General features: G+C 37.0%; 1 protein-coding gene and 1 long non-coding RNA gene across 16 annotated transcripts; both read right to left on the bottom strand.

The window, feature by feature from the left end:
* Positions 1-21649: 21649 nt before the first annotated feature.
* On the bottom strand, positions 21650-502519 carry LOC134527125 (casein kinase I). Of its 15 annotated transcripts, XM_063359501.1 has the most exons (14): positions 502294-502369; positions 501637-501863; positions 308451-308491; positions 284342-284411; positions 155696-155844; positions 147412-147526; positions 146742-146861; positions 136175-136345; positions 134342-134490; positions 127950-128030; positions 127310-127378; positions 84627-84722; positions 26387-26493; positions 21650-23825 (listed from the first exon to the last, which is right to left on the bottom strand). In XM_063359501.1, exons 2-14 carry the CDS (start codon positions 501848-501850, stop codon positions 23774-23776), a joined length of 1434 nt encoding a protein of 477 aa, XP_063215571.1. In that variant the 5' UTR covers positions 501851-501863; positions 502294-502369; the 3' UTR covers positions 21650-23773. The 15 variants fall into 15 exon arrangements, with proteins under 15 accessions (XP_063215571.1, XP_063215575.1, XP_063215573.1 ...); XM_063359505.1 differs by lacking the exons at positions 127310-127378; positions 502294-502369 and adding an exon at positions 502409-502519; XM_063359503.1 differs by lacking the exon at positions 127310-127378 and having other exon boundaries at positions 502282-502372.
* On the bottom strand, positions 409877-413983 carry LOC134527124 (uncharacterized). The gene is made up of 2 exons (XR_010074091.1): positions 412127-413983; positions 409877-411493 (listed from the first exon to the last, which is right to left on the bottom strand). It is a non-coding gene; the product is annotated as an uncharacterized LOC134527124 (long non-coding RNA).
* Positions 502520-508114: the final 5595 nt, after the last annotated feature.

Raw genomic sequence — 508114 nt, 5'->3', positions numbered from 1 at the left:
TCGAATCTAAAACTTTGTCTACACACACAATACCTTTAATAAACAGTAAAAAACTTGGACGAATTTCCAAATCATACTTTTATTAATAAACAAACATCGTTCTTTGTAACGAATACGCGCGCGCATGCGTGAAACATACGAAAGATGCGAGTAACGAAATGCATTCGTGTGTAACGTTTCGTTACTCGTTACTAGATGCCGCACCCGTTACTCAGTAACGAATACATACGGTTTGCTACAGCTCTAGCTGAGATTGGGCTTTGGATTGGGTCAAATGAGAAGACGTGCGCACGTAAATTAAGCAATACGCAGTACCTATAGGTTTTTCTATATCAGAAGTTTATTGAATTCAATACATTTAGCAAGTGAATACTTTGATTATTTAAGAGTTAACTGCCATAAACCTTTTCAATCAAAGAAATCATTACATAATTGATTTTATAGTAGCATGTGGGTATATTTATTTATATAGGTAGGTACGTACTTTCTTTTAACACAATGATTAAATAGAAAAACACGAAATTATGTTATATTTATTGGGACAAAAAAATCGCTACTAAGGTACCTAACAATGCAACTATTAAAAATAACATAAATAATTGAATTCAATAAATTTAACGTGTCTGATTTGTTGGAATTCGAACTTCATTGCCTTTCAGCAGGAGTCCTGGACTAGGTTTTGTTTTATTAAGAGCATTAAGTCAGCATATTACTGTACATCACATCACCTACACAATAAACCCATTAATTTGTATTAAGAGTCTTGTTGATGCAGTAAGGTACGTTTGTGGCTACAGCCGTGTCGAGTGTCAGACTCCAGATGATGGGTTGGGTAGGTGGAGGGGGGATGTATGCTCTCCTTTTTGAAATCCTAAAAATTCTTTCATTCCCACAAACAAAAGTAAAAATAAAAGTAAAGAATTTGCTAGCAAACCATGCAGGCAGAGTGGTTCTATCAACCTGAAATTAAATTCTGCATATGCTCCTGGCCATGCCGGATGATCAGACGCCAATATAATTAACAGGGTTGGTGTTAGTGTTTAAAAAAAAAAGTCTCTGATATCACATGCAGTCCATGATTCAGATCAATTCTTCAAAAAATCATTATGAAATCACACCCGTGAAATGTAACCTGCTAGAAAACTGGGAGCATTGTTGTGAATTGAAAATATAAATTAACGGTAGGCTTTGAGAAAACTAAAAATGCTGGCAGCATAGGTATATGACCTGACAGCCAAAGGCAACAGCTGGAATGCACCCAAAAAAATCTGAATGAAAGCAGCACAAATTGTGCCAGATTACAGAACGTGCCAACCCAAAGAATATGGAATTAAATAATTTTGACTGTAATTGCAATTATGCCCATCTTACACGTGACAAAATGAATTTTCCTGTAAAATAATTGGTAAATATTTACCATCGCGGTAGATGCCAAAAAAAAATGCTAAAAATCTGAAAATACTTTTATTCTATGCTCTTTCACTTCCTCTTTTCAAATCAACCGGCGGAGATAAGAAATTCCAAATACTTTAGGAGATATCGAATTTTTTAATTTCATGATATGTAGAGTCGCGGTAGATGCCAAAAAAAATGCTAAAAATCTGAAAATACTTTTATTCTGTGCTCTTTCACTTCCTCTTTTCAAATCAACCGGCGGAGGTAAGAAATTCCAAATACTTTAGGCGATATCGAATTTTTTAATTTTCATCACAATACCTGCGTAGTATGCGGCGATGACCATTGTTTCTTGTCATAGATAATAAGGTTTCTTGTTTACGAGTATCATGTTTCTTATTGGACAATTTTGTCATGTGACTGTTCCGTGATTGGCCAGTATTCAAATGAACCAATATGTGATTATTTATTCCGTGATTGGTCAGTATTCAAATGAACCAATACGTGATTATTTATTCATTTATTGTTCAATACGATGTTTAATTAATCGGTCAACTTCTGCCGTGAACGACTACATCATTTCCTTATAGTGACAAAGGAAATGTACCCGCCTCCAACTTAGGTGAGTTTTTAACGTTTCTAATTTTAAAGTATTATTTTTTTTTTTGGATATTGTTGCGCAAGTAATAAGTAAAAAAAAAATTACGTGAGTTGTTGATGTTCATCATTTGTCCGGGTTTTGTTAGGTCAGGTCAGTTACATTATAAATAATTTAAAACTAAAGAACCATTAAATTAAATTCACATTATTTTTAATGTTCGCTTAGTTTGAAAGTATTTATAATGTAACTGACCTGACCTAATCGACCATTTTATTTATTAGGCATTCACTAACACACGTCAAAATAAAAAATGGCGACGTTCGAAGGGTTATACGGGCGTTGTATTGCTAAATAAAAAAATTCGATATCTCCTAAAGTATTTGGAATTTCTTATCTCCGCCGGTTGATTAGAAAATAAGAAGTGAAATTGCATAGAATAAAAGTATTTTCGGATTTTTAGCATTTTTTTTGGCATCTACCGCGACTCTACATATCATGAAATTAAAAAATTCGATATCTCCTAAAGTATTTGCAATTTCTTATCTCCGCCGGTTGATTTGAAAAGAGGAAGTGAAAGAGCATAGAATAAAAATATTTTCGGATTTTTAGCATTTTTTTTGGCATCTACCACGATTGTAAATATTTACCAAATAATTAAGTATCTGAATATGAGTTTCTGTATTTGCAATTGGTCCAGGTACAACTGTGCAAAAAAAAAACAGTAGTAAATGATTGCATATCTTTAATAGTAAGTTCCTTCAGCAGTTCCACATTATGTTCACACATACTCGTTGCTACTTCAAATCACATATCTGAAAACCTATATACGTCCAATTTTCTACACAAATATTTTTTACTAAGCTTTCCCTATCTCAATGTAATTGGTTGGTATTGACAATATTCACCAATTACCAGACATCCTATATTTGAGTTTCATGATAGGTTTTATTCATATGAAACTTAATTTCATTAGTTCATAGCAAGCCTATACATGTTTGCAAAATATTTTGTATAACAAATAAGACGACCTGTAAAACAGACTCAGCATGCAAACAAGTACCCAGTCTTTGTAAATGCACACCAACTTCTTATATGTACCTATGCTACATATGGCTACATCATGGTTTTATCCTCACAAGTCACTTTACACTCAGTAGCTCCAAGGACATTGAGTGCCTGCCGGACTATTGGGTCTCGGGCCACTTCAGTCACACATTTTTAATTGATCGCTATCACTCAAGTATTCTAAATATGTGTGTTAGTATTTGAGTAATTCCATGCATGAGTGAACCTTAACACAAAAAAATTAATTTCGGTATTTTTCTCTGAAACTTGTATTAATTGCAACACTGATAGATAAATTTTACATAAATATACTTATTTGGTATATTTTGTATGTATTAGTTTGTTTTATTTAGTGAATATGTGACTCAGCTGTCAAGTCCATCATTAAAGTAAAGTTGTACCTATGGCTTTTGTTGGTAAACCTGAAGTTTCCCTCCAATTTTTAATAGGTTATTTTCAAGAAGGACACTACACAGAAACTCTCGGCTTTGAAATTACATGGATACTATTAGTGCAGGTAAATATATACCCTAATTTAGTTACTGGTGAAAAACTTTAACTATGTAGTAGTGTCACACCCGTAATAAAAAAAGAACCTAAGTACTAAAGTTTTTGTAGCTATGTCCTAGTCTGAAATAAAGTGAAAACATTTTGTGAAAGTGAAGTTAGGCATGTGCTTGTGTAATTTGACGCCGTCCCCGTTGCCTGATCTGAATTTTACGTGAATCTAAACTGTTTAATTAATTTTGGGTCTCAAGGGCGGGGTTCCTGGCCTCGTGGCTGCAGGCAGGGACGCGTCGACAAAGGACTCACCGGGCTGTTTTGGCCTCCCAGGACGCCTTATTAATAAAAACACACACGTACTTTTAGCTGGTTTATTCCGTCGCACACTTTACACGTTACACGCTCACGTAACTGGCCGCTTCATCGTCGACCTAAGCTCCACGCACGCCACCCACTATTGGCGGACTTTTTACGGCCACACGGTAGCCCGGTGGCAAGTACGTCGATAGGGGCTAATCCCGGCGAATTGCGAGTGGAATGCTCTGGCAGGCGATAAGTCTGTTCATACCTGTATGAAAGTCTGCGGCACGCAACGTGAAATGCGTGGGGAGGTTGTTCACACGAAATTACTTAAAATCAAACACTACACAATAGTCACTGCGATTAGTCCCGTGTTCGGGTCTAGGTAAATTGTTCCACTCAACTGGTTAACTAACTGCGGCTACTCCGCGGGGTGGCGAGGGCCACGTTATGCTGGGTACGGGCGCGGTGGAATCCTGCAGGATATCACACACGTGACCGTGGCACGTCCCAGTTAATGACTCGTCTGAAAGTTTTAGATTCGCATTTGGCGCAGTGCCGCCCTGCGTGGGCGATGAACTACGTCCCGATGTGGGACTTTACAGCGTGAGGCGCAGGTGCCACGATGGGCCACCTAATCATTTACGTAGTATACTAAAAGTCCTGTGTCGGACTGCACATTTTATTAAAGGACCGCGCGGAGTCTCGAACGGTGATTCGGGCCGACCGGGGAGCTGAATTAAAACGATTTGGCTATAATTACCTATTGTAGTGACTGGTGATGTTGGCGCGAAAGTTGAGAGCTCCCCGTGCGTGGGCTGCCGGCCCGGGCGAGTGCTGGATGGCAACTGACTAACCTCCCTGGCCGCCGGGGCCAGGGAGGGGGGAAATTCCGCGGGAAAACTGCGGAGCGCCGGAAGATGACTTCGGCCAGTTTTGTGAATGATAACCCTTTATAAAATGATTATTAAATTAACATTAATTATTAATGGTTTTAGACTTATTAGTTTCTGTTTATCTTATCAAATGCATGAATAAATAATACCCTTGCGCAGTGCCACACCCGGCCGGGCGCTTTGCACACGTAGGGGGCCGTGACTGACGTCACGCCGTTCGGGGCACTGCACTATGTTGCGCGCGCGGGCGCATTCGATGCGCAGCACTGATCAGGTGTTGAGGACATATAACGGCCTGTGCTCTCAGAGGGAGCACCGACGACGGCGTCAAATTAAGCAGAGAATTATTCACTGACATAATAAAAAAGTTTATTTTAAAATTTATAAATATGTCACACTCGTAATAATGAAAAACCCCTAGTTTGTTCACCCTTACATAGCTGTTCATGTTTTTGTGTATATTACATAGGTAGTATGTGCTGAATGTACACAGTGATTTTAGGCCTACATAATGGAAATATTTTTCACTTTCAGGATGAATTCAAGAGATTATGTTAGAAAATGGAGGCAAAAGCAGAGAGATGATCCAGAAAAGTTGAAGGTTTATTTAGAAAAAGAACGAGAACTTAATCGGAATAGAAGAGAGAAGGCGAATGGAAGAATAAAACATGACAAGAAGAAGCTGAAATTAAAACATCTCAAGAATGCTGAACGACAGAGAAGATGCAGACAAAAGAAAAAAGAACACGTTAGTTGCCAAAAGAAAACATTGTCTTCACCCTTAGGATCATACAAATGTGTAAAGACATTAGGCAAAGCTGTAAGGAGAGTTCAAAAAGCTTTGCCTGTTAGTCCAGCCAAAAAATCTGCAGTTTTCGCACAGTTATTGATCATAAATGATGTACAAGATGTTTCCAATATTCAGTCACAGAAAGATAATCACCAAAAACGGGCTTGGAATGAGGTAAGTGAGGAATTAAAAGTAAGAGTGCAACAATTTTACATGAGGGATGATGTAAGTTCTACAACACCTGGCAAGAAGGATACCACTTCGGTTTTTGAACCTTCTACGGGAAAGAGAGTGACAAAGCAAAAGCCTCACATGGTAATGACTGTGAAAGAACCATTTAGTATCCAGATGCAAACATCTGACGTCGTCCGGTCCTGCGGCCCCTTTGAGCCCGATATGACACCGCCAAACCACCGTCTCAGTTCAAACCTCCCGCTCGTGCGTGCGTGTGTGCGTGTGTTTCTAGCCCGGCAAGAGGGCGCTTAGATGCAGTGCGCCGCACCCCTAAATGTGTTAATTAATATTGTAACCCTTTTTCTTTTATTCTTTTGCCCCAGTGTTTTGTTGCAGTTTACTCATGTATTTCCTTAATTTAAATATTACGTTAATTATAAAACTATAGACGTTGCCCGGGCGGACCCGAATAGGCACGGACTTGGACGAGGGTAGGAATGTTTTATATAAATTCTCAATAACTACGTAAACATTAATGTACTTTAAATTGCCAGTAATTTTTATATATTTATTAATGTAATCTATGATTTACTTAAATTTCGCCGGGGCACGGAATCGCAGAATGTTGTAACGGTAATTGTGTTCGGCGCGAAGGGCGCCATGTTGCCACCTGCAAACCATGAGCTCAGCCCAGTCTCCTTCTACAGCCGGCCGAGAGCGGACGTCTCTGTCGACACCCCGAGGACATCACCGTTGAGTCACTGAGTAATAATTCCATAGCTTAATTTATTCGAATCTCTTTCTTTTCATCCTCGGGGCCTCTCTTGTTGTAATATTTTGATTGGCAGAGCCATAAAACAGTTTCCTGTTTGGTTGAGTTGTGTGCATATCAGCACTGATAGGAAAATCATATTAATTTAGGACTTGATTGATGGAGTAATACAAACAACTTGGCATTTTACAATTTTGGCTTTGCCCCATGAATATTTGACGTAAATATGTCTTATAAATTGGGATGCCAGTTTGAAAAGTGGACTGTAATGAAAATAGGATAGATTTTATAACATTATAACATAAATGTATATTTCAGTTTTGTATTTTTGTTGTGTGTGTTTATATGAGTCGACCAATTCCAATCACCTGTTTGTCCTTCATAAGTGATTTCCCAGAAAATAGGAAAAACCTGTATTTGTTCTCTGGAGATGTTACGACTAATGGAATGTTTACTTAGCTGTTTAGATTTAATAGGTGGCATGTACCCATAAAGGAAATAAAAATTAAACAGCTAGTTTTTGAGAAATTTTGATTTAAATGTTGGACAAAGTGGAGTTTGGAAATATCAGAGAGACAAAGTGGTATTTGGAACAGTACATGTTGGAGAAAGAGGCTAATGGAAACACGTATTTTCTTCTCGATATAGTAATGATATTTTATTGCACAGTTTTAAACACACAAACAATGAAAAACAAAGTAACAGTTGTAAATTAAAAAGAAATGTTGAAAAATCTTGCCGCAATATATTTGAAGCTATTATGACAAGGTCGTAAAACAACAACATTAAAACAATACATTCATAATTAAATTAAAAGAAAACATTTAAACCTTAGTCCCTATTCAAGAAACAAGAATAACAATGAATATTAATGTCAAATAATCAAATGTCAAATAATGCAAATAATCAAATTCACCAAATCAACAATGTTTAATTGAATGCTACACATGCAGTTCTTCAGATTCTTCCATTGGTTCGTCTTCTGCATCACTTTCATGTTCAATGATTGTATGAACACTGTCAACACTTACTGACTGATATAATTGCAAGTAGAAGTTCAGGTGGTTTTCAGATTCTTTCCACTTGCTCCCAAAGTGTTTACACAAAAGATTGTTAATATCCTTCAGCTTACTGCCTTTAATCTGAACACCAGATTCCAGAACCTCGGGTGTTAAATCTAAGAGTGTAACACCACGCTTCAAAACACTTCGCCCTTGTCCTAGGTCTGTTCTATAAAAACACTCCCCTCGAACAAGAATCAATGCTGAGTTCTTGCACGATCTCGTTAAGATAAATCTCTTACACTGGGAAAATCTAAAATGCCATGACTGTGTTGGATACAGTTACACGAGTTACAGCTTCCTTCCAGTCAAAAAAATTGAAAATGTTCTTTTGGACGAAGCAAAGTACCATGATTACTCAAAATTGTGTAATATTCATCAGGAAGCACAATTTTGTCAAGTTTGTTCAATTCTCTCTCTATTCTGCCAAATATTCTATCAGGTGGAATGTAGGAGTGACCTGTGTCGGGAAACACAACAGAACTTGCTGAACGTGTTGTGGAGCTTGACTGAGCCATTTACTTGCCATTCCAATAAGGGTTCAGTTTTTATTTTGACCACTACAGCCATCAGCGAAAAGACGAACTGTAGTAATACCCGTAATATCTGTATTTGTTAATATATTAAACACAGCAGAGGTGATCTAGTTGGAAGCTTTTGGGAATTAATTTTCAGACCATGAATAAATGAATGTGTTTCTTTGATTTTGTGGGGATTTCGTTGTTCCTTGGCATACTGTGAAATTATAAATATTTAATTGATGACTATAGTAGCTAGCTTGATCAGGAAGTTTTGGCAGGATCAGATTTTTCTGACAATCGAACGAAAATGTCAGTTCACCCAGTTTTTCTTCTGCTAAAAGCAAACAGATGCCCTCATCACTTGATTATTGAATACAAAACATAAAACACAACAGCTGTCGCTATAAGTCATCATAGATAACACAAAACACAGTGAAAACGAGACCAAACAAAATAATAAACAAGACTTTTATAGTCTAAACATGAAATACAGACATTCATTTGGAGGAACTAGACAAAGCTGGTTTTGGAATATTATTCAGTACACCAAAATGGCAGCCATTACACAATGTCTGGACAAAGTGTGTTCTGGAATGCAAAACAGACGTGCACAACGTGTGATGTGGAAATAAAACAGAACTGGACATAGTGGGTTCTGGAAATGTTTACAGTTTTACACATCCATTTTCTAAGGGACAATGTCGATTTTGGCAATTCTTTTTTGCGGATTCCCATAGATATGACCTCAGAGAATATTCTTGAGGCATTATCTCAATTTTTTCACTTTTTGGACAAAGTGGTTTTTGGAAATGGTCGACTCATATATATACATACAATTACAAACAGTGTTTATATATTTACAGGTCACTATGAGTGTAGGCAAGTTTCTTGAATGTTCAATTCCAGGTGACTCATCTACTTTGAGAAAATATATTACTGGACACACTAAACAACCAATATTTGAAGCAAACAAAATTAATTTTGTGCAGGAAATAGTGATCAATTTAAACAATATTTGGAAAGTTTTAAAATAGTTTTCATATAACTGAGACAAATTTATTAAGAATATTGTGAAAATATACAATATTGATGCATATGGCAAATTTATACAATCAAAACTGCTAGATACTATGATTTTAAAAAGAAAAGCTTGCGACGATTTCAAATAGGTGTGACACACCGATGCAGAATGGACCCGGTTCTACAGGATGAGGAAGAAAGCTAAGATGGTGCATGACACCTGGCCTAGTACGAGTTCAGGTATTACTGGGACAGATGCATGAGTTCCACTGAAAAGTACTTACATAAATAGTTCATTATAACTACTGTCTGTTCTTGAACTTACCATTTACATACGTATTCACATTAAAAATTTGCAGGAGTGTCTGACACAGGTGATGCTTTTTTTTTTAAATAAAAAACTAAGCAGTGTTTATTTAGCGTTTGTTCATTTGACTGCAAACCACCTTGGTATGCTTTAGTTCTATGTGCGGTCCATCTATACCAGCCTGAAAATATGCACTATAATCAAATTTATAGAAACATGGCAAAATATCACAAACAACATAAATAATTCTAGGCCTTACACTGCCTTAAATTAAAATAAATTTATATTTTCATACTATCGCCAATAAGCTTCAGCTGTTCATACATTACGTATCTTACACAAGGTGGCTACAGAATTTGAATCACAAAATTTCATTGATTTCTATATTTTATATAGAAATTAAAAATTCTTTTAATTTCTTAAAGTTGGTTTTTTTAGGCAACTACATCAACTACAAAATTTATTCTGTTCCCATTGGAACACTACGACTTAGCTTCTACTGGCTCTTAAAAATCAGGATCTTGCAGCCAAGATAAATTTAATTTTAAAATTTAAGAGGCAGATCAGTTAAAATCACCAAGGAGCAGAAAAACTGTGAATAGTATTTTATTTTATGAGAGCACTACAAAAATTCATTGCTGGCTAAAAATATAATGTTTGCAAGTGCAGTTTCCAATATTAATTGTGTTTTCAAAAACTACTAATGTTCCTGAACTATCCCCTAAATTGCATTTTAAAATTCACATAGAATGATGAAAAAACTATGGTGGGGAAGGTTATGAAAACCACATAAAACTCAATTTCATAGTGTAGACATTCTGAAAAAAAATTAACATTACAAAAATTGTGTTTCCAAAAACTACTACCTAATGTCCCTAACCATCCCCTTAAATGGCAGCTTTAAATTCACATGGAATAGAAAGAAAAACTATTGTGGGGAGGGCTATGAAACCCAAGGAAATTACCATTTCCTAGTGTAGGCACTATTCTGGGAAAAAAAATAAAACACCCTTCAAAAGTATGAATATTGTGTTATCATTTACTATTTATGTTCCTTAACTATTCCATTAACTGTGTTTTTTTTTTAAATTTGCACGGGATGGAAAACCAATTAGGGTAGAAAAGAGTTTAGTCCCAGCCATAATATACTTAAATATCTTATCATTTTGAAAACATCCTTGGCTATGCTTTATTCCTAAAGATCTCTGGAGAACCACAGGATCAAGTGCAGCTAGTATCAAATAAAAATAGGGTGGCAAAAACAGGATCAGGAAAATAAATGGAAAACAAAGTCAGCTACGCTATTAAATAATAAATCCTAACAGCTGAATCACAAATTATTGCGACCAAGATAAACACCAATGAATAAATTAGTGAAGTCACTATGTTCCTGATGCTCATTTTAATGAAGCTGTAACCTAATGTACAACCTTAATGATGTATTCTTTACCTCAATGACCAAAAAATTCATATTTTCAATGTTACAACTAGAAAAAAAAAGTTAATATTTTTCCACGGTTAATGCATAATTAACTGGCACATTTTTTACCAGATAGGCAAGCTGTAGGCAATTTTACCTACGAGAAAAATCCTTTAAAAAAAGTCTTGACTTATTGAACTTCACACGTAAATAACCATTTTATCATTTGCCTGTGCAGCAACAGGCATCACCATACACTAAGTCCCTACTGTGCTTGCAAACAGCTTGCCTCAACATGTCAGGGACTTGTGATTTTGGGCGTGTAAGAAAGTATTTGGAAATCATAGGCTTTCCCCAATTTATACCTTTAAGGCTAACCTAATTCCATGGAACACAATACAAACCCCCAAGTAAAAGTTAAAACGTTTCTAAAATAAGGAAAGACTTTGATAACAATAAGACGCTATTGAAATATCATTACAATACAAGTATTATAAAAAAAAATATCGTAAATTAAAATTTTTGTTTTAGAAGATCCCCTACATTAGTAAAGTACCAATTCAGTGTACCTCTCTTCATATCACTTCATCAACATACATGAATTAAAACGTTAAGTGGCTTCAACTACCTAGGGGTTAATAATACCTTGCAACAGGTAATATGCTGATACTCCCAGGACTGACTTATCTGTCATAAGACTAGATGGAGCAGACACCTAGAAAACATTCTTTGAACTAAAAACAGTGATCAAACTTCTAAGCTGGCAAAGAAGTGTCACCAATTATAAACAAAGTTACTTTTAAATATTCTTGCAGACAGTGCACATGATAAATAAATGTTTAAATTTGCTATTTTATTTTATTTTCCATCTCATGAAGGAATAAACAAACAAAACTGTTAATGTAGAACATGTTGTGGCCTCTAAGCCTTGGGTGGTTCTCAAGAACTGGCTTAAGTTTTGCATGGAGTTATAATGTAATTTGAGATACCCTAACTTTATGGACAGTGACAGACTAGCAAAAAACAAAAAAACTAGCAAAAAAAGTTTGAAACTTCAACTTGTAATTACACAAACCAAGTCTGCTTGTAGGTATATTGGAAAAAGAGTAAAATTACTGAAGGTAAATGTGCAACATGCGCGCCGGAATTCAGACGCCCGCCTGCTCCTCTCCTTCCCTTGTTCCCCTTAAATCCCCCTCCCGCCATCCCTTCTGATGTCCGCGTGACGTAGGCACCTCCTTCCAGGCCTACTGAATGCAACACTAGCGCCATCTGGATTTTTTATATATAGGGATGATTTTCATTTGCTCGTTCTGTTCTGTTCCGGGAGCGATCGCCGTGAGGGGTGCTTCGACGTTACGCCATGTTACGCATGGCTAGGATGTGCCTTCTGGTCGGTGTCTTATATTTTAGATAGTTCAGTATTTTGCCTTCTGCACCCATGTTTGCCTTCTTTTTCTTTTGGGCTCGTAACGTAATGCTTGCAGGATGCCGACTCTTCGTAATTATCTGGTTTGCATTGCCAGTGTGTTTTACCTAAATTGCATTATTTGGCTTTCCTTAGTTATTTTTTTATGTTCTCTGCAAGGCCATGTGTTCATTAAGGTTAAATTTTTCCCGGCCTTGTTTGCCTTGTGCTCACTTTGAGTTTGTTACTTGCTTCTGACCCATTTTCCGTTGGGGCGTATGCAGTTTTCTCCGCCGCACCCTAACGTCCGGACAGAAAGCATTTTCTCTGTAATTTCTTGTATGAATTTTAATAACGATAGCACGTAAATTGTATACTGACTACTTGTATTGATCACGTGTACCTACGTAATTTGTACTTAACATTGCTCCCTCTTTCTTGGCAGTTCACTTGTCGTGTGTTGTTCCTCCATATTCATATGGAGCTTGAGTTAAATGATAATAAAGTTGTGTATTTCTGCCACGATATTAATGCTTTTTTCAATTGGGGTTTTTGGCTTAACTTTTCGCACAACACGTCTGGCACTCTGCCTGACCCTATTACTAGGGCCAATGCTTTTTTGTCATTTATCTATTTGTTAATGTAATTGAGGTAAAGTGAAGTGGACCGCCCCTTTCCCCTTCACGATACTTCAAATGAACAATGCTGAATCATAAATGTGCTTTGGTGAGTTCCATATTCTTGTAAAGAAATATTTAAAAAATAGGGCTATAAAAGTAAAGTTGTATGCATTACTCAAATTTGGAAACAAGCAAAACAAACTTATTGTGAGTTACCACGATGCAATAGTCAAGGCAAAAATTTTTTACTATAAGTATTTGCTTGACTCTTTATTAACTAGCAGAAAATGTGTATAATATACATCTGGGGGCAAAAACAGAAAACGAATGTAATAAAATGGAAATGCAGTAAGTAGTGTCTCGATTAACCGAGCTTCGATTAACGGAGGTTCCGTATTATCTGAGCTGATTCAAGTGCATAACCGGCAAATACTGTTAAAAAATTTGCTTGAGGACATAGAAAATGATTGAACCATTGTTGAAAGAAAGCAAACAAACAAACAAAAAATAAAAATTGGTTCGACAAATCATGGAGTGATGTGAAAGAATTTACACTGAAGAAAAGCTGGAAAAACATCACACAAAAAATCCCATTGGGCAGACTGAAAACTAAGACTGTTTTATTATTCCATCTGTGTTACCTAAGATTTTGCTTATCTGAGGTTGCCACCGTCCAATCAACTCAGTTAATTGATACTCTACTATAATGACAAGAAAATACAATAAATCAACTTGAGAGGTTGAAGCAGAGCCTTATGGTGGAGCAACAAACAATTGCCAGCATCTAAGACTCCATCACTGGCAGAAAGATCTTGAGTCTTGAACAGGACAACCTGCAGTGGACTGACGTAGGAACAGAAAGATGCCATCTTAGTTTCAAAATATATTTAGGGGATAGAGATTTACAGTGTTTAATTTTTAAAATTTGTCTTCATAAAAGCATAGTAAATAATTTATTGGAATGTCTGTAGTTAATGGTCATGGGCTGCTACAAACAGTCTCCCTTTGAAATTATTGGCATTTAGTATTGAATTAATTTTTGGGAATGACCATTGTCATAATGTTAATAGCTATAGCCCGACAACTTAGTAATTGACCTTGTACGTTTCTGTTCCGCGCAGCTCCTCCCTCCCTAACTTCCACCCCTCCTTCCCCCCCCGAATCGTCTGCGGGTAGGGGAGGGCCACTCCTCCCTCAAGGACAACTTACACGAACGCACTTCACTCGCTTCGCGATGAGGCTGAAAGGTATTCGCACTAACAAAATATTTGTTGTGTTTGACGCAGCATTATGAGGGTCATTTGGTTGACGCAATAATGAAATCTACGTCCGATATCGGTATTCGAGGGGGAAAAGACTCCCGAAACATATTTTGGAAACCCTCAAAATTACGAAAACTACATATTCTTTCCCACTTCTATATCTAGATGAACATATTGATCAGATGCACGGGCACATCTATAGAAGCATGCACTTAACTTTTCTAAATATATCCCATTAATGAAATGTCACTGTCACCGATGAAAGTCTCATAGGACATTGGAACCTCCGAGAAACAACTGCATGTCTATTTAGGGCATTGGACATAAAAAACTATACATTACATGCACCCGGCAATCGTAAAGTGTCAATTAAATGTAAACAAAATTGAAAACCAAGTTGAGTCAAAATGTTTGCTGTCAGGTATAAGTACACCATTCCCCTTAATAAGTAATATTAATATATCAAGCCAATAGAACATTAATTCGCAGAGGCTCTGCAACCTGCATAGTTATCACATACAGCTGCAAAAGAACCATTAGAAAGATTACTTAATATTTTGAATAACCATAGGAAATATTAACCTTACCTAGTCCGAGTCGAAGCTATGTGCAGTATCTGTTTCACTTGAATTTTCATCAGATGATGATTGAAGGGTTACAATAATTTTGTCGATTTCGATGTCCATGATTCGATCACTTCTGAAATATTCAGCTTCAATACCTTTAACATGTTCGCAGCACTTTTTCCACTGTTCGACGGAGCACGAAGCAAACAATTTCTCACATAGTTTTCTTTTTTCGTCCAACGAGTTACCTATTTCCTCAGAGACCTTCCTCTTGATTTCCCCCACACTAGCTCGATCAGATTTAGATCCGGGTGGTAGGGGGGCAATCGAATCACGTCATGGCCATATTTGTTTATGATTTCGTCTACCTTGAATATTTTTGGGGAAGGATGCTGTTTCACCAAACAAAACAAATTTGCTTTGTTCATGTCAGGAGAAAACTGGATGCTATTTTCCCTAAGCCAATCTTGAATGTCATGTTTAAGAGTAGCTAATGAAGGTTTTCTATTAGTTTGAACATTGTGGTAACTAGCATTGTCTAAAACAATGACACTGTGCGTTGGCAAATTTGTTAGTAACTTTTGTTCTAGCCACAACGAAAAATTTGCATAGTTCATATCATCGTGTAGTCACCGGATTTTTGTTTTGATGTAAAAATCAATAACGCATTCTGGACAAAGCCTTGTTTGCCACCAGCATGCACAATTATCAATCATTGCCCTTTACCGATAGATTCTGTGACCCTGGATTGCCAGCAAGAACTTACACTGTGAGTAGCGTGTAGATATGTTTCATCAATATATACTATATTCCGCCCTGCATTTCGGTATATACAAATTTCTTGTAAATATTTTCCTCTCCATGCGGTAATTTCAGGTTTCTCTATCAAAAGTTTTCTTCTAGACTGACATTTTTTTCCATCGAAAACCGAGACGTTTCAACAGTTTGCGCAAGTATTCTTTGCTGCAGTTCACAATACCGTCATCTCGTAAGGACTTTGTCAAATTCTTTAATGTCGGCATTGTTTTTCTAGCATTATAAAATTCATGAATTTTCCTACGAATCACACATTCGGAAAAGTCATCAACTTCAATTATTTTCTTTCGGTCTTTGTTAGTTCTTACCCGTGAGTGTGGAAAATGATAAACTACTTTTACTTTTAATTTTACCTTCCGCAATGATACTTTTAATGGTTGATTGCGAAACACCCGTCGCCGCACTTGCCGATTCTGTGACGTAATTTAATTTATATAAACGTTTCTGTTCTTTTAAATATGTTACAACATTGTAAACAATTTCCCTTGCTTGTCCACGTAATGGTGTACCGGCTGAAATGCGTGACGTAATTCCTGAAGTTGAAGCCATAACGCAAACCGTATCGTGTAAACCGACCTGCGAAGCACTATCTCGGGAGCGGCGTAAGCACAATCGTCAACTGATCCCCAACACTCCACTCCGCTAGAGAATCACGTGACCGCCACCTGACACTGGGATCTGCGCAGGTCGAAAATAAAGTTGCCGGATTATATGTTATGGTCATTGAAAATGTTTTGATGTGCAATCTTTGCCAGAACAAGAGCAAGCTTAAAGGAATGCATCTGCAGTGTACCGTGCTTTATCGCATAATCGACACACTGTTATTTTAGAGCGTCACAATTTTGGGGGAAAATAAATTCTTGCGGAAAAGTTTATGTTTATGGTTTCGCTGTTATGTTCCAAGCGCTGTGTGTAGGTAGTAAACATGACCTTGCCAAAAATCACAGGGCAAAGAAGCATGCTACATTAATCGGTTTTAAAGTTGATGTCAGGCAGTGTGGTATTTATAATGGGAAAATACACTAATTAGAATTATAGTAAAACGTGTTTAAGATGTACCTGCACAATATAATTTCCCGTTCAATACAGTCAAGTGTTTCAGTCCCGCCATTCACATTTTTTTCATATCGATATCTATAGCTCGCTGATTGTACGAAACATGGGCACTGTCTTGTACTGAGTAAACTACATTTGATAGCCCTCACTCTTTTGTGGTTAGTGTGTACAATAACGATACTTATGGAAACACTTTGTTAGTTACAGCTCAAGTTTTTCTTTCTTTTCTTAAGTTTAATGAAATATGCTTTTGCTACTTGACTATTTCATTTAATTTGTTTAGCATGCTTTTGTATAATCAGCTTTTCAATTAATGTACTTTCAATGCAACATGTTTGATTTTTAAATGAAAAACAACCTCAACAAAAATGGTTCTCTTGCATAAAAATTGCACCCCTACTTTTCAAACTTTATTTTAGCATAAAATGTGCAACAATTACGTGATAAAACACTGCATTTCAAAACTGTTGCTCTTGCCGACACGGTTACCCTCGCAGCTCCCTAATGACTGTCTGCCTGTCCCAAGGCCTCGTCACACCCTGTGGCTTAAGCTCTTGTGCTCGACTAGGCCAATCACTTGTGTTACAACCTCACTCCCTATGTTAAGTTGTTGGTTTTTGGTTTTAGAGTTCTCTTAAAGAAATGTTTCGAAAATTGAGACTTGCGACTGTAGAAGTGTAAAGACAGAAAATGAACTTTTCACAAATGACCATAACGCAGTTTGGCAAAAAAAAAAATTTAAATATATTTTACATGAGCCTGAAATGACAAAAACGGTTTGGCATAAATCTGCAACATAATTTGCAACAAAACATAATAAGCAATAGTTAGTGCTTTTAGCCTTTCACATATGCTAATAAAGTTTATATAGTTAGTAGTTAAAATGAAACAGCTTATTGGTGCATAACAAATATGGCACTGGTGTTAACTCTTGATCCTCTTTTTGTCTGCTTTCTGTGTAACTTTAATACTGTGTAGAAGGGAGTGAGGCCAACCCACTTTTCTGGGGCTCTCCCCTGATGATTTACACCCCCTCCACTGCCTGTATCCCTTCTGGGCTGTTATATTTTTTTTTAACCAGTCCTCTTCCAGAATAGAAAAAAAAAAAAAAGACAGCAAGCAACTCTTTGTCAGTTTCTTTTTTAAAAACTAACTAGCACACACAGCAAGAAATTTGTGCAGGAGTTGAAGAATGTAAAAAGCTGGGCTTTGAACTTTGGCTTTCAAAACACCATGATGGCTGTAATCCTGTCAAGGAATAATGCATTTGAAAGCTGAGGAATCTCACCCAAAATCAACAATGATGTCGGGGTCACAGTTGTGTCTTAAAAAACTGTCAAAATATACAGTGGAGATTTTGCCAGTTCATAGACATGTTCAAGTGTCAGGTAGGAGGGAAGGAGGGTGAACCATCAACACCTATATGGCCTCAAGCACTTACAGAATGCTTGCACACACAAAAACTGGCTGGTTATTTTTAGATTTCTTCTCATCCAGCCGAATGCCAGCCCAGCAAGTCACATTACTCGCCAGCTTAACTGCTGGGACTGGCGCTGGGCAGAGAGCACAATGGTGCCATTCATAGTGCATTTTCACACACTACTTAGATAAATTTTAAATAAACTATTTATACTAACTCATTGATTATTATTAAAAACCAACACACAAGAGTTATTTACACATTTGATAATTTTGTTTATCCAAGTTATAAATTCACAGAATAACCGCACACACTTTTTTAAATTAAAAATCGGCATAAAAAATGCTACCCATAAACTGATAAATATAGTACATAATTTTTCTGCAACAAAAATTAATTAATATCAGTAGGATTGCTAGTATTTGTACTATGTTAGAGTAAGGCATGATGAAGAATTTTGGTTCAGATAAAAATATTTAGTGTGAGAAACAGAACAGGATCAGGAATTATTTGAGGTTACAAATTTTTTTTAAATTTTTACTCTTGTATGAGTTGAAAATGTGTAATTTTTATTGTGTACGCTAAAACTTTGTGATTATAAATACAGTACAACCCGGTTATAACATTCCCGTTTTTAACATTTTCCCGCCTATAACACCATAATTTCATGGTCCCGTCATTTCTCCATTTATCACAATGCTTTAATTTCCCGCCTGTAACAATATTAAAATTTCTACATTCCCGCCTTTAACGTTCAAATTTGCTTTGATAACTGCCACAATTTGCAGTATCCCTTCCTTCAACGTCATAATTTAGAGCGAAACCATAGCTAGAAAATACAGCACGCATATACAAACATCAGATGTTTACATTTGAGTAGTTCACCATAGACGTGGTACACACGCACTCCACAACTTGCACCGGATCGACTATCAATATGGCGTCCTGTTCGCTCTTGTTAGCCTATGACTTGTTTCTTTATACTTATGATGCACATTTTGTGCACTAATACATGGTCAGAAACAGTGCTACTGTAGTCTATGGTACTGGTTTTTGTTTCAAAGGTTTAACACCTTGAGATGGTTAACTGTTCTATGGATTTATTCACGGCTTTTGTTTGTAGTTAACCTTTACCGTGATAATTTTTTTTTTTTTTACTTATTGTAGTCACGGTTGTATTTAATTAAAATACGCCGTATTGAAATTTTATTCAGGTTTTTGTACGGCTATGATGGCCGATAAATATAAGCGAAAATATATTCTGTAGCTGAAAAAATTCAGTTTATTAATATTAACCAAGTGGACAGGAACCCCAACAAAACGCGTGTTGTGATTGCAAAAGGGTTGAATATTTCTGTTTCGACTCTGAACTGTATCGTACAAAACATTTTTTTTTTCTTTAGCATATTATTAGGTATTATCTATAAATAAAACTAACCAATTTTCTACTCTATTGCTGTACTTAGTGTATTAATCCTGTATTTTGTGTTGTTTTACCTATACTTTTTAATTTAATCAATCCACGCATAATTTTTACAAAGTGAAGATGATTTCCTGCTTATAACATTTTCCTGCTTATAACTTTTTTTATGTTGGTCCCTTGGAGAATGTTATAACAGGGTTGTACTGTATATATAAACAGGTAATTGATCACGAACTGTGAAATACCATGAAATAAGAGCAAATTAATTTTACTTTGAGATGGCCTCAAAATCAGCTCATACCCATTTGGCAATAACAAACGCACATACAGTGAATTTCCACTTGAATATGGCACTTTTATTTATGTTAAATATTTATTTGTTTTACTTTTGAGCCATGATTAGCAACAGCTATACTATACATATATATATGCAGCAAATAAGCTACTATTCCTACAGTAGACCAGTTGTAGCTATCCATTTAAACATTGTTTCAACTAACATGTTCCTATGTTAACCATAGGATAATAGTTCAAGTGTTTTTTGTTGATGATGGTCATAAACCAATTTGTTTATTTTTTTTTTAATATCAGTTAGTATTGACAACAAACAATTGTTTCTTACATGTTTTACATGTTAAATAGTTTGTATTTTCAATCTTGGATGAGATTTGTTCCATTACTGTTTCGCGACAATAGTAAAAACTTTATTCATCCTTTAAAACATACACTAAATAAACAAAGTGCTTTTTTACAATTGTTCCTGTGAATGGTTTTATTTACACCAATGTTAATACTTTTTAGTTTGAAATGCTGATTATGGTGTGTTTTAAATAGAGTGCAGTGCTTTCCTTGAAAAGTTTGTTAAGAACTAAATCAGCATATTAACATGTATACTACCACAGTAAATTTGGTAATCAAGATAAAGTAATTTCCCATCCAATGTTTCAGGAAAGATACAGACCAGTTTTTCTCTCGAAAAATCAGGATCCTGATCAGCTCTAGTATGTATCTACAATATCAAGAACAATTTCCACATGGCCCAAAATAAGAGCGACAAGTCCCACCATTCATTGACTGTATCTGTTGATACTAGTGACCCTAACCTCGTTTGCAGTAAAGCACTGAATAAATGTTCATGAATTCTTTGAGAAAAAGTGTTGAACTCTCTCTTGCCACTCCTCTAACCCCTCTTTATTAAGGATATTTTGAAAGTTTTTTTGAGATATAAATACATGTCTTGAGATTAGACACACAGTATAAATGAATAAATTACTACCTCAAGTGGACAGCAAAACTTATGAATGCTGAGATTTGTGTGACCCGACATGACAAAATGAATGATATATTGCAGACTAGGCATCTCGCAATGTTAATGCAACTTGGGCTGCCTGGAGCGAGTGAATAGAGAGATGAGCATGATAAGCCAGTAGTATAATAGCCTGTCGACTGTTAGCATGGGTCAGGGAGAAAAGCAGTACTGTTGAAAACAGAAATGCCTTGTTCCATAGATCAATGGTTGTGAATATGACAGGATGAAGGGATTAACAGGAGAGAAACTAGTTTCACATAAAGTCATAGTTGGGTATAAAATAAAGTGAAGTGTTCAGAAAACATGGTGAGTTAGTTCCATAGTATTAGTAATGCATTCACCAATGGGCAAACTCCTGAACTACTACCCGCGAAGAGCGATGCTCGATGCACAGGGCCCTGCAGTGGTGCAGTGGGGGTAGAGAGCCCACTAGCAATGTGTGCAGTACCCATGTTTGAAAATCCATTGTCTGATCCTACCTGGGAAAGTAGTGGTGATTCCCTGTACAAAAACAAATCAATAACTTTTTGTGCTTGTCAACACTGTATGACTCAATCGAAAGAAACATTAAGAAATATATTGTCATGTTACTTTGTTTTTATAACATAAAAAAATACAGCTTAATTAATTTTTTAAACCCATGTCCAGCCAAGTTGGAGCTACTTGGTCAGTGCCACCTGAATTTAATTCTCGGCTCAGTCGTTGCAATCAGCATAAAATGTGAAGGTACTGCTTCAGCTCAATATCAAAAATTCTATTCTTATGAAATACCTAAATTGAACCTCTGGTATGTTAGCTTACATTGTGGAACATAAAGTGTAGCTTTCCAATTTCATGCTGCCCACAATGCAGTCAAAATCTTAATATTATGGCCACCCAATACTACAAACAGACCAGTTTTTTTTTGTTATAAATCTGACTGACATCAGGAAACACAAAATAGTTAAGTTGATGTGTAGGCTTCCCAAAAGCACTGTTTTGGAAAGAGCCCTAATTTTAATTTCCAATGTGGGACACTTCTTTTAGTACATGAGAAATGAGAAAGAGTGTTTGACTGCACAGCATTAATATAACATTATAAAGTCTTTTCAACATTATTAAATTGTACAAATAAACAGCTTTAATTACCACTAAAACAATTAAATGGTAATATACATACATATCTATAGCATTTAAAATCTGTAACTAAAATACATTGAATTCATAAAAACATTTGTCTGTGTTGGTGGTAATTAACTGTATCAGAGATTTTAAAAAAAATACAAGATTCAATACTGTACAAGTTGTATTTTTGTCTGTATTATGACATGCATGGAGAAGTGATTGTTGTTGCACCAGTATTTATAATTTTAAAATTGTACAATATAAAAAACAAACCTGAAGGAATGTTAATAAAAATATGAATTTTTCCATAGTGAACTTAGCAACTAATTCAAAACTTTTTATTAATAATTACATAAATAGTTACATGCTGCTCTGTGGAATCTCAAATCATGCAGATGTTGCACAAAGCCAGGTAAAAACAATAAGACTAGAACAATACTTTAATGCTGCAGTCAATCTGAAACTGAATACCAGCATCATCACACAGATATAAGGATGGCAAATGTTTAGGGCAACAAAGCAGGTTTGCAGTGATTCCAATAATAATTTTCAACTTTAAACCTCAGATAGTAACTAGTTATGAGCATTTTTCTATAGTTGTATAATTGTTTGCAACTGTCACTTGAAACAGTTCATTGAATAAAACACTTCCACACAATAATGTTCGAATATCCACCATTTGTTTGTAATCAAGAGCACCATCTCGGTATTGGAGGGAACCCAATCACTAAAACACGCACACAGGTAAATGGGCAAGTTTGGCAGCACTGCATGTAGGGGAACCATTACATATGCTACTAAAAAAGAGAACCAACTGCTAAACAAAAACCCTGAGGAAGAATTGGAATCTTACTAAGAAAATATGCTAGAGTCTTTGATATCATTCGGTGAATGTCCATTTCTCACTAACAATAAGATGTCTTTTTCATAATTATAGTATTATGCAGTTTTTTATATGCTGGTTTCCAATTAACATTAAACCAAATTATTGTTGCTAATATGGAAAGAAAAGCACAATGAAATACAAACTGCTGCATAAATCTACCAAAAATATAGTACCAACTCGTCAGACCTTACAGTATGTATTTCAACTGATTTCAAAGATCGTAAGAAAATAATTACTTACAGGTGTAAAAAATAAAATAAATTAAGCCAACCGAAGGCTTTGTTTAGTAAAAGCAAAAGTGACCCAAATGCTTTTCAACTATGTACATAAAGTGGACACTTAATACAGAAGAAAGCTTTATTAAGCTATCATTCATCAATTAAAGCCAACTTAAAAATGTACTATCTCTGCAGGAAAATGTCTTCAGTCTACAATAAAATGTTCACTAACTTTGCTGATCATCACAAAGCTATTTTCCTGGAGAAACCACATCACATATATTCGAATAATACAATACATACACACCATATGGATAACACCATATTTATCACACAAAAGTAGTTAACGCAGAAACAAACTTATGTAGAAAACATTTAGTGTTGCCTACATTGAAGACCGCAACATAATTTCACAACTGTAACTTTTCATATGAAATAACATGTAGAAATTGTTTTACTGAAATTTTTGATTAATGACTTGGTTTTAACAGATTCACCCAGGGGATCTGGGAAAAAAAAAACCTCTTTGTTCCACGGTAGAAATGAAAAGTACTTGTTTAAAAGATGTGTTGAAAGCATGCCATACCAGAAGCTAATCATGTAAGATATGCCAGGAGATATCATTGCAAGAAGCCCACGGCTCTGGCAGCCACGGCAGGAACACTTCACAGGCCGACACATTTCGCAACTCCTCGACACGCGGGCGGGTGTTTCACGTGACGGAGGCGGCCGGGGCCGGGTAGCGAGCAAAGTCCCCGCTGCCGGCGTTGTTGAGGACGCTGTCGCGCGAGTTGGAGTGGGAGGTGGCACGTAGCAGCGTCACCGCTTCCCGCTCGGGGCTGCACTGCACGACCGCTAGTCACTTCTGGCGCCCCAGCTTCTTCTTCCTTCGCTTGAAGAAGCAGCAGCACCTGCGACGGACACAGACGCTTGCGACCGACGGGACGAAATACGACAGCAGAGCAGATGCTCTGGACACTGCTTATTTGCACATGTAGTTACGACAAAACACTAGGCCTGTGCGAACATTACAAATTTCAAATATCAGAACCAATAATTTATTGTTTCAAATATTTACACTTTGAAGTTATTAATATTGGTTTGTATTCAAAGTGTAGTCAAGCAGTTTCATATCACCACATGTAACAATATAAATTAATGTTACATCACTGTTGTACAATATACATGTGTACATCTTGGTCTCCAAATATTAATGGGCCTGATATAACTACCCCGAGTTTATTCCAAAAGTGGAACTGCTAAGGTTCAGACTGGGAGACAGAGTAGTCCAGACATTTGTTGATGAGTCGAAAACAAAGCAAGCATGCAATAAGCCTTTCTGCACAACTGCAAAAATAATCTCTAAAAATTCTAATGTATACTTGTATAATGTACAATGTATAGTTGTATTCCGGTATTTATAACACAGTGAATTTGTATAAGTATTTGTTAAAATATGGCTTTAAAACTATCCTAAAAAGTTAGAAAAAAAATTCTCTCTTTTGTTATTTAAATTTGATAATTTTACTCAAAAATATTTTGCTATTTGTATTGCAACTCTATTCGAAAAATAAAACTGATCGTACAGGCCTACTAAACACACACACCTAACATGAAACCTGATATGATACACTAATACTTTAAATATCTGACAGTTGAACCCCAAAACTACCCCATAGTTATCATTATTAGGTCCCTTATGAGTCAGGTAGCAACTGCTTATTGGTGTTCTGAGAACCATTCAGGTAGTACTAGATTTTCTCACACATACATTCCTCATTTTACCAACGTGAATAGGTGTATAGATCCAAGTACAGTATGCAATTTACGCTTAACTGCAGTAACAAGACCCTATTGTTTATATTTGCAAAAATTGCAAGTTTCAACGTGGCATGCGTGTTTACTTTGACTACAGGACACAGCCATCCGTTTGCTATGTTATCCCACACTATTTGTATGGTCTAGCATAGAATAATGGTGGAAAACTAATAAAAATGTTGAAATAAATGGCTCTGTAGTGTAATGATGATATAGTTTTTTCCTTCAAATATACAAAGGTGTCACCAAGCATGATGCACTAAAAGAGAAGTGAAATTCCATTATGTTATTGGTTTTCTATTTCCTTTTTTAGTATGCCAGTTTCTTTGCAGGAGGCAGAAAGTGAATGAACTGGAAATGGACTGATGGAAATAAAAAAAGAAAAAGAAAAAAACTATACTCTTTAAATAAAGGTGTGCATCACAGAAATAAAAAATATGTTCTCAGATTTCAAGTGCGCCACATGTATTCTCTCCCATGAAACAATTTCATAAATGTACAGTCCAATTATATGATTTAGCCCATCAGTATTGGGAGTATCTTGAGCAAACCTACTGCAGGATGTTCACACTCTTACTTCAGCTAATTTTTCCGAGTTTCCAGTTTCACCTAGCATTTCTCCCAGTGCCATTAGTATATATGGCAAGACAAAATTTAAAGTACTACAATAAAAATTATCATCAAATCACATTTTAACAATCATACATGATATGATAACTTTATTATAACATGTTTTCCCGTACAATATTCAGCATGCACTAGAACCATTTCTATCCATAAAGGATCCAAAACTGCTTGTCTTAAAAAGGAAAACTAACATATCTGTTTGATAAAATTTTGAAATGATACATAATCAGTTGTGATAACACAAGATACTATACATATTTGATTGTCCTTTATATTAATACAAAGTAGTTTGCAGGCAGTACGATTAATTTTAGTGATGCAGATTTTTAGTGCCACACAAATTTATGATCAAAACACATCCTGCAGGTTTAAAGATATTATGTGTGTGTGTGTGTGTATGTTTGTGTGTGTGTGTGTATATATATATATACACACACACACACGTGTTTTAGAAAAATTACTGATACTGTCAACTAAAATATTGTAAATTTCCCTATGCTTTATAGGTTTAGAAGACACATTTTCTATTTCCTAAGTTTCCCCTGATTTACAGAGTTTCCCTGTCTGTGGGAAACTGCACTGGTTAACTGCAATTACAACCACATTCCTCACAATGTAAAGAACTCGGTTTGATCCTCCTGTGAATGGAAACAATATCGCCTTGGTGCAAGGGGAGTCGGCTGAGAACTTCATCACTATGCTTTCATAACACGGATCTATAACTAAATAAGAAAAATGTTTTTCATCATATGATGTGCCTTCTCAGTACAAGCACACCACATAAGGCCTAACATGCAACAGGTTTCAGGCAACTACCATTAAGAAGTCAAGTGTTTTACATTGCAAAGGCAAAGCGCCAGAGGGGAATGCCAAGACACGATCTGCACGACGCAGTAAGCTCCAAACAGCTCCGGTTGAGTGCAGTGCTATAAGAGTGTTCAGCAACAGGGGCTAGCACACGTTAACCTTCAGGAATTTCGTCCTTGCGAACACAGTAGCTGAGCCATAGAGCCATGCTATCACTCACTTTGTTTCGTCCACTATCTCAACTTCCGCTTGCGCAGTGATGGGAGTGTTTGAGTGCCCAGCCGTAGGATCATCGTTGGCGAGCTCTCCATTTGTCGAGCTGACAACCTGAAAATGTAACAAAAAAAATAGTGTATGTTTTAAATAAATGAATGTATACATTTATTACTTCATTACACAGTACAGTTGCACAAGCAGCTCAGCCACTGCTAAAGAAAATAACACTTAAAATAAAACAAATTTTTTTTTTAGCACAAAAAACTTCTCAGTTGCTTTTTATATTAATTTTCAAACACATTGGTCAACTGTCACCACCAAATTCTAATGTTAACTGCTTAGAGGTTAACAAACTTGCAACTATTAATTTTTATCCCAAAAATAACTTGAAACAGTGTTTATGTTAGATACTATAAGTATTTGGTGAGTGGACTAATCTTTCATTGCATGACCATACACATTTCATAAGCATCTATGACAGGATGTTTATTGAACCTTTGCAAGCAGAATTAAAATTATAATTACTTCTGTAGTGATCATTCTGCTCATACATACTACAAAATATTAATGCTTTCATATATTTCGAAATGTTTTTTCTAGGCTTTGAATTAATCTGCCATGAAACTATTTGCAAATGCTGAATCTAGGCAACTTCAAAATGATGCAAAATTAGTGTGTGCAAATCATCTCATTTTACAATTTACGGCTATTAGTTGGCAGTCAAATGCTATTGCTTATTATCAAAACATAAAAGGGTGAATATTAGAAAGAAATAATATAATGGTGTTTTTTACCATTTCACTAGTGCAGCATGTTAGCAAATGTGTAGAGGCCTACTCCATAATGTAATAAGGTTACAGTTGTAGCTAAAGATTCTGATGATAACAACAACAATAATGAAATCAGTTTAAAGCTAAGTTTTACTGATGCACTCACATCCAAATGTAGGATATGTTCACATAAATTTATAACCACTTCATTAATTTTCCTGTGAACTGATAAAAAAAATCACTTTCCATCATTTTTTTAAACTAATTTTTTATCCATAATTTTTGTAACTATGGCAAATGGGTAAAACTAATTTTTAATGAATGTACGTGCTTCTGGGGCGAAACCTGTCACTGCCCTCATCCTGAGTGTCCTGTGAACTCAACACAGTGTGGAGCGATGCCGGAATACCAAATTCTGGATTCGCGTTCACCAAATCCATAATGTATCAGTGGGAGGCAAGCACACAAAAAAGTTCATTAATCTTTTTGAGTCAAGTGGCAAATGTTTCCTAGCTCAAGTGTTGTCAAACTGTATCACACACATATCACTATTATCATTAAAATTATTAAAATTGCTGTTTTTTCATGACAAATGTAACTTAAATAAAATTACTTGCACTAAAAAATAATCTTTTATATTAAAATATACTTTAGGTCTGCCAAGAAATATTTTTGAATGTTTATAAAATACTCTTCTGAAACTAGTGTAGTACAAATAATTATGGGTGTGCAAATACTCGAAATTGCAAATATTCGTGCGAATCAAATATTTGAAAGTTTTCAAATGTATAAAAATATTACTTTTGTTTGACAAAATGTGTGATACAATAATATGTCGAACCTCAAGAAATCATTTTCCCGAGAGACTTAATGGAAGGAAAAAAAACTGTAAGCGGACCTTTACTTACATCAAATTTTAGGTTAGGTAAATGGGCATACTGAGAACAGTTAAAGCCAATGTTGCGTGAAAATTATCATAAATGCTTACGATTTTACTGCAAACTTTATGTGATGTGTAGCATAATTAATTTATTATATCCAGTTGTCCTTAGCACAATTTTTGGGCGAGCCATGTGCCATATAAAAGTGTAAAACTATTTAAAACAATGCCAGTGCATCAGCTTTCAATAATAACCTTTAAAAACTAATGCACACATACTCTTTGGTCACTGTTCTATTAATTTTACAAATACAAATCTAGAGAATTTTTTTAACAATAGAAAAGTAAACACAGCTGCCATCATGGCAAGAAAACGTGTCTGTTTGTGGTTATGGCCAGCAGAGCGGCCCATGGCCAGAGAATTGTGTTGCTAAAATCGCTCCAGCGCAATCGCTTTTTAAACTACCGAAAATGTTACGTAAATAATTAGATAAAATTAAAAAGACACGATAAACAAAATTCATTAAAAATTATTTTGCTTTGACACGTTTGATTCCAAAAGACTCTGAGAACGGAATATTGACCATGCTTACGAGCAGTTGTAATAAGGGTTCTTGAGGCCGGAAAACACCAGGAAAAATTGGGAAAAAAACACCGAAAACTTGGTTTTTTTCATCAGTACACAAATTTTATGGAAAAATTGGAAAAAATATAAATTTACATAAATAAATAGATAGATATAAAAACCCTTTACTTTCATATTGATGATAATGATTTATAGCAACATGGTTACATAGTGTTCAGCATCGTTTCTTAATATATCATAAGTACACTTTTAAAAAGACTGAATATATAAATGAACATGTACATACAATTCCTGTAGTAGGCACTCAAGACAGTAGGGTTAGGCCCTAGGCATTATATCACCTGTGGCTGTATCTCTAGATCCAATTCTGATGACTCTGAGTCTGACTCTGAAATGTTTGATTCCTCCTCCTGACTGTCCATCTGCAACATGTTCTGGTTGACAGGCACATGACGAATGACAATGTACATTAGGACAAGACCTCCGCCTAGGAGTATTTTCTTTAAATTGTAAGTTCCTTCTGATGGACACTAGCTTCTGTACCTTATATGCAGTCAGGCGATTTCTAGTTTTAGAATGAATTGCAGCAAACTGAGACTAATTTTGTTCACAGGATGCAGTTGAAGGTGGTAAGGACAATAACCGTGCTGCCATGTGAGATAGAGGTTGTATAGTGCACAAACCCTGTCACCATATGACTGGTGTAACATGTTTTGCTATGCTCCATATAGCATCTCTTGACCAAAATCCTGTTGATGTCCTGAATTCAGCAAGATTTGATAATAAAGAAGTTACATTTAGTCCAAGATTCAGTGTTAGTTTGGTGATGAAATCTATGGCGGACAGCACTTCATCATCATCTAGCATAACTCCTTTGTATCTTGGATCGAGCAAGTTTGCATCACAGTGTATAGGCTTCAGAATGAAGTCTTTGCATTTTTGCAGTACTTTCACAACTTTGGGTTCTTCGCTTTTCGTTAAGGGTGATGCTGCAGATGAAGATATTACTTCTTTACATAACTCAGAGATGAAATGTGGAACATCAGACAGAAGTGCACTGTCTGATTCAGAATTTGTTAGAGCTGTCACAATTGGTTTTAGGAGGGACAAACTTGTAATTTGTTTCCAAAATATGTCATTATCAATTAAAAATATCAAAAATACAAATGTATACTGTAATATACTTACTTATTTTTATTTCCAAACAGAAAGTAAACAATCTTGCTGCTGTAGGCCAAACACTTACAACAATGTCTCAACTCTCACAAGTGATTGTCTTATAAAGAAGTTTGGCCAACTGCCAACAAACAAAACTCAAAACTACTAAATTTCCTTTAATAAAAACATAATAGCCTACTTAAATATTTATAACAATAAAAGTAGATTCAGTAATTAATTATATTTAATAAGTTAAATTTGAATTATAATTTTTTTTTTTCCAATTTTTCTAATTTTTCGGAAAAATTGGTTTTTTTCTTGGTTTTTTATCTAGTTTTTTTCCTGGATTCAATTTTTCCGGAAATTTTAGAACCCTAGTTGTAATAAACAACTCTTTGATATATTGATTTGAAATTGCTTGACTATTTATTGCGGAAAATAAAACATATATCGAAGATCTGTTTACGTTCATAATCTTTTTTTGCCGTTTTTAATTTCCAGAAGAAGAAGTGAAGTTCAGAACGTTGTTTTTCTGCTTCTGGGAACATTGTCACTTCCAAGAGGCAATGCCTGGATCCAGAACATGTAAAGGAATTGGTCTTTTTGCACTGCAATTGACGTAATGTTGATGGCAAGGTGTAGGCTTGGCTTTTGATGAAGACATTTCTATATCACCGATTGCAGACTTGCCAACTTTTGAAACCCTCAATTAGTACAATACATAAAAAATAATATAACACGCGTAAACTGCTCGCGGCAATTGAATAATTAATAAAATTTCATATCACATTTTTTTCTAGTAATCGAAATTATGAAATCGTTTTAACATACATTAACATTGCAGACCAACAATCATTCTCATTATTTACCATTATGGAAACATTTTTGCTTAGTATCACATCAAAGAAAAAAACTTCGTTCCTTGTGGTACCCTACAAATCATCAGAGTGTACCTTTGTTACAATATACACTGATATCAGTTAACTTCCAGTAGAATCTCCCTGGAGTACTGGTAATGAAAGCAACCTTGACACTATCATTTTCAAACTTGCATTACAAAATGTTACTACTAGTGGATATAATTTGGATTCAGAGTCATTGCTGCAGTCGGTCACGACTGAAAATGCCAGTTTGTAAATTACAAACAATTTTATAGTTGCATCTGTTGCCATTTCTTTCACGATAGCCATCGACTTTGTTCTTGCGCAACCAATTTTTTTTGCTACTTCAGAATTTGAAAATATTTTTCTGAATAACGGGCCGGCGTGATCCGAAACATTTAAGGGAATATTATGTTCAACCAAAAAGTTTGTAAACATGCATTCTGCACGTATTTAGCATTTTCTGTGCTGTTATTTTTAGCGAACTAATCACTAACCTTTGAACTGACTGCGACACTTTTAACATTTGCGAGATGTTTTGAACAGTTCACGTGGAGATTGATGTCATATCTTCCGCCGTGCCCAATGTTGATGTCGCATCTACACACTGAAAAAACTGCGAACTGTGTTCCCTTGCTTGATTTAAGAATACACGGAAAATCCCGCGTGTATGTATCACGAAGTGCCTGAGAATAATGTGTATCACGTTTCGGGGACATTTTCTTCTTCACTTGATTCGGTAAATATTTACTTGGGCGGTATTTCCGAAAAAAATGTTAAAAATCCGAAAATACCTTTATTTTATGCTCTTCGACTTCCTCTTTTCATTAAAAGTGGCGGAGGTAAGAAATTCCAAATACTTTAGGAGATATCGAATTTTTAAATTTCATCATATGTAGTTGAGCGGTATTTGCGAAAATAAATGTTAAAAATCCGAAAATACCTTTATCATATGCTCTTCAACTTCCTCTTTTCATTAAAAGCGGCAGAGATAAGAAATTCCAAATACTTTAGGAGATATCGAATTTTTTAATTTTGCAATACAAGACCTGTGGAACCATTCGAGCGGCGCCATTTTTGTTATTTTGCCGTGTGTTCGTGAATACGTGAATCGTGAATGCGTAATTAATAAAATGGTTGATTAGGTCAGGTCAGTTACATTATTAATACTTTCAAACTAAGCCGACATAAAAAATTATTTTGTGAATTAATTTTAATGGCTGTTTAGTTTTAAAATATTTATAATGTAACTGACCTGACCAAAGAAACCCGGACAGAGGGTGAACAGTAAACTAAAATGGTTGATTAGGTCAGGTCAGTTACATTATAAATACTTTCAAACTAAGGTGATATTAAAAATAATGTGAATTAATTTTAATTATTCTTTAGTTTTAAATTATTTATAATGTAACTGACCTTACCTAACAAACCCGTAACAAAGGATGTACAGTAACAACTCACGTAAATTTTTTTGTTACTTATTACTTGCGCAACAATATCAAAATAACAAATAAGACTTTAAAATTAGAAACGTTAAAAACTCACCTAAGTTGGAGGCGGTAATTAAACACCGTTTTAAACAATAATTGAACTAAATAATCACGTATTAGTTCATTTGAATTCTGGCCTATCACGAACAATCACGTGACATCATTATCCAATAAAAAAAATAGATACTCGTACGTAAACAAGAAACAATAGTGCACGCACGCCACAGGAATGCGCTGGTTTTGTGCTGAAATTTAAAAATTCGATATCTCCTAAAGTATTTGGAATTTCTAATCTCCGCCGCTTTTAATGAAAAGAGGAATTTGAAGAACATATAATAAAGGTATTTTCGGATTTTTAACATTTTTTTCCGCAAATACCGCTCAACTACATATGAAGAAATTAAAAAATTCGATATCTCCTAAAGTATTTGGAATTTCTAATCTCCGCCGATTTTAATGAAAAGAGGAAGTTGAAGAGCATAAAATAAAGGTATTTTCGGATTTTTAACATTTTTTTTCGGAAATACCGCCCAAGTAAATATTTACCCTTGATTCCACTTCCGTTAATTGTGCACATAACACGTTTTTATTAAAAACATGCAATAAATTTGTTTCCTAACCTGTAATAAACAAAATCAAAATTGGCTCAACTTTAACTGAAGAATCACAACATACGCTTGTGCACGACACCATCTTGCCAAACTAAAAATGCTATTTAAACTGGTTCGTGACTGGTTGTAAGCGCATCAATGTAACTCAGGCGGCCAATAAGGAAAGATATACAATCGAACAACAAATTACGTGGTTCGCTGGCCTTCGACCAATAATATAACACAATTACCGCACTCGTTTCCACAGCAACAACACATGGCAACAGCTTTCACAAACCATACAATAAAACATTTAAGGCAACAAAAAATACGTGTTTTAATAAACGTCTCGTACTTAAAATTCGTAAAAAATGCAGACATCCTCGTACAATCGTAATACGGACGTGATTTTCGTACATTTTACGATATAATCGTAAAGGTTGGCAAGTCTGCGATTGTGTTTTATTACTAAACCATTAGAAGAGACATAAAAATTTACATGTTGAGTAATAAAAATGTATATAAAGCTAAAGAACATAACTCTTTTAAACAACAATTTATAATATGCCAAATTTTGACTGTAATTATTCAGATTTACACTTAGAACTTAATTAGGAAATATTGGCAAATTATTCGCTATTCAAAAATATTTGCAATTATTTGATTCACATTTGATTTACATTGAAAAAGTCACATTTGCACAGCCCTACAAATAATACTATAGCGGAATTAAATTTTAACTTTGACATTACAATTCATGTTTAAGAAAGCAAAACCAGTGCAGAATAAAATTAATTAAAAATTTAATTTATGTGATTTATTTTGCATTTTTTATAAAGGAAACTAAGTCAGGAGAGATTCCTGGCTTCATTTGAAATTCATTCAATGGACAGTAAGAATTCACAAATCTGCCTCCAGACAAATTTCTTAAACTTAGTCCGCCTAAAACTTTAGAAGGTTGTACGCAAAAATATGTTCACTCAATCACTCACACATACTCCAAGAACTGTTCAAAGTACGTACTTACTAGGAGCACCTGACAACAAGGTCTTTGAAAAATGCAAAAGAGTCGTGTTTGCAGTTTTTAATTTTGAAATAGACCTTGTGACATAGTGAAGTAAGTGAAAAGAAAATTTAAAATTACAAAAGACACAATAACCAGTTTAAATGTTAAATGAATAGTGTAGGGTCAAACTGCTTTGCTTAGTAATTATTCACAATGTTTATTGGAATCATTTCTGTAAATATTATTTTTGATTTCATGCCATGTAAGGGAAAACATTTAATAAAAAAGACAGAACTGCGTAAGTGTTATTTTCTACCTTTGAGCTAAGTTGTAGACTCCTTATAGGTTACATTTATATGTGTACCCCAGAGCCAAACAAGCTTAAATTCCAATTTACCAATTTTTGTTAAAATTGCATATTATGTCTTAAAACTCAACAAAAGGTTTTCTAAAGCATTTAGCAAGAGTTACATGAACCTACTTCCAAAACTTTAGTTGAGGCACACAAACCTCTAGTCCAATTACAATGTTATGTACTTGTGGCTGTTTGAAAAAGTCTCCCATTAGGAAGAATTCAATGACAAGTTACTTAATGGTGGCCACATGCATATGGAGGTTGATGAAAAACAGTGTCATTGAAAGTTAAAGAGCTGTTCTTTTACTCTCTGGTATAGTTGCCCAATAGTGACTTCGCTTTTTTGGTTCCTAGGTACAAATATCAGCAGTGATTCATAAAAAACATTATATACTTTAAAATATGTTCCAGCAACTGCAAATAATTCAAGCCAACCTCTCTAGACATTACTATAAATAAAAAAAACTGTACTTTGGGTGACATACAATTCATTTTTTATTTTTTTTTTCAAAAATTCACTATATGATAAAAATATATATTTTTGTACATACACCAGCAAGGGCATAACCAAGAGGAGGGGGGAAATGGAGGCAGATGCCCCCTTCTCCTTCCCTTCTGAAGAGGGAATACTAAAATAAAACAAGGAGTAAGGTGCTGTAGTTAGAGCAAATTTGTAACTATTCTTTAGACACTATTTTTAAAAAAATTATCTTGCTATTGCATATTATTTTATTGCCCAATGGAAAAAAGTGAATTCTGAAAAAAGGCCCCCTCCCCTCTTAATGTTATTAGCTGATACACCTTTGGACACTAGTTGTAATATGCTTCAGCCTGCCTCCTATTATACCAGCTCAAAAAAATAATATATTCAGCACAATTTGTTCAAATCATACTTGACTTTAAAAACTAAAAGTATTTGATAAGACACTGGTTGGATGTATTTTAAGTGTTAAGAGTCTCTAGACTATTTATGCATATTTTTGTATAGTATGATAATTGACACAATTCATGCATTTCTGAAGGCAAATGACTGTTGTGCCAGAAATTAGGTATTTCGGCACGTTTTTTATTTTTATTATAATTTTAAATTATTTTTGGAAATTGTCACGTTAGGGCACGTTTTTCCAGGCGACATAGCAAGTTTTGACCACCCTTCCCTCATCTCCCTCCTTGTGGCTTCTTGGGAACTCCTACCTGGAGCATCGACCTCCAGTGAACCCGCGCAGAGTACATGGTCTCTCCAAGGACATACGCCCTTTACCAACAGAGCCCTCAGCGAGCTCTAGTGGCGGCAAAAATCCCTAACCTAGCTCTGTCCGCTGGTTGCGAGTGCGCCCAGTGCACTCTAGCGGACGTTTCTGTGACCCTCCAGCCAGTTTCTCCTCTTGGCCGCCAGAGCGCAGCACTGGCTACAGCATAAGAACACAGGTTTCACCATCTCGACCTGGCTAGAGTCGATAGGTGGTTTTCGGAGTTGCCCTCTAGATAGGGCTGTGATTGCGCGAAGTTCGAGTTAACCTCTCAAGTTGTGTTTTGTTCTCACCCCGCCCCTTCGGGCATTTTCGGATACCTTCGGTACACCCCCGCTTCCCAACCTTTTGTTCCAGGGCTAAACCCTGTTTTTAATTAAGACTTTTTCCGCGCACACCGGCACTTCGGCGCGCGGGTCCTTTCAGGCTGGTACTACCGTAATCGTTGACGCTTGTCTCCGCCAAGAAGAACGCCGTCACTTGTAACATGTAGTTAACAGACTACGAGGGATGAACTCCCTAATTTAGATAGAATTGTTTAGCCAGCCAGTAGAGTTTCATAGTCAAAGTGTTAGAGTAGTTTTATTTTTCTGGTTTTATTTAAATTATATCAAATGATGGATTTCTTTGTAAAAATCACGTCATGTGTGTCGGGACTCCAATGTGCGACTCCACCCTGAGTGTCTGCATCATCCACCCTGCATTGGTGAGTGTTTAATTTCTCTTCGCTAGATCCCCCCACCCCCTACCTTTTCAGGCCTTTTGGGCCAATGTTTTTCGGGACTGTCTGCAAACAGGTCTTATTCGCAAGAATGGATCTTTGTTGCAGGCAGGGTCCACGAATCCGAGAGTGCAAGAGACGGATCCAGGTCCAAGAGACAAGGACCACCGTCCACGTATTAATTTCCAAACAACAGCGTACGAGTAGCCGGCATCATGAGCCTATTCCCGCGGCAAGACACCCTTTCCAAACTTCTGAATCTACTGGGCTTTTAAAAACATTGTGCAACGTGCATCGCGGACAGCATGGCAATTTCGGACACCAAATAAAATTATGTATATTTTTTGTTAATATAAAAGTGCATAAGACAGCAAAAGTTTAAAACAAAATTGGTATGCTTTTGTTAAATTTAAATGTTAAATTTATTATGACATTTTTATTATTTTAATTTAGTACATACGTATTATGCTTTGTCATAGTGATTGGCGGGCCGGCCCTAGTTTACCCTAAATTACCCTAGTTTAAACTAAATTAATGTAATGGTTATTATATGTAACTGCGCTACTTAATCTATCTACATATGTGAATTTTTTATTTCTCACCACAATGCTATGCATCTAAAGTAAAGTTATAACTAAAGAAGGTTCCTTTTTTTAAATAAACAAAGTATGTCGACATTTTTGCAGTATTTATTTAAAGCAAATAAGGATCCTCTTCCCCCCCACTTGTTTTAGGGGAAAATCTAAATAAGTTTTGTCTGACCTCTCATTGCTCCCTCTGATGTTAATATTGTTATTTACTTAGCTCTCCTTTTGCTCACACACTTCCGTTTCTTTTACAGCCACTTGGGCATTTATTTTGTTAGTAGCACAAGAGTCAGTTACACTGTGACGATCATACACCCTGCAATATGTGACCATTATTGTACAATATCTGCAAAATTCAAAACGGCCTAGGTAACATTGTCCAGAGCTGAATGAATATACTATGAATATATTTTAAATAAGCTGTTTTGTTAGAACCACAATTAAATGTAAATTTTTTTTCAATGTTATAAAAACAGTTGCAAAATATAAATATAATTTTTCCACCCACAAAATAAACATATAGGATATAGGATACATTACACTATTTTCTGTAGTCAAATCATCCGTATAATACATTTTCTAGCCAAACTAAATATGAATACAAGTTTTACAATTACAAATGTACATAAATAAATAATTGTTAAGAGACCTGCCTAGTCAGGTGTGTATTTCTGTTATTGAGGAGGGATCATAAGATCAATGTTTGCTATTGCTTCTAGTGCGGTATCCCATCTTAGCGCAAAGCACTGAACTTGCATGCAGTCTTCTCGTGATTTTTAGGGTACTATGAGATTTTAGTGGTAACCATAACATTATATGGTGGAGAAATGAAGATGAAGGTGTAATGCAAGTCTCTACTGGGAGTTTTTTGCCCAATAATTATTCCGAAAACGTATGTGTTAGCCATTTTAACTCATCTAAAAATACAGTTTAAAAACCAAATATGGAAACAGAACTACTTATCCACCCTCAGTATATTATTAAATGTTTTTCATAAACAGATACCACTTGGATATCTTGAGCAGTTTTCAAATCACATGGTTTCTTCTGTAGTTCTGCATACAGTATGCATGCTCAGGTAAGGCGAGAGCCATAACAGTTAATGGTGATTGCAAATATTGTAGTAGCACAATAAATACAGGAAACTCAGGCATTTTAACATGGTGAATGCTGGTGACACCCGACTGCAGCGATCCTAACAGCTCAGCCTGAAAAACACCTGTGAAATTAAAATTATCATTTATTACAATGGGCGATCTCAGCACAGAATTTATCTTGTCGTTTGAAAACTTGTTGCCCTACAGAAATTAATTTATACTGTATAAATTTGTATTAAAACAGTGTATTTATAATTGAAACAAGTTATCACAACATAGAAAAATATGTTTTAACTTCAAGATAATGAAAGATTAACTAACTTTAAACATAACAAAAGGACACAAATCATACTACTTTTAGCATAACTTCTCACATAACTTTTAGCTTAACTTCAAACCTGGTTTTTTATAAATTGTTTATTTCAAATACAATTTCATAAAACAGGACAAAACAGTTAATTTCCTAGACTAGGTGTTCATTTGGAGGGAAAAAAACACTCCAAAAAAGATATTTTGGAGTAATACTATCCCGAAAAAACAGTTGAGTTTTTTTATGTAACTAACTTAAAGTAACTGACTATTTACAACAATTTACAGCATTTTAAATGCAGCTGTTCAGAACAGTTAACTATGGTAAACTTCTTGAAATATCGCAATGCTGTTTAGCAGTAATTAATAAAATATTTACAAACATGCTTTTAAAAAGAGTAATATATGAAAAAGAACAGATCTTTAAAAACATTGAATGTTTTTGGTATGTGATTTCTTTAATTCATACTCAGTGATCTCTTTTATATTTGTTTCCATAAAGGTTTTAGGCGCAGTGCTCTTCCTTACAGTTTTTTTTTTTCCCCCACAATTAGATGTAGAAAGTAAAATTCCTCATATTTTAAATGTTAGTTGTGCAAAATTTCACCACGGAGTTTTAAAGAGTAGGAAAGGAAAATGAGGGTGGTTTTCTAGAAATCTTATGTAGACAGTGATACATCTCTTGTTTTGAATGTCAATCGTGCAAAATCTCATCAAGCTTGAAATAAAATTGTAAACTTGTACAAAAAACATGCAAAAAAATACACTCTCCTTTATCTTATATATAAAATTCTCGTGTCACAGTTTTCGTTGCCATACTCCTCCGAAACGGCTTGACCGATTTTGATGAAATTTTTTGTGCTTATCCGGTATCTATGAGAATCGGCCAACATCTATTTTTCATCCCCCTAAATGTTAGGGGTAGTCCACCCCTAAATTTTTTTTTTATTTTTTAGACAAAATTTTTAATTTCTATTTTTTTATGATACAACATACAAAAATACATACAATCCTCAATTTTCACCCTTCTACGATCAACCCTTATTTTTTAATAGCCATTTTAGTAATTTAATCATTTTTCCTCTCCGGTCGAAAACTGATCAATCGTCATTTAATTAGTTATCCCCGCCAGATGTCTACAGGTGTCACTTCTGACCCAGTAAACAGCACGGAGTAGGGATGGGAATGTTTTCATAAAATTTAATTTTTTACTTTTGTTTGAAAAATTTTTCCATAAAACTTATATTTTTGTTATAAATCATTTCAAAACTGCGGAAAAAATCCTGGCCCTAATTATACTTTTAACATTTTTCATCATTAAATAATTTCATTAATTCTATTTATGTATGTTTTGTACAGTGAGCAATGCCAAGAAAACGCAAAGGGGCTGATTTGAGCCGCAGTACAAGTAAAGCTCGAAACTTGCGAAATAGCAGATCCGAAAGAACAGAAGAACAAATCCAGCAACAAAATACTGATGCACGTGTCAGAATGGCGCAATTGCATCAAGAAGAGCCGGAAGATACACGAGCTGAACGCAATGAAGTCAGAAGATTAGAACAACGACAATCACGCCGTTTCACAGTCAATAGACGAAGAACAAATGACCAACAACGACAACAGGTACATCGAGCATTTATATCTGATTCATTCCTGCGTTTAGCATTCCAGTATGAGCCCGATATTGAATATTATGCTCATTCAAAAGTGGTAATTGGTGCTATGGACAAGGAATGTCCGCATTGTCATGCTCTGAAATTCAAAAATGAGCCAGCTGGGATGTGTTGCGCGTCAGGAAAAGTGCAACTACCTGAAATTGAAACACCACCTGAACCATTGAACGGCTTACTTATCGGCACGGATCCAGATTCTAACGTGTTCCTGAAGTCAATTCGAAGATTCAATTCATGCTTTCAAATGACATCGTTCGGAGCAACAGAAATAGTTCGAAATACTAATGCAACTGGTCAACAATTCAATTCTACATTCAAAATCAGAGGCCAAGTTTATCATAAAATGGGCTCACTGCTGCCAATGCCAAACGAACCACATAAATTCTTACAAATCTACTTTATGGGCGGCGAGGATTCCGGAAGCGCACTTGCCAATCGCGTGAATGCACGTTGTGATTATAATAACCTTGATTCACTTTATGCCAGGCGCATCGTCAGCGAGCTAGATGCTCTTTTGAACGAGCACAACGAGTTGTTGAAAATATTCAAATCACATATGCACCAATTACAAAGCGATAATCACGCTATCGTCATTAATCCTGATAAAACACCAGCTGGAGAGCATATTCGTAGATTCAATGCACCCGTTGTTGATGATGTTGCTGGAATCATGGTTGCCGATTGTACAGCTGCACGAGAAATTGTGATTCGTAGAAGAAATAATAATCTTCAGTTCATTGCTGACACACATCGTTCATATGACGCTCTCCAATATCCGCTAATATTCTGGAAGGGACAAGACGGATATTGCATAAACATAAAACAACGAGATCCCGTATCAGGTACTTCATTGATTATTAATTTATAAGAATAAACACTCAGCATAAAATAGCTTTAAAAATTATCTAATATTTATCTCGATTATTTTACTAAATTAAATAATTAATTTTATACACGTGTTCATATTAATATTTAATATTGTTTTTATTTAAAAACAAATATTTTATTAAATTAATGCTTTGCCAACGGTATTAATAACATTTTTACAGCACTTTTATTAATTTATTTCTATTAATTAGTTGCATGCAAAATTAAAGTTAGTGTTTTATTATGCCAAGTAAGTATAACTTCTAAAGTGCTTACATAAGTACACGAACCCTTTTTTTATGTGTAAACATCTTAGCTCACAATTAAATTATTGAACGTAATAAATTTAAATTAATTTTCATGAACAAATATTACAGGAGCTGAAACAAACAAGAACGTTAGCTCAAAGGATTATTATGCGTACCGATTAATGATTAGACGTGGCCTGGACAACGTCATTTTACGATGTTGTGAGCTTTGTCAACAATTCATGGTCGACATGTACGCGAAGATTGAGAGCGAACGACTACGATACTTACGATATAATCAACAAAAGCTGCGCGCGGAAGAGTACATTCATTTGCGAGACGCTATCAACAACAACGCCGACGTCGCCGAAATTGGTAACCATGTCATTTTACCATCATCGTACGTAGGCAGTCCACGTCATATGCAAGAATATATACAGGATGCTCTGACTTTCGTGCGCGAATATGGACGACCATGTTTATTTATCACGTTCACATGTAATCCAAAATGGCCAGAGATTACATCTTTGCTACTGCCTGGCCAAAATGCAATACATCGCCATGACATTACAGCACGTGCGTTCAGACAAAAGTTGAAGTCTTTAATAAGTTTCATTACTAATCACATGTATTTGGTCCCACACGTTGCTGGATGTATTCGGTTGAGTGGCAAAAGCGAGGATTACCTCATGCACACATTTTGGTTTGGTTCATCGACAAAATCCGTCCTGAAGAAATCGATAGTATCATTTCTGCGGAAATTCCAGATCCATCCACTGACCAACTGCTGTTTGATATTGTTACAACAAACATGATTCATGGTCCATGTGGTACTCTTAATAGTTCATCGCCTTGCATGACTGATGGAAAATGTACTAAAAATTTCCCTAAAGATTTTACCAATGATACGGTCACAAATGTCGACGGATACCCAATATATCGTCGAAGAAATCCTGAAAATGGCGGACAGTCATTTATTAAAAATATCATCAACAGAGACATTGATATTGACAATCGTTGGGTGGTGCCATATTCGCCTCTGCTGAGCAAGAAATATAATGCTCATATTAATGTTGAGTTCTGCAGTTCTGTAAAGAGCATCAAATACATTTGCAAGTATGTCCATAAAGGCAGTGATATGGCTGTGTTTAGAGTGGAAAATACTAATGTGAATGCTTCTCCAGTGAATAAAAACGATGAAATAACGCTCTACCAAATTGGTCGGTACATCAGCTCCAATGAAGCTGCTTGGCGTATCTTTGGTTTTCCAATTCATGAACGGGATCCAGCAGTTGTTCAGTTAGCCATCCATCTTGAAAACGGTCAGCGTGTATTTTTCACGAACGAGACAGCGATTGATCGTGTAATAAATCCACCTAAAACTACACTCACTGCATTTTTTGAATTGTGTAATCGTGCGGATGATTTTGGTGCCTTTGCACGAACATTACTCTATTCACAAGTACCACGCTATTTCACATGGACTCAAACAAAAACATGGATGCCCCGCAAGCAAGGCTCACCAGTTGCTGCATGTCTCAATTTATTTAAATCAAACGCCTTGGGGCGATTATTTACAGTCAATCCAAGACACACGGAGTGCTTTTATCTTCGACTGTTGTTGGTTAATGTTACTGGCCCATTATCATTTCAAGATATATGTAAAGTGAATGGGCAACAATATCCAACGTATAAAGATGCATGCCTTGCACTCGGCTTGCTGGAAGACGACAACCAGTGGGAATGCATGCTTGCTGAAGCTGCATTGAACTGTACAGCAATACAAATTCGTCTACTATTCGCTATAGTGTTGACTACATGTTTCCCAGCCCGAGCACAGATATTATGGGAAAATCACAAAGATTCAATGACTGATGATATATTGCATCAACATCGTATACGGTGCCACGATCTAACCATAACATTCAGCGACGAAATGTACAATGAAGCATTGATTGCTATTGAGGATCTTTGCATTGTCATTGCCAACTTACCACTTAGTAATTTCGGTATGAATTCGCCAAATCGAACTGCATCTGATTTAATGAATACTGAAATGAATCGTGAACTGCAGTACAGTACTGTAGAAATGGCAGCGATTGTTGCCCGCAATGTCCCACTAATGAATGAGGAACAAAGAACCATTTATGATCGCATTATGCTCGCAGTTTCAGCTGGACAAGGTGGGTTCTTCTTTTTGGATGCACCGGGTGGAACTGGCAAAACATTCGTTATTTCGCTAATTCTTGCTGAAATACGATCAAATAATGGCATCGCATTGGCCGTTGCATCATCGGGCATTGCAGCAACTTTATTGGATGGAGGTAGAACAGCTCATTCAGTATTTAAGCTGCCACTAAATATTCAGAATAACCCTGACGCAGTATGCAACATTAAGAAACAATCGTCCATGGCCACTGTGCTGAAACGGTGTAAAATTATTATTTGGGATGAATGTACTATGGCACACAAACATTCACTTGAGGCGTTGAACAGGACATTGAAAGATATTAAAAACAATGACAAACTATTTGGCGGAACTCTGTTGGTCCTTTCAGGTGATTTCAGACAAACACTTCCAGTCATTCCACGTTCAACATACGCTGATGAGATCAACGCTTGCTTAAAATCATCTCCATTGTGGCGTAATGTTGAAAAATTACAGCTAAAAATAAATATGCGCGTTCAAATGCTTCAAGATCCATCCGCTGAAACATTTTCAAAACAACTCTTAGATATCGGTGATGGAAAAGTTGCTATAGATGAAACTGGATACGTAAAATTACCGACCGATTTCTGCACAATCGCTGATTCGCAAGATACTCTCATTGAACAAATATTTCCCGATGTACACACACAGTACATAAATCATGAGTGGCTTGCAGAAAGAGCGATTTTAGCGGCAAAAAATGTAGACGTCGACAATTTAAATCTGAAGATACAAATGTTGTTGCCAGGGAACTTGGTATCATATAAATCTATTGATACAGTTTGCGACGACAGCGAAGCAGTAAATTTTCCCACAGAGTTTTTGAACTCACTGGATTTGCCAGGCATGCCACCGCATAATTTACAATTAAAGGTTGGATCTCCAATTATCTTGCTTCGTAATTTGAACCTGCCCCGGCTGTGCAACGGTACGCGATTAGTCATTCAAAAATTAATGAAAAACGTGATCGAAGCCAGGATTTTAAATGGCAAGTTCAGAGGTGAAAATATACTCATACCACGGATTCCTATTATACCTACAGATGTGCCAATTCAATTCAAACGTATTCAGTTTCCGATTAGATTGGCATTTGCAATGACTATCAACAAATCCCAAGGTCAAACGATGTCTGTTTGTGGATTAGATTTGAGAACACCATGTTTTTCACACGGACAATTATACGTGGCATGCTCTCGAGTGGGTAAACCATCCAGTTTGTTTGTGTTAGCTAAAGATGGACTAACAAAAAATATTGTTCACGCTATAGCATTAAGAGATTGATATTGTTTAATAGTGTTACTGTCGTAATTGTTTAATTAATGATATATAATTTTAAGGAATAAATTATAATAACTTAAAAATAATGTTTGCCTTTTGTTATTTTTATATTTCCTCATCGTTCACAGCGCTCCATGCTTATTTCACGCATATACCACATTCGTACATACATACAATATACACATTCTAACATACATTACAATAAGTAAGCTATTTTATGTCTACACTAGAAATTACTAGGAAATTATTCATATGGCAAAACAACGTTTGCCGGGTCAGCTAGTATGTATATATATTTACATATATCCAATCAATCACTTCAATTAGTTTTTTAAGATTTAACATTATTGTATGTAAAAATAAATGTTATATACCTATCAAATTTAAAATAAATAAACTGACTGAGCTATGTTTTAAGTTATAATAACAATTACTTAAATAAATAACAAGTAATAATATAATTTTCAAAAATGTTGAGAGTAAAAATGCAATAATAAGTTATAAAAGAAAAGGTAAAAAGATATATGATAGCATTGATCACAGGAGCTTTCAGTTAGCAGTCACGCAAGTTACTGCAAAACTAAATACACCAAACATCAGCTGTATAAAAGATTTGGATATTAATGTTGTAATCCCAAAATGATAATGTATTTTAAAAGTTGTGACTATTTCTTTTTGTGACTGTCAAATTTTATGAAGTGTATTCCAGAATAGTTTCGATATCACAAAGATTTATTTGGCACACAGATATGCTTGATATGTCCCTCAGTGTTCATTTTATTGCCGTCACACTCAGAGAACTTCAGCACCAATGCGCCTAAAGAAGTTTAACTTCAAAAATTACTTCATTCGAGCAGTTAGCAACATTGTGATTGTTGCAAACAAATATTGCACAAACTTTTACAGCCCTAACATAAATAACTCCAACTACAAAAAATTGGAAACAATGTACCTTCTAAATTTCCAAAATACCCTACCTAACGTCGTATGATCAGGCACTGCCGCTAGAACGTGTTGCATAACAAGTCTCCCATTTTTATGATGACTTTCCTATGCTGTCCTACTACAATGCTTAGTGATAGTCTGTGCTCATTCTGAAAACTACAGCTTTAAACCACTGGAGTCATACACAATATTCCTTTACCAGCTTACTTGTACAATAAATGACTGCATGCTTGCAAGGTTACGGCACAGAGGTTAAGCGCGTGGTTAGCAGACCTGTGCTTGTGAAGTTACTGTTAACAGGTGGTCACAGTGATCATGAAAGACAGAAAAAGTGTAAGTTTGTTGTAAATTAGTATTAGTAAAAACTGTTGTGTATAAAAGTTATACAGTAAAATCAGCTTAAATTGTTTTCTGTTAGGTTTCCTTCTTATAGAGTCTGCCTAGCCAAACGGTTATTTGTGTAAGTGAAATGTAATGATACGTGAAGCACTCGCTGATGCATCTAGCATGGTATCGCCTATAACTGAAAGGCTTTGAACTGGTGCGCAGTGCATAGAACAGCCATGAGTTTAGAGTGGTGACCATAACATTCTATGGTCTAGTGATAAAAGGTGTAAAACATATACCAATAATGCTCTCAATATTGTGTACTGGGAGTGTTATACCTAGAACTTATTCTGAAAACACATGTTTCAAAAATTTTCATTCTCCAAAAAATTAGTTCAAAAACTAAATTCAGAAACAGAACTATCATTTAACCTCTACATCTTGAATGCTTTTCATAAACAGAAACCATTGATATATCGCTAGCAGTTTAGAAACTGTGTGGATTCTTCTGAAGCATCTGCACACTGTATGGACTGCCTAGGTGGGTGCATCCAATAAGTAAGAATAATTTTGGTAGTTTCAGAATTTTCTCAACAGGAATTAATTGCAATAGCCTTATGCATGTGTGTTAAGCCTGTTATTGATGTCAAGTGTGAGCTCATGTCAAAACACATTTATACGTACTTCATGCAAAAGCACTTAAATTCACATGATGTTCTTACTAATATCCTGGATTATACAAACAAAACAGCATTTAGCACTATAATTAAAATGTTGGATACTAAAAAAATGTCTGAAAAATATAAAATTGTAATTTAAGACTAGAAGGTAATATCTGCAACATGCCGAAACATGCAAAATCCACAATACTGTGAATGATCTTTAATCCAGCACATTTGGGACCAGAGACATGCTAGATTAGCAATTTTTCCCTATTATTGAAATCACGAAACATAGTTTCAAAAGGAATACCAAATGTGAAAGTGTGAAATGCAACCTGGTAGAAAACAGTAAGTAAACTCTTCTGAAATGAAAACAGATGTAACCATATACTCTGAGCGAACAAAAAATGCTGGCATCGCAGTAATGTGACCTGGTGGCCAAAATGGAAAACTGGAATCCACACGAAAATATCTAAACACAAGTGGCTCTATTGGTGCTGGATTACAGTATGTGCCAAACCAAAGAACACCAGATTAAAGACCTTTAATTATAGGCAACATTATATCCTAGAAATCTTAACCTCAGTGCCAAAACTGTTTCAGTATTCTTATGAAATCTGAAAACAAAAATAAGCATTAATTCAGACAAGCCCCTGCGCTGTTTGTTTGGAAGTTTCCCAGCAAGCACAGTGTATAATGTAAAACAGTTTTCAATGAGAAGTCAATAGAGTTGGCATTCATGGTGTGTGATTCAAGCAAGGATAAGTGCTCTTCACTGTCCAAAGCACCCTATATTCGAGGCTAATGTTAACATCATATGCCTGAGCATACTATGTTTAAGGGTGTCATTGACATCTATGTATTCTGATTCTGGACTCAAAAGATTCATTTGATTCCAATGCAAACAGAATATCCAGAATTCAATTGTTTTGAAATTGATGCTAGCTGATTCTTACTCTATACAGAAAAACCCTAAAATTGCCAGTGTAGTACATATTTCTTTTACTGGAATATCAAACTGATTCCTTGATACCTTTGATGAAGATTTTCAAACAATAAGAGTATTATGAAAAATGTGTTTTTATTGCTGTGATTTCTTAGTTAATTCAGGTTTTTGCCTACTTATCAGGGTATTGTGTCAAGTCCATAGCAGTTTTGTTTGATTTACTACATTTACCAGAATAACTGCCCAATACTTTGTCAAATGTGTGTTGGAAAAGCATGGCTTATTCAAAACTTGACAACACTGCAATGCAATGCTGCAAAGCACAAGTACTGTCTAGCTCCAAGGTCGGTTAAAGAGTGGTTAACCTGCTGTTGCTTAATGAATGACAAACCTGTTGCACATGGTATGTATTTCAGTGAGAAAAGCATTGCAATGATTACAGGTTTGCAGTTGTGATCCTCTATTTTGCAGGGAAAAATTCAAATTATTAAAAATGGTTCAGGAAATGGTAAATCCTGCAGCAGGAAGAAATTAAGTTGTAGTGGACAGTCGTAAACGTGACTACAGGATAAAAGGTTTGGATTTAAGTGATGGTGTATCATAATAATATTTTTATATGAAAGGTGAGAATTTGATGTGTGCGCTTCTCCAGCAAATTTTCAGTTTATTTCATTTATAATATTTGTATCATATAATTGATTTCAGTCATTCATGGTCAAAATGTTAATGACATCCTACTGCAGTAAACAAAACAGCTGCGATTGGTCGCCTACATTAATGAAGCTCTTTTTCTTGCATCACAGTAAACTATGTATCATTCAAAGTTAATCCATAAATAATACATTTACTGCCTGATACCTGTAGTAATGTGTATTTACAAAAAGATTTTTTTACTAGAAACACTGATAAAACTTAATAACTTTTTAGTAAGAATAAAGAGTGATTTAAAAAATAACTGGTAGGCTTCAACATAGGTACCGAGAATGCAATTCGTTTCACAGAAAACATTAGCAAAGCAATTTATAATATTGAATAGTTACCGAATTCAAGAACAAATATTTAATATCAACTTGGATTATGGTCACTTGTTAGGTTTTATAAGTTTGAAGCAAGGCTTATTCTAACCCACAATAATTTTTGGTTGTGGTATAAATATTAGAGATACAATGCTTATTCGAGGGGCTGACTTATTTGGGTGAATACTGTAATAACGGTTGGTTCAATTAATGACAAATCTATCCTAATAATTCAGGGTGGCCACTCTTTTGGCAAAACCAAATTCAAGTTTTTTTTCAGGATTTTTAAGGGTTTATTTTAGAAACTTCCTAAAATGTTACTAAGTTAATAAAAAATAATAAAGCTAACCATGTTGGTTCCATCAGAGTTAATAACACCAAATAAACCACATAATATTACCCCTATGTATCAATCATTTAAATTTATATAAAATAAAAAGTATTCATGTAAGACTAAATTATTTCTGTGATTAAGTGATTTTCATGAACATAATTTAGTAGCGCCTGTATGTTTAAACTACGAGAAAAGCAAACAGCAAAACTGTATGAAAAGATGTCTCTGGTATAAATTATACAGCAAACCATAAAGACCCAACTAAATTTACAACAGCTACCAGGGATAAAAATAGTTTACACATGAAAATATTAATTAACATAAACCATTACAATTACATCATAATTTTTGTAGTTGAGTGCTATAAAACATTTTCAAGCTTTAAATTATCATAGAGTACCTTTCAATCACAGTATTCTGCACAATATTCTATTAAGTTTCTTCCATATTCAACATTTGTTTTGTTATGCCCTCAGTCTTTCGACATATTTAAATATTATACACACTTTGAATTAAATCACCAAAATCATTTTGGCCTACCATAAAATCACTGCAAATTTATGTAACATGTGCATCTTTGATTTATTAATAAATTTAATACATTAAAAATCTAATATGTATATATTGTTATGAATGTAGACAGGACCGTTGATGCGCCCCAGGTAAGGCATGTCACGGGTGCCTGGCCGGATTACAAGGGTCCTTGCTACACCCCCCCCCCCCCCCCCCTCCACCACTCCTGTCACACCTTCCCGCCTCAGACCATTGTTAATGATCCTTTTAGCAGCCTGGGAATTCTGCGGGTTTACCGAGGCCGCCGCGCGGAGTGGCGCGTATAAACATTGTCTTTCTGTACTTTTCGGGCTTCAGGTCGGCCCAACGTGACACCTTATTTTGTTATTTTCAAAAACCTGCTACTACATGTTGATTCCGAAAATTTTCACAAACCACAAAATACCATGAAATCATATGCAATCCATTTCATAAAAAAGTGAATCTCTCTTTTAAAAATCTGTGTTCACACATTAGAGATTAAATGAGCTTATATTTACATATTTAAACCCTAATTATTCACAAGATTTTGTTTTCAACGCAGCCAATTATATTGTATTTTAGTTCAGCAATATTATAAACACAATTTTTGTTAATTTCATCTATAATCTTAAATCATTAATTACGTTATTTATATATACGTACTATTGAGTCGCAATGTCTGTTTCGCCATAGATACATACAGCAAATAAACTGCTACTGCATCACATGGTGTTACATTGATTGTGACTATCGATTTATATGCCATTAATACTATGATGTTTACTTCTTTTAATGGCCATTGCAATGGAGTATCCATGATTTTTTAAGTTGTAGTCCATGGTTTTTTGACGTTTAATTATTTATTTTTCTTGCTACTCTTCAAGCGTGTGATGAAATGATTACAAATAATTAGGGATGTGCGGGTACCCGATAATTTCAACTTCGATTTGATTCCTCAACTATTTGAACCTGGAACCGAAACTAAAATTTGGAATCGAAAAATTCGGGCAAATTTTTTCAAAAGTAAAAAAAATCGAAGAAAGAAATTGACGGTTACCGTTTAACTGATTGCTAGACATAAATTTATTAGTCAATCATCATTAATGTAACTCGTAAAATTGCAGCACACTTTCACTCAAGCAAATTTCATAACGTTATGAAATATAGGTTAGGCTGAAAATTTTTTTTTTTTTCAAATATTGTGTATGATATAATTTACACGTTCAGAAGCACTATCTGTTTAGGCTTGCAAAGATAAATACCTTACGAAAACTGCTTGTTTATGAAACAGTTTAACAATCTGTTCAAACATTTTTATTTCTGCCAACTTACGGCATATTACTCATGACCATTTCTCACGTTGCACAGGAAAAAAATATTGTTGGTTTATTTGTTTTGAAAAATAAATAACATGTATTAAAAATGAATTTTACAACCATCAATGCATAATTTTCTGTTAACAGTTAAATTATTTCCTTGTTCAACCTTACATTTACAAAGATCGCCATTCTGTGAAAGACTTCTGTTAACAGAATAACCAACATTAAAATATTCACGACATGAAAATATTTTAGCGGTGCCATACGTGTAGACCAGTTGACATGTCACCATTTATCATAGACCGCGCGTGCCGACACAAAGGAATCGAATCACTGAATCATAACATTATGTCAGTTTCGAAGTACTGTTTATGCTTTTGCCTTTTACAAAACTTAATTAAAGCTGATCATCGTTGTGTGGTTTAACTTCGTGAAGTTATAAATTAATAATATTTACGTATGTTTTCCGTTTTTAGGGGAACAGATCTTGTTGAAAAAACGAAGAAATATATGTTACTTATTGGTTTAAATTTAAATAAACCTACTGGCTAGGCCATGCTGCATACGTCATATGTGCAAATGTAGGTTAATTAATAAATTATACTTCTGTGCGCAGCACGCATCGCACTATCTCGGTGACTCCAGTGAGGCAGCCGACTTTACCGTTGGTGACATTTGGCATCTTTAAACAGTGGTGAAGTAATTAAATAAGTAATGGATGAAAATTGTGGCAAGTTTAAGGGCCGCAGTCATCTTTGGAAATTTTATGACAAAATATCAGAAAGCCATTCCAAATGTAAAACTTGTGGAACTAAACTCAAACAGGTGCATGGTAGTACAGTATACTCCCTATTTAACGCGGTTGTCGGGGGACATAACTTTTACCCGCGTTGTTGCATAACCGCGATGTTTCGATGTGACTAAGGTCAAAAGGTATAAAACACCGCCTGTGTTCTAATAGGTCGGCAAGCACGCACAGTATAGACAGCCCACCTTATGTGCGGACTTTACATCCGCAGTTTTCACTAAACGCGGGTGAAAATATAAAAATAATAAATTTTAAAGATAAATATTAAATGTTGAATTTATTTTTCCCCGAGCCGCGCACGGCCTACGAGCGCGCCACACGCCGCCATACAAACGTGCGGCACACACGCTGCTGCCAGTCTCGTGGTGTCAGCCACAGTATCTGCTTCGTCTGAGTGTCCGTAACAAAGTAAGTGCAGTGTGTGCGGTTACACACGATTCTGTGGTCAAAGCCTTCTAAATAGAAAGGCCGTAGAGATACTTCAAACCGAATATGAATCGCAAAGTACCGAGTTTGATTGACAAAATAAAAATTCTAGATTTACTTACTGATAGCGTGTCTTTTGCAGAAGTAGGCCGCAGATACGGGAAAAACGATTCTAGCATTCGTACAATAAAAAAATAAAGAACCGTCTATCGTGTCAAGTGGTTAAACTTTATTATCCATGTTTACAGTAAATTATAAATGGTCACATGTGGGGAAACAAAAATTGTGCCAAATTAATTTTAGTGCAATCAGTGGCACCATATTAAAAAGTCTGTTAAACTTTGTATTTACTTATTCCACCAAACACTGTGTCGAGTTGCTGAGTGTGTGTGTGGCTCGGATCGGCAAGTGGGCCGCTACAAATAAACATTTCCGGGCCTTGTTTACTACCTCACGGCAAAAGTGGTACAGTATGGTTCACGTAAGTATTGGACCACTGGGAATTCCTCTGCAAAGATTAAAAATACGCTAGCTGATTTACTTTACTATTTAATGTTAAAATATTATACCAAAGTCAAAATATGAACATGTATAATACAATGACTTACACAATAATATTACGTATGTAGGCTCAAGTTGTAACAAAACATTTATATACAGATGTTCAGTAAAATAGCAATTAATACAGTACATACTGTACCGTAAAAGATGTAAAAAAATAAAATACGTCATAGTTAGTGTAAGTGCTCCACACTAAATGGGAAGATTCTAGAGTGGAATTTTAAACACTGGACTACCTGATTTTGCCTTGTACGCAGCGACGCTGCTCAGTCAAGTGACTCATGCTCTGCCTGTGTGCTGCGTGAACACATTCCCTCCCCCACCGCCTCCCCCTCTGGTGTTTCTGCCCGCTCCAATCTCTAACTCTCTCTACGCCTTATCTTTCCCTCCCACCTTTTCCCTCTCCGACAGTATACTTCAACTACCCCGCTCCATTCACTGCTATACATAATACCGCAACCTCTCCTGTCAAGACAGCACAGCATGGGACAGGTCAGACGTTAAATAAAAATAAAAAACTGCCCTCAAATTTACATTTACAGCGTGGAGCGTTTACACAATCACTAAAATATATGTATGCATTACATATGTATATGTACCTATTCTTTTCTTTTAAAATAATCGGACATTTTTGTTTGGCGTACTAATGCGGTGCGTTTCTGTTCTGCATAATGCTTTAAGTTTGCCAGGTGAAGCAACGGGACATGATTGGGCTCACTCTGTCTTTCTGTACCTTCTGGGATACCGCACTCACGTGATATGCTCACTTTCGTCTCACCTAGTTTTTCATTCTTTGTTTGTTATAAGTTACAAACATAGGTCTCATTTTATTTGGTTTGAAAATTATATTCAATTTCACATGTTAATGATATAGTTATAACGTATACCTATACCTTTGCTATTTTGTCCATCTGTTAAATGTTATTCTTTCATTTATCATTACTAAAATGTTTAAGTTTTAATTTGAAATGCAGAATTTTCTATATCCTAAATTGAGTGAGGTGGCACAATGGTTGGCAATAAACATATGTCTTAAGACAATAATAATTTATGCAAACTCTGAAAATGAAAGGAAACATAACTAAAAGGCTAAAAAGGCACTGAAAGAAAGGTTAATTTTTTCTTTAATATGTGGTGTATTTTTTTATTACAGAAAATGAAACGTTACAGTCAAAAACAGTCTTCACTGACTACCTTCGTTGTAAAAAAAATCAAAACACTAAATGATGACGGTGGGGGTAAAGAAACTGCAGAATCAAATACACAGATGCAAATTGAAAATGTCAAAAGCCCTACTGATTCAGGTTCAAATTCGGCTCAGAACACGTTAAACATATGCAACAGTCAGTGGCACATTGGACTTTTCATCGGAAGAAACAATTTGAATGATTTATCGAAAGAAAATCTCTTGAAGTGTCCATGGACTCCTCCTAAAGACTACTGCTTCCCTGTGCAAACAAAAAGAAATTTGCGTTTTCAAATCTCATGGTTTTCTAAGTTTCCTTGGTTGACATACACGCAGCACTTACAAGGAGCCCTTTGTCGACATTGTGTTTTGTTCGCCCAAGAAGCAGCAGGGAAAGGAAGTCACCAGCAAATCGGATCCCTTGTGACAAAAGCGTACACAAATTGTAAAAATGCACTGGAGTGTTTTTCAGAACATGCAAACACTTCTTATCACAAAAAATGCAGCAAATTCGCGGAAAACTTCCTGAAGGTAGCACAAGGGCAACGACAGCCCATACTTAATCAAATCAGCAAGGAGCGTGCCCGACAAGATGAAGAAAACATGAGTAATTCTTGGTTCCATCGTTGAAACAATATTCTATGTGGAAGGCAAGAACTTGCTCTTAGAGGTAAGCATGATGCAGGAAATGTTTTGACACAAGCCACAGACATCAGTGATGGAAATTTTAGATCTCTTCTAAGATTCCGTGTGCAAGCAAACAAAACACATTGTAAGTGGTCCAAAAATTCAAAATCAAATTATTGATATTTGTGGTGATATTATTCAAGAGGAAATCGTTCACAAAATAAACAAAGCCAAGTGTTTTTCAGTCCTTGTAGATGAAACTACAGACATAAGAACAGTGGAACAGCTGTCATTATGTGTCCGATGGTTGGATGTTGATGAAAATAAAATTCATGAAGATTTGGTTACTTTTACTCCTGTAAAAGATTTGACTGGACAAGGGCTTGTAGAAACAATTACTGCAGCACTGAAACATCATGGCATCCATGATGAGTACCTAATTGGTCAAGGCTACGATGGTGCATCATCTATGAGTGGTTATTTACACGGTGCTCAAGCCTATATAAGGAAAGATCACCCAATGGCATTGTATGTTCACTGTAGTGCTCATTCTTTAAACCTGGTTCTTGCAGATTCATGTTCTCTGCCTACAATTCGTAACTGTATAGGTACAATTAAGTCAGTTGGTTCATTCTTTAGAATGTCTGCAAAAAATATGACCATGCTTAAAGATACCATTAAAGAACTTCTGCCTTCATCTGCACATTCTAATTTGTTGGCAATGTGTGAAACTAAATGGGTTTACAATCATGAAGCAGTGCTGCGTTTCAAAGAAATTTATGAGCCAATTGTACAGTCTCTTCTAAAGATTCAAGAATTCGTCAACAGAGAAGCAACCCAAAAAGCCCATCATTTGTACTGTGCAATAATTCAAAGTGAAATTGTTGTTGCTTTGAATACCTTGAGCAAAATATTTTCATACACTTTAGTTCTTTGTAAATTTCTACAATCTGTCAACTCCGATCTTGCAGCAGCCCTAAGATATGTTGACGATGATGTGACCACACTTGATGAGCTAAGGGAAAATACACATGAGTTCAATTATATTTACACATCATCATCTTTGATGCTAGAAAAAGTGGGGGAGGAAATTAGGAGTCCCCGTATAGTTGCCAGGGCCCTATTTCATAAAACTTATTAGTCTCATAATAAGGAGTCAGGAGTCATAGAAGTAGCTGCTAATTATAAGTTTAGTTTCATAAAACCAGTAGTGTAAAAAAGTAGCTAGTAGGGTAGGACTCCTAATAATGAGTGATAAAATGAGTTCAAAATCAAGAGTGTTTCATAAACTTCAAACACAAATATATTGCACTGATTATTAGCACTGAAATTTATCAATCTTGGCTTTATAATAAATCATTTTAAGAGTCATAAATTTTTAGAGAACAACAGTGGTATCTGTTTGTGTAGTACAAAAATTTAACGAAGAAAATGGAATCCTCAGATTCTAGTGGAAGTGAAGATGATGATGTAATAGTAAACCGTCCGAGACATTTTCAAGAAAGGAAAACCTATACTTACGTTGTTAGAGGAAACATATAAGTACAATGAACGTTTTAGGTTAACACGTGGTGTTTTTAATTATGTGCTCACAAGCATTGAACCTTTTTTATTCCATCCAACAGCACGGAACCAGGCACTTTCACCTAAGCAACCACTGCAAATAGCACCACACTGGCTTGGCAGTGGTGTGCAATACCACTGCATAGCAGAAATGCACAATGTTTCTAAAGCTACTGTCTGTAGGGCAATTGGCATAGTCTTTATCGTTTATGACTAAACCAATTGCTACTGCATAATCACGTATATCTGTCCAACACAACTTCTTCACATCTTTTGTTAAAGTGCCAGAAAATGCACCAAACAGAACATCTTTATTCTCGAAAATTTTAATATTTCCTTTTTTTAAGTTCTCTTTCAGCCATTTTTACACAATGTTAAAAAATGTTAACATCAAAATATTACCCACCAACATCAGCTGACTATTAAACTAATAAAATTAGTGAACTATTTTAGCAGTCCTTCAACTTTGTTTATGAAACACAAATTTCAACACTAATAGCTACTTTTCATTTCACTACTATTTAGGAACTAATATTATTACTGTGTTTATGAAATAGGGCCCAGATCAGCTCAAAGAACTAATATTGTTACGGAATCCACACAAGATCATTTTAAGAAGAACTTGTACCTGCCTTTTCTTGATCATGTCCGGACTCAATTAAAAGAGAGGTTCCAAAAGCACAAATATCTCTTAACATCCATTCAGAAGATTATCCCATCTTACAGCAGTGATGCAAATGTAGAAGAGTTGAGGACGTGTGTTGAATTTTACAAGACGATTTTGCCCGAACACAGCATATTTGATGCAGAATTTTCTATTTGGAAAAACAAATGGATGAAGGAAGACTCCAAGTCAAGACCAGCCAATGCATTGGATGCATTTGCTACTTGTAATAAACATTTTTTTCCAAATGTGAAGAAGTTACTGCAAGTTCTAGCGACACTGCAACCCCAGAACGGACTTTTTCAACATTAAGGAGGTTGAAGACTTATTTGAGAAACTCTATGGGCGAGACGAGATTGACTGGACTAGCACTTCTTTCTGTGCACCGCAATATTCAGGTGAAAACAGAAGAAGTTGTCTCGAGGTTTCTGAAAATGCCCAGGCGCATTTCTGTATCAACTTGATTTGTATTTTGTTTCTGCAAATATTAAATATTTTTATTATCTGATTGAGCATATTTCTAAATAGTTCAGTAATTATTGTATACAATAATTGAAATTATTACAACTGTAATTTGTAATTTCTACTTAACATTAACATGTTAGCTTTTGTGTGTATGTTTTAAATGTAAAAAAAAATATTTGATGTTTTATCTTTGTAAGCTATAATTGTAATTTAATGAGGTCATGTCAAATGTGTCCTAAAATGTTTTAATTTAACGTATTTGTAAAGTTAGAGCTTTTTGAAAAGCAATTAACCTCAAGCTTAACTTGTTATGCATAAATATAACATTGTAGTAAAAAACACACTTTCGTTGTTGTCAATACTTTTATTATATCTGTATTAGTTGGCTAATTCTCTGTTTACTGGTTCAGGTGCTGAACATAGTCATGTCAGTGTGTATGAAGGATATGCTGCACTGCACTGTAAAGTCTGTAAGAAACCATATTTCAATACATGCTTTATATATTTAAGAGAGCTAAAAAAAAATGAAATCAGGGTTGAGAGCAAGGCAAAGTGGTAAGCTAAAACGATACATAAATTGTGTATTGTAAATGAAACCAAATTTGAAAATAACTCTTCATATACCTAAAACAGTTTTCGTACGATAAAAAAAACCTTTTGTTCTTGAGTTAATTGACTGTATTATTAATCATAATTGTGACAAGTTCCGATAAAATACTATTACATAATCAGGAACTACAAATATGCAGGTGAGTTTTCATGTAACAAATTATGGGAACCCCCCCCCCCCCCCCCCAGAAAAAAATTTCTGGGTACGCCCATGGTGTATATGCAGAGTACTTACAACTACAGAAAGAATTAACTCATGCACCTTCCACATCAAGTAACAAAGTACAACTCACTCTGTCAGCTTCGTTTAGTAGCCAAGAAAAGTATGGTAGAGACCATCCCAAAGCTATTGCCATAACCAATATTGGCAAAATGATTGCTGTGGATCTACAGCCATACAGTATGGTTCAAGATAAAGGCTTCATAGACTTGATGGCGCTAGTTGAACCCAAGTACTCCGTGCCAGACCGAACAACATTCTCTAGGCGTGTAGTGCCAGAGCTGTACAATGGTCTGGTGGAAAAAATTCACACGAAAATCAATAATGACTTCAAAGAAGGCGTCAATTCGGTGGCATTTACAACAGATATGTTGACGTCACGCAGTAATGACAGCTATTTATCATTAACATGTCATTATGTGGACACAGATTACGTTCCTGTTCACCACATGCTGGGGAATGTTCTTTTCACCGGAGAACATAGTGGGGAAGCAATTGCCAATACTCTGCTTAGACAAAATGCTAAGTGGGAAATTCCAAACACTATACCTATTTACATAGTTTCAGATTCTGCTAGAAACATGAAATCTGCAGCTGCTAAAACCAGTTGGCATTCATATAGCTGTTTAGGGCACACTTTGCAGCTAGCCATAAATTATGCCAAAAAGGAAACTCCTGGTGCTGTGCAAAAAAAGCCGTGCTATAGTGGGGCACTACAAACGTAGCTCCCAAGCTCGTCAGCGTCTTCATGAATTACAAAAGCAGATGGGAAAACCAGAACATTAATTGATCCAGGATGTAGACACCCGATGGAACAGTGAGTTTGCTATGTTGAAACTACTTGAAGAGCCTATTGCTGCAGAATTAGCTTCTTCTGATGGTGTTGACAATTTAACTGCCAATGAATGGAAACTCGCAGAAGGGGCAGTCAGAATTTTAGAGCCAATAAATGAAGCAACTAAAGAATTTAGTAGACAAGACTACCCCACAATTTCTCTAGTTATACCAGTTATTGATAGGATAAAAAACTTGTTAGATACATTTGTGTGCAAAGCAGAACCAGGCGAAGGCATAATTTTCGGACGAAATTTGTTGAAGGCTGTATTGTCAAGATTTCCTGATTACAAATCAAAAGATTAATATGTTGCTACAATACTTGTTGATCCTAGATTTAAATCAGTACTTTTGAAGGATCGTGAGAGAAAGAAAGGTGTAATTATTTTAAAAACATTAATTTCCAAAGACTGTGCTGATAGCAGCCATTCTAAAGCACAAAGAGTTGAAAGCCAAGCTGAAAGCTCAGGGTCTAATTTAAGTGTTTGGAGTTGCTTTGAAGAACAGTCTGCAAAGTTGGATGCATCATGTTCAAATACTCGGATAGATATGGTGGAAAAAGACATCCTTTTGTACTTAAATGAATCCATTCAGAAACGTACTACTAATCCATATCTGTGGTGGCAAGAAAACCAAGTTCGCCACAGATATGTTTCTGATGCTGTGAGAACACTATTGTGTATTCCTGCAACATCTGTTCCAAGTGAACGCCTGTTTTCCTCGGCAGGAAATATCGAAACAGCACGGAGAGAGAATCTGTCTCCTGAAAGTGAACAACAGTTAACCTTCTTACATCAGAACCTGTAGGCCTAATCGTGAAATAATGTAGTGTTCAAAGCATTTCTAATCCTGACCCAGTTATCACCTGAAAAGTGTTTATTCGTTAGCAATTACTTAATGCTGCATTGTGTTGTATAGCGTAAATATTATCATCCTTCAGTTATGTACCTGTTATAACATAAGGCAGGTCTCAGGTCCCCAACAGTGTTAAAATGAACTTATTAGTTACATAGGTACTATTCCAGAATTGTCTTTCTTATTCATTTAAGTTAAATACATATGGTTCAAAATAAATGCAAATTTTTTTAGTTATTCCTACCAGACTAATGACTATGTAGATAAAGTTACCCGAAGAATCGAAATCGGAATCGAATTTAAACTCTTGTGGTGAGAATCGAATCGAACTGAAAATCATGGAATCGTACAACCCTACAAATAATATTTTGTTTTCAAGTTTGAAATGACAAACATGCCATGTTTCGAATCGGTCATGCGATTTATCCATTAATGTTTAGCGCAACAGTAGTGAAGAAAAAAGACTTGTGAACATTTTTTATATTTTTAAAACATCACAGATAGTTCATGTTTTGGATTATGAAGCCCCACAAAAACATCAAAAAAAAGGTATTTATATCACAGCAATGACTTAATCTTAACAGTGAATGTTGATACATGACAAATTCATGAGGTATGCTATGTCAAATATTCACAAGGAAACGAATATTCGTTATTTCAAACTGTTAGTATTTGAGGTCAAACTGAATACAAATATTTAGTTTATTATTCATATTAAAATATTTGCACACATCTATATATCAGCAATAGTTGCATAAGCATTATCTAAAAGAGTATGGACTCTGAATATAAGAATTAATAAAATTCCAAAAATGAAGTTTGGAACTGGAAACTGAATACAGTAAAACCTTTTTGTTGCGACCCCATTTATTGCGACCACCTCTCTATTACAACCCGATTTTGAGGAACCGTGAAAAAATTGCCGAAAATCCGAAGAAAATCGGACAGAAAATAAGTTTCTTGTGGTGAGTAGCATGTTACTGCGTTTCTCTTGCAGAGTGCTTCCTGTCGACCGCTGTCAGCGCTTAACAACCCCCATTCCACGTCCCTTTGCTGGCAGGGTGCAGATAAAGGTTTTTGTGGCAACGTGTTTACGTTTAGCTTTTTGCGAGTGTCTAGTGTGGTACGCAGTTAAGGCAAAGCTTACCTGCTGGATTTTTCTTGATTTTGATTACTATCGGTTGACAATACACAGCGACCGACTGGATGCACGCCCGCCTCGACTTGTTTTAAATTCCGCAGCTATGTTTATTTTGACAGCTCAAGCAATTTTTTCCCGTGGGTTGATAGAAAAAGGTCGCTTCACCCAGCATAAAAAAAAAAAGGCTACGCCACTTATTCCCCGCACAGGAAACACACTGGTTGGCTGCCGTCTGTCTCCCCCGCATTTATCTTTCTTCTAACATTCCACGTCTCGCCTCTCGCGCGAGCAATATCTAGGGCCACGATTATATGGTGAATCGCGAAATTTTCCGCAAATTTACATGGAAAATGCGAAAAAAGCGATTCTAAAGAAAAACCGCTAAATAACACCGAAATTACACAATACAAGTCTCTTATATTTTAATGTGAAAAGCTTGATAGTCAAGACTTGCCCGGGTCCTGGTTGATAAGCTAGAAAAATTTCCTGCCTTGCATTTCTACAATCTTCCTCTAATCAGCTTTAGGGCGCCGTCTGGTCAGCGTGTGTGTTAGTGAAGCGGGATGATAAGAGCGACGCTCAATGGTAGTTCTAGCGCGGCTCTGAACTGGCGCGCAGTCATCTCGTTCCCGTCAGATAACTGTGAAATTTGAGCGGTGACCGTAACATTATATGGCGAAAAAATAAAGATAAAGGTGTAATGCATTTCCCTATGATACTTTCAAGAAATTTGTAACGGGTTTTTTACACATAAAACTTCGAAAACATGCCTTTTAGCCATTTTATCTCAATAGAACCAGTTGGGCATTAACAAATTCTTAAATGCTTTTCGTAAACAGACTCCAGTCGGATATCTAGTGTACACTAGGCGCAATATAACTCCGAGCTTGAGCTACGTCACACATGAGGAGTGTTGACTGCAACACGTGTGGGGGGTCGGGTGGATGAGGAGGGGGTATAAGCAGATACGGCAACCTTGCACAGCAGGTAGAGAAAAGCAGAAAACATTGACCACTTACCGCTGACGTTCCAAGCACTACCTCAGTTCTTCAACGCCACTGACTGTTCCATCCGAAGAGTCTGATGTGTAAACGTCACTGCTGTCACTGTTTGCATCACCTAACTGAACAATCGCTTTATCAATTTCAATGTCAAAACGCATATCCTTATCCCAGTATTCGTTCTCGAGTGTCTTGACGTGATTGCAAATCGGTATCCAATCTTCTGGACCCATTCGGTTAAATATTTCCTCGCAAAGTTTTTTTTACATTTGCCAAATTGCAAGTAACATTTCTTGAAGCGACTTCTCCTTTAACTTTAGCCCATATGCTTTCTATCGGATTCAAATCCGGATAATAAGGGGGCAGACGAAGTAATGTGTGGCCACTATTTACCAATAGTCTGTCTGCCGAGTACTGCACTTGCGAAGGTTTGTGCTTCTTTATGAGGTTATACAAGTTTGGTTTGAGCATGTCGCTAGTAAAGGAAATATTCTCCTTACTTAACCACTGCTGCATTTCCAATTTTGTCGAGCTGGAGGTAGGCGTTTTATTTATTTTTACATTGTGATAGGGAGCATTATCTATCACAACAACACTGTTTGGTGGAAGATTTTGTATTAATTGTTCGGTAAGCCACTTTTCATATTGTTTGTACAGTCGTGTGAGACACATCCGTCACATTAGCTGTTCTCAGCTGTGCTTTCTCTAGTGAAATGGAGGGTTCCTGCAATTGCGCTTCATTTTCCATAAACTGCAGAACGTTATAGACGATTTCCCGCGCCTGCGAGTGCAGTTTTTTACTCTTAACTTTTGACAACACTGGAGGCATTTTATGTATAAAGTTGTACTTTACTGAAGTACTGCACTACATATGTAACACTGGCTCTGAACAAAAGTGATACACTACATGCATACAAACCTCAGATCCAAACTGTAAACGAAAACGTTTAGTAAGTACCAACGTATTCGTCGGATTTCACCGAAGGACTAAGTTTTCACTCTGTGCAGTAGTGTGTAGCCCCTGTTATCAAGTTACGCATTATCTCTCACTGCCGCGCCACGCCTGCCTTCTCCAGTGTCGGGACTCACATACACACAACGATTTTCTAACCGTCACCCAGGCTCGGAGTTATGTTGCGTCTAGTTAAGTTTGGAAATCGCATAGGTTTTTCGTGGCTGTGCGCGGCACACGACTGTAGTTGCCATGCGTCACGCGCCGAGAATGTTGTCCGGCAGGAAGGGCGCGTATAGTTCATTTGCGGCAAAAATGAATACTTTTACGGCCCTGCTAAATTTTTCCATTAAAGAAATTTTGAAGTTTCAGTGATTTTCCAGCAGAAATAATGTTGTGTAACTAACAAACAAATTGTATCAAAACAATTAACGGTAAATAACTGTTGCGGGGGCCCTTAAAATTTTTTCATTTTACCAGAAATGGACTATACAAACCTTGCTTTCGTTGCACGCAGTTTGGAGAAGGGGAAGAAGGATGTTGACAGTTTCACATGCCAAAGGATGATGAAGGAGGAGGGGGGGAGAGACACGATGGTTTGTATGCCTGGGAGGGATGAACCTTGAAGTCTGGACAAGGGAAGGAGAGGTAAGCCGTATGACGTCATGCAACCGCCGCCTGTGCTGCCGCCAGCCTGTCTAGACGATATTCCCGCGCTCCCACTTATGTTGCACAAGCTACTGCTGCCGTATTTTCAAAGGAAATGTCTCATTATTTTTTTGTTATTCTTACATGAACATTATTGGAAGTATTAAAGCCGACATAAAAATACGCTGTGTGTTAAAATTAACAGATTTTAATGATCTTTCATATAGTTTTTTTTTAATTTTTCTTCTTCTGATTTTCACATTTTGGTCAAAATGTCCAATTTTTTGACGGTTCCCGAGAATTTATTCTTAAAATCACTGCTTCGTTAAATCCGGGGTTCGTGACATCGGGGTTCTAGTGTATTTAACTACGGCAAGCAGAAAACGTACATCATGCAAGCTAACCAGTAAAAATAAACTGTCTATTGACATATTTTCTTTAGAGGTGGCCTGTAGGGCGACGGACTTGTCATGAAGGTTGAAGTGGGTTTAAAGCAAAGCCGTCTAGCATTGTGAGTGACAGCATCCTGCCATTATACGGCTGGTTTCTTAGCGAGTAGCGGTTTGGGGGGGGGGGGGGGGGGGGGGGGGGGTGTGTTGAAATCAACTGAAAATTTCGGAAAACATCTATTACGACCCAATTCCTGGGAACCATTTGGGGTTGTTTCAGAGAGGTTTGACTGTATGTATTTTAGAAATTGACAAAATATTCACATATACAATCAATATCAAAACAATTTTTAAAATTTCATTACCTTGAGAGTGCCAAAAAAATTAATGTTTGGTTCATAAATAATGACTGTACAAATGGTTGCTACAAGCTTGGAATTTCAAAATTCCCTGACTTCTCCAGGTTTTCAAGACCTGAATTAACAAATTTCCCTGACCTTTCAACACACTAACAATCTTGTAGCGCCAATTGATGCCAACAATTTTTATGCAGGAAAAAGAAATTTTTATGAGCCGTTAAAATGTCCCATTTTTATTTAAGAATGTATTTATAACAAAATTAATTAATAATTACATGATAAAACCTCTTTTCTTGGAAGAAAACACTATCACAGGACTTCAACTGCAACAATATGTTTTTACTCTGTAAAAGTTGCCCTTTTAAAATTAATTACTGGTAATTCTGAAGGAAAGCTTTTCTGGGGGAAAAAAAGTTATAAGTAGCATTTTTATTCTCTGATAATTTCCAATCATTCAAGTTTTTTACCAATAGTTTATCACTCTTGAGTGGTTACTTTAGCTTTTTTATATTACAATTACTGTGATATCATAATAATCAGTTGAAAAAGGTTGGCTATAGTTAAAATAATTTTAAATAGTAAAGACAGTTGTTATGCTAGATAAACTATATATTAAAAATACTTTGAATGCATTTTAACAATTTGTTAACCAACTGCAAAATTTGATATAAAAATGAAAAATCAATGGTACTGAAGTAGGTACCACTTAATAGAATAACTATTACAAACAAATTTGTAATGTAATTTAAATAACAAATAATATAAATTATATTTTGTGTTTAGTTGAGGATACCTGATTTTGAAAGCTAGTTTTATGAGTCACTCACTTCATACTGACACCCTTTCAGATTTGCTGATTATGGTAATGCCACACTTCATAGCACATGTTTTTTTCCTCTCAAATTTTTTAGTTTTGAATTTTTAAATTATTTTGATGCCATTTTCCCCCACCAGTATCAAAACATGTGCAGTCTGGTTTTTCATTTCATGTATTTTGTTTAATATTAACATATAAGCCCTACCTACACATCCAGTCTATACGGACATTGGAGAATTCACAAATATATTCTCACTGAAAATAATTTGGTCTTGATCTCCTTACCACAGAAAAAATTATTAATTGAAATTTTATCATAAGTGATGAAATTATTTTGCTATTTTTTAACAACTTTTTTGTTATTTTATCTCTATTAATCCACAGAAGCTGGTTGTCTCCAGAATAATTGCAAATTAATTTGTGTATGATTATTGACGATATAGGCTCATCAAAATAAATGGCCACATAGTAAAATCTCTGGTACAATTAACGCAGCATGAGATTGAAATATGTGTTTGCAAACCATTACTATCAATTCACCTGAAACTAGTACTATTGAACATGCGTAAATACTTTTTTTTTTGTTGTTGTTCAACTAAGTGCTTAGAGTAAAGAGAATCCACGAAAAGAAGGAAAATCAACAGAATTTTGTGATACTAAACGTTGCCAAATTTTTTGTAATGCGTAAACATTCAATAAAATGGTATTTTTCATGTCACCTTTGTTAGCACAAGAAGAAATTCCAGAAATATGTTGTAATTTCATGGACATTTCCTGTAATTCCCTGACTTTTCCCAGTTTTATAGTTCTGTAGCAACCATTCTGTACTAGTCTGGAATTAATCATTTAAAGTCAATAATTTTAAAGTTCTTAATGTCAAGCATCATATCCAAGGCCTGATACCCTTTTAAATATATAAAAATTCAGATAAATAAAAAAAAAACAGATTAAATGAGAATCCTGATTGACTGGCAAACTCCTATTGAATCAGTTGAAAATCATTTTAAAGGTAAACAAATTGTTTGATAATCTCAAAACAATAGGACACTTCAAATTTTGAAGTTTTGCTTTACATATAGAAATATTCTGCTTAAATTCAAAACCCACCAAATTCGGAATACTTCAATTCCATTAGCATCAATGAAATTGACTAATTCCAGAATCAGAATTAACTCGAAACATATTACATATGCACGTGTACATGGGTGGGAATGATACTCAACATTTAACAACTGACAAGCATAGTCCAACATTTTGATTGTTTGAATAGAAGAATACCTGTCTTTCAAGTACAGTTTGCCTGTAAAAGAATGTCCTAATTATAAATTTAAATAACATCAACTACAAGCATTGTAGTGTGTTGGTTCAAGATCACAATTAGAGAGTAACTAAAGCAGTTTTAGATTAGTGCATGCGTGAGTACTGCTTTTTGAAGTGAAAACTTCTATGGGAAGGTTTGGATAGGGAGTAAATTCATGTAAGTCGTCATCGACATGGTCACGGGACGTGTTAACGATAACACTTATCTGTTCCTATTAGTATAACTTATTGCGCTTTTAAATCTTAAGTATATGATTACTGTGCAGTAAAAAGTGAGTATAAAATATATTAATAATCTCATATAGATACAGTCAAACCTCTCTGAAACGACCCCTCACGGTTCCCGGGAATAGGGTCGTAATAGATGTTTTCCGAAATTTTTTGTTCATTACAACCTCCCCCCCACTTCATAAACCGCTACTCGCTAAGAAACCAGCCGTATAATGGCAGGATGCTGTCACTCACAATGCTAGACGGCTTTGCTTTAAACCCACTTCAACCTTCATGACAAGTCCCTCGTCTTACAGGCCACCTCTAAAGAAAATATGTCAAAAGACAGTTTATTTTTACTGGTTAGTTTACATGTACGTTTTCTGCTTGCCGTAGTTAAATACACAAGAACCCCGATATCACGAACCCTGGATTTAACGAAGCAGTGATTTTACGAATACATTCTCGGGAACCGTCAAAAAATTGGACATTTTGACCAAAATGTAAAAATCAGAAAAAAAAAAAAAAATTAAAGATCATTAAAATCTGTTAATTTTAACACACAGCGTATTTTTGTGTCGGCTTTAATACTTCCAATAATGTTCATGTAAGAATAACAAAAAAAATAATGGGACATTTCCTTTAAAAATATGGCAGCTGTAGGTTCTGCAACGCGAGTTGGCGCACACGAAGCTCGCCCGTAGGCTGGTGGCAGCGGCTTCATGACGGATAAGCTCACCCCTCCCTCCCCTCGGTAACATTCTTCAAGGCTAGCTCATCCCTCCCAGACACACAAACCATCTAGTGGCCTCCCTTATAACACCCCAACACCGCTTCCTTTGAAAAACCTTCAGTAAGAAAATGCTCATTTCACCCTCGCTTCTCCGTAAAATAGGGCTATTATGAATGGTGTACTAAAGCGGTGAGGGAGGGGTCAAAATATGTCACTTTTCACACCAAGTTCGAGTTCAGTCATCTCTGGCAAGGAATTTACAAGCTTTCAAACTAAAATATAAATGTATTTTAATAGCAAGGGTCCTATGAAAAGGAATATACCAATTAAAATCAAGCTGCTGTCACCAAAAAAAGCATAAAAGGGCCCAATGCGTGGTCGCTTCGTTATTGCTCGCGCGAGAGGTGAGACGTGGAATGTTAGAAGAAAGATAAATGCGGGGGAGACAGACGGCAGCCAGTGTGTTTCCTGCGCGGGGAATAAGTGGCGTAGGTAGTCTTTTTTTTTATGCTGGGTGAGCGACCTTTTTCTATCAACCCACGGGAAAAGATAATTGCTTGAGCTGTCAAAATAAACATCGCTGCGGCAGTTAAAACAAGTCGAGGCGGGCGTGCATCCAGTCGGTCGCTGTGTATTATGAACTGATAGTAATCAAAATCAAGAGAAATCCAGCAGGTAGCTTTGCCTTAACTGCGTACCACACTAGACACTCGCTAAAAGCTAAACGTAAACACGTTGCCACAAAAACCTTTATCTGCACCCTGCCGGCAAAGGGATGTGGAATGGAGGTTGTTAAGCACTGACAGCGGTCGACAGGAAGTGGTATCTATTTTTAGATATGCGCTGCCTACGGCAGTACAGCACTCGGCAAGAGAAACGCAGTAACACGTTACTCACCACAAAAAACTTATTTTCTGTCCTATTTTCTTCGGATTTTCGGCAATTTTTTCATGGTTCCTCGAAATCGGGTTGTAATAGAGAGGTGGTCGCAATAAATGGGGTCGCAACAAAAAGGTTTTACTGTATATAGTTTGAATAACGAAGAAAACTGAGTCTTTGTAGCCATATAACCTAAAAATTAAGAACATCGTTATTTATTTTTTTAATACCTACAATTACTGTGCAATGCGTATTTTACTAACGTGACCAAACAAATTTTTTATGTGATATTTTTTCGTAAAAATTGCAAAAAAGTCTGTGATTTTTATCAAAAATATTTTCTTATAACAAATTTGCTGTGTGATAATATTTTTTCGTAAAAATTTTGAAAAAGTCTCTGATTTTTATCAAAAAATATTTTCTTTGGTCACACAATTATATTTTACAAAGTTAGTATTTCTTATTTCCAATTATATTTGTATTTTCTTAATTCTATTATTACTATTAATAATAGTTACTTCTATTATTATTATTAATTCTATCATTTGAAGTTTAGGAAGAAATGATGTGTACATTATATTGTTATTCTCTCTAAATATATATTTTTAATATTTTTTTAGATCCTCGATTTTGTGTGGAAAACGGAGTCTATGTAGCAATATAACCTAATAATTATTTATTTTTTTAATACCTACAATTAGCTAGAGATGGACGAGTTGAGGTTTTTTGGCTTCGAGTCGAGTCGAGCCGAGTTTAGCAATTCATATTTCGAGTCGAGTCGAGTTCGAGTCACAAAATTTTTGAAGAGGTCGAGTCAGTTTGAGTTTCATAATTTTATAATTTTTTGCGTCGAATTTGATAAATAAAATATTACTACACCCATTGATATAAAAATTGTGTATCCAAGATGCATCTGCATTATTTAAATATTTTAAATGATTAATTAGCAAATCATTATGTTATTTAAATATTTTAAATGATTAATTCAAATAATTATGTTATTTAAATATAAAAAACTAAACTTTATTTCAACATGATTTCACAGTATCTTTAATGTAGCTATCCTAACCATATCAACCGTCCACAATGTTTTAAAATATTTATAATGTAGCTAACCTAACCTAATTGACCATAGTTATCATGAGTTGTCCAAAATAAACATTCACGGCCACACTGCAAACGAAAAATATGGCGGCGTACAAATAAATATCGTTGCCTTGTTTATGGTATTTCCTTTTATCAACACCGCCATATTTATTTACAATGAACAAAAAAAAAAGATGTACGGTCAGGAGTTTGGCTCTTTCGTCTGTGAAAAGGCTTTCCGAGTTACGTAACTTTTTTTTTCCGATCCACCGGCAGATCCCCACATGAACAAACAGCTCAAGGGATATAGGCCTTGTCTCATTTTTTTTTTTTTTGCCTAACCTAAATTAAAACTAAGTGTGTTTGGGAGGGGTCTGGATTAGGGACAGACTTTAAGTGCGTCTCAGGCCGAAGCCTATACGCTCTAATCATGCAGGGGTAGCCATGCGGGAGAGGGTGCATGCATCATGTGCTAGGAGGGGATTGGCCAGCCATGGCAGCGATTGGCGCCATGACTAACTCCCCTCACTGACTATTCTAGACTAAACTAGATAAGTTGGGCCCAGGTAAAACCTGCATAGACACAGGGAAAACCCTGGGCACTTACATGCGGGATGCAAAAATTCATGCATTAATTACATGCGGGTTGGCTACGGGAGTAGAAGGATGGCTCAGGAAGAAGAGTTGGAAGAGTAGAAAAATATCTACTAAGCAAGGGCAGGCGCTTGGACATTTCTGTCCGCATTTTGGTTTGGGCATGACTGGTTTTTAGGGGGCGACTTTCGTCGTTTCCCGCCAGGCTGCCAGCCAGCCAGGTTAGCTGAAAGAGAGAAATGCAAATTACAACTATAATTATAATTATATGGCCGCAGCACCCAGGTTGCCCCAGCTACCACGGCCATGTATGCCCGACACATTGTGCTGCCAGCCTGGGCATGTCAATCATTGGCTAGTCCAATGTTGCTTATTTGCACCGCAGGACGTGGTCAGGCACATGGTCAGGCACCTATTAAACAACTGTGAGTCTGCTCACTTAATAATTAAAATATGTGTATGTTAAATAACATAATTATATGTCCGCAGCACCCAGGTTGCCCCAGTTGCCGTAGCCATGTATGCCGACACGTTGTGCTGCCAGCCTGGGCATGTCAATCATTGGCTAGTCCAATGTTGCTTATTTGCACCGCAGGACGTGGTCAGACACATGGTCCAACACCTATAAACCATTGGTGAGTCTGCTCACTTATAAAATTAAAAAATACGCATTTCTAAAAAATAATGGGTAAATTTTGTAGCCGAAGCTACGCGGATACGCACTCCAATGTACTCGGCACAAAGCTGAGGGCATTATTGGCTTACCGTGTCGTGCGTCTGTGTCTGTCGAGCCTCGCTGCTGGGTTACAGCTAAGCTAGTGTATTGGGAGTGGTGGGATCCGACACATTATGCTGCCAGCCTGGGCATGTCAATCATTGGCTGGTCCAATGTTGCTTATTTGCACCGCAGGACGTGGTCAGGCACATGGTCAGAATCCTATTAATTAATTCTTAATATTATACTTAAAAATAATATTTTTAATTTTAAATCTGGAGCTGCCAGAATACGAGTGTCGATCTGCGCGGAATTTTCTCGCCAGTCCGCAACCGCGGTGTTGGGGTCTGGCCTCGGCTGCGCGCAGGTTCGCTGTGATTGGCCGGAGCTACCAGCCAATCACAGGCCGCTATGGGGGTCGGTGCGCCAGGATGGATTTCGGGCGTCTGGATCGTAGTTTCCAAGTGAGGAAACATGTGGGTTTAAATTGTTTGCACATTTATCATAGAAAGTTTGTGTCGTGCGAATGTAAAAGTCTTGCAGAGTTTCCGACTCGGTTTCCCTATGCAAAGCTTCTACTGGGCAGTACCTCGGGGCATCGGTAGCAATTCGAATACACCTGTTCTGAATTCGCTGTAATTTAATTAAGTGTGTAGGGGCAGCTGTTGCCCAGACAGGGGCTGCATATGTGATTATTGGGCGTATGAGAGCTTTGTACAGCAGTAGGCCGGATTTAACCTTGCTGCTGCATCTCCTGCTCATTACTGGGTAGAGCGCACTAATTCTAGCCTGTGCTTGCGCTCGCTTAGTGTCAATGTGATTGCGCCAGAGTAGTTTCCTATCCATGTGTACGCCTAGATATTTCACTACATCCTTGTGCGGTATTTGTTCGTCAAACAAACGTATTTGCGGCCTGTGTTCTGCAGGCGGGAGATTTTTGCGAGTAAACACAATAGCCTCTGATTTAGTTGTGTTTACTTTTATACGCCAAGTCATGCACCATCTTTCGAACTCAGTGAGCGCGACTTGCAATCTGTTTGTAGCTAGTCGGAGGTTGTGGGACCTGCTATACAGCACTGTGTCATCTGCATAACAGCCCAGCTTTACCAGTCGGTGTGCGGGGCGTGGCATGTCACTGACATATATATTGAAGAGTACAGGGCCTAAAATGCTACCCTGTGGAACACCTGCTCTTATTTGTTTAATGTCAGATAGAGCTCCTTCAGTAAATACTCTAAAGGTTCTGTCTGCTAAATAGGACGCGACTAGTTTAATATAACAGTCCGGGAATCCTGTTTGGTAGAGTTTGTAGATTAGCCCCGCATGAAATACTCTGTCGAAGGCTTTCTCTACGTCTATAAACGTAGCGACTACGTAGTCTTGTACGTTAAATGCGCATGTGATTTCCTCAGTAAGGCGCACTAACTGATGTACTGTCGAATGCGTACTGCGAAAGCCGAACTGTTCATTAGGTAGTATGTTATTTTCGTGAATGTGCACATTAAGTCTGTGTAGTATGATACTCTCCACGACTTTAGACACAGTGCTTAGCAGACTGATAGGTCTGTTATTCTGTGGCAGTGTTTTGTTTTTGCCTGGCTTGTGGAAGACTATAACTCGAGCCTCTTTCCACTGCGAGGGGAAAATATTTAACCTAAACATTGCATTGATGCATTCGGCTAGATATTCTAGTGTTTCGGTCAGGAGTTGCTTGAGAACAACAGCCTGTATGCCGTCATTTCCGGGAGCTTTTCGCGGCTTAATTTTTTTGATAGCACGCTTTATTTCTTGTGCCTGTGTTAACAGAGGCGCAGAGAGTGTAGGTAGTCGCAGTTTAACGCGGAGTTCGCGGTAAATTTGCGCTGTGAATAGCCTATCGCAGGGCTGCATGTTGGGTTGGAATGCTGTTTCCAGTGTGTCAGCGAAAGCTTGTGCCTTGTCACGGGGTCGGAAAACTATGCCATTATTTGTTTCAAGGGGCGGGATTTTGTCTGATTTGTTTAGAATACGCTTCGTCGTTGTCCAGGCGCTTCCATCCTGGACATCGAGTCTCGCGATTTTAGTTTCCCACTGGCTGCTTCGTCAGAGTGAGATTTCGTCAGAAATGACAGTTTGTATTTCATTTATTCGGCGTTTCGTCTGCTGTGTGCGACGCCGTGTGTATTCGCGCCGCAGTCGATTTTTTTGTGAAATCAAGCTGCGGATGTATTCTGGCATCTCGTCGTGTGCTAACCTAACCTCCTTTTCCGGGATGCACTGGCTAATACCATCCTGGATTTTCTCTGTTAATTCTAATATCGCGGAATTTAAGTTGTCGCCATTCTCAATGCTTATGTCTGCCGCATCTGGGAGATTTATTGATAAATAATTTTTAAATCGTTGCCAGTCCGCATTTTTGTAGTCCCTGATTTTTCGTGGCTGGTTGGAGTCTACATTGGCATCATCGAAAATCAAGTGGACTGGGAAGTGGTCCGATGACATGTCATGTACAACCTCGAGTTCGAGTCCCGTGTGTACACGTTTATTCAGGGCGATATCTAAAATATCTGGCATGCTATTCAGTCTACCAGTGTCATGTGTAGGCTCTGAGGGAGCATGAACATGGTAGTTTCTGCTAAGTTGGTGGGTGTAGAGTAGTCTGCCGTTCGCTGTAGCGTGTCTGCAGTTCCACTCGTGTTTAGCGTTTATGTCGCCTACAGCGAGGAAGCTCGGGGCCGCCCCAAACAAGGCGTCCAAGACCGCCTCACTGAGGGACCTACCTGGTGGCGCATACATGGAGATTAATTTAATCTGTTGTCTATTAATAGTTAGATTGATACCTATAGCCTCAAGGTGTTGGAAATCTGGGAGCTGGCAGGCAGAATGCTTTACACTACTGTGGACAGCACGGGCTACTCCACCGCCTCGTGCGTCTCGATCGCGCCTATAAATGACATAATTTAATATTGTCAGCCTGTCTATCGGAGTCAGATGCGTTTCGTTTATCGCAGATATTTTTATTTTATATTTATCCAGGTGGTTGATAAATTCCGGTAGTTTGTTTTTAATGCCGCGTGCATTCCATAAGAGGAGGGAATGTAACTTAAGATTAGTGGCTGCGTGTGTGCTGCAATTCGGTGCCGAATTATTGCTGGTCATTGACGACCCCAGCAAGCGCAAACACGCAATCCATGGTGACACGTATTTTGTCGGCCATGGATTTGGAGGTGTCTAGCCAGATGACTAGAAGTTGGCACAGAGGACCGATGGCACTCTGCAGTTGGGCGTTGCCTCTGATGGCCTCGTGGGAGTGGATGACCGCCTGGATGTACGCGAGCTGCGGTGCCTGGGCGCTGGTGGACGGTGTCAGCTGGGCAGTTGGCAGCTCTGGTGCTGCATCAACCGCCATTGCTGCTACGGGTGCGGCCTGCGGCTGGGTGGGGGCTGGCGTTCTCTTCGCCGGTGTGGGAGCTGGCTTGGTGGCTGCCAGCTTGTCCTGGGCGGGCTGTCGGGGCCTGTCCTGGGTGGGGCGCGGGGGCTTTCCTTGGCCATTTTTGTGGCCGGTGGGGTTCTTCTTGAACCCCTTCTTCCTCTGCCACGGGTTGTTGGCAAGCACTGGGTAGTCCAGGTCATTGTGGCTGGGCTCCCAGTGCTGCTGCAGGGGTGCAAACCGGTTCCCGCTGGCCTGCGCCAGATAGTCGCCGAAGCACGGCGGCGGTGGGCCCCAGGGGTTGCGTCTTGGGGGGGCGTGATGTCCCTGCGGTGCCTGCTGTTGGGGCTGGGGCTGGTTGGTGGCGCGCGTGCTGTCGTGCATGTCGCGGCGGGACTGCTGCTCCCGCTTCTTTCGCTCTTGGGGGGGAAGGTGCCTCCGTGTCTCCTTCTTGTATGCACTGCACCCCTTGAAATTGGCGCAGTGCGGTTCCTCGCAGTGAGCACACTTTTTGTGCTCCTGCTGGCCCCCGTGCGGGCATTCAGTGGCGCAGTGCGGGCCACTGCACCATCTGCAAACTGGTGCCGCGCTGCAGCCTTTGCCCACGTGGTTAAATCGTTGGCAGTTGCTGCACTGCGCAGGGCCCTTCGGTCGCCTGTAGTCGTCCACGCGAATCCGCATTCCAGCGAATTCGCGCAGTATCTGTATGATGGCGGAGTCGCACGACTGCAGCAAACTCAATGACGAGGGCGTCGCACTTCTCCCGCCTCCGCCTGTTCTCCAGGAACCAGTGGTTCTGGACGGGCAGGTTCAGTGTGGCGAACTCCTCTTGAAGGAAGTCCGTCGGTGTGTGGCGGTGTACGCCGCGTAGCACGAATTTCTTTGGCACTTTGTGCTGTTGCAGAAGCACCGAATGCTGCGCCCCAATGGCCTGAAGGGCCTTAATCGCGTGCGTGTAGTCCGCGATGGTGGCGGTGTGGACCATGAGTTCATCCTTCCCGCGGTTCGTGCAGGTGAAGCGCTCGGTGAGGGCGTTTTTGAGTGCATGGTACACTCGCGGGTATTGGTACCCCTGGTCAAGGAACACGTAGAGTGGCTTGACGCGAGGGGCCTTGGGCACTGCCACAGGTGGCTGTCCGTGCCTCACACTCTAGCGCACCCACTGACCGTCCCCCGGGGCTAAGTTAGCCGGGTTCAGGCTAGGCTGTAGGGGATCTAACTCCCCGGGTGTCACAGAGCTCGTTGGTCGTCAATACCTTAATACCTTTACCTTCACAGCACAACATTGTCACATTCTCAATGTAAATACACTTTCCGCTGCAAGATTATTCGCCCGGAACTTGTTACAACTACAAGAGTATCAATATGTTTTTAAATAAATATTTCATGCATTTGATTTGGCGATCAGTAACTGATTGCCAAATAAAATGCATGAGCGTTATTATTATATTTTATTCAAACAAAAAGAAAGTAATTTTATCCTAAACGTTATTGACACGCAGCGCTGCGTAGCGGAGCACAGCTAAATTTAGTTCCAAAATGCAAGGCTGGCTGGCCTAACACGCAGCCATTTTCACGCATCACGGCTTGGTGTTATTTACTAAATATTACAATATAATTATTTTATGTTTTTATTTTTAGGTTACGGAAATCTCTTGTTTATACGAGTTATTATAAACGGGGCACAATAAACATGATGATTATTAATATATGTGCGTTTTGCAACAAATTTTTCTTCAATGAAAATCCATTGACGTATTTTGTAAACAAATGCGGTACCGTATTTGAAGTAAACACAGGATGAAAAACAAAATGAAAACAGTGCACGCTGTTTTCCAAGCATTTTTTTATATATATAATGGTCATGTGACATAATTTTGTCCTATAAACTGTCGCCACTATCGACAAAATCACGTTACGACGTTACGTTCATAAATGAAGGTAGGCCTAGGTTTGGTTGCACTTGTACCTATTATAGCGTCGTAGCACGGTAGCGGGCAAGGTTAGGTTTGCACGGGATTTGTTTTGTTTAAAGGTCATTATCATTTCTTGCTATATTAATGACTTGGCGAAAACGTTAAGACAACCTATAATAAAGTGCTATAATGTCACGATGCTGGTACTTAACTCGAAACGTGTTACGAGTCTCGAACTTGATAAAATATGTGACTCGGTTTACGAGTCGAGTCAATCTGACCCAACTCGGCTCGGCTCGGCTCGGCTCGGCTCGACTCGACTCGATAAACCATGACTCGACCCATCTCTAACAATTACTATGCAATGCGTATTTTATTGTAATCCAGGAGTTATTTTAATAACGTGAAAAAACAAATTTGTTGTGTGATATTTTTTCGTAAAAATTGTGACAAAGTTTTTACTTCTGTCGGCAGTCCTAATGACTGTTTTGAATTTTTTTTTCTCACTCACTTGCAGCACCACTTAAGAAAAATGGCGACTCCTGAGCGTAAAGCAATACCTGAGAGTGAATCCGTAATTTTAGTGCAACGTGTGTTTTTGTAAGTTTACCGTGTTTTCTCGTATAATCGTCGCACATTTTATTCTAAAATCAAGTTTGAAAAGTAGGGGTGCGACGATTATGCAGGGAAAAAATTTTTTGTTAGGTAAAGTTATTCATAAAAACAAAACCCGTTCATGGAAAGTACGTTTATTTAAAAAAAAGATGGAGTATACAAGAGAACGCCAAACAATCTGTATTAATAATTCCTTAAACAAAAACCTTTCTTCAACTTTAAATAGAAAAACCAAAACTCTAACGCGAACGCAAGCCACTTGAATCTGACGTGAACTAATGTGTCGTAGTACACACTTGCCACGAAAGAATGCGGGCTATCAAATGTAGTTAACTCGGCACCTGACAGAGAGCGCGCGTTGTATGCACTGGGCGAGATATCAATATTCGACTACGTGCGCGCGCTCTATACGGGAAGCAACATAACCAAACATGAATGATGCGCTGGCTACATTTTTATAAGCACTACGCCACGGCGACGCAGACAATCAGATAAAGGAAAAAAATGTTTAAAAATGTCTTTATAAGAAAATTTACACGTCATTGAACTTAATATTTTTCCGGTAATTTATTAAGTAAGTGGTAATGACCGAATAAAAATTAGATTTCTACTTTAAAATACATTGTTTTATACAGAAAAGATACCTACACAAAGCACTCAGCATCTACTAGCGGGATCAAATGATCACGCGAAGTTTACGCAAGAAGTTTTTTTATCCCAATTTTGATATGGTTGCGACGTTGCGGCGATTACGTGCGTGCGACGATTATGCGATAAAACACAGTAATTATGATCTCCCACATGGCAAAGCATCCACCGATGGTATAGGCAGTTTGAAACGACTGGATGCGTTTGTAAAGGAAAAAGCATGGGATGCCCAAAAGTGTCTGTACAAGATGTTGACACTGTCAGGGCATCTTACCTGCGTAGTCTTAAAAAATCTGTTCGGAAAACAATCTTGAACTTCAGTTACCAAAGATGACTAGGTGGAAGGTGTTATTAACATATCTACACATGAGTCCATATCAGTTATAGTTGTTACATGCTTTAAAGCCAAATGAATATGGTGCATGTTATAACTTTGCACTTCAAGTGTTTGAGCGGGAAGAGGACTTTCTTCATCGTGTGGTGTTCAGCAATGAGTCAACTTTTCATCTAAGTGGGAAGGTAAATGCCCATAATGTTTGTAGAACCCTTAAGTGATTCCCCAAAATTAAACGTTTTCTGCACTGCGTCCTGACATCAAGTGTAGGGACCAGTTTGTTTAGCTGAAACTACCTATAACAGGGGTGGCTTAGAAGAGAGTGAACCTGTAAACTTCATTTGGCAACAGGATTGGGCTGGCTCCCCTTTGGAATATCTTTGTACAAGAGCGGTTTAACATCGATACCCCTGACCGTTGGATTGGTTTTAATGGTAGAAACAACAAAGATCTTTATTGCTGGCCTTCACATTCACCCGACATAATGCATGCGATTATTTCCTTTGGGGCTTCATAATATTGTATCTATATTCTGCAATATTGTATCTATATTCTGCCGCTAACTAATGATATTGCAGAATTGAAGAGACTATTGCTTCCATTACTCCAGACGTGTTAACCAAAGTGTGGGAAGAATTGGACTTAAGGTTGGATGTGTGCTGTATAACTAAAGGTGCACATATTGAACATTTGTAAGAAAAACTAAGTTAGTTTACATTCAATTTGACGTATGATTTGTTGTAAATAGTCTAAATTAAACTGTTATAATATGCCTTTGAAACTGGGCTATTCTTTTATGGACAGCTTGTATAAATTATAATTAATTATAAAACTTTTTTTTTAATATTCTGCAACCAGTTGCAATTTGCAAAATTTTGTTAAGTTCAAGTATTCTTTTTCATAATGTAAAACATTTACAGATTTTTATAAACTAAACCAATAAATTAAGTGAAATTATGTAAGTAACAGCCACAATATGCAGAGTGAAATTATCAAATTTACAAAATTTATCTGGAAAAAACTGATAAAAATTTTTTTTATAGTATCTTACTTAGTCTAGAAATAAGTAATTTTTAAAAGCCATGCACTACCAACAGTGAGGATTATTGCACAGCCAAAATATTAACAAGCTAGCAGGGAAGAGGTTACAATGTCTAGCTACTGGAGTGTTAGAGTAAGTAAACAGAAAAAAAAGCATGATTATTTTTGAAATTATATTTTATCAATTTTCAAAACAATTAAATAAAAAAGTATGACTTACAAGAAGATAAAAAAATAAACTATAGTTTGTATAATTAATTGCATAAACTTCAAAAAATTAATCCATGAAAACAGAGTTAACTAAACCTAAAATCACATCTCATTCTTAAATCAGACTGTACAATATATGTACTAAAAAGCTTGGAAGTATAGTAAGCATCTGAAAATTTCAATTAGACTTTGTTGCAGGAGTGAATTACAAAATCACAAGGAAAAAAATGTACTAAAAATTACTGAGTTTTTTTTAGCAACAATGATGAAATGAATGAAAGAAACACAAAAAAATTAAATATTTCCTATAAGAGCAAATGAAAAAAATCAAAATATCTTAAAAAATGTACTTTAATTGCTTTAATGCTATTTTTTTGAATATTATTTTTTTCTTCAAAATAAAAAATCACAAATATTTCCTGAAGTAAAACTCTGTCTTGCCAACTACTGCAGGTCTCCTCAAGCAACGCAAGTCGTTTTGAGGATCAAATGATGGAACAAGGGAAACACCCTGCCTGAAAAACATATTAATATTACAAACATGCACCTTGTGACAAAGCACCTAAGGTTTTCAAATAATTAGGGTAAAACATAAATGTGTGATGGAATTTTTGCTACATAAATGTTTTTGACTTAAAAGGTTATTGTGTGCCTTCAAAATATAGGAACACACATTAGGTCTTAAAAACAAACAAAGAAGTAATGATACAAGGCATTTGATATTATGTTGGGATGCTACTAGAATAATGATAAAAAAGGGTACATATTTAAATGTATGATTTCTGTTGACGTCAAGGACTAAGGACCAATAAATTTATTCCAGGAATAAGCAGATTCATTTGAAAGTCTATTACAATTCAAAATGTAATCCAGAAATCTACCTACAAGGGATGAAAAAAGAGAATATCATTTTGTTTTAAACCTTGATACTATTTGAAATGTGCAGCGAGAATAAATATTGGAATTATTTTGCGAACACTTTACAGTGAAACCACCTCTTTACATTTTCCCTTTATTTACATAGTAAAGTTTATTTTAGTAGTTAGACTGCCTGGAAAATGTATATCATGATACAGACTTTTCTAAACACTGGCCATTTTGGAATAAAAAGCCAGATGTTCGGCATAAATTTGTTAACACAGAAAAAAAGTAATTTTTTTTAATGTCTTAAATAAACATTATTTTCAACTGCAGCTTCTATTGATACTATTGATATTTGGCACAAAAGTAGTTACAAAACGAAAATGATACATCTGGTACATATATCTGATTATGCAGGCAAAATGCAGGATGGCTTCGATTTTGTTTAAAAAGGTAACTTTTATGTATGCGATGTTTAAAAATGCCCAAGTATTGCAATTTTTTAAATGGGGAAAATCATTAATTAAATAAAGGGCATGGTAAAAAAGAAGAAAATTCACACAGAGTTAACATTTCTAAAGCATAAACACTTTTCATAAGTAGTTTTATAACAAATGCACAGTTTTTTTAGCATGTCAATTGAATAACATTAAAAAACTTCCAATAGTTTGTTTGAATAACAAACATTTGAATATCCTAAGGTCTCTAAACTAAAAATATTTAACATTATATTAAACCTAAACAATTTTGTAAGATAAATTAAAATATCATCAGTATTGGTTTGTAATGTAGCATTATTCATTCTATATCTCTTAATTTTATTACACCTCTTGGACAAACATCTGTACCTTCCCAATGTTAATACTTGGTATCCTATACCTTCTTGGATCATATATGATAATAAGCTAAGAAATAAAATGTAATTTAAATGAGTCATATGTAGTAACATCTATATAGTACACAGAAACCAAAAAAATTGACCCTAACCATCCAAAATAAACAGCGTAAAGTTGAGATTTCAGGAGCAAAAAATTGGTTCCGGTTTTAATAGATTCAACCAAGGAACAAAACTGACCCATCTTGCTTATTTGACATCATATTTTTCTACTGCTGTGACGTTAGTAGCACAGTAAGTAATTGATTACATATTTATTAACATTCTGGGTCTGGAAAATTACTATGCATCTGATTCAAATAACAGAATAAATTTTAAAAATGTCAGTGTCTATAGTACTTGCCAACTAGATAGGTCATTAACAAATTTCATACAAAAAGTAAAGCAATTTAAAAAATTTTGTAACTAAACTTATTCCATTAATATGGGTAAATAATTAATATTTGTAAATTAACATAAGTAGTTTGAGAGCAACCCACACCAGAAGGATGTGTCATTCCAGTGCTTGAAAAAAAAATCAAAATTTTGGAGCTTGAAAATAAGGATTTAGAACTAATAAATTACCCGAAAGAAGGGGTCTGCAAGATCAGTGTTTTTCTGTAGGACTGAATGACAAAGTACACAATATATTAGGGATGGGATTTTCGAATCTTGGATTCGTCTAATATACCGAATCCTATGGATTCGAGGATTCGTAGGATCCGAGGTGGGATCCGAGGTGGGTTTTTAAGAGTTTTAGGTAGTAATTGAAAATTGTAGTGCTGGGCGAAGTTTGAAAATTTCGAACCAAACCGAACCGAACCCTTACGTTATATTTGAAAAACCGAACGTTCGTTTAAAAAAAATTACGTTTTTCTAATTTTCTAACCCCCACTTGAGAACATTCACAAAACAGCTCAACAAAATTCCATTATCTACTTGTAATATTCCGAATTTTATCGCATAATCGTCGCCTCAACAGTTTCAAGCGCAGACAAAATAAAAAAAAATTTATTAATCGTCGCATAACTCGCATAGCATTTTTTCATATAGGCGCGCTTTGTTTTTTGTTTACTTTAGAGAATTTTGTATGCATTTTTCGTACTACGTGATATAAAATATCGTACAAATGCCAAAGGTATTGTATATTATACCTTTAACTATAGTGCGTGTACGAGAAGTGTTGTAAAATAACCAAAGATTTCGTACCCCATACGTTAAACTAAAGCGCATGTACGAGAACTCTCGTATTTCGGCAAAACTAACGTGATCAAGTTAACACAAGACAAATGCGGTAGGAATTGATTACGTAAATTACGTATTTTAAATTACTGGGATGTATTTATTTTCTTTGGCCTTTTTGGTTATAACAGTCAGGTACTGAAAATATTAATTTAATCTTGTGTATTAAAAGTACTGGTCCAGTAAATTTTACAGTAGGTACGGTACCAAGTTGACTAGCGTAGACGCAGCAGCCATAATTATTTCTCGTGTTTTCTTTTTTCCGACGCAAATTTCTATAACCACACTTCTTACGTTACGTTTACAATATTATTGTTCTTGAGGTGATTTGCGATGAGCAGGCTAACGTCGTTTGAGTTTTCCAAATGGAGAAAAGATAATGACGACCCAGATGACCCAGAACCACCCCAAAAAAAACGTCTAAAGTTTCTTCTAACGAGCAGCATTCTTCCAAGAAAACAGCAACTGCAGTCAGCGGGTTTTGTAATGTAGATAGGTAACTTAACTCACATTCGACTTTTTTTTTGATGTCCTATTAAAAAGTTTTACTTATTAAAAATGTTAGGTTATGTCTACCACAAAAATATGTTAGGTATGTTGCCTTATGCTGAATGTTCGTCATCTTTATAATATTATATTTTTTTTAATGAAGGTTAGTGTACACTGAAAAAGGAAGATAGTCTTTTTGAAATTTAGATGTAACTTCTTCATGAATTAAAAGTTGGTATATATATAAGCTAAGCTATATAATGTTTTAATTTTACATATGGCTGGAGAACCTTTCTTTCTCACCAGTCAGTTAAAGACCAAAATGATGGAACTTCTTTATGAATTAAAAGTTGGTTTATATATAAGCTAAGCTATATAATGTTTTAATTTTACATATGGCTGGAGAACCTTTCTTTCTCACCACTCAGTTAAAGACCAAAATGCTGGTCATCGGTTCATTTTAATTCAAAACAATTATTTCTGTATGAGGTTCGGTTCAGCTCGGTTCGAAACCAGAGAACCGAGGTTCGTCCAGCTCTAGAAAATTGTATACCTAAAATATATTATAAAGGTAACGGAAATAGCACAAACATAAGATAAACTATGCTGCATTTTGTCAATTAGCATAACTACTCGATCATTTCCAACCTTCAATAATATAACATTGCAGAAAAAAACGTAACTTTTTTAAATGGTGTCTGTTATACAAACGTATTTTATTGAAAACATAGGAAGGATTAATTTAACAGAGAATTAAACAGATGCAAACATACGTGTGTGGTTTTTGAGGTTATTTGTCTCTATTTTATATCAGGTGTATACACTATGCACTTATTTTATAGTTTTATAAGTACACATGTGATTTTTTTTAATACATAGGCCTACGTAATTTTTTAAAATAAATGTGTGATTTTTTTTTAATAACATGTGGTGAAATTTAGTGTGGGACTGGGATTCGAGATTCAATGACAAACACTGAGGATTCGAACAAGGATTCGGATTCGACCAAAATGTGGATTCGTCCCATCCCTACAATATATGTTAAATTAGTTATATTACACGAGGTGAAAACTTACCACCCAAATTTTGTAAAATTCTTAAAATCTACTTAAATGCAGAAAAATTTCACAGACATATATCCACAACTGACTGCTTTAAATTAATAGTTGCAAATATGTGGGTTGTTTTGACTTTGTGTATAACTAGATAAATATGGGAAATGGAGTAAGTGTAAAAATTACTCACCCTCGAAAATAGTGATGATTCAATTTAGTAAAAAAATTCTGGTGATACATTTTTCTATTTATCTGTTTAAAAACTGTTTTATTTCAGCTTAAAAATGATTATAGTCTAAAAAAAATCAGAATTCCCAGAGTAATAACACTGATGTGCCTACTGAGTTAGAAATCCATTTTAAAAAGTTATGCTTGCATCAAACCATTAAAAATATTTTCAATATCCTCTTTCCAAAAGAAAGAATCTTAAATCTGAAAACCTTGCATTAAACCACTTCCCTTAAACTTTAGGACAGCAGCAGCAAAATGTCACAATAGCTTGTTTGGTGAAACACAATGAAGACATGTGAAACACACCAATTTTGAAAAGTTTGAAGTTCACACATAAGAAAGCACATGAAAGAAGTGAGAAGATGCAAATCCTTGCTCAGATGGCAATTAGCTACATTCGTCTAGTCTTCACTGTCTACACTGCTAAGCATTACTTAATCATTCCTGGTGAACAAGTTTCAGAACTTTTTGGGACATTTTAATAGAATATTCTATCTATTATTTATATCATAGGATAAATTTTTTGTATGAGCAAAATTAACATAACATAAACATAATATAAAACTAATAGGAACTATGAAGTAAATCCATTATATACAAAAGAGCTTGCCAATTTTTATTTCAGTAAACTAAAACTTTTTCGTAAATAATTTCCACATAATTTAAGAGGACAGTCTAAAAAATATTTATATGTAATGTTTTATTGTAAACTGAAGTGAGGCATCAAAACAAAATGCAAATTAGCAAAAGACTGTTATTGAAAAAAGTATGGTGACTGTTCACACAATCACTGTATTACAGTACTTTTTTCATTACTTTTGTGATCAGTACTCCATTATTGTTACTTTAACGTGACTTTCTTGACCTGTAGACACTTTTTAATGAGGAAATGACTGTGACCTGAGGCAAGTTGTGTCATAGTCAGGTACAGTCAAACAGGAAGATGAGAACCATGGCGGTATGAAGTTGAGACAGAGAGAGAGCTAGAGACAGAGAGACAGAGACACAGATAGAGAGAGAGACAGAGTGAGTGTGTGCATGTGTGAGTATGCATGAATGTATGCATATGCAAATATGCACTCACACATTCTATTTTTGCAATGTTTGTAATTGAAGTCAAAATGATAAAGACTCTCCCCCACCATTTTCCACCTGGATAGCAAAACATGTTTAAGTTACAATAAAGTTTAATGCTAATTCATTGACAATGCATTGTTAATTTCTTTGTTTAACAATACCCACTTCATAATGTCATTTTTACAATTCTTCCTAGTGAGTTCCTTCCAAGTTACTTAACAAAACTCTAGCAGAAGCCTTTATACAGCTACAGTTTGTTTTGCTAATCAATTGCTAAAGAGAGACACTTCAACTTTACAAAACAGACCCACTCCAAAGGTGGAACGCTAGAGTTGGAACAGATGTCAGTTACTAGGGTTACTAAGAGAAGCCAATATATTCCAAACCAAAATACTGTGCTACAATGCAAATAGTAAGTTAGTTCAAGCAAGCTCGCCACCATCAACTTGCAGCAAAAGCAAGGAAAAAAGGCAGGTTGTATGTGAGCGCTCAGGACCGTGCAAAGTGCAGGGCTTGCTTGCACGGCCGAACTAGAGCCTCACCTGAACGGAGCCGTGCCGGTCCGCTGGGGTGAGGTTCCCTAGTGCGTTCTGCTGCTTAGGAACATCTGGCCACGCCGGGACCCCCTTGCCACCAGTCTGCGCTCACAAGAAACAACACAGCGTCACGTCAGCTCACAGCTCCCACCTGGCAGACACCCCACTAGTGTGTGTGTGTGTGTGTGTGTGTGTGTCAGCAAAGCTACCGCTTGCTTTGCTGCCCACTCTTCGTTGCTGTGACGAGATTGTGGGCTGCAATTATAATGCGAGTGGGAAATGTTCCTGAAGAAAATTATCAGTTTGAAAATTTTTTTGAAAAAAATATAACCAAATAATTTTCCTAAACTATTAATTGTCTACTTTCGCACCAACAACATAGATTTACATAAATTAAGATAGATTTTTAAACATTATATAAAAAAATTTTTTGTACAGATTAGTAGGTATTGTTCAATCAACAATTTTATTGTTTATATCAAATGTTAAACGAGCCATTAAATGGTAAAGAAAGACCAAATTTATGTTTTATTTGGTTCTGTTTATATAAAAAATTAAAAAGTTAATAAAATTTCTAGTTTTTCTGAAAATTTTCTGGTAAATTACTAGAAAATTTTACCAAAAATACATTTCTGGAAAATTAACATCTATTGCAATCCACTTTGGCACTTGTTGAGCTATCTATAAATTTGTGTATTATCTTGAACTAACACACAAATGAATTAATGTTTCACATCTTGTTGATACTGATGTCATAACAGATAAATGAGAGGTGACAGTGAGATGGAATAGGATAGAATTCATTAATTGAAGATATGAGAGTACCTTGAGAATCAAACTCAGATTGAGAGGTGAGAGGAAAGAGAGAGAGAGTTTATATGTTTAAGTGCTGCATAACCATGTAGAGATTAGGTATTCAACTTTTAATCATGTACTTGCAAAGATGTTGAATATACTTATTATATATATATATTAGCATACTCTCATATATATATATATATATATATATATATATATATATATATATATATATATTAGCATACTCTCTTTAGAATGATGGCAACACAAAAACATGGTGGTTAAGTGTGTTCAGCTCATTTGCATAATACCAAGGTATTCCAGGTTTCACTTCACATGGCAGTTATGTTCAGTGTGTTTATTCACCGTAAACACCCCCCCCCCCCCCCCCAACCAAGTCATTTCATCAATGATCCATTAGCACCTCATCAACTTTCATCCTTTCTAATGACCTCTGTGTCAATGAGACATTAAACCAATTAATTCATTAATTCCTTATTAAAGCTCTTGCTTGGAAGAAAAGAAAAATAAATTTGAAATTTCTCTAGAATGTCTGTACAATTAGATAACTTACATCGCTGAGTAATTCTTTAAAAGCTTATTCTTACAAAAAATTTGACATATAAAAATATAATGCCTGAAAACTATCTTTACATTAGTACCAACAAAAATTATTGTATCTAAATATTACATGTACTCGTAAAACCAGCCACCACTACTTGTGCTCTTCCCGGCATGGCACCTACCACCCAGCTCCACCAGTGCCCGAATGCAGCTGCAGTCACTGTCTCCAGGAATGAGTGAATGTCGCCTGCTACCTGCTCAACACGTGCCACTAGCCCTCCTCCCCGCCTCATATACTGTGCAAGAAGCTGCAACTGCTGCGCTCTGTCGCCAACCCACTTTGTCGCCTCTTGGACTTGTTGGAAAAGATGTTAAGTTTCCGGAAAAGTATTTTTAAGAACTTTTCCTGATAATTTACACAACTTTAAAAAAAAAAAAAAAAAAAAAAACATGAGAAATTTCCAATGAGTTACCGTCACACATATTTCATCAAATATTTTATACAAACATAATGAAAAAACACAGGAAGTGAGCCATTAGGAGGTAAATAAAGAAAAAAAAAAACTATTCATTCTACACAGATCCATACATACTTTTTAACTCCAAAGGTTTTTACCTATACTGTAAGTAATATAATGGTAACATAAAATTTTACAAGTAGTGTAAAAAGTTGGTAGCAAAAAATAAATAGGATAAATATTAAACACTGTACACAAGTACACACTACAGCATAGAAATATTGTAATATTATTTTAGTGTATCAAACCTGTCTTAAGTTATGTAAATCTATGATGGTATTGGGACAAAAGGAGAATTTTCTGGAAAAAGTGGTTAATTTTTTTCACAAAATTTTCCAAACCGAAACTTTTCCTGTGAAAAAATTTCCTACTCACATCTCTAAATAGTTGGCATTCCAATTGAATTTATTCTTCTGCCTGCCGAACATTTAAAGGCTCCCAGGACCTCAAGCTGCGAGAGCCTACGTGTCGCTAACACCTGCCTGCTACCAACTGAATGAGCTGATGTCCGTTTAGACGTATTGTCTCAAACTGTTTACAGATGCCTTTCTGTGGCACTGTGAAGCCAGTGGGACAGGAAGAAGACTGCACTATCATTGCAGGGAGTTCTGCGTTCCATTTCATTTTTCATTAACTCTGTTGGCACTAAAAGGGAAGCTATCGGTGTGTGTCAAGTTGGCTACTGTGTTCACTGGGCATGATAAACTGCCTCGGACTATAAATTATTTAGACTTATCTTCTATCGACTGTAGACCTTGTGAATGCTCTGGAAGAAAACACCTGTATTGAGACCACTGAAAAGGATGCGTAAAGAGCTCTCTGCATCCAAGCTTCCCGTGACTTGGCCACGCCTCTTGCAACTCAGCTGCCTTGTGACAAGTTAACCACAAAGACCCAGAGTCCATCTCATTCCCTCGTAGCCCCCTTCCTGAGGAAGGCAGTTTCAGAGTTGGGCAAGCATTGGGGGAAGGCATCTCAAGATGTTAAGTCTGAAAATCTTTAATTTCAACTATTTAGAAAATAAAATATAATTAAGTTACTACCTCGCAACTTATGCAAAATAGTTGTGCAAGTGCTAACAAAAAAAAGTAAAAAAAAAAAACATTATTATTTCTTGAATTCTTGCAGTTATATTTTGTTCCTATCATACAGTTAAATGTACTTTTAAAACAATACGCAGCTTGAGCCAAATGTTTTATCACACTCAGGGTGGCTACAGATAAACTGCTGAAAAATTCCCTGACATTTCCCCAAAATTTTCAACTGTTAAAATACTTTTCTGTGACGTAACTTAAACATTTCCCCTAGAATTTCTTTCAATGCAAATTGTATCCAAACAGTAAATTACCAACCTCATTTATTATATTGCACTTTAAATTAAATGAAAACATTACTCAACAAAAGATCCTTTCTGATGTTATTAACCACTACATCATAGGTACAAAATTAGGTGCTCTACTTGAGTTAATGAATATCACTTTAATGAAACACATCAAATTTTGAAATGAAGTTCACACAGTCGCACATATTATTCAAAAATATGTAATGAAAACTATGATGGTTATATCAGTCATGTCACCAGTATACAATTTGAAGACACATTTCAGTTTTTAGACGAGGTTCCTCAAACTTAGAAAAGAAATTTACCAATTCATTTTAAACTAAAAAAACCAACACAATATCACTTTTACTTTGTTAGGGCTTTGATTTCTTCTTCAATCAAAAAAGCTTGCTTTCGTGCTTCCTCCAACAACTTCTGTTTCTTAAACTCCAACTGTTTTGCAATGGATGCAGCTCGTTTTTTTCCACTTTAATTCTCTCTTCCTCATCTGCTTCTCTGGACTGCTTTTCCAGTGCTTCAGAATAACGGGCTCTTGCATTTCTGACAAAACGAAGTAACTTCTTGGTTATATGTAGCTTTTCAATTCCACCTTCAGCTAGCACAGCATCATATACTTGTCTTTGTGCTACAAGAGACATTTCCTTCTGATTTTCAATTACACATTCTCGATTTACCGAAAATCCTCTCTCCAAGCTACTGTTTCCATGAGACAAAATAAATACAATTTTTAAGACGGAAGTCAAATATTGGTAATCACCAGTCTCAGGAATCATTTCAAGCAACAATCTGTCAAGCCTATGATCTTTCACAAAAAATGCCAACATTTTTTCCCTGAAAGTGGGCAGACTGAACATACTCTTGAACTGACGATCTATGCGATCTGCGGTCATGCCAGAGATCCAGTTGTTTGCTACTAATATCTCCAAGAAACACCTCATTCGTTCATCACGCACTGCCTGTAGAACAAAAACTGCTGGATCTAAAAATGATATGGCTTTGGTCAACTTGAATTTCAGAGGTGAATGATCCAATAACTTACTGCAGATCTTTTGCAAACAAATTTGACAATCTCGTTTAAACAATAGGATGTCTTTCTCAACCACATCATTTGATTCGCGAAGAGATTTTCTTGTAGCATACCCAATATCCAAATTCTTTACAGGTTGCAAGTTATTATTGTCTGAAACATCAATGTCACAAAACACTGACTTCGCAGCAATAACATCTGCTTTTACAAATCTTGACATTAAAGAATGCAAAACACTATTTAAAGAACCATAAAGCAGTGGTGCTAGAGGCACATAATCCTGAAACTTGCGAAGGATAGGTTCAATTTCACTTGCTAAAGAAACAAAGAAAGCAAGTTTAGCTGTCAACATTTTATCTTTAACAGATGCAACAGTCTGAAAGCTTTGGCAACTTGGTACTTTCATTAACTTTGTGGCTTCTGTCACATACTCTGCACGTTGGGAAGAATTTCTGCTGCTCTCTCTGCAACCTGGACATTTTCAAGCCACCGAATCGAACAGAATTTCTTGGGGAATACCGAAGAATCAGTGAAATGAATGTAATCAGCTCTACGTGCTGGGACATTCTTAAACAAATAATAAAGAGCTCTCAAAAATTTAATAATCTTCCATTCAGTCACATTTACAGCAGCTTTAAAGGCACAATGAAGAGTGTGCAAGCCACAACTTCCAATGCCAAGCATCACATCATCTTTCAAATTAACATTTGCACTTTTGAGTTCGTGGAAAAATTTTTTGTTTAAATTTGGTCCATCCATTGATACTTGTAATATGTTAATCTGTTTTAACTCTGAGAGAGCACTACTGAACACTGTCAACAAATCAATTGATGTAGCATGACCTAAGAATGCAGAGTTCAAATACTGAGTCGATACTCCATTTAGCTTATTGTTCCAAAACCGTACCGAAACATACATCTGTCCCTTTTGAGCAACCTTGTTTAAGGACTCATAAAATCCTAAAACTATCTATGGACACTGCAAGCACAAATCTACAAGTTCATCATGAAAGTATGGAGCAATTCCATGCAAAATAGTGTACCAGGGTGTCTACTGAGTTACAAAAATAAAAATTAGTGACATTTTCTTGACTTTTTCATGACAATTTCTACTGAAGTGTGACCACGAAACTTGTCAAAATGGTATAATTTTTAAATGTTATAAAATTAAGTGTAGCCTATACCTTACATAAAAAATAAAATGAAAAATTGGACGTTTGCTTTTCTTTATCAAAATGTAGGCCTAAGTGCTGGAAAAAAAAGACATAAGTTAAGCCTACAAATGACGGTTAGTTTGAAACTTAATTGAATAAAATTAATTATATCTGCTTTTCCGCATGCCAGTTTTCGCTGCACTTTAAGCGGTAAAACAATTTAACATTTATTGGCAAACATTTTCAGCACATTATATCATAGAAAATATTACAATTTCATTCCGTAGCACTTTAACAACTTCGACAATGATTTCAGTATGAAAATAAAATGTGGCCGCAATTTAGGAATTTTGTGTTTTGTCATTTGTAAACATAGTCGTTAACAAAACCAAAACACGAAAATACATCACACATTTTGTGCACAAATTGTTGGCTTTCTTTTATCCTAGCCAAACATAAATTTACGTTTCGTACACAAAAGAAGGCAGTAAACAAACGAACTCAACGCTATAAGTTCGATTATGAACGCTCGCCATTTGGCTAACAACTTATCGATATGGACGCGGGTCGCGCGCATTGACACCTTGACAGCTACAATCGATTATGTGCGATCGTTGTGCGCTCTGTAGAGTAAGAATGAAACTGACTACGCCGTGGCCGCCACGGAATGAATACCATCCTTTTTTTAAGCGTGTAAGGTACAAGAATTGAATAAATTACGTTTTCACAGCATTCTAATGGACTTTTTTTTTTAAATAAAGTAGAGCAAATCGCTATTAAAATTTTCTCTGCATCCTATGTGAAAATTATGACGTTGCACGTAGGAGAATAGAAGCTGCAAGCAACATTTTAAACGGGATTTTAAAGCAAACGTCTTATGGCGAAAATGGCGGGACTGGCCTAGTTAAACACGGGAAAATGGTTAATTGGCAATGGAAAATGGTTGATGGCGATGATTTTACTGAAAATGCAAGCTGCCAAAAGCACAAAAAATATGGTATATACAAGATCAGTGCACAAGAAATACACATTAGCCTTGTAATTAATTTTTTCGTGACTTTTACCAAAATATACTTAAAAATGGTGACTTTTTCGGGACTTTCGTGACCTTTTACAACATTCGTGACTTTTTCGTGACTTTCGTGACCTAGTAGACACCCTGTGTACCCAATTTTCGCTCTTTCTAGCTGCATCTTCTGGACAATGTCACTATCAGGAAACATTAATTTAAAGAGATCCACACATTTTCCAGAAGCACGCATGGGAAGTGTGCGTCATTACAGTCTGAATACACCAATATACTTCAGACTTTGTGACATTCTCCTGAAGAATGAAACTGTTCAATGAGGAAACCTTTTCTTTATGCAAATTTGAACTCAAAACCTGAAACAAAACCAGGTGTATCTTACTTACTGTCTTAATATATTTTTATGGTGCATTCCCGAAATTTAGAGAACAATAAGAATACTCTAGATCATATTGAAATTAATATTTTAAATAAGTTATTTTAAAAAGTTGCATAATTGTAATAACTCTAATAAGACAAATGCTGCAATTAGCCTAATATTAATTAATTTAGGTATTCCAAAGTGTGGACTTTACTATCACAAAATGCATTAAAAAGTATAATGGCAAACCTGTGAGACGACACTTCATTCATCAGATGAAGTGCTTGGGACAGGCTGACATGAAGATTGACATGTATCTGAAGTTGCTGAAGATGAATTCTGTTTGAAATATACTGAAAGTGAATAAGTCTTTCTTCTGCTTTCTACAGCTGCTTGGTGTTTCTTGCCGGTGATATGACTTCTTACGGCTCGTTTACCCATGTCACTTAGACTGAATTTTGTATGGCAAAAAGTACACATAGCAGAGTATTGATCCCCGGGCGATTCTCTTAGCCAGTTCTTGAAGTCTGGATCTAAAATCCATGATTCGTTAAATACTGTTTTTCTGAATTTCGACATGGCAACTAAATTGTGGTTAAGTCTGAAAAATTAAAAATATTAAACCATAATTCAAATGCCTGAAGTTTTTTTAAAACTTATATTAGATTTTACGTGTTTCAAATAGTCTTCTACTGAATTAACATTAATGCATTATTACTGTCGACGTTCATAACACAGAAGCACTCTTGATGATGAGAAATCGCAGTTATCACTCGCAAATGCATGTCGAATGGCAACCTTGCATGATGGCACTTCAAAACAGTTAATAAATAAATAAAACCAGTTGTTTATGTTTACACTACAGACAAAAATTCCACGATGTTATTCACGGAAAACTACATCCAACTAGTCAACATGCAAGCACGCAAGGCACACGCGTGCAGTGGTTATCTAAGACAATTGTTTTCGAACTATTGAACTGTCCGTCCGTCATTACGTTGATGACGTGCTCGGCACTCGCTGGTCGCAGCTCGACACGGTCCAGCTGCGAAGCAGTCAAGAAGCTTGAGGATGTCGGCACGGTCTGGTGGGCCAGCATCAAATGCAAGCACGCACCCTGAATTTTCGCAATTTTTTTTTAAGGGAAAAAAAAAGTGGGAGTAAAATGGGTAGAAACAATTTTTATGTAGTTGAAATAGTGTGTAAAAATGAGAAATCACAAAAATACTTAACAACAAAAAATTTCCTGCACCTTGGCCAGAATTCCCTGACATTTCCCTGTTCTCCCTGACATACTAAATTTCCCTGACTTTTCCCGGTTTTCCCGGTCTGTAGCCACCCTGACACTGTGCGCACCAAGTTTATTACATGCTAAGAAAGAACAGTTTTACACATAGATAAGCTGTCTTTAAAGTTGCAAAAAATGCACAAATTAAATACAGGCACATCTTTATCACATGTTTGGCTAACTGTTATAATACAGAGGGCAGGACAATTTTATGTTACGCAAAGCAGACACATCAAAGGTTAATGACATTCACAATGTTATTTAACTGTACACATTCTGGAAACATGCCACTGTAAGTTTATGAGCGTTATGAACATGATATATAGGCTAACAACAAAGAAACTGAATAAATAATTTCCAAAGAAAGAGAGAACAGAAGCTACAAACTAAACTAACACACCAGTGAATGTATGTGTACCCTCTAATGACTTCGTAAAGTAAAAAATTTTGACTGATATATAAAAAATTTCCTGTGATTAAATATTTAATTTCTGTATACACCAATGCTTCTCATTACTTTTATGATAAATATATATCCGTGGCCACTCTTCTGGGATAATAAAATTCCTGGTTTTTTCCAGGTTTTTTCAAGGGTTGTTTTTATCAATATTTGCATACAATTTGTATTTTTGTTACACAAAGCACACAATATGATGTTTTATTGGCGTTAAACAATAGACAACTTAACTATAGGCTTAAAAATTAAATCAATGAACTTGCTTAAAACAAAAACTACCACCAACAAAAAAATTTATAATCTCACGTCACAAAAATTACTCGACACCAAACGCACGTGTTTTGCCCCTCTTGCGTGGCTGGCTAATGCTGTTCTTCCCATCCATGCTACCGATATTGATTTTAACATTATACAAATTGCAAATAGCGTTTGTCCTGCACTTTGGATCTTTCTCCACCCATTCAAACTCTTCCGTATATTTGTCATTGTATGTGGTGATCGAACTCGTTGACATTTTGATAGTCTGCGCCAATTACATGTTAGATTAAAAAATTCATAACAACGTCCCGCACAACTAAACTTTTAAAAAAACTCGAGAAAAGTATCCGTGATACCGTGATGCAACAACATGAGCGCAAAGTAAAAACAAATATACATACAAAACTAGTGCTACCAACATGCCGTGCGAGAAATTACTACCACCCTACAACAACACTTTCAGCCAAAATGCTGTTGCTTTTGAATACAGAAACATAATAAGTATGGAAGTCTGAATTGTTAACGGTTTCTTACGCACTACAAAAGTTTTTAAATGCAAAATGAACAAATTAACTTTCACAAAATATAGCTCACGAGCATACTGTCGTGCTTCGACGGGTGGTGAACGTGCTCATTTAACAGCCGTATGTTATTGCGATCGTTACTTCATAAAAAAAATTCCCGGTTCTAATAAAAATTCCTGGTTGATTCCAGGTATTCCTGGTTTTTTTAAGAAATCCTGGCTATTTCCCGTATTTCCCGATTTCCCGGTTGGCTGGCCACCCTGCGAAATATATATTTCACCAAAGAAAATAATTGCTTTCCACATTAGCAATTTATCATAACAATATATTATTAAAAATGTAACTAGGCAATGGTGTAGTGTGCCGGAATTTAGGCATTTCAGCACGTTTTTTTAAATTGTTAGTATAATTTTAAATTATTTTTGGAAATTTTATTTTCTATATTATTTAGTTACAAAAGGGTGATTTACACTTTGTTAGGCTGGTGTACTCTACCTAGTTAAACTTTGTGCCAGTAGCCTGAAGCACCTTTTCTCAGGGACCTATCTGATCTTTTGCAGTCTAAGACATTGTTGGCAGCCCGTTTGATATTTCTCCCGCTTGCAGTCACGTACTTGGCCCGTAACATTATTTCCCTGCGTGACTAAAACTGCATACAACAGCTCTGGACGAGTTGTTACCGTTTCTCAGAGACGAGCTTACCATAGCTTTTACCGTCACGCATACGTCTTAGGTTCTCTCCTAAAAAATGTCATGGCTAGGACGCTCCCAGCCTCGTTGCACCCCCCACCCCTTCCAGCTCCCTCCCGTTCTCAGAATTTAGCCCAGGACCATTGACCGGACATGAACCCCGCCAAGCGTCGACCGATTTCCAGGTCGACTTGACATAAAAAAAATTATGTGCAAGGATGGACCACCCACGACATCTAGCGGCAGAAACTGTAACGTCTTCTCTTGTCGCCAGCTCGTGGAGCTGACTCTCGCGACATCTGGTGGCAACTTCGCTAACCTCCCAGCTACCTTCCCCTGGAGGCCGCCAGAGTACAGCAACGGCTGGCCATAAGGACCTATGCTTCCTCCTTGCGGCCTGTAAAAGTTCATTTTATGTTGCTTTCTGTGCCTGCCGGTAGAGACCGCAGCAGTCTCCATCGGCGCAAACAACTGAAGTCGTGGCTACGACAACCTCGAGCACCTCCGGAAATTTACGGCCCAGAGCCGATCCTTCCCCCTCTTTTTCCCTAGGGCCGACCGCCCGTTTTAATTAGGAGCTTTGTCCGCCATCGCGGCACTTAGTACTCTGACTTCGGCTACTCACCGCGTCTTCTCGGTGTCACCTCGGTTAAAAGGTTTTTCGCGGCAACGACGAACTCGTGGGAATAAGGAATGTAGTTAGCTGTGTTAAGGGATGTGATCCCAGATAAATTTCAGTAGTAGCCAGTCAGTAGTAGTGATTAGAAACAAGTCATGTCTTAGTTCAAATTTTATTAAATTTTTTATTTTACTTATTGATGATTTCTGCCGCGTCATCCGCGCAACTCTCGGTCCACGCCTTTCTGATGTCGGCGCGAGACATCTCCTGAGCCCTGGAGCTACACCCTGTTTGGTGAGTTACTTGGGTCTTTTTTTTCTCCCCGAATTCCCGTTTGTTGGCCTTTTCGCGCCGACTGTGTTTGACTGTCTGGAAGCAGGTCTAATTCGTTTGGAATTTGGCTTGTGTTTCAGACAGGGTCCAACATTTGGGCGCCTAAATTGCACCCATCATGTTGTCCAGGACCTCCAGCTTCATTTCTCTCTAAGAAGAGCTTCCTCCCGGCCAGATGTCCAACTTGAAGCCCCGAGTGATATCTAAACTATAACTTCTCCCTCCAATCAAGGAAAGAACTTACCTTAATAAATACCAGCGAGCAGTGCCATAGAGAACTTATCAAATAATAATATGTGAAATTGTTACAGTAATGAGTGGATGAACCTAACGCACTATAAAATGTCATTTTTTTATTGTTAAATGTATAGTATAACGTGTTTTAATAATTTTGGGCCGGCCCTCCTTTTTGTTACTTGCTAATATATTTTATTGTGAAATCAAAACAAAGCCAAAACAAAAGATTTAATTTACCTATTTAAATAAACCAGGGAAACCTATAGACCAAGCTACTTATGTAGTGTTTATATATTTATCATATACCTTAATCTATTTAAACGATCCACTATCTCCCAAGTTGCCTGTGTGGAGGGAGTATAAAATTGTCTTTTTCAATACATCGTGCCTCCTCTGTTAATACTTGTATTTTTCTCTATAATTTTGCCCAGCTGTTTCTTAGGTATTTTTTTATTAAATTAAAATAATATAATTTTAGGGCACGAGGGGCGTATCAGTAGCTAACAATCAATATATCTGAGAATAATGTGGCATGTTAAAAAATGGCTGTTAAAAAATTGGTTGTATATGTACAGGGTGCGGCGCGGAAACTTGCTAATTTGAAAGGCCAATAAAAAATAAAGTACTAAAGATATCATTATAATTTAATTTTTCTTGCAATATATATCACCTGAAAATTTTCCATTATATAGGTTTAAAGATGACATCCATCAAATGATGGCCCCCATAGTCAATGCATTGAGTTACCCGCTTTCTGAAGTTCTGTGGAACTCTTTCAAGCATATCGACGGGTATGTTGGCGATAGCTTGGCGTATGTTGTTTTTCAGATGAGGTGGGGTCCTTGGACGGTCACTGTATACAATTGATTCCAGATAACCACATAAAAAAAGTCACACGGAGCCAAATCGGGGGAACGGGCGGGCCAAACAAGGTCGCCTCTCGTTGAGATAAGGCACTCTGCGAAATGTTGATTCAAAACATCCATTGAACATCGTGTGGATATATTATAGTAAAGAAAAAAATATTTCACCAACCAGTACCCAAAATACGATTTTCTGTGTGTTTCCAAATATTATGAAATATTCATATTCACTAAAAATAAAAATTATTTAAACAGACTGAAGCCATAAAACCTGAAAATTGAATTTTTATAATGACATACATAATGAATTGCATTTCACACTTCTTCCAGCTTATGTAGACCACTAGAGAAATTCCACTCATGACAAATTTTGCTAGTCGTAGTCACCCATAATTATGATTACCATCATGTTGTGACACAATTGAGACCTTTGATGCTTGCAGCATCCACAAATAGTATTTCTTTCCCCAACTTCTACTTTTTTTTTCATTCTCATTACACATACAAAGATTAACATCAGTAGTGATACTGCACCCTTGATGCTACTTTTTTCTCACTATGTTCTCTCAGTTGACATACATGCTAATACAGTTACTTCTCTTACACTACTTCCACATCCAGTGCTACTACATTTTCACATTCCAACACAACAGATGTAATACAATAGTTACATTAATCCTTTGCAGGCTTGCCAATTCAATCATAAGACACCTGTCCAGGTACGGTAATATAAAGGTTGAACTTGTCAACTTTATATAACAAGATGGAGGAACAAAATTAATGTATCATATTTATAATTTCACTTCTGAGCACATTTCTTTATTTCTCTATGAACCATAAGTCAGTAATTTTGTATTTATATCTTTTAATGTAAAACTTCTTTGCTCAAGGAATGAGATATTTTGTTTAACCAATAAGGAGGGTATTTTCAAAGTTCATGTTTAATATTATATGATTAAGAGTTTGTAAAACAATCTGGTATTGGTTGAAAAGGTATAACAAAAACTATTGCTGGAAAACAAAAGTTTGTTTGGAATTTTAAGTAAAAACCAAAAGAAAGGATTGATATAGGAACCATCGGATAAGCTAGACGTGACATTTTATTACTGCAGAAATTGGAATTATGACTGTTAGAATACTTTGAAGAATGGCAAGAATTAATAGTAGACATTAATAATATTGATAGTTTGGAGATATTTATTGAATTGAATAAGAATTATTATTTGTAAGAAGATTATAAGAAACAAGAGGCGTTCCCAGGATGAAGATTATGAAACCCGACTACGAAGATTGGAAGAAATATTGAGGGGTTATTTTACCGGTATTAAACAAATTATGAATATCTGTTGATAATTATGGAATGTCACTGAAAACTGATAACGGGTATTTCCCGATCACGTTGCAAATATTGTGTCATTCATAATCAAGTCTAAATAGCTAAATATTTTAATGTTTACTCAGTTTTACAACTTCTTAAAAGTTGTTGGCGCCCATAAATTAATATAAAATGATTAGTTCTTTTGCTTTTATTCTATAAATACATTAGAACGAGTCTAATTACTTTCGAGTCGTTCAAAGTCAAATTGATTTATAATAATAAATAAACGTTTGATAGAGAAGGCCCGTTTAGTAACTTCTTTATTTTAACTACTGCTGTATGTTTTACTTTACTTTTCCATGATACTAGCCATTTGTTTTTAAGTTACCTATAGAAAGCAACAGAATCATAACAAAATTTTAAAAAAAAGTCTCTAGCACCTGAATTGTGCCTCACATTTTCAAGCAGAAATAAACCTGACACTATTCTATAGTCTTTATTTACACACTGTTATTAGAAAATTCAAAGGTTCATAGGTTAATGTGGTATTGTGTTATTGTGTTTTTAACTTCTCATTATGTTCTAAACCAGTTAAGGTTCAAAAGTTTTATCACTTAAAATCACATATCATGAACAAATTAAAGATATTACAAATTAACTACCCCTGCAGAATATAATACAATATCACATGACAGACAGTAGTGCACCATCACTATCCTGGCAGGGCATGTGCGATGAATATGTGGGAACAAAACATATGTGACTCTACGTGGCGACTATCGACTGTTACCTGCATTATAGTAAACCCACTGTTTTCTGTCTTTCTGTTTTTTTTTAAACATTTAATAAACACCTTGGAAGACATGTTCATGATTTAATACAAACAATTTATCCAGCACACAATTTTCCTTACACAATTTGGTCTAGAACAATCTTCCGTTTGATGTGCATTTGTGAGCAAAACAATCTCTAGCAAATGTGACCGGTTCCGCCACCAACAGCTTCAAGACTATCAGCAAGTTGCCTGTGGGGCACATCATCCTCTGTAATCAACAGGCAGTAATTATAAAAGATTAGTCCTTAAATCCTCGCTTTCAGTCCAGCGGATAGTTGCCAGGCCAGTTTCACATACCTGCCATTTCATTATATAATACTGTCTCCTTCGGGATTTTTCTGGATTCAGATTAGGAGGTTTTAAGTCACTGAACAACTTAAGCTAATTTCAATATGTCAAAATACTACTCGCAAACACTAAAATGCCTCGGGCGGCACTTTAAGTCTCTCAATAATGATTAATGCAAGTTTACACGTAACTATTCAATGAATTTTCTAATAACCTCTCCAGTGCAAGATCATCATATGTAAATTACAAATCAAAAAATAAATCTTGAAGGTACGTTCGGTTTTACAAGTAAATGTGGAACAACCTGAAAGTAATATAAACATGAATCTGGGTTGAGTAGGCTAGTTATACAAATAAAAAATATCAGCAAAATCAGATTCCTCTCTCTTTTACTTAATCAATCATAAGTTAACTCAAAGAAATAAAATGAAATTAAACATTACAAGTAATAGCGTGAAAGTTAATTTCAGTTGCAAGCAGTATAAGAGTTATACAGCAAATGCTCCAAAGTAGAGCGGGACCACTGAGAATGATTATCACTATAGGGCTATAGGCACATCTAGTTTGCCAGAAATATTGAGAATGAAGTTATATTTAAATCTTGACACAACTGAGATTCATCCCTTATTATTATTATTATACAAAACTAATTTACATCAAAATAGTGTAATTGATATTAAAAGAAATTAATTCCTTTTCAATCGACATAAACTAGTGAAGGAAAATCTGTGATAAGTTTCAGTAAGGGCTACAAATAAAATTATTTCACTTGGAGAGTTTCCGAAAAGGTGACAAAATTAAGTCAATAAACAATCAAAACTTAGACACTGGACAAACGTAAGTAGAGACTCGACGTACGAAGACGATGGACAGTAACTTACAGTTGGCAGCATTCTTGAAGGTCTCAGTACTTTATGGCACAAATTCATCTCCAAAGGTGAAAAAGACCTACAAAGCATCCTTCCTTCAGCAACGAGGTGGGTCTGCACACAGATAGTCAGCTTTCTGGTACACCAGCAGAAATGTTCGGTAGCTAGGTTCGCCCTTCTTCCTACGACGAGGTGATTCAGCACATCAGCGGACTACCTCCTGGTAGACGACCACGAAGATACATAGTGTTGTTCGTCCTTTTTTCATGCAGATGGGACAGGATCAAATCAGCTTTTAGTTTCAGTGACTCGGTAGCTAATTTGGCAACTGACTTCTTGCAGTCTCTTGTATCTTCTGATCATGTAGACAAGTATGATTAATAATAACTTTCACAATGTTTAGACTGATTTACTAGGTCAAATTAAAACTATTGCTCGATTCTTCTTCGACACTAGATATAATACGTCTTTCACCAGTCAGATCATAACTGATGCTACTTTTTGTTCCAGAACCTTTTTAGTTTGTTGGTCGTCTAAGTCTTTGTTTTCTATTTTTTTAAACATACAACGTAGGTAACTGCAGGTGCATAGCTAATGTTTTACAGAGGACCAATCACAGTAAACCTTACTAATTTGTGCCTATTTCACAATATAGATATGCAAATTAATACCACACCTATCTGAATGTTTTAAAGACAAAAATGAATTTAATATCGGTAATTTACACCAAGATGCACAAAACTAGTGATTTAGCACTTACTTTTAAACGTAAAAACACTTCATTTCATTTAGATGTATTAAACATTTCCAATTGGTAATACAAAATTTAAAGTTAGTGTCATGGATATATGGACTTGAAATAAAATAATGCATGACACACAGAGAACAATGAATACTTGATTAAAAAAATTGTGCACACCAAAGACTAACATATAATTAAGTTTTAAAATAACATCGTTTCTATAAAGAAATGTAAATTTACCCAAACCATTGATTATCACCACAGTCTTTTGCAGTTTCACCCTTGCAAAGGACGTTGTCCATGAGCAACTAATGAGCAAACATGACCATTAATTCTAGGTTGGCCATATATGCACGCATTACCTTAGCCCACGTGGCATAGTATACGAACTTAACCCCTGGCTCTTAAGTTGTTCTGCATAACTTGTAGGGTAATGTGCTCCATGGAAAAAAGTGTGTAAGTTACATTTAATTTCGGGTCGATCAAAATCTGCCAGCAATGTCTCAGATCACACAACATAGTACAGAAACTCAGTCTTCCGATTTTTATGTTTTCTCCGCTTGCTAGTGACGCACAAATTCCATAAAAAGTCACATGTCACTTCTGTAACGTGAAACGAGCCCCGGCTCTCTCTGGAACAGGCAACAGCCATGACGGGAAACCCAATTTGTACAAGAAACAATAAACTCCTGTTGCCAGATACAACCTATTTCTTCATCAGTAGAATAGCGTCCTGGGAATAAAACACCCTAGGATACTTTGTCTGCACCTCCGCCTGCCGCCTGCTCGCCAAGTGGCGATGTAATGACCAAGGAAAGAGGTAGTCATGTTCTTCAACCTAGCATGCAGGTGAAACATCTGCTAGGTGGTGCCCCAGAACAAGAAATAATCCAAGGCACTGTGGAACTGTGTCAAATGTCATTACCACCGTCCATGACCAACTGAAAACATGTCATTTTTTTTCAGTATCTCAGAATAGAAAGGCATACGTTTGAAATCATAAAATAACTGTTTAAAATCACCAAAATTTACAAGCCTTTATGTATGCAACACGAGTGCTGCAAAAATTGTCGTGTTGTAGGGGCAATTAGAAGTAATATTTCATCCCACCAATAACTAACCCAGCAAACATAATTCATTTAGCTATAAAATTGCACAAAATTAAATGTGTCTGGAATAAATTATCATAAGATATTAATGTTGATCTGTGGTCTTTAAACATGTATACCAATAAGGAAGAATAAAGAATAAGAGGTAAGGGCTAGCCATGTAAAACCCAAATGTGGTATTGGACCTCAGTTTCACAGTCTGTAACAGCCCAAAACACTATTTCCTTCTATTTTATATTTATTAGTATAATATTATATGGTAATTTAACTTATTAAAATAGTCCATTCCTGTGTATTTTTATTATTTCAAATGGTAAATCACATAAATTGACCACATAAGGATTAAATAATTTTTCTATCAACAATTATTCAAACAAATTTAATCAAAGATAAGATTATTTTGTGTTTAATTATAGTGCAAACATTTCGTCACAAAGTAAAGTAGAGGTATAAGTTTTAGCCATTTGTGAGCAAAGTTTGTTTTCTGTGGTTTCTTAAAATATAGTTAAAGAATATTTTATGGAGATAAAAATTAGTGTCTGTAGATGGACATCTGGGTAAGAAAATTTTAGCACCAAAGAGCGAGTAAACTCCTTCAGGTGCAAAAAATGTGTACTACATCCTATGTGGGGTAATGAATACTGATCATGCCTGGCGCAGTTATCTGCAACTCGAGTACCCTTACGTGTGGGATATAGGTGGGACAAGTCGGTAAGAGACTGCTGGCAAACAGGTGTTCTCTACTAGCGTGAGGGATAGTGTCGTAATGTAGTGCACAGACCTGTTCTAGTTAGACTGCAGCACTGATAGTGTTACTGGAGTCTTTATCAACCAATGCATCTGCAGAAAAACACAAAAATAATTATAAACCAAGGTATAATTTCCTAAACAGTGTATTTCCAGAATTGAATAATACAATTGCAATTGTTAAAACATATGGATTAAGTCAGGAAATGCCATAACTGGAGGAAAGTTTAGTAAAAAGGGATGGTAATTCAGGGAACAGTTCCTTTCTACCTGAAAAAAAAAGTATGATAAAAGGTATTATTAATATTGTACATGCTAAAAAGAATAATACTTTATATAGAAATATTATTACTTCTGTTGCCATAACAGCACTAGTCCAAACCTTTGAGGCGTTTGCCACGCCTCCTTTTAATTTGGTAATTAATTATATCATATGTTATGATAGATTGTTTGGCACTTGGTTCTTTTTCGTCCTGAAGATTGATTAAAACAAAAGCATTACGGACATTCGCGGCGCTGCGCTTGTGTGTGTTTCCGCGAGCCAACACCGCGCGGCGCGCTGAGCCTTATGACGTCATGGTGACGCGTTAACCTGCGACGGTCTGCGGCTGGCGAGCAGGGTAGACGGTGCTGGCGGCTGGTGGAGTCGACTTCGGCTCGTCGGGTGCAGGCGTGTTGCGCCGCTGCTAAAATGGAAAAGGCTGTTCCATTCACCTACGCATCGACCAGTGCCCAGCCCGGGTTATCATCCACCATGCTGCGCAACTACAAGTAAGCCTCGACGCAACCGCTATTAACAACCGGGCACCGGGTTGGTTTTTTAAGGAAAAACTATGAGCAGAGAGACTTGACTGATCATAAACTCAAATTCATTATCTTGCTAGTTTCTTGAATCGTAATGTGGCGAAATAAACTCTACTTCTCCTTTTTACGCTACGTGAGAATTTACGTAAACTGCAAGCCAGACTTATCACGTTGCTGTGGTGCGGGATGTGAGACTCGCATAATTACGTCGAAACGAGAGTCCGGTTAGACCAGAAGATTCGGAATTGTGCCTAAACAACCTTTATAGACAATTACGTCATCCAGGAGTGTAATCAACGGACCTGTTAGGGAAAAACTTATCCTTTCTAAATGTTTGTAAAATTACCCGTAATATAGTGTTTATAATATGTGATTACATTAGATGTCCTTTTCTTTAATGCGAGATCTAGATCTTCTGTAGATTTGTGTACATGGTTCTGTATTTTAATGTACCAAGCCGATGCCAAGCAGGATTATTAAATAGTAAACAGGCAGTGATGTTTTCAATTATTATCCAGGTCATTCTTTTTTGCCTAGGGACCGTACTTCTCACTGCATTTAGTTGGTACACCCTTCTGCGGCTCCCGACTTTAAACTCGAGCGCCTTAAGTAAGGCCTCACCTTGTTTGTATTTTCTCCAAGTGGCAAATTTAAATACCGTATTTACTCGCATATAGGTCGCCATCACATATAGGTCACACCCATAATTTGAGGTCTTGAATTTGGTATTTAAGATTCCCCCCATATAGGCCGCACCAGTAATTCATTACACATACGCATTGCACCACAGTAAAAAAAATTTAAAAAAAAAAGCCGCAAATTGATGGAAATTTACCGTCAATAGCGCGCCGTGCGCGGAGAAAGGTCATTGTACTCGATCAGCTGTTGTTACGGCGCGGCGTAGTCGCCGGCTGGCTCTCTCTGTTCTCTGAGTTGCGCATGCACAGTATAACTCACTCAACGCTCCGCCCAGACTCGTGACCTTTCATCAGCAGCCAGCCAATAGATGCAAGCTTAGCGGAAAAAAATATAAGCTCAACCTCCCGTATACCAGTTTTGTCCAGTTCTAATACCAGTTTATTGAAATACGCACCAGTTTTCTTGCTGCCGTGACATGTTCAAGTTTACGTTCATCTTGATGTCTTGATACCAATAATTAATTAATTACGATCCCCAGAAATAAAATGTTGGTTTAAAAAAAAATGTGTACACTGTAAATTACTTCCGAAATTATAAAATACGTATAAAACAGTTACCAAGACTCCGCTCAATTTATCTTGTGAAGTTTGTCTCCTACCAGTATTTCGGCTAAGTTGTGACATAAATACAGTATCAAAACTTAACAATCAGCCACGTTTATACATTTGTGAGTTTACGTTTTTCCCTCGTGCATTTTAGATTGTCTCCTGCTATAATTACTCGGACTTTTACACGCCTAGGCTTAAATTATTACATGTTTAGAAATAAAAGCAACTTTTCATGTTATAAAATATGTATATTTTGCGATTTAAAATGTTCATTGCCGACTATAAACGTTACGTTTTTCACAATGTTTTAGGCCTACCAGCTAATCTTATCTACTCTTAAAGTACCCATGGTATTTTCTGGTTGTTTATGGTTGTTACGTGACGTAAATAGCGGGATAGATTCGATTTTTGAGACGTAATTCGTGTGAAAGTATTGTATTGGACTAAATGGGAACAAAACGGGACCTGAAGAATATAGTTCAAATAACGGGAAAACATAAATATTGGTAACGTAAATAAGGGGTTTCGCTGTATGTGCACATTGTAAATAAATTTGCCTATACCTATATAAACTTTTTTTTCCCGTATTTTAAAGCAAAATATTGCAAAAAAAAATTCCTCAAAAATTTTTCTTCACAAATATGTCGCACTTCATTTCCCCCCCATCAAATCTGGTAAAATTGCCGCGACCTATATGCGAGTAAATACGGTATGACAGTTTACAGTTTTGAAATAACAAAAACTATTCTATAAAAACAAGTTATTACATTATCAGATCTCGGCAACGTGGCCACGCTTCGGAAGCTACTCCGAGCGGCGTGCGCAGAAGAGATTCAGCCACAAATCTCTAATCTCGCGCACATGGACCCATTGAATTAATTTAATTGTGTTTCTAACAAATTTCAAGATCTCTACAGCTATACTAATTCAGTAGCATACGAAACAAATACGAGCAACTTCCTACGCGCGTTAACTCGCTTGAACCATATCGCCACGAGGTTTACCAACCTCAAGATATTAGCCGCAAACAAATTAAATGGAATCTACCAAAAGGAGATCGACAAATTGTAGGCAACAGATCCCTGGTCTAACCTTCAAATTGTGGAGCAAACTAGCAGCAATAGATCAAGCATTACTTGAACCCGTAGATGCAGCTGCAGGAGGAGTAACTGACTTTCAAGTACAGCCACCTCCAACACAAATGGAACCTGGAAGTAGCATCAGCTCCCCACCACCTACTTTACCCTCCCCTCCATCACCCACCGTGACGTCATGCCGCTAGGCGTTACCTGTCATTACCTCGACATACACCCAATTTCATTTTCCATCTGCGACTGTCATGGCGACGGCTACTCACCTGAGTACCAACGTCACTTACACTCATCCCACCCAATCATTCACCGCTCAACCATTCCATCTACCCAAACCCATGTACCTCCCCTCCACCTCAGCCGCCATGTTCAACCCCTACCATCAATTCCTATCTGGCCTCTCAACCCGTCAAATCTCTCCGGAACCTCACCCCACCTCCTCGGGCATTGGCACGGCAGTTTCGCCACTGCTAGCTTTCCCTTCCGCCCCGGCAGCAAATCTGCCACATACAGCATCCGTGCCTACGGGTGGCAGAGTAGAGCCACATGAGCCACATGTGCCACAAATCAGCCCCTCCACCAAATATCTGCCATTGGCACCGCAGGTATATCATATGCAGAATTATCCTCAACCCCAGCAACCTCCACCTCCATCCCATACTTTGACATTGAACCCAGTACCCGTACTAGCTCCCTTCAATCAGAAAACTGGAGGCAGTTTCTACGCAAAGATTCCACACCCCGTGGAAAGATTGCTGGCAGGTTTTAAAGAAGCAACAGGCTAGATCCAAAAAATTTAATTGAATTCCTCAAACACACGATCAGGCTAAAACAAAAAGCAAGTATCCCAGACAAGGAGCTTCTCGAGGTAATTTTTCCTTTCAAGCAATCACCTTTGAGCGAAGGAGTAACACTCACTATCGAACAAAATCTCTCGTTCGATCAGTTCCATGAAGATGTACTTAATTTCTTCATACCAGCGCGCCTATTAACCAATATCCGGTTAGAGTGGTATAACTGGCCCCAACAAAGAAACGAGGCTTTGCCCCACTACATTGCAGACATTAAATTGGCGGCTCAGGTTCTTCGTTTGCAAGTATCAGAGGGAGAAATAGTTTCATTTATTTTTGACGGAATTAACCCTCAAGAACGATCGCGGGCAGTTTTCCAGGCCCGACCGCAAAATTTTGCCGAGCTTGACCACTTGTAGATCTCCAACACAAACGTGGAGTATGCTGACCGCCAGCGGAACAGAGAGACTAATTTCACAATGCAGCAGTACGCAAAGAAAACAACAGAAAATAAACCACAGTATTCTAATACACCTTTCCAACAAAGACACAGCCATGAACACTTTGCTAAGCCACAGTACAAAGATGAGCGAATACCAGTTTGCAGATACTGTAAAAAACTGATACACTTCATTGAACAATGCCATGCAAAAAACTATCGGCCAAATTTCCAACACTCAAAAATCACGTAAATCGCTGGCCAGGAAGAATTCTTCCTGAGCCAGCAGCCCAAACAACAGTAAGATTTTTTTTTCACACGGACTGAAACAAAAAATCCAACCTCAAATTCCAACAACAAAACACAGCTTCCCCAAATAGGTGGAAAAATAAACAAAGAAAACAGAAACAGAGGAAAACAAAGAAAACCAAAGTCCGCCAAATAAAACAAACTGAACAATGCAACATAGATTGGCCCATGTGCAAGAAATGTAAATGTCCTCGAACCACTGACAAACGAAGCTGCCATAACATCTTTGCCAATCTACCCACAGTTCTATCCTATGCCAGCACAACCGTGGGAAAACAAGAGGTATCAGGTCTAATTGATACGGGATCCGTGCGCTAGTTTGTGTCAGGCAAACTTTTCAAAAAGTTACAACGAGACAATGCCATTCAGAAAACGCAGCCCATAATACAGTGTTTCACTGCGACTGAACAGCCTTTGAAAAAAAAAAATTTGACTTTCGTTAAAATTAAAATTGATTTGTTTTCATGGATTTTCCCATTTTTGGTAGCCAATGATTTAGCCACAGATTTAATTTTTGGTTCCGATTTCATTGCAAAAACGGGCATGATCATTCATTTACAGGGACCACAAAGATTTCACTTCAAATTTAACAAACAAGTTTTTGTTTCCTTTGGGTCTCCAGACGCAGAGTGTCACAGTAAAGTAAATTCCACAAAAAAAGATGTTAAGGATGAAAAGAACATTTTACTAACCCACCTTAAACCTGATCACAGACAGGAAATCGAGGGATTATGCAGAAGTATTTTTCCAGATGTTTTAAGTGAAAAACTAGGACGCACCCATCTCGCACAATATGAAATTAAGCTTTTGGACAAAACTCAGTTAGGTGTCATCCTTATCAATTATTAGGACCTGAAATGCAGGTAATGCATGAGCATATACAGAACCTGTTGGAAAAGTATGTAATCGAGCCGCCCACTTCTAACTTCGCGTCACCAGCATTTTTGGTACCCAAAGATCAAGGTCAAGGTCACCGCATGATGGTCGACTTTCGTCGGGTCAACCGACAAATTGAAGTGGAAATGACTCCATTACCAGATCTAAATTCAGCGTGTCACTGGTTTAGCAAAGCCTAATTTTTTAGTGTTTTTGACCTCAATTCGGCCTATCATTAAATACTACTAACTTCAGAGTCAAAAAATGTCACCGGATTCTGCGTTCCGCGAAATCTGTACCAGTACAAAGTAGTACCTTTTGGCCTAGCCACGGGTGCACAGGTGTTAACATGCCTACTCGACCAAATTTTCGGCGATTTGAAATACAAATCAGTTTCCAATTATTTTGATGACGTTGTCTATTCAGAAACCTTTGAAGAGCACCTGACTCATTTGCAAGAAGTCCTTGAGCGACTACGCAAAGCTGGCCTAATGGTCAATACCAAAAAAGTAAAATTTGCAGTACAAGAAATTTCTTTCCTCGGACACCTAATTACTAGAAGGGGAGTGACCATAGACCCAAGTCGCACCCAGGCCATAGCAGATTTCCAACCACCTAAAGACGCGAAAGGAATCTCACGTTTCATTGGCATGGCAAATTTCTATGCAAAATTAATCCCCAATTTTTCCGAACATGCCGCCCCACTCAATGCTCTACGAAAGAAAAATTCCGTTTTCTGGGGTTCAGAACAAGACAAAGCCTTCACATTTCTAAAACAATCAATAGCCAGCTCACCTGTTCTCAGAATGGCTGATTTCAGCAGGCCTTTCGTACTGCAAACCGACGCCTCCAGCGTAGCCATTGGCGCAGTGCTTTCACAAGAGTTTAATGGTTGTAGGCAGCCTATAGCTTTCGCCTCGCGCACGCTAACGCACCAAGAACGAAAAGTCTCTTCGATGTATGAACTGGAGTGCCTTGCCGTAGTTTTCGGCATAGATAAGTTTCCGGCCATATTTGGAACATAAAGAATTTCTACTGGAAACAGACAATCAGGCCTTTGCTTGGCTTTTGGTTCACCCCAAGCAATTAGGTAAATTAGGTCGCTGGATTGTAAAAATTGCTTCCCTAAAATTCAATATCCAACACATTAGAGGTTCCCAAAACATCGTGGCAGACACCCTTTCTCGAATTTTGAGTCACCTTCCAATTCCAAAATTCAGGAAGAAACTCCCATTGCATGTCATGCATTGTTAAAGGATTTTCCTTTAACATTTTACGATCTACAATCACATCAAGATTCTGACCCACAACTGTCCGACATAATCACGCAAATAAATTCAGGCTCACCTCCAAAGTATAACAAACTTTCAAAGGGAATTCTTTACCGGAGAACCCAGGAATGCAAAAGTTTCAGAATAGCCCTACCTCAAAATCTCAGGGACATGATTTTTCAATACTATCACTCATCACCTTTAGGCGCACATTTAAGCATCTTCAAAACAATCAAAAACATTCGAAAGCCTTTTATCTGGGATGGGACGCACAAGGACATAACCCAGAAAGTAAAATTATGTAAATTATGTGCTTTGAGTAAGCCCGCCCAGCAAACACAATTCGGATTTTTGAGTTCCGATGTGGCCGAAAGGCCTATGCAAAAACTTTTCATCTATTTTGTGGGACCCTTCTCAAGGTCAAAGGATGGAAATTCAATGCTTTTGGTATGCGTCGACGCATTTTCAAAATTTGTGTGGCTAATCCCTGTCAGAAGAGCCACGGCCGAAATCACCATTCTCGCCCTTCAAAATAATATATTCAAGAACTCCGGTGTACCTTCTATCATTGTTTCCGACGCCACAAATTTCATATCAACACATTTCAAAAATATGTGTTTCTCACACGGGATACAACACGTGACCACGACTCTCTACTATCCCCAGCCTTCACATGCGGAGCGTTTCAACTGAAACCTCCGGTCTGCTTTAATAGCATTCCATGTGAACTCGCAGGATAGGTGGGACTCCAATCTCGTGTGGTTGCAAATGGCCTTCAACGCGGCCCGACACGAAGGTCACAAGAAAACACCGTTTGAACTCATGTTCATACAAACCCAACACCCCACTCTCTAATCAATGGACGTTGAGAAAGTTACTACCAAATGACACACGCAACATTTAAGATGTCTGGAGTAGAGCTCGTAAAAACCTGAACTTGGCTAACGAGGCAAGCTGGCAAAAATACAATAAAAGACGTTCCCCCAATCCTTACAGAGTAGGTGATTTTGTGTTGTGCAAAGAACACACCCTGAGCAAGGCGATCGACAAGCGATCCGCCAAGCTCTTATATCGTTGGAATGGCCCCTGGCAGATCCAAAGATTCTTAACGCCAGTCACGGTCGCTCTAGCCGACCCCAGCTCCGGCTACATGTTGGACACCCTGACTCCGTCTTTCAGGGGGGAAGAATGTGCCAATCATGTGCATTAGAGGTACCATTTTTTTTTTTAATTTTAAAATAATTGAGTTTTTTTAATTTTTTTTTACTTAAAGTCTTTGCTCCCTGCCATTTAATTCAGCACAGTGTACGGCCCGGCGAATTATTTTATTTATCAGCAAGTTTTTTTTCTCTCTCCCCCCCCCCCCCCCAAACACCCGGTTCACAGCTTCGCCAATGCTACGTTGCGACTTGGAGTGCTGCTTGAAGCGCCCCGGTCCCATAACCCCCGCTTGCTGTCATGTACTAAGTCTCGTTACACGAAGGCATTTCGTGACCGGACTTGAAGGGGCCCCTGGTGCCTTCGCCGAAGTCTCGCAATCAGCAAGCTTGGACAACCAGACTGGTTAAATTCTCGGTGCGGCAGACACATCGCCTCGGTTCCCACGAACCTTGCAGAATTTCCTCCGCACTCGCCAGTCCCCTCGTCCAGAACCCAGGCCGGGTCAGTCACCGGTCATAACCTCCCTACCTCCTCTCTGGGCCATGGAGGTCAAAACCCACAGCCGACGAGAGGAATTAAGATGTGCCGGACTGATAAAAGACGTATCTGCGATCCATCTAGCGGAAGCAAGAGACACTAACCCCTCCCTACCATCCTGGCTGTCCACCTGAGGGCATCTCTGTCGTGCCCATAAGAACAATGTTCAAGTTGAATGGACCCTCGACCTGACCGCTCGCCAGGCGAGTTGAGTTCCCCACTTCTCCGTCCAGAGCGCGCTGGCCAAGGATGCCAACTTCGAGTGTGTATGGCGACGAGCGCCAATGAATACCGAAGGCTCCCCCCACCCTTTCTCAAGGGAGACTTGGCCGTTTAATTTAATGCCCCGAGGTCACTTTTTCTTAGGGCAGCCAACCGCGAACGTCTCCGGTCAGCGACTCTCCTGACTTACACGAGAATTAGAAGACAACTGATCAATCTACTAGAGTTAAGCCCTCAAGTGCCGAGTTACTATTTTTAGCTTTTAGTCTACCCTAAGTAGTAGCAAGTTATTTTTTTTTTCTTCCTCCAACTTTCTTCGTATCCATCATGGTTCCCAAAGCCAAACGTGAACACGTCGGTCTATGAGGCGGTAGCCAGGCAGCTGAATTCTCCCCGCAAAGGTGGGTTTTTTTATGTTTTACCCCATTTCCACCAATCCCGGTGGCGAATTCCCCCACCCTACCTAATGCCTGCGTCCGAGGTAATTCGTACCGAATGGCCTTTGTTGCAGTGTGGGTTCGAGAACACCCCTGGAACCCAGTTCGTCCTAGAACATCCCACATCAGGATTTTGGCCCAGCAGTTTCACAACACTCGGTGAAACGCCTTCGTCATTTTCTATCTCTCTCTTCTCATCGTCTGCGGCTCACTATGCTTGACCGCCAACATATATATCAAGTCTATCTACCGCCCGTGCCAGTTTATAGATGGATTAATTTTTTATTTTATTGTTTTATTTCATATTTCAGAACTGTAAATTCATAATTTCAAGTGATAGCCAATGCAACGAAACAATTTTGTGTAATTATATGTTAACCTTCATAAGTAACCCCGCTCAGGCCCGGGCCGATTGTCAATTGTTTTTCACCTTTTTTAATAATGTTGTCTTAAATTTTTTATATGCAAACCATATGAAAATTATGAAAGCAATGTCAAAATTAAATAGAAAATCAATCAGAATTTAATCAGAATAAATCTAATAGCTTGCCAACCAAACCTCGGCTTCTCATTTATAAGCCTTACCATCCTCTCTGCCGCCGTAAGCCCACAGTGGCGGTAATAAATTATTGTTCACCCTCCTTAGTGCCCCTCTGAAGTATTATTGTCATGACTTTTTATTATAAGTTTATCTTTCCAGTACGTTTCCAAATTTTTGTATCTTAGAAGTTTCTCTAAGATATTACTTAATAGTAATTAGCGCACTAACGAGAGGCATAACAACTTATAACAAGAATGAAAAGTACCTACCAAAACTAGTAGCTATAAAATAACATCCTGGACACCATGCAATTTCTTGCTGCTTCATGGGAAATGCTTGACTCAACCATCATTAGCAATTGCTTCAGAAAAGCAGGCTTTGGTGCTCAACAAGTTAATGATATTTTTCCTGAAGAAGCATTTGAGGTCAGTGAACCAATTGCATGTACTTCTACTCTGCAAGAGCACCTTAATTTTCATGCACTTTTGAAGATTATGTCTCAGTTGATGATGCGGATCAACCATGTGAGCCACAAACCATCAAAAATTTTTGTGTGCACAACACAAGGATTTAGCTGAGGATGAGAGTGGCGATGGTGACAGCGATCAAGGTGATTCCACTCCCATACCAACTTACTCTGAAGCCCTTGACCACCTGGACAATTTTGTGATGCGTCAGAATGAAAATGTGTTCAAACAAACAACTGTGATGCAGTATTTTTCAGAACAGTAAAAGTTAGTTTTTTTTTTTTGTGTTATGATAATTGCTTTTTTTAATTGTGCTTACTAAAAAAATTAATTTAAATAATTCAATTTACTGATATAATTGTATAGTTTTTCCAGTGTACCGACGACAATTGGTAACAGTAATTTTTAGCTAAGCAGTACATAATTTTTTATTAAAATTTGTCTTTATGAGGCAAATGTATTTCCCTTTTAAGAAGTTTTCCCTGTAAAGAAGCATTTACATCCAGTCCCTTGAAAAACATCTTAACAGTGTTTTACTGTAGTTGTCAAAGGACTATTTCCATTTGAAATTTGTCTACAAAAACAATCTTTCTTAAGAATTCTGTGAAACAGAAGAGTTTTGTGATACTACTACGTATTATGGAGGAACTTCAGTAGAAACAACACAACTGGAACTCGTGTGAGTTTTCGAGACCTCATTAGTCAAATGTAGTCCTTGAATGGTGAATTAGTTAAACAATGGTCTACGAAACCTGAATACATCGGTGTCCAAAGAACTACTCTAATACCCCAAATGTCTTAAAGAATTATTAAATAAGTAGTTAAAATGATTTGGAAACACTGAATACTGGGGCTCTCAATTAATAACTATAAAAAGTCAACAACAGAGGCGACACTAGGAGTAAACAAAGCAAATTTAGAGACTCCCTACGAACACTAGAAAGAAAAAGGGATCGTTATTATAGATTAATTAAATAAAAACAACAGTTACGTCTATAGACTTCCTTATTTTATTAATCATTTTTTATAGATTAAATTTTCTTTTGTAACAACTGTTTTTCATTGATAAGTGATCTTACATAAATTCCTCACAATTACACTTATTATATTATATTCTTTAACCTTATTTAAGAGAGGGCCGGCCCTGAATGTTTAACAACAATAACAATATTTAAAGAACTGAATGAAATTAACATCCCTAACTTTACAGGTACATATAGTCCTTGCAAAACATTATATAAATTTCCTCTCCTCGAACTGCTTTAACTGTCCGCTGTCTTAACTGGGTTACACTAATTTTGAGTTCGTAAAGAAAATGATAGAATGATGCGGGTATCACCCGGGGCTGTAGGTAGACGGTGATCGAGGTAGTAGGCCTAAAGATGGTGGATTCTGCTCAGGAACCGACTCCAGAGGTTCTGGCAGAGGATTTTGGTTGCCCCAAACTTGGAACCCTGTCTGAAACAGAAGTCCAAATTCCAAAGAATCAGACCTGTTTCCAGACAGTATACTTAAATGGCGCAAAAGGCCAATAGAGGGAAATTAAAGGGGGGATGACGTCAAGACTTACCAAAACAGGGTGTTGGTCCTGGCGCTCAGAAGAGGGCGTCTCGTTTCCGAAAACCCGAAACACTATGTGCGGTAGACACGGAAGTCTTCATGATTTAATAAAAATATATATATATATATACAGTGAACTCTCGATATCTCGGACTTCGATATCCCGGACATCGGATAACTCGGACATCTGCAAAAGTGGGGTGCGCATCATACGTGGTTATTTGCTGGCGCGAGGTGCGAGAGACTTGGCAACAGTGCGTGGTGGGCGGATTGAGAGACGTGGTAACGGTGCGTGGCGCGCCGAGGTGGCTATTGTTATTACGTTATTAGTCACGAGCCCGTCACGCCGGCGGTAACAACGGCAGTTATTGATGCACTTGTGAACTAATGGGTAGTTGAAAAAATAAATCGACATTTAGCAGTATCTTTTTTGTTTATGTTCAGTTAATTCTTAGCACATTATAATGGCGCCTAAACGAAAATGTGTATCTTTAATTATAGCGCAAAAGTTAAAATTGATTGAAAGGCTAGAGTCTGGTGCGTCTGTGGCTAGTTTGTGCGTAGAATTTGGGGTTGCTAAACAAACTGTTTCAGTTATAAATTTACATTACATACGCTCATAAAAACCTTAATCGGTATGTATTTTTTATCGGTACATATTTTGTATTATTATCTCCCACGTTTATTATCGCTGCCCCCTCCATTCCGTAAGAGACTGTTGAGAAAAAAACAGCTGACCTCGCCTCTCCGTCTCTCTCTTTCATCTCCTCCCCTAGACCATTCTGTAAACAACACGGGTCTCCGCAGCAGGCAATCAATGGATTCATTATTCAGCATATAGCACAGGCTTATCTTATCACCACGTCCCTTACGTTTTTGTATTTAAGATGCGCAATGTAATACCACATCCAACCGTAGCCCTGATATAACTTGCTGTGTTGCCACTTCCCGTGTGCCATTTGTACAAACAGTACAGTCTGTCCCGTTAGTTAAAACATATGGCTGTCTTCTCTCCCTTTATTTCCCTTCGGTATCTCGGACCACCTCTCACCCCTTTTAGTCCGAGATATCGAGAGTTCACTGTATAGTTAAAAAAACTAAGGTTCTCTACTTTTAACTAAACTACTGACTGGTTAATCTAAATTTTGATAGGGACTTCAACTCTACAGTCTGAGAAGACTACATAATATAAGATGCGATGCCAATGAATCACCGAAGATCGCAGTTACAGAAGGTACCAGTCAGTCAGGAGGCGGACACCGAAATCCCTTCAGCGCGGGATATCGTCAGTATATAATAAGCGCAGGATCTCTAGAGAATGGGAGGGGGGGTAGGCTCTGAACCGAAAATTACCGAGCCCACCCGAAGGTGTCCGGCATAAAAAATATTAGATCTTACTGGAGTGACTGCGCGACTGAGGCGTTATCTTTTGGTGGCGAGAAGAAGTACTAATAAATCGACTTGTGGCCGACGAGTGTGTCAATGCTAGTAGTATATGGGGCAACCAGTGTTGCCACCTAACGGCCCGAGACATAAGGGGGAGAAAGGTTGTTGTTACCTCCGCGCGAAAGCGCTGGTGTCGGCGCTGCCGATGCCCACAAGTGGCGTTAGTGACCACAGCCGTCGCTAGATGTCATTAAAGTCCAGAATCGTATCTGCGGCTGTCAAGCCTGAGATGGCCTTGAATTCGGTTACCGTCCCCGTGAGTTCACAAGCGGTCATCACTCCTGGCTTCATTTCTGAGAAGAAAGGGTGGGGGAGCAGGGGGGGGATGGCTTCAAAAAACGCATGGTCTGTGGGACGCAAGGCCCACGGGATCCTCCTGTCGTGTCTTGCTGCTGGTGAACCTTATACAGATTCGTGACAGAGTTAGCAGGGCTCAGCACTGCTCCACGAGCTGCTGTAGACAAAATTAGTCATGCGGAGAAATTAAGTTACCGGCCTCCGACATGCCTCTAGGCGGGAGAAATATTAGCCAGAATGCTAAGCTAGCATTAGGCTGGAAAAAAAAATCAGCTCGCCACTGAGAACAGAGGCTGAGGGCCTGGCCGTAAAGATGTAAGAGTAGTAAAAAAAAAAAAAAAAATTTACAAAAATATTTATGATAACAAAATTTTAAATAAAACGTGCCTGAATCCCTAATTTACGGCACACTACAATCTACTTCCAGAATTGAGAACCATTCTTTGCCAGTTTGCAAAAGCATTGGTGACAGTGATTCAGCAACGTACTTCGACGACGTACAACAGAACTGCTTGTCATTCTGTCCATCTAACCATGTACGAGCTACGACAGGAATTTGCACAAATTCTCTAGAATAGAGCAAAGACTTGGTAACAATGCCTTATCAGCATTTGTAAGTAGAATACAACAAAAAGGGTATGTACAAAATTAGTGTGAATGTGCAAATGTAAATTTCTTTAAGCATACACTTGTTTGTATTTTTCATAAATAGAAACTATTTTAGTTCCACATTTTAATTATCCTGCTTTGTGTCACTTAGTTAAATGCTTACCCAGAGGTTCTAGTAATTCTGACTCTCCTATGAATGCACAGACTGAGTTGAGCTATTTGATTTTTGAGAGTTAAAGAATACCATTAGTTGTTCAATTAATATAATATCTCAAGCAATTAGTTTAAAACTGATTTAAGTTTTATTTGATTTCTTTGTGAATCAATATTTTTATTACATTAGCTTTGATGAAACCTAAACTATTCTATATTTACAACCAATTGAATGCTAACAAGTAAAAAAGTATTTGTGTTAAAGAAATGAATTCTTGTTGAACTAGGTTACATGACAGATGTAATTAACCTATCATGTTTTTTACCCCAACAAATACTTTGGTTAGTTCAATACTTTCATGGTTTTAAACTATCAAAGATTTTGTTCTTTGGTGTAAAGAAAGTTTATCTTAGCTGTTCAATTGGGAAATATTACTGAAATTTTAAACAAATTGTATACTTTGTTTCAAACATTTTGAAACAGAGTCAATTTTAAAAACAAATCAATGTGTCTGAAACTTAGTAACATGATATTGGTGATACCAGTAATGTATCAAAAGAATTATAGTTTTATCGCACAGATAGTAATTTGTACAGAAAAAAATTTGTGGTACCCAATGTAAAAGCACGTAAGATTGTAATATTTGACTTGGGACTAGAGAATATTAACTAGTAAACAAGGTAGGTAAAATGAAAGTGGAACCATTTTCAGAGTTATCATAGGCAAATAAAGTTGGACTGAAGTAAATCCAACTCTAGACAAACTTTGAATAGGGACACTACCGAGAATGAACAGGACTTAGAGAGACAGTTTAGGATTTTGAGGGGCGATTAAAAGGTGATAGGATAATACCAGGTTACCACACACTGATAGCATAGGACAGGTTAGTGAAGATATTGCCGCACCAGTTAGTATGCCTGTACCAGGATTAGAACAGATATAATTAATGAGAGAGACAGAAGAAAAATGGGAACAGGAAAAACGTGAGAACCAGGAGGCTCTAGATAAAATTGTACAAATTTTTAACACTTCATTAGGTAAATTTGCAGCAGAGACTGAACAGTTGTGAAATGACTTGATGCAAACACAGAATTATAAGGAACAGAATTTTGCAAATATTAGTACTAGAATTAATGTAGTAGAAAAAGCTATTCCTACAATAAGGGAAGAAATAAGAAAAGTTTTGGTGAATCATGACAAAATGTGTAAAAAAGCCACCTTGTGTGAAAATCGTGAAAGGCTGAATGTCTCTGGGTATGTATCTTAGATATTCCCGATACCCGTAATGTATCAAAAGTGTTACTTACTACATTAAAATTTTATCATACAGATAGTAATTTGTACAGTACTAAAAAGGAAATGACTACATATGAAAGTGAAGGAATTTGAGGAAAATACTTGTCTTATATTCATGAATATATGTTGACAATAAAACTGACAAGTGTAGAAGCTGAAAGGGCCTTATCAGCCGCTGGTTGTATTTGTAACTCTCTAAGAAATCGATCAGCAGATGACAAATTAACACTAATCGTTAGGGACCCCAGAAAATGGTAAATAAAACTGGCTCATTTCGGTGTAAAAAAAATGGCAAAAGCGGTGCAAAAAATCGGTGTAAAAATAAGCAATCGGTAGAGACCCCAAAAAATGGTGAAAAAATTTATGCCATTGCCGGTGTAAAAAAAAACCTCATAGTGGATAGGCACTACAAAGTAGCAGACTCTGCGTTACATCGGCCCACTTTATCTGTCGTTTCATCACACAAGAATACAATTTGTTTGTCTTCTACAGTGTGCCTTACTGCTTCCTTATTTGCCTGGCCAATTTTTGGGACATAAGATCCTCCAAGAGTGTTGATGGCAAATCCCCTGCACCTAAAATGTATACATAACTTACAATATACTTATAAATAGGTAGCATTTATAAGGTTATCGCTGAAAATATTAATGGGCTTATTTACTCAAAACAATTCTAAGCCAAACCTAACCTAACCTAACCTTTTCAAGATTACTGCTGGATTACAGAGTCAAACCATCAATCAATGTCAAAAATATCTTGTGGTGTGCTCACCATTTCACAATGCAATCCATCCTATTTATGTGTTTGTTAATCTGAGGTACTTGCATATTTATTTGAAGTAAAGGTAAGGTGGGCCTAAAGGTAAGTTAATCGATAATATTGCAGGCCTACATATGCTATGAACTTTTATTAGAGGGAGAAAACATTTCTAAATAAATAAGGCTAACCTTCTTCAACATGGGTGTTAAATCATTCCCTCATAGCTGGATGATCAGCTTTTTCCAAAGGAATGTTAACTTAAAGCATCATATTAACAAAATCAGAAACAAATTCTTGTTTTCTGCACTTTAAAGCTTGTTTGCTTTATTCAAGCTGTCGCCTATTGAGATTTGTTTAGACACGGTACAATTTGCTTGACAAAATAATTGTCTTTTCTGTTTTGTTTTGTGTGTGTCATTTGACACATGCTTTTTGCACATGTCTTTGTGTGACCAATCAACCCGCACGTTGCAGAACTTGCACATCATAGTTTTTTCCCGCTGATCAAAAATATAAAATCCAACCGATTTCATCTCTCTTTCGCGATCAAACATTGTCGAAGTTTTCGGCATCTTAGTCATAAATTCAATTGTATTACAAAACTTAGAAAATGTGGACGGTATTTGTAAACACTCATAGATATGTGCATGCAAAAGTGACTGCCATCTTAGCTCCATGCGATTAAATTAGGTTAGAAAAATCGACACCAGTGCGCCTTGCGGCAGAAACGACCATTATTCAAAACACGAAAACTGTGGTGTCAATTTTGTTATGTTGGTAGTGCGCACATATTGATTGTTGACATTTGTTACATTTTGTTTTCATTTGCGATGGCAATATTTACTGCTTGTAAACAGAGTAATAAAAATACGTGGATTTCAGTAACGTGTCAAAACGAAGATAATATCACGGCACTAGTCTTTCAGTCTATGTTTATTTCACGCCTATGTTTATGATGGCGTAAATAAATAGAACTTGCGACATAAGGGCATTATTTCGCGCGAAAATGTGTGAGTTTCGTGCGAAAATTCGTGAATGTCGCGACTATGTCGAATTCAAAGGAAAGTCGCAAAATTTGTTTAAAGTATCAAATTTTCGCGTTATTTCGTGAATTTCGCGCTTCACCATTTTTCGGGGTCTCTACTAATCGTTTTCGAAAATACTTTTTTTAAAACCAAACTTGATTTTTTATAATTGTTATACCTAAAATAATTATTTAAAGTAAGTTTATTGTAAAATACGCTGTATTGTGATAATTGTACCACTTATTAAACAGATCTATGATGAATGTCATCATAATTATAAGAATAAGAATGCTTAGCGTGATGAAATTACATAATAATTGTGATCTCAGGGCTCAGTCTCACACAGCATGTAGTGTACTCCATTTCGAAGTCATTGCCAGCGTTTCACAGCTAGACCTGTAAATTCACAGCAATAGCTCTCTTGCATTTTGTGTTTCGTCAACAATTTTGGCACCAAATATATTTACCAACACAATAAAATAGCAGTAAAAAGTCACAAATATTCATAATTATAATCATTTGCATGCTACTTTACAGCTTGAAACTAATGTATAATCAATATCTGGAGACAAACTTTGGGAACAAACAAAGAATACATGAAAGCTATAGTTATAATTTTTACAGGAAGTCATTAAATAGTAATTAAAAGCAGAAAAAAAAACGAAAGTGATATTCTAGACCAGACCTTAAATGGCTTTATACTTATCGTGTTTTATCGCACAATGGTCGCACGCGCGTAACCGTCGCAACCATATGTTAGGCTGTCAAAATTGGGATAAAAAACCTTCTCATGTAAATGTCACATGATGTTTTTGGTCCCGCTAGTAGATGCCGAGCGCTTTGTGAAGGTATCTTTTCCGTATAAAACGATGTATTTTAAATAGTGATGGGATTTTCGATACTTCGATACCTCGATACCTTCGATACTTGACGGTATCGCAAAGTATCGAGTATCGAAACTGTAAGTTCGATACATTTTTTCGATACCGGAATGCTTGTTCATTTGTATTGAATTAAGTTTAGAGTGACCATCGTACAAAATACAACTACAGTAGAACCTCGATGATACGTTCCCGTTTCATACATTTTCCCGTGTCATACGCCGAAAGTACTATATTTACAATGGTTTACTTTCCCAGAACATACACTTATAAAATCATTAATTTCCCATTTCATACGTTTTTATGAAGCGGAAAAGTCCTAAAATTCACAAATTTTTTTGTTATATTCCTCTTGATAAACTACTTTTTTTAATGCTTTTATTTTGAAAAAGTTTATTGTTTACCTTTGCAAACGTAAGAAAATAACTTTATCGCACCATAGATATGGATAGTATCAGGAAGACTGTGCACTTCGGTACTAGTATCTATGGCCAGCACCAAGCGAGACGTGGCACAAACTTGCAATGATTATGAAAATGGTGCGCTTTACCAAGGCACGGATCTCATATTTTGTGCATTCATTAATCTTTGAACTGAATATACCAGTTTGTTATTGTTTTCTTATGATCAAATTGTTTTGTATTTTACGTTTCTCAAGTTAAAATTTTATTGAAAATTGTTCTGTTGCATAAAGTTGTTTGTAAAATGAAACAAGCAAAAATTTCTGATTTTCCCTTTACAATAGCCCAATTTTTTTTTAATTTCTAATTTAGGCTTTGTGACTTTTCCCCCCCTCCAAGAAAGGACTTCATAACATTTTGTAAGGCCACTGTTTCTCATGTCAGCTTTACTTGATTATGGACTGTATTTTACATTTCTGGTGGTTTTATTATATGTATATATAATGATGAATTCATATATTTAATTAATATAATGAAATTATTTACACAATATGTATTTAAGTTTAATCTGACATTGTGCTGGTATGCTAGATTGAAAAAAAAAATATTATTGCCATTCCATTTTCATACACTTTCCCGCATCATACACCATTTTTGTGCCCTCTGTTGAAAAGTGTATGACAGGGGTTCTACTACTAGAACAACTTATTAGCAGTAATTATGATAACCAATAGGCTTACATCAGAATAAATTATAATTATATAAGTCGTTACTGCAACTTGCCAATAGTAAACAAATGGTAAAGTAAGGTTAAGTTGTTTTTGTTTCGTGTTCAAGAAGTTACGTTTTTCGTACGTAACACTTCTGACATTGAATTCACAGGAAATTTGAAAAAAAAAATTGTAGAAATATCGAGCACTTAAAATTCACATTAACTGACTCCACTCGCAATCCGTCGCAATAGTAACAATAACACGCCTAGTAATAACAGTCAACATCATAGAGTAAGTACGTGTCTCATCTCTCATGTATCGTAAGTACCAGATATTTGTTTCGTTATTATGAATGTTTTCAATTGCCGCGGTCGTATAGTGACGTAACTTGGCGCCACCAGCGCAAACTATCATTGTTTGTGGCAATTTTATTTAAGACAGCGCTATCTTTATTTACATTTGTTCACGGTAAAAAAAAAAAAGTGTACTGGAAAATAAAGGGCTAACTCTCTTGAAGATAGTTTATATTTCGCTTCTATTTTATATTGATTTTTATACTCAAGTCTTTAAAGTTGTTTGCAGTTTGTATTTTTGTAATAAAGAAGGAATTTATATAGTTGAAAACTAATTTATGTTATTTGTAATAATTTTTACTTAATGGAAAAATATTTTTCCTTGAAGTATCGAAAGTATCAAAAGTATCGAACTGAAAAAACAATACAGAATCGAGTATCGAAAGTGTGGTATCGTCCCACCTCTAATTTTAAAGTAGAAATCTAATTTTTATTCGGTCATTACCACTTACTTAATAAATTACCGGAAAAATATTAAGTTCAATGACGTGTAAATTTTCTTATAAAGACATTTTTAAACATTTTTTTCCTTTATCTGATTGTCTGCGTCGCCGTGGCGTAGTGCTTATAAAAATGTAGCCAGCGCATCATTCATGTTTGGTTATGTTGCTTCCCGTATAGAGCGCGCGCACGTAGTCGAATATTGATATCTCGCCCAGTGCATACAACGCGCGCTCTCTGTCAGGTGCCGAGTTAACTACATTTGATAGCCCGCATTCTTTCGTGGCAAGTGTGTACTACGACACGTTAGTTCACGTCAGATTCAAGTGGCTTGCGTTCGCGTTAGAGTTTTGGTTTTTCTATTTAAAGTTGAAGAAAGGTTTTTGTTTAAGGAATTATTAATACAGATTGTTTGGCGTGCTCTTGTATACTCCATCTTTTTTTTTAAATAAACGTACTTTCCATGAACGGGTTTTGTTTTTATGAATAACTTTACCTAACAAAAAATTTTTTCCCTGCATAATCGTCGCACCCCTACTTTTCAAACTTGATTTTAGAATAAAATGTGTGACGATTATACGAAAAAAAAAACATCTTTTATTTGCTCAAGGCGATGCATTTATTGAATAAGACTGTATTAATTTTTATTGCATTAGATATCTTAAATACCGTGTAAGTAATGCCCAATACTCCCTTACTAGTCGAGCTTTTATTATTTTTGGACAACTACTTTGTCAGGGTATAGTTGGCAGCTGTTTAATCTATGCTAGGTAAAGACCAAAATTGCAGGGTGCAGCTACTAGTGGTCATAGGGTCAGATGGAGAAACTTAAATAAATTAAACTATACTGAAAATCTAGCAGGCCAACTTTTGTTGTGTATATTATTTTAAAACCAACAATGTCTACTTTGTAACCTCTTTAGTTTCTAATAGAGCATAAGTAAAATCACAGCTCTCATCTGTAGTTAACTAACATTAATGTAAATTTGGCAAGATAGTGTCATCTTGTATAATTTCAATTTATTAAGGAGTGGGGTAGTGATTTCCTGTTGGTGTGGCAGGCAATTACCCCAGTCTTGGTGGACCAAAAATGGCCCACAAGGCCAAGGGTTGCACGCCGCTGAGCTAGAGGCTTGTGGAGACATCAGGGGTAACATTTGGTGTAGTCTTGTACTGAATGCTCTGAGGGTAAGTGTTAGGTGTCAATGTCAGTCAGGCAAAGTTTGTCTCAACTCTACCTGGGAGATGATCATGATGCCAATCTGAAGTTTAATTGCAGTGGCACTGTAGTGTGGTTTAAGCTGTCTGGCAGAATCACCAGCTAAGCCACACTTCAAGCTAATTCATCCCTAGGAACTCTGGCAAGCTGTGAAGAAAAATTATTTTTGTCAAAGAGCATGCAGCTTAGTTTTAGTCATGAACATACCCGTGACAATTGTATCTTTTTTTGTGCTAAACATTTCCGAACCCTAAATTACACCTTTAACTATGATCTTATTTTGAGCCATTTAAATGATTATAGTAATTTGCTATACTTTTTCATAATCCGAAGAGTACTAGTGTTACATTGTAAAAAATAACTTCCATTAATATTATTCAGTTTCAAAAATATACTTATATGTATACATATATATATAAAATTGTATCTATGTATCTATCTATCTATGTATGTCTGTCTATCATCAATAAACACAGACACCGTTTGACCGATCGCCAAGAAAGTTGGCACCTTGAAGTGTTTTTCATTGAGAAGGTTTTTATGCTGTTCATTTTTTTTTTGTAAGTCGCCAACTAGATGGCGCTGCAGTGCATCAACTTCTAAACCGTTCAACCGATTACCATGGGTGAACAGAAAATCATAGGTCATAGACATACAAATAGCAATAGTGCGTCAGTTCTTTATGTCCACCACGCTATCCATTTTGCTTTAACTTGCGGACAATATATCACCCAGTGTTCTGTTACTCCTCTCCTTAGTGCGCTAATTACTATTAAGTAATTTCTTAGAGAAACTTCTAAGATACAAAAATTTGGAAACGTACTGGAAAGATAAACTTATAATAAAAAGTCATGACAATAATAATTCAGAAGAACACTAAGGAGGGTGAACAAGAATTTATTACCGCCACTGTGGGCTTACAGATGGCAGAGAGGATCGTAAGGCTTATAAATGAGAAGCCGAGGTTTGGTTGGCAAGCTATTAGATTTATTCTGATTAAATTCTGATTGATTTTCTATTTAATTTTGACATTGCTTTCATAATTTTCATATGGTTTGCATATTAAAAATTTAAGACAACATTATTAAAAAAGGTGAAAAACAATTGACAATCGGCCCGGGCCTGAGCGGGGTTACTTATGAAGGTTAACATATAATTACACAAAATTGTTTCGTTGCATTGGCTAGTACTTGAAATTATAAATATACAGTTCGAATATGAAATAAAACAATAAAATAAAAAATTAATCCATCTATAAACTGGCACAGGTGGTAGGTAGACTTGATATATATGTTGGTGGTCAAGCATAGTGAGCCGCAGACGACGAGAAGAGAGATAGAAAATGACGAAGGCGTTTCACCGAGTGTTGTGAAACTGCTGGGCCAAAATCATGATGTGGAATGTCCTAGAACAAACTGGGTTCCAGGGGTGCTCTCGAACCCTCACTGCAACGAAGGCCATTTGGTACGAATTACCTCGGACGCAGACGTTAGGTAGGGTGGCGGAATTCGCCACCGGGATAGCTGGAAATGGGGTAAAACATAAAAAAAAACTCACCACTGCCGGGAGAATTCAGCTGCCTGGCTGCCGCCAGGCAGCACACGTTTGGCTTTGGAAACCATGATGGATACGAAGAAAGTTGGAAGAAGAAAAAAAAAATTAACTTGCTACTACTTAGGGTAGACTAAAAGCTAAAAATAGTAACTCGGCACTTGAGGGCTTAACTCTAGTAGATTGATCAGTTGTCTTCTAATTCTCGTGTAAGTCAGGAGAGTCGCTGACCGGAGACGTTCGCGGTTGGCTGCCCTAAGAAAAAGTGACCTAGGGGCATTAAATTAAACGGCCAAGTCTCCCTTGAGAAAGGGTGGGGGCAGCCTTCGGTATTCATTGGCGCTCGTCGCCATACACACTCGAAGTTGGCATCCTTGGCCAGCGCGCTCTGGACGGAGAAGTGGGGAACTCAACTCGCCCGGCGAGCGGTCAGGTCGAGGGTCCATTCAACTTGAACATTATTCTTATGGGCACGACAGAGATGCCCTCAGGTGGACAGCCAGGATGGTAGGGAGGGGTTAGTGTCTCTTGCTTCCGCTAGATGGATCGCAGATACGTCTTTTATCAGTCCGGCACATCTTAATTCCTCTCGTCGGCTGTGGGTTTTGACCTCCATGGCCCAGAGAGGAGGTAGGGAGGTTATGACCGGTGACTGACCCGGCCTGGGTTCTGGACGAGGGGACTGGCGAGTGCGGAGGAAATTCTGCAAGGTTCGTGGGAACCGAGGCGATGTGTCTACCGCACCGAGAATTTGACCAGGCTGGTTGTCCAAGCTTGCTGATTGCGAGACTTCGGCGAAGGCACCAGGGGCCCCCTCAAGTCTGGTCACGAAATGCCTTCGTGTAACGAGACTTAGTACATGACAGCAAGCGGGGGTTATGGGACCGGGGCGCTTCAAGCAGCACTCCAAGTCGCAACGTAGCATTAGCGAAGCTGTGAACCGGATGGAGTTTTTTTTTTTTTTTTGGGGGGGGGGGGGGGGGACTTGCTGAAAAAGAATTGGCCCGGCCATACACTGAGCTGAATAAAATGGCAGGGAGCAATGAATTTAAGTAAAAAATTAATTATTTTATAATTAAAAAAAAAGGGTGCCTATAATGCAAATGATTGGCACAGTTGAGTCCAGGAAACGCCAGGTACTGGAGCTAGTCGTATTTTATAAATTTCAATAAATTTACAGAAATAACTTTTAAAACAATATTTTTAAATGTAAAAAAATTTAATTTTTTTTTTATGTTTAAATTAACATGTAACTGGTACTAAAATTGGCAGTGTTGTGTTTGAAATTTTGTAAAAATGCATACACACACATATATAAACTTAACAGGTTGGAAACACTTTAACGGCAATATAATGAATGTGCTATATGATGGATCACTATTTCAGGTAAGTTACTATATACAAAATGTTCTCTAGGTATGCATTAAAAATTATTTAAATAGCCAGCCCAGTACAATCAGGATAAGTAACTGCCTAAACGGACTTCCTTGGTTATGTAATATAATCTATGAGAATACAGTCTATGAGATAATAATTGCTGATGCTTAGAGGAAAACAATTCAACTAGGATACAGTATCACGTGGTAACAAAATAATTACACAATGGTTCGACAACAACATTAGCACCCTAAGACTCAAGAGGGGCAATTGTTAAACAGTACCATATGACACAATACAATTCGGCCAAAGGATAAGCTGGGTTTGATATGCACAGCCATTAGAGAGAGATGCAGTGAAACAATCAACATGAAACAGAAGATTAAGAAGCAACTTCCCTGGCAAGCACATACTTCTAGCATGTGAGTCGTTAAGAAAACAGCCAACCTGGAGGATCAACACGGTGTCCCCGTCATCAAGTTCATCATCCTCATACGTGAAGAAGTCTTGCTCATTCTCCAAGCACAAAACAATAAAACAAAGTAAAGGAAAATTTTTCATAAATATCAACCACAAAATAAAATTTAACAATAAAATTTTGGTTTTAGAAAACAAAACAAAAAAAAATTGGAAATTAAAAAAAATTCCTATACATAATCTTCAATTTAAAAACTTTAAATTTTTTTTAAATAATTCAATTTAAAATTTTTAAAATATTTATATAATAAAAAAATTTATTTACTTTAAACGTTCATATTTACTACTGCTAATATCTAAATATTGAAATGTTTACACTGTATTTTACATGCCTGTAAAGTTATATTAAGTAAATTATACTACTTTATGAATGCAATTAAATACAGGAGATAATTTTATATCACCAAAAAAATTTTTTCAAATACCATTATAAAGTTACTAAAAACTAAATAGCCTTAGAAAAATTTTAATTACATAAATATTTTTCAGTACAGCCAATGTAGAACACTTCTGAACACATAACACTGAGTTTATGAACAAAAGGCATGACCATTCACACAGTAAGCATTACATCACACCAGGCACAAAAAAAAAAGGTGGGAAACATTACCTTGCTAGCAGGTGTATGCCTATCACGGTTGGGCGACACCACAATCTCATGACCAGTCTGCAGAGATCCTACTGGAGTTGACTAGAATGCAAAAACCAATTAACCTCACACTAAAATTTGCACAACAATCTCACTTTTCAGCACTTACATATTTTTTATTGCTGCACAAAGAGTTAAATATACTAAAGAAATTAACGAGTCATAAACAGAGTGAAGTAAAACACACTAGTAATATAACATTAAGGTCTATTCTACAATGAACAGAAACGCAAAAACAGAAACAGATCACAGACCCACAAGATATTTAGGTTTCACCATCTTTCAGCCGCTTTCAGCAATAAATGGAAACTTTATCAAGTGACAACAAATGAAATTGAATTTTTTTAAAACCAAAAAAAAATTTTACTAAAAAAAAATTGGTTGTCTGTAAAGTCGGTTTACGAACGATAGTTTAAAGTGACGTCATAACAAAACATTGATGAAATGATTGCATACTTTTATGAATAAAATTGAATCATTTTTATTGAATTATCACTATTTTGTATGGATACTAAGGAGGAGTGAAATGAAATCTACAATTTAATTGATAAATTTACTTTTATTTGCACTCATTTATTCAAATATGTTTATTACTTTAACGAAGAGATTATTTTAACTATAACTTTTATACATGTTTGCTATTTAACTTCTTCCAATATGTGTAATTCTGTTAAGTATAGGACGATGATAGGAAAAGTAGGAAACAAATGGGAGTGTTTCAAGGATGATGTGAAGGAAAATGGCTTACACAACACCAAAATGCAGTCAAAAATAATATATTTGCCCCACGGACTCTGCAGCAATGCTAGGAGGAACGGGTTAACAAAGAACAATGAAAATGTTTAATTGAAATGCATGAAAACAGAATTATGCCATGGACTCAGTCTCAATGCTAGGAGGTTCAGGTTAGCAAAGAGCAATATAAAATGAGCGTAACGAGACACAGCGAAATGGGACAATGTGCATAACGGGAAACTTTTTCGTGCGTGCAGCCGGCATTCATCGATTTATTAGATGTTGTCACGTCAAAAATTTTGAGACACTAGAACATAACATGGTCAGAAATTACATATATAGTGGAGTCCTGTTAATCTGAACTAATTGGGACTGAGACCTGTTAAGATTAGCTTATTTTTGGATTAGTTGAATAATTGCCTTAATGCAACATGTGAGAAATCATATAACATATTTACAGTCGAGAAATCAGTGAAAATAACCGAGTCGAGGCTGCAAAATATATTTTTAAAATAGAAAAAAATTAATTTCTTTAAATATTAATTTTTATCCTATATTTGTTTGGATTAGCCAGGTTTTCAGATTAGGACACCACTGTAAAACCAAAATAAACCAGGAAGCAACGATAGAACTACTGTTAGATTCTGCTATGAACTTGAGATTGTTCGCCAGGTAGGTGGCTCTACTCGGTGAAAAGGGAAAAGTGTTGTGAACAGTGCGCGGTTATGGCTACTCCTGACATACGAATGTCAGGTCTTGGCTCAGCAAAGCATTTGTGACAGCACTGGCCGTTGCTATTGGGTTGCGCACGGCGACGTTTAAGACAAGCTGTGGTCATACTTATTCAAATACAAATTAATCATTTTTACAAAAGATTCCATCACAAAAAAATGCCTACGGTGTGTAACCTCAAATGATGAAGAGTTTGTAATAGTTAGTGTTTTTTTTATGGGGAAGGGGTGGTTTTTCGGAATCTCATATGGACATTGATTTTCCATGTTTTTCAAAATTATTTATAGACAGTAATTTTGGTCAAGTGTGCAAAATTACATTAAAAGGAACCAAAATTCAGTTATGAGGGGTGGAAAAGGGCAACTGCGTGGTTAATATAGAATCTGATGTGGTTATTTTTTTTTTAAATGGAAGTAGAGAGCAATATTTTTCATTTAACTTTATTTAAATTTAATCCAGAAATTAAGGCAGAATGTGACCTACTCAGCTGAACTGGACAGTGGTTACAATATTTGGGCACGGAGGAATGGGGACTGGCGCAGAAGGAAAGGCATAGTATTGAGCTATTAAATGGGGGTCAGTCATAACGAGCATGTGTTGGGAAGGTAGAGTTTGTTAAACTCTCTAGCAGGACAGCCAGTTGAACATCATGTATTTTTATGTACAAATTTCCTCTCAGGAGACTAGATCCCACTAAGGGGAGGGAAATAAGTTTTACTTAAACATTTTATGTTTTATATATTTTTCATTTAAATTCTTTAGGTATATGATTGAAGTTTAAATGGTAACTTTGCTCAGAAAAACTGTTATTTAAATAATACATGTTTATTTTTTTCAATTTAGTGTTCATTATTTTGAATTCATTTAATCCCCTAGGATAGGTCCACCCCCAACAGATGCAGGGCAGGAATTAAGTACCATTCCCCATAGAGGCTACATAATGGATCCTTATTTGCATTTTAAAAAGTGTTTACTCTCTCACAGTGCTTACTACGTCACTTACAACCAGAGATACGTTCTTAACTTGTGTTAAATTCAATGGCTAAGACTGTATGGCTGGTTTGAAATCATCTCTGCAAAAAAAAAAAATGAGAGGATTGGGAAAAATATAAAACTTTTCAAATCATTTCCATGGTATTAGCAACAAATGTAACAAAAAATTTTTTTTAAAATAAACTGTGTTATAAAAATCAAGTTTATCATAAGTTCTACTGTAACTAGTTACAGTCCTCCTAAAGATCCAATATTAACACACTACAAGTCTGTACTTCAACTAGAATATTGTATTTTCATATTTTTTGCATGCTTTTAATGTGACAAGAAAGCTTAACTAATCTATTCAATACCAATTAATTATTTTATAAACTACATAAAAAACTTTACAACAGATTTGAATAAATGCATTACTTGCAAAACAAAACATACTAAATCATACCACTACCTGTGATTAGAGGTGCACAATCAGCATATTTTAATGTTGAGTCAAGCAGCGCAAAAAAACATATTATTTTCGAGTTGAGTATTCTGTGTAACTTTTTTTGCATTTTCCTTTTAATGTATGTAATTTCCAAATTCAATATATGCCCTGTCTAAGATTATTAAGAGGGGGTGCGTGCGTATGCGCGTGTGCGTGCGTGGGCGTGCGTGTGGGGGCGTGTGTGCGTGTGTGGGCATGTGCACGTGTGCGTGCGTGGGCGTGCGTGGGCGTGCGTGCGTGTGTTTGTGTGTAGCAGTGCAGTAAAATTAAATTTCCCATTACATATCAGTTTATTTACGGTAAATAGTGCATCTGTTGTTGTTGTAATTGTGCCCTTGTAGTAACTATGGTGCTTATACAGTAACTGCAGTTCTTTTATGGTAACTAATGTGTTTGTGCTGTAACTAGGGTGCTTCGTTCATGTTTATTCATCAGTCAGTGTTCATTTGTCTTCACTTCACATTCATGTGCACCATAATTATTTTCATCTAGGTGAACAGTAAAATAGATTTTATTTATTTTGAATGATCCATGGGTATAAATATTTGTTATGGGAAAAAATATATATTTGAAGCCCATTTTAAACAGTTAATTCAGCAAATTCTAAAAAAATTTTGAGTATGGTGTTTGCATAGAAGTTATATATTTTTTTTTGTTTTTGTAGTGTAGGTTAACACAAACAAAATTTTTATGACAATGAGTTAAAATAATGACTGCAAATACATCCAAACTAAAATAAAAATCATAAATATAGTATGAGATTATGTAAAAATCAGTCAACAATGTTAGCAAAATCAATATTCATTATCTAAATTGTTAATAATAATAAAAAAGCTGGAAAATATAAGGTCACATGCTGAGGTACTTAAATTGTAACAAAATCATTTTAATCAGTGCTTATTCAAATAATCATATTTTCTACTGAACTGTGTTGTACAAACTTCACAATTACCAGTTATATAATCCTAGAAAACTCCAAGTTTCTATTAGTGATATTTCATGAGTGTTTTATTATTTCTCTAAACCAAACAGTAAAGTACTAAAATATTTTGAGTTTTAAAATTAGGCTCCAGTCAAATAATTAAAACTTGACTTGACTTTTCTAGTACTTGTGCACCCCTGCCTATTATGATGTCAAACAAAATATTAAAAAGGGGCATAAAATAATTTTAGGAGAGAAATGCTTTAGGAAGTACAGAATTTGATTGATTGCAAATTTATTAACTTACCTTTTGAGATTTAGTCTTTCCTATATGAGAAGGTGGTGCATTCCTTATTTGCCTTAAAATATGAAAATTGGCTGGCTAACATGATAATGCAGCATGAAAAAAATATATAGCACATGCACACACAAACATTCCTTACTGTTTGAACAAATTAACCCCGATGCACAAATAAACAATTAGATACACAAATAGTGCCACTTCATCATCATGATACTCTTTACAAATACAAAGTTACTTAGGCTGTTAAATTATCACTGGATTTATTTCTTCCTTTTAACTATGATTTTATGTAGTATAAAGGCAATATTTTATAACTTCTCACTAAACTACTTGTAACTTAATCAGAACTTTAACCAAATGACTAATTCAACAAAAAATTGTATTGTATAAATTTTTTCGCAATCATAAATAAAATAACTTACGAAAGAGTGTATTCCTTTCACGTCTTTGTTAGCACAACATTTCGTAACACCAATTCCGATTGGTTAGAATATCATCTCTGGAAAGGTGAAAAATTGTTTTGAAATAAAATCATTGAATGGCTGGATTAAAATCAATATGAATATACATGTTTACATGAAGAGATATAATTACAAACAAATCTGATATAGTAAAAATATCCCTCTTGAAATACAGTAACAAAATTATTATCACAAGTAGGAAATAACTAAAATAAATAATACCATTCGTTGAAAAGATTAAATTCACAAAATGGTGTTTTACAAATGGTGGCTTTTGATTTAAAATTTTTTTTTTCCAAATCCAATGTTTAATCTTTATTAAATAGCATTTTTTTTTTCCATTATAAAAACCTCTGGAACATAGAGGTGCATGTCAAAAACTTTGCATCTTTGAAAACACAGTTCACCTCTCTATGGCTCAAGTCTTTATTTGGAACTGTAAACTCAAAGCTGCAAAATTCTTGAAATACACCACAATGTTCCAGAGTCTCTCAAATGCAAATTTATGACCTAGTAGTGAAATTATTCAACTAAATGGGAAATTTTTTTTTATTTATAAATTTATTTACTTGTTGCTCAAAACATCCCCCTGCTTTGCAAATGTGCACCTGCTGTTGAAATATACCACTGAACTTTGTTCGCATTCTTATTGACTTTTGCACATAATAAACCACGCCATGAATCTTAGGCCCCAGGCCTACTAGTCGTACATCATAACTGTGCAAAAAATAACACCAAAACCATAAAATTACTAAGTGAAGTTTCAAAACCTATCAACACAAACATGCAAAAAAAGTTATCATTTTACATAACGTGCACATGCAGAAAACTTGTCCCCACCACACAGCATTAGTGTTATGAATAATTTTTTTTATCAGCAAGACAGTTCACAGTAAAAGCCATCATACTTTATAAAGTGCTTTAAAGAAAATAAATTTCTTGAAATCATATTACAGTGAAAAGTGTTTAATCCGAAAATGTATAGGTCTCTTCTGCACAGTGATGCAGCACCAATTGAACTGCTAGTGTTCATAACTCTTGGTTGGATTCTGGCTGGAGACTTTGGTCAACAGATTGCATTATCATTGCTGTATTCATTTCAGACATGTTTCCTGTTTCCTAACGAGTTACATTGAACATTTGATTGGCACATTTCCGTAATGATCTTTTGAAAGAGACATGTATTAACTTATCTTTGATATTTACATTAACCCTTTCAGCCAGAAAGTCAACTGAAGTGGACAATTGATATCTTAATGATACATCGAACTTATAATGTGTGGATCATGGTGTAGCCTAGATTCTAGTCAACACCATTCTTTAGAGCTATAAAAAAATATATATATATTATGTTTTTTGTTATTATATAAGAATTATATATTAATATGTATTATAATTATAGCTTAAGATAATTGTTGCATAAAATATTAAAAAAAATAATTTAGCTAAAAAAAATATTAAATTATTGCTTAGGAAATGACAAAGTGTGATAGAAAGGGTTAAAATGATAGTAGCATATCATTATCCAACAAAACTACTAATTTTGCACGGTCGTAGTCCCGAACATGCAGGATTAAAAACTTTTCACTCCACATAAATCACGACTGTTTAATTTAGCTAACCAAATTCCAATAGCAATATTACCTGAAGTATCTAGATGGCCAGACTCAACAGCCACAAATAAATGGGTGCAACTAAAGTTCGGAGACAAACAACACGTACCATTGTCTTCCCCGTCCAGTCGAACTCGCTGTCATCGACGTATCCCCTTCGCTCAAAGAGGTCCTGGAACAGCTTGCGCAAGTACTCGTAGTCGGGGGTCTCAAAGAAGTCTAGCCTCCTCACGTAGCGCAGATACGTGGCCATCTCCTCTGCACACAACCACACTGACCTCAGGTGCCAAGCATGCATCCTCAGGACGACAGCAAACTCCACTACATTCTTTGCTTTATACATGTGATGATAAAACACGGTTAAAGCAATAAAAAAAACTATTAAAATTTTTTCATCCCAACTATTTAGACCAACACTGTAACACCCGTCCCTCAAAGTAACACCCTCATTCATTCCAGTAAAACCGAGCGCTAATCAGAAAAGTGCTAGTCACATACGTTTTTTCCATTATAGTATTTTAATCAAAAAATTTGTTTTCCAAACAGGTAAGTGTGATTGCTGACTACCATTTTAATTAAGACACTACTCCTGTTAAAATTAATTTACAGTTATAATACATATATAAAAACATTTGAAATACATTTAAATAAATGTTGAATAACATTTACAGATTAAACAACCTAAAATTAAATTTAAAAATTCACTTACTCCATTGTTTACATATCAGAGCTTAGGTCAATTTTTTTTTTCCTTTGTACATGTATGTATTACCAACATTTCTGAGTTACAAATTGATAATGATTGATACAGGAGATATATTTCAGTTCTAATAAGAACTTAAAAAGCATAAACTTAATGTTTTTCTTTTATTCCTGACTGTTGTTTACTAAATGCGTGTGTGCCATGATTTGCCACTAGTGTATCCTAGTGGCGCAAGGTAAACTAGCTCTGAAAGCTTCTGGATTTTCTCTCCAGAGCTGCGGTTGACATGCAAGTTGGTGGAATATAAATGTTTACTGAACACTTGGGCGTTGTCAGAAATAATTATGCAATGAAAGAAGCGAATAGCTATTGAGAAAAAGCCAAATATTGTTTGTTGATTTATCATATTATTAATTTGTTGCATTACTAATTCAAAGCAATTACTAATTCATTGCATTGCATTTAATGCTACACAAGTGCCGTTGCTATTGTGCGTGCATGGAAATAAAAAGTCGAAAATTATTTTTTTTTATATGGTTAAAGGAAGTGAAATATGGTATGGTTAATCAGCAAACCGGATAACCCACACCCAGATAATTGGTAGCCTACTATATTTTGATAACTCAATGCATGCACATTTTTTTCTACATAAACTATAATTGCATCACATAATTTGCAAAATGTATGCATAAATGGTATTTAGTCTAAAGGCCAATTAGACCCTTGTCAGAGCTGGAATCAGTCTGCCCGCAGTGACAATCTGACAAGATTTTACCTGTCCAACTAAAATCAGTTCTGAGAATTGAAGCAGACAGTCTATGCCTTACCCATCTATATGACAATAAAAGTTGCAGTGCATAAAAATTATATCTCAACTGCATGTATGATGAAATTAACATTCACGAGTGTGTGTCGTCACTCTAGAATACCCAACTAAAATCAATAGGGAGGTATTTTGAAACAGGTCAAATGGTATGAAGATTTTTTCTTTTAGGTGTACAATTTCTGGGAGAAAAGTGCAGTTTCCTACTACAGTAAAACCCTCCTGGTAAGTATCTACTAAATACAATTTTCTTAATTAAGAATTTTAAAATATATATTGTGCTTCATTTACAAAGAGATGAATTTTAACATATTTATGGTTTTTTTTAGTATACAAGAGGAAATGTAAGAAACTCTTCAGCAGTGTTTGACCACTCTCTGCCCCTAAGGGGTTGGTCAGTAGTTGGCGGTGCCCACCTGGATGCCCTTCGCACAGCACCTCGATGGGGGTGGCGCGCTTTGTGTCGCCAATCTTCTGGTAGCGCTCCTTCAGAGTGTCTGCCTTCAGTCCCTGCCAGGGCAAGCTGCCTCTCAGGAAGTACATGAACATGTGGCCCAGGGCTTCGAGGTCGTCCCTCCGGCTCTGCTCTGCAACACCAATCCATGCCGTCTCCAGTCGTCGTACTGTGTCATCGGGTTATCAGATTACGCGGGGCCAATCAATGTGAACCGAGTGCCAATGAATGCACTGCTGCGGGGAATAAAACCAAATGGCTCACGGGAACGCATTCCACGTTTTCCTCTTATGAAAAATCCAAGTTAAGCCCCACCGGATATCGAACCTGGATTGCCAATTTAGAAATGGGGCCCATAAGTATAACCTGTCTAAAAGCATGCTATAAAAATTTCCTACTCTTGCAGGTAGAGAAACCGAAACCTACGCAATCACCGGGCGGGCTTGCTATCATGCCTGAAAAGTGCTCCCACACTGTCAGCCAATCGACATGAATTATCATATTTTAAGCTTCAAAGTTAAAAATTATAAACCAACTGTTCTTCACTTAATATATTCAAAATATGGATAAAAATATAGCACATATTAAAAAAAATCAAGCCTGCCTCTACAAATTACCTTCTGTTACATTACTTTTACATGAGCCACAGTAACTGAATAGAACATTTGTGTAGAATTCAACATGTGTTTTAAAGAAGACTAAACTAGAACTAGTACACCAACAGACCTAGAGAACCTGCTGATGCTAATGAGTGCATCTAGTGCCAGGTTTTGATAACATTACACCATCAGCTCCTTTATACTTTTCACACTTGTCACAGTATCTAGTTGCAGGTGCTGGAGTGAAAAGGCACGGAAGCTTCTTGTCAGATCAATGAAAAGAAACGATCAAGGAGATGGGAGAACAATGCTAGTGTGAAACTTTGTGTCCTGAATGCTCAACCAGGCATAAGTCAATCAGTGCTATGACTCATGAGTGATATAAGCTGTTAAAGAGGGCACCACATCAGTTGACAAAGATCTGATGCATGGGCAGTCTACCAACCTTTTGTATGAACAGAAGACCAACGTATTGAAAGGTCTGTGCTTTGATTGATTAACTTATTTATAAGGTGGCCTCCTACCTGGACGCACCAGCCCTCAAAACAGCAGTGTGCTAAGGGCAAGAGTAGTTTCATGCATCACACAGCTCATTGCCTCTTCGCTCTAGACACTGAACCAGTGATGTCTTTTAGTAGACAATGTGCCTCTATAGGTCTTCAAGCAATGACCTTGTAATTATATGGTCAAATATTAAGATGAAGGTTCTTTGCACATGTCCCTATATTACTTGCAATACCAAGTGCTATATTTTTCATCCATGAAAACAACAGTCTATTTTGCAGTCCAAAAGAAATGCTAAAAATAAAATGAAACTTGTATTAGCAAGCGTAACAGCCTTTAAACCATATTCAAACAACACTGCACACTGTTTGGCAGCCAAGCCAGGTGGTTGGGTACCTTAACTATGTGTAAAGTTGCAGCTTAAATAAGAATAGGCATATGATCTTAACATGAAATACTGAAGAAAAATTTGTTACATCCGTATTAGTATAGTTATTACAGTACATAATTAATTTTACATTTTAGATTAAAAATATAATTTTTAAAAATTTTTAATCCTGGAGGAAACACAAATATGTAGAAGGTTTTTAATTTTAATTATCTGACACAGCATTAGTAAAATGAACTAACAAAAATAATAACAGAGAATAACTTGGAGGTCCATTTTTTTAACATGGTATCCATTTATTTTAAATAGGAATTAATGGATTTACTCCTAGCCTCCAACAATATAACCTTACTAGCTGCAATACCCGGCGTTGCCCACAGGGTGTAGTTAGTAATTGTCTTCTTAATTTGAATGTCAAGTGTGAAAATTAATTTATATCACTTTCAGATCCCGACAGACGTTGTTCTGCCAGTTTATAGTTATTTACCTGGTCTGTATGTAATTAAGACTTTATAAAGTAATATAGAAAAAAGCTGAAAAATAAGAGATTACTAATATTGAAAAGATTCCATTGACTAGCTAATGCTCGGCCTGCATTGCAATGCCTCATTCAGTTTTGTATTGTAATATGTTTGAAGTAGACCCACATATACAAATCATCTATCCATCTCTCTATATATATTTATCTGTATCTACATGTATATACATCTATGTATCTCTCTATCTCTATTTATCTCTTTATATCTACATATATACTCCCCACTATCTCTATATCTTCTATATATAAGTCTCTATATAGCTCTATACATCTATAGGTATTTCTCTTTATCTAACTCATTTCATTCTCTATACCTTGCTCTATCTCAACTTATCTCTCCATCTCTATATCACTATATCTTAATATATATAAATCTCGTGTCACAATGTTTGTCCTCAATGGACTCCTAAACCACTTAACCGATTATAATAAAATTCGCACACCATGTGCAGTTCGATCCAACTTGAGAGATAGGATAGTTTAAATCTCAAATTATAGTCGCAATTTTAATTTATTGCGATTTATTTGTCTGTTATTATTTGACAGTCACAATTATCTGTTAACTCCAAATGATTCTAACAGATGTCGATACCTTTCGACTGGGTTGAGTAAGTAATCAATAGATGGCGCTGCTATGGTAAATCTACGAACGTGTCATATAAGCTACTTTTTAAATTTTTGGTGTTAGCATGTTACTTAGACTGAAGTGTAAATTGAATTCATATTATAATGAAGATAATACAGTGAAATTAATCCTGTTTTTTACTTATTTGTGCTTCATTGATCAAAACTTTATAATTTAATTTGAATATATGTATGTAAGTATTATCACATAATTATAAAATTTAATTAAAATGTCAATGCAAAAATGATACACAATTTCCTACACTTTTTAACAATAGTTGTACAAATATTTTTTTTTATTGTTTTTATTTAACCTCTATTAAAAAATATTTAGCACTTATTATTTCAATGTGCTATGATAACAAGTTTTTCAGATTTTTTTTCTTATATTTAAACGATTAAATTAGTATTTCAATTCTTATTGAAATTATTATTTAAACTCTATAATTTAAATATGTACATGTCAGTATTATCACATAATTATAAAAGTTAATTAGAATGATTTTCAATTTTTTTTTTCAAATATTTAAACGATTAATTTATTATTTTCAGTCAAATGCCATGGAAAAAATCTAACCTGAACAACGCGAGCACCAGAGAGGCACGACGCAAACGTATTAAAAGAGCCCATCAGTTATATGTATGTAAGTATTATCACATAATTATAAAATTTAATTAAAATGTCAATGCAAAAATGATACACAATTTCCTACACTTTTTCAATAGTTGTACAAATATTTTTTTTTATTGTTTTTATTTAACCTCTATTAAAAAATATTTAGCACTTATTATTTCAATGTGCTATGATAACAAGTTTTTCAGATTTTTTTTCTTATATTTAAACGATTAAATTAGTATTTCAATTCTTATTGAAATTATTATTTAAACTCTATAATTTAAATATGTACATGTCAGTATTATCACATAATTATAAAAGTTAATTAGAATGATTTTCAATTTTTTTTTTCAAATATTTAAACGATTAATTTATTATTTTCAGTCAAATGCCATGGAAAAAATCTAACCTCAACGACGCGAGCACCAGAGAGGCACGACGCAAACGTATTAAAAGAGCCCATCAGTTGGCAGAACAAATTGAATCAAGAAATCCAGCTCAAAGAATCAGGACAGCAGAAGGTCATGCACAAGAATCTCAAGAACAGTGTAACGAACATCTTCAAGAGAATATCATAAGAACAAGAGCAGCAGGAGAACGAGACATAGCCACAGTAGGAGCACAGGAACAATAATTTCAATTTATACATGTAAGTAATATCACATAGTTTTATAAAAGTTAATTAATATATCAATGAGAAAATGGCACAAAGCTCCCCACACTTTTTCAATAATTGTACAAAAAATTTTATATTATTTTTATTTAACCTCCATTGAAAATTATTTTGCACTTATTATTTCAATGTGCTATGATAACATGTTTTTCAGTTCCTCTTTCTAATATTTAAACGTTTAAATTATTATTTTCAGTCAAATGCCACCGAAAAAATCTAACCTCAACAACGCGAGCAGCAAAGGGTCACGACGCAAACGTGTTGAAAGAGCTCAGCAATTACCAGAACAAATCGAAACAAGAAATGCAGCTCAAAGAATCAGGACTGCAGAAAGTCGTGCACAAGAATCTCAAGAACAGCGTGACGAACGTCTGCAACAGAATATTACGAGAACAAGAGCGGCACGAAAACGAAACATAGCTACAGTACGAGTACTAGATCGACAAAGGCAACGGATCAGCCGCTCATTAACACGTGCATCATTCGTTCGGCTTGCCTTTGAATATGCACCAGATATTAACTACTCAGCGCATTCAAAAATTGCTATCGGTGGAATGGATAAAGTATGTCAATATTGTCAGGCATTGAAATTTCGGAATGAAGCAGCCGGCATGTGCTGCGCATCAGGAAAAGTTGTGCTGTCACCTCTACCCGCTCCGCCGGAGCCTTTATTATCCCTTCTTACTGGCAATTCAGATGATTCCAAATTATTTTTGCGTAAGATACGCAAATTTAATTCTTGCTTCCAAATGACGTCATTTGGGGCAACTAAAATTTGCGATCGTGCATCCGATGGACGTAATTTTGAAACTACATTCAAAATTCAAGGCCAGGTGTACCATAAAATCGGATCACTGATGCCAATGCCTGATAACAATCCGAAATTTCTTCAAATTTATTTTATGGGCGATTGTGAAGAGCGCGTGACGACTCGGTGCCTGTATAATTTTATTGAACAAGCAGAGGAAAGAGCAATTGTGATATTATTGGAAAATTTTTTAGAAGATCACAATCAACTAATTCAATTGATCAAAAGAGTTTCGCCACGACTGCAAAATGACAATTATCAAATCGTCATAAAAGCCGACAAAGTACCATTAGGTGAACATGCTGGTAGATTCAACGCTCCAACTGTTGATGAGGTTGCTGTTATCATGGTTGGTGATCCAGTTGACAAAAGATCTATAAAAATTACACGGCGAGACAACACTGTCAGTACAATTTCGGATCTACACCGTTCATATGACGCACTACAATATCCATTGATATTTTGGCAAGGACAAGATGAATATCACCTTAATATCAAACAGTATGATCCAAATACCGGTAAGTTTGACAATTATCTATTTACTTTCTTACTGTATGTATAGATTTTAATTTCGTATTGCATTTTATTTTTTATTTTTTTAGGTGATTACAGAAATAATAAAGTTAGCTCAATGAACTACTACGCACACCGAATAATGGTTAGACAACATCAAGACAATTATATCCTTCGATATCGTCAGCTGTTCCATCAATACATTGTTGATATGTATGCTAAGGTCGAAAGCGAACGCTTGCGATTCCTTCGATTCAACCAGGCAAAACTACGATCGGAAGAATATATTCACTTACGAGATGCTGTTGCTGGAAACATCGATGGAAATTTAAATCCCAATGACATCGGTAATGCTTTCATTTTACCTTCAAGCTACATCGGCAGTCCACGGAACATGCAGGAATACATACAAGATGCGATGACTTACGTACGTCATTACGGCCGACCGGATTTATTTATTACATTCACATGTAATCCGAATTGGGAAGAGATACAAACTTTACTATTGCCAGGACAACAAGCCATTCATCGTCATGATTTAACTGCACGTGTGTTTAAACAAAAATTGAAATCCTTAATTGATTTTATTGTTAAATATTCAATTTTTGGTATCACACGTTGTTGGCTGTATACGATAGAGTGGCAAAAGCGAGGTTTGCTTCATGCCCACATTTTGGTTTGGCTTAAAGATAGAATCCGTCCTGAAGAAATCGATCAAATAATTTCAGCCGAAATTCCAGACCCATTAATTGATCAAGAATTATTTGATATTGTCACCAAACACATGATCCATGGGCCATGCGGTGCTTTCAACATGACGTCACCGTGCATGGAAAATGGAAAATGTAAAAAAAACTTCCCAAAGCCGCATACGAATGACACGATCACGGATATTGATGGTTATCCAATGTATCGTCGCAGAAGTACTGAGAATGGTGGCCACACATTTACAATGCGACTGCCGAACTTTCCAAATCAAGTTGAGTTTGATAATCAGTGGGTGGTACCATACTCACCACTACTTTCAAAAACTTACAAAGCTCATATCAATGTTGAGCTTTGCAGTTCTGTTAAATCAATTAAGTATATTTGTAAATATGTAAACAAAGGCAGTGATTTGGCCATATTTGAAGTACAAAACATAAATAAAAATGACGAAATAGCACGATACCAAATGGGCAGATACATTAACAGCAATGAAGCTATTTGGCATATTCTCAGCTTTCCCATCCACGAAAGAGATCCTGCTGTCCAACATCTGGCAATACATCTTGAAAATGGTCAACGTGTATACTTCACTGAAGAAAATGTTCTCCAAAGAGCGTTCGAAGCTCCGAAAACGACTCTAACTGAATTTTTTACATTGTGTCAAAAACCTTATGTTTTTGGCCAATTCGCGAAGACATTGGTGTATGGTGATGTTCCACGTTATTTCACATGGAACAAATCCAGTAAAAAATGGGAGCCACGGAAACAAGGAAAACCACATCCTTCCATTACAGGCATATTCAAAGCTAAGACATTGGGGAGACTTTACACGGTACATCCAAAGCAACGTGAGTGCTTCTATTTACGTTTGTTATTGGTGAATGTTCCCGGACCAACGTCTTTTGAATTTTTACGAACAGTTAATGGTCGAGTATTCAATACATACCAGGATGCATGTCGTGAACTGCAATTGCTAGAAGACGATAACCATTGGGACTTAATGCTTGCTGATGCTGCGTTGACATCAACACCGAATAACATTTGTCAGTTGTTTGCAATTATTTTGACGACATGTTATCCCTCGCAAGCACAAACTTTGTGGGAAAAATATAAAAATTGTATGACAGAAGACATCTTGAACCGAATTAGACAAACAAATCAATGCCAAAACATAGATTATACACCAGAGATGTACAATGAAGCATTGGTCTTGATCGAGGATTTATGTGTTCTTATTTCAAATTTACCACTTAATCATTATGGTATGCCATCACCTAATCGTCCAGCCACCGACTTAGTCAATACCGATTTACAACGAGAAAATCAATATGACCATGGAAGTTTAGCAACAATTATCATGAACAGTGAACCATTACTGACAGCAGAACAAAAAATTATTTATGATCGGATTATGCTGGCTGTTGCTGCTGAACAAGGCGGTTTTTTTTCTTGGATGCACCCGGTGGAACCGGTAAGACATTTTTAATATCGTTGATTCTTGCCAAAATACGGTCGCAACAAAAAATCGCATTAGCAGTAGCATCGTCAGGCATTGCGGCTACTTTACTGGATGGTGGGCGAACAGCACATTCAACATTCAAGCTGCCATTGGACGTTCATAATAAACCATATGCAATGTGTAACATCAAAAAGAATAGTGGAATAGCTGCAGTGTTGCGGAAGAGTTCTATAATAATTTGGGATGAGTGCACAATGGCACACAAATATTCACTTGAAGCATTAAACAGAACTATGCAAGATTTAAACAGCAATAATAAACTTTTCGGTGGTGCTATCTTACTTTTGTCTGGTGACTTCCGGCAGACCTTACCGGTTATACCTCGCTCTACTTTCGCGGATGAGATTAATGCATGTTTGAAACAATCATTCTTATGGCGAAGTGTTGAAACACTTCGATTGACCATAAATATACGAGTACAATTGCAAAATGATCCATCAGCACAAATATTTTCCGAACAACTACTAGATATTGGGAACGGTAAAATAGAACTGCAACCAAATACGCAATGCATTAAACTACCAGACAATTTTTGCACTGTTGTTCAGGATAAAAATGAATTGATTCAGAGTATTTTCCCGGATATACAGAATAATTATTTGAATCATGAATGGCTTAGTCAACGGGCGATTTTGGCAGCCAAAAACGTTGATGTTGACGAAATTAACTTCCAGATACAACAGTTGTTACCAGGCGATCTGATGTCTTTTAAATCAATCGATACTGTTGTTGATGAAAATGAAAGTGTAAATTTTCCGATTGAATTTTTAAATTCATTAGATATCCCTGTAATGCCACCACATAATCTTCGATTAAAGATTGGTTCCCCTATTATTCTCCTCCGTAATTTGAATCCACCTCAATTATGTAACGGTACGCGTTTGGTCATCAAAAAGATCACCGGAAACATTCTTGAAGCAACCATTTTGGCTGGGAAGTTTAAAGGAAAAGTGGTCCTGCTGCCACGTATTCCGATGATACCATCAGATTCTACCATACCCTTCAAAAGGCTACAGTTTCCAATTCGTTTAGCTTTCGCCATGTCTATAAATAAATCTCAAGGTCAAACAATGTCCATTTGTGGTTTAGATTTGGAAAATCCATGTTTTTCTCATGGGCAACTATATGTTGCGTGTTCACGTGTTGGGAAACCGTCGAATCTATTTGTGTTAGCTAAAGACAGGTTAACCAAAAACATTGTGCACCGATTGGTGTTAAATTAAATTGAAATTGAAAGTATTTATAATTAAAAAAAAAATAGATATTAATGTTTAAAAGTTTAAGACTGTCTGCCTTGCCTACCTCATTCATGAGTTTAAGCGTCACATGTTATTTACTGTATTATACTGTAATATACTTATATTTGTTATAAAATTAAATGGAAATATTAAATCTGATAAATTTTTATTTTGTACCTATTGATTTCTGCTTAATATCAAGTGTAAGAACATTTTAATTAATTGTGTTCAACGTACTTCCCCTTCAAATCTCAATCCAGTGAATTTGTATACCAACATCAACATTTTCGTCTTTGTTCGTAAATAATTTCATTGTACTAAAGGGTTATAGTAGTAGAAAGTCAAATAAGGAGATCACCATATTACACATTCTCTTATTGTTCCTCTTAGATTGTTTACTATAATGTAATATAACAAAAACTTTAGCCACAGCAACGCATGGCCGGGTCAGCTAGTATATATATATATATATATATATATGTCTCTATTTTATATTTAAATAAATTATGTCATGCGTGCGCACTTATACAACAAAAACAGACGAAGTGCCGCTATATAAAATGAAATAAACACATTTTTTGACACAATTCGTGCTCCAACTATTGAAAAATAGTTATACCTTCTCAGTAAACTTCATGGGCATGCGCACAACAAATCACCAAAATTTCATCGCAAACGGATGAATGGTTTAGGAACGCACACGGCACAAACAAACGAAAATTAAAGACATGACAAACGCATCAAACGATGGTGCGTTTAAAATTCATGGCAATTCTATCTATTGACGAAGTTAAGAACAAAACTGTTATTAGCGCCTTTATTTTGCTACCCGCTGCAAGCTCCACTAAGCGGACTGGTCTCACCAAGGAGAAAAATATTAATTTGCCAGACCTTATTTGTGTATGATCGTGTGTCAGACATAGAGAAATGACACTCACTCACTATTTGTATGACTATGACCTATGATTTTTTCTGTTATAAAATGAAATTATCACTTTTTCACTCCCTTAGGGATGGAATTTCATATTAATATGGGGTCTATGTGTTAATCCAGATAATAAGCTAGCTGTAGGCCAAATTTCATTCAAATCCATTCAGTAGTTTTTACGTGAAAGAGTAACAAACATCCATCCATCCATACTTACAAACTTTCGCGTTTATAATATTAGTAGGATGGTCAGCCCAACAACAAGAGCCCTGGTCAGCAGAGATTTCCCATGTAGATATTCTCACGAGGGAGAGCATAGTGAGCGATTATCTGGTTTACAGGTTTTTTGGTACTTCTGTTTCTTCACTAGTCTTCACGCTTCTTATTCCTGACACAATTATATTTTCCATCAGCTTTTCCTTTCTTCACTTAGCAGACAAGTCTTGCCTGTTGGATGGAGCAATTAGTTCCGGTAAACACTAGCTCATGTCAGGAGCCACGCAATGTGGGACGATGCCAGGACACATTCCCTTCCTGAGTCACACTCCAATAACTTATAATTTTTTAAATTAAAATAATTCCTTAGATTATCTGCAATACAGCCATTTTTAGACTGTCAAATTTAAGACAATAATTGAAGTAAAACAACCTTAGTATATATTATAAATTTCCTCCCCTATAATGAAATTTTTGATATACCCCTGCATCATGTCACCCACATGACAATACTTGAGGGACGAGAAATGTGAAGAGAAGTAGTGCTTACAGTACCAAACTGTAGGGTGAATATGGAGGAAAAAAGAAAGATACGAGATACTAGAGCATAGAAAATATGAGAGTCATAAATAGAGGCAAAGGAAGACAATAACTTACCTTTTCCGAGGTGGGTATTTATACTCATGTACCTTGCAGTACCAGTCAGACTTTTGTGTTCCCGGTATGGGATGTGCTTGTTGGTTTCCAAGTCTATGTACTCTTTCGCCAAGCCAAAGTCTGCAAAACACAAAAATCGTTATAACATATTCATTAATAAAAGTACAATATTTGAAGAAACAATGTTTTTAGTTGTGTGTTATCTAGAATTTTACATGCAGATATAATATGCAAATACATAAATATATAAAAAATAAGTACACAATCAGAAGTAAATTAATTTTGTTAAGTGTGTATTCAACGAATAAAAATTTCTACACAAATTTAAACACAGCACATTGTACAATTGATTATGAATAAATCATATGTCGCTGGAAATTTTACCAAGTTAAATTTTATCAACTCCAGTTTTCTAACTCATGAAAATTCCATCTAAATGTGTTAAAAAAAACATATTATGTTACAAATGACTATAAACCAAACTTTGTGTAACATCACAAGGTGGCTAAATGTCCCTGAGTAAAACACAATTTTGAACTTAGATTTAAAAGATACTTTACTAATCCAACTAACAATAAAAATGTTGCAATAGGTAAAGTTTTCTCTTTTGTTCATTATTAACAGGTTTAGATTGGTTGTGATGTAAACTGTTACAACTGTTCATACACACCTATGATGTGGATAATCTTATCCTTTTTCGTGGTGGTGCGGCCAATAAGGAAGTTTTCTGGTTTTACGTCCCTGTATATTAAGTGTCGACTATGTACATACTCTATCCTATGGAGCTGTGGACAGAGAAAGAAGTCTTGTCATATCTGCCAAGAAACACCACACTTTGTTGTAAAATATAACATACAAATATTATACATATTTGCAATAAAAACATTAAAATAAATTCAAAAAAGTTTATTATGTAAGAAAATATGAACTGAAGTTAGTTAAATGATGAGAAAGCATAAATAATTCCACCTAATTACAGCAAAAACCAGGGCTTCTTTGGTTCCAGAACATGCCCATTTGAAGCAAGAACATGCCTGCTTGTTTGTGGCATTTTGTTAAATAACCGACTATAGTTGACTGGATGATAAAACATTGGACTTGCATTCGGGAGAATGCTGGTTCAAGTCCAGTCTAGCGATCCTGATCCTCCGTGGTTTTTTGAAAAATAACTCCAGGTAAATGCTGGGATGGTTGCATTATCATAACAAAGATAGATTCCTACCTCAATTTCTTTGCATTGAGAATGTTGTGTGTATCAGTAAGTGTAAATGATCACCTTGCTGCAGTTTAGACAATATACATAGCCCAAAAACAATAAAAATTTGTGAATACAAAGATAACAAAAATTGACACGAAATAAGCCAAAATTCATTGTAGTACTTGTAAATCGAAAGTCATATTTGATAAACCAATATTGTTAATATTAAAAAATTACTCTCTTTATCAACCAACAAAACTTTTTTCAGTAACTACTAACTTGCCATGTTCACCAAGCACACCATAATAAGTTTGAAAGGGTATCTTTAATAAGTATGGTGGATGATTTTGTTTTAATTTTTTATGGTATATGCAGCTGTCTATATTGTTTTTTTCATCATATAAGCAGTTAAAGATGATTGATCTAACATACAATAGTAGTTCATAAACGGCCAAATGTTTGTTACTTAGATAATTATGTACAATTTATAATTGTGTACAACTGCAGGGAAAAAATAAAAGATTGTTTGAAAAATACCTACCACAAATTGTTGTCCTCAAACTAATAACAAAAAAAATTTAATTTTCTTTTTCCAGTAATTAATGACTGGCCCTTTCGGAGTTCTGAATGGCCAACAAACTGCGGTGTCAGTAAAAGATGAGTATTTGGCTGATTTCATGAATTCTAGAATAGTATAAATTTGGGTTGTTGGCTCAAGTAAATAGATATACAAAAATTATAGAACAGAATGGCAAGTTTGCTTAAATTTTAGTGTAAACACATTTAATATCTATAGTAAAATTATTTAAATTTTTTTATATAAAACAAATTAACAAGATTTTGTAACATAAAAAAATCAACTAGATAACATATTTTTTTGCTGATTTCAAATATGATGTAAAAAAATGCCAGGATATTATATTTATGTTGTGGACCATCGTCAGTTCAGAAAAAAGTCTTTTTCTTTTTAATATTTAATTGCAGTAGTTGACAATTATATGAAAAAAAAACTACTGGTCTGACATATGATTGGGTTGCTGATTGATGTGTGAGAATGGTCCGCATGGCAATATAACTGAATAATAAGACCCATAAAATTCTGATTTAATTTTTTTTCCAACTATCCTCCTCTTTTAAAAAATCTGTGAACCCACTACTAAAGGTAGATACTGCGAGTGGAAGGAAAGATGGAGGTTGTTGCGGGCGAAGGGGGCAGCCCAGCCACCTGTTGCAACGCCGCAACCCAGTAACCTTCCTCCAACCCTCCCCCTAACCAACCCCTGGCTCTGGGCGGAGCCCCTCCATTCGCCAACTCCGCTGCTGGTGACCCATTCCATCTCATGGCACCCATACGCACAGCTCTTCCCTTTACGTTACTCCGTACGACCAATAGAAGCCGAGTAATTGGTTGTGGTGGTATCCATATTTATTTACGTTTTGAACTCGTAATAATTGTTACAAGTGCAAAAATATCTATTGTTCTGTCATTACTTTCTTTATTTTTATTTTGTATGTAAATCCATACACTAATACTACACCAAAATTTTACCAACCTTTTTTCATAACCGCAGGCGGATAATAATTCGTGATCCGTTTCTGTTTTTACAGTTTCGCGTCATTGAGTAACGCTCCTAAGCTTTTGAAGTCTTGTTCCTTCGGCGTATTTCAACGGTTCTCATGTGAGATTTTTGGAAACTAAGAAAATTATTAATGATAATTAGATAAAACAAAATAAAACCAATTTGAACCTTGATTCTTGTTTCGGAATATGGTGGAGAAAAATATAAACAATAAGCTAAAAGCTTATGGTAATTAAAGAAGAGTTTTAATTAGAACAAAATACTTTAGACGATTATTCGAAAGACGTCAGACTAGCTTTGTCATATTCTGAGAGGAAACTGCCTGCTGCAGGGTCAATGGGGCCTTGGAAGAAGAAGCAGATTTCCACTACCAACAGGGCCTGATTAACCCTTAGGCTAATTAGGCTGCAGCCTAGGGTGCGAGGATCGGGGGGTGCGCTGAAATCGTGTCTTCGCATGCACTATTAATCTAGCATCATTGCATCTACCCTACATATTTCAACTAGACCAAGACAAAACACTAAAACTAAATGCGCTGTGAACTGAAAAAACTTGAGACTCCCTGATTTTAACTTTTATAGGTAGTAAGTATGAACTATGTTAAAATTTTCACACTAGTAAACACAGTCGAAACTAATATACTACTTTTAACATAACACACAAACCTGGCGGGGGCGCGTCCTCATAATTAGCTTAAGGCGGACAAAATGCTTGATCATTCGATGACTACCAAGTGATTTAAAGGGGAAATGAAATAGTAACAAAAAACAAACAGGACATTCATAGGCCAAGTTCAAGAACATGCTATCAGACATTACTTAACCACCCCCAAAGTTATAAAAAAGTTTGCAAATTATCAGCGCAGGCAGTATGTTACTGTGTAAAAAGACACGTCGCCTACGGCTACTACCGAGTGTTAATGACAATATTATGTAAGTTATTTTAATACACATGTTGACATTTTTTTTTTCAAAATCCCCACTTCCAAAATTAATTGTGCATCCGCTACTGGTGAAACACGCTGGTGCCTTAAGGCTTCAGTGTACGCCCTGCGCCACTCTCGGGCGTCAGAAAGCCGGCAACTCGCCAGTCTGGTCGCAACTAGACTGGGGTGTGGGACAAGCAAGATAGTCTGATTCAACGAAAAAAGCTGTTAAAGAAAAATTAAGATTTGTAAACGTACCCTGGCAGAATATATAAAGTAAAAAAAAATCATTTCCCTACTCTCAATTAGCAAGCAAGCCAAGCTCAGCTCTCTGGTGTTACAGATAGGCCTAAGATAACAAAAGTTATTTTTATTTATTTGTAAATAACAAATTAAGTTATAAAACGCCAAAATTATGCTATATTGTACAAACTCACCCCGAGAGCTAAAATTAATCCCAGATGTTATTTTATGTATTTTATTGCATTAACAATGACGAAAAAATGAAAATGTTTATTAAAACATAATTTACACACCACGTCACATGTAAACAAATGTCTAGGCTATAGGCTGTAGTGGTCTTAAACTATATATATATATATATATATATATATATATATATATATATATATATATATATATATATATATATATATATATTAACATATGCAACAAACTCTTTCTACACGTACGTTAAGTTCAATTATCATTATTTACAAGCAACAAAGTCCAAATCCTCTATAAATTAACGTAACATTTTTACTAACCATCTCGGGTTTTCGAAAACTCGTCTGCCATCTTGATTTAGGGAGCCTCATGGCGCGGACCTGCCAACCTTATTCCTGACAGATTCCTTTACTTGAAATTCCGGACGCCTTGAAGAAGGAAGTTCGAAGTTTCGTTCTTGCAGTGCACTTAAGGCTACATTTTAGTTTTAGGGTGCCTAAGAGAAAAAGGGAGATCTCTGCATACGGCTAAATGTATCGCTCGAACGCAACTCAAGTTAAGTTCCAGCCTGCAACTACCTAAAAGTATTACGAAAAACAGACTAACTGCATCGTGAATTATCAACTACTACGCTGTTTTCACATTGAAGTTAACAGGCAATCCAAACTTTTGAAGTTTCCATCTCGTGCTCAACGTGAGAAATGAAACATTTGCAAATCAGGTATTCGTAGCCTATTTGTGTAGCGACAATCTACATACGCCAGAAATGTCGCAACAAATTATTAGAATAGACAGTAATAATAAAGATCTTAATCAATGACAGTATGCCATTGCCGTCTAATCTGTCAGCCACAGTCACAACAAACACACACGAGGAGCAGAACCAAGGGCATCCGACTTGCTTCAAGGTCCTTGTCCAGGACATGCATCCAATTACAATGGAATAGCTTGTCAAAAACATTTTTTTTTTATGAATTACAACAAAATACCAGTACCATTTTTCATTTACGTTAGTAGTATACAAAAGTATGTCTGGGTGCAGGCTTCAGGCTGTGGTGAGTGGTGCCGATTGAGCTCTAACGTCACGTTCATCTCTGATGTCACAGCGGTTATCTTGGATGACCTTGACCTTTACCTTTGACCTAGATGGCCATCTTGGATCCGCCATCTTGGATCCACCATCTTTAATAGAGCGCCCCACTCACTCATGATGAAATTTTCGTCACGACAGCCATATTGATTTTTGTTCAGTTCCGCTGGAGGCCGCCATCTTGGATACCGTCGACTTTGTTTCTGCTGTTTGTTCCTAGAGAACATTACATAAGGTCGATGTTCCATTACCTACCAGAGCTATTATTGTCCTTATAGACATATTAAATTTAATTTTCTATGCAAAATACATTGGAAGTGCTGTGATTCGAACCATTGCAGCTCTGACCTCTAGGTTGGAAAACATATGCCTTTGACCGCACAGCCATCGAGACAGTTACCAGACTGAGGATTAAATAAGGTTTATATAAAAATAACATGCATATCCGGACTTGTAATTTTTTTTTAAAATTTGAAGTAATAATAGCATCCCCTGTTCGAGACAGAACCGCCATCTTGTATTAAGAAGTAACTGTTGCAATTATCGTTACGCCCTCCCATCTTAAAAATTTGTAATTTTCATGCTAGAAATTCCGAAAAAATTCCAAAAAATATTTTAAAAATTGCCTAGTTCAAACGTTTAATTACTTAAACTAATTCAGTCTTCAGTTCGATTCCCAACGAGAGTTAACCAGTAATTTAATAATATATTTAAAAAATTCTCAATAAAAAGTAATAAAAATGTCATGCCACACCCGACATTTTGAATTATTTCACCACTGTAACAATTATTGTTACGGACACCATCTTGAAAAATCTTTATTTATTATCCAATTTTAAGTACAAAAAGTTCAAAATTCACAAAAAAATAAGTTAATAATATACTGATTGATTTGATCGATTGACGTCCTTGGTTCGAAACCAGTACAAGCCAAAAATAAAAATACGACAGATCCTTCCTCCAAGGAAGCCACCTACAGACTGACCTCCCACCACCAATACTAAGGTGTGTGTGTGTGTGTATATATATATATATATATATATATAGTCAGCTGGTATGACATGTCCGCCATCTTGTATTCATCTGCTGGAGGCCACCATCTTGTTTTCATCTGCTAGAGTGTGCTGATGCCATGTTAGTGTAATTTTTTGTTCACCATACCTTTGACAGACTTTTGGCATTGATCTTTGACCTTGACCTATGACCTTGACCTTGGCCTTTGAACTTGAACTTTGACCTTGACGACCATCTTAAATCTGCCATTTTGTGTTCAGTACTCGCTACCAGGAACAAAATTTAACATATATCACCTGCTAGAAGACATTGCCACCATCTTGTTTTCATCTGCTGGAGGATTCCATCTTGAGTGTGTACTTGTCAGATAGAGTGCATAACCATCATATTTGTTTAAGTTTTACCCTCTAGAGTGCAGTAATCATTTATTATTAACAAGGCGCCCGCCATCTTGAAATTTAGGCGCCATATTGGAATTGTGAAATTACTTAGCTATAAATTCGGGAAAAATTCAAAATTCATCAAAAAAAACCTTATAATATACTGATTGATTCTATCAGTTCCTGTCCTTGCCACAGTTATGTCTTAATACAAGATGACCTGTCTCGAACAGGCGATGCTATTATTACTTCAAATTAAAAAAAAGTCCGAATATGCATGTTACTTTTATATAATCCTTATTTAATTATCAGTCTGGTAACTGGCTCGAGGCCGTGTGGTCAAAGGCGTATGTTTTCCAATCTAGAGGTCAGAGCTGCAATGGTTTGAATCACAGCACTTCCAATGTATTTTGCATAGAAAATTAAATTTAATATGTCTATAAGGGCCATAATAGCTCTGGTAGGTAATGAAACATCGACCTTATGTGATGAGATAGCGATGCTGGCGCTCTCTAGGATTAACAGCAGAAACAAAGTCGACTGTATCCAAGATGGCGGCCTCCAGAGGAACAGAAAATAATCAAAATGGCGGTCGTGATGAAAATTTCATTGAGTGGGGCGCTCGATTTAAAGATGGTGGATCCAAGATGGCCACCAAGGTCAAAGGTCAATGTCATCAGAGATGGAAGTGACGACAGAATTCGGCCGGCACCACTCACCACAGCCTGAAGCCTGCGCCCGGACATACATTTGTATGCTACTTACGTTCTCTCACAAAAAATGGGCACACACCCCCATCGAGAGAAAGGCGCCGTAGATTTTTCTTGAAAACGTCGGGATAAAATCAAAGCAAGTGTCATATCATCACAGACAAAACAAATACTGCGGTACAACTACATTAATTCATGATATATTCATTGTGGACTCAAGCATTGTTGACACATTATTAATCTTGTAGTTATTAGTGATTCAACTCTATCGGTATTTTGTCAAACAAGAAAGTTTGACAGACTATCAGTGTAACTAGCAGAATAGAAGTTTTCCGGTCAAAAGTATTTCAACTATACAATAATGCCTTAATGGAAACTTAACAAATATTCTTGAGTAACCTTGGACTTTTATCATGTCAAAAGTTTACGTACAAATATACATCTTTAAATTGAATAGAATGAAATATTTACAAACCAAAACAATGACAAATATCCTTCAACAAAACGATTTGAACTTGTTACTGCTACTTCAGTGTTCTATGCTAAAAAGAGAGCTTGATCTGTTGGCTGTGCTTAATTACATCAATTCAAATTCATAGATCGAATAAGAGGAGAAAATCAATCAGAAGGACTCAGACACAAAAGTCTGTGCACTTAATTCCAATTATCGCGTGCAAACAGTGTAGTACAAATACTTCATGAAGATGTAAGTTGAACGAGTGTTAAAATGCAGGTATATTAAAGTGCGACAAAGTCAAGTGAATACTTGGGAAGAGGGAGGGAAAAACTTCTTTAACCCTTCCCTGTAGCTTTTCAAACGACGCCGACGTCAATTAAACCAGACTGCCTGTACCTTTTAAGGCCATGCCACCGCTGATCAGGCGTCTACCCATTCCGATCACGCAAGTGTGTAGCCCTGACACTCTTTCATCTGTCCGTGCCAGTCGGTTTTGATTTTTTTTATCGCGTCATCTCTCCTATAACGACTCGCGTTGCTTGGAGATCAACATCGCGGCAAACAGGTTGCATGGAAAATTAAATGAGGAAAGAAGACGACCGCCCTCTCTTGCGCAAACGGGGAAAACAGCACTTTCCAAAATAGTTTCCCAGAACATGTGGGCTATAGTGGTTTGTGTGTCCAAAAATTACTTCTACCTAGCATATTAAAGATTAGAATAAAAAGTGAATGCATGAAGTCCTCGATGGCTTAATGTGGTAGAGAGTTAAATGTCCACTCAGCAGCAAGATTCATTTCATGAGCACCTCGTCGATACACAAAGAAAATAGATTAAACATATATGCACAGCCCGAATTAGAGAGTGCCATGTTGAGCATTTTGATAGCACTATGTTTGAGTACTTATTTACTTTACTAGATACTCATTTATGCAATCCAAGTTGAGGATGTAGAGCCCTGCAGTTTCCAAAACTCACTTGTATATAAAATGAATGCAATTAAAAATCAGATCACCCACTGCTATCAACATCGTCACGCTGATGATCTTTCCTAGTCGGATCTCTAGAATGTCATTACCAAAGTGTGTCGCTGGACTTTGCCGCACCAAGGGAGATGGAAGGTAGGAGTGGAGGTGAGCAGGGAGGGTCACTCACGAGCTGCGTGGCGATCATCAGCACCGTCTTGAGGCTGAACCGGCGGCCGCACAGGTCGAACAGGTCCTCGAGGCTGGGCCCCAACAGCTCCATCACCAGCGCGTTGTACTTGCCGCACGGCCCGAAGTAGAACACCTCGGGGATGCCTTCTGCTCGGGCGATCAGGGAAGGCCATGGGGGATTCGCAAGGGCAGCGAGGACAAACAACACCAACAAGTGAGACACAACAACCTTCCACAAACCGATCAGAACAGAGACCTCCTCTCTACTGCGACCCATTTTCCCATGAGCTGGTTGGTTCATATGTTACAGAGCTTTCTTCTGCGATCATATTTTGCTCTTCATATTAAATAACATATTGTAAATCATGCAAACGGTACACATGACACTGGAAAAATAATGGTAAAAAATAAATATAGTTTAAAAAACTAAAGAAACATGCTTTTAAAGATTATCAAACTAAAAAGTTAAAAATAATTTTAAAATTTAATTTATGACAATTGTATATAAGCAATACTAGTGTAAATGAGAAAAAAAGCTTGAGGCGCTTTGTGCCATATTTTTTGTATATTAAGCGCCCCATGCTTTTTTCTCATTTATACTAGTATTGCTTATATACAATTGTCATAAATTAAATTTTAAAATTATTTTTAACTTTTTAGTTTGATAATCTTTAAAAGCGTGTTTCTTTAGTTTTTTAAACTATATTTATTTTTAACTTTTTAGTTTGATATTCTTTAAAAGCATGTTTTTTTAGTTTTTTAAACTATATTTATTTTTAACTTTTTAGTTTGATATTCTTTAAAAGCATGTTTTTTTAGTTTTTTAAACTATATTTATGTATAATTATCATAGGAAAATGAGTTACCGACACTACCTATTACCATCTGAGATAACTATTTGGAGTTGCAACGTCACAAAGAAATGGTAAAGTCTCTACGAATCATTTGCAGTTAGATGTATGGATATAATATTAGAATTTACCGGGGGAAAAAAAAAAAACATTTTTTTTTTCGGCGTGGCCGGGAGTAGAACCCACGATCGCTGAATCCGAAAGCTGACGTCACAGAAGTCGCGCGCCTTAGACCGCTCGGCTAACGAACGTAATGAAATGGGTGGGACATTTTACAGTGATGAGTCACTCACTCTTAGTCGAAAGAGTTACAGACGGACAGACAGAGTTACAGACGGACAGACAAACATACAGGTGAAGCTAATATAAAGCATGTAAATACACCCACCATAATGATAAACATCTTAAAGTAACACCTGAAATTAAAACACAATTATTTGTTGGCAGTATTAGGTGAAAATAAAATGGGGGGAAGGAGAGAAAGATTCTACCAATTCTAATACAATGAATGGGCTGCAGAAACAAGAAAGCAGTTTGATGCAAGAGGAACCCAATTTGGAGAGAAAATTGGCCTGGATATTATAAACTGGAAGATTTAAGTTATTTTTAAATACACTAACACTATGTGTAAACATAAAACATAAAGACATTTTTTTACATGATTTAATTTTAAAGATATTTTGACCCAAATGTAGTCTGTGTCATCCCAAAGATATTGCTACGTATTTATGTATTAGGTAATGGCAATGCAAGACGAAAATGAGACACGATTATATGGAACTTTATTTTGTGGTGAGTACTGAATAAATTAAAATAATTTAATCACATTGCAATGCAGTAAACTACTATTTTATGCTAGCAAATACTTTTCCTTTGTATTTAATAACACGAGGGCCTAAATCAAAACAGGGTTATTTGAATTTTGTTCTCACTTTATGCCTATTTCTTGTTTATTAAGGTCAATTAAAGTAATCATACATTTCTCAATCTGTGTTAATATGTAGCCCTATGACTTTCAATTTTATGGCCCTTTTACGTTTTCAATGTAAGGCCTCAGTCGATATAGAGCCATAACTTTGTAGCTAGCTTACCGCACTTGCCTGACTGACTGGAAGTTCTTTCCATGTTCAAGGCCTACCTCACACAACCAGATGACATATGCACAAGCTAAGTCAAATGGCGTGCAGTATTACCGTCGGCAACGTACCTTTATGGTTCTATAAAGTGTCCGAATGAGTTTAAGGAAAGCAACACAGATAAACGGCAATGCATACACTACTACACCACATAATTACGTATGTTAAACATTTTTCACACTTATAAAAATATATGAACACATGCATTCGAGCTATTTCCACTGTCAGAGATGTATATGAATTAAGAAGTTGTACATGACGAGAGAATATTGTTAAATAAAACATCCTCAAACAAATTTCATAACTTTGAGAAGTTTTTAAATAAAAAACGGTGGTGGTGAGGTGGATGACTTTGTTTTGTTTAATTTTTTTGACGTGACGTCTAATAAATCGATGAACGCCGGCTGAACGCACGAAAAAGTGTCCCGTTACGCACATTGTTCCGTTACGATTTGTCCCGTTACGCTCATTGTTCCGTTACGCTGTGTTCCGTTACGCTGTCGGCGAGTGCAGTAATATTAGGTTATGTTACAATTGACCAAAAAATTATGGTGATTCATATAATTGATAGATATTTTATTACAGTTTATTTATATGAAAACTTGTTCATAATTATATTTAAACTTTATAGCTAAATGCCAGTTTTGACGTGACGTCTAATAAATCGATGAACGCCGGCTGCACGCACGAAAAAGTGTCCCGTTACTAACATTGTTCCGTTACGATGTGTCCCGTTACGTACATTGTCCCGTTGCGCACATGGTTCCGTTACGCTGTGTCCCGTTACGCTCATTGTACGCTTGCGCCGCATCTATCTCTCTTCCACTCGACTGTTTATAAAGTGAAGTGAAAAGTTAATGTGGTTTTCATTGCTTATTACAACAATTTCGGCAATAAAGGTTAATTATTCTTGCATGCATTTTAAAAATCTGATTACTAATATAATTGCAAGTATTTATTCTTTTATTATTAAAATAAAAATGATTCAATTTAATTCATTAAAATATGCAATCATTTCATCAATGTTTTGTTATGACATCACGTTAATCGTCTGTAAACCGACTTTACAGACAACCAATTTTTTAAATTTAATATTTTCCCTTCGTGGTTTAATAGTTTTTGCACATTGTATTTTTTAGTAATTTACTTTTTTGCTTATAAATATTGGACTGTGCTTAGTTACTTCTCAAAAATATTGTCATTTTTAATGGAAATATTTTTGTAATTTTTTAATACTTTTTATTAAATAGAGTAGGGGTGCCACCAACGCAAGAACGGCGTGCCGGAAGTGTACGAGAAGTGTGGGCGAGAGTGTGTGTGTGCCACCCTGTGCTGGGACTCATACCATAATTCAGGAGTTTTTTTTTTTTGGGATGCGCGAGTAGCGCGCTCACCGCATGCGCAGCGCCCGAGTGTGGAGCTGATTGTCGAAACCGCGAGTAGTCTGCTTCGTGACGCCTGGTAGTGTGCACACATCGGAGAGTGGGGCGCTCAACGCCGTCATGGGCCGGAACTTCTAGTGCAGAGAGACTGCGCGACCGCCAGAGCGACGAGCACCGCCTGGACTCAGGCTGCCACACCTCTACTGCCGCAGTAAGAACCACCCAGTATTTTGGTATCAATGGTGAAGTAACAGTTTCCTGAATTAAAGTTTTGCATGGAAGAAGTGCCTTTCCAGTTTTCCAGTGCCGAGGCATAGCACTACTTTGTTTGATATGCCACTTTTTTTATGGTAAACTATACTTTTTGCTAGTTTTTCACAGCCTCGCAACTACTTCATTTTAGTTTCGGAACTAGTCGTAACGCGTGACGTCTGTTACGTTTCCGCGCGCTTCCAACACGAGACAGTTTCATGGCAAGCAGTGCGCTGGAGTACGCGTCCAAGATAATCAAGTCACGCGCATTGGACTGCGAGCGCGGTGCACGCGTACAGTATAATCCCTGCGGTAGCCACCTGTTTGTCTGGAGTGGGCGGGAGGTGGGCATCGGGGAGTAACAGGCACTCTACATTAGGCCTGCACTACAAGAACAGTTGCGAAAATCTGTTTTGACATGTTCATATTTTTGCATAATACTGCTTCACTTCTCATCCCGGAGCTGTCTAAGAAAACTATTTAAGTTTTGGAACCATATTCAATAAACTTTCAAATCACCTTCTTTTCGTTCACGATTCGTTCAGAGACGCGATCGCACACACAAGTGTAGTGATAAATTGGTGGCACACCCAAAACATAGACTTAACAGAGACTGTAAATTTAGTCGCTAGTTTAGTATTCATGTTTGTAGGTTTAAAATTTATGTACAAGCATGTGTAAAAGTTTTGTTCGACTAAATACGTCAATAAATTCAGTAAGAAGTCAAAACAATTTAATTCCCTCCAAATGGTCTTAACTTTGCTCCCTTCAGATAGGCTTTTCCAAACATTTCCGCAATGTCATATACATCCAAACCACCTGAACAGAGAGTTTGTCTTATTTCGTAACTGTAATAAGTTTTCAATGGACCCATGATGGTTAGGTCCAAAGGCTGGAGCCTGTGGGTTGTGTGAGGAGGTAAGCACAAAAGGGTGACGTGATGCTCTCTTGCTTTCAGGATTACGTCCAAATTCCAGGTATGAGAATTATGACCGTCCAGTATGAGCAGAACAGGATCCTCGGCCGACGGTTTCAAATGTTTGATAAAATGATCCAACCATTCAGTGAAAAGATAATTTTGAACCCAGTCTAATGGGTGGCACTTTCCTATTGCTCCTGGAGGAGCACCTTTCATTAGTCTCTGGGTCCAGTTTTTACGGGGAAATATCATGCAGGCAACAATGGTGACAAGTCTTCCCCTCTCCGCAGCTGTAAGAGAACCTATCTGCTCCTTTCCTTTCAGACCAACAATGTGAGCTTGTTTACACTGCACAACACTAAGACCACTTTCATCGACATTGTAAACCGCGACTAGCAGAATACTGATGTCTGGAATATTCCTGTTCCAAAAGATCAAATAACTTCATTACACTTTCTTTATTGAAACCTACTGCACGAGTGAATGATGTTCCTTCAGGTTTTCTAACAGAGAGCTTGTCCCTGTGACGGTGCATGAAATGGTCAAACCATGCTCGACCAGCCATATCTTGTCTAAATTTGTGCAAAATGTTGCTTTTGGCTGCAAGCTGATATGCGAGTTTCCTAATATCGTTTCGATTAAACCCATGGAAAGTATTTTCCATTAACAGACAATACTGAACCAGTTTTTGCTCAATTTCTGGAGGGAAAATAGTATGCCTAACCATCCTCTGATTTGCTACAGTTTCTGCATCAAAATGGGATTTTACTTTCCTCAATAATGTTGATTTAGGGACATTAAAATATCTAGCAGCTTCATTAAGACTTTTATTTTTTGAACGAACAGCTGTTATGGCATTCACCATATCTTCCGGGCGCCATTTCTGCCTAAGTCCTCTATTTTCTCTTCCCAGCTTCTTTCTTGGCATAGTAGCCTAAATGGCTCACCTGGAAAAAGATAGGTACCTACAAGTGCCTATTAATATGTTAATAAAATGGCTTTTGCTACAATTATATAAGGAAATATTTAATTTAGCTTACATCAGGCCAATCTAGGTTAATGGATACTATTAAATATTTTTTAGTTAAAAAAACTTTAAAAATGATTTTATACTACAAATATTCCATGTAAATGAATGATACGTTAAATGACCACAATTATTACAGCAATGTTACATAGTTGTGCATTAGATTGGTGGAATTCACTGACTAGCAACAGTATTTTTAAGCAAAATTTAATATTTGGTTCGGCCTACGTGTGTATTTTAAAAGGGGTTGTAATATGGACCAGCTGGGACCAAAAAGGTCCATATTACCACCATACCATGTACAGAATAACCTCAAAATGTCGGTCTATGAATGGTATAGCGAAAATACTATTAGGTGCAGTTTGAAGCTAAACATTACTAGATACTAATTATGTGTGTATTTATAATATTTTACAATTGTCTTAAAACGTAAGAAAAATATTAGTTAATCTCACCTTTCAAAAATTTTTAGATGGACAAGAACAAACGCGTCAACTTGCTAGCTAAACTAAACGTGAAATCCACGCTAGCGCCACCTGTTGACTTCTCAGGACACTCTCCGACGTGTTTATTCCAAAATCCGGCAGATCGCAGCACATACAACAGAATAACAATACTGGTCCACTTTACAATCCCGGTCCATATTCCCACCTTCTCCCCTACGTAAAATAAAATAAAAATATTTGCAGATTAATCAATCAGAGAACTATTTTACTATGCCTCTAGTCACGATTATGCAAACGGGTCTTGGTTTCCTATCAACGGAATGGTGCTGTGCAGGTGGTTGGTTTAGTAAAACTTGTTTTGATCTGATGTACAGTCGAGCCGAGCTCTCGGGAGAAAGCCACAAGTCCCGCCCGCCCGCGCTACGTGTTGGTGCGCAGAGTTCAGTTACTACACCCGTGCACTCAGTGCGACGAGGAAGTGTTCCGTTACTACGTGAACAACATCAGTGTGCTAATTATACCAAACATCATAGGACTATATAGGAAACTCAGGCCCTTAAAAACACGGCGAACGCTTCGAACACCCGCAGCTTCGGACGACGCAGCCTGAAGCAAACAATAGGAGATCTCAGCACAGATCTTCTCTCATTTGAAAACTTTTTGTCGTAGAGAAATCAATTTACACATCTTACATTTGCGTTTAAACAGTGAATTTATAACTAAAAAAAATTCGCTATCTACAAAAATACATCACGAAAAATGAACTAAATTTAATCATAACAAAATGACACTGATCATACAACTTTTAACAATAAAACCACCTCAATTTAAAACCCGAATTTGTGTAAATCGTTTTCTTAAATGATTCCATGAAAAATAATACAATAGTTATAATTTCCTATAATAAGTGCTTATTGGAGCAAAAAATCTAAACTCTGAAAATTAAGTTTTGGCGTACAACTGTCCCGAAAAACACCGTTAAGTATTTTTAATGTAGCTAACCTAACTTAACAAAATTTTCAAAACAGTGAACTACTGGTAAAACTACTTAAATAACGCAATTCTGTTTAGCAATCATGAGATAAAATGAGAGGAACTGAAAAGTACATTTTTGAGAATAATATTTTCATATTTCTAAGGGAATTTACTCTAGAAAATTGTATTTATAAAAATGCTTTAAAAAAAGATGTATATTTAAGAATAAACACTTATAAACATTGAATGTTGTCGATATTCTTACTTTATTTCATTCTCAGTGATCTCATTTAGCTACGTTTACATAAAGGTTGTAGACATAGTGATATCCCTTACACATTTTTTTAAAATTAAAAGATTCGCTTTAAGGTCAAGGAAAGAGGAATAGATACATGTCACAAAAGTATGTGAAAAATAAAGGTGCATAAGCATAGATGTTCGCGAAAGTTAATTATTACGGGTGCATGTTGCCACACATAGGTCCGCCATCTTGACGACTTCGATGCGTGGCTATAGCAGTTTAAGAATGCATGCGGATTGATCTTTCAATCTGTTAAATTTCAGTTGTGTAATGCGCGCTTATTTAACTGCATTTCTGGAGCATACTAAAATTTCACCCTCAATGCGCCTTAAGATGTATAACTAAATATTGTAGAACAACAATATAGGAAAGTCACCGGGAAAAAAAACGGGAGACACGTTATGCAGCACTTTGTGATAAGGTTATTTCGGCAATTTTGAATGTACTTTTTTCCCCCCAGTTTTATGCAGTTGTAATTATTTACTATGGTTACAATGTTGCTAACTGCTCGAAGTCGTTTTTGAAGTTAAATTTCTTTAGGCGCGTTGGTGCCTAAGTCGCCTCCGTGTGGCGGCAGTTGCCTATTTTCTTTTCTTAGATGAACACCGGAGAACATATCAAGCGTAACCTAATAAATCGCTGTGGTAGCAACAATATTCTGGAAAAAATTTTATAGACAAAGAAATAGTATCAAATAATAAAAAATTTAAAAAAATTGGGATTACAACATTGATAACCATATATTTTACCATTAATTTAAAGGGTGTATTTAACATTGTGACATTATGCGTGTCTGAAAATGAAAGTTCTCGAGTTCAAATCCTGTCTCTCTTATCACTACATTTTTTTAAAAAATTTCTAATGACTCATTATTACATTTTAACACCATAATCAAAGAAAATCGTATTATTACTTGTAATTTTTTTGAGAAGTGTCATAATAACAACTTTAAATACACAGCTCAGTCCGCTGGTTTAGTTATTTTACACTAGGTAGGCATAAAACATTTTTTTTACTGACAATAAAAATAGATCTTATTAATATATTTAAATGATTGGTTTGGTATACGTGAATATGTTTGCTTCTGTTTATACAAATTTAGTTTTATTCCAAGCTAGATGAAATTTTGCATCCTCGACCTTCAAAACAAGAGGAATGTCACTGTCTACATTAGATTCCTAAAAATCACTACCCCCCTCACACTTTAACCCCCTTAAAAAAGAATTTTAGTACTTCGCGAAATGATGTACAACTTAATTTAAAATAAGAGAAATATAACAGCACACGTCTTCATGTGAAAAAAAAAGTTCTACAACCTTTATGGAAACAAATCTAAGTTATATTACTGAATATGAAGTAAAGAAGTTACATTCCTACAACGTTTGATGTATATATATATATATATATATATATATATATATATATATATATATATATAATTGTTTTTAAAGCATTTTTGTAAATATTACATACTAATTTTCTAGAATAGGTTCTCTTCTAAAAATATTTAATTAAAATTTCTGAAAATTGTAGTTCTGAGTTCTTACCTATTCTATTTGATGACTGCTAAACCACACTGCGATATTTCAATTAGTTTAACTATAGTTCATGGTTTTGAACAGTTCATACGGCTAGATTAGATAAATTTCAAATGCTATAAAGTGTTGTTAATGGTTGGTTGGTTAGTTTAAGTTAACGATATTAAAAACACTTAATGGTGTTTTCTGTGACATTAGTACTAAAAAAAAAAAATTCTGGAGTTTTCACACAGCCACCCATATATTAGGAAATTAATATTTTATAAATTGTATCATGTTTCACGTAATTAATGAAGATGTAATCTATTTACAAAAATGAAAGGTTAAAGTTAATTATATTTCATTGTGTTTAAGTTGTATACTTTGTCTCATGTTTATAGTTAGGTCAGTTTTCACGATCGTTAAGTAAATATATTTCTGTAGATTACGAAAACATGTTTCGATTATACTGAGTGTAAATTCTTTAATCTACGATAACAATATTTCAAACGGCGAGAGGAAATCTGTGTAGAGATCGCTTATTGTAATACATGGGGAATTGGAATTTCGCGGGCGTTCTTCAGGCTGAGCCGCTAAGATCGCTGCAATCGGGTGTTTACAGCGTTGGCCATGTTAAAAGGCCCGAGTTTCCTACATTGTCATAAGACAATATTTGATATAAACTCAAAAACGCACGCGATGCTAGTTCCGGTCTAGGGGGAAATGTCACAGGTTCAGCGTTAAGGCATTTTCATGCAACGCGTTCGGTACTCCTTTTGTTCGTCTAGCCCTGCGAAATCAATAGTGCCATCTTGTTAAACAGAATTATATTAGGTTTTAAGAAGGAAATTTTTTATTTACCATTTTACTCTAAAATTGATACTTTTCGTATATTTATCACGCTCTGTTTTATTATAAAGAATTCTACGTTACATTTCGTGTCCAAGTTTCGTATTATAAGTTTATTTGCAACAAGAGAACACATGAATATGCTAGTTACCGAGGTTGATGTTTACTCATCACTGGTAAATACTGAAAGACCTGGTCACATTTTTTAAAAACAATTATATGAACATTGCTGGTTTACACTGGATGTCATATACATGTATATTCCATATACCCATTTTTTTTTAAATCAAATAGTTAATTAATCTGAAAAGAGTGTGGTCTCCATTTTAAAAACAAAATATCCAAACGTGTGTAGAACAAACATTCCGTCACTCTTTCGAAAAATAATCGCATGGAGTAACGGAACGATATTGAGAGAGTATCCACATTCGTGCCTTCATTTAAACTAACGGAACACGGCCCAAGAAACGCTGTCGAAAGTGTTCATCCGATCACGAACCAAACAAGCACGGGCACGCGAGTGGGAAGTGAATAGGTGCTTGGGTAATGTAAGATTGTGGACGGCATCATCCAGGACCAACACAAGGAGACAAAGCAGCCTGTTATTTTTGTTGGGGACATTTCAAAAGGCCAGTCACACCTACGGCGCAGTCACGCCCGTCTGATCATTGATGAAATAAAACAACATTAGAAAAACATTATCGCCCGAAAACCAAGAATTTCAAGAAATGTATCCCCCTCGCCCCCCAAAGCCTTGCGCATACATACAAATTTCAGACTCATAGAAACATCTGAAAAACAAATAATGAAAGTAGATTCTGAGGGATAGCAAAACTTTACATAGTTAAAACTATACTGAACGCCATGTAAACAAAAATCATACTCTTCCCTTTATCATTTTTTTATAATGTTGGAAACGGCATTAGCGTGCCAGCTTAATTCAAAATGAAATCGAGGAAAAGACATTTAAATTTTAATATCAATGCACTGTAAACAAATTATAAAAAAAACATGCAATACAAGTTCTAAACATATAGCCTAGGTATATTGTATGTGTTATTTACCATACAAATCAGGGTGTTTTAAAAAAACTAAAGTTGAAAAATATTAACTCATTCACAAAAAGTTTCATTTTAATAAAATATTATTACCTCATGCTAAATGTCAGCTCAGTGGTCTTGAAGAGTGTGTATGTATATGGCTAATACTTAAATTGTTTATATAAGCGGCATACATAACTCGAAAAATGGTTGTGAGACTATGTACTAGGTTAGCTGTTGGAAGTAAGAGTACAGGAAATTTAAGAGTAAAAAAGTTTCACTAAATAACTGTCATAAAGGCAAATACAGTATCTATGGGACTGTATTATGAACAACACATATTTCATGTCACATATTTTGAACACTCTTCGATGCTTCTCAACAACCTACAGTTTTATGTACTGCCTTTGCAATTTATCCTTTGTTGTTGAATTGAATTGCTGAATTAGAGAAACACCATGCTTCGAACAAACATTGATTCAAGATATGCCCAGGCTTTAATTTGTGCTTAGATAAAATATTATCAAGGCAACTGTTTGAAAGAAAGTCCGCGAAATGCACAGGTAAGCAACACTTTGTGGAAGGGACTTGAGCGAACCTCGTTCTTTCATGTTCAGAATAAGTTTTTTTTTTCTTTTCCATCTGACGACAGGAGCTGTGAGAAAATAGTCGTTTTATCACAACACATGCCAATTACAGATGTGCCACTGTCCATGATCTAAAATGTTCAATAAACGCATCAACTGATGCCCTGCCTGTTACATGATGTCAACTTAGGTACTCAAGTCGCTTAAAAGTACCAACAGCAAGAGAAGAAGTCAAAACAAAAAATCTGCCAATAAAGTAGAAAATTCTCAAATATCAATTTTAACTTTGAGATGTAAATTTTTTGCTAAAATTAATTTTAAAAATTTTTTGAAAGAGTTTATAGGAGTGAAATTAACATTCTTAGCAACGAGAGTGCAAATTATGAATTTTGGTGTTATTTGGAAAACCCTAAAACAAATGTAGTACAAGTTGCTATGATAAATGGAGCTAGCCATGGACAATGTAGGGAGTTAACGAAGCCCGGTAATGTGAACAGCACAAACGCGGGCACGTTGATTTTAAGAAGCCGCATCACGCATAACTCACTGCCCGACTTGGTCCCAAAAAGGGTCCTTGCAAACCAAGGCAATCACGCAGCTGAGCTTCATTTGAGGGTTTCTTATCATGCAAGCACAACACCAGCCTCTTTCTTCAGCATAGACGATTAAATGAGAGGTGAACAAAAAAAAGCACAGGAAGTACACAGGAAGGATGGTGAACAGTGACACAGTTTAACAACCCAGGCTATGCGGTCTGGCGACAGCTAAAAAAAATTCCTTTCGGTACAGCCTACAGGCATAGGTACATTTTGAAGTACTTATTTATTTTGGCAACTTCCTTTCTGGAACATTTTAAGAACAACATAGCTATGTTCTCCAATGTTACAAAATTATCGATTAATTATTTGCTCATGTTACATCGAACGAAAATATTACGAATATTTCTAACTCAATGTATCCAGTATGAATAACTTACAATGAATTTCATATTATATGCCAAATAAGGTAATTATTTAATTTTTTTGACCTTCAAACAGTAGATATTTTTCATCCCATGCACTATAAGTTATTCGTATAAAAATTTGCTTTGCACTAAGGTTTAGTATAATATTAAGATGGTTTAAAATACATTCAAACGAATTTGATACTAAGAAAGTTGTGAATTTTTTTTTTTAATTTCAGCCCATGTTTTTACGGTAATAATTAGTTTAATCAAAAAACGGTTTCTACCAAAGTTTTATTTCAAGTTTAGGATTTATCCAATAAATTATAACATATTTGATATTCCTACCTTTGTTAGATAAAAAAATAATTTCAATAGTAGTTTTAGACAATATTTAGAAGGTTGAACAAAAATAAGAATGGATTCGATAGTGTATATGGTAGGGAAGTTTTATTTACTTTCTTTTTCGAACCCCAGATTTTTTCAACCCCTTTCAATAATGGTTTGTATTATCAAAAATTGTCGCGGACAAAATATTGGATAAAAATTATAAGATTTATACAATATCTGAATGGATTCGGTTGTGTCCTTGCTAAGAGTGTTATGAATTTTTTTGCCTTTTTGTTTCAGAGAAACGTTTTAGATAATATGTATAAGGTTTACAAACTATTCGAACAAATTTAATAGTATGCATACTAAGGGTGTTATACTTTTTTGGTTTTGTTTTCAACCCCTGTTATTTTCCACCCCTTGCAGTTAAGTAATGTCATATAACAAATAATTTCGGACGAAAGTTTAGACAATATTTTTAGGTTTCACAATAAAACAAAATAGATATAATAGTGTAGAAGGTGAGAATTTGTATGCCTTTTTTTGTTATTTTAAACCCTTTTTTCAACCGCTTGTAGCAATAGTTCGTACAAACGAATAGTTCGTAGTTTGAACGAATTTGATTGTGTCTATGAACAGAGTTATGATATTTTTGTCCAATCATTCTTTTTTCCACCCCTTGCAGTTATGGTTGGTCTTATCAAAAATTGTATTAGATAAAAAAATTTGGTATTAACTCCTAAGAGTTATTACATGTTCAAACGGATGCGATATTATATGGGAGTTATAGCAATTTTTCTGTTTTTCAAAATACCTTCCTCATTTTTCCCCACTGCACACTAACGAACTCGATTGAATTTTAATGTTGATATTTTGCGTATCAGTTTGGAAGTGATTTGTGAAAAAATACTGCAGTTATCGTGTCCACAAAGTTGTGTAAACTTTTGAGATGACGATGGTTTTGGGGTCTATGGACCAGGAAACTAAAAACTATATAAAAATTTTCTAGAAGTCACACCATGGTAACAGCTACAATAGGTAGAATTTCTTCGAAATCTACCTAAAAAAAATAATACGAAGTTGAAGTGAAGTTCGTGGCTGCGATCCGGGCGGCGCCCATTTGTAAAAATTTTTGGACCTTTTATTTAGAATTCGTTGACAGCAGTCGTCGGTGTTAGGCTCGCAACGAGACTTCAAAGTAAGTTTTTAGTCGTCGTTCCAAAGACAGAGTCCTTGTTTGTATCGTGAGTTCGTGTGAAACCTTGGTAAATTTATATCAGTAATAAATCTTCATTTCGTCAAATATTTCGGTACCATATTCAAGTATTTTGTTTCTTGAAGCAAGGAACATTTTTTGAGATGTTTTGTGTATGATCTGGAAGTGTTGTGGCCGGAAGCTGGCGGCCATCGTGAGAAGTAAATTTTCGTGAAGGATAAAAAGCAGTAAAAATCGGTTTGTATCCGAAATTTGAATAGTATTGTCGAACCCACTAATTCCAAGTGTTTTTAGTGTGCAATTTAGACCCATTTTGAGCTAGCCGGAGGTCTTGGGATTAATACAACGGTAAAAGTTAACAAAAACATTTTCGGCGTAATTTCCAATGTCACAAACATGTATTTAATATAAATACATGTAAGTAGTACTAAAATTAACTATAATTAATAGGCAGGTGGAAACAAACATTGGATCTTTTTGAAGTCATACTTCTTTTGGCACGTCATGAAAAAATGAGTCAATTTTTACTTTGCGAGTAGTATAGAAAAGGGGCTCCTGAAACAGGGTCCAGGGTGAGGAGCGAGGAGCTGACCGAGCTCTGACGTCACGTCCATCTGTGACTTCACGGCCGCCAACTTGGATGAGTGTAACGGGACACAGCGTAACGGGACAAGTGCGACATTGACATTAACATTTGACCCTCAAAATTCGCCAAAATTTCCATGTCTTAGGAAAAAATTCCGCCAAAAAATCTCAAAAAATTCCACAATTCAAAAATTAGGATTTCGAAAATCCTCAAAAGTCGTTTTGCCCTAGAAAAAACCCAAATTCCTAAAAACGGCTTAAGGCCGGGCTTCAACCAAATTCACTCCGGCCGCGGTATAGGCATTTACATGCAAAACAAATTCCCGCGCGATTTCTACAATTTTTGTGAAAACGGCGTCAAACAAAAGCTATGTTGTAGATTTTGAAGACCTTAACAGCGCTATATCTTTAAAAGTTTTAATTTTTTATTTCAAGATGGTGATATTATGTGATATAATATTCAAAGTATCATATTTTTCAGGCTATTCATTTAATCGCTTAAACGGCTGTACTGGAACCTTGACTGAGTTGAATTCTTTAAAAAAGTCAGCGGGGCTGATACTCTATCTTTAAAAACATAGTCACAGGATGATTATTTGTAATGGAAACATTGAGGCCGCGAGGCCCAGCACGTGGTTGTGGGCGAGGGGTGGCAGGGGGGAAGAGGATGACGCGCTAGGTGGCGGAGACAGGCTGCCGTGTTGCCAGCTCCTTCCTGGAAGGTCACCCACCCCTCGCGACTGTGAGCCAGGGAGACGAACACGGGCTAGTCATCTGTCACGCCTTGCGCGCGAGGTACTGACATTTCTGACAGTTCTGCATTTACAACTTCACTGGTTAGTGTTTAACTCTTTACAGGACAGAAAATAAAAACAAAAACTGATAGCATGATGGTCATGTATTAAAAACAGTATAAATTGTTCTCGCGCAGTTCGTCTTCACAAATTAAATTTGTTCATTATTTTAAATAGCTTTTTCTGTGGTCGTTTTTTCGTATATAATTTAGGAGGATTTTATGTCACACTGTTATGCACACCGACGCTTCATCGAAACAATCCTGTCCAAACCAAATGTTTATTAAAATTTTTAACTTCACATTTATTGTGACACAGATCTCAAATTCCTATCTGAATATCTACACATACTTGATCAATTTTTATTTTAATAACGAGTTTTAAAAATAACATAGAATAGCTTTTGCTATCTTTAGGTTTAGGCTTCTCCTGAAAATGCAAATGTTTCTGAAGACGCACAAACTATTACATTATGAAGGTTTGCTTCAAACTTTGATATTATTGGTAGACCTGAGTAGATAAAAAAATATAGCGACACTCACATTCTGTCAATTAGAACTTTTTGTAATAAATTTTTTTTATGGCGTTGAGGCCCGTGGTTAGTTGCGCCCTCGGCTACCTTGCATGAGGGGAAGGGATGGGGAAAGGTGTTTGGCGCCAGCGTCTCACCGAGGTCACTCATTCTCTCTTTTTTAGTATTAGTGTGACGCTCGACTACGTATGACTTATTCAATGAAATTTATCAAGTCTTGGTACGCAGTGTGCGATTATCGGCAGCACAAAATGTCTCAAGAAACGGCCACAATTATCAAAGCGAAAGAAATCCGCAAAAAAAGAAAATGCTTCTGGCACGTAGGCCTACTGCTAAAAATAAAAAGTATGTACATGTGTTATATATATATTATATATACACAGATATGAGACATTTATATTTGACATACTGTAAAACTTTTAAAATATTATTGAAAACAGAATACTGGAAATTAATTTTTAACATTTGTAAGAGTTGTTAAATATATTTGCTCTAAAACCATTTCACACGAATTTAACGTTTCATTTTATGCGTAAAAATAAGCCTATAGTTTGAAAATGTATTAATGATACATTACACATTTGTTCTAGTGACAATGTTAGCCGTAAAATTGCGGATGCATGCGGGGCAATTTTGATTTTTATATGCAGCTATAAATACCATTTTTATTAGGATACAATTTTGTCTATAATTTTTTTGTAATCTTTACTGTCAATTTTACGAGCTGGCACTTATTTTCAGCGACAATAGATTATAAAACAGAAACTGAGAAAACAATCCCGAAATATTTCTGTAAAATATGCTTTATGTTATTCATTTTTTAAATTTTACCATGAATAAATTATTTTATACGTCTATGTAAAACAAAGATTTTATTAAAAATTTTAATTTAATGTAAAAATCAATTTACGTTAAAAGTAGTAATAATTTAGAATTTCTGAGTTTCGGTGACGCCTTTGCCCACTCACCGATGGATTGCCATTGTGATTATACACACGTCTTATATTTACTATAATGTGACTGAAAAACGTTATATAATTAACGTTTATTTTTATTTAATAGTAATGAATATTATTAAAAATGTATATTATTGTCATGTTATAATTGCATGTCTGACATCTAACAGGTGCACAAGTTAGTATATTTAGGAGTATTATTTCTGTGACAAAACAACTTATGTAATTAATGTTGATTACATCGAATCACTGCAAGTCACTTTTGGAGAAAGAACTAATATCGTGAAACGAACAAAAATGCTAGCTGATTGTGAGCTATGGCACAAAATGAGACGTGTGCGGTTAAAAGTCAGTAATTTCGGCGTTGTTTGTCGCCGGAAAGAATCTATGTCCTGTTCAAATCATGTTAAACAGTTACCTACTTTACATGCCCCCGTTTTCGACACTGGCAATGGAGTACGGTGGTCGCAATGAGCATATTGCCATTCAGAGGTTTCAAGCACAAACCGGATTAGTTGTACAGAAGTGTGGTTTATTTTTGGATCTCTAATACGGATATTTCAGTGCTAGCCCTGACGGACTTGACCAAGGGCTCCAAGAAACTGCAATAAGAAAAAGAAAGTTTTTTCCATGTGTCAATGAAACGGAAGTTTAATTACTAAACGTTCACACCTTTATTTTTATGAGCTGCAAGGGACTTTAAACATACATAGCGCGAATACTGTTACTTCATGGTAATGTCTGTTGTTCGTCAGAATTTACAAGTAGAAAGAGTAGAAAGAGATGAGCTCATGCGGGAAACAGAAATGTTGCCGAAACTGACTAGATTTTATCGTAGGTGTTTTCTGCCTGAGATAGTGGTGCCAAATCAAAGCATAGACAGAGCCATTAGAGAACCAGGCTACATTTTGGAAGCTGAAAGAAGCTTGGCAGAGAAACAGCAATCAAGACGTCAAAAACTGACCCGGAAAAAGCAAGGGATAAATGAATGTAAATATAATTGAAGTAAGATATTTTTGTTCTTTGAAACTCTAGACGATTGCCATAAAATGTTCTGTTGTGTTCAAATTTGTTCTAACATCGAAAACATTAAGTTAAACGAAAGAAAACAATTTTTTTTTGGAAGTAACTGTACATGAGTTTTTATAAGGTTATAATTTTATCTTAAGTTTATATTTTAATTCTGTGGAGACATACCTTTTAAAATATTGTTTACAATGAATTCCGAAGAACTGATTATAGTTGTTTATTTTGATTATAGTTATTTATTTGTTTTGTATGTTGTAGTAATATACGTGTCTTTTGGTCTCTATGCTGATATAAACTGTGTTTCTACTATCAGTTATAGCCTATGGTTTTTCTTCTCATTTTTCTATTTTGTATGATATATTATACTGAATGAGTAAATGTCACTATTATTTTGAATTCTTTGTAAAATATGAAATATAAAACATGATTTTCAAACCTAATGTATTTTCTTTAACTGTGGTTCACATTTCGCAACAACTTAAGAAGTGGTCATTCTACGTAATAACTATTTGTAGTACCGGTAAATGTAATAATTAATACACGGTTACCATTAGTTGTAGGTACAATCATTAGCATTAAACATTATGGCAGAGGGAACATACATTTTTTAAAGAAAAGTTAATCTAATATTGTGTTAATCCTGATTTAGACACATTTTTCACAATACCAATCTTTTGAGCATTGTCATAGCCACATCCTCTGATAAGATCCTTCATAAAGATTAACTCATATCGCTGAATTTACTGATCAATAAAGAAAAATATTTGTAAAATTTACAGCTTTGAAACGTATGGAACCGTATTTATGTTTCAAAAATACATAAAACATTTCTTGTAATTATTTTGACACATTCTCAGCTGATATTAATTGCCTGAAAATAATTTTTAAAAATCAACGCAAACAACTTTAATTATTATGTAATACTTTAGCTGTGAAGTTATATGTGGATGAAAATTATACAAATTCTGGCAGGTTTCATTAATGTTTTATTATTATGAGGTTTTTTTTCTTGCAGCAATTGAATATTAAAAACGTAAATCGGTTTCAGCTAAAAATGCCCTACACTTAACTGAAATTAATGATAAAAACATATAAATACGTTAATGTGTAGTTCTTACTAACTTATAACAAACTTCTTTATCTTGGAGAGATCTCAGTTTCGCAAAAAACTTCGTTTTCAAAGTATAGTTATATTTCAATGATACATACAAACACACACATACATATATATATATGTATATATATACATATGTATATATATGTATATATATATAATTATTTTTCATGCATTAAGCACAATTTTACTCTACTGAAAATCTCTGTGTGTATTAATAAATGCTGATTTATCATTATTTGCTTGGTAATGGGAAACTAGAAGGAAATATATATTTTTTAATGAGGTTTGGATGGCCACTTCTAGAAAATTGAGAAAATGACAAAGTAAATTCGAACCTTCGTACACACGTACTGATTTCACGTTACTTCTATGTAGGGACTCGGAAATTTCGTGAATTAATCTGGAATCAGGATAGAATTAAATGTTTTAAATGTGCTCAACCCATGTTTGCTTTTCCTTTGGCTGATTTCTTATCCTAGTTGATCAGCACTACCTGATTTACTTTTTTTTCTTCTCCTAGTTGGGCATCGCAGAGGGGTAGCTAATAACTATCGCCCAAAAATGAACTCAGTGGAACAGTATAAATGTTTTCATACTAGCTTGCGACAAAATGAATGTGCGAAATTTACCTATCTCTATTTATAGGCCTATACAGACTGATAATACTGGCTGTGATTCGATTCGCCAGTAGTATAGGAATGTATGTCCGGGCACAGGCGCCAGGCGCTGGTGTCGGTGCCGGGTCAGTGACCGACCGACCTCTGACGTCACGGCGGCCATCTTGGACTAAAAAATTCCTTAAAATTTCTCAGAAATGATTCAAAATGACTCAAAATGTCCCATTTTCCAGGGAAAAATTCCCGTCTCGAGGGAAAATTTACCGTTTTTAGATCTTAAAAATACCAGCGGGTAGAAATATCCATATTGAGGCTTAAGCATCCATGTATACAGCTTCCGATAAGCCTCTGACGTCATAATTTAATATGTCATCATGTAATATGACGTTACAGTTGCAATTTCCGTTACGGCAGCCATCTTGAAAATCATTATTTATTATCCTATTTTAATGAAAAAATTAAAAAATTAATAAAAAAGCTATTTATGAAAAAATTTAATTTTTTTCATTAAAATCGGATAATAAATAATGATTTTTAAGATGGCTGCCGTAACGGAAATTGCAACGGTGACGTCTTATTACATGATGACATATTCAATGATGACGTCAGAGGCTTATCGGAAGCTGTAGACATGGATGCTTAAGCCTCAATATGGATATTTCTAGCCGCTGGTATTTTTAAGGTCTAAAAACGGTAAATTTTCCCTCAAGACGGGAATTTTTTTCCCTGAAAAACGGGAAATTTTTACAAATTTTGAGTCATTTTTGAGGAATGTTTAGTCATTTTGAGGAACTTTTGAGTCCAAGATGGCCGCCGTGACGTCAGAGGTCGGTCTGTCATTGATCTGGCACCGTCACCAGCGCCGGCGTCTGTGCCCGGACATACATTCCTATACTTCTTTCGCCTCTTTTTACTTTTCCGTCCCTGTTTCAGGTAAGAGGTTTAACAGATTTGGTAACCAACCTTGTTTTGTCTAATCTGGTATTTGTCAGTCTGCATTTATTGTAGGTCTTGTCCGCACTGGCCTGTAGATCATAAAAGACCAACTATAAAAATTTCCATGTTCACATATTATATAGTTCGTTAGGAACGCTGCATCTGCAAAGTTGTTGACAGCTCGTCAAGCATAACTTTACCGTCGTTACAGCCAATATATGACTGAAACACTGTTGATTCTTATACTGGAAAGCTTAGACAGTACTCTGTAATTTTTTTTCAATCAAACTGAAATATTCATGCACACAAAATTACAGATATTTGTAAATCTGTACATTTGCACGAAAGCAAATCGCTGCAAATGTGGGATTGTATTATTGCCCGGGCATTTATTCTTTGGGTTGTCCCAGTACCTGAATTAGTTACAGTTATTTATAAACATTTCCCTGTATAACTTTCCACGACTAAATGCGCACGCACAAAAGCACAATAAACAATTATGAAGTCCAATTGCTAAATATGATTACATTTTCCAAGGGTTAAAAATGTACCCTTGTACAAAAAAGTAGTAATATAATATTATATTGCAATATTCGTAAGCGCGACAGTAAATATCCAGCTTTGTTTAGAAAAACGCAAATCATAAATTCAAAAATAACCATAACAATGTTTTGTAGAAATTTACTATATTTTCTCTAGTAATATTACGAAATATTTCTTGGCAACCGATTTCTAAAGGAATTTTGTGTAAATGTCCAAAAACATTTTTTTTTCTGTGTAAGGAATACTATATTTAATTATAATAAATTATTTTTATACTACTAATTAACAGATTACTTCAGTTTACAAGTTTGCAAGCTAAGAACACATATCCATGAACGATACGGAGTACTTGATTTACCTATTGTACTTGCACTTGGCAATTCTTTTATAAACTTAAGTTTTAATACATACTTGTATTAGGTCCTCATTTTTTACATTTCGTTACATTGCCAATGTGTAGCAAGTATATGTATGTATGTACATCGTATTTTATTTCTTACGAAATATTTGTGTCTTGAAATAAATAAATATATTTCAAGAAACGCATCTCGACTACTGTTAAATTTTTTAATAAATGACAAATTGTTTAATGTTATGAAAATAGTCCTGCCCTATAACTCGAATATATATATATATATATATATATATATATATATATGTATATATATATATATATATATATATATATATATATGTATATATGTGTGTGTGTTTGTATGTATGTATGTATGTATATATATATATATATATATATATATATATATATATATATAGGAAAGTGCCCAAAACCGGACTACCCCCCCTAAAGCGGACCCCCGGTCTCCTGGCTCTGCATTCTCCTGAACTCTAGTGGTACCGAGTGCAAACAGTAGTCCAGGCTTCTGCCACGCCGTAGCGGAGCGCACACCTCGCTCGCTTCACTTGTAGCGTGTCCACCCGCCATTGTGTGTTGTGGCAGTGTAAAAAGTTTTTGCAGTTTGCTACATAATTAATCATTTCTCCAAGATATTGGCAGGTAAGCCTTTGGACCTTTATATGTTTTTAATGGTAAGGTGTACTGTAAATGTTTGTATCAAACCCGTTTCATTTAGATGCTTGATTAAAAATTTATTGGGTTAGCAAATTGTTAGCTACAGTTGCGCAAACCGGACCCCCTTCAGTTGCCTAAACCGGACCCCTTGTTCCCTTAACCGGACCCCTTACATATTTTTTGTCTTATATCGGCTTCTATTTGTTTATACTCTTATACTTTTGGAATTCTGTTGCAGATTCCAAAAGGATAATGGGGAAAATTGATCAAAGAAAGTGGAGTCCATCTAAAATGACTAAAGCTATTGATGCAGTTCGGAAAAAAAAGATGGGTTGGAAGAAGGCTAGTAAACAGTTTAATGTTCCAAAAACCACACTAATGAGGTTGTCCAACATGAAGTACGGTACTCCTGAGGAAGCAGCAATTACAAAAAGAGGCAGACCTACAGTTTTGGGTGAAGATCTTGAACATGAGCTTGTTCATTATTGTCTTGCTATGGAAGCTTCTTTTTTTGGACTTACTCGTAATGACTTGCGAAGAATTGCTGTACAATTGGCAGAGAGAAATGACATTGAACATCCTTTCAAAGACGTAATTGCTGGGAAAAAGTGGGTAAAACTTTTTCTTAACCGCCATAAAACCAAACTGTCAGAAAGGAAGCCTACTGGAACATCCTACAGCCTGGCTCTCGGGTTCAGCAAAGAAAATACAGAGAAATTCTATAATGTTCTGGAAGATATTTATGAGAAAGGTAAATTTTCTCCTGACAGAATTTACAATGTTGATGAGAGTGGAATTACAGTGGTACAAAGTCAAGTAGCAAAAGTAATTGGCCTTAAGGGTAAAAAACAGGTTGCTGCCTTGACATCAGGAGAACGTGGGGCACTTATAACAATTGTTGCTTGTATGAATGCTAGTGGTTCATTTGTACCACCTTTAGTAATTTTTCCGAGGAAAAGTATGAGTGAACAGTTGAAAAAGGGTGCTCCACCAGGAACAATCTTTGCAGCGCACCCTTCAGGGTGGATCCAAACCAACTCCTTCACTCAGTGGTTTCGACACTTCATCGAGTTTGCCCATCCTACGAATGAAAAACCTGTGCTGTTGCTCTTGTATGGCCACTTTAGCCACACACAGAATATTGATCTGATCGACTTGGCAAAAGCGAATAATGTTACCATTCTGTCGCTGCCACCTCACTCCTCGCACAAACTACAACCGCTGGATAGAAGTTTCATGGGTCCTCTCAAAGCTTATTACAGTGAGGAAATCAGGCAGTGGTTAAGGCACAATGAGCGCGCCGTCAGTCCTTTTGATGTAATGGAATTGTTTGGCAAAGCCTGTATTAGATGCCAAACTGCTCAAATAGCAATCAATGGATTTAAAATATCAGGCATATACCCCTTGAACAAGAAGCTGTTCTCTGATGCTGAATACATTGAAGAGGCAAACAAAAAACGAGATTCAAGTTTCTACGAATCTGTGTTGAAGAAACAAACTGCAGAAAATCAGAGCTATCGAGAGAGCAGAGAAGAACGTAACACAGAGGAACCACGAGTTATTGTAGAGTTTGAACCAAGTCAACCATCAACGTCTTTGGCACGTCATGGTATTCCGCGGCCATCAGCTACAACTGAGGATCCTCAGAGTTCCACATCTTCTAAGACAAACCCATTTGACATCACTCCCATCCCAAAAATTAAAAAGAGGACCTCGAACAGAGGACGAAAGGCCTGCAGTTCTACGGTCATTACATCCACTCCTTACAAAACCCAATTAGTGGAAGCTAAAAAAGCTAAAGAAGCCAAGGAAGCAGAACAGCAAGAACGAAATCATGGTCAAGGACGCAAAAGGAATCGTGGCCGGGGACGTGGTTCAGGAACAGAGCCATCAAGAAAAGGAAAAGTGCTCGTGACAAGGCAATTGAATTTTGAGAGAAATGTGAATGAATCAAGCACCGAAGATGAAAACAGCATGTCATCTGGAAGATCCGAATTGGACTTTCTTCCGGGAGTCTCCCCATCCAAAGATGATGATACTTCGTGTATGTTTTGTGACAGGAAATTTACGGAGGATTCTAAAGGGGAACTTTGGGTCATGTGTGTTATGTGCTTATTGTGGGCCCATGTGGATTGTGCAGGGGCTGAACAGGACGTTTATATTTGCGACTTTTGTCGCTAAATGATGTAATTCTGTTTATAACTTCTGTATCTTGACATTCTGTAGGTTTATTTGAATTTTAATCAGTAACTGTTTATATTATGTATATTTTGAAACAATAGATGTTATGTTTTCTTTGATTTAATACCTTATTTGTTATTTTACTCTGTGTTATTTTAATAGTTTTTACAAGGGGTCCGATTTAGGCAACTATTTTTAAGATCGTCAAAGTGTAAGGGTTTGGTAAATAATTTTTTTAAAGCAATTTTTAATTATATTTTCCAAAATTACACATGTAAATGCTTTACAACTTAACAAAGTAAATATTTCATGCTTTAAAAACATATTTTTTTACAGTTTACTTTGTGTTTTTATTAAAAAACAAAATGGGGGTCCACTTTTGGGCACTTTCCTCTATATATAGAATCATGTTTATATATAAACATAATTCAAACCTTTGGTCACAAGTGTAATATTCGCATACATTATGTGGATAAGTTAAAATATTTTTAATTAAAAAAATAGGTTTGTTCATAAAATGAAATGTGTGTGTAGGAAAACCCGCCAGAGTGACGGGGCTTATGTTATGGGACGTGTAAGTGCATGTCATCCTTGAACGTGACATGCAATAGATTTCAGTTTAACTGACCATTGGTTGTAGGATTATAATTTAAAAAAAACGTTATCAATGTCGTATTATCAGAATTCATCTCCAAAAAAATCCTGCTCTATATGATGCCTAATGAAGATTCCGGCTGTCCCGGGCACCGGGCTTCTAGTGCTGAAGCTCTGCTGAGTGGGTGTGCCTCGCCTAACCGTCCGCCCCTAGCTAGGCACGCGGCTGTTCTCCTCAGTTGGACACAGAGCTGGCAACACCGGATGAACACCTGATCCCGCCGGCGCCCCCCTTCCACCCTTCTGCTCACTCGCTGCCACGGTCTTATCTCTGTCTGCGATCTCTCGCTCTCAGCTCCACCCCAGAGCTATCTGGTGACCGTGATTCACAACCGCGACCTTGAAGCTTGCCCTTAAGCATCCATGTCTACAGCCTCCAGTAAGCCATTTCTAGGAATAAGGATACCATGACCGCCATATTGGATTATGTCGTCACCGTTGCAATTTCCGTTACGGCCGCCATCTTTAAAATCTTTATTTACTATCCGATTTTAAGGGAAAAAATTTTAAAATTTATAAAAAAATTTAATTAATAAAATTTTAATAAAAAATTATCAAAAAACATACATTAACGACATGGAGCTCGGAGTCCTCGGTTCGAACCTGGTGAGGGCAAAAAAAAATAAAAATGGTGACCGATCCAACCTTCACAGTGGCTGCTGGCATACTGACTCCCACCACTTTTTTTCAAAGCATATATATCGTCACCTAGTATGACGTCATGTCCGCCATCTTGTCTTCGATGCTGGAAGCCATCATCATCATTGTATCGTCGGCGAGAGTGCGCTGATGACATGTTAGTTTAATTCTTATCCGCTAGAGTGCAGTAATCATTTATTACTGTGACACCCGCCATCTTGAAAATCCGTAATTATTTAGCTAGAAATTCGGGAAAAGTTCCAAAATTCATCAAAAAAATCACTCATTAACTTACATATTGATTCGATCCGCTCCTGTCCTCGGTTCGATACTCGATCGATGCAATAATGTTTAATTTTATGAAAAAAATAATTTCAATAAACCACGTTCAACATTCTTAAAGAGATTTTAAATCCTCTACTATCAGACATCAAGACCGTCATATTGTAAATTCGTAATTTCAATGCTAGAGATTCGGGAAAAAGTTCAAAATTCATTAAATGAATTTGTAATCTATATACCGATTGATTATATCGACTAAGGTCCTTGGTTCGATCCCTGGCCGATACAAAACAACTTTAATTTAAGTACCAGAAAAGTGTAAGGTTCGATAAATAAAACACCACAAAGTCTTTTACAAACATAATATTTATTACACAATTTCTATCCTACTACAGAAACACTTGCGAAAGCCAGCAATCTTATAAACATTTAGCCCTGCATAGACGTGCAACGACTACTTCTTAGCTCCAACAGCTCCAAAAAGGCTCCAAATGCTCCAAAATATTCCAAATGGCTCCAAATGGCTCCAACAGCTCCAAAAGCTTCAAAAGGCCCCAATAGCTCCAAAAAGGCTCCAAATGCTCCAAACAGCCTCCAAATGCTTAACACAGCTCCAAAAGCCTCCAAATGCTTAACACACAGCTCCAACAGCTCCAAATGGCTCCAACAGCTCCAAATGGCTCCAAATAATCCAAAAGGCTCAAAATGCTCCAACAGCCTCCAAATGCTTAACACAGCTCCAACAGCCTCCAAATGCTTAACACACAGCTCCAAATGCTCCAAATGGCTCCAACAGCTCCAAATGGCTCCAACAGCTCCAAATGACTCCAATAGCTCCAAATGACTCCAATAGCTCCAAAAAGGCTCCAAATGCTCCAACAGCCTCCAAATGCTTAAGACAGCTCCAAATGGCTCCAACAGCTCCAAATGCTCCAAATGCTCCAAAAGGCTCCAAATGCTACAATAGCCTCCAAAGGCTCCAAATGCTCTAAATGGCTCCAACAGCTCCAAAAGGCTCCAAATGCTTCCAAATGCTCCAAATGCTCCAACAGCACCGTCTTCAATTGGTTCCAACTGATTCCAATTACTTTTTTATCGAACTTGGCATGATTACTGACATGACTTTATTAGTATACATTTAGACTGGCAGTGGTAACTTTTTTACACCTTTCAGTTATAAGTTTTATTTAGAAATCAGATTTCGATAAATGGTAGATACCATCTGGAAAGAAAATATATTAATTCATCTTCAAGTTTATACACATACATTTAATTTAAGCCATTATTGTATGTAGCCAGCTTCCCTCAGTTCTTTGAGTATGAAGGATATTTCTTTAATGTTCGAATAGTTTCCTGCACAAAGCGATCCATGTAGTAGTCGTAGCCTGTCAACCAATATGTTAGGATCTTCCCATGAGGTATAATCAATCTCTTCTGCTGCGTTCATCATCCTTGCATGTTTATAATAAATATTATCTCTGGTGTCTATCGTTTCAACACCAACCACGAGGTCACTTTCGTCATCTTGCCAGTGATTATCACAAGCTTGATCAGGATAATTTATTTTATTACGACGTTTCCATCGTTTTGGTCTCAAGCCACCATCACAGTCTTCGCTCTTGCATGCTTTTGGTGCTTCAGCACAGTACTCAATCATGTCAGCCTTAGATGTGTCAGCACAGTCTTCGTTCATGCCAGCTTCTAATGTGTCACCACAGTCTTCAATCATGTCAGCATCACAAACTTGATCAGGATAATTTATTTTATTACGTCGTTTCCATCGTTTTGGTCTCAGACCGCCATCACAGTCTTCGATCTTGCCTGCTTTAGGTGCATCAGTACAGTACTCAATCATGTCAGCCTCAGATGTGTCACCACATTCTTCAATCATGCCCGCTTCAGATGAGTCATCAAAGTCTTCGTCCTTGTAAGCTTCAGGTGGTTCTCCATCTTTCACATTTTCATGGAGATGACTAGATATTGGAGTAAATATATTTTCATTTCTAATGTGGTTACAACTACCTTCGTTTGTTTTAAATTTTAAATTATTATCTTGAACTAGATCAGTAATTTTAGCATTAGCTTTTTCGCCTTCGTTCCTCTTCCGCGATGTTGTAGCCCAGTCTTCGTTATCTTTATTCATCTTAATTGTACAGGTCTTGCAATGTCTATCCAAGTAATATCTTCTACCAAAGGATTTCTGACACTGACTGCAATGAAATGGTTTTTGACAAGGACCCAAATACACTCGCTTCTCTCATGTCGTTTAGCATTCTTTCTCAAGGTAAACACCTTGCTACAGTATCTACAGTGATGACGTTTTGATACAGCAACAAATCCCGAATCAGGATTCATATTAGTTACTGAGACTAATGCCAGATGCAAACTAAGAGTTTTAAATTAGATATATTACTTAAATAGAATTTTTTAATTATTTCATCAGCGAGAATTAAGTTATCTAATGCAAAGCAAATTGATGCAAGTAGTTCTGCTTTTCAACATCAGATGTCTCCACATGTTACTTGCAGGTAAATATTATTTAGTTATTTTATGCGGGATGCAGGATGCTCACTAACGATCGCAAAAGAAGGATGGCTTCGCTAGACTCCAAGGAGAAGGAAGTTCGTCCTTCCTGTTAGTGCTTCTTAGATTTCTCAGAGATTATTATTTGACTGAGTAATGATATTTTTTTTTAATTTCCACCTGATAAAAATATTACAAGTGTTGATTAAGTAGCAGAAATTCACTAATTACATGTAACCTTGAATAAAATGACATGCCTCATTAAATAAAAAAATCCTTCATGCAGAGATCAATTTTTCATGTGTAACCAGAAGCACTCGGAGAAAAAAATCATTAGATGTCTAGCCAGGAATAACCAGAAGCACTTGGAGAAAACCATCAAATTATTAACAAGAATAATAAGGAGCACACGGAGAAAACGTAATGACAAGAATAATCAGGAGCACACGGAGAAAACCATACACATATTGAAAAGAATATTCATGAGCAAACAATGACAAGAATAATCGGGAGCACACGGAGAAAACCACCACACGTTTTCTTTGATATCTTAAAATTACAGGGAAAAAAATATTTAATAAATAACAAATATATAATAAAAAATTTAAAATGTAAAAAAAATTACAAAAATACATAAAATTCTGCTAGCTTGTGAACTTATCATTGTTGAGCAAAGATAGAGTTCTAGTACAAGCCAGAATTTTATGTATTTTTGTATTTTTTTTTACATTTTAAATTTTTTATTATATATTTGTTATTTATTAAATATTTTTTTCCCTGTAATTCTAAGATATCAAAGAAAACGTGTGGTGGTTTTCTCCGTGTGCTCCCGATTATTCTTGTCATTGTTTGCTCATGAATATTCTTTTCAATATGTGTATGGTTTTCTCCGTGTGCTCCTGATTATTCTTGTCATTACGTTTTCTCCGTGTGCTCCTTATTATTCTTGTTAATAATTTGATGGTTTTCTCCAAGTGCTTCTGGTTATTCCTGGCTAGACATCTAATGATTTTTTTCTCCGAGTGCTTCTGGTTACACATGAAAAATTGATCTCTGCATGAAGGATTTTTTTATTTAATGAGGCATGTCATTTTATTCAAGGTTACATGTAATTAGTGAATTTCTGCTACTTAATCAACACTTGTAATATTTTTATCAGGTGGAAATTAAAAAAAAATATCATTACTCAGTCAAATAATAATCTCTGAGAAATCTAAGAAGCACTAACAGGAAGGACGAACTTCCTTCTCCTTGGAGTCTAGCGAAGCCATCCTTCTTTTGCGATCGTTAGTGAGCATCCTGCATCCCGCATAAAATAACTAAATAATATTTACCTGCAAGTACCATGTGGCGACATCTGATGTTGAAAAGCAGAACTACTTGCATCAATTTGCTTTGCATTAGATAACTTAATTCTCGCTGATGAAATAATTAAAAAATTCTATTTAAGTAATATATCTAATTTAAAACTCTTAGTTTGCATCTGGCATTAGTCTCAGTAACTAATATGAATCCTGATTCGGCATTTGTTGCTGTATCAAAACGTCATCACTGTAGATACTGTAGCAAGGTGTTTACCTTGAGAAAGAATGCTAAACGACATGAGAGAAGCGAGTGTATTTGGGTCCTTGTCAAAAACCATTTCATTGCAGTCAGTGTCAGAAATCCTTTGGTAGAAGATATTACTTCGATAGACATTGCAAGACCTGTACAATTAAGATGAATAAAGATAACGAAGACTGGGCTACAACATCGCGGAAGAGGAACGAAGGCGAAAAAGCTAATGCTAAAATTACTGATCTAGTTCAAGATGATAATTTAAAATTTAAAACAAACGAAGGAAGTTGTAACCACATTAGAAATGAAAAGATATTTACTCCAATATCTAGTCATCTCCATGAAAATGTGAAAGATGGAGAACCACCTGAAGCTTACAAGGACGAAGACTTTGATGACTCATCTGAAGCGGGCATGATTGAAGAATGTGGTGACACATCTGAGGCTGACATGATTGAGTACTGTACTGAAGCACCTAAAGCAGGCAAGATCGAAGACTGTGATGGCGGTCTGAGACCAAAACGATGGAAACGACGTAATAAAATAAATTATCCTGATCAAGTTTGTGATGCTGACATGATTGAAGACTGTGGTGACACATTAGAAGCTGGCATGAACGAAGACTGTGCTGACACATCTAAGGCTGACATGATAGAGTACTGTGCTGAAGCACCAAAAGCATGCAAGAGCGAAGACTGTGATGGTGGCTTGAGACCAAAACGATGGAAACGTCGTAATAAAATAAATTATCCTGATCAAGCTTGTGATAATCACTGGCAAGATGACGAAAGTGACCTCGTGGTTGGTGTTGAAACGATAGACACCAGAGATAATATTTATTATAAACATGCAAGGATGATGAACGCAGCAGAAGAGATTGATTATACCTCATGGGAAGATCCTAACATATTGGTTGACAGGCTACGACTACTACATGGATCGCTTTGTGCAGGAAACTATTCGAACATTAAAGAAATATCCTTCATACTCAAAGAAATGAGGGAAGCTGGCTACATACAATAATGGCTTAAATTAAATGTATGTGTATAAACTTGAAGATGAATTAATATATTTTCTTTCCAGATGGTATCTACCATTTATCGAAATCTGATTTCTAATTAAAACTTATAACTGTAAGGTGTAAAAAACGTTACCACTTCCAGTCAAAATGTATACTAATAAAGTCATGTCAGTAATCATGCCAAGTTCGATAAAAAAGTAATTGGAATCAGTTGGAACCAATTGAAGATGGTGCTGTTGGAGCATTTGGAGCATTTTGAAGCATTTGGAGCCTTTTGGAGCTGTTGGAGCCAATTGGAGCCTTTGGAGGCTATTGTAACATTTGGAGGCTGTTGGAGCATTTGGAGCCTTTTTGGAGCTATTGGAGTCATTTGGAGCTGATGGTTCCATTTGCAGCATTTGGAGCTGTGTGTTAAGCATTTGGAGGCTGTTGGAGCATTTGGAATATTTTTGAGCATTTGGAGCCATTTGGTGCAGTTGAAGTCATCTGGAGCATTTGGAGCTGTGTGTTAAGCATTTGGAGGCTGTTGGAGCTGTGTTAAGCATTTGGAGGCTGTTGGAGCATTTGGAGCCTTTTGGAGCATTTGGAGCCATTTGGAGCTGTTGGGGCCATTTGGAGCATTTGGAGCTGTGTGTTAAGCATTTGGAGGCTGTTGGAGCATTTGGAGCCTTTTTGGAGCTGTTGGAGCCATTTGGAGGCTGTTGGAGCATTTGGAGCCTTTTTGGAGCTGTTGGAGCCATTTGGAGCTGTTGGAGCTATGAAGTAGTCGTTGCACGTCTATGCAGGGCTAAATGTTAATAAGATTGCTGGCTTTCGCAAGTGATTCTGTAGTAGGATAAAAATTGTGTAATAAATATTATGTTTGTAAAAGACTTTGTGGTGTTTTATTTATCGAACCTTACACTTTTCTGGTACTTAAATTAAAGTTGTTTTGTATCGGCCATGGATCGAACCAAGGACCTTAGTCGATCTAATCAATCGGTATATAGATTACAAATTTATTTAATGAATTTTGAACTTTTTCCCGAATCTCTAGCATTGAAATTACGAATTTACAATATGGCGGTCTTGATGTCTGATAGGATTATGGTAGTAGAGAATTTAAAATCTCTTTAAGAATGTTGAACGTGGTTTATTGAAATTATTATTTTTTTCATAAAATTAAACATTATTGCATCGATCGAGTATCGAACCGAGGACAGGAGCGGATCGAATTAATATGTAAGTTAATGAGTGATTTTTTTGATGAATTTTGGAACTTTTCCCGAATTTCTAGCTAAATAATTACGGATTTTCAAGATGGCGGGTGTCACAGTAATAAATGATTACTGCACTCTAGCGGATAAGAATTAAACTAACATGTCATCAGCGCACTCTCGCCGAGGATACAATGATGATGATGGCTTCCAGCATCGAAGACAAGATGGCGGACATGACGTCATACTAGGTGACGATATATATGCTTTGAAAAAAAGTGGTGGGAGTCAGTATGCCAGCACCACTGTGAAGGTTGGATCGGTCACCATTTTTTTTTTTTTTGCCCTCACCAGGTTCGAACCGAGGACTCCGAGCTCCATGTCGTTAATGTATGTTTTTTGATAATTTTTTATTTAAATTTTATTAATTGAATTTTTTTATAAATTTTAAAATTTTTTCCCTTAAAATCGGATAGTAAATAAAGATTTTAAAGATGGCGGCCGCAACGGAAATTGCAACGGTGACGACATAATCCAATATGGCGGTCATGGTATCCTTATTCCTAGAAATGGCTTACTGGAGGCTGTAGACATGGATGCTTAAGCCGTTTTTAGGAATTTGGGTTTTTTCTAGGGCAAAACGACTTTTGAGGATTTTCGAAATCCTAATTTTTGAATTGTGGAATTTTTTGAGATTTTTTGGCGGAATTTTTTTCCTAAGACATGGAAATTTTGGCGATTTTTGAGGACTTTTGGGCAAATTTTGCCCAATTTTGGCGAATTTTGAGGGTCAAATGTTAATGTCAATGTCGTACTTGTCCCGTTACGCTGTGTCCCGTTACACTCAATCAAGATGGCGGCCGTTAAGTCACAGAGGGACGTGACGTCAGAGCTCGGTCAGCTCCTCGCTCCTCACCCTGGACCCTGTTTCAGGAGCCCCTTTTCTATACTACTTTTGCGCGCAACATGCTACGAAATTTTTACAAGATGAAAAAAAGCTACATAGAAATAAAAATTATATATGTGCTTTATATCATACACTTTAGTTACTGATACTGAATACTGGTCCACATTATTAAAAACATTTATTTACTGTAAATATTTGACATAAATTGTGTTTATAAACTTTTCCAAGTGTATTTATATTAAGTGAAGTTATGTTCCAGTATGTATAATTTATTTGCATTATAAATTATTACATTATTATTAAATAAATAATTAAATTACTAAATTAGAAAAAATATTCAGCATACTTAGTGATTAATTTATTAAAATTTATCTCAATTATTTTACTAAATTAAATAATTTATTTTATATAAATGTTTATATTAATATGGAATACTGAGTACTTATTAAACATTTTAATTGGATCGAATTTATGCTTTACTAACAGTACTTATAACATCACTCCAATTGTTTTATTGCTATTAATTATTTGCATGCATAATTAAAGTTAGCTTTTTACTACGCCAAGTTAGAGTAACATCAAACGCGCGTACATAGCCTAAGTACTCACGCCTCTTTTATTCTGTAAGAATTCTATGAATAATTTTCTGTTTGTTTGCACTAGCCTTGAACAAAGAAAGGTATTGAAAATTAGGACCGTTTCTATATCGCACTAATGGCTAGAATACAGTAGGATCAATATATCTGAAATCTTTGGCGAAATTTATCACCCCAAAACAAGAGCAAGGCGTTACCTTTAAATTTACAAATATTTTCTTTTTAAATGCACGAAGTTACCTAACTTTTCTGCTGAAAATACCAACTAGCTTAGCATTTGTTGTTCAAGAATATTTTGGACTGTGACTAGGTCTCATACATCGTAGGGCCACTGTACACGCGAGTTGAGATGTGCACACTGTTGTACGAGAAAGAGGACCGCGTGTCCTGAGTTAGAGGTGGCCTCGGCCGACGCTGCCCGCGCTATGTATAGCCCGCCCGACCCAGCTGATCGATACGTATCCTCGCCTGTACTTCTGCTGACGTCAAGCGGCCGACACCCCCTTCCCCTTTACAAGCTTCACGTCCAAACGAACACGCCTGGACACTCACTTTCACTCGACGTGCAACTTTACTTATAGCTCGTGCCATGTAACTTGTCACGAATTTGACAGTCCTGAAAAGTCGTCGCAATAGAATACGTGTCATTCTGCCACTGTTGTTCTGTCAACAGTGCTCGTAAACAACTTCACGTTGTTGTCATTGTTCGTAAACAAACATCGTGTAATGATTCGCAAGTGGCAGTTGGGAAATGGGTACTACAAGTTACATGAGACAGGCTATAAGCATGCGTCGACTGCTGAACAAGACTTTTATCCAAACGCTCGCAAACCACGTTAGTGTTAAAAGCACAAATGGTGAATTTTTGCTAATTTGAATACATTTAAATTCCTTGCCGGGTATTTCATTCATCACACATCAAAACAAACTACTCGTCCTATACATACTTTTACGACTTACTAATGTGTGGGAGAACTGCTGTGTTCGTAAGGGATAGCCCAATTATGTTTTTATTTCACAGTTTAACTTTTTACTAACATTTAAATAATTAATAAATAATCTTATTTAAAAATGCCTAATCACAAATTACTCCACATATTTATTCTCAAGTTACTCAGTGTCTGTCAAGTTCCACAGTCCGCACTCCTCACTGGGCCGCATTCCTCGCGGAACTCGTCGTGGAACTCACGCGGCACACCCCGCGGAACTTTGTCGCCAATCTCTCGCCACACGCGCGGCACTCACCGACAAGGAACTCCGCCGCCAAAAACTGCTGCAGAGGCCGGCGTCGCTGCTTAAGTAGTCTGTGCCACCCTTCTCGAATCGACGAGAGCAGCTGTAACAAGTTACGTCATCCCGGGCCGACCCGACGCCGGAAGCGTCAAGAATCGCGTCGCTCGCTCACGCCACTTCACATGCGTGTAGTAAACTTACAAGTACTGTCCATGAATCATCCAGAGATCAAAGTTTAGACGTACACTGAACATGACCTAACAATTTTATGGTAAATTAAAAAAAAAGAGACACCTCAGAAAAAAAACACATTACTTTCAAATCATTTACCTTGTTTACAACAGAAAACCGAACTCTAAGTCAGAACACAGCGTAGTTCCTACAAACGTAGAGTTATCTGGAATTACGAAGAAATCTGTATTCATTTGAGGTGAAAATTCAGTAAATTTAATGCAATTTCTAACAGTCCACGAGGTTGAGTGAGGACCCTAATATTTTATTGACGGCATGCCTGTAGTAAAGTTCAACACAAGTAACTAGACTAATTTTGCATGTGTTCAAATTATGTGGTACAAGCTTTGTGGTACAGCCTACAAAAGCCGTTCTTGGCCATGTAGGAATGTTGACGTCTTGGAACAATCACACCTCTCTGTAAACAAAATTGCGTGCTATTTTCTTACGCATACAGAGCTTGTACATATTTCATTACAGGTTTTGCAGAGAGAAAAAAACAACAGGGATGCGTGGTCGCTACGCGAGTTAAAAGTGAACTTCAATAATAGAGGTAAAACAATGTATAAGAACCTACGCAAGTATGCACCTATTGTATTAAGGGCGCGGTAGCGGTAGCGGTGGCGGTAGCGGTGGCGGTGGCGGTAGCGGTGGCGGTAGCGGTGGCGGTGGCGGTGGCGGTAGCGGTAGCGGTGGCGGTAGCGGTAGCGGTGGCGGTAGCGGTGGCGGTAGCGGTAGCGGTGGCGGTAGCGGTGGCGGTGGCGGTGGCGGAGTCTCTGTATTGCGCATAAATGGACCGGCCAGACCTAGTAGAGGAAACATTACTTCTTGCAGCTGTAATCGAAGATGAGCAGCAACCGTACCATCTATTCCTAGCGTTTTGCCGATTTCAATCCAAACCACATCTTTTCATCTGATATTCTTGTACTCAGGATCTGACATATCATATAACACAATGTTTGCCTTCACTGCTTCGATAAGTTTTTCTGTTGCACTTTTCATTGTGTGATATCACACCAATACACCAATTTTGCACTTAAAACACTAGGCGGCCTACGGGCTAACGCAACCTGCTGCGTTCTGGCCGCCACCGCGGGGTGAACGCAGCACAGGCCGCGTCAGCGCTCGTGTGTTCGCGGCTGGTCTGAACATGTCCGTTTCATTACCTACATACGTCGCGTTTTACCGCCACCGCCACCGCCACCGCTCCGGTGTGTGAGAACCTATACTGAGCCACCTTCTCTCAACCATCGACAAAACCACTACTGATCGTTGCACTTTTGTTACACCCTAATGACGTCATCGCCTCGGCTTACTGTAAAGAAGTTAAAAAGTTTCACTTCGATAAACAGACTTCAAAGACGCAGCAACGCAGTGGGCGGGCCTCTTCACCGCATGCTTCCTTCCTGCCGTATCTAATTATGTGGCAGTGTGCTCGACCCCTAACCCAGGCGCCCTTTCCGTGCCCGCCCGACAGAAGCTCGTGGCTAGCCAGCTGGGCCAGCCTTGTCCACATCGAGATTAAGGACGTGTAAATTAGTAAGTTGTAGCAGGACGTGATGCAATTGGCAGGGAAATGGAATCTCACGGCTAGGGATGAGCGAAATGGTTATTTACCAATGCCATTTATAACAGTTTTGATTAAGATTGAATAACTGAATATTTTGATGATTCGCGTTTTTCATTCACTATTCCAATTGCAAAGAGCGAGCAAAATTTTATTCCGGCCATAAAAAGTATGACGTAATTTTATTACTGGCATTGTAATTTTCCTTTTTATAATTCAAAAGAAAATATTTTGTCGTAAAAGGAGATAAAATTATATATAGTTTGATTCAAGCGCCATATTTATTTGCATAATTACGAAGAAATTTCTACTGAATCAATTACACATTTTATATAATTTACTCATATTCCGCTTAACTTTTGACGTGCAGGCGCGATAGCATATTGACGCACAAATGAAACAACCTTTAACTGAGAATTGGTTGAAATGTTGATCGCGAGAACAGAACGGTTTTTGTAGATCGCGAGCACAGTGCTGTTTACGTTGATCGCGAGCAGATAACTCTGGTATAAAACGTTACTCTGAAGATTTGCTATTACTTGAAGAACTTAAAAACTGCCTAATTAGTTGAACTTTAAAATATCAACTGCTAAACTATTATCTTATAACCGAGAACTGTGTGAAAAGAAAGCACGGTATAGACAGTTTCGTTCAGAAAATAATTGTTGCTGTTTGAGAATCGATACTATTGATAGCAAGAGCTGGTCTTTTGCCAATGAAATGCATGTATCACGATACCTATCGACAATCTAAGAGTTAAAGATACAGTATTTTTACTCACTATATAGGGCGATGTGCCCTACCGCACAGTTGAGAATTAGGTTCTCTTTCTTCGATAACCGGTTATCAGAGACCCAGCAACGTAACAAAACGGTTCTTGTTTCATAGCCGTTGCATACCGGTTATCTTAAATACCGCTCATCTCTAAAAGCAGCACGTAAAAAACTGGATATTATAAATTATTAGAAACTGCACCGATAAAACCCTGGCTTTCGACCTCATTTTCGACAAGGAATACTACTTATCTTGTTAAAATGTACTAAACTATTAATACTATAAAGTTTCCGCAACCGTTAGAAGAAACTTTGATGGCATTAAAAAATCATTAACCCGACACATTTTAAAATTCATTTAAAAATATTTTTGTACGTTTATTTTTTTCTAAAACTACTGAAATCGGTCTGTAAATGCTTCCTAAAAAACAAACAACCTTATTAAGCTGATTAAATATTATTGTTATTAGATATTGTTATTTGTGAGTGTAGGTGTGTATATATGTATGTGTGTGTATATATATGTGTGTGTGTGTGTATATACATACATATATATAGTTACGATTTACTGCGGGTTCGTAAAGGATAGCCTAATTAAAGATTTTAATCACACACAATTTTATTTATTGCCACTATTTACATTACTAGCTAATAATCTAAAAATGCCATTAATCAACTGTACTTCAAAATGTTGCTTCCTCCAGTCACTCGTTTCTCACAATTCACACGCCTCGCTGGGCTGCACCTCTGGCGCAACTCTCGCCGCAGCACCCCTCGTTGTCCTCCATCGCAGGACTCCGTCGCCGCACTCCGCCGCCGCCGTCGCACTTCCCCTTCACCGAGATCCCACTCGACGCCTCGCTCGGAACTTCGCCGCACCCACTCACTCACTCACTCACTCACTCCCTGCCCTGGAACCTTCGTCCAAGGACTTCGCCACTCTGCCGCACCCGCGGCACTATCACCCGGAAGCTCCGCCGCGGGAAGGCTGCCGCCTGAACTCTCTCTCTGAACTCCACTTACTCGCTGCCCTGACATCCTCGGGCATATATATAGGCCCCGGCGCAATTCCAGAACTCACGAGAGCGGCCGGGGCCAGTCGCGTTATTCCGACCCGTCCCGACGGCAGAAATCTCTCGAAAACACGTGTCGGCGGCTCGCGTAACTCCGCAGCTGGCAGGTTTCGGATGTCAAACTAACAGTGCCGCGCGGGGGGAGTGGAGGGCTGGACGGAGGTAAAGCTGCGACCCAGGTGCGCACGGCACATCTCATGTTACGGCGGCATGTGATGCAGCCCAGCTACCTCTGCTCCTGCGCGTGACGTGGCCTTGCTCACCTTCGTAACAATATATATTCCCAGGGACGAGAATGAACTCGTCCCTTGAGGATAACAAGCGCGTTTTTTACAGTTGCGCTAGAGCCCGTTTACATATTGGAAGGAGAATATGTATTAAAATCATTATAATGCCAGTTTTCTTAGGCATTTTAAAACTTCAGATTACATTTTACTATTAATATTTTAGTTTACCAAATGTAGTCCAAGGTAGTTCCACTATCATAAAGTTTTACTTGGCACGCCAATGTGTTTGGCATGTACCCTAATGTTTACGAAAGTGACTACATACGGGTTTTGTTGCTACACGTGGGGCCACCAACTTTGTGTCACATTTCAGTTCACTAACGTTTGTTCCATTTTCACTAAATTACTCTACCAAATGTCGTATACCGAGAGAAAGAATGTTTACACATCAAAATGTTCCGTTTATCCGGAATGGAATATACAGTGAGGCTGATCCGCCATTAGTCACGACTTTCTTGCTCCCCGGCGGCAATCAGCAATGAAGGGTTCGCGATGGCTCAAAGTTGTAATACGAACACAAGGGTGACGCGAGGCAAGATTGAGGGGGGGGGGGGGGGGGTGAGCCACTCAGTGTCGCGGAAGAGGAAGGAAGAAAGAAAGGGTGGAGGGGCGCGACGACTGTCTGCCCGGGGTCACACGGAACACGCGGACATCGCGCCAGGGAAACTGAGGAAAGGAGAGAAGGGCAAGCTTTCGAACTACAGTGATAGATACGACAATAAATCTGAAACGAAATCAGTCCCACAAATAAATTACGTGATCTTCGTAGTCGCAGATAAATTGATCATCGTAGAAACTACGCCGTATTCCATCTTCCGAGTTGTGTTCCGTTGTAAACAAGGTAACAATGCTCGCGGAGTGAAGAAGTGTTGTAGATGTAGAAATTAAAAAAAAAAAATTGAAGAAACTTGTAAATAACGAATATCCCTTTATAATTCTTAACAGTGTTCTTAGTAAATTTACAGTAAAAATACTCAGGAGTAAACCCAACCCGTCTCTTTTACAAGTACGCTTCCTCGCCAGCAAGCCACACATCCTTAAAACCGGTTCACGCTCGTCGCGTCAATACGAGTGCAAAATACAATATCCTTTATGCTTAATGCACTTATTTCGTATTACATTAATTACACTCGAAACACTTTTCTTTCACGTCACCAACGCCATGTTTACGTGCGATACATTTCGCAATTTGCCGCACGATTAAAAACGCAACACCTGCTCCTACACGAGACGTACACGGACATAACACCCACTACGCTGGAGTATCTGGTGTAAATGTTATAGGAGTTATAGGAGTTTCCCTTTTTCCACCGTGAACCAACCTTTATATTTTAACAAACCGCGGGAGTCAAAAAATATATAGGTATCAATCACGACGAAAACATCCGCCGTCCTGTCTTACGAGGTTTGACAGGCAAAGCAAACAGTCACGTCTCCCAGGCAACGGCTTCGAATCACGACTTGGTGTTGGGGTAAACATGCGTTCGTTGCAGATCAGGGGGAACGAACCATTAGCAACGCACCAAGCCGTGGTAACATGCCACACGGAACTATTCACACCGAGAGGGGCGCGGCTCAGCTATTTCCCACGCATTCCGACTAGCGCGCTGCGATCTACGGCAGTGTGCACACTGGCGCGTTGGTTCAATCCACTTCTGCAATACAGCCATTTCTTCGAGCGATGGTGGAATCAAGTTTCCATACGCAACTTTTATTTTCTAAGTGCAGGAGAAAATTGCAATCTAGGACATGACTGCAACAAAATAAAATATTGTTAAAAAAATCTTGTATATTTGCCTTCTGTAGATCCGTCGCATAAGATCGGATGAATACGGTTAGTTCTATTTTTACGGCATTTCTTCCGGTGCAGCAACAACACAAACAATACATTCGCTTCCTTCAAATCAATTTTTATACTGGCAACAGTGGCCCAATGGAAAGGGAGCCTTGAACCGGTTTGGACACTTACATCTTGAAGCAAAGTAGCATTTTACTCAGTTTGATTCCTGCAAAGTTTTTGCTTCGCTTTACTTTGAAAGTCTCAGAGGAGTCACGGGTACATCTACAAGTGGCATCTGACAAGCACCACACAATTATTACATTCAATAAAATAAAGTACGGAGTCTAATTTCTTTCACCACAGAAATATGTTAGCAAACCTTTCACCAGGATATTTCTCGAAAATTCTGGAAGCATATTCCTCTTTCCAATAAATAAAAACGACGATAAAGTTACCTATAAAAAATTGCACTCGTTCGTGGAATAAACTGTGTGGCATAAAAATGCGCAAAGAGCTTTAAAATTAATCCTTTATTTTAAAAACTACTAAACAATACTTATGTTTTTCGGTCTGGGGTCTGGCTTTGCATATGTAGCACTTTGTTTGAACGTTCAAGTTTTATTTCTAATTACTACTGCTTAATGAAGTACATACTGGTAGAAATGCAAGTTTCTTAATAATATTTTTATTTCTAGGTAATAACCTTTAACAAGGCGTCGCTGGAACGACCACTGTGCCGTTGTAATGTGTGGTGGCACTTGCTCAACTTATTTAATTATTATTATTTTCTTTTATTTTAATGGCGAACTGGTTTCCACACGTTTTCATTATTCAATATTGGTATTTGTTAATTTTAATATGTCATTTAAATATTCAAAAGTTAATTCTGAACAAAGTTCTAATTGTTAATTATAATTATGTGTAATTTAAATGTTTGAACACATCAAGTTTTTTTTTATTGTGTCAATGTATTTTTAAATCTATTATGAATAATATGCACAATTTAATGATTTTAGTAAATATGTGAAGGTATATTTCAGGAATTATAAGTCAATCTTTTTTTTTTTGTAATAGAATTTATGCTCCAGTAATAATCGATTCTTATGTGGTTTCAAAAAGTACTCTCTACGAGTACCATGTTCAATGTTCTTCTTCGTCTTGCCGTTACCGAGCACAAACGGCCTTTTCCAGCACCTTGACGCCATGTTTTCTTAAGAGTGAGCGATAGTAAAAATTTTTTCTGCAGATTGGAATGAAATTTTAACAAAAGTTTTATTTAGCTACTGTTGTTGTCTGTACGTAGTTTCGAAATTTTTCATAACATTTTAATTGAGATATTAAACATTAAGTTTTAATAATTTAAAGCAGTTTTATACAGAATTTTAAAAAGTCTCGTGTCTGACGCGTTGACTATATATGCATGTAACCTTCTTGTTTACTAAAATAAAATTTCGTGTTAATAGGTGCATAAATTCTATCATAAAATAATTAAATTATAAATATCTGCATAATGCAGAAGTGCAGTCTTTTATGAAATCGCCTCTTACACGTTACTAACATATTGTAGAGAGATGGGATGAAGCCCTTATAGAGACAAAGCACCATGGATATTTGTTAAGGCTAAAATATGTCGGAGCTATATCTGGGAAAGCCAAACGAAGATCAGTTAATATTACCAATTTTTCACACGTAGCGAGTGCAGACGTCTGTGAAACTATTTCCACATAAGTTCGTATTCGACGAATCAAAATGTAAGTTAAACTATTATACAGTAGAAAGAATACTGCATCGTTTGATACCTAACATATGTCTGTGCACTGCCTGGAAACTCTAATCGAAGGTTAGTTAAAAGTCCAATTTCGCGTTGTTTTTCGAATTTTACACGCAGCCGTTTAAAAATAATACGCGCTGAAGAGCCCTGAACAGTGCTGCTAAGGATTGAGCAGCGGGAACTTCCCTGAACCAGTTACTACCTGCTCGTGGTGGCGACTGGCGAGACCGCGCTAAGCCGCTTATCTCTCTTCAAGATCAGGAAAGGGGGCAGTGTATTGTTACCTGCCTCTTTCTGACCACTGAACCATGGAAGTGCAGAGTGTATCAGTGCTGTCGTTCAAGTTCCTTGTGCCAGCTGAAAGAAACTTGCATCAACAACTTCTATGTTCAATTAGATAATTAGTAATCATATTGAATTATTTATAATTAATTTTTATTAACGTTACCTTATTTTTCCCTGTTCACTTACAATTTTGTTTATCTCACACGTCTGCCTCCCTACTCTCAGTACGCCTTCATGGCCAGTGACAGTAAACCTTGTTATCATTAAAGCCCGTTATGTAATGACACGGAAACGTAATCAAACCGAAACGCATCTCGTAAACGCAAGACGACCATTTACGGTACTCCGTCAGCTCGTTCTACAGAGTACGGATTTCACAGAAACATAACAAAACTTGCGCCAATAAGCGTAAAAAATACTGACGTCAGCAACATCATTGTAAACAAGATCAAACGTGAAATTTTAAACATGCATCGGTTTTTATGTTTAGTTTGCGTTGAATTGTGCATGATGACTTCTGTTTGATGCATTTAACTAGTATAACGGCTTATAATTAGAGACGTCTGAATTTCGCGAATAGATTTCGTGACTGGTTGCATTGCATATCACAGCATCTCATATTCACGTAACTGATTAGGTGCTTGTTACTCTCGCGCGTCTAGGCACTTAAATATATATATGTCAAATATCGTACCACACGTACGGTAATGTATGATTAATCACTTACTGTAATTTTTACATCTCGGAATGCATTTATACACAACACATTCGGCTTCTTTTTGATAAAACTTAAACAATTAGCTTGTTTGTATTTCACGGTAAATTTATCACTGTACTGAAATGTCACTTTTGGTTTTAAATAAATAAGTTTTATATATCACACTGTATGAAAACATAAAATTGTGTGAATTAGCACATAACAAACAAGGTAAACAACCTAGATTTCATAAAATCATTTCTACATCCACCGGTTTTAAAGTCACGATGTATGTAGACTAACCGACATGCCGAAGGCATTACTTGTTGGAATTTCGCGCTTAATCTAGCTCTAAAACTAAATATTTCCATTCGTTAAAAGTGTGCCGCAAATATGCTTCTGTTTGTTTATTGACTTTTTTTTTTCACTTGAGCCATTATCATTACCCAGCCTTTTTTCGCCGTTCAAAACTGGTATTCCCGAAATAGAGGTGTACACCAAACTAGACTTTTTTGATATTCCAGACAGAAAAAATTACGTCTTAAATAATAAAGCGGAAATAACTAGCAAATACATAAATATCGTATGGGGAAGGTACCTAAGGGTAGGGTATCGTACTCCGAGTGCAGACTTGTTATTGGGCGCCTGTAGACATCTGCGTGCCCTAAGGGATGAAAGCAATGAAGCCCTGCAATGGCGAAGCGCTTGAATGAGTGGGGCGGTGGAAACGGGAGATCCCCGAGAAACCCCGCCAACCACGAAATCGGAACGATTCCTACGTGCGAAATTCCGGGCTTCTGCCCCGCTGGGATCGAACCCATATCGCTTAGGTGGGAGGCGAGGGGTCTGACCCATCGACCACCGCGGACCCTAATATTCAAAAACAAGAATAAAATGGACATGTACATGGTATACGTAGTGATAAAATAGTGCATTGCTATTAGCTGCATGGAAGAACGCATGCACAAGAGTTCGGCATTGCCCATTTCTCCATCTCTCTTACGCTTGCGGATGCGAATATGTGTACACTTACGTGTGAATGCTGAACGAACTTAAAGGGTCTTACGTTTCCCTTTTCGTGATACGTATACGTTTGCGTGTCACGGTCAAACGGGCCTAATCATTACTTGCATAGCTGTTTCATAAATAAGTAGATATATACTTAAACTCCCTTGCCCAGAAAACTGCTCGTAACTAAATAGGCACTTCGTTAACGATGCTAAGACTTTGCTGCAATTTTTTTTAGTATACAACTTGTATTTTAGTTAAATTTATTAACATTTCTGAATGCGTACTGCTGTATTTTCGTAAAATTAATATCACACACGTGATGTCACGGAAGTTGTTATTATGGCATAGTTGTAATGCACGTGTTACTGAAGTCTCTATTGTTTTATATAATCATCCTAACTACACTATTAATTTTAACGACAGTATGTCATTTATTTGGAAAAAATTTTTTATATTGGTTTTAATCTGAAATAAGTGCATATGGCCTGAACACTGGCGAAGTACACTGCTTTCAAATAACACTACAACAATTTAAATTACAAAAATTACAATTAAAACTTTTTTATATATCTGGTTATTTACTAAAAATACGTTAATGGAATTTTAAAGAAAATAGAACCTAGTTAACTTTAAAGAAACCGCGTCTCCATGAAGATTCGAACCACAAAACATTTTTCTCTATATTAATCTATACACTGCTAACTAAACATACCCCAGAACAAATGAACAGTAAGCACCAAAACGAAAATATTTAACAGAATTAGCATAAAATGTACAAAACAAAAAAGTTTGTTTTACAATAGCATAAAAATTACAATATACAATAAGCGCGGATGTGAGTGTCTTATAGTGCCTGGTTGTAATACTACTATAACAACCACGATTTAGTTAATTATTTTGGACAACGCCATTTATGTTTTGAGCTGTTAGTCATCTAAAAACCTCCGAAAACCAAATAAATAAATAAAATATTAACAACAGAGAAAAAATAATTTAAAATAAAAACAAGACCGAGTCAGATGTATTCGAACAGTCTGAACCATCAAGGAAAATAAAAATAAATATGGACAATAAAACGAAAACATCACAGACCAAATATTTAACCTCAAAAAAACTAGAGAGCACAAGAATTCCGTGAAAGGAACTTATTAAAAAAAAATGTATTAAACGCAGACGAACACAGTGGACATACAGTGAGACAGATTGGATGCAAGCAGACAGAAAAGCTGGATAACGCAGCAAACACATAAAGACAACGATGAAAATAAAAAATTCTGTGAACACAACGACGACAGCACTAACGAACACAGAAGTTTTTCAATAACATCAGGCACAAACAGTTTGTTTGTGCCTGATGGCGGGAACAGATGTCAGTTCCCGAAACGTCGCAACTACTGTCATTGAAAAACTTCTGTGTTTGTTAGTGCTTTCGTCGTTGTGTTGTCCAGAGTATTAGTCTGAATGCTCGGTTCGCCCACGCTTTGTTATAATAAGTCCTATAGCATCGATCATACAATTTCGTATTCCTGTAGCTGTCTCGCCAGATGCGCAAAACTGGCATGAGTTTTCAAGAAATGATATAACCACAGAACATTTTTGAAAAGCAGCATAATTATAAATCGGCCCCTTTGCATTACCGTTATTATATTGAGGAAAATACATTTAATGGGAACAGATTTTTTTTTTGCGGCAACCAATAAATAGTTTGTGACTAAATGAATGTAGCACTAATAAACAGTTCAGTGACTGAGTAAATATTATCAATGTTACATATTATCAACAGCGTACCAAGCTGCTAAGTTGGTTTATATTGTACTATTAGCCCCGCCTCGAAGCTTAGTCGTGTCCCGATTAACCATTTCGTGTTATTGTGATTGTGTTTTGATGCAGTGTTTACCATTTCCTTGCCTTGAACTTATACTTGCAACATTGCAGTTATTCACTGTCACAATAAAATAATTCACCTCCCTTCAATAAGTTGACAAAATTAGATTTAAATACATATGCAGAACTCACAGTCTACTGGACAATCACTTGCAGCACTGACTGCAACGGATGCTTTCATAGTTCTGTCTGGCCGTCCATTAATATGATAACGGTAGTGTGCAAATTAAAATAGACCGAGATGTCTGACTGAATTTAAATCTGCACAGTACTGTATTGTAAATTAAAACTTTTCTGAAACAAGCATTTGAAAGCATCATGGAGAATTACGTAACGGAAGTTAAAGACAAAAGTTCTTAAAATGCTTATTTACCAATTTTATTTCAGTTCAAAAAAGCTAGTGTTCCACTAGTTCTTATATTTTTTAATTTTTGTGACATGATAAAGTTATATTATTACAATGCTGTTTATGTAATGTATTGAAGTGACTCAACTTAAAGATTAAAGCAGTGTTAATGTTGTTAATCTTGCTACTCTTTCGCCATAAGTTGTAATCTCCATCATCAGGGTAACAGCCATGGTACAAAGAGTGGGAAGGTATACCGTGTAGGACAGTGGTGAGGGCATATAGTTGAATAAGTAACAATCTAGAGCCACTACGCTGCCAGGAACATGGCAGATTAGATTTTGTCCGTTATCACTCCTCGTTAATATGCCGCACTGTGCGTTCTATAATGGACGTAAAGTTTTTATCATTTCTGAAAGACGTTGGGTTTGCGAAGACAATATATAAATGTGTGTAAGAGAAGGGACACTGTTAACGTGATCACAGGTTATCACATATTGTGATCGTTGGAACGTTATCAACAGCGCTCATAAAAATTAGAGTTGAATTCATTGTTTAATAAATTGCGTAAGTGGTAGTATTTCTTTGGTTGATTTATGTTAGTTCTACACCTTTGCATTACAATATCAAGGGAATGTTCGTAATTATATATATATACACACACACACACACGCACGCACGCACGCACGCACGCGCACGCACACACACACACACACACACACCTAAACTCATGCCGTTACAAGCTTTTGGCTTCAAATGGTATATAGTCTATCCCATGAACGAGTGTAGGCCTACTTCTTTACATCTCGTAAAAGTAATTTTAAAAACTAAACGTAGTACCTATTTTATATTCACAAATATATGATATAACTTGCCACAGGGACGATTAAAGGTGAAACGATGTAAACAGCAAAAGTAACAAAGTAATTTGAAAATAATGATGTCTAAGTTGATGAATAAATAAAAATTTTATGAGTAGGGTACTCGAGTCTCATACCCCGAAGGCAGACTTGTAACTGGGCGCCCGTTGTCATCTGCATGCCCTGAAGGATGCAGAAGCGACGGAATGAGAAGGGCGGGGGAAACGGGAGATCCCCGGCAACGTCCAAATGCAAAAAATTTCGGATCGCCTTTCGAAGAAATATTGCCTGTTTTGCATCATGTCGCTAAAATAATGACGTAGTCCTCTTAACAACTATATTTCCATTTTTGCCTTCATTATTTTCCCTTATACCTAAACAATTAATATTGAGCGAATAAACTCCAACTGGTTCAAACACAACTTCCAAATATGCATTCGAAATATTTAAGGGTACACATTTTCGTACAAGAAAGTTCTGTGTGTACTGACCACTATTTGGTTGGATGCTAGGTTCACCATAGGCTCATTCACGCAATTTAACTACCACATCATTAATTCTACGTTTTGTTACAAATTATTTGTATTATTTGTGTTAATACAATATCATAATTTTACCACATATATTTACAATTGGGAGGTTTTTGCTAGCAGACTGACTAATGAAATAATGATGTTTTGTTTTCGATTTGCTCTGCAACTAAAACACTAGAAAAAATCAAATGGAACTGACTACAAAAATGCATTTATTTACACACAGAATTTTGGTATGTTACTTTACTACTTTAATTAAGGATGATAAGCTGAGGTCGCAACAAGACCTTTGCATTTTTTTTATCTTTCTTTATCATGTGCTTATTATAACACAGAAATTGAATTCAGTTTATGAAAGTTTATGCCCAGAAAATTTGTTTAACGTATTTTGTTTACAACAAGACTACAGACTATGTCAAACTATGTCAATATATTACAATTGATAACTGGCACGATGGTGTACTCTGAAAAATTACGATTTTAAATGAAAACAATGGCTAAACCTAACATGGTAATTTTCCATTTAAAACAATACGACGAGAACATTTAAATATTGTCAGCATACTTGTTATGTTACTTAACAAATATATCATATTTAATTTATGTAATTTTGTGATAAATCCATGCAAAACTAATGATAACAATACATTTGGTTCTACAATATGTGATCCAACGAGTTACATCTTTGCTTAACATGTTTCTTCGCCAATTTCAGGCCAACCACACATAAGAAAAATTCAGTTTGGTGTTTACAAACAGATTCAGTTAAAATGTCTTTCTTGCGTATTTACTTTTACAATACAAACTTACAACTATGTACTGAAAATACTTTCCTCCCCTTCTTTTTTCAAATGCACATTTGTCGATGTTTTAAGATTTCATGGAAAACGAAACAAACGTAAAATTTTAATAATTTATTTTGAGTAATATTATTATTTAAAATAGGATTTAAACAATGCTCCCCCAAAACTATTTACACATAATTTGCAGAGCTAGACGAATAAACAATTTTACCTTTAGAATGAATTTTTATATTTTATGTAGTACGCATTACTTTTAATCCTAATTCTATACGCAACTTTTCACGAAATTTTTATTCACAGCATATTTATTACTACTGACACGATTTACACTGATTGTTAGTAGGTAAATTTAAAGTAAATGCTACCTTTTGTAGCCGAACCCACGGTGTGAATTATGGGAAATTTTTATATAGTTTTCCGTTTCATGGTCCATAGACCTCAAATACAATTTGTGGACACGATAACTGCCGCAATTTTTTACCAATCACTTCTAAACTGATAAATAAGTTCTGACAGTGGAAATTTTCGATCAAGTTCGTTAATAGACAATATCTGACCAAAGTGGTAGAATTGGGGAAGGTTTTCCTAAAACCCGAAAAATCGCTATAACTCCCATAATATGAGAAATATCATATTCGTTTGAACGTATTAAAATTTGAATTTTGGTCTTAGCTATTTTTTTATACGACCAACCATAACTGCAGGGGGTTGATAAAACAAGGGTTTGAGGACAATAAAAAAATCATAGCTCCCAATGTAGGCACAACTTCGGATCTATGAATTTTTGTATTATTGTTATGATTTTTATCTCAAACGTTTGTCTAAAAAATTTTTGGATTAGAGAAACGTTTTCTGAAAGGGGTTAAAAAATAAGGGCGAATTATTAAAAATAATTCATAAAGCGCCCTTAGTAGAAACACTACCAAATCCATTCAAATCTTTGTTAATCTTTTAATTTTGATCTAAAAATTTAGTCTAAAGCATTTTTTGATTAGACGAACTGTTTTAAAGGGGTTATATAAATATGGGTTAGTTATAAACAACCATTACTCCCTTAGAAGAAACACTATCAAATCAGTTCAAATTTTTTGTAAAACTTATAATTTTGTTCTAAAATTATTTTTTACGAGACGAGCCAATATTGCAAGGGGTTAAAAAAACAAGAGTTGGAGAAGGAAAAAAAATCATAGCAAGGGCACAACTTTGGATCCGTACGATTTTTGTATTAATTTAATAATTCTAATCTTAAACTTATGTGTAGAAAAAATTTTGATTACACAAAAATTGCTGCAAGGGACTGAAAAAAGAGTGGTATAATTAAAAAAAATTACAGTTCCCTTCTTAGGCATACCATAAAATCCGTTCAAACTGTGCTTAAATCTTATAATATTCATCCAAAACATTTTGTCTAAGAACATTCTTGATAATACAAACCATTGCTGCAAGGGGTTTTGAAAACTTTGGTATGGAATATGAGAATAATTAAAAGATCTTTATCATGTACTCTATGGAATTAATTTTTGTTTTTGTTTACATTTTTAGTGTTGCAAATCTAATGACCTTGGTTGCAAATATTTTTCTAAGTAAATTTTTGTTACAAACCATTACTGCGTGGGGTGGGAATAAAAACGATAGAAATATAAAAATGTTATTACTTTTTTAACAAATATTTTTATAAAACTTTAGAAACTTTTCCTAAAACGTTAAGCTGAAATAATTGTTGATAAAAAGAACAATAAAAACCGAAGTTGGGATTATAAAAAAAAATACCTAACCTTAATAAGTATCAATTTAATCGAATTTTATTTTTATTACCTTTTTTTAATATTACCTTAAACCTTTGTCCAAAGGATATTTGTGTACGACCACGTATTAGTGGCAAGGATGAAAAGTAGTGTTTGAAGGTTGAAAACAATTACATAACTACTTAGTAGGTACAATATTAAATTTGTTTAGACATTAAATGCTGAATGTATTGAGTTGTGAAAAAACATTAAAAATAGTTTCGCTGTCTGGAATGCAAGAAAATGTTTAGTCGGACATTTTTTAATATTGGGTAAAATATCTATAATAGGATGTTATGCACATTAAGGTTTTAAAATGTGACGTGGCCGGGGGTTGTTGTTCGGATGTTAGGCGGTAATTTAATGGGCGCCACCACGTGTAGGGGCACGTGGACCCGGCAAGACTCCGATCCCAGGGCGTGACGTCGCCCGTGTGGAGACGTGACTCGTTTCCCCCTAATACTGCCTATGTAATAACCAGACCTATAGCCCGCTCTCAGCGTCGGGCACGCTTTAATCCCTACCGTGGGCTCTTAAGGCGTCCCACACGCCCCTAGGTACTCGGGTAACACACACGTGGCCAATCACAACACAAGGTACGGATCCGGGTTTTTATTGGCCCTGCATACACATAGACACGATAACTCCTTACACACTCCTAGTCTCGTCGTTTAACAGTCAAAAGCCTTACGGCGCAATAGGCTTAGGTGAGGCCGGCCACCACGTGGCCGTGCTAGAATGTTCGCGAAGGTTTCAAGTCCCGTTACCGGAGTTAACAGCTATTAATCAAGCAGTCGGCCCCGGGGATATACGAAAACGTTTTAGATTACTTACGAGTCGACAGAATTACCGGATCAGTTGAATATCAAAGTTAAAGTCCCCGGAGTGCGGCGTGCTTCCTACCTCGGTGAGCAATGGCCGTCGGGGTGGCTAGACAATGACGGAGGGTACCGTTATTCGGGCCGTATTGCGCCGAGGCTTACTCAAGAAAACCCTAAAAGCTATTCTTTAATTTCTTACATATAATTATAAAATATAAGAATTACATTAGAAATTTATTATATAGTTCTAAATAAAAGATGAAGATCGGTTTTACATTATGGCCTCGGCAAGTCTACGTCTCTGGCGGCCTGCAGGATATTTCATCAATACACTTAAACTTTACGTTAATTATTGAAATGACAAATATTATAAAAATAACAGGGGTGAAAAAGAAAAGCGAATTACAAACATCCAATTACTAATAATTTAGGGGCACGAAGCACTGATTCTACTGCGCCCTCTTCCTGTGGTTCGCGGCGCTCTCACACGCACACACACAAATGTCGGCGGGAGATTCAAACGTCAGGGAAGGAGTGGAGTGGTGGGGTGTGATGGCATATCGAGCTGGGCGTAGCCCCGGACGATGTCAAATGTTCCAGGAGTTTCTAAAAATCTTCAAATCACTTTCACTTTGAAATCTACGTACGCCTGTAGGCTTTGTTGAAATAGATTGTTTATATCTATTTACAGATGCACACGAGATAGTAACACAACTGAATCATCCAGTGTCAACAAGTTACCAATTCCAAATTAATATGTTTCAAAAGGTATCTAATATCAATACAAACTTTTAATATATTATCTTCGAAATATATCTTTTGACTTTTTTTTAAATAGATGTTTCCTAATGCATAATGATAAACACAATAAAAACAAATTTAATTGGAAAATTAGTCAATTCACTTTGAAAAAGTTAATGCATAAAGTGGCTAACTTACATTCTGCACTTAACGATTCAAATGTTGTTAGGTGGTTTACATTACCTGGAAGACATATATTAATATTATACAAATTGAAACCAAATAACAAAATTTGCTTCTTCGTTTTGCAGATGACGTGCCTCATAACGTATATTTTCTTTGAAATTCTATCCAAATCGGCTGCAACAAAAGACCTAACTATAAAATGTGTTCAACAATATTTTTGTTTTAAATTACAGCATTTTAAAACAGATGTTGAAACTTATAGATACATCAAGTCACGGTTAGCTTTTTTAAGGCCTCGTAGGTTTATTATATATATTTAAATGAAATTATTTACATTAAGAAGATTAACGGATATTATTGTTGGCAAAACAGTTCACAATTATACTGACAAATTTGGACGTCGTTTGACTAAATGGTTTTTGATTTATGGCGAGTTGAGTTTGACAGATCAGAAATAGCGGACGCGCAAACACACTCCTTGCGCCTTACACAGCCCAGCTACGTCGCAGGACGAGTTCGCTCCCCCCTCCCCAACCTTTCCTGTTTTGCTCTTCATAACGGCCCAACCCTGCCCCAACCGCTCTAGCTAGACACAGTGACGGCAGCTAATCCTGCTTGATTGACAGCAGCTACCCAGCTACGACAGTGCCCTCTATGAAAAGATTCTGGAACTGTTTGCAAGTCTATTTCGTGGCCTCCGTGGCTCCTCCACGATTTTGTCATTTCCTCCTTCCGCCTCCGACCAGTCGCTCACTCTTAAGGCAAAATTCATTCTTGTGGGAGTTTGTGATTTTCAACATGCATTAAGCATCTTTAAACCGCAATAAGTGGTAAGTTTTGTTGTACTATTTATTAAGAACGTCTGGTAATGTTTGTAGCGCCGGGCGTGTTAATATTCTTTACTTCTTGTGTGTTTGAAGTGCGGTCCACGCTACCGGCCATGCAGTTGGCTTGATCCAACTTGTGCTGTGGTGTTGAGGCCTTTCCTCATCGGCCCTGAAGCAATGAAGTGACCGCACACACGTATCAGGAAAGCCGGAAGCCTTTTTTTATTTTTTGGCATGATTTACTAACCTTTTTACAACGTTACCCTAAGTGGAAATATTTTTTGTGAACTTAATCTCATCGGACTTTTCGTCAACCATGTTTTTCTAAATTTTTTTAATTAAAATTTTTTTTGGACCAACGAAACGTTTTATCTAATTTATAAATTTTGAAACAACGAAACAGCGTAACGACTTGGAGTAAAAATATGTTGATATATTTATAAACAAAAAAAATGAAACAATTAATTATAAAATTAATCATGTAGTAGAAATCAATATTTTTGTTTTTAAAAGTTATCTTTATTAAGTATGTGTAAAATTTTGCTAGCGGGGCCCCCAGCTAAAAATAAAAAAGAAATATAAAATATAAGTGTCTCAAAAAGGCTACTATGTTAAATTGTTAACAAAAAAGATGATATTATGTAACAGGTAAATAGTCAAGGTGTGACAAAACTTAAATAATTTATTTATAATCTTTGTTAAAAAAAATTGTTTACCCGATTCTTTTTTTATTAATTATTAATTAATACCCCAATTGTGTATTGTAAGTGTGCATGACCAGTCAGCCTTATTTATACTCAAACTAACCTCTTACCACATCAAAACACTTCATGAACCTTGGTCCACGAGCTTTCAGCATCCTCCTACATCTATTCATAACCTAACTGAAAGTTGTGAAGGGAGGTAGAGACTGGTGCACCACAATGCAGCACGCCAGTCCAGAGCCTTGGGCGCACTATCAGCCCTGGCTCGCAGCTCCTGCGCACGGACCTAAATGTCGTGCAACGCCTTCGTGAAAACGACGAAAATGCTAACGCAAAGCCGACCGGTAAAAGCAGTTTTAGGCATATAAATACGTCATTTGCATGTGATTGTCCTTGTTATACTTAACATTCCATATTACCATCATGTTATCGGCTTTCTTTGAAACATACTCATATTTTTTTACTAATATCGTCACGATCACTCGCTAGAAAAAAAACTGATTTCTGTGTTTTGAAAAATGACTTCCATTGTATCGTTCTGTAAACGCATAGCTGCATGATGGGTGAGACGAAGGATGAGGACCGTGTACTAACCACTAAACGTTATTTTACAGTTGTAAAAGTCCCCCGCCAACCTGGCTTATACGTTGTAATAATAGCAGGATATAAATAAAAAGCAGTATCAATCATTAATTATTTATACTGACACGCGCAATCAGTATGTAACGCCAATAGGGTTTGGAAGTGCACATTTAGGATATTTTTGAATATTAGTAGTCACAATAAATCCAGAATGTTCAAAGATAAAAATAAAATTAATTGAAATCAAATTTTAAAACAAAAAAGCGCATCGATGAAGGAAGTTTATTCTCCTTGCGTACATACATTATAAATTTCCGTTTTACCGACAACGTTTCTTCGATAGTAGCTAGGTAGTAGTAATTTTTATAACATACTAAAAAAATGAAATTCACTGATATACCTTTATAGTTTTTAAATTTTAAATATAACGCAAAACAAAAACATTTCATGATGCAACACTTATTGAGATCCGTAAGTAGTGTTACCCGAGTAACATACTGAACACAAAAAAATGTATTGACCAGAACACTTATCACATTAATTATGACTATCTCCTCCTAACTTTAAAAAATAAGTATGTACTGTTAAACTATAATGCATCAACTATCTTATCAGGTTTTTTATCCCCCCTTTTTTTCAGACTTTCTCATAACTCCAGTACCCCTTTTTTTCTTCATTTGACTAAGTTATTTACGAAATCGAAATGTTCCATTTACATCTCGTAATACCTAGTTGAACATGATTTGAATAAAAAATTATCAATTCACTCAGGCCCATTTATCAAGTCATACTAAATGCACGCCCCGATATGAACTACATTGAAAAAATGTTTCAGTGCATAAAAATAGAATTATTATAATAATTTTATTTGATGCCAGATTAATGCCAGATGCCTTAGTGGGGAGAGGCATATAAAACACGTTCCAAGCCATTTACGTCCGAAACACTCGACCCCATCATAACAGTGTTAGTCAGGCACGCTGTCCCTCACAACCCAGAGACCAGCTTATTTGCGGCAAATTTCTTTCCAGGTTTTATATACAAAATCTTCAGTTAAAAATCTTACACAATTACGGCAAAAGGTTATTTAATAATTTACAATAGCAATAATGGACGGGGAAATATTATTTAATTGTGCATTATAAATTCTGGTTTACTAGAGCACGGTATCTCAGTGCGCAAAAAACCACTCTCAACAAAGCTAACGAAGGACGCAATACATATTAGTTTCAACAGTTTTTACGCTAAGACAAATTTGATATATTTTAATATTGAAAATTTGCTTTAGTTAAGGCACGCATCGCAATTTTTCATATGTTTTAAAAGACTACAACGTAGTGGTTACTGACAGTATATTACGGCGGTAACCATGACCGAAAATGAATTCCAAACTAAACGCCAACGACTTCACGGGGGAAACTATCTGTAGCAGTCACTACTAACTTTTGGCACTCCAATAAATTATTTATTACGCTTAATGGAAGCGAAATTTTGAAAATAAAACTATTATAATATTGTTATGACCTAAAAACTGTTGAAACAAAGAATGGCGCCATTCAGTTTCCATCTCTGCGCCTTAATTATGAGAGCTAATGTATAACATGTATAAGAATTAGGATTTGAAATCAATAAATGATCACCGTTGCAGAGACGGGAAGTGATTCAACAGGACTCATGTCCCAGCTACAAATACGATTCAAAGGTCATGAGCACACACACGCATGGCCGTACATACCGTAGAGGTGATGAAGGGGGGGGGGGGGGGGAGAGAGGTTTAAAAGCTACGCTCACCCTGCAATTGAAACGTCTCTCACCGATGAGTTTTGTCGGTTAAGACCCTTGCACACGAACCACTCGGTTGCTCCACTGCGTGGCATGAACAATCCACCGAGTGTCATCACTCGTTGGCCCGAGTGAATGAATAAGCTAGAGAAAGGCGCCACAGAGGAAAGTAGTTTGATCATGGACTACGATGAGGAAGCTCTTTTATTTGTTCTTGTACCTCATCGGCGTCGTCATAGGCAACAGCGATCATTATGGATGAACGCAATTACATCAGAACGGTTGGTTAGCGGATAGTTCCACCCACATGCAGATACAATATGGCGAAAAAATCTTTCACACAAGAAGAGAATATTCAACTACAGACTTGCGCGAGTAAGATGATACATAGAATGTTCTTTTGGCATTCTTACAAATAAATGGTGTGTTCTTTACAGGCCACCGAATGAAACCGCGCAGAATGCCGAAACCACCATAAAGGCGTTTTGCATATTACTCAACTTTGTAAGATAGAGAGATGGCATAGAATTTGACAGCACTTTGAATGTTGTAGGTCTACACCGAGGAAAAACTGTAGTGCAAACAGGTGCTTCGCGATCAGCTTTAACAATCAGAGAAAAGTTTGCAGATTATTTTGGTAGTGCAGAATGTGCCGAGGCAGAATCTAATGAGTGATTGAAATTTATCTTACAAACACAATCTGAGTTTTCATCGTTGTGTTCTAGATCTTGTATTACTGAAACTGCGCCAGTTTTCGGTATGCAGAGTGCTAACTTTAGTAACAATTACGCCTACATGGAGTTCTTCTATACTGACTTATCAGTCCAAATGTGTTGTAAAAACACGACGCTCCGAACTCCTTGTATAAATGTATTTTATTGTGTTTCAACAAAATATGAAACGACAATTTCTATTCGTACAAAAAGTTTAGCTTTTCTTTATGAATATAATATTTTTAAAAGTTTTACTTCAAGATACACATACAGAGGTTTGCAAATACCTGTTTTATTCTTTCTTGCAGCATCCATGTCAACAAAATCTGGGACTAAAATTCCCATCCGAAAACATCGATCGTAAAATTTAATTGATGTAGGCATCAGATCTTGAAACACAAATTTCTGGGCTTGGTTCTGTTTCAATGATAAAACGGCGTGAACCATAAAGCTATTTACCTCATATTTAGCTAACAGAACTTTTAGAGTTACAAAAGAAGGTTCTAACTTCGACCTAAAACCTATAATAGGTGTGCCACAAAGCAGCATCCTACGCCCTGTACTATTTAATATTTACGCGAGCAACATGCCTAAGCCAGAGCATCGTCTTGTAAAACTAGGCTGCTATGCCGATGAGCGATGACACAGTCCTGTACGACTAGCCACTGGCAGATTGCAACTCGCGTTCAGCGCAATACAGCAGTAGTGCACAACATGGCGAATTAAGATAAACATTACCAAATCAGAGGCAGTAGTACTTATTCGTAAACATCTACTGCAGTTGATCACTGGTCTCAACTACCCTGTTCGGAGAGTACAACATTACACGGACGTTGCGAAACATCCTGGTGTTCAGATGGATCGCAAACTACTGTGGCGAACCCACATAGGCTCGAAGACTGGACAGGCACACAGTAGAAAGTGCACACAACCCAGTAATGAGCAGGCGCGTCGGCAGTACAGTGCAGAACGGACTGCTGCTCTACAAAGTCCTCATTCGACCAGTAACTACATACGCAGCCCCAGTGTGGGCCACTGCAGCTAACACACACCTCTTGAAACTGCAGCGAATACAAAACAGATGTATTCGCATTGACACAGACGCGCTCAGATACAGCCCAATAGCGGCACTACAACGCGAGACAAACACCGAAACATTGCATGATTTCTTATGTCCGAACCACAGAAAATGTTTTATGATATATGCGAAACACATCAAAATACACTTGTAACATTTCTCGGTAATAACGATTTCAACGAGATACAGAAATTCAAACGTCCTAAAATGGTGCTCTGGGATTGGCTGAACCCTGAGCGCTCGGCCAATCACAACGCAGCTCATGCGAGCCGATCCCAGCCTTGGTTTTGCGGACGGTAAAGAGAACTCTTACTTATATTTTCACATAAGTGTACTGGGCAGTGGAAATATATTTTATTTATATATACCAGCGGATTTATTACAAGTATGCTGGCAGTTCATAAAATTAGATTAAGCTATCCCTCAGCACGTACACTACCGTAGATCACAAATGCGTAGAAGTTAAGGCTAGGGCCTCGCTATGAAGGACTGGATAATTTCTCTAACCGATCGACTGCCTACTGGCGACAGGTCAAATTGCAGCTCTATCCCTTCCTAAGTGTGATCTGATGCACGAACTCGGGGTTAGACATTTTAAATTAATTAACTCGTAGCTCCTGAAGCGTATATGCTGGGGCTAGGGTTTTGTATGACAGACTGAATAATTCCGCAGTGCCGACAGTCTTTACTGGTTTTATTGGTTTGTAGAACAACCATTAAGTGTAATTATAAACTATGTAGGTCACACATTCTCGTGATTAAAAATTTGAGTTTACAACTGTGATGACAGTGCGAAAGTTTATACAGCAGAAGAAAAGAAAAAAAATTGCGTTTCTTAGCACATACGATACCTAAAGTACTAACAGAAAAAAAAACCAACGCAGTTGCCGACCAAAGAAACTGCTTAACTATGTAAAAATAAAAATGTTACTATAAAATAACCCAAACTCTAAAAATAAAAAAAATATAAAAAACCACGAAAAATTAAGCAGTTTCTTGTATAATTATTTCACTAGGGAATATATTTTTGAATTGCAAGAAAATGCAATAAGTTGACTTAGTAGGTATCAAAAATCCCGTGTAATTTTCAACTTAACGAAATTAAATTGTCTTTGTAATGCAAGTTTGAAAATGGAGTAATATTATAATATAAACAGGTTATAAAGGAATTGGTGTCTGCTTTGATGTACGTAGGTTATTTAAAATATGTTATTATTACATGTAGTTAGTCAGCTCATGGAGATAGTGCGCAGTAATAAGGGTGTTCACTCAATCTAAAGAGTTCAAAATGCCATCGAGCCATTATTTGTATATGTTCTTAAAAAAATAACAAGCGAGACAAAGAAACAAGCAGAATATAAGATGAACTACAAGCAGTTGAAAAATTTTTTTTTTTTCCTTCAGCGACGGGGTTTGAACCACATCACTTGCTGGATTCACAGGACCGCGTACTAACCCGATGCGCCACAGATAAACCGTTAAACGTTTACAGGTTTTTTTCTCTTGCTTATTATTAAAGTGTGATTATTTATAACCATGACTATTTAAGTTTACAAACTATTTCAGGATAATTAAAATATCACAAATTTTCCTTTGGCACACCACTACGTTTGATTCGTCCCCATATATTAATGAAAGATAATACATACGAGTATATATCACACGCGGGTCCGTCATCGTGACGACGTTTTGCTCGTGAATATAGTAGAAAAATAGAAACCGTTCTGGTAAAGTTTTTAGGTAAGACTTTGGGCATTAAGGCTTTTAAGCCCAGATACATTCCCTCTTATAAGGATGCAAAATTGTGATCTACACAGGAGCAGAAAATAAGCAATGAAAACTACAAAGGAAATGGCCATCGTAAGGGTTTTTCGATAGTTTGTACCCTTTCGTTACGAAACTATAGGTTGTAACTATTTATACACGAAGAATAACATCACAGAAAAACATAAAATACCAAACTGTTGAAAACGAATGATAACAGGGTGGCCACTCAATTCAGCTGAAAAAATTCCCTGACTTTTCCAGGTTTTTTTGACCAGTCAAAATCATCGGCAAAATTAATTTAAAAATAAGGCCCGTTGTAAACAACACATACATGCAGACAAATCATGATAAATATTTATTTCTAACAAAGAAAATTTAAAAAAAAAAAAAGAGAAACAAATTCACAGTGTAGGCCTAGTTAAAATTCCAATATTAATTAAAATTTAAAGCAATAATTGTGATATATTGAGGCCTAGGTACATACCTATTCAAGCTGCTGGTACTTGCATTTTTTGTAGCATATCACACAACACAAACAAATTCTTCAACTTGACACTTTATTATTTAACACCCTCGAAAATTGAAAGTTCAAAAAATCATGTACATAAAAAAACACACACTAAATTAACCTTTCAATTTTGTTTATAAAGTCTATTTTTGCATTGATGGCATCAACTTCCTTCTTCATATCTTCTACCAGTTTCAATTTTTTTTTGTTTCCAACAATTCCAGTTCTTTTACTTGTCGCTTTTTGGTTTGGTGTTTATCATGTTCAATTTTGTCCAGCTCTTGCTGTGTCTGCAGAGCCTCAACAAACTGCATCATTGATTTTTTTATTTTTACACGCTCAACCCCACCTGCTAAGGTAACTGCATTGTGCACATGTCTTAACGCCACAAGGCTGTGTTCTTTTTGATTTTCAATCAAACAGTCACCATTAACCGAAAATCCTCTCTCTAAACTAGCATTTCCATGAGAAATTATCAGTAGAAATTTAACAAAATTAACTACTTGGCTTGAAACATTGTGTGAACTAAACAACTTCATCCAATGATGATCGAGGCGAGAATGTTTTTCAAATGCAGTCATGCATCCAATCACTTCTTCTGACTCTAGAAGAAGATGTAATTCACGCTGAATGCTGTCGACTTGCACACCAGATAACCAATTGTGTTTCACCAATATTTCCAAGCATGATGCCAAATTTTTCTTGAACAAAACAGTTTTAGTAGCAACAGCAGGATCAAGAAATGTCAGTGCCCCAGTTAGTCTGAATTTCAGAGGAGACTTGTCCAACAATTTTGTGGTACATTGAGTTAGAGCTTGGCGACAACATTGCTTGAATTCCAAAATCTGAAGTTCTTTCACTCCTTTTGCTTTTTGTAATGCATCTCTTACAGCAAAACCAATATCAACATTTTTTGCATGTAGCAAGTTATCTGTGCTCAAAATAAGTTTGCCTGGTGAAAGAAAATTCTTCTTAATGACATCTTCCTTAACAAAACGTACCATCAATGTGTGTATCAATGAGAATAGAGCAGAATAAAGAAATGGAGCCAGTGGAGATTCTGTCTGAAACTGTCTCAAGAAAAGTTCTAACAAACCTGCAAGAGAATAAAAGAATGAAAGTTTTGCTCCAAATAGGTTGTCTTTAACACATCTTGAAACAACAGAAAAACATTAATTCTGTCTAGTATATGCTTTCTTATCCCGCACTGCACACTCCACAAATTTTGACAAACAAGATAGAATTTCAATAGCTCGAAGTGCAACTTTGCTGTTCTCTACCCAATGAATAGAACAAAATTTCATAGGAAATATTCTTGTATCTGTGTATTGTATATAATCTGCTCCTCGTGCAGGTACATTTTTGAATAAGTTGTAGACTGCTCTCAAAAATTCAACTATCTCCCACTTAGTTTCACGTATAGCTGCTTTAAAAGCACAATGGACAGTGTGTAAACCACAAGATCCTATATCTAGTAATGTCGGCTTACTAGGGTCGTCACCTTTTAAGTCAAACAACAAATCTTTCAAAAATCTATTATTGACATTTGGGCCATCCATTGACACTTGTATAAGTTTGCTTAAATTTATATCAGACAGAGAGCTTTTAAAGTGGATAAGCAAATCAGCAGCCGTTGTATGACCAAGAAATGCAGACGTAAAGTACTGTGATGAAACTTCATTTTTTTCAGAGTCCCAAAATCTTACGAAAAGGTCCATCTGCTGCAAGGCCTAATAATCATGCAAACAACAGAACGGAATAACGGATTAACAAACCATAAAATAATAGCGAGACAGGTGCACCAACTTAATGTATGAAAGCCGCAAAATGTTACGAGACAACACGAGGTCTCGAAAACACAAATTCAACATAAATCCTACCTTTCATTTTCTATTTTACTAGTAATATTTTTAAAAATCCTGTTTCAACGAATAATTTCCAGATTTTTGATGAAATTCCCTGACATTCCCTGTAGCTTCAAAATTCCCTGACATTTCCAGGTTTTCCAGGTTGAGTGGCCACCCTGGATAATCGATAGGAAACGACAAATTTTATCGAAACGATTAACTTAGAATAAGCACCCAGATGTGCACAAACAACAATGCCGGCTGAAAAGCCCAAGCTCCCAGCATGTTAGAGACTTTCTGCCCCTGACTAACTGTTCTTCCTCGACCATCCTTCTTGTCCTGTATTGAACCTGCCTGCTTAATGCTTGCATTTTTTACCCCGCATGAATGAGCCCAGGGTTTTCCCTGTGTCTATGCAGGTCTTACCTGGGCCCAACTTAACTAGTTATCGTATAGAGTTTAAGATAGATGAGTTATTCATGGCTTCAATTACTGCCACGGCTGACCAATTCCCGAATACAGCATACGATGCATGTTACCCTTTCTGCGTGGCTCAAATCCAGCATGACTAGACGTAAAGGCTTCGGTCTGGGACGCATCTAGAGTCTTCCCTAACCCAAACCCCTCCCAAACAAATAAACTTAGTTTAGGTTAGGTTAAGGGAAAAAAATTGAACCAAACAAGCCGCGCGTGCCAAGTATCTGAAGCGTCTGAGCAGCAGTCGCTCGACGCGCCACCGAGATGCGGGGACCCGCGTCAGCGCGCCACCGTCGCCCATGTGGAAGGGTCTCCTCTTAAACAATGGCAGCTTGTGGCTATCTCCTTGTGGCGCCACCGAGTGGTCCGTGTGTACGGGCCGTAACACCACAGAAAAATACCATTGGGTCAACGACTACACCTTCCCCTTCCCGGCCCCTGAATTTTCGCTCATGCACATAAGTGTTTTCATTACAAACCCTTCCAATTATACTTTAAACGGCCTACTTCATTTGACATAATTCCTGCTTTATCACGAAATTCGCATGTGTGGTCGTAATTTAAAACTAATCGTCCCAAGTTAAATAGTTTCTAAACGCTTGGAAGCATTATTCATAAAAAGAGTATTTAGACTTCATCGGTACATTTCATGAGTACTTACATGTGGTATTTATTCTCGTGAAACCTGGCTCTACTTACTTTTTAAATTTAAAAATATGTATATTCGTTGCATATTTGTCGCATATTAAGCAGTCGAAATAACACATTCAGCATTCTGGCTACTTTCCAAAATGGAAAAGTAATTGAATTACAGGACTGAAAAATTCCAGACTAGAAATTATTACAGCTCGCTACCCTACGACGAAATCTAAATTACGTTACGATAAATTTATACAATGTTATTTTAGTATCCCAATTCTTAAATTTATTAGTTAATTTTTAAACATAAATTTTTCTTCGTTCAATTTTTAAGGGCGTTGAATCAAGTTCTTACCATTTATTTTTATATCACCACATTAAACAAGAGCACATGTAATACGACACAGACACACACACACACACACACTATTCGCAAGCAAGTGCCATTTTTTTCCCCCGATTTTAAAGCTACAACCTTACCAGAAATAATTTCCTCACAATGAAATGGACAAACAATATCCACTGAGAGAAAAACAAAATGCAGGTTAGCTAACGCTACAGAGGGCGAAGTTTGAGAGGGGCGTGCGTGGTCGGCAATTGAGGTCAACAAAATGAAGAGCGCGGCGCTCGGCGGCGACGAGCGAGCGGCCCGCTGCCGCCTGCCGCCTCGAGCCGTAGCCGCGACCACGGCACACACCTGGTCCTCGCTTCCTCGCTTCCTCGCTTCACTCCCGAGTCAGTTATTCCGCTTAAGCAATTTTGTACCAAGGCATTTTCCTGTTTATTAATTTCACTGGCTCTCTTTCTCTCGGGTGTATTACCTGATAATTACAAAACTTTATTTGTCAACAGTAAAAAGAGTGTCCACACAAACCTGCCACAACATTTAAACCTGCCACAAAATTTAACCATCTTAAAAATAATTATTCACCTATTATACGTTTTCTGAAAGAAATAACAAGAACATAGCCTCCGCCATTCCCATAGCCAGCCTATAATTATACAGGGTGTCCGAAAAGTCTTTCCCTGATTACACAAATTTATAACTTCGGCTAGACGTACGATAAAAATATGAAAGTGGTGTCAAAATGTTAGGTCATAACTCTTTGTTATAGGTTCGCAGTATGTGTGCAGTGTCTGAGGTGTAGTGCCCAGGAAGCCGGACATGATTACCTATAAGGAGATGGCGCAGTGTGTCCTGTGGTACCACGAGACACGATTACCAATAACAGTGCAGAGAAACTTCCAGACCACATATGGAAACATTCCCCCTGATGTCAAGAGCATTAAGACTTGGTATGAGAAGTTAAAGACCACAGGATCGGTTGCTGACCTTCCGAAGTCTGGTCGAACATCAATCTAAGCTGAAAGGGTGGAAGCTGTGAGACAGTCATTTCTGCGAAGTCCGAAGAAATCTATGCGAAGGGCCTCACGTGAATTACAGATGCCAAAAAGCTCTCTCCACGATATCTTACACAAACGTTTAATGTTTCGTGCATACAAAGTGTAAATTGTTCAGGCTCTGTTGCCCAATGACAGTACACATCGATATGAATTTACGGTCGAAATGTTATCACGTATGGAGGACGATAATGGCTATCTCCAATGAATTGCCTTTTCTGACGAGGCGACCTTTTTTGTCAGTGGAGTAGTGAATCGTCATAATGTGCGCATTTGGGATTCACAGCCCCCTGGCGAGATGATGGAGTGTACCAGAGGAAGTTCAACAAAAGTGAATGTTTGGTGCGCGCTATTGCATGACAGAATTATCGGGCCATTCTTCTTCGCTGAGGCAACCATCACATCTCCAGTGTATTTGGACATGTTACAAATTTATGCTGTTCCTCAGCTGCTTGAGTATCACCCCGCTGTCATGTTTCAACAAGACGGTGCACCACCTCATTGGGGTTTGGAGGTCCGTGCCTATCTTGATATGACCTTTCCTGGACGATGGATCGGTCGTGATGGACCAACTGTTTGGCCTCCACGTTCTCCTGACATAACCCCATTAGAATTATTTTTATGGGGTTATGTCAAGGACGAGGTATACCGAACACATGTACCAGATATTGCAACCCTTCGACAACGGATAACCAGAGTCATTGAATCGATCCCTCCAAATGATGTTGGCTAATGTGTGGACGGAAATTAAATATCGACTAGATGTGCTACGTGCTACCAAAGGTGCTCATGTGTAAGTGTACTGATGTTTGAAAAAAACTTGGATAGTTTCTCAACATTTTGTCACCAGTTTCATATTTTTATCTTACTTCTATCGGATGTTATTATTTTTTGTAATCAGGGAAAGACTTTTCGGACACTCTGTATAACAATAATTAAAACTCACAGAACTTCGTATATAGGATGTAAGACTATGCGCTAAAACCCACCTGAAAAAAATACACAGTCTGGATGACGGCAGACTGGAACATGAAATTATCCTCTCACATTACTACCACTAGTGAATTTCCATGACTTTTCTAGTATTTCGAGGATATACTTTCACTTTTCCTGACCAATTCCATATTCCCTAACTTTCCAGAATGTGGACGGCTTGTGTGAAAGATCACGCGAGTGATCATATTTATGAACACTTGTGTGGTCTTTATATGTAGCAACTATCTGATGAGAACACAATAGCCCAGCATAGTTCCGCCACTCGCCAGAACCTCGGTATATATATATATATATATATATATATATATATATATATATATATATATATATATATGTGTGTGTGTGTGTAGGTGTGTGTAGGTGTGTGTGTGTGTGTGTGGACTTAGGGTATCATCCGAGGACTTGCGCATGATATTTCAGCGTGGATCCGAGGACCTTTGGCAATCCGAGGACCTCCCCCAGGTCCTCGGATTAAAAGACCTCGGATTCACGCTGTTCTGTCAACCTAGTGTGTGAAAACATGATTTTTAAATTTTTTTTTGAGGTCCTCGGATAGACCGTAGAGAATCAAGTATGTAGTGCGTGTGTGTTACCACCACGTCGCGCTAGTATCGTTGTCACTTACACTCCTTTACACACTGTGTGTATCCCATGTTTCTCAACGCTCCAAACGAGGACATTTCGCTCGAGTTTACACACATCTAATACACATCTCCGTAGTGTCTAACGCTGGTTGCGAGGACGTGGTGGACGTCTCTCATTTCACACATTACGAAGCCACAGACGCATGATCCGAGGACCTTAACTGGGTGCCATTTCAGGCGTATACATGTAAGCTGTGCTACATGAACATTTAATTCTTTATTACGCGTTACTTTACAGCCTTTATCTTACATTCAATTCATAAACTTCTTAGTAGGAATATGTATTATTAGAAATATGTATTTTTAATTTTATTTGGAAGTCATAATTACCCTAAGCCTTCGAACATGAAGATTAAAACATAAAAATAATATTTTTAAAAAACCAAACGGACCTAAAAAAACACAACAAAATACTATAGGTACTAGAAATCGAAAAATAAATAATTACAATTATAATATTTTATTAAAATTATAGGTAATATGTTTGGATACGAATTTTTACATTGTAATTGTATAAACAATAAAATTGTATAAACAATAAAATTGTATAAACAATACAATAAATTTCGATGTGACAGTTCTTGTCCAAACATAATTATTACCTATAATTTTAATAAAATATTATAATTGGTAGGTGCTACCTACTAATCGGTTTAAAGTCGGTGCCAAACCATATATATATATATATATATATATATATATATATATATATATATATATATATATACCCATGTGAAATGCGGACCTATAACTTCAAACACACAAAGGCATTTACACCGTAATCAGAAGACCGACCTTGCATTTTCTGGTGTTAAACGAAGGACTTGTAAGTATAGTGTGTTAGATGATATAAACGTACCCATATGAAAAGAGGACCTATGGCTTCAAACACACGTTGGTATTTAAACTGCAATCAGAAGACCTTGCATATTCTGGTGTTAAACGAGGACTTGTAGGCACAGTGTGTTAATGTGATATAAATATACCCATATGAAGTGCGGACCTATGGCTTCAAACACACGTTGGCATTTACACTGCAATCGGAGGACCTTGCATATTCTAGTGTTAAACGAGGACTTGGAGGCACAGTGTGTTAATATTATATAAATATACCCATATGAAGTGCGGACCTATAGCTTCACACACACGTTGGTATTTACACTGCTATCAGAGGGCCTTGCATTTTCTGGTGGTAAACGAGGACTTGTATGTTGTACGAACAGTGATTTTATATGTTATACATATGTATATATATATGTACCTATATATACACCCAAATGGTGTGTGGACATTTTAAGCTTGTTCAATTTTGCCTACTGGATGCGGTTAAACATAAAAGTTGCAACCATTTGAATACAAGAGCTGAAATTTGCGTTTTCCTGGAATGTATAAAACGCTGTTTTACAAACGAATTTTGCCTTCTTAGTTGTTATTTCAGATTCGTGTAGTGCAGTCCATACACGAATATTTTCGGACATTCACTGCAACCGTCTATACACGTTTACTTTATCGGCGATGTCAGTAAGTAAAAAGTCAGGGGCATCAAATAAAGTCTTTTTTTATGCTTCTGAACGCTTTGACTTAACCAATGTTTTTTAATACTTCTGGCAATTTGCTTCCTCCCCCCCCTCCTCCATCATACTGCTCATCCCTAGATAATAAATAAAAATAATTTACGTAACCTACGTTGTTTCATTAAACAAATATATTTTTTGGGAAAAAATTTATTATTGAACAACATATTTCTTAAGATTAATTTACCGCCCCGAAAATATTTTACTGCGTGTTTCATTGCGTTCATGGGAATTTGATTATAAATATGTATTTTTACGAGAAAACGTACAACACTACTTGCAATAGTTTTATAATGATGACAAATTATAATTTTTATGAAACTTGCAAATGATATTTCAGTGAATATTGTTGCTATCGTTTCTCACAGTGAAGTTCAAACGCAGACTGTTTTATCACGGCTCGGGAACACCGTAAGGATCACAAAGTATTCTTCCGCCTTAGCGTTGTGTCACATGTGGCCATACGTAGCGAAAACACAATATGGCCGCCTTTGAGATAATAAATGTATATGTAAGGATAAATAAACAGTTATTCAGATATTCTTGAGAAATTCTCACTTTCACGCCTTGGTAAAATAAACAGAATAACTTTGACCTAGTTTAATGTTAATGACATAGACAACGCTGTGTAGTTCTGCAAAATTACACCTATAGATACTTGTGTTTGCGTATCATAATATGAACTCAAATATATAACTAAGTAACTTCCATGAACGTTTGTACGACTTGAACTAAACACATTTTTGCCGGCCTCTTTACGTATTTTATAGCAAAAGACCATTCGGGAGATGGTTTGTGACGTACTTGACGTAAGTTAGATGAGATCAGTTTTTAAAACGTTCCCATTTTATGTTCCCGGCATCAAGTGGTGAAGTGATTGATATCAACAATTGTATTAACTTTGGTTTTAACAGAACAGCACGTGTATTAAAGTAGCTTATTTATTTTGAGATATGTAGTATTTAATCACATAAAGTAACTCTTTAAAGGAGATAATAATTAATGGCTTTATGGTTATTTCAACTGTCAATAATGACACCGCATGGATAACAACATCACTGCTTTCAGCCTGTGGCCGGGTCCAGAAAACATGGATGCCAATCCTAAAATATAATGTTTAACAGCTCCCGCACTAGACGGCCAAGTTGCCGTGGCCAGTTCGCCGCGACCTGAGAGTGCGTGGCAACTACTGAGAGAGCACACACTTGTCCGCGGCGGCCAGGCTCAGGCGTGTCGCTACGACTTGAAGGTGGATGCAGACCATGTCATTTGTGTGGTTAGTCGCCTAGTGTGCGGGAGCTGTAAGGATGAATGACGAGAATATAAAAACAAATAACTTACCCGTGCGAATATAACATTTTATCTTGATCAGACATCGAATGGTAATATAATAATGGGGTAGTATGTAAATGCAAGTATTTATTAATGCAAAGTATTGAAAATATAGTACCAACAGATTTTGGCCGTATCGAATATTTATTTTTACACTTCTTACAGTTAAAATCTTCTTCAATAACAATGTTAGAAGTTATAATGTGATAATCGTTTACTTTTTGGCTGTATGTGCCTGATACAAACATAAATAGGCCTACCTTTGAATATACGAACTCGTGAAAAAACCATGTGGTAAAGAGGTTCTGGGAAATATAAACCTGCCCTTTAAAGCGTCTGACCTTGTGTTTTATTAATGGTCATTGTTATGCCTACTTTTCTTGGAAATTATTTCCTCATCATTTGGAAATACATTCCTCATCATTTGGAAATACAAAGTTGTATAATAAATTGTGAGTATAATGCGGAATCTATGAGCAAAGTTGCTGTGTAAATGCAAATCATACATTTTGATGAAGTACAATGGGAGATTTAGCGTAACGGCAAAGAAACACCTATGAGAAATAATATATAGCCTAACAGCAGACAGAATATCAGTGTTATTGGGGTTTAGATAAATATAAAGTAACATTGCAAACTCTATATAAATAAGTAATGAAAAAATTAAATAAGTTATGTTACAAATTAAGTTATAAAAGTACGTGGAACTTACTTCGGTTAATTTGCTTCAACAGCTGTCATGCATGTAAGATTATTTATATAGCTACGGCAATCTCAAAAATGGCGTAGACTTGTGACCAAAATAAGGCTTTTATAAACATGTTTTTATAATAATTTAATTCAAAACATTAATTTTTGTAAATTGTCTATTTACATTATTAAATCATTAATTTTGAAGTTGTAAGGAAGATATGGCGAACTGAACAAAAACATCTTTGAGAAACTATCTATATATCTATCTATCTATCTATCTATCTATCTATCTATCTATCGTATCTATCTACCTATCTATCTATATATATAATCTGGCCTACTAGATCTTTTCATTATGGAGACCTGGATTTCCTGAAATAATGGAGTGTATTGTTATTTTTAGTCGATTTTTTTTAAAATAAAATAATGGCTTGTGAAACCCTAGAAAAAAATACAATCTATGAAATAAACATAACTGTAAAATTATTGGAATCATAAAAGAAAAAGCAATATAATTACTAAACATTTTAACAAAATAATAATTTTAAATTATTTTCACATTAATTTAAAAATTGAAAACGAAAATAGTTATGAATTTCTTTCTTTTATTTGGTTATTGTAGAGGTTTAACTTAACTGATTTTTATAACTTTACAATCAATTTTTTCTTTCCATGTAATTTTATTTTAAAGCCCATTTTTTATGAAGAAAGTTAAAAATTTTAAAACTAAATATTGTCTTTTTTTACATTCTCTGTACTTCAGGTCACCATAATGAAAATCTTTAGACGACATAACAAACCCCGTTGTATTCTTTGAGGTCGCTCAAATTCTATTTTTGTATTTATATTTTCGTCAGTAATGCACGTTGCTACTTTTCCTATCCTCTTAAGAAGATTTCGAAGTCGCATGGTTGAATCATTCGAATCCAGACCGGCTGCCGGACAGGTATCCATATGCAAAATAAATCTTCGCACCGTTATCACCATTGTGATTAAAAAAAACTGAGAGTTTCAAGAGCTTTGTAGAGGAATGGCGTAAATATTTATTTTATATTTAAAAATGAAGAATTTCAAAATAGTATAGGTTCCAGACTAGTCATTTAATCAACTTAACAGTCAAAACACAGAATAAACACAGCAAGCACATTTCTAATGGAGACATAGAGGGCCCGAGGCTCCAGCACGCGTCTGGGCGCAGTCTCAGCAGGAGAGGAGGCGTAGGCAGGCTGCGTTGCTAATTCCTTCCTGGAAGGTTACCAACCCTTTCGCAAGGTCATCCTCTCACGTCTTCTTCTCACGCGTTGCGCGCTTGGTGCATAACTAAGACTTTCCGAATAACATGCATGTTTGAGAAATGTGTTTCACTTACACATTTAAATTTTCTGCTGTAGTTCTTAGGAATGTATTTAAAATTATTATTTACCTCTCTTTAAATTAATTTATAAATAATAGTTGTTTAGAAAAAAATTATAATTTATAAAATCATAATGGAATATTGTCTATAAATTACTTATTTGTTATTATAATCGCTCTTGTTTATAGCCTGCAAATGGACACGAAATATACCAATCGTAAAGAATGTAATAAACTTATCTACTTAAAAGCCATTAAAAAATTTAAACCAATAAACATATTTGTTGTTGAAATTTATGTTTTTAACTTCTCACTAGAGAATGTTGTGGTATACGGACGTGTTAATACGGTTAACTGTTGGAAACAAAACTTGCATAACCTTTTGGTTTCTAACACTAGCCCCTAAAAAATGATGTAATAATGAATAGTATTTATTACACTCACGCTATAAGTAATTGGACTAAAACGTGTACTAAAAATAAGTATGTTACTGAAATAAATACAGTGCATTTAAATAACTTAGCAACTATATTGATCTGTTAAGTGCTGTTGACATATTCACCCCCGCTTATCATAAAATTATTTACTTTAAGAGTAATATTTAAAAACGTGCTTTTAATTACTCGCATTTTTATAGTTAAACTGTTAAAAAAGCAGATTCTAACTAAAATAGGTACACACAATGTACATTTTGTTACTTAACCACAGTGATTTTAATTAGGAAGGCCGGTATTTCTGCTCATTTCCACTTCGCATAAACGAAGGAAACGAGTAATTTAACCGACTGTTCCCTATAGATTTGATCATTTACAAAGATAAGTAAAATCATATACAGGGCCAAGGAAAATTTTGGAAGTAAAAAATAAAATTTTCAAAGAGAAGATAAATCAAGGATTATGATTGTGAAACGAAAGAAAATATTTATTACATGTGTTGATATTATCTATAATAGGTAATATTTTCCTAAGCCATATTAATTATTTTTATTATTTATTTGTAATTTATGACTTTGTTATAATATTCTTCTTTATCTGTAGGAAGCCGAGATACCATGGAGAAAATCTCATTTAGTAACCAACCTATGTAAGTGTTTTATTTTTAGAGACTATTGCTGGTGTATTCAAGGAAATTTTGCTTCATTGACAAAATTACGTCTATTAATAGAGAGAGGATTTAAGTTCATGGATATCTGTGCCGTTAGTGCAATGAAGAAGAACTGATGCTATCCAGTATGAGTAAGAATTCAAACAACAAACTTCGGCTGAAGGTTTATCACGAAAATATAACCCAAAAATATACAACTGATGGTTATTAGTGCTTTCCAAGTATTATATACGCCTTTAAGTTGGAGATGAACAAATCGTTTATTGCAAATTATTGGACAAGTATTAAGGATAAATGCGTTTATTGTCTGCATAAAGTTTAATTTCAAAAATTCTGCAGTCATAACAAAACTCGTCGCTGTCAACAGGACGTATTCATAAAGGTATCTTCATAACTAAATGCTGGTCTCTTATTACAGATGGCAGGTTAATTTATGTTACAAATTTCTGTAGAGATTTTTGTCATTTTTAATTTAGAGTAGAATCCCGGCGGACTCTCAGAAAAACTAATCTAATTCCTCCGACTAAGCACCTGGGGATTGGTCATTAAATGTAAAGATCAAGGCTTGCTGCGTCCTACAGCGCAAATCAAGTGCACAGCCGAAGAGTTCGTGGTGCTTCTGCCGCGTGCCGTATCTAATTGCTGTTGGTTCGGCCGGTCGCACAGTCAGGAGCGTTATAAAACCACGGCTAGACTATGTGTGCCTATCTTGCTACTGGGTAGGAAGCTGGTGACAGCTTACAAACCTCTCCACTCCCCTCCCCCAACCAACACAATAAACTTATATTTCATAAAAAAAACAGGACCCGTCTTAAATCCACAACCTGTGACCTTGAAGCCAAGCCGAGCACGGCCTGCATATGTTGATGACTTCATTTTTACGACATTTCTCTACTATAAGGGCTATTTCTGTAGATTTTATCTTTAGAACTCTTTTGCATTTGTAGTTCTGCTACAACAAAATGAGCGTAGACAGTTGCGAAACTGCTAATAATTAACATTTACGCAACATTTTACGCCCGTTATATTACACTTTATAAATATCAGTTGGACATATCTGTGACAGAACAACACACGCAAAAGAAATATAATATTCAATTAGCAGTACTACCTATTGACCAATACTTATTGAGAGAAAATGAAAAATGTTACGGGGGGGGGGGGGGGGGGGGTAAAGAATTAATATAGCATGTAAGCCTGAGCCTGGCGATAGTGGGCTTTGAATCACTTGTGTGACTTGTGTGCCGACTCGGTGCTGTGAGGAGTGAAGTCTCTCTTGGGGGATCGGCTCGAGCATCGCAAGCCAGAACATCACCAGTGACTTGTGCAATCTGTGGTGTGTTCACCATGGAATGCAGTTGTTTTGATCCGCGGGAGGAAAAGCAGGGTGGGGATGAGAGCGACAGATTGTTTTTTTCTGGAAGTCCCTCGTGAAAGCCGCGTAGTGCTTGCTGTATGTAATAAATAGTGACAAAATTGTTATTATTTGTTTAAAATATATTTTCCTCAAGGGGTGATAAAACACGAGAGAGCCCCAAGTAAACCCACCGAGCGTCGGCTACATTCACCACATTTGTTAGTTAGGAAAATTACTAATTTTTATCCAGTCCGTGCTTCATCAAACCAAATTTTTTTATACTTAAACCTGTGAAATGAAATTCAAGTACACGGGTTAGACGAATGTTAACTTTAATTTTATACTAGGACTATAATGTACACGGACGCAAATTAATAATTTTGCTGTTGGTCTGTAATACATTGTGAGTGGGAAGCGCAAACACATTTTTGACCCCGTTGAAGGAAAGCCCTAGATCCGTCCTGGGCATGGGTTGGATTCCTCGTCAATAGAGTGAGGTTTTGTATTATGCCTCTGTTTAAATAGGTTGGGATGAATTATAGCTATTAATTTGTAAGGGATTGTGTGTAATCTTTGAAGCACAAAAATCAAACTTTCTTTTTCAATTTTTTCACATAAATTTCACGACATTAAACACTAAGAGTGTGAAACGCGCAAGTCATTCGCATAGGTTTTTGTGCATGTACTCAATTTTAATCGCATTCGCCAGTCAGTGTTTTGTATAGAGCACATTTTACCAGCTAACCATAATTCGCAAATTTACTCACGCCATGTCTGACAGCAGGTGACAAATCACATTTTCCTTTCCACGTTTGGTTCCCCTCCAGGCTGTTACAGTGTCACGTGAAAACGCTCTTATCTTTGTGTAATATATGTGAAAGTTTGCAAGTCATCTAAAAAGTCTTTGAAATAAAAAATATAATATAAGTTACATTTTAAGAACTTTTAACTATTTAAAAATTTTAGCGACTCTGATTTTTATGAACTTCATAAGTAACCGTCACCAAAACTACGTAGCACACGCGTTATATGTAGATATTTAGTTAAATTTGTAAATAAAATTAATATTATTTATGATTTATTTTACGTAACAATATAAAATAAATAAACAAATGAAAATTGTAAACTATCCATACTGTGCAGTTTAAAATGGTTGAACTAAAATGAACATAATATTATTGGTGTTATAAATTACTTCCAAAATCTGTTACAATAAATTGAAATAATTCCAATACCATTCATGTTACTGTGGACGAAGTGTGCGTATGTGTGTTATGTATGTAGTGTTATGTGTACACACGGTTGGAAAAAGCTAAATGATTAGTCATGCAATAGACCTTTCGTAGTATTTGAAGTTTAAGAATATACTTAACAAAATTATGAAACATGTATTCTATTAAAAGGCTCCATTGCTTAGCATATTTTTTTTTCATTTTACAATGGTAGTGTTATTCCGCAGCTGTAACTAAAATATTTTTATTATTATATGATAATTTAGTCCTAGTTTCAAATCTAAGTAAACTATCTGATCAGAATTTATTTATTATTTAGACTTATTATGTTATTGTTACTGGAAAATTTTTGGATACGATTATTAGTAGATTATTTTTAATCATGACTTGGTCAAAACGTCAAACAGAATTTTTCACAGCGTGTGAACCTTACAACCAGTAACAAGTTGACTTTTATCTAAACAAATGTTTTTCAATCTTCAGGTCATAAAAAATAGGAATGAGATAAGCTTATAATAAGAAAACAACACATTTATTTTAAAGCAGACGGAAAACTAGTTTTGTTAAGTTAACTATCGATTGACTTCAGTCAAAAATGAAACTACGGCCTTATACATTTTTATCTCACGCGTAGGTATAAATTTTGTGTGACCTATTTCTCATTGCGTTCTTACATTGGTACATTATATTATCTACTTAAGTCTTTAACATGCTGTTTAAAAAACGATAATTACAAAAGGTGGGTATCGCAATTAAATTTTATGCACTTTTACAGACAGCTGTTAAGTCATTTCTGTAAACATATATCAAAAATATAATAAAATATCATCTCTAGTTACCTGTACTATGAAAAATATCCTATTCCAGTTCTAATTTCAGATTTTCTTTATTCGATGCCATTTTCTGTGACTATAAATAAATGCTGGTTTTAAGAACTGACCATTCTGTCGCGAAAATAGAAACCCTAACTATTTGAGTTGTGAATTAACACTTTTACAAGTTGGGGTTTTCAAGGTAGTTTATTTTATATTTGTTGAGCTTAACTCAGAGTCATACATTTCGGTACCTGGGTAAGTAAATAAATACAAAAGTGTTTGAAAAAAAACATTTTTGATTTTAATGCGTAGATTTGTGTTTCTTTATGAATAAATAAATACGAACAAACATATTATTTATTTATCGCTATCATGTTTTCACACGTCGTATGTCATGTTCTTTCCACCTCATCATTATAGATGTATTAAAACAAGGGAAAAAAAGTTAATTATCATTGCGAGTACATAGTATTTTAGTAACAGTTAATCTTTTTTCCCTTTCTAATTTCTCTTACTTTCCAAGCTCACATACAATATATCTCTTATTTTGTTGGCGTGTATATTGATACCAGTTTCAGGCAACGTTGGAAAAATTCAAGTGAGCTATCCCACACACAGCTACTGCGCTAATTTGGCAACGTTGCACTTGGTTAAGAATGGGTTGAGATTACCTCATTACCTCCCTGCCTGCCTTCCTTCCTTCCTCCCTCCCTCCCTCCCTCTCTTCCTCCCACCTTCCCCCTTCCCTCGTCCTACTCCAACGCTTGAAATGTTTACGGTTTCAACGCTTCGAGTAGACATAAACACGTTTCAAGGAAACTAGGTATATTATGTCTCACCTGATATACATTTTTCCTGACTAGCCACGAAAAATGCTACTTTCATTAACGGTTCTTGGAAGTAAGAACTTAAAATTTGTTTGTGGTAGGCGGTTTTCACTGATAAACTGAGCGCTTCATGTAAATATTATTACAGAAATGACATCACAAAATACGTAATTTACCAATATTTACATCATATTTCGGTATTTAGGATCGGCATGTGTTTTTTATTTAACTATTCCGGTGCCGAAAGTTTACCCGATTTGTACGCTATCTTTTGTTGTAATGCAATATAAAATATATTTTTTTATTTGTGTATAAATAAATAAACAACATTTATACACAAAGTTCCACCCACTTCTCCCCAACCCACACAATTTGACAAGTCACCTGAACTAATGCCCCTTTGCCCAACCTCCTTGCATATATCCTGATATGCTATGCAAAACATTTAAACTAACGTTCACCGACACCATCTTCATTACTTATTTAAAACAGTGGCATGCTAATAAAATAAGAACACATAAGGCCACAAATAGTGATAATCACATAGTTTTTTTATAAAACTTTATTATTATTTTTAACACTTTCAAGTTGATATTCTTTATATGTTTCGTATATTTAATTTGTACATTTCACTCACATAGAATTAAACAACTTTCATGAAGTACTATAAAAACATAAATACCATTACCGGAATGTATCTCGTCCTCAAAAGTTTTCGATCAAAGCAGAAACAAAAGTTATTCGAAGAATAACCTTAGCCTAAACTTACTGTACAGATATACATACGTGCATTAAATATGTATAAATACAAAAATTTTCTACCGTATAATCAGTTTCATAAGTGTTCTCTGTCTTTAAACATATGAGCATACGTCTTTCTTTTCAAGACTGAACAGTCTCCAGTTGGTATTGAAGAAATTGACGTATCTATCTATGTCTCTTTTCATCTACATGATGACAGAACCTTTAAAGTATTGTCTGTGATTTGTTAGTATTTTGTAGGAGAATAGATTATACAATGGAATAAATTTTAAAAAAGGAAACTATAATTTTTTTCATTTAGGAGATGCAAATGGAAAATGCACAAAAAACATAACATTCTCAATTTAAAAAAAAAAAAAAAGGTTCAACCTTTTGAAGCAAGAGAAATTTCTAAACTAATAAAATTATGGCGACAAAAATACAATTTGGTATGTGATTATTATAAAAATCTGACATGTAAAAAATTAATTTATGTAAGCTGATGATGAAGACTTTGTTTATAAGTACATTTTATTCTAATATTTATTTGGTATTTTTAGAAATTGGTAGATTAGGAATCTAGGTATTTCAAAATACAAAGTTTAGGGGACTGTATGAGTTTTTGTGGTACGTTGGCGCACGTTGGAAGGCCAGGTTTGGAAATAAATATCGGTTCACTGTGATGATTAGGACCAGGTAACGTTTTATGATTTTCCTCTACTTCACATTGAAAGAAAAAAAAAACTATGGGAAAACTGAAGTGTGAAAAAATATAAAAGGCTCCCTGCCGCATCTTACCTTTAGAATTTGGTTCAATATTTTAATTTAATACTTTTTAATTTTTTGTGATACTTGTTTAGTTTACGTGACGTCATACATGTGTTCAAATAGCCTCTTGAGAAGCTGTTAGTTTTCGAAATTTTCGGACGCACAATTAAAGTAGGAGGTATTAGGTCATCGGTCCCTCCCTAAACTTGAAGCTGGATCCGCCACTGAGCGACGAAGAAGTTGTCAGCACTGGAGAAGACACACGTGTTGAGCTGATTTTGTGTAGAGTCGCACGTTTCCACGAATTGCAAGTTGCGATGGAGCATGTTGGGGAGCGGGCATAGCGGTGTGGATGGGGGTGGGGGGAAGTGGCGCCAGAAACACAAAAACAACAGGGTGGTATATTCTCCACCCTGGAAACTGTGTAAAGGTCCTTAGATTGAGTGGTACAATACACAGTCCTCAGTTAAGTATTTAGTTTAAACTGGCGTGTAAATAAAACCATGATGTCCTCTTATTTAACATGGAAAACATATAAAACTGTGTAAAGGTCCTTAGATTGAGTGGTACAATACACAGTCCTCGGTTAAGTATTGATTTTAAACTGGTGTGTAAATGACCATGGGGTCATCTTATTAAACATGGAACAATATATCCAACTGTTTAAAGTCCTTAGATTGAGTGGTACAATACACAGTCATCGTTTAAATATTGAGCTTAAACTGATGTGTAAATGACCAAGCGGTCCTCTTATTAAATATGGAATAGTATATATCAAACTGTGTAAAAGTCCTTAGATTGATTGGTGCAATACACTGTCTTCGGTTAAGAATTGAATTTAAACTGGTGTGTAAATATAACCATGCGGTCCTCATATTAAACATGAAACATCATTCTAAACAATTTTATGTCCATTGTTTTTCGTATGATATAGTTCTTATTTAATTTCGTAATTCAGTTTCTTCGTGAAACTAATAACAATCGTAATGGACAAGAATTTCGGAAAGTATTTATTCTCTTACCAAAAACTTATTATATTTTTATTTTATAAATTGTAATAAAATGTAACTGAATACATTTTTCTAATTGTATCACTCTTATTATTGATATCACTGTTGTTTAAACATTTTGTTGAGAATTTTTTTTTTAATTAGTTTATATGTTGAGATTTCTATGTTAATATGTATGAAAATTAAATTTTTCCTTTAATACGATAAGTAGGATATAGGTCTTACTTTTTGTTCTTAAATCACTAGTTTTACCTTCGTTAAATACCAGCAGAATTGATGTCTTCAAATAAAACATTTTTTTAATATCGGAATTGGAACATATAGAACTGAAAAACTGTGTTCTACGGGTTCTCTTACAAATATTGAGTTGTAATACATAGTTAAAAAAATCAATTAATAGAAAAATTAATTACCATAACTTTTTCGTGAATATCATTTAAATAAATGAAGTTATTGGAACGAAATATATGTTGTAATTCAGTTATAATATATATGTGTTTTTGTATGTTTACACAAATTCGGATGAGTTGTTTTTATCAACAAAAAAACTTTTACGGAAATTATAAAATATAGGTAAGTTATTTAGTAACGATGAAGCGAAGTCAAATGTAAATGGAGCAGCAGCGGGATTATCGAGGGAAGAGAACGGAAGAACCCCGAGAATCGACTCCGTATCACCTAAGCAAGGACCACTGGTTCGACTACACGACTACCAGGAACCCTGTCTTGTTGAAACATGTATACTGATTTTGCTAGTCCTGCAGTTAACTGTAAAACTTTACAGTCCTCGGATAAAGCACCAGACACACCTTGTGTAAAGGTCCTCAGTCTGACAGGTCCTCTGATATGCTTGCTAAAGTAATTGTCCTCGGAAGCTATGTTAGTGTTTGTGTATTCAGGTCCTCTATTTAAGGGTAACAAATGGGGTCCTCGAATAGGGCCCTAAACACGTATAGGTGTGTAGGTGTGTGTGTGTGTGTAGGTGTGTGTAGGTGTAGGTGTGTGTGTAGGTGTAGGTGTGTGTGTGTGTGTAGGTGTGTGTGTTGGTGTGTAGGTGTGTGTGTGTGTGAATTGTGAGAGATTATTTCAGTACTCGCCATTGATGTGCAAACATATAACCTCGGTAACGAGCAAATACATGTTTTCTCGTGTTGTTCATTTTGAATATAAACTTTTCGTCAATAAATTTTATTAAAATAATATCCATCTTGTTAAAATTAATTAAATAGTTAATACTTTATGGTCTCTGCAAACTTTAGAAGTTATACTTATATGACATTAATAAAATATTACACAAACATTTTAAAACACATGTTATAGGTAACAATAAGTAAATGTTTATACATGTTTTTACTTAAACGACTAAAATCAGTCTGTGAATAATTACTAAAAGCAAACCTTATCCTTATTATGCTGATTTAACATTATTGTTATATAATATTTCTAGCTGCAGTACCCGGCGTTGCTCGGGCTGAACACAGGCTGATATATTGTCCGCGAGTTAAAGCAAAATGGATAGCGCTATATGACAGCATAGTACATAGAGAAATGACACACCATTGATGTTTATATGTCTATGACCTATAATTTTCTGTTTACCCATGGCGATCGGTTGAACGGTATAGAAGTTGATGCCCTGCATCGCCATCTAGCGGAAGTTACAAAAAAATGAATAGCATAAAAACTCCTCTCCATGAAAAAAAAACCACTTCAATGTGCCAACTTTCATGGTAATCGGTCAAACGGGTCTGAATTTATCGACGTCATACATACCAAGCTATACACACACACACACTACTACTACTACTACTACTACTACTACTACTACTAAAAGGTTTAAAAAAACTGCGACGAGATTTCAACACGTCCCTTGCGGTTAACAAGCGCGTGCTCTACCACTACGCTACCGAAACCGTTTACATAATGCAAGGAGAATATATTTTAATCGTTGTAATGCCAGCTTTCTTAGGCTTGTTCCATTTTCACGAAATTACTCCTACCAAATGCCGTACACCGAGAGCTAAGCTGTTTACAAATCAAAAAAAGTTGACATCACGCTAAATCCTATTTTAAGGTACCTACCTAAGAATGCATGAACTAATTTTAGCAGCTACTGACTACAAAAAGTGCTACTAACTATATCGGTTGTCCCTTCGCCAACAAACTGCGGAATGCAACTACTAACACAACAGGTATAAAGTCGCCAAAACCAATAATGGACGTGTAACCGTAATTTAAAATGTTAAAATACGTTACACGTAGTATTTGAACGCATACGGAGCGGGGTAGCAGAGTGGTAAGATACCTGACTTGCTCTGAGGGAACCCTGTGTCCTCTGAGGAATCCCTGTGTCAAATTAATTCTATCAGTTTAAACAGCATATATTGGTGTAACGTTAGTAAACCAACCCCACACGAACTTGTTTACTTCAGCTGAATGTGATATTTCCGACGGCAAATGCCTCGCGGGCAGACAGGCTTCAACAGCCGCGGCGTCAAGGAAGGGGAAATCAGCCGTTACGCACGCCACTGCTAGGCAGCCCCGGACCGGAAACAAGGGGGTAAGGCGGGCGTGGTTCCGGCGTCCCGGGAGAGGAAGGGTGTAGACTTGCACCCCCCCCCCCCCCCCCACTCCGCTTCCACCTTGTCACGAGGAGTGAGAGAGACAGACAGACAGACCGACAGAAAAGCGCAAGAAAAAGAGAGAAGTAAATAGAAAGGAAGACATGGAGGGAACGAGAGAACGTTCTCGCCTTGCATCGCTATGGCAACGTGGCATCCGCGAGTTTTGCGCTGCATGCTCTTTACGCGCCGCCAATGTTGTTTCCTTCTCGTATTGCGCCAGACGCGCATTTGGCTGCGTAGCGCTGTACGGGCAGAGCAGGGCAGTTGTGTGAGACAGTTGAAGACTCTGCCTTGTGTTGCGTTCAATTCTGTGGTGTAATCGAAAATTTGATGAACCATCTCAATCGATACCTTGGTCTTCACGTTGGCTGACTTCCTAGATTTTTTTAACCCTGGGTCAAATTAGGTTGACGAGTTAGAATTGTTATACTCTTTCATTAGAGGCTAAGTAAAGTCTGGTAAAGCTAGTAAATGAAAAAGACAAACTCGCTAACCAGATAATTCTCCAATGAACGACTCGTTAACTATCATTAAAATAAATAACTGAGATATGAAGGAAAGTGTAAGTTCTACAAATGAATGTCAGAGAACGAGTGACACAGTACCGCGCTGATCTGCCTTACATTACAGAAACATAACTTTCAGCACGAATAAAATATTTGCAATTTAAATTCTACATTTTCACTTATTTGATTGCTTTCAAAATAGACTGAACTTAGCAAATTTCAGTGTAAAATTGTTTTGGTACTTTTACAAGTATAGTCCTTAGAAACTCAGTTGCCAACGATATCACTTGTATAATTGAAAGGCAGAGCTTTGTACCCTTTACAATTTTAGAAAGACCTGCATTGAAGTTATACAAGTGATATCGTTGGTAACCGAGTTTCCAAGGATTTTACTTGTAAAAAGTATAATTGTTTTAAAAATGTGTTTTATTGTCCGGCGTTCAACACCAAGTTGATTTAGCATTAGCTTAAAAGTTCCCATTTTTAAAATGTGCTTTACGTGACGTTGACAGCGAAGTGCTTAGATGATTCAGAGACTTTGGAAAAACCACGTAAAAATAAAATCAGGATGGGCAGGCCGGAATTCGAACCCGGGTCTTCTGTAACGCGAGTTTAGTACAATGACGGAGTAAGGCGGTAAATTAATGACTTCGTAGTCCTATAGCAAATAAATGTTTGGAAGCAACGAATAAATACGTCCGGTTTGGGGTCATTCCATATGAAATCAACCAGAGGCTTTAACCTCTACACCTTAGATTTTCACATTTTTTTGTATATTGGTAATATCAACTAAATACATTATAAAACTATTTTTTCTAAAAAAAAAATTTGAGTAGTTTTTTTTGTATAAATTTTTGAAAAATGCCAAACTAGCCAATTTTAGCAATGTTTTGGATCACTCAAATACTTGTAGGTTTCCAACTAATGGTGCTAGAAGGCTGTTTGACAGTTCATTTTAAAGGTCATTGAATGGGCTTCAATTTGATATGTAACTTTACCAACTTCAGAAAAATAAAATATTTTTAATTGTTTTCAAACTTTTTAATATTAAATTTCTAAAAAAAACACCATTTTAGATTTTTTTTTAAAAAAAGTATGTTATTCCTACATATATTGGTTAGATTTGTGCCAAATTTCAAGGTGGAGAATCAATGGAATCATGAGTAAATAAAAATGAGAAGTTTAGTAGATAACTTAAGCTACATCCTTTTAGCAAGATCATGTACTTTGAACTTAGGCTACATCTGTTCAGCAAGATCACGTGCTTTGTATTATCATATTGATCAAATGTTTAATCAAAGAACATTGGATGAATGTAAGGTAAGATTTGTTATCCGTGTTTTATAATTTGTAAAAAAATTTTAGTCTATAACAATAAAATTTGAATACTTTACTAAGTCAAAATTTGATGTAAAATTATGCTACTCTTCCTTGCTGCAACTATTTCTTAAGGCAGCATGGTATCTAAACTAGAGCTAAATGAATTAATTAAAAACTGAAGGTTACTTGAAGACAAAACTTCTGCCTTGGTAATTTCGAACATTTAATTGCTGCGGAAGAAACAACACTCGAGAATTGTCTTTTTGGGACGTCTGCTAATAAAGTTGGCAAATAACATTATGTAGGATTGTTGTTTTGCAGTTTTTCAATGTTGTCTTACAAAAACCTATAACGTCCAACTGACGCTTAAAGCATTTATTTATCTACCATGCCCCCTTAAGCATCTACTAAACTTCTCATTTTTATTTACTCATGATCCCATTGATTCTCCACCTTGAAATTTGGCAAAAATCTAACCAATATATGTAGGAATAACATAAGTTTTTTTTAAAAAAAATCTAAAATGGTGTTTTTTAGAAATTCAATATTAAAAAGTTTGAAAACAATTAAAAATATTTTATTTTTCTGAAGTTGGTAAAGTTACATATCAAATTGAAGCCCATTCAATGACCTTTAAAATGAGCTGTCAAACAGCCTTCTAGCACCATTAGTTGGAAACCTACAAGTATTTGAGTGATCCAAAACATTGCTAAAATTGGCTAGTTTGGCATTTTTCAAAAATTTAATACAAAAAAACTACTCAAGATATAAATTTAAAAAAAATGGATTTATAATGTATTAAGTTCTTATTATCAAAATACAAAAAATCATATAAATCTGAAACATGAAGTTTCTAAATTAATTTTTCTTTGGTTGATTTGATATGGAATGACTCTCTGGTAACATACAGATTTATCATTTGTCTAATGAATTAAGTGTTTATGTTTGCAACGATATAGCCGTTCCCCTTGATCGAAGCATGTACATCTCGGGATTATGAAACGGGGCTGCAAGCATTAGATAAGATTCTCAACAGTTTTTTTTTTTAATTTTGTTGGGCTGCCAAATTTATATCCAAAACGCTATTTGGGTAACAAAAAATTGACAGACGTGCAACTTGTCAAATTTGTATTCCCAAATAAACCTGCTGAAGCGCTCGAAGCTGCTAGAACAGCAACAAGCGTCATATTTATACAACGAATTAAATTGAAATCATGGGCAAAAAATAAAAAAAATCATACAAGTGAAATAATTGAGGAACTCACTCCCTAGAATGCTTGTACGAAGATTCCTAGCTTTACACTCACTGTTACCGCGCTTTGCTTGGATAACTTCACGGTGAACAGCGGTTAGGAAGCAATTTGCTGCAGGCACGTGTCCAGGACTCGTAACCGCCCCAAGACCGAGAACACCGCCCTACTGCACGCGAACAGACAGCCGCGTGCCTCACAGCTCAGGCGTGATCTAGTTTCATGAACTGGTTCGAGCATGGTTCCGTAACATTTTATATTCACCGCTGTGTTTCGAGTGTTGAGCGAAGATCATTGGGAACTTGGGGATGGGGCTCATGACGATGACCTCGGATCAACACAGTGCAAGCAGACATGTCCACAATCTACTGACTTTATGTAGGTTACTATTTTAACCAAGCGTAAATATTAGATAATGATTCACAACATTTCAGATTATATATAATACATTTAAAAAAATTCCAGTTTTGTATAGTGTTAGAACCCCTTACAACATAGAATACTTATACTTTAGGCGTTTAAATGATCGTCATTTTAGTTTAATGCTTTAATAAGTATTTTTATTTCATAGAAATAATTTTCAAAATTAAACAAGGCCTTGTTTTTAAGCAAACAAATTTATAATTCAGGGTTTTATAATAACCTTTAAATACCAGTTGTGTGTTAGCCGTTATTAGAAATCAACTGAGATATATCAGAGGCTACATGAGCTGCTACCTTGTGGCAACCATAATAGATTGTAGCGTCTTCATATAGTTCCAGCACACCAACAGAGACTCACATAACAATTCTTCGCTGTTGCCGCCCTTTGTCTGAGATTAAAATGTACGAACTTCGATTCACGCGAGTGAAGATCGTGTAGTCCCAGTATGTGTTAGCGCAACGTTTAGAGAAATGATCTCTGGCTCATTCTTGGGCTTACGGGCACACTACCACGCTCTTTGTACGCAATGACGCCACATTAACTAGGCTGGATTTCTGAACAAGAAGCGTGACATTTCCGTAGACACAAAACTTTGCCCCGAACAACGGCGCTATGAAACTTCGAGATGCGAAAAAGGACGATGCGAATTAATTCTTTAAAATAAAAAGAAAACACTCATAAAAGCGTTTCGAAATGAATAAATAATCTGTACTTCCATCGTAAATAATAAAATAAAACTAACCTGATTTACACGATGTAAATTACAATAACCTGCATTTTTGGCAGTTACGTCTTGAAGCAGTATTGGTTTTAACGATTTACTATTAAACTTTCACAACGTAAGAAAATCAAGCCTAAATAACAATGAGCGAGTCGACAATTCGTCGATTATATTGTAGGGTTTTGTCACTAGCGTCGATTACAATGCAAAGAAAACGTTCTCAAATGCTCACTATTGGTTTCACATTGTTTTGGTTGTCTCCCTTATTTATAATTATGTTTAACTGCACCATAAAAATATTGTTTACTTGTAAAGCATTTTGTACTTCCGACAGCTTATTAAAATTTAAATGTCAAAATAAAAACAGCAATGGCAAGCAAACAGCCAAAAAAGTGCGCTAGTCTCGAACTTAACTCTCAGGAATAGAAATATATGGGACCCGAAACACGCCCTCCATATTGGTTTCAACAGTTTTTAAGCCTTAACGATTTTTTTTAAGTTTAGCATTGAAAATAGGCCTTCATTAAGGCAAAAATCATACACGAAGAGATTTTAAAGTTCCATAACATATTGTCTATTAAAAGTTACGTTGTTAAGTGGCAAAAATTAATTTAATAATAAACGCCAACGCCAATAATTTCACCGGGGAAATTATTTGTTGCCGTAAAGTCCACATTAATTTCAGACATTATATAAAATTATATAAAATACTTTGACGAAGCCAAATTTGAAAATTAAAATATATACATTTGTTACGGCCAAAGATGGTGTGTATCTGTCCCTAAGCCTAACCTTTAACTCGACATCAAGACTACACCAACGATTTTAATCCAAGAGATCGCAAGCTAGTAGCTAGTGACCTCGCCGAGTGTATCAGGGTTCTTCCAATAGCGCCGGAGCGCTGATCCACGCGTGAGATCAGACACCCCTGCCGTCCCTCGCCACACTCTAGCCCCCACACATCCCATAAAAAGAAACCCAATAAAATCAAAACATGTTTAAAAACTGAGTAGGCCTTGATTAAGTTCATATTATGCTGCAAACACAAATGTCTACAATATTTATTTACTAGGAGGTTGTAAGGCGCCAGTTGAAAAATGATGACTATAACAGAAAGTTTTAATTTAATAATACTGTTAACAATATTAAAACAATAATCGTCGTGGGAAAACTAATGGGTTCGTAAATGGCTAGCCCAAATAAAGATTTTACTACACAGTTTTATTTATTGCCAACATTTACATCACTACAAATAATCTTCTAAAAATGCCTAATAATCAATTACATTAAAAAATGTTTATCCTCCGGTCACTTGGTTCTTACACACCAGACACCTCGCTGGGCCGCACCTCTGGCGCAACTATAACCGCAGCACCCCTCGTGGACTTCCGTCGCGGGACTCCGTCGCCGCACTTCGCCGCCGCCGTCGCACTTCCCTTCACCGAGGAATCCACTCGACGCTTCGCTCGGAACTTCGCTCGGGACTCTCGCTGCACCCGCGGCACTCTCGCCAACCCAACTATCGCCGAGAACTTAACTGAACTCCCGGAGGCCAGCGTCCTGGGCTTACATAGGTCCAGGCGCCACTTCTAGAATTCACAAGCGCGGCTGGGGCCAGTCGCGTCATCCCGCGCCGAACCGACGCCAGAAAGATCAAGACGCGCGGCGGCCCGCGGAACTCTCCAGCTGTAAGGTGTCAGATAACGCCGCAAAGGCAGAGCGTCGCCAGAGGAGCGGAGGGAAGGAGGGGGAAACGACGACCCTTGTAACCTACCAGGCGCGCGCGGCATGTCTCACGTTGCGGCGGCCACGTGACATAATTGGCCGCCAGCCAGCTCCGAACCTGCAAGCGCCGCGGCCCTGCTCACGTTCGTAACAATATTAAGGCGTGTTCAACTTAAGTAGCTGTATTTCAAATGTTACTCTATTTTTACATTTCAATTTTCTATTTTATTAACATCTCTATGGAGGAGGCTAATGTTTGTGCTTCATGATATGCATATATCCAAGGTATACATATCTCTTTAGCGTTACAGTCGAGTCAGTGATGAGCGTAACTATATACAGGATTAATATAAACATGCGCATAAAATTAATTAATTTAGTAAAATAATTTAAATAAATTTTAATTAATTATTAAAAATAAATCTATATTCTGAATGTTTATTCTAATTACTGTGTATGATTAGTCAGTGAGTCACTGCTACACTACTTGCATCCACCTCTGCTCCTCCTCGTAGGTACGCCACTACATGCTTTATTGCTTTAAGGCACCAAATAAAAAAATAATAAAAAACACTATTTATGCATGTAAATAATAGAAATAAAATAATAAAAACTACTGGAGTGATATTATAAACACTGTTATTAAATTTAAATTTAATCAAATTTAAAAAATGTAATTAAAAACACAGAATTAAATATTAATATATATCAGTATATAAAATTAATGTAATTAAATAATCGAGATAAAGTTTAATTATTAATGAATAATTAATCAATAAACTCACTGAATTTAAATAATAATGAAATAATGCAAATAAATAACTTCAGGTAAATAATAAAATACAGGAAAATAACCTCACTTATATAAATACACTTGACAAAATTTGTAAACACAAGTTATATCACTAATATTCACAATAAATAATTTTTTTTATTATATGGACCTGTATTTAATATTATTCACTAAAATAGATATACGATTTAAAAACACATATATATTTTTTTATTGGCATGTAGCTTTTTATCATTGTATCAATTATCCATTGCATGCTGCGTGCGTATCATAAAAATTCACTCCCATCATTTTTCCACAGCGCGCCCAAAGAACTGTAACTTCAAAAAAAAAACATTTCATTAAATTTGAATTTAATATTCAATTCTTTACGTAATTTTTGTAAGCTTTAAGGCGCCTAAGGCACCTGTTGAAAAATGATGAATATAACAAACAGTTTAATTTAATATACACGAAATATTTATTTAAAAAAATCAATTTTTAAAAGATATTTTAATATATTACAAGCGCATTAATAGTCTCTAGTGATTCAATTATCTTCCTTGCTGTAGACTGATTCAATATACACTATTCAGTTGACTTGCAGCTCTTGATCGTGACAAAGCCACATGCAGTTGGTCGTGTGAAGATATTTACCTCGTTTAGAGTAAAATTTCAATCCGGATTGAACCTGGAGTGGAGTGAGGAATCTAGATTGAAATTTTACTTTAAACACTTTGTTGTGGACTGAAGTTGGAGTGAAGTGAGATAATCCACTCCACATGTTGAGGTGGACTGGACTGAAGAATCCGGATTGAGATTTTACTTTAAACACGGACTGGAGTGAAAAGAAAACACGCACGAGTAAGCCGCCGCCATATTGCATTGTTTGTTATTGGTCTCGTTGCATTTCAGGCATAATTTGTGAAAAAGAAAAAGAAAAAAAAAGAGCAGAGGAATGTGTGGACAGATGGAAGTAGAGTTATTGTTGGACGTAATGATTGAAAAACATATTTTAAGATTGCTGGACGAAAAAAAGGTTAGATCGCACCACAACATTTTCAGTCCATGTTGACTCCAACTTCGATCTTGTTTACATTTCAATCTGGATTGTGATATTTACCATAAACACATTTTGTCAATCTATGTTCGTTACACATTCACTCCGAGTTCACTCCACTCCAGGTTTGATCCGGATTGAAATTTTACCCTAAACGAGGTAATTGTTATAAAGACAGGACCGCGACACGCACCAGGTTCGGAGCTGGTTGGCGGCCCTGCCAGGTCATTGGCGCCGTGTCACATGCCGTCCACTGATGCAAGACATTCCACGCGTGCCTAACCGGATAATAAGGGTCATCGTTACCCCTCTAACCCCCTCCACAACCCAGCACATCATCCTGCCTCGGCGCCGTTATGTATCGCTGAGCGGCCTTGGGAATTTCGCGGGCCGCCGCGCGGAGAAGCGCGAATTGACGATGCTTTTCTGGACTGTTATGGCGTCGGGTCGGCCCGTAATGACGTAACTCATTACAGCCGCTCTCGTCGGTTATAGAAAAGCGCCCCTGAGTACTTAAGGTTCCTATCTAGACGCGTGAGAACTCGGTATCTGTCCCGATAACCTTGAACTGAGCGCCCTGGAGGCGGAGTTTGTAGCTGGGGGCGTCACCGTTCTGGGCTCGCCGCGTATCTACAGTAGGTAGGATAGGGGATGACGGGGATGACGGCGCGTTACCCCCCCCCCCCCCCGGGCCTGAGATAGTCTCGGCTGCAGGCGCCGTGGAGGAAGGAAGGCTGGAATCCACCACCAGTTCCGTGAATGTAACTGTGTTTGGCTTTCGTCCCAGCACAGTCGTATGACATTTGTACGCAGAGTTCTGAAACATTGCTTCCCGCTCGCACAATTCTGTCGCAAAAAATAAACAGCAATATAAATATAAACTGAAAACTTCATGCTAAGGACGTATACATAAATTGACCGTAATTGTAATCTAACACTACTATGTAAAGCTATAAATTCATGACATTTGGGTTTTTTTTTTGTTTATGGTTACTGGAAAGTAAATATTATTAGAAAATATACGTAGGTCTTTGCAAAAGACGTGCAAAAGACACGCTTCCAAAACTTTTTTTTTCTTCTTCCATCTGCTTTACCTTTATTTATTCATGTAAGAACAGGTGCTGCTTACAGTATCACCAGAGCAGCCGGAATGTCGTGTACCCTGAATCCGGCATTATGCGGCAAAACGAAAAAAAATCATCTGCATTATTAGTAACTTGCTGGTCATTTTACTCTGGAATAGTAAGAAATATTGTAATGGAAATAAGATTACACGTAAATTATTTATTTTGAATTTTTGTTGCCTAATTTCTAAAGCAAAGTTATATATATATACTTTTATATATATGTACATAAATTTTCCAAAATTTATCAGTTGTAAACGAAAGGCTAAGAAGCAGTAAGCTATACTACCATGTGGTGCGATTTAACAACCACTACATATATATATATATATATATATATATATATATATATATACACACATATATATACATATATATATTCACAATAATATACAAGACATACTTTCACACGATAAAAACACTAAACCAAGTGGTTAATTTGTATGACATCTCAAAATACATAGGCTACACTTGTAAATTCGTCGACAGGAATGATACAGACAACTTTAAAACAATCCGCAATTTTCTATATACAATCTCATAGAAGACATACTTTTACACGAGGGCAATTTCACGCAATTTGTTAGATTCCATGGCATCATAAAATACATACGCCTGCTGTAATAATTCGTTGACAGGTAACGAGTGATATAAACAAATTTAAAACATTCAGCTACGTTATGTACACAATCTTACATAGCATATAATTTCACGTGATAAAACTGTTAAACCAAGTATTTTAGATTCTTTAGGTAGTATCTCGAAATACAAACCCTTGCTGTTAATATTTCGTCGTTAATTTTACGATAAAAAAATACACAAATACCTATATTTAAATTTACAATCATAATGTTTATTTGTACAACTATAGTATTTAACAAAAAAATTGTTTTAACAAAAACAAGACATCTGCGACGTGTAGTACCCCAACACGCATGTTACTCCGTCTTAGAAGTTTATATAAAAATAGACGTATGCTATATAACAAAGCATAAATTACACTGTTGTCAAACCATGATATCGTCCACAAGCATTTCCGAACATTTCCCTGAATGTATGTTAGATTGCAATGAATTATTTAGTTCCGTAATTTTGTCGTAAGTCTTCGTTAATTAGGAGATAGAAATCGTTATTGCAACAAAAAAAATTCTGCATTTACATTTCGTGCAGTGCCTCAGTCCTGCTCAAGTTCAGAGCTGTGAAGCCTGTATCCCAACTGAACCTACCATCAGTCTATTGACTGTATAGCTAAGTTAATGATTCACTTCAATATGAGCCAGTTGTTGAGAACTTGAAGGCGTGTTCTTGGATGATTTTAACATCTTATCTTGTTTCTTTTTAAGTAAAGCATCAGTTATGAAAATGGGGTCTCGTATTTCCATGCTACGCGTGTGTCTCGGATCCACCAATTCAGGCAACATGCAGTGTTTATAAAATGTGACAAGTTTATTTTTCATTTTGTTTTCCCAGAATGTGCCATCTTTTTCGATCTTCGTGATTGTAATTTCCTTTTCGGTAGATGTCCAGACAGCAAATAAACAAACATCTCTCTGTGTGACATGTAGCTGACCTTGTATTTGATAAAAAAAAAATCATGTTTCTTATTTAAAACGACAGAATTCATTTTATCATCCGAAAACATCAGGTACTTCAGTTTTCCTTCTTTCATGGTTTCTCTTAGATCCTTTCCATATGAAGATGCAGGGCACTTTATTTCCACTATAGTATTACTTCCAATGAGGCCATCAGGTGTAGCACCCATGAAGGGGTATTGTTTATCTATAAAAAGTCCCGATTGTCTTATCTGTACCCCCTCTTGATTTTTCAGTTGTTTTATCGCAAGACCTTCACACTTTCTCCCGTGTTCTAATGCCGGAACGTGAAGAATATCTGAAGAATATATTATTGATTTGAGAGTTCTCTTGCAGCTAGTCGTGGGTTTAATCCGGCACACCTTCCCAAAATTTGAAGCAGTCAGCATTTTCCTCCTGGTCTCAAGCCATTCGCCACTTCGGTCTGAAGAATTGTTTCTCTCTCTATTTGGTTGCGCTCATTGTCGGTTTTCTCCAGAGCTTTAAGAAATTTATTCTCTTCTTTTTTGTATATATGTTCAGGAAAGTCTGGCACTTGACACTGTGGTCCATAATCTTTGTCTTCGAAGCAACGAGCTAGGGACATTTTAAGAGCAGTTCTCCTACATTTCTTTGAGGCACTCCTTCTTAGCCTTTCTTTTTTCAGTATGCATTCCCGCTTCATTTCCAAAAACATTGCAGTTTTTTTTTTTACTAATTCCATTGTGTAATGTCTTATGGAGAATGTAATGTGGTTTCTTAGTGTTATGTGACACCACAGAAGCAGCACACCTTCCCTGATATGACCTCCTAGTAGTGAGACACTTCGGGTGTCTCATGTGATTATGTTTAGTGTTTATTATGTTTAATTATAATTTTAACGTAATTTTTTTAAGTAATGTTTTCATATTTATTTTTATATACGTCTTTACGTTTTAGTTAATATTTAATCAAGTATTGTGGTTTACCGTGCGGCCATTTACCCCTGCTGAATGGACTTGTCCACGCATGAAAGAGGGGGAAATTAGCGGAGGGAGGTGGATGACATCACGGGAGTGTGACGTATGCGGCGAGCGGACTGTTTGGACTCGAGTCGAGAGAGGTTTGCGGGCGTTGACCGACGGCGGGTCAGTTGTGAATATGGGTTCCCAGGGTAACTCCATGCACGGGAGTTGGGACACGACCCACACTTCGGTATGAACTGTTAACCATGGACACTGCTACGCGGAGTTATCGTTGCCGCGGCCCGCATCAGCTGCATTATATTTTTTATAATTTGGAATATATGGCAACGTATTTCCCATCAACGATTTTAAACTTTTTCGCAAGTCGCGAGTGTTAATCCACCACGTCCCGAAGTGCGTCGACCGGGGCCATTTGACTGTGCAACAAGTGTCATCTACGCCCAGTCTACAGCCCGGGTACCCGAGGTGCTACAGTTTGGTAAATTTCTACTGCAAGGCGAGCACTAATGTAAGTAAAACTTTAATTTATTAATGGTGGAAGTTGTTTTGGGACGGTAGCCAAGATTTCGTGTGGACTTCCCCCCCCCCCCCTCCTCTTGCGGCGTTGAAGGACAGACTTAGACTTATGCGATGGCAAGGTTTTTGTGCCGCAGGTAACGTGATCGCTACAGCCGGGCGTCACGTATAGGATTTGTAAATTTTGTGTCTTTTTTATGTATTTTATTCCACTATCCGGAATAAATTTAGATGTTTGCATATAAAGTAATTGGTTTGAACGCTGCAATAACCTACTGCATACACAATCAAACTTGTAATTTAGTTTTGCGTCTCTACCGCGTTTACGCAACTAGCCTTGGCGAAGTCAAGGTTAGCGGGGTTGAAAAACAATGCTTGTAACTGGCGGTGCAAGTAGAGATGGACGTGGGCTGTTTGCCCCCGCACGGGGTAATTTTTTACACCCACAGTAGCATAATTGATTCTTTTGGCTCCTGAAAATTTCGCTACGATGGCATTGTATTGCTCCACGCAATTGTTGTCCACATCAACAATCAAGCTTCTTGAGTGTCTCGCCAATGAATTCATTATGCTTCGGATATTAGCATACAGCCCACTTTGCATCAGTGCGGGAACTAAGTTTTCCTCACCTTTTTCACCTCGGCAGACATATCCTAGCTCTTTGCAGTACAAGTGTTCGCCGAAGATATGGCTTGGGCCATTTTCGATGTCAAATTTTAGTTTTATAATTTTGCTTTGATGATCTCTGCAATCTGCTTTACGGATAGCAACCGCTTTCTTCACACCTACAAGAAGTTTGCCAATCTTATTCCCAATTTTTTTTCTCAAACTGGAATATCCAAGGGCAGTTTCTTATAAGATGATTTTTGCATTATATTTTTTGAGCTGTTAGGTTTTTGTAAGGCCGTACTTCCAAAATCTTCTTGTAAACAGAACTGTCTCCATCTTCAATCACTTTTGAATATATAACTTTATGTTCAGCTTCGCTTTCTAGAAATCCCTGAACAATTAAATTAGCTTCCATGCTACTCGAACTTCCCTGGTAATTTTTATAGCATGTATGTGGTTTTACATTGTCTTTATCTGCGACTCTAGCACAAATGTAGCAGTATTTGTTAGCCACTGCCATGTACAGGACTTTCTTGGTCTCATAACCAACTATTGCTACTGCTCCTGACAATGCATCATACTTGGTTTTGTACGATCTTTTGCACCAGGTTCCGTCGACGACTACAGTAATCAATGGAACACCACGGTCGTCCACATCGCCTCTCTTCCTGGCCAATTCTGCTTCCTCAACAACAGCACTTTTCATCTGCGCTGCTGCTGCCTGCTACCAGCCATCACATACAATATTGTGGTGTTTCATGGTGGCCACTCACAGTCACCAAAAATATTCCCTAATTTTTCCCTGATTTCCCTGATTAAAAGTTCAAAATTTCCCTGATATTTACAATTACAAAGAAACATACTTTTGATGATATAATATTATAGAAAGAGATTACTCACATTTTAGCACCCTGCTGTATTTTGATCATTATATATATGTATGTATGTATGTATGTATGTATACATACGGAAGTTCGTTAAATAACATAATACATTTTAAATGTCACTTTACATTATACCGTCTCTTTCAATGACCTGCAGTCTGTGTTTCGTTTTATGTCTAGAGACCGGAAAAATTAGCGAATTCATTTCGCGATAGGCTAAAATACAAATAGTTATACCTCAGTGCTGCCTCTGCTATTGGCTCACTACTCACCTGGATGACTCTGGGCCAATGAGAAACACCCGACCAAAGCTTTATCGAATCTAAGGCTGCTACGTTGGGACGTCTCACAAGACAGCAGCCAATGAGTGGGTGGCATTTGACCGAGAGTACGCAGAACTATGGAGTTCAGCCTACAGGTCATTGAACCCGCAAATTTTTCCTGCCATTAGTAATGGGGTATTTCAGTGGCGAGCGCTCAAACATTTTTTCACACAACTTTCGATAACTGTTCTTACGTTCATTTTTGAAGTGTAACATTTCTAGTTGTTAAAAATTCTTAGTCTTAGTACTCTCAAAAAGGGATAACAGTACAGTGCAAATTTTACCTTGTGTTTGATTTAAAAATGAAACAACTAATGGATGAATCTTCACTGCATTCTGTAGCTAAAGCAAATGGTCCACTTACTAAAGATTCAACAGTTTCTATTTAGTTTCACCAGCCATATACTCCACTAAGGCAGATGTTTTTGTTCTTGCACAGCTGTATTTCTGTGCAAATTTTGAGTCCGGAAACATAGCTCTATACAAATTACCCGAATGATCGGCTACTGCTATCGGTAAATTGTGTTCTACCAAAAAACTTGTAAACAATAATTCTGCGTTTGTTACTTTCGTTTCTTCAGATGTAGCGAAAAACGACGATATAGATATATTGCTCGTCACGGCTTTAAAATGTTCTGCATGTTTCTTTGATTCAATATGCCGTCTACAGTCATCCCTTCCACCATGCGCAATCGAAAAGTCACACGTGCATACATTACAAAACGCGTGGCGTTCCAAAACATTTGAAGATGACAAGCATGACCATTCTTTTGAATAGTTTGGTCGAAAGTTCTGAAGAATAACGTTCTTTTTTTTTTGTCCCAGATACGCATTGTTCTGTCAGACGCTGCATTTCTACAACCGGCACTGAAGAACACAACACTATCGAACAACATAAACAGGTTTCACGTCTGTAGACACGACAAAAACACTTTGATGAAAAAAATGGCTTTCAAGAAAGTAATTAACAGAACACAGGTTAGCCAAAGTACCGTACAAAAATTATCGTGATGTAAGTAGATAACAAACGAAAAGTCCGAGAATATGTACTAGTTGTATCGTACAACGGACGTAATACCGTACCATTTCTATTACATAACACAAGAATTAATCTACTTATTTCGACAGTACATGCGCACATTTATTAGTTCCGTTATCTGCGCAACCACGTGATGTATTCGAACTGCGTTCACGAAACACGCACACCAGAAACGGACATTTTTTTCCGTTACCGTGCAGCACAAAGCCTCGTTTCGTAATAAACTAGCGATGTTCCGTAATTCTGTGTTTAATCCGTAATGGTTGGCAGCTTTGCGGAAATATACATGACACTAAAAATTCCCGGTTATTTAAAAAATTCCCTGACATTTCCCTGATAATTCCCGATCAACGTGATTTCCCTGATAAATCCCGGTTTTCCCGGTTTTCCCGGTGAGTGGCCACCCTGTGTTTAGAGTAGGTCATGGGAGCCATACATGGCACACCCATAGATGCGCAATACTCCTACAAATGCGAAAACCCTGCTCCAATGCTCATGGCTCCGGCAACAGCCCTAGAATTAATATTCATAACTGAAGGACTTTGTGGGTCGTGGGTTGGAACTGATATAGTGGCATTGCACATATTACATTTAAAGACAATAACTGAAGAAAACCCGCTCTTCACCTTCAAGATTTCTAAATTAGCAAGTGTACAGCCAAAAACCGAATTATGGGAACTCTCCTGTACAATTCTGTTGATAAAGTACATTATCTCGACAAATCTAACACATTCTAAAATTTGCGTGGCAGTGTTACAATTTCCAGATGTTTTCGAAACTTTGGTGCTGCTAAACAGTTCTGGCATTATTTTATTTTCTGCATCATTTCGGGTTTCAAGGTGAATGCGAACACTGTCTTGTTGAAAAGGAGGAAACGAAGTCTCTTCACGGATTGGCTAAAAAAAATTAACATGCACTATTTTACTTACATCACAGAGATAACTACTTAAAGATGTACACACAAAGAAGATGTTGCATACATCTTAAGAAAATGGAAGTTGCGTTCCTGTTTGTTGGGTACCAGGCTAAACGGAAGTTGCATTTTTGCTTGTTGGGTACCAGACAGAACTTAAAATTATCTGAAAATTAGCCTACAGGTTTCTTCAGTACGACAAATTAAAGAAACACACACAATTAGCATTATTCTCTCGTTTTTCAGAACAGCTATGGTGGAAGTATGCACTCAAAATCTGAATTAGTTAATATTCACAGATTCATACCGATAAACCGAGCAGTATCAACAAATTGAATCAGTGAATAAAACACTGTTAAATCGGGAAATATCCACAGATTTCGTTTAAGAGTGCCAATATTCTACAAGTTAATTTGTGAATATACACATAATTTTTACTCAGTCTCAATAAGTTAAACTATTATGTAGAAACAACAGAAACAATCGGTGAATATTCACTAATTAATTAGTGATATATTGGCACTTTTAAACGAAATATGTTAATATGCACTGGCTTAATAGTGATTATTTTCAAAGATTCAAATTGTTGAAACTGCTTCATCCATCTTTGTGAATTAGTGAATATTCACTAATTCTGATTTAGAGTGTATGCTGTCAAAATAATATTGGCGCTAAATTAGAACTGTCAAAAATTAGGTTTTTTATTTTAACTGATACAGAGGTAATCCATATCCGTTTGGATGCCTGTGTTCTGGCCGTCACATCTATATCCATGCTGACAAATTGAAACTGATATAGACGCATGTGGATATTTAGGTATGTTAACTTATCCTACTATTAGATCACAATAAGAAAAAAACGGATATAGAACAAATGTTACACTACTGTTACAGAATGATAGTAGTGAAATGTAGGCCTATATTTACTTAGCTACCTATTGAAAGTGAAGGAGGGTAAAAATGTCACAGTGAAAGTATGGAACGTGCTGAAGAGGAAAGGCAAACAAAAAAGGAAGCAAGTTAATAATATTATTTTCTGTGACCCTGCAAAATTCATTGCGAGAAGTTAATTTTGACTGTGCATACTCAGTCAAGTAAGGTATATAAAATTTAATTTGTAGGGGAGAAGGTGGGAATATGGACCGGGGTTGTAAAGTGGACCAGTATTGTTATTCTGTTATACGTGCTGCGATTTGCCGAATTTTGGAATAAACACATCGGAGAGTGTCCTGAGAAGTCAACAGGTGGCGCTAGTGTGGATTTCACGTTTAGTTTAGCTAGCAAGTTGATGTGTTTGTTCTTGTCCATCTAAAACTTTTTGAAAGGTGAGATTAACTAAAATTTTTCTTATCTTTTAAGACAATTATAAAATATTATACATATATACATAATTAGTAGTAATGTTAAGCTTCAAACTGCACCTAATAGTATTTTCGCTATACCATTCATAGACCGACATTTTTAGGTTATTCTGTACAACATGGTATGGTGGTAATATGGACCTTCTTGGTCCAAGCTGGTCCATATTACCACCCCTTTTACAATACACATGTAAGCCGAGCCAACTAGTAAATGTTGCTTAAAAATACTGTTGCTAGTCAGTTAATTCCACCAATCTAATGCACAACTATGTAACATTGCTGTAATAATTGTGGTCAGTTAATGTATCACTCATTTACTTGGAATATTTTTAGTATAAAATCATTTTTTATTAAAAGTTTTTTTAAATAAAAAATATTTAATAGTATCCATTAACCTTGATAGGCCTAATGTAAGCCAAATTAAATATTTCCTTATTTAATTGTAGCAAAAGCCATTTTATTAACATATTAATAGGCACTTGTAGGTACTAGACCTACATATTCATTTTCTTTAATTTTCGAACCTATCTTTTTCCAGGTGAGCCATTTAGGCTACTATGCCAAGGAAGAAGCTGGGAAGAGAAAATAGAGGACTTAGGCAGAAATGGCGCCCGGAAGATATGGTGAATGCCATAACAGCTGTTCGTTCAAAAAATAAAAGTCTTAATGAAATTGTTAGATATTTTAATGTCCATAAATCAATATTATTGAGGAAAGTAAAATCCTATTTTGATGCAGAGACTGTAGCAAATCAGAGGATGGTCAGGCATACTATTTTCCCTCCAGAAATTGAGCAAAAACTGGTTCAGTATTGTCTGTTAATGGAAAATACTTTCCATGGGTTTAATCGAAACGATATTAGGAAACTCGCATATCAGCTTGCAGCCAAAAACAACATTTTGCACAAATTTAGACAAGATATGGCTGGTCGAGCATGGTTTGACCATTTCATGCACCGTCACAGGGACAAGCTCTCTGTTAGAAAACCTGAAGGAACATCATTCACTCGTGCAGTAGGTTTCAATAAAGAAAGTGTAATGAAGTTATTTGATCTTTTGGAACAGGAATATTCCAGACATCAGTATTCTGCTAGTCGCGGTTTACAATGTCGATGAAAGTGGTCTTAGTGTTGCGCAGTCTAAACAAGCTCACATTGTTGGTCTGAAAGGAAAGAAGCAGATAGGTTCTCTTACAGCTGCGGAGAGGGGAAGACTTGTCACCATTGTTGCCTGCATGAGTGCTGGAGGGGATTTCGTCCCTCCGATGATGATATTTCCCCATAAAAACTGGACCTAGAGACTAATGAACGGTGCTCCTCCAGCAGCAATAGGAAAGTGCCACCCATTAGGCTGGTGATCTTTTCACTTAATGGTTAGAATATTTTATTAAACATGTGAAACCGTCGGCCGAGGATCCTGTTCTGCTCATACTGGACGGTCATAATTCTCATACCCGGAATTTGGACATAATCCTGAAAGCAAGAGAGCATCACTTCACCCTATTGTGCTTACCTTCTCACACAACCCACAGGCTCCAGCCTTTGGACCGAACCTTCATGGGTCCATTGAAAACTTTTTACAGTTACGAAATAAGACAAGCCCTCTGTTCAGGTGGTTTGGATGTATATGACATTGGGGAAATGTTTGGAAAAGCCTATCTGAAGGTTCAGAAAGGTGCTATTGCTGTAAGGGATTTTAAATGTACGGGAATATATCCCTTTGACAGACAAGTTTTTGACGATGCTGTCTTCGTTGCCTCTGCACTAGTAGCAGAAAATCCTGCGGACGAAAACAATGAACAATGTAGACCAGCTCAAGACACTGATAACAGAAACGTAGATGAAGTCAATCCTCCTCAGATCGAAGAAGCAGAAGCACATGGATAATGAAGTAGGTCGCGAGTGTGTCTCACCAAAGCCAGGTCCTTCGAAAGCTATGGATCCATCAACGCCTGGTCCATCAACACTTGAAGCCTTCATCACCCCAGAAGACATCTCCTGTTCCAGTTTTGAGCAAGAAGACGTCAAAGAGAGGCAGTAAATCACTTTCAGCAACTGTTCTTATAGCTTCTCCATATAAAGACGGGTTTCAGCTTTCAATGGATAGGATAAGGGCTACTAAGAAGGCGACTGCTGCAAAAGAACTTGTTAACAAAAAAACAGAACAAGAACACACAGAGAGCTAAGTCTTCAGTCAAGTTCAACTACGCATGAAACAGGCAAAGTAGCTTCACGTGTGAATCACAAACAGAAGAGAAGGAGAAGCGAATCTTCAGAAAGTTCTTGCCTAGATGTTCTCAGTTTATCTTCAAGAAGCTCAATGATAGAACAAGTTATTGGTGAAGATGCTCCTGAAAAAGAAGATGCCGAGTGTATATTTTGTTCTGAGACCTTTACGATGTCGAAACCAGGAGAACTCTGGGTTCAGTGTGTAACATGTCACGAATGGGCCCACAACTTATGCAGTGGATGTGATAGTGAATTGTACATTTGTGATTTTTGTTCAAATACCCAAAACGCTTGAAGATCCAGTAAAATTAATTTTAGGTTTCATTAGAATTAAGCTGAGAGCTAATTATTTAACATCTAGGCACCTTTTTCTTAATTTTTAGTGCACATTTATTATAAGGCCTTCCAGAAATTTAAATGCCTGTGGCTTCTATATGATTAAAAATAATGTGAAAATTTTTGAGTGAATTGGCATTGCGTCATGATGTGTATGGGGTCAATCTGTAGGATAAAAACTACAATTTTGTGATGAGTTTTTCACATTTTCAGTTATGGTCCATATTACCACCCCACTTCTGCAGACTCAGTATTTGCAAACAATCGTTAAATGATGTATAGCTTCACTATGATTGTAGATATAAAATTCAATCTTCTTCCTATGTTATCTTAGATCAATACATGACAATTTGCAACTTTCGCCAAACTTTTACTTTTAAACATACTTGTTCCTGAAAACCAACAAAAAAAGTGGTCCATATTCCCACCTTCTCCCCTATATGTAATTTAGAAAATCAGGAACATTTTTTTTTTAATTTTATTAAAATAGTTTCAGATATCCTAAGTCTTTTTCCAATTAACCAAGATAAAAAAGGATTGAGTTCATGTTGAATTAATATGTTCGGATTTTTGTACATTTCTGATTTTTCTGCAATTACGTAAGCAGCAGAAACTAGAAAATGTATGTTTCAAGTAGGCCTATCATGATTACACGGCTTATTTTAAGCTCTTATTATTATTGCATGCCTTACTTCATTATTGTGTATATATATATACATACTTATGTTTATTTATTTTTGTTATGGAAGTTGTATTACCTGAGACAACATAGTTTTACAACGTGCACACATATTTATTTCTAATGTCAGAAGATAGCATATTTGTTATAAGAACTGGGATTCTATCGTAGGTTATGAGCATGTTATAGATAGCATCAATATTATGAAATACTTTATTTTGAACTATGTCCTGAAGTTTTTGACGAGGTACAAATTGCGCGTTTTAATAGATTTCTGGCATACTAAAAAACTTTAAGGTTTTCGGTTAAAACAGATTTCGGTAGAGGTTTTAGATGTACTAACGGCCCTGAGTAACAGAGGAGGTATACTGCAAGTATTTACCAGTGATAATTCCAGTTCTTTACACAATAAAATAGCTGTCCAAAAACATTGAATTTTTTTAGTGACGGAAATTAATTGCAGAAGGCTATAGCAAACCACGTTCTAACTCGAATTATGTAGGAAGACGGTATGCACAGAAGCTTATATTTTTGCAACTTCAGTTTTTATTTGGTTTGAGAAATACTTAATAATGTGTTTTAAAACAAAAAAGAAAAACAGGTTGGCAATTATATGCAATCAGGGTGTCTACCAAGTTTTCAGAATTAAAATTAGTGACTTTTTCTTGACCTTAATTTTCTGAATCACTTAAGCTACGTAATTACAAAAAAATTTGATCCAAAAGAAATGCAATAACAATACATAGATACTAATATATATCATGAGACTACTGAGAAAGCAAACAAACTTACCCAAAATTGTAGCGTGAGAGCTTCAAAATTTTTGAACAATTTGTTACAGGAAAACTTATATACATTATGAAATTGTTTTGAAATAATGTAAAAGCACTGCTCGCGAGAAGGTAAACATATTATATGTAGGTCTATTACATTTTCTTCAGACTGTTTTGTTCACGATCAATTTCTTGTTGAAGTGCAGCAGCCTCTTCTTCAGCCTGCTCGAGAAGTTTTCGTTTTTTCGCCTGCAATAACTTCACTGTTTCCATTGTCGTCTTGATCTTAACGGATTCTTCATTTTCCTTCATTTTCTTTTGTTGAAGGGCTTCTTTCCTCCTAAAACTTGCATGTCTTGCTGCTTGAAGCATCCTACTACAAATTTCAATATTTTGTACACCACATACAGACTGTACTGCAGAATATACGCTCCTTTGAGAAATAAGAGAATGTTCGCTTAAATTTTCCACCAAACACTCTCTGTTTACTGAAAAACCCCTTTCGACCGCACTGTTTCCATGGAACATCGTCAAGAACATAGTGCAAAAAGAAATCAAAGGTTTGCTTGCTTTTTCACTAGTTAAGAGCTCATACAAAAATGTATCTAGTCTGTGAACAATGACTTCAAATGTCTTCAACTTTTCCTGAACAAATGGCTGGTCACAAATTGCAAGATAATTTTTCTTTATCTGGTCAGCCTCTATGCTTGAAACATGGTGCTTTGACGTAAGCTCATCGAGGGCAATTGTAACATGCTGTGCTCTTGAAGTTTCACTCAACATTACAGCTGGTGAGAAGCAACAAGCGCCTTTCACCATGATTTTTCGTAATGGTGACTTTGCACTAGTAAGTTTCAAGAACATCTCCAACAAGAAATTTCTGCAGTCTCTCCTGAATGTTTGTACATCAATTTCTTTAACATTCATACAGCTATGTTTTGCTCCAAAACCTATGTCGACTTTTGCCATGCTTGCAAGGTTGTTCTTCACATCTATAGCCAACAGCTGTTTTACATTCTTGACATTACTCATTACATCACTCTTCAACATTCTACTTGCAATACTTCGTGCCAGTAAATAGAGTTCTGCATACATGAATGGCAGTAATGGATTATCAGTCTGAAAAAGTTTTAAGTACGGTTCAACTTCACCTGCAACTGACTGCAAAAAATACAGTTTGGCTTCAAGAAGTGAATCCTTCAGGAATTCTTGCACAGTTGAAAATTTCTTTGTTTGAGGTGGATTGGGCTCAACAAGTGCTACATACTTCTTCAGATGAACTATCATTTTCAGAGCTCTGTCAATCACGCTAGAGTTTTCCACCCATCTAATCGCACACATTTTAAGTGGAAATCCTCCAGATCCACTAGCACGAATATAATCTGCTCTGTGTGATGGGAAATCTTTAAACAGATAGTACAAAGACCGAAGAAAGACATTTATGTGCCATTCACATTAGTTATGGGCTGTCTTATAAGCACCATGGACAGTATGTAGTGAGCAAGTGCCCACGTCAATTAATTTCTTGTCATATTCATTATCTGAAATTTCTTGCATCATATGACTAAAGTCCTTCAGGAATTTCAAATTGACATTTGGTCCATCAACTGCAATTTGTAAAACATTTTTCAGGGGCAGTCCTAATTGATACATTCCTGATGTAAATGCATCAAGAAGATTAGCTGCACTTGCATGACCCAAAAACAATGAATTTAAGTAGCAGGTTGAAACCATGTTTACTGTAGGATCCCAGTAACGTACAATAATGTCCACCTGACCTTTCTGGGCAATACGGTTAAGGCTCTCATCTAATGAAACAGCAAAAAATGGACACTTTTTCAAATTCTCTGACAGTTTCTCTTGAAAAAATGGTCCCAGGCCAAATGTAACCAAGTACCCCAGTTTGTCCTTTTGCATTTTAAATTTTTGAGCAATTACACTGTCTGGAAACATTGCTGGAAAAAGATCACTGGCAACACAAGCACCTCTATCTGATCCATGAGTCATCACCTTATTCAACGCCCACAATATTTCAGCTTTCCAAACATTACAATCAAAAAATTTATTCAAGTTGCCTGATGTTTGTGGTATCTCACTTTCACTAGAAGAAAAAGTAAGAGGAGGCTTATCTTCAGAAGTTGTTGAAGTTGATGGCAGAGAAACACTGTCCACCCTCAATGTTGAGCACTGTGCTGCTTCATTGGAACACTTCATAAAATTTAATGTGCATTGCTTTCCATGTAGAATGGCACTAGAAAGTTCCACATGCTTTTTACCACTCTCATGAACCTTTACAGACCCTAATCCACTGTGTCCTACATCAAATTTTGACTTGCAGAAAGTACAATATGCTTTATATTTATCACCTTCAACTGGACGCAGCCACTTGGAAAACCTGTTTCCATCATCCGTAATCCAGAACTCTTTAAAAGTACATTTTCCAGGCATCTTTCCTTTTGACCACAGAAACCTACAAAACAAACATCTGAAGTCAATTGAATGTAATAAAAATTGCTGTTTAAAACCAAAATCTGATTGCTAGTAAGTTAGGCCTACATAACAAATATATAAAAAAAAACAAATAGATTAACAAAAATTCCATGCAAAAAAAAGATAACAGACTTTACTAATTTCCATTGATAATGCAACAGTGATTACATGCGTTAAGTGTACTTTTTTTTTTTACTGGCGACTACTTTTCATAACAGAAGCATTTTTTATTGATAAATATTGCCTTTATTATCAATAGCGATTCTTAACAATTACCTTTCATTAAACCAAAATACAAAGTGTAGTAATTTTGTGAGAGCTTAACCCAATTGAAAGTAACAGAAACATAAATAAAAAAACATAGGTAAGGGTCTTCATATTTAATCGCAGCCTTTTGTGAAGGTTTAAGTAACTTTACTCAATAAGTAAATAATTATGGATAGTGTGTACCGGGCCTAAAACATAAAAACGAAAGTACAACATAACCTATGCAAAGTGTTTTGTACACAATATGCGATCGTGATTATATATGCAAAATTTACCGTTTCAGACACGGCCTAAGGCATATGGATAAAGAATATAATGGGGGCACAAAATTTACCTACCTTAGTTTCCAAGACGAGGCGGGTTAGCAGATTAAATACATGACAACAAAATTTTTCTTCCTTTCATAACACGAAACGCACGGAAATCAACAAGACGGAAATAGAAGGAAACAGCTCATCTTTACTTAGTACCAACATTAAAGAAACGAGTAATGAACTTCCCTATTAATACTACCTATAAATAGATACGAACGAAACATCTGCTAATTCTTTAATACTAAAGAACTGAATGTGTTTTTATACGACGTAAAAATTTCGCTTTACTAACATTACTGCAAAACATTATGTAGATGTGCCTTCAATCGGAAACACAAAACTAGTAGCAGCCGTTGGTAGAAGCGAAGCTTGTAAATAGCAACATTACACCGCTACAGACGCTTGAGAGGAGGGGGAAGGCTATAAACAACTCCAGGCTGATTTGTTTACAGCTGGCGCCAGTCGTTCAATACCGTAATCGATCGCTTCCAAAGACGTTGTCTCGTCAACAACAGACAAGTGGAATTATAATTCAGGTCTGTTTATATGTGCCAGAAATATTTTTCGTGACTTTTACAGATATTGAAGAAAATAAGTGACTTTATCGGGACTTTCGTGACCTTTTCCACAACTCGTGACTTTTTCGTGACTTTCGTGACTTTCGTGACCAGCAGACACCCTGGTAATATGCCAAGTCCACCAGGCTATGGTGGGATTCTACCCCGCCACCACATGGGGGATAATCATTGAGAAAATCTTAGAAAAATTAATGCCAATCCAAAACAGAACTAACATGAGACGTTATATTTTAATCCTAAAATATCACGAGAAACATTTTCATAAGGCCTTGTTGTAAAAGATTTATAGGCCTACGTATCTAGTTATTTTATTGTTGCTGATAATAAATACCTCCATCGCCACGAGCACTGTTCCATTTACTGCTCCTGTGCCATCTTTATATATAAAGCTGATGACTAATAACCGGAGCCTTTACTTACTTCTAATAATATTTATTCTATAGTTATCTAACCAATTTAATATAATCACCATTAACTCATGCGTTTATATTCTTTATATTCACTTTATGTTGGATGGCAATTTAGTGGAATACTAGACAAACATTACATAATTATTTAGGAGTGTTTTCCTCTACAAACATCCACATTCTCGTGTGCGGAATGGTTTGAGGTATCTCAAACATCAAAGTACAGGATACAGCGGCAGGAAACACAAGTTGCTGCTGCGAGCAGGGAAGAATCAGCTTACAGTTATCTCTCGCGGCAATGTTCAAGGTCAGAACCACCCCTCCAGCGCCGCCAGGCCCTGCAGACCACGCCATCCCCTCCCTTCTAGTCCTCGCCTCGAGCTTGATGTGTGTCTCCCGCCAGGCAGCACGAGTCAGACACAAAGAACACCAAAAAATCCAATTTTCGTAAACGAATATTTTGAAATTCAAAGCAGTGACCCTACACTTTTATACTATCATTTTGATCATAACAATGTCGTCTTTGGTTGTATTTTTTCATATTTCACGAATTTTAGATAAGTAACCGGGAATTCAGGCATCAAATTGCTTGTTTTGAGCAATTAATTTTAGTAAATGACATCACAAAATTAGAAAATGTAAAAATATGCTCCCAGAAAGACTTCATTTTACTTGTCGGATAAAATATTTAAGAGCTGTAGCTCTAATAGTTTTATTGGAAAGTACATAAAACAATGTACATGTTTTTGAAACCTCAAAGGCAGGTAGATAGGAACCTTAAGCCGCGACGCCGGTCCCCGCGACAGTTCCGAGAGCTAAGAGAATTGCGACATTGACGAAAAGGGTGAAAAGAGACAAACACCCCCCCCCCCCCCCCCCCCGCGCCCGGCCGAGAGTGGCGCGCCGCGGAGTTCGACTGGATCGTGGGAGTGCGGCGACTGAGTGACGCAAGACTGTGTGGACTGGCGCGAGGTAAAGGGCGAACCATTGTTGAGCCTAGCTCCAGTGAGGAGTGCAAACTGCGAAACTTGGTAGACTTTGAGTGACTTGAGAATAAACTTGTTTAAGTGCCAGTAATTTGTGGACGGACTTTTTTTAAGTGCAATTATTTACTATGAATGTAAATACTAGTAATTAATAAAACTGTAATAACACTTAATTGGGCTATCCCTTACGAACCCAGTTCTACCCACATAGGTCGTAATAATATATTGATCAATAAAATATGTATTTCCTATTTCATTGCATATAAAGGTGATACCAACAATAAATAAAAGACCATCTACCTTATGACAATAATTGAAACACAGAACGACATAAGGGAAGATAATGGTCAAACACATTATCATTCACACACAGAATTATACAAATCAACGAGATACTTAACCCACTGATGATGTGCAGGAAAATGGCTTACCCAAAAACAAGATGTAGTCAAAATATTATCTTTGCGCCACGGACTTGGCAGCAATGCTAGGAGGAACAGGTTAGCAAAGAGCAATGAAAATTATATAGCCAATTTTTTTTTGGAAAGTAGTATATTATAATATTATAATACTACAAACAAAAGCACTTTCTCATATTTGTAACTTCATTAACGTTGTTAGCTTGACATTTGAATTAAATGGTTGGCTGGCAGAGCTATTTGAAAAAAAAAAATTATTTTATTTTTCGCAATTATTTGTGTGCAACGAGTTTGACGCCTGTCAAAAGCAGTGCACTCGTTCATGAAGACTTCTTGTTCCCTAGTTGCCGTGTCAGCTTCCTTCATCGTCCGCTTTTTGGTTTTTTTAATCACAAGCGAACTACTTACTAGTTTAATTTATGGTTACTAGTTAGTGTTGTTCTCGGCATTGCTACAATTTCAAAAATTATTTCTCGCTGTGGCTTTCCGTTTGTATGCTGTTAAATGATAAGATTCATCTTCAAAAATACAGTAGAGTCCCGCTAATCCGAACCCCGCTAATCCGAATATCCGTTTAATCCGAACAGGGCTAGGACAAAAAAAATTTTTTGTAACATTTAAGAACTAGGAAAAGTAAAGAAAAACAAGTTTTTTCAAGTAATGTTGTAAGTTTATTAATATTTTCTTAAGAAACTTATAATTTATCTATTTCATTGTCTAACTGAAAAGAGGAAAAAAATAGGATTACGTACATAGTACTTCAATACATAGGTACGTAATGAATATTTTTGAATATACTTACATACTATTTGTAGAATTCATGTTCCGTACAGGATTGACACAAAACAAAACTTAAAAAAGCAAACCATTATCTAAGAAGCAAAGTCAGTAATCTTCCTTTGACGCAATGCACTTAATCGGCTTGAAGATGCAATGTTTCGCCAACGCAATACAAACAACATCTGTTTGGGTTGCATCGGCATGTTGCTCGACGTAGCGCAAAGTCAGATCAAGGGCGCTGGCTGCGGCAGTGTGAGAAACATCAGTCGGCGCGTTTCCTTCCTCCTCACTGTCGTCTGCATCGAGATCAGTTGACATTCCCTGCACATCTGCTACAATAACTTCATCTGTGGCCACAGTCGTCAATGGCCGTCCACTTTTCAACGCACTCTTCTGCATTTTCGCAATCTTGTACAATTTTTTTCACTAGTTGAAGTTCAAAATTTTCTTTTGCCGGGGGAAGACCGTTTGGACAAACTCTAAATCAGGCAAGAGATTTGTCCATGATTTCTGTAAAGATTCCTTTTGTCTTTTCTCCCAAGCTTCTGCTACTCAGTAAATGACATCCTTGATGATGATTTTCTTGAGTTTATGCAAGATTGTCAGTTCTTCATTCTCTTCAAGCAGGCTACGAAGAAGAATTTTTCTGTAATTATGTTTCAAAGCCTGCGAAACTCCGTGTTCCATTGGCTGCAAAATTGAAGTGACGTTTGGTGGGAGAAAAATGGCTTTGATATCACCGCAAACAAGTTCCATTTCTTCAGGATGTGACGGCGCATTGTCTATGACTAACAAAGCACTAGGATGCAATCCATTTTATTTGTTAAAAGCCTTTACTTTTGGCACAAATTGTTTTTCAAACCAGTCTTGGAACAAGACACGATTTATCCAAGCTTTCTTTTGGTTTATGTAAAATACAGGGAGAGTGTTCATGTTCATGTTTTTAAAACAGCGTTGTTTTGCCAATTTGCTGATAACCATCAGTGGAAGCTAATTTGTGGCAGAAGCGTTGCAACAGGCTAACACAGTTAGGCTTTGTTTATACATTTTAAACCCTGGTGCAATATTTTACCTCCGTTCTTTTTCAATCGGAAATGGTTGCTTTGCCGACACCAAATTCTTTCTATAACAGAGTGACACTTTCACCTTTGTCAAGTCTTTTCAGCACTTTCAGTTTTTATTTTAATGTATACGATTTATGTTTACGCTTTTTTGTCATTATGACCAACAGCACTACACACCGCTCACAAGGGCTCACAAAACACAGGGCAAGTGTGCAGTAGCAGGTGACACAACAGTAGCATGTGGCGTAGCGTAAGCCTATGCGGGAAGGAGGATGGGTGCTTTGCTTACTCTTGTTGACGGTCACTGCCCTTCCGCTAATACACACTCACGAACCGCCCTTCATTTCGACCTAATGTTGTCGCGTAATGTAGGCTGTTGGATTTGTTAAACTCGGAATATTTGAAATTGCCGTTTAGACTGTGAGTAATTAAAAATATTATATGATACTAAATATGTACGCTAAATAATAATTGTATTTTTCGTCTGACTTTTCATACATATTTGACACATCATACACTATACAATATATGGCATTATATGACAATATTCCGCCTAATCCGAATTTTCGCTAATCAGAACAGGGTTCGGTCCCAATTAGTTCGGATTAGCGGGATTCTACTGTAGTTCGTTCCCTTGTCTTTCCCATTATAACATGCAAGGAGACGTTTACTCGCAAACACTGAATAAATGAACCTGATTCTTTTCCATCTCGATTCTATACACGCAATTAAACATGTCATGTTTCAGATTACGTACACATTTATTTTAAAAATTTCCTTAATTTTTTGTCTGCTTTCCCTGCCGAACAAAATATATTTTTCTTTCTCTCATAACAACGTATAAATATTTAGAAAAACTCAATCTAACCACACATCCATGTCTAACTGACTATGAAACATTTTTCCGCACAATAGTTTGCACTGTTAGTTCCATCAATGTATGCAACCAATGCTGCTAGTTTGTAACATAAGTACTGTACACTATATTTGACCCTACTTAGAAACGGTACATGATTGTTACCACGTGAATAACTTTCCATATTTATTGTGCTTTAAAGAATTAGATCAATACACATTGTATTCATTATTTCTCTTACATTTAACAGATTATGAAAACAATTGGGTTTTCAAATACACTTTAATGTGTGATTGAAATACAGAATGTTTGAAAACGGAACACAATAGTATTAAGAATTTATCCACATTTGATTACCAACATTTTGTCAACCTCCATGTATTTCCCAGGTTATTAAGACACCTTTTCAAGTACCTACACGATTTTTTTTCTGTTTTCCAAATTTTCCCAGTCTGCGTTCACGACACATAAATGTCTTAATTAGCACTATCCGAGACAACGCAGCAAAGGCAGTTTGAATGCCGACTGGTTCGAAAGTCGAGTGTCGGAGGAAGGATGGTGATGGAGGGCGCAGCGGCAGAGACGAGAGGCCTTGAGGAACACAATGAACGCCGCAATGAGAGCTCGCGGTGATAAGATCTCTGACGTCAGGCGAAGGCCAATCATTCATCGACCACGCCGCATCCTCAGGTTCTCCCGACCTTACTGCCGGGAAAACAACTTAGGGCTCGGTCTCACATGCCATGCTGATGTTTTATTTATTTTTTATTTTCTGGTTAAAACTTATAGTTAAGGGCTATTCATATAATTTAACATTATATTTGTTGCTCTTGTCACAAATATTTTCAACAGTGTTATATTAATGAAAAATGAACATCGACACGGCAGAGTCTGCATAGTTGGAATGGGGCTGACACTCGTAAGAGCCGGCTGCTACCTGGGAGACAGACCTTTTGTAACGGCCAGCCTGAAGAATGTGTGGGGGAAACGGGCTACGGTGGGGTAGGACACAGCCGTAAAACGAACCCGAGTCGTCTTGGTAGGAGGCAAGTGTTCTAACCACTCAACTGCCGCAACTCTTCACTAAATGTTAGAACAAATAGAAAAACTTGCGCAATTATTTTACAACTGTCATTTGACAGTTAAAAATATGTATGTTGCAAACACATAGGTATATGTGGCGAGAGGTATAGTGTTATATTTCAAAAATAGCGAGAAAATGGAAAATTTCAACATGGCGTGTGAAACCCCACCTTAAAGCTCGCTCTAAGCCCCACCGTTGGTTCGTTGACTGCATTATAATTTCATTAATTTCCTTCGGTGAAAACGTTTACAAATGTTTTTCGATGTAAGCACTGCATAAAATGGTTTCTCCAAAATTTCGCCGTGGGATACATGCCACACGCCATTTGCTATTTGCAGAACGTTTGGAAAGTATTAATAACTAAAACTTTGTCTTGTCCAAATAATTATATCACTCCATTCACTACATGATCATGTTCTGTTCTGTGTGACTAATGACTTATTACATTTTAGTTTCAATGATTGGATTAAAAAAAAATCCATAAAATTCTGAACTAAAATAAACGACAACTAGCTATGTAAACTTAATATGATAGATCTCTTGCATTTTGTATTTAATCACAAATACGGTTACATTATATTCCGACCTGTAAATTTTCACGCAAAAAATAATAGAGGTGTAAAAGTAACGAAAAAAAGTGTACCCGTATGTATTCGTTACTATAACAATTAGTACTCGTTACTTTCGTATCGTTACTCGTTACTTCTGATACCGCATAACATGCTATGTTATGTAACAGCAACGAAACGAGTCGTATTCGTATTTCGTACGCGTACAGTAACATGTCGCGTAAATAATAATAAATCGAATATAAACAATTAAAAATATTTGATAATTAACAGCTTTTGTTAAGCAAGAAACAATTAAATCTCATTAGAGCGGCTTTATTATAATATCTATTTTAAGAACGTGAAAATACGCGATAATAAAAAAACAAAAACATACATATTTCTAATTTGTAAAAAATGCTTTCTTATGTTGTTTCTGTTCCAATCTCAAACTTTTTCTACACACACAATAACTTAAAAAAAAAACAGTAAAAAATTTGGACGACGAATTTCCAAATTATACTTTTCTTAATAAACAAACATAGTTCTTTGTAACGAATAAGCGCGCGCATGCGTAAAACATACGAAAAATGCGAGTAACGAAATGCATTCGTGTGTAACGTTTCGTTACTCGTTACTAGATGCCGCACCCGTTACTCAGTAACGAATACATACGGTTTGCTACAGCTCTAAAAAATAACGATTATGAACACTAGTGTGACTATTTAACGCTTTTATATAACATCGCGTTTAGATAAATCCACAGTATTAGCCTTTAATTAACAACGACAAAAAAGTAATATGACAAACATGACATGGAAAAACGTGACGTCAGTCGTGCTATTTCGCAACCCGCATGACAGCGAGTCAAGTCAATCAAGCCGTGCTGTGTTAGAGAAGTCCTTAAGGAAAAAAAAAGAAACACTTCACAAATGTTCTTCGTTTGATTGCCTAACACGAGTTAACGCTTGAACTTAATTACTGTGGGCTCCAGAAAAAAACTCCGTACGGCTTTAACTAGATTAAGCTCGTTTACAAACTACTGAAACGTCTCGTCGGAGATGAGACGGCTAGATGGGGAATGGAGCAATTACGGAATGCGTGATGGGAAGGGGGGGATGGGTGGCTCGAGGAAAAACCCACAGGCCACGGAAACATATGTCACGTTATACCACTTGAAAATATACCCCGCCGGGATTCCAACCCGGATCTCAGCTGCTCCGCCGATTACCCATAACTACACACAAACACGATAGACCTAGTGGAATCTGATTCTAAAAGCAGCCACGTCCAAGGTGGGCCTCGAAGTGGCAACCTCAGCGACAGGAGTCGGGTTCGCCGACCCCTTACCCACCGAGGCCAGCCACTCGCTGCTGCAAGCACGCAGCTAAACGTCAGTGGACATGAAAACCAGGGCGCAGGCGGTCGAGCAAGCGCCCTCAGGCCACTGGGCATGGAAATGACTTTTAACCTGATGGCCGCAGGATCGGGCAAAGGGTCGTAAAACAAGTTTTAGTAATGAGAGGTGATCGGTGGGAAGTCCTGTTCCCAGACTCCGGAGAGGCAGTTACTCAAGGTCCCCCAGCTGCAATCAATCAAATGGCCGAAGAGGCTGAAGATTGAAGTTTCGAAAGATTGTCATAAATACCTCAGTATAAGCTGCGACTAAACCTGGGCTTTTGTCTGCTTTACATAGAAGGCTGTAATGGTTTTTGTAGTGGAGTGTGACAATTTCTGACCTTTCATGCTTTCTGGACGTTTGAGAATACGAGGAAAGTCTAGCATTTTACAATCTTCAGAATAACCAAGAACCACGTAAATATGCGTGCGTTGGATACTAATTACATTACTGAATTCCGATGTAAGCACGCTTTTAACGTATCCAATCCTAATGTATTTATAACTACTTTAAAAAAAACTTAATGAGACTTACAACGTAAGTGTTTTAACGATGAAACACAAACATTATTTTAGACAGGTGGTAGGCCATCAGCGAAAAAAAGTAGACGAAGATAGACAATAGTATAATCAAGATGGTCGCGAAAGCAGTCGGCCATGGCTCTTATGCTGGAATCACAATGCCCCGACGGCCCCGACACGACAGGCCCGACAAGTTCAATAGCCAATTAAATACAAGCTCGCCGTGACGTCAGCCCGACAAAATGCGCACCCCGACGGCCCGCAAGGAATAGATTCTATTTCTAATGTCGTCGTGTCGGGCTGCCCGACAGAAAAGAAAACGGCAACGGAAAGGAAACAGCACAGAACTAAATTTCAAAAATATTTACCTACTTGGTAAATCTTTTTGCTGAAAAGTGAAATTTCGTTTTACGTGTGGTGAATAGAAAAATTTGTAGCTTGCCTTAGTCTGTTTATATAAACATAAACAGATAACATCGTGTTTATGGTTAAAGTCGTTATTTTAGAATCCATCTTTTAATTTTTCGTTTCTTTTTAATTCTTCGCACAGCTAACATCAGGAGTATTTTTCTGTCCCTCACTGACATATCTTTATCTTGTTTCCTTGTACCTATAATAAACTACTCTTTGTTTTACAAATCAAATTAACCTTACTTCGTATCGCAGACGACTAAATTTTTTTTTTTTTTTGCACTTTAACTGTCAATAATGAATAAAAGAGCCTACTTTGTTTTTAACGCTTTCTATAATGCATTTTAATTGAAGTATTTAGCTTGGCAAGATTTGCCGAAGGCCAAATTGAAAATCGTCGGGTTATTTTTGTCGTGGTATTGTGACCCTACGCTTTTCAATCTGTCGTGCTGAGATGCTGCACGACAGTTTGTCGGGCCTGTCGTGTCGGACCCGTCGGGGCATTGTGATTCCAGCTTTAGGACGAGGAAACATCCCGGCGAAGTTGCCCGAACATGGATTCGAACATCGGACCTCTGGGGTGCGAACATAGTGGCATACTACTGCGCCACCTCGCTGCAAACCATAATGATCAAGGGACTAAGCCACGAAGACGAGTTACTTATGTTTCGAATGACCACCAGTTTAGAACATTGGCTGGCTAACAACTAAACTGGTGAGTTAGGAACTATATAGTAATTTCCCGAGGCGCTGTATAATGGGCTTTGTATGCCCATATTAACGGTGATAATTATTGACGCAGTATTAACTAATTTAAGTTTTTAACCATTTCATCTCCATGTGATCGAAGCACGAATGCACGTCACTCGGAATATGACGATGTTAATTTTACCATGGGAAAGGCGTTTTTAAATGTCATTTTCAACAGATATTCCCAAATTGTCTCTGACCACACGAACACTGTGGCAGAAATGTTTCCCATACAGTTATACCAGCCACTGTTGCTTCTTAATATCCCTGTTTCTATAGCATCCAGAGGCCGGTTTCCCAATCGCGACCTCAATTTTATCTCGTCATGAAATTTTCAACACTAGAGTAAATCATTTTGCAATTACAAGTTAACACCAAACAACAAGCAACTTAAACTATGAGTGACCTTGACAACTGTGACAGGGTTGGCAACCCTACATGCACACGGTAGCTCTCAGTGCTGTGGATGAAATTAAATTACACAATTCTCTCAGAGACCGTAATTACGGGCGTTCCGACAAGTACACAATAGACTAGTTCCAGCTCTATACTAACAACACAGATACGAGCGTGAAAACCATCCCAGCGGCAATAGGTGTGACTACAAATATATTTTATGATTCAATTGTTAAATTATGTATTTTTATTATCTGGTATCAAACATGGTTAACTTAATTTGAAGAAATTTGAAGCACTAGTAGTTTAGTTTCCCCCATAAATCTGTACGTTCATTAAAAAACGTTTTCTAAAACAATGAAGTTTTTTTCGTTGCCATAAAGTTGGAACCACGCGTATTAGACACCTACAATATTCACTCTGAGCATCTATCGGACCGACGCGACGCCGACGTGACAGCAACGCGAGGTCAGTGTAGTTTGGCGGGGCGCGGCGAGTGGGCAGCGACACAGTCGGGCAAGGACGGCGGCGCGGCGAGAAGCCACGCAGCGGGAACACCTGTACTTGCTGCACTATGCACGAAACACCGGGCGTCTAGGGCGAGGCTGAAACGTGCCACATCCGGTGTGCTCATGCCACAGAAACCACACAGTGCTTGAAAACAATCGCGCCATTCGTGGCACGCACTAAGGGCATTACGTTCATTGAATTATTCTTGCGATGGGGAAGATTGAACAAACGCCATTGCTAGTTAACACGAATCTCATAGAAAGAACCCGAAAAACGCACAAAGATGAATATACAAACACAAAAAACAAACCAAATTCAGCCGATGTCAAATTTTTAATGTAAATACAGCACATAAAATTCTGTGGAAGAAATTAGGATATTATCACGGCACAGACGAACAAAATGGGCCTAAAACTATGAGACAGTTGCAACAAAAACATGAAATACAAATAACTACTTTGGGAAACACATCACTTGATTCTTCTGTCTGTCCTCGTGTTGTCCAAAGTTGTTAATTTGTGTTTTTGTTGCAACTACCTAGTTTTTGTCTAATCCCACTCTGTTCGTCTGTGCTGTGGCATTATTCTAATTCCTTCCAAGGAATTCTCTGTGCTGTCTTTACATTAAACAATTGACATCGGTTGATTTTGGTTAGTTTTCTGTGTGTTTATGTAAACCTACCCATCTCTCTTTGTCCGTTCTCTGGTTTTCTCTATGACAGTGCAAACAAAATTTGGCGCATGTCCAAAATAACTATTTAAATCAAGGAGTGAGATTGCTGTACATATAGATCCTTAAAAAAACACTCAAGTCCGAGACGTCCGCGATGTATGATCAATTTCTCACGACCTGTCACTAACAAAGCTCACTTCTGGCTAGTGAGTTAAGGGTTCCAGATTCGATACCCGGACGAGTCGGGAATCTTCCACTTGTGGAAAGTTGCCATCCCGAGTTCAGGACTGGGTGCAGTGTTGTCCCTTCACGTCCAAATATGGAAGGCAATGACAACCACTCTTCTATGATATCGTCTAAAGTATGTCTCACGTTTAGGTTGCAGTACAGATGAAATGGTGGTCAGTGTTGCCAGAATGACACTACCCGGTTATTGAAATAAAAAATCATATTTTATATTGTATACCATCATCAATAATGTTTTAATATATATATTTTTAATTCTACTAATTGTTGATTTTTCTACGATCATAAAATTGCGTCTACTGACAGTACAATTACAGTTGAAGTAATTCTGTTTGAAAAAATATTCAATGCTAAACATACTTTATTACTTCAGAAGAAAAACTATTTGTAACAGTCGGTCACAAGGTATCACATTATGTCATGTGCTATTCTCGAAAAGAGTCAGTATTGAATATTAAATGATAAAAACAAATTGGTGACAAAAACTGTTAAAAACCAAAAAGTCGTAACCATAATGTCTCCTTATATGTAAAAACTGAACTTGAGATTATACTCTTGATGAAATACAACACGAAAATGTATTACCAAAATTATCATTCAAAATTTTCTTTTACAAAGTGAAATGTTCATATATATTAAAAAAAAATTAATTACATCAGAAAGTTGTGTCAAAAACTATTGTGCTCCATGGCATATGTGTGGCAACAGAGCTCAGCGAAACAAGGAAAGCGCTAATGGCAGAATCGTGTGTTGGAAAGAAATAGTTAAACTGCACACTGTAAACTAAAGATGAGACCCGCTTTGCACGCCCCGGTCACGCCATGACCATGACTGGAGATTCAAACAAATCTCCGGGCCGATCAACTAAGCATCTCCACAAAATGGTTGAATCCTGACTTACGCTAAAGCTAACGCTAAGGCAGAGCGTTACTGGGCTGCATGAGCACTTCACCCAGCCCTTGCCATGGGCACCCAAAAGCACAAGAGTCGGTGTCACGATATCGAGCAGTTGGATTTTCCCCACAGAAGTGTCGAGAAAGTTAAATGACGACTACAGGATGTCCACTTATAAACTCAAAAAAATTTCCAGTACATGAAAAAAATTTCAAGTACATTTTCCACCAGCCAAAAAAATTTTCCGTCATTTCTCAGCAGATTTCTACCAAAATTTCTTGGGAACTACACAAACATGAATCTGTCTCAATAAGAGGCAAGTATAACAAATTAACAATATACAAGAATGTATTACAATTAGCTAACTTACCAAGTAGGTAGTTGAATAGTATGTGGGCACTGCATCTCATCTCTTCGCATCACAATTAAAAGTCACATAATAACAAGTGCCACAATTATTTTCCAAGTTTATCATTCTTGAGATTAAAATACCTAGTACCAAGACTTGAAAATATGTTGAAATAAAATTATTTTGTCCCAAATTCTACCTTCTTTAGAAGCAATTCCATCTATAACAAATCCTAAATTTACAGGAAAAATTCCTTAATAATGATGACAAGAAAATGAAATAAACAACTTGGCGTGAGACCGAGCACGCGGAACACAACTCCAAAAAATGTGGCGAGCAGCGCTCCACGTACCTTCCGCAAATGCGTGCCGAAGATGGAAAGACTGCCCTGGGCATAGAGGCGGTAGAGGCGGTAGAGGCGGCGAGCCATCGCAGCAGCTCTCGCTCTCGGGTCACGAACAGGTACAACTACAGCCACTCGAATGTTACATGCGCGCTGCCAAAATGTTAATTCACACACGAAGCGTGGCCCACATAGTGTCGCGCGTAGGTAATCAGGCTGTAATTGCCGTTCTGGAGTCGCAGCTTAAGGCAAGGACACGTTATAAAACAGCGCTCTTTGCGCTGTCGTTGCGAAGTTCGAGAACGCTACGACGTCGTTTCGGCAAGATTTCCAATACAAGTTCATTTCATATTTCTTACAGGTTTCGAAATGAGGCATAATCCTTAACAGGGTCCTCCCAACCTGGACACACCTACGGTGTGCACAGCTTCAGATGAAACCACGCGTTTTAAAAACTGCTCTAGATATCCGAATAGGGTATGTTGTTATGATTCTGTTTTTCTTTCTTAAACTGTGCGTACTTTTAAAAAGGGTTAAATCTGCTTGAACGCGGTTTTTTTTCTCAGAATAATTTTTACTCGTGAAACATCCGGTACAGATTCTTGAAAGCTCACAAGAGACTTGAATTACACATGAATCTCATTTCCCTGCCATGTGTTATGTTTGCCCTATGCACAACGAGAAACTGAGCGCTGGGTCAGAGCCGATACCGCGCTACAAGCACCAGCGGGCGTCCGCCTCACTAATTCAAATACATACCAACTAGACGGTCCCTTGTGTAATACTTTCAAGTAGGTTTTTTTTTGTTTAAATTTTGTTTCTATTAGTTAATGGGATTACTTCTTAACTTCTTACACAGCGAAAATAATTTACAAAACAAACCCGAGAAATCGTCCGAACTTCATAAACAGGTAACGATCTAACTTAACAATTATTGCGAGTTTAGCGATTATATCTTAATACATAAAAAAATTATTTCTTACTAAATACAAACCAAAATTCTTCCAGAGGAACATTAATACAAAGTAATGTAAATAATATTCCTAATAAGACAACTTCTAAGAATAACCATTAAAGCGACATCTAAGCTATTTGTTGTGCGCTTTCTTGGAAACATTTCGTTTTTCGTTCCAAATACAAACATATGTCTGACAGGATAAACCAAAGTCTCAACACAGGAAGCTGTGAATTTACCATAAACGTTCGCATCTGAAGGCGGCGGGGCCGCTGTGTACCTAATTGGGATGACGCTAAATGGCTAACTAAACTAGCAGCCAGTATTAGTCAACTAGTAGACGTAAAAATACTTATATCACACTAATTTTTTTTGGATGAAAATAAATGTTAACCAAAATGCAAATGATTTACCTATTGTAAAGCAGATTTAAAAAAAAAAAAAAAATATAACTGCAAATTCGAGCAAGTGTTCTGAGCAAGCTCCCGTGGTTAGTCGGGGCACAATATGAAACATTAAGTTAACTAAAACCAACCGTGGATAACCTATCAAAAACCCAACTTTGCGAGTGCAGTGTTTTGAGTAGCTGCGGTTTGCAAGACTGGCGAGTACAGAGAACCGGCGCTGGTCGCCTCGTTGCACTTCAACCGAGCAACTCGAGTTCTTGTCGACTCGGCTATTCTCTTCGTCGCGGGCAGCAACATCCCCCCTCCTTCCATGTTACTTTTATTCTTTTTTACTTTTTCCTTTCCAACACCCACATCAACACCCTTCTGCCAGCCAGCCATTCTCGACAAACGATACAAAAAGGAGTCAGTGCACTAATCCACGCATTAGCGGCCTACGCGCGTACATTCTTAAGCCCTTACGAAGACCAAGATGAGACAGCACTAAAGTAAGCTACTCTTTGAAAATCAATACAATCTTGAATAACTGTGTAGTACCTTTGAATATATATACTGTATAGAAGACGCCAGCCCAGGTTAAAATTTCTAATACGGTTTTGAGGTAGTTGGTTAATTCACCGCCGCAATCGCCACCATCTCTAGGGCATCGACTTGTGGTGGTCCCTAGCGGACAAGTGCCGAACTCTTCAAACACCCCTTCCCCTCCTGTTGAACGAACTTGAGCTGCAGTGAATGATGGGTGAGGGGTGCGGGGAATGACAGCGGGCGACAGGGCTGCGCTCTGACGTGTAAATAACAACTAAGACGATACAGGGCGTTACGGCAGCGCACTGCAGCGGCGAAGTTCCCAAGCTGCTCTCATACGCTTCTGAAAAACGTAGAGTAAATCCTATCCACTCGCGACTTCTATACAGTATATATATTCAAAGGTAGTACTCTGTTCGAAGGTGGTAATACTGCATATTGAAATGCGCATACCCACTATGTTTCAACATTCATGTTTAAACTATAAAAATGTTGTGCAAGTGCTTTGCAAGCATGAGTCAAGAAACAAAGACCGAGTATCACCATAATCATGGCAATACGAAAACTTCTTTCGTATGTTAACCATAGAAACAAAATTCGAAGCTGAATTAAAGGGACGACGCACAATTTCTAGAAACATTTTAAAATGATCAAGATTAATCTCAAGCCGAGTGATCAGGAGCAGCCACACGACTGCACGCACGCTACATTTTCTACATACATAAGGGAAGTTAAGACCTTCAGTTTAGCCAATTCATTCAGTCAGTGGGAGATGTTGGATCCATCAATGAATCGCCTTTCAATAGAACTGCCGAAAACACACTTTACGCGAGTACGTCTTCACTCATTGTTCAGGCTGTAAACATTCCGGCGTTTTGTCTACCCTGATCCCATGCATTAAAGGATAGATAGTTTATTAATAGCACGACCAACTGCGCACTGTGTCAAAATTCATTTGAATTCCGTGCGTTTCCGAGTCACGAAGTAAGACGGCATCCTACAAGGCCGCAGCCAATGAACAAATGATTGTAATGCTTCAAAGAACGGGGAATAATTACAAAGCCTATGTAAATTTCAGATTTACACACAGGATTCTACAAAAAAAAAAAATTTTTGAAATTTTCTCTGACTTCCCTGACCTAAACTTCTTATTTCCCTGACTATTTTTTTTAAATAATATACTTTTTTTTTGCAATTTTCCATACACAATAAAGTATATTCAGCTTACATCATCCCAACAGATGGCTTAGTTTTCTCTGCACTTTACTTCAAACAGAACCTTGCATACGTAATTTGATAGTGTGAATTACTATATAATAAAAACGCATCTGAAAAAAATACAATGCTTTTACAGTCTGGATGATGGCTGACTGGAGTATGACTCACTGTAGAATTGTCATGACTTTTACAGTATCTCCAGTAAATTGCCTGCACTGTCGCTCTGTCCGGAGCGAGCGGCTTGCGCGTGACGTGGCGCGCGTGCTGGAGCAAGACAAGCTACGTGCGCGTGGTGACAACACAGAGCACACTGCCCTCGCCGGGGACGAGCATTTTTTATAAACAGTTTTTGTTTACTTCTTCGACGTTTGCGTTTTTAAAGTGAAAACTTATATTTTTATTCTTCGGTGTGTCTACACAAGTCTGTATTAAATTTCACTGACTATTCCCCGGAAAGAATTTTCAAATTTCCCCGACTAATAATTTGTTTTTAAATATTTTACTTGCAATATTTTGAAATTAAAAAAAGCCATCACACGCCATTTCATAGTGTGTAAGTCTGAAACGCCATTAGGAAAAAAAGCCTTCACAGGGTGATAGCATGACATTACTTGAGAATTTTCATTACTTTTCCAGGATTTAATGTACAATACCTGGCCTTCCTTGACAAATTCCAACTTCCCTGCCATTGCTTGATTTTTTCTGACTATACAGAATGTGGATACCCCTTTCTTACATTATTTTAGAGCTAAGACTAACATAATACTCTCTTATATTTATAAATATAAACGAAAAAATTAAATACAGGTTGTCCAAAAGCCAAGAGACAGAATTGCTTGACTTCTCCAGGCATTTGATAGTTTTTCACAGATCAAAAACATGCAATATTTACCAAGAAAACAACTTGGTCAACAATATAGGATGAACTTCTGTTTAACCATATCATTTACATTCTCAGACCTAACATAACACATTTCCCTTACAACTCCGCGCATTTTCAGGAATATTAAGTTCCCTAAAAATTCCAGGATACTGGACATTCTGTAATATGTAAAAAAAAAAAAAAAAAAACCTTTATATATTAGTGTAAGACATTCACTTCATGACAAACCTATACAAATAAGTACTTTTTTTCCCTTAGTTCAGTTGACGAGAAGCTTTTAAGGAAAAATGGGAACGATGTTAACTAATGCTGACGACTCTGATGTTGAAAACTTCGCGGCACACTGGAAGTTTCTAAATTTAAGAGAGCTTCACATAAGAAACGAGATTAGCTCGTAAACGGAGGTTCATGCAGAATGATGGCAACAGTGCCGTTGCATATATTCAACCTGTTTTCATGATTTTTATTTGCTTTGTTTTTGGCAAACTGGACATTATTCAGGCTCAATTTTGTGAAAACTGATAATAATTTCTTTGTTATGTAATATTTTTATTTTAATCATATCTTAATGTAAATTGTGAGAAATGTGAAGTTTATTTCTAATCTAAAGTGAAGTGCTTCAAGATATATATAAAAGAAAAAAAATAATTTAAAAGACTTTATAAAATATAAACTTTTTTTTAAACTAATATTTAATTACCTTAATTTTTTTTCATTTACTTTAGCTGAGATGTATTTTTGATCATTTTGAAACTAAACCTAAATTGTTTAATTTTTATTCACCAAGTTTGAAATCTTGTGTCACTATCTATGGTGTGGCTTCTTAAAGAGATAACTTACTTTGCCCTTTCTTCTTCCTTGTCGGTCAGCCATTATGTGAACATCACTATACTTGTAGGGCAAGTGTACCGAATATGAGATCCCTTTTTAAAAATATTTATATTTTGTTATTAAAACCACTATTGGTAGATTTATTTATCTTAGATTATATATTATGTAATGCACTTTTACTTCAAAACAGGATTGAGCACTTGTATTAAAACAGAAAGTAATTAAACTAAGAAATTAAAAAAATGCGAAATTTTATGAAGAAAAAAAAACGTGTTCCTAATATGAGACATCGCCTACATTATGTTCCAAATTCCATATTTGATATCATTTAGTCACTTTTTGCACTTTTGTTTGTTACACATAGGACACACGAAACATGGATCAGCTCCGCAATCTTCATGAGCCCACCCATAGCACTTAAGGCACTGCCGCCATTTCTCGCCATGTTTGTCTTCTGAGAAAGGGCAGCAGCATAACAAACACTCTGCATCATCATCACTTTCAGATCCATCACTTTCATTTGAACTGTCATGCAGCGAAATATTTTCGTCACTGGAGTCCTCAGAATCTACAGCGATGAATGATTTGGTAGTTATCGTAATTTGTCCGTTTTGCGAGATCTGGTTTGTATAGGTCTAGCTTAGTTTCCTTTGTGTTTTCCAAGAACCAATTTCTTACGAGCTTCAGCCTTTTTATTTCTTGCGACATTTTCATCGAAGCTTGTTTTGTATGGCGATGATGTGATAACATTAGCACTGCCACATCTACTGGATGTTTCTTTTGAAGGAAATTTGGTAGTGGTGAAATATCTGCAGGTCTGATAAAGGGCCTAACTGCACTGCTGCAACATGGCTGATCTGTCTGCATGAAAGTTTCACTTGGGTGGCTCTGGTCTTCTCTACAAATGGCTGTATCTGAATTATCTTGAGCTCCATTTCCTTCTTTAGTTTCTTGGCCATTTAATGATTCAGAGAAAGCACCAAATTCATAAATACGAAATATGTTTCGGTTAAATGGAAACAGGCATGTTTTATTAAAAGAATTAACAGATATTTCCATTGTTGCTGCTCTTTGGTATGCAGCACTGAAAAGTTTAGCCACTGTAAAGTTTGTAACAACATGATTTGGGTTTTGGCGCAGCCAGTCTTCTACTTCTTGAGCATAATATGTCTTGAGAGGGAACATAAAACCTACGTCCAACGGCTGCATCTTATGAGATGAGTGTGGAGGTAAGCAGATGATCGAAACGTGGCTTTCCCTGGCCTTCTCAGCAGGGCCTACATATCTAACTATGTTCTATTACAAAATTTTAAGATATTTTATATAAAATTAAACTTATTAGTTACTGTTCTTACAGCGACAGTATTATTTTAAATCTAAATCACCTAATATGAGACCCTTACTCCTAATATGAGACCCTATCTCAAATTAGGGCATGTTAGTGGTCTCATATTAGGCACCTTATAATGGCCGCTACAAAACACAACAACAAGGCTGAAATTTTAAACTGTCATAGTTCCTTATTCATACACATGGAAGCTTACTTCACTGCTCATAAGAGAGTATGAATGGATAATTAATATAAACGTACCTCTATGTTGATAATAAAGCTGCAAGATGCCACTCACGAAAACTCAAAATGAATATCGTATAAACTGTTATTCTGGATCTCGCGCGCGTCAGATAAAAGTCTCACTCTATCCGTGGTGGGGAAATTGAGGCTGCTGGTGGTTCCAAGAGCAGCTGATGGGTAGCAGCTCTTACTTGTCAAGATAACCAAGGGTCTCATATTAAGGCCGGGTCTCATATTTGGGTCACCTACCCTAACTGTTTAATCCGCTGGATTATGCGGTGATTTGATTACCGCCTACCGCCTATTGGGTGAGTTTTCTTTCCTGATTCCCCCGGAATCAGTGGCGGATCAAGGATTTTGGTTTGGGAGGGGCTTGACCCAGCTGAGGCTAGGCTTTATCAAGGCAAACACTAAAACAATAGTGGACCCAGATGCTTTTGGGGGGGGCTTGAGCCCCTTAGCCCCCTCCCCCCCCCCCCCTTCTAGATCCGCTACTGCCCGGAATCATGTTATGTATTTATTTTTGGCCGATGTCTTAATATTTGTTATTTTTTTATTTATTTTAGCGGTCCTTGTGTGTGGCGTGAGACATCCGGGCCATGCTTGATTTAGTCCAATAAGTACGGGACGGGAGTGAGTCTTTCTCTTCCTCTATTGGCACCAGGATGCAGCCTACTATTTCAGGAAAGTCTCTTCCTCAATACTTTTCGGCTTCCAGCATGTTTTGGCATGAATGTTAATCTGCTTTCGGACATCTCTATCACCGCATCGAAAAATATTAAATAAAACAAGTGAAAGGAACTTTTCTTATTTTAACTATCAAATTATATATAAAAAAATTGTAGTAATAATCTTTAAAATATTATAAATGTTCATAATTGCCACTGGTGTAACCATCAATGTGTTTATTATTTTTTGACGTGACAACGTCTAATAAATCGATGAACGCTGGCTGCACGCACGAAAAATTGTCCCACTACAGATGTCCCACTACGGATGTGTCCTGTTTACGCATGCGTAGCATCTCTCTGGTCTGTTGGGGACGGTACAGAGAACTCGGCCGGCACGTGGCGGCGTACTGCTCAGGTTTCACCCCGCCATGCTGCAGGGATAGGCGGGTCACGCCGGTTGGATCACGCCTGCGCATGTCGCCACACACGGCTTGGGGCACGACAACATAGCGGGGATCGAGGTTATTGTTCTGCACCACGCCACGGGCGTATATTCGCAAGGAAATGGCGTTCTTACAAGTACGTATTATTTTAATAACTAGTGTAAATCAGTATATTTAAACAGTGTTGTATGAGTATTGTTTTAGCTGTGTAACTAAATATTTATTGCTGGTATGATACTTTTCACGCTTTAGTTTGACATTGGTAATTATTTGTCATGAGCTATTATTTGATCAACTAAATCACACGCCGTATTATAGTTATGAGCCCACGAGCGTGTAAATATTTTGAGTCCAACAGAGAATATGCTAGTTAAAAGAAATCCAAACTTATATCGTGCGTGGAATATTATTAATTTATAACATCTGAAACAATAGTTTCGAATATGGCCTCGTAGCTGTGCGGTTAGCAATGCTGACTACCAATCGATAGGTTGACGGATCAAATCCTGGTGGCTGAAATTTTTTTTTGTACTTGAAAAATAAATACGGCGCGCACGACACTTCAAAAGTAATAAATATATTTGAATTAATGAATGCAAATAAAAGTAAATTTATTAATTAAATTGTACATTTCATTTCACTCCTTCTTTGTATCCATACAAAATAGTGATAATTCAATAAAAATGATTCAAATTTATTCATAAAAGTATGCAGAGGTAGATTTTATCATACAAAAGATAAAACAATAAAAAAAAATTCTTCCTCAAAGAATATAATATTTTTAATGCCTAAATGGTTTGGTTGCAAAAACCTATTACGGCTCAGTCTCAGGCCGAATATGATATTTCATTTTCTTCTGGATCAATCATTTCATCAATGTTTTGTTATGATGTTGTCACGTTAAACTATCGTCCGTAAACCGACTTTACATACAACCAATTTTTTTAATATTTATTTTCTCTTGCAGGCCCCCAAGCGCGGTAATTTTACAAACTATTGTTAATCATAATACTCCTCAGATATTTGTAAGTTAAGTATGTGCATGATTTTTAAAATAAAAAAAGGCCTGAACCAAAGTATATATGTAATAATTTTAATATAAAATCTGATCCTTTCGTTAAGTAATCTTTATCTTAGTAAGTTCTGTTGGTTGTAAGAGCCAAGTGATGAGCCAGTCGGCGCATGTTTGTTCTGCTTATATATTTCTCTTCACATACAAAACAGTGACATTGAGTCTAAGGTCCTGGGGCTTCCCTGTTGTGACCACCCTCCCCCCCCCCCCCCAAAAAAAAAAAGATTAACCTAGCCGACTGACGTGGAAATGGCAGACAACTGAAAATCATTATATATATATATATATATATATATATATATATATATATACACACACACACACACATACATACATATCTTGCAGTTCAACCATAAATAGATCCAGTAATTACAATTATTACATACGTCGGCCTCGAAGGGCTCGTGAGCAGCGAATCTACTTCTAAAATCGGGGTGTTGGATTCGATCACGTGAGTATTAGGGATTAGTACTTCAGGAGACGTGTCCCATTACAACTAGATGGCATTCATTACGTAATCGTACTTAATATTCATCACATGATGAATGATGTGTGGGATTTTCCCTTTCTTGTTCTGCTTACTGGCCCTTAATATCACGTTTCTTTACAGTGCTATGAGCGCTCGGATGGGCGAGCACGTACCATACATAAGGTTGAATCTCTCACTTCTTCCGTAGTTAAACATCGCGTAAAAAGGGACAACAAAAATGAACTCAGAAATTTGCAATCATTACTGAATAAACCCAACAAACACTCTAGGATACTTGAAAGAAAAAGTTGAACCAATACTGCTCATGTAAACTAATTAATTAACTTGGTATATTTTAGGGTTAAAACCAAATTTCTTTAACTTCTGCAATAAGTGGAGACACTGTAAGGATTAAGGAGCTAATTTTTTTTTTCCTGTAAAATCCTTGCATAATTCATTAACTAAGTTAAAACACGAAGTATATGACATGCATGTAACGGCAGTTTTGTGAACAAGAATAAATACCTACTTAGCTGCATTCCAAACAACCCACATTCACGCAACAGTAGCACTTAAAAATTATTATTGGAAAAAAATGATCAATTTAATACAACCAGAAAGTTATTGCCAACTGTACACTACTTTCATCGGTATTTTAATAATAAATATTATAAATGACACGAACTCACCATGAGATCCTAATAATTTGTAAAACCTATACTCCAAATGCAACTGTGGGGCTTTCGACTTCATTGGTTCCTGTAAATATAACAAACTTCAAATTAAGACATATTCCTGCTTGTCATCTGCCCTAATATCACAATAGGGTGCCACCCTGGGTATAAATTGTTAAAATCAGTTAGAAAGTAACATTTTAATCGCATAAAAACCTTAGGAGACAAGAGAAAGTCAATGGCATCATGTTCTCAAATAAACTAAACCAAATTGATAAGAACACCGTGCATAATTTTAAGTCAAGATTAGCAACTTGCTTGATAAGTTTTTATTTATTATTTGATCAATGAATGCATGAGTCATCTATCTATTTATATTATGTTTCGAATAAAAATCATTTTACTAGCTACATACAAAAACTATAATATTTCAATTTCCAGAAAACTACAATCCACATAATAAATATTTGAACACGATAAATTCCCTGCGGTGAGTAGTATGTTTTGATCGGTCCTAGGACTGGCTCCTGGTTGAGGTGCCGAGGTGCCGACCGCCAACATGGATTGTGATGTCAAGGCGGTCATCTTGGATAACCGTGACCTTGACCTTGAATTTGACCTTCACCTTGAATTTGACCTTCAAAACTTGTCATAATTTGCCAAAACCCGCCTAAAATTCCTAAACATTCGCCAAAATTTCCATTTTTTTTCAAAAAAAAAATCCCAATAAAAATTCTGAAAAATTAAAAAAATTAAAAAATTATCTTTTCGAGAGAAAAATTCCCGTTTCGAAATAAAATTTCCCGTTTACAGTTCTCAAAAATATTTTGAAATGTCCCCATAGTGGCTTAAATGCCCCATGGTCAAGCCGCTCTAAGCCACTGGTGGGGAGCTTTGACCTTGACCTTGGCGGCCATATTGGATTCTAGATCTTTACACATTTTGTTACGTCCGCCATCTTGAAAACATTTATTTTTATTATCCGATTTTAATTAAAAAATAATTAAAATTTATAAAAAAAAACATTATTAATGAAATTTTAAATAAAATAAACATAAATTTACGGCACAGACCTCGGAGTCCTCGGTTCGAATCCGGTGAAGGCAAAAAAACTAATATGTCGACAGGTCCTTCCCTCACGGTGGCCGCTGGCAGACTGACCACCACCACTGTTGTTCATAGCATATATAATCTACCCTCCCCACTATTCTTTTTTTAATTTACTATTTTTATCGTAATAACCACCTCCCAACACCCTCACTACTACTGATGTTGTTCCCCCACCCTTACAAGAAAAAATGTTCACCCCTCCCTCCCTCGGTCTCTCTCTTTACCCTCATTCCAACAGCTAACCTCTCCCCCACAACAAATTTTTTTAGGGTATAAATACCCGTCGCCAGCCATTCAGTTTTGCAGTAGCTCCCAGCCTGAAGAAAAGACTATGTATGTTTATGTGTTGTGCGAGCGTAGCAAATATACTTTCGGCAATCGTGGCGTACGGTAGAGTTCGTAACTTAGGATGTCTGGACAAGGAGACTCTTGGAAATTCGTAATTATTTAGCTATAAATTCGAGAAAAATTCCAAAATTCATTAAATAAATTTACAATCAATACACTGATTGATCCGGTCAGTTCCTGTCCTTGGTTAGATACTTGATCGAGTCAATATATTTTTATTTTATGTAAAAAAATAATTTCAATAAATCAAGTTCAAAATTCTTTAAGAGGCTTAAAATTCTTTTACTACCATCATTCTATAAGCCATCATGTCCACCATCTTGGAAATTCGTAATTATTTAGTTATAAATCGGGAAAAGGGTCAAAATTCATTAAATAAATTTGCAATCAATAAAATGATTAATTAGACCGACTTGGGTCCTTGGTACGATTCTGGATGATGAAAAAAAATTATATATAACAACAATCTAACATAATAGTGACAGGTTCGAGAAATAAAACAACACAAGTTATTTCACAAAATAAATTTTATTAAATAATTCCTATTCAACTGCAGGATCACTTGCGAAAGTTAGTAATCTTATAAACATTTTGGTCTGCATAGGCGAGAAATGACTAATTCGTAGCTCCAATCGGTTTTCTTGCTTGTACGCTTACGAGTCTCCATTCTTAAGCGAGGAGTCGAAATTTCTACAGGTAGTTCATCAGTAGACACAAGAACTTTACCGTTGCATTTTTTCACATGTCGTCGCAGACTGTCAATACGTGTAAACTAAACATGGCACACATCGCAGCGAAACTTCATACGAGAAGGATTCTCCATGCATTTACTCCGCTCATGTCTTCGTGCGTCATGTGAAAATGCGAACGTCATATCGCAGTAGCTGCATGGATGTCTAGTTGATGAAGCCGAACCTTTCAGATCCGAACCAGATGATGATGTTGCAGCAGTTGTAGCCATTCCCGGTGTACTCTTATGCACATCGATGCATCGTTGTTGTAAAGAAACTTTTACTTTCTGCCGCGCAGCAGGACCTCTGCATGTCTTCAAGTGTCTTTTCAACTTATCATGCCTTGCAAATTGTTTGCGACATTGGTTACAGCTAAACATTTTGTGAGGAGGATTCTTAGCGCAATCTCTCTTCTCGTGTCGTCGAGCATTGCTGATGTTTGAGAAAATCTTGTCGCAGTAACAGCACCGATGTTCGTTAGTTTTTGCCGAACCACCAGCCATTGAAGTCTCCATAGAGGGCGAAACGAAGTTCGTCGAGGTTTTCTGTGTATCTAGCACCACCGGCATTAAAGTCTTTTCTGCTGGTGGTACCGTGACTGTTGAAGTCTCCTCCAGAGTTGAAGTTGTCGTTGCCGACGGGATCTGCTCCTTCGACGTCGCCGACGTCAGGGTTCCCGTAGTCGATGGTGCAACGTCCATCAAGTTCGCCGTTTTAGACGGTAAAGATGACATCGAGTTCACAAGAACAGATAATTACGTTACTTATGCACCAGATGAAACAAACTAGGTGATCATTACACCGACGACGACAGTAACAAACTGAAAGTGCCGTCGTCTAGGGTACACGCTTATATACCTGCGACCGATCGAAGAATTTAAAACAAGATCCATTTACTTTAATACTAGAGTCAAAACATCATTTTAAAAAAGAAGCACACCAAAATAAGGTAACACATTTGGAAGCAAATTCGACAAATGAACGCAATGCACACACTTGCAGCTTTCATCACAAAGTTAGCATTTAAATTTCATTCTATTAAGTATCAAGCCAATGTCACATCATATTAACATCCTATTGGTCATACTATCCTCAAAATTCCTCAGTATTGTAAATCACACCAGTTATAGAAGGACTTATAGTTTATAAAACACATCATTTCAGTCATTGTTCTTTAAAAAATTAAAAAATGCACAATATACATGGTAAACGAAGAAACAGGTACGTAAATATTTTATATAATTTATGTACACTGTAGGCGCCAAGAGCTTGAAAGTACATATGTAAGAATGATATTTAATAAAACTCATATTAAATGTAGATTTATTCGCAATAATATACATCAGATCAAAAAAAGTAGGTTTTATTCTATAAACTCCGCATTTCTTAGTTCATGTTCTTTGAGGACGTATAAATTTTCAGTATTTCGCGAACCAAGTATAAATTTTATCTTTGCTTAACAATGAGAAGTTTACAAGCTAGCAGAATCCATTTATGTATTTTTATGATTTGATTTTAAATTTTTTTTAAATTTATTTTTAGTTTTAAATATTTTTTCCTGTATTTTTATGATATCAAAGAAAACGTGTGACGGTTTTTTCCGTGTGCTTCTGATTATTCTTGTTAATATTATGGTGGTTTTCTCCGTGTGCTCCTGATTATTCTTGTTAATATTTTGATGGTTTTCTCCAAGTGCTTCTGATTATTTCTGGCTAGACATCTGATGGATTTCTCCGAATGCTCCTGATTATTTGTGAGGAATCGATCTCTGTATGAAGGATTTTTTACTTAATGAGTCATGTCATTTTATTCAGAGTTACATTTAATTAGTGAAATTCAGCTAATTATTTGGCACTTACAATATTTTTATAAGGTGGATTAAAAAAATTATAACCTTACTCAGACAAATAATATGCTTTGAGACAAACTGCATTGTCCTTGGTGTCTAAGACAGGTAATTTTATTCAGAGTTTCGTATAAATTTCCGAATTCATATTATAAAATCAGCACTTTAAATTTTTTTATCAGATGGAAATCAGACAAAAACAAAAGTTCGTTAATCAGACGGTTACTAAATCATGAAACAACTGAGAAACGCTATCACACACGAAGATTTCATTTCCCCTTGAGTTCTAGCGAAGCCTTCCTTCTGTTGCGATCGTTAGGGAGCATCCCGCGTCCCACACAAAACATTTGACTGCTTATACAGACAAAAGAGACTGCTTATACAGACAAAGGATACATGATGGTTGCTAATATGTGAATAGATTATCTTGTGATTCTCGCTAGGTCATGATAAGTAGTATGTTTTGGTTCCTCCTGCGCCAGGGTTCAGGGTGTGGTGCTTGGTGCCGGGGACCGCCATATTGGATTGTGACGTCACGGCGGCCATTTTTGACTCAAAAATTCCAGTTTTGAGGAAAAAATTCCAGTTTTGAGGAAAAAATTTCGTATTCGAGGGAAAAATTCCCGTTTCTATGGAAAATTTCCCGTTTTAGTCCTTAAAAATACCAGCAGCTAGAAATGTCCATATGTAGGCTTAAGCATCCATTTCTACAGCCTACGATAAGCCTCTGACGTCATCATGGATTATGAAGTCACCATTGTAATTATCGTTACGCCCGCCATTTTTAAAATCTTTATTTATTATCCGATTTTAATTTTAAAAAATTAAAATTTATAAAAAAATGGACTAATAAAATTTTAATAAAAAAATTAAAATAAACAAACATTTGCAACACGGATCTCGGAGTCCTTGGTTCGAAACTGGTGAGGGCAAAAAAATAAAAATGGCGACCGATCCTTCCCCCGTGGTGGGTGCTAGCAGACTGACTCCCACCACATTTTTTAAAGCATATATATCGCCAGTGAGCATGACATCATGTCCGCCATCTTGAAAGTCCGTAATTTTAATGCTAGAGATTCGGGGAAAAATTTAAAAATCATTAAAAAAATTAATCAACCGAATTAAATAATAAAAAACCTTAAAACCACAATTGCACTTTTCGTGACGGCCGCCATCTTAAAGATCCGTTATTTAAATGCAACAGATTCGAGAAAAATTCCAAAATTCATCAAAAAATGTACTTATTAGAATACTGATCGATTAGTTCGATTCCAATCCTTGGTTCGAAACCACTAAGAGCAAAAAAAAATAATAAAAACATCAGATCCTTCCTCCACAGAAGCCACCTACAGACGAACCTACCACCAATAACAAGGTATATATCGACAACTAGTACAACATCATGTCCGCCATTTGGTCTTCGTGTGCTGGAGACCACCGTCTTGTTTACATCTGCTAGAGTGTGCTGATATGTTAGTATAATTTTCTGGTCACAATACCTTTAACCTGGACTGTTGGCATTGACCTGTGGCCTTGACCTTGAAATTTGACCTTGAAATTTGACCTTGACCTTGAAATTTGACCTTGACCCTGACCTTGAAGACCATCATGGATACTACATTTTGCATTCAGTACATGCTACCGAGAGCTACCACATGCCACCATCTTGTTTTCGTCTGCTGGAGGACACCATCTTGTGTGTGTGTACACGTCATACCATCATGCAAGTTTTATTCTAACCCGCTAGAGTGCAGTAATCATTTATTATTTTTGCTGTGACACGCACCATCTTGAAATTTGGATGCCATCCTGAAATCATGTAATTATTTAGCTAGAAATTCGGGAAAAATTCCAAAATTAATTAAATAAATCACTCATTAATTTACATACTTATTCGATACGCTCCTGTCCTTGGTTCGATACTCGATCGATGCAATAATGTTTAATTTTATGTAAATAATAATAATTTCAATAAACCATGTTCATCATTCTTAAAGAGACTTTAAATCCTCTACTACCATCATCCTATCAGACATCAAGACCAACATCTTGGAAAATTCGTAATAATTAACCTAGAAATTCAGGAAAAAGTTCAAAATTCATTAAATAAATTTGCAAACAAAACACTGATAAATTAGTTCGACTAAGGTCCTTGACACGATCCTGGACGAAGCTAAAAGAAATTTAATTTAAATACCAGAAAAGTGTAAGGTTCGAGAAATAAAACACCACAAAGTCTTTTACAAACATAATATTTATTACACAATTTCTATCCTACTACAAAATCACTTGCGAAAGCCAGCAATCTTATAAACATTTAGCCCTGCATAGACGTGCAACGACTACTTCTTAGCTCCAAATGCTCCAAATCCTCCAAATTCTTCAACAGCTCCAAATGCTCCAAACGCTCGAACAGCTCCAAATGCTCCAACAGCTCCAAATGCTCCAACTGCCTTTTCTTTCAACAGCTCCAGTGATATTGAACTACAATGCTACGAGTTTAAGAGACTACAAGGCTACAAGGCTACGAGTCTAAAAGGATCTAGCTGGTTACGAGTTATACATGGCTGCGAGACCGCATGACTAAAAGACCACATGGCTACTAAACTACATGTCTATGAAGCTCCAAGGATACAAGGATACAAGTCTACTCGGCTCCAAAAGCTCCAACATGCAATGTACGCGCAATACATGCAATTTACACGCAATAAATGTAATGACTACAGTACAAACAGGAAAAAACGGAATGTACACACAGTACACACAGGAAACGGAACGTACACATAGTACACACAAGAAAAGGAACATATACACACAGTACGCACAGGTAACGGAACGTACACACAGGAAAAAATGGATTGTACACATAGTACACACAGGAAAAAACGGAACGTACACACAGGAAACGGAATGTACACACACATGAAACGGAACGTACACACACATGAAACGGAACGTACACACAGAAAACGGAACGTACACACAGGAAACGGAATGATCACACATACAGTAGCGGAAACACAGGCTTAGTTGGAAATCAGAATACAAGAAATAAAAACATTTAATCTTTACTTTCAATATTTAATTTATTTCTCAACATTACACAAATACAAGTAAAAGAAGCCATTATTGTATGTAGCCAGCTTTCCTCAGTTCTTTGAGTATGAAGGATATTTCTTTGATGCACGAATAGTTTCCTGCACAAAGCGAGCCATGTAGAAGTCTTAGCCGGTCAAACCAATATGTTTGGATCTTTCCATGATGTGTAATCAATCTCTTCTATCACCATCTTACTTGCTTGTTTATTATACATACTTTTAATATCACAATCGTCCCAGTGATCATAATAAGCATTATCAGATTTATTTATTATAACACGTCATTTCCATCGTTTCGGTCTCAGGACACCGCCACATTCTTCGATCTTGTCAGCTCTAGGTGCTTCATCACAGTATATGCCTTTGTCAACAGCCTCAGAGTCACTGTAACAATCACTGAAGAAGACATCCTCTTCACCCAGATTACCGTATGAATTCGCTATCGATGATGTCGAAGTGTCTTCATCGTCTTCTTGCTTCCTTTTTAGGAGTCCATCATTTTTACAAAGATTGGAGGATCTACTGAATATAGGCTTGAATGTATTCTCTCTTTTCACGGTGTTGATACTGCCATTAGTTTCAGTCTTCCCGAATCCATCAGCATCCTTTAATTTATGTTCTTCGTCACAACCAGGTGAGCTAATACCATCACGCTCAGGACAAGGAAAATTACTGTCGTAATGCAGATCACTCTTCTTTAGTCTAGTGGATCCATCGATGTCCTCTATGCCGTAAGTAGGCTTGGCTTTACATGTTCCATCATGCCTGTTTAAGCTATCAATTCATGTTAACAACCTGCTACACCGATTACAGCTTAACATTTTGCGTAGTGGGTTTTTAGCACAATCATTCCTCTCATGACGTCTAGCATTCCTTCTCATGACGAAATCCTTGCCACAGTATCTACAGCGGATTCCTTCCGATTCAGCTGCAGATAACAAACCATGATCCATGGTAGCTTCTGCGACTAATATTAGATACAAACTGACAGTTTTCCAATTGGAACCATTTTTTTAAATATACTTTTTTTAATATTTCATCAGCGAGAGTTAAGTTATCTAATGCAAAGCAAATTGATGCAAGTAGTTCTGCTTGTCAACAACAGATGTCGACACATTTTTGCTTGCAGGTAAATATTATTTATTTTATGTGGTATGCGGGATGCTCACTAATGATCGCAAAAGAAGGAAGGCTTCGATAGACATCAAGGAGAAGGAAGTTCGTCCTTCGTGATAGTGTTTCTCTTCCGTCTTATCAGATATTTTTGGACTGAGTAATGTTTATTTGTTTTTTGAAATCCACCTTATAAAAAAAATATCAGTTCTGATTTAGTACCAGATATGAACAATTTATTTGCATCACAGGATAAAATGACATAACTCATTAGGAAAAAGTCCTTCATGCGGAGATCAATTTCTCATCTGTAACCGGAAGCACTCTGAGAAAACCACCATAATATTGACAAGAATAATCAGAAGCACACGGAGAAAACCACCATAACATTGACAAGAGTAATCGGAAGCACACGGAGAAAACCACCTCAAGTTTTCTTTAATTACATGAAATTACAGAAAAAATTACAGTAGAGTCTCGCTATTTCGGACCCCGCTAGTCCGGATATCCGGTTAATCCGGACGGATATAAAAAATACGTAAATGATGAATAAGAATATTGTGACAAAGGAAAATAAGAAAATATATTTGTAAGAGAGGGTCCTCTTGCCCTCAGTAGCCGGGAGTATTACCGCTAGTTTTCCGCTCATCGTCTTTTCCAAGAAGTGACTTACTCTATCTATACCTGCGAGTTGTTTTGTTTTGTTCCCTTCAGTCGATGGTTACTCGTGCTGGTGACAAGTGTTTGTGACAGTTTAATTTTATTCAGTGCGAGCATTGTATTGTGTACACTTATTAAGAGCAACGTAATGGCTACTAAACGTAAGAAAGTGACTGTAACTATGGAGCAAAAACTCCATGCCTTATTTCGTATTGATGCGGGTGAATCATTAACTAGAATCGCGCAAGATCTAGGAGTGGGAAAACAAACTGTTTCTGATTGGAAAAAAAATCGGTAAGAAATTGAAGATTTTTGTGCTAAAATGGTGAGTAAGGACAGTCTGGGTAACAGAAGCACGTTAAAAAAACCAAAAAATGAAACTTTAGACGAGGCTTTGTACATTTGGTTTTGCCAACAACGTGAACAAGGCGTTCCGCTGTCGGGCGTAACATTACAAGCGTTCGCGCTCAAACTCAATGAAAAATTAAAAGGTGACCCTGCTTTTACTGCTAGTGTGGGATGGTTATCTCGTTGGAAAGATCGACACGGTATTCGTGAACTTAGTGTAAGTGGTGAAATGTTGTCAGGTGACAATAGTGCAAGTGAAGACTTTAAAGTAAAATTTGAAAAGTTTGTTAAAGATGAAAACTTAGAGCCTTGCCAAGTGTTTAACGCTGATGAAACGGGATTAAATTACAAAATGCTTCCAAAAAAAATTAGCTTCAAAATTGGATTCTGTAGCCAAAGGTCATAAGGTAAAAAAAGAAAGAGTAACTTTGCTTCCTTGTAGTAATGCTTCTGGCAACTTGAAAATTCCACTATTGGTTATAGGCAAATCGGCTAAGCTTAGGGCCCTTAAAAATCTTAATAGAAATGCTCTTCCAGCCCAGTACACTTCACAAAAATCAGCATGGATGGACAGCAAAATTTTTAAAGCTTGGTTTTTTGAAACATTTGTTCCTAAAACAAAAAAGTTTTTGAGAGACGAAAACCGCCCAGAAAAAGCTGTGTTGTTAATTGATAATGCACCATGCCACTCGAGTGAAGAATTGCGAGACGGTGAAATTTTCGTAAAATTTCTGCCACCAAACATGACTGCTTTGATACAACCAATGGATCAAGGGGTGATTGAAGCAATAAAACGGCGATATAGGAAAAAAAATGATCATGTTTCTTTTAGAGCAACAAGAAGCAGACCCGTCAGCTAACTTAATGAATCATATTAAGAAAGTGACAATGAAGACTGTCATTTACTTGGTCGCAGAAGCATGGGAAGAAATTAAGCCGTCAACTCTTCAAAAAAGCTGGAAAAATTTGTGGCCAAGCATTTCACAGGAAAAACAGGGACAAGACGAAACTCAACCAACTTCAACTAGCTTTGATTTTGTACATGTTTTTCAACAGTTGGAGGGTTGTGCCAACATAGAGGAGAATGACATATCAGAATGGATTAACGATGACAACGGTATTGGTCATCAAATGTTAAGTGAAGATGAAATCGTGGAGGCATGCATTGCAAACACAGCAACTGAAATAGACAGTTCGGAAGATGACGATGGAGGTACGGAGGAATCAGCTGGCCCAACTCATGGCGAAGCGACTACAATGCTGGAGGGGTTGCTGAGTTACTTTGAGAAGCAAAGCGACACAACGTCTGCTGAGCTACTGACGTTGAGGCGCCTACGAGATCGCACGGCAAAACGACGGCAATCTTCTTTAAAACAAAAGAATATTACAGACGTTTTCGAGTAAATTAATTGTTTTATAACTTTAATTGATTTATACTTTTTAATTACATGTAGGTATGTACAATACATATTATTGTTTTATATATGTTACACACATATGTATATAGTTTCTTAAGTACCTTATAATAAAACGCAGTTGATTTTTAAGCATAAAGATTTTTTATTTAGCCTATAAAACTTGTTTTTGATACATTTTAAAGTTGATTACGGATGATTCGGACTTTCGGTGATCCGGACAGGGTCCGGTCCGGACAAGTCCGGATTAGTGAGACTCTACTGTATGAAAAAAATAAAAATAAAAACGAAAAAATAGAAAGGATTCTGCTAGCTTGTGAACTTCTTATTGTTGTGCAAAGCTAGAGTTCTAGTACAAGCCAGAATCCTTTGTATTTGTTCGTTTTTATTTTTATTTTTTTATTTATTTTTTCTGTAATTTCATGTAATTAAAGAAAACTTGAGGTGGTTTTCTCCGTGTGCTTCCGATTACTCTTGTCAATGTTATGGTGTATTTCTCCGTGTGCTTCTGATTATTCTTGTCAATATTATGGTGGTTTTCTCAGAGTGCTTCCGGTTACAGATGAGAAATTGATCTCCGCATGAAGGACTTTTTCCTAATGAGTTATGTCATTTTATCCTGTGATGCAAATAAATTGTTCATATCTGGTACTAAATCAGAACTGATATTTTTTTTATAAGGTGGATTTCAAAAAACAAATAAACATTACTCAGTCCAAAAATATCTGATAAGACGGAAGAGAAACACTATCACGAAGGACGAACTTCCTTCTCCTTGATGTCTATCGAAGCCTTCCTTCTTTTGCGATCATTAGTGAGCATCCCGCATACCACATAAAATAAATAATATTTACCTGCAAGCAAAAATGTGTCGACATCTGTTGTTGACAAGCAGAACTACTTGCATCAATTTGCTTTGCATTAGATAACTTAACTCTCGCTGATGAAATATTAAAAAAAGTATATTTAAAAAAATGGTTCCAATTGGAAAACTGTCAGTTTGTATCTAATATTAGTCGCAGAAGCTACCATGGATCATGGTTTGTTATCTGCAGCTGAATCGGAAGGAATCCGCTGTAGATACTGTGGCAAGGATTTCGTCATGAGAAGGAATGCTAGACGTCATGAGAGGAATGATTGTGCTAAAAACCCACTACGCAAAATGTTAAGCTGTAATCGGTGTAGCAGGTTGTTAACATGAATTGATAGCTTAAACAGGCATGATGGAACATGTAAAGCCAAGCCTACTTACGGCATAGAGGACATCGATGGATCCACTAGACTAAAGAAGAGTGATCTGCATTACGACAGTAATTTTCCTTGTCCTGAGCGTGATGGTATTAGCTCACCCGATCGTGACGAAGAACATAAATTGAAGGATGCTGATGGCTTCGGGAAGACTGAAACTAATGGAAGTATCAACACCGTGAAAAGAGAGAATACATTCAAGACTATATTCAGTAGATCCTCCAATCTTTGTAAAAATGATGGACTCCTAAAAAGGAAGCAAGAAGACGATGAAGACACTTCGACATCATCGATAGCGAATTCATACGGTAATCTGGGTGAAGAGGATGTCTTCTTCAGTGATTGTTACAGTGACTCTGAGGCTGTTGACAAAGGCATATACTGTGATGAAGCACCTAGAGCTGACAAGATCGAAGAATGTGGCGGTGTCCTGAGACCGAAACGATGGAAACGACGTGTTATAATAAATAAATCTGATAATGCTTATTATGATCACTGGGACGATTGTGATATTAAAAGTATGTATAATAAACAAGCAAGTAAGATGGTGGTAGAAGAGATTGATTACACATCATGGAAAGATCCAAACATATTGGTTTGACCGGCTAAGACTTCTACATGGCTCGCTTTGTGCAGGAAACTATTCGTGCATCAAAGAAATATCCTTCATACTCAAAGAACTGAGGAAAGCTGGCTACATACAATAATGGCTTCTTTTACTTGTATTTGTGTAATGTTGAGAAATAAATTAAATATTGAAAGTAAAGATTAAATGTTTTTATTTCTTGTATTCTGATTTCCAACTAAGCCTGTGTTTCCGCTACTGTATGTGTGATCATTCCGTTTCCTGTGTGTTCGTTCCGTTTCCTGTGTGTACTGTGTGTACGTTCCGTTTCCTGAGTGTACTGTGTGTACGTTCCTTTTCCTGTGTGTACTGTGTGTACATTCCGTTTCCTGCGTGTACTGTGTGTATGTTCCGTTTCCTGTGTGTACTGTGTGTGTACGTTCCGTTTCCTGTGTGTACTGTGTGTATACATTCCGTTTACTGTGTGTACGTTCCGTTTCCTGTGTGTATTGTGTTTACATTCCGTTTTTTCCTGTGTGTGTACTATTTATTTCGTTTCCTGTGTGTACTGTGTAATCATTACATTTATTGCATGTAACTTGCATGTATTGCGCGTATATTGCGTACATTGCGTGTTTGAGATGTTGGGAGCTTTTAGAGCCGAGTAGACTTGTATCCTTGTAACTTCATAGACATGTAGTTTAGTAGCCATGCGGTCTTTATGTCATGCAGTCTCGCAGCCATGTATAACTCGTAACCAGCTAGATCCTTTTAGACTCGTAGTCTCTTAGACTCGTAGCCTTGTAGCCTCGTAGTCTCTTAGACTCGTAGCATTGGAGCCCAATATCATTGGAGCTGTTGAAAGAAAAGGCAGTTGGAGCATTTGGAGCTGTTGGAGCATTTGGAGCTGTTCGAGCGTTTGGAGCATTTGGAGCTGTTGAAGAATTTGGAGGATTTGGAGCATTTGGAGCCAAGAAGTAGTCGTTGCACGTCTATGCAGGGTTAAATGTTTATAAGATTTCTGGCTTTCGCAAGTGATCCTGTAGTAGGATAGAAATTGTGTAATAAATATTATGTTTGTAAAAGACTTTGTGGTGTTTTATTTCTCGAACCTTACACTTTTCTGGTATTTAAAATAAATTTCTTTTAGCTTCGTCCAGGATCGTGCCAAGGACCTTAGTCGACCTAATTAATCAGTATATTGTTTGCAAATTTATTTAATAAATTTTGAACTTTTTCCTGAATTTCTAGGTTAATTATTACGAATTTTCCAAGATGTTGGTCTTGATGTCTGATAGGATGATGGTAGTAGATGATTTAAAGTCTCTTTAATTTTGATGAACATGGTTTATTGAAATTATTATTTTTTACATAAAATTAAACATTATTGCATCGATCGAGTATCGAACCAAGGACAGGAGCGTATCGAATAAGTATGTAAATTAATGAGTGATTTATTTAATTAATTTTGGAATTTTTCCCGAATTTCTAGCTAAATAATTACATGATTTCAGGATGGCATCCAAATTTCAAGATGGCGCGTGTCACAGCAAAAATAATGATTACTGCACTCTAGCGGGTTAGAATAAAACTAGCATGATGGTAAGACGTGTACACACACACAAGATGGTGTCCTCCAGCAGACGAAAACAAGATGGTGGCAATGACCACTAGCATGTGGTAGCTCCTGGTAGCATGTACTGATGCAAAATGTAGGATCCATGATGGTCGTCAAGGTCAGGGTCAAGGTCAAATTTCAAGGTCAAAGTAAAGTTCATGGTCAATGTCAAATTTCAAGGTCAAATTTCATGTCGAGGTCAAATTTCAAGGTCAAGGTAAAAAATTCAAGGTCGAGGTCAAAGTCCAAGGTCAAATGTCAATGTCAAAGGTCAATGCCAACAGTCCAGGTTAAAGGTATGATCAGAAAATTATACTAACATGTCATCAGCACACTCTAGCAGATGTAAACAAGATGGTGGTCTCCAGCACACGAAGACAAGAAGGCGGACATGATGTCATACTAGTTGACGATATATACCTTGTTATTGGTGGTAGGTTCGTCTGTAGGTGGCTTCTGTGGAGGAAGGATCTGATGTTTTATTTATTTTTTTGCTCTTAGCGGTTTCGAACCAAGGACAGGAATCGAACTAATCGATCAGTGTTGTAATAAGTACATTTTTTGATGAATTTTGGAATTTTTCTCGAATCTGTAGCATTAAAATTACGGATTTTCAAGATGGCGGCCGTCACGAAAAGGCAACGGTGGTTTTAAGGATTTTTATTATTTAATTCGGTTGATTAATTTTTTTAATGATTTTTAAATTTTTTCCCGAATCTCTAGCATTAAAATTACGGACTTTCAAGATGGCGGACATGTCATGCTCACTGGCGATATATATGCTTTGAAAAAGGTGGTGGGAGTCAGTCTGCCAGCACCCACCACGGGGGAAGGATCGGTCACCATTTTTATTTTTTTGCCCTCACCAGTTTCGAACCAAGGACTCCGAGATCCGTGTCGCAAATGTTTGTTTATTTTAGTTTTTTTATTAAAATGTTATTAGTTCATTTTTTTATAAATTTTAAACAATTTTCATTAAAATCGGATAATAAATAAAGATTTTAAAAATGGCGGGCGTAACGATAATTGCAATTGTGACGTCATATTCCATGATTATATCAGAGGCTTATCGTAGGCTGTAGACATGGATGCTTAAGCCTACATATGGACATTTCTAGCTGCTGGTATTTTTAAGGACTTAATTGGGAAATTTTTCCTCAAAATGGGAATTTTTGAGTAATTTTGAGTCATTTTTGAGGAATTTTTGAGTAAAAAATGACCGCCGTGACGTCACAATCCAATATGCTGGACCCCGGCACCAAGCACCACACCCTGAACCCTGGCGCAGGAGGAACCAAAACATACTACTATGATATTATTCACTAATTTTTAAATAAAGTCAATGTTCGTCCTCTTGAGATCTAGGGAAGCAAACCTTTTCAACAGTTCGCGAGTGAGCATTCCGCAACCTACGACCAACATCGGTTGCTTTTACAACACATCGCATGAGGAAATATGAAGGTGGGTAGTAAAACTACTTGGGTCATGATTATTTTTTTCAAAATGAAAAAAAAAAAAATTTTTGTCGAAAATAATTGTCGAATGCTCATATATAAAAATACGAAGTACCTAAAAAAAATACTTTAGTCGCCATTCAACCATTATGGAGTACGTATCAGTCTAGTGAAGGTACTGTTACGATCGCGCTTGGCTGCAGTGCTTGGCATCGCCGCGCTCGTTCGGCCTGTCTGCGCCCCCTTCCACCTGCATCCTCTCCCTGGTATATCGTGTCATACTATCTCGCTACATCCTGACCGTCGCAGCGCGTACCTGCCTCAGATCGAGTTACTTAAAAGAGGCCGCACTGCGGAATAAAAGGACTCAGACATGTTTATCGGCGCGTTTTGTGGGAACCCGATGCTTGTTGCGTTTATCGGCGTTCTTTAAGCAGCCGCCGCGTCCTTCGATAGGACTTACGACGCGTTTCTGGACATTTCGACGGCGAAGGTCACGCGATATCTCAGAGACATGCCCGATTGTTCTGGACGGGAACCCAAGGGCTATATAAGGAGGTTTGCCGACCTTCGAGAGAGTCGGAGTGAGTGAGTGAAGTCGGGAGTTCTCCCGCGGCGGAGTTTCCGGGCGATAGTGCCGCGGGTGCGGCAGAGTGGCGAAGTCCTTGGACGAAGGTTCCAGGGCAGGGAGTGAGTGAGTTCAGTGGAGTCGGGAGTTTCCGGGCGATAGAGTCGCTGGCGCGGAGGAGTCCCGAGTGAAGTTGCGAGCGAGGCGTCGTGTGGGATCTCGGCGAAGGGTGTGACGGCGGCGGCGGAGTGCGGCGACGGAGTCCCGCGGCGGAGACCCACAAGGGGTGCTGCGGTCAGAGTTGCGCCGGAAGTGCGGCCCAGTGAGGTGTGTGAAACGAAGGACTGGGAAATTGACATTTCTTTAAGTGTAGTTAATTATTTGCCATCTTAGAATATTATTTGTAAGTGACAAGTAGTGGTAATAAATACAACTGTGTGTGTGATAAAGATCTTTAATTGGGCTATCCTTTACGAACCCCCGCGGTAAATCGTAACAGTACGATATTCAAATATCAATCTCGATCTGAAGGACATTGTACATACTGTAGCAAATACTTTGATAAAAGCTATAATGCTCGTAGACATGAAAAGAACGATTGTGTTAAAAGTCCATTCCGCCAAATACTAAGTTGTGGCAAGTGTGGTAGGCTGTTGACACGAAGAGAAAATTTAAAAAGGACACGATAAAACTTGTAAAGCCAAGCTCGCGCAGGAGATAAAGTACATAGATGGAGACGCTATGCTCGGGGACAGTATGTCTTACAATGAAATTTATATACCTAGTCTTAAAAGCGATTGTGTTAAAATATCTCCAGGTCTTGAGAAAGGAAATAGCTTAAATGGTGTTGAAGATATAAGTAAGGTAGAATATTATGAAAAAAACATCTCCAGAAAAAATGACAAGTCGTCTTATAGTAGTCTTCTACGGACTTAGATAAAATTTTTTTGGCCAATAAGCAAGTAAGCTTCATTACAATGATGGTACTCCAATGTCAACAAATTCGAAATCATGGGATAAGCAAGATGAAGATGTCAATTTCTTTGATAAAGATGTGGTCAGCACCGGTAATGATGATGGAATTTATCATAATCATTATTACAACGATTTTCAGAATATGTTCAGCAAACACTCGAAGAAGATGGTGTCATCAAGTGAAATTGATTTGATTATATATCGTGGAAAGACCCGAACGTGTTGGCGAATAGGTTGCGAATTTTACTTGTTTCGCAAGATGATGAAATTTTATCAGTTATCAAAGAAACGTGGACTATTCTTGATGAACTTAGAATTTCTGGGTATATAGAATAAGTTATTAATGTGTACTGACTGACGAATTTTTATACTTTTGTATTTTTGATATAAATATAATTTTAAAAATTGATATAAAAATGTGGCATTATTCATACCCCAATAAAGTTCATGTGTTTCCTACTTTAAAGAATTGAGTTGAGTATGAATATTTTATGTGTGTGTGTGTATGATGTAAAGTTTCCATTTTACTGTATGTAGATGATGGAAAATGAGTGTCGAAGTGGGAAAGAGTATGTACAATTGAGTGTCGATGACGGAAAATAAGTGTCGAATTGAGTGTCGAAGATGGAAAATAAGTGTCGAATTGAGTGTCGAAGATGGAAAATGAATGCCGAATTGAGTGTCGATGATGGAAAATGAGTGTCGAATTGAGTGTCGATTGTGGAAAATGAGTGTCGAATTGAGTGTCAATTATGGAAAATGAGTGGTGAATTGAGTGTCGATTATGGAAAATGAGTGTCGAATTGAATGTCGATGATGTAAAATGAGTGTCGAACTGAATGCCGATGATGGTTAATTTTCGTTAGATTGCATGTTAATGATGGAAAATGAGTGTTGAATCATGTGTCAATAATGTAATATGAGTGTCAGTGATGGCAAATGAGCTTAGAATTACTTGCATCCAGCACTGTGTATGTGTAGCTAGGTTCTGAAGGTAAAATGGACTCCTGGTCCTATATAAATGTAAACTTTGCTAATATGTTCACTGTCGGCTTATTTAACTAGCCGTCGGTATGATGTTAAATGTCCGAATGTAAAGAAATAATAGGTTGTTAATTGACTTCTTTTAGTTTTTATGTGCTGAGTGTAGCCAAGTAGACTGATGAAAGTAAGTTCGGAGCTTAATGTAGGTTGGACTTGTGTTAATGGATATGTTGGTGGCCTACTGTATGAGCATAAATCGAATGCTAGTGGTCTGATAATACGTTGGGTTATTTACGAAGATATTTATCGATGTGTGCTATGACAAGCATAAAAATTTCTAGTAAACTCATAGAGTAGGTCTCTTGTTTCGGAGACTTTTGTCGTAAGGCTTAACAAGGATCGAATCTGAAGGCTTGGGAATTTAAAGATGCGTGGTACTGAGCATGTCTTGGCTGTAGCTATATCAACACTGAAGGTCTCCTTAACTGTAGATGAGAGGTACAAAAAATAATTGACTTTGGACCTAGCCTGGTATCAGATAAAATATTTTAGTCATGTGTTGTAGACATTTGGAGTCATTTGGAGGTTATGTGTAGCTGTACATAATAAAATTAAATTTGAGTAGTTTAAATTATGTTTGGTTTATGAAAGTTCCATTGTTCAGACTCTTGGTCCTCTTGTAAGCCTAAATGAACCGTGCATGTATGATGTGTGATTAGTTGTTTCGATATTTAATTTAAACTTTTATTCCTTCAAATTCCTAATTCTTTTTAAGTAATAACAATTGATGATGTATTGACTTCCGTATTATACAAGCGAACACTGTCATTTAAGCGAGTCTTAGACAGCAGGTCCCTCAGTACACCTCTTGTAGTGGTAAAGTGCAGATCTGATGGATTGACTTGTCTGCATATAAGTCTGGTATATTAATATTCATGTGTATCCGAACTCAATGGTAGCAACGTCGACATCGGTACAAATCCTAATGGTGGCGGGGTCAACGCCTGCAGAGATCTTGGCGGAGGGTCTCACGTCTTCACCGGGGTCCCTGACGAAGGAGGTGATGATGACGAAGCAGATCCCGATGACAACGATGAGGGCAGCTCCGGAGATTCCGATGGTAACGAGGCTACCATCTCCAGAGATTACGATGATGGCTGTATCTACTGTCTCTTCACTCAAAGAGACTTCAATGTGTGCATTATCGACAGCAGAGGAGACTCCGATACCTGTAACTACACCGCATTTGGTAAATAAAACATTTAGTGAGCAATTCCCAGCTTCTGCATCAGTCGTGTATACTTCAGATTCTTTGACATCCAGTACAGATGATCTGTCAATGTCGACTGGGAAATCTCCAGCTCATGCGACATACGTGACTTCGTCGCCTACAACAGCAGTGTACACTGAAAGTAATAAACTTTCCAAGCCGTCGGTGACTCAAGGTCTAACGACGAGACATCTGTGTACGTACTGTGTGTATACGTGTAGTTTTACATACCGTCAACATGCAAGAAGACATTAAAATCATGTCTGTAGAAGAAACGCTAATCGTGTGACATTTCCGTGTGACCCATGTGGTGTACATTTCACAAACAAAAGTAATTTGATTAGGCATTGTAAAAGCAAAGTGCATTTGAAAGTTGTACAGCGGGGAAGAGATGGTAATTGTGATGAATATCTGTATCAGTGCTGCTACTGTGGTAAACGATTTGAACGACTACGAAGTACACGCATCCATTAAAAGCATGCTGTAGAATAATCTTGACTGTGTAAAATTTCTGCGTGAGAAGTGCGGTGTACAGATTACACGAATATTTTACTTGAAAAAACATTATAAATTTTGTAAAGGTAGGTTTCTAGCATCAACATCTCTGGTCCTCTAAGGTGTTACACTCCTGAACTGATGTTATCGTGATCTGTATGAATTAATTGTATTTTGTCACTCTTAAAAAAGAACTATAATAATTTATTTTAATAAAAATGAATGTCGTATGGACTGAGAAATGTATACGATATATATACAGTCAGATTTTATTGTGTATAAATGAACTAATTTAAATAAATTATAGAATTAAATAATTTTTTATTTATTCTTCTTAGCCTACATCGTTTATCTTAATGTAATAAACTACATGTGATACGGAATTTAGGTCTGATTTGTAATGCACGTTTTGTCTTGTTTGTGTGTATTATTTTTTTTACTAATAATGCTGAAGACGGTTTTTATTTTTTTTGTTAAAATTATTTTTGTCTGAGTATGTCATTTGCATTCCTAAAAAAATTTTGGGAGATGTTTTAGTAAAGTGCTGGTACAGGTAATACCGTAACATTAGAGCAAATCTGATAGGAACTTGATTTATTATTTCTGAGAAATAATTTATTACTCACCGAAATAAAACTAACAAACTTGTGGCAAATTTATGGTCTTAAATCACAACCTGTGATATATTGGTGTACACTACGGTGGTGATATTAAAAAATTAAAAAATTATAATCAATTGACTACACTTCGGAGTAAGCTGGTGCACTGGATGGGCTGTATCAGTAAGATTCTGGATACTTGGTAAGAGGTTCTTCGTCCAAGTTATTCACTCCTTCGTTGCTGATTACTAACATGAATGTTTACAACATGAAAAAAAAATGTATACTGGCTGGGGTCTTGATTTAAAATATTTTGCCGCTTATAATTATCAGAGTATCGACTTTCACAGTATGGTATGTGGGGTTCAACTCCTCTCGTATATGTGCTACAAATTTTTGTTCTAATGCGACTTCCAACAAGGTTACGTTAAACGTTTAACGCTCCTGGGGAGGGGGAATAGAAGAGAGAGAGCGAGAGTGAATGCTTTTGTAAGGAACTAAGTAGAGAGTAAGAAAAAAATAAAGATCCTGACAGTTTGTAGTGTCGCCATACTTGTTTCAATTTTCAATACCCTTTTTGTATATTACAATTTAAATTGCAGAAAAAAATCATGTTTCGTAGACACATAAATAGTGAGTGTGTCATTTCTCTATGTCCACGAGGACTCACCGCGTTAATTTTCTCCTTGGGGCGAACCCATCCGCTTAATTAAATAAACAGCTTTTATCGTTGAATGATTTCATGATTTATTTCATGAAAATCTGCTCTCATAAAAAAGTTAGTTTTATAGACATTCAAAATTATATCTCCCCCTCTCCCCCTCTAAGACATCCATGCAGCTACTGCGATATGACGTTCGCATTTTCACATGACGCACGAAGACATGAGCGGAGTAAATGCATGAAGAATCCTTCTCGTATGAAGTTTCGCTGCGATGTGGGCCATGTTTGGTTTACACGTATTGACAGTCTGCGACGACATGTGAAAAAATGCATCGGTTAAGTCCGTGTGTCTACTGAAGAACTACCTGTAGAAATTACGACTGCTCGCTTTAGATTGGAGACTCGCAGACGTACAAAAAAAAAACAGATGCGCAGTAACCGATTGCTATAACGTCTGAACATGGAACTAAACCTAAGACTGTGTTCGGTGCATTACAGGTAAATGATAACGGATTCCACTTGGCAAACTCTGCATTTCGTGGAACATTGAAAGACTACTATTATCTAAATACATTAAGTGAGTCGAAATACATTTGTAATTTTCTTGATGACATCAGAGAGGACATAATCATACGTCTTACTGATAACGTAGCAACAGAAGGTCCATTAAAATATAACTTGTGGTTGGACTGTACATATGGAAAGCCGTATCCATTCGATGACGAAGTGAAGAAGTGTGCATTCTAGACATCGGCTGCATAATTTACAATTCTGAAGATGTGAAGCAAACTGTTAAACACGCTGTCGAGAAACTCTGTCAAGAGGAGAACTATGTCAGAAGGTTCTGGCTGGACTCTGTCTAGTATAAACCGATTGGAGCTACGAATTAGTAATTTCACACCCATGCAGACCTAAATGTTTATACGATTACTAACCTTCGCAAGTGATCCTGTAGTAGAATAGGAATTATGTAATAAAGTTTATTTTGTGAAAGAACTTGTGTTGTTTTATTTCTCGAACCTGTCACTATTATGTTAGATTGTTGTTATATTTAATTTTTTTTTCATTGTCCAGAATCGTACCAAGGACCTAAGTCGATCTAATTAATCATTTTATTGATTGCAAATTTATTTAATGAAATTTGAACTTTTTCCCGAGTTATAACTAAATAATTACGAATTTCCAAGATGGTGGACATGATGGCTTATAGGTTGATGGTAGTAAAGGATTTTAAGCCTCTTTAAGAATTTTGAACATGATTTATTGAAATTATTTTTTTACATAAAATAAAAATATATTGACTCGATCAAGTATCTAACCAAGGACAGGAACTGACCGGATCAATAAGTATATTGATTGTAAATTTATTTAATGAATTTTGGAATTTTTCTCGAATTTCTAGCTAAATAATTACGAATTTCCAAGAGTCTCCTTGTCCAGACCTCCTAAGGTACGAACTCTACCGTACGCCACGATTGCCGAAAGTATCTTGGCTACGCTCGCACAACACATAAACATCGTCTTTTCTTCAGGCTGGGAGCTACTGCAAAACTGAAGGCTCCCGTTTTTTTTTTTCCTAACCTAACTAATTACTAAGTGTATTTGGGAGGGGTCTGGGTAGGGAAGACTAAGTGCGTCTCAGGCCGAAGCCTATACGCTCTAAGCATGCAGGTTATGAACCATGCAGGAGAGGAAGCATGCATCATGTGCTAGGAGGGGATTGGCCAGCCATGGTAACGTTTTAGCCATGACTAACTCCCCTCACTGACTATTCTAGACTATAACTAGATAAGATGGGCCCAGGTAAAACCTGCATAGACACAGGGAAAACCCTGGGCACTGACATGCGGGATGCAAAATTTCATGCATTAATTACAAGCAGGTTGGTTACAGGAATAGCAGGATGGTTCTGAAAGAAGAGTTGGACAGAGTAGAATTGCTACTATGCAAATGGGCGGGAGCTTGGACATTTTGTTCGCATTTGGTTTTGGTGTCACTGGTTGTTTTGGGGGCGACTTTAGTCGTTTCCCGCCAGGCTGTCAGCCAGCCGAATAGTTGAAGAAGTATTATATTATAATTATACGACCGCAGCGCCCAGGAAGGCTCCCCTGGCTGGCGACGGGTATTTATACCCTAAAAAAATTTGTTGTGGGGGAGGGGGTTAGCTGTTGGAATGAGGGTAAAGAGAGTGGCCGAGGGAGGGAGGGAGGGGTGAACATTTTTTCTTGTAAGGGTGGGGGAACAACATCAGTAGTAGTGAGGGTGTTGGGGGGGTGGTTATTACGATAAAAAAAATAATAAATTAAAAAAAATTAGGGGGGGATTGTAGATGATATATGCTATGAACAACAGTGGTGGTGGTCAGTCTGCCAGCGGCCACCGTGAGGGAAGGACCTGTCGACATATTAGTTTTTTTGCCCTCACCGGGTTCGAACCGAGGACTCCGAGCTCCGTGCCGTAAATTTGTTTTTTTATTTAAAATTTTATTGATATTTTTATAAATTTTAAATTTTTTTTCATTATAATCGTATAATAAAAATAAAGGTTTTCAAGATGGCGGACATAAAGAATGTGTAAAGATCTAGATCTAATATGGCCGCCAAGGTCAAGGTCAAAGCTCCCCACCAGTGGCTTAGAGCGGCTTAACCATGCGGAATTTAAGCCACTATGGGGACATTTCAGAATGATGGTATTTTTGAGAACTAAAAACGGGTAATTTTATTTCGAAACGGGAATTTTTCCCTCGAAAAGATAAATTTTTTATTTTTTTAAATTTTTCCAGGATTTTTATTGGGATTTTTTTCTCTCAAAAAAATGGAAACTTTGGCGAATTTTAAGGAATTTTAGGCAGATTTTGGCAAATTATGTAAAGTTTTAAAGGTCAAATTCAAGGTCAAAGGTCAAGGTCATGGTCATCCAAGATGGCCGCCGTGACGTCTCAATCCATGTTGGCGGTCGGCACCTCAACCAGGAGCCAGTCCCAGGACCGGCCAAAACATACTACTGCGGTACTTACCATTTTGATGGCCACGTGCTCATTGTTGTACAAATTCTTTCCTGAAACACAAAAAGAAAGGACCAAAATAAGAAAAAATGAGTGGCAAAAATCGTATGGATGTTCCAGTTGTACCACCACTACAGCCATAAATATTAACAACACGATGAACTCTACATTTTTCACATTATTCCTTTATATTAACAGTCTTTATAGTAAAAACAGCGGAAATTTCATACTGTAAGTAAACTATGCGCGCGCGCGCACACATATATATCTGTATCTATGATTGTATATTTTTACTAATAACCGTGTAACTAGGGTAATTATTTTAACAAGATTATAAGTTGGTTGCTCAATGTCTAACTAAAGAGCAATTCAATATCCTAGTTAATCTGAAAGAGAAAATATAACTTGACAATTACTTCATTTGTTTAAAGTAGATAAGAATCAAATCTGTAATTGATTAATAACTCAGCAATATTGAATTTTCATTTGGCCTTTTCCAGATAAGCACTCATTATGTTTATTGAAATTTAATTTATTTCTTTTGAACGACCCCTCATAAAATCATGACGAACGCTAAAAAAAATTGTTATATGCTATAAACTGCCGTTCTGCTGCTCCGACCAGCAGCATAATTCACTGGGATTCACAGTTAAATTAAGCAATTCCAGCCAATGACACATTGTGTTGAGTTCCATAGATCACAGCAGTTATTTGTTTCTAATAACTATTTACTGGTTTGCGAGTATTGCACAGATACAAACCAGTTGCCCCTTGGTTAGAACTCATGGCTGGTGAGTAAAAGGTCCCGCTTTTAATTTCCGACCGGATGAGGATTTTTCACACGTGAAAAATTTCCTTCCCGGGTTCAGGACTAAGCATTGTGTTGTAACTTTACCTCAATACAGCGGAAGGCAATGACGAACCACCACGCTGTCATCTCGTTCAGCTCGTCCCATGGGCCCGAGGCCTAACGTACCTGTCACGTTCCGCGCAATCGCGTCTGTCTGATCCGTCGGGATTTACAAAAACTTTGAACGAATTCAATGATGTTCCTACGAACAGAGTTATATTTTTTTTGTCCACCAACCTTTTTATCCCACCCCTTGCAGTTATGGTTTGTTGTATAAAAATGATTTCAGACAAAAGTTTTTGGTATTACTTCGAGTTATAATACGCTCAAAATGATGTGAAATTTTCCATATTATAAGAGTTACAGCGATTTTTCTGTTTTTCGAACTTTCCCCATTTCTACTCCTTGCCCATTAACGAACTCGACCGAGATTTTACAAAATTAGATTTACGTATCAGTTTGGAAGAGATTTAAGAAAAAAATTGCGGCAGTTATAGTGTCCACAAGATTGTGATTTAGTGTTGACGATGGTTTTTGGAGACTACGGACCAAGAAACGAAAAACTATATAATAATTTTCCGGAAGTCGCAACATGGTAACGGCTAAAATAAGTAGTATTTCGTCGACAATTACCTAAAAATGTTTTAGAGTAAGGAAATAGCTTAATGAATAATGTGTCCACATTTATATGATTACTCTAGAAAAAATTAAGGATAAATATTTAAAGCCATCTATCGTGGTGCTCTCTTGGGATTCTCATGTGAACTAGGTGGAACATTACTACGGAAAAAAAGGTACGAAACAGCATGGTCGGACAACACGGTCAAGCAGATCAGGCAGACGGAACTGCGCGTATGTGGCAGGGTCTTAAACCAACCTTCGGGCATAGTACCTACCAAGTCATCATGATGCTGAATTAAAAAAACTAAAATGAAGTTTTAAAACTGGACATGCATAGCTCGGGTAGTGCTTCGCAGCTGACGAGCTCGTTATTGTTCGAGACTCTTGAATGATTATATCTTAGACTTACCAAACACAACTCGAACGAATTTAGAATATGGGAAAACTATTTTAGTTTTAACACAAGCAAGTTTAAAATATTTAACATTAATTCCGGGCTTAGGTTTCAGCGAAACATAAAACAAAATCTGTCACCATCGAGTAAAAATATCGATTCTCTTAATGATTGCCTTACTAAATCAACGTAATTTAATTTCGTACAGTAAAACCCTACCAACAACTAAGCCATGTAAAAGTACTTGAATACCGCCACCTATGTCTCTGATCACGTACATCGTAATCATATTACAACCAGTCGAACTAAACCATTGGTGAACAGCCGGGAGGAGGGGGAGAGAAACTAACAAAACTGTGCGATGCGAAAAAGTTACATCGGCTAGGTGTCAACGATTTTGTGACTGCCAATCCATCAATGTAAACGATAATGTCCGTTAAGTGCCAGTGTCGGATGAGCGTTTGCGCAATATTTGCTGGTAAAAGCTTAACAGATAAAGTTGCTCAAACTGATAAACCATGCAATGTAAGAAAACACAAACAGCTGATGATATGGATAAAGAAGGTTCAGCTTGATTGAGACACCCCATTCTTAGCCTGTAAACAAAAACGTTGTAAAACTATTATAAACATAGTCAACACGCGAACCAAATGCTCGCCGGGACACAACGTCTTCTATTAGGTACGTAAGTTCAAACATATGTATAGCCGTAAAATCACACACGCTCAACAGAATTTGCTTCCAGGGTTCCCACTCTCGTACTTCTGCCAATTTCCCTGATTTTCCCTGTCCTCCCTGTCCCAGCCTACTTGTTTCTCTGTCCGAGTTAACCTGGCAAGGTAACATATAAATCACAATACACATCATTATTATTAAAACACATTACCATATATAACACGACGTTGGTGCCTTTATCGCCTTAATGTTACAAAGGCATGTGGAAACACGGAGCCAAACTAGCTCACATGTATGAGTTATGGTTGAATTTGTTCGAACCACTGCCAGTCCTTGCCAGTCCTTGTCAAGAACTGTCAATGGAGTTCTAAAATTAACATCACCATTTACCTGTAATTGCATCATGGCATTAAGGTCTGATCGGCTCGTTAGGGTACCCGATAAAACTGAAATCCCTTAAAAAATATGTTATTAGCCCTATGTAAAAGCCGGATACTTGAAGGAAGCTATCAACATCCGAGCTAGTTTTCTTGAAAGAAACACACATAGTTACACAAAACCAAAAGGCAGGTTTTAAAAAATTGTGTCTCTCATGTGCACAATACTTTATTATATTGTAGTTTCGGACAGCAATTAAATTTCCATGCCTTTAAAAACATTTCAGACAATAATTAGGTCTACTTTTCCTTCCTGCAAGTCACAAAAATGTTGTACTAACCAGCAGCAATAAGAAAGCTTAGTGCAATCCCAAAACAATGCTTCACACTGGCTTTACAATTTAATGAAGCGGTATAGGCTTTGCAGGCAGAAGTAATCTTTAAAAATGTGTATAATATCCTGAAAGCTTCAATCTTTGTCGTTAATGCGTACCTAAACTCTTTTCGAAGACAGTTGATAAAGATTTTTTTGAATATACGAGCCACTCATATTTGAAAGGAAATACGTTTGATTTCAAAGTTTGTTGGCACGTAGCTGGCACACGGAAGCCGGGAACCTTAAAATGAAGGTGTAAAATAAGTCAAAACCTTATAAATTAAAAATAATAACAACCGACCAAAAGAAATACTCTAAATAAAAAAACAGTTTCATTGCGGAGACGATGACGCAAAAACCTTCACAACACCAATTAGGCAAGATCATGATATGATTAAAGTGATAGCATTTGCGATAAACCCTCGTGGCGGCTGCAGTCAGTTTTTTGAAGCACTTCACTCACCCCTTATTCAATGCCAGCAAAGCTGATGGAACAATTTGTTACTAATAAACCATCAAAATAAATATTACATGGCAGTTAAAAATGCTACCTTACACACATTGACATGACACGTAGAAGATTCAAACCGACAACACTGCCGCAAATAGGGAATTTAAAAAAACCGCGCGGGACTGTTTTTAATACACGCGAACAAACGTTTCTCAATGCAGTGCATACTCTTAGGAGAAGATTCTATTAAAGACCCTCTCGGCGCTGATCGAATCTTCACTGCTGGAAGTACGCAAGCATAGCTGACTGACCATAGCCTCCAGCTACTATTCCCAACCAGGGGGTGGCAGTACGACGCTACTGGTAATGCACAACCGAGTGACCGTTACTTTGAAACCCAGAGTGGGCCCGGGCAGATAAATAAAGTCCCTCCGTCCAAACAACACACATTTTCCTCACTTTTCTAACCAGCTTTCACTCTGCACGCATGATTCGTGGACGCACGCGCCGAGTAACGCTACGGCCACACAGGGCGCTATGTTCGCCATGTTCGCTACGCGAGTAAAACATAGCCAGCTGCATCCCAGGTGTCACAGGCCACACAAAGCTATGTTCGCTATGTTGGCGACGTTACCAGGTGTTTGGCTCTCGGCTATTTTTCAAAAACGTCGCTGACTTCGCGCATGCACAGATAAACAAAAAACATGTCTTCGCGTGGAATTAAAATTTGCCTCTGTTTTTGCTTTAAATTCGTATCATGTCGACGGAAAATTTGATTGAAGTACGAAAATATCCATGTTTGTGGAATAAATGATAGAAGAATATAGAAGGCAGGATCTGGAGGACAATGCCTGGGATTTGATTTCAAGGGAATGCTATCAAACTGAGTTGTATTTATTCTGAAATAATCCATAAATTTGGCTTATTTCTCAAACAACTGCTTCATCAAATGATGAAATTCTCCCAATTAATTTATTTTTAGCTTAACTTCCTGAACCCATTTCTTTTAAAGTTTGCACACTGTGATAACTAGCAGAATATTATAATCGTCGGAAACATAACTTGAATCCTACGGCATGTCTCTCTCCGGCATCGCGAAACAAGACTATCTTGTCTGGCCACCTGGCGCAGCGAACACAGCATACACAGCGAACATAGCTAACATCCCGAACATTGCGTAGCTTTCTGTGTGGCCTCGGCTTAAAAGGTTTGTTCGACACACATACATTTTCTTGCTGCAACAAAATATTTTGTACGCATGAAAATTTCATAATTAAGTTAGCAATTAAGTTGGATGAACGAAATTTTCCTTTCTAAAGGATATTTGTTTCAATCAAATCTAAACTTTTTTAAAGCAAGTCAATATTTCGTTATTTTCTTTTTAAGTATAGGTGGGTGCCGCTGCTATTTACATAAAAATGTTTTGTTTCACTCTCATTATTCTGTTTTGTTGATTTATTTCCTGTCATCATTGTGCAGGAACATAATGACAAAGCACAACATTTCTGTCCGAGCATGACTAATTGTTCCAGGTGCTACCGGGATCCATGGTGGTTCCGGTTAGATCACTAAATATATAACAGTAAATAAGAATTCAAGTCTAGAAAAATAAATAAAGTAAATCCAGGTTTAATTCACGCCGGTTTATAACATGGATTATTAACAAGCTTGAAACGGATTATTCACAAGCTTGAAACGTGGCGGGCGTTTCCATAAGCCAATGGGTTGGGATGATCCCGTTTACCCCGTCCATTCATTCCGCCAAAGCTCAATTATGATCATCTCATCGCTCTTCGTTTCGGATGACCAAGACGTCCCCTCAAGACTTTAATCTCTATCATATTAGGTGCTACAGAGCCCGAGTACCCGGGAAGTCACCAAAGTCTTCGATAATAACACCATCATAACCCACTCTTCTATCTCTATATTGACAGATACTGGCACACATTTTGAGATCCACTATGGCCGCCTAAAATTAGGGAAATACCCCCTCTAAGACATCTTCAAGAATCAAATATGGAGCTTCTCTAGAGTATGAAGGGTTTTTTTTTTTTCAAGTTACACGCAGCAATTAATTCTAACTTTTTTTACACGACATGATAAGTATAATGGTAGCCGAAACATTTGGAATTCAGAGGTTTGAATCCCTGGCAAGAGCTGGGAATGTCTTCTGGTAACAGTGTAGGGGAACGCCTCACTTAAATTTACCTTCGGGCCATTTGCATTGTTTTACAGTTACCCGATGCTCTGGAGGGCCAAAATTAAAAACAAAAAGATATTACATGTTTTACAAAAACCTAATTTTAATTAATATTTAACAAAAAATAGTTTAGGGCCTATATCAGAGATACAAATCGTATGTCCCAAGCACCTGTAAATAAATTTTTACAAAAATCACAATAGCATGTTTACCAACCAACCTGACAATCACTTATATAGTATCTACTTATTGAATGCAAAAACATTAAGCCTCAAGACGGTTAACGTAGCCTAGTGAATAAAGAGTTGAGTCAATTGTCTGAGGACCGGATTTGACCCGAGAGCCGCCTAATGAAAAGGCTTGGTGTAAGGTAATACTGAACAGTTTTTGGCAAAGTAATTGGACTCTGCCTTTATTTTCAGGTGAGCCGACCGTTGTCGATTTCAAGCTGATGAGCTCTGGAAGCGGCAGTATGCGACACAATTCACGACTGAATTACACACTAAGTATTGACGGTTAATCGTAATTGTAAATTTTATCTACACTGTTTTATGCATCAATGTGTTCAGATGTAAGCCAACAAACACACAGATTAAATTATATTATTAAATTAATGACGTGCCGCTAAAATTTGTAAGCAGGAACAATAGCGGAGTATGAGTATAATAACAAAATACACGACATGCTTTAAAAAAACTGCACTGACAAGAAAGACTAGGAATTTTATGAAGAAAAGTTCTGATCCCGGTAGTTTGACCCCAACCAAGTATTTTGTTTTTTCTGTCAGCGTGCAAACTATACAACTAAGAAATTCCTGTAGTATAAAAACAAGGTTACAAAGTAACAAACATTAAGAAATTTAACACCGAATAAGAAACCTTTGACAAAAATTGTATTTTTGGTCTTCAAGGTTATTTTTTCGTAACCCATCTATTGTACTTATAACGACTTACAGAAATACTAGTAAACTCTGGCAAACCTTACATGTAATTCGGGTCTGCTACTGAGTAAAATAACTAAATTTAAATATATCTTGTTTGAATGTAATATTGTATGTAATGACTCATTTCATAACTATTTTTGTAAAAAAGAATGGAAAATAGTAGGCTATAGGAGTTTAAGTATTCGACTACAAAGAAGTTATAAAAATAAGACCTAATAGGGTCACAATTCTTTGTTCAGATGTCGAGCGGGTGTAAATTTGGAAAACACATCATGCACCGAGGCAGAGGAGGAATCGAGAAATCATGCATGATTCAAGGTCCAAACACCCTTGCGCCTGACCTAGTAGACAATCCGCACCGTTAATTTGCTACAAAGAATGCATACATCGAGGAATATTCCATACAGAGTAAATAGTGATACCAAGATGATGATTTAATAATAAAGGCTGAAGTTTCCCAGAGACATTTTAAAGTAAACAAACTTGTAACAGTACAAAACTGTCCTAGGAAAGTGAAACAACAGCCTGTTGCATAGGGGACGGCACCTTACGTGTATTTTTCACGTAACTCCTGTAACGGCCTGCGTAAGTTGGAATCACTGGCACGAAACTCAAAACTGATCTCTTTGCGTGGTCCATTTGAACTTATACACACGCATATGCACACACGCGCGCGCGTGTGTAATCTTTATTCCGTTATAAACATTAGATGAATATTTTTATTTCCAAAAACGTTTAACTCAACACAAGATAACATTTGAAATTAAGGTGCTATGTTTCGATTTTGGTTGGCTACTGAAATCTTCAAGCACAGTCATAGTAATTTTTAAATTTACGGATACTATAGTACAACCATTTTTATGCTATCTCGATAAGTGAACAAAATTTAAAACCTATTATAATAGTAGTATAGGATAGGGCATCCGAGGACTGGGTTCTGGGTGAGGTGCCGAGGTGCCGACCGCCATCTTGGATTTGTGACGTCACGGCGGCAAAAATTCCTCAAAAATGCCTCAAAATGCCTCAAAATTTCCCGTTTTAAGAAAAAATTTCCCGTTTCCGAGGGAAAAATTCCCGTTTCGAGGGAAAATTTCCCGTTTTATTCCTCAAAAATCCCAACGGCTAGAAATGTCCTGATAGAGGCTTAAGCATCCTTAACTCAAGCCTCAGTTAAGCCTCTATCAGGATGTGACCTTGACCTTTGACCTTGACCCCGGCGGCCATCTTGGATCCGCCATTTTGGATGACGTCATTTCGTTTTCTAGAAAATTCCGGCATTGTGTTATCCGACATATTGGACGATGACGTCACCGTTGCAATTTTCGTTACGGCCGCCATCTTTAACTTTTTTATTTATTATCCGATTTCAATGAAAAAATTTTTAAAATTTATTAAAAAATCCATTTAATAAAATTTTAATAAAAAATATTTAAAAAATATACTTTTACGACACGGAGTTCGGAGTCCTCGGTTCGAACCCGGTGAGGCCAAAAAAAATTAAAAATGGCGACCGATCCTCCTCCCGTGGTGACTTTTGGCAGACTGACTCCCACCACTTTTCTTAAAGCATATATATCGTCACCTAGTATGACGTCATGTCCGCCATCTTGTCTTCGATGCTGGAAGCCATCATCATCATTGTATCGTCGACGAGAGTGCGCTGACACCATGTTAGTTTAGTTCGTATCCGCTAGAGTGCAGTAATAATTTATTACTGTGACACCCGCCATCTTGAAATATGGCCGCCATCTTGAAAATCCGTAATTATTTAGCTAGAAATTCGGGAAAAATTCCAAAATTCATTAAATAAATCACTCATTAACTTACATATTGATTCGATCCGCTCCAGTCCTTGGTTCGATCCCTGAATGATGCAAAACATTTAATTTTATATAAAAAATAATAATTTCAATAAACCATGTTCAAAATTCTTAAAGAGACTTTAAATCCTCTACTACCATCATCCTATCAGACACCAAGACCACCATATTGGAAATTCGTAATTGTAATGCTAGAGATTCGGGAAAAAGTTCAAAATTCATTAAATAAATTTGTAATCTATATACTGATTGATTAGATCGACTAAGGTCCTTGACACGATCCCTGGCCGATACAAAACAACTTTAATTTTAAAAAAGTACCAGAAAAGTGTAAGGTTCGAGAAATAAAACACCTCAAAGTCTTTTACAAACATAATATTTATTACACAATTTCTATCCTACTACAGAATCACTTGCGAAAGCCAACAACAATCTTATAAACATTTAGCCCTGCATAGACGTGCAACGACTACTTCTTAGCTCCAAATGGCTCCCAAAGCTCCAACAGCCTCCAAATGCTTAACACAGCTCCAAATGGCTCCAAATGCTCCAACAGCTCCAAAAAAAGGCTCCAAATGCTCCAATAGCCTCCAAATGCTTAACACAGCTCCAAATGGCTCCAAATGCTCCAAACGGCCTCCAAATGCTTGACAGCCTCCAAATGCTTAACACAGCTCTAAATGGCTCCAAATGCTCCAAACGGCCTCCAAATGCTTGACAGCTCCAAATGTCTCCAGCAGCTCCAAATGCTCCAACAGCTCCAAAAAAAAAAGGCTCCAAATGCTCCAACAGCCTCCAAATGCTTAACACAGCTCCAAATGGCTCCAAATGCTTGACAGCTCCAAATGCATAACACAGCTCCAAATGGCTCCAAATGCTCCAAACGGCCTCCAAATGCTTGACAGCTCCAAATGTCTCCAGCAGCTCCAAATGCTCCAACAGCTCTAAAAAAAGGCTCCAAAAGCTCCAACAGCCTCCAAATGCTTAACACAGTTCCAAATGGCTCCAAATGCTCCAAACGGCCTCCAAATGCTTGACAGCTCCAAATGTTTCCAGCAGCTCCAAATGCTCCAAATGCTTGACAGCTCCAAATGCTTCAAAAGGCTCCAAATGCTCCAAACGGCCTCCAAATGGCTCCAACAGCTCCAACAGCCTCCAAATGCTTGACAGCTCCAAATGTTTCCAGCAGCTCCAAATGCTCCAAATGGCTCCAACAGCCTCCAAATGCTTAACACAGCTCTAAATGGCTCCAACAGCTCCAAAAGACTCCAAATGCTTCAAAAGGCTCCAATTGCTCCAAGAGCTCCATCTTCAATTGGTTCCAACTGATTCCTATTACTTTTATCGAACTTGGCATGATTACTAACATGTCTTTATCAGTATACATTTTGACTGGCAGTGGTAACGTTTTTTTACACCTTTAAGTTATAAGTTTTATTTAGAAATCAGATTTCGATAAATGATAGCTTCCATCTGGAAATAAAATATATTAATTTATCTTCAAGTTTATACACATACATTTAATTTAATCCATTATTGTATGTAGCCAGCTTCCCTCAGTTCTTTGAGTATGAAGGATATTTCTTTAATGTTCGAATAGTTTCCTGCACAAAGCGATCCATGTAGTAGTCGTAGCCTGTTAACCAATATGTTAGGATCTTCCCATGAGGTATAATCAATCTCTTCTGCTGCCTTCATCATCCTTGCATGTTTATAATAAATATTATCTCTGGTGTTTATCGTTTTAACACCAACCACAAGATCACTTTCGTCATCTTGCCAGTGATTATCACAAGCTTGATCAGGATAATTTATTTTATTACGCCGTTTCCATCGTTTTGGTCTCAAACCACCATCACAGTCTTCGCTCTTGCATGCTTTTGGTGCTTCAGTACAGTACTCAATCATGTCAGCCTCAGATGTGTCACCACAATCTTCAATCATGTCAGCACCACAAACTTGATCAGGATAATTTATTTTATTACGTCGTTTCCATCGTTTTGGTCTCAGACTGCCATCACAGTCTTCGATCTTGCCTGCTTTAGGTGTTTCAGTACAGTACTCAATCATGTCAGCCTCAGATGTGTCACCACAATCTTCAATCATGCCAGCCTCAGATGATTCATCAAAGTCTTCGACCTTGTAAGCTTCAGGTGGTTCTCCATCTTTCACATTTTCATGGAGACGACTAGATATTGGAGTAAATAAGTAGGTGTATTTGGTTCATATGGTGACAGGGGAGGAGGGAGGGGGATTCGGGGATTCGAGGCGACCATCTTGGATGACGTCACTTCCAGCGGCCATCTTGGATGACGTCACTTCCGGCAGCCATCTTGGATTACTTCACTTCCGGCGGCCATCTTAGATTGCGTCACTTCCGGCGGCCATCTTAGATTGCGTCCCTTCCTGCGACCATCTTGGATTACGTCACTTCCGGCGACCATCTTGGATTACATCAAGTCCGGTGGCCATTTTGTTTTCTACAACATTCCTCTATTTTGAGTTTCGTCCGCCATCTTGAAAATCTTTATTTATTATCCGATTTTAATGAAAACAAATTTAAATTTTAAAAAATTAAATAATCAAAATTTTAAAATAAAATTAAAAAAATATTATTTAATAAAATTTTAATTAAAAACCTACGTATCGAACACCCCACTCCTCTAAATTACAAGTACATCATCTAGCACCCCCACCCCTCTGTTACAATGGCATCGTCATCGAACACCCCACTCATTCATGTTACAATTTTTCGTTACATCCACCATCTTGGAAAATCATAATTATTAACTTAGAAAATCAGGGGAAAAAATATATACCATCGTTGTCTGCTGGAGGGACCATCTTATTTAGTGGAGACTGCCATCTTGATTTCATCTGATGGATGTCGTCATCGGCTGTAGGTTTATAAAGTATGTTAGTGTATGTAAGGTCGAGTTACAATTCTCTACCAACATTGTTATGAACCTTATAGACCAAAATCCACAGAATCCAAAAAATCCACAAAATCCACAGTCATTTTGTTGTTGTAACCGACAGTTTTTTCTTAAAGTCTTATCACTTATAGGTTTTAACTAAAATATATGTTATCAATACTATCGTTGTGGATGCGTTAGTTAAAGTAATGATAATTTAAAAAAACATTTATTACTCCATCTTAGCTGGCCAAAAAATTTTCAGAGTCCTAACTCACAAATAATAATCTCTTCTCATGTTTGCGTACACGTGTTTTAAAGCTGCATGGAAGCAGATATTTTTAATGTCTGCGTTCAATTTCACTTTTATAAACAAGTTCATGTTTGCGTACATGTGTTTAAAAGCTGCATGGAAGCAGATATTTTTAATGTCTGCGTTCAATTTCACTTTTATAAACAAGTTCATGTTTGCGTACTCGTGTTTTAAAGCTGCACGGAAGCAGATATTTGTAATGTCTGCATTCAATTTCACTTTTATAAACAAGTTCATGTTTGCGTACTCGTGTTTTAAAAGCTGCATGGAAGCAGATATTTTAATGTTTGTGTATAATTACATTTCACCATTCTGTAAGACATTTATAAGTATCAGTACCTCGTGGGATATAGGTTCTATATTAAAAATAATAAACAATATGTAGGTAAAATTGTATTTATTAAATTAAGAACATATTTTACACAACAAAAATGGAGCAAAAACAAAAACTACACATAAAAAAACTGAAACTTTACAACAAAAATGGAAACTATAAATCAAAAACATAAACTGTACAGCAAAAACAGAAAAACTATACAACAAATAGAAACAACTACCAAACTGCCAAACTATTTAAATCAAAAACTATTTACAGAAAAAAAATTATTCGCCGCCTCCAACATATCCGTGGGGTACTGTGTGGATACCATCTTCGCAGATCAGCCGTTTGTCGTCCTCCCACGTTATGGCCAGCTTATTGCTGTACTCAGTATAGAGTATGTGCTGATGGGAGCGAATTGCTCTAACGCCTGCCCTCATTGTGCGGTGGTCTTGCAGGGCTTCCAGGTAGTCATCGAATGTTATGTGGTTTTTGACCACACATCGCTGGATGCCCTTGGCCTTTTTCTCGCTCTTACCACCACACCTGTAGGCGTAGAGTTTGGCCCGTAGGCTTACAAACTCCTCCATCACTTCTCCCCCACATTCATCTTTGAATTTACCGACAACTTTCTTGTTGATGGGGGAGAAGCATGGGTGGTCGGAAGGGTAGCAGCTGGTGTCGAATTTAGCCATCAGTGTAGGGTCGGCTTTGAGGTCTGAGTAAAAGTCTGTTGTCTGGATCTCATACACAAAACTGTCTGTATCCATATACATCAGGTAAATATTGTCATGGTAACGGGGTTTCATGGTATTGTAGTGGAAGTCGTACATGAGAGTCTTTGAAAGATCTAGTACGGCCAGTCCGGCATAGATCGGCTTGTCGAAAATGATGGTCTCGTGATTAAGGTGGACTAGAGACAAATTCGGTTCGTACATTGTACGGTCCTTGAAGGACGGACGACACACCAACTTCTTGAACCTCTTCTCAGAGCACACCAACTCCATTTTGAGCCTCCGCCTTTTATTTTCCATCAGTTTACCAAATGTCGAGTTCACAGCGAGCTTAAAGAACTCCTTCTCGAACTCGTTGGCTGCTGCTTTCCGCTTGTTGGTATTCAGCCGAATATAGGGCTCCAACCATGCCGACTGCTCAAACTGCAGGACTCGATGTATCTTAGTCACTCTCAGCCCATGAGATACCGCTTGCTGGAGGTTTTTGTAGTGGACAATGTAGTGCTCTTTATTTTCAAGTGTTGTCATCAACTTTGATTGATTTGAGCCGGGTGGACACTGATTTATGGGGAGAAATGGCAGGTCTTTATGACTTTCATGGAGCTCGGGAGGGTACTCCACATCACACTCAATAATGTAGCCTGTAGGAGAATCATCTGGGACAGACACGACATCAATTGATGTGTCTGCCCATTGGAAATGCCGAATTGGAAGCGGCAGAGACATCGCCCACCCGTACAAATTATTTGCATCAATGTACTCCAGGAATGTGGATGGCTTGGATGCATCATATGTCTCAGGTATGTAGGAGTTATTGGCTACGCAATGACGTTTAATGCTTTGCGCTACTCCCCCCCTAATACCAGCCTCCACAAACATGTACATATCATAATCGGTAAGAAGCTCTAGCTGTACGCCTGTGGTTCGAAGCATCGCATCGAAAGCGAACCCTGGACAAGAAACATAGTGAGACGGATCTAGGCTGTATGTCTCCAAACATATGGAACGGAAATTCTCGAATACATCCGCCAAAATCAGGACATCTGTCTTTAGATACAAGTCAGCGTACTCCCCCAAAGTAGCACACTGAAACTTGTCCCAGACTTTCACTGCATGAGCGTACTCCATCTCTGAAATCATGGAATCAGTCAGACTATTGTAGAAATCATCGATGGATGGAAGACGAGTATCATCTAGTCGAGCAAAAGAATCCACAAAATCATACGGGAAGACACCCTTGCGGGTAACCAACTCCAACTCATCAGGCGCGAAAAACTCAGTAGTACTTATAAACTTGTCTGCAGGCAAGAACTCAGCGAGCGAAGCAAGACCCCGACTCATAAAACGGAACGTATCGACAAACTGAATGCTGAACTTATCATGTAACTTCTTGGAAAAAGTTATCAGCTTCTCCTCTGAATTCGGAATGATGAAGATGTCTTTACTATCATACCCCAACTTCCTGATAATGAAGTTCTGATCGTATGCCAGGTTGTGGAAGAACACAATCAACTTTTTCGGTCTGCGCCTGAGAAGGTTGCAGTCATTACATGCAGGCCCAATAAATTCGCCGGTGAAGTGATTGTGGTCACGAACTTTCTTTACAGTTCCTCCGAACTTTCCTCCACAGTAGCAACAACACCTTGCTTGCAGAAAAGCAGTGTTTTGTGCATGTGTGAGCGGAGTCATAGGAACAGACGTAGAAAATATTTTCTGTACGTCATGTCCAATCTCCACAATGCGGGATATGAACTTATCCTCTGCGTCACAACCGCGATACAATTCAGGCTCTGATGGAAGTGCTGAAGTGAGGTGTGCAGGAATGATGGTATTATCAGCTTTCACGTAAATACAGTAGCTGTATGCTTTATGCTTTTGGTACTGCAGCGTGTATGACTCATCAGTATTCGGGTGACATGTATGGATTTTCTCTAGAATAGCTTCAAAGTCGCAATATACCACGATGGGCATCTTATCACTGTGATGGAAGTTTTTGAACTTCAGAACAGGTGGCTGGCCGTTTTGATCGGGCGATGGCATCTCCATCCTAACAGCAGCATGCTGTTTGCAGAGCTCACGGTGTTTTTCCAAACACTGAAGACCAGTGAGCCCGCTAACCCTACCCCGATCATCGTAATGCTTGAAGCATCTTTTACAAACATGAATAGCATCATGATGTGTAGTGATTTGGGACCGAACCAGAGCAGAAAAATTAGTGATGTAGGTGAAATGGGATGAATCGTCATTGACCAAGAGCAGAAGATCGAAATGATGTTCTTTTTCTTCAGGAGCGACTCGTGCAGGAACAACATTCAGATTCTCGTCGATACTGTAGATGTTGATGGAGACTCCGGGGTTCTGTTTTTCAAACAGTGGTATTTGCTTGATTGGAGTAGGGAAGTCAGTGTTGTTGAAGTTGAACTTCCCCTCCAAGTCATGGTAGCGCTGGTTGACACGTTCAGGATGCTCACCTTCCACGTACTTCACAAGAATCGACCACTTAAAGCACATGTGGTCTTCGAGGTTTTGCGGATTTATCACTGCGTATTTGTCTTTGATGGAAGTAGGTAATTCGATGTAGGAGCTGGCACGGAGTGGATCGAGCTTGTTGATTCTCAACTGTAGTCGCTTAACGGCCGACAAAGTCCATCCGGACCCCTTACCCATGTAGTCTTCCTCCTCCTTGCAGATCTTAGAGATGGACTCGGTAACTGCCTCCTCCACCTCATGAACTGCGTAGAGGGGGACATTCATGGTTTTGAAGGCCCTCTTGTCTTCACAGGCATCTACGGGTTTTTTGTAGGCGCACTCGAGCACGATATTGAATTTGAGAGGTCCGTTCTCTTCAATCTCCTCCACAAGTTGGTTGATTATTTTGTTCTTGATGGAGTCCAGGTACGTACAAATATCCTTGGCAGAACTTGACGTATTTTCTGCCACGTACGTCTTCAAGTTACCCTTGAAACCCACTTCGGCGGTGATGAAGCCGTGGGTATTGGCCAAACCAGTCCCGGTCACCACCTTTGTTCGGCTGGTCGAAGGCTTGGGCGTAACTGCAGGCTTAACGGCTACCATCCTCTGCTTCTTTGTTGGAGGCGGAGCAGGCCCCTTGCATACCTTGATGTGGGCTTTTAACTTATCAGCCCTGGCGAACTCCTTAGCACAGTTGTCGCAGGTATGTGATATGCGGTTTGGGTTAAGACCGCAAGCCGACTTCTCATGGCGTCTTGCAAAATCAGCACGGGCGAAGGCCTTGTAGCAGAAGCTACACCGCATGCCTGATGTCGTAGCGACAGCTCCAGCACATGATGCAAGGTGCTGCTGCATCTTATCGCTGCGTGCGACCATCTTTCCACATAGGTGGCACTGTTGGTGGTCACGATGCTGGTTCTCAGCACACTGACGCTCGTGCCGGTAGCGGTTGTGGCCTGCCGTGAATGTAGCAGAGCAGAAACGGCATTTCTGAACGGTAGACGCCATCATCACGACACTCGGTAGACTGGTCTCAACGTACGGAACACACAACGGTAGCTCGACGCACGGAGAACTATAACAAAAGAATTAAGAATACAATGTAGCTAGATGTTAACACGAAAAAGTTGCAAACATAACCTCAAAACTCTATCCCTCAAGCTTATTAACCTAAACTGATAGCAATGTAACTAAATAAAAAAGTTACAAACATAACCTTAAAGCTCTAGCACTCAAGCTTACTAACCTAAACTACTAGTAATGTTACTAAATAAAAAAAGTTGCAAACATAACCTCAAAGCTATTCCTTCATGTACAATCCTAAAAATGGTAGAATATTTAAAGTACCGACTCATAAAAGTTAAAGCTGAAAAAGTATTCAATGTTAACTCAAAATGATTGATTACATAACCTCAAAACTACACTAATGCACAACTCAAAAATGCTAGAATATTTAAAGTACTGTTAAAAGTTTAAGCTAAACAATTCCTGGTTACCCATACATAAGTGTACAGAGAAAAAACTGGCTATCAGATAACCTACGAAAAAGCTGAGAAACATAAAAATATTAACGAAACATGTAGCATACCTCAGAAAACGATGAAGTGGAGCTGCAGAAGATGATGTATCGGTGGCGGTAGGAATCGTGGTAGCAGCGAAACTCACACACGAACTAGCTCACTCAAACTCCAAGAACACAATGAAGCTCCGACAGTTAATCCTGGCCTTTTATAGCCTCGGACCTGCCTGTTCTTGGAAAAACATTAGGAACAGAGTATTTCTGTTGTATCCGCCAATAGGAATGTAGTACATGGAAGTACCATTGTCTTCGGAAAAACCCAGCATGACTCATGTGCATGTCGTAGCAGGTCTGTGAGTGGTGGTGGTAGAAATGTAACCTGACAGCCAAACATGGGAAACCACACTCGGGTAAAACTACGAATGACCTAGGTGATTAGAGATTAGGGCGAGAGGCACTGCCTGCATCGTGACTCATCACTCAGGAATGTCATCTCACAGTGTCCAGGGGACCCAAACAATAGACTTGACCGTGCATGTCACAACTGGTACATTAGTCCGCGACTTTGTGGCGCCATGAGGCGCTCAGGAATGTCTGAGCCTGCCACAAACAGCTCATCAAAGTGTCATCACGAAGCACTCGAGCTGCAGTCATGACGCGCATGCTACAACAGGCCCGTTAGTCACCGACTTCGTGGCGCCAATCTGACACTCGGGTAGACAGGTAGCTAAATGGTAATACTAGTAATGCAAGGAAATAAAAAAAATCGGGTATGTTTAATACATTTATTAAAAGTAAGAACACATTACAAAACTAAAACATTAACAATTTATTCCACATTTATTATGACCAACATTCGTTTATAAATTTTCAGCATTTCATTGCGAACAATCAGTTGAACATCCACAGAATGACACATTTTGCTGATGTTCCAGGAACAAACCCTTTTCACAAACATTTAAGGAGACTTACCTTAAGCTTTCTTTTCATTGGTCAAATAAAACATCTCCCTCTCTTCCCCTTTTACAATGATGCTGCTTCACCATTACGCTAAAATTCTGTAAGACCAAAAAAAAATATACTTCCCTTAAACCTTACGGTAGAAATTTCATCCTAGGATGCTGTTACTGCATCTAGAAATTAAAAATTATATTATCTCATACAGGTTTTATTTACATGTTAGGCTTAACCATCCTACCACACACACACACACACACATGCGTGCGCATGCGTGCACTGAGATGAAATACATACTTGCCCAAATAATGTACTTTTATTTACAAAGGCAACATATTAAAACACATAATATTTAAATTTTGTGTAGATTGGATGGTACCAGAAACCATACTACAAAACGAACGGACAACACTTGATTCTTTACTATGATTGGGCTGACGGATTGCCTCTGGAATGCCCTTGTTACCTTCAACGACTCAGAATTAATACTTTTATCCATCAAAAAACAGCAACAGTTTAACTAAGCAAACATACACCCCACACCCCTCAAAAAATTGTTATTACACAAGGCATTATTTACATGGTAGGAGACCGCACATACGAAGTGCGAAGCTTCAGGTTAGAAATATTGATTAAAATAACTACTAAAGATGCTAATTTGTTTATGAAAAAATTGCACATGAAATACAGACACTTGCTTATTTACACACACATACATACATACATACATACATACATACACCCTGCATGGCTTCAGAAGTAAGTACGATATTTTGAAAACCACTCAAGACTTACATCTGTTTATGAAAAGGAGCTAAATATTAAAAAAAATTCAAAGTTAATTTTAGAGATGAAATATCATGTGCAAGTCCTTGCATGCGAGAAGATTTTATTACGCAATTATCTTCATTTTCCCCAAACCATAGGTCTGATGTCTGGATACCACGCAAATCCCACACCTAACATATGCAATACGAGATGACAGCACGCCAGTCCAAGCCCCTGCGCTTAGAGACGAATCTGCACTAGAAGCGTTAGCAAGCATTGCAATTATCTCGCTTCACTAATGCAGATTCACCTCTGACTAGGTAGACCTCCTGAAACAGTAAACATAGGACGGTGAAACACATTAAAATAATGCATTTCAAAATAATTGAATAATATAAAACACTGCATATTTCACGAAAATCACCACGCAATTGACAGCCCTTTCAGTCACAATTCTGCGAATGCTATCACAGAATGCTAGATTTTGAAAGAAAGGATCATTCATTCCTTCATTATGGAACAAAGTAATACATCACATGAAGAGAAACAAAAAAGACACACACTTCGTTCTTAGACTCGTGCCGCCTCCTTGACAGAGAGAAAAGATTGTACACATAAAATAGTATATATTTCATTTCCAGCGATGAAGCTGTACTAATATCACATTGACAAGCTTAGATGATCTAGGGAGAGATAAAGTAAATATATTAACAAAAAAAGTCGACTAAAATTCATTTACAAACAAAATACTTAACATTCCTTCGATTACATATTTTTCTCAATTTAATAAATGAGAGAACACAAACATTTGCTTAAATCACTATTTATCAATTTTAAACTCTTTTGTACATCAGGAAAAAATATATTGTATCATTCATTATTAGTTGTAATGTAAAAAATGCAAAACAGTTTCTTTGTGGGATGTGGAATTCTCACTCACGATCGAAAAAAGAGGGGCTTCGCTGTAACTCAAGGGGAGGGGGGGAAACCATCTTGAAAGTTGAAGTTTCTCATATATTTGGATGTATAGTAATCAAGTAAGTAATAACATTTGGTGGTATAATATCCGTCTGATTAAAGTTTATTTGCTAACATGAATTCACAAATTAAACGAATCTCTGAGTACATTTGCTTATCTTTTTAAAAAAAAATGCACAGATTGATTGTTTTATCATGAATAACCAGGAGCACACTAAAAAAACAAACGAAATTCTCGCCAATAATAACCAACAGCACACAAACAATAAAAAAAAACCATGTGTCAGTAATAACATGCAGCATGCGGAGAAAATCACCAAAATATTGTCAAGAATAACCATCAGTACATGTAGAATACCAATAAAGTCTTGACATGAAAAAGGCTGAAGTGCACGGAGAAAATCATCAAATTCTCGTCAGGTAAAAAAAGCAGAAGCACATGAAAAAAAACCAACAATATTATAACACAGTAATGTTGAAGCACACGTAGAAATCTATCGAAATTTCATGTGAAAAAATAGGAGCACTCAGAGAAAACTATCAGGGAGAAGATTAAAAACTCATAAATTATCAATTTTTTTAAAAAAGTTCAATTTAAATCCTGCTAGAACTCTCATGTTGCTTAAGCAAAGAGTTCACAAGCCGAATTGTGCCAGAACTCTCATGTTGCTTAAGCAAAGAGTTCACAAGTTGACTTGTGCTAGAACTCTTTGCTTAAGCAACATGAGAGTTCTAGCAGGATTTAAATTGAACTTTTTTAAAAAAATTGATAATTTATGAGTTTTTAATCTTCTCCCTGATAGTTTTCTCTGAGTGCTCCTATTTTTTCACATGAAATTTCGATAGATTTCTACGTGTGCTTCAACATTACTGTGTTATAATATTGTTGGTTTTTTTTCATGTGCTTCTGCTTTTTTTACCTGACGAGAATTTTATGATTTTCTCCGTGCACTTCAGCCTTTTTCATGTCAAGACTTTATTGGTATTCTACATGTACTGATGGTTATTCTTGACAATATTTTGGTGATTTTCTCCGCATGCTGCATGTTATTACTGACACATGGTTTTTTTTTATTGTTTGTGTGCTGTTGGTTATTATTGGCGAGAATTTCGTTTGTTTTTTTAGTGTGCTCCTGGTTATTCATGATAAAACAATCAATCTGTGCATTTTTTTTTTTAAAAGATAAGCAAATGTACTCAGAGATTCGTTTAATTTGTGAATTCATGTTAGCAAATAAACTTTAATCAGACGGATATTATACCACCAAATGTTATTACTTACTTGATTACTATACATCCAAATATATGAGAAACTTCAACTTTCAAGATGGTTTCCCCCCCTCCCCTTGAGTTACAGCGAAGCCCCTCTTTTTTCGATCGTGAGTGAGAATTCCACATCCCACAAAGAAACTGTTTTGCATTTTTTACATTACAACTAATAATGAATGATACAATATATTTTTTCCTGATGTACAAGAGAGTTTAAAATTGATAAATAGTGATTTAAGCAAATGTTTGTGTTCTCTCATTTATTAAAATGAGAAAAATATGTAATCGAAGGAATGTTAAGTATTTTGTTTGTAAATGAATTTTAGTCGACTTTTTTTGTTAATATATTTACTTTATCTCTCCCTAGATCATCTAAGCTTGTCAATGTGATATTAGTACAGCTTCATCGCTGGAAATGAAATATATACTATTTTATGTGTACAATCTTTTCTCTCTGTCAAGGAGGCGGCACGAGTCTAAGAACGAAGTGTGTGTCTTTTTTGTTTCTCTTCATGTGATGTATTACTTTGTTCCATAATGAAGGAATGAATGATCCTTTCTTTCAAAATCTAGCATTCTGTGATAGCATTCGCAGAATTGTGACTGAAAGGGCTGTCAATTGCGTGGTGATTTTCGTGAAATATGCAGTGTTTTATATTATTCAATTATTTTGAAATGCATTATTTTAATGTGTTTCACCGTCCTATGTTTACTGTTTCAGGAGGTCTACCTAGTCAGAGGTGAATCTGCATTAGTGAAGCGAGATAATTGCAATGCTTGCTAACGCTTCTAGTGCAGATTCGTCTCTAAGCGCAGGGGCTTGGACTGGCGTGCAGTCATCTCGTATTGCATATGTTAGGTGTGGGATTTGCGTGGTATCCAGACATCAGACCTATGGTTTGGGGAAAATGAAGATAATTGCGTAATAAAATCTTCTCGCATGCAAGGACTTGCACATGATATTTCATCTCTAAAATTAACTTTGAATTTTTTTTAATATTTAGCTCCTTTTCATAAACAGATGTAAGTCTTGAGTGGTTTTCAAAATATCGTACTTACTTCTGAAGCCATGCAGGGTGTATGTATGTATGTATGTATGTATGTATGTGTGTGTAAATAAGCAAGTGTCTGTATTTCATGTGCAATTTTTTCATAAACAAATTAGCATCTTTAGTAGTTATTTTAATCAATATTTCTAACCTGAAGCTTCGCACTTCGTATGTGCGGTCTCCTACCATGTAAATAATGCCTTGTGTAATAACAATTTTTTGAGGGGTGTGGGGTGTATGTTTGCTTAGTTAAACTGTTGCTGTTTTTTGATGGATAAAAGTATTAATTCTGAGTCGTTGAAGGTAACAAGGGCATTCCAGAGGCAATCCGTCAGCCCAATCATAGTAAAGAATCAAGTGTTGTCCGCTCGTTTTGTAGTATGGTTTCTGGTACCATCCAATCTACACAAAATTTAAATATTATGTGTTTTAATATGTTGCCTTTGTAAATAAAAGTACATTATTTGGGCAAGTATGTATTTCATCTCAGTGCACGCATGCGCACGCATGTGTGTGTGTGTGTGTGTGGTAGGATGGTTAAGCCTAACATGTAAATAAAACCTGTATGAGATAATATAATTTTTAATTTCTAGATGCAGTAACAGCATCCTAGGATGAAATTTCTACCGTAAGGTTTAAGGGAAGTATATTTTTTTTTGGTCTTACAGAATTTTAGCGTAATGGTGAAGCAGCATCATTGTAAAAGGGGAAGAGAGGGAGATGTTTTATTTGACCAATGAAAAGAAAGCTTAAGGTAAGTCTCCTTAAATGTTTGTGAAAAGGGTTTGTTCCTGGAACATCAGCAAAATGTGTCATTCTGTGGATGTTCAACTGATTGTTCGCAATGAAATGCTAAAAATTTATAAACGAATGTTGGTCATAATAAATGTGGAATAAATTGTTAATGTTTTAGTTTTGTAATGTGTTCTTACTTTTAATAAATGTATTAAACATACCCGATTTTTTTTTATTTCCTTGCATTACTAGTATTACCATTTAGCTACCTGTCTACCCGAGTGTCAGATTGGCGCCACGAAGTCGGTGACTAACGGGCCTGTTGTAGCATGCGCGTCATGACTGCAGCTCGAGTGCTTCGTGATGACACTTTGATGAGCTGTTTGTGGCAGGCTCAGACATTCCTGAGCGCCTCATGGCGCCACAAAGTCGCGGACTAATGTACCAGTTGTGACATGCACGGTCAAGTCTATTGTTTGGGTCCCCTGGACACTGTGAGATGACATTCCTGAGTGATGAGTCACGATGCAGGCAGTGCCTCGCGCCCTAATCTCTAATCACCTAGGTCATTCGTAGTTTTACCCGAGTGTGGTTTCCCATGTTTGGCTGTCAGGTTACATTTCTACCACCACCACTCACAGACCTGCTACGACATGCACATGAGTCATGCTGGGTTTTTCCGAAGACAATGGTACTTCCATGTACTACATTCCTATTGGCGGATACAACAGAAATACTCTGTTCCTAATGTTTTTCCAAGAACAGGCAGGTCCGAGGCTATAAAAGGCCAGGATTAACTGTCGGAGCTTCATTGTGTTCTTGGAGTTTGAGTGAGCTAGTTCGTGTGTGAGTTTCGCTGCTACCACGATTCCTACCGCCACCGATACATCATCTTCTGCAGCTCCACTTCATCGTTTTCTGAGGTATGCTACATGTTTCGTTAATATTTTTATGTTTCTCAGCTTTTTCGTAGGTTATCTGATAGCTAGTTTTTTCTCTGTACACTTATGTATGGGTAACCAGGAATTGTTTAGCTTAAACTTTTAACAGTACTTTAAATATTCTAGCATTTTTGAGTTGTGCATTAGTGTAGTTTTGAGGTTATGTAATCAATCATTTTGAGTTAACATTGAATACTTTTTCAGCTTTAACTTTTATGAGTCGGTACTTTAAATATTCTACCATTTTTAGGATTGTACATGAAGGAATAGCTTTGAGGTTATGTTTGCAACTTTTTTTATTTAGTAACATTACTAGTAGTTTAGGTTAGTAAGCTTGAGTGCTAGAGCTTTAAGGTTATGTTTGTAACTTTTTTATTTAGTTACATTGCTATCAGTTTAGGTTAATAAGCTTGAGGGATAGAGTTTTGAGGTTATGTTTGCAACTTTTTCGTGTTAACATCTAGCTACATTGTATTCTTAATTCTTTTGTTATAGTTCTCCGTGCGTCGAGCTACCGTTGTGTGTTCCGTACGTTGAGACCAGTCTACCGAGTGTCGTGATGATGGCGTCTACCGTTCAGAAATGCCGTTTCTGCTCTGCTACATTCACGGCAGGCCACAACCGCTACCGGCACGAGCGTCAGTGTGCTGAGAACCAGCATCGTGACCACCAACAGTGCCACCTATGTGGAAAGATGGTCGCACGCAGCGATAAGATGCAGCAGCACCTTGCATCATGTGCTGGAGCTGTCGCTACGACATCAGGCATGCGGTGTAGCTTCTGCTACAAGGCCTTCGCCCGTGCTGATTTTGCAAGACGCCATGAGAAGTCGGCTTGCGGTCTTAACCCAAACCGCATATCACATACCTGCGACAACTGTGCTAAGGAGTTCGCCAGGGCTGATAAGTTAAAAGCCCACATCAAGGTATGCAAGGGGCCTGCTCCGCCTCCAACAAAGAAGCAGAGGATGGTAGCAGTTAAGCCTGCAGTTACGCCCAAGCCTTCGACCAGCCGAACAAAGGTGGTGACCGGGACTGGTTTGGCCAATACCCACGGCTTCATCACCGCCGAAGTGGGTTTCAAGGGTAACTTGAAGACGTACGTGGCAGAAAATACGTCAAGTTCTGCCAAGGATATTTGTACGTACCTGGACTCCATCAAGAACAAAATAATCAACCAACTTGTGGAGGAGATTGAAGAGAACGGACCTCTCAAATTCAATATCGTGCTCGAGTGCGCCTACAAAAAACCCGTAGATGCCTGTGAAGACAAGAGGGCCTTCAAAACCATGAATGTCCCCCTCTACGCAGTTCATGAGGTGGAGGAGGCAGTTACCGAGTCCATCTCTAAGATCTGCGAGGAGGAGGAAGACTACATGGGTAAGGGGTCCGGATGGACTTTGTCGGCCGTTAAGCGACTACAGTTGAGAATCAACAAGCTCGATCCACTCCGTGCCAGCTCCTACATCGAATTACCTACTTCCATCAAAGACAAATACGCAGTGATAAATCCGCAAAACCTCGAAGACCACATGTGCTTTAAGTGGTCGATTCTTGTGAAGTACGTGGAAGGTGAGCATCCTGAACGTGTCAACCAGCGCTACCATGACTTGGAGGGGAAGTTCAACTTCAACAACACTGACTTCCCTACTCCAATCAAGCAAATACCACTGTTTGAAAAACAGAACCCCGGAGTCTCCATCAACATCTACAGTATCGACGAGAATCTGAATGTTGTTCCTGCACGAGTCGCTCCTGAAGAAAAAGAACATCATTTCGATCTTCTGCTCTTGGTCAATGACGATTCATCCCATTTCACCTACATCACTAATTTTTCTGCTCTGGTTCGGTCCCAAATCACTACACATCATGATGCTATTCATGTTTGTAAAAGATGCTTCAAGCATTACGATGATCGGGGTAGGGTTAGCGGGCTCACTGGTCTTCAGTGTTTGGAAAAACACCGTGAGCTCTGCAAACAGCATGCTTCTGTTAGGATGGAGATGCCATCGCCCGATCAAAACGGCCAGCCACCTGTTCTGAAGTTCAAAAACTTCCATCACAGTGATAAGATGCCCATCGTGGTATATTGCGACTTTGAAGCTATTCTAGAGAAAATCCATACATGTCACCCGAATACTGATGAGTCATACACGCTGCAGTACCAAAAGCATAAAGCATACAGCTACTGTATTTACGTGAAAGCTGATAATACCATCATTCCTGCACACCTCACTTCAGCACTTCCATCAGAGCCTGAATTGTATCGCGGTTGTGACGCAGAGGATAAGTTCATATCCCGCATTGTGGAGATTGGACATGACGTACAGAAAATATTTTCTACGTCTGTTCCTATGACTCCGCTCACACATGCACAAAACACTGCTTTTCTGCAAGCAAGGTGTTGTTGCTACTGTGGAGGAAAGTTCGGAGGAACTGTAAAGAAAGTTCGTGACCACAATCACTTCACCGGCGAATTTATTGGGCCTGCATGTAATGACTGCAACCTTCTCAGGCGCAGACCGAAAAAGTTGATTGTGTTCTTCCACAACCTGGCATACGATCAGAACTTCATTATCAGGAAGTTGGGGTATGATAGTAAAGACATCTTCATCATTCCGAATTCAGAGGAGAAGCTGATAACTTTTTCCAAGAAGTTACATGATAAGTTCAGCATTCAGTTTGTCGATACGTTCCGTTTTATGAGTCGGGGTCTTGCTTCGCTCGCTGAGTTCTTGCCTGCAGACAAGTTTATAAGTACTACTGAGTTTTTCGCGCCTGATGAGTTGGAGTTGGTTACCCGCAAGGGTGTCTTCCCGTATGATTTTGTGGATTCTTTTGCTCGACTAGATGATACTCGTCTTCCATCCATCGATGATTTCTACAATAGTCTGACTGATTCCATGATTTCAGAGATGGAGTACGCTCATGCAGTGAAAGTCTGGGACAAGTTTCAGTGTGCTACTTTGGGGGAGTACGCTGACTTGTATCTAAAGACAGATGTCCTGATTTTGGCGGATGTATTCGAGAATTTCCGTTCCATATGTTTGGAGACATACAGCCTAGATCCGTCTCACTATGTTTCTTGTCCAGGGTTCGCTTTCGATGCGATGCTTCGAACCACAGGCGTACAGCTAGAGCTTCTTACCGATTATGATATGTACATGTTTGTGGAGGCTGGTATTAGGGGGGGAGTAGCGCAAAGCATTAAACGTCATTGCGTAGCCAATAACTCCTACATACCTGAGACATATGATGCATCCAAGCCATCCACATTCCTGGAGTACATTGATGCAAATAATTTGTACGGGTGGGCGATGTCTCTGCCGCTTCCAATTCGGCATTTCCAATGGGCAGACACATCAATTGATGTCGTGTCTGTCCCAGATGATTCTCCTACAGGCTACATTATTGAGTGTGATGTGGAGTACCCTCCCGAGCTCCATGAAAGTCATAAAGACCTGCCATTTCTCCCCATAAATCAGTGTCCGCCCGGCTCAAATCAATCAAAGTTGATGACAACACTTGAAAATAAAGAGCACTACATTGTCCACTACAAAAACCTCCAGCAAGCGGTATCTCATGGGCTGAGAGTGACTAAGATACATCGAGTCCTGCAGTTTGAGCAGTCGGCATGGTTGGAGCCCTATATTCGGCTGAATACCAACAAGCGGAAAGCAGCAGCCAACGAGTTCGAGAAGGAGTTCTTTAAGCTCGCTGTGAACTCGACATTTGGTAAACTGATGGAAAATAAAAGGCGGAGGCTCAAAATGGAGTTGGTGTGCTCTGAGAAGAGGTTCAAGAAGTTGGTGTGTCGTCCGTCCTTCAAGGACCGTACAATGTACGAACCGAATTTGTCTCTAGTCCACCTTAATCACGAGACCATCATTTTCGACAAGCCGATCTATGCCGGACTGGCCGTACTAGATCTTTCAAAGACTCTCATGTACGACTTCCACTACAATACCATGAAACCCCGTTACCATGACAATATTCACCTGATGTATATGGATACAGACAGTTTTGTGTATGAGATCCAGACAACAGACTTTTACTCAGACCTCAAAGCCGACCCTACACTGATGGCTAAATTCGACACCAGATGCTACCCTTCCGACCACACATGCTTCTCCCCCATCAACAAGAAAGTTGTCGGTAAATTCAAAGATGAATGTGGGGGAGAAGTGATGGAGGAGTTTGTAAGCCTACGGGCCAAACTCTACGCCTACAGGTGTGGTGGTAAGAGCGAGAAAAAGGCCAAGGGCATCCAGCGATGTGTGGTCAAAAACCACATAACATTCGATGACTACCTGGAAGCCCTGCAAGACCACCGCACAATGAGGGCAGGCGTTAGAGAAATTCGCTCCCATCAGCACATACTCTATACTGAGTACAGCAATAAGCTGGCCATAACGTGGGAGGACGACAAACGGCTGATCTGCGAAGATGGTATCCACACAGTACCCCACGGATATGTTGGAGGCGGCGAATAATTTTTTTTCTGTAAATAGTTTTTGATTTAAATAGTTTGGCAGTTTGGTAGTTGTTTCCATTTGTTGTATAGTTTTTCTGTTTTTGCTGTACAGTTTATGTTTTTGATTTATAGTTTCCATTTTTGTTGTAAAGTTTCAGTTTTTTTATGTGTAGTTTTTGTTTTTGCTCCATTTTTGTTGTGTAAAATATGTTCTTAATTTAATAAATACAATTTTACCTACATATTGTTTATTATTTTTAATATAGAACCTATATCCCACGAGGTACTGATACTTATAAATGTCTTACAGAATGGTGAAATGTAATTATACACAAACATTAAAATATCTGCTTCCATGCAGCTTTTAAAACACGAGTACGCAAACATGAACTTGTTTATAAAAGTGAAATTGAATGCAGACATTACAAATATCTGCTTCCGTGCAGCTTTAAAACACGAGTACGCAAACATGAACTTGTTTATAAAAGTGAAATTGAACGCAGACATTAAAAATATCTGCTTCCATGCAGCTTTAAAACACGTGTACGCAAACATGAGAAGAGATTATTATTTGTGAGTTAGGACTCTGAAAATTTTTTGGCCAGCTAAGATGGAGTAATAAATGTTTTTTTAAATTATCATTACTTTAACTAACGCATCCACAACGATAGTATTGATAACATATATTTTAGTTAAAACCTATAAGTGATAAGACTTTAAGAAAAAACTGTCGGTTACAACAACAAAATGACTGTGGATTTTGTGGATTTTTTGGATTCTGTGGATTTTGGTCTATAAGGTTCATAACAATGTTGGTAGAGAATTGTAACTCGACCTTACATACACTAACATACTTTATAAACCTACAGCCGATGACGACATCCATCAGATGAAATCAAGATGGCAGTCTCCACTAAATAAGATGGTCCCTCCAGCAGACAACGATGGTATATATTTTTTTCCCTGATTTTCTAAGTTAATAATTATGATTTTCCAAGATGGTGGATGTAACGAAAAATTGTAACATGAATGAGTGGGGTGTTCGATGACGATGCCATTGTAACAGAGGGGTGGGGGTGCTAGATGATGTACTTGTAATTTAGAGGAGTGGGGTGTTCGATACGTAGGTTTTTAATTAAAATTTTATTAAATAATATTTTTTTAATTTTATTTTAAAATTTTGATTATTTAATTTTTTAAAATTTAAATTTGTTTTCATTAAAATCGGATAATAAATAAAGATTTTCAAGATGGCGGACGAAACTCAAAATAGAGGAATGTTGTAGAAAACAAAATGGCCACCGGACTTGATGTAATCCAAGATGGTCGCCGGAAGTGACGTAATCCAAGATGGTCGCAGGAAGGGACGCAATCTAAGATGGCCGCCGGAAGTGACGCAATCTAAGATGGCCGCCGGAAGTGAAGTAATCCAAGATGGCTGCCAGGAGTGACGTCATCCAAGATGGCCGCTGGAAGTGACGTCATCCAAGATGGTCGCCTCGAATCCCCGAATACCCCTCCCCCCTCCCCTGTCCCCATATGAACCAAATACACCTACTTATTTACTCCAATATCTAGTCGTCTCCATGAAAATGTGAAAGATGGAGAACCACCTGAAGCTTACAAGGTCGAAGACTTTGATGAATCATCTGAGGCTGGCATGATTGAAGATTGTGGTGACACATCTGAGGCTGACATGATTGAGTACTGTACTGAAACACCTAAAGCAGGCAAGATCGAAGACTGTGATGGCAGTCTGAGACCAAAACGATGGAAACGACGTAATAAAATAAATTATCCTGATCAAGTTTGTGGTGCTGACATGATTGAAGATTGTGGTGACACATCTGAGGCTGACATGATTGAGTACTGTACTGAAGCACCAAAAGCATGCAAGAGCGAAGACTTGTGATGGTGGTTTGAGACCAAAACGATGGAAACGGCGTAATAAAATAAATTATCCTGATCAAGCTTGTGATAATCACTGGCAAGATGACGAAAGTGATCTTGTGGTTGGTGTTAAAACGATAAACACCAGAGATAATATTTATTATAAACATGCAAGGATGATGAAGGCAGCAGAAGAGATTGATTATACCTCATGGGAAGATCCTAACATATTGGTTAACAGGCTACGACTACTACATGGATCGCTTTGTGCAGGAAACTATTCGAACATTAAAGAAATATCCTTCATACTCAAAGAACTGAGGGAAGCTGGCTACATACAATAATGGATTAAATTAAATGTATGTGTATAAACTTGAAGATAAATTAATATATTTTATTTCCAGATGGAAGCTATCATTTATCGAAATCTGATTTCTAAATAAAACTTATAACTTAAAGGTGTAAAAAAACGTTACCACTGCCAGTCAAAATGTATACTGATAAAGACATGTTAGTAATCATGCCAAGTTCGATAAAAGTAATAGGAATCAGTTGGAACCAATTGAAGATGGAGCTCTTGGAGCAATTGGAGCCTTTTGAAGCATTTGGAGTCTTTTGGAGCTGTTGGAGCCATTTAGAGCTGTGTTAAGCATTTGGAGGCTGTTGGAGCCATTTGGAGCATTTGGAGCTGCTGGAAACATTTGGAGCTGTCAAGCATTTGGAGGCTGTTGGAGCTGTTGGAGCCATTTGGAGGCCGTTTGGAGCATTTGGAGCCTTTTGAAGCATTTGGAGCTGTCAAGCATTTGGAGCATTTGGAGCTGCTGGAAACATTTGGAGCTGTCAAGCATTTGGAGGCCGTTTGGAGCATTTGGAGCCATTTGGAACTGTGTTAAGCATTTGGAGGCTGTTGGAGCTTTTGGAGCCTTTTTTTAGAGCTGTTGGAGCATTTGGAGCTGCTGGAGACATTTGGAGCTGTCAAGCATTTGGAGGCCGTTTGGAGCATTTGGAGCCATTTGGAGCTGTGTTATGCATTTGGAGCTGTCAAGCATTTGGAGCCATTTGGAGCTGTGTTAAGCATTTGGAGGCTGTTGGAGCATTTGGAGCCTTTTTTTTTTTGGAGCTGTTGGAGCATTTGGAGCTGCTGGAGACATTTGGAGCTGTCAAGCATTTGGAGGCCGTTTGGAGCATTTGGAGCCATTTAGAGCTGTGTTAAGCATTTGGAGGCTGTCAAGCATTTGGAGGCCGTTTGGAGCATTTGGAGCCATTTGGAGCTGTGTTAAGCATTTGGAGGCTATTGGAGCATTTGGAGCCTTTTTTTGGAGCTGTTGGAGCATTTGGAGCCATTTGGAGCTGTGTTAAGCATTTGGAGGCTGTTGGAGCTTTGGGAGCCATTTGGAGCTAAGAAGTAGTCGTTGCACGTCTATGCAGGGCTAAATGTTTATAAGATTGTTGTTGGCTTTCGCAAGTGATTCTGTAGTAGGATAGAAATTGTGTAATAAATATTATGTTTGTAAAAGACTTTGAGGTGTTTTATTTCTCGAACCTTACACTTTTCTGGTACTTTTTTAAAATTAAAGTTGTTTTGTATCGGCCAGGGATCGTGTCAAGGACCTTAGTCGATCTAATCAATCAGTATATAGATTACAAATTTATTTAATGAATTTTGAACTTTTTCCCGAATCTCTAGCATTACAATTACGAATTTCCAATATGGTGGTCTTGGTGTCTGATAGGATGATGGTAGTAGAGGATTTAAAGTCTCTTTAAGAATTTTGAACATGGTTTATTGAAATTATTATTTTTTATATAAAATTAAATGTTTTGCATCATTCAGGGATCGAACCAAGGACTGGAGCGGATCGAATCAATATGTAAGTTAATGAGTGATTTATTTAATGAATTTTGGAATTTTTCCCGAATTTCTAGCTAAATAATTACGGATTTTCAAGATGGCGGCCATATTTCAAGATGGCGGGTGTCACAGTAATAAATTATTACTGCACTCTAGCGGATACGAACTAAACTAACATGGTGTCAGCGCACTCTCGTCGACGATACAATGATGATGATGGCTTCCAGCATCGAAGACAAGATGGCGGACATGACGTCATACTAGGTGACGATATATATGCTTTAAGAAAAGTGGTGGGAGTCAGTCTGCCAAAAGTCACCACGGGAGGAGGATCGGTCGCCATTTTTAATTTTTTTTGGCCTCACCGGGTTCGAACCGAGGACTCCGAACTCCGTGTCGTAAAAGTATATTTTTTAAATATTTTTTATTAAAATTTTATTAAATGGATTTTTTAATAAATTTTAAAAAAATTTTCATTGAAATCGGATAATAAATAAAAAAGTTAAAGATGGCGGCCGTAACGAAAATTGCAACGGTGACGTCATCGTCCAATATGTCGGATAACACAATGCCGGAATTTTCTAGAAAACGAAATGACGTCATCCAAAATGGCGGATCCAAGATGGCCGCCGGGGTCAAGGTCAAAGGTCAAGGTCACATCCTGATAGAGGCTTAACTGAGGCTTGAGTTAAGGATGCTTAAGCCTCTATCAGGACATTTCTAGCCGTTGGGATTTTTGAGGAATAAAACGGGAAATTTTCCCTCGAAACGGGAATTTTTCCCTCGGAAACGGGAAATTTTTTCTTAAAACGGGAAATTTTGAGGCATTTTGAGGCATTTTTGAGGAATTTTTGCCGCCGTGACGTCACAAATCCAAGATGGCGGTCGGCACCTCGGCACCTCACCCAGAACCCAGTCCTCGGATGCCCTATCCTATACTACTTATAATGCCAATTACTTAATTCATATCTATTTTATCAAGTAAAATAAACTTCGCTAACATTTTAATGAGATGTGATCGCTGAGATAGTTTTCTAGGTATTATAGTTTCTGGACAACGCATTTCTAAATATTGTGATTTAATATAATTCTTTGTACATAAGTTTGTCGTGAAAAAAATCATGAATGCAAAATAATAAATAAAAAAAACTTAAACCCAAATAAAATCAGCCTAAATCAGCTAATATCGAACGATGGACCCAATGAAGAAACTAAACAGGTATTATGGAAAACACAACGACAACAGCACAAACGAACACATTCAAACTTAAAATATCAGACCACAATAATTCCGTGGAAGGAATGCAGCCAAAAAAAATAATAATAATAACACAGTGGGCTAACAACTACGAGACAGTTTCAACAAAAACAGTAAATGCAGACAGATAACAAACCTGGAACACGAAGCCAGCATAGGAACACAACGATGAAAATAAACATGTATTATGGATTACACGACTGCACCTACGAACATGGTAGGTTGGTTTCCTATGACCAAACAGTTATGACGTTTCGTCGGGAACTGGCATCTGTTCCTGTCAGACTGATGACGGGAACGGATATCATCAGCTGGTTTAGGCATGTTCTCGGTGGGTTTATGTTTTAATTTTTATTTATTTTGCATTTTTTAATGTTATCCACGGTAAACAGTACAAAATTTCAATGGCGTATGTCCCAAGAATTAAGTCAACATTTCCCATTGCAAAATCATTTAAAGAACGTATCTAAATATTGTCACTGCCAAATCCCATTAAACGAAATTGCTTAAATCACCCAACATAAAAATATAAGAGGAAAATAATACCAAATTAACAAATCAAAATGACTTTAAAAAGGTACTTTGTAACCTTTTCATATTGAAGCTTACAATCGGTTTGGAAAAAAAAAAGGGGGGGGGGGGGAGAACACTTCACAGGAATGTTTTTATATATATACACATACATATATATAACTGTAAACGAGCTTAAACTCTCTCGAGAAGCCTTAAAGAAAATAAATAAAATTACCAGTATAGACAAGTAAACATTTTTATTGAGGAACAACAAAAGAAGAGTTCAGTACATAACTACAACATTTCTCGTAAGAAATCGGCGTTCTAAGAACCAAGCTAACTTATCGAGAATTAAGAACTAAAAGAACACAAGGAAGGTATGGTGGAACAAGCATGAGGGATATTTTAAACTTAAAAATTGGCGTAGATTGTGTCGGGACACGGCCGCTAGTTTTTAACGATAAAACGTTGTACTGAAGACTGTCGGTGATGCCTGCACTCGTACCAGGCCGAGTGACGTCCGCCATCTTAACTCTCTTCCTCTCGCTGCATAGTCTGGCCCGATCGGCACAAGCTGTTCTTTCTTCTAATCGCCTTTTCTTGCCATTCCGATTGTACAAATTCTCAATATGTCTCCACGTTGTATTTTTTTTTTTCGCACAATTCTTCGTAATTTTGTCTCACAGTTTTTGTATCGTAAGCTTTTTTTTTTAACTTTTAAAACGTTGTTTAAATATATTTAACTATTTTCTGGACAAAATACATTTTATTTTATTCAAATTGGGTAACGCTCGTGTCCAATAACTGCTCAGTCAAAAGTCACCAGAATCGAATGGAAAATGCGTTTTACTTGTAATGACCTGTAAATATACAAAAAAAAGTTTATAATGGCGCATGCTGAAAATCCTCAATTTTTCACATTCGCATCCCGATTTAAAGACATATTCACGTTTAAATATAAGCCCCCTACAGCACAAGTGGTGTAACTTAACATTATCTTTGTTTGGAAATATTTAATGTTTTATTACAGTGGTTATACAATTCAGCCATTGGCTGCAAAAACTTGTGCTGTTACCTGTGCGGTTGGTAGGTGAACTACACCATAAACCGTTTGTGCAGTTGACAGAACGACTATTTTCTGAACAAGATCCTATCGCATAACTAAAAATAATAATAATAATGGAGTTACACCACTTGTGCTTTAAGGTGTTTATATAAAGCTGCTCACAACACAACACGAAAGATCTACACACTATCCCGGCCAGTCACAGCGTGGTCTCAGCTCAGTGTTGGCCGAGAAGCGCACGTCCTGCACACGGACCCTCGCTCGGCGGATTCCAAGGACAGCTCTCCGATTGTTCCAGTAGCACCCGTACAGCCAGGGGGCTAACACTATACTGGGGATACGGGGCAGTGTAGTATTTGAAGTTAGTCCCTCTACTAATACCAACCTCAAAATTATGATCCAGGCCATATGTTTTAAAGGTTTGCAGAGCACACGTTTTTCGACAACAAAATTTTTTTTTTCTTTGCATCTTAAAATATTAAATGGCTGTAATAAGCCATTTAGTGTTTCAAAATAATACCGTTGTAGACATATATAATAGTAGATACACCAATACCAGTTTTTTTTTGTAGGAGACTTCCGCACATGTATATTCTATACGTTTTGTTGCTAGATTACTTGAAAATTCTAATTTAATTCGTTTCAAAAATTGTAAATAAGGTGGAAAAGATATTGGGTGGGACTACTGAAAAACCAACTAGGGTATGTAATGAGGAAAAAAGAACAACAAAAATATCACCCCACATGGCCGTAAAAGTGAATGTAGAAATACAACGTATTATAAGAAAAGGAAAACACTGAGCATTAAACACAAAATATAAACTGAGTCTGAATTACACCGAAAAACTTTGACTGCATATTCACCAAAAACAAAACACGAAAAACATCCATACGACTTAATATGCTTATTGTCTAAAGTTCTTCCCAAGGCTAAAATTTCAAAGTAGGGGCTGATCAACAATGTTAGTGTATATAATAGAGAAAGTATATAAAAAAAGAGCGTCTGGATTATGTTTAACAGAATTAAGTTATACAACCACCGTGAAGTTTGTAGCAATATAATATCATTGAAACGTATTACCACTATCAATTATTTAAAAAAAAAAAAAATTGCTACAGCATACAGTGTGCAATATGACCAATCTAGAGGGACAAAACTATTTTTTTCGACTTTTTAATTATGGGTTGTGGTTATTGAAATGTTATAGTAGAGGCTTCGGACCATTCTGTAATGTGCTTGGTTGACCGTTTTAAAAATGCTGCGTGCCTTCTGGAAAGCTGATAAGAGAGCTGTATCGGAGGAGCACTCCCGGCCGGGGCAGTATTGGTGCGGAGTGCGCTCTTTCAAGAGCTGTTACAGTTAGTGCGAGTGGTATTTTCTTGTTTTATGATCATGGAAGACGTTCATAAAGGTATGTTCTTTAATTTTTATGAGTAACGCATACTTAGTGAATATTTATCCATACATTTATAATTTATTAACAGACGAAAAATAACAATAAAATGTTAACTTCATAAATTTCAATTAGAGTTTTAAAAAAATGTCCGCAATATACCCTCACGAAACTTCTGCAGTGCAAAGCTCCATATTTATATTAAATGTTTTCGCTTTAATATTCTGCGCATATTTGCGCGATTGATGGTTTTTAATTTTTTTTCAGAGGTACTGCGCATGCCACGTGGCGATCTCTTTAACATTTGGTTGCGTAGTGAGAAAACAAAAAGGCACGAAGAAGTATGTAAATACGTAGTGAGTTTCTTTGTCTTGGAAGAAGTGTCAGAAAACATTCAAACTATCTTAAAAAATAGAGTGAGATTGTTTTTAATTAAACAGAATAAACTTTGGGCGCAAAGCGGAAGGCATTATGATAGATTTGTACAGCGAAACACACAGTGGCTTCGGGGGGAATTTAAACTAGGAAATGAACTGTTGGCAATGTTTTCGTCTGCTGTTACACAACCCTGCAATACACCTGGGCCAAGCACATCGCCTGTAACTGATGCTGGACGCCCTAACAAGCGTTTCAAAGATTGTAGCAGAAAGAGTAAAAGGAGGAAAGTTCAACATTTGCTGCAGGCACCACTCCTGAAGAGATTGTTTGCCACTGAAGTAAGTTTACGAGCTGCTGGGAAAAGAGATGCAGCAGATATTGTTAAAGAGTTATCTACAGCATCGCCACAAAGAGCAACAAAAATAAAGAAAGCAAGAATGTCCGATAAAGAACCTTTATTGTACACAAATGAAGAGGCATTGGCTTTTTTTCTTGACGCACAACTAACAACCTACCAATACAAGCTTCTGCAGTCTCAAGCCAAAGAAAGAAACTGTAATATATATCCACCATATTACATGTTACAGGAAGCCAAACAAATGTGTTACCCACTTAAAGAAGCTATTTTGATCACAAAACTGAGCGCAGAAATAAATCTACAAGCCCTTCTTAACCACACCATTGAACGCATTTTACTAGTGCAAAATGAAGTAGTAAACCAGATGCTGTCTGAATCTGATATCAATGACATGTCGTTAATATGCAAGTGGGGTTGTGATGGAAGTTCAGGCCACAGTATATTTAAACAGAGGTTTGAGAAAAAACAGGCGATGTTCCCTATGACGAATATCTTTTCGTTATATCATTTGTTCCTCTGCAGCTCCACACAAATGAAGATCATAAACGAATTATTTGGCAGAATCCAAGACCTTCCTCTACTAGATATTGTCGACCAATAAAATTGCTCTTTAAAAAGGAAACAGAAGCATTAATCCAAGATGAAAGTAAGATAATCAAGAAACAAATAAATGAACTTTCACCAACCAGAGTGACTATTTGTGGCAATGAAAGAGATGTTCGTCAAACAATGTTGATGACTATGGTTGATGGAAAAATTTGCAACGCTTTGTCCAATAATCGGTCATCACAAAAGTGTTATATATGTGGAGCATCTCCTAAAGAAATGAACAAAAACGAAACATCACATAAAACAAATGTAGATCCATCAACATATGCATTTGGTCTGTCTTCACTCCATGCCTGGATTCGGTGCTTCGAATGCTTGCTGCATATATCTTACATGTTGGATATAAAAAAGTGGCAGGTCCGAGGAGCAAGTGATAGATCAAAGTATGAAGCGAGAAAAAATGAAATAAAGAAAAAAATTAGAGATGAGTTGGGTCTAGTGGTTGACACACCAAACCCGGTAGTGGAAACACAAATGATGGAAATACTGCCAGAAGATTCTTCAAAAATGCACGTGAAGTCGCATCTATAACGGGAATTAATGAAACCCTTATTAATCACTTCTGTGTTATCCTGGAATCCATATCAAGTGGTTACAGTATAAATGTTAAGGCGTTTGAAAAATATACTGAACAGACCCGAAAAATTTACTTGGATTTGTATTCGTGGTTCTATATGCCTGTCACGGTTCACAAACTCTTGGTACATGGTCCTGCCATCATCGAATCATATTTATTGCCCATTGGACAGCTGTCTGAAGAAGCCCAAGAAGCGCGGAATAAAGACTGCAGGCGATTCAGGGTAGGGTATTCAAGAAAAACATCGAGATCAGCAACGAACAAGGATCTGCTTAATCGCCTACTGATTTCTTCAGATCCAGTTATCTCTGCTCTGAGAAAACGTCCACCAAGGAGAACGGGAAGATTATCTTCTGAAGTATTGCGCTTGTTGGCAAACCCACTTCCGCACATCACCACAGTTAGTGCAAGTTCGCGAAGTGCAAGTGATACAGATGATATTGAAGAGGACATCTGAATAGTGTTGAAACTAGTGAGTTATTTGATAGCTTACTCAAATCAAAAACTATTTTTAGGTAGCCTACATATTACAAGGATATGACATTGTGTGTAAAACATCTGTATAATTTAATTTAAACTTTTTATGTAATAAGTATTTCCACATGTGATGTTTTACGCCCTGCCTTTGCTCCAATTCGATTCACTGTTACTAAAATATTTCCTCTAGCATCTGTAAGAAATGTTTGTGTTAATTTGATTTTACATTTTTAGTTAAGTGCTTAAAATTGTGTGTAGTCATATTGATGACACTTAAAAGCTTTATTTGAATATTATTTTAAGTTTAGCATGCTTTAAAATTTGTTGCGTTGTGTTGTATTCATCAGTGGATGATGAGAAACATTTCTTGAAGTATTTATAAATTAATTTTCAAACTGCATGAAAAAAATACACCTGGTCTATAATTAAAATCAGTGTCACTTAAAACCTATAACTGATGTTTGGTGATAATTGTATATTTAAATATTTTATGTAAAAACCTTGTTAACTTCAAATGATGGCAGAAAAACGCTTCTATTGTAATAAATTTAATTTTATAAAAACTTAAAAACTTTGTACTTCTATAAAAACATTAACTAAAGAATTTTCACTAACGGGTAAAGTCTGGTTCGAAAAAAAAACACTATACGTTGTTTTGCAAAGTAAATGAATTTCAGTAATGTAACCCTCTATTGTCTTCTATAAATATTATAAATTTTGCTGCCAAAATTGTCAGAAATCATTAAGTTAACTAATAAATCATTAAAACAGCAAATAAAAGCAAAAGGAAACAACATTGGCTTGAGTTTCGAATTTTGTCCCTCCAGAATGCTCATATTGCACACTGTGCAGCGGCCAAATTCGCGAAGGTCATAGAACCTCAAAAAATTAAACATCCCAAATGTTCAGTGTTCTGTATAAAATACTTTCTACATTATTTACAATAAAAATATGGTTCAGCTCCAACTTCAAAGACGTATACCACCCTTGGGATCCACTTTAGACCATAAGCCGTAAATATGTATTTACCTTACTTTGTCGTAATGAACGTGCAATCGAATTTTGTCGGTAGAGTTAAAACTCGCTATGGATTAGTAACTGGCGTTATTCTGCAGAACTGCTACAAATAAAAATTGCTATTTTTTTTCTAACAAATTCTTTGTTGATTTGGTTCTCCTGTATTGACAGGTTGGTACGTATACGGAGTCCTACTATTCACCCACCTCCCCTAATAGAGACCAACAAAGATCTTTCGCCTACATGGAAGTGATTTTTCTGTCTCTCTTTGCGTACTCTGTGCTTTCAGTCACAGGTTTTCATTGCGACCATGAGTATGAGAAAACCTACCAAATGAAGTCATACTTTTAACTGTTTAAACGTGGAACATTAGAAACCATTCCAGCATTTGCCTGAAAATATTTCGGAAAACCATTTAAATCGAAATAAGGATGGAGGTGCCGGGATTAAAACCCGAGTCCTTCGAAACCGTTGCGTCACCTCGCTCGCTAACGACTCACGTGATCACAAAGATGATTCTTATAATTTAAACCGCGCTCTGATAATGATCCAGTTCGCTACAAAGGAAAATGACACCACATGAAGTTTTTAAGCAATCGGAGGCGGAGTCACTAGTTTACAGACATTTAAGACCGATGAACCGACGAACTATGAGATATGAAACAACCTGTCGTTAGGACCTACCAACGACGTTTAACGAGATTTTTATGCATAAAACTTTCGCACAAAAGACTTTAACGTAAAACCTCTCTAACACAAAACAATTAAGCCCGAATGAATTAAGATGTCTATATTTTACAGGCGAGAAAATAATCTGCTTTATATTTAAACGTTTGGCTGCAGCTACTTCAACTATTCTTATGCAATAAAATGCAATTCAAGCAAGAATAAACAAAATGCAGAAGACTTCGAAACATCCTCATTCCGCTCAAGGCACCATCATTCTAAAAAAAGTTTTGATTTCCCATGAGAGTTATTCAAATTTCTGGTATAATAATGCATACCCATATTATCACAGGCTTTGGTATTTAAGTTCCAGTCTGATAGGGACAATTTACAGATTATTTCAAGAAGGCAACTGCAACTGCAATGATCACTAAACCAACCCACAAACATGGACATCAACAAGTGTCCAAACACATGTCAATTACAAGTCGAGCCAAAAAAATGATACTGCAAATTGTGGCTTAAAGGTTGACTGCATGTGTTATGGGGGGGAAGAAACTTTTTTTTTCTTTTTCGCAGTTTTGGGAAGAAGAATAAAATGGCCTCGAACATTTTAGTATGGAAGCAATATTAAGTGTGTAAGTCAACTGTGAAGTCCCAAAAAAATGATATTTCCTGCGAGTGAACACGATGTAAATTATCAAAAATTATAGATATTAATATTTACCTGACCAGTAAGTAGTAATTATGTACCTAGGGTCACGATTTGATAAAAAAAACACTAACGTACTAAGTAATTGTCACATTAAAATGCAGTAACATAATGGTGGGTTTTAATAGTCGAAAACCACATATGGCGGTGGCGTATCCATCAGGGCAAGCACAGTTTTCTTTTTCGCCCGTCATAGGGACGACACTTCGCCACTAAAAGCGAGCATGGATTGAAAATCGTCTTCCGTAAGGCGCCGTCGCTATGACACGTCCGCCGTACGTATGACGCTCTTTAACCCCTCATACAGCCGACGCACAGTGGGAGATTTGCCCGAAAACGTGGTCAAAATGCAAATCGCGAACTTAAAATCCCGACCAAACTGGCGATGTGGTAGTAATGTTAGATCATCCCTGCATGGGAAACCGAATATGGCATTGAGAAATTCCCATATCCTGAGGTTTCACGGCAGTTGACAAGTGAGGGTCGAGTGCGTTGGGCGGACCTAACTATGAAGGAGATAATTCCATGCTGTACTAAAGTGAATGTCGCGGCCGTAAAAATTGATATTTTTGAGTTCTGAAAAATGGATGCAATTCCTGGAGATATGGCGTCTATATCGCTGCCTTATGTTGTTATATATAAAGCTGTAATGTTTTTTTGTTTTATTTTCTAAAGCTACTTTGTGAACATAATGAAAATTTAGTTTTATCATATTACATCGAGGCTTTTAGTTGGGTATGCCACATTATGCACCTTTCTTTCGAAATAGAGCGTTTAGTTTATTGTTTTAGTAATACGAATATACAATAACTAGCTGCTAATATGTGCTACCCTTTGTGTAAGATATTTTTTTCCTTCATTGCTGCACTAGTGGCGACTCCCTGAGGCTATGGCGGGTCTAAGCAGACCCATCATTGTCGACAATGTGCATAGCCCGTCTAATACCAAATGCTTTTTTTCTTATTCCTTCATAAGCTTCACTAATTGTCAGTTCATTCTCGACATCGTCATCGATGTCTGTTAAAGTCTGGAGAAGTTTACTAGTGGTGGTCTAGCCTTTCAGAAATCTTTGATGAAAACCACATGTAGTGTTGGTATAGTGCGATTTTTTATAGATACGGAATTTTTTACTACTGGTAAGAAACAAATCTAAAGTCCTTCAAAGTTTTTCACTAAGGAGGACAATTGTTTTAGAATTTCCAGCTGTAAAATAACCATATAATGATGGGTGGGTACACACAAACCAATAAGGAATTTATTAAGTTTATGTCTTGTGTTGTTTTACAATTCAATGATTGTTATCTAATGAGATGAAAAAACTTCCTAAATTAGTTCACGAGACTGTATGGAATGATGAGATGGAAGAAATGGCAACAAATGAGAAATTTGAGCGAATCTTAACAGCCTGGGTCTTCAGTGCCAGTGACTGTGATTTGGGACAACAGTGAAATGGGAAGCACTCCGAGAAAACTAGCTCTTCTAGGGCCAAGTCAGTTACATTTCCTCCCTTAAGAAATTCCGGATCGACCATAACCAAGAAAGAATCCCGCGAATAAGACATTCCTAAGGGTCTACTGTTGCGAACGCAAATGAGCACTGAACAAAGAACTTGTAAAGGAATTCACCAAAAACATCACAATGTAATAAACAATTTTTGACATCTGTATTATTATGGTAGAATTTTGTTGACTATTTCTTTGGTATTTTCTTTTTTCACTATAACAGAATGGCATAAAAATATCAGTGCATTTTATTACACTATTGTAATTATATTCAACAAAATGGTGTTAATAATTTGTGAATATTATGTTATTAATATTCCAAATTGTTTTTAATCTATGTTACTCTATTCATACAGAAAATAATCCAAGAAATGACTCCATTACTGCAAACCAATTTCCCTCTTTCCCCGATCTGAACTTTTTTTCCCGCCCAATGATTTTAATAAGTGCCATTGCATTGCAGTCATGCAAAATTTTCATTTTAGGAACAGGAGAAGAACTGGCATATACTAGGAGAGAGCTATTCTTGATGCTGAAGGACTTCTTAACTTCAGTTATAAGAACTAGTCTGGAACACCTACAGAAAGTGTTGTCCGAGAAACGGGGTTGCATTATAACAATACCTGCGAGTGCAAGGCCTGCTTTGTCCACATTTTTTTCTAAGCTAAACACTAAATGGAAAGAATCTTCAAGAAACATTGACTATTTTCTGAATAAAAATAAAGCATGGCTCAGCAAGAACATTTGTATTCCGGTAAGTAATCCCAGTTCTGGAGAGTCGGCAAAGAAACGTGGATGCCCTTCCGTGGAATTTTGTTCAAGTAGTGAACGAACGAAACGAAGGAGAACAGAGCAACTACGAACAAATGTAGACATGTCGATGTTGTCTTATGCCACTCAGATGAGCCTTCGTTCGTCTGGTAATATAGATGCTGCCAACATAGTAAAAGACATAACCACAACTACCCCAATAAGAGCTTCGAAATATCGGAAGCGTTATATAGTATGCAAGTCGAGAAGACAATATCTGCAGATGAGGCTTTCTCTACAATGGTTGAAGCTAAATTGAGTAGGCATCAATACAGTGTAATTAGATCAACAGCGCGAAAACACAACTGCAAATTGTATCCCAGTTATGAAGCAGTAAGGGAAGCGAAATCGAGGTGTTGTGCACCGCATACGAGTATCACAGTTACTGAGAAAAGTGCAGAAGTGAAGTTTCAAAGTCTGTTAGATCACACCTGTCAACGTATTTTACTAGTCCAAGAAGAAGTGATACAAAGTTTACATCCCGAAGATGTGCGAGCATTAAGTTTAATTTGTAAATGGGAATGTGATGGGAGCTCGGGTCACAGTGAGTACAAGCAAAGATTCAACAACGATTCTGATTCTGATGCAAATGTGTTCTTAACGTCTTTTGTACCATTGCAACTTGTTTCTTCTGAACTGAAATCTCGGGACGAAATTGTTATATGGAAGAATCCGAGGCCTTCATTTCCCAGGTTTTGTAGGCCAATCAGACTGCAGTTTCTCCATGAAAACACTGAATGCATTGTAATAGAAAAAAACTATAGCCTATCGAGCAGCAAATTGAATCACTTGTTCCACTGACTGTAACAATACATGGGAATGAGATATCTGTTACATACAAAATGTTATTTACCATGATGAGCAATTTTCAATAAAATTACAAACATTTAATATGCATATTATTGACTAAAAATTATATGTATGTTTTGTTATTTTAGCCTCTATAAGATGAACGGCCATTAACTAATTGATTTTAACATTAAATTCGTAATCGGCGACCTCGAAAACCCCTATAATGAAGTTTGTATGACATAACATTGGTTTTTGTATTTTTGACCACGTTTTCGGGCAAATCTCCCACTGTGCGACGTGTCTATCTTTCATTTAATACTGGAAATAATTATTTCAAACGTGCTCAATAATATATGCTTGCCATTTTTAAAGTTTTGCCTCAACCCTATAAAAGTAGAAATGATGTATCTAAAAAAGGTTATGTTGTTATCTGAACTTACTTCGAAACTAAACGTCTCCGCTAATAGTTACGTGACGTATTGCATGTTTCGAGTGAATAAGTCACACTGATTCTTATTTTCTCGTTATTTTTAACCGCACAATAATAATTTTACCAAAATAAAAGTCATATTTTAACCACCAATAATTTAAAAGCTATCTCTCTAAGTTGATCGTAAATTGTTAAAGAAAAAAAATAAATATCACGACGGAATCTCGTGATATTATACATCAAATGAGATATTTTTAACTAAAGTTAAGCGAAAAACACATAAAAGCGTGTCGTTTATATAACCTCTAAAAAGAGAGAATTTTTCATTTTACTTTCCTTACGTGATAAATAATTATCACTTGTAAAAATAAAATGCGTGCACTGATAAGGTTAAAAGTACACAATAACACTGCTGTTTAACTACCTAGCGGTGTGCTGGTTATTTTACACAATTTTTTCTTACATTTTCAATAGAAAGTATTTCTTCCCAAGGTTTAGTGACATAAGTTAGGCCTAACCCCCCCCCCCCCCCAACCCCACCCCCAAAGTCAACAAAAATGGTTCCATTAAATATTTAGGGGTATGATAAAATTGTAACTATTTAGGACAGTGTTTTATGTATGTAGAGTTAAGTGGTTTTATGTTTACCTTTAATATTACAATTGTAGTTTGAGTGTAGCAGCTTCTATGAAAAAAGTAATAAATTTCAGAAAAGGTTTTTTTTTGTTTCCATAACTTTATGTTACACAAAAACGTCTACTGGTTTACTTATATTGTATTCAGGCACTTAATTAACCACACCCACTTCATGTTTTGCTGTCTCAAGCTTGCAGGATGCTAAATAATGTGAGCATATTCGCCCGATACGTATGCTGGGGTAAAAAAAAGTGTTCATAAAACTTGCAGAGCACTAAAAAAAATGCTATAACGAGTCTAAACATAATGTAATTTAATAAAAATGCACTATTTTTAAACATTAAGAAATTTTTTTATGGACTTGATAATATTGGATTGTTTCGGTTATTTTTTCGTCTCAAATCGGCAAACTAACTTCAACGCGTACCGAAAATATCCCAATTATGATTGAAGCAGTTAGTCTAATAATGTTTCAAGTCGAGTAGCAAGCATTACTGTATTCTTTTAATTTTAACATAACAAAAAAAATACGAGCAATACATTTCACAAGATGGCTAAATAATAACGTAATATTAAAAACTACCAACTTTCACAGTTTTTCAATCATTTATTAAGCCTATTAGGCAGTATTTAATAATCATAATTGACTTTTGAGCCAGAAACTTGACGGATGTATTGCGGTCTATGAAGTCTATGAAACAGTCTATGAAACTTACATTGCACGGAAAATTAGTAGGTATAGGATAGAATGCATAACGATATGAATATTGAATATAATTGTGGAAAATGTATAATAGGTTAGTTTCATGAATGCCCACAGACATGTTTTTGTTTCGATAGTTTTCTATTGGTTGTAAATAGCTAGCAGTTACACCACCAAATAATTAAAAACATACGTCCTTCCTGAAAAGTCACTGCCAACCTATGCCGAGCCGTCGAAGGTTAGGCACCTTAGCGATGGAAGAATTATGACGATGGGATCCGGCTCGTATTTTCATGCAACTATCATAACTCCACCGTCGTACAGGAGACGCGTCGTCGCTATGGCGGTGGCGAGTACGGCGCCGTCATTATTACGGTGGCGAGTACGGCGCTGTCGTTATGACGGTGGCGAGTACGGCACTGTCGCTATAACGGTGGCGAGTACGGCGCCGTCATTATGATGGTGGCGAGTACAGCGCTGTCGTTATGACGATGGCGAGTACGGCGTTGTCGTTATGACGGTGGCGAGTACGGCGCTGTCGTTATGACGGTGGCGAGTACGGCGCTGTCGCTATAACGGTGGCGAGTACGGCGCCGTCATTATGACGGTGGCGAGTACAGCGCTGTCGTTATGACGGTGGCGAGTACGGCGCTGTCGTTATGACGGTGGCGAGTACGGCGCTGTCGTTATGACGGTGGCGAGTACGGCGCTGTCGTTATGACGGTGGCGAGTACGGCGCTGTCGTTATGAGGGTGGCGAGTACGGCGCTGTCGTTATGAGGGTGGCGAGTACGGCGCTGTCGCTATAACGGTGGCGAGTACGGCGCCATCATTATGACGGTGGCGAGTAGGGCGCCTTCATTATGACGGTGGCGAGTACGGCGCTGTCGTTATGACGGTGGCCAGTACGGCGCTGTGAGTTTCTTCAAGGTGCTGCCGTTCTGCCCCCCGCCCAGGATGCGTGCCTCCGCGTGTCTCGTCCATTTCACTATTACGAGACAGTATAGAACACGAACGAGGGCACTTTACTCACAGGTAACTTTATCGAGTTTTTAGTTTATCACCTGAATATGTTTACATCATTTCTGGGAAATAGCATTATGTGAAACGATAGCTTAAGGGGGTAGTATCCAATATGATTTAGCTTCCATAATTTCGTATTTTTTATCTTTATATTTTAAATATATTTCTAATAAAACTTTCGCTAAATAGTATTAATTTTTTTAAGTTAAGTACCATTTATTATTGGTTTTTAGAAACTTATAAGCAACTTTTTTTCCAAAACTAGCATGAATTATAGAGCATGTGTTCGTGTTGTAAACAGTTTTAAATTAAACGTTCATGTAAAGCTTTTGTCGTGTATTACTTAATTTTTAGTATATTATTTATAAATAAATAAAGAAATTGGTTTTCCTACAGTCATACAAACCTCAGTTTTTCAAAGTTTTAGGAAATTCAAATTTAAACCTGCTGCTGTGTTCACATTTAACACACACTCGTTGTGTTCGGGTCTAAATGTACCCAAGATAAATATGTTTGTTAATTAACCAGAAAATTTCTACTTACATTTTTAATCTGAATTAGTGAATGATCTCACAGATTGTTCATTGATTCATGAAGCAATTTCCACTAATTTAATCAGTGAAAATGACAACTAGAAAGCAATGAATAGGGCATAGGCCTATTCACATATTTCAAAAGTGAATTACTTAATATTCACATATTTTCCAATGGTTTTCACAAATTCACTAGTGAAAAGAGAAGGCCTCAACGATAAGGGAAACCCCATCGAAATGGGAAGGCCTTAACGATAGGGGAAACCCCATAGAAATGGGAAGGCCTCAACGATAGGGGAAACCCCATCGAAAAGGCAAGCCCTGCCAATGCCCCTGTGGAAAGGGAATTACCACCGAAAGGGAGAATATTTTTCAATCCCCTTCGCGAAAGGAGAATGCCTGTGAATTTCAATGCGGGATAGTCCCAACAAGTAATGAGTATCACTTACTGGAACTTTAGGGCTGCCTAGGATATGCTCGTACCTTCATCATTGTTATTTGTATACGTAGGATAAAACAACATTGAAAAATTAAGGTAGTTTGAAAAATCAAAAAAGGATATATTTTTGAATACATACATCGATAAAATTTACACTTTTCTTCTTTTATAAAAAAATATCATTGATGATAGTGATTCTGCATTTTCGAAATTTTTCTATAGGAATGGTCTAAAAGGACCTGAACATTGTATTTATAAAAATATTTTCATTCCGAACAACATTTATGTCAAAAAGTTATAATACAAATTTATATTTACAGAAAACAGCAAAAGAAACAATGCTACTAAGCTGCAAACGTATATCATCATTCGTTTTAGAGGGGGAGGGGGAAAAGAATAATTTTGGTCAGAAATGTACCCGAACACAGTAGCAGAAAGTACTAAAATTTACGAAAATAAGAGTAGCTTGAAAGAAAAACCTAACATTTCTTGATGGTTGGATTGCACTATTCTTTCACTTTCTAGGAAAAATTAGCATCGATGATTCTTCTGATAATTGCATTTTTTTTATATTTTTTTACTATAGGGTCCAAAAAGACCCGAACACAGTATTTATGAAATTTTTCAGTCCTAAACAAATTTTTATAAAAAAAATTATAATTATGTGAAATTGATAAAATGGAACGAAAAAAATACAGTCACTAAGCTACAGTATGATCCCATCATTATTTTAACTTTTGTAAAGGAATTAAATTAGGTTTGGGTCTAAATGGACCCGAACACAGTAGGAGAAACTACTAAAATTTACGAAAATCAGAGTAACTTGAAAAAAAAATAAAACATAACATTTTTTGATGGTTCGATTGAATTATTCTTTCGCTTTTTAGGAAACATTAGCATCGATGATTCTTCTGATTATTGCATTTTTTTATAATATTTACTATAGGGTCCAAAATGACCCGAACACAGTATTTATGAAATTTTTCATTCCTAACAAAATTTTTATAAAAAAAATTATAATTACGTGAAATCAATAAAATACATCGAAATAAACAAAGTCACTGAGCTACAGTGTATTCCCATCATTATTTTAACTTTTGTAAAGGAATTAAATTAGTTTTGGGTCTAAATGGACCCGAACACAGCAGCAGGGTTAAGTTTATTTATGAATAACATACAAAATATTAAGTAATAAATCAACATGTCAAAGCTACATACAAACGATAAATTTAAAACCGCATACGAAACAATAACATGGACTTAGTTCATGTTTGGGTTGAAATAAAAATTGTCTTTTCAGTTTATAAAAAGTATTAAATAAATATGTATTAAACAATATACACACTTTATAAACAATTGAATATTTTTAGTTATGAATTTATTTTAAATGAGCAAAAACACGAAATAATGAAGCAAACTAATTTAGAATACTACCTCCTTAAGAGGCCCGCCTATTCAGGGGTGTATCTGTGTTAGTGAATAGTGAATAGAATAAGTGCGACGCTCGCGTGTGTTTCTAACGCGGTATTGCCTCTAAGCTGAAGACTCTAAACTGGCTCGCAATTTTTACGTCGTACACACGGCAACTATGATACTTGAGCATTAACAACAGAATTACATGGCGGAGAAATGAAGATATGGTATAATTAAGTCCCTCAAAGTGCTTTCAATAATCTGTACCGGGTGTTACATGCCTAAATATTGTTACGATTTACTGCGGGTTCGTAAGGGATAGCCCAATTAAAGATTTTTATCACACACAGTTTTATTTATTGCCCCTATTTACATTACTAGCTAACAATCTAAAATGCCAATTAATCAATTGTACTTTAAAAAAATGTTGCTTCCTCCAGTCACTCGTTTCACACACCTCGTGGTCCTTCGTCGCAGGACTTCGTCGCCGCACTCCGCTGCCGCAGTCGCACTTCCCCTTCGCTGAGATCCCACTCGACGCCTCGCTCGGAACTTCGCTCGGGACTCCGCCGCGCCCGCGACACTATCGCCCGGAACTGAACTCTTCGCCCTGGAACCTTCGTCCAGGGACTTTGCCACTCTATCGCCCGGAAACTCCGCCGCGGGAAAGCTCCCGACTTCACTCTGAACTCCACTGAATCTGCCCTGACGTCCTCGGGCATATATATAGGCCCCGGCGCAATTTCAGAACTCACGAGAGCGGCCGGGGCCAGTCTCATCGTTTCGAGCCGTCCCGACGGCAGAAATCTCTCGAAAACACGTGTCGGCGGATTGCGTAACTCCGCAGCTGGCAGGTTTCGGATGTCAAACTAACAGTGCCACGCGGGGGGGGGGCGGAGGGCTGGAGGGAGATAAAGCTGCGACCCAGGTGCGCACGGCACATCTCATGTTACGGCGTGCACCTGCGCATGACGCGGCCTTTCTAACGTTCGTAACAATATTATTCTGAAAACACGCGTATTAGCCATATTCACTCTCCAAAAAATACAGTTTCAAAAACTAAATCCGAAAACATAGATCTACTCATCCGCCCTCATTGTATTCTTAAATGATTTTCGTAAACAGACACCAATCGGATATCTTGAGCAGAGTTCAATTGGCGTGAGTTTTTCTGAAGCTCTGCGCACCGTGTGTGGCCAGGTAGGCGGGGCCTTAAAGCTTCGTATGTCTGTCAAAAAAGTACACACGTTCATGATGATCGCACGTTGGACAAGTACGAAGGCATTTAGGGGTTCCCTATGTTCGCCGTGGGCGGATTACAGCGGAGGACCACGGCACACTAGTCAAGGTGATTACGTGTCGGTTTCCCGGTGCCTTCCGTAGTACGCGGGTGAAAAGACTACACAATTCCCACGGAGAAAACTAATACTAACATTTTAGTTTTGGTTGGGAATAGAACTGGAGACCTACAGCTCATCAGTCTAACGTCATTGTAACACACTCCTGTTTCTTTCCTACCGAACATATCCTGGTTAGATTCCCGGCGGAGTCAAAAGCCGAATAAGTTGACGCAGTGGGACGGTAGGTTTCCTCGGAGTATTCCAACGCATTCCGTCATTGCTTCATCAATCTGCTTCACTTTTTATCAGTTTCTTATGGCTCAGAAGTACAAAGTCTACCTCACGACCTATTCATGTGAGGCAAATTAAGGGTCTTAGGCCTAGTTTATAAACTACCCACGAACGTGAGACACAAAATGTCCAGCAACCACATAATAGATTATCAGTTTATTAACTACCCAAGGCGCAGTAACGCAAGGCAAGTGTTGTTCAACTTCCAACTTTCTTGCGTTTTGGCTTGCGTTTCTGACGGCCACATTTTAAAGTGAAGAGTTCCGAAAACTGTAAAAATACGCAGACGCTTTGGGCATTGAATCCCACCAAGTTATATCATTATAAGCAACACTTTTTTTTTTCGTTCAACTTGCATACAGTAAAAAAAACACTTTTTAAATCAAATTATTGACAATTTAATTTTGTTTGCTAAATAAAAATGAATCAAGAAAAGAATACAATTAGTTCTCTTCTGTTTTACAATTCCATGTCGTAGGGTTATTAATGTCTTGCAACTTGCGTACATTATAAACATCAGTGATTTTCTTGCGTCGCTTGTTGCTTCCGTGATTACGTGTTGCTTTCCTTGCATAGTTAATAAACTCGTCCTTAGGTGGCTCAGTGGCAAATGTCGTCAGTTAAAACTCAGGCACGAATAAAACTTATGAGCACTGGCCACCAGTGGTTCGCAGTCACCTATATTCTTGAAGGTCGGTGTAAGACTATGCGCTGTGGTCTACAATCCAAAATAAGGAAGTACAGTAGAGTATGCTCAGTACATAAACGGGCCTGCAGAACGTCCGACAACGGAAAATGATGGATAATAGAGAGGTATCAAAAAAGGCCTATTAAACGTAAAACTATGTTATAATTTTACACATTTCTACGACCGTGTACATTTCGCGAAAAGATTTCCAGACAATCTGTGTGTTAAAACTCTGTGGCATTGTGTGTGTTTCGTGGTTGGCTGGGTTTATTGCAGGCACATGTCTAATGTAGCACTCCAATCAGTCATCCAGTGCGGAAGCAAACACGTCCTGACTGGCCCGGCCAAATAGGGCAATAGTTTCTCTTGCAGACGGCTGCCAATCACAAGGAAGCAATCGCCAGCTCAGGCATGCCTTATTTCAGTCTAATGAGGATGACATTTCGCGAAAAATGTATTCCCTACACATTACGAACGAATTTAATAACAATGTTTTCCGACAAAACAACAAACTGAAGTTAAAAGGTGGACAAAAAGTTGATTACTTGTGATTATTTAAAGACATTCATGATCGTATTCTGCTTTCCTGGGACGTCGGATAGTACGTAATGTCGGATGAGCGAAAGGACGAACAAACGAGACACTGCTGTATTTTTGTTTTGCAAAGTAATTGGCTGCTAACGAAACATTTACTAGAAAATATGATGAGTTAAAAACCCGGATCCATTGACGCTATAGGTTTTCTGCGTGAGCTCGGACAGACCGCGGGAGCGGCGGAGAGTATTGACCCCCAGGACCGCGCGCAGTTGACACCAATCGATGAGGGGGCGCCCGGCGCCCGGCGCCCGGCGGCCACGTGCGCGGCTCCGCTCCCCGCCGCGCGCTGAGGCCCCCGTCACACTGTCAGACGTGTGTCTCCAGCTGTATGCGACAACACCGCTGTTCGGCAATATTGGACGGAAAATAAAATCAATTAAACTGGGCCAGATAACCTCAAATATGTTTTAAGTCATGCCACACTATCAGAGGTTATTTTTGGCCTAAGTTATTTCAAAATTTTAAATTTCAATCTCATGTTGAAATTAAAGTATGCATCACATTGCTGTATGAAATTTTTGAAGTTATTTGATTTTTGTACATTTACTAACATTGAAAATCTCTCTAAATTTAACTCACAGTAATACTCCGTTACATAATTAAATAAATGTTCTGTCATTTTTAAAACTTATGGACACTTTTACATTTACATTCACATTTAAACTATTTTAATTTTTTTCACCTTTATAACCTCTTTAATAGCCTACGTGTTCTTCGCCATTTTAAATATTCCTTGTGACGGAAACTGATGACATTTCCGTTTCCGCTGATTGGCAGCCAAACATATTTTTAGAACTCCTTATATCGTCGGTGTTACGTAAAACGGGCGAATTAAGCAAATTGGCATTTTTCAGGAGTACGCTTTTAAAGATTCACAGCTATGAAAAAATTATAAAATTATATCTTACATTGAAAAAACTCTGAAAAAAAGCAAATAATATATTTTTCTACCTTTCTAGTCTCAACTCTGAAAGAAAATTATTTTAATTATTAAATTTTATATTGAACGATGCAGCTTTTTTGCCCAGTTAACACATTTTTATAGCGTGTTTGCCTTTCTTACACAATATTTTTTTTTACACGAAGATGGATATAATTGCCATTTTTAATTGTACTAAACTAGAGTTACGTTTGTCTAGAGGCATCGGAAAATAAAAACATAACTTTCTAGAATAACAAACAGTATTTTTATTTTAACATTCAAGTTCTACAAAAAAAAAATTCACATGAAGTAAAATTAAATTTTCAAGTTGTTTTTAATTTATATTTTAGAGGTCATATTTCTACCAGTAGTTTGATTTTGCCCTCTTTGTCATTAATCTCTTTCTTTTTTTCTTTTCCTTGACAACCATTGGGAGATCTTAGAAAAACTGATGGTGGTGTAGAAGAATTACTCTACCTTTGCACAAGTCCATTAGGTCTTTATATTTTGAAGCCGTTATTGGTAGATGGAATTTGTACGCCTTAGGGAGATTTTCAAAATTTATTTGATGTGATCTACCCACACTTATCAGGATTTTAATCTCACTGAAGATCTCAAAGTGGTAATCATTCTTGTGGAAAATAAAGTTTGGTTCAATTTTGTACTAAATTAAAAAAAAAACATAGCAACAACCATGGATCGAACCATGGACAAGTGTCGATCTAATCAATCAGTAAATTAATGAATGATTTTTTTGATGGTTTTTGGAATTTTTCCCGAACAACTAGGATAATTATAACGAATTTTCAAAACGGTGAACATAACGACTTACTTAGGCTGGTACGCTAGGAGCCTATGCTGATATGAGGATTTTGGACATAATTTATTTTAAAAAAAAGTATTTTTTAAATTAAATTTAAATATTTATATCGGACAATGATCTAAGCAATGACAGAAACTAATCGAATCAATCAGTATATTAATTGCATTTTTATTTAATGAATTTTTCCCGAATTTCTAGCTAAATAATTACGAATTTCCAAGAATGCGTCCAAATTTCAAAATGGCGGCACCACAGTAATAATAAAAGATTACTGCACTCTAGCAGGTAAAAATTATAGGGTCATTCCATGTCAGTTCATCCAGGGCATGTAACCCATGTTTTTTGATTTAAAAAAAAAATTGGTTCCATTGTTAGGTGACAAAATGCCACTTAAAATCCATGTGAAATAGGAGGAAATTTTCTATAAGATACATTAAAAAAATAGTGGCTTTCTGCCGGAGTGTTGAAAAACAAAATGAAAATGACTTGGTGATGTAAATGGGCCCCTAACAAATGGCAGCCAGAAGATGGAAGCAAAGAGGATAGAATATAAGGGTTGTGTATGTTCCATATTTTCCGCATAAAACACAAGGATTTTGTGCAAATTTCAAAGCCTCTAATTACCTTCTCTGTGTTATCTGCAGAGCCATGTCATGTGACTGTACATATGTCATTTCTGTATGGAGTCTGCCTACTAGCTATAAGAGAGGGGTTCTTTGATACTTGCTCTGTTCCCCTTGGCATTGGTTTTTTTTCTGCTTCCTCAGAGGCAGTTGAAAGATAGGCCTAATATCTGGGCTGTCACAGCAAATGCAGTATAGTGGCCCATGAACAGAGGGGCACAGGGGAGGAAAGCAATAAAGATAACCGGGGTCAGAGATAAGGCAGGGTCAGAGATAAGGCGTGTCTGCCACCATGCAGACTACACTGTGTAGGCCAGTCTTACTGCGCTGCCTGTGTATAATGTTAGTGGAAAGTCTTAGTTCATTATAAGTTGGATGAGAACTACATGGCTACCAGTACTATTAAACTAGAATTCTGTTCTGTTGGGAATGATATGCATGAAGAATGCCATAAAGAGTGTTATATTAAAACAAAGGGAATCAAAAGATTGGAATCACTTTCCAAAGATATTCAAACTCTTCTTGTGCTGAGAACAGGTATTTCTAAACATAATCTTCACACCATGTTTTCATCACGAATTCTTTTATATTGAAATGTTTCAGACATCATGTTGTGATCCTATGAAAGTGCATAGTGTTCCAGTTAAGCGTTCTTTGCGCACAATCTCTTTACAGTGCTACAGAAAAGCAGCAGACAAGGGGCTTAATTTAATTCCTGGTAAAAAATTATGCTCCTCATGTAGGAATAGGTTGTATAATATTCAAGAAGTAGGTGCACATGTATCTTCAGAATCATCTAAAAGTGACGTTGTAGAGGGATGAGAGATTCAAGCATCAAAAGAAGAAACCCGTAGCTTACTTGACAAAAGTTTGGAATATTTGCAACAGTCACCAATAAAACTGCATGCTGTACCACAACATGCAAAAGAAAAATATGGGAAACGTAAAGTTCAAGAGGTATCATCAGCTGTAGCAGACAAAATATCTAAAGTATTAGATGTACAGCTTCCAGCCACATCAACTAGTGAAAGTACAGAATTACAGAGGCATGAAGTGGAACAAAAGGCTGCCGATTTGTACTGTTTGGTAACTTTACAAATTTTTACCCTTATCCCTCAATCATGGTCCAGACAGAAGGCAGCACAATAATTTGGTGTTTCTGAGTACATGGTAAGACAAGCAAGACAACTTACACTGGAAAAAGGAATCTGCGCATTAGTTCATCCCAAAGGTGAGAAGAAGTTACCTGAAGAAACTGTGCAGGTCATTCAAGATTTATATCAAAATGATGAGTTTTCCAGGGAAATGCCAGGAATGAAAGATAAAGTTAGTATAACCAAAAATGTTTACAAACAGAAAAGACTTTTGCTATGCAACTTGCATGAGCTGTATTGTTCTTTTAAGGCAAAATATCCATCTCTCAAGGTAGGGTTTTCAAAGATTTTTACGTTGCGTCCTAAATGGTGTGTTTTAGCTGGAAGTTCTGGAACCCATTCCGTCTGTGTGTGCACTATACACCAAAATGTTGAATTACTTCTTCACTGTCTTGGTGTAGGTGAAAAGTATAGTTCACTTATTTTGTATCTTGTATGTGACATTTTAAATCCTGCCTGTATGCTAAGACAATGTGAGCAATGTCCTTCTCCAGATACTCAAAAGCAACATCTATATCATACTTTAGACTGTGATCCAGATGATGTGATTTAATATCAACAGTGGGTCAGTACAGACCGAACACAATTACAAACCCTTACCTCAAGTGTAGAAGATTTCATGGAAATTTTAGTACAAAAAAATGGAACTCCTCAAACCCCATTCCTATACCACAAAAAACAATCGGACTACCTCAAACAGCTGAAAGAGAAAATAAGTGAAAGAGAAGTTATAGCTTTATTAGATTTCAGTGAAAAATTTTCCTTCGTTATCCAAAATGAAGCACAAGGATACCATTGGACCAATAGTCAATGTACATTTCATCCAGTAGTCATTTACTACAGAAATTCAGACAATGCTAATTTGAAAACAAGCAGTCATTTTTTTTTGTCAAATGATTTGTATCATGATGTTTCCATGGTGTATAAAACACAGTCAGAAATAGTCACATATGTTAAAAGACACCTGCCTCATGTAAAACACATACATTATTTCAGTAATGGTTGTGCTGCTCAGTACAAGAACTGCAATAATATCCTCAATTTGTTCCACCACACAAAAGATTTTCAGCTCATTCTTGGTCATTCTTTGCCACAAGCCATGGCAAATCATCTTGCGATGGAATTGGGGGAACTGTTAAGCGACTGACATCAAAAGCTAGTCTTCAACGACCATTCCAAGACCAAATTACATCAGTGTCTAAGATGTTTACCTACTGCAATGAACACATAACAGGTATTATCTTTCATTACATTGACAAGAATGATGTGGATGACGTTCGTTCGACACTACAACAGTATACTATGGCAAAGACAATCCCAGTCACAAGAGGGTTTCACAATGCTTCACCAATATCCCAGTATGAAATAGGAATGAAGAAAACAAGTCAGGATAATGCATATTCCTTAGTTTTCAATTTCGCTACAGCAGCTAGCAAAGACCTTGGTGGTACAATATCAAAACTGTATACTGGTTGCTATGTGTCTTGTGTGTATGACAAAAAATGGTTCGTTGGTGTTGTAAAAAACATTGATAGGTCAGAAGAAGATGCTCAAGTAACATTCATGCACCCTGCTGGTCCAAGTGCTTCCTTTTACTGGCCTTCACCTCGAGACCATGTGTGCTGGGTTCCTTTTGCACACATACTCAGCATCTTGCAGGCACCATCAACAAGAAGCTCTGGCAGAACATACAGTTTTTTGAAAGAAGACTTGTGCAAGTGTGATATAGAATGGCAGCTTGATCAGAAAAGCAATGCAGTTTGCTAATTGCAAAAATTGTAGGATTGTGTCTGTAGATTCTAATTCATTGGCAATAGATTTGTGTAAGTAGGGAATTTTTTTTTATGTGTACATATAGCATTAGTAAGAGGTTATCGAGTACATTACATGTTGCCAGCAGAAAGCCACTATTTTTTAATGTATCTTATAGAAAATTTCCTTCTCTTTCACATAGTACCAAGCTCATTTTTTTGTGAGGTCTGCCTTTTGAGATAGTCTATTTTGTAATAAAGGATGCAGATGATACATGAAACATCAGTCATGTTAATAATTATGTTATAACTTACAAACCATTCTATATATAGCAATTTGGTGGCAAAATTTGAATTCTCTAGAGAATTTTACATAAGGAAAAGTGTTCTTATTCTGAAATATTGGTATTACAGTGAAATACAAAGCAAGAAAACACAGATACTGACCAATTTATGCTGTCATTACAACCTGTTTTAGGCCAAAAATGGTCACAACGAAACCTTCGATTTCTCAGGAAGTATTTGAGATAAAAATATGAAATTTTGGTTTTTAAGTGGCCTTATGTCACCAAACAAATGAACCAATTTTTATCAAAATTAAAAAAACAATGGTTACATTTTCAATTTTTGTTGGATGAACTGACATGGAATGACCCTATACCTACATGATGGTAGCACATTCTATCATACGAAAATAAGATGGTGGACTCCAGAAGACGAAAACAACATGGCGGACGTAGCCTTATACTAGCTGCCAATGTATATATCCCCTGGCATTAGTGGTGGGAGGTCAGTATGCCTGCGACTTCCGTGGAGGTAGGATCTGTTGCATTTTTTTCCCCTCACCCGGTTTGAACCAAGGACGAAAGTGCGTGTTTTATTGAGATTTTATTAATATTAATTTTGATTATAAACTTTATAATTTTTTTTCAATTTTCTAGCATAAAAGTTACATATTTTCATGATGGCGGACATGACGTCATACTAGCTGTCGATATATACCTTGGCATTAGTGGTGGGAGGTCAGTCTGCCGGCAGCTTCTGTGGAGGAACAAACTGTTGCCATCTTTATTTTTTTGCCCTCACTGGGTTCGAACCGAGGTCGTCGTAGGTGCGTTTTTTAAATACAATTTGATATGTTGATTTTTTTAAATTTAATTTTATTCCAAATTTCTAGCATTAAAATTACTGGTTTTCAAGATTGTGGCCGTAATGAAAATTGCAACGGGGACATCATAATCCAATATGTCGTCAGAGGCTTATCAGAGGCTGTAGATATGGATTCAATATGGACATTTCAAGCCGTTGGCATTTTTGAGGACTAAAACGTAAATTGTCCCTAAAAATGGGATTTTTTTTCTCTCGAAAATGGAACTTTTTTATAGGAATTTTGAGTCATTGTTGAGTCCAAAATGGCCGTCGTGATGTCACAATCCAATATGGCGGTCATCAGCTCCGGCTCCACACACTGCGCCAGAAAATACTACTCTACACTACTTGAGGCATGTAAAAGCACAGTAGAAAAGTATTGGTTTTGGTTTTGGCCAACAAAGTTATCACTCATTAAAAAAAAATCCTTCTGTGGTGGGGTGGGTTTCTATTTCCGTTGATCCCCTGTTACTCTCCATCTCATTCCACATGTTACATGTTCTTTCTTTAGAAATGAGATAAAATACTGTTAAGTTGTAAACTGCCAGTATTCTTTTATAAAAACTTGATGATACCTCTCTTTTGGGCATTATAATACAGACTGAAGATCAAAACTTACAACCTTTTCTTTCCATCATTCTTTCACTTACTCTGACTTTTGAATTTCTGACTTCTGAATGTTGTTTGATCGAAATACAGGCTAATTTCTTGAATAGTATTCTGTTAGGTAAATTCAAAGCATTATCTTTAAATATCTCACCAAAAGAAATTTAGTAAATTAATGCATCTTTGGTACTATATTTGATTTCTGGGCGATTTGTCCCTAATTTGCATTCTTTGAAATGTTGTGTCTTTCAGAAAAAAATTCTTTTAGAGAGTAACACCATTTTCTTATTTACATTTTAACACTCTTCCACAAGTGTTGCAGTTCACACTGGAAGCTAGAGTCTGGCAGGTCTAGCAGCGTAGAGAAAGTTAGGTAGCTGATGTCTTGGAACAACAGAAAGGCAGGAATGAATGACCTCACTTCCGAGAATATCTATACCTGCTAGCATTTTAGTTTGGCAACATGGCAGCCAGCCCCCTTATTGCCACGGGACTTGGGAGATTATCTTACCCGGGAATGCCCAAACCTAATAGAAAGAGAGGTCCCACGCGCGAGAGAGACGGAGATACGAGCGCTCCTTGCTACCAGAACAGTACCACTAGCGCAGACATGCGGATTTCTCCAACAGTCCAGCGAACCTCGCGCCGTTAAGGTGTCAATGATTGAAAACGATTGGAAGTTGTGCACTGATATTTTTTCGGTTTATGAAACCTAAGATTGCCATAGGAATAAAAATAAACTTTATATTCATATTTCGAAACGGGGCTTTTATCGATGGTTTTCCTTTATCTGGGTCAAACTTCTCATTATCTTTCATAGTGTTCAAATTGTCCTCCCGGAACGTTTTGTAAATAGACTGTAAAGTTTTTTTTACCTGAGAAGACAAATACAATTTGTTACTCGATTTTCTACCGTTGTGCGATTCTACCTTACGAATTGATTAAATATGCTGACAAGCATGATCTTCAATCCTAGCTAGGATATTATTAGCAGATTGTTTTTTTTTGTTTTTTTTTTTTACCTCTGGCATCTTTTTAAACAATTCCAGTATCCCTTTTTTTTTGTTTACACATACTCTGACAAACTTTTCTGTGATTGAAAAATCTGAATTGGGGGGAGGGGGGGGGGGGAGACAAACTCGTACACGTTCTGAGCCCTTTTCTAGATAATAATAAAGGCTTCGTTTTTTTTCTTTCGAGAAACAATATTAACAAGCCTTCTTTCAGCCTCTACTTCCGACTATGTGGCTAGCTACATAGTGTCGTTGTCGGTCTGGATTTTTATCGTATTTGTCCATTTTCCAAACACCATCGAGAAATTCATCCTTCTCAGCATTTTAAACTTACTACTGCACTTATGAGGGCACCTGGAGCAGGAAAAAAACTTTTCTTTCTTTTTATATTATTTCCATAATATATATTTTTGGCTTAAATTATGATTGTTTAACTAACTACTTAATAACATTAGGCTATTCTAATTAAGAGTTTAAATTTTTTACCTGTTGGCCATTAAGAAGTTACCGTATACACCCTTCATAAAAACAAACACCACAGAATGTAAGTTCTAGGGTACACTGTGATAGAACAAACATTGCGGCAAAACAGTAAAACACAGCTGTCAAATAAAATAACAATATCCTCAATGTTTATAAGTGTTCACTCTCTTGCTTTCAAGAGAAACTGAATCATGTTGATTATGATAAATATCTCAGTGTTACAATAGAATATATGAAACAATAGAACTATTATTACCAAGTGAAAAAAAAATCTCTTATATTTCCAAAAACCATCGAAAAACCATCGAAAACTTAAGATACGTGTATTGTGTAAGAAAGGCAAACATGTTTATTCGCCCTATTAACGTTGACAATTGGCCCTTTTTACACTTCAATTTTACAGAACAGCCAGTTAAAATGCGAAGTCATATTCGCCATCACAACACATATAATAAATATTATAATCACCATTTTATCACAAACAGTTTACATGGAAACGTTTACCTCCACAGCTATGCCATTTTTACATTACGATAAATCTTAATGTAAGCACGCCAAAACGGAGAAAATCAAAACATGACAGAATTGGCGAATTCTCCCTTTTTACATAACACCAAGATATGTAAAATATTTTATGAAAACTCAAGCTAACCAATATAACAAACAAACATGGCTGTGCTAGACACTTTTCGGTAACATCATAACCTTCCAAATTAATTTGACACAACATATTGGGAGGTGCTGGAAGCGAAAAGTAGTATATATTAGGGCTCCGAGACCTAGTTCTGGTTCGTGGAGCTGGAGCCGATGTCCACTATCTTTTTGTGACGTCACGGCGGCAATCTTGGATGACCTTGACCCCAGCGGGGCCATCTAGGATTCTAGAAATTTACATTTTTTTTTAATGATTATCGTTGCAATTTGCGTTACGGTCGCCATCTTGGATTCTAGAAATGTTGCACTATTTGTTACGGTCACCATCTTGAAAATCCGTAATTTCCATAAGCTTTTAATGGGAAAACTGTAAAATTCATAAAAAATAATTAATAAAAACTCATTCCGCCATTTTTAAAATTAATCCGCAATATTGAAATTCCGTAAATATTATACCATTTTCATTAGAAACATTTGCTCGCCAACATCTGGATTTGCCTGGTTAATCGACTGTCATGTTAAACTGCCCCGAAAACACATAACAAGGCATGTAAAAGTCTATCTTCGCCTTCTAAGAAGACTATGAAAAACATTAAATGCTTGTAATTTGCTTGTTTTATGTACTTGTAGAAATTACATATTTTTTTATGTGTAATTTTGTTTTATTTCTTGAACCAGTTACCCTACTAGAAATTGTAATTAAATTCATTTTTTGCATCTATCAAATATCCAAACGAAGACATGATTAGATCGGATAAACAAGTAAAATAAGTGATTTTTTGATGATTTTTGGAATTTTTTCCGAGTTTCTAGGTCAAATATACGATGGCGGTCAATATGTCATCATTGTCTAACTAGAGATAAAAAATTTGATCAAATTTTTTAGAATTTTTCACTTTTTTATAAGAGGGTTTTCCTAAAATTAACTTTTTTGGATCGTCCGGGGATACAAACAAACACTGTATTTAATCGAATCAATCATTTTTTTAACAAGCGAATTTTTTGATGACTTTTGGAAATTTTCCCAAATTTATAAGTCAATAATTTAAGATTTTGAAGATGGCGAACAATTTCTAGATGGCAGACACTTTGGAAATAAATACTAATGCACTATAGTGGGTAAAAATTAAACTACTAAGGTGGGAACACCCTCTAGCAGACGAAAATAATATGTAGGATCCAAGATGGCGGCCTCCAGCCGACGAAAACACGATGACCTCCAGGACGTCATACTGGCTGACATAATATCTGCCTTGGCATTAGTGGTGCGAGGTCAGTCTGCGAGTAGCTTCTGTGGAGGAAGGATCCATCACCATTTTTAATCGATTGCCCTCGCTGGGTTCTAAGCCAGAACTTTTTTATCGATTTTATTTTCAAAATTCAATTAAGTTAACTTTTCTATGAATTTTAATTTTTTTTCCCATAACAATAAGATTTTTACTCACACAATGTCAATATGGTGGAGGAATTTGAAAATGTAGGTACGAATTTTTATTAAAAAATTTTATATTAAATTTTTATGAATTCTACAAATTTTACCATTAGAAACAGACAAAATTTGTAGATTTTCAAGATGGTGACCATAACGAAAATTGCAACCATGATGTCATACTTCAAATGGTGGAAAGTTCTAGAATTCAAAATGGCGAAAAAAACTAAATTGTGGATCCAAAATGGCCGCCAGGGTAAATTCAAAGGTCATCAAAATTGGCCACCATTCATCAAAGATGGCTACCATTACATCAGAATCCAAGATGGCGGATATTGGCTCCAACTCCACGAACCAGAATGAGGGCTCGGAGCTCCCAATATGCATATACATACATACTACTGCGAACATTTGACAGTGTGGGATGGACTTATAGCGCATTACAGGCTCGTGCCTGCAGCCACTGAACGCAGTTTTTTGAGTGTGGTTCGCTAGTTGAGAACTATAAGTTTAAGCGTGTAGTGTCATGAGTGTGTTTCAGAATTTATTTTTGGTAGAGCCTAGCTGTGAGGCCCTCCAGGATTCTGTATGTGTTTTACATCCAGATTACTTGAAAATCGTACATTTGATACTAGAGATGCGAATGGGAAAATTTTCGGAAAAATATTTCCCATTACGAAAATCGATTTACTTAAATTAAGATAGGTTGGCATATATTTTATAATAATTTATTTTCTGCAGATTAGTGGTTTCTGTTTAAACAAATATGTTGTGTTCCTATCAGGTGGTCGACTGCGGCGTGGGTTCTATCTAACTCTCAAATGTTAAGTGAGCCATTAGGTGGTAAAGAAAGACACATCAGTTTCATTAGGTTTTTTTTTTTTTTGTGTTTTAAAAGTTGATAAAAGTTATTTGTGTTTCTGTGAAAGTACAACACGTTAGAAAGTTATCTTGTCTTGAAGAAATTTTTCTCAAAACCCCTTTCTCATTCTGTGACTATCATAGAGTAGCTTTACAGAGACAATTCATATATCAATTTCTGATTCAGAATCCAAAAGCAATCAATCGTGCACTCGTCATGCCTACCGCGTGTACACCGACTCCGAGCAATGCACCCGTGTATAGCAGGACTAAACTGCGCCGCACCTTCGACCGGGTTAATCAAACAGGCAAGAGATGCAACATAGCAACAAGCAAAAAGGTGAATAACATTTGATTTCAAACATTTTATTTTATTTGTAAATAAATTACCCACGACGCATAAACAGCAAAGCCAGCAACAGCCTACTGTCAAAATTCTTGTCTTTACGACTTTCATATTTGAGGTGAAATGTTCTGAAAAACCTTTAAAACACTTGGTCGTGTGCGTCTAGAGACTACAATGTTTTGACCATTTTTTTTTTTTTTACTCGGTAAACTTCCGCACCGTTAAGAAAATAACATTTAAACGAATTTACTGACATTTTCACTTGATTCACGATAAACATGAACTGTCATATACCCGAGGAATAAATTGTTTTCTAATGTATTAGAACTCAGGTTTGTAGGGTTGGTAACGTTTAGCTACTTCCGTGCTTATGAACGACAGTGGTTTTATTATCGATGAGTATGTGTAGTGTTGCATGTAGCGTTTTTCACTTCATTATGGAAACATTTGAAGCTTTTTGAACATTACAGAATTCAGGTAATATGTGTATGATCAATTTACTTGTTTAGTAGTAGTTATACTTAGTACGCATGAAACAAACCCACACAATTTTCACCCCTTTTCTCACTTCCCACAGAGAAAGAAAAACTATTTTTAATTTTCACTTTATATTGTTACGAATGCAGACAGGACCGCGACGCGCGCCAGGTCTAGAACTGTCTGACAGCCCAAAGCGGCCATTGACATCACGTGCCGTCCACTGACGTAAGGCATGACACCCGTGCCTGGCCGGATTACCCATTCTCCCTTCCGCAGCATCGCCCCGTCTCGCCTCAGGCCATTAACAATGACCATTTTAGCGGCCTGGGAATTCTGCCGGTTTCCCGAGGCCGCCGCGAGGAAGTGGCGTGAATAAGCGTAGTTGTTCTGGGTGTTTGGGGCGTCAGGTCAGCCCGGGATGACGCGACACACCGCAGCCACTGTCGGCCCTTCGAGAAGAATGCCACAGGTATATAAGCGACGACGCCGGCATCCACGAAAGTTCCGACAGTTCGAAGAGTTCCACAAGTGAAGGGAAGTACGACATCGGCGAAGAGGGTGAGAGATCCCCCTCAAGAGCAGCGCGACGAGGAGCGACGGGACCGTGAGAGTGCGACTGAGAGGCGCGAGGCTGTGTGTGTGAGCACAGGCGCGAGGTAAGGGGCAAATCACTGTCGAGCCTAGCTCCAGTGAGGAGTGCGAACTGCGGAACTTGAAATACATTGAGTGACTTGTGAATAAACATTTTTAAGTGCCAGTGATTGGTGGTGATCAGAAATTTTAAGTACAATTATTGATTAGTAATGTAAATATTAGTAATACATAAAACTGTACTACAACTTAATTGGGATATCCATTAGGAATCCCGTAAACCCACATAACACACTTAACATTGATGGTGTCAGAGTGGGATAGCCAGAATTTAAAAAAATAAGTGTACAGTTTCTTGAACTAAATTTTAAAAATTAACAAGTAAAAAATTATTACAAATTTATTTATTAAAATATTAAGTTAGTTTAGGTACTGTAGTTAGTTATAAGTTTTGTTGTAGTACTAGTAAAGTTAGAGTTAGTTTATAGTAAGGGTTTAGGTTAGCTTTTACGGGAAATTACAGTAGTGATGAACTAGTAGTGTATGTGGTTACGAAAGATGGCAGCCGACAACTTAAAAACGTAATGGTTTTCTTGGCCGCAATAATTAATAAAACTAAAGAGATGAAGTAGGGTCAAGACAAAATTGAAGGGTCAGGAGGATATAAATAATAAAATCGAGAGTAACCAAGAAGAAAATTAATAATGAAATTAAGAATTACCAAGACATGAAGAATAAAATTGATAGCTGGCAAGAGAAGATTAATTATATGAAGAGTCAGATTGAAGACATGAAGAAGAACCAAGAAGAAATGAGGAGGGGTCAAGAAGATATGCCAAACGAAATAGTAGCTGCTCAAGAAGAAATGAAAAAGAGAATCGACGAAACCAGAATTCAGCTCGAGGGTAAAGTCAAGTGTTTCGAGTAGCATCTCGCACAACAGGAACAGATAATTCAGCTCAAACAGGACAATGAACGGCGTGTAGAAGCTGTAACCGAGGAGTGCAAATGGATGATCAAAGAAGCCTCTGCTGCTACGAACCGTAAGAGTTACTCCGAGAATGTTAAGGTGGAGGGCTCTTCCAGCGGCCAATCAAAATTCAAGCCACCCACCTTCGATGATCAATCTTCGTGGAGAGTATACAGCAGACAGTTCGAGGCAGCTGCAGAAGTAAATGATAGGGGAGAAGAATAAAAGGCTACAACACTTGTCTTGGCCATGAGAGGATATCCAATAGAGCTGCTGCAGACTATACCAGTTCCAGACCAGAAAGATTATGAAGTATTAATAGAGGCCCTTGAGTTGAGGTATGACGACCGATACTTGGGCGAGGTCTAAAGAACAGCCCTGAAGACATGTCAACAGAGATCTTCAGAAACCCACCCTCCAAGAATTGAAAGTCGACATTGAGCGACTCATTAACCTCGCCTACCCAAAAACACCAACAGAGTTCCACCAGCAGCTAGCCACCACTGTGTTTATAGATGAATTCAGAGATGCAGGGGTTAGCAAACTTTTTATTTGGCCCGGCACTTGGAGAGCTTCGAGGCCTTGGTCCATGCCCTGGAAATCGAGGGGGCACGCAGTTTCTCAAGAAACACGAGCATCAGGACAAGGAGAGCTGGACTAGAGCCCCACAATGGAGCAAATGGCAAAAATAAAACAAAAAAAAACACACATTTAAAGTAGATATTTTCAGATCATTTTAGAAGCTGCTGATGGATGTATTTTCCATAGAATATTCTGACCTCGGGAGAACAAACGTGGTCTACGATCGCATCACCATAGGTGATGCAGAGCCAATCCGAAAAGCACAATGGTGGCTGCCTTTAGCAAAATATAAAGCAGAGAAGTTTATCGCTGGTATGATGGAGGATGGTGCAATAGACCTATCAAAAACCCTTGGGTTTCCCCAGTCGTTTTAGTGACGAAGAAGGATGGCCAATGGAGGTTGTGTAAACTACAGGAAGCTAAATAACATCACCAAAAAAAAAAACTTATATCCCCTACCACATATCGATGACACTTTATACTCTCTCTGGCTGGCAAGTGGAGCTGCTCCCCGAGGATAAAGAGAAGACTGATTTCACAATAGTATACCTTGACGACATTATTGTGGTGGGAAATACAGAGAAGGAACATTTCCGAAATCTCCAGGATGTATTCGACAGGCTTCGCCACGCCCATCCTGTTCCAGCATGAGGTAAAATTCCTGCGACATTTGTATCGCCATATTGTATCGCAGGATGGAGTGGGAACAGATCCTGAGAAGATCCGTTCTGTTAAGGAGTGGCCTCAACCTAACGATAAGCATGAAAGAGTTTTTTGGGACTCTATTTACTATTAAAGGCAGTATGTGCCTGTGTTCTCGATAATTGCAAAACCATTGCTTCAGCTGACCGAGGACAAAAGACAATGTATATGACTTCAGCATGTGAGACTGCCTTTCAAATTCAAGGAATCCCTGTGTACTAACCCCATACTTGCCTACCCCTGTCAACATGAACAGAGTATATCCTTGACACAGATGCAAGCAGAGATGGGTTGGGTGCTGCAGAGATGGGTTGGGTGCTTTACTTTTCCAAGTTCCACATGGGAATGAACAAGTAACAACATACTACAGACAAGTTTTGTCTAAGCCTAATGCTACTTTTGTGTCACAAGATGAGAACTCTTAGCTGTAGTAAAGTCTCCGCAAACATTTCGACAAATATTTATAAGGAAGGAAATTCCTTTTACACACTAACCATGCCACACTTAGTGGCTACTACAGTTCAAGAATTTGAACAGATAAAGCAATATGATTGTTGGATAGAACACAGAAAAGGCCAAATTCACAGCAATACCGAAGCCCTCTCCTGAACACCTTGAAGGTAGACTGCAACTATTGCAATACAGTGGAGAAAAATTAGGGAATCGATAATGTTCAGCAAACAATAACTAATGAGAAAGATACATGGGATAATGCCAGCTTGAAAGCAGTGCAGCTGCAAGATCCTGACATGGCATCCTTTATACACTGGCTAGAGAATGGTACAGGACATCCAATATGGCATGAGATTTCCAGTAACCAAAAGGCATTGAAAGCTTAATGGGATCAGTGGGATTCTTTGAGGATGGTGAATGTCTGCTAAGGAGAGCATGGGAGAGTCCAAATGGAATAGTAGTTACCATGCAACTACTCCTTCCCAAGAGTCTAGTGGCAGAGGTGTTGAAAGAAATACATGATGGTAAATCTGGTGGTCATCAAAAAGGTAAAAAAAACTTTGGCCAAGATGTATCAATACTACTATTGTTTGAGGTGTCGCCAGGATGTGGAGTCTTGGCTTAGACAATGCGAAGCATGCTCGGCTAAAAAGGAGCCACAACACTGGAGTTGTGGAAAAATGAGGGCTTACAATGTAGGGACTCCCTTTGAGAGGATAGCCCTGGAACATTTCCCAAGACTAAATATGGTAACCGGTATATTCTGGTAGCAATGGATTACTTCAGTAAGTGGCCAGAGGCTTATGCACTTCCTAACCAAGAAGCCACTACCATTGTGGATGAAATAGTTAACAACATCGTTTACACATTTGGGATACCAATGGAGCTCCAATAATACCAATGCTGCCATTATACTGGACAATATTTCAGGAGGTGTGTCGGTGGCTGGGAATAACTAAAACAGGACTACAGCCCTACATCTTCAGTCCGATGGCATGGTGGAGAGGTTCAACAGAACTCTCAACGAACTTTCCAAGGTTGTGGCCGAACATCAACAGGATTGGGATCAACACATCCAGTTGTTTCAGATGACATATAGGTCTGCCATCCATGAATCCAATGGCAGACCCCTGCGAGTATTGTGTTTGGACAGGAGTTGAGTCTGCCCTGTTTTATCTAGTTCGTTCGTCCTCGCAGGGAGCCAACCAGCATCACTGATTATGTGAAATCGTCTAGAGGAGCGAATGGTGCTTATTCATTAAGTCCACAAAAATCATCCATTAGCGGTCAATCGGATAAAGACGAAGTACGTCCTGAAAGCTAACTCAACAGGATTTCAGGAGGGCAATTTGGTGTGGCTGTACAACCCTCAACGAAGGAAGGGAAGGTGCCGTAAGCTTCAAGCAGCTTGGGAAGGCCTGAATGAAGTCTTGAAGCAGCTAAATTATGTGGTCTACCGCATCCAAATAGGAAATAGGAACGGATGAAAGTAGTACAATTGGTCCAATTGAGGGAATATACAAGAAGGGAAGCATTACCTGTTCGGAACGAACAGGTTTAAGGAAGGGGCAGTGTTACGAACACAGACCGGACCACGACGCGCACCAGGTTCTGAAATTGGTTAGAGGCCCCGCGCAGCCACTGATGCCACGCGCCGTCCACTGACGTAAGGCATGCCACGAGTGCCTGGCAGGATTACAAGGGTCCTCGCTACCCCTTTCCTCCTTTCCGCTCCCATTGCACCATCAGGCCTCAGGCTATTGTCAATGATCATTTTAGCAGCCTGGGAATTCCGAGGCCACCGCGACTAGTGGCGTGAATAAGCATAGCTGTTCTGGATCTTTCACGCATCGGGTCGGCCCGGGATGACGCGACACTTCACAGCCACTCTCATCCCTTCGAGGACGCCACGGGTATATAAACGACGATGCCGACCTCCATGAGTGTTCCGAGAGTATGGACAGTTCTGCGAGTGAATGGAAGTGCGACTTCGGCGAAGAGGTTGAGAGACCCCCTCAAGAGTGGCGCGCCGAAGTGCGACGGGACTGTGAGAGTGGGACTGAGTGGCGCGAGGCTGTGTGAGCACAGGCGCGAGGTAAGGGGCGAATCACTGTCGAACCTAGCTCCATTGACGTGTGCACTCAACATACATTGAGTGACTCGCGAATAAACATTTTTAAGTGCAAGTTATCGGTGATCAGACATTTTTAAGTACAATTATTTATAAGTAATGTCAATACTAGTAATACATAAAACTGTAATAAAACGTAATTGGGCTATCCATTATGAACCCAGTTCCCCCACATTATGCTCGTTACAATATTTTAGAGGTTCTGACTAAAAATTTAGAACTACAGATCAAGTGAATACACCTAACTCGTCCCATTTTTAATAGCCCAGGTATAAAATCACTATTTATAATCTAATTACTTCAACATTATATTTTTAAAAATGTTGCTAATTATATAATATTTTGATTAAGTAAATTCCACAATCTTTATATCTTTCTATCTGAAACAATAATCATTCCTTTTAATATTTTAGAGTTTAAATTTGTGATAATGAAGAATATAAGAAATTAATATTTGTATGTTAGTTAATCATTAACAATATCTTATATTCAGTTTTATTAGATTAATTTACATGTATTTTTAAACAATATCACAGCCTTTAGGGGCTCAATTTTGAAGTGGCGGGAAGAGTTTATTTTGCATATTTATAAATCATATCGAATACTTTACATACCTGTTGATTACGTCCGGAAGTATAATTTTTTATAACAAAATTAAACTAAGCCTCTTTTCATTCCCTTTGCAGTATAATCTCGAGAAACTATAAAAATATGCAAGGTTACTGATTATGTATGTTGTTCTTGCTCAGTTTTCCTTTCACTTGATTTACTTACAGATTTATATTACTGTAAAAACTAACAAAACTCTTTGTAGTCGAATTTTAAAAATACATATATAAACACATTATATAAATCATTGCGTAAGAAATTCTAACTGCGGACATAATTTTCTTCAGAGGTATGATTTTTTTACAATAAAACCTAACTTACCTTTATAGTCAATTAAAAAATATTAACAAAACACATTAATTAACTCATTATGTAAACTATTCGTGCTCTGTTTCTCAAGCCCAACCTAAGTTAATTAGGAAATATGATTTTTGATTCCCTTAATGGTTGAATTACGAAAAACTAAAGGAAAAAATTAACTCTGCATGCATCTTTTTCTATCTAATTTTCTCGCCTCTAGTTCTAGTAGATTCGGAAGTATGTTTTTTCTCTCTCTTAAAACCACACTTACCCCTTTTACATCCCTATAGGATGCACAGAGATTTTATGCACAAGCATAGAGTCATGCTGTAATTTATAATAAAAGAATATAAAAAAAATTACACTTATTAAACTGTCTATTGACAAAATACAGTACAATTTCATTACATGGTTAAGCCGTTGTTAAGTTGCCGTTTTAGTTTTGAAAAATAAATTACCCCACCCCCCTCCATTTTTTTACACTACCTTAAAAAAAATGTAACAAGTACAATACGTTATGCGCATGATGTTTATTCAAGTTCACGTTGATTCAGAAGGATGCATTTTCCCTTGTAAAACCAAATTTACACCTTTTACGCTCCATTGGCCTACGGATGCGATTTTGTAAGATAGTAATAATAAATAAATTGTTTTAGTATGCATTTACTTATGTTTTATTATTTAAAAACCATATTTTCCCTTTTATCAACCCCATAAGGTATTGGAAGTCAGCCAAATACCTTACTAGGAAAAAAAATTCATCAAAATCTGTCAAGTAGTTTACAATTAATGCCGGAACTGGCAAACCAAACAGTAAAAATAAAAATTAAAAACAATTAGTTTTTCTTGCCTTCATAATTTGATTCATTGAACAAACTTTTAACGAACCGTTTATTGTAAGAAATCACATAGATAACGATATTATGGAGCCAGTTACATATTCTTCTACCTCACATATAATTTGTCATAAAACTCGTTAATGTCAAATATAAATCGCAGTTCAGAAATTAATACAGTAACCTACAATATGGGCAAGAAAAGTTTGAAGTTAAAAATACTACACCGCCTATAAAATATGACAAAAACAGTAGATATTAACTTAGAGGTGCATAGCATATCGCGGCAAACAAAAGTAACAAGTTTAATAGACGTGAAAATAAAAGTGATAAACAGTGGCTTGACGTTGCCCGTTATCACTGACTTCTGACGTCATTGATAAGCTTGATGCAGGACAACACGCCACAATGCGTAAACACATTCAAACAGAATGAAGTTCTGTTTCATAACCTATTAAAAAAAAACGCAAATAGCACTAATAAATCAAGATAAATCTTGTGCAACTCGGGTTCAGAAGTTTTAGTCCTCCTTGCTAGTCCTACATTTCGTGAGGTTTCATTCTCATATTTTAATTACTTACAACTATCACTAGGGACGGAACAAGATGTTGCAGAAGTAAAACGCTGGGCATGCGTTCCGGAAAGTCTTGTTCAAACCCCGACCCGACTCCTGTTTTTCGTTATTTCCCGAAAATCACTTCAGGCAAATGCTGCAATTGTTCTTTGCTATACTCTACATATTCCTGATTTGAGTTTTTCTGAGTTCAGTTCCGCTGTTGGCGAGACATAAAATAATTATAAGGAACATTACATTTACATTTGGTGAATGGTAGATGCTACAAAAATACGAATATTGAATAGCTCAACCACTCACTCTAGATTTAAATATCATTAAGGCTGCAGAGAGAATTCATGTTCGTTAAAAAAAAAAAAAAAAAAAAAAAAAAAAAAAAAAAAACCTGAACTGAACGAGAACAAAATATGATTAAGACTGTTTGGCCTAGTCGCTCAGAAAGCTGAATGTTTCAGTCAAAAAGTCTTCGCTCTATTTCAGCTGTGGTAGGCTCTCTCACCCGCGGCAAGCCTCGCCACGAGTGGCTTTGTTGGAATAACGCACGTAAACAAAGGCATGCGTCGCTGTCCATGTAGCCGTGTGCTCATCCTTGCTGCACTTTCGTCAGATCGCCAGTGAATTCGGACGCCCGCCCTCGGCTATACCCGAGACACAACGAACAATTACATATTCTAGCAAACGAACGGAAAAACAGAAAAATCCAATTATTATTGTATCACATGGCAGGAATGTCCGGGGTTGGTCTGAGATGTAACTCGGCCACCGATTGTGGACAAACACTGCCGTCCTGCTCTTGTAGCCCGTTATCCAGGATGCGCCTTCTCGCGGCGGTCGTCCACATATCGCGCCTCTGCTGAGTCCCGCTTTAGAAAAATACGAGTTTGACCCCAACGGGAATCGTACCACTGTAGCCCCACATATTACACGCCAACACTTCCACACGGAAGAGTCCAAAAACGTGCAGGCGAACAAGTCGAAGCTAAAGTCCAACTGTTTGTTCATTACGAAGAAATAGGACTGCTTTCAAAACTAAGAAGTAGGCTAGTTCAGACAGCGAGGTAGCACGCACTCTTTGACGTCACGTGGCCAGAGTGAGCAAGACACGACCGCAAAACGTGATTCCAGTGGTTCTAAAGGCAACCCGTGAGCCAAGGTGCCAAGGTGCCAACATCAAGGACGCGCGCACAAACAGCGCACAGAAAATTTAATTTCAACGAAATTTGTGCGAACGGATACGATCACGCATGTAATAGCTATATTCAAAAATTATTTTATAAATGTAGCTGCCAAAATTTTAACAACATACAAAAGAAACTTGAACAGTTTTCCGCCACATTTAGGATTTGTGTGCAAACGTTTGATAGTTTTCAATTACAGATATTTTGAAAGTGCCGATATCGTAGCTAAAAAGAACCAATACTTTTTAAATAGTAAGTTTTTTGATTTTAAGAAATTTTCAAATTCGCAAGTTCCATTGTAAAGTTCGTGGTTTACAACATTAAGTTGAAGGATAGTCCAGATTCTTCTCAAAAGGCGAAAATCTATTATAAACCACCAATGTCAAATAAATTTCTGACATTTTGATAGTTTGCTACGCAAGCACGGCAAAAAAAAATAAAAATAAGTCAGGGATGAAGGTCCAGATAAAAGGAAGTGTGAACATTGTGTTACCAGAATAGCGTAAAATGAACGCACACGTCATACAAAAGGTAGATGGAATCTTTTAACAGCGGTATAATCTATTTTTTCTGACTGGTTATGTGAGCTTTACGCGTGCGCTAGTGGTGAAATTGGTTAGAGCCCATTCAAACATGATGGATGGAAGTAAATATCCCGAACAAGGGAGAATGCAGAACGAGGTTAATGTCTACTGTGTACTCCGAGAATCACAATCTCGTACCACGAGCGTAACACACTAACAAAGTACGAATCTGTCCAAAATATGGAGAGATGTTTCGACAGGCCCTTCGGCGAACATGTTAGTCTGAATAGTTAGCTGAATATTCTTATAAAAATTGAATATATATATATATATATATATATATATATAAACATGGTTACCTAGTCTGGTGCTTTATGAATCTGCGCTTGTTTAGTTTATTACTTCACAGTATTCTAATGCCAAAATCAAAATGTTCGCTGTAGCAGCTGTAAAAAAGTCTCACCTTATCTTGAACAGAGTTGTACGCACTAAACTACGGAATGGATTAATTACAAACGGGAATATTGTGATTTTATACTTATGTATGCAGCATCATTCACCACTATTGTTTTTTTTCTTTTTCAATTCTGTCTTTAAGTAAAATTATCATTAAAAGATTAAGAGTACAAATGATATGACATGATAAACATGCAATAGCTGATAGTGTATTTATTCTCCATAATATGGTTACAGATTTACAAATGCAATGGTTGTGTAAATTTCTTACACTAGCAGATAATTGTAACTACAATATTTAGTACATTTATACATGCTATAAATATATAAGTTTTTACTTTACCATTTTCTTCCTGTTAAGTTCAAGACTCTTCAGTACATACAATTTAAAAAAAATAAAATGTATCACTTTTAAATTATAGTTTTAGATTTAACTACGCTAATCAACTCAATAACATGGCAAAGGACCAAACCTGCGACACACACTGCAGTCTACTATGAACTACAATAGTTTAGTTTTTGTCAGTACACAACAATGTACTGATAAAAAACAATTAATTCGAGATCTGGTCACTTTGGTTTGCTTTTAAGAACATTTGTGTGTGTATGTGTGTATATATATATGTGTGTGTGTGTGTGTGTGTGTAAATTACATGACAAATATGTAAACTCACTGCACATTTGATTAACGTAATTTTAGATTTTTTTTTTCAGTTTTACGTTGAAAGCTTAGTTTCAAGGGATTATGCTTGGGTCGCCGTTAAAAAGTACCAAAGTACCAATACTTTAACGCAGTGCAACGAGATAAAACTGCACCGTTCACTGCCTGAGACATAGAGGCCACTAGTGGCTTAATGCACGTGCCGATGTCGCCCTTGGCGTCCCTCCATCTTTCCAAATATAAATTATAATAAGTCTAGGTAGGCGAGCCCTTAACTTATTATTATGGGGTTACCGAATACCGTGTGTCGCTATATTTTCGGGAAGTTTCCCTCCTCTGTACCAGGATTGCGAATGAAAGCTATGCCGCAGTAACAAATTACATCATCACTTATGCTCGACCTTAATATCTGTTATTTCAACTATTTAGTGGTACTTCCGCGCACCAGAGCAGTTATGGTGGAAGTTTATTCCACGAAAGACTTCTACAACGACCATGTCATTCCAATATACATTTCAAGCTGTCTAAAATGTATTTTACAGTTCTTTGTAGTGCACCAAGACCTTGAACACTAAACTTCCAATGCAGATTTATGCAACGCCAGCTGCATTACAGATAAACTATGTTCCACTAAATCGAAAGTAGTTTTTTTTTTCCTTTGATATATATGATCACAAATTATTCACTACTAATAGGGTGTACAAGCTATTACAAAAACCATTATATCAGGAAAAAAAAAAAAATTCCCGATCATATGACACTTGAGTAAATCACTCACACATATTGTCACATATTTGCAATCAAATCACATAAAGGCGAACAAGACATCTCCAGACAGTTTGAACCAGTAGCACGGTGCAACACCGAAAAGCACAAACTGTATGGTTTCTCGTGAACCGCGTGCACACACACCAAATAAATTCTACCTCCAACCCGCCATTGCAAGTTGTTTAGGACGATATTGATACGAAGGCTTTATGAACGCTGCCTCGGCGGCTCGACAGCAACAAATACTCGCAGAGAACAACGCCGGCGCCTAAGTGGAAAGTTGAGCGTCCTTTCAAGATTTAACATGACTTGTACATTGCCACTGCTAGTTTATGCTGGTTGTCATAGGAAAAAAACCTTAGGAATTATAAGAAATGAATATAAAACGGAAAATAGGCAAATCTTAGCTGACGTTAAAAGTTTCATGATTAGACCACTCAGAGAATCCCGTGGAAAGAATATCACAAAAAAAAACTTTATAACAAACAGCAAATACAGAAAAACAACTCTGAACACAGCGAAAGACGACCCAAAAACTAAACAGATCATTTGTACACTGAGGTAAGAAGCAAGGACGTTTGTGTGTGCAATATTTGCCATGTTAATACTTGAAGTGTAGATAACAAAACAATTTTTTTGGTTATAATGAAGTTTACCGCTAATTCCTTGCAGATATGTTACGTTTGTTTAACAACACTCACTACATGTTGGCACTTTTTCGATTATTCCTAGAAAGTTTTATTAAATAAAGTTTTATTAAATAAAGTTTTATTACATTAGACTAAAAACAGCTACGATCTGTTTTGCTGTCCAAATGGTAACCAGCTGTCTTCAATTTGAGAACAGCCACCTAACCTACTGCGCAGACTCCTCTATGATATAGACGACACAACGATGACAGCAAGGACGAACACAGTAGGCTTTTTATGATTACACATTTGCGACGTTTCGAGAACTCGCATTCACTCCCGTCATCAGGCACAATCAAACTGAGAACGTCGTTTCAAGGTCGTTCGTTGTCCCTGGAGATTGGCCGTGATCTACAGAGCCGAGACGCCCAGTCGCTGCAGCGCAAGGTCGTTCAACACCGTCACTTGCCTCGACAGAGGCCACTCAACCAGCCAGCCATGTGCCGGTCCGGCTGCATCCGGATGCGGCCGCCGGTATCATCTGTAGCGCCACGTGCGGCAGCTGGCAGCTGCGACCTCGAAACGTCTACAGCGGCAGATAACATTTCACATAGCCGACTCCCAACCTGAGTGGAGTACATAATGCAACGCTTCCAGCGGCTAGCATGCAGACATCGTTGAAACCAGCCTGTCAAATTAGTGGCTCACCACAACAATTCAAAACTTAAATTTAATATAAAAAACTCAGTCTGCTATACATTCGGTGAAGTCAGCGAAATATAGGAACTATACAATTATTTAACATATTCTGACGCATTAAAAGTGTAATGTTTATTAACAAAAGGTTTTTTAAGTGTGGGGCTTTCATTACAGCGATTTTCAACATTTTTCCATTTAGATTCTATTTTCTTTAAATTATTTTAATCCTAAAGTTTTCATGGTTTCCATGGAGTTTCTAGGTATCCAGTGGGAATTGAAAAACACCCTTTTGCGGGATAGTCATGCAACATTCGCAGACCTATTAAAAAAAACCTTTGAGAACAGCCTACAGGCGTAGGTAGATTTAGAAGTAGGTCCTACCTACTTATTCTGGCATTGTTCTATAAACTTATATAAACTTATGGAACAATTTCAAAACTTAATGTACATAACATACTTTATGTTCTCCAATATTAAAAAAATGATTTATAACATTTTCTCATTTTCCATGCAGCGAATATGTTTTGAAAGTTCTTAACACAATACATGCACCATTAAATAGTTTAGAACGATTCTTTATACTAGGCCTACTAAGATAGTAGTAATTTATATGACCTTCAAACACTATTTCTTATCCCTTGCACCAATACTTGGGCGTATAAAAATTTGTTTTGGTCAAAGGCACGGTTTAAAATAAACTCGAACAAATTTGATAGTAAAGAAGTTTGAATTTTTTTAAATTACGAATTCCGCCCTGTTTTTTACTCTAATAGTTCGTCTCATCAAAAATTGTTTCAGCCAAAGGTTTTAGATAACGTTTATGATTTTAGAATGAATAATAACAGATTTGTTAGTATACCCACTAAAAACTTTTTTTTTGTATTCCAACCATTTAATTTCCATCCCTAGAAGTAATAATTGGTTACATAAAAAATTACTTTATAAAAAGTTTTAGACCAAATTTAGGAAGTTAAAATAAATAAAAAAAACTGATTCAATTGTGTACATGGTACGGAAGTTTTATTTTTTCAAACCCCCTTTTTATATCGTTCTGAGCGAAGTTCTCTTATCAAAAACTGTTTTGGACCAAAATTTTATATAATTTTTAAAAAATTAAAAATCAATTGTTATAGATTATATACTTTATCTAATAATAGAGTTTGGAATTTTTTATTTTGTCCTTTAACCTCTGTTTTTTGCACCCTTTACAAAAATGGTTGGATGTTTGAAAAATTATTTCATACGAAAGTTTTAGATAATATATTTTTAAGTTTTTACAAAAAATAAGAACATATTTAATAGTGTACGTGGTACGGAAATTACGATTCTATTTTTTTTTAATTCTACCCCTAATTTCTCATCCCTTTGCTACAAACGTTCGTATTATTAAAAATTGTATCAGAAAAATTATTTGGATAAAAAGTATACGGTTTACAAATAATTGGAACAGATTCGATAAATTTTCTACTAAGGAATCACAATATCGCAAGTGACGACGCGACGAGAAAAAAATAACTTTATATCCTAGTGCTGGGCCTACGACATTGTTTAACACGGCCTGCTTGAAGAATCTTACAATAAAGAGATATTTTCAGGTAAGCTGTCGTGTAAAAGCCGTCTTTGCATAATATGCATATTATGTAGCTTAAACTGTCAAAATACATTGTTATAAATCCATTATGTTCGCACAGAAATATTGAAAATTCTATGATTTATATTTTTTGTATAATATAAATCGTTTCATAGTTATAATTTTTATTTTTAGTTTTTTCATCGCATGCTACACAAATGTATTCATTGGTTAATATACGTAATACTAAAACACTGAATTTTTGTTGTAACAAATTTAATATTTGTCTTTATATGCTTGGTCCCTCAAATTAGTTTCTAAAATTAAATATAACCCTCTAAAAAGAGTGGAATTGGCCATCATTGTTATATGAAATCACATTTTACACATCTGTAACGTCGGTACGACAGCATTCACGAGGCTGGATATTACATGAATGCGTGTCAGAATTTTTTTTCGAACGATGCATTGTTATACAATTATTAGTCGCATATTATTAAGGTATTTTACAAAAAATTATCAGTGAAATCATTGAAATGTGTTAACATATATTTTCTCAAAACTATCGATTGAGAAAAAAAAAAATTGTAAACATTGAGATGGCGTATGTTTTGTGCGTATGTAACTGCCCGAAACACTCAATGTATAAAAGTTTATTTTCTGTTGGTCGCACGGGTAAAAACAGTATGTCCACAAGAACGCAGCATAGTGTGTCACGTCGCATCCTACCCTGAAGATTTTATTTTTGTAAATGGGACAGAAATATTCTTGTAAAATTACAAATATTTGTACATTTACATAAAAACAACTGTATCTATACAAAATTGTGTTTGCAGTAATACTGGGTTCACATTTTTACGCAGGCATTAGTGCTTTGTGTTGTCCCAGTACTTCCGATGGTTAAAGTTATTTGTAAATTGTTCTCTGAATAGCTTTCCAGTATTAACTGCGAAAATGAGCATAATATATTAAAATAAAAGTCACTTTGTTGAATATTCGATTATCCTGTCCATGGGTTAAAAAAAATTTACTTAAAATATAAAATTATGCGCCGATTTTTGTAATACTCAGTATTATCTAGAAAAAAGAATTTCATAGATGCAAAAATAACCATAGCTACGTGTTATTCAAATCTACTATATCTTTCTTGTAGTATCACAAACTGTTTCTTGACAACTGGTTTCCAATGAAAATTTTTTGTAGTAGTCAACTTCCCCCCCCCCCCTGAACACATCGTGCTGTTGTAATTTCAGCATAGAAAGCACACTATTGTCGATTAAGAGGGTGGTATAAATTAGTTTGCTTCTATTATTTCGTGTTTTGGCACAATTTAAATAAATCCATAATACCATAATTAATTGTTTACAAAGGTTTTTTTTAGAAACAGTTAACTATGGTTATATTATGAATTGATTTGAACTCACATGCAAAATAATAATTAAGGACATCACCCCCTCATAGCAAGCGCGTGGATCTCGGAGGTCTGAAAGGGTCGCGGACCGTGCAACGGCTTCCTGTCGCCATGTGCCGCGCGCCTGAGTCACGCGGAGGGGGAAACCCCAGCTGTCAGTACAGGCAGTGTGCAAAATAGCTGCGTATTGAGACTAATGCGTTATTAAGCCATGAATTAAACACCAACTAAAAAAAATCTACTAAGTGACTATAAAGTAACGTTGTGGGGAACTCTGACGTATATCAACGCAAAAAATATATATATATTGCCAATAAAAAAAATTTTGTTGCATCAAAAAAGGCTGTATAAAAATTATAAAATCAATAATAACCTTTTATCAATTAATCTTTGCTAAATATATTATTTACTTATTTACTTTAGGCAAGGATTTGAATAAAGCAGTACATGTTAAACAGAATTAATGAGTTACAAAATTAAGTTTTTATATTTATATTCAGTTAAATTGCCCGAGACTGTGCTCTTAAGTTGAAAAAAAAGCGAGTGACAATTTGACAGCAATATGTGAAAAATGCTTCAATAATTATTGGACGACTGGTCTGGAAGAGTTTCGCTGATTAAATAATGCAAAAATGGCAGGTAGACTTTTTCGGGGCAGTTTTCCTAGCTTCGCGCACACTGTCGTTGACCCATCCCCCCCCCCCCCCCCCACATCCACCAACGACCTGGTACAGCAGGATAACTTGGTAAACAAATTTATGTTTTTCATTTAGCTTCGATGAATGTAATTATTTTTAATAATTACGAAAACCAGCTTTAAAAAATTACAAATGTACTCAGGGGTTGGATACGGTTGTTCGTGACCATCGCCACAGAGTAAAATTAAAGCTGGGCGCCTGTAGTAGTAGTTTTGAGTGCAAAATGTTTGCGCTCCATTTTGTTTAGTACGCAGCCGAGACTACAGATCACATCACTTTATTCCTCTATATCATTAGTTTTCGCTTCTGGATTGAATTGCTGGGGTGCAAGAGGTCAGGTAATCTCAAAAGTAACAGACGACGGTGCGTATTGGCGGGAAAATAAGACGGCCCCGAGATTGATTCCGATATAAAATTTAGCTATAAAACTGCTCCTAAAAATAACACTTGGTAAATGTATTCAGCCAAATGCCTTCATGAAATAAATTTTGGCGCAAAATACTGCAGGGAGTCTACAAATACCTGGTGAACCATTTTCGGGACTTTTTCAGGACTTCTTTAACTTGTATTTTTTATATCATATGGTAATTTTATATGCAATAAGATAAATTAAATTAATAGATTTACTATTCGCAGAAATATGCTAATATGTTTTACGTTAAAGAGCTAAAACCTTTTCAGAGACAGTTCTAGATTTATGGGGGCAGTATCTTAATATTTATATTTAATATGAGACTGTAAACTGAAGTGACTTTCGGGACACGTAGACCTCCTGTACTGTTAACCGGATAACAACTCAATAAGACACTAGATCATAGGGTGGGGCAGATGCCATTACATCCAACGAAGACACTGATGATAAACGTTCTGAAACTAGTATCACAGGCTGGCAAACGTTCAGCAGTGGCGACACGCAACAGTGGGTGACAGCAGCTACTCAGAAGGAATCAGCGGCCTCTCGACCTACTCAGAAGGAATCAGCGGCCTCTCGACTAGTCCCGCCACTCAAACATGTGAGGCACATTGTGGATGTTTGCAATGTCGTCGCCCTTGTCGGCTCTGGGTTCACGTTCATGCCCACGAGCATTGTGGCACATTTCAAGGATGTCCCGAATAAAGCATTGGTCAAATAACACTTTTTTTTCTTCATTTAATGGACGACTTGAGTAACCCACCCTCTTACGTCACGGTGTCGCGTGGTACACGTAAAGAGGGGAGGAAATTTGGGACAGAAAACAGCCGCTGCCAATGCTGCATATGACCACAAAGAAGCATTTAATTTTTTTTTTTCGTTCAAGCGTTTAAATAATGGTGCAATATTGTTCGTGCCATAATTTTTAGAGTTGATGTTTTACACCTACAATAGCATTTTACACCTTTAAAACAAGGTTTTAAATTATGGAGAGTAAAAGTTCGCAGGGACAACGGCACAAGTCCAATTGTCAGAGCACGTGTGTGTGTGTGTGTGCTCAAAACCAAAACACTTTGTCGCTGCAGATTATAGAAACGTTTAATGCGACGAATTATTTTTAAAGGATACAGTTATTATTACTTTTACTCTAACATCGATAAGGAAAATAAACCTCCCTGGAAGAAAACTTCGATAAACCTCTCTGGAAGAAAACTTCGTTACAGATCAAATGTAACTAGACCTAGAACATAAAAAGCTCATAACTGATAATTGTTTAAACAAAGATATAGTTTCATGTTTAGGTCAAGAAAAATGCACTTCAAGTGACATTAAAGTATTTGTACAGGCAGCACAAACCTAACAGACGGTACTATATATTTAAATACGTTTATAACAAAACTCAGTAATATACAAACAAATGTACCAATAAAATTGCAATGTTTGAATTTGTTCGTTTTCCTAGATCCAACTATACCGACTATAAACAGTATAAGAATAAACTAAAAAAAGACAATTGCACATGTCAACACCTGCAGCAAGGCCTAGAAGTGGTAATTTTAGAGAGTAGTGGCTTTCCCGTAAAAATAGAGATAAAAGTCTGATAACTGTAATTCTGAGTTCAATGTCACAACGATTTTAATTGTAAGTTTCATTTAAATATTTTCCTCGTCTTTGTTTTTACCTCACAATTTCCTTGGACTTAAATCACCCTCCCCACTATATAGTATTTCAGACTCAAGCTAAAATTATAAAACGCCCTTTTTGGAGGAATCAAGGATCATCATCGGAAGTACTAGAAAATTGAATTTTTGAAGGGAAAATGCAGTAAAGAACACGACTCTCCTGAATTACTTTATACAATTATGCGTGTGCCAGCAAATGCACAATTTAAAGGGCTAAATATCTGTATTTTGTAGTATCATGCGCTTCTCAGTAAACAAAATTCTAGGAGGCAACATTTTTGAGCTAGCAGACATTATTTCTATAGAAAACCAACATATTGTTACGATTTCCCTGCGGGTTCGTAAAGGATAGCCCAATTAATAGATTTTATTCCAAACACACACTTTTATTTATTACTACTACTTGTCACTTACAAATAATCTTCTAAATTGGCAGATAATTAATTACAGGTAAAGAAATGTCAATTCCCCAGTCACTCGTTTCACACACCTCGCTGGGCTGCACTTCTGGCGCAACTCTCGCCGCAGCACCCCTCGTGGGTCTCCGCCGCAGGACTCCGTCGCCGCACTCCGCCGCCGCCGACGCACTTCCCTTCGCCGAGATCCCACACGACTCACTCGCCACTTCACTCGGGACTCCGCCGCGCCCGCGACTCTATCGCCCGGAAACTCCCGACTCCACTGAACTCACTCCCTGCCCTGGAACCTTCGTCCAAGGACTTCGCCACTCTGCCGCACCCGCGGCACTATCGCCCGGAAACTCCGCCGCGGGAGAACTCCCCACTCAGACTCTCTCTCTGACTGACTCGAAGGTCGGCCCAACCTCCTTAAATAGCCCTTGGGTTCCCATCCAGAACAATCGGGCATGTCTCCGAGATATCGCGCGACCTTCGCCGTCGAAATGCCCAGAAACGCATCGTGAGTCCTCGAAGGACGCGGTGGCTGTTCTAAGAACGCCGATAAAGGCGTCCGAGTCATTTTATTCCGCAGTGCGGCCTCTTTTAAGTAACCCGATCTGAGGCAGGTGCGCGCTGCGACGGTCAGGATGTAGCGAGATAGTATGACACGAGATACCAGGGAGAGGATGCGGGTGGAAGGGGGCGCAGACAGGCCGAACGAGTGCGGCGATGCCATGCACTGCAGCCAAGCGCGATCGTAACAATATATAGAAAAAATGTGAATTATTATTCCATTAAAATATGTGAGACAGGACCTTTTAAATCCGCGTCTATCTCTGCGGAAACCCCGCTGCGACCCATGCAACGCCCGTCCCCTCCCCATTTCATGCCTCCCACAGCGCATTTCCAAATAGCATTGGCGCTTTAGTCGAGGCCACACAGAAAGCTACGCTATGTTCGCGATGTTCGCCAAGTTTGCGATGATCGCTATGTTCTCTGCGCCAGGTGGCCAGACAGGAAAGTCTAGTTCGCAATGTCTGAGAGAGGCGCCGTGGGATTCGAATGATGATTCCGACGATGACAATATTCTGTTGGTTCTCGCAGTATGTGGACGTAAAAAGAAATGGGTTATAAAAACCAAATAATGTGAAGAATTTCATCATTTGATAAAGCAGTTGCAAGTGAGGACGAAACCAAAATTAAGGATTAATTCAGGATAAATTCAACTCAGTTTTATAGCATTCCCTTGAAATCAAATCCTCGACACTGTCCTGCATATACTACCTTCTACTATATTCTTCCATCGATTTATTCCATACAAATGGATATTTCTGTAATTTTTCAATTAACTTTTCCGTCGACTTGACTATTTAAAGCACAATACTGAGAGGAATTAAACTTCATAAAAAGCAAACGCAGAAGTACAGCACAATTCCGCGCGAAAACAGATTTTTTTTTTGTTTATCTGCGCATGCACGAAGTCAGCAACTTTTAGAAAAATACCCAAGAACCCAAACACCTGGCTAAATTTTACTCGCGCAGTGAACATCGCGAACATAGCGAACACAGCGCCCTCTGTGGCCGTAGCTTCACTGTGTCGTCTGGTACATTCTGCGCGTCCCAAGAGCACCGTCGCGACAAGTGGCACAAATAGGACGCCATTGTTCTCGTGGCTTTGAATGTTAGGTCAGAGATTCTGACGACGCTACACTTCGGAGGGCTACGGGACCTTTCCATGTCAATTAAAGACCGAGGCCGGCCTGCGCGAGAAGTGCGCGCGCGAAGCTGGTGGCGATGCCGGCGAGTACAGTGAAGTGAAGAGGGCGAGTGACCCCTTGGGAGCGATACAGTGAGAGACGTGGTTCATCAGGGACTGAAGTATCCTGGTGTTGTATGTGCGGCGGACGAGTGAGTAGTGCGAGGCAGTGTGTTGAATAGAAGTGCGAGGTTAGAGACGAGCAGTAGAGAGAGCCACTGCCTGACCGAGATTCAGTGGGGAGAGTAAATTGTGGACTTAATGAAAAGGTGATTCATTTGTGGACAAAAGTAAATTGTTATAACTTTAACGACTAGTGTAAATATTGGGTAATAGATAAAAAACTGTATTAATTTATTGGGCTATCCTTCCCAGACCTGTTTTCCTACAGGCAAAACATTTAAATTCTAACAAAAAATAACAATAATTTAAAAAAACAAATGGTAGTAGTGTTTTAATTAAATGGATACAACCGTGCATTTCTTCAAGTGGTCTATAGCTAAAACTTTGCCTAGAAAATAATATATTTATTGAGCAAAGTATGTTTACACTTTACGAGAAACTATTACTAATTGGTTATTTATGTATAAAAAAGAGTTTGGCTTGGCTCACACAATATTTATGTTATTACTTTTCTAATGAATTATGTTTTAAAGGTTTTAAAATAATTATAACTTAGAAAAAATAGCAGCTATTGGACTGAACATTTTTGCTGATAATTGAATAACAGTAATATACTTTCTAATAAATATTTAAAACAGTATTCAAGGTATTAAAACCAATTTTAAAAATATATAAAAGATTATATTTGTAATTTCTTCACAACTTTCAGTCTTCGTATTATTGCGCTATTTTTTCATGCCATTGCCGTTTCCGTCCAAATTCCATGATTACAGCAACTGCAAATATAAAGGAGATTAATAATTGTAAGCTACAGCCCTTTCTTGACGGAGCACTTATATAAACAAAATAAGCATTGCTTGAATTACTGAGAATTTTTAAGAAATAAATACATTTTTTGCGACTGAACTCTTGGAAAACAATCATTCCTATTTTGAAAATCACTATTAATTTGAATAAACAATACATGAGATATCATTACTTTATGAAGCATTAACCTCAACATTAGCAAAAATAATACTTGTTTAAACGACAATTGATTGGAAACTGTGGTTAAAACCGATTACAAGAAACTCTTCTTTCAAATAAATGTTGTATGAATACTGTGAAATCCACCGTAAGAATGTTTGTAAATTTTTCAATCATTATTTTAGTTTTTCCATAATTATAGGGCAAATAGAATCATCAAACTTTGTACTCTTGGGCCAATACATAAAGATGTTTAATAACTATTAGTCTCCATTTTACTAATAAGCTGATTTAGATATATGGCGTAACTAGTAAAGTATGGAACTTTAAATTTACATTAAAGACATTTCCCCCGTCATACTTTTCGTGAGATGCCAGGGACATTTTCGGACATCAGCAGGAGGATCTTTTTTTTTTGTATATTTGATTTATTCTTTCACATACTCTTTGGCCAAACTGTAACTGACCGGGGGATAGAGAAACCACACAAAAAAAAAACTTAAAATGTCCACTGAATTCAACTAAGCACGGCCAGGGGAAATTAAGTTAATGCTACAGTGTTTGAAATCACGTCTAATGGCACACGTATAGCCGAGCAATTTCACAGATCACGCAAAATCGATATCCGTTGGTGAATTTACGGGATAACGTGTTGACGGAAACTAGGTTATGCGAGAAATCCACACCCCCCCCCCCCCTTCCCAGAGCCACGAATCATAATTGGAATTTTGCGCGTGAGCGACACGAAGGCAAAATATACCGGATCTCATTCCACACTCCCCAATTCGCTCGCTGGAATGATCGACTTCTGTCGTGTTTGGCGTAGCAGGAAAATTGAAAATTGAGTTTAGATGACCATGTAATGTTAAGTATCAATATACGATATCAATTTCAGCAATTCTGTACAGATGTGGTTTCAAAGATTTTGTTTGCGTGCATTACAATTTTTTTTTTTTTTACATAAATCTATGATTGAAGACGATCATGGCATGACTGGGGCGAAATAGCAAGAGGTTTTTCATTGAATTCTGCAATATGGGATGAAGGCAGAACACAACGCTCATTCCTGGACCCGCGAAGCAAATATTCCACTAGTGGGAAGATCTCCGACCCCGCCAGAAGCTCTGACACCACTCAGCCGACCAGTGGGTGGCGATGTTTATATTAAGAAGGCGAAGCAGTTTCTTTTTTTCAACTCATAGTCTGCGCCACGTTGGTTGGACGCCCAAAAATTGTTTATATTAATTGTATATATATATATATATATATATGTGTGTGTGTGTGTGTGTGTGTGTGTGTGTGTGTGTGTGTGTGTGTGTGTGTGTGTGTTATATTGTGGAAACTGTTTTAAAGGACTGTAGATATATTATGGAAGTGGCTGTCTTTAAAGTCAAAGATCCTACATCGTACTCTCTAACCATCATCAAACGTGTTCAAACACCAATTCTGCAAAGTTTTGGGCGCGAAAATATATGCGATGGCGATGTAAAACGAGACTTAACTACGTCACAACAAGCCGTCTCCCGACAATTCTAAACTCCATGGATCCAACAGATTGGTAACGCAATTCTATGTGCATTTATAATCAAACGTTGCATCTTGCTTAAACGCAGCTAAAAATTAAAATATAAATATGCAAGGTAAATCGATTTTTGTCTATTTATTATCGTCCAAAAATAGTCATATAGAGGGAATTTGGCGCCCAATAACATTGCCCACTACTATTTAGCCGTAAGTCTGTTTTCAAATGTGCTTATTATTTGATTGGGCCTTAAATCTCGTCGCCGGTGGGTTAATTAAACTTTCGGTCTATACACTAAAAATTACAAACAGGGTTTTCTGTTAGTGTTTCCATGGTTTCAACCAACATATATTGTAAATATGAAGCCGCAATGTCTGTGTGTAAATGGCTTATCTTTGTAGCAAAGACACTAACACAAACTATTCTACTTTAAAACATTTTTTTTTACGTTATACATATTTGGAGGCGTTATGAAAAAAATTATGACAATGAATTTTTAACGACGAGCCCGCAGCATGCAACCAAAATTTACCGGAAAGAAAAAGGCTACATACAAATAAAAATTATAAATGTGTTTTTAACTCATGATTTGATATAGAATACTGGTCCATATAATTAAAAATAATTATTTATTGTGAATATGAGTAATATAAATTGTGTTTATATAATATAAACTTCTTCAAGTGTATTTATACAAGTGAAGATATGTTCCCGTATGTATCATTTAAATGCATTATAAATTATTACAATATTATTTAATAAATAAATAATTAAATTTAGTAAATTAGATTAATCATTCAGTATATTTGTTTGTATTCATTATTTATTAAAACTCATCTCTATTTTACTACATTAATTAAGAATATAATACACATGTTTACATCAATATTAAATATTGAATATTAATTTATATGTAAAATTTTTAATTTGATTGAATTTATACTTTACCGACCGTTTTTATCACTCTAGTACTATTATTTTATTTTTATTAATTATTTGCATGAAAAATTACAGTTAATTTTTTTACAAGGAAGTGTAACTTCTAACGCGCTACATAAGCACACGCACTATTTTTTCTTTTGATACAGAATCAGCCCAGCCCTTATCGTTCGACCACGCGAGGACTCCTCCAAGCAAAGTCGCAGTCGCTGCTTCGTGGCGGGAAAATAAAAAGAACGCGCTCCAGTCGCGCATAACAGGCGAGAACTGTCCGGGAGATGAAGAAAGAGACGATGAAGGCTTCCAGCCATCGAAAATTAGGAAACTTCGCCCAACAGGACGTCCACGTCGACGCGGGAAAATCCCTCTTGCTTGTGATTGTAAATCGAGCTAAAACTTTGCATCAGCTTCATTTCTCTCCATAGCTCATCAACTCTGACCTTCCCTCTAACAAAACATTATTACTTCCGAGGATATGTAGCAAGTTACATCAAGAAGGGTTCCAACACTCTTATTTCAGACAATTTACCTAAATTTTCCCTGTCCCAAATAACATCCCCTCTTTTCCCCTTCCCCCTTCCGAGATAAACTATCTGATAACAGATCTATTAAAATACACATTAATTAAACAATATTTTTAACAAAAACACTAACCGTGCAGTATATACTATAAGATGTTCCTGCACAATACCCATGTGTCCACAGGCTTGCGTTTGGAGAAGACACAGCGCTAGAAGCACCATCCAGCGTCGCACTTATTATCCCGCCTCATGTGCCACTATTCAGCATTTTCTGGGCATATGCTCAATATCATATTGTATTTTTGTTTTTAAAGGCAAACTGAAGAGCTGCTTTTTTTTCATTTAGATTTTCTAATATATTTGTTACGGTCGACAAAATAATATAACTGTTATGGTGGATTGTTTGTAATCTTTTGTTTTATCATATATGAAATTTGTGATGTATTTCTGTACTTATAGTTATGTTTAAACTGTAGACTACTTTTTGCCACTGTATAAGGCTGATATTGGTGCAGCAATTTATTTCATTTAGTACTTTTGTTCAGAAACCTAACCTGTTGAAGATGTCAAATGGCTGAGGCGGCAATCGCAAAGCTAACACACATAACTGGAGTACAGATTGTCCTCAGATGAATCCGCACATCATTCTGGTCACTTACAATGAGAGAGTACAAACAATTTATAGTCAGAAGTATAACTAGGCCCTCTTACCTCAAACATACTGCTAGGCGCTGTTTTGGTGAAATGGCAAGCCTCCAAAAGGTACTTTTCTTTTTCAGATAATTCTCTAGCAACAAGAATAGCATTTGTAATGTTGACCGAGTCATTCTAAAATACCCGTAAAATTTTGTTTCGTCATCCATCAGATGAGGAAACAATGTTACAAACTCCCCTTCCACTAGCCTACTTTTCCAAGCATTGTGAACCCACAGTCTTTTCTTCCGTCATTTCAGCTCTGCTGTGTTCTTCCTCATTATCTAGCGCTATTTCAATAAGTCCCAAGTCATTAATCTTGAAATTTGCAAACATCTCGTTACATCCGGTGTGAAAGCAAATAGACTTAACGCAGCTACCCGTCGATGCAGACTGCTTTCTACGTTCCATGCCCGGTCCGGTTGTAATCCTGAACAGTGTGGCAGCAACCCATCAGGACCGGGCGCCGTCCGTTCCCCGGCCCTGAGCCGGTCCGGACCCGGCCCTGATATGTGTGTCCAGACCTTTATTTATCTTTTTCGAGGGTCCTACTTGTTTATTTATAGTTTTTGATCCTTGGTGCCATAAGTGTAGATTCCGAGAGAGGAGGGAATTATGAAGCGACCCTACCCCCCAATCAGTGGGGAGGAAATCGAAACTGCTGAACTGGAATACTAAGCACAAAAATAATGCCAAAACTATGTTTTAAGTAAAAGCTTTTCGCTTATTGTATGCTTATAGGCTAGTGAGACAATTTGTCTCTTGGAAAAAAACACTGATTCCGAGGAGCTCCTACCACAACCCCTTACGAATCCTACTGACATGCGTCCTTGCTTGGTGGTGTCAGCCTTGGGGTGGTCCGTACCTCGTGGGAGGTCAGGCGCGGTCAACAATTCACATCCGTCAAGCATCCGCAGCTGTGAAGTTGATGGGAAGGAAAAATCAAGATATTTACAGACCATTAAGGCCGTTACCCAGAGATCACTCTTCAGCGACCGGGTACCAGACGCGAGAACCAGTGGCGGATACAGGATTTTTTTTTCGGTGGGAGGGGGGTGAAATGGAGAAAAATTTGAAAAAAAATTAAATAATATTTGAAGGGAGGGGATACATTCCCCCTATCCCTCTGCGTCCGCACTAAGAACTATCTCAAGCTAGAACCATATAACTTAGAACTGTCGTAACTTCAAAAATTCCATCACGTGTATCAAAGTTGTGATTTTCTGCCAAGGTGGAAAAAACTCAAATTTAGTTCGAAGTGAATACTTGCCGGGATATGTTATCCCCTAAGCCACCCGAACTCTTCCTTCGAGTCCATTCTGTTCTTGAGCGCTACTGGAAAGGCCAAAGTCGTCACGCGGAAGCCAAACAAACAGAGGATCGCACGCGCTAACGAAGCGCAAGGTCGTTTCCCCCCGAGCCCCCGCACAGCCGATACGCGACGGAATGTACTCACCGAGGAATTCGACCCGTGGCTTAAACTGTAATAGTTTTGACCATGAATGTATAAGTTATAGATCATCCTTGGATCTTCGTAGATTTACGGATGCTGAGTTTACTTGCGTACGTACGTACGTACATGGCGGACGCAAGACGCGGGTAAATCGGGTCATATTGAAATAGATATAATGTAATAGTCAAAACCCCTTATTTATTAAATATAAATATTAAAATTTTATTTAATTCTATTTTTAAATCCCCCTGAAAATAATTCATGTATCCCCCACTGCCCACAATAACATTATGTTCAACCACTACGAGGACATTTACATATGGGCATACGCCGAACAAGTCACGGAGTCCGGAAACCATGGAAAAAAATAGATCAGGATGGGTGAACATGGTCCTCCCTATGCGAGTCCGACGTTGCCTCTCTCGATCACAGTTCCTTCTCCCGCGTGCCCGTTTCCCGGTCAAAATACACAACACGCATAAGACGTCGTTTACACGAATACCCTAGTTGTCCCTTATCAAGGACTACGAAGGACCCTGAATTTATTCTGAGGTGCTTTCATCGTTTAGAAGTCAGTGAAGTGTCTGTGATTTCCTTACACACTGTGTTGGAGGGGGAAATAAAAGGCGGGGGGGGGGGGGGGGGGGGGGGGGGGGGGGGGGGGGGGGGGGGGGGGGGGGGGGGGGTTAACAAGGAAATGGTGCTCCAACCTATGGTCTGGGAGCCATTTCTGAACCCATAAATCTTAGGCAGTGGAAACCTGTTTGGTTGCTAATTAATCGAAGAAAACACATTACAATATAAATTTTAGTTATACTTTTCAACTGCCATATATGAGAGTTGCTATTTTCCTGGCAACATATGTTCAGCCACAAACCAAAATTCGATATCAGTTAAAAGGGAAGGTGGTTCGTTTTTATTTATACTGCAATTGAATGAAGGAATTCCGGCTTGAAGTCCCGTCGACGACAGGGCCATTACATACGTTAGGGTAGTGAGACGAGGAGTGGAGGATCAACGGGAACGGGAGGATCACAGGCTCAGGCATTGTCCGCCACATTACTCCCCGCCTCAGCGGGAGGCAGGCGGTCTGAGCACTCAACTTTCGTATTAGAAGCGACATGCAAGTAATGAAGTAGGTGTACGATATGTGTAAATAGTAAAGTCGCCCTATTTAACAAGCCGTATCTGTATGGTTTAATAACTTGAAAGGAACTCGCTAGGAAGAATCGCGAAAATGCCATCATGTACCGATGCACCTTGCGAGTATTGCTACACAAACATCGATGATAATTTAACTCAATTACAGCCAAAAACAAATTGGTATCCAGTATATTAAGGGGTATTCATTTCGACTTCAATTACTAACATGCCAAAGATTACACGCACCCACCCCCTAACCTACTACCTCCATTATGCAAAAGACAATTTTTAACTTTTATTTTTATATCTCGTGACTGGCCCTTGCAACTTAAAGGTGTGCCAGCTTGCCCCGGATGTGCGCCACGGGCATGGAATTAGGAACTGCCAGGACACGGCATGCTCTTAACGTAGTTTGTCATTTTTTACCTTGTCATCGCCATATTGTAACGCCCTAATAGTTGCTTAAATGATGCTTGACCACGTGTAACGATTTGTAAGTATGAATTATTATACTATCATCGTTACAATCACACCCATAAAACTCAATAATTTAAAACTGTTCCCAAATTGCAAACATTCCTCTTTAGTCAATGGTTTGGGCGTATAACCAACATGGCGCAGGCCATGAACTGATAAAAAAAAAGTCAGCAAATCTTTCAGTAATCGTCAGTGATGTGTAAACATCTAACCTCGATAACGAGCAAATGCATGTGTTCTCATGATTTTATATATATATATATATATTTTTATATATATATCTGTGTGTGTAGGTGTGTGTGTGTGTGTGTGTGTACATAAATTCAGCCTCCGTATGTTTGTTCTCGCAAAACTCAAAAAGTAGTCCATCAATTGTCTTGAAATTTTTACACAACGTTGAATTTCAATAAGCGAGTGTTTTTATAGTAATATTTTCAACAAAAAAATCCTAAAATTTACTGGGAAGAAGCATGAATTTAGATATTATGGTGTTTGGTTGGAAATACAGTAAAACCTGTCATATCCGGACTAATATGGAGACAGACCGACCGATCCGGACATGGAAAAATCCGGATATCACAAGGCCATTTATAAAGAGCTCGAAGGCCAGAAATAATGAAAGTGTTTGTTGTTTTATGTTTATTTAGACTTTTTATTGGTTTGACATTTGTATTTGTACAAAATATAGATGTGCAACACACTACTGTAGGTACAGGTATTTAAAAAAAAAGTTCACAACATAATGTAGGCAAAAATGTAATATGTACATATGTATTTTAATTCTACAGTACCTACATATGTATACAGTACTGTACTTATGAATATACTGTAGTAAGGTATTGAAATACCGGTACATTATTCTTGAACACAGTAAAATATGTAAAAATGATTAACAGTACAGTGCATTATACTGTACTCTTCAAAATACAAAAAGTAAAAATAGTTAAAAAAACGTTTTACTTGCAATACGCCTGCATTAGTTTTTGAAAAAGTTTGTCATTGTCGGCTGCTTCACCCACTGCACATGTTTTTCTAAGCCATGTCTCTCAACCTTCTTAAAAGCATCATTTCAGTTTCACTTGTTTCATCTAGATGTTGAACATAACTAATCAGAGATTCGATGGTGGTCTTGAATGCCTTAGAGTGACTTCTTACAATAAATAGGCTTGTTGTCATCCTCTTCGGGTTCAGAGATAATTTTTATTGCTATTGCAAACCATTTGTAAAATGTCACTGTCTGTAATTTCGTTGACTTAATCTTCACTTAATCACTTTTTGACTTCGTCGTCATTGTTTTCTTCACATACGGGCAGGTTTTTTTTACAAACCCTGCAATCTGACTCTTCTTCATTGCAAACAGTTTTATTAATTGCTACTTGTTTCTCCTCAGTCCATTTTTTTTTTCAGTTGCTTCGTGATCTAACAGCTTCCTACATGATCTAACCTGTGTAATCGGTTTTATTTCATCCCATGCTTGAGATACCCACGTCACCACATCTAACATGTCCACCTTTTTTTAAGGATTCCGTAACTCTTTCACCCTCATCTATTCCAGTAATCAATGAGTCAATAACTTACGACAAGTACGTTTCAATAATTCAAGCATACCTTGATCCACAGTTGACAAAGGGATGTTACATTTGGGGGTAAAAACACACATTTTATGCCACCATTTTTTCAGTCCTCCTTCGCATGGATGTGAGAGTGCATTATCTAGCATTAGCACTGCTTTTCTTGACCAATTATTTTTCGCTAAATGTTTTTCAACTTACACCACAAATTGCTTGTTTGTTGTTTCCATCCTCCAGATCTGGCACACTATCTCGCACACCAAAATGAAAAATTAGCTTGAAGATATGTCAGGATAAGGGAGGATATCACAGCTCCGGATGTAACAGGCTGTACTGTAAACATATACGGGTCTGAGCGTTTTTTGGAAAAGAAAAAAAATACTTTTTGATAAAAAATTTATACGTTTTATTCACATTCAGCTAGTGTGTAGTTTAGAACCTAATTATCTCTGGAACGTCTAGGGAGAAAGGAGATTATTCTTCACATTCCTGGAAATGCACGCGAAAAAAAAAAACGAAGAAAAATTACTATTACCGCCGTCTTTTGTTTTCGTTTGCCATAGTACGCGTTTTACAAATTGGCTCACAAGAAGTCCTAGAAAGCATTAGACGATACATTGAAAGACTTGAGAAATAATCACATAATCAGGTTCAATTTGGTGGAGCATTGGTGTGTCTATCTGGTGACTTCAAGCAAATGTTTCCAGTTATACCTCGTTCAACACCAGTTGATGAATTGAATGCCTTTTGAAATAATAAACTTATTTTGAGCACAGTAAAAAAAAAGCATTTAACAACAAATATGAGTGTTCTGCTTCAAACCAATCCAAAATATGACATAGTTTCAAGAAAATTACTCGAGTTCGATAAAGATGCTGTAGCTACAAATCCAGAAACAAGAAAAAATCATCTTCCCATCTAATTTTTGCAATTTCGTGATTTAAAAGAATTAGTATACAAGATTATCCAAAGCATCGAAACAAATTATCGAAATCGCGCATGGATAAGCGGAAGAGCCATTTAGCGGCTAAAAATGTCGACGTATAGGATATCAAAGTTATCCTAAACAGAATCACAGGTGAAACAGTGACACATCTATTGACTCTGGGATAAACCAAAGTGAAGTAGTGAATTTTCAAACGGAATTTCTTAATTCACTCGATGTTACCGGATTGCCGTCACATTCTGAATTTGAAAATTGGAGTGCCAATTATATTACTCCGAAACATCAATCAGACAGAGTGATACAATGGTACACGATTAGTAGTTAAAAAAAATTATGATGAATCTAATTGAAGCAACAATTCTGACTGGACCTCATAAAGATGAAGACTTACTACTTCCACGAATACCACTCATTCCGACCGACATAACGTTCGAGTTCAAACTGCTTCAATTTCCAATACGCCTTGCGTTCGCTATGACTATCAATAAAGCGCAAGGGCAGTCTTTGCAAGTGTGAGGTTGGAATTTAGAAAATGAATGCTTCTATTATGGGCAATTATACGTCGCATGCTCAAGAGACGGTAAACCATCTGATCTTTATGTTTATGCAGAAAACGGACAAACAAAAAATGTAGTCCATCCACTAGCTTTAAAATAAAAAATGACTTTGGGTGAAAAAATATTTTTTCTTCTTTACTTTTCATGCCACAGCAACACAAAGCAGGGTATTAAATTGAATGACATGTTTCCTAGGTGAATCTATGTTCGCATAGAAAAATTTTGATTTACTTTCTTATTCATTTCATATCAGACTGAGCCACAGCGAAGCGTTGCTGGTTTTAGTTAGTACACTTATAATACCAAACTCTGACACGAAATTTAAGGTGAATTCTTTAAAATACAAATAACGAGATAAATACGCGAAAATGTTTTCAGTTACATTTCTTCACGCGAACACACGTAGTTTCCGCACCCACCGCTAGAATTCGCTGCAGGAGCAGCTACGTTTACAATCGAATCAATCATTTGTAGAGTAGCTCCAATAAAAGAAGAAAAAAAAACTTGAAAAAACTATAAACCCCGGATTTGGGAAAAATTTCGACAAAGAAAATTATTAAAATACTGCCCATCTTGTTAAAATTCATTGAACAGTTAATATCAGACTTGCCAACTTTTGAAACCCTCAATTAGTAAAATGCATAAAAAATAATATAACACGCGTAAACTGCTCGCGGCAATTGAAAAATTAATAAACTTACATGATATCACATTTTTTCTAGTAATCGAAATTATGTAATCGTTTTAACATACATTAACATTGCAGACCAACAATCATTCTCATTATTTGCCATTATGGAAACATTTTTGCTTATTATCACATCAAAGAAAAAACTTCGTTCCTTGTGGTATGTACCCTACAAATCAACAGAGTGTACCTTTGTTACAATATACTCTGATATCAGTTAACTTCCAGTAGAATCTCCGTGGAGTACTGGTAATGAAAGCAACCTTGACACTATCATTTTCAAACTTGCATCACAATATGTTACTACTAGTGGATATAATTTGGATTCAGAGTCATTGCTGCCGTCGGTCGCGACTGAAAATGCCACAGTTTGTAAATTACAAACAATTTTATAGTTTCATCTGTTGCCATTTCTTTCACGATAGCCGTCGACTTTGTTCTTGCGCAACCAAATTTTTTGCTACTTCAGAATTTGAAAACATTTTTCTGAATAACGGGCCGGCGTGATCCGAAACATTTAAAGGAATATTATGTTCAACCAAAAAGTTTGTAAACATAAATTCTGCATGTATTACAGTATTGTCTGTGCTGTTATTTTTAGCAAACTAATCACTAACCTTTGAACTGACTGCGACACTTTTAAAATTTGCGAGATGTTTTGAACAGTTCACGTGGAGATTGATGTCATATCTTCCGCCGTGCCCAATGTTGATGTCGCATCTACACACTGAAAAAAATGCGAAGTGTGCTCCCTTGCTTGATTTAAGAATACACGGAAAATCCCGCGTGTATGTATCGCGAAATGCCTGAGAATAATACGTATCATGTTTCGGGGGCATTTTCTTCTTCACTTGATTCCACTTCCGTTAATTGTGCACATAACACGTTTCTATTAAAAACATGCAATAAATTTGTTTCCTAACCTGTAATAAACAAAATCAAAATTGGCTCAACATTAACTGAAGAACCACAACATACGCTTATGCACGACCCCGTCTTGCCAAACTAAAAATTCTATTTAAACTGGTTTGTGATTGGTTGTAAGCGCATCAATATAACTCAGGCGGCCATTAAGGAAAGATATACAATACAACAAATTACGTGGTTCGCTGGCCTTCGAGCAATAATATAACTCAAATACCGCACTCGTTTCCACAGCAAAAACACATGGCAACAGCTTTCACAAACCATACAATAAAACATTTAAGGCAGACAGAAAATACATGTTTTAATAAACGTCTCGTACTTAAAATTCGTAAAAAAATGCAGACATCTTCGTACAATCGTAAAACGGACGTGATTTTCGTACATTTTATGAAAAAATCGTAAAGGTTGGCAAGTCTGTAATATTATAGAGTTTCCATTTTTTCTCTATTAAATTTGGTTAGCGACATTCACCACAGATGGCAGCACCGTGGTTACACATTACCGTTCCATTCAAGAAATGACTCTTACCAAATGCCGTATACCGAGAGCCGGGATGTCTACACATCGAACACAGCTTCACCCGGTTACCATGTAATCAAGCAGACGTGACCACCCCCTGGCAGTGGGTCGGCGATGCAGTAGCGGCCCGCGCGGATAAAACATCGTCGCGTAAGGTCCCCCTGGAGCCAGGATTCGGGAGCGGCCGAGGAGACGAGAGAGAGGGCAGGAAGGCGGCTGTCTGCGGCACTTCTCGGTAGGCCCGCCCGACCAGGCGGTGAGTCAGCGCCCAGGTAGTCGCCGGCGAGGCCGACCTCACAGTAACACGCGGTCCTAGCCAACGACCATATATCATAAAGACCGGAAACTCAACGCTGTTTTTCTGTACCTACAAACAATCGCCGATTACGCTGCCATCTATGAATCTACAAATGAAATACCGTGATCGAAAGTGCGTTAACGATATAAATCGATATGTATAATACAAATCGTTAGCAACGTGTTTCGAGCTATCGAACTGGCTATTTTCCGTCGTATAATAATAATATTAAAAATAATAATAGCCTTTTGAATTTGTTTCATAATCTTATTTGCAGGATGCTCGATACAATTTCAATGAGCTGAAAGTGATCCTGTGTTAAAAAAACTGTTCATTTTTTTTTAAATTTAAACTTTGGACTAAATGAGATCTGCTAATTAAAATTCTCCTTAGTTATCACAGAAACGATCAGGTGGTAACTCAATTCTTTCAAGTCACGTTTGGGCACTACATTTTTCTTTTTCAAATGGAAAATCATTAAAAACCCATTTAACCTAGCGGGATGAATAAACAAAGAGTCAAAGTTACAAACATAACCCAAGAAAAAAAAAAAGGAACATGAATATAACATTTGACGATTTCACAATTTAAATAAACTAAAAAACTAAGTTTTGTGTACATAGTGCATCTCACACAACTATGTAAACCATAATATGGCAAGGTTGAAACAACACTAAAAAGGCTATTTTTAAAGTTCAATACATCCATCCTTCACTGTCCACAGAATTTTGTTCTTTCGACTCAAGTAGCGACTTGAGTGGTGCAGTACGCTGGGGAATCGGTGGCGGGAGAATGGGGAGGAGATACCTAGGCATGCACAAGTGTTCCATTGGGCCATAAGTTTTTAAAGTGGGAAATCGATGCCACATATTGCATCCGGCAACCAGCATCAATGAAGGCAATATTCAGGCTGTATGTTTGGTCCACTGAAAGAGGCATTAGGAGGGTAATGATTTGAAGACAATGCTGCAGTCAAACAGTACATGTGCAGTTGGCTGCTGGAGCACCAGTCTTCTTTTCATGAAGGGATCAAAAATGGGAGGGGGGGGGGGGAAGTATATATGCTTAAAGAAACTATGTAGAAAAAAAAGGCATTCCACTTGTAGTTTTCGTATATCACCAATAAATCTGTATAAAAATATTCCGGTTTATATTTGAATGACCCTATTATCTAATTCACTTTTAAGAATAATATTGTATATTGTTGCATTCAAAATTTACATTAAAAAAATGACATTGTGACTTACAAAAAGTCAACAGTAAATACAATATTAAAGTTTACTAGTCAAGCCTTGAAATTTTGAGTTAAAATTCAGCATGAATTATTTTTGTGTTAAGTCTAAACCTTTAGACCTCATAAATCATAAATATTTTCTTCAAAAGTTGTTATTTCAAGATCAAAAGTAAAGTAAAAGACCTAGTAATTGTATCTCACTTACACAACTTTAAAGTGTACAAATAAAATCATATATAGTTCTCAGAATGAGTTTCCTTGGCCCACTCGTGTTTCAAGTATACCAGCTTTCTCACATTACACAAGGTAGCACACCACACTTTTCTGATGGTTCATAAATTTTTGTGAAGGAAAATAGTATAAATAATGCTGTAAAGACCTAATATAATTTCTGGTTTGAAGCTAACTACTGCTAAATAAATCTAAAACCAACTGTATAGCTCTTAGAAACATATGTACTATGGAGTAGATGAAAGAATTGGACTGAGGATACCTTCTTTCTCTTCACCCACAAGATGAAACAATTTATATTTAAACACAATGTGGGTAAATGTTCCGCACAGCGTATCCAAGCCTATCCCTTGATCCTAATGGCATGATCCTGAATATATTGATCCTGTGGTACATGATGCTTGCTGTTTTAATTTAGTACATAGAAAGATCCTGGATACAATAATGGGGTGATGTAACAATGAATTCTGATGGTATTATCACATCAAATAAAAATCTGAAAGTAATTTTTTTTTTACTTCCTAAAATTATTTTTATTGTAATATTTTTGTTATGTCCAGGATCTTTGATGTACTAAATTAAGACAGCAAGCATCATGTACCACAGGATCAATCATACAGGATCAAGGCTTAAACTTGAGTACGTGATAAGGAACAATTACCCACATATAACAAGAAGATACCAAAATTTAATTATAACTGAACAAAAAAATAAGATGCAGTAAAGGAATGCTAAGGGTAATGGAAAGTCCTAAATAGGTAATTTCATTTTCTGGTTTATAAAATAGCCTATTTGAAGCATAATATATATATTTTCATGTACACAGGTGAGATTGGCACAATTTTAATTGTTTCGCTATTAACATTTTGCAGAATACTTTATTTTATTAATTTAATTGGAGGTCTATGTGCATTTTAGCAATGCAGTCAGCATACAGAGAGCAACTGCAATAATTAAAGTTATCATTTTTTGTCTCTGAATATATTATTTTCACTCATTGCAGTAATGTTTGGTTACATTAAAGTTTCAAAAGATATTTAGAAAGTTTTAAATAAATAAGAATGGATGCGATAGTGTACACTGTACAGAAGTTTTATTATTATTTTTTTAAATTTCCACCCACTGGTATTTTCAACTTCTTGCAGCACTGGTTAATCCTAAAAAAAATTGTTTCACATCAAAGTTTTATACAAGTTTTAGAAGAATTGCAATAATTGTTATAGATTTTATAGTTAACTTAATAGAGTAATTAAGAATATTTGTTTGTCCATTAACCCCTCATTATTTTACCCACAGCACCCTTGGTGGTTATCAGGTGGTTATAAAATTTTTTAAAATTGACAACAAATTTGAACAGATTCTATGGTGTGCCTACTAAGATAGTTAGGAGTTTTTTGTCCTCAAACCCTTGTTTTTTTCCACCCCTTAACAGTTATGGCTGGTCATATTCAAATATGTAGACAAAATTTTTGGTAATACTCCTTTAAGTTATAATATGTTCAAACCGATGTGATATGTTTCATGTTATGGGAGTTGAAGTGATTTAAATGTTGTTCAAAAAATCTTCCCCATTTATACCCCTTTTGTTGGCCTATATCCATTAACAAACTCAACTGAGAATTTCCATAACCATATTTTATGTATTAAGTGATTTATTTGTACAAAATTATGGCAGTTATAATGACAATAAAAATGTGGTACATACACATGGTAACGACTGCAACAGGTAGTCTTTCTTCGAAACATACCTAACAGTACAATTTATTCTAGTCATGAGTTTGCTTTTTTCAGCTAATTTATAATACCTGAACAATTTTAACTTACAAGAAATGTAACACATATTTTGTACTTACAGTTAAATTGATCAATACTACTCTTCACACTTTATTCTACAAATGATATTTAATCCCTACAGTCAAATAAATTAACCAAAAACAATTCATTTGAAACCAAATAACAAAATACTACTAGTTTATAAGATGGTAAGAATTCATTTAAAAGCATGTGTTATTTTTTAGTATGCAGACTTTTTTGGGAGCTGCATGTATATAAAAGCTTGTAACCTTTTAATTTTATTTTAGATATTTCAATTTTCTCATGTTACTGAATACATGTATGTGTCCACTGTCTTACGTAAAACACTTTTACATACATAAAAAACTTTTGTATAATTGTGCGCTGTGAATACAGGTAATCCTGAATGTTCTTATGAAGTGACATCCAATTTTAAATATCATTTAATTTAACACAATAAATCAAATGAGTGGTTGTAACTTATAATGAACACAAAAGTAAGAAAAAAAAGGCCACACGGCAGAAATGGTAGTTAAAAAAAAGGTAGAGGGCTCAGTGGAATTTCATTACATTTACAAATCGGAATACTTTTGTAGTTTATAATGTAAAAAAAAAACCTTTATACTGAATAGTTATTGAACATAAAACATCAAGTAAAATAAGTTTTTAAGTGTGGATGTAGAACTTATTGAAGGTTCAATTGCATACTATACTACAACTTACTTTCTAACTAGCTGTATATACATCACATGATCATAGGTTATAAATATGTTGAAGATCAACATTTTAAATTTTCCTCTACAATTTATGGTCAGCCTTGCTATGTTTAAACTCGATTTACAATTCTTTGAAGAGAGTGGCCCAATCCCATGTATTGTGACTTTTTTTGCAATGTGATTCAAGGAATTGGACTGATCGGAAAAAAATGTTAAGGCAACAGATAAGGGAAACAGTAGAGAACTGTGTAGGAGGTTTAATAAAAAAAAGTATCCCGGTCACCATACCAATCTTTAACATCAAATAAAAAGTGTGAAATACCCCACACATATATGTTTGTATGCGCCTGTACAAAGGTTGTAATGATGGACTGCATGTTGACCAATAATGTTAAATACTGCTTCATCACATGTAAATGCTACCTGTGAATAACAAAGGACCTTAGAGGCAGGTGAAAATATATATCTGCACAAGTAGATCTTACAAGTTATGTTATGTAACATAAACATTTCACCTATATTTGGCAGCATTCTAGACATAATAAATTATAACAATAGATCCATACTTCACTGTCCACAGAATTAAAATATGTTGTAGCAGCACCACGATTCAATTTGATGCAGTCACATGTAGTGAAAGCTCCAATATCAAAATGTTCGGAACACACATATTTAGTTTTAAATGTTTCAGCATTACTGGCATCAAGGTCATAGCCAATTGCAGCAATCCACTTCAATAACCTGGAAACAAAACAAAAAAATTTTATAGTGTGAGCTAGTACATACTTAAATCAGTATTTCCAGATTATTAGCTAGCATGTAGCATACTATAAATATAAGGTATAAACATACATGTATTTAATTATGTGTATTTAGTTTAGCATTACCACTCAATGAACGTATATATTTCAGAGGTAATGTTTTATTATTAAAGTGCTGTAGAGTGTAATAAATTTGGTGGGTTTCTCTTAATTACGATATATTAATTTTCATTGAATCACATATTGTATAAATAATATAAATTCAGTAACACAAAACGATTTTTAGGGTTCATATCACAAATCATTACATTTAAATTACTGATTTATGGTAATTTTACTAAGCCCATACTATCCCCAAATGGGTATATGTATATATATGTGTATACATATGTGTGTATATATATATGTATGTGTATATAATATATGTGTGTGTGGGTTATTAAAAATAAATAAATGATTATACTACGTAATTACAAAATTATTATGTGCGCAAATTCAGGTCTCGATAATATCGCTCTATAAATCCTGTATAATAAGCCTTAACATAAATGCCTAACCCTTAACATGTTAAACCACTTATTGTAATTTTTTTAATATAAACATCAGTACTCACTTGCTTCGGCTTCATGGAAATCTGAATGTTGTCACATTAGGATTAACAGTAATACTGTTCCTGCACGAAGACACAAAACATTGATGTGTATTCACAGGCATCTTCATCGGCTTCTTAATTCACAATCATATAGGAAAATAATTCAAAATGATAAATCAAACTCCATTGTAAAATCCATCTTTCACTCGACCAAAATCTACTACAAACCGAAAAAAAAAGAGCGACTATAATGCTCAAATCAATCTGTAAACGAATATTACTGCAAAAAAAACAATTTTTACAAATCAAATGTTTTTGAAATCGAAATAAATTAATATTACACTATATTTATTGCATTATTAGTATTTATTGCATAAATTTAGTTTCTTATAAACATTCAATTGACATTTGATTATGAACACTAACGCTACCTATGAATTTACAAAAGAACTAGGTCAATCTACTAGCGCTATCTGTTGTGCAGATTAAAAATAGTATCTGGGTACATAATGGCCTACTAGAGTTGCCACCCCCTGGTCCTAGCATCTCGCAAGCCGGTGGCTACCGACTGATTCCTGTCCCACCATTTAACTACGTGCTGACAATAGAGCTGTCAAAATCAGTTGATCTTAACGATGACATACGCGTATGTTTACACTTGATGTGCTAACACACTTGTACTACAAATGAAGTATTGAAGCCACCAAAAAAATGTGTAAAAATAGAGAACTATCATCATTAAAACCATTTATAAATTACAAAAATAATAGCTGTAACTAATAAGTATAACCACGATAATTTGGCAGACTCATTGGGTAGCAAAATATAATTTAAGCAAGTATTACATTTACTTCAGGTTCATGATTAGACTACAGCGCTCTTGACACGCTCTTGAAGGCCTGGAGCCGGTTGTAAACAAGGAGAAGTCACTACCGAAACACATTACCAGCGTTATAGATCAAAGAGCACTTTAAAAGTTTTATTATTCATATGGAAGTCGAGTCTAGCCTGGAGTTAAATGAATGTGTTAAATAATCGTGGCTTTACTTATAAGCACTTTCGTGGACAATGCAAAATTATTTGGTTGTCAATACTAAATCTTTGGTAGGGTCTATAAATAAAGTGTACATCCATTGGTGCGGGAGACAAGGAGGGGGGTAACATTGGTTCCAACCGGCACGCACATGTGCGGGAGGGTGGCCGTGACACGTGACCACGTCCGGTCATGTGGGGCAGGGCCATACGAGCACACCCCGACCTTCTCCCACCCACGACCCGTTCTTTCTCACCCAACCAGACTGCAGTCGTTTTGAACGCAAACGTTTGCAGGGGCTCTATTCTTGAAGCTTTCGAAATATTTCTGCTAGAGGAATGACAAATCCGATAGATGTGCTAAACCCTATTATTGAACACTAACTATCGGAATTATGTATCAGATTGACGTCACATGCGGTCTGAATTATTCCGCCATCTCCTTTGCTGGCGGAATCACGATTCAGCTAGAAATTTGAGTGTGTCTTGTTCTTCTAAACTTCGATTTTTGAAAACGGAAGCTCTGTTGTGGTTCTCAAATACTTTAAAATCGCGTGGATGGTTGGTTAAGTTAGGTTAGCTACATTTAAAACCACAATAACTTATTCATCTGGTTATATTATGCAATGTCTATTCATATAAAAATACGCGACGTGATTGTAGGTAGGCCTCTCACCAAATCGTAGGTTATTTGATTGAAATTAATTTAAATCCTAAATGAAACAAAAACATTATTTATATACTCACATGTGAAGTCAAATTTAGTGCATTAAAAAATTAAATCTTTGAAATTCGTGTGTCCGTGAGAAATAACTTTTAATTGAAGTACAATTTGAAGTTAAAACATATTACATTTGTTTCTGTGTTTGGCAATGTCAGTTTTCTAAATATTAACGAAAGTAATATTTACAATTTTTCGTTACTTAACATTTTACATACTGTACATAAATATGTAAATTTTGATATATAGAAATTTTATAGGTATTTGTTAATTGTGTTTTGTGATAAGAATAAATTCCGTATAACGTAATTCGTTTTTCACACTAAATGTTGCAAACAATGTGTCATGTTTTGATTTGATCAGAACTAGTGTGGTAGGCTTATATAGGCTATGCACATTTATTCATTAAAAAGTATACCTAACCTAGGATTAAAATGCACTCAAAATGAGTCCATTTATATATTAATTTCGCTTTGTTACAATTGATTGTAAAAAAATAAAGGTTATTCTTTGACACCTTCCCCCCCCCCCCCCTTTTTTTCCCCAATCTTGTAAACTTAACCAATATTCCTGCCATACACGTACACACATGAAGAAAATATCATTGTAAACAACATACATCAATAAGAACCACACAAGTATTATAATAAATAGCGACAGAAAAGATAGTTGCTGGAAGATTTGTTGATAAATATATGTAGATGGTTTCCAAGAAGCCCCTACTCAATTACTAAAGGTCTCCCGACATAATTGCCAAGAAATAGTTTGTAAAAGTTATAATTTTGCAAAAACATGCAGTGATTATAAAAATCTTAATGTACACATTCATATCTTATTTGCTCAACCACCAAAAACTGCATAAAATTTATTTTCACCTCCAAATACACGCAAGAATTAAGACATTATAATTTTATTTTTTTATTATTGGAATTCCTTCCTGAAACAGTACAATATGATAGTTCTTACAAAAATCCACCATTGCAACAGGCTGTACAACCAGATATTCGGCAATTGCTGGGCATAAGCTTTATGAGTGATGGGATAAACCAATGCCAAAACATGCAACTTTGTTAATGAACATTGTGTCCGGAAAAGCAACCCTGCAAAGTTACGGGCGCAAACAGTAGCGCGCATTAAACGTCACAGCAATGACGAGACGCGCGATCGCAGCACCGCGTGTTCAATGCCCCATTCCTTCTCCAGGACCATCCAGCTCTTTCTACTACATAACATCTGGAAAGGGCGTGCGCGCTATAGAAGGCTATCTCATTATGTACTGCAGTTGATTTATTCTTGTGACCACTCTTATAGACATATTTTTGGAAGATAAACACTTAGCCAATGCCAATAATTCTACTTATATGCTTAGCACAAGACCATGTTACCTAAGGGGTTGGAAACAGAAGTTTCATTTTCTGACGCCTTATTAAGAGATGATATTTGAATTAAGGCGTGGCACATAATAAAAAAGTATTACTTAAATCAAAAAATTGATAAATATAATAATTAGCAATGTGTTGACAATGTGTGAAATATATTACGACAGACACTTTTCAAAATTTCTCTAACTCTTTCTCTTTATGGGTATTCACATAAACTATGAAACGCAGAAATGATTTGACGATGTGAATTGTATTCAATGCAATGTAACAACTGTTGGTATTAGTCAATTTTGACGTGTATGGGAATTTGTCTTTATGTTTAATGCTCAGTTGGTGGTACTGATTTGTGTATTACCTTGGACGAAGTGATGTTGCATTAAACGCAGTCTTGGTGAAAGTTACTTGTCGTCTACATGTCTGATTTGTACTCCGACTTTCCCATAACAGTGGTTATGGGCCCAGACAGGCTTAGTTTAATGTGGCTGTGACTGCATGAAAGTCGTAATGCAAGTCAGAAGTATAATTGCCATTGCAGTGGTCGGTATATTTGCAATTGCTGCTGTTTTTTTGTGATCAAGTGTGGTGTGGGCAGGTGACCATGTTTCCTGCAACAGTTGTAGGATTTCCACAACTTACGAATACTAACTTCTCCAATTGGCTATGGAGAGTAGAGACGTTTTTGACCAAAGAGGGAGTAGACGACGTGATAAATATCTCGGACATCACCAAAGGGGAATTGTCAGCGGAAGAAAGACGACAGTTTGATGTGCGTGATAAAAAGGCTAAATGGGTCATAGCTCAATGTGTATCAGATAAACACCTGGAGATAGTTGAAGGGGCAACCTCAGCTAAAGAAATTATGGTTTCTTTAAAGAATGTTTTTGCCCGGAAGAGCCCCACATCCAAATTATTTGTGATGAAGAAACTCTTGAAATTGAAGTTTTACTCAGGTGAGCTGCAGGAACATTTCCTTGTACTTGAGACTATGCTTAGTGAGTTAGAAGCATTGGGGGCAGTTTTAGACGAAACAGATAAGGTGTGCTATCTATTATTGACTATGCCGGAGAAATTTAGCAGTGGTATCACAGCCATTGAGACGATGACTTCAAACATAACTTTAGAGTTCGTGAAGGGACGACTCCTGGATGCAGAACTTCGAATGGTGGATGATCATGTCAACATCCCAGGTGCCTGGCTGTTCGTTTGCGGCGAAGAGATCAAAGGTGAAGTGTTTCGGCTGTGGTGAATATGGTCATTACAAGAGACAGTGTCCAGTGTTAAAGCGGAGAGGTTCGCTTTCCTATACTCCTCGAAAGGGTTTCCGTGGCGGGAGACATGATTTCCAAAACGTAAACGTTGCAGATGGAATGCCACCGGTAAGTGCTGAACAGAATGATGTGGTGTTTATAGCTTCAACCTCTTTGATGAGTAACGATGAACGATCTCACACCATTACTTTTGTGTGTGACTCTGGTGCATCCGAGCATATGATAAATACTGATTATAGGTCTCTCATGACAGGCATTGAGACATTAAAGGAACCTGTTGCTATTGTTGTAGCAGATGGAAGTAAAATGCTCGTTGCAAAAGAAAAGGGAAATATTGTTTTTGATAAATGTACATTGACAAATGTTTTGATTGTAAATAACTTGAGATACAATCTTCTTTCTATATCAAGGGTGTGTGCAGTTGGGTATCAAGCAACCTTCCTTAATGATAAGATGATAATAAGTAATGAAAGTATACCTGTTCTCGTAGGCCAAAAAATTGGTAAACTGTATGTAGTAGGGCTGAATTGTTCGGTAGTTGGAAATTAACCTGTGCCCAGTGTAGGGATGTCTACTTGGCATGAGAGGTTAGGTCACCCAGGTGAGGAGGCAATGAGAACATTGGGTAAAATGACAGGAATTAAAGGTATGGAAGCAGTAAGAGATTGTAAAGTATGTATTGAGAGTAAGTTGACTAGACAACCATTTAATTCAATAAGTCCTAAAGGAAAAAGGTGTCTTGAGATAATATGCAGTGGCTTGTGTGGTCCTATTAAGCCTACTATGTTTGATGGGTATAATTATTTTCAGACTATAACAGATGCACATTCTGGTTTTTGTATGGTGTTTCTGTTGAGGAGGAAAGATGAAGCCTGTGAAAAAAGCGAAAAGCTTTATAAAATCAGCAGAAAGGCAGTTTTCTTCTGATAATCGTAAGGTGTTGAGAATACGATGTGATAATGGGGGTGAATTTTGTTCTGCAAGTTTTCAAGGCTGGTGTTTCAGGAAAGGTATTCAGCTGGAATATACTCCTGTCTACACACCTCAGTTAAATGGACAAAGTGAGAGAATGAATAGAACTTTGTTAGAGAAATCCCGGTGTTTGATATGAAACTTACCTAAATACCTGTGGGGAGAAGCTGTTAGGACAGCAGCATTCTTGTATAATAGAACTCCTAGGTACAATGGCCTAGTACCAGCTGAAACATGGTATGGGGGGAAAGTCAATTACCATAAGATCAGGTTGTTTGGGAGTAAAGCTTTCATTAAGGACAACCATCCATCTTTGGGGAAATTTGATAAGAGAAGCATTGAGGTTTACATGGTAGGGTACGCTTCAAATGCTTACAGGTTTTTTGATCCAAACAAGAGACAAATTGTAGTGTCAAGGGATGCAAAGTTTCTGAAGGATGAGACGTACTATGAATCACAATATGATGCAGAACCATTGAAAGTAAAGGTAAACGGCGTGGACAGGTTAGAAACAGTATCATGTGATATTCAAAAGGAGAGAACGTCTGATGATGGTATAGAGGAAGGAGGAAGGAGATCAGAAAGAACTAGGGTACCTCCAGTGTGGCATGAAGACTATATTACTGAGGACTATACAACGCAAATAGCATTGAATGCATGGGGGTTTCTCGATCCTAATGTTCCCTTGACAGTGTCTGATTTGAAGGATAACAGAGATAGGGAGGCATGGGAAGATGCAATGCACGAGGAGATACGTGCCCTAGAAAAGAACCACACTTGGGAGTTAGTTGAAAAACCAAGTGATAAGACAGTAATAGACTCCAAATGGGTTTTTTCAGAAAAAGAGGTAAAGGGGAAATTAATTAATAAGGCAAGATTAGTTGCCAGAGGGTGTTTTCAGGAAGCAAAACCAGATGAAGAAATATATGCCCCTGTAGCTAGGATGCCTACTATTAGAATTTTGTTATCACTATCATTACAGATGGGCTGGGTTATTAACCAATTAGATGTCAGAAGTGCATTTTTGTATGGAGAACTAAATGATCCAGTTTTCATGAAAATTCCTGAAGGGATTTGTGGGTCTGAAAAGAATAAAAATCTTGTTTGCAAATTAAGGAAGGCTTTGTATGGTCTGAAACAATCCCCCAGATGCTGGTACGAAAAATTAAGCAAGGAACTATTTAGACTTGGTTGTAAGCGATCAAACTCTGATCCTTGCTTGTTTTTTAAGAAGGGCTTATACATTTTAGTATATGTTGATGATCTAATGGTTTTTTTCTGATGACAAAGAAAAAAATCAAAACCTTATAGTGCCTTTAAAAGAAAAATTTCAAAAAGTAAATGAGTGAGGCAACTGGAGTTTTTAATTTCCTTGGGCTCGAAATTATTTGTACAGATGAATGTATATCTATTAGGCAATGTAAATTGATTGAGAAAATATTGGAAAGATTTCAAATGAAAGAGTGTAAATTCTCAGACCTGCCAATGGAAATTAAATTAGACTTGCAACCTTCAGATGAATGTGACAATAATGTGCCATATCGAGAACTTATTGGGTGTTTGATGTATGTAATGCTGGGTACTCGACCAGATTTGAGTTTTCCTATTGTATATTTCAGTAAGTTTCAGAATTGTTTTGGAAACAGTCATTTTAAGTATTTGAAAAACATCCTAAGATATTTAAACAAAACAAAGGAGTATTGTCTTAGATATTCTAAACAAGTGTGTAATGTGATAGTCATACGTAGATGCAGACTATGCAAATGATAAAATTGATAGGAAAAGTATTACAGGTTACTTCATTAGGATATTTGGTAATAATGTGATATGGAAATGTAAAAAAAAAAAACAGAGTTGTGTTAGTCTATCCAGCACTATAGCTGAATACATAGCCTTGGCTACTGCTGCTACAGAGTGTATCTTTGTGAAAAAGATGTTGACAGAACTTTTAGAATTAAAGAATATTGAAGTGATTATGTATGAGGATAATCAATCCTGTATAAAAATGGCATGTACTCTTGAGACAAAAAGATCTAAGCATATTCATGTGAAATACAATTTTATAAAAGAGCTTGTACAAGAGAATATTGTAAAACTTGTGTATGTTGATTCAGATAACCAAATATGTGACTGTTTAACCAAACAGGTACCCTACTGTAAATTTGACAGATTTGTATGTGAGTTAGGGTTGTCAAAATTGGGGGAAGGTGTTGGTATTAGTCAATTTTGACGTGTATGGGAATTTGTCTTTATGTTTAATGCTCAGTTGGTGGTACTGATTTGTGTATTACCTTGGACGAAGTGATGTTGCATTAAACACAGTCTTGGTGAAAGTTACTTGTCGTCTACATGTCTGATTTGTACTCCGACTTTCCCATAACAACAACTTTACATTGTATGTTACTTGAATGATTCTTCTAATGTTGAAGGTTGATTTAAAACAATTTTATGAACATACGTCATTGTTGATTTATACTGTATGTCATAGAAAAAACCTTGCTAATTGACAACAAACATACAAACAAACGGAAATCAAGCAAAAATCAGCTGCCGTCAAATGTTAAATGCTTAATAAAGCACAAGATAATCCCGTGGAAGTAGTTTAGTCGGAAAAATATTAGAGCGCGGACTAACAGTGGGCCGACAACGACGAGACAGTCGCAACAAGAGTTTGTCGCGTGATGTAGAGCAGGGCTTGATTCCACAGAGACAAGCGACGAACATTCACTCAAACTTGTCGGAAATTTTTATAGAAATATGAGCTAGTCAATGTGAGAACACATTTCTGTACAAATAACTTCACAGTATCTTAAAAGCATCATTCCGTCTCACTCACACCAACTGCTCAATACACAACATGGCGACATGCCCAGATAAAGAAACAAAACAGTCGTTCTGGCTTAGAAAGCAACCGAGATAGCTATTGAGGTATAATTCGAGTGGGACTGAACGAGATATGTGGACAGTTTACGACGATAAAAGACAGGCTTCATTTTTCTAAAAAAATTCTCGTTGTTAAGCGTTGGCCAGCGTGTCTCCGAGCAGTTTTGTTTAATGCATGTGTCTGCATCCACACGCACCATTGTTGAGAAGCATCTGGCTGGTTTTGAATGATTTCTTCAAATTTATTATATTTTTTAAATTAATAATGAGAATTTGGAGAAGAATTCACAAAATGTATAATTGTGTAAGTTGACACACTTATGTTACATACTACTTCAATTCAATAACAATGCAGTTGTTTAAAAATATAATTAACCAGTATGAAGATTAAGGCAAACAAACTCGTTACTTAAATTACTATTAGACATTAATACATAACAAGTTCTAATTTACTTGCAGATTTACAGATACTTCTGTACATAATTAAAAAGTAAAATTAATAATTACATTTTTATTCATTACAAATCCAAAATACACGTTCTTCTACCTCCTACACCAGATTGGTTGTAATAATAAATTAAATTTTAAAACCCAAGCGCGATTATTTATTTAAGAAGTTTAAATTTGGTTATGAATAGTAATATGTTTCAATCAATTTTAAAGTTAGTTAACACCAACGGGCATAAAATATATCAATTAATTATAAAAAATATTTAAATATATGTCAACTATAAGAATGGGAACCAAACCATTAGGATAGGAGGAAAAGTTTCGTCGCAAGGTGAAAGTTTTGTGATGAAACAATTTAAGATCAGGAAAGCATTTCAATATGTAACATCAGAAACTAAAGTTACACTTTTTTATATTCTAAATTTATTGAAAAAGAATGGTATCTCAAGAACGTAACAAAATATATTTATCTTCGTCAAAATGTAAAACAAGAAAACGTTCTAAAACCTTTTGACTTCCTATAGTCAGCGGTTAGAGCACATTCACTAGAACATACACGTTGTACAATTAAACGTATCACTTTCGTAACCAAGATATATACAAACCACCAACAATATCAATTATATTTATTTCAAAGTGAATATTTTTATTAACACATTTTATGTGTTGAAAAAATATAGTTTGCCATTAGTTCCGATTGCTTTCAGTGCAAAACGAACTAACTCCATATATTGGGACTGTCATTACACTTGCTCTTCCGGGTAAATTTCTCCAGATACACAACACCAAATAACTTCTCACTTCTCGCAATATACGAGTTACAAGAGAGGCGCCAGACCAAAGTTACCCAGTCTAAATTAATGTTATTACTTCCGCACTAGGTACGACACATCTACTCCCCGCATTCGTCGGGGAGCCGTTCCAAGACAATCCCATTTCCACTCGTACCGCTCCCGCTCCACCCATTCCTTCTGCGATCCTGGCCAACGACCTCCCCTGGCCTCGAGCATTGTCCGCAATCGATAAGGCCGACCTCCCGTCACCGGCGCCTTTGGACGTGGTGCGGCGACCACACAACACAACACTGGTGAGGAGCGCACCGGTGCTCCAGCTTCCCGGCACACCCATCGGTAATCACATTCATGCATACAATAAAAAACATACGCGATAAAATGTACACTAAATACTACTCTTGACAAACAATTAACATCACGACCAATGGAGGAAAAAACACACACAAGTTTAAAAACACTCATTGATTAAAACGCTAAAATAAATTACGGGATTTATATTATTGTCTTAAGAACTTTACATGCGCAAAATTTATAGTACGTTTCTCTGATAAAAAAATATTTCACAGGTGTCATTAGGTTTATTTGATTCCGTAAAGTATAACCCTCCTTTGTTGATTAACTCCACGTCTAACTCTGTAATGATTACGGAAAAAGCGTAATACTTGGCAGCACTACGTGTTCCGACATTTGCAGGAGTCGCTGTCAATATCGTAGCTGATGAAGTAGAGGGCGACTGTCGACAAGCTGAGTACAATGTTACATCATCCTGCGAGGACATAACACTCAGAACTACTGTACCCACAAACTTCTCTCAGCTGACGTCTTCTACCATTTTTAGTAGACCATATAAACGGTCCAATGCTAACGGTTATATTCGCAATTAATTCGCCTTAGAAGAACGTTAACAACAGCCAGCGATTAGCGTCAAATTCAGTCATCCTGTAAATTACCCTCACGCTTTCGACCACATATCCAACACCATAGAATCTCTGATATTTTTCAATCGAGCATTCACATAGTTATTATGTTTTCCTCCGTACCACCTCATCTAGCTAAAACACTGGCAATATAAAACGCGTGGCCCTAAATATGTAGTAAAAACCACAAACTATTTAAATGAACTGCCCACTCTCAAATTAATTCAATTCAAGGCACTGCGGGGCTAATCTTATGGGCACATGTGTACTGAAATGAAAATTCATTTTAACTATAATATATACAATGATGTGCATAAAACAAAACTCAATTTATTTTTAATCTGAGGAACGAATTTTACTAATCAGGAATTGAGTCAATTCTCTTCTATGGCTGTTCACGCGATCGTGAAGCTATCCAGACCACCGATTACATGTATAAATTGTTGCTTTCAACGGTAGCTTTCCCGTAAAGGCTACATCGACAAGAGCATAACGCCAGCTTGCAAACGACTATTTCAGTGGTCAAAATTGCCATCGAAATAGTCACAATCGCAAAGTACTTAGATTCAAGATAAAAGTGTGTTACGGATAACAAAATACTGGCTAATTTGAGATAGACGATAACAGCGGACATGAACATACTCGATAAAACTAGCCAAATTATTATATATATCCTATGGGACCTTAGGTAAAAATATGTTTCTATAGGCACTTGATGCATTCATTAAAATTTTTTTAAAAATATGTATACATATTCTGTCCTACCTGTCACGTATATAAGACGTTATAAGCCAGTGAATATTGTTTCTTACATGAAAACAAACAAACGAAAATGAAATAAAATGATTAACATTTACACTTAATAAACAGAGTCGGACCCTAAAACCATTTAATAAACTACTATACAAACATGTGCATCTGTGCCCTTCAAAATATTTTGAGGTGACAGAAAATATATATTCGTATAATCATCAACCTTATCAAATACTAACAAAAACAATTGCTAATTTATTTTTCTCTTACCAAAAAATAATTGGCGAGGCTAATATGTACTTACAAAGTATTTAGTGGTTGTTATTAAACTTTTTTTCTAAATTAGGCATATTGGAAATCACTGTTCATTAAAGCTAATAAAATTGTAATACTAAAAACGTTCATGCAGTACACTAGTTATCAATTTAATTTCCATAATTTTTCCAGACAATGATAATGAACCGCGAAGTGTTTCAAAGCTTTCACAGTAATATTATCACTCAGCAACACCACATTAAATTTAAAATAGAGATAAAGAGCCCAGTAATCGTGTTATATATTTCTAAGCACTCACATGTAAAAACTCTAGTATCGTAAATGAGTATGTGAATAAGTAAACCAGTAATTTTCTGACAATTTGAAGCGAGTCCTGTGTTTTATTCATTTATAAATGCGAGCAGGTACTCTTAAGTCAATACTCGACTCTTTGCTTGCGTAAATTGTCCTAGTTTTCATTGAGTAACTTCTATTTAATCACATGTAGTCTGACCATTAGCTTAATTTTTATTCGCTTCCCTTATTATGTGCAATATATTGTATTCGATTAAATTCTATACTTTCTCTGTATAATATATTTATGCAATGTATGTAAAACATAATTTATGTAATATGATTTATGAAATGTAATTTAATAATACGTAATACATTCAATCTACACACACGGACTTAAGGGGACTGGGAATTATGAAATTGTTTAAAAAAAACATTTTTTATGTTTTTGCAGATTATTTTTCTTCAGAATGTTAGCTTTAAAATGACATATTACACTAAGGGTAAATACTAAAATAATTTAGTTAAAAATAATAATTTAAAAGTTGTGATTTTCAGGAAAAAACATCAAAGTACGAAAACAATTACAAAATTCAATGTTCAATAACTTTTTATTTTAAAATGCTATTATATTGGGACTTTTATAGTTAGATAGATATTCTTTCCCTCTTTCGATGTTGGTATTTGTTGAGGCTGTTGTTTGTTTTTTTATAGCAGCTAATACACACTAGTATTTTCAAGTAAAATTTTCAACTGTTTTAGGTGTTTTTACATTTTGTATATTTTCAGAGTCCTTCTTTAGGGTTTAAAATGACTAAAAGTAAGAAACTCTTCAAAAAGAGGACAAATGTAGGCAAACAAAAGCCTATAGTAGTGTGTGAGCCACATGGTGTTGAGGTTATGAATGAACCAGTTGAGGTTAGCTCCAACAATGAAGTGCTTCAGTGTTCATCTGAGAAGAAACTCAATGTAAATATTTACAACACATTTGAAAATAACTGTGACTCAAATGAAATTATTAATTTATCTGTTTTACAAGAAGCTATTCAGAAGTTTGTTGTCTGTAAAAGTTGCAGTGGCATTGTTTCTCTATGTTCAAAGAGAGGTGTTGGTCTTGCCTGTGAAATGGTTTTGCATTGTAGTGTGTGTGAGGAGAAACTAGAGTTTTCTAATAGTAAGAAATATCATTATTCTACAGAAAATAAAAAAGCAAGTTATGATGAAATTAATTTGAGACTGGTTTATGGGTTACGTAGTATTGGGAAAGGAGGAAGAGCTGGCGAGAAGCTTTGTGGTGCCCTGAACTTACCCAAACCTCCATCGAAGTTTCAACGCTATGTAAGCATTTTAGGTTCTGCTGTAGAAGAAGTATGCAAAGACTCAATGAAATCAGCTATGGAAGAAGCAGTGGCACAAAATAATAATGATCGTGATTTGACAGTTGCCCTTGATGGGTCGTGGCATCGTAGAGGGCATGTTTCACTGCATGGTGTTGTAACATGTACGAGTGTTGATACTGGTAAAGTTATAGATGTAGACATTTTATCAAAGCACTGTACATGCAAGGATAAACTAAAAGGTCAGCATGAAGAAGCATGCACTGCAAACTACAAAGGCACTAGTGGTGGCATGGAGGTTTCTGGTTTTGTAAACATTTTCAATCGATCTATATCACAGTACAATGTACGATATACAAACTATTTAGGTGATGGTGATTGCTAGGGACACAAAGCTGTTCTTCAGGCTGCCCCTTATGGCGATAAAACAGTATCAAAATTAGAATGCTTAGGGCATGTACAAAAGAGGATGGGTACTAGGTTGAAAAATTTGAAAATCAAATTGCAGGGAAAGAAACTAGAAGATGGCAAAGTTTTTGGTGGCCGAGGACGAGTTACTGATTCAGCCATAACGGACATTCAAAAATATTATGGTTTGGCAATAAGAAGAAATTCAAATAATCTTCAAGGAATGAAAGAGAGTGTATGGGCAGAGTATTTCCATTTACTATCATCGGATGAAGACCCCCAGCATGGACTCTGTCCTAAGGGTTCAGAAAGTTGGTGTAAATATCAGCGTGCAAAGAGTAAAGGAGAATGTTATAAACATGCTGATCACTTTCACCTTCCTCGTGTCGTGGTTGAAGAAATGAAACCCATATTTAGAGACCTAAGTGAGCCCGAGTTGCTGAAGAAATGTTTACATGGAAGGACACAAAATCCAAATGAGAGTGTAAACAGTGTTATCTGGAACAGACTTCCCAAAACTACATTTGTTGGTTTCCGTACCTTGCATTTTGGAGTGTGGGATGCTGTTGCATCATTCAATGATGGAAATTTGGTGGTGTGTCATGTGTATGAAAGATTGGGTTTCCCTCCTGGTAAAAAGTGTGTGGAAGCAATGAAGAGACTAGACAGCTACAGAATAGACGAAGCAAAGCGTGTGGTGAAAAATATTGAAATGAAAGCCAGGCAGAAGAGGAATGCAGCAAAACGGAAGTTGGAGGATCTGTATGAGCAGCAAGAAGACCCGGATGAGCCATCATATGGAGCTGGAATGTATTAGAATGTTAAGTGAGATTGTATTGTATACAGTATTTACTTTAAATGCATTTTTCTCAAAATAAAATTTTTTTCTGCAAATGCCCCTTTTTCTCAGGAACTATTCGAGATAGAATAATAAAACTTGGAACATAAATTGCTAGTATGATTATGCGACTTTTAACACAAGATTATTTTTCTAAATTAATTAGAAAAAATGTTATTGCAAAAAATTTTGATAAAATTTTGTAAAAAAATTTTAAAATGCTAAATATTTTCCCCTCCAATTATACCACAACACAATACAATTTCCTTATGTATATTCCATAAATAAGGCTTCATGAATACGTAAAAAAAATTTCAACATGGTGTGACAAAAGGATCCTGAGAAAATGGGACATTAAGATGCTAATTTTAACACTGTCAAGATAGGGCATTCCCGGTCCCCTTAAGTAAGATGTCTGGTTAATCGAGAAACACTAGTAATTTGCTTGTTTATTGTACTTGTGAAAATTACATAGCCTAATAATTTTTTATTTGTAAAAAAACTTGTTGCTTTATTTCTTGAACCTTTCGCTTTTTATATTAAATTGATGTGATATTTATTTAAATTTACTTTTTTTCAGTCAAAGAACGCACCAAGGATTGGAATCGATCGAAACAACCAGTAAATTGAGTGATTTTTTTTATGAATTTTAGGGATTTGTTTTTCGAATTTTAACTAAATAATTACAAATTTTCCAAATGATGGTCATTAAATTAGCTTACTGGAATATGGCAGATGAGGAATTTAAACCTCTTTCTAATTTTTCACCATATATTGTATAAATCTTTTTACCAACAATATACATTTTTGGTTAGAGAAAGGATCGAACCAAGCACTGTATTCGATCGAAACAATCAGTTAATTGATTGCTAGTTTTTTTGATGAATTTTTTTTAAATTTTATCCTTATTTCTAGGTCAATAATTACGAATTTTCAAGATGGCGGCCACGATGGTCGACAATATGATGGATTTCAAGATATTAATTAATTACTTATGCTAGCGGGTAAAACTTAAATCAATAAGGCGGCAGACACTCCATCAGATGGTGTGTGTACTATGTGACACTAGCACTCCTTGTATCGATTACTGTAAACAAGATGGCAAGAGCTCTCTAGAAGTGGTGTTAACTAGATCTCCCGGTAGGAAGTATTGAAAATAAATATGGCAGCAACATCCTCTATTAAAAGTCCGAATATGTGTGTTATTTTTTATATACCTTATTTAATTCGCGGTCTGGTAAATGCCTAGATGGCCATGCGGTCAAAGGTGTGTGTTTTCCAACTTACATGTCCGAGCTGTAATTGTCGAATCACTGCTGTTCCAATGTATTAAATTTAATATTTCGATAAAGACAACAACATTGGCAGGTAATGGAACATCGACTACTAGCACGAGACAGAGCGATGCTGGCACTCTCTAGGAACAAACAGCAGAAACAAAGCCGTAGGTATTCAAGATGGCGGCCTCCAGCAGAACGGAAAATAAACTCAAGATGTAATCCAAGTAGGTGGCCTCCAGAAGATTACAACAAGATTGCTGGCATGTCAGAATCGAAAAAAGTGGTTTTGATGTCAGAATCAAGACGGCAGTAATGACATCAGAACTCAAGATGGTGATTTTAACGAAAAGTATAACGTACGAGGATTGGAGCGCTAGATTTAAAATGGCTGCCGTAACTAAAAGTGCAATGTTTGGGGAGTTAGATGTTCGATTTAAAGGTGGCGGATTTCAAGATGGCGACTGAGGTCAAAGATTAATGTCATTCAATATGGCCCCCGTCACGTCATGGCGTTCGGTCATTGATCCAACCTCACACCGACACCAGCGCCAGAAGCGCCTTTTATAAACTACTGCTATCGTTGCACCACATTCTCAGGCGCTTCAAGTTTTCTTTTTGTCGAATAGTGGGTAGTAAACTCCTTCAAAGATAATGTCAAATATGTTGTGGTGACTACAAATGTGCAGTATTTCCTCAATATTTCCTTAATATCATTATGTGGTCACCTGTAACCTATTTTTGGCAGCTAAAAAATAAAAGGTTTCTCACCACTAAAAAAAAAATTTAATAGAAGCAAATTATTCTGTCGCGTTAATACAACCATAACCATCGAACTATTGCCATGCAGATTTTAAGTTCTACAGCAATTTCTAAATCAGCAATATGTAAAAAATAAAATAATAAAAAAAATTCACTCCACATAATTTTACATGATGTGGGAGAATGAAAATAAAAGAGGGGCCCAGGAAGGAAACGACATATAACGCCAAGCTTAAAGCTTGAAAAAATCTAATAACTTAAGCACTATGACTTGGTTCAAATAAAAATAGAAAATACATAATTTTCCGAATTATGTAATACACCTAGGCGTGTGACGAAGTCAGCCGTGCGCACAATACGAACGTCCAACTTTGACCTTTCGCTCGTGTTTACCGCGGGTTATCGGAGAGTCAACCAGGGAGAAGACGACCTTATCTGTTTTAATGTGTATCGGGGCTGAGCTCCGCAAAATAGACGGCAGTTAAATTTTTCTTAACACGCGCTTTGTCCGCCTCTAAACTTCACAGCGGCAGTGACCGGCGAATCCACTCCTTGCGATCAATTCACTCATAGTAGTAATGACTAGTTACTTACTGCTCGTTTGGTTCCAACGAATTAGGTTGAAGACTGTTTTAATCTATCAACTAATTTATCATTGAGGTGTTCTATATAGGTGCTGGTAATTTTTTCAACATTATTGTCGTTCCATACTAATAAAACAGGAGTACAAAAACAACTAAGATACAAAATTATTCAAGCATAAAATAATATCAAATAATATATCATATCATAATAATCAAACGCGAAGCTTTCTGTGAGCAATGAAATAAATTAGTTAAGGCTTAACAACCGGCATATCGGTGTTCATTCATAAATTTGTCTCCTGCAAGGGTGTTGGGATAGAACCCACGACCCTCGCCATATCAGCGTAACGCGTCAGTGGCAACTGCTAACGAATCGTATATATGTAGTATAGTATATAAGTAATGTAAAACAGTATAGAAGTAATATAGTAGTATAAAATAGAATAAGTCGAGTACAGTAGAAGCCTAGTCTAGTATACTAGCAGTATGTGTAGTAAAATAGTATAGATACAGTATGTACAAATACTGTAGTAGTTATATAATAACAGTACTGAAGTAGTAAAGGCCCAATGTAACCGCGGCTGACCGCGAAGAACAGCCTGTAGAGTGAAAGAGGGTGGGGAAAGCAGCCTGCTTGAAAGAGCAGCAAGGGAAGGTCAGACTTGTGACAGGCACAGGCAGTCTGAGGACGTGAGACTGTTCTGTTCGAACACATGGCACCACGAACCTAGTCAAAAAGGTCTTCTTAGGTTAGGCGCATTGCTAATACATACAGTTATTTACAATACAGTTATTCACAAGAATTCACCTGATCACAAAAAAATAATAAAATAAAAATATTTGAATCACACATAGTACATTAACAGGCATATATTTAAAAAAATTCGGAGTACATTTTCAGTGTGTTTAACATTACAGAAAAATTAAACTGACAGTTGAGGCCAATTTGCGCATTAAATACATACACACACATATATATACATATATTATATATATTATATATACACGTTACCTATATACAACGGAGAAAAACATTTAACGACAAAATGACATACTACTTACCAAAGAAACATTTGCAATTTTACAGTTATGACACTTATTTACACAGTTAAAAAAAACACGAACCTACGTAGGTTAAAAAATATAATCATCAGCGGAGACACTGCTGCCACATACATTTGCATAAATACACATTTTTGTAGCGTTATTGTTTACCAAATGTTCATGTGTCTGTTGTGAGCCAGGTACAGCTACCAAACTGCCACCACTAAGCGACAAGTTACAGTTGGCTCAAGGCTAGTAGATCACAGCTGAAATCCCATAAACTACAACGTGGATTGCGTGAAATGTGGAAATTTGTAACTAACGGAATATATTGAAAAAAGTTCCCGAAACATTGAATAACTGAACATATAAAATTTGAGTTTCAAAAAATATATATTTCTAGTTCTTCTTTTTGTGTATCTGAATAACAAAGATATATCTAAAAATACATGATCAGGTACACAGAATATATGTATATGTATGTTCGGTTTTTTTATTTGTAAATTTTGGAAACAATGTTTGTATTTGTTTTCACAATTGAATATCTAATCATGTAGCCACTTAATTTAGACATTTTTTTCTCTCTTTTTCCTAAAGAATCAAGTTAAGGAAGAAGAAAAAGAAATAAAATCTGACACAATTTTCAATATTAATTTTCCAACAGCTGTGTATAAACACAGTACTTAAGGCTGGGTCTCACCCGCCATGTTAGATATTTAATTTTTATTTTTACCACTACGATTACTTAAGGGCTATTTCTGCAAATGTTACACCATAGCTCTTTAATTTGCAGTGCGGTCACGGATGTATTCAAAAGGATATTTAAGTACTAAGTGTTATATGTAAGTGTGTGTGTGTGTGTGTAAAGAGTCGCACATGTTTTCGTAATATTACTATCACGTGCGAGGCGTTTTATAAATTGCAAATTACGTTTATTAAATATCTGATGGCAAAACTTGCCATCAAAGAACACATGCAAAAGAACTAACGTAACAGAATTTAATAAAATAGCCCTTAGAAACCATTAACGTCACAAATATGAATTTTTTAACTTTCCGCGTGAGACCGAGCCTAAATTCTCCAACGAAGGTGAAGGCTAACTCTCGTCCCCTCGGCAGGAATCGACCCACCGCTTGGACCCGTCCGCAACGATCGAGGTTCGGTGCACACTCCAGCCACGTGACCTTCCGTAACGTCACTGCGAGAACAGCAGGGCTTTTTCTCAATGTCAAGCCATCACGGATCCTAAGGACAATATTTAGTTAAGACTATGTTCACGGAGAGCGTGGTTGCATACAACTAGGCCATAACTTCAGCTAGGTATAGAAGTCTGTTATGGCTTAACAAAGGAAAATTAATTATACCCATATCAGTTACCTTCAAAGCTCAAAGATAGCAGGCCCTAAGACAAGCCGAAAACAGTTGGCTTCTAACGGAACGAGATGCCGCAGAGAGCTCCGCAGTCCCCACTATCTGGTTTCAAACCTGGTCCTGTCGTCGTAATTTCCGTTTTCCCTGTTCCGGGGTTCACTCAGTACAAAAGCGAGGTTGGTTACTTGTCCATGACATGAGTTTTTCCCTCACTACCCTTGATTTTGTCGTCTCTCCAATAATCTCGAGACCGACTTCCGGAAATGTTCCAATTTACGCACTGTACTGCAATCATTTTAATAGTAGAGGCACGATTATTTCACAAATTCATTTCACTCCAGGCTAGACTCGACTTGCCTGTAAATAATCTAGCATTTGGAATGCCCATTGGTCGATAACAAGGTCATGCCTTTCGGTGGGTTACACAAGATTGGGTATTGTAACCCCTTCTTTCCCTTATCCATGACTGGATCAAAGTCAAGGCCGTTTCAAGAGCACTGTAGTCCAATCATCAACTTGAATCAGATGTATAATATGTGTTTCAAGTCTACTTTGATACTCCATTAATACGCGAAATAACCATGGCTCTGGTCATAATAATGTACTGCAGAATTGATAAAGACAATTATTATGGCCGAGGGTAATGAATTTGCCAGTACCCGGGCTGGTATACCTACCTCCAGCTAAGTTGGCAGAAAATTGATTGTGAAATTTTAAGTCCAATGTTTGAAATGGTCCATTGAAGAAATTCTCGTTTTATCTATGTAGATACACTTACAACTTGGCCGTATCACTAGATTCACGTCAAGGGTCATGCTTCGCACTTCTATGCAATGGAAGGCTAAAATAAAAACATTGCAAGCTTAAGTTTATAGTGGGCTCCGAAACACTCGTCTAAATGACCCGATGCTCATACACTCACCCACAACGAGTATAACAGTCCGAAGGTATCCCTTTTGAGCAATAGCGTCGGAGTCTTCATGATTCAACCGGACTAAATGAGGGGGTGAGGGTGGAATACATTATGGTAGTCTCCTTTAATCTCCACAATAAATAGTTTTATCAATTCAATTTATTTGCATTTCAATTAAAATCTTTTTTAAACAATATTTTCACTTGATGGCAATAAAGAGAGAGAAAAAAACAATGCTGTTTGAGCTTAAAAATAAGAACAGTTAAACGGGAGGATATTAACAGAAGTGGATATAGCAAAATTACTGTCTGAGAAACGTTTTTTTGCTGTCTCGTGAATAGATTCCCGCAATATTCACGGGATGCAAGTTAGCAGCAGTTTATTGGAGTAAATTTTAGTGAATATCTTTCTATGACTCAACGAGTGTGTGATAACTTCAAGTAACTTACTCATGGCACACACTCAATTCATTTTTTTTAGTTAATTTACACTACGGTTTAAAAAAAATCCGAAGAAGACAGTAGTGACAAGCTGTTCCTTTTTCCTTAACCAAAAGGGATAACAATCACAATAATCTTAAGTTTTGTTGTTAAATTTTTACTGGAGGCTATTTTACGATTTAGTATTTAGGAATTAACAGGAATAACTAGCCATGTCCTTAAATTGACTACGGATGCGAGTTGATGGTTTATGACTGTCGTTAAAATAAAATCATAAGTATTGCACTCGCCCACACAGTTATATGACAGGAATAATTATTGTTGATGTTAAGTACTTAACCGTAAACTAGCCTGAGTTCTGCTACGACTGAATTAATGGGCATAAAACTATTACACAAGTCTTGCATATCTTCGCGGGAAAGAAGCCTTCAAATGGTAGACGATGGTAGACTGGTTCGCAACTGCCCCGGTCACCCGGGGTTCCGCCCTGAGCTCCTACGTCACCGCCGGAAGCCCACCAGCGCCAGCTGCTGCTGACCGATACACCGTGCGCGCGTAACCACCTTCATTGCATCACACGCTGCTGCTCCCTGGAGAGGGATAAACCCGAGCTTTTGTTTCGCTGTTCGCTGCTGTTCCCATTTCATTTATACACTAACAACTTAAAAAGTTAAAACAAGAATAATTTCTTCAGACACAAAAAAAAATACTAGTAGGTATTAAGAAGGCACAAATAATGAATTCAAAAAATGTCTTGTGTTATTCCAGTCTAAAACAACTGAGCGAAATAAGACTGTCACGAAAGCCTCTATAATTGTTGCCCTTCTAACTGTACTGGTAATAAACCACACATTATGGCATAAAAATGTGTCCAAAGCTTAAACGAATGCCTTATCAAGCCAAAAAAGTAATACGATACACTTCCCGAGGAAAACTTCTCGCAGACTATTAACCCGTTAGTTCCCTATACCATAAAATTACACTCCCACAGTCAAAAACTACAATTTTAATATTAAAGATAAACAAGAAAACTCTTAACACTACGTGAAACACTATTCTTAAATTGTTACCTTTATATCATACTTTAAATAAAGTACTTTTTGGTACCCTATGTGTACAAAATATGAGGCAATATGCAATACAGCGGGAGCAAACATAGCCGTATATGTGGGTAGGGAGTAGCCCTAACCTAAAAGTCACTAAACATTGGAGGAAGTGCTTTATTTTAAAAATGTGATAAATCAATTCTGTGAAATAACCAGCAGACTGTTAGGTATTTAATCAGCAGCCTCTTGTGTATTTACAAACATATCAGTGCACATATTATATTATAAGATATTGTTTTTATCATGCAAGGTACGCTAAGGAGAAATTCACAGTTTTTAGAAAATACTAGCTGCCCGACCCGGCTTCGCACGCTATACTAATGGAAAAAAATTAAGCCACATCTCCCATTTACAGTAATGGTAAATAAAAAAAATCATTGAAAATTTATTACAATGCTGTATAATGAATGTACCAAAGAGAAAATGAATAGCACCGATGGTTTCCCGACTCGTGCACGCAACGTACAACTGATGTACCCGTACTTCGCTACGGCAGTCTACAGGCAGATCACTCTTGCGCCGCTCATTATACATGCCCCTCCTAGTGGGTACGCCACTGCCGCGCGATGCCTGTTGCCATGGAGACGCAGAAGGCATGAACAATGCAAAATCCTGTTCTCATGCAGACAAAGTACCCACTGTTGCCTGGTTTTAACCACCCATGGAATCTAATTTTCGGAAAATTTCATCCTGCGTAACATAAGGAACATTACTGTTAAGTTTCAAGTCTGTAATATATATATACTTGAAAAAAAGGCAATAAAATAACAAATTAAACTCAGAGAGAGGGGAAAAAAAACATAGTTTAGGTTTACGATTTAAAGTGATAAAAGTATTTAAATACTAATTGAACTCTTATGAGGGTACTGATTGCTTCGTTGTTAATATCACACGGGTGTTTTTTACTTGTATGGGTAAATTAAGAATGATAAGGCATCTAGTGCGTGGCAACAATGTTAATAGGCAATAGGAAATAAACTTCTAGCGCCTGCGACATTGTCAACACACACTTCGTACGTGTACTGCATGTTGTATCTAACCCTCTCCAAAGCATTTGATTCTAAATTGGACTTTTAGTAGTAAGTATCTCTAATGTTATTGATAATATAATATAGCCTATAGCCTTCCTCGATAAATGTACTATCCAATACTGAAAGAATTTTTCAAATCGGACAAGTGGTTCCTGAGATTAGCGCGTTCAAAAAAACAAACTCTTCAGCTTTATAATATTAGTATAGATATAAACCACATGCTTGGGTATTTTTTACGCTTAGCTTCTGTGAAGAATAATCAACTAACACGACGTATCTTATTGAAATACTGCGTGATTTTGTTTTTAACTTCATTTTTAAATATTTAATATGACAAACGTAAACAGGTTGCCTGTGATTATATTTTTTAAGTATGGCGTATTTTGGCAAAATGTGTACTGTGCGGTTAAAAGTAAAGAGAAAAAATCTTTGCGATTTATTCACAAGAAAAATACAATACTATATACGAGGGTTATTTTTTTTCAACCTCCGATCGGCTGTAATAAAAAAACGGGAATGAATTGGGAAATTATTTTAATGTCAAAAGAAACGTACATCTTTACTCTATTTTTCCACATAATCACCGTGCAGATTGAGGCATTTGTCGTACCGATGCACCAGCTTTCCAATACCCTCTGCATAAAATGATGCCTCCTGCCTATTCAGCCACGTTTTAACAGTGCCCTGCAGTGTGATTACAGTTTCATTTCTCCATGGCATGCCCATTAATCGATACCCTAATCGCTCGTACACGAATCGACACGTCTCGTAGTGTTTACCCCCTTCCACCAACCATGTGGAGCGGCCAACTCACACCTCAGTTGAAGCTTGGTTATGGGAATGTCAACATGGCTGCAACGATAAACTGTACGGCGAAATGCGAGCTGCGTGGAGTCATCCGTTTCTTACAGGCAGAAGGGCACACTGCAGCAGAAATAAAAATAAAATTTGGGCTAGGGGGGGGGGTGTTTATGGCGCCCCCCCCCCCCCTCCCGGAGTCAAGCTTGGCCAAAATGCAGTTGCAGTACCCAGCGAAGAAGTTATTTACGCGCCTCTCTCATCCACGCGGCTTACGAATAAACAGCACATGGTCGGCTCGGACGACGGCGGACATTCGCTACCGTCACGAAGAACAACAGGAAACCACAAACTAGACGGAACAGAAATACGGAAGAAGCAATCTTGCCCCTCTAACGACGCTTAATGGTCGCTGGTGTTTCTAGCGCGGTATCGCTTATAAGCGCTGTCTTCTAGTCGTGCATAGGGCAATTATGAAATCTGGATGGTAACCATAACATTATATGGAGATACAGGTGTATTGGTGATCTATTGAGTGCTTTCAAAAAACTTTATAGGTGTTTAATGTGTATAAATTTATTCAAAATACATGCGTTTCAGTCATATTCACTCTTTTAAAAATACAATTTAAAAACTAAATACGGAAACAGAACCACTCATTCAGCCTCAGCGTATTCTTAATTCTTTTCGTAAACAAGACACCACTCGCGTGTTTCTTTCTGAAGCTCTACACACCGTATTTGTGCTAAGATAGGCGGGCCCTTAAGAGGCCGTGTCACAAATTTGCGCTCCTATCTATATCAATGTTATTTTAAAAGGCAGTTTTTCTCAAAGTCTATAAGAGGTAGGGGCCAGAAATTTTGCCTACTGAAAGTATACAATACATTTAACATAACCGCTTTTTTCAAATTTAGTTATCATATCATATATTATTTCTGTGATGAAAAAAATATAATCAATATTTTGATTTGTCCAGATACAGTGGAATTTTGCTTATATTTATAATTATTTAGCAAAAACTGAAAAGGCCATTGAAATGTATTGTACATTACCTTCCGATCAGTGTCTTCATGATCATGATGGGTTTAAAAACCTGGGTGTAATCAAGTCTTTAACTATTTCATGACAACATTTATACTTAATAATTTGGAGATAGGCCTTTTCTATCCTAAGCCCCTAAGCTTTCACTATCTGGTCTGGCGACCGACCTGACACTCTTCAACCACCCCAAGGGTCTCCGATTGCACATCCGATAAAAAAAAAGCTGTTCGTTCATTTGTTTTTGTGTCACAGACTTCACACATTTATGCCAAGGGAATATTCCGCTGATGTGACGCCATACGAATGTATTATTCGCGACCATACAACTTTTTTGTTTGTCATCGGGAAGAAATGTTCATTTTGAATTGAGCATTTTTAAATGTCAGCGTAGAATATGCTTATCTGCCCATTTTGTTTCTTTCCATAATAATGAGTAAAGTTAACATTGTCATAGACATTTTATTATATTCGTTTGCCGTCCAAGTAAAACTGTCACTATATTGCACGTAATTATATATTTTACTAATTTGTTAGTTGTCATTTTATTTAAGTTACAAATAACAGTAATCAAAAACTATTACTTAATAGTCCAGAAAAGAGATTGAGTTATTATTCATTTAATAGGGGTTTAAAATATGGTACTACATACATATTATATATATTATATATATTATACATATTATATATATTATACATATATTATCTTGTTGTCTTCTTTGTAACTTTACTGGAAGAATGGCATTTGGTATGTATGTTAACTCACAATGAAAATACTTCAGAAGTACTCAACAGTGAACAACCTAGGCCCTATACTAATTTCATTATGTTCATGGAAATATAATTAAAATTACAAATAATGAACTGTATGTGTTTCACGTAGAGATATCGTACGAACTGTATGTGGTACAGACCAACACTTGCTAAGGCTCTGAAAATACTTAATTTCAGTTAATGTGTGGAGAATATTAAAAGTTAGAAATAATGATATATATAAAACAATGCAAAGTTATCAGCATAAAAATAGAAGTTATTTTTACGTAGCGCCTATTGGAATGAATATTTTGTGTTGAATTATGTGGCATGATTAATATTCTCTTATGGTATGTGTGTTTTGTTAAAATCTTATAAAACATAACTTACTGTTGAAGGATTTTCATTTTTTTTTGTTATGATCTTATTTAAACAAGTTTTAATTATATTACACATGTCTATTTTAAAATCATTTTAATGTATACTTATAGAATTGTAATAGGCTTTATAAGGACTCTCAAAATGCATGTGAGTATCTATAATTATCTACATCACCATTATGGCCGTTTCACAAGATCAAATATTTATTGAATTCAATCAGTTGCATTCATTGTACATGATTTTCAATTTGTACATTGAATTCAATACAAATTGAAGATGTTATTCAACTAAGCTTATTAACTTATAAGTATTTTGTTTGTCCAGTACATAAAAGTAAAAGATTCTTTATTATTTAAATAATGAGCATCTATAAGCAATAACGTTTTCTAAATATTTACATAAACATAATGAAATCTAATTTTTCAATACTTTATATCTACGATCACATCAACGGCAGTATTATGTAATCAATGAGGTAATTAAATATCTTTAAAAGATATTTTCTCCTCTGTAAAGTAAATTTGTGATACAGCCCTCTTAATGTTAGTCTAGTGAGTTATTTCGTCTTCTAATATGCTACAGCAATATATAAAACTAAGTTTTGTTAGTGTTTTAGTCTTTTGTAATGTTAAAGTGTAATGTAATCAATTCATTTTTTTTGTAAATTCTTATTCATAAAGATACATATCATAATAAGATAAATAGTAATATTTGTAAATTTAGATTCTTTGAAACAACATCGATAAGAGGTTCTCCTACCTCTGTTAAACTGTATGATGGTGCATTGTAAAAAAATTAGGTAGTCTGACTTAAGTGAGATTGTATTTAGATTGTGTGTAATGCATATGCAATATCTAAGCATAAGAATTTATGTTATTATCCTTTTAAAACGTTACACTATGAATTTCGTATACTTTTTAATGTCAACTACCATTATTTTTCACGGAATATTACATCCAGATAAAGAATAATTACCACATGTTTGAAGATTAATTGTATTCCGATACATTTAAAGTATTAAAATTTTTAGATACGACTCATACTACAGTTGTAAATGTGAGGTTTCTTGATTCTGAATCCCTGCATCCGCAATTTCCTAGTGAGCCGCCGGTCAGATTGTCATCCTCTCAGATTGTCGAGGAACCAGATACATTTTTCGTCGAGTAATCTGGCGGTATAGTAGTTTTATCACGCGCTGCGGTTACAGTTACTTCGGTTGAATAAGCCACTAAATCTCACTGTTAAAAGAGAGAACTTCTAGACCAGAATATTGGAAATAAAAATTTACTGACACGGCCTCTTAATCATCTAATGGGCCAATTTGTATGACGTTTAAGAATCAACACCAAACATGCACGCATACACCCCTTCTTATTGATTTTATACAATATGTACAGCCAACCCAATTATTAAGAATTCCCTGACTTTCACCGACTTTAAGTTTTCTAAAAAATTTCACTGACCAATACATGCAATATTTCCAAAGAAAAAAAAATATATATATATATATATAGATTTCTGTGCTACTTCCTACCACTGCCGTAGTAAACACGTACTAAAAAAAATTTCAATACCGTAAAAATTGTTTGCATTGTTAAAAAATTATGGTAGCTAATACAAAGGGATGTTCTTAAAGCACACTCCACGACACCGTTAGAAAATAGTATCCAGTCTAAAGTGCCAAAAATATACAACTCTGCTCAAAAATACTTCGCACACCAGCACTACCACGAAGACTAAATACAATATGCATGATACACTAAATGGATTAGCGATAAATTATAAACCTGTGTCTAACTATTTAATTTAAATTCCCAGACATATTATAATTTCCCAGAATTGCACATTTCTCTATGACTTTTCCCAGTTTAAACCGAAGCTCAAATACCTGTTAAGTACAAAAAATTAAACATTACATTAGAAAAATACATAGCTCTTAGCCATAGCAATTTTAAATATTATTTTATAAATTGAAATTTCCAAGATTGTGTTAAATTGTTTTCAATTTTAAATTTATTTATCAGTCGCGGTTATAGATATCATCTGCATCCGCCCAAGCCAAGGCAAAAAAATCCCGCGCGACATGAGTTGGCAACCAAGACATTACATATTATTCTGACCTGAAATTTTATTTGGTAAATCGAATATAAAACCCTCCCGGATTTTTTTTTTTTTGCATTGCTACTCTGTTCCTTACAAGGCAGGGATAGAAATGTGTGTAGAAAATTAAAATAGCCAACTACCTGCATAGTCTCTCCTGCAGCACTCGCAATGATATATATATATATATATATATATATATATATATATATATATATATATATATGTGTGTGTGTGTGTGTGTGTGTGTGTGTGTACATGTGTGTGTGTTGTTATATTTGCAATTTCCACTAATATATCCTGTTCAGTTTCGTAAGCTATTGAAAGGCGGGCAAACTACTATTTCAAGGCCAGGTTTTTTTCTTTCCTTAAAAAAAATAGCTTATTGACAAATGACGTTTACGAATTTCCTAGTAAAAATTCACGGCTGTCGTAAGACGCAAGATTACGGCAGAATTAAAAAAACAACAGAACTGGTTCCTCCCCCGGGCCGAGACCATCGGCCGACAGGTCTGGAGTCATCACACTTTCTCTCGGAATTTCAAAGCTGGCTAAGCGGCGTGACGAACGGCCCGCTGTTCCGGAACAGAGGACCGCCGCTGGCCTCTCCCGCGGAGGGGCGTTGGTGCGGTGCGAGGCTGGCGCGCCAGACGTCTCCGTCTGCCCAGAGCCGACCATCAGTAGCAGTCCGTACACCACGGAGTGGGTGTGTGTTCTCAAGTTCAACTCAACTAATTAGCAATTGGTTAACAAACCAGATATAAAAGATAATATTTTAGAAGTTTCTTTAATAGCTTGAAAGGAAATAGCGAAGAAGAAGCTTCCGGACACACACACGGTGCGCAGAGCTTCAGGAAAAACAACGCGATTTCAAAACTACTCGAGATATCCTAGTGGGGTCTGCTTACGAAAAGCATTTAAGAGTTCGCTGAGGGCCGAAAAGTACTTTTGATTTCGTATTAAGTTTTAAAACTGTATTTTTAGAAGAGTTAAAATGGCTAAAACGCGTGTTTTAAGAGTAATTTATAGGCCTGAAACACCCGGTACAGATTTTTGAAAGTACTTAAGGGACTTGTATTACAACTTTATCTTATTTCTCCACCATATATTGTTACAGTCACCGCTCAAATTACACAGTTATCAAGTGACTACGAGGTCTGCGTGCCAGTTCAGAGCCTTGCGCTTAGAGGCTATAGCGCGCTATAAATACAGAGTGTCGCGCTTATCATCCCCCCCCTTCTCTCTCTCTCTCTCTCTCTCTCTCTCTCTCTCTCTCTCTCTCTCTCTCTCTCTCTAGTAGAGTAGAAAATACTTAAATAATGAAACCCACGCAGAATGTAACCATAGCCAGCGTTCCAAAACAGTTTGTTACGCACGTCTACCTTAACATATGGGATTACTCTTCGAGAGAGTGAACTAGGCTATCTTCTTCAGTCTCATAATACGATCGAGATGAGGTTTTCCAAAACTGCAAATCAACATAATAGAAGGCTACAAGAAAGGTGTCTTTCGAACGGACTCAACTCAAAACACCGAAAAGGTTGTGAATATGAGCAGGAGTGATAGACAATCAATGGAACCTAGAACACTACGAAGTAAGAATAATTCCTGTCAAGAAGATCCAAAAAGCGATGAAGGCACCCGAGGGAGCAGACAGTACGGGAGGTCGACTGACAACCGTCGCCACAATCCTGCGCTCCTACAGGACTAGGACGAACAAGGTTCACATGAGAAAGGAAGAGACGTAAAAATGATATATGTTCTAAGTGCAAATGGAGAGGCCTCAAGTGGTGTTAAATGTAACTAAAACCTCTGAAATCATGGGTTGAAGGGGTATTAGGCCCCGCGATCTTCGATTTTTCTATCTTTTTATTATTATTATAATTCCAATTTTGAAGCATTTATCCCAATTTTTGGCATGAAAAGGTATACATGACATCTCCCAGACTTTCTATACCTTGTTGCAACCACATATTTACCAACAGACTCTACTCTGTAAGCGCCGCGAGGTAATATATTTCACGCGAGCGACTACAACTATCATGATAATCACGCAAGTTCAAAACTGATGACATCAACAAGTAACCAAAGCTAATTCCTTAGCCATGTCAAACAAACAAAAATTATCACGGAAGCTTTATTGGAAGCGGTATCAAAATATTTGAAATTGCAATATGGCGAGGCCTAATCCTCCTTAATACCACTGGTCAGGATGAATTTAGAATTAACCTAGCTTGTACACTATTTCATAATAAGCCTTAAAAAATAAGTGAGGTTTTTTAATAGTCTTAAAAAGCCGTGTAAAATGACTCAAAAATGCTCTGATATTCACAATAAATTGATAGAAAATAATATATATCTATATATAAGTTTTTTATATATTGAGTTGTCAAAATAAATGTTAAATAGTTTGCGCATTGTAGCTAGACTATATGACACTATTTATGCTACAAAATATGTCATTACTCTACTTTATAAATCATACAATTAGGCTAATAGCCATTATAATTTTTAAAACTTGGCAGGAGGATAGACTGAAAGAAACAGGAATCCTAGGTCTTCCGATCGTCTTTAATTTTAAACAAACATGATTTTGATGATTCTAAAACTTCTATAAATGCTCATTTTGTACATGCATTTTTAACTTTATTACAAGTTTAATAATTAATTTCAATAGCTTTTTATCACAATTACTCGAAAATATACTCACAATGGAGTGGCGTGAAACACCAACTCGGTGCAGCTCAGCAAAAATCGTTGGTCAATCAGCGAGACCGAATCACTGAAGCAAACACCGGGCTTTCACAGTTTCCAATATTTGGATTCTGGTTTTTAACCGGCGCGTATTTCGAGATGATGCAATGACGTTAACTTTGAATGTAACTGTATTATAATTTTGTTACCAAATATATTTTACTTTAAAATAATTAAAACCGCAGACATACTAACTAGTTGATAATTAATAGATACATATGTATTAGATAAGGTAAAAAAAACATGCTTATAATATTACAAAACTATATATAATGTAATGAGGTGGTTGAAAATAAAGTTCAAAAAGGATGTCAGGACTTAGTACCACTCAATAGCTATTTACATTAGACTACGTAGCTGCACAGAAATAAACAATAAATGCCTAGTTTTAGTATTAGGTTTATGTATTGATAACTAGATTCTCCCTCTGCAAAATTAATATAGTTTACTACTTATTAAGCTACTAGCCAATGCGAACCTACATAATTCCTACGTTAGTTAATTTTTTTACCGAAACCTACCCAAAGCTAAGTGTATTTGGTAGGATACTGGGTAAGGAAGACTAAGTGCGTCTTTGGCCGAAGCATATCCGCCTAATCATGCAGGGTTTTAGCCATGCAGCAGTAGCGTGTATCGTGTGCTAGGTCAAGCCTTTCGATATAATTCTCACAATCAGTCCAAGTGAAAAATTCTATTATACTTCACTCTTATTAAGGCTATGTCAGAATTAGCCTTTATGCATTTTATTTTACCTCGGATCACGAAGGCTCTTTGAACTGATAGTTAAGTATGCAGGTATGCAAGCAAAAGAATCTGTGTACTTCTCGCTTAGATTTTGAAAATAAGTTTGTAAATTAAAATTGATTGAACTTTGAAGTAACTAAAAGATTCGTGAATAATTTACTCTTTATATATTATCACAACCAACATTTCAGTGATGATCAATATTTCAGCAGATTTATAAGGAAAATACAACAAATAAATGCTCATAAACGGATCGTAACTTACGTAACAAAAGTATAAAATTACGTAATTGCTATAAGTAATGTAAGTGTATTTTGTGTGAACACTTTATACCTTCAACTCAATTGTGAAGTGAAACCATCTATTACAGTGATAGTCGGTCGAAATTAATGTGACAAAATACCGTCAGATTTTAATCGCTAATGAGACTAATAATGCGTTAAAAATGGTTGAGCCCACAATGGATAGATAATGTCTGTACGTGTTTGTACAGCGAAATTTGTTTTGCCTGCAACGTCATCGTACCAGTGTAGGTGCATGCGCGTGATTGTTACGAATTATCTTTGTGTAAAGTTATAAATTGGTGTAACGTGGCGTTTAGCTAGGACATTGATTCGGGAGTCATTGTTAAAAGCTTGTGAAATACTACTAGAACCCAAAATGATACAATAAAAATATTAGCCGGAATATAAGTGAAAATTGGTACTCAATTGAAAATTAACAAAAATACAGATGTCGTCTCATGAGACTTGTAAATATGCAACACCAAAAGCGATATGGCTTGCTACATACTATAAAATTGGGAAATATATTCTGTAACCAAACCATTATACAATTTTGTGTAACCATTATATTAATTAACGAGATTGATAATTATATAATATCAATACGAAAAACTTGTGATTTTATTCCGACGTTTTCACGAAAAATCTACGTCGTGTACACGAACTGCGCCTTTCTCTGTTTTTATTATTGAGATTAAATATTGTTACAATTTATTAAAAATGAAATATAAAATCGTCGTGGGAAAACTACTGGGTTCGTAAATGGAAAGCCCAAATTAAAGAATTTACTAGACAGTTTTATTGATTGCCAATATTAACATCACAAACAAATAATCTTCTAAAATGCCTATTAATCAATTATACTTGAAGATGTTTATTCCCCAGTCACTCGGTTTTTACACACCATATACCTCGCTGGGCCGCACTTCTGGCGCAACTCTCGCCGTAGCACCCCTCGTGAACCTCCGTCGCGGGACTCAGTCGCCGCACTCCACCGCACACCGCCACCGCCGTCGCACTTCCCTTCGCTGAGGTTCCGCTCGACGCTTCGCTCATAACTTCGCTCGGGACTCTTGGCGCACCCGCGGCACTCTTTCCACCCAACTATCGCCGATAAACCCCTCGCCCAGGAACTCCTCGCCAAGGAACTCCGCCGCACCCGCGGCACTATCAGACTATCGCCCCGAAACTCAACTGCACTCGCCGAGGAACTCCGACGCACCCGCGACACTATCGCTCGGACTATCGCCCCGGAACTGAACTCCCAACTGCCTCGGAGACCGGCGTCCTGGGCTTATATATGCCCAAGCACCACTTCTAGAAGTTGTGAGCGCGGCTGTGGCCAGTCGTGTCATTCAGCTCCGACGCGATGCCAGAAATCTCGAGACGCGCGTGGCGACCCGCGGAACTCCCCAGCTGCCAGGTGTCAGAATATATTTCACAGATAACGTGTAAAACCACTTCTTTTCTGAGTATCGGCGTATCTGTGCCAACTCAATCTCCTCCCAATATACAAGTCGGCTGCAGTCTTGGTTCCGGCAGCCAAACTGTAGATTACTGTTCCATAAGTGTGAGTAGGACTATAGCGTCTAGCCTAGTAGTGACATGGTAAAATATCTGGTGAGAAAATCCGTGACCAAAGAACAAAATAGTGGAAGAGATATAGAGAGATAACAGAACAAATATTCATGATAATACCTCAAATAGTTATTACCAACACGGTACTAGTCTTAGGGAGCTCGCATATTCAGAGGTGCATTTATGTTAGTAACGCGCGGTATCGCCTCTAATACTGTCCGCGCCAAGAATGGTGGCACTCGAGCTCCCTAGTCCTCGGGCTAATGGGAGGGCACGACCACCCGCAGCGACGGGCGACAGCAGAAACGGCGTGGCCGTATATTCTCTTACATGAAAACATTTGTCCCCGCCAGGAATGGTGGCACTCGGTCACTCTAGTCCTCGGATCAGAGGGTACGATCATCTGTAGCGAGGACGATAGTAGTAACGGCGTAGTCATATATTCCGTTACATGAATATATTTATAAATGTTTCACAGTAAATGTTAATATACACCTGTACCATGTGACCATAATCATTGACTTTACAACAGCTTTCAAGGCAAGGTACTAATTTGTTTCAGTAAAAAAAAACACATCGAATATTAAACATAAATTAAAATACTAAACATTTATGTCACATCGAAATGTAAATAAAACATTCTTCACGGTACTGCATTACTGCGCAGCTGAAATGTCCCTGCAGTCTTTTTATAGCTATGCAATACAAAGTGTCTTAGGCATTACTGTCGCTTATGCTTCAAATCATATATATATATGTGTATATATGCTGTTAACAATCAAATATCCTAATAACACATATCTTACAACGCATTAACATTGTTTCAATAGTATATAAATAATCTTCTTAAAAAGCAATTTAATTGCTATCGCAAATATGGTAGTGCAATTAAAAATGTGATAACATGAATGGTAAAATAATAATATTAATAAGGCTGAAAGTGTAGCATTACAAATGCTATAAATAAACAATATCAACGAATTAAATACGATTCAGAAATGTATGAGTGAAATACCAAGCTACACTGATAAGAGATATATTTGAAATATAATATTGTTTCAAACGTACAAAATGTGTTGCACGTCAGGAAACTCGCAATGGACTTGCCAAAACACTGTCGTTACTTTCACAGGATGTAGAACAGTAACCATCACTGTTTTCGGCACTGTTTTTACTACCCTCACCGGTATCACTATCTTCACTGTCGTTCCCAATGGTGATGACAAATTCGTCTTGAATATCGTCTATTAAGTGGTCTTTCTTGCAATAATTGTCTTCCGTGTTCTGTACGTGTTGGCAGTAGCCCTCCCAGTCACTGCAGGTAATAGAATTCATAGCTTGTGTGGTTTGAATTTCCAATGATTGGAGAGAATTCACCGGTGGTGTTATTTTCTCGCACAAGACGTTTAAGTTTTGCCCAAGCTAGCTCTATAGCATTCAATTCACACATGTAGGGTGGTAATCTGATAGCCCGATGACCATGAGTTGCTAAAAGGTGATCAACTCTAAACCTTTTTGTTTGTGGTCGATGTCTGTCCAGCAGATCTAGTAGCTCTGTTTTACTCATAGTCACATTAAATTCGACCCCATTTCTATTAAGCCATCCCACTATTTCTCGTTTAACATCGTATTTTGATGGTGGCTTGTCCACTTGTTTGGAGTGGTATGGTGCGTTGTCCATAACTACGATCGATGCAGGTGGTAGATTTGGCAGTACCTTTTCTGAAAGCCATTTTTCGAAATTTACAGAGTTCATTTGTCCGTGGTAATCCCCACTGTAGCACTAGCTTTGTAAACAACACATGCTCCTGGAAGGAAACCATTTCTCGAACCAATATTCAAAACTATTAGTCTGTGAGCTGCGTTTCCTGTACTCATAACACCGTTTATATCGTCCTTTTTCTGCCAACATTTCTTGAATGTTAAATTTGTGTCAACCCAAGTTTCATCAAGGAAAAATATTTCTTTTCCATCTTTTCTTATTTTCTTCATTTCAGTAAGGTATTTTGACCGCCAACGAACGATATCAGCTCGTTCAAGGAGTACTACACGTTTGTCTTGGGTTTTCCTCCACACGAAACCCATTTCCTTCAGAAGTCGGCGCAATGACGATTTGCTCCAAATACAGCCGATCTTTTCTTTAAGAATTGGTAATAGCTTGTTGACTGTTGGCACAACATTTTACACAACATAGAATTCGTGAATTGTATCTCGAATAACTCTTCTATCAAAACGGTCAACATCAATTTTTACAGTCTTTCTTGGCCTGCAAAAACATGTTAATTTAAATTAGAATCAACAAGTTAGCTTTAAGGGGGTAGTTACCTTACTTTCATGAATTTGTTGAGATTTCTCCATTACTATATTTTTATAGCCGATATTTTCAAACTAGGTTAAGTATGAGATACGTCACATTTTAACAGTAATTTTAAGTACTATTTTGTTAATATTAAAACCATTTTATGACCTGCATGATCATAATTAGGTATATTCTAATAAGTCAATAATTTCAGTCCCTCAACAAATAATATGGATGACAGGCAACTCAATTCAAATTCAAAAGGTCTGATAAGTACTTTACTGTGTCATGATTACCACCAAATTTCAAGATTAAGCCATAAATATTAATTACTGAGTAATGATTAAAAAAATTATCAAATCTAGGACTCTACCCCCTTAATAAAACAAACATACTTAAATAGAAACTGGACAGTTTTCACGAATCAATTTCAGCACAAACTACAATTCGGACACATACGAACATAGGCTACACCTGATTTTCCATCGGGTCTTTGTGTTTAATGAACGTATATATTGGGCTTAAGTAGGCGGCCTTTCTAGGCCGAAAACCCCCGTTTAAATAGGTGGAGAGGATTTTTGGATTAATTAAAAAATAGTTTATTTATTTTTCACATCTTCACTAAAAAAAACGTCATATTTAATATTTAATTATGTTTGGTGTTTACAATATAAATAGCTAGGCACCCAATACAACTATATTCCCAGACACACATCCTGGCTACACCATTGTCTCCCCCCCCCCGGGGGGGGGGGGGGGGGGCCAAATTCTTTCCGCGCCCCTGAAAATTATCATAGTAACATGGAATACAAAAATGCTTTCCCCAAACACCATTATATATTATAACGATCCCTTACATTACATACCTTTTTTTTTTACCAGGAGTTGTTTGAGGTTCGTGTGGACGTTCTTTGTTTTGTTTCCTTATCCTAAGGACAGACCTACGGCTTACGCCAGTGTAGTGTGCTACTCTGTCCGTAGCTTTGTGGACCCGCACTTCTAAACACTTATTTTTCGCTTCGCGGTCACAACATTCCATAACACGTTTCACTATTTCTCTTTCATCACTATGAATGACTTTTTTAAATCGTACCGGACGTTCTCTAGCATCCATCGTAACCTACTACCACTGTTCAACTGCTGTGAGGGAACAATGTTTGTAGGTTGCAGGCTACAGACGCAGGTATACGCGGGGAGTTACTTCCCCTCTCTCCAACATGACCCCTCACCGCCGCGGAGAGAAGTGCCACCTTTCCTGGCGCGGACAGTAGCAAGGCCGTGAATTGGCACGCAGTCTTCTCGTTGTGCATAGGACAACTATGAGATTTGAGAGTAACGATAACATTAAATGGCAAGTAAATAAAGATAAAGGCGTAATGCAAGTCCCTTGAGTGCTTTCCAGAAGCTGCACTGGGTGTTTCATGGGTAAAAATTACTCTGAAAACATGAGTTTTAGCCACTTTCACTCTTATCAAAATACAGTTTAAAAACCAAACTCCGGAAAAGCACTACTCATCCGCCCTAGCGTGCTCTTAATCGTAATTTCCTGAACAGACACCACTCGGATATGTAGAGCAGTGGTTTCTTCTGAAGCTCTGCACGCCAGGCAGGCCTCGCTGGAGACAGTGCATTGTCTCGACGAGCATCCGGCCCGAGCCGTGATGCGCCCCTGAAAGCCCGACTGCACCGGAAGCGGGCGGCGGCCAAGGTTTCGCGCTACGTTTAGGGCCGACCCCGTTTCGCCGGGCTGCATAACGGTCGACGCCCGCTCGGCCGACAGCTGCTCTCGACTAGGAACGAGCTCATTGCGCAAGCCGACAATCCTCTAGTCGACTTCTGAAAGGGAAAATGAATAATCCACAGCCGGACATAATTAGAATACTAAGTATTCTATGAATGGTTCCTGCAATATGGAAGATTTTTACTGTATGTCATAGAGGAAACACAAGACTGGAAAAGAAATACATAACACAAGAAAAACAGACAGTTGAAATAAGAACATAAAATATAAACAACCATCTAGAAAACACACCGACAAAACAGACGGGCCCAAAGATTATGAAAAAACAGATCTGTGCTGTCTATGCATTAACATATTTGACATCGGCTGATTTTGACTTGTTTCTGTGTGTTTGTGTATTCATTTTTCTTTTATCGTTCTCCAGGTTTTCTCTAGTTATAAATCAGCAATGGCATGTGTCCAAAATAATGTTTTTAATTAATCTTCCCCATTTTAAGAAACATTCAAAGGAAACCGTCAGAACAAGAACATGCAGGTGCACAGAAAGGACAGAGACTCGGCTTTCTTTCACACAGCCATAGGCCAGTTCCGCTCAACATACTCAACACTACGTTCATGAAAAATACAGAACTATTAGTTCAAGTCGTGTGCCGTTGCGCGGTCCAATTGGCTTCAGGCCAGAAGGCCTAGTATAATCGTTCCTTCGGCGCTGCCCAGTAAACTTCCTTTGAGAACTGAAATGTTATCACGGCTCCTTTACGGCTTTCTGATTTTCACACGCCTGCTTGTTTCTTTTCACAGTCCAGATAGACGAGAGATCGTGGTACGTGCAGCCGGATCGCTGGTGTAACGTCACTGTAAATATAGCACGTCATAAACTAGAGGGAAATTTTCATTTGATGTAGAATAATTTCGTGATTTAAGGGTTTGCATAAACACAACTACTTATTTTCGGACAATTTGTAGGAATGAAAAACTAGAATTAAAAAAAAAAGTTCATAGAGAAAATGTGTTCTACTTTATTCTAAGAAACCATGGTTAAATATAAGAAACCATGGTTAAATATAAAAACATACAGACAACTTCATGTTAAAACAATTAGGTACTTATTCACAAAAATCTTTTAGGCTGGTATTTGATTTTTAAATAAAATGTTTATGAAATGGTAAGCGGGTTAGTTGTGTAGCCAACAATAAGTACTATCTGTTTAAGGCCCTGTCATACTCTCGCTTCCAACTTCTTTCAATATGTTAGGTCAGAAAACGTCACTAACGAAACCACGCTTGAAAAGTTGGATGACTTCAGTTTCCAATAAATATTTTGCATATCGGACAGGTGTATGTTGGACGGAATCATCTTATCAGAACCGTGCCCAGCGAAAACATAAATGGCTAAAAACATATGGGTGATTAAAGACGTTATAAAGATGAGAATATGATATACAAATTAAATTTCTATGTAAAAAGCAAGTGATGTGTGTACAAATTTTAAACATATTAGAACATTATTTTTATTATGTAACGAGTATTAAACTGAGTTAAATTTAAAGTTTTTATAGTTTATTAATGCATACAAAACGTAATAAGATCATTATCCTTACGGCACTGTGATTAATAATTTAAATTTCAAATGAGATTTAAATTAATATAGTTGAGATAACTCCGCTCAAAAATAAACTTTGGCAGTGTGACATGATTTAAAACATATTTTTGGTCTATTTGGTACAGAAAATTTGGTATATTTTTTCTTTCAATACTAGCAACCCCCCGCCCCCCCCCCCCCCCCCCCGCAAACATTATTGCCAAATATAGTTGGATGCGAAAATTTGAAAGTGTGTCAGGACCTTAAGCATGGACGCAAGGACGTGTGAAGAATTCGATGGTGCAAGTACGCACACGAGTTCGGACATGACTTTCAATCAGTTTCTGCGAGTCGTTATTCACTCGAATGAGGTGAGAGTGGCTTGAATTTATTATTTCAGTGTCACTTTTACAAACAGCGTCCCGAATACACTGCATAACCCCCCCCCCCTCAAAAAAAATTAATTAAATAAATATAAAATGTGAAAACAGTCTCGTACAAGAGCCCTATAATCGACTGCAGCGCGTGGCGAACGCGTCGGAAGCTGTGAATGAAGCGGAAGGTCGCGACTGCTTGCACGGGGGAGAAACAGCCTAGGTGCGACAATGCAAATTGCCGGTACCGCAAAAAGAACTAGTTCGTGTCGGGACGAGGCGGACCAGCGAGAGTCGCCCGGCGGCCGCGCCGTTGCGACTCGAAGCCAAGCGCCGCGCTCTTCAGAGCTCAGAGCCATTTACAAACCGCTAAACATTTCTTGAAAGTGGGATCGAAAATAGCACCAAAGAGCCATTGCACTTGTACTTGTTTCATGGCTTCGTCTATAACGTGTATTTTTAGGACAGTGAGAAAAGGCTAAAACGGGTCTTTTTCACGGACGTTATTAAGTATGAAAATTTTTACACATCATTGTAAATGTCATTGGGCAAGGAACGTTTATACTTAATATTTCACCTGAACATTATCGGGTTACCGCTTAAATTCTCATAGAGGCGAGAAGACTGCACGGTGCCTGGCGCGTAGAGGCTGTGAGGCGTAGTACGCGAGCCAGTGTCGCCCTTGGCGTAGGGTGACCAAATCATAAACTTGAAAAAACGGGACACATCCAAGGAGGGTTTGGGGGCGATACCCTCCAGCTAAAGGATGGGGGGGGGGGGGGGGGGGCCGAGGGGCTTCCATCGAGACGTAATCATTGAAACATGCTCTTTTTTGCTAATTTGAGACCTATAAATCTTTTTCAATTTAACTATGAATATGTAATTTAATTTAAATTGTGAGGCGTATAATAAATAACAACAACAATTTTGCAGTGAATACTTACTTATTATAAGTATTATGATATACTTCAAAAACATAATTAAACAAGATAACTAAAATTGTTAGTCAAAGTTATGTTAAAAATCTTTAGGATTTCAATTGGGGATATTTTTCTATCGTTCCAGCCAATTTTAAAACCTCTTTCTTTTCCAATATAAATTTGTAAAAACTAGAACAGTCCATTTTTAAATTGTAGAGTACCTGCAAGATTGCAGAAAGGGTATCCACTCCCATCTTGTTCCTTTCATCCGTCCATTGAATGTTCATAAGCGAAAAGATTCTTTCAGTATTACCATTATGGGCAGGGATCGCAAACACATACTGTCGTGGAGAGGGGAAGACGGCCCGGGAGAGGCGCGACAAAAGTGTATCAACACAAAGTAAATACGGGACATTTAGGCGTCCCGGGAGACGTTTTCGGGACCCCGTGTACGATTGTTAAAAAATGGGACAATCCCGTTTTTACGGGACTTTGGTCACCCTACCTTAGCGGCCCCGGGCTTCTAGAGCTCGTGCGTTCAGCCAGGTGGCCACCTTAAGAGCGGTTTATCACACGTCTTGAAGGTCAAGCAAACCGTACGAAAGAAGGTTCATGGTGTGGGGTAGCCACTTAAAATTCCATGGACCAGTTTAAGGAAAGCCTCAATGGGGGAAGCTCTGTTATGGTTTATTACTTTCCATGTACAACTGCATCTGCATCTGTTAATAAGGAGAAAAGCAAGAACACGGTGGTGTAAAATGTGGCTTTTCCAACGAGGCCAATATTCGCAATTTAAGTCATTGAAAGAAACGCGGGGCGAACCCAACCACTGGCGCAATTATCTACGAATGGATTCAGTGCGCATAGTCATTCATTAGAGTTAGTAACTTCATACATAACATAGAAGACACGTGCATGAGAAATGCAATTTCACAGCATGTCCTGCTGTAAATAAGAACTACGTAAATGTAATAAAACGAACGAATTCAAAGTTTGGGATTCCAATTCCTATTAGGTATCAAAAAACAATGCCTCATACATTAGTCTCGATTTGTCTGTGGTTTTTGTTTCCATTTCAGTAAAACATAAGTTTCACTGTTCATACGCTCCTCCTTATCTGATATTATTAATTTAATACATTGCGTGTAAATTAGAGTACTAATGAACGTAATGCGTAAGAAAATCCTCAGTAAAGCATTTGTGGCTCCACACTTAATATAATAGCTTCTTTACCAACAGAACCAAGGGGTGACCATTGGCCACGCATGCATTGCTACTAAGATACTGCGTGAAGCCAGCCCCTTCCTATCCAACCCATGGTCTGCGCCATGTTAGTGGACAATAACAACCAAAACATTTTTGTTGCACTGTAGAGTTTGCATCGTGGAAACTGTTTAAAAGGACTGTACTTTTTCGAAGTGGCTGTTTATAACAAACGGAACTTATTGTGAATTGATCAAAAAATGTATGCGTCTCTTGTTCCACCACCATCCAATAAATCTTAACTGTTAAAATAATAAACTCAATCCAAGACGTTTCCTACAGTTGCGAATTAAGTTCATAGTGCCAAATATTTAAATATTTACACAAAACTATAAAGTCACATCAAATAATAACAATTTATTTCCATATCTCTCAACCTTTTAGTACATTTTCGAGCACAAACCTAGGAAACTCGTCTCCATGAAATAGATTTGCTGAAACAAAATATTGTTTTCAAGACACGAATTCCTAGTTGCATTTGTACTTTCTCTTCGTCCGTTAAATTTCATAAGACGTATTAAAATAAGTAGCTTCCTAAATTATGCTTTAATAATTTTGTATTTTTGCTTTTGATTTAAAATAAAATCATTACATTACGATTACTATGATATTTACTTATTTAATAGTTTTTATCAATTTTAAAATTTTATTTTAATACTAGCATAAATAGAGAGGTAAAAATAGTGTGGTGTACATTTTTTAATCCTACTAATATTAAAGTTTGTAAGTATGGATGGATGTTTGTTACTCTTTCACGTAATAACTAATGAATGGATTTGAATGAAATTTGGCCTAGAGCTAGCTTATAACCTGGATTAACACATAGACCCCATATTAATATGAAATTCCATCCCTAAAGGAGTGGAAAAGTGATATTTTCATTTTATAACAGAAAAAATCATAGGTCATAGACATACAAATAGTGAGTGAGTGTCATTTCTCTATGTCTGACACACGATCATACACATTGTAAGGTCTGGCAAATTAATATTTTTCTCCTTGGTGAGACCAGTCCGCTTAGTGGAGCTCGCAGCGGGTAGCAAAATAAAGGCGCTAATAACAGTTTTGTTCTTATCTTCGTCAATAGAAAGAGTTGGCTTGAATTTTAAACGCACCATCGTTTGATGCGTTTGTCATGTCTTTAATTTTCGTTTGTTTGTGCCGTATGCGTTCCTATACCATTCATCCGATTGCGATGAAATTTTGGTGATTTGTTATGCGCATGCCAATGAAGGTTACTGAGACGGTAGAACTATTTTTCAATCGTTGGAGCACGAATCGTGTCAAAAAGTGTATTTCATTTTATATAGCGGCACTTCGTCTGTTTTTGTTGTATAAGTGCGCACGCATGACACAATTTATTTAAATATAAAAGAGAGACAGAGATAGAGTGATATATATATATATATATATATATATATAGATATAGAGACGGAGAAATAAGTTGAGATAGAGCGAGGTATAGAGAATGAAATGGGTTAGATAAAGAGATATACCTATAGATGTATAGAACTATATAGATACATATATATAAGATATAGAGATAGTGGGAAGTATATATGTAGATATAAAAATATAAATAAAGATCGATAGATACATAGATGTGTAGGGGAACGTGGGGACGTTTGGGACGTTTTTTAAATTTATATTTTTATAATTTTTTTTACATCTACCTTTGATTAGTGCTGCAAAAAAAACGTGATACTTTGGCTACACAAAGATCCCATTAAACATAAATTTGAAGTAGCTTGCTGGCTATAAATAAATAAAATCTTTGAGTATGCAAAGTGTCCCAAACCTCCCTGCTATGGGGACGTTTGGGACATGGGTTGGGGACGTTTGGGACAGACACAAATACTTATAAGCACAGGTAATAAGATATATTAATTAATTAAAAGTGGCTAACTAAAGAACACAGATTGTTTTTCTATAGTATTTTTTAATGTGTTCTTCAAATGTTGATCTTTTATACAATTTTGACTTAAGCCTATGTTTGGGACTACCCTCTCAGTTTTTTTCTTGCAAGTCAATGGCATCTTGTGGGAAAACCTGAAATAAGATTTTAAAATTAGGTTAGCTTCAGATGTTAGGCCTATACAAATGCTGAGGGTAGGTTTAGATTTGCAAAAAAACTGTTTGCAGTAGGATTTCTAAAATTCATTATAACAAATCCATATAAGTATTCTTAGGCGTAATGATTAGGGTCTACTGAAGAAAATTTACAAATTGCAACCAATAATTCAGAGTTCACCTATAAGTTTGCAATTACTTACATAATGGCAAATTGTTTACTTAAACTTAACTTAATTAGTTCCCATTACTATGTCTGGTCATTAAATTAAAACTGAACAAATTGTTACAAAGCTTCGGCCTAGGCCTACAGTTAATTAATCTTAAGGTAGGACCTATTGAAATATTTGGCTATTTAAGTTAAGTTATAACATACTTAGTTTTTGCACACTTTACATGTTATTTAAAACAAATAATTTAAATTTGAAGTTATGTCCCAAACCTCCCTATATTAGGCGTCCCAAACGTCCCAATGGTGCAATAAAAAACAAACTTAGCCAGAGGCTCATAACCTATAACTTTTTACCTAAGGTTATTTTTTTCCAAATAATCCTTAAAAGTAGTACTTTTGTATAAAACTGTCACACTTACCTCTAGTTCAATGTTGACAGAAATGTGCAGTCATAATTTCAATGTTGAATCATACAGATTTTAGGTAAAAAACAGTTTTTAATTTATTAAGAAGACATCACTATCTGAATCTGTTCAAGAAAACACCTACAACAATTGGAGAGAAACAGCTGTTTACACAAAAAAAAATCATTTTAGTTCTACCAACATTTCACTGACAAAACATGGTGTCCCAAACGTCCCTGTGTCCCAAACGTCCCCACGTTCCCCTATATATGTAGATAGAGATAAATATATATAGAGAGATGGATAGATGATTTGTATATGTGGAACTACTTCAAACATATTACAAAACAAAACTGAATTAGGCATTGCAATGCAGGCCGAGCATTAGCTAGATAATGGAATCTTATCAATATTAGTAATCTCTTATTTTTCAGCTCTTTTTTATATTGCTTTATAAAGTCTAAATTACATACAGACCAGGTAAATAACTATAAACTGGCAGAACAACGTCTGTCCGGATCTGAAAGTGATATAAATTAATTTTCACTTGACATTCACATTAAGAAGACAATTACTAACTACACCCTGTGTTCAGCCCGGACAACGCAGGGTATTGCAGCTAGTTAACCCATATTACCTGGCCTTTGTCGTATAACTCTATTTTAAAGACATCATTCACAACGAAATAAAAATCATATTTACCTAAAAACGTTAAAAACACACGTTATGATTTTAAAAACATGTTTATTGAATTATAAAAATGTCCTAAATAAGAAAGAGTTTTACGACAACGGCCACGTAATACCGGTTAATCCATAACTGTATACCACAAGATTACACGCACATAGTTCATGCTAGGATAAAAATATAAAGTGGGCTGTAAGATACTCAAAAATATTAAACAAACACTTATTGAATAAAATAAGCGAAATCACACGATACTATGGAAGCCACACAGTTTTGGAAACTACCCCTTGAGCATAGAAAGCTGACCGTGAACGCTAGGACAACGAGCAACGAGTGCTGGCGGCACGGGGACGGCTCGGTTACCAGAAAAAGAAATCGTTCATTACACCCGACACGCCGGGGACGCCACGGTCGCGCTCCGGCGACTGAGACTCTCGGAAGACGGCTGAACGGCGGCGGTGCGCGCTGCTTCGACAGCCAGGGTCCGAGGAACACAGCGCACATTGCGTCACGTCCACGGCCCACCATTTTCAGCTCTGCAGCTTCATCTCGATTACTCTTAACGCAGTTGAGAACTTATACTAGTATGATATTATTTGGACATATAATCTTGAATGAATTAGTCATTCTGCAGACATCTGAACATGACAGGGTTATCAGCAAAAGGAAGATTTGTAGAAGCAGGAATTTGGATGACAAAAAAAAAAAAGCGTGCTCATAAAATATCGTAGATGAAAAAGCTTGAACGAAAGTATTAAATAATGGTATTAAAAAGTGGTTTGACCCAACTTACATTAATTTGTTTAACCCTCAGCATTCTGTATAATCTATAAAAAAAATATGTAGATGCTTCTTGGCCTAGTAATCACCCTTGACATCGTCGAGAACGACACAAGGAACTTTCATCGACAAAACGAAAGATCTGCCCTGGAAAAAGCCCCAGTGTTAGATTATTATTTAAAATCCGTTGAGTGAAGACTCGCCAGGCTTCCCTCCAGACGTCGAGCGCAGTGGCGGAGTGAGACTCGGGGACAGAAGAATAGGTACTATTATTAGAGAGCAGACGGCTCGTGGGGCTTGCCACGACCGGGGGAGTAGGCCTACACGCGGTGCGCCAGTCAGGGATCTCCACCAAACACCTTTAATCTTCCCATATTAAGACTTCGTCTCACACACCATCCTCGTTAATTTTTTTTAATTTTATCGTCATTACCATGGGCATAGATCAGGCGACCACAACCCCCCCCCCCCCCCGCGTGGAATTAATAAGTCTCTCACGGGGGGAAGGGGAAAGGGAAGCCGCTTGCGCTTGCAAAATCTTGACTGAGAAATAAGTTTGATAAACGTAAACGTCCAAACAATGTTTCATGGAAAATATTCTGTATATTTTAAAGTTTTCTGCTTATTGTGTGGATATGGACCAAAATATGAGCAGTATACAACACATAAACTGCCTATCCAGAGATGACTTGAGTTGTTTACCCCACGTAAAACTCTCGCCTTCCCCACCCCCCATCTCCTAAAAATTTCCGCGGCTCCCCTTATAAATTATACAAATTTGCGCCCCTGTAAATTTTAACCCGACATTGCATTTGTATTTGTTGTTCTTTTACGAATATTTTCAAAAAATATTCCTTAAGTGAAATCAAAGAGGTGTAAAAATTAGCGCAATATTTGTAATTATTTTAACTTTTTTTTTACACTTTTTACACCTACATATCACCCTGGGTAAATATATTTTGAAAATATTATTGATGGAACCAATGCAAATAAAGTACCGAGTTAAATTTCAGTACAGTATTTACCCTCTAATAATAATAATAATAATAATAATAATAATAATAATGGATAAAAACAATTGAGACCTGTCCAGCTAAACCTAGGCTTCCCTCACATGGTTCGTACCTTCTTAGTCAATCAAAAATTAAGGAGTTTTCACGAACCTCTTCACTTCACGTTCTTCACCACTATCAAGAGGTAGAAAACTATTTTTAATATCACAAAATCTCTCCAAAAATAACAGTGATAAATAGTTAATTCCCAAAAAGTATGTTGTTGGTTCGACTAATTCTTACAGATAACTTGTAACAGAGTAATCTCTGGAACACATATTCAACCCAAGCATATATATTGCATCTGCAATTTGTAGCCATAAAATTTCATTTGATCACAAATTACTTTTTCTTTATGAAAACAAAGACAGTACAACACTCCCTTTGAGTTTAAATGTGAGATACAAAAATACAAAAAAAAAAAATTTAAAGTGTTTATATATATCTATAAATTATTTAATAACATTGCCAAAATCCATCAATTGAACTGCACATTCGCAAAGCTTTGTTTTCTGCCATATGAGAAACAAAGAACATTAAAATACCAGATTTTATTTATTTAGTTGCACGCTATCAGTCTTAAGTCAGAATTCTTAGTGAGATTTAAGGATTTCAAAGGGCCCTTTTCAATTAAAGAAAACTTAATGACTTTTGAAAGATATTAAGGAGGCGTACGAACCCACTGAGCACGGCGGGCCCCGGGAGAATCTTGTACGAACGTGGCGACAGTCACGAAGAAGAAAGAGTTACGAGGGGAGGTCGTCAACCTAACTACACGCCACGCGGCGAGCGTGCCGCCAGGTAAAGCTCAGTTCACGCTCGTGTACGTGCAGGCTACGGGAGAGACATACAGTCTGTGTGAAAACTGTTAACTCACTGGAGTTCAGTTCTCTGTACATCCCGGCGTCGACGTGCTGCTGCAGACTGTCGGTATAATGGTCGTAAAAGAAATAACTAATAATATACAACCACGCTAAGATGTTTCAAAGGCATTTATGAGATAAGAAGATTCGACAAGGAAGACAGGCTGGAGTATAATTACTAATTTACAGTTAATAATTCATTCATAAAAAACACGTGACTGCATTGTAAACAAACGTGCATGGCTTTGTTTAAATCAACTAGGTTTTGACATTTATGTTGGCAAATCGTAAGCCAATGTGCGCGGAAGACAATCGGTCAATACCCATCAATAGCCCAGCACTGCCAACTTCTAGGGACAAAATTTATAAACAAACTTATTTATACATTCAATAAAACACGAGTTAAACGCGATAAATTTACGCCAAATGATACACACTACAGAACAATTGACTTGACAAACTCATACAGCAATGAACTAATTCATACATTAAAAAGTTAAAACGTTACACTAGTCTAAAAACAAATATCTACACTAGGCGCAATATAACTCCGAGCTTGAGCTACGTCACACATGAGGAGTGTTGACTGCAACACGTGTGGGGGGTCGGGTGGATGAGGAGGGGGTATAAGCAGATACGGCGACCTTGCACAGCAGGTAGAGAAAAGCAGAAAACATTGACCACTTACCACTGACGTTCCAAGCACTACCTCAGTTCTTCAACGCCACTGACTGTTCCATCCGAAGAGTCTGATGTGTAAACGTCACTGCTGTCACTGTTTGCATCGCCTAACTGAACAATCGCTTTATCAATTTCAATGTCAAAACGCACATCCTTATCCCAGTATTCGTTCTCGAGTGTCTTGGCGTGATTGCAAATCGGTATCCAATCTTCTGGACCCATTCGGTTAAATATTTCCTCGCAAAGTTTTTTTTTACATTTGCCAAATTGCAAGTAACATTTCTTGAAGCGACTTCTCCTTTAACTTTAGCCCATATGCTTTCTATCGGATTCAAATCCGGATGATAAGGGGGCAGACGAAGTAATGTGTGGCCACTATTTACCAATAGTCTGTCTGCCGAGTACTGCACTTGCGAAGGTTTGTGCTTCTTTATGAGGTTATACAAGTTTGGTTTGAGCATGTCGCTAGTAAAGGAAATATTCTCCTTACTTAACCACTGCTGCATTTCCAATTTTGTCGAGCTGGAGGTGGGTGTTTTATTTATTTTTACATTGTGATAGGGAGGATTATCTATCACAACAACAATGTTTGGTGGAAGATTTTGTATTAATTGTTCGGTGAGCCATTTTTCATATTGTTTGTACAGTCGTGCGAGACACACCCGTCGCATTTGCTGTTCTCAGCTGTGCTTTCTCTAGTGAAATGGAGGGTTCCTGCAATCGCGCTTCATTTTCCATAAACTGCAGAACGTTACAGACGATTTCCCGCGCCTGCGAGTGCAGTTTTTTACTCTTAACTTTTGACAACACTGGAGGCATTTTATGTATAAAGTTGTACTTTACTGAAGTACTGCACTACATATGTAACACTGGCTCTGAACAAAATTGATACACTACATGCATACAAACCTCAGATCCAAACTGTAAACGAAAACGTTTAGTAAGTACCAACGTATTCGCCGGATTTCACCGAAGGACTAAGTTTTCACTCTGTGCAGTAGCGTGTAGCCCCTGTTATCAAGTTACGCATTATCTCTCACTGCCGCGCCACGTCTGCCTTCTCCAGTGTCGGGACTCACAAACACACAACGATTTTCTAACCGTCACCCAGGCTCGGAGTTATGTTGCGTCTAGTATACATACATGAATTAAGAGTTGATATTTCTGCTAAGAATTTTACAAAAGTTGTATCTTTTCATTCCCATTTGATAATACAAACACTGCAGGCTTGGATTATTGAATCTATTTGGGAGTAAATGTGTGTTTATAGCACATCTAATAAATTAAAATGGATTCAATCAAACATGCTTATACCAAAATTTTCGTGCAATATTGCAGCAACAGCCAACCGGCTACATTCGTAAGATTTATCGTACGATCTGACAGTCATTAAGTGTGTGTGTGTTTTCGTAATGAATCATTTCCGTGACTGGAGATGCGGTGAATCCGTAGTACTGGGCAGCATGGAGATGATCTGAGCGCTGCAGGGACACGTGGGGAAGAGCGGCGAGGTGCCAAACGGGCGGACCGCACTTCCGCCACGTGGGAACGGCCTCGTTTCAGGCCAATGCAAAGCAGAACCAACCTCGGGGCCGTATCCCGTCTCACGCAGCTCCGGAGGAACATTCGTAGGCTTTAAGGCCATTTCACTCCACAAAATATTCAAAGACTTCAATCCACTTAATTAGATTACTTGACATATGTGAATGCAGTTCAAGAATTTAGTTTAATTTAAATTAAAAGTGTTTGTTGAAATTAATTTCGCACGCCATTCAAGTATTTGCAATATTTTAAGTAGAAATTCATTTTCATTAATAAGTAATTATATTTCAATAACACCTTTTAAACTGCTCTTGACCGTTCAAATTAATCGAATTTTGTTTTAAGTAAGTTCCCATTTCCTTCTATTAGACCATTAAAAATTGCTTAAAAACTTTAAAATCAACTGATAATTAAAAATTATGAAAATTTTCCCAACAAGAAAAGTTTGAAATGTTCGAAAAGTAAATATTTTATGGAATCGTAACATTTAAAACCTTGAACGAAAATATGCTTGTGGTTATGACGTATATAAAAATTACAACAAAATTTACATACCTACTATTTACGAATGAACAAACGAAAAAATAATTTTTTTCTCGTTTCTGTTGCATGAACGTGTTAAAAGAGTACTTTTAAACACATGTTATATTGTTTTTCTAACATATAATTTGAATAAAAAATATAATTCGTTCTTTTCTCCTAGTCTAAACCACGAAACTACAGGATAAATTGATATAAAAATCGAGATGTGTTCAAGGCCACATTGCTGTTTTGCCACACTCCTAGCCCTCTCACCTACATATAGTTTCCAATCTGCACTGCAAGAGATGTATGGGCTGTTAAATACATCTAAACCTTAAGTTGCTAACCAGTTGGTTACAATTTGCTGCCTAATGACTAAAGAAAATAAATTTATCATTTAAATGAAACTTTGAACGTTTACGCTATCTACCCTTTGAAATAAGACCCACAAGTGTAAATTTAAGACCTTTTCGGAAGGCTGGACTAAGCGTGTATGGAAAAAAGGGGGGGGGGGGGGGGGACGACTAACTCGTATAGCTTAACACAAATGGAAAGTACAATTGTTTCGTTTTTTTTATGTAGTTTTTAATTCATGAATGAATAACTACATAACTCAAATAAAAAGCATTTTATTGTTACAATTATGTATTTTTATTTCCAACTGTTATTTTAAAAATAACTCTCAATTGAACTCGTGTATTATGCTGGATATGAATACAGAACAGGCATTTTGCTTGGGGAAATTTATTTTTCCCCTCTTTCGAATTTACCTATGCTGCCATAAGTAGGGAACTTTCAACTGGCTTAATTATTTTACCTCCAATTAATATCAGGCAAACGCTAGACAAACCTGCGACCCATTTTCCAAAGGTACATACAGGTCTTGATTTTACACCAGCAACTGATACACGCGGGGGAAATAACGTATGAACCGGTGCGATATTCACAATCACGCCGCTAGAGCGAAATTCGTCTTAAGCGGGGTCGGTGGGCTATCAATGCTGGTTGTAAGGCGGAAAATGTCGTGATCGCGATCTACACACGAGCAGCAGACAGCCGCACATGAAAATTGCTAGTTAGCAAGTAAGCACTCGCAGTTTAGATTCCATGAAAATTAAAAGTAACGACCCGGTTACTTTTATGTACTGCAAGTAACGTCATGTTCGATACGCTCTAATGTGTTTTTATTTATTTTATTTCCAAAATTCGTTCAACAGATTCTTAAAAGAATATAGAACATGTCAATAAAGTCAACAAAAATAAACAATACAAACAATCAAATTAATTAAATCATAATATCACATCAAATTAGTACTAATTAAAACAAAAATATTAAATACATCAATATACAAACAAATCATCATAAGTTATTCTAAACATTATTATAATATTCATTTAATGTATAAAATGAATTTTCTAATAAATAGTTTTTGAGTAGAACTTTAAATAGTCTTGGGTTGCAATGGGTGATTGCTTTTAGTTTATGAGGGAGTGCATTGAAAAGTTTTATGCCAGAGTACAGTGCACCTTTTTGATACCTTGATGTATTATTACTTGGCACATGCAAGTCTGATTTATTTCTGGTGTCATAAGTGTGTATTGCACTGTTATTATCAAAACTATCATTATTTTTAACTACAAAATTAATTAATGAGTATATATACTGACACATCATAGTAAGTATCCTTAGATTCTTAAACAATGGTCTACAAGAATCATAGTGATTAACATTAGACATTATTCTAATAATTTTTTGTAGTAAAAAAACATCATTAGCATAGGGTGATGATGCCCAAAAAATGATCCCATATGACATTACAGAATGAAAAAACGAAAAATATATTTGTTTTAAATAAAAAACAGATACAGTTGCTGATAACGATTGAAGTGCGAAACAAGCTGAACATAGTTTAGGTATCATTTTAACTATATGTTCCTTGCCACACAAGGTATTGTTTACATGCAAGCCTAAAAATTTAACACTATTTGCTTCTGTAATTTTAGTATCACTATAATTCAATTGAACTACAGGGTTAGACTGTTTATGTAAGTGAAATTTTAAGATACTTGTTTTATCAATATTTAGAGTAAGATTATTAGCATTAAACCATTGATTTAATTTATCACATACACTATTTAATGTTTGAATTAATTCTTGATTTTTAATGTTATGACACAATATGCTAGTGTCATCTGCAAATAAAATTACTTCAGACTGATCAGTTATAAAAGAAGGAAGATCATTTATATAAATCAAAAATAATAATGGTCCCAGGATCAACCCCTGAGGCACACCAAGATTAATTAACCCTTTATTTGAGTGAACTGTACTATGTCTATTATCAGAAATTTTTACTAGTTGATACCTATTTGACAAATAAGATGTAAACCAGTGGAGCGCAGTATTTCTAATACCATAAAATTGAAGTTTATTTAGCAAAATTTTGTGGTCAACACAATCAAAAGCTTTAGCTAAGTCACAAAAAATACCTGCCACATTCTCTTTATTATCTAGTGCTTTAAGAATAGTAGAGGAAAATTTGAAAAAAGCTTCATTAACAGATTTCCCACTTCTAAATCCATATTGAGACTTAGATAAAATATTATTTTTTTCAAGATAATCTGTTAATCTATTATTCATTAATTTTTCCAGTATTTTTGCAAAAGATGAGATTAGGCTAATAGGTCTATAATTAGATACTTCATCTTTATTACATTTTTTATAAAGAGGTGTCACCACAGAAAATTTTAGTTTATCAGGAAATATACCTGATGTCATGGAAGAGTTAAAGATAAAAGTAAGAGGTTCACTAATTATGTCAATGCATTGCTTTAATAATTTTATGGAAATTTCATCAATTCCTGAGGATGCTTTGGGTTTAAAAGCTTTTACAATTTTACAGATCTCTATTATGTTAGTAGGTGTTTACCATACATACTCGGTAAAAAAAAGTTTACCATGCACACAGACACAGTTGGAAAATTGAGTCTGAAGAATAACCCAATTTTTTATACGCGTATATATTTATTCACTAGCTTTACATGGAATTTCACTACCTTGCAATTCTTCAAACTAAATCCCAGTCCACTGTATGACCAAACATCTACACTAACCTAATTGCTATAATTACATAATGTAACTGGAGCTTGACTCGACCATTTCTCAATCCCTTACTGGTACTTGTCCGCTGTTCCAGAAATCATTATACCCACTACTCACTTGCGCGCCGCGAAGCTAACGCCACATCGGGATCGCAGTCAAAATCAACTGGTCCGCTGCTATAAATGGAGAGAAAACTTATAACTAAAAATACTTCTGTAGACACCAAGGTAATTTTATACGGATGGGAAGTGATTCATAAGGTAGGGATGTAGGATTGGCGGGATGGTTGGGTGAGAACGGGACCCGAGAATACTTACAAAAAAAATCTTGTTTCTGTCAGTCTGCTTTAGGGGTCGTCCATTAATCACGTGATATTTTTTTAAGCAAATATTTAACCCCCCCCCTCCCCCCTAGTGATTTGTGGTGAGGTTTCAGACCACCCCCCCCCCTCCCCCAATAAATCACGTGTATTTTTTTCGTGAAAAATATTTTTTTAAAAATTTCAGAATATTATCTTTAAATATAGGTATAATCTAATTTAACTCTGGAAAATTAAGCACAGTGATAAAAATGTCCAGACACACATGAAGGTTGCAGGTTTGTTCTCACTGGCATAAAAATAATAAAGGAAAGGCTTATATGTGATTTCGCATGTATTCGGCGCCAAAATCACAGTCTTACTGGCGACTGGCAATCCGAGCCGGGTGGTTCATGTTGCGGCGGGCGGGGATATTGTTGCCTGGCTACGGCGAGTCAAGGTCACGCGTCGCTTTTCTGTTTAGTAGAAATCGCGCAAAAAAATAAATACACGTGATATCTCTCTACACCCCCCTCCCCCCTTGTGATATTTCGTGATTTTTCCCGACCCCCCCCCCCCCCCCCCTTTTCGAGCCTCACGTGATTAATGGACGATCCCTTAACAGTATCATTGACTCGAACCACAGTGTGGTATAGTGTAACGTTCTAAGGACAGAAAGAGCCTAGAGCGGGGCATGAAGACCGTTGACGAGGGGAGGAGGGGAAGGAAGAGGAGGGGTGACCGACTGGCCCCGCCCCGGGGCTCGATCCCGCGTCCCTCAGCCTTGCGCCATTACCCGTTCGTTGCTCCGGCGGCCGATGCCATCCCCCCCCCCCCCCTGTTCTTTACCTCGTGCAGAGCACGGCGGATTCCACGAAGCCACCATGAACGCATCCCGATTTTCTGCTATAATTTTTTTTTTCAATTATGTATCCGCGTTATTGGCAAGAAAAGGTGAATAACGACTTCCCAAACTATTTTTTACATTATTGCCGATTCGGCATTAAGAGGCCATGTCCCGTTTGAGGTCATTATTGATGATAAACACGTTAGCTCTCGGTATAAGGGATTTGGTAGGAGTAATTTCGTGAAAATGAAACGGAAGTTGATGAACGGAAAAGTGGGGGGAAAAATGGCGGAACCGCGTGTAACAACATAAACCCGTATGTAGTCACATTCGTAAGCATTAGGGGACACACTAAACGCATTGGTGTGGCAACTGAATTTTTATGATAGTGAAACTATCCTAGAATATATTTAGTTAACTAAAATAGTCACAGTAAAAAGTAATCACAAATTTTAAAATACCTAAGAAAAGTGGCATTACAATGATTATAATACATATTCTCCTAAATTCCCAAGAGGCTTAGTAGCACAGCAGTAGAGCACGCCCTTGGTAACCTCAAGTGGCGTGGTTAAAATCTCGAACTGAAATGTTTTTATATTTTTAATATCATAATATAATATTAATGTTCTATTAGCTCAATAAGGTTCAGGTTCGTTTGTAGGAAGTTTTCACAGACTTATTCACTTGTTTAACAAAAAATAAATATACGAACATATACTTATTGTTATAATGTGTGTTTTAAAATGTTTCTGGTTAATATTATATATGCCACAGAAGTATAACTACTAACATGTGCGGAAACTTTATAGTATTAACTGTTAAGTAAATTTTAACAAGATTGGCAGTATTTTAATAAAATTCCTTGTCGAAAATCATGTTCAAAGCCGGGGTGTTATCGGATCTGTTTCAAACGGTTTAAAATTTATAGCTGTTTAATGCTGCTAACTGCTATATGCGTTTTATGGTACAAGCAACGTTTACGATTCAGGCAGCTAATTATAGCGAGGGGTTGTGTGATTTGCATCCAGAAATTTTGGTATTCGAAAAGAGATTTTATTTATAAGTTTATTTATTACGCTCGGGATATTTTTTAAGAATTCTGCATCAAATATTGTGTTTGAGTTTCGTATTATAAGTTTATTTTTAACATAACAAACCTGAGAACATATGAATATGCTCGTTACTAAGGTTAGATGTTTACAAATCACTAGCGAGTATTAAAATAAATGCTCACTTTTTTTTTAATATGCCACACACACTCCACTAGAAGTTGCCAAACTTTTTCAGCCACGAAGCCCTTTTTGAAGAAAACATTTATCATGAAGCTCCATGAAATGTTTAGTTCTGATATAAAGGTGTGAAAATGATTCGACTCAAAGTAAAAAGATTATTATCTTCTAGTTTTTCTTATTCTATATACTAGAATCACTCAGACATGAATAATTGACCAATTCACTCAATTCAATGCACACAAAATACTCATATAGTACTGTTTAACTGGTGAAAAAACATTTTTATACTAAAAATTACTTTTATTTTAGGTAAAAATCATATACATATTGAGTCAAATACACCCCTGCATGTTCTACAAGGCATATTTAACACTACACACAGACGGGAGAATAAATAGTGAGGTTTATATATTAATACAGTAAACAATAGTAAAAAATTGGAGAAAATATTATTTCTTATTAAAATCTACGGTAACTGTTCCTTACTGTGTATCCCATTGCACTTTGACATAAAATATTAAAATAAGGAAAGGAATTAGATATGTTTGTGAGCCCAAGTGTATAATAACTACACAAATATATTCAGTTTTTAAAATATGTAAACAACTTGAATATTGTTCCCGGAAGAAATTGTTTCGTGTAATCGATTCAATTGTATTTTAACATACATTAAAATAAAGCAAGCAGTTTAATGCGTTAGTGATTTGAAGATACGTACAATAAAGTTTTGATATAAACACAGTAAGGAACACTGTCCCAGGGTGCAATCGTTCCGTATAACGCATCCAATACTATTATTAAGTAAAATATTAAAATTAAGTACGCAGCTTAATGTATTTGTGAAGAGAAACTGTAATATATATATATTTGATTCTGAAAATAACAATTATTTAACATTCATATACATTAGATACGCAGTATGGAACCTTTGATTGATTATTACTTTTTACTATGATCTGAACTTCCCAGGTATCGTTCAGCCCTACCTATTCTAGTACAGAACACGATACTGAAAATATATTCCATAATCTAATTAATATTTCCTCAATAACAATATTTTGTACAAAACAAGCATGAGAATCTTCCACCGTCAAAACGCCCAATCCTGAGATTTTACCGTAAGAACGTACAGGTTGTCATTACATCAGCACAGCAGTATTGACTTCATCAATATTCCTGCCATATCGTGATGTAAACTTATAAAAATGTTCTTTAATCGGTTGACCTTTCGCTTTTTTTTATCACTTCAGCAATTTCAAAATTCATCTACCCAAGGAAAATAAGATGCTTTAACATTAGGTACTTAATACATATTTATAATTCACCTAATCAAAAAATATAATTATTTCTAATAACATCAGAAATGAAACACACACAACACGCATCTCACATAACACAGCAAACTTAATGCACACAACATACTATCACAAATCACAAACATTTAAAAACCACTTTTTTTTCTCTTTATGGCAATAATCGTTTACTGTCAATGTTACTTTTGTATGTATTAAATTTACGCCAAAACATTTTGCCATTCAACCAATTTAATTAATTCAATATCGCAAAACAAGAACTGTCGCTTTCCTGGTGGCTACTACAATCACACATTCTTTCTCTAACACTGTAACGTTAGATTAAATATAAATTAAATAAATACAATCTTGCATTTCTTTCGTAACTACTACATTCATTACCACACATTTCCAATGTCTGTATTTATGTATGTTTCTGTGTGTAATATATAGACACATACACACACAAACAAACTTGAATTAAAAACGAAGGGAAATATAGTATGTACAGTAAAAATTAATAGCACCTTGAAAATAAATACAAATGATTTCGTGTGCACGCATGAACAGTTTTTATGTTTGTATATATACTTACAACATGTACGCACTCGCATATTATATATATAAATGTATATATACCACACACATATAGACACGCACACAAGCGCATGCTCGCACGCACAAACGAGCACCCACAAAATCATTAGTATACATTTTCAAGCTACTATTTATTTTTTCACTGTTACCAATATTAAATACTATATTTCCTTCATTCTTCAATTCAAGTTTGTTATCATTGGCCACCTTAAAATCATACATTTGACTTTTTTTCTTTCCAACTAATCTTATATCTTTAAACGAGGAATTCTTGTACACACACACACGCACGCACGCGCGCGCACACACACACACACACACACACACACACACACACACACACACACACACACACACATATATATAAAATCTGAATCTCTGAAACGGCTCCAATGATTTTCATGCAATTTAGTATGCAGGGGGTTTCGGGGGCGATAAATCGATCTAGCTAGGATTCATTTTTAGAAAATGTTGTTTTATCCATGTTTTCAATAATCAACTTAAACATAAATGACTCTTCCTGACATCTAATGGCGAGTAATAATACCATTTTTTTTTTAATTGGGAGCAACTAACAGCTTTAACGACACAACAACACTAAAGCTACTACAGTAGATGGCGTTGTTAAGCAACACTAAGCCAATGAGTGTTTAGTTTGAGGTTAGACCAAGAAAATCAAATGTTTACTTATATTATTTGTGTCTTTTTAACTCTTGTGTTCACTTAAAAATGCCTAAACGATATTTGAAAAAAAAAAAACGCTCATTATTGTGTCTGTAAGATCGAAAAATATTATTCATATTTCATCATTATGTAATTCGTATTTAAATTTAATTTATAAAAAACACAATTTACTAAAAAAAAAAAAGACTGAGCAAAGCTTGGTCATCCAGGTACTAGTAATTAATGCATGGTATCATGTGATGAAATTAACTGATTACTTTCCCAGCTTTCCAGCACTGAATTTAAGTAGTTGTGTCACTTAGACCCTTGTTTACGAGATGGAAAGCCAAAACTTGAACATCCGTGATGGAGCACGACTCAAGAATAGTAAAATTATTTGCATAGGCTCTGGACACTATTTATCGGTCTGCACTAACGACAGCCTTCAATGTATATCGACTCCAGAAGGCATTTCCGGGTGGAATTACTTTAATTCAGTTAATCACGATCATTTATAATTTACCCCAAGTGGGGTAATTTAAAGAATTTAATCAGCACGCAAGGATTCCCTGTGTTATATTTAAAACACTGCAAGTTTACACAGTGATACGCTGTCAATTCGTTATTCCAACAAAAAGTAGGTTTCCAAATGTTAGTATTTATATAAATATAGAGAAGTTAACACTTTGCTTAGAAGAATGAAATACTATCAAGTACTATATGCCCATCTTTAGCCATATTATATTTTAGAAAAAATAATCTAAGTGGAATACAAACTGTATTTTGTACTGCCACTGCAAGTCATAGTCACCGGTAAAGATAATTGATTCGTGGCTGCATGCACGCGATGGTAATGATTAAATAAAGAATGGTAAAAAAAGGTAAAAAATTAAATTCTTTGGCACTTGGAGGTACCAATATCAAGAATTATAAACAAAACCAATCACATTGTGGTGCGGTTAAAAAATAGCTTTTCTATAGCAATGTTATTTTAAGTTTTTTTTTAATCTAGTGATTGGTGATAGAAAAGTTTCCTTTCATTCAACCAGTTGAGATGTACTAAGCCAACCATGCAGCAAAATCTAGAACTGCTATTGAAGAGGTGTAGCTGGTACAGTGTATGAAAATAGCACATGCAGTTTCATTTTGTATGCGCTCATTAGCTGTTAAAGGATAAATATGAATAAAAGTAAAGATGTATGTAAGCAATATTTGTAAAATTTATAAACCCTCAATTATTTATTTATGTACCAGCCAAACAGCCTTTGCAATCTTTAACAAAACTATATAAAAAAACAGACAAGACTGACACTACAGGACAAAATGACAAAGATATGAAATTTCAAAAAGTTAACAAAGGATTTAATATAATATTTATGTGGTAAAACAATAAACTTAGAGGAGGGATCATTTTTTTATGATTATGATAGATCCTGAAAATAAATTAGATGTTCAAGAAAAAAGATCAAAATCTAATCACAAACTATAGTGAAGTCTCGATAATCTAAAATTATTGAGACAACTTTTTTGGATTAAAAATTTTTTCAGATTAAGCAAAATTTTTCTTAAAATAAACTATAGAAACTCTTGTGCGAAGCGTCATTTGTGCAGCTTTTGTAGTGGAATTATTTTCATATTCCATAGTTTATGAAGAAACACAACAAAAACTACTTGTACCAGTAAATGTCACAAGAATTTTCAAATCAATCAATAAGTTTACTGCTGTGATGTTAAATGATTTCTTCATATTTTATGTTTAAATGTTCTTGACAAAATTAAAACATTTCTACCTACTGATGACAACATTTAATTAGTATACAGTCACTGCAGACTTTGGTAACCTCTCATTTTGTGGTACCACCCACACCATCATAGGTGTTTTTACCAGGGACCGGAAAGTTACTTTTAAAACGTAACTCAGTTACAGTTACAAATACTCCATTGGAAATGTAACCCTGTTACAACTACAAGTTACACTACTGAAAATAAACCAGTTACAGTTACAGTTCTGAGAAAAGTAACTGTAAGTTACTTTAACAGTTACTTTGTGAAAAACTAAAAATGTTATACGTAGGTAATATTGTTATAATTAAAAGCTAATAAAACATATTGTGTTTACTAAAGATGTATGTTTATTTAAACTGAAATTTTTTTAATAGGTCTTAAATTACATTGAGTAATGAGTTCACATTACAAAATTGTTCGCAGCACCACACAACAAGCACTTCACAATAATGTTATTTTTATCACTCGACCAAACTTCGAAAAAATTAGAAAATGAAGGCCACAGCAACGAAAATTCTGGACTGCTTTCTCGGCTTCTCGCTTCATTAGATTCTGTCATTGCTTTCGCGCATGTGCACAGGTAGGTTAATTAATTAATCAGCACAGCAGTAAACCTGCATGTCGCAAATATTAAATAAATGACAATCAAAATACGAGCGCAGGCTAGCCAACAGCAGTTTTACAAGTACAAGCAATACCATCGCAAATAATATGCTTGTCGGGATTTTCGTTCTGGGATTGAAAAAATCAACAAATTGTTGTTCGTTCAATAAGAAATACATTTAAAAAATGTAACGCAAGAAGTAACGACAATTATCGTTACTTTAAGGCAGAAATATGTAATTCAGTTACAGTTACAGAAAACTTAATATATTGCGTTACCACAATCGTTACCATAAAAAGTAACCGTTACAAATAACGTCGTTACTAGTAGCGCGTTACTTACAGTCCCTGGTTTTTACCATGACACGAATCAAAAAAATACCACTCAGCTTCCAAATTAAAATATGTCTGATGGTGACATAGGTTAGTGAATTTTTATTTTGTTCTTATAATGAGAAAGTCCCGTCAGAAAAATAAATGACCTTTTTAATATGCTAATGATTTTTTTAAAGTGATTTACCAGATGCTGCTGAAAGCAATGGATTGTAGATGGGTTATGTTCCAAAGTATCACAAATGAAACAAAAACATTCGCATTGTGCCAATGCCACATGATGCATTTATGGAAAAATATATATAGTAATAATTAATTTGATAGTTTACATTAATTTGAAATGTAAATGTCATTATAAATATATATTCAGATCACATTAAAATTTATTAATGATAAATAATGATGATGATGATGATGATGATGATGATGATGATAATAATAATAATAATACACAGTCAAATTTAATACTCCAATTTTGGCAACAAATTTTTTATACAATTTTTCAGGTCCTCTAACTTGACTTGTATATAAATCTCAAAGATGAAATTTTTACAGCAGTTTAATACCCTGTACGTAGTGGGTTTATCTGTAAAAATGTCAGATTTTAACCAAGATAAAAGGTGTCAAACTTTTTTTCTTCCAGATATAAAAAAAAGCCAGTAACTCTTAAAAGGACAAAATCTCAGGGTTCAAATTTTTTGTAAATGGAGATTAGATTTCTTTTGCAAATAATATGCCTTAGAAAATGTAAAATTATTCATTTTTAAAGTCAAATATTCAAGTTGATTTTTGCTATTTGGGATACAATTTTCTTTAAATGTGTACTGGAGATAATAAAGACTGTATCTTCCTGAATACACTGGTTCTTGTTTCATTAACCACAGGTTCACCAGTTCTGAGTAAAGGGTGATTCTACAAATATGGGAATATTTATATCTTAAAGTAATTTAAGCCTACATTACACAATGTTATAATATTGGTTTTCCCCCACAGTTAGGTCTTAGTTTATACTGCCTTTTTCAAACATTTAATTCTCCAAAATATATTTATTTCTTTATTTAAAAATATTAATTTAAATTCCTAAAATGTCATTCACGTCCTGTCCCATTCAAGTAATTTTTCACATTCTCACAAATGTCTACTGTAAATTATCTGTTTCCTGTTAATATTATTATTTATTTTCATTTAAAATGATGCTATAAAGAAAATATTAACTGAACAAACTATGAAAGGGCATATTTTAAAATTAATATAGTGATTGTCCTAAAGATTTTTGGTCATTAACATGTCTGAAAAGATCTTTTTACTAAGAAAGGAAATTTGTTATGTCTGGTTACACTGCCTGAAAACCAACATGGATGTCTCTTCTTAACTAGTGCAAGTTGTTGCTGACTGTATTTCAAGAACTGTGTGTTTAACTACCAACTTTAATCCATTTTGAAGTTGAGAGCTTTTATTTACTATCATTAACATGGTTTATTTTAATAGCTAAATATGAAATATAACTGAATTTGGACCATACTTCTGGGTAAACCTTCCAGTTGAAGGCACTTGGCCAAATCTTTACACAGCTGTCTTATAAACTGGCTTGTGTAGAAGCATTAAACAACCATTTTGTCATTCACATGGCTGGTTTGCTATGTCATCCACATGCCTCAAATTTGGGCATGTGAATGACTTATAAGCTATGCGAATGACATTTTCATAATTGTAGCCTACTATTACGTACTATAATGTATAAAAATGGAAGTGTGTGTGTGTGTGCGCATGTGTTGGTGAGTCAAGTATGTAGGTACTGCCTTATTTCAGTTTAATATCAATTTTAAGATTTTATGTGTACAGTGTACATAAAATCAAAAGTGAACAGTATTTTGATTTACAAATAATTACTAAACCTTCCTCTTTTGACAACTGATTACAAATGCCATTTGATTTACCTATGCAACTAAAAATAATTTTGTTCATTGTTAATCATAGAAAAAAAATTAAGTAATCAATTCTTACTTGTCCTATCACTCATGTACTTTATATTGGATGCAATACACTAAAAAGTACAAACACTTCAAGTTCTTCTGTGGTTGATAATTCTGTTTCAAGACAAAAGAGGCAAGGTAGGAAAGCAATATGGCGTGATCGATGTAAGATTTATCATGAACTTATAAAACTACGGAAAAAGAATGTTGATTTGAAGAGAAAAGTAGAGAGATACCGAAAAAGGGAATATAGAAAAAAGCAGAAGAGTTAGTCTGTTATTAAAAGTAATAATTCTAAAGACCTAACTCCAAACTCAAAAGTTTAACATGTGCTCAGATATTGCCCTTCAGTTCCTATTGAAGTATGCAAGAATCCACTTTTTGGTGTAGCCCTACAACACCAACTTAAGCATAGCATGAAAAACATGAAATCACACAAAGAAAAGCAGATTTTTGCAAAAGTTTTTAATGGAAAATTTTTGAAGAAATATAAACTTCTGACCAAAGCTAATGACTTTTTGTCTTCAAAAATGTACAAAGCAAATGAAACGCGTAAAAATATCATGGTTTACGAGAGGAATAAAAATTCTAGAAAACATTTTGTAGAACAGGTAGTGATGAACTTTTACCTTGGTGACGACAACTCTACTCTGTGTCCAGGAAAGAAAGATTGTTTGACAAGAAAGGGAGAGAAAAAAACAGAAGAGATATCTAACAACCACAATAATTGAACTTCATAAGCGAATTATAGAGAAAAACACATTCAGCATCAGCTACGCACTCTTTTGCAGATATAGACCATTTTGGGTTGTCCAGCCCAAAAGTGAAGTGAGAGAAACATGTATTTGTATACAGCATGAAAACATGGCCTTACTAGTGTCTGCATTAAAATGAGAAAATGTGATTTCAGAATCTTCTGTTGATGATCTCATCACAAGTTTGTGCTGTAGGACTGCAAATGAATCCTGCTATTTAAGAACATGTGATAAATGTCACAAAAATATAATTTTTTATAATGAATCAGTTGATTTGGATAAATTAACAAGCTACGTAAAATGGGTAACCACAAAAGAAACAAGAATTAGTGCCAAAACAAAACAAGAAATAAGTGTACAAATAACGAAGAAATTTTTAAAGTTGCAGTGAAAGATCTCTCTGCTCTTTTGGACAGGATTCTCCCAAAATTTCTAGTGCATACAATGAACATCAGTCACCAGTTCAGTAGCTTCACCAAATTAAAGAAATATGTAAGTGAAAATGAAATAATACTACATATTGATTTTTCGGAAAACTATTCTTGTAAGAATGGCAAAGAAGTTCAGGCTGTGCACTTCGGTGCTTCTCGACAGCAGATAATATTACATACAGGTGTGATGTACACAGCAGGATGACATGAATCTTTTTGCAACATTTCAGATTCATTGAGACATGATCCTGCTGTGGTAATGGCTCATCTCTTGCCTATACTGAAGAGATACTTGGATAATAGAAATTTGATAACTACCCTTCATATTCTATCAGACAGTCCAGTAACCCAGTATTGAAACAAAAAGATATTCTATCTTCTTCAGTACCTACTTTCTTCCCAACAAGTTTCCCTTCCTAAATAATGACATGGAATTACAGTGAATCAGGTCACGGAAAGGGTGCTCCAGATGGTATTGGGGCTACTCTAAAAAGAACTTGTGACTGTTACGTATCTCTGGGGACAGATATTGAAAACTTTGAAAAGTTTGTAGAAGTGATTGAACAAAATACTGAGAAAATCTATGTAGAAACTGTTGGAAAAAAGGATATGAAAAAATTGATCAACATCTTCCAGACCTTAGGGTAATTAAATCTTTCAAAGGTACCATGCAATTGCTTCAAGTAAAATGGGAAAAAACTTCTGAAAAACTAAAAATGAATGCTTTGAGTTGTTTTGACTGTACTGATAATTGTCAAGAATACTGCATTGGAATGTACAAAAGTTCAGTTTTTATACCGGCCACAACACGAGAGCGATGTAAACAAGAAAAAGATGAAGATTGGAATTTGAGCAGAGAACGGGGACATGGTGAAGACTAGGGCAACCAACTTCCTTACAGGCAGGAGGATGACTGGGTTGCTGTCATATTTGATGATATTTGGTACCCTGGTAAGTACAAATTTATTATAACTCTAATTTTTGTTGAATTATACCTTCCAAAGCTTATAAATTTTGGTTATTTTTTAAAGTTTAGTTAATTAATGGTACCCATTGGAACAAAACTTGAAAAATACATTATGAAGTACTTTTCCTAGCATTCTTCTTTGTAAGATAGGATGTGATTGTAAATGCAAGAATTGTGTAAACAACAATAAGCAGTCTAACAAAATTATACCAATCCATTGTACATGATATTATTTTTTAGGAGTTGATATTATTTCACTTCAAGCTAACTGAAGTGGTACAGTCAATGACTTCAAATATATTCACCTAGTTATGATTTTTATCTTACTCAAGGAAAAGTTAAATATTAAAATATTTTTATTATTAAAGTTATTAAGTGAAAAAAAAAGTTCTAATTGCAATTGTTAATTATTTTCAGGTATAATAGAAGATATTAACAAAACCAGTGCAAACATAAATTTCTTGGCTCGGAGTGGAAGTGATTTATTTAAATGACTGGACACTATAAAAGGGGAAAGACATTCAAATGAGTTAGAACGAATTTTTTTGCATGATAAAACCACCTATTCCAGCATCATCCACCAAATTCAAAGTGCCTGAAAAATCAAAAATTTATAAACTCTGTAGTGAAGTACTGCGAAGACCCTAAGTGTTAAACTAAATTTAAAATTTGTGAAAGTGTAAACAAATTATGCTAATTTCAAAGTAATCCTAGCAAGAGTTTGTTTCAGAGCATAATTAAAACATTTTATATTAATCAATCAAATTGCATTTAATTTTGCATTTGCTGTATATCTGATCATTCACATGCACATGAATGTCATTAACATGCCCACATCTGTCATTCACATGCAGACACATGTCATTTACATGGTCTTGTGAAAGTAAACAAAAATGAAAACAAAAACATATAAAAATATTTAAGCTTTGCTGATACCATGCCATAATTATGTACCTCTTAAAGTATTAAAATTTTTTTTTTGGAAATTTTAAAACATAAATTATCCTAAAACAAGTTAACGCAAAACCTTATAAATTCAAAAATCAGCATGTTTTGTAAAACAAAAATGGCTGCCAGAGTTCAGAAAAAGATAAAAAATTTAAATTAGTCTTTTTGGACTATATTATCATGCAGGAATCAACAAGCAAATCATTTGATTATAAAATGGTCAAGCAAACAATTTTTTTTTGATCACTTAACTTTGAATAACCCAGAGATAAATTTGTTAGTTTGAGATCACAATATTTTCTAAAAGTAAAATAATGGGGAAAATAATGTGAGTTTATACTTTCCAGAGCGAACCAAGTTTTGGTTGGATTGCTTTGAAATTAATAAAAAAAAATGTAGGAGCTTTTGAATGCAGACATGGAAATTCTGATAATCTAAATGAAATTCCATCCCACTTGCAACCTTTTTTTTTTAAACTGTATTAACAATATAGTAATCATTTATTAGTAATAAGTAATAATATATATTTCAGTGGCTATAAAAATGTTGTGTGTCATATCACCTAAAAAGTATGCTATTATTTAAAAGCTACCAAAGGAAAAATGACTAATTATATTAATAAGTATCAAATATTTTAATGTAAGGTGAATGTATAAAGTAAAAAAAAATATTTGCAACAATTTTTGGTGTGTTGTATAGGCCTACCTTGAATATATTCCATGCTTTGAAAGCTCTCAAACGATACCTTAATATTGAAGACTGATACACTAATGGCCTTTCTGAATAATAAAGAATCTCTCTCAGAAATGATTTTTTTCTCAAAACAATTCCTCCTTCATGTCTATTTTTATACAGAATGTTAGCGGATTGATGGGCATAAATTTAATGGGTGGTAGGAAATGCCAATAAAGCAACTTTTTTCAAAGAATGCATGTTTGTAAACAAAACCCTGCAAAGTTACAAGTGCAAACAGTAGCGTGAAAATTCGAATCTGGCAGGCTTCAGGAGATTTCTCTATTGGCTGAGAAAATGTGTGATTGCAGCACCCTTACGTTCCAACATTCCACGGGAAACAGGCAACAAGATAAGCGTAAACCAGCAATCTTGTGGACAGCCTAGTGGGTGGTTGATTATGATATGTTTACAAATGTGACTTTGAACGATTAGCGCAGTATTGACTGTAAGTATGATGCTGTGATTGCAGATTAAACATTCAGCAAAAGCACCGAGATTTAACATTCACAACATTAACTATATGATGGTGTACAGGCAGGAAAAAAAGTTTCAGCAGAAGCAGTATGCATTCACCAATGGTGCTTTCAAATAGAAATGTCTCAACAGGACCACTACCATTTGGCTTAACCCGCGACTAATGAAACTAGGAGTTTCATGCCATGAAGGGTTATGTATATCAGATAATAGATACACTTGAACGTCATTGTGCGGCGATCGTACTTACTCTCAGCCAGCGGAGTAGTTCCCTGAAGCCCAACAAATTAAAATTTGTGTGTTACTTTTGCACTTGCAGGATTTAGGTTTTTGAGATATGTTCCTTAACAAAAATTGCTAGCTTTGGCATTCCCAGCAACCGATTAAATTTATGCTCAACAATTTATGAACTTACTGTACATACTACCAAACCTAAGCTAAGGTACGTGTACCGGAAGTCGTCATCGCACCAGTAGTCGTCACTTATAAAATAAAAATTCATAACAAGTGCAAGAATGTAAAATCTCGGGTGTCGAACATATTAAAGTTCAGAGCAAGAGTCGTTTATTTATTTCTACATGAAGATTTCTGAACGCACACGATTGCCGATCGGGGATTCCCGTATCTAAGAAGTCGTGTAGTATACTGTAAGAAGCGAGATATACTGCTGCTGGTTTTTGTTAAGAAGGTAAGTAATTCGTTTTTTTAATAAATTGTGTGCCTGTTACTTTCATTGCAATGTTTGTGTTTGTTTGCTTCTGCGAAGTGTTTAGCATGATTTCTAGTACATTAAGTCTTAAGATTATATTCAACGATACAAAGAAAGGGGGGTGATGAGCACTGGATCACTTAATACTCATAAATCACCAGTTATCGTCATACCTGACCAACACTGGTACATGTCAGTTATTTTTAAAATTGAAAATCAGCAACTACTAAAATGTGTATTACATTATGTTAAGTTTACTGTGCTTGTAAAACTTCCAACTAGTCATCAGGACCAGTAGTCGTCACAGGTGACGACTACTGGTACAGAACAATGACAAATACTAGAACTGTGAAGGACGGGACGTCCATAAAACAAGCTTCGGAAAGACATGGTATTCCAAGGAACACTCTTTCCGACAAAGTAAAAGAGAAGACACCTATTGGACGAAAAATGGGACCCGAGTCTTGGCTCAAAAAGGAGGAAGAGAGCATGCTAGTTGATTGGGCCCTTTCTCTCTGCAAAGCAGGATTCCCAATTACCATGGAGGATTTGCAGAATAGTGTGCAGCAGCTCACAAAAGAGTTGAAGAGGCCTTTTCCTTTTAAAGATGGGCGACCAGGTAGGAAATGGTGCGCATCTTTTCTTAAAAGGAACCCAGCCTTAACACTGAGAACTGCCCAGAACTTGACTTCTAGTCGGGCTGCTGTCTCACAGAAACAGATTTCAGCATGGTTTGAGGAAGTGTTTAAATACTTGGAGGAAAACCAACTGAAAGATGTTCTCTCTGATCCAAGAAGACTTTTTAATGGAGACGAGTCAGCATTTTTCCTCAACCCTAAGGGGAACAAAGTACTGGCCAAAAAAGGAGACAGAAACATTTTTCAACAAGTCAATTCTGATGAAAATGAATGTGTTACAGTATTATTGACTGGGAATGCAGCTGGTGAACTTTGCCCACCACTGCTGTGCTTGAAATATGAAAGACTGCCACAAGATATTGTGGCAGGAATACCTTCTGAGTGGGGAGTGGGCAAGTCACAAAATGGTTGGATGACCGGTGACGTTTTTTTACGAATTTTTGACGAACATATTTTACCCATGGTTGGTGAATAAGGAGATAACTTTACCAGCAATACTGTTCATCGATGGCCATTCATCACACCTCACACTGAACAGCAGCACATTTTGCAAAGAACATGGCATAGTTTTAGTGGCATTATTACCTAATTCCACCCACATACTGCAACCAATGGATGTAGGAGTTTTCAAGCCACTTAAAAGTGAATGGAAAACGGCAGTTCATGAGTGGCGACTGCAGCGTGTGGCGAACAAGGAGACCCCACACTAAAAAAGAAAGACTTTGCCAAACTGCTGGAAACTGCGATTGAGAAAGCTGTAACTCCAGAAATTTTACAGCACTCATTTAAGAAGAGTGGAATTTTCCCATGGAATCCTTCAGAAGTGGATGAGGACAAGTTCATTTCTACACCCTCCAGTATCCCATGCACACCAACAGTTCTCTTATCTACACCCAAGACTCCAGAGAGTAATGTTTGTAGTTCTGAGATTGTTGAGCATTTGGAAAAATTTCTTGTGAAAGAGAAATTGCAGCTTTTCAAGGAATCTGGAAATGTATGGCAGGGAGATGTAAAGGACATGACAATGTTTGAATATTGGAGACATGTGAAATATTGTGATAAGGTCGAAATCAGCTCTACTGCCCAATATGAGGAACCACACACCCTACAAATTCAAGAAATAATCCCTGAAAGATCATCTACTCCTCCAACTGTTGTTGATGAAGTGGGCACAGTCATTGAAGGCAATGTTTCATTTGATCCTGATCCCATTCCATCAACATCGAAAGGTCTTTCTGCTGTGCCCACAGAAAAGTCTATTCCCTCTCCTTTCAAGCGAGCATTGTTTTGGCCTCTCAGAAGCCCAAGTTAAAGAAACGTGCACCGAAAGAAAAAATTCCCTCTGTTGCTAGTTCTAGTGCCTGGCAGGATTATTTTTCCAAGAAAGAGAAGACCAAAATGGACTTGCAGAAGCAAAAAGAAGAACGAGCAGCAGAAAGATTGAGGAAGAGGCTGGAGAAAGAAAAACAGAAAGTCAAAAAGAGGAAGGTGGATGAAAATTCTTCAGTTTCATCAACATCATCGGAGGAAGAATTTGTTACTGTGGAATCTTCAGATGAATGGGTTGAGCAGTATGAAGAAGATAGTGTGGAGTTGGAAGAGGCGACTGATGAAAATTTGCGACCTGGATCGTTTGTACTTGTGACATTTATGGGTGGAAAAAGGGGTGCTATGAAATACAGATTTGTCTGCATTGTCCAAGACACTGAAGGGGAAGAAGTTAAAGTAATGGGCATGCGAGCTCAGGATGATGGTAAAAAGGTGTTTGTGGCGAAAGAAAACAATGTTTCTTATGTAAATAGGTCACAAATAAATGGCATTCTACCACCTCCATTTATGAGCCAGCAAGGTGCCAGGGTCAACTACAATTTTAATGGACATGTTGATGTTAATGAAAATTAAAGTTCAGAAAACTTATAGTTACTTATTGTAGAAGAGTAACTATGTTGAATTAATTTCCATGCATAATTGTATTTTTTTTAAGCAGAATAGATAATTGTTTAAATGTTATTTACTACTCATTGTGAATTTTTAAATAAATATAAGCATAAATTCACGGGTGGGTGGGAAGAAGGGGATTTGTCAAAATGTCATTGTAAATTACTTATCCCCTTTTTCACGCACGAAAACTGTCAGTTTGTGATGTAACTCCAAAAGTTCAGTGCCGTAGAATAACACACAATAGTGCTAGACTTAACTCATTTGCACCATTTTGTAGAGCTTATTCTCCTTTATTCCATACCATAAGAAAACAATTTTTGCCAACATTTGATTTATCCCCGCGCACACGCGAATTATCAGTTACAATGAATGTTTATTTATCGTAAAAATGTTTGGTGTGTTTAATGTTTTTCTCTCCATTTTTCTAGTGTTTCACATGTGTTATGTATTAGTTTTATTAATATTGGCATGTTTATATTTGACAATGACCTATGCAAGAGTTGGCACAATGTATCTTTGTTGCAGCTTTATTTATTGTGACGGTATCAATATATAAGTAAGTTGATTGTTTTATAATTTTAATTAATTGTTTACATATTTTATATTAGTTTAAAATAAAAAAATTCGTAAAAATAACTTCAAAAGTTTGAATAATCATTTGAAATAAAATTTAGACCTAAAATGGTTTGTAATTAAAATTACGAATCCATTATTGCTATTCATAAGTGCTGATACCACGAATGACGACTACTGGCACAAAGATATGACGAGCACTGGGAAAGACGAAAATTGGCATGCCGACTACTGGCACAAAATAACACTTTTTTTTTTTAAATTAGAGATTTTCTATAATAATTGGTTTTTATCTAAAAGTGTTTAATATTATTGTTTAAGAAAGTTTGAGGTTAAAGTCAAACACATAACTAGCTGTATTACACCAACAAGGTTAGGTAGGCAAATTTTTTTTGTAAAGTTTTTCTTAGCATGACCACTACCGGTGCACTTACCTTAGTGGTGCACAAAATTCAAGTCATTACAACATTCTGGTGTACTTACACTGGTCAAGTAGTTAGTGTTCATTTACAGTGTAATAGTGTACATATTTATTCTTGTTCATAGCGACTGATGATGCAAGTAATTCTTTTTACAGTATGATGTTCAATAGTAATAAGGTTTGACGTCGGCCCAAAGGCCTCCTTAACTCTTACAGGCCTATATGTCACGCCAATGCCTTCTCCTGCCGAGTGGTGCTTCGTGGAAGTGTTTCTACTTGCCGAGGGTGCAGTGTAGACTTGTGTTTCCTTTTGCAAGTACTTATTTTGTATTGTATTTCATTTCAGATTTTTTTGTTTTTATAGTTCATAATTTTATTTATTTTATTCGTATTATTCACCGGGCGCCTAGGCCGTGGTTCTCCGCCTGTGGCCAATCCGCGCGTTCCGCGGGCTCGCGGAGTAGGGGAGTCAAGGTCGCGGCACGTGGGAGGGGAGTCGCGGTCGCGGCACGTGGGGGAGCAGTCGCGCTCGAGAGACGCAGGGAGACGTCGCTCCACAGCTAGGCCTTTTTAGTCACGATTACAGTACGGGTGGGATGCCCCTTGCAGTGTGCGGGGAAATTAAAGCGCGCAGAACCGGGCATCGCCCTTATTGAGATTGCCACAGGCGGGACCGCGGTAGCCCCATGTAAAGGGTATGTTTTATCGTGCATAAAACCATAAAAACTTCATTCGGACTTTATTTCCTGAAGTCATCCTGGGCAGGCTAGATCCCTTAGGCCACGAGGCACGAACCCTAATCTACCGTCCCTGAGCAGCCGGAGACGCGCCACTAATAACAGGGACTAGCCGCTGCCTTGTCAGGTTAAAGAGGAAAAGATAATCTACTTACTGTATACTTAAAAGGCAACAATATGAACAGTATAGTTAAAGTGTGTTCTCTATTTCTAGAGCTGAATTTGACTCGTTATCTATGGTAAGACACAAACTTTCTATATGCACTTCCATATCACTGTGGTGTAGTACAATTGTTGTTCTTCCATGTTAAGCATGTCTCCCAAGATGTAAGTACATATCTCTTTGGTACATTTATTTACTGTTGTTTTTACATATTTTATAAGGTAAAATGTAATAAAAGTATTTCACTTACATGATGGATCTCTATTTCAAACTTGGTGGTGTTTTATGCATGTTTATTACCTTCATTATCACACACAAATACAGTAACCATTGCCCAATGTACAGTGAATGACTTTATATTTGAATTGTTGTTTTTAGTATCAGTCTAATTTATCCTCTGTATTAAAGAACTAAAAATTAGATGATATTTTTAGTGACTGTTACCTAACTGATGAAGCAATCCAGCTTCATTTTCTGTAGGATGTTTCCATGTCTAGTAACAACTCCAACATATTGGGAGACAAAAACAAGCTGTTACAACAGCAACATTTTAATGTGGTGCAGATGCAGAATCTAAAAACCTAGTTTATTATTTAGTAGGCCATCTCTGAAAAATTTTAATATATAAGATACATGGAAAAAGTTTTAAATGGTAAGAAATGGAATTCGGTAGTTCTGCAAGAGAGCAACTTTTCTGGGGAAAAAAAAAGAAATAAAAAATTATAAATTATTTTTTTTCTTACTTCCTGACACGTTTCCAATTATTTTCTACGAGGACATTGCTATACTTCCAAGTAGTTTACCAGTAGGTAATTTATCATTATACCAAATGGTTAAATATCAGGTGAAGTAAATTAAAAATTATTTGAACTTGTAGGCCTATGGATGGTTTTTTAGGTTAGCTACATTAAAAATAAGGTTGGTAATGTTGTAGGTAACGCATCTCCAAGTTGTAAGAAAGTTATTAGACCTAGTAGTAAAATAACTTTCAACTTTTATAGTTGTATACCACAGATTTAGATAAATGGAAAAACAAAACTATCATGAAAAATTAAGACTTTGGTAAGTCAATATAAAACAAAATAGAGATGTCATTACATTTATCAAATCAGGAATATTTACTTGTTAAGTTCAGTTAATAAGTACCTGACAAAGAAGATAAATTGAGTTCAAAATTGTTATTTTATTTAATTATTACGTGTTTGTAATATACGTTGACAACACACTTTATACAAGATCTCAATCACGTACCTTTGACTAATACAAAAACACACGTACACTAAATAATTATACACAATTATCATTGGTTGCTATTGATGTTAGGATTTAACAAGATTGATAAGAGTACGTCTTTGTTTTAGGTTTTAAATAGAAACTGTTTTAAATTAAAATTTACACATTATTTTTCTTTATATTCACAAGTATATCCGTAGAATTAGCTGATCTGTTATAATTACCTCAGTTAAATACTCAGTGGCTTTGCAAAGGACCACTGGCAAATATGGAAATTTCCTAGCTAATATTTCAATAAAATTATTATCAGTTTACTTTGGTATCTAAACCATTCAACAGAATGAATTTTGTGTACAAAATTAACATTAAATAATAGGCCTTAAAATTCTGTCAAGTCTATCAGTTTGATTAGGCACACAAAAGTAAAGATGGTACTGTCTGGATTCCATGGTGCATGACCCACCTTAGTCCGTAGTTTACCGATAAATATGATAATGGTAGTCTTCTAGTGCCAGGACTCCTTTCGCGATGAGGTATTCGCAGCTACCGGCAAGGGTGATGAACTTCCTTCTAGTTGTGTCTTATCAAAATTTGCTTGTTGCAGGAACCAGGGTTCGACCTGATCATGCTGTCCCTAAGTCGGTTGTGCTGACATCTCCGTTGGTAGAATCATATCCTTCATTTGTGGATACAGACGTGGGTTCTTCTCGGTAAATCTCGTGGAGTAACTTCGTGGAATGGCTAAGCACTGCTGTTTGTGTAGTTCATATATTTTGTTTTATATCTCGAAATTGATTGCTAACTCTTCATATAGCTATGTAGCAACTTCGACGATTTGTTAATATAAGTAATCTTCCAGTCCTTTACATAATATTGATTAATCTTCCGACGAGAATGAAGAACGTAATTAAATATTATTTATTTCAGATAGGCCTAAATGCTTCATTATTAATGTAATCACAATAAACTTATATTTTTAATAACAGAAAACAAATTTAAACTTCATTATAATTTTTAACGTCAAAAAATATTCCTTTTCTTTTTCTTATTTTTTTTTTAAAACAAAACTCCATGCTTAGAGCAAGTAATCTCAGCAAAGCAACTATTGAAAATAGGTAATACAATTGCATAGAGAACAAAAATCTAAATTGACATGTCACTTAAGTGAAATTAAGACAGTAAAATTAACATTCAAGTTGAAATATAATAATTCTATGAGGCTGCAGTATGTACCTCTATAATGAATTGCCAGCAATTATTTACTGTTCAGAACACATTTAAAAAATAATAAATATCTGAAAATATATTTATTGAGTTCCTTGATTTATTTTGAATCATTCAATGAAATCACATTCTGATATTTCAAGTATTTTACATGTCATAAACAGTTCTAACACTCGCGAGGTGAGGTTAGCAACACAAAAAATACAATAAAATCGTGTGAAGGGTTAGTTAGGTTAAGTTATCTAAATAAAAGATTTTAATACAGTTGCTTTATGTTGCTGACCCAAACTAATCAAACCAACCTTACACTTACCATCATCACCAATATGTATGCAAAACCTAACCTAGCAAAAATATAATTACCCAAAGTACGATATAGGTACAAACTATAATTAAATTAATAGTACACATAACCAATCAACTTTTCCCAACATACTCATAAAAGAGAAATTAATCAAAATGACTGTTCTGAATACTATGGCAATCACACAAGAAAATTTGTTCAATTTGTCATTTCAAACAGCGTAGGTACTGAAAAAACAACTTTTGAATTTGAAAATAATCCTTAACTTTGTTAACTACTAGAACTACTTTACAAATAAAAAATATTATAAGCTTACAATTACTGAAACTACTAAGTAATTTAATATTTCATTCTTAAATACAATGAACTTAAGTAGTCAACCTTTTATTACATTAGAAGTCAAAAAAGAAAAACTACTAATTACACATATGCTTTATTGCTGTCTCTAAAATAAACAACCTTTTTCAAAAAGTTTGCACATTTACTTGAAACATGGACTCATGAAACACTGTATTTATCATGGTGCATATTGTTACGATTTCCCTGCGGGTTCGTAAAGGATAGCCCAATTAAAGATTTTTATCACACACAGTTTTATTTATTACTACTACTTGTCACTTACAAATAATCTTCTAAATTGGCAGATAATTAATTACACGTAAAGAAATGTCAATTCCCCAGTCACTCGTTTCACACACCTCGCTGGGCCGCACTTCCGGCGCAACTCTCGTCGCAGCACCCCTCGTGGGTCTCCGCCGCGGGACTCCGTCGCCGCACTCCGCCGCCGCCGTCACACCCTTCGCCGAGATCCCACTCGACGACTCGCTCGCCACTTCACTCGGGACTCCGCCGCGCCCGCGACTCTATCGCCCGGAAACTCCGCCGCGGGAGGACTCCCACTCAGTCTCTGACTGACTGACTGCCTCGAAGGTCGGCCCAACCTCCTTAAATAGCCCTTGGGTTCCCATCCAGAACAATCGGGCATGTCTCCGAGATATCTCGCGACCTTCGCCGTCGAAATGCCCAGAAACGCGTCGTGAGTCCTCGAAGGACGCGGTGGCTGCTCTAAGAACGCCGATAAAGGCGTCTGAGTCATTTTATTCCGCAGTGCGGCCTCTTTTAAGTAACCCGATCTGAGGCAGGTGCGCGCTGCGACGGTCAGGATGTCGCGCGATAGTATGACACGAGATACCAGGGAGAGGATGCAGGTGGAAGGGGGCGCAGACAGGCCGAACGAGCGCGGCGATGCCAAGCACTGCAGCCAAGCGCGATCGTAACATTGCCCCCTCCTTAAACCTGTTCGTCCCGAACAGGTAATTCATTTCTTCCCGCATATCCCTTCAATCGGTCTAGATGCACCACTTTCATTCGTCCTCTTTTCCCCCTCTGGATACGGTACACCACATCATTTAACCGTTTCAATACTTCATACGGGCCTTCCCATGCTGTCTGAAGCTTAGGACACCTGCCCTTCCTTCGCTGAGGGTTATACAGCCACACTAAATCGCCTTCGTGGTATCCTGCCGAGTTAGCCTTCATGTCGTACCTTGTCTTCATTCGGTTTGTCGCTATTCGGAGGTTCCTACGGGCTTCGTCATGTATAAATGTCATTCGTTCCTCCAAGCGATTGACATAGTCGGTAGTGCTGGTCGACTCTTGGTGAGGATGACCGAACTTGATGTCACAGGGTAGCCTCAACTCCTGTCCAAATACAATACTTGCAGGAGTCTGCCCAGTCGAGTCATGAATGGCGGCCCTATAAGCCATCAGGAATAACTGAATATGTTGATCCCAATCTTGCTGATGTTCGGCCACGACCTTGGCAAGGTGTTCCTCTAGAGTTCGGTTGAACCTTTCCACCATGCCATCCGACTGAGGATGTAGGGCTGTAGTCCTGGTTTTATTTATGCCTAGTAACCGGCACACCTCCTGAAACACTGTGGACTCGAAGTTGCGGCCTTGGTCTGAGTGAAGCTCCATTGGTACCCCAAATCTACAAATGAAGTTGTTGACTAGTGTATCTGCAATGGTGGTAGCCTCCTGGTTGGGAAGTGCATAAGCCTCTGGCCACTTACTGAAGTAATCCATCACTACCAGAATATACCGGTTACCATCTTTAGTCTTGGGGAATGGCCCAGCGATGTCGATTGCTATCCTTTCAAATGGAGCTCCCACATTATAGGCTTGCATTTTTCCGCGACTACAATGTTGTGGTCTTTTCCTAGCCGAGCATGTTTCGCATTTTCTACACCATGCCTCCACATCCTGGCGACATTTCAACCAATAGTAGTGTAGGCGGGTCTTACCCAGAGTTTTGTTAACTCCTAGGTGTCCGCCAGAAGTACCATCGTGGATTTCTTTCAAAACCTCTGCTACTAGACTCTTTGGAAGTAATAGTTGCATCTTAACTACTTTTCCATTTGGACTTTCCCATGCCCTCATGAGCAGCCCATCCACAAGCCTTAAAGAATCCCATTGTGCCCAATAAGCCTTCACTTCCTTTCGGTCACTAGATACCTCCTGCCATGATGGACGTCCAGTACCCTTTTCCATCCAGCTTATAATGGGTCCCAGGTCAGGGTCTTGATGCTGAGCCGATTTCAAGCTGGCATTGTCCCATTTGTCTTCACCGTTTGTTATAGTAGTTCGCCGAATATCTTCGATTCCCTCATTTTTCTCTGCTCTTTTGCAGTGGTTGCAGTCTACCTTGCAAGGTCTTCGAGAAAGAGCATCGGCATTGCTATGAATTCGGCCCTTCCTGTGTTCAATCTTACAATCATATTGCTGTATCTGTTCAATCCACCTAGCAAGTTGTCCCTCTGGATTCTTGAACTGTAACAGCCACTTAAGTGCAGCATGGTCAGTTCGTAAAAGGAATCTCCTACCATACAGATATTTGTGGAAATGTCGGAAGGATTTTACTAGAGCCAGAAGTTCTCTTCTTGTGACACAATAGTTACTTTCAGGCTTAGACAAAACTTTACTGTAGTATGCTATGACTCTTTCATTCCCATCCTGGACTTGGGAAAGTACAGCTCCCAACCCCCTTCCACTTGCATCTGTGTCAAGGATATAGTCTCCATGTTGACGGGGATAGGCGAGAATAGGGCTTGTACACAGGGCTTTCTTCAGGTCTTGAAAGGAAGTCTCGCATGTTGGCGTCCACAGAAATTGCCTCCTTTCCTCAGTCAGCTCATGCAGAGGCTTTGCAATGGCTGCGAACCCAGGTACAAACCTCCTATAGTAGGTACAGAGACCCAAGAAGCTCCTTACATCATGCTTGTTTTCAGGCCGTGGCCACTCCTTTACAGACCGGATCTTCTCAGGGTCTGTTCGGACCCCAACCTGTGATACAATATGTCCGAGGAATGTTACCTCATGTTGAAACAAGAAGCACTTCTTTGGACTTAACTTGAGCTGTGCATGGCGAAGCCTGTCAAATACGTCCTGGAGGTTCTTTAAATGCTCCTTTACAGTATTTCCCACCACAATAATGTCGTCCAGGTACACTAGACATGTTTTCCAAGTCAAGCTATGCAGCACAAGTTCCATCAATCTCTCAAAGGTTGCGGGTGCATTACATAATCCGAATGGTAACACAGTAAACTGAAACAGCCCACTTCCTGTTGAGAAAGCAGTCTTCTCTTTATCCTCGGGGTGCAGCTCCACTTGCCAGTAACCACTCTTTAGGTCCAGCGTAGAGAACCATCTGGTGCCAGAGAGTGTGTCAAGTGTGTCATCGATACGTGGGAGGGGGTAGCTGTCCTTTTTGGTGACATCATTCAGCTTCCGGTAATCCACACAGAACCTCAGTTGGCCATCCTTCTTAGCTACCAGAACGACTGGGGAAGCCCAAGGACTTGCAGAAGGCTCTATGACACCACCCTCCATCATACTTGCAATCATCTTCTCTGCCTCTTCTTGTTTCGCTAGAGGAAGTCGCCGTGGTGCTTGTCGGATTGGTTCGGTATCGCCAGTGTTAATGCGGTGATACACGATGCTGGTTCTTCCAAGGTCAGTGTCCCCTAAGGAAAAAACATCTTGATTTCTCAACAGGAAAGAAGTAACTTCTTCCATCTCTTCACTTGTCAGATTATCTTGGCTTCGCTCCAATAACTGTTCTAAATTAGGATTAAGTCTCTGCTCGGTATGTATGCTAGGTGAAGAAGACTCATACAGGCCTACCCAAGAGACTGGTTCACAGCTAGCTATTGGGTCTCCCTGTTTCAGAACCCTCGTTCGCGAATCAAGGTTGGCTACCCTGACTGGTACAACCTCGCCGACCTTAGCAATGCTTCGAGCAATCAGGAGCTTCTCCAATCCTAAAGTCATATCCGGCTCAATCAGGTAGCTCATGTTGCCCCTAGGGTCTCCCATTATTCTAGCAGCTACAATCTGCTCATGGTTTGCTGGAATTGACACAGATTCGCTAACTACTACCTGCATTACAGGAACTTCCAATTGATCAGGGGTAAACAAAGCCACCTCTTCCCCTTTTATACGCAGTACCTGTCCCTCCATGTCAATAACAAATCCATACTGATTCATTATGTCCACTCCTAGAATTACTTCATCAGTGATATCGGCAACAAGAAATTTCTGTGGTAATGTCCAAGTCCCAATCCTTACTTCCGATTCCAACCATCCATGCACTGGTGCAGTGTCCCCAGTGGCTGTTTTAAGCCTGTATGGAATGGGTGTTCTCTTCAGTTTGTCCCTACTCACAAGGTCTGAGCGGATGATAGACACTGATGCCCCTGTGTCAACAGTGAGTAAACACTGTCTACCATTGATCCATCCATTAAGCAACAAACTGTCCTGACCTCTGCGAAGTAAGGATACTGGGAAAACCCTAGGGGCTACCATTTTCCGTAGAGCTGGCGTGTGCCCCCTCACACCAGCTACTGCCCGTTTCCCTGTTCTTCTCGCTTGTCTTCTTTCTGTGATGTCTTCTTGTGTGTCTGGCATTCCCGCTGGATGTGTCCTAATTCTTGGCAGACAAAGCACCGTGGGCGTCCTACTCTTCGGGCCTGGGTACCCGGAGAATCATTTAGCAACTTCTTCAATGCCCTGATGATATCTCCTTCATTAGTGTTGTTTCTGGCATTTCCTTCAGTATATGGCTCCAGTCCAGTTCTCCTTGTCCTAATGCTGGTGTTTCTTGAAGCACTGCGTGCCGCTTCAATTTCCAAGGCATGGACCAAGGCATCGCAGCTCTTCTTGTGCCGGGCCAAACGAAGAGTCTGCTGTACTTCTGCATCTCTGATCCCGTCTATAAATGCACTGGTTGCCAGCTGTTGTCGAAATTCTGTTGGTGCATCTGGATAAGCGAGGTACACAAGACGCTCGATGTCTGCCCCGAATTCCTGGAATGTTTCTGAGGGCCGCTGCTGACGTGTCTTCAGGGCTGTTCTGTATACCTCGCCCATGTGTCGGTCGCCATACCTTAACTCGAGAGCTTCCACCAGTACCGCATAGTTCTTCTGCTCTGGTACTGGTATGGTCTGAAGCAGCTCGAGTGGAGGTCCTCGCAGGGCCAGGACGAGTGCTGTAGCCTTCTCCTCCTCGTCCCAGCCATTTACCTCAGAAGCTGCCTCAAACTGTCTTCTGTAGACAGCCCACGAGGTTTGGCCATCGAAGGTGGGTGGCTTGAACTTTGAATGACAGGTTGCGCCTTCCACCTTCACATCTCCAGAATAACTGCTTCGTTTCGTAGCACATGTAGCATCCTTGAGCATCCGGCGCCATTCTTCGGTTACCGCTGATATTCGCTGTTCTGTGGTGTGCTCGAGTTGGGCCAGCTGTTGTGCTACTAGTTCTTCATGTTCTGCCACATGTTGCTCTAAACACTGTACTTTGCCTTCCAACTGGTTGCTGGTTTCATCGATCTTCTTTTTCATCTCTTCTTGGCAATTATCAATTTTATTCTTCATTTCTTCCTGGCCACTCTTCATTTCATTCTTCATTTCTTCCTGGCTACTCTTCATCTCGTCCAGCCTATTCTCCATTTTCTCCTGGCTACTCTTCATCTCGTCCAGCCTATTCTCCATTTTCTCCTGGCCATTCTTTATTTCTTCCCTGTTACTCTTCATTTCATTCTTCATTTCTTCCCTGTTACTCTTCATTTCATTCTTCATTTCTTCCTGGCCACTCTTCAGTTCGGCCAAGAATGCCAGGACATTCTTAAGCTCATCGGCAGCCATCTTTCTTGTCCACATATACTACAAGCCTAAATAAATTTTTTTCTAATACTGTTCTTAATTTTAAATGACCTAGCCGAACCTTCTAATTTAACTAACAATAACTCTATTACATTCAAAACTAACACTGACTACAGTATACTCAAACTAACTCTAGAAAATTTCAAATTCACTAAAGTTCTAAACACTAACTATATTCTCGTAAACTAAATTCTATCCTTAACTTTTATTCTAATACTCTAACTGAATCCTAAATCTATTAATTAGGGCTATCCCACTTCTGACACCAAAATGTTACGATTTCCCTGCGGGTTCGTAAAGGATAGCCCAATTAAAGATTTTTATCACACACAGTTTTATTTATTACTACTACTTGTCACTTACAAATAATCTTCTAAATTGGCAGATAATTAATTACACGTAAAGAAATGTCAATTCCCCAGTCACTCGTTTCACACACCTCGCTGGGCCGCACTTCCGGCGCAACTCTCGTCGCAGCACCCCTCGTGGGTCTCCGCCGCGGGACTCCGTCGCCGCACTCCGCCGCCGCCGTCACACCCTTCGCCGAGATCCCACTCGACGACTCGCTCGCCACTTCACTCGGGACTCCGCCGCGCCCGCGACTCTATCGCCCGGAAACTCCGCCGCGGGAGGACTCCCACTCAGTCTCTGACTGACTGACTGCCTCGAAGGTCGGCCCAACCTCCTTAAATAGCCCTTGGGTTCCCATCCAGAACAATTGGGCATGTCTCCGAGATATCTCGCGACCTTCGCCGTCGAAATGCCCAGAAACGCGTCGTGAGTCCTCGAAGGACGCGGTGGCTGCTCTAAGAACGCCGATAAAGGCGTCTGAGTCATTTTATTCCGCAGTGCGGCCTCTTTTAAGTAACCCGATCTGAGGCAGGTGCGCGCTGCGACGGTCAGGATGTCGCGCGATAGTATGACACGAGATACCAGGGAGAGGATGCAGGTGGAAGGGGGCGCAGACAGGCCGAACGAGCGCGGCGATGCCAAGCACTGCAGCCAAGCGCGATCGTAACAATATCATAACCTTCCAAAAAAGATGTTTCTAGAGAATAAACCAGCCTGACGTAGGTAATGATTGGAAACGTATTTCTTTTCCAATATATAACACAAAAAAAATTAGCAACTCAATAAATCTATTTTTGGTTGTTATCCATTTTGTTTACTAAACTGGTTTTATAATATAGTTAACCTAATCTAACTACACCAGCCATACACACATTTTTATGTAGCCTATCTACCTATAATTTAACTAACCAAACCTAAGCTAACCATTCACACAATTTCACAGAAATTCTAATACATCTAACCAAACCTAATCGAAAAATCTCCAACTTTATACAATTTTAAATGTACGGAACCTAACAAACCAATAACAAACACCAACATATTTTAAGTATCACAATGCCTTTTCACGGAATAGTTTCAAGTAACTATAGGGGTGTCAATTCTAGAACATGATATCTGCAATTGAGGAAGCTTGGTTCAAGGGATGAGGGGGGAAGGTAGGTGAATAAAATAAAATAATTGAGGGGTTATTCTTAAGTTGGTATCATTGTAGTAGTTTATGTATTGGTATCATTGTAGTAGTTTATGTATTGGTATCAATGTAGGAGAGGAAAGTAATGATTGATTTTTTCGAAGTTTCTGAGAGAAATGGTACAGGCAACAAAAAAGCAAAGATAAATTTAAATTGATTTTAATTTATTAAGGTAGGTATGTAAGTTAAATACAAGTAAATGTAAAGTCATGTGTACATAATTGTGTTACAGAAATTTGATTATTTAATGTGTACAACGTAATGTAAACAGCGTGTTACTGCACATTGCACGCAAAACTGTTGAAATAGAAAAGGGGAGAGGGGGTGAAAAAAAAGAAGTAAAAACCTGTTTAGAGATAACAGATTTTAAATCATTAAATGAAAGAAAAAAAAATTGCTGACACCAGTATTTAAATGTGTGTAACAAGTAAAGATATTTTTTTAGTACCGTGAAATAGAGTGCAGTCCCACACAGTGTATTCTTTCAGTGATACTGGTATATAATGTGTGAAAAATGTTTTTTCTTGGTATTGTAAACTAGAGTATAGTCCCACTCAGTCTACTCTACTTGATCATTATCAGTATTCGATGATATTAAAAATGGGTAATACTCTGACAACACTGCTTTTTAGAAGGGAAAGAATAAAATCAGTACACATGGTTTTCACAAACTACACACATACCGAAATTTACCCTGAAAGGATGGTTTCTTCATTCCTAATGGATCGTAAAAATTACAATTTAAAGCTTACATAACACTGCCACCACCATTCATAGTTTACTCGTGATCGTGTATCTCTGTTTTGTAGAACTGTAGTAACCAATGAGAATTAAAAGTATGCTAATTCTTTAGTTTCATATATTGAAGTTTATTCCTGGATCCTGAAGACTTGATCCTGATGGCATGATAATGTTGGCTTGATCCTGTGGTACTTGCTGTTTTAGTTCAGTATGTAAAGATCCTGATAGGTATCGTAGTATGATACTGATGGATTGATCCTATGGTACATAATACTTGCTGTTTTAATTCAATAGGCCTACATCAAAAGATCCTGAACATAGAAAATATTGTAATATTATAATGAATATGTTTGTAAATCGAATAAAAAGGGATTTTTTTTTTCAACCTACAATTGTAATTCTTTCTTATTTCATAATTTTTTCATGTGTAGCATCTTCCGACATACTGAACAGTAAGCATCATATACCACAGGATCAAGCCAACAGGATCATTCAACACACTGAACTATAACAGCAAGCATCATGTACCACAGAATGCCATAAGGATCTTACAACATAATAAATTAAAACAGCAAGCATCACGTACCACAGGATCAAGCCATCATGATCAAGCCTTCCGGATCCAAGGTTAAACTGGGATACATGACTCAACCTTCTTTAAATGCAATATAAAAAAAAACATTGTGAATTAATTATTCTAATAAAACAATCAACATGAAATATAAGCATTAAATTTGCTTACAATTGCAATAGTCGTAATTTAAACAAATTTAATTATCATAACACCACATTGATTAACTAATGTTCTCCCAAAAAAAAAAATAGGATAAACATAAACAATTAATGTCGGCGATTGTGTGAATACATTGGGATTGTAATGTAAGTTGTAAACTTAAGTTTTTCACAAACCAGTAGGAATTAAGAAACCTTCAATGCAGGATTAATTCAAGAACATCTCTAATATAAAACATACAAAACAATTTCTTGCGGGTAAACAATGAATGTCAGCGGCAGCGTAAAAGCACAGGTATTATAATGGAAGAAATAAAGATTTAATTTTTTCTCAAACTAGTAGTAATTAAAAAACCATCACTTCTAAGTAAATTTAGGGACATGTGGAGTGTGTGAACACCATATTTTGAGCCATTCTGGCCAAAATGGGAATTCTTTTAAAAAAAAAAATTATTTTTTCAAGAAATATGTATAAATTTTTTTAATGTAGATAATACTTAAAATTTAAGGATAACACTGTTTAATTTAAGAAATATACAAATTTTAACATGATTTACAAGCATTGAATCTAGTGGTGTTGACTTTTTACAGGCACTACATTATTTTCTAAGCATTGGTAGTACCTACTGAATAAAAAGATAAGCTTTTAACAAAGTTTTGAAAGGTGCTATGGTTCAAGAGATGTTTTAAGTGTGTGCACTGGAAATTTCATTGATACAGGTGAGTAAATTCAAAATGTATATATTAAACAGTAAGTATATGTTTGTAATGTAACATCAGTGACAGAAAACTTGAAAAAGTTTTTCTATTCAGTAATGGACTTTCATTCCTCTGTAACAATTAGGCCATGTTGGCATCTAGGTCAGGTGCTGACTGCCTACTATCTTTAAGTCACTATACAAGTTTTTAATATTTAAAAAATAAGTGTCACGGATGTTACACATTTAAGGTGTTAGCATTTTTACCACCAGTATTTATATGTCAGAATGTCTCTGGGCTTTAGCCTACATCATCATAACCTACATAACCTATATTTCAGTATGTGATGGATGTAAATAACCTACATTATCCCATTTTGTTGCAGATAATGGCACCTGTCACATCTGCTGCAAGAACAGCGAAGATGAGAGCAGAAATGAAGTCGGAAAATACAGAGAGGTGGGCTGAATATTTGAAAAAAGACAGAGAAAGAAATTGGTTGAAGAGGCAAGCATAAAAACAGAAGTGCATTAATGATAAGAAGCTATTAAACACTAAACGAGAAAAAACAAGACTTAGAGTGCAGGAATGGAGGAAGAAGAAAAGACTAGTAACCAACATTTGTAAGGAGCCTACAAACCTTTCAGCACTGGGTTCCTACACTTCTACCAGCACATTTCGTAAAGCTGTCCACAAGGCACGTAAGAACTTGCCAAATAGTCCTACGAAGAAACAAGCTGTTGTTAGGCAATTGATGAAAGAAAGTTTTTCAACTCCAGAGGATGAGCTTTTTAAAGCACAAAAATTTCTAGCACCCAGGGGAAAATTGTACAGAAAAGAAGATTTGGAAACTGCAAGAAATTTTTTTGAGAATGATGACATTAGCTGGCAAACTTCTGGGAAAAGAGACTGCATAACAGTGAAAAATGAAGTCACAGGAAAGAAAGAAAAGAAGCAAAAACGTTTCCTTACGATGAGTGTTGTTGAAGCTCACCAAAAGTTTTCTGAACTCTACCCTGAAATACACAAATCTCGTTCTAAATTCTTTGAAATGCGCCCAAAACATGTAAAACCCATTAAAGATACTCCACATAATGTTTGTGTATGCATTAAACATGCAAATTTCAGATTTTTAGCTGAGGCTATCTCTCCTTTTTGTATTGGTTATCAAGGAAATTCTTTAACACCAACATCGCAGATTCAAATAATGTGTTGTAATACACATGAAGAACGATGCATGACTAATAAATGCTCTGTTTGCCATTATGATGTAAAAAGTCTGCTGGAACCACATTCTGACTTTTCAAGGGAGGTGAAATGGAATAAATGGATAAAAACAGAGGGTCAGTTGGTAGTTGAAAAGGTATCTTCAAGTCTACAAAACTTTGTAACACAACTAAATACATATATCCCCAATTTCAAGAAGCATGTGTTTGTAAAATGTGAGCAAGCAAGATACTTTGAAGACAAAAAGAATAACTTAAGGAAAGGAGAAGCTGTGATGCAAGTAGACTTTGCTGAGAACTACAGCATCATTTCACAAGACGAAGTGCAGTCTGCCCACTGGCAACACTCCCAAGTGACAATTTTTACATGTTGCTTGTGGTTTGAGGACATGGCATTTTCATATGTGGTAGTAAGTGACGATGTGAGCCATTCCAAACAGTCAGCTTGGACTTTCATAAAAACAATAATTTCTCACTTTCAGCAGAACCCAAATGTGTCTTTGTGTGATCTTATAATATTTTCAGACAACTGTTCTTCCCAATTTAAGAGCAAGTATACAGTTTTTAACATGTGCTTTTTGGCTGACGATCTCAATGTGAAGACTGTAGAGTGGAACTTCTTTGCTGCTGGTCACGGAAAGGGTGCAGTAGATGCCATCGGAGGCCAAGTAAAAAGAATGGTTTGGACAACTGTCAAGGCTCGACGTACTACAGTCAATAATGCTGGAGAATTCTTCAATGTAGCTCAAGCTCAGTGCAAGTCCACTGAGGTACTTTACGTAAGCAAAGAAGAAATAGAAGAGACTTCAGTGTTTCTGAACAATCGGTGGGAGAAAGTGAGAGGTATGACGGGTATAAGAGAAATTCATTACTTCAGGAAAATCGATGACTTGCATGTTGCTGCTGGGTTTACCTCAACGTCTGCCAAAAGTAAAGTTCAAGTTGCTTTCAGAGCCAAAGCAGCGTTGACAAATCAGAAGTGTAGGTGGAGTGATGTGTATTCTTCTGATACGGACAACAGTGTTGCAGAGTCAAAGTTTGAAGATTTTGAGCAATCTTGTGAAGATAATACTACTGAACTCTTTCATTCCTCAAACACAGATGACAATCATCAACCCATTAACATTGCAAATATTACTGCTGGTATGTATGTAAAAGTATGCATTACTGGTCATGGAAAGTCCAAAGCTAGCCATCATTATTTTGCAATATGTCAAAGTGCATTGAATGTAAATGGTGATCTACGTGTGCTCTTCTTGAAACAGTATGGTAAAAGTGGAAAGCTATTTGTTCCTGATGAAGACGATGAGAGAGATGTACATGTTAATCAGGTGGTATGTACTATTCCGATCCCAGACATTAAGGAAATAGGAAGCAGAGTGGTGTATAAATTCAAAGACAAAGTTTGTTTGTGATGTGATGTTCTTACAGTTCAATATATTATGTCTTTAAATTTCTGTACACTTCAAATGCTTTAAATGTGTAAGTATACATACTTGGCATGTGTTTTCTTTAGTTGGTTAAATTAGTAATTTTAGTCTCTTTATGTTTATAACAGTTATATTCAGTATTTTTACTTAGAATTTTCAAATTGGCCTGTAAATTTGGGAAAATTTAGGATAATAATACCAGCTGTAACATCCGTGACAAAATGTGTGTAACATCCGTGACATGAAAAAAAGAGCTATAAAATATTTACTGAATGTGTTTTCTTTGCGTTCGTGATAGTTATGAAACTACCATAGCTTTCAGACAAACATTATGGATAAAAAAGTATTCTTGTGTGAGGCAGAGACCAGAGTTTTTTGATTTCATTTGACAATGCCCGAGGTGAGTTCACAAATTTTGTAACATCCGTGACACAGCCTTTTATTAATTTTTTTGCAAAATTTGTAAAATATAGTCAACAAAATTTTTGCTGTATGAAGATAAAGATATCTTTCATGGAGTCCAGTAATAAAATAATGCAAAATAAATTCTATTTTGAACATATTGAATTTAAAATTAGTACTAATGTAACATCCGTGACAACCGGAATGGCTGTTTTCCAATTTTTTCTTCTTTCTGTTCTGAAAACAACTATTAAGTGACATACCGTAAGTGAAAAATATGGAATATATTTCCCACCCAAATCCCCATATTCCCACATTTGTCCAGAAAAAGTAGGGGTACCTATTCATGATGTAAGCGACACCATATATGTGACTTCATGAAAAATGGTAGGGCCTATAGTATAATATTCTAGAGTAGTCCCAAATTGTGAAGTGAAAGAAAACTTTGATCACTGGCTTTGAGAGAAGAAATTATTTATGTACAAACTGATTAGGTAACTTAAAGATAGTATTCTACTTTCAGTGACATAAAAATAGGGCATAAATGTAACAGTTGCACTTTTATTGAGAAAGATACAAAAACCAACTTAGCACACACAAAAGATCTTATACTGAGCAGGGTATATTTAGTGTTTGGTCACAGAAATAAAAATAGTAAACCAATTATTTTTTTAATTGAATTTTCTGATCTCCAGATACGTAAATTTGGAAATGGCTGAGCGTAAACTCAACGGGTTGGAGGTAACCAAAACCAAACTGTTTAGTTTAGGAACACATGTCGAAAATATAACTCAGCAATGTTACAGGTGCTAAGAGGTTGCAAATTATTGCATATTTTATGCAAATCTTAACACCACTCCAGTGCCTGAGGCAGTATGACCACAGCCTTCACAGGTAAAAATACCACTTGTAATATTTCAATGACCTATTTGGCAAAAAAGGTAACATTTTATTAAATCTAAATATAGATAAAATTTATTACATTTATCTATTCCACTTGGTTGACATAAGCCGCTACTTTCAAAATTTCCCTAATGAAGTTTTGTCATGGCTTTTTCCCCAGTTTAATCTAGAGTTGAGGTGGCAGTAGCTCATAGACATTTAAAAACTCAAATATAAATGGCCAATTTTGAAAGCCAACCCTAGTACATGTCTATTTCCTCAAGCAAAATTCAACCCCTAGGTAAAATATTTTAACGAACCAGTAATACAGAGGTAAATTTGGTATTACATGCCCTTGCCATTAATGTTCGCCATAGCCAGTGCTCAACAGCAAGTAAAACTTGAATATCAATGTCTAACTGAATACACTCATGTAAGTTAAACAAGAATTAGTAACACTCACCTAGTCTCAGCTCTCCAAAATTTCCACAGCCTATCTTCTTTCCAACTCTGAAGTTGGGCCCCACCATTAACACACCAGAGTTGCCCCCAGAAACACCGCTGTGGCGACTCGTATGCATGTTAGTTCTTGTTCCTCCAGCACCGGATCTTGAAACTCTTTTCGATACTTCTTCGCGTGTTTCCTTATCCCTTTCTCTTGCCTCGCGTTTCTGCATACTGCACAAAGCACTGAAACCGAACTAAATAGATTAGCACAGGCAAATGGCTACTCTTGTCACAGGTAAGCCCTTGGCTTACAGACAATACTTGCAGCCACGAAAAGCCTTTCCTTCATTTCACACGTACACTTCAGACACGGTTTTCAAGCATTCGCGCTAAATAAACTACTCGTTTCCTTGCACATCGCTATGTAACTTTCCTCGCAATCGCACTACACCCCCAATAGCACACAACCACTTCCATTATTATTCTACTTTCCTGTTCAGTGTTCCCATCAGGTCGCGGAATGATTCCAAACAGATAACTTACAGAAAAAATTAGCAACGAATTAAAATACGCCTAGAACCACAGCAATATTCTGTCAAACTAGGCTTGTCAGTAAACTAAAGATCTAAAGCTATAACGGAACAATTTAAATTCATCTTACTATGCAACATACACTTGAAATTTGCCACATGATCTGCAATCAGGTAAAATGCACAGCGCAATCGCAACAATGGTATGGTACTACGCTAATGAAATCAAAGCTACAAATTAACAAAATAATTCATTACCATATTAAAATATAGTAGTTACCAAAATCTTTAATAACTATAAATTTTACAGGGCAAAATATATATGTAACAAACTTTGCCTTTAATGCTAAAAAAAACTAAATTGGTAATGAAATTATCGATTTATGTGGATTCTTAATATCGATACAATTACATCATAAAAATCACATGGAGGAGTGTTATTAAACTATATTACTACATTAAAATTGAGTTACGGCAATTCAACCAATATTTGACATTTGAAATCAAAATAAAGCATCACATTGTGAAACTAAAAAGTTTAATTCATTCTCACACAACCGATGAAAACGTTATCTTCAAACTGTCCTTAAATTTTTGGAGGTGCGTAATTTTTTTTATATCATGAACAATTTATTCATGCTGATCTGAGCAATAACCGCCTTTGTTATAGTGGTGAATTTGTGATTTCTGTTAATTTTGTAGATGTGTTTAAATTTAATACTTTTGGCGGCTTGGAAGTTCTTAATGGAAAAGCTTCCACCCATCAAGATAACAGGTCAGTAATCACCAGCAGGAACCGGTTCCCTCGAGCACTTTTAGGGTATGGTCCCATGAGGTCGGCCGCGACTGTTTCCCAGATCCGTCTAGGTTGGCGTGGTTGTAGGCGGCTGGGCCCTACTGGGCGGTGGGCTTTGGTGATGTTGCACAGGTGGCACTGCCCCACATATTCTTCTACATCCTTTTTAATATCCTCCCAGGTATATCCCATTTGTATAGCTCTCCGGGTTTCGGCCATGCCTGGGTGGCCCGCGAGATCTGCATCATGGTATTCCCTTAACACTTTTCGCCTTAAGGCCTGGGGGACGAGAAGCTGTGGATTGGCCTCGTTCTCCGGCCACCTTACTAAGCCGCTTGAGTGGAGGCGATGGGTTCTGACGAACTGATGATCGGCAGGTGATCTCTCGGCCGGTGGGATGTTGTATAGGTCTTGCAGACGGCGTACCAGCTTACAGATTCCTGGGTCTGCTTGTTGGCATTGTGTTGTCGCGGCCTCGTCTCTGGTGAAGATGTGGAGACGGGGTGGACGTCGCTCGGTCGTTCAGTTGTTGTGTTGTTTGCCCGGCGCCAGCTCTTGGGTAGAGCAGCCTCACACTCTGAGGCGGGAGTGGACCGTTCGGCCCAGTGCAGCTGACCGAGGACGTGCTGACAATGAAGGTGTAAAGGTGGGGGTGAAAACCCCCGGAGTTGCAGTGCGCCTAGGCGTCACTGCCGAAGAGTTCCTGCAGGCGGGCCGCCAGTCGGGCCGAGATGGGTTGCGGCCGCGGGTCCTGCGGCTGGCTCCCGGTGGTGCTGGTCGTCAAGGCCTTGCGTGGGGGTGGTGAGGGTAGGGTGAGAGGAATGAGGCGGGGGTAGGGTGTCTTGATAGGAGAGATTAACTCGGGGGGTTGAGGGAAGAGTGGCTCGGCAGTTGGTGATTGCTCTGGTGAGTAGGGGACAGGGGAGAACTGGTAGGAATGGAGGGGGCTGTAGGCTGGACTAGGTTCCCCCTGGCCTGTTGCCGCGGTGAAGTAGTCCCGCAGGTATGCTGCCTGAGGCTCCCAGGCAGGCTGGGTGGAGCCTGATGGCGGTACCTCGGAGAGAGTGGCCTTCCGCCGGGTGCGGCGGCAGCCGGAGCGCTTCCTCATTCAACTCAGGTGGTAGGAGGAGGGAGGTGCCCGCGGTCTCGCAAGGAGTCGCTAGCAGGAGAGAGGGATGCCCGCGGTCTCACTAAGAGTCGCTAGTTAAGGAAAGGAAGATGAGGAATTCAAGCCAATGATACCACTTTTGACTGAAGTAATATTTATTCTCCCAGATTGGCTGGGAGAGAGGAAAGCTGTCTAGGCTTGTTAGCCCGCACAATTTATACAAGTTTCTTCTAGAACCATCTGTGTTAAAGTTTTACATATTTCTATCTCTTTTGCCTGATGATGATCTTTTGCATTTTACAATATTATTTCCACATCTACAAAACATACTTCCAGTATACACTTAATAATCTACCTAAATATTTACAATAATAACATATATAAAATAACTATGATACATTGTCTCTTTATATTTACACTGCCATCTGGTGACGAGTGGTAGCACTACCAGGGCCATGGCTGGAGTGTTGCGCCGCGGACAGGATTGTGACCCGGGTTTTTTGTTTAATAAAGAGGAGGTACGACGTCAGTGTCACAGTCTGATAGAGACTTTCCCCCGCAATTGCAGTTTGTTGAAGGCTTATCTCTTCCTTTCCTGATGTCGGGGTTTGTTCCGTGTCCGCAACCATCCTATCACAATCTTGGAAATGTTCTTCCAGCTGTGGCCCTGAGGGGGCCCGGGACAAGGCATCTGCAAACTCATTGTCTTTCCCAGGACAATGTTCGATGGTAAAATTGTACTCCTGCAGCATTAGTGCCCAACGGGTGAGTTTTGCCTTGCAGTCCTTCATCAAGCCCAGCCAGGTTAGTGCCCTGTTGTCTGTGCGCAGGATGAAGTGTTGGTCTTCTAGGTATGGTCAAAATCACTTGATGGCCCACATGATGGCCAAGCACTCCGGCTCGTTGCTGTGGTAGCTTGTCACTGGCATATGATATGACCTTCCGGTTCCCTGGTGATGGTTCCTAGTATAGTACTGCGCCTAACCCCCGTTGGCTGGCATCAGTTTGTAGGGTGAAAGGCTGAGTGGGATCGGGTCGGCCAAGCTTCGTGATATGCGAGAATTTCTCCCGGAGAGATGCGAGGGCTTTCTTCTGTTCCGCTCCCCAGTGGAAGCACACTTGAAGGCTTAGTAGGTCGGTGATTGGTTGGCAGATACTGGAGAAGTGGGGTACAAACTCTCTTACCCAATTGTAGAGACCCAGCAGTTTTCGGAGTTGGTGTACATATCCCGGGTTTTCGGCTTCCATGATGGCCTGTATCTTCTCTGGTTTGGCTTCGTTACCTTCTGACGACACTAGGTGGCCCAAATACTCCAGATGTCTCTTCCCGAAGTGGCACTTGTTTAAATGACAAGTAAAATGATGGAGTTGACATAGCTCCAGTACTTGTGCTATGTGGGTGAGGTGTTCTTGCCATGAGTTTGAGAATATGATTATGTCATCGAGGTATGCGAAGCAGCACTTCCCAATGAGGTCCGGCAGAACATCCTGCACCATCATTTGTTGAAAAATGCTAGGGGCATTCTTCAGGCCAAATGGCATGACCTTAAACTGATATCGCTCGCCTGTCGGTGTGGTGAATGCAATCAGATGTTTGGAATCGGGATGCATGGGGATTTGCAAATAGCCAGATTTCAAGTCCAGGGTGGAGAATACACGTGCCGTCCCAATGTCCTTTATGGTTTTATGGATGTTAATTGCTGGTGGTGGTGCACTGACAGTAGCATGATTCAACGGTTGAAAGTTAACACAGAAACGTGGTGTCTTATCCTTTTTGGTCACAATCACAATTTGAGAGTAATATGGAGACCGGCTGGGTTCTATGACATCTGCTGCTCGCATTTCTGCCACCTGCTCGGCAATCAACCTTCGTTTGTGGTGTGATGGCAACCCTGGTCGGCAGTAGATGGGGCGGTCATCTTTCAGCGTGATCCGATGGCATGCACTGTTGGTGCGTGGCAGGTTCCCATGTGGCATAAACTTGATGCAAACGGTTGGAGAGTGTCTAGCAGCCGTATTTGAAGGTCTTCAGGAAACCCTTGTATATCTGCCAAGGTCAGTACTGGTGTGGGGGTTTCAGCTACTCGCCGGGTTACCCAGTACAGTGTTTGGGGTGGAGTTTTCCCAAAATAGATCCTCTGCGCTTCGAAATCCATAACAGCCTTCTGTTCAATCAGCCAATCTTTTCCCAGTATCAGGTCTTCATGGAGGTCCTCTGCTACCCAGCAGGATATTACTACTACTCGGTCTACAATATGGCACTTTATCGAAATCCTGCCTTGGAGTGTAATACAGAGGTCTTGTTGCGCCAGTTGTGCATACTGTACTTGTGGTGTAATGGCAGTTCGAGTGTGTTGCACCCAACTGGCTTTTATGTAGCTGGTGGTGGCGGCAGAATCCAGGAGCGCGTACATCTGATGACCCTTTAGCTGTATGGAGAGGCGGGGTAGAATCCGAGGGTGGTTGTGTTGTATACTCGTCACTTGCTTGCTGTCCTCTGCTGCTGCTGTGGTAGAAATCAGGTCCTGAGGTTCCTCCACTTCCTTGGGGAAGGTTCTGGAGGTACGTTTCCTTCCCCTTAGGCATTTCCCGGAGGGGTCTTCTTGTCCTGAATACCCCACTCCTGGCGTCGGACAGGGCAGTCGGCATTAAAATGCCTCTCAGGACAGTACCAGCATTTAGGGATCTCCTGGCGGCTGGAAGGCTTCTCCTTCTCCTGGATACGAGGGGCACTTAACCTGCTTGTGGAGGTGTTTCGGGTCTCTTGGCAATCATGCTGGACTGCTGTTGCTCGGAGGCGTAGCTCGGACCAATCTTGGGGGGGGGGGGGGTGGTTGTCTCAGGAATGGTTGCAGGTTGGGCCTTACCAGTTCTAATACTGTAGAAAGGCATTCCTTGGCATTCCGATCGGGGTGAAGGCGCTCGAATAGCCTCTTCTTGCCGACGAGGAAGCTTTCTATTTCTTCGCCCTCTTTTTGCTTCTGGCCGAACAATTGGGCAGTGAGTGCAGCTACACGTTGTGGGCTACCAAAGTAGTTCGCTAAGCTAGAGGCGAAGTCTTCCCAGGTATCATATAAGCCCTCATAGTTCTTCCACCATCTAGCAGCCTCCCATAGTAGTAGCCCACCAATGTGGTCGACCCATTCGGCCTGGGGAGTACCCTGTGATCGCAGGGCCTGATCCCAGTGTCGCAGCTGCTGGATGGGGTCCTCATGGTCCTGTCCTCGGAAGGGTCTTGGGGCTATATTGCTTTCGGTAGTTCGGGGTGGCTCCTGTGGGTGCCTACACAACCCACACTTAAAGGAGAGTTCAGCGAGGTTCATTGAGGTGTCCTCCTAGCCAAGGCAGAACAGATGATACTCCCGACGGCAGCTCTGGCAGGTAGTGAGGACTATGGCCGTCTGCGGGCAGTCTGGGGCGAAGCAGCGCCAAGGTTCCAATATGGTTGGCTTCTTCTCCACCAGCTGCTGTCGGCAGGGATGGCAGATGTGGATAACTGCCTCTCATTCAATTATTTGTTCTACCAGCCCCAGACATTGTAGGTGGAACTGGACATGGCAACAAGCACAGCTGATACTTGGTCCCTCTAGGTTACTGCAGCATGGTGCCATGCAGGTTCCGGAAGCCATCGGGTAAGTTGGTGTGGGCGCCACCAGGTTTTGTCTTCACTCCTGGAAGTGGGTGCTCCGGCAAGATCAGGTTGTGGTCCTCAGCTTCTCCAAACTATATGGCCCCACGTTGGGCGCCAAATTGACGTGTCCCTGGGCAGAGACCGATGGCGATGGAGGTGGTGAGCTCAGGTGTCGCCGAAGAGCTCCCGTAGTCGAGCGGCGAGTCGGGCCGAGGTGGGCTGCGGCCGAGGATCTTGGCATAAAAAGGGGGAAGGTGAGTCAGAAGGAGCCTAGAGCGTAATCCCCGAAGGGCCGCTTCAGGGAGAGGAGGGAGCCTAGAACGTAATCCCCGAAGAGCCGCTCCAGGGAGAGGAGGGAGTCTAGAGTGTAATCCCCAAGGAGCCGCTCCAGGGAGAGGAGTGAGTCTAGTAGAGGTGGGTCGAAAAGTA

The sequence above is a fragment of the Bacillus rossius genome, chromosome 1, assembly GCF_032445375.1.
Source record: "Bacillus rossius redtenbacheri isolate Brsri chromosome 1, Brsri_v3, whole genome shotgun sequence".
NCBI classification, from domain to species: Eukaryota; Metazoa; Arthropoda; class Insecta; order Phasmatodea; family Bacillidae; genus Bacillus; species Bacillus rossius.
This window is presented reverse-complemented; position numbering and strand designations above follow the sequence as displayed.

Bases quoted from the DNA above. Each gene is read 5' to 3' on its own strand.
- LOC134527125 (XM_063359498.1), bottom strand. From the start codon at position 492,265: ATGCCAGACACACAAGAAGACATCACAGAAAGAAGACAAGCGAGAAGA.